Source organism: Eumetopias jubatus, unplaced genomic scaffold (assembly GCF_037043125.1).
Source record: "Eumetopias jubatus isolate StellerSeaLion01/CBP00866 unplaced genomic scaffold, mEumJub1_p1.0 scaffold_6, whole genome shotgun sequence".
In the NCBI taxonomy this organism is placed as follows: Eukaryota; Metazoa; Chordata; class Mammalia; order Carnivora; family Otariidae; genus Eumetopias; species Eumetopias jubatus.
This window is the reverse complement of record NW_028274812.1, coordinates 114,382,155-114,958,870: the sequence shown is the minus strand read 5'-3', so window position 1 is coordinate 114,958,870 and position 576,716 is coordinate 114,382,155. Positions and strand designations below refer to the sequence as shown.

General features: G+C 43.9%; 2 protein-coding genes and 1 pseudogene across 3 annotated transcripts; 1 reads left to right on the top strand and 2 right to left on the bottom strand.

The window, feature by feature from the left end:
* Window positions 1-92,639: 92,639 nt before the first annotated feature.
* Window positions 92,640-145,092, bottom strand: MDGA1 (MAM domain containing glycosylphosphatidylinositol anchor 1). The gene is made up of 17 exons (XM_028120666.2): window positions 145,026-145,092; window positions 116,840-116,979; window positions 112,364-112,538; window positions 110,501-110,697; window positions 109,556-109,688; window positions 109,034-109,303; window positions 106,480-106,809; window positions 103,662-103,958; window positions 102,532-102,816; window positions 100,683-100,834; window positions 99,662-99,839; window positions 99,379-99,402; window positions 98,186-98,338; window positions 97,441-97,575; window positions 93,800-93,930; window positions 93,464-93,572; window positions 92,640-92,731 (listed from the first exon to the last, which is right to left on the bottom strand). Exons 1-17 carry the CDS (start codon window positions 145,090-145,092, stop codon window positions 92,640-92,642), a joined length of 2,868 nt encoding a protein of 955 aa, XP_027976467.1.
* A 99,865-nt stretch (window positions 145,093-244,957) lies between these two features.
* Window positions 244,958-574,988, top strand: ZFAND3 (zinc finger AN1-type containing 3). 2 transcript variants are annotated; one of them, XM_028120760.2, is made up of 6 exons: window positions 244,958-245,122; window positions 359,301-359,341; window positions 493,580-493,762; window positions 515,432-515,497; window positions 541,864-542,031; window positions 545,587-545,884. In XM_028120760.2, exons 1-6 carry the CDS (start codon window positions 245,052-245,054, stop codon window positions 545,670-545,672), a joined length of 615 nt encoding a protein of 204 aa, XP_027976561.1. In that variant the 5' UTR covers window positions 244,958-245,051; the 3' UTR covers window positions 545,673-545,884. The 2 variants fall into 2 exon arrangements, with proteins under 2 accessions (XP_027976561.1, XP_027976560.1); XM_028120759.2 differs by lacking the exon at window positions 545,587-545,884 and adding an exon at window positions 572,612-574,988 and having other exon boundaries at window positions 244,961-245,122.
* LOC114222283 (large ribosomal subunit protein eL33 pseudogene) lies at window positions 299,155-299,529 on the bottom strand (annotated as a pseudogene).
* Window positions 574,989-576,716: the final 1,728 nt, after the last annotated feature.

The window sequence follows — 576,716 nt, the reverse complement described above, 5'->3', positions numbered from 1 at the left end:
TGGTCCCATCCTCGCTGCCGGCTGGGGACCGGAGTTGGGCAGCTGGCCTCTCTCCGGCTCCCCCATTATGACTTGGCATCAGCATCTAGATTGCGGGTTACTTCTGCTTTTATCCAAAGCGGTCCTTAAGGGAGATGGATTTCTGATTGAAATCCAGTCAATTGGCGCTGAGGCTCGAAGGGCGCAGCGTGAGCACACTTCTGGGGAAATGGCCCTGGGTCTGAAAGGAGGCGTGGGGGAGGGATCAGGAGCTCCCGATCCTGCTCAGGCCCTACTCTGGAGCCCGGGAACAAGCTTCCTTTGGCCAGTATCCCTAGGAGTCACCTACGACAGAGAATTTGCTCCTTTCTTCCAGTGCTCTGGGATTGATGGAGCTAGAAAACTCCAGTGGGGAACCCCCAGAAGTCCCTGCATCCAGTCTCAGGCATGCAGGCAGTGTGTGATTAATGAGCTCCAAGAGGGGGCCCAAGTCAGTGAGATGCGGTGTCTGTTTGGGGGGGTGGTGAAGGAGGATGTTCTGCAGTGGGTCATGGTGGTTGGGTGGTTGGGTGGTTGGGTGGTTCAGATGTGGATTAGTGTTGAACCTCCTAGTTCCTGTTCTCCAGGATTTAGCAACAAGTGGGGAGAGGTCATTGATCTCTGCAGGACACACCTGGCTGGGGACAGCCCTGCCTTTGGTGCCCGGTGGAGAGGACTCTCCCCAACCCTCAGCCATGTGCCTCGTTATCTGCCTCCCCTCCTGGATAGGGCCCCACCTCCACCTCAGGCTTCCCTCCCCATCAGAGAGTAGCTGCGGAGCCCTGGGAAGGCATCCTTGACCCCCACATCTCTCCCTGTCATCCTGAAAGTTCTTGATGTCCAGGTTCTGGACCCTATTTAAGCCTTCTCCTCTAGCAGAGCCTGACTTAATATGTCAATTCTCCTGGGAGGAGCAACCCTCTGAGCCTTCACTAACTTCTGGGGAGGGGTTTATTGGCCCATCTGCAGCTGGAGGATCTAGGTGCGGAGGGTCTCCTGGAAGGAAGCAAAAGGCACAGGAATTTTCCGTGCTTCCCCATCGCCATGGCTGGGGGAGGAAACAAGGAGACTGAGTGTAACACATTCCTTGGTATCCCAGAAATGGCAGGAGCGCCTTCTGCCTGCTCTTCCTGGGTCAGCAAAGAACATATATATCACCTCTCTGTCCTCTTTGGGACTTGCCTGAGATGAACATATTTTTCAAAAGGAATCCCAGCCGCTGCAAGAGCAGATGGCTCTGTGGGGGCAGCCAAGAGTGGGGGAAAGAGCACCAGCTTGCAAGGAAGGAGCCACAGGGCTGTGCCCTGCCTCTGCCTCTGGTGAGCAGTAGCCATGTGACTGTGGCAAGTCACTCCCCGGCTCTGGCCCAGGTTCCCTTGTGAGGAACAAGCAGGTGCCCTGCGCTAGGCGAGCGGAGGCCTCGGTCCCATGTGATAGTGAGGATGGAGTACTATCCCGGCCAGCAAGGAAGGTTTATTTTCCTGTTTGTCTGGTCAGCTGCAGACGGCAGGGCCATCTTCCAGGCCTGCAGCAGCCACCCTGTGCTCATGCTTTTGTGCTGTAGCTGTTTGCCTGACTAACTGATTTAGTGGCCTCCTTGGCTGGGGCCAGGTCCCTGGGTCCTCCTGCCCATTTGCCTCTGGCCCATCCCTGGGGTTATTAGGAGGAGCAGCCCTAGGTGTGGGGGGTGGATGAGACCAGAACACGCACCATCACTGGCTGACCCTCGGGTTTGGAAAGGATCTTAAAGGCGCTTGGTTGAGCTGCCACCTGGTGCTCCGGACCCCTCCTCAGAAGCTCCGCCTTTCATAGGGGGAGGCTCACTACCTCTTGCTCATCCAACTCTCTTAGACAGTTCATCCTTGGGGCGCCTGGGTGGTTCAGTCGTTAAGCATCTGCTTTCGGCTCAGGTCATGATCCCGGGGTCCTGGGATCAAGCCCCACATCCGGCTCCCTGCTCCGCGGGGAGCCTGCTTCTCCCTCTCCCACTCCCCCTGCTTGTGTTCCCTCTCTCGCTGTGTCTCTCCCTGTCAAATAAATAAATAAAATCTTAAGAAAGAAAGAAAGAAAGAAAGAAAGAAAGAAAGAAAGAAAGAAAGAAAGAAAGAAAGAAAGAAAAAGAAAGAAAGAAAGAAGAAAGAAAGAAAGAAAGAAGAAAGAAAGAAAGAAAGAAAGAAAGAAAGAAAGAAAGAAAGAAAGAAAGAAGAAAGAAAGAAAGAAAGAAAGAAAGAAAGAAAGAAAGAAAGAAAGAAAGAAAGAAAGAAAGAAAGAAAGAAAGAAAGAAAAAGAAAGTTCATTCTTTTCTGGAACCAAAGTCCAGTCCCCTGTATCATCTCCCCTTAATTCTAACCTTGTTGGGGGCAGCACTTAGAAAATTCCGCAGGATTCACAGGACACCCCTTCCGGGATCACGGGGCAGCCATCTTGTCCAACCCCATCCTGTCCTCTCCGGGCTCAACCTGCCCAGCAGGGCCCAGCGCGCCGCTGCAGTCCTCAACCCCCTGCTTCCAAGTCCCCTCACGATGGCGCTGAGGGTCGACAAGCCCTGACAAGAATCAATTGAGCTTCCAGTCTGATGGCAGAGGCCCTGGTCTTCAGGGGGCTCCCAGTCTGGGAGATAGTCATCCTAGGACCAAAACATGAATAATGCAATTACACAGGCATCTGGGGACTATTGAATTTCCAACTGGCATGGCTAGCTGGTCTGGAAACCTCCTCAGAGGTGAGTGGGTTTAGTTGTCTTCCAGGGAGAGGAATTTTCCAGGTCTCTCTGAAAAAGCTATCCTGCCCTTTCTCTAGGATCAGCCGGTGCTCTGAGGGGGGGCTGTGGTCTGCTCCACGGTGCCCCCCCCCCAGAGGGAGAAAGAGAGCCATGGGAGAGAATGTGGTTCAGTTCTTCCACGCCCCACCCCGCCAACCTGGGGGTGGGGGGTAGGGGACCCACTGGGTTTGGTACCACAGAAATCTGGGGCCCAGGGGCCAGGTAACCTTGGGGAAGCCACCTGGGCATCTCAGACCCCAGAGCTTCCATTATTTCTTCCGACTCCTAGAAGATGTTCCCAGAGGGGCTGGTCTACACTGGCAGGGAGTGGGCCCTCCACATCTAGTCCCCTTCCACCTGCCCCCAGCTCTTAATTTATTATTAACTCCGGAACTGACTTTGAAATCATGGAAGGCCATGTTGTTTCTTTCCTCAGCGTCTTGTGGTCCCCAAGGGGTGGCGAGCTGAGAGCGTCAGATACACAAATATGCTGTGAAAACCCGGTGGATTTGTGGTTCTAGCAAGGGAAGGAAATGAACTGTAATAAGCTGCTGTCGCCTCACACAGAAGCCTCCAACTCAGACCTGTGGAGGGGCTCCTGGGCCCCCTGCCTCGGCTCTGCCCACCTCCCGCCACCTGGCTGGAGACCTCTGTCTTCACGCCCCCTGCAGGCCAGTGGCATCCTCCCGACCTTGTCCTGTGACATCTCTGAGGGGGATTATCAATATCCCGGGCCAGTGAGGAGGAGGAGAAGGAGGAGACCATGGGCACACAGAGAAGCTGTCCCTGCCTCTCCCTGAGCGAGTCGCTTGAATGGTGGTAGGAGAAGCAGGTGGGAGTCAATTTTCATTCTCCTAGAATTACTGGAAGGGAGAGGGTTATTTGGGAGTCTCTGAGAGGTGAGAGAGATTCATTGGTCCCCAAATAAAAGGAGCAGTAGGTGTCTGGCCTTTCCTTTTTCCTCTCCTGAGGAGAACCGAGGTCTAAAACCTTTAAGTGACTACCCCACAGAGGCAGCTGTGTGCTAAGGCAGAAAAGAGCCCCAGGCTATGGCTGGGACAAGGGAAGGAGCTCTGCTGGCCCTTGGCTGGCTAACAAGTTGGCCTACCATGACCTGGCCTCCACCTTCCTCCTTGGCTTCTAGTTCAAAGAACATAATCACATAGCAGGTGTTATATAAACGTTCATTGAATTGAGTAGGTTAGGTTCTCCAGCTCACTTGCTGTGTGACCTCTGGCAAATCACTTAACCTCTCTGGGCTTTGGGTTTCTTATCTATAAAACAAGAACGGAGGCGAGATGAGTGTGCCATTCCTGGGATGCAGGAGTGGTAGTTAATAGTGTTTTATAACTGGGACCCAAACTCACTCTCTGCCATGTCCACCAGCCAACGCAGCTATCTGCTGCGGCCTAGCTCACAGATAATGCTATTATAAGGAAAGTTTTACACCCAGTGTGATAATCATGATTTTTCACTACCAGCCATTATCTTTGTGATTTAAAACCTTGGCAATGAAATGATTTTTACCAATATTGCTGTATCTTTTTACTTCTTGAAAATTTAAGATTTTTTTTTCCCTTGGAGAGATAGCAGGATTCAATGGTGAAGAGCATGACTATTTGGATATGAATCCTGGCTCTGCAACTTACCAGCTGTGTGACCTTGAGCATGTTCCTTAATATCTCTGTACCTCGGTTTTCTCATCTATAAAGTGGGGAAAATGATATGTCTTAAGGTTGTGACCTGAAGGGCTTAGAATGGTGCCTGAAGCATAGTAAGTGCATATTTGGTTGGGTATTTTTACTGTAATAAGAGAATGCCCTTAAATGCTTCTCAGGAAAGGCAGACTTTTTGTTTTTATCATAGTGGGTCCTGAATCTTTGCTAGAGTGATCAATTAGAAATGTATAATTTCTGGGGCGCCTGGGTGGCTCAGTCGGTTAAGCGTCTTCCTTCGACTCAGGTCATGATCTTGGGGTCCTGGGATGGAGCCCCATGTCAGGCTCCCTCCTCAGCGGGGAGTCTGCTTCTCCCTCTGCCCTCTGCCCCTCTTCTCCTCCCCCTCCATGCTTTCTCTCTCAAATAAATATCTTTAAAAAAAAAAGAAAAATATATAATTTCTGCAATCCTGAGATGCACCCAACAGGATGATCTTTAAGGTATGTTTCCAGCTAGAGTGTTGGGGGCTGGGGGGAGTGGACATGTTCTTGGTTAATTGAATATTCTGGTTAACTGAGAGTAGCCCCTTCCTTTCAGTTTCATTCCCTTTGTAGTTGAAAATTTATTTGAAATGCACAAACTCCTTTCCATGCTTTAGTCAGCAGGGAAATTATCACTGGAAAGAGCCCTGGCCAAGCTGTCCTGGTCCACACCTGGCTTCTGCATCTGTAAAATGGGGGTTGTGATCCCCAAGGAGACATCAGGTGGGATGGGGGCTCCAAGAGAACTTTCTAAACTGTAAAGCCCTGGGCATCAAAGGGGTACATCCTCCTCCTCTGGGAGCTTCTGCTGAGGACCCATTTCCAGGACAAGAAGTTATCTTATCCCGGGCCCCTTGGAGTGGAGGCCCAGGTGATGGCCCAGGGCTGCTGGGTCCAGGACTTCCTCCCAAGGAATAGGATGTGCTCTCGTGTGTTGTTTTCCGATCTTGTTTTATCCAAAAAATCAAAACACAAGTCCAGCTAATGGACAGTCCCATGAACTGAGACTTCAGAGGCCGACTGTGTGGGTAGAAAAACATGCAGTCCACGTATGTGGAGTCCAGGCGGAGCCCGATCTTGACCAGTGGTTTCCAGAGTTCATGCTCAGGTCCAGTCACCGCTGCAGGCTCAGCGCATGCACCACATCTTCATTCCCTGGACAAGAGCTTATGGAGAACCAGTCAGAAGCCATTCTAGGCGCTGGGAAGACAGCCACGAATAAGACTGACAAGGTCCATGCCCTTGTGCAGCCCATACCGAGGTGGAGAGAGACTGACATAAACAGAAAGCTAAATAAGAAGGCGGGGGTGTTAGGTTGTGATGAGCATCTCGAGGAAAATAAAGCCGTGGGGGAGAGGCCACTTCCTTGGGTATGGTCAGGACAGGACAGGCTCTGCTGAATGGGCAACTCTATGACACAGATTGTCCTACGTCCTTTCTCTTGAATACAAATACTACTAGCACGCATAAAATAGTGACAGTAGTTAATAATGAGCCCTGCTCTGGGAAGGGCTTTGCATGTGTTGCAAGAGTCAATTCATCCAGCCCCCACAATGGCCCCATGAGAAGGGTATCCTTATTACCCCCACTTCATGGAGGAGCAAGCTGAGGCACAGAGAGGTTAAGTAACTTACCCGACATCACACAGCTACTAACGAGTGAAACTGGGATTGGAGGGTCCTGGTGGATTTACAAATATTGTTGCTTTTGGGGACTCCAGGGTAAGTATTTGTAACTGTTGCTTGAATAGTTATGCTCCATTAAGTATTCTTCATTCAATTTGACCCATTTTCAAAATGCATTTGGTAATTTGTAGTTTTATTTCATCTTAGTGAAGAGGGCTTCCCCTGGGAATCGGTTCAGGGAGGCTTGTAGCTCCTAGGGTGGTAGCGAATTCACAAAACCCTGGGATAGGAAAGCTGCAAAGGCCGGGGAGACCATCTGGCCCAGGGCTCTTATCGTGCAGATTGAGAAGGTGAGTCCAGAGAGGGGCACGAGTCACCCAGACACACACACACTGCACACCACACACACCACACATTTTGCGTCCACCTTCCCGCAGCCTCCCGCACATTTTGAGGAGCATGTCAGATTTTATTAAGAGTAACCAAGCGCAGTGTTCAAACACGGTATCAGCCTATTTATCCAGGGACACCACAGCTTTGGAGGCAGCAAACATCTCCATTTGTTACTATTTGCAAAGATGGTGTACACCAAACATGGGCTTTCTGTAAACAAATTAAAAAGTAATAAAGTGGCCCCATCTGCATACTAGAACACCATGCTTCCATTTTAATGAAGCTTGCTATTGCAAAGCCATTTTGATGGCTTGTCAAACATGCTGAAGCCCATGGCTGAACACGGAAAGGTGCTGTCATTCCTTCCTGTGGTCCTTTCTCCCTCCAGCGTGTACGGGGCACCTGCCGTGCGCGGATGGGGCAACTGAGGATCTGGGCTCGGCCCCCAGACTGTCCGCTATGCTAGGGAGACCTGACGTGTGCATATGATACCGTTAAATGTCCAAGTCAGATGTCACCAAACAGTCCACGTGAGCCACCTGAACAGAAATAAGAGTAATACTATTTAATCGGTGTTTACCATATGGCAAGGGGTTGGGTATCTTCTGTCTGTTCCCCTGAACCCATTCTCTGCCCTCTTCCTCCGCGCACTGTGGCCCGGGAGGCTGACCTCTGTGGATTGCTTCCCCTGGGTTCCACGCTCCCTCCTGCTTGGTGTTGTCCAATAGGAGGCCACACTAGGAGATGGAGGAGGAAGGGGAGAAGGGTGGAGGTAGGTGTTTCGGGATCGGTGGCCACTTCCTCTCGGCTCTTCTCCCACAGCACAGCTTTGTCTCCGGCTCCCCATGACCCCTTTCTCCCATCTTCCTCCAGGCCTAGGGGTGCTGATAGCTTCCCAGGGGTACCAGCCCTGGGGTTCTGCTTTCCTCAGCCCTGCCCACATCTTTGCAGGCAACCCCTCTGATAGACTCTCCTCAGTGGTTTGAATGAACCATCTGCTTCCCGCCAGGCCCCAGATTAACACAAACAGCCTGCGCTAAGCCTTTGCAGATACACTCTCCAATCTCCAGGAGGATACTCTGCGAGGTAGCTGGCTGTTATTAGCCCCATTTACAGGTGAGGAGACTGAGGTTCAACTTGCCCAAGGCTGAGGAGATGGCAGAATTTGAATCTAGTCTGCTAGTCAACAGAGATAAGCTCTGAATCACGGTCTCTCCTCCAGGAAGGGGATCAGCCCACCTGTCATGAAATCATTTATTAGCAAACTTTTATTGAGCATCGGCTGGGTGCCAAGCGTGGTGCTAGGCACTGGGATTTAGTGATAATCAAGGGCTCCCTCTTCCTCTGGAGGACACAGCAGCCTGGTCTCTTGATCCCATGATTCTCAACCTTGTAGCATGGTTGGAGCATGTTAGCATCACCTGGGGAATTAAACAGAATCAATGCCCTGTGGCCCCACACCCAGGCAATGAGATCAGAATCCCTGGGGTGGAGCCCGGGTATCAGTGTTTTAGGGAACTCCCTTGGCTCCCCCTGCCAAGGTTGAGCCCGCAAGTGGAGGGCCACACCTGAATGTAACAGGAGGTCAAGGAAGGTTGAGAGAGTCTGTGCCTGGGCCGTTTGGAATGCGGGCTGGCCTGGGAGGATTTGGAGAGGTGGAGGCTGGTAGAGGTGAGCCAACTAGGCTGGGGGAATAACTGGCCAGCCTGTTTGCGATTATTCATTCAACAAACACTAGAGGGGCAGCCACTCCTAAGCAATCTGTGTGGTTCATGTGTAGACACAGGAGCTTCCCTCTGGGGCTCCGGAAAGGGCTGGGCACTGGGGAGCCGTCTGCATTCCTCCCTGCCCCTGAAGCCAGACACAGGTCTGTGGAAGCTGCTGGCTGGGGCTGGGGCAGGGTCAGGGAAGGGGGTGCATCCTGGCCACGACCTCCATCAGCCCCCACCGCCGAAACATGGACTCTACGGCTCTCACTGGTCTTTCCACTTCCTGCCAGGACCTTTAGTTCTCTATCTCACTGCCCACCTACCTAGATAGGATGAAAGGAATTTTTTTTTAAGAATTATTTATTTACTTGAGAGAGAGAGCAAGCACGAGCAGGGGGGAAGGGCAGAGGGAGAGGGAAAATCTCTGACTCCTCTCTGAGCATGGAACCTGATGTGGGGCTTGATTCCACGACCCTGAGATCATGATCTGAGCCGAGACCAAGAGTTGGATGCCCAACTGACTGAGCCACCCAGGCGCCCCAGGAGGAAAGGAATTTTGAAGTAAAAGGAACATCCATCGTTCCCTCCCTACAGCACCCATGAGTCTTGTTCCAGGAGCTACATGAGGTGGTTATCTATGAAGGAGACACAGCCCTGCCCTCGGGGAGCCCCAGTCTGAGGGGGAGACACAGCCCTGCCCTCAGGGAGCCCCAGTCTGAGGGAGGACACAACCCTGACCTCAGGGAGCCCCTAAACTAGGGGACAGAACAGTGACTGTTTCTTCAGAGAGCTGGCTATCTGAATGGGGGAGATACCACACGTGAGGGAGCTTCTCCCCAATGTAAAGTTAGAACAAGTTGCCTTCTTGTTGGGGCCCTTGCTGGACTACTCCTGAAGACAACAGAGCCTCCTGGTTCCTGTCAACACTCTGCTTTCCCTTATAGTGGTGACCACACTGACCTGTTGGAGTCCCGGGCCAACCAGGGGGCAGAGATCCTAAAGGACTGCCTGGTGGCCTGAGGCAAGCCCGCTGATGGGGGGATGACCAACAACAGATGTTTTGTCTGTTTCTCCCTCAGGAGCGGCTCAGAAAGTGAAGAAAGTGAAGAATGAAGGAGGGAAAATCATGAGCCAGGCTGGATAGCTTAAACCCAGACTTCCAATCCCTTCCTTAAAGACCCCTGGACTTCTGCCGCTGCCCCTTGGGGACAACCTCCGCTTCCCCCCCATGTGGCCCTTCTCCAATCATCTGACCTCTTCCACATCAAATGCCCCTCCACTCCCTAGGGAGGCCTCAAGGCATGTCTGCCTCATTATTATGTCTAGGCCCCCCAGTGCCCACGATGGATCAGCAGCTGATAATGACAGTTGAGCATTCACCATGTGTCTGTGATTGTTGGAAATCTTTATCCCCGTATGATTATTTAACCCTTACAACAACACTGGGAGGCAGCTGCTAGTAGTGTCTCCAACTTAGAGATGAGGAAACGGAGGCCCAGAGAGCAGAAACAACTTTTCCAAGGTGGCAGAGCTGGTAAGCGCTCTCTGGCTGGATGCAGGCAGTGAGGCTGCGGAGTCCCTGCTCCCGCAGGCTCGCTCACCCTTCTGCCTCTCAGTCAAGTGCGCAGATTAATGAGGTGTGGATGTGAGACCACGGCTTTGATAGACGGAGTCAAAAGAAGGAGGCCTCACCTCCGTGGCCCTTTGTCTACCCGTCCCTGGGAAGAAAGGAATCAAGGCTGGAACTTCTCTCAATTCTGCTCTCCTCTCCTTCTCCTGCTGAGTCTGAGGGTTTGGGGCCTGCGGCCCTTCTGGCTCGGCATAAATGGGGAGCAGGGTGGGTTATAAATGAACTGCCCTCTGAGACCAGCAGGTCCATCCAGCTCTGCACAGATGGTAGCCCATTGTGGGGGCAGGAAACTATTAGCAGCTCAGGCTCGGCTGCATCTGGAGCCAGGGTCAGCCTCCTTTCTGCTCCCCTCCTGGGGAGGAAGGTGAGTCATGCTGGCTTTAACGTGGCCCAGGGTGGGCCAGGAGGAGTGGATTGGCCCTCAGGCAGCTTCTGAATGGTATACCCAACTCCTGCGGCAGGCGGGGGATGGGGGGGGTCCACCCCGGGCTGGGTCTGTGGGAGGCTAAACCACCGCCCATCCAGGGACCCCTGGAGCTAGCATGTGTGCATTAGCTCACCGACTCCTCACAGCAGCTCTGTGTGGCAGGGATGGTTGTTATCCCAGGGTTTTTTGTTTTGTTTTGTTTTTTTATAGGTACAAAGAGACCAAATCACTTGCCCAAGGTCACACAGTCCCTGCTCACTGCAGAGCCAGTGTCCTTGACTCCTAGGCACTTGTCCTGCTGCCTTGCTGAGCCAGTCCGCACAGCTGTGCCTCTGCCTCAGTTTCTTCTCTGAGCCTCCAGCCACCAGTGGAAACAGAACCTGCCTGGAAGGCCTGCCTCTAAGTATGGGGTCCTGACCCTTTTTGCCTAGCTCTGGCCCCTGCCCATGGTCTTACTCCCCCAAGGGATTTGTTTTGGCTTTCCTCAGATGCCTTCACCTGGGCCTGAGACAGAGCCTGGCACTGTGGTTCAGAGCTTGGGCCCTGGAGTTCTGCTGTGTGGTTCCAAGCAAGTTACCTAGCCTCTCTGAGCCTTAGTTTCTACACCTGCCAACTGGGGATGATAATTGCAGGTGGGGTAGCCCAGGGATCTGAATTTTTAAATTAGCTTCCCAGGTCCACTAACATGTGAAGCCTCTTTGTGGGGAAAGGAAGGGTCAGGTCATAGACTTGTTTGGATAAATGTCAGTCAAGGGAGATCAGATCGACTAGCCCTAAGGTTCTCTGACCTCTCACCCCTCCACACAGAACACCTGCTGAGGAAAACTCTAGAAGCCCCCCTCCCCTCACTATAGTGCTGCCTGTGAGTTATACCTTCCATGTTCACCCAAATTCCTCTTATATGACAAGGGGCCCCCAGGCATCCCCAGCACAACACCGGGCCTCCCTGCTGAGGATGCAGGCATGGTGGCTCCCTGTGGCACGGCTTTGCAGGGATCTGTCCCCTGTCTGGCGCCAGCTGTGTGACTTTGGGGCAGGTGGCAGGTGAATTGCAATGTCATTATACTTAAAATGGGGGCAACAGAAACTAGGTCATGAGGTTGTTATGAGGACATGAGAAGTCCAGAGCCCATGGTCTAGTTGGGGAGACAGACTTATCATCAAATTATAATATAATACGGTAAGGGCCAACTGGTCTTAATAATAATTTAAAAATACATTTATTGAGTGACACTTATACAGTGTCAAACTCTGGGCTGAGCACTTTACAAGCCTCATTTAATCACCACACTGACCCCATGAAGTGGTTCCTATTATTATGCCCATTTCACAGGTGATGGCACTGAAGCCCAGAGAGGTGAAGTGATTTGCCCAAGGTCACACAGCCAGTAAGTGGCAGCGCTGGGATCTGAACCCTGGCAGCCCTAGCACCAGGAAAGACAGAGGAAGGTGGGAATAGTTCTTCCTGGATAGGCAGGGATGGAAGAGAGCAGAGGTCAGGAAGCCTGTTCTGGCTTCCTGGTAGAGTATGGACATGTCTCCAGAAAAACAAGGATGGGGAGCAGAGGCTCTGCTGAGTGTGATTCATCTCCCCACCTGTGAGCAGATGGTGGAGGGTTGCAGCCCCAGGGCCCGGTGAGGTGGGCTCTGTCTTCTGTCATCAGGATGGGAGACCCAGCTCTGAGTATCCCTCTTTGCTGAAGCTAATAAACCTGCCTCCTTATCCCCACTTGCTAAGAGGTCCTTTCGTTACTCCTCAGTTCTCCTATCACCGTTGTGCCGATAAGCTGCGTCTTTATGACCAACAGCAGACACATTGAGCTGGTTAGGGATGCTCCCTCATTCTGGTGTTTGCCCAGCATCTAAGAGGAGACCTGGGCCCCATTCCCAATCCTCTGTTGCAGAGCTGAGTGGCTTCTTTCTTTTTTAATAGTTCCACTCTAAGAGTCAAGTCCCCTAATCTCTTTTCCAATCTTTGGTTATAACACTTTATTAATTCTATAGCCATATGGTGTGTAACAGGTCTCCTGGTTCCTGGGAGTCTTGGCTGTGATGACAGGTTTCTAGAAGGCACTGACTAGATTGGGCCTCGGGGTGGGGGGCCTGATATTCACTGAGTGTTGCTGAGAGATGCTTACTGAGCTCACTGACATATGCAGTGGACATTGAACCCTTCTCAGTGACAAGCCCAAGAGAGTGCATGACCTTGGGCAACTTACTTGACCTCTGTGGGCCTCAGTTGTCTCATGTACAAATTGGGGATAATAATAGGACTCACCTCCCAGAGTTGTTTTCAGGAACAAATGAGTCTGTCCAGGTAAAGCAACCTAGAATAAACAGGGTCTCCACACAGCAAGCCCTATAGAGGGTGAGTTGCTTTGGTGGTGGTAGTAAGGATGGCGACGGGTGCAGCTCAGGGACTGACGTTACTTGCTCAGGTGATACAGCAAGGATTTGGATCCAGGTGTCCCTGGATCCTAAACTCACACTGGTTTCGCCACACTGTTTGGGCATTCAATCCAAGCCCTTCCTTCTACATGGAAGGAAACACCGAGCATGGAGTGTGGAGAGGTGTGGCAGCTTCCCCAAGAACACACGGCAGCCAGCCCAGAGGGTGTGTGGGAACGTGCCCCGCATGAGTGACAGATAGCCTGGCTCGGAGTCCCCCCAATGCGTACAACTCACAAGGCACTTCCCCTCCCTGGGCCTCCATTTCCTCATCTGCAAAATGGGTGAGGGAGTTGGTTGGACTCGATGGCCTCCAAGACGCCTTCTAGTTCTCTATCTGAGGGCTAGAAGCTACATCTAAATCATAGATTGTTAGTGCTAGAAGGGACCCTAAAGCTCAGCCAAGTTGTAACAGGTGGTCCCAGAGCTATGGGCAGCCCACAGACCCATTTTGTTTTTTTCAATTTACATTTGAATTTGTCACACCCTGTCTCCTCACATGCTAATCTCCCTGGTCCCCAAGCTGTTCTAAACCCCTCCTGGCTCAGAAAATAATAATTGTTATTATGGCTAAATTAATTGACCTCTTCTTTGTGTCAGACTCTGTTCTAAGCCCATTTATATGAACTCGCAACATCCTTGGACTGTAGATATCATTATGAGCCCCATTTTCCAAATGAGGAACATGAAGGCCAACATCCCAGCAAGACTGAGGCCCGGATACGGAGCAGAATTTGCCCAAACTGGCCAAACAGAATTCTCCTGATTCATTGTTCTATGCTTTTTGCACAAAACTGAGCCTCAGCCAGGGTAGGGGGTTGTTTTGGGGGCTCCTCTGGCTCTGCCCTTTAAGAGGTGGCAGAAGGAGGGAGAAGAAGGGGCACGCCCCGACCTCCACTCTCACTTTCCACCAGACAAGCACCCCCCTACCCCAGTCTCTCCAGGGGCCCTGCATTCTAGTGGCTGGAAAAGATCAAAATAGCAAGTTAAAAGCGAAAACCCACAGCATTTTCTTCACAATTCCCTCTGCTCCTGTGGAAGGAGGCACGCGTGTTCACGGAGCTTTCAAGTTGTCGGGAACAGAAAACGGGACCTTTTCATGGCTCTTCCTCTGTGTTTGAGGCACTCGGTGCAAAGTGCTATTATTAGCATTGCCTTCGCTATCTGCCAAACAGGCTTCCCCGGAAAAAGTAATTAAATGCGTTATTTGGTGTAAAATAAAAGCACATACCCACATTTGCAGCCTCAGACACCATCCCATATTCATTTTTGCAATTTTTACAGTTAAGCCTCGTGGCTACATCACATCTAAATAAGGCAATTAGCTCTGGGGGAGGACGGGCTGGAGGGCAGAGGGAAGGCCCTGGTGAGGTTTTAGCAGTCGGGTGAGGTGGTTTGTTCATGGGTCTTGAGGCTAGAAATGGGGGTCCACTGGAGAGCAGGAAGGACTGGGGTGCCTGGGTTGAGCCAGGCAGGTCCGGGCCAGCCCCTGTGACTAGCTGAAAAATGGGTATTAGAGGGTGTGGCCACTGGCCCCCAGGTGACCTAGACCCCCAGTGGACTTGGCCTTGGCCTTCAGGGGATCTGCCTCCTCTGAGCTGAGTGCTCCCCAGCAAGAAGCCTCTTCTCTGAATCTTATCTCTTGGAGCCAGAAACTGGGCTTCTTTCAGCCTCCATATAAAATCTGTTTCCTAGCCCTGCCGGTTTGATTTACAAAATAGTCTCAAATCCATCTGCTTCTTTCGCCAGGCGCCAGGGCCTTAGCGCAGATCCCGGCCGAGCAGAGGCGAGCTGGGGTTTGAATCGGACTCCACCATTACTTGCTGGGTGACCTCGGACTAGGGTTGGCAGATGGAGGAAATCAGAAATAACAGGATGCCCATGTGAATTTGATACGCCACATTTGGGACATATTTAAACTAAAAAAAAAAAATCCTTGTTTATCTGAAATTCAAATTTAACTGCTCATTCTGTATTTTATCTGGCAACTCTACCTTGGACCAGCTCCTTAACTTCTCAGCTCCCTCCTTATCAAGGGGGGGATAATAAGGGTACCTGCTGCAGGGGTGGTGCTCTGGGTTAAATGAGTTAAAATGTCAAATGCTTGGAACAGGATGATAGTCATTGTCCACCGCCAATAGTATGTTAGGAAGCGCTTCCTACATTACAAAGCAGCTGATGTGTTTTATTTGCTGTACCTCCCCCCTTCCCCAGCTTCATCAGAACCAGCAGAACAGTGAAGTCCGAGGTGGAGAAGGTGAGGGGGATGGAGGTTAGACCTAAGGGAACTTCCAGGCAGGAAGGGCTGGGGAGACCTGCAACAGGTGACCAGGAGCCGTTCCTATGGTTCCTTCCTGGGCCTAGGAGCAGGCAGTTATTACATGTAGAGCAGTTAATCTCACCGAGAGGGGAGGCAGGAGGGAGGTTATGAGTCTGGGAGGATTCTACTGGCCCACAGAGTCTCAGAGAGAGATGCTAGTGCCAAGAGCCTGTATGGTTGGCGGCTGGGAGGAAGGGCAGAAGGGCTGGCCACCTAGAAGTCTGGTTTGAGGGATCCTGAGAAGGCGGTCATTCATTCACTCAGCAAACATCTGCCAGGCAACAATTAGGCACCAAATGCTATTTCAGGTTCTCTCCCCAGCTCCTGCCAATGCCTGGGACACTACCGTTAGAACTCCTCTCCGTGGGTGCCAAAGTCTCCCTAGGCTCCTTGTTAGCACCCAGCACTTTCAGGAGGGTGGGAGAGCGTGGGTGCAGAGCCAGAGGCTGGGGTTCACTTTGGCCCCAACACTCCTCACAGTGCAGTCTGGACAAGCCTGTCTGCAGGGGCTGCAGAGGACTCTGGCTGGCTGCTTGCCTCCTGCGTGCAGGTGGCCTGGAGAGCTAAGGTGCTGTGGCTGGTGACACCAGGGCTGGGCAGATGGGTGGTGGGGCTGGGGCCCGGAGACAGCAACAACTCTCCACGACAACGAGAACGAATGAGCTGTGACTATACCAACCATGCGGCAGAGGCCCACAAACACCACCAGCTTGGTTGAATAAAGCCAGACACAAAAGAAGACGTAACATACGATTCTATTTATGTAAAGTTCAGAAATAGGCAAAACAACACTGAGATGCCTGAGGGAGCACACAAACTAGAAAGAGAAGCCAGAAGTGATTGCCTGGGACCATCCCGGGGAAGAGGGAGCTGGACTGGGAAAGGGTCCTCAGGATTGCTAGAGCTGGCATTGTTCTGGTTCTTGGCTGGGGTGGGGGTTACCCTGGCCTTTGCTTTAAAATAATTTATTAAGTGGAAACTTTGTTTCGTGCCCTTTTCTGGATGTGAGATTTATTTTGCAATGAAAAAGATAAAAGATTATGGGACAGAGAGGCGACATGAAGGGTCACGGCTGGGAGGACCTGAGACTCGTGGTCTAACTTCTTCCAGAGAAGAGCCTCCAAGGAAAAGCTGGAAGCTGACCTCTCCTTGGCCCCAGAGTTAGACAGGGAAGCTGGCGTGGCACCGCCAACTACAGCCCTCTGGCCTGGTTCAGACTCATTAAGATTCCTCCCCAATTCTGTGCTTAGAGTCCACCGGGGCAAAGAGAAACCCATGAACCACGCAGACCTCTGCGGCGTGGGAGAGAGCTAGGAAAGAAGGGGTGGGGAAGAGGGAGGAATAGAGAAAGAGAGAGGGGGAGAGAGAGGGAGGGACAGGAGAGAGGGACAGGGAGAGAGAAGGGAGGCAGGTGGGCATGAGGACCCCAGGTCCATGGTGCCTGGTCTGTATTCTTAGCCCAGCCAGTCTAATGACAGCTTTTCAAGCCTCCCCCACCAACCCCCACCCCCACCCCCTGCATCTGCCACAGAAGCAGGGATAATTATTGGAGATAATGACAACCCAGGGGGACGGGGGAAGGGCACTTTTCATTAGCCCCCAGACCTAGCGGCCGACTGCCCTTCCGGAGGAGGCCGACCCTCAGCCCGTCAGCCCCCGTGTCAGGCTGAGCCAATGCAGGTCCCTCTGTCCGTCTTTACCTTAATTCCCAGGGAAGTGACATTTAAGGGTGAGCTCTTCGTTGGGCCGTAACAATTTACAAGCTGTGCGGCGGCAGGTTGTTCTGGGGCCTTCGAGGGGGGAGCAGCGACCCCGCATCATCCGCGAAGGTGAAGGGTCAAGTGCCGCATGGTCCCTCAGTGAAGGCCTCACACCGACAGAGAGGGCACAGCCAGGGAAGTAAAACATTTTAGCAACCCAGTCACTTTCCATTTCCCGAGTCACCGTCCCTGTCAGGAAAGGCGCTCCTGACTTAGGGCAGCTAGGAAACACAGCGGCCGCCAAATGCCTTACTTCCATCCTCAGCTCCCTCCCGCACCGGCCAGGAAGCCAGCAGAGCTTCACTGCTGCCACAGTCCCCAGGCTGTTCCCCATCTTGCCACTCTCTCAGGCACACACCCCTCGGAACAGCCCCCCCTCCCCCCGGGACCGTTTCTTGTTGGCGTTTACAAAGCACTTCCATCCACTGCATCTTCACAACGGAGCCCTGGAGGCTTCAAGACCTGGCATGCTAGTACACGCAGAGGTGGGATCCGAATTCAGGCCTGGGGGCGACAGCTAAAGCCAGATCCTTCCCCAAAGGGGTGAGGTCAGGCAGAGAAATCTCAGAGAGCTTGTCCTTTCCCTTTGCTCCTCCTCACTGCCCCCACTGCTTCCCTCCTGTTAGTCCGTCTTCCAGCTCTCGGGCATTTTCTAGAGCAACAGCTGGGTGAGTTGGGAAAACCAAACCGAGAGCCCGGACATCCAAGTCCCGAGGTTCAAATCCAGGCTCCCCCACCAAGGGCTAAGCTCTTTACTCTCTGAGCTTTGGTTTCTCTGGGTATAAAGGGATTAACAATCTTCCATTTTCAAGGCTCGTTGTGAAGACTAGAATAAATCGCACTTTATAAGAGGCCTGGCTCAGAATAAATGCCCAGTAAATGCTAGCAACAGAGGTGGAGCTGGCCAGCAGTCTGTCCTGGTTTCAGAACCCCCTTTCCAGGTGTGGAGTCTTTGGCTGAGAAGCAGCTGCTCAGCAGGGACCCCATTCTTTCTACCCCTTTCCCTCTAGGTTGGGCCACGTTCTTAGTTCTCACCAACTGGAATGTGGGCAGGGTTGTTGTTGCCTGCCACTTCCAGGCAGAAGGATCAAGAATTGGGGGAACCCTCCCGGGTGTCTGTCCCACTCTGCCAGCTGAACAAGGAGAAGTCAGAGATCTTTAGGGGGGCAGAGACACAAGAGAAAGGAGCCTGGGCCCTAATGGGCCACACGGCAGGCCACCCCAACCCTCGCGTTGGGCTGTGACTGAACTTTTATAGGTCAGACCATTGAGATGTGGGGGTTTGCCTGTTACAGCAACTAGCCTTGCCTCTTCTTTCTCCTCCATTCCCCACAACCCCCAGTCCCTGTGTCTGTCCCTGTATGTCTTTCTGTCTGGGTCCACGGTCTGGAGTGAGTGTGTGTCCCCTGCCCTGTGGCTACCACACATCTCCAGGCCAGGCTACTTCCTTCAGTCCCTGTGACCCAGGGCCTACCCCACTCCCCACCACCCCACCCACTCCAGGCCCACCGCCCCGCTGTCCATCAGGGGCCGGACGCAGCGATCTTTCTTGTCTGGCTCTGAGCAGAGTGGGGCCTTCTTTCTAGGTGTCAAGTGCAGTCCCAGCCTCAGTAGATGCTGACAGGACGGTCTGGCCATCCGGGGATCTCGCTTAGTTGTGTGGTCCCCTGGGGACTGGTTTATGGGAATCCAAACCACGTTGGACTTTAGACATCTCCGTTTCCCCCTAGTAGTGCTCCGGGAGAGAGGAACCAATAGCCATGGGAGCAGTTATCCTTGGCCTCCAGTCTTCGCTCCCTAGTTTTCCATCTTTCAGGGGCAGGCCTTCTATGGGGCCTCCCCCTGCAGCCTCCCTGGTGGTGGGCTGGGGACCTGGTGAATTTTACCATTTTTTGTGATAGTTCCTTCTTCCCAGGCTCCCTAGCTCCTGCCTGGCTTCTCCTGACCTCTCTCCACCTCTCCCTGAATTTTTAGCTCTGTCCGTCACTGCCTGGCTCCAGTTCCCCCCAAGAGGATACTGTGGCTTAGACACCTATGTCCTCCTTGAAATAGAAGCATGGCAAGAGTCTTGGAGAGGTCATCTCTGGGGGACAGGCTTTCTCTCTGTCTCCATCCTGGCAGCACATGAAGTCCCTGGAGGACACAGTGGCAAATTGGATAAGCATCTCCCCGTGGCAGAGGCACTTACCTGGGGTTAGGCAGAGTTTCACACCGGCACTCCCGGATGTTGCCCGGAGTCATGTGCGCCTGACAGCAGAGATGGAGAGCATCTTCCGTCCCCGACCTTCTCCCCAGGTCTCTGCCTCAATTACCCAGAGTCCTCAGCACAGCCCCTGCCACTTGGCCCACCCCCTCTCCCAGCTCAGAGCCCCTCGCCCCCCCTGCCAAACCATGACCCTGCCTTTTCTCCTGAACTCTGACCCACATTCATTGCCTAAAAATAAATTTCTTTTTTTAAAGTTTTTAAAAATTTATGGGTGCCTGGGTGGCTCAGTTGGTTAAGCAACTGCCTTCGGCTCAGGTCATGATCCTGGAGTCCCCGGATCGAGTCCCACATCGGGCTCCCTGCTCAGCAGGGAGTCTGCTTCTCCCTCTGACCCTCTTCCCTCTCGTGCTCTCTATCTCTCACTCTCTCTCTGTCAAATAAATAAATAAAATCAAAGTTTTTAAAAATTTTACACACAAAGAGCCAGGACTATTTCAGTTGTTGGCAAGAAGTCTTGAATGATCCATTCAGGGAAGGTCACGGGTCCAACTTAACGAAGCCTGCGTTCCCTTGTGTTGAGGGACACACAAGCAGCACTTATGGAGGCCATCTTTCCAGATCAGACCACAGGTTTGAGCAGATGTGGCAAGAGTGAGAACTCTGGCCACATTTTCCCAGGTGGCCCAGCAGAACTGCCAGCCACCCCATCTTGCTTCCACGGATGTATTGAGGCAAAAGGCTTGAAGCCTTTCGTAAACCCATCTCCAAAACTCTGGTCCCCAGTCCCTTCTCTCTACAAACGAGCCTTCAGCTCGGATTTCCCTGAGGTGGTGTTGGGGTGTAGAAATTGGAAAACCCCTTTGGACAAAGAGCTCTGCCTCTAATGAGCAACAATCCCCATTCCAAGGAGGGCTGGCCCTGGACACTCCTGCCCACTTGGCTGCTCGCACTCCTGACCCTGCCCTGGCTCACTGTTCCCACTATTCTGGGTCTCCTTGGGTCTTGGTGTAGTGCCCAAGCTTAGTGTTGCTTTAAGGCCTTTGCTGGGGCGGTTCCCTCCACGGGGGGGGGGGGGGGGGGCTGTTTCCCTGCTCCCCGCCCCCACCTCATGCCTTACCCACTCTTCCTCTTGGTTGGCCCCTTCTCATTAGGAAGGTCTCGGTCACAATATTACCTCTTGGAGAGACTTTCCTGCACACCCAGTCCAGAGAAGCCCCCTCACCATCATTCCCTAGCATATGACGTTCTCTTTTTTTGTAGCATTTAACCCCATCTGTCATTATACAACTGCAGTCTGTTTGGAGTCTGTCTGCTCTACTAGACTACACAGGGAGCCTGTGGCTTGTGTTTTCCTATTTCCTGTTTCCTGTTTCCCCTGTGTCTCTGGGGCCTGGTACAAGTTCCATGATCATTTGGGGAAGGAATGAATGAAACCTCACTCTCTCCTCAGACCCAGGGCTCCCTGGAGGCAGGCATCTGCTTCTCTGCTCAGCTTGGGCCACCCCTCCCCCCCACTCCCTGCACAGAACAGGGCCTGCATTGCCCCCTCTGTCTTCCTCACAGGCTGCTCTTGCCCGGCCACAGCTGGAGCAGGTGACAGAGGTGGGGCGGAGGCAGCTGGGAGCGCATTCACAGCTCACACCCCGTGGGTTCCTCCAACCCACAGAGTCAGCGAGATTGAGCCTAACAGTAGAAATCTCCAAGGGAACCCCCGCCTGTCCCCTGAGCCTACTGCCTGGCCCCAAACCCGGCCCCTTGCTTGAAAAGGGCCACATCTTCTCCCCATCTCTAAAGATATTCCAGAACCCACTTTCATAGTCCATTTCAACAAATGATAACATGGCTTAAAAAATCAGGGCTATATGGTAACACACACACACACACACACGCACGCACACACGCACGCTCACCCTTGACACACCCCTACTTCCACCCCGTAGCTCAACCATCTTTTCTGCCCTGCTCCTTCCTGCAACCATCTCTCTTGTCCTGTCTCTGTGTCTCTGTTTCCACCTATTTCTGTCATCTCTCTGTCTCTGTTTTTGTCTCTGTCAGTCTGTATCTCTTTCCATCTGCCTCTGTTGCTCTGGCACATTTTATGTCTCTCTCCTGTCTCTGCCCATTTGTGTCTGTCTGCCTGCATTTCGGGCCCTCTCAGGGCCTTGGCTACGGTCTGCGGGACCTCCCTTCACACTGCCCCAGGCCCTCTGGGCTCCCCTCACAGGCTGGCCGCCCCAGCAGCCTGCCGTCTCTGTCTCCTGGGCCCCTAGCGCACACCCAGGGATCTCTCAAGGCACTCACAGAAAGAAGAAAGGGAGGGAGCGGGGAACTTGAAGCAAGTGGTGGGGTGGCCGTGTGAAGTAGCACTGCATAAACACGCAGCTGTCCCTCTTCTCTCTCCTCAGCAGGAGGGGGGAAGCGAGGGGCAGGGGAGGCTAGGAGGCGTGGGCTCCTTGGGCTCCGAGGGGAGGTGGGGGGCAGCACCCAGGAGGGAGACAGAGAGTTGGGAGCAGCAGACGGGGCCTGCAGTACCAGGGGGTGGGAGTTGCCATGACCCCGGGCTCCCACGAGGGGACTTTTGACCCTGATTGTTGGGAACAGGGAGTTGTGAGAGTCTGAGAAACAAAAGGATCTGAGAAATGAGAGAGCCACGGGAAGAGTGGTGTGTGTGTGTGTGTGTGTGTGTGTGTGTGAGTGAGCACACACCTGTGTCATGTTGTGGTCAGCATTAGCACTACTTGCTAAAAAGTTCTGGGTCTCCAGCTTCCTCGAGTGGGGCCCTGGGGCCAGTTCTGGCCCATGAACAGAAGAGAAAGCATTACTTCCGGGCATACGGATTTCATCGCCCTTTCATCGCCAGTGTGGGAACTTCCAGAGGTCTTTCTTTCCCTCTGGTACAGGGACCGGCAAGGTTTGGAGTGACTCGGGTCCAGAGGGACCACGACGAGCAGAGGCTGTGATGGACTGGTCCTGAGCAAGAAGGAAGCCTTTGTGGTTTTAAGGCACTGAGAGTTTGGGGACTTGTTTGTTAGTGTGGCATAACCTTGCCTGTCCTGACTGAGAATATAAATGTTGGGGACTATGTCAGTGTCTGTACGTGAGTATAAAGTGAGCAAGCATGTTTGTCTAGGCATGGCCATGTGCCTACGTATATATTTATGGTGAGATATATATGCAAGCATGTGTGTTTAGGGGCGTGTGGGAGGACAAATCTCTGGGTATTTTTGGTGCCCGCCCAGCAGGAGGCAAGGAAGGAAAGCTTTCCTCTGCTGCCTTCTCACCTCCTGTCTCACTTAGAAACACAAAGGGCTGTACCCTGGTCCCAGCCTGCCTCCCTTCTTCATTCTCTGGGCTTCCATCTACAAGTGTCTGCTTCCCAGCAGCTACCACCCTCCCTGTCTGAGCGCTCCTGGGGTGGCTCCCAGGTGGCTCCTGCTGTGGGCCGCCCAGTGCAGAGTGACTGCTTCCGGGATGGGCCTGTGACCTGGGCCAGACCACTCAGACACCTTCTCCGGGGTTCTGCTGTTGGAACTAGCAGGGCAGAGCAACTTTGCCTTTGGGCCACCCCTGTCATGGAGGAAAGAAGCAGAGCTGAAAGAAAGGAACAGGAGGGGCCCGGAGCCAGGGCCACCCCAGTCTGGCTAGTTACATGGGTCAGTGCATTCATCGGCTTGCTCACCAAGGTTGTGTCGCCTGATGGTTAGCGCGTGGGCTCCAGGGCTGACCTCTGTGGGCTGCGTGGCCTTCTGGCTTCAGGTTGGGCCCTGCCAATGGGGAACCCCACAGGAGATGGAGGGAAGGTAGAGAGTGAGGCTGAGGTAGTTAATCTCCTGACTTGCTGTGAGCTGCAGAGGCCTGGCTGTGTCCCTCCATCCCAGCCTGTAGCTCCTGGCCTGTGGCCCCTCCACGGGGCTCCCCCTCCAGGGCTCCTCTGGCCTGGCTCCCCTGTTACTAGCCCTGGAGCTTCACCACATCCCCTCCATTTCCTTACACCCTCTTCACACCTTTGCACCTTGCCTGCCTGCACCTTTATTAAACTCTCTTTGCATTACTTTTGAACAGATCCTGAGTTTCCTGCTAGACCCTAATAATGAATAAGATCCCTAGTGCCAAGTCCTTGGGGCACCTTTAATGTTTTTCTCACCAGCACCTTATAACACCCCCCCATTCCCTCCTCCCTCCCTCCTTCACCAGCCCCTCTCCCTCCAATACAGTGTTCTACCAATTTCCTTCTCTCTCTCTCTCTCTCCCCCAAAGTTTTGTCTTGACCCTTTCTTTTTTATTTTTAAAAATTTATTATTGAAGTCTAGTTGACATACAATGTTATATGAGTTTCAAGTCAAGTGTGCAACATAATGATTTGACAATTTTATACATTGCTCAATGCTCACCACCACAAGTGTAGTCACCATCTGTCACCATGCAATGTTCTTACAATATTATTGACTACGTTCCCTATGCTGTGCTTTTCATCTCTGTGATTTATTTAATTTATAACTGGAAGTTTGTACCTCTTAATCCCCTTCACCTATTTTGCCCATCCCCCCCACCCGCCTCCCCTCTGGCAACCACCAGTTTGTTCTCTGTATTTGAGTCCACTTGTTTTTTTGTTTGTTTGTTCATTTGTTTTATTTTTTAGATTCCACATATAAGTGAAATCATACGGTATTTCTCTTTCTCTGCCTGACTTATTTCACTTAGTTTGATACCCTCTAGGTCCCTCCATGTTGTTGCAAATGGCAAGATATCATTCTTCTTGACGGCTGAGGAATATTGCATTGTATACATATATCTCACATCTTCTTTACCCATTTATCTATTGACAGACAGTTGGCTTGCTTCCATATCTTGGCTATTGTAAATAATGCTGCAGTAAATATAGAAGTGCATATATCTTTTTGAATTTGTGTTTTCATTTTCTTTGGCTAAATACCCAGTAGCGGAATTACTGCATTCCCACCCTCAGTGCATGAAGGATTCCCTTTTTTCCACTTCCTCACCAACACTTGTTTCTTGTCTTTTTGATACTAACTATTCTGATGGGTGTGAGGTGAGATCTCACTGTGGTTTTGGTTTGCATTTCCCTGATGATGAGGGATGCTGAGCATCTTTTCATCAGTCTGATGCTGGGTCCCAGCTCTTCCCCCTCCCCAGGGCAGTCGTCCGGTCTCCCCCTCGGGGACCCACCATGCATTGCTAGTCCAGACTTCACCCATGGGGCTCAGGCCAGAGTATTCCACTATCCACAAAGCGTTGGTTTGCACACCCTCCAGCTCAGCATGCTCCCACTGGACGAGTTCCCTAAGTCTGCTCTTCTTCCGATATTCCAACCATTTAGAGAGGGTGGCCAGACATCCAAGGGTCAGCCTTGACTTCAGTTTTGTTTACTCTGTCTCTATCTTTTTAGGTCCTGATGCTTTGACCTCTAAAATATTCCTCTGCTCTCCCTTCCCACTAACCCAATTCTTACTGCCCCGATGTGGTTCCCCATCATCTCCCCCTCCCAATGGACTGTTGCGGTAGCTTGCTGACTGGCCTCCCCGTCTCTAATACCCACTCACCTCCAACCCACCCGCCACATTACAAATCTCAACTTATTACTCCTTTGTGTAGAACCCTTCTGTGGCTCCCTACCAGGAGCTTCTCAGATGGAGAACAAGACCTCCAGATCTGAGCTCTGCTTCTTTCTCCTGAAATCTCTTTGTACTCCTGCTGAACCTTCTTCACCCCAGGAATCCGGAGCTGTCTCTAGTCCTCTCACACTCCACGTCTCTCTGCCTTTGCTCTGCCGCCCCTTCTGCCTCTGTCCCCTCTAACCTCTAGCTAATCATGAATGACACCCCCCCCCGCCCCGCTTCTTAAAGACCGTTTTGGTATCACTTCCTCCAGGCAGAGGCAAAGTAGCTAGATTTTTTTTAAAAAACGCAAGGGCAAAGAACTGGAAGGGGTACGTGAAGCAGGGGTGGGGACTTGGCCATTGTTTGAAGGGGAAACCAGTTCATGAAAATTGAGCCACGCTCTGCCTATTTTCTCTGTATGTCTCACATCCCTTCCTTGCTGCCTTCTCTAATTCTTCATGACTGAGAATTTCTGGCTTTGAGTGTGGCTACAACCCTGCCGCTTCCAGGCTGTGGTACATCGAGCTAGTTGCTTAACCTCTCTGTGCCTCCCTGGCTGGCCTCTCTGCAGAAGGTTCTCCAAGGTCATCTGTTTCCAGGGGCCCTTGTGTACTAAGTGGGTACTAAGTGGTTATGGAGGAGAGCTGTGAAGGCATGCCTTGGAGGCAGCAGAGCCTACCTCCTCTGGTGGGGCTAGCGTCTGTGCTTCCAACTTCCAGTGGACACAATGAAACTACGGGTTTAGGCAAGGGGTCTTTTTTTTTCCCAGCAGTGACAGCTCCACCCCCAGGACCCTCACCCTCCCTGAGGCCCCCACTACTGGGGCTCGTGCTCCTTCTGTCTCCTCCTAGGCAGTTTTGCACCACCCAAGCGGGGGCTGAGGGAGGGCCATCCAGGATGCCCATATTCCCCTGGAGGGTGTGTTTGGGGGGCGGGGGGGAGTGCTGGGAAGGAGCTGCTGAGCCAGACTCAGACTGTGACGAGCCCCTCGCCCCGGGTCGGCTTCACCATAGCTTCAGCGGTCTTATCGGCTCCAGTCCCCCACCCCCAATTCTCCCAGGAGTTTTGCCTTGCCCTTTCCAGAACAATAGCTTCCCTCACTGTCTCTGCACCTCATTCCTGCTGGCTCCGGAGAGGCGCTGGGGTCCGTAAGACCCTGAGGATTGCGGGAGCAGGGAGGCGAGGTGGTGAGAGAGAAACGACTTAAAACCGAGCAAGGACAAGCAGAGGCAGTGACAGGGAAAAGGAGCAAACTGACTCCGGCGGCTCTGGAAGGCAGGCGGGCTTCAAAGACTTGCTCCCATTCTTCGGGGAAAGCAGCCCAGCAAGAAGCCTTTCCTCTGCCCTTCCTTGGGGAGCAGTTTTCAACGAGGGACATTATTTATGAAGGGAAGGGGTTGGGAGGGGAGTGGGGAGGGGTCACGTGGGCCCGGCCGTCATGGAAACAAACTCCGGCGCGGGCCCCACGGCCCCTCGCCGCCCGCCGCCCGCCGCCCGCACCCTCCCCGCCCTTCGGCTCCTCTGCCCCCGCCGTGGGCGCCCCCGCGCGGCCAGCAGCGGCGCGGCACCCCGTCCGAGCTGTTCCCCCCCTACACACACACCACGGGGGGCGGGGGGGGGGAGGGTGGCGAAGGGGAGAAGCGAGGGGTGCCCTGAGCAGAGGGTCCGCCCATGTATTCGTCATCTCTCGGCACATCCATCACCTGTCCATGCGTCCCGGCTCCTTAGCTCACTCCCTGTATCCTGCGACCTACCTACCGTGCACGCCTGGGGGCCAGCCGTGGCTGCAATGGAAGGTGCTGGGTGTCCATTTGTTGCCTGTTGTCTTTTCTCCAGTCCCCTGTGCCCAGGAAGTCCCTCGCTATGGATATCTCTCTGTCTTGTCTCCTACCTACCGTCCCTGCCTCTGATCTCCCTGCCTATCTGGTATCAATGCATCTACCACTGATCGTGGATCAGTCCTTGCAGCTGCCCCCGTGTCTCTCACACTGTCTCCCTCCATCAGTCTATATGTATGTACACATCTATTACTCCGGCAGCTGCCTATACATCATGCAGGCCCCATTATCCATCATTTATCTGCGTATGTATCATTCATGCTTCCAGCCATCTATTATCCATCACCTTTCTCGCCGTCTCTTTGATGTCCTGCACTCTGCCATCGGGGGGTTAACACTGTCAGGCGTGTTTTCCCCAGCCCGGGAGAACAAAGACACCAAAGGGACAGGGAGGGTACAGAGAGGCCGCTGGGGGATCGTTAAGAGAGCTGGGGGCTCAGAGTTGAGTGGGGAGTGGAGAGAACTGGGGATGTGTCAGGTGAGGCTGTTCTGCAGGGAATTTCATTTATTGTCTCCACGTCCCTCTCTCCCACCTCCCAGAGGATCAAGAGGACACAGCAGGAGAGCTCTAGGCTAGACACAGGTGGGACTTGTTGACCTAAAGGGTGGAGCTCTCTGGAAGAAAGGGTGCCCGTGAACACAGCATCTGTGTGGAGATGGTCCGGGTTTGGAGAATCATGGAGTCGGGTAGAGATGGAGAGGGAGCTGTGAGTGAGGTCTTAGAGGACCCCCGCTAACACACACACACACACACACACACACACACACACACACACACACACACACACACTCTTGGGGAATCACAGGCGTTCACAGTCAAGAGATGCTTTCCTTTGACTGAAGAATTCTTACTTAACCACGGCAGCACAAATCCCTGGGGGGGCCAGCGTCTCACGTTGGTTTATAAGCATCACTCCTCATGTTGTTGATAATATTGCATCTTTTCCCCTGAGCATGGTTTCCTGGAGGAAGTGGTAGACTGTGACTCCTTTGTGCCTCTGGTTTTCACACATCCTGTTTCCTCAGTGTAAACCTCTCTCCACGGCCCCCTTGACTCCCCGCGCCTCCTCTTGCGCACACACAGAAGCTGCAGGAAGGGAGCAGGACGGCCCCGCGGACAGCCTGGCAGGGCTCTGTCGGATCCAGGTCTGTGTTCCCAGGTCTTCACATCTGGTAGGAAAGAGGCCTCATACAGGGTCAGTTATAGAAATGAAACTCACTGCCACCCCCCACCCCGAGTTCTGCCTTGTCCAAAAGAGAACAGACAGGGGGTCAGTTGGCTCCTGCAGCTCCATCTTACCCTCAGGGCACCTCGCTAGGCTCTAGACTTTTGAGGGGGCCAGGAACAGCCTGTAAATGCAGGCAGGTGACAATATCACCTTTACAGTCCGTCCTTTGGGGATTCTTGGCTAAGAGATGACCTCTGCCGGGGTTTCTAGGGGAGGCTGGTACGAGGACCAGGTGTTCTATAGACGGCTTCTCAGCCCACCAAACTTCTGACTAGGAGGAGAGCACACTGGTTCTTTTTACTGAGCAGGAAAGCGAACAACTGAAGTTCACAAGTTGCTTTAGTTTCTGTGGTTATTGGCATCTGAGTTTGCCGGGAGTGGAGGGCCTGGGGGTGGGAGGGGCAGGGGCCCAGGGGCTCCCTCCTCCCGGCTCCAAGGGGAAGAAAGCACTTAGCAGCAGCACATAATAAAAGCAAATGGAAGAGAAAGAATATCCTAAGGATTTAATAAACTGCAAACAAAATTATCACAATTCTCTTCGTAGCCAGTTGAGTTTTCAGTGATTAAGAAAATACAATTTCCTATAATTAAATCTTAACAAGAAATGTTATTAAAAACACTCTGTCCCAGCCCCTGTAATAATTGCATGCTCCCCTAGAACAGTAAACAGAATTAGACTTTGCAGCGTACATGCTAATCCATGTGTCATTTTGATCAAATTTGTACTAATAATCTGTCTCCTTATTCTGAGACAGGGAAGGAAGGCAAGAGGGAGCCAGGCCCGGAGGGGAAGTGGGAAGCCGGGAGTGCTGGGTTTGGCCTCCATGGTGACAGGTTTTCAACTTATCAAGCATGTACTATACGCCATGCCCTGTGCTAAGCATGTTACACGTAGTTTCTCTTACTGCTCACACAACCTGGAACTGTGGCTGTCCTCGTTTACACACAAGGAAACTGAGCCCAGACCCAAAGCCCCCACCCTGATCCTATAATATGGCTCTGGGGGGAGGCTCAGGTTCCCCTGGGACCTGTGTGCTGTCAAGTGAGAACATTCTCTGTCCATGAGATCTAGACTGCCCTGATTCTCCAAGGGCTGGATGGCAGCTGGGAGGAAGAGCTTCCTCACACTGGGATGTGCAGGACGGCAGGGAAACTGTGGCATCTGCTTTCAGAAGCTTCTTTTCCTCTTGAAGAAGCCATGGGGTGAGAGAGGACCCTGTCGAGGGCCTAGGTGTGGGCCTTACACGCCCCGCCTTACACGGTTCGGGGTGCCACTCTGCTAATGGGCCTGGGGCACCGCTGAGAACTCTCGGGAGAACAGTGAGGAGGGATCTGGGTTGGGTGTGGAGGCTTGAAGGTCAAAACTGCTCTCCCGTACACATGTATGAATGTGTATACGAGTGTATGTGTGAGTGTGTACGAGTGTGCGTGTGGGCAAGGGTGTGAATGTGTATGTGAGTGTATTGTGACCGTGTGTGAATGTGTGTGTGGTTGTGAGCACGTGCGTGTGTATGCATGTAACATGGTTGTACACGAAGGTGCGCGTGGATGTGTACGTGTGTCAGTGTGTGGTTTGTGTGAGTGGGTAAGCGGTGAAAGGGGGAGTGAGTGTGAGTACACACGTGCATGTGTGCATGTGTGCGTGTGTGATGTGTCTGTGGAAGAGTGTGTAGTGTGTGCACACGCATGAGCGCCCCTGGGGCCTGTCCCTGGGGGAGAGGGATGGGCCCTGGCTCTTGTCCGACCTCAGCAGCCCCCGAGCCGCGGCTTACTTCCCTGCGGAAGACAAGCCCGAAATTATCCTCAGCTCGCACGCTCCTGCACGCACACAGGTGCCAGGGCCTCCTCTCTCACTCCCCGTCCACTAATTAGCTCTCCTAATTAAGTTCCTGCTGGGATGAAAGGAGGGGCCTTCTCTTTCCCTGATTCTTAGGGGATCACATCATGCTGATCCGGAAGGCCCCACCTGCTCCCCCAGCCCCATCCCACAGCCCTTGCTCCTGCTCAGAGGAGCCTGGATCTGAGAAGAGGATGAGGAGAGGGGCGCCCCATATGCAGGACCCTGTTCGGTGGACACTTAGCAACCCACCTGCTCCGTGCCCAGCACCGTGCTGGGTGTTAAGGGATAGGAGGTGGGGTGACAATGAACAAGACAAGTGGACTTCCCTAATTTTTTTTTTTTTAAGAGAGAGTGTGTGCACACAAGTGGGGGTGGTGGCAGAGGGAGAGGGAGAGAGAGAATCCTAAGCACCTAAGCAGGCTCAACGCTCTGTGACCTGAGTCGACATCAAGAGTCAGACGCTTAACTGACGGAGCTGCCCAGGTGCCCCTGGACTTCTCGATTTTGAGCCTCCTTCCCTTGATCACCCTGACTCTCAGTTTTGGTCTCATGCACCATCCTGGCTCTCCTGCCACCCTCAGGCAGCAACCTGCCTCTCCTGTCTTATCTCTCTTGCTCCCTTGCAGAGAGTTCCACTTTGCCGTGTGGCCTGTGTGTTGCGCCACCTGATCCCTAGTTCATTCCTCGGGCCTCTTTTCTGCTTATGGAAGTTTTAAATCGACTAGCACCTCTTCCAGGGAGCCCTTCCTGACTGCAGCACCAGCTCCCTTCTCTGCACACCTGTTGGTTTCTCGAGCATTGGGTGTTGGCATATGCTGCTTGTTATGACTGTTTCCCTTTTGACCGGTCTGTTTTTTCTTGCTAATTAGAATGTAAACCCTTTGAAATCAGAGACTGTCTTGTGCCTCTTAACTTCTCACAGAGCTCAGCAGTGTGTGTAGCACATAATGGGTGCTCTAAGAATTTCTGCGCAGGACACAAAATTAATACTCAGAAACCCGTAGTGTTTCTATACACTAATAATGTTGTAGTAGAAAGAGAAATTAAGAAAACAATTCCCTTTACAATTGCACTGAAAAGAATAAAATACCTAGGAATAAACTTAACCAAGGAGGTGAAATGCCTACACTCGAAAAACTATAAAACACTGATGAAAGAAATTGAAGACGACACAAACAAATGGAAAGACATTCCATGTTCATGGATTGGAAGAATTAATATTGTTAAAATGTCCATGCTCCCCAAAGCAATCTACAGATTCAGTGCAATCCCTTTCAACATACCAACAGCATTTTCCACCGAATTAGAACAAATAATACTAAAATTTGTACAGGCCCACAAAAGACCCTGAATAGCCAAAGCAGTCTTGAGAAAGAAAAACACAGCTGGAGGTATCACAGTTCCAGATTTCAAGGTACGCTACAAAGCTGCAGTAATCAAAACGATATGGTACTGGCACAACAATAGACACAGAGATCAATAGAAAAGAATAGAGAGCCCAGAAATAAATCCACAAGCTTATGGTTAATGAATCTATGAAAAAGGAGGCACGAATATCCAATGGGAAAAAGACATTGTCTTGTGCTGGGAAAACTGGTCAGCTACATGCAAAAGAATGAAAGTGGACCGCTTTCTAACACCATACACAAAAATAAATTCAAGATGGATTAAAGACCTAAATGTGAGACCTGAAGCCATAAAAATCCTAGAAAAGGGCACAGACACTAATTTATCTAACATTGGCAGTAGCAACTTCTTTCTAGATATGTCTCCTGAGGCAAGGGAAACAAAAGCAAGAATAAACTATTGGGATTACATCAAAATAAAAAGTTTCTGCACAGCAAAGGAAACCATCAACAAAACAAAAAGACAATCTCCTGAATGCGAGAAGATATTTGCAAACAATCTATCTGATAAGGGGTTAATGTCCAAAATATATAAAGAACTTACACTACTCAATACCAAAAACAATGTGATTAAGAAATGGGCAGAGGACATGAATAGACATTTTTCCAAAAAAGATGTACAGATGACTAACAGACAAGATGACCAACAGACACATGAAAAGATATTCAACATCACTAATCATCAGGAACATGCAAATCAAAACCACAAAGAGATATCATCCTTTACCTGTCAGAATGGCTAAAATCAAAAAGACAAGAAGTAAGTGCTGGCGAGGATATGGAGAAAAAGGAAACTTTGTACACTGTTGGTGGGAATGTAAAGTGGTGGGGCCACTGGGGAAAACAGTGTGAAGGTCCCTCAAAAAATTAAAAATAGAAATAATATGTGATCCAATAATTCCACTACTGGATATTTACCCAAAGAAAATGAAAACATTAAAAAGATATATGCACTCCTATGCTTAGTGCAGCATTATTTATAATAGCCAAGATATGGAAGCAACCTGAGTGTCCACTGAGAGATGAATGGATAAGGAAGATCTATATAATGGAATGTTACATCGCTTTAAGAAAGGATGAGATCATGCCATCTGCAACAACATGGATGGACCTAGCGGTTATTATCTTAGTGAGATAAATCAGACCGAGAAAGAGAAATGCCTTATGATTTCACTCATGTGGAATCTCAAAAAACAAATGAATACAGAAAAAGCAGAATAGACCTATAAATACAGAGAAGAAACTGGTGGTCGCCAGAGGGGAGGGGGCTGAGACTAATTATCTGGAAAAGGGGGCCACTGTGAACCTTTAGCAGCTGGGGCTGGATGTGGAGCTTGATAAAGAGGATCTGGGCAGGCACCAAGCATCTACTACATTCCTCTAGAAGGTCCTTCATGCTAGGCATGATTACTGAGCCTGTTCCAGAAGTGTGGAGAATGGAGGACAGAGGGACATTTGTTCCTAGTTGTCAACCAACGTGGGCACCACAAAGATACAAGTCAAGAGAGTTTTCAGTTCACTTTTGCACTGAATTACCCTCCTTCAAGTGCATCAACATGCCCTGGTGTCATTAGGCATTTATGCACATCTAGGTAAATTCTATCCTGTTACTTTGGCCCAGCTTCATTTGCCTTCACCTGACCTCTTCACAGACCCTCATAAGGGACACTGCCCCCACCACCTGTCCCTGCTGCCCTTGGGCTGTCTGTACCCCCGATCCCACCCCCTGACCTTAGCTACAGTAGGGTTTTGCCCTGCAACAGGCTGAGAGGGGCCAGAGGAGCTACAGTTTCGGAGAGAGGAAGCCAGAGGTAGGCAGAGGAATCTATCAGAGGGAGGAGGGCAGAGCAGAGAGAAGCGGTGCTTGGCTGGAGATAGGAGACCCTGAAGTGTGGAGATTGGCTGGGAGGAGCTGTGGCCCATTCAGAACCTCAGCTGGTTCTACTTCCCTGAGTTCAGCTGCAGTGCATTCCCTGGGTTCCTGTGAGGTGCTTAGAGCTTCCTGGGGGAAAGTAAAAGAAGCCTGTGCCTCATATGGCTGATTACCTACTTGACATCATCCCTCCATCTTCCTTAGACTGTGGAACCCTGATTTTGTTGTGGGAGGCAACAAGCTCAAGGAAGTGAACCCAATCTCTGGCCCCAAGAGATGAACTATGGTTGTCTATGCCAACCAAGAGGATCCTGTCCACCTTTGCTAGTGATTGGCTTGAGGGTGGCCAGGTGACCCAGTTCTGGGTGGAATGAGATGCAGGGGGAAGACTGCTGGGGGCAGGGAGGCTTTTGTGAATGACAGTACTCCCTGATTAAAAGACATAGACAAGGAAGTGTGCCCCTTCTTCCTGTCTTGAATGCAGTCAAGTAAGGGTGTAACGGCGGAGAGACATGAGACAACAGGTTAAGGATAGAAAATCAACCATCCTGAGGATGGTGAGGTGAAAAGATGGAGAGAGCCTAGGTCCTCAGTAGCATCATGGAACCGTATCACTGGGCTGCTGAACGACATTGGGATTGCCTACAAAGATACTTACGTGCGACCCAATTGAATGTCTTTATTCCTTAGGACTCTGGGTGTGTGTGTGCGTGTGCGTGTGTGTGTGCCTGTGACAGATATTTTCCTGCCTGTCTAGATCCACTTTAGATCACTCCTCCACCTCCTTTTTGCCTCAGGAGGCTTCTGATTGTGTTTGGCTAATAGGGAGCCCTGGCAGAAAATCGGAAAGAGGGAGGAGAGTGGCATCGGGGTTATTTATTCCCCTGGTTCTCTACCTGTAAGGTCTCCTTGGGCTGGCTGAAGGCACTGCTCCTCTCAAGGTGGCCTGTTCTCCATGACTCTCAATTCTGTGGGTTCCAGTCACTGTTCCCTGCTCCAGCACTTTCACCTTTGTGGTGGTGACAGCTCTATCGCTGTCAACCCTAGGTTTCTTCACTTTCCTCTTTGTGGTCTCCCTATATGCCACCCATACCTTTACAATCAGTCCCTTTGTAAATAAGCCCTCCTTGAATTATCTAACATGTGCTACTTACTTCCTGTAGAAATTTTGAATAACACATAGTTCTTGTAGCCACAAGAATTCTTAACCAAGAATTCATAATGATATGACCATTTATTCTTGAGCTAACTTGAATGGGGAACACAACCACTATAGGCTTGCTGGAACTATCTATGCAACAGAGGGTACTACAGGATCCACTTGAGTCCCTCCTATGATGGCTGTTCACAGGTGTTGTTGGGGGGAAACACCCATTTTGAAGTTAGACAGACTTGGACATGAATCTCATCCTTGCTGGATTTTAGTTGTGGGACTCTCTCCAGGGAAGATACACACCTTTCAGGAATGCTATATGGTTTGGAGATACTGTTTATAAAATGCCTATCTAGAAAAAAGAGGACATTTTCAATACATTAATATATATTTCAATATGTCACTGGAAAGATCTTTAAGATATACCATAAAGTTTTAAAACCACAATGCCTGGTATTCAGTAAAAATTACTAGGCATGCCGAGAGACAGGACCAGAGTGGCTCAGTCAAAGGAAATAAAAAAATTGACAATAAACCAGACCCGCAAGAGATCCAGATAGTAAAGACTTTAGAATAGCTATGATTACCTCTGAAACCAATAATACACTATATGTAAATTAATTGAATTTAAATTAAAAAATAGAATAGCTATGATTAATATGTTTAAGAAACCAGAAGAAAATATGAAAAAACACTTAAAAGTGGAATATTTCATTGGATCATAGAATCAATAAAAAAGAATCAAGGGAGGGGCACCTGGGTGGCTCAGTCGTTAAGCGTCTGGCTTCAGCTCGGGTCATGATCCCAGGGTCCTGGGATGGAGCCCCGCATTGGGCTCCCTGCTCTGCAGGAAGCCTGCTTCTTCCTCTCCCACTCCCCCTGCCGGTGTTCCCTCTCTCGCTGTATCTCTCTCTGTCAAATAAATAAATAAAATCTAAAAAAAAAAAAAAAAAAAGAATCAAGTGGAAATTGTAGAGCTGAAAAATAAAATAACTGAAATTAAAACTCAATATATGGGTTTACCATCTGATTCGACACAACAGAAAAGGGGATTATAACAAGTAAGTAGAAAGTCTCCAGACCGAAGCAAAGACATAGCTGTGTGTATTGTACGTTACCTATTGTGAAAAAGGTGAGGGTGTGTGTGAAATATGTGTTTCATTTGCATATGGAAGCTTTGGAAGGAAAAACGTGGTTCCTGGATGCATAGGAGGTCTAGAGGATAATTTGGGATGGAAACAAGACTTTTCTTTGTAAACCTTTATGTATTGCTTTGCTTTTCCTTTTTTAAAAGAATTTATTTATTTGAAAGAGAGCGATCACGAGTGGCAGGGGGCGGCAGGGCAAAGGGCAGAGGGAGAGGGAAAAGCAGACTCCGGGCTGAGCAGGGAGCCTGATGCAGGGCTCCATCCCAGGACCCCAGGATTGTGACCTGAGCTGAAGGCATACGCCCAACCGACTGAGCCACTAAGGCACCCTATTGTTTTGCCTTTTGAGCATGTGAATGTATTACCTTTTCAAAATAAGCAAATAAAAATATTTTCACTTATTTTTCAGCAAACTATAGCTAGTATAATTTCTTTCTGAGGCAGTCTATTTTGATAACTAGCTTAGTTCCTCATGTTAAACCCCAACCTACCTTTCTGTAACTTACATGTATGATCCTTGTCTCATCACTAAAGAAGGGCATAGTGCAAGCTTACTCAATTTTCCATGTGACAGTTATAGGCTCCCACCTATATCTTAAACGTTCCAGCTAAATACTGTCAGATGTTTTTATTGTTCTCATCTCACATGATTTCTGGGCTTTTACATTTCTGTCCAATTTCTTCTGGACTGGTTAAGGTTTGCCAGCGTACTTCTTACATGACGCCCAGAACAGAACAGGTGAGTTGGGTTCTCACCACATTGGGACTATCACTTCCTTTGACCCTATGGTTTTATTTCTTTTAATGTCATCTAAGATGCAGCAAGCTTTTATGGCTATCACATCAAATGGTTGGCAAATATTGGACTTACAGTCAAGCTAAAACCGGGTCTTCGTCACACAGATTGCTGTTGAATTGAACACTCCCACCCTCTTCTGAATTTATGCAGATGTTAAATACCAGATTACTTTTTCCCCCAATCTTTGCCATCTTTTTATATTTCAGTCTGTTAAGGTCTTTCCAAAACTGGATCCTGGCAGCTCTCAGTCATGGACAGTTTGGACAAGCACCTTAAGCAAGATAGCATGAATCTAAGTGGTATGATGAACAAACACTTCAACTTCTAAAAAATGTGTTCCACAGTTTCTTTCAAATTTATTCAGTGGGGGTTATCTTTCCCTGACACAAATGAAAACACTGGCAGGCCCATGATTTTTCTCCTCTCTTAGGTGAGTGATGCTTCTGCAGCCACTTTTTTTTTTTAAATAACAGCTTTATTGAGACATAATTCACACATCATAAAATTCACCCTTTTAAAGTATACAACTCAATAGTTTTTAGTATTTTCAAAGAGTTATGGAACCATCACCATGATCAATTTGGGAACATTTTCATCATCCCAGAAAGAAACTCTGCACCCATTAACAGTTACCGCTCTCCTCCCCTCCCCCCACTCCATCCTCCCAGCCCTGGGCAATTATTACTCTACTTCTTGTCTTTATGGATTTGCCTCCTCTGGACCTTTCATATAAATAGAATGATACCATATGGTGCCTTTTGTAGCTGGCTTCTTTCACTTAGCATAATGTTTTCAAGGTTCACCCACGTTGTATCATGGGTCAGTACTTCATTCCTTTTGATGGCAAAATAATATTCCATTGTAGGTATATTCTACATTTTAAAATCTATTCATTAGTGATGGACATTTGGCTTGTTTCTGGTGTTTTTTGTTGTTGTTGTTATTTTGAATAATGATGCTGTGAACATTCATGTCCAGGTTTTTGTGTGGATGTGTGTTTTCATTTCTCTTGGGAATATACCTAGGAGTGGAATCGCTAGGTCACGTGGTAACTCTAACTTTTTGAGGAGCTTCCAGACTGTTTTCCAAAGAAGTTGCACCATTTTGCATTCACACCAGTAGCGTATGAGGGTTCCAGTTTCTTCACATCCTTGTCAACACTTGTTATTACGTCTTTCAGACTGTGGTCATCCTAGGGATGTGAGATACGGTCTACAGCATAGCAAGAACTCTCTCCAAGATGATCTCTTCATCGAATCCTCTCTTCTACTATGTGTCCTCTTTATATGTCCTTGACTTGGCTGAGGGTGTTTCACGTTATGAAACTGGTTCTGGAACATTTCCTTGGCAAATTCTGTATATAAGATCTGCCTTTGGAATTTCACCTCTATTGTACATCAGTGACTCCACTGAACACTCAGTTTTCATATCTTGGCATGTGTGCAGTGCCCAATGCATGGTAGGTATTTATAAGGGTCTCTTCTCTTCCTTCAGGTCTCCTCCAGCTACTGATAGAAACTGTGAGCAAGATGGAGGTCAGCTCCGTGTGGCCACTCCCTCCCATCTCAGTAGAAGGGACCCCATGAAGGGCTGTGTCAGAGGCCTTGTCACAGGCAGGATGCTGTGTCCCTGTCATTGCCCTCATCTGCCCACATACACCTATTTTAACAGATATCCCTGTGGTGGCAAAATAAAATAGAATGACATTAGGGACTCCATTCTGGCTCTGTCACTAACTCACTGTGGGACCCTGAGAAAGCCACCTTTCCTCTCTGTATTCCTGGTGTCATATTTACAAAATATAGGGGAGGGTTGGATTTGATGAGTGATAACATTTTAGCTCTAAAATACAATCCATTGGGGCACCTGGCTGGCTCAGTCAAATAAGTGTCTGCTTCAGCTCAGGTCATGATCCCAGCGTCCTGGGATCAAGTCCCGCATCGGGCTCCCTGCTCAGTGGGGAGCCTGCTTCTCCCTCTCCCTCTGCCCCTCCCCCTGCTTGTGCTCTCTCTCTCTCTCTCTCTCTCTCTCTCTGTCAAATAAATCAATAAAAATCTTTAAAGTACAATCCATTATACTTAGACTCTAAAAGAAATAAAGACGAACTTGACCCTTGCTTCTGGGGAGCGACTGGGCTTCTAAGAAAGCCTGGACGCAGATATGAGGCATAAGTGGGGTTGTGGGAACAGGGTTGCAGATACAATGACAGATTGGAGTGGGGTGAGCAAGGCGTGGAGGTCAGCCTGGGAGCAGTCCAGCACGTGAAAAGAGGTGGGCAGCAGTGGAGGGACCTCCTAGGGTCCCATGGTCACATAGCCATCCTTAACCTTAGGTCCTCCAGAGCTTCTAGAGCTCCTGAGTCTCACCACTCTCCACTGATGGTGCCATTGCCACCCCAAGGCAGGCTGTCTGCCTAGCTGAGGACTGGTTTTTACAACCTGGAGTTGATTGTCAATGTTTCCTTGTCTGGTGGTACCACTTGACTGTTGGTAGAGTGGGAGCACGTGGGGAGTGCGTGTGTGCGTGTGTGTGTTTTGCTTCCGTCCTTCATCCCAGATAGTCTTATTCACCCTTATATTACTCACCTTATATTACTCTTTGGGAGATGTCCCAGTGGTCTTAGGATACCTCTTCTTTATGTCCCGGTACCCCCTGAAGAAGTGATAAGTTTCTACTTCAGCACAGTCAAAGCTATGCAGTATCTGCTCAGCTGTAGGGGGAGACCCTTGGGGTCCAAAATGTATCCAGACAGGCCAGATGGGTCACAACAGATACCGATGGGAGACAGAGGAGGAACTGATGTTTATTGCACAACCACTCTGCGCTAGCCACCACATCAAGTGCTTCTCCTATTTTATCTCATTTAATCCTCACGACAGCTGCATGGGACGATGCCATTTCTCCAGTGGGGAAACTGGGCTCCAAGAGCTCAGGATTTTTCCCCCAGAGGTCTTGTGCTAGGTCAGGGGCTGTCCTCAGATTTGCAACTGGGACTCTCTAAAGCTTGTGGTCTATCTCCTACACCTTACTGGTACACAAGTCTACCCCAGATTAACATAGAAACCCTTACCTTAAATTGGGTTCTTCCAGAAGCTGACCTTGCCAGGAGGATTCACGTACAGGTGAGATATTACAGGAGTGCTCACTTGAGAGTCTGGCAAGGGAGGGGTGAAGCAGGATGGGAAAGAGAAAGAAGCCAAGCACGGGGAGATTTCAGGCAAGGTTCTAACCTCAGAGAGATCCTGCAGGGTACTCTGGGGGTGCAAATCACACCTCAGGGAAGATCCTGCTTCAAGACACGGTTGCTGGCCTTTTTTCTCTCCCGCCAGTCACTGACATCAGGCTGCCTGTGTGTATGTGGAGGGGAAGGCATGCAGACTCTCAGACACTTCCTGCTCTCCTTATAGGTGAGGTGCTCTGACAGCCCAAGGGAAAATGCTGGAAAAGGTCAAGGTGCCAGGCATTAGCTGCAAAGCACACGGAGCTTGGAGTTGAACATACAGACCAGTTAAAGGGATCTGAGATCACGGAGGGACCCCAGTGGTGTCTGCCATACTTAGCTTTACCCAGCCTGGGATGGGAGATGGGGCAGAAGGAGCACTGGACTGCCCGTCTGGAGGTGTTTGGTCTGGTCCCAGCTCCTGCCACTGATTTTCTTTGTATGACTCAGGGCCACTGCCCCTCATTCTGGGCCTTTTGTTTCCTCATCTGTGAAATAAGGGGCTGGACTAGATGCATTTATTCATTCAAGGAATAGGTCCTGTGTGCCTCCTGTGTACCGGTTATCATCCCGGGTGCTAGGGAGACATCAGTGAACAGAATAGACAAATATCCCTGCCCTCGTGGAGCTCACATTTTCATGGAGAAAAACTGATAGGGACAAAAGAAATAATTATATCGTACATTAAAGGATATGAGTGCTATAAAAAAATAAAGCAGGGTAGAAGGGATAAGAAATTCTGGATTGTGGGGCGCCTGGGTGGCTCAGTTGGTTGGATTGTCTGCCTTCGGCTCAGGTATGATCTCAGGGTCCTGGGATTGAGCCCTGTATTGGGCTCCCCACTTGGTGGGAGCCTGCTTCTCCCTCTGCTCCCCATTCGTGCTCTCTCTTGCTATCTCTGTCTCTCTCAAATAAATAAATAAAATATTTTTAAAAAATAAATTCTGGGGGCGCCTGGGTGGCTCAGTCGTTAACCGTCTGGCTTCGGCTCAGGTCATGATCCCAGGGTCCCGGGATCGAGCCCCGCATCGGGCTCCCTGCTCCGCGGGAAGCCTGCTTCTCCCTCTCCCACTCCCACTGCTTGTGTTCCCTCTCTCGCTGTGTCTCTCCCTGTCAAATAAATAAATAAAAATCTTTAAAAAAAGTTCTGGATTGTGATGGAGTTACAATTTTAAATAGAGTCATAGAGAGTGACATTGGAGCAAAGACCTGAAGGAAGTGAGGGAGTGAGCTCTACAGATATCTGGGGGAATTTTCCAGGAAGGGGGAAGAGCTGGTGCAAAGGCCCTGTGGTAGGAGACTGCCCATGTGTTTGAGGAACTATCAGGGAGACCAGGGCAGCTGGAGTGGGGTGAATGAAGGAAACATGGCAGGCTATCAAGTCAGAGAGGTAATGAGAGGCCAGAAGGCATAGAGCTCCTAGACCATTGTGAGGGCTTACGTGCTACTCAGAGTGAAATGAACAGCCCTTCTGAGCAGAGGAGAAATGTGAGCTAACTTGTTGGGGGTTTTTTTCAAAGATTTATTTACTTTTTTATTTGAGAGAGAGAGAGAGAGGGTGGTGGGGGGGGGGGGGAGCAGAAGCAGACTCCCTGCCGAGTGAGGAGCCTGCAACAGGGCTTGATCTTAAGAGCGTGACCTGAGCTGAAATCAAGAGTTGGACGTTTAACCAACTGAGCCACCTAGTCACCCTGTGAGCTAACTTGTTTTTAAAGAATATTTCTAGCTGCTGTGTTGAGAGTCGACCCTCCCTAGAAGGTCAAGAGCAGAAGGAGGGAGGGCAGTGAGGAAGCTTCTGGAGTGTCCCGGGGCAGAGGTAGTAGGGGCTGTGCCAGGGTGGGGGCGGCAGTGGAGGTATGAGAAGTGGGAGGGCTCTGGATGGATGTGGAAGGTAGAGCCTGTAAGATTTGCGATGGGCTGACAGGGCTGGGGGGGACAGAGTGGAGTCAGGGATGATTCCAGTTCTTTCTGTGAGCAATGGGAAGGATTCTGCTGCCATTTACCGAGTAGGGAGAGACTTTGGGAGAAAGGGGTTCATGGAGGAAAGGCCAGGGTTCACTTTTGGATATGTTGAGCCAGAAATACCCATCAGACACCCTAGTGGAGATGTCCAGTAGGCAGACACACATATGAGTCTGGAGATCAGGAAACAGGTCTGAACGGTGTCAGGAAATCTCCAAGGTGTCGACAAACAGGTGGATTTATATCTCTCTGTTCCAGCCCCCTGCTCTTCTGGAGCCTCTGGCCCCTCCCATCCCCCCCGGAAGACAAGCATGAAGTTTGCTGCTCACACAGTCATAGCCCCAGAATGAAGGGGAGCCCTCAGGGCCTGAGGGCAGAGTGGCCAGATTGGAGAGCTGGGCTTTGCCCCTTCATGCTAAGTGGGGTCACTTAGCCCCTCACCTCAGCTGTGCAGCTGGGAGGAAGACTGCCCCCTCCCTCTACGGGGTAGTGGATTCCAGGGGAATCAGTCAGGTGGAGGGTCTTGTAAACTGGACCAGAGTGGGGAGAAGTTGGTCAGGGAGGCCGGGGTCTCATGGGCACCCACTCACTCCCCAGTGCCACCTTTCCAAGGCCACCAGCTTCAGTGACCTGGAGCATCTTGAAACACTCCCTCCAGTGAGAAGATCACCAAGGGCTGGAGCTGGACGACAGGCCAGGGTTCCGGCCTTCAGTTCGCCCCAGAGCCCCAGTAACAGGCCCGTCTGCCTCCCCTCCCCCAGGCCCCAGATGGCACTCCCAGCCCCCACTCCACGTCCTTGGGGTGAGGGAAAGGGTGGCGGGGCTGGGTCCCTATACCCCCTCCTCACCTGCGCCTCCAAAATAGACTTGTGCCTGTTTACCCTCAGCCCCAGATTCAAGAAAACGCTATGACAGCGCAGTGTCCACCGCGGAGCAGACCAGACTCGCTCCAGTCCGCCCCTCTCCCAAGGTCTCCCCCACCTTCCCATGCCTCCAAGGGTCAGTGCTGCCCCTTCCCCCACTCCAACCCACCCTCCTAAACTGTCCCAGCGTGGATTATTGCACGTTCTAGCCAGTGCTTTAGAAGGGGTCTGCTCTGATCTTCTACTCTGCTTGTGGGGAAACTGAGGCCCAGGGAGAGGAGGCAGCACGCACAAAACCATGGTGCTTAGTCACTCTAAACCTCATCTAGGGGGCCCCTCAATCTGCCATCCAGTGGTTTCCCCGCAGTACCTCAGCCTTGATTGAATTCTTGCTTTATTATTTACACAGGTCCTGTTTATAGGAGCACTGAACTGGGAGTCACAACCGGGGTCCAGTCCTGGCCCTGCCATAACTGGTGTGACCCTAGCTTCAGGGCCTGTTTTCTCAGCTCTAAAATGGACTTTAAAAATTTCCCTTTCGGGGCGTCTGGGTGGCTTAGTCAGTTAAAACATCCGACTCTTGATTTCTGCTCAGGTCATGATCTCAGGGTCGTGAGATCGAGCCCCATGTCGGCCTCTGTGATGGACATGGAGCCTATTTAAGATTCTCTCCCTCTCCCTCTGCTCCTCCCCCTCCCCCCCAAAAATTTCCCTTGCAGTTGGAAAAAAACAGCTGCTATTTGAGAAAATATAGATTATAAAACCGGCCCAGGCCCAAACCTCAGCTGGCTGCTCATGAACGACAGAAAATGAAAATATCCTTAAACAACACACCTATTAAATCAGTAAGAACAAATTAAAATCGTGCACACTGGTGTTGGTTGGGCTGGGAGGAAACAGGACTATTGGCTCGTAAATTCTGCCTGGCTCTATTGTTTGGGCTGGTGTTTGAGATCCTAGTCCAGCTACTGCCAGAGAGAACGAGCCACACCCGTCAGCCTGGTAGGGTATCACACATTTGGAAAGAAATCTCAAGGAAATAACACAAATGGAGAAAAGTGATTAGCACTAATGTGGTTATCTGGAATGTGAAGAAAAATGAGAAAAAGTCCAAGCTGATTATTACACTGTGGAACGTCTATGTGAAGGAACCATCCTATACTGGGGCAGTGACCGCTGGTTGTCTCCCTGGCACCCTCTCTTTCTGTTTTAGAACAAAATGGTACATGGCTGCCCAGAAGGAGTATTTCATTTCCCAACCTCCCTTGCGGTTAGATGTGGCATCGTGAACAAGTTCTGGCCAATGGGATATAAACAGAACAGTCGGGGCACCTGGGTGGCTCCGTCAGTTGAGCATCTGACTCTTGGTTTCGGCTCAGGTTATGGTCTCAGGGTCCTGGGATTGAGCCCCACATCAGGCTCTGTGCTCAGTGTGGAGTCTGCTTGAGATTTTCTCTCTCCCTCTGCCTCTCCCCCTGCTCACGTGCTCTCTCTCTCTCTCTCAAATAAATAAATCTTTTTTTTAAAGATTTATTTACTTATTTGACAGAGAGAGAGAGAGAGCACAAGCAGGAGGAGCAGGAGAGGAAGAAGCAGGCTCCCTGCTGAGCAGGGAGCCCGACATGGGGCTGGATTCCAGGACCCTGGGATCATGACCTGAGCTGAAGGCAAATGCTTAACCAACTGAGCCACCCAGGCACCTCTAAATAAATCTTTTTTTCCCCTCTAAATAAATCTTAAAAAATAAATAAATAAACAGAACAGTTATAGGTGACACATCATTCAGAGTTACCCCTCCCCCCACCTCTTCTGTGTCCCACTGGCAGGAACACAAATGGCATAGAGTTTCAACAGCTATCTTAAGCTATTTGGGGGAAACCATCTGCTGAGAATGGCAGAGTAACATGAAAGAAGCCCAGGTTCCTCATTATCATGGGGTCACCATATCAGTCCCAGACTGCCTCCCTCTGGAATTTTCACTTGAGGGATTAAAGTAACCTTGGGCATATAATTCATTGTTAATTTGGATTTTCTGTCATTGTCAGCCAAACTCAGTTCTCACCGATGCATACACACAGGAAGAAAATATTAAGTGCAAAAGCAGAACATAAGAGTGGACTTTGGTCTTGGCAATGATTTTATGGATTTGATACCAATAGCAAAAAATTTAAAAATGGGACAATATAAAAAATTAAAAATTAAAAAATGATATGATATCAAACTAAAAAGCTATTGCACAGCAAAGGAAACTATCAACAAAACAAAAAAGCAACCTACTAAATGGGAGAAAATATTTATAAATCATATAACTGGTAAGGAGTTAGCATAAAAAAATATATAAATAACTCATATGACTTAATAGCAAAACAAACAAAACAATCCAATTTAAAAATGGGCAGAGGATCTGACATTTTCCCAAAGAAGACACACAGATGCCAGGGGCGCCTGGGTGGCTCAGTCGGTTAAGTGTCGGTCTTTGGCTCAGGTCGTGATCCTAGGGTCCTAGGATCGAGTCCTGCGTCAGGCTCCCTGCTCATGGGGAGCCTGCTTCTCCCTCTCCTTCTGCCTCTGCCTCTTTCTCTCTCTGTCTCTCATGAATAAATAAATAAAATCTTTAAAAAAAAAAGAAGACATACAGATGCCAACAGGTACATGAAAAGGTGCTCAATATCACTAATTATCAGGGAAATGCAAATCAAAACCACAGTGAGATATCACCTGATACCTGTTAGAATGGCTATTACCAAAAAGACAAGACGTAAGTGTTGGCAAAGATGGGGAGAAAAAAGAACGCTTGTGCACTGTTGGTGGGAATGTAAATTAGTGCTGCCACTATAGAAAACAACATGGAGGTTCCTCAAAAAATTAAAAATAGAACTACGTATATATGATCTAGCAATTCCACTTCTGGGTGTTTATCCAAAGAAAGCAAAAACACTAACTCAAAAATGTATCTGCACTCACTTGTTCACTGCAGTATTATTTACAATAGCCAAGACATGAAAACGACCTAAGTGTCCATTGATGGATAGATGGGTAGATGGATGGATGGATGGATGGATGGATGGATGGGTAAAGGAAATGCTGTATATGTATACAATGGAATATTATTCAGCCATAAAAAAGAAGGAAATCTTACCATTTGCAACAACATAGATGGACTTCAAAGGCATTGTGCTAAGTGAAATGTCAAAGAAAAACAAATACCATATGATCTTATTTATATGTGAAATCTAAAAAAACAAAAACACAAGCCAAAACCCCCCCACAAAACCCCCTGAATTTATACATATGGAGAACAGATTGGTGGCTGCCAGAGGCAGGGGGTGGGGGAATAGGAGAAATGGGTGAAGGGGGTCAAAAGGTACAAACTTCCCGTTCTAAAATAAGTCATGGGGGATGAAAGGTACAGCATGGTGATTATAGTTAATAACACTGTATTGCATATTTAAAAGTTGCTAACAGAGTACATCTTAAAAGTTTTCGTCACAAGAAAAACATTTGTTCTAATTATGTATGGTGATGGATGTTAACTAGACTTACTATGGTGATCATTTCGCAATATATATACACATATTGAGTCATTATGGTGCACACCTGAAACTAATACAGTGTTATATGCCTATTAGACCTCAATAAAATTGTTTTTTTAAAAAAATAAATGTTCTTCGTGGATTATAACTACGCAAACTACGCATTGGTGCAGAGAACATGACTGAGTGGGGAACCACCAATCACAATGTGATGGTGCTGATTGGGCTTTTTTTCTGTAAACCAGTTTAGTTGTTGAATCAGTCAGGAGAAGGTAGGTGGTGCTGAGGTGACCAGTAACTCCAAAATCATGAGTGCTGAAACAATCAGGTTAACTCCGACTCGCTCTTCATGGGCATTGTGTGTCAGCAGGAAGCCCTGCTCATCGTAGTCACTGGGGGACGGCAGGCTGAAGCCAAGCTATGCCAGAGGGAAGAAGAGAAATCTGGAGGGTCTTGCACCAGTAATTAAATGCTCAGGTCCACTTCTGCTCACCATTCATTGGCCAGGACCAGACCCAGGAGCCCACCCACCCACCCACTTGCCCACTTACCCACAACGAAGTCTGCAAGTGGCAATTTAGCCATAAGCCCAAAAGGTGGAGAACTGGAAAAACTTGGCAAATTGCATTAATGACTATCACAGATGCATAACGAAGAAACTTTAATAGCATAAACATTTGTGAAATCATTTTTAGAAGCTGTCCTTCCAGAAATAAAAGTTCTGTGTTTCTAGGAGTATTCCCAATTAGATTGTAAATTCCTTGAGCAGGAGCAGTGTCCCTTCCTTCCTGGGGGGCTCCCATGTGCCTGTCCCAGGGCGGGGCCCAACAGAAGCATGAGAGCAAGAATTATAATAACCACACTGGCTGCTGACAGGGTCGCCGTGTGCTAGGCCCTGTACATTCAGATCATAGCACTTATCAATGCACCAGGCATGTTCTCTGCACCTTATGTGGATTAATGCATTGAATCCTCACCAAAAAACCTTGGAGACCAGTACTATTATTATCTCCATTTTACAGATAAAGACACTAAGGCACAGAGAGGTTAAGTGACTTGCCCAGGATCACCACAAGGCAGAGGCAGAGCCAGGAGCCCAGGGGACCCTCTGCTCCTGCACTAACTCTGGAGGGCTGGAACAGCAGAGGGAAAAGACAGGCTCCCTGCCTCGGGGGGCCTCACAGTCTAGTGCTTGCTGCAGGATACCCTCAGTGGGGCGCCTGGGGCAGGCGGAATGATGGCGCCCAAAAATGTCCACGTCCCAACCCCTGGAACCTGGCAGTGTTACCTTATTTGGCAAAAGGGACTTGGCAGGCATGATTAAATTAAGGATCTTGAGGTGGGGAGATTATCCTGGATTCCCCAAGGTAGGCCGGGAGGAATCACAAGAGTCCTTATAAATTCAAGAGGTGAGAGTGAGAGAGGATCACAGAAGCAGAGGTGGGAGTGATGTGGCCACAGGCCAAGGATGGCTGGCAGCGTCCAGAAGCTGGAGGCAAGCGCAGATTCTCCCCTGGAGCCTCCAGAAGGAAGCGGCTCTGCTGGCACCTTGATGTTAGTCCCTTAAGACTCATCTTGGACTCTTGGCCTCCAGAACCATAAGAGAATAAATATGGGGTCTTAAGCCACCAGGTTGTGGTAATTTGTTAAACAGCCCACAAGAAAACTAATCACCCCACCTAGAAGCTCCTACACCCCCCCCCTCCAAGCCCAGCCTCCTATGTCTCCTTGAGGTGGAGGCTGAGAAAGAGCTGGGAAAGAGATGGGAAGGGTTGTCCCATCCCAGCTACCTCAGGACATGACCTGCTTTGCCTACCCTGTTCCAGGGGCTCTAGGCAAAACCTGGTTCTGTCTCTAGAACAGGACTCCCCACCCACAGCCTTCCCCACCCCTCTTCCCCACGTGCTGGAATGGTCTTTCCCTGCACCCAGGCTGGACCTCCCCATCACACCCCAGGCTGGTGCACTGCCCACCGCCCCCCGCCCCAGGCCAGGCCCTTATTGTCTCTGCTGACCCAGCTTGGGAAGGGGAGGGTGTGCCATGCAGAGGGACACAGCCACAGAGACCCGTCAGACATCAACTGAGAGGCAGGCAGAAGCAGGGAGCAAGGGAGATGAAATAGAGGAGGGCAGGGGCGCCTAGATGGCTCAGGCAGTTAAGCGGTGAAGGGGTTAAGCATCTGCCTTGGGCTGGGGTCAAGAGCCGGGAGTGCTGGCATGGAGCCCCTCGTCGGGCTCCCTGCTCAGCGGGGAGTCTACTTCTCCCTCTGCACCCCCTCCACTTGTGCTCTCTCTCTCTCAAATAAATAAATAACATCTTTTAAAAGGAGGTGTTAGAAATAAGGGAGGGCAGAGTCTCAGGGTCAGAGCGGGAGGGGGAGCAGGAGGGGAACTAGGGAGCTGAGACACACACCCAGCACGTCTGTTTCCTTTATCCACAACAACAACAGCGGCATGCGGGCATGCGCAGGCAGAGAATAAGTGGACAGCTGGTTTACCAGAGTGGGTCCAGGCACCGGACCCAATTCCTGGTCCAGTCGGCTGTGGCAATGGCAAGCACTCTGAGTCACGGCATAAAACCCACACTCCTCTCTGTGCCCTGGGTCAGCTCAGACCTCATTTCTTAGCTCCCACCCCCACCCTGGGCTGCCCCCCTCTGGCCCAAGCCCGCTACCATCTCCAGGCTTTTGGAGCTGTTCTCCCCTCTGCCTGGCACGTCCTTCCCCAGACGACCCCGGTGCTCTCCCTTCTCACTCAGGTCTCTGCACAGGTCTGGCCTTGGAGGGGCCTTCCCTGACACCCCCCTCTTTCCGGAACAACAGCCCACTCCACCCCTCTGTAACTCCATTTTCCTCCATAGCTTTTACCGCAGCCTGACCCAAGACCACAGAGGTACTTGTTTAATGTCTGTCTCCCCAGCTGGGACACCCTTCCCCGGGATCCCCGGGTCTCCACGCTGCACTGCCCAACCCAGTAGCCACCGAGGCCCAGGTGCCTAGTTAAGTTTCCATTTACCTTAATTAAAATTCAATGGAACTGAAAGCCCAGCTCCTCAGTCTCACTGGCCATGTTTCCAGTGCTCAGGGGCCACGTGTGGCTGGCTAGTGGCCACCAGACCGAACGGTGGAGATATAGAGCATTTCCGTCATCCTTACTTCACGTCAAGAATCTACCAACACAAAGCGGGTGGGCGTGCTGGGTAAGGTGCTGTGTCAACACGGGCGGCTTCATCCAGAACAGGTCTGATTATGAGACTCTCGCCCCCTCCCCACATCCCAGGGGCCCCTCACTCTCCCTTCCTGCCTGCGTCCCCCCCTGCATCTTCCCCAGACTCCCGGCTCTGCCCCCTGTGTTCCCTGGGGGGGGGGGGGGGGAGATGTCCCTCCTGGATGCCCCGCCCCCACCCCTTACCTTCCCTGACTGCATTTACTGGATTCTAATTACTTCTCTGTGAGCCTTCCCACAAGCCAGGAGCATCTGAGGAACTGGGAAGTGCCTTTTATCTCAATTGCTAGAGAGAGCACAGAAGCTTCAGCAAATGTTGGCTCCCAGTGGGGTTCTCATCTTTGTCCATTCTCCATTCCCCTGGTGTCCACAGTTTCAGATTTCCCATCTCCACACCAGGTCAGAGGACCCTCATCCCCTCCCCGAGCTGGTGGAACCAGGTGGCCATGCCCTGTGGTTGTTGGGGGTGGGGGTGGGGGTTGAGGGTTGGCGCAGGCCAGAGAAAGGCGGCCCCCTTTGACAATCTGCTTTGTGCCTCTTAGTCTTATTGTCACGTGGTTCTCTCCTGCAGTCTTAACAACACAAATCAACACGTGACCTTTAAAATTGTGGAAAAGCCTCTGCTTTTTTGGTGTGTGCTCAGGGGAAGCCCTGTGCTGCCCAATGGCACACCCCTCCACCTGCTGCCATTTAGGACAGGCTCTCTTGGAGAGCCCCTATTGCCCCTGCCTCCCCACCTCCCTCCCTGGGGTCCTGGCTCAGGTGCGGGGGTGGGGGGGGTCCATCTAGGCGCAGGGGAGCGGGGAGAGAACAGGGCCCATGTGAAGGTAGGAGAGAGGGCACCAGGTGGGCTAGGTGTCTCCCACATCCCCCACCTCTCCCACTCCATCCCCCGCTGCAGCCTGCTCTATCAGGATTCTGGGCCATCTGGTCTAGCCTCAGACTGTGCAGGGAGAACCCCTTGCCTTCAACCTCCCTAGACTCTTCCTCCCTGAGCTGGAGGGTGGGGGGGCTCCTACTCCCATGTGATGCCAGCAGGGAGCCAGTCCCTCAAACTGCTCAAGGGCTGAGAGAGGTGCTCAAGAAGGGGAGAGGAACTTGGATGCGCACTGGTGAAGTCCAGGCCTGAGAACCGCCCCCTCCCTTCCCACTGCTCCATGCTTGAGCTTAGGCAGTCTGGAATTGCCTTTTTCCAGGGAGGGAATAATCTATAAGCCTTCAGCAAGCTCCTGATTGGAAACCAGGTAGAATTGGTGGGGGTTAGTGTGGGCCAGGGGGAGCTCTGCTGGGGGAGTCTTTCGGGGCTGCCCTCCCTGATTCCCTGAGATACTGAGAGTTGGAGTGTGTGAAGCCCAGTGCTAGGCTGCCCAAGCTCCTTAATAAAGACCCTCCATTACCCTCCACTACCCTTGAAGGCTGGATATCAGGTGACACAGACTCCCTCAAGCTGGAGCCTGGGGAAGGCACTGCAAACTCCCTCCCAATTCCCCACCCCCACCCCCACCCCCACCCCCACCCCCACCCCCACCCCCACCCCCACCCCCACCCCCCTCCGCTTCCTGGAGAAGCGCCTGAGCTCTGGCTAATAGGACAGGCCCCGCCCCTCACGTTGCATTCCTATTGGCTGGAGGAGGTGGGGGCGTGTCTTCCCTTTCACTAGGCCTCCTCCTTTTGGCAGAAGAGTGTTCCATCTCAGGTGGGACCTCAGGGGGTTTCTCTGTCACATGCGTCATTCTCTCCACCCCGCTGTCATCCAGGACAGGGGCAGAGGGGGGCCACACCAGAAACACAGGCTTCCTATGTGCAATTCCATTAATTCTGGGGCCTCTTTGCTCAGCATGCCAGAGCTGTGGAGAAATCACATTCTGCAGAGGAAGTAACTTAGTCTAGAGGGGAGAGGGATTTCTCCAAGATCATGCAGTAAGTGGGGGCCAAAGTCTCCTGCTGACCGAACTAGTGATTTGGGGGCTTACAAACAGGTATTGAAGCCTGAGTGTGTATACTTGCTCTCGTATCCGCATGCGGGGTGTGCGTGCTTGTTCAAATGGGTGACTGCGTTCTCTTGTGTCCATTGGGTCAGAAACCTGCTGTCTCCCCTCTTTCAGACCTGCCACTCCCACCGAAACGGGGGCCTTCTTCGTGGTTGCGTTCCCTTGGAAGCTCCCAATCGCCCAAATGCTCCTTTGGGAAAGCTGACATCTGTCCATCTGCTGGCCGCCCAGCACCCACACTCCCTACATCTTCCTGGAATCTCCCAGCGTAGGACTCTGGCTGGGAGGGAGAGCCCAACCTGTTCTGGAAGCCACAGGGCTGCAGACAGACCCCTCCCCTGGCTCCAGCAGCTGGCCTGTGGGCATGCAAGCCACCTTTGCCAAAGGATTTTTTTAAATTTAAATTCAGTTAATTAACATAGAGTGTATTGTTGGTGTGTGTTGGTTTTTTTTTTTTTTTTACCTAGGAACTCGTTTTTTCCATTAACAAACAATAAAATTGACTTTTTTTTTTTTTGGTGTACCGGTTTTCTGAATTTTAACACACGTATAGAGATTCATGTAACCACCACAATCAGGATACTGAGCAGTTCCCTTATCCAAAACACTCCCTCATACTGCCCGTTTGCCCAGGATCCTGACCTGGAGAGGTGATACCGAGAAGTGGGGACTGTTAAAATTGTCCACAGCTGGCAATGTCGAGAGGCAGCAGTGTCCCCTGCCCAGGACTCTGGCTGCCCCCCTTCACCCGCCTTTCTTGTTCCCGGCAGTTTCCTGAGCCTGCCTCTCCAGCCTTCTCATCAATTCAAGGAGCTATGGTGTGTCCTCCCAATACATTCCTTCCTTACATGAGTTGGACAGAGTTTTGGGGGTTTTTGTTGTGGTGGTGTTTTTTGTTTTTGTTTTTGTTTTGTTTTGCTTACAGTTTGCAGTGTGATCCCTGATGAGTTCAGGCGGGACTGGGATCTGGGGAAGGAAACTCCCTAGAGGTGTACAGAGCCAGAGAAAAATGGCATCTTTTGGGATTTCCAGGGAAGGAGAGGTCCTGCCCTCGGGTCCTTCTCTGGGAACCGGTCCCTTGGCCAGTCATTTCCGGGAGACGATGACAGAGATAGAGCTTGTCCTAGCCACCATGAACCCCACCCCCCCAGCCACCATGCACCCCCCCCAGCAACCCCATCTCTCTCTTGCCTGGGTCTTAGGGTTCTCATATCTCAGCCTGAGCTCAGAGACAAAACCAGCTGCCTTCCCTCATTGAGGAAGTAGAGCCCCTGCTGAGAAAATCTGGGGGAGAGGGATTATTTTAAACTTGAGTCCCCCCTGCAGGCTGGAGCAGGGGCGGTGTGGGGGCGGTGGGGGTGGGGGTGGCTGCCCAGCTCCTCCTTCCTGAGGTTGGCTGGGGGAAGGTTTCCATGGAAACAGCAGCTCTGGTATCTCCAGAGATTTGGGGGAAAACTGGCTCTAAAAAATCACCATCTTCGTTTCTAGGGGGAAGGCAGCATAGTTTGGTGGAGAAGAGAGGAGCTTCAGGGCAAGCGGGTCCTGGAAAAAGAGTTGGTGTCCCCATGGGGCCCTGGGGGCATCGCGTTAGTGCCCTTCCCCCGCCCCTGCCCCCTAGTCCACTCCATCCAGTGCTGTGTTTCTGCATCTTCTCCTGGCCCAGAGAGAGCCTTCCTCCTTCCCCACCTGCTGCGCTGCCTCCTCACACTACCTCCCGGTTACATCTCCACTCCTTCACCCTCCATCTCCTCCTGGTGGGGCAGAGCCCTACCCCTGTCCCACCCTGCTCCCTGTCGCCCCTCCCTTGCAGCCCCACCTGCCTCTCCTCACACACTGTGGAAATGCCCCTGCCCAGGCCCCAACACCCTGCCCCCCATTACAGCCTTGGGGAGAGAATGAGACACATGCATGGAGACTCTTGCTGGGGAGTTAATCAAAGTGTCCACAGCGTCTCCTGTTCCTGTCCCCTCCCTGGGGAGAGTTGGGAGGTGGGGACCAATCTGAGTGTGACCAATGGAGGGGCAGCATCAAACATGCCAGCCTCGAGGCATGTACAGACATGAAATCAACTGGAACATTCACTTTTTAAAACGACTTTTCCAGCCTGGGCAGGGTCCCTCATCGCTGCCAAGGATCTTCCCCAATTCCTGGTGCTGCAACAGCCCTTGCCAACCTGTTCCTGGAAAAAGAACCCCTGTCCTTTCCACGTTCAGGCACCATCCCACACAAATAGTCATTCATTCATTCAACAGCGATTAAATCTGTGCTTACTTTGTGCCAGGCACTGCTGTAAGTCAGAGGACACAGATAGGATATGGGGAGAGGAGAGGAAACAGACAAAAAAACTCTAGTCCTTGTGGAACGTATGCTTTGGGAGGGAGGGAGAGAGAGTTAGAGAGAGAGAGAAAGAGAGAGAGACTAAATGAATAAATAAGTAAGCACATTATATGTCAAACATGATGAAATGTTGTGGAAAAAATAGAGCGGGAAGAGAGAGAATGTGTCACAGCAGTTTGGGGGGGCAGGCTGCAATTTAAAAATAAGGTGCTCAGGGAGGGTCTTACTGAAAGGTGATAGTTGCTAATGACCTGCAGAAGGTGAGAGGGATGCAGATTTCTGGGGAAAGAGCACTCCAAGTGGAAGGAGCAGCACATGCAAAGGCCCTGGGGCAGGCTGTGCCAAGCATTTACAGGGAGACCAGTGTGGCTGGAGTGGAGTCAGCAAAGGGGAGAGCAGTCAGAGATGAGGTGAAATGTAATGGGGCAGGGTGAGTGGAACAGATGTTCTGGGCTTTTCAGACTACTGTAAGGGCTTTTTGCTAGAGAACCAAAGACCCTCTACTAAGCAACCATGTTTTGTGCATGCGCTGGGGCTCCTAAGTTCAGATGCGAAGGAGTATAAAGACAGTCTCAGCTTTCCCACATTCTGATCACCCCCAGAGGAAGCTGCAGGGGCCCGCCCCCATGGTTAATTCCCTGTATCCCCCTCCCCATGTGGAACTGGACTCTGAAAGCTGAACATGGGTGTGTCTGTTGATCACAGGCAGAGAGGCTCAGGGGCCTCACAGCTAGGTCTCCTGCCACCTAGGGGCCTCTGCCCTTTGTTCTCTCCCTGCCCCCACTGGCACCTGCGGGCGTTGTGATGTTGGTGCTGTGCCAGCGTCTGTATAATTATGGTGGTGATTTCACAACACGCGGCTTTCCCTTCTCTTATCACCTCCCAGTGCGAAATAAACCGTTCAATAATTAATTGACAAAGATGAACTTGTTGTCCTCAGCCGGGCTGTGAGGGTGGGGGTGGCCACAGCCTCCGCAGACAAATGATGTGAGAAGTAATTGCCCTAGGAGAGGAGGCGAGAGGTATTAAGATCAGATTTGCAAGGTCCCTTCCAAGAGCCCGTGGGCACAGGCGCCGGCAACTGCCGGGATTTACGTTGCTAATTCATCACTAATTAATGTTCCAAATTGTGCCTGACAGAAGGGGAAATATACGCCCAGGCATCCGCAGAGGTAGAGAGACAGAGGCTGGGAACAGGGAGAGACAAAATGGGGGTGGGGGGACCCGCAGTGAAGAGAGAGAGAGAGAGAGAGAGAGAGAGCGCGGGCCTGTGGGTATACCTGATCTGCTGCCAGCACTCTGGTCCAGGCCCCTATTGTCTCTTGCCTGCTTTATCGCATCTGCTTCTACCCCTGTCCCGCCACAGTCTGCTCTCCACATAGCAGCCAGACAGATCTTTTAAGACAAGCCAGCTCAAGCTCCTCGTCCGTGCCTTTTCCTCTCACCAGCCTCCTTGTTTCCAGAACGAGCCAGCATCACCTGCTTCGGGACCGTGGCACTTGCTGGTTCTCTTGGCCTGGAAAGTAAGTATTCTTAAGTAATCTCTATCCCCAGCCTCTATCCCTACAACCCCGAGATCAAGAGTTGCACGCTCTACAGACTGAGCCAACCAGGTGCCCCCTGTAGATGGTATTTTCACATTTTCCTCCCTCTGTACATGTCTCTCTTCTCATGGCATATTTATTTATTTATTTATTTAAGATTTTATTTATTTATTTGTCAGAAAGAGAGAGAGAGAGAGCATGAGCAGGGGAAATGGCAGAGGGAGAGGGAGAGGCAGGTTCCCTGCTGAGCAGGGGGCCTGATGCGGGACTTGATCCCAGGACGCCAAGATCGTGACCTGAGCTGAAGGCAGAGGCTTAACTGAGCCACCCAGGCAATCCCTCATGGCATCTTTATTTATTGATTTTTTTTTTAAGATTTATTTATTTATTTATTTGACAGAGAGAGACACAGCGAGAGAGGGAACACAAGCAGAAGGAGTGGGAGAGGGAGAAGCAGGCTTCCCGCCGAGCAGTGAGCCCGATGCGGGGCTCGATCCCAGGACCCTGGGATCATGACCTGAGCTGAACGCAGACGCTTAACGACTGAGCCACCCAGGCGCCCCCTCATGGAATCTTTAATAAGGACACTAGATACGTTGGGTTTGGGGCCCACCCTGTCCAGTGTGACCTCGTTTTCCTAACTAACTCCCTCTGCCATGACCCTATTGCCAAGTAAGGTCATATTCTGAGGTCCTGGGATTAGGACTTCAACACAGGAACTTGGGCAGGACACGATTCAGCCCATAGCACTGAGCATCAGTGGTGGTTATGGGGGTCCGTGGGCAGGGGAGCACACTCAGCCCTGGGAAGGTGGAGACAGGCTTCCTCAGGGAGGCAGTGCCTGGGGTTGGAGGCACAGGAAGATGCACGAAGGTGGAGAAGTAGAGGAGATGGGAAGACCATTTGGGCTGAAGACAAAATCCAGCTGTCAGGGCCCAGGTTTAAGCCGGGGCTGTTGTAAATGATTGTAGAGGTGATTTGAGTGCATAAAGTTATTTTCGTACCGTCTAAAAGTCAGGGGGACATCGCATCTGCTTCTACCCCTGTCCCGCCACAGTCTGCTCTCCACATAGCAGCCAGACAGATCTTTTAAGACAAGCCAGCTCAAGCTCCGAGTAGTTTGGGGGGAAGTTGCACGTGGCTCACATGCTAGTCGGAATTGGTTTCTCTGGGGCGTCTGACAGCTTACAGTAGCCTGGAGGGCTTGAAGGGTGAGAAGGGGGAGGGCGGGATGTAGCCGTGGGCGAGGGTCAGCGGATGGCGGTGCCTGAAGAGGTTTGTGAGCTGTTAGCGGCCAATGCTCCAGCCGCTGGGGGAATGGGTGCCCGATCCTAAAGGAGTCTGAGCAATGCATTATACTAGCCACTCCACTCATCCACAGGACAATGACAGGTGCATGGGGATGTTCACAGCAGCCGTTTACTCAGCAGAAGATTGGACCATGTCCAGGAAAAGGACCCTAGTTGGATCAGCAATGGTGCATCCACACAACGGAATACTAAGCAGCTATAAAGAAAGCAGAAGCTGATATAGTAGGGGACTAATGTGGAACAGTCCCAAAGACACAGTCCGAAGTGACAAGAGTAGGGTGTCAAACAGCATAAAGAGTATGCTAGCATTCGCATAAAAACGGCAGGGGGATGCCACGGAAACATATTTTTGTGTAAGGATAAAATATCTCTGGTGGGAGTCATAAATACTGGTAACAGGGAGGATTTACAGGTTGGGGAACTAGGCGACAGGGTCAGAGAGTGAGACACCCCTGTGTCCCCTTTTCTGTCTTCTGAATATTGAAATACGGCAATTGTATTACCTATTTAAATAAATGAAATTATATTACCTAATTAGATATGCTCAATTAAATACTGTAAAAGAAATCCACCGGAGATGTCTAGAAGAAGGAGGGATGGAGCCTTGCAGAATCCAGGAGCCATTTTGGAGGCCAGCGGAGGTGTTTTGGGGTATTTTAGAGGCTAGCGGAGGCTCAGTGGGGGAACCTTCCCTTGCAGGGAGCAGGTAGGTCAGGGGGTCCAGTGAGAAGAGAAGAGCAGGTCTCTCTAAATCTGTGAAGGGAGAGAGGGCTGCCATGAAGGTTCTGACCAAGGCCAGCTCCTTACTGGCTGTGTGACTTGGGCAAGGCCATCTAGGCTCTCTGAGCCTCCAGTACCTTCCCTGTGATGTGGGGTTGCTATGGACTCTCAAACTGCAATGAAAAACAACATGCTAGATATACAGAGAGACACAGGGATAGATATTACAAATGTAGTGTTTCGGGACACCTGGGTGGCTCAGTTGGTTAAGTGTCTGCCTTCGGCTCAGGTCATGATCCCAGGGTCCTGGGATCGAGCCCCGCATCGAGCTCCTTGCTCAATGGGGAGTCTGCTTCTCCCTCTGCCCCTCCCCCTGCTTGTGTGCTCTCTCTCTGAAAGGAAAAAAAGTTTAGTGTTGTGTGTGTGTGTTGGGGGGGGAACAGAATTAAGGTCCATAGCACAATATCATTTATGGAAATTAGAAACACGTTCTCAGGCAAACCAACACTACATATTTAACAAGAATAGACATCCATATTCAAGGACACATATTAAGTGCATCAGAATGGGTCAGAGAGAGGGAATGAGGGTGGGGTTGGGGGGTGAGACAAAAGTACCCCATGAGCTGGGGAGGGGTGTGGTTTTCTCATGTCTTGGCCCCCGAGGTCCCCGCCCCAGAGGATGACCGCTTTACAGGAATGTCCCAAGGGCTCCCTGAGGGAACACATGAAGAATGTCTGAACACAGGTCAGAACTTAAGTAAATCTTTTAAAAATCAGAATCCTCACCTGGGTGTTTTGTTATCCGGCTCTTCTTTCTTTTGAAGTTTAAGAGCAGCACTCACACCAGTGACTTACGTGTGAGCATGAGCCCCAGGAAGAGCAAAGGAACCACAGTGAGTGAGTAGCAGAGCCAGAGTTTATCCCGGTCCACCTGACTCCAAAGCCAGGACTCTTCCCCTCCCTATGCAATACACCCCTCGGCCTTTTCCCAATGAAAAACCGGAGCCTCAGAGGTTAACTATGTACCTGAGGGCTCACATATGACAGAGGCTTGGGCCTTAGGGGACTTTGATCTGGCTAGGGAGATTGGCATGCTCATCTGCAGGGAACTGACATTAGAAGGGGTCCTGAGAGCAGATCTTTCTTTTTTCTCTGGCTGCTTTTAGAATTTTTTCTGTTTGGTGTGCGGCACAGTGAGTTTCTCTTAATAGCCAAGGCCCATCTTCAGGAAGCTAGTTTAGGACCTGCTGGGCCCTAAACCCACAAAACTCAGGCAGCCTGGCCGGGTGGTCTGGAATAAGCCTTTTTTTACTTACCCTGCTTTTCCTTGTGCTTCCTGTCTCTGTGAATCCACATTTTTAATCAAAAATGGAAAATTTCCAGCCCTTATAGTTTCAAACATTTCCTTTTCTCCATTTCCTCTCTTCTTCTGAGACCCCAATTAGTCTTCTACACCTTGCAAGCCCTCTCCCTTCCACCATTTCTTTGACTTGCTGTGTTGCCAGCAAAGCAAAGTCTCCAGCTCTAGTCCCCACTTTACTAATTCTTCCTTCAGCTACATCTCATCTCCCATTTGACCCATCCACTGAGTTTGCCTCAGTATGAGGCCTATTCAGTCCTTTAAAAAATCTGCCTTGTCATTGCTCAGACTTTTGTCACACAATTGTCTTTGCCTTTCTACTTTTTTAAATAAACTTTTGAAAAGAGTTTTTATTTATTTATTTATTTATTTTAGTAATTTCTATACTCAATGTGGGGCTCAAATTCATGACCCTGAGATCAAGAATTGCATGTTCTTCTGACTGAGCCAGCCAGGTGCCCCTTTGCCATTCCATTTTTAATTGAAAAATATCTTATGCATAATTATTTGGCAACCAGTGTCTAATTATCCTAATATCTGAATTCCTTGGGAACTCATGTCTATTGCTTATGGTTTCTGCTGGCTCTCACTCATGGTGGCTCATTTTTATAAGTGTTTGGTGAACTGTGACCATGAGGGGTTTTTTTGTTTGGTTGGTTTTTGTTTTTCTCTTTTGCTTACCCCTAATCTTTGGGAATCTTGGGACTAAGTTGGAATGTTTTCCTCCAGAGAATATTTGAAATAGCTTTTGCTGGAAGTCAGAGGAAACTGGCCATCTGAGTCCCTGCTTAAAGCAAGAGGGTCAGGTGAGCCTCTCTGCCTTCCCTGCAGTAATCCTACCATAGAGCTGCTATCAGCATGTCGCCTCAGAACAGTCTTGAAAATTCCCCTTACATCTCCCAAACTCCATGGCATTGCATATGGTTTATTATGATTTGGGTGTTTTATTGAGAGAGGGCCCTCTGGAGTGTCTGGTCCATCATGTTCCTGCATGCGATGTTTCTAGATAAGAGATCCACGTGTCCGGGTGCTACAGGGTTTCAGAACAAGACAGCTGGTTCACAGGACAGGGCTAGGGCAGTGGGCAATGATAGGGCAAGGGTGGGGCTTGCTAAACGAGCAAAGTTTCAGACATCATCTCCCCCCAGGGAGGCTTGTCCCATAGATCTGGGGTGGGGCCTATGAGTCAGCATTTTAACCACCTCCACGCCCCCCCCAACCCCTTCCCCATCTCCCATACATTTCGTGTGATTCTGATGCCAATGGTAAAAGTACACTTCAAGAAACTCTGGACTACGGCAATCAAAGAAGTCTTCATGGAGGAAGCTGGGTTTGACCCGTCTTAAAGAGGCTTAGTTGAAGGAGGCAGAAACAAGGACGGGGAGTAGACAGTCTAGTTTGTCCAAAGCGTAGAGTCCTGTCATTGAGGTAGTGATGTGGGGAGGGCCCAAATGGTGGAGGTCCCAAAATCTCCAGACCCAGGATTTGGGGACCTATGTAATCTGGGGAGGAGGGGAGAGCCCTTGGGGGAGGGGATGCAGTGACAAGAGCAAAGTGGGATTTTAGGAAACTCAATCAGGCAGCAGGGAGCTGGATGAATTGTATTCCTACAGTTACCCACTTACTATGGCGAATAATTAACTAAATCATGCTGTTATTTTAATAGAGTTGTGGGTTTTTTTAGAAGGAGAAACAGTGACTAGCTAATGCTCAGTGTTCTGGGCTCTTAGCTCCTGGGGCATGGGTTGGGGGGCAGAATAGGCAGATTGACATGGCTTCCACAGGCCCTACAATCTACCTGGCAGGGCTGCAGGAGTCTTGTGGGTATGGGGCCCGGCAGGTCCTAACCTGCTTCCTGAAGACAGGCCTTGGTTATTAAGAGGAATCCATACACTAAGGTCCATGTTCCTACCTTAGACTCTGCAATCCCAGAGAGTAGTGGGCTGTCCTGTCACCCCGGGACCCAGGCTGCTACCGCCACAGTAAGGTCCGTGGGAACAGCTAAAATGTGGTAATAGTCCACTGTGCTTACGGGATGGCTTACCATCTGCAGCGACTTTCACCCATGGCATCGCCTTTAACCTCACAACAATCCTAGGTCCTGGGACAAAGCCTGCCTGTCCTCATGCCTTCCTTTCCCACGGTGGGAAGTCCTTCCTGCTGGCTGCCCCACTCTAGTTCTCCTGCCGTTTCAGTCCGTTGCCAGCAAAAACAGAAATCAATAGCTTCTCACTTGCTACAATAATCTTCATAGACTTTATGTCTAGAGTCAGAGATCTTTTGGATCCTGGCATCTTTGGTCCTTACCTTGTGCAGAACTGACAGGCAACTGGACTGGGAACTCCCCTTAGGCTGATAGTGGGAGCTGTGCCTCCTCCCTTGGACTGGGAACTCCCCAAGAGTAGGGACTCTGCCTCTCTGCCTGAAACCAGTGAGTCCTTGAGAGCAGGGCTAGTGCCTCCTCCCTCAGACTGAGGGCTCCCTGAGGGCAGGCACTAGACCTCCTCCCTTGGACTGAGGGCTCCCTGAGGGCAGGCACCAGGCCTCCTCCCTCAGACTGAGGGCTCCTCAGCATTCTCTCTTCAGTCCAGTCCACAGGAGCTGGGCTGACCCTGAATGTACTTGGAGCAGAAAACTCTCTTGGTTGGCAGTGACCCTCAGCCCTGGGGGCCCGGACTTTGTGAGTTTATCCTATCTAAGCATTTAGGCTGTGACAGGGCAGCTGGGCCAAGAGTGAGTAGTGGGAGGTTGCCCTTGTCAACAGGGGGCTGCTGGATGATTCACCTATGGAGGTGTGTTTGTCTGTTGCAGGCGGACTGCGCTTGGGTTGGGACAGACCTGTGGGGCCGCGAGGCCACCTGTAGGTCATTTCATCCCCTCTCTGCTTCAGACAGGGTGCCCCAGACGTGGTGTCTTCTGTGCAACATACCTCCCTCTCCTGGAAGAGGGAAAAGTTCTGGAGGCCGGGAAGTGTTCCCCAGCCCCACCATTGGCCTGCACAATCCCTACCAGCACGTGCTTGGCTGCATGCTCAGCTCCACCGTCCACGGGTCCTCCCAGCCTGTCTTCCTTGGTGTGGCAGCCGGAGGGGAGTGTGGTGCTTGTTCTGGGCTGTGTAGAGTGGGGGTCACAGCAGGGACCATGTTATGATTCCCTGTGACGGGCTTCAAACCAATCATTTGCCTTCCTGGCAAAGACTGGGGAGGGAGGCTTCTCTCCCTTCTCCCCTCCTGCTCTCTAATGCCTTCTCTTGAGCTCTTGACAAAGTGGCAGGCAGGATCTGGACTGGGAAAGTGAGTGGGAAAGGAGCTATGGGGCAGGAGTTTTGAGAGAAACGGAGATTCCCAGGAAGTTTGACAAACGCATCTAAAGCCCCTTCCAACAGAGACATTCTGTGAGAAGTACAAGTGCTTAGTTCAGGTACACAGACAGGGCTCAGTGAATCGTGGTCATTGTCATTCGTTGTTAGGTTATGATTCTTCCTCCCTCACCCTCGTAAACACACACACACACACACACACACACACACACACACACCCCACACTCAGCTTGGATTGTGAGTGCCTACTTCATTATAGACTCTGGGAAAAAAGAAGCCAGAACCAGGACTAAACCAAGCTTTTCCTGTCCCTAGAGAAGTTCCCATACATTTATACATGGAAACATGTACAAGAAGGTTCCCAGTGACACTAGAAAAGCAAAAAAAAAAAAAAGACAGAAAGAAACAATAGATGTCACGAATACAGGAATGGATAAATTGTGGCCTAATGCTACAGTAGAATACTATATGACTGTAAGGATGAATGAACACACATATAACATGGTTGAGTCACAGTACAATATTCACAGAAGAATAAATAACCAAGTACAATGTGGTATCACTGATATAAAATTTTAAGACATTCCTGTAAATCTTATATTTTATATGGTAAAATATACCATGTATGGTTTGGGTTGTATATGCTTATAAGTAAAAGTATAAAGAAAAAAGAGTAACAGTATAAAGAAACTCATAAGAAAGATAAAGCATACATTCAGGTTAGGGGTTACCAAAGCGTTTTCCCTGGGGGTGTGAGATGAGTGGGGGAAGAAATACAGGAGGAACAGGGAACTTGCTAAGATTAATTATCTATTGCTGAGTTTCAAATTATCACAAAACTCAGCAGCTTAAAACAGCATACATTGATTATCTCAGTTTGATATAATCAGGTGGATTTTCTTCTTTGGTCTGTTAATATGATGGATTACATTGATTGATTTTTGAATATTGAACCAGTCTGGCATTCTTGGGATAAACGCCACTTGGTCATGGTGTATTGTTCTTTTCATATCCATTGTTGTATTCAATTTTCTAGTATCGTCTTTAAGATTTTTGTTTCTATGCTCATGAGAGATATTAGTCTGTAGTTTTCTTTTATTCCGTATTCATCGGGTTTGGACATCAGGGTAATGCTAGCCTTGTAAAATGAACTGGCAAGTCTCCTGTCTTCGGGAAGAGATTGTGGAGAACTGGGGTTATTTCTTCTCTCAATGCTTGTTAGCATTCACTAGAGAAACCATACAGGCCAGAAGATTTCTTTTTTCTTTTCTTTTTTTCTTTTCTTTTCTTTTTTCTTTTCTTTTCTTTTTTTTTCTTTTCTTTTCTTTTCTTTCCTTTCCTTTCCTTTCCTTTCTTTCCTTCCTTTCTTTCATTTGTTGATTTATAAAGATTTATGTATTTATTTGGGGGAGACAGAAGGCACATGCACTATCAGGGGGAGGGGCAGAGGGAGAGGGAAACAGAGAATCCTCAGGCAGACTCCCCACTGAGCCTAGAGCTGGAAGCGGAAGTGGGGCTTGATGGGGGAGCTCAATGCGGGCTCTATCCCAGGACCCTGATATCGTGACCCCAGCTGAAAATCAAGAGTCTATCACTCAACAAACTGAGCCACCCAGGTGCCACTCTTTTTTCTTTTTAACAGGAGAAAAAACAAACAAAAATTTAATAACATGTATGGCATGTAACATATATATGGTATCTATATATATATATGGCTGTGTGTTGAGTGTGTGTGTGTGTGTTGCAGAGGGAGAGACCCAGGAAAACTGAGTAACTTCCAAGAGATTTTTTTTGCAAGTTTTTAAATTACAAATTAAAATTCTTTAATAGATACAGGATAATTCTGGTTATTTTTATTGGGTATATTTTGGTAGTTTGTGACTTTTAAGGGCTTGGTCTTTTTCATCTATGTCAAGTGTCATCAAACTTTTTTTCTTTCTGTCCCTTTGTAAAGGGACAGATAGAAAACACTGTAGGATTTTTGGGCGGTGTAGTCTTTGTTACAACTGTTGGACTTGGCCACTGTAGTGTAAAAGCAGCCATAGACAATAAAGAAATGAGTGGGCGTGTCTGTTGTGTTAGTTTCCTGGGGCTGCCATCACAAAATAGCACAGATTGGGTGATTTAAAACAACAAAAATGTATTCTTTCACAGTTCCTGAGGCTAGAAGTGCAAAAGCAAAATGTTAACAGGGCCCTGCTCCCTCTGAAGGCTCCAGCGCAGAATCCTTTCAGGCTTCTTCTGGCCCCAAGCATTCCTTGGCTCGCGGCGACATAACTCCCCTCTTTACCTCAGTCTTCACATGGCCTCCCCTCTCTGTATCTCTATACCCTAATCTTGTGCTCCTTTCCTTATAAAGATATCAGTCAGTTTTGATTTAGGGTCCATCCTAATCCAATATGACCTCATCTTAACTAATTACACCTGCAAAAACCCTATTTCCAAATAAGGTCACATTCTGAGGTTCTAGGTGGACATGAATTTGGCAGGGAGACTATTCAAACCAGTACAGACATGTTCTAAAAAAACTTCAGTGACAAAAACAGGTGGTGGGCCAGATTTGGTCTATGGGCCATAATTTGCTGACCTTTGAACCTAAGTTGTTAAACTTATGGACATAGAAATATTTGCAGTATTTTCTTATTATTTTAATATCTGGGTGTTGGTAGTGACATTATCTCCTTCATTCCTGATACTGGTAATCTGTGCCTTTTCTCTTTTGTTCTTTCTCAATCTAGCTATAGGTTTATCGATTTTATGGAACTTTGCAAAGGACCAGATTTTAATTCAATTGATTCTTCTTTATTGTTTTCCTGGTTTCAATTTCATTGATTTCTGCTCTGATCTTTACTATTTACTTCTTCTGCCTACTTTGAGTTTATTTTGCACTGTTTTTCTAGTTTCTTAAGCAAGAAGCTTAGATTGTTAATTTGAGAACTTTTCTGCTTTTTTAATATAAGCAAATAATATTATAAATTTTCCTCTAAGCACTGCTTTAACTACTCACCATACATTTTGCTATATTTCGTTTTCATTTTCATTCAGTTCCAAACATTTTCTCTTTGAGATTTCCTCTTTGTCCATGAATTATTTAGGAGTGTGTTGTTCAATTTCCAAGTGTTTGGAGGCTTTCCAATTATCTTTCTGTTATGGACTTTTAGTTTAATTCACTATGGTCAGAAAACATCGTTTGAATTCCATTTTTTTTTAAAGATTTCATTTATTTATTTGAGAGAGAGCATGAGAGTGGGGAGGGTCAGAGAGGGGGGAGAAGCAGACTCCCCGCTCAGCAGGGACCCTGATACGGGCCTCGATCCTGGGACTGACCAACTGAGCCACCCAGGCACCCACCATTTTAAAAAATCTGTTAGCACAAATGTTCAACTTTTGGCATTGTCCCACAGATCCATGAATTTCTGTTCAACTTTTCTCAGAAATCTTTTTTTCTGTGTGTTGTTCAAACTGAATATTTACTATCCAAATTCAATCACTCTTCCTCGTTATCTTCACTCTGCTACTGAGCCCATCCAGTGAATTTCTTTTTTTTTTTTTTAAGATTTTATTTACTTATCTGAGAGAGAGAGAGCAGGCAGAAGGAGCTGCAGAGGGAAAGGGAGAAGGAGATTCCCCGCAGAGCAGGGAGCCCAACATGGGGCTTGATCGTAGGCCTCTGAGATCATGACCTGAGCTGAAGGCAGTCGCTTAACCGACTGAACCACCCAGGCGCCCCATCCAGTGAATTTCTAACTTAGTCATCGTATTTCTCAATTCTAAAATTTCTGTTTGCTTCTTCTTTATATCTTCTATTTCTTTGCTGAGACTCTCTAACTTCTCATTCCTTTCATGAGTGTTCACCCTAACTTCTTGGGGCCTGGTTATAATAGCTGCTTCAAAGTCTCTGCCTGATAATCCAACATCTGTGTTATCTTGGGGTTGGTATCTACTGCTTTTCTTTTTCTCTTGTGAGTTAAGGGTTTCCTCATCCTTCACATGCCAAGATATTTTGGCTTTTATCCCAGATATTTTGGGTCTTATTTAAATCTTAAGAAGTATATTTGGGTCTTTTTGTTAGCAGGTAACCAATCAAGTTAAGTTTAGGTTGCAAGTTCTGATCTGCCTTCTGTGGGCTGTAGGCCCAATGTCAGTTTAGTTTCCAAAGCTTTTGTAATGCTTTGGTGGACAGTCCCATGGTGTGCCGTCCAGTGGTCAGCCTGGGACCTGGTGGTGATCTGTGCTGTAGCTCAGGTCTTAAAGCCTGGAAAAGCTGTTTAGGATCAGATCCAGACACACATAGTTTGGAGGTAAGGCCTGGAATTCACACACAACTTTATGGGATTACTCTCTTGACCTCCCTCTTCTCTATGATCCACCCTCTTCTCTATGATCCATCTTTTCCAGATCCCTGGAGCCTCCCTTCTCAGACCTCCAGACAGAAATTGGGGTTTTAGTTTCCCCACTCGGCTGCATTCTTTCCACTACTGCCTCTTTGCCCTGGACCAAGTCGTGGGAGGACAAAGAGAAAGAAAATAATAATGGGGATTCGCTTTGTGCTCTTGGGATCACAGCTACTCTGGTGAGAGGTAAGAGTTTCGCTCTCTCGGAGATTTAGGTAACTGCCCTGCTGACTAAATCTGCCATCACTGTGCAACCATCATCACTGCTACCACAGTATTGCCTGGGAGCCAGGGCCAGAAAAAAGGATAAAAATTTAAAAAGAAAAAAGCCAGGGGATTTCTCCTACTCTCAATAACCCATAGGGGTCCCCTTTTCCACTCCTTGGTCCAGAAATAGAAAGCTTCTCATGGAGTTCTTTCTGTCCACACCCAAGGTGCACTTCTGAGTTTTAGGCTGCCTTTAAGTCCAGGCAATACCAGAGAGATAAAACTTCTAATTCTTCCTTAATCCACTTGCCACCATTTATTTTTCAGAATCCTCTGGTACCTGCTTCCTGAATTCAGAATTGATCATTTTTTGTCATGGGAGAGACAAGGTAGGGTATGCTTACTCCATCTCCTCAGAACCAGAACCCAGATTTTTATAAAGGAAGAAAAATGCAACTCCTTTTGCTGGTGTCTGAAATTACACCATTAGGGAACCCATTACAATGGCAGCCATCTTGTCAGTCTACGTCTAAGGACCATGTTGCGTATAAACTCACCCAACAACCACCCAAGGCACGAGCTGCCACAAACACACGCTGATGCAAACACCCGTGCCTCTCCCCTTCCCCACTCAGCCCCTTACTCACCCTCTTGTATATTCAGAGGGAAATTTTCCTTCCCCTGGAGACAGAAAGGGAGAACTCTCCCCTGCTACTGATTCTCCATCTCCCTGGATGAAGGCTGGCAGGGCCCTCATGGCAGGAGTGGTGGATCCAAGTCAGCACTGTGAGAGCTCCCAACACTCTCCTGGGGAGGAGGAAGACGAGAGCTGTAAACCTGGCTGAGCCAATGGGGCAGGGCTTGACACCTTGTCATGATTTAATTGCCTGTTTACTTGACTGTCTCTATGGCTGCAGAACTTCTTCAAAGGGGCCAGAGCCTTGTTCCTTGCTTATCTCCAGAGTCCAGCACTGTATCTGGCATGTCAATAAAGGGATGATGAGTGGATGCAAGAGTGAATTAATGAATGAATGAAATTAATATCTAATTCTTTCCCCTTGATCCCTCTTCCCCCACTCCTTTCTTGTCTCTCAGGGGCTAAATCAATTTACCGTTCATGGGGCATCCTCTGTGTGCCAGACATTTAACATTCAATATCTCATTTAGTCTCCCTGTGGGGGAGGTAGTATCATTCCTCTTTAATTAAAAAATTGAGGTTAAGAAACTTGACTAAATCACATAGCAAGTAAAATGGGGAACTCGGGATTTGAATCCAGGACTATTTCTTCCGTTTGTTCATCATTCTTGCACATTCCCTTGCTTCTCCAATCTCAGCACAACCCCTGAGGCCTAGGCACCACCACCATCATGGCAAAGACTGTTAATTATCCCCCTCCCAAATTCATTCTCCTCATATTCCCAATTTCAGCTGGGCACCTGGGGCCATTAGAATAAAGACAAATTCTCCAGTCTCCTTTGCAGCTACAGGTGATGAATATGTAAGTAGAATCGGTCATGCAACTTCTATGGAGTGTCCTTAGAGGCAGGAGGCACTGCCTTCCTTGTCCCTTCTTGCTTCCTATTGAGCAGTAAGAGGATGTGACTCACTGCTGTCATTCAAGCAGCCATCTGGGATCATGACACAGAAACTACCTACTGAAGATTGCAGAGCGACAATATGGGAGGGGCCTGGGCATCAGTCCTAGACTGATACACTCAGACTTCATTTATGTGAGAGTAATAAATATTCACTGTGATCAAGCCATTATTGTTTGGGTTTTTCTGTCAATCTGAATTTGATCTTTTTTAACACCATCCCTTACTTGGATGAGCACAACAGCCTCTAAATGGCCTTTCTGCTTCTTTCACTGCAACCTAAGCTATCCTAGAAAGCACCCTCTTTTTTAAAAGTTTACTTATTTATTTGAGAGAAAGAGAGAGGGCATGGTTGTAAGTTCTGCAGGGGAGGGGCAAAGGGGGGGGCAGACTCCCCACTGAGCACGGAGCCAGACTTGGGGCTCCATCCCAGGACTCTGAGATCTTGACCTGAGCTGAAATCAAGAGTTAGCTGCTTAACCGAGTGAGCCACCCAGGTGGCCCCAAACCACCTCCCCTTTAAACATTATTTTTTTCATATATTTCCCCGACTCATGATCTTTAAGGGGCTCCCTATTTCCTACTGAAAATAATTCCAGATTCTTTAGCCTGACCTTCAAGGCCCCACTATAAGCTGGATTTATCTTGTCTCACATGTCTCTGCATGACTCTGAACTAACCAAACTGGTTTTCTTGATGTCCCCATCACTTACTATCTTAGTCAAGGTATGGCAGCTGCTCTAATAACCCTAAAATCCCAGTGGCTTATCACAACCAAGGTTAATTGCCCACTCCTGTTGCAATCTGATGTGATTGGCAGCGGGGGAGGGTAGAGTTCTGTCCCATAGTCATTCAGGGACCCAGGTTCTCCACCATCTTCAAATTGCAGTCTCCAAGGTGATCATGCAAGGGGAGGAAAGAGGGTGGAGGATCATGCAGAAGGATTTACGGGAAGCCTAGAAGCAGTGTTCCTTACTTTCATCCACATTCTGTTGGTCGGGGCTCAGTCACAGGACCCAAATGATCTGTAAGGGAGTCTGTGACCCAAGAGAAAGGACACAGCTTTGTGGACTACAGAACGTTGCCTCTGTCACACATGCTTTACTCTTTTCGGCTCTGAGCCTTTTCATATATTCTCCATCTTACTTTAATGATTCCCTTCAGTCTCTGCCCATTCCTCCCTATTCCAGGAAGCCATTCGTGATCTCCTCCTTGAAATCCTCCTTGATTGCTCTCTGCCCTGAATGAATAAACCATGAAATTGCTGAAACATGCAAGTTAGCACAGGGCCGCCTTGGCCTCAGTTTGTTTGATGTGTGCAGGACTGGACAGCATCTGTGGGACCCTACGGAGTCAAAGGCCATGACTTGTATACATATGTTCAAAAATGTTGGAAGTGAACATCATCAGGAATGGTACATATTGAAACCTGATAGGTTGCAATAAGAACACAGCACCACTTCTTTGATATTCTTTCTTTATATGATACATTTTTAAAAGATTTTATTTATTTATTTTAGAGAGAGAAGGAGAGCATGCAAGTAGGGGGAGGGGCAGAAGGAGAGAGAGAATCTCCAGGAGACTCTGTGCTGAGCATGGAGACTGACATGGGGCTCAATCCCATGACCCTGAAATCATGACCTAAGCCGAAACCACGAGTTGGATGCTTTACCGACTGAGGCACCCAGGCACCTCGATATTCTTTGTTGCCAAAGATGCATAACTTGAATCTGATCATGAGGAAACAGGAAAATTGAAATTGAGGGACATTGTATGAAATCACTGGCCTGTAATTTTTAACATGTTGAAGTTATAAAAATCAAGGAAAAAGCAGAAAACAGTTTTGGAGTGAAGGAAGCTTCACATGACCTGAGACATCACAACTAAATGTAACACATGACTCTGGACGGCATCTATTTTATTACAAAAGACATTATAGGGACAGTCATGAAAACTTGAATGGGGTCTGAGGATCAGATGGTAGTAATGCATCAGTTTTAACTTCCTGATTTTGGAATGCAGGAGAATGCCCTTGTGTATAAGAAATTTTAGTGAGTATTCACTAAATTATTTGGAAGTGATAGGACATTAGGTCTGCAACTCATTCTCCAATAATTCAGAAAATGAATAGTTCTTTGTAGAATACTTCAGTGAGTTTGTTGTTTGAAAATAAAAAATAATGGGTTTGTTGGAGGAAAATGCTGATACATCCATCTACCAGTATGTGCAAAAGGGCACATTTCCTAGGCAAGCCTCCTGTAGTCCCCTGTGCCGGCCCCACTGGTCTCAGCAATAATTATCACTACTGAGGCTCCAACAGCCTTTTCCCCTCCTCCTTCTCTCAGAGAACCCCGATTTTGTTGGGCTCAGCAGTGTGCCCAGCCTCAGGAGATGAGTCACTGGTCCAGGCCACACCCCACTCCTCTTTGTCAGATACTGAAGGTTCTTGTTCCAGGTAATGATGTGCTAGGTCTTTCACATGAACCCTCCTTCTAAAAACAATAAAAAATATTGGGCTAATATATTTTAAGAAATTAACTTAAAAGCTTCAAAAAAGGGGGTGCCTGGGTGGCTCAGTTGGTCGAGCATCTATGCCTTTGGCTCAGGTCATGATCCAGGAGTCCTGAGATCCAGCTCTGTGTCATAGGGGCTCCCTGCTCAGCGGGGAGTCTGCTTCTCCCTCTCCCTTTGCCCCTTCCCCCACTTGTACTCGCTCCACTTGCTCTCTTTCTCTCTCAAATAAATCAATAAAATCTTAAAAAAAAAAGCTTCAAAAAAAAAATGAAAAGGTAGCAGGAAATACGAAGCTAATTTTGAGATGAAAGCTTATAACCAGAGAGGTAAGCGCCAAAGCTGCTTATCCTGAGGTTATTTGCAGACACTGCTCAATTGGGCTTCAGTTCAAGGGGACACTCGAGATGAGGGGTACAGAAGTCAAGGTCAAGATCTTCCAGGGACTCTCCCCACATCAAGTTGGTGCCCGAAAGCGTATGCCCTTGGGGTAATGGTGCCAGGAATTGGCTTTCCCAATGCAGCTGGGGTGACTGTATGACTCAGTTCTTGCCAATGAGACATAGGGAAAATCTGCTGGGCAGTTTCTGGGAAGACTTTCCGCCCCAGTGAAAGGAAAGAGGGTGTGAGGGGATTCCTTTCTTCTCTTTCCTTCCATGTAGCTCCAGATGCTGTCTTGGGACGCTGTGATGTAGTGCTCTGGCAGCCATCTTGTGACCATGAGGCTATGAACATGCTGAGGGCAGCAGAACAGAGGGACCTATGAAGAGCCCAGTCATTAACCAACCCAGGAAGCACCCACTTCGGACTTTTTGCTGGAAAACCATGTAAAGCCACCTTGAGTCTCATATTCTATTCCTTCTAGTGGCATTCTCTTAACTGAGAAAAACCACAATTGTAAGGCAAGGGGTTTGCCTACTCTCACCTCTATCACTCACGCATCCTCAGAGTCACAGGGGCAGCCCGTCTGTGAATTCACTGGGTTCGCAGGCAGAACAAGGAAGGTCAGAGAAGAGTATGACCTCAAGCCCCTCACCGCCATGGGCTCAGAAAGTTCACAGCTGTTTATACTCCTCCCTTGTCTCCTCTGTCGCAGGTTGATGACTTTCAGGGTTAAGAGGGGGATCCCAGTCCCAGTTTCTGTTCCACCTCCCTGCAGGATGTGAACACATCTCTGGGGCTCATCTGTTTCCTTTGTGAAGTGGGGAGATTGACCCCTGCTATACCTGTGCTGACATTACCATTCACCGAGAAAACCCCTTATCTTGCTTAAGCCTCTTACCACTTTCTGGTGTCTTGCATACTTTAGCACCTTTACTTTAATCCCCAGAACATCTACTCCCAGGAGATGGATGTTCTTAATATCCATTTCACAGACATGGAAACGGAGATTCATTGTGCTTAAGTGACTTGCCCAAATCACACAGCTCATAGGTGACTTAACTGAGATGGGTCCAACTCCATCTTACTGCCTTTTCTAAACCACCCACCCTCATCATGATGGGCAACTTCAGAGCTGTAGAAGTACATCTGGGCAGGGGCAATCAGGGAAGACTTCCTGGAAGAGGTAGTGATGGCCAGCCCTTGAAGGCTGGGGAGGAATTAGAGACACATGGCATGTCAAACACCCTAGAGGGAACTGAGCCTCAGAGCTTGGGAGAGAGGGACTGTCAGGGAGATGGGGCTGAGGGTATAGATAGGAGGCCAGTGGAGATAGCTGTGAAGGAGGGAGAATACAGCCTGGGGTTAAGCACCTAAATTCAAGAGCCAGAAGGCTGGATTGCCTCCCAGCCCTGCTACCTATCAGGTGTATGACTCAGGGCAAGTTTTTACATTTCTCTGTGTCTTAGTTTTCCCATCAGTAAAATAGGTATGAGAATAGCACATACTTTATTGGCCTTAGCTACAATGATGCCCAGTACTCGATGAGCATTATGATCAGAGCCTTCCTTCTTTGTAGCTCTCCCCACCCCCACCCTGCCACCTGCAGATTTGTTTGGCCACTCTGGGGTGCCCCGGAGAGTTCTGGGGCATGTCCTATCCCTCAAGGCCTTGATCTTTCTGCTCAAGATGCCCACTGCCCCTAGGATTCCACCCACATGGGCTTCCTCTGCCCCAACCCACCTCCCCCCTCCTCTCTTCTATGTGGGGGAATGAGAGAGATAAGAACCAGCAGCTTCAATTAAAACCGAGTCGCTTGAACAATAATGGAAAAGTAATTGAGCTAAATTGAAATGTAATTGGAAAAAAAAAAATCCTGGCTTAACATGGATTTAGAAACCAGGCTGGGGGCAGGGGCCTCTGCATTCTCCAGCCTCCAAATCTCCTTATCTTTTCCCCATCCTTCAGGGGGCCGCATCACTTCTTAGTCCAGACTCCCCAGCAACTCCTCCTCTTCCTCCCGCTCCTCCCCCACCAGAGGTCTTCCTAGACAGTGCTTCTCAATAAGGGGCTATTTGGCACACACACTCCAGTGTCTGGAGACATCTTTGGTTATCACAACTAGCAGGGTGCGATGCTACTGGGTTAGAGACAGCTGGGACACAATGACAGGACAGCCCCCCATAGCCAAGGACGGTCTCGTCCAAAACGTTAATAGTACTAAGGCTGGGAAAGCCTGCCCTACCCTAACTATCCACTCTGCCAAGGCCCCAGCCCTCCACCAAGGGCTCGCTAGTTGTCTCTTCCCCTCTCCATCATCAATCAGGGAGACATCCCCTTCTATACGTGTCCCCTGTAAACCAGAAGATCTCAACCCTCAGCAGAGAGAAGGGCAGATTGACCTTGCTTTCTGGAGGCCACCTACCACACTCCTTCCAGGAGAATTCACCCTCACTTCCTTCCGCTCCTCCCCCCTCCCCCTCTCCCCTTCCTCCTCTCTGCTCCCTGGCTGCCATTCCCTTGCACGGGCCCACTCGAAGGCCAAGGAGTAGACAGGATGGCCTTTCAAAGCTTCTTGCCATCTCCATCACCCCAAAAGACCTCCAAAGCCAGTCCTCAGAGAGACCCAACACACATTAGGATGTAGAAGTGTCCTTAAAGATCATCTTGACAAGCAGAAACAGGCCAGGAAGGGGAGGGCTTGCTCCGGGGCTGGTTGGCGCAGAGCTGGGGCCACCCCAGTCACCAGGCTTCCAGCTCACGCCCCAGCCACTGTGCTCAGGAGGGAGGAGCTTCTCCTCCTCCTCACGCCCCCTGCCCCTCTGTCCACACCTGAGAGTGGACCTGCCGCCCACAGAAGGCAGGCCTGGCCCCCCTCCGCCTCTCTCTTCCCTCCCATCTCTCCCCCCGCCTTTTTCGCCCGCCCACACTCCCTCCCTTACTGCTCGGTATGTGACTCCAATGCGGGGGTGGGGACTGGGGGGGCCGGGAGGTGAGCGGGAGGTGCCTGTTTGGGCTCCCGATAAACTCAGGAGTCAGCCGGCGTGAAATGAAGAAATATGGCTCCCGGTAAATATTTATTTTCTATCAGAAATTAGCAAACCAAATGTAATTAAAAACAACTCTGTGTGTGCCTTCTCCACTCCCACCCCCAACCCCAAGTCTAGAAAATGACATCTTGGAATCATGAACACAGTGCCCTAATTAGCAGGCCGCCCCTGCGGCTGAGGCCGCCTCCCTCTGACTTCCCGGGAAGTGGCTGGGACCCCACAGGGGTCCAACCCATTGAGACCTCTGCAGGTCCCCTGGCTCCTCTGGCCCCCACCCAGGTCTGAAGAACACCAGTCCTGAGCCAGACGCAATAAGGGTAGAGGGGAAGTGAAACCAACCTCTCTTCAGGGAGCCTGATGAGGGAGGTAGAAGCCCGCCCCGCCCCCCCTTCTGCCTGGCTATCATCCGTGCCTGTGTGGAGGCAGCTGGGGTTGCCGATGGAGAAAATGGCTTTGGGAAATCAACTGAACTCGATTCCCTCACTTTCTAGCTGCCTGACCTTGGACAAGTCCCTTTGAGGCTCTGAGCCTCAGTTTCCCCATTTGTAAAACGGTGATTGCAAGGCTTACCTTGTAGATCCATCAGATCTGTAGTGAGCCCTTCCTATGTGCAAGGCACAGGCTGTGGGGATGGAGCAGGAAGTCAGAGAGTCTGCTCTCAAGACTCACCTTCTATAGGAGTGGTAAAGGTACGTAGCAGGTGTTGCCTTACCTGTCCAGCATGCTCTCTCCCACAGACTCCATCCAACAACCACGCTGAATGAATGAGCTCTTACTGTGTGCCGGGCACTGTGTTAGGCGCTGGTCCTCCAGGGTGGCTCAGCCAGATAGAAGCCTCACTTCCAAGTCTAAGCCCCGTGCTTCCTGGGGATCGGGTGCAAGGAGGGCAGAGACCCCAACTCCCACTGCTTTGTCCCTCCCCTTAGCCCAGGCTGGGGGTTGCTGTGCTCAATAAATGTTTGAGACCCACCTTCCAGAAATGCTCTTTACCTCTCATCAGCATGTCTGTTTAAAATTCACAATGTCACATGTGAAAAGATGCTCAACATCACTCATCCTCAGGGACTTGCAAGTCAAAACCACAAGGAGATACCACCTCACACCTGTCAGAACGGCTAGTCTCAAAAAGACAAGAAACAACAAGTGTCGGCGAGGATGTGGAGAAAAAGGAACCTTTGTGCACGATTGGTGGGACTTTAAATTGGTGCAGCTGCTCTGGAAAACAGAAATAGAGGAAATCAGAGGTCCCTCAAAAAATTAAAAATAGAACTACCATATGATCCAATGATTCCACTACTGGGTATTTACCCAAAGACAACAAAAACACTAACTCAAAAGGTACATGCACCCCTGTGTTTATTGCAGCATTATTTACAATAGCCAAGATATGGAAACGACCCAAGTATCCATCAATAGGTGAATGGATAAAGAAGATGTGGTGCGTGCGCACACACACACACACACACACACACACACAGGAATATTACTCAGCCATAAAAAAAGGATGAGATCTTGCCATTTGTGACAACATGGATGGACTTAGAAGGTATTATGCTAAGTGAAATAAGTCAGACAGAGAAAGACAGACACCATATGATTCATATGTTCTAAGAAACAAAGCAAGAAAGCAAACAAACAAAAAAAAGCAGAAACAGACCCATACATACAGAGAACAAACAGGTGGTTGCCAGAGCAGGGGGGCGGGGATGAGCAAAATGGTGAAGGGGAGCAGGTGAAAAAGGCTTCCGTTTATGGAATGAATGTCACAGGGATGAAAGACACAGCCTAGGGAATATAGTCAAGGGTCTTGTACTAAGGTTGTATGGTGACAGATGGCAGCTACCCTTGTGGTGAGCACAATGTAAATTAGAGACTTCTGGAATCCCTGTGTGGCACACCTGAAACTAATGTAACACTGTGTGTCAACTAGACTTCAGTTAAAAATTTTAAAACTTCTTGTGAAAAAAAACAAGGACATTTTAACCTGAAAAACAATTCATAATATTCTCCTGTCAGTTCTGCTCACAGGGTTTCTGCAGCCCACCTTTTTGTCCTGAGCCGAACAGCCCTCTGACTTGGCCAATGAAACAGAGGCTGTTGAGCCCACCCATGTCCCCTCACCCTTACCCACTTGCAGTGCAGTGGCCCCAACTTCCAACTGCCAGCACCTGAGCCTTTTTGCCTGCACACCCTCTTTGGAGCCGTCCAAACTGTCCTACTATGCTGGCAAATGCCACCTCCTCTAAGAAGCCTACCTTCATTGCCAGTGCCTACTCAGCTCTGCCCCCGGGATCCGGCTTCCTTCAGCCCCGGTGTAAACTCTGCTGCTGACACTTGGCACAGCCCGCCTGGTATTACAATCGCTTCACATGTCCAAGCTTTAGCTTATATGGATTGGATTATCCTCCTTCCCCAACTTGTGCCACCAAAATTTGGGGTTCAAGTTCTGCCTCTCTCACTTAACAGCTACGTAACTTGAGGCAAGTTATCTAACTTCTCTGAGCTTCAGTTTCCTCATCTGTATATCCCAGATGATAATGCTAGAACCTTACCTCATGCTTGTTTCAAGAGATAAAGGAGGTGAGATAAACTATTTGCCAAGATGCTGGGTAGGAGACAGCTGTGTCCCCATAACTGATAACTGTTATATGGCCTTCCCAGCCCCCCGCCTCCCTCTGGGATTGGCTACTTCCTTCTTCTGGGGAACTGCCCACACCTATCCAGCTCTGTGATCCTAGCTGAGGGCGTTTATCATGCCCCCTTCCTCCTCGGCCATGGGTGATCAGTTGAGGAATGAGACCATGCTCAAAGCTGGGCCAGAATTCTTCCCTGGGATTCTGCAAACGGAGCTGGGAGAGGTTCAGCTCCTCCTGGCAGAAATGCTATGGGACACAAGGCAGAGCCATGGTGCCTGCCACGTGGAGGAGGCTCAGAGAGACTCCGGTCAATAGGCAGAGGAGTACAGACCAGAGGGAAATGAGAGAATTGGGGGCAGTGTGTTTGAGTCCTGGGTTCCAGTCGTCCCCAAGGCTCTCGTCTGTCTGTACTTTGACTATGAGAGATATTCCACATCCTTCCCACAAATCCCATCACCCCCATTTTGTTTTTGCCTTAGTTCAATCATTTAAGCTGGGTTTCTGTTCTGTGCTCCCCATCAAGTCCTGGCCAATGCAGAAGACCCAGGAAACTGTCTTTCCTCCATCTGTGGATGACAGAAGGCACTGGACTTCCTGGATAGAGAAGGGGACATGAGGAGGCTTTGGAGCCTCTCCTAAGGGTGCTTCCTGTTTTCTTTCCCCACAAAGAATATAATGAAAAGAAACTGCAGCCCCAAAGAGGGCAATTAGTGATCAAGAACTTCCCAGGGCCAGGATCATGAGGCTCTTCGAAGTTGGGAGGGTTTATACCCATGATGTGTTGAGTTAGTGGACTGCTGCCTGGGGGAGGGGGCTGATCGTGATGCCCTCTGGAGCCCTGAGGCCTCAGGTGGGGCTCAGTTGCCCCTTTCTATCCACTGGCTACATCCAGGTGACTGTGGGGGGTGGAATTCAAGGATGTCAGAAGGCAAGGCAGGGGGGCCTCCATAGAGCCAGCTGAGGTGCGGGGGCTGCTGGCTTCCTGTCTGATTGGGTATCGTTTTACTCCATCCTTCAGACTGTTCAAGGAAAATTGCTTTCCTAATTGGCTCTTCTTTCAAACAAGCTGTAATGAGGCTAAGCTTCATTCCAAGGGTGCTTAGCCACCCTCTGGCATCACTGGATGCCATCTGTGGCTCCTGCCGTAGTCACTGCCATGTCACAGGGGGCTGGGAGGCAAGGAGGGGGACAGCCAGGAGCCCTGCCCTCCGCTGGTCTCGGCCGCCCAGACAGCTGCTCTGAGCCTGAGAGAGTGCAGGGAACGGGGAGCCTTGCCCGCAGGGTGTCCCGGTCTGAGGCCCGGGACAGAAGCCCTTTAGAAGCCTCCAGAATTACAAGGAAATACAACTCCTTCCCCGGTTCATTCCTCTAATCAACAAATACTTAGTGAGCAACTATTATCTGTCAGGCTCTGTTTCCAGCCCTGGACCGGAGACACAGCAGTGAACAGAAAGAACGGACGGGAGTCCTTGCTCTCAGGGAGCTCTCAGTCTAGGAGGAAGGAACCACCACCCACTTCCCCCCAGCCCCAGCCCCCAGCCCCAAGCTTCCAGTCTGGAGGTGAGACCAGGGCTGCCTTGCAGGAGAGGCTGGGTAAAACTAAACTATAACAGAGAATCCAAAGCGTAAAGAAGAGGAGTATAACTTTCTCAATGAATTCTGGGGTGGTGAGCCGCTCTCATCACCAAAAGGTGATGATGCAGAGACTGGCTCCTTTTATTCCTCCAGGGAGAAAGACAGCCCCACTGTCGTCCAGGCTGTGGCCCAGAGTGGCCTCCATCACTTCCCCCTGCCTCCCGAGGGAGAAGGCTTGGTTGTGTGGCACACCTTGACGCAGGAGGCAAAGCAACAAAGTGCTAGGGCAGCCAAGCACTGCTGAGCCGCGACCCCATCCCCATGATGAAGGGAGAATGCATTTGAGTTGTCAGCTAGCAATCTACTGGGGTGTGAAACTCCATTTCCCCTGCTATTCAACGAGGCAATCAGCATCTAGAGCCAAGAACCCTGTCCCCTTGCTCTGTCCCCACACCTGGCATAGCGCTGTGCACCCAAAATACCTCTCCGTTCCCTATGTCGATTCAGAAATAAAAAGGTGGTATTATCAGTGATCTACTGATAAAACAAGGACCATTTTATTCACCCCCAATCCTGGGGGTCAGTGATTTGGGCTGGGTTCTTGTCTGGGACCCCTGAGGTGGCGGCGGTCAGGAAGGGTTAAGATGAATTCACACACATGTCTTGAGGTCAGTGCTGGCTGTTGGCTGGAGCTCGTGTCTCCAGTGTCTAGGAGGAGAGCCCATTCCTCCACATGGCAGCCTCGGGCCAGCAAGAATGTGCCAACGGAAGTTGCAATGCCCTTGAGGTGTAGGCTTGGCAATCACTTCCGCTCTGTTCTGCTGGTCAAAGCCAGCCCAGATTTGAGGGCTGGGGAAGTAGACTCCATCTCTTGGTGGGAAGAGTTGCAAAGAATGTGTGGCCATTTAAAATCTATCATACGGTTAAGGTGACCTATCATTACATAACAAACCACCCCAAAACTTAGTGCCAATTGCACCCCATATCTGTTCTCACTTTCATGTATATATAATTTATAGCTAGGCACATGGCAACTTAGAATGAAGCATGCATTTTCCAGCCTTGCTTATAGCTGGGAGTGGTCCTATAACTAAGTTCTGGCCAATAAGATGTGAACAAAAGTGTGGGGGTAAGTAACTTCCAGATCATATCTTTAAAAGAGAGAACCGGGGGGCACCTGGGTGGCTCAGTCGTTGAGTGTCTGCCTTCGGCTCAGGTCATGATCCCAGAGTCCTGGGATTGAGTCCCTCATCGGGCTCCCTGCTCAGCGGGAAGGCTGCTTCTCTCTCCCTCACTCCCCCTGCCTGAGTTCCCTCTCTTGCTGTGTCCCTCTGTCAAATAAATAAATAAAATCTTTAAAAAATAAAAATAAAAGAGAGAACCGGGCCCTCTCTTGCCTTTTCCCCTTCCCTCCTGCTGAGATGTGATGTGGTGAGGACATGTTGGAGGTTGTAGACAAGAGAACAGCCCAGGAGTGGTGAAGCCACAAACTAGAAGGATCCTGGGCCCCTGACATCTTGGCACTGCCCTTGACCGCTTACTTATATTCAGACTGTTATGTGAGAAAGAAGAAATTTCCTATTTAATTTAGCAACTGTCGTGTGGGGTTTTTGTCAGAACATCTGAACCTCTATTCTATCAATACAGCAAGAAGTTGACTATATACGTGCATGAGTAAGTGAATGATCAGTTGAGTGAATGTCTAAATTGTTGCTGTTATGGTGACAGCAAAAATACCCCATAATACCTCACCAATAAAGCTTGCACTGTTTCTATGAAATTTATTAACTCGATGAGAAGTGTGGAGAAGTGTGGTTTCAGGCTTGATTCGACAGCTCAATAGTCATCAAGGACCCCAGGCTCGTTCTACCATTTTTGCTCCACCATCTTCAGAGTGCTGGTTTTTATCCTTGGGCTTGGTGCCTCGTGGTCACAAGATGGCTACCACTATTCCGGGCATCACAACCTCACTTAATCAGGCCCATGGGCAGGAAGCAGGGCAAAGGACAGAGCGGTGAGGTAGGATTACCTTCCTGAGTTTCCTTCTTTCAACAGGGAGGAAAAACTTTCCCAAAAGCCCCCTCAGACTTCCTCTTATATCTTATTGGTCAAAACTGGCTCACATGGACCAACTTTAGCTGCAAGAGAGGCTAAGAAATGAGTGCCTCAGTTTTCCAAGCTCTATAGTGGGAGAGGGGCAAAAAAGAAGGGAGTGACTGTGGCATTAGTAACCAACAGTGTCTGCCACAGTGACTAAGTGGGTGAATGAATCAATGAAGGAACAAACGGGGCGCCTGGGTGGCTCAGTCATTAAGCATCTGCCTTCAGCTCAGGTCATGATCTCAGGGTCCTGGGATCGAGCCCCCACATCGGGCTCCCTGCTCCGCAGGAAGCCTGCTTCTCCCTTTCCCACTCCGTTTGTGTTCCCTCTCTCGCTGACAAATAAATAAATGAAATCTTAAAAAACAAACAAACAAACAATGAAGGAACAAACACTAGATGGTAAAAATACAACTGTATCCTCTCCAGCCCTGGTAGTTGGGAGAACTCCCAGGGTCAGGATCCAGGAAGGGAGAGGCAGACAATGAAGGGAAAGGGATGGTGATTCTCCTGGGGTTTAGGGGCAAGGAGATCAGAGTTGCAGGGGTCAGGGTGGGTGGTGAGGGAGCATGGGTCCAGGATGGAGAGGGTACCCGGAAGCTGGGCAGGGGTGACTGACAGGGCAACGTCAGAGAAAAATAAATCCACCTCGGCCTGCAGAGGATGTGAGTTTTGGAAAAGGGCATAGGGGTCAGTCAAACCTAAGAACCTAGATAGGGCCCGTGGGACAGGCACGGGTGCTGGGTCCCGCTTGCGGGCAGTGGCCCTCAGACTAAATGTGTGTTACAGGACTCCATCCTTGGCTAAACCAGAAATACAACCAAAAACTGATTTTGGCTATTAGTGATGGTGCTTTATGACCCATCCTTTACACTAATGGCACGTAAAACACAGAACCCTGAAAGTTGGAGCTTAAGGGCCCTAAAGAAATCATTCAATCCAAATTCCTTCCATTTTGCAGATGAGAAGATCCAAGCCCATACATGAGGAACAAAAGAAAGTCCATGGTAGAGTCTGAACCAGAACCCAGACTCCGGGACCCCAGTGTCTGCCCTTCCCACGGGACATTACATTATTTCTCACGATAGAGCCAGGCCTCCATGGCGTGACTTGAGGCAGACAGCATGGAATTCCCTAACCCATTCTGGAATGCTGGGGGTGCAGAACAGAGCCCCCCACCCCCATTCTGCCACCGCCTTCCCCACCACAGTCACACAGGATGCACGGGCTGGGTGGCCAGTAGGGAATGACCTGCCTGCAAGGTGCAGAGTTCCTGGTCAGTGGCCCCCTTCAAGCAGGCTGGGGGATATTGTAGGGAGGACTCTGGCTGGCCGTTGGAGAGGGTGGCCAGAGGTTGTGTTCGATGTTGAAGCCCTCAGCAACGTCTATCTCCAGGCTGATTCAGTTTTCACTAGCCAGAGGGGGCCGGGCCCTGCCTGGGTCTGAAGATAACAGACACCTCTGCCAGCCCTGGAGGCCGTTCCCATGATGACAGGTCGGTGAGAGAGAGGCAAGAAGACAGATGTCCCGAGGCCTCTAAGGGTGTGGCCCCGTGCCCAGCAGGCCCTGGGGCAGGGGGCGGTCAAAGCCAGCAGAGGAGGGGCTGCTGATTCCTCAGAGCCAGGCCTGCTCACCAGAGGCTGGGGATCTGAACTGAGAGAAGAGACCTGGACCCCCCACCCCACCATCACCATTCCACAGGCCAGAAATCACTAGAATGCGGCACACACATCCTGCCAGAGTCCCCAGGAAAATAGCAGGCAGAAACCACTCTGCTCTTCAAATTTTGTACAAAGAAAAGGACCTCAAATTCCCATCCTAGAGGGAGGGAAATGGGGTTTTCCATCCCCACTGCACCCCATCTCTTCCCTTCTCTGGACCCTTACCCTGGCGTCTCTGAGACCTCGCCTCCCACTGCCTCTACCCTTTGCTCCAGGAGAGGATGTCTGGGGCTGGCCAGTGACCTGGGAACCTTCTAGATTTCCTGGGCTGCCCCCGACCCCCAACCTGGGCCCGATTGAACAGGACTTTTCTGATGCCTCTGGGAGCCATGGAGAGAGCAGGACTCTCCCGCTCATCTTATCCTACCTAGTAGATGCCACCCCTGACCATCCAGGCCGTCCGCCTTGCAGACTGTGGGTCTCTCCTCCTCGGTCTTTGGCTCAGCTTCCAGGGATCCTGACATCCACCTGACCCTGCCAAGACCGCTCTGCCCCGGCAGTCCTGCCCATCTCTGGCCAGGCCGGTGCTGCTGGCACTTAGCAGGCTGCCGGCCCGGGGGAACCAAGCCTAGTGCTCCCTCCCCTGCCACCGTCCCTCTCCCGCCATCATCCTGCTCTGCGCCCACACCCGCCAGGCGCCCGGCCAGGACTCCCGGACTCCGGCTGTGCTGGCTCCTGCCGCCTGCCCGCCTCATGCCGGCAGTGCGGCCCAGTTCAGGGACTGGGGTGTGGAGGGGACGCAGACTGACCAGCTTTCGCCTAGGCCTGAGTGGGGGGGGGTAGGGGGGACAGTGCTGGGGAGGACAGAGACAGACAGATGCTCAGTCCCACAAACAGAAACAGGGCTGTGTCACTGAGGAGTCCATTTCTTTTGTGGGACCCCCTTTCTCTGCATTGCTTAGGAATATCCCACCCCCTCATTTCATTGAAGCCTGGAGCTGGAAGAACCTTCAAGTTCAAACCTCCCACCCCTCCCCCATTCTACAGGGAAACTGAGACCCAGATGGGGCTGCTTATTCGAGGCCACAAGCCAGATTTTGGGTCCAGGCGTCCCTGCCTCTCCTTAGAGGGCTCTTTCCACCGGGCTCCATCTCTGTGTATTTCCCCTCTCTCTGCCTCTCACCAGTGGAAGCAGGACCCCTTCTCGGACCCTCGCCTCGAGGCAGAGATCAGCAGAGGCCTGGATACATCTAGTCAAGGGTCTGAGTTTCCAAGGGGGCTGTCTGCCTGCTGGGGGCGGGGAGTGGCAAGCTCAGAGGAGTCTGAAAATGGCCCAACCAGAGATCTTGCCCCCTCTCCTCCAGGCCCTCCCCCGACTGCAGAAGACAGCCCTCCTGCTTCCCACTGGGTGGCGTGTCTGCCCACACACTCACCTTTGCTGGAGTGAGGCCTTGTTAAAATCATGAGAGGGAGGGCGACCGCAGTACTGCATAGGGGCTACCAATGACACAGGTGTCCCAAAGAGAGCATACACAAACACACACATACGCAAGCCCCACGCATGGGACAGATGTCCCTCACAAATGCACCAGGGTCAGGTGTCGGGCACATTGCAAACGCTAGTATTTGCGGCTGGGTAGTGTTATTCTCCCTGGGATTTCTCTTGTTCACAGTTTGGCTTGACAGCCCCACCTCCTCAGCCTTGGTCAAGGCAAACCAGTTCTTCTCCTTCACCTCCCAATTATCCGAGTATTTTTATTTGAATAAATCAGCAGGCAAAGATTTCAAGGCCTAAGTTCAAAGCCCTTTCCCCATCTCTGTGATGTATGGTTATAAAAATAAGGCAAAGAACGGAAAATGATCCTTATTTCTAATCCGTAGTCCTTGATGGCTTCTGACATTTCTCAAGAAAATCTATTTTTTCCTGGTTATTAAAAATCAGACATGTTCATGTAAAAATAATCAGACAATACAGAAAAGTCTAAAAATGTGTCAGAAGCAACTGCAATTTCATCACTGAGGCAACTACAGATAATCCAATGACTGTTCTTCTAGACTTAAATGCACACACTTATACATACAGATATTTTTATATAAAGAAATGCAATAGTACCTGGCAGACTTTTTCCTTCTCTGCTCTTCTGTCTCAGCAATATATTATGGACATCTCTAAATGGCAACAGAGACATTTGTGGACATTTGGCACTCTCGACCTCTCTGACTCATGTTTCACTCTACTTCTCACTGCCTCCAAGAGGAGAGTTGACTGGTGGGTGGTTCTTGGGGGGATGCCCCCCTCCCCACCGCCGAGAGCAGGTTGTTACTTAGGGCAGCGTGTGGAGATGGAATGAGGCCTTGCAAAGTGCTGAGTCCACTCGGCTGAGCTTTGGCTGGTCTCACGGGCCCTGAGGGAAATGGAAGGCTCAAAACATGTTTAAAGACCAAAACTGCTAAAGAGACAGTGTGATGGATTCAGTGGTAGGATTTGCATTTGGGGGGCTTGCCAAGCTGACCTCAGAGCAGGGAGACCTGCTGGGTGCTGACAGGGCCGCAAGCACAGGAAAGATGAATTTAGGAGCAGGGGGTTTGGGAAGCAGTATGGAAAGCCTTCCACTTGGGGTTGGGGTGACTTCAAGGAGAAGAGTTTCGACTTTTTTCTTGGATTTATTTATACCCAATCTCTTTCTAAAAAGGTGTTATAGTAACTTTCCACAGAGGACATATGCGAAAAGGTCAGGCAGCCAGAAATAGAAAATCAGGGCCAGGAACCATTTCCATCTGAAGTAGAGGGCTGCCCGAAAAGGGCCCAGCTTCTCCCAGCCCCTGGGGATGAGCTGGTGAGAAAAGCAGAATGATCCCAAAGGGGAGGAAGGAGAGGAGGCGATCTGGTTGACGTAAATGGACACACAGTCTTGACTTGTCTCCAGGTTCTTCCCCTTCCTAATTTTATGAGCTCGGGTAACCACAGCACCTTTCTGAGCCTCAGCTTCCTCATCTATAAACATGAAAATAAAAATATCTGCATGATCATAAGTTTAATACAGACACTGTTCCTGTAAGTTACCTGACCTCCCTGTGTAGTTTACACTGGGACTTGCCCTTGAATGGGGGTCCCCTTCAGGGTGTACACACTGCACAACTGTGCCCCTGGGAACAGATGGTCATTAGAGGAAGGATGAAAGAGGGGAGGGAACTAAGGAGGTACATTTATGGTGCCTGCCAGCCACTGCCCCTCCAAAGTGGGCCCACTCACAGCCTTTCTAGAAGCAGCAGGCCACAGGCAGCCATGTTTTACATGCATGACCACTTCCTCCTACCCAGCTGATTGGATTGGAGTGATACCTGACCCAACAGTGGCTGGTCAACAGGTTGCCCAATGATGTGTATATGATTAGGCACAAAATGGCGGACCAGTCCAATCGGCCCTTTCTCTAGAGAGGCTGAGTCAGTGAATAGGAGTGAATGGGAGCTGCCATTGGAAGGTCATGAGGGAGAGTTGGAGCCAGGAAAGGAGCAGACACCGTAAATCCGGAGAGGAACTGTGTGGGCAAAGAGAAAAGTGAAAAAGGGAAAGTGGCTGAATCATTCCAGGGTGCTTATCTATTGCTGTTGTAGCAAACTCCCCAACCTCATGGGCTTTAAATAATAATTATTTTATTAGATCCCTTGATTTTGTGAGTAAGGAATTTGGGCAAACCTTGGCTGGGCGATTCTTCTGTCCCATGTGGCATTTGGCAAAGGTAGTCAGCCAGTGGATGGGCTGATCTGGATGGTCTAAGGCATCTCTACTCCCATACCCGGTGCTTGGGGGGATGGGGTGCGGTTGGAAGTCTGAGCTCAGCTGGGGCAGTCCACTGGAGCCCTTCACGTGGCCTCTCCAGTATGGTGGTCTCGGGGGAGTAGACATCCTACACAGTAGTTCCGGGCTCCTAGAGAGAATGTCCCAGGGACCTTAGCTGAAGCTTCAAGGCATTTTCATCTCAGAATGTCATATTCTACTGGCCAAATAAGTCACTAAGATGAATCCAGATTCAGGGAGAAGGGAATTAGACTTCCCCTCTATAGGTAGGATAACAAAGGATTTGCGACCACTGTTACAGGTGAGGGGCCATCATCTCCTAGAGCTACCTTAAATCCAGAACGGCATCTGGTTCAAGAATCCCATCCCTGTTCCTCTCGTGTTTGGGTTTCTGAGAGTGGCTGTCCCCCTCACTACGTATATCCTTGCAATAATGTTCTTATACTTGAGTGAGTGAGCTTAAGTGGGTCTCTCTTCCTTATACACAATGAGCCAACCTAAAGAAGTGATGGTCCTAAGCTCTTGGAAGAAGAATCCCAAGTGTGGCAGCAAAAAGTTACCAAGATGTGAGCTGATTAACCTGGGGTAGGGAACCCCTAGTCTTGTCACCTTTCAGAGCCTCAGTTTATCCATCGGGAGTGTGGCAATGAAACTATCTGCTCTACCTACCTGAATCATTGTAACCAAGTAATGTGAGACTCTTTTTGTCGACAATCTGCTTGATCTCACCCTAGTTCGTATCATGACACCCATGCCCTAGTTTGGGGCCACTGAGCAAATGTGCACAGGAGAGTGAATTTTCCTCATTATTGCCCACCCCCATGACCTTGGCAAGCTGTTTCTCCTAAGGAAAACAGTAGTAGGTGGTTGAAATAAGTGACCTTTAAGGACCTCGCAGCTCTGAAGTTCTAGGATTCTGGGAGGGTTCTGGGAAAAAGGAAAATGTTGGTACAAAACTCTTTGGGGACAGGAGGGGACAGCTCATTGGTGGTGAATGATGGAGGCAGCCCCCATTGGAGTGGCTATAGTGGGGCTTATGGGGCCAGGAAGGAACCCAGAGCCTGTGAGGGGAGTCGGGGAGTGGAGGAGGGATGGGGGGCTGGAGGGCTGAGAAGGGAAAGGCCAAGTTGGTACAGTGGTTGACCAACTTTATTCCTCCTTCTTCATCCTTCTTCCCCTTCCTTGAGCCTTCTATGGTTTTTCATCCCTCTGGGCCTTTGTAAGTTCTGCTCCCTCTGCTTGGAAGCCTCCCTCTGCCCTGCTAGGCTAACTCCAATCATTCTTTAGGTCTCCCCTAAATGCCTCTTTTTTATTATTATTATGTTAAGTTAGCCACATACAGTGCATCATTAGTTTTTTGATGTAGTGTTCAGTGATTCATTAGTTGCGTATAACATCCGGTGCTCTTCACAACACTTAATACCCATCACGCAGCTACTCCATCCCCCGGTACCCTCCCCTCTGAAACCCTCAGTTTGTTTCCCAGAGTCCAGAGTCTCTCGTGGTCTGTCTCCCTCTCTGATTTCTCCCCCTTCAGTTTTCCCTCCCTTCCCCTAGTGTCCTCCACGCTATTCCTTACATTCCACATATAAGTGAAACCATATGATAATTGACTTTCTCTGCTTGACTTATTTCACTTAGTGTAATCCCCTCCAGTCCCATCCATGTCGATGCAAATGATGGGTATTAATCCTTTCTGATGGCTGAGTAATATTCCATTGTGTATATGGACCACATCTTCTCTATCCATTCATCTGTTCTCCTTCCACAGTTTGGCTATTGTGGACATTGCTGCTATGAACATTGGGATGCATGTGCCCCCTTTTTTCACTACATCTGTGTCTTTGGGGTAAATACCTAGTAGTGCAATTGCTGGGTCATAGGGGAGCTCTATTTTTAACATCTTGAGGAACCTCCATACTGTTTTCGAGAGTAGCTGTACCAGCTTGCATTCCCATCAACAGCGTAAGAGAGTTCCCCTTTCTCCACATCCTCGCCAACATTTGTTGTTTTCTGCCTTGTTAATTTTTGCCATTCTAACTGGTGTAAGGTGGTATCTCAATGTGGTTTTGATTTGAATTTCCCTGATGGCTAATGATGTTGAACATTTTTTCATGTGTCTGGTAGCCATTTGTATGTCTTTGGAGAAGTGTCTGTTCATGTCTTCTGCCCATTTTTTGACTCGATTATTTGTTTTTTGGGTGTTGAGTTTGAGAAGTTCTTTATATATCTTGGACACCAGCCCTTTATCTGTAGTGTCATTTGCAAATATCTTCTCCCATTCCATGGGCTGCCTCTTAGTTTTGTTGACTGTTTCCTCTGCTGTGCCGAAGCTTTTTACTTTGATGAAGTCCCAGAAGTTCATTTTTGCTATTGTTTCCCTTGTCTTTGGAGATGTGTCTTGAAAGACGGTTGCTGTGGCTGATGTCAAAGAGGTTAATGCCTATGTTCTCCCCTAGGATTTTGATGGATTTCTGTCTGACATTGAGGTCTTTCATCCTAAATGCCTCTTCTTTAGAGAAGTTGTCCCTGAATCTCTAGCCCAAATGAGAACTTGCTCTTACAGCACTAATTGTATTCATAATGATGTGTTTCCTGGTGTAATTATGAGCTTGGGGTCTGTCTCCCCCACTAAAGCAGGAGCATCCACAAAGGCAGTATTTGGCTAGTATTTCTTCAAGGAACAAATGAATGAGGACACCAGGCTCATTGGGCTGGAGACCAGAATGCAGGTCCCCACTGTCCGGGGGGCAGAGCAGGACCCATGATAGCAGGTGCCAAAGAGGAGGGCTCTCCCCAGAGATCTGAAAAGACCCCCTAGCCACTCACCCGTGCCCCCTCCTGGCCCACCTGCTGCCCACACACACAGCCGGACCCGGAGCACTAGAACACTGCAGCTTTATTTATTGAAACAACCGCGTCCGCAACTAGAGGTTACATTTGGGAGGCTTGGGGGTGAAAAAAGGACAAAGAGGTTGGGGTGGAGACAGAGAGCAAGGCAAAGGGGTGAGGATGGGGTCGTCTGACTAAAACAACCCCAAGACCTTTCACCCATGAATGAGGGTCTCCTGTTGTGCTTTTACCTTGGTGGTGGGGTGGGCCTGGGCATGGAGGGGTTGGCTTTTCTCTCAAGTCTGGGAGGCCTCAAGGCTGGAGCAGTCCCCTCCTTCCCCTGCCCCTTCTCCTAGGTTGGGGATAAAGGCCTTGGTGAGCTGGCCACCTGGGGCAGGAAGGATGCTTGGAGACCGCTGGGGCAGAGGGGCCAGCAGAGTTGAGCTGAGACGGTGATTATGGGGGTGGCTGGAAGGGGGTGGGGAGGTACCGGGAGGGAGGGCCCTCCTAGTGGGGCCTCTGGGAAATGAATGCAGGGGACACGAGGGAGGGGTGATGGTGGGCAAGTGCCATGTCTCTGACCTCAGCTTTCTCACCTGTACCATGGGGGCACTGGATTAGATGGTCTCTAAGGTCCCTTCCAGCTCTCAGGGTCAAGGGCTCCCTAGGAAGGAGTGGTCCTTCTGCCCCAGCACACACCCTCACACACATAAACACACATATTCACACCCCCACACAAACCCCTTCACCCTCACAGACACACACTCTCACACTCAGCACTGATTCAACAGAGAGGGGCATGCTATCTTGCCTTTGGAAGTGGGGAGGGCTCCCCCGAGCCCAGAAGCTCAACCCGTGGCCCTACAGGGACTCTCCAGAGCAGGTTCATCCACCCCATTCCTTGGGACAGACCTTGGAAATATGTCAAGCCCTCTGAGTCCAGGGAGGGGCAAACACAAAACTCTGTACCCTCTCACCCCATCCCTCTTGGTCCATAGGGGGAAGCCCGTAGGACGAGGACACCAGGACACACCGATCTTCCTTCAGAGCCCAGGCTCACGTGAAGACAGAGGGCCAGGGAGGGGAAACAGTCCTTTCTCTCTGGGAGCCTGGGCAGTAGCTAAAGCCAGTGTGGGCAGGGGGAGGCAGCGTCCGCATGGCACCCAGGACTGATCTGGTGTGGGAGGAGCAGTGGCCTGGGATGAGAGGCCAGAATTGGGGGCAGGGAGACAGCACCGCTCCTAGAGCAGGTGCCCAGTAACATCTGTAACATCTGTACCAGTGCCCAGAAGCCAGGGCAGGTGGACCAAGCTCGGTGCTGCTGCCTGATAGGAGGCCTTGGTCAGCAGTGTGACAGCCCCGGGGTGGGAGCACCGGACTTCCAAGGCTGGCTCCACCCCAACCGGCTGTGTGACCTGGGGCCAATCCGCCCCCTGCACCTTTCTCATTTACACAAGGAGGGGTTTGGCCCTCTGAGGCCCATTCCACCAGTGAGAGCCTGAGCCCGGGGCTTCCACCAAGCACAGGGAGAAAGGAGAATGAACAGGAAAGGGAAAGAGGCAGCAGGGTATCCCAGAGAAGGCAAGGTGGGAGGAGCATCCTGGGAGGCGGGGGCTCGGTCTGCAGGCTTAGCTGGGCACCCCGGGTGGCTGCCTGTGGTCCCAGGGGCAGCACAGCCCAGCTGAGACTCCCCCTCTTCTGCCTGTACAGCACCTGGCCCCAGGGGTCTCCCCGAGACATCAAACGGGGGGGGGCAACTGGAGTGAACAAACCCCAACACCTTGAGAGCTGACCCCGGACTCCCTGTTTTAAGGCCACAAAATGCCTCAGCCACCCTGACCCAGAGGGCGAGACTGTCACAGGGGAGACGCGCCGGATCCAGCCAGCCTGGTCTCCCCTGGGCTGCGGGTCTTCACGGGCCACCTACCAGCACACAGACGCTGACACCCACGGCACAGGTGACACTGACACAGAGGTGCTGACTCACAGGCAGACACAGACACACGAACACTGGGACACACAAAGACACTTCTTCCTTGCAGACCCCATCCTCCCACAGACAGACCGGCACACCCTGGGCACTCCCATCACACACTGTTAGTGCTAGTACGCATAGACACACACACTCCCTGCAGACCTGCGCGCGCACACACACACACACACACACACACACACACAGGCACCAGCCTCGCCCTTCCACACAGGAGGACCAAGGACCTCGGTGCCCCAAGGAGGTGGTGCCTGGTGCCATTCCTCTCTGCACCTCCATACCCACCCCAGCAAGGGCGCAGAGGAAGCCCCTGGCAGGCCAGTGGTTCGCATTCCTGGGTTCTTCCGAGGAGCTGTTAAACATTTCTGATGCCAGGCTGCCCACCAGTCCAGTGAAATCAGAACCTCTGGGGATAGGACCCAAGCATCCGTGCTTTCTAAAAGACCCTCTGGTGGTTCGATTCTGCAGCCAGGGCTGGGAAGCACTGATTTATAGAATCCGTTCCACTTGGCAAAGCCCACAGTGATTCCCCTATCGGGCCCACCTGTGCTGGGCATGAGGTTGGGATGGGCTGGGGGAGAAGGTTGGAAGGCTCGGAGGAGGAGCTCACAGTCTAGTTGGGGGCAACAGACGGGACAATTAAGGAACAATACTCAGCAGACGGGATGGAAATGTGTTCTGGGAACCCGGAGCCACTCATTTTGGAGAGAACCCTCGGCTGAGCCAGCAAGGCAGCCAGGCTGGTGGGGGGATCAGAAGGCCCCGCTCCAGGCCTGGCCCAGCCGCCCCAGCTGTTGGTGATGATGACAGCACAGGCCACGGAGCAGTGAGAGGGGCCGCCTTTGCGTCGGTGCCCCGCCTGCCTCTTGGCACTGCCCTGCTCCCCCTGCTCTGTTAGCTGTCCCCTCCGAATGCTCTAGGCCAAGCCCTGTAACACACCCCACCAAAGGTGCTCGCATTTCAATAGGGTCGTCTGTAAGCTCTTTGTCATCCATAGGGGATGAAAGGTAGAAATTCAGGTGGTGGCAGGCAGCTTGAGGCTACAGAATAGGGCTGCAAGTGGTATATTTGGCCAGCACCCCACACACATTCATGTCACTCGTGGAGGGGGGCATGCATGCCAACATCCCGCAGGCACACACCAAACCAGGGGTTAGGCCGGCCTCACAGACAGATATGTGTAATTGCACGTGCAGACTCACATTTGCACATACTCCTGCCCAGAGATGTACCCACAGTGCTACACAGACACAGACAAGTGCATGCGCGCACGCGCGCGCACACACACACACACACACACACACGGCCACATGCACACATGCATGAAGATTCACCCTGGAAGGGGCTGGGCCTCCTCTCTCCCATGGATGGTGGGGTGGGGTCTCAAGGGTGACATTGAGGAGGAGAGGGCTAGATTCCACTGTGCCCACCTAGGCTCCCAACCCAGAGCCTGAGGACAGGGAGCCCTTTTGGTTCCGGGCATGAGCTCAGCTCCAGGGCAACAGGAGGCCAGCAACTGGCCTGCCCCCTGCCCCAGCTCTGCAAAACCCTCCTTCCCCCACTGGGCCGGGAAGGGATCAGCCAACGAGATGGTCCTTTGCAGTGGAAGGGGAGCAGGGGCACCCCCTTAACACATACCCTCTTATCCAGAGCACCCCTTCCTGCCAAGTATAGAAGAAATGAAGGCTCTGCTCTACTCCCAAATGCCATGGGGGCACAAACTCGCAAAAAACAGGCCTTCTCCTCTGCTCCTCTCAAAGTCAAGCCTCAGCCCAGAAAATGGCTGGCCAGCACCCCACCCCCCACCCCCCCAGCCCGCTCCCTCGAAACACAGGTGGGTGCTGATGTTAAGCCAGCTGACTAGGGTGGAGATTGTGCTCTCAGGAATCCAGCTCCTCGGGGGGTGGGGTAGGGACAGAAGGGGCAGGAGGGAAGGTGTCAGACTTCAGACTGCCCAGGCCCAAGACCCTGTGCTGCGTCCCTCCAAAGGGGCACAGTGTGGGGAGGATATGATGTCCAAGAACAAACAGGTCAAGGGATCAAGGTGACCTGGGGTCTCCACCTTCCAGCCCTTGCCCTGAAAACAGAGGGCGTGTGGCAGGTGCCTCCCGGGCCTCCTTTGACCCCAGCCTCCCTCATCCCAGGGAGTCCCAGAATCCAGCCAAGGTTGGGGCTCCCGAGCCGGCTCCCCTTCTGGCTCCCTTCTGGTAAAGCCACTGGACTGAGTTAGGAACGACGGAAGGTCACCAGTTAGGAACAGGTGCAGCCAGGACAATGCCCATGTGGCGCCAAGGTCCCTGGGGTGGTAGACACCATTCCGGCGAGTCCCTTGTCTCCGCAGAAAAGAAGGTGCTGGCCGGTCGGATAGAAACTTGTGCTTTAATATATGTGTGTGTGTGCGTGTGAGTGTGTGCGTGTGTGCATGTGTCAAACGACCGGCTCCAGGGTCTCAGCGCCGGGTCTCTGTCCTTGTTTCTCTGCTCATCCTCGCAGCCAACGCAGGCCCCCTCCCTGGCGGGCCGGCCCTGCCCCTGGGCACCCCGGCTGGCGGGGGTCAGTCTTTGGTACGATGTGGACACTTTGGTGTGCCGGGGGCGGGGTGGGGGGGGCACGCAGCTCTCATCATCTCTGCAATGCCAAGAGGAAGATGACCATGGGCCCCCAGAGCTGTGGGTGGGGCTGGCGGGGGGCTCCACTGCCCGGCATCACCACCACTGCGACAGGAGAGAGAAGGGACACAGACCGGGGCCCCGGTCAGCTCGGCAGGGCCGGGGCCTAGCAAGCTGTCCCCTCTCTCGGGGGGACCTAAAGGGGGACGTTGCCCTCACTGCACACAGACACACCCGTAAGCACAGATGTGAGGTTGGGTGGTGTGGGGCTTAACTTAAGCCTGCCAGGGTCCAAATCCTGGCTCTGCATCTCACTAAGACACGGAGCAATTCACCTGACCTCCGTGGGCCTCAGTTTCCTCGTCTGTAAAATGAGTCCAATAGTCAGTGCCACCCCAGGGGGCTGCTGTCCTCACGACATGAGATCGTGCATATGCAGGGTTTTGCACCCTGCCTGGTGCATGGTAATCACTCAGTAAATCCAGCTGTTACAACTGCAAACACCTGGCCCTGGGGGGTGGGGCACACGTTCACATCTGCCCCCCCCACCGACAGACATACCCAGACGCAGACAGAGGCGGCATCTGGGTACTGTAATAACTCAGTAAGTTCACGGGAGGGCACGGTTCTCATTGCCCTACAAATGCCCCATAACCTGAGCCAGGGTGGGGCCCAAGGTGGGGCCCAAACACACCAGCACCTGTTCATGTAGTCCCTGACACACGCATGCCATCACCCAGTCACTCTGAAACCCCATTCAGCCCTGACACAGATAGGTGCCTACCCACACCGCCCCCCTACATTCGGCTCCTCCCTTCCTCCCTGCCCATCTTGCACCTTTATTGGGATCCATCTGCTTCCGGGGACACTCTCCTTTCTTCAGTGTGACATCATCTATGGCGATATCCCCCAGGTAGCCAGAGCCTCGAACCCCCTCAAAAATAATCTGGGGTGGGGTTCAGAGAGCAGAGAGTAGGGATTAGGGGATTCTTCCCGAGAGAACCCCCAACCCCTTCCTTCCCCTCAGTCCACTTGGAAGCCCCCATACCCCCGCCTGGGTTTCTCCCCAGCTCCCCGGAGGGAGCCCGGAGTCGTCCTAAGTGCTCCCTGGCCAGAGTGCCGGCCTGAGGGCTGGGGGAGCCTGTGAGGGGCCCCCGGGCCCGCTAGACTCACCTGGAAGGGCCCGCTGGGGTTGATGGGCACATGCACCTGCTGCCACACATTGCCCTTATTGCCGCTGAGGGACCAGGCGTGCGTGTCGAGGCCCCCTTTGTTCCGGGACCGCACCAGGAGGTTGAGGGAGCCTGTGGTGGGGATGAAGAGAGGGGGGCAGTGAGGGTCTGGACAAGGCCCCCCTCCCCCGCCACTGCCCACAACACTAGCCCAGACTGGTTCACATCCCGTTATCCCTGGGTGGGGGGCACCTTCAACATGAGACAGACAGGACAGCAGCAGGCTTCAATTCATCAGGATGCCTGCAATTTTCTTTCATTCCTTGCCTTCCTTTCTAATCAGCTGATCCCCCCAAGACACACACACACACACACACACACACACACACACACACACACACACACACACCATCCTTCTTCCTCTAAACAGTGGAGTTGTCCCAGGCAGTGGGGCCTATGACTGAGCACAGAGCAGGATTCCCAAAGCACACAGGGCACACCCCTGGCGTGGGATGATTTTTCTGGAAGCACAGGAATGGACTTTAAAACTTTTGATACTTAGATGTATGTTTTGAGAAATGAATGAAGTGAGTCCTTCAAACTCACAATTTCTCTAATATTGACGCTTCGGACAAAGCTAAGAAAAAGAGAGGGAGTTGCTTTAAGGAGAGATGTTGGTGTTTGTGCCACATAGCCACGGGAAAAGCAGAGGAAGTGAAATGCTGAGGGCATTTGCCTGTGGGTGCTGAGCTCGTGTGCCCACGGCCACAGGGGCCTGGAATTCTGGAGGTGCTGGGGGCCCTGGAAAAGAGGGAAGCGATTGTGGCTTGGCGAAGAGCGCCCAGGCCATGTCATGGCCCCTTCTTGGCTTGTCCAGCCCGCCTCGAGCCCCCAGTGATATGGAGGATCTGGCTCAGAGGGAAAGGGGGAATGAATCTTAGCACCTGGTGGCTGGTGTTTCCATGGCGCTGTCCAGAGACAGAGCCACACCATCTGTGACACCAGATAGCAGACCCCCGGTGGGGGAGAGTCACCAAATGTTACCTGCCTGAGCTGAAAGGAGTTGGCCCGAAAGACACAAGGTCTGGGGACAGCTGGTGCTCAGAGCTGCCAGGTGGGCTAGGAGGGGAGGGAAGAGGAGGTAACAGGACAGCAAGAAACACCCCGTTCCCCAGCAGCAGGGCCAGGCCTAGGTGGGGGCCCTCGCCAGCAGATGGACCCATCAGACGGCTATGGCCAGCTCCCAGTGGGCCGGGAGGTGCCACACAGGCTTCAGTAGGCCCAAGCCCCAATACCTTTCAGGCTCCTCACCAGCCCCAAAGGGACCCTCTCTCTTCCCCCTCCTGGGGCTCTTCTACCCCGCCCCCGTTCTTATACCCCTCAATTCCCACATCTTTTCTCCCTCTTCCACCACCCTGCCCCAAGGCCACTAATGGGGGGAACCCTCCTTTTCACGCCTCAACCAAAAATTGAATTTCTGCCCCCTTTCCTAAGTACCCCATCAGCTCTAGGATCTCCCCTGCTCAGGGGCTTCCTGACAGCCTTTCAAAGGGGTCAGCCAGGGTCCAAGACCTGCAACATCCCTGAAGGGTGGGCCTGCTCACTACTGTCTTCCCTACCTCCCTTGCCACCTGCAAAGCCAGAGTGAAATCTGTGCCAGAGCCTGGACAGACAGACTGCAGCTTCCCAGCCTTTGGGCTTCTGCTCAGGCTTTTCCCACTGCTGGAGACTCCCTCCCCTACCACCTTTTGCCCTGGCCAAATCCTTCCTGTGATTCGAGGCCTCTCTGAAACGCCATCTCCCCCGAGAAATCTTCCTAGGCTTGAGTTGGGAGTCCTCTGTGCTTCCTGTGAAGCCCGAGTCCTTCCACTGCAGCCCTCCAGGCCCCAGATCACTCTCTGCTCCGGGGTGTGACAGTTAGCGGGGATTCACATCTTCTCCTCCCCGTCTGACCCTTTGAGGGAAGGTCTGCAGCAAGTTGCTATGGGTTCTAAACCATTAAATGCTGAATGAACTGTTTATGATGGTCCTCACAACTGAAAGAGGACTTTCAGAGAACCTCATGGTTAGAAGTTTCTTTGGGGTTCGGGAACCTTAGGCCTCCCTATCATTCATTCGTTCAACTAACTGAGCCCCACTATGTACCAAGCACTGTTCTATACATGAGAGGTACGTCAGTGAATAAGGCAAAGACCCCTGCCCTCCTAGAGCTTACCTTCTATTGGTGATAAGCATTATAAAGCTAATAATGCAGGGAAAGGAATAAAGAGGTATTGAGGTGGGACTGTCAGGGACCTCTCTGAGGAGACCTGAATGAGGGAAGGGGGAGAATGTTCCAGGCCAGGGAACATCATGAGCAAAGTCCTCTTCGGCAGGACCCCACCCCAGGTATTTCAAGAAAAGCAAGGAGACCAGTGTGCTCGCGAGCTGAGTGGGAGCCAAGGCGAAAGTGGTAGAAAATGAGGTCAGAGAAGGAGGCAGGGGCTGGATCAGATACTGGAGGCCTAGGCGAGATGGTGATGAAAGGGGCAGAGCAGGGGAGTAATGTGACTTGGGACACGGGGCCCCTCCACAGCATCCCTGCTAGAAAGCCTTCCTGTCCAGATCTGATGCTTACGGGGTCTTCCTCTGGTCAAATTCAAATCTGCCTCTGGCTTCTATATGTACACAGTGTTTCCGGAAACCTGCCCCCAAATCTAGCGCAGTGATTGCCTTTGGGGAAGGGCTCTAGGTAGCAGGAGGGCTGGGATGGGAGGGGGACTCTCATTATGCGCCCTTTGTACCTTCTGACCCATGCAAAATACATGGCTTGTCTTAGTAAAGAAGTAAACAAACAAATAAATAAAAAATTTAAAAACTTGTCACTTCCTCAGCAGAGTCTTCCATAATCAAGCCCCCAGCGCTGGTCCCTGTTCCCAGCTGTCTTGGCCACGTGGACACGTGTCACAATGGCACCTCAGTCTTATCTGGTGCCATTAGCTGTTTAACGTCTGTCTCTCCCACTTGACCGTAGGTGCCAGGAGCGCGGGGAACTGCTCTGCCCTGTTCATCGCAGTACCTGATGCCTGGCACAGAGCAGGAGCTCGGGAAATAAGTTCATCGATTCACGTGACTTCCCAGAGGGCAAATGCACGCCCACCCTTAGGAAGCCGGACTGCCCCTCAGTGCTCACAAAGCGGCACCCTCCCAATCCTGTGTTCAGGGCTTGGGGGAGTCAGACAACTTGGGTTGCTGTGTGATCCTGGGGAAAAGGCTGAACCTCTCTGATTTATATGGTAGTACCTCCCTCACCTGGTGCTTGTGAGAGATAATGGCACTACAGAGGCAGAGCACCCAGGAAGTCACCGGGCACTTGACAGGTGCTCAATACAGACACCCTCTTAGCCTTTTTCGCTCTCTCCTCCAAGGCTTCCGTCTTGTCCTGCTGGAGCCATCTTCTTTGCAGACTCAGGACAACCTCAGACAAGCTGGCTCTGGCTTCCTCCCTTGCCCAGATTCTGCCTACACCCCCTCCAAGGATTTGTGATTCAGCCAAGTTGGGAAGCCCAGGCCTCGCATGGGCCATGCCCAGCCTCCTGCGGACTCCCTCTCTCCTCCCCGCCCCAGCAACCCTTGGGCAGACTACCGGGTCCCCCGACTCACCGATGTGCTTCCCGTACATGTGGTAGAAAAAGGAGACGCAGTAGAACTTAGCGCTGGCATTGTACAAGGGACTCACCAAACGGGCTCGGTCCCCCAGCTCCCGGGGCCTTGATGTCTCAATGAACATGTAGTAGCCTGTTGGGGAGGGGGAGATGCACCAACAGCCTCCTCCTCACCCCACACAGGCCACTTTCCACCTGCTTCCTTCACTGCCTTAACTTCATCTGACCCCAGGGGCCTCACCCATCCCACCTCCACCTCCCTGCCTCACCGGCCGGCACAGCAGTCTAGGCCAGGAGTTCCGAGTTCTACTGCAGTTTCTCTTCTTCTGAGTCCCCATGAAGACAGAGTTGTGTCTCCCCCTCAAATTAGGGCTCCCTGAGGGCAGGGCTGTGTCTCCCCCTCAGACTGGGGCTCCTTGAGGGCAGGGCCGTGTCTCCCCCTCAGACTGGGGCTCCCTGAGGCAGGGCTGTGTCTCCCCCTCAGACTGGGGCTCCCTGAGGGCAGGGCTGTGTCTCCCCTCAGACTGGGGCTTCCCGAGGGCAGGGCTGTGTCTCCCCTCAGACTGGGGCTCCCTGAGGGCAGGGCTGTGTCTCCCCCCAGACTGGGGCTCCCTGAGGGCAGGGCTGTGTCTCCCCTCAGACTGGGGCTCCCTGAGGCAGGGCTGTGTCTCCCCCCTTGAACTGGGGTTCCCTAGTGCTAGACCCCTCCCTGAAGCTGTTCTTGTCGCAGTCCATGTCCTCACCCTCAGGGGTGCCACTGATGTCAGTGGGGGGACCAGTGTTGGGGGAGCGCTTGGGATTCTGGTTGAGGGCATTCTGCCGTGTCCAGTCAAAGTTGTCTGTCAGGTCCTGGGTGTAGCCACAGATCTTCTCATCTTCAAAGTGGCAGGTGTTGTCTGCATTGGGCCAAGGGGGCGGGGGAAGGAGACAAAGAGGGTCAGGAGGCGGCCTGGTCTAGTTTCACCCTCCCTGGCCACCCCGAGGCAGGTGCCACACATCCAAGCCGTAGGCCTAGGATCTCAGGGCTTGAGAAACCAGGCAACAGGGCCCCTGAGAAATCCGTTCCCAGAACGGGACTTCCTAACCTTTGTACACCGCAGACCCTCTGACATCTAGTGAAGTCTAAGGGCTCCATCTCAGAATAATAATTTTAGATGCACAAAATGAAATACACAGGGTCACAAAGGAAAATCACTTATATGGAGATACAGCTGTCAAAATATTTAAAAAACACATTTGTGAGATAACAATAGGTGGGCTTCTTTATTATCTAATTAAATAACAAGATCTAGTGTTAGCTCTAATAACTGCTGTGGTTTTGAAGCCCTGATGAATGTAAATGATACTCAGGAGAGGCTGCAACAACTTTAAGATAATGTGCAAACCGGGGCTTTGTCCTGATGACAGGGTCACAGGTAGTGATTATACTAGTGTGGTCCGTTGCCTACATTCGTCCCTGAAGATGTTAAACTTCTGCTAGAAGTTAGGGGAAGATAAAGAAGTAACTGTATGCGCTTCCACGTTCCAGGTTCACGGACCCCCTGAATTCTACACACAGATCCTTTGGGGGGAGGAAGGGCTTCCTGGATCTCAGGTTAAGGACCCCTGCCGCAGAGAACAGGGGATGTGGATAAGTCTGGTCTCTCCACTTTTCTTTTACGGACAGTGATTCTAGGGGACAGGATCAGGGTGCTGACTGAGGGGGGAGGCCCTGAGTTACAGACGTCCCCTACCTCTGCCCCGCTCCACCTTTAAGCCCCAGAATCAGTCCTGGATGCACGTGTCTCCAAGCCCAGCCTTGTCCCCTTTGGCCTCTCCTTCCAGCGGCTGGCCTCCACCCCATTTTCTCTCTGGGTATCTCTCAGGGTCCTCTCCTCCCACCAAGGGAGTCTTTGTGTTCCCAAAGGGAAGGGGAAGTGGGAGGGAGGTGTCTCACCTGACAGGTTGGGAGAGTTGATGGCTGAGAAAGCAAGCGGGAAAACCAAGTCAGAACTGAGGTGTGGGACCGTACAGAGGGTGCCCCGGCTTTGGACCAGGGGACAGGGTTCCCGAAACCAGGACTGGGGGCCAGAGGGGCCTAGCCTGCGGTGACAAAGTAGAACACTGCACAGTGGGGAGCCCCAAGCTCTGGAACCACGTGGGGAGGTTGAAGGGGGGGTCCCCTGGGGAGGAGATGAGCCCACCCTTCCCACCACCCCTACCCCACCACCACCACCTACGCTCTGTGTAGTGGATGATGCGGGAGGCCATGTCACCAGCCCCGAAGGTGGTGTAGGGTGTGAGGCGGACCTCGTAGCTGTGGGGCACACGGAGGTCAGTCAGGATGTACTCCAGCAGCTGCCCCTTCTCCACGCGCCGCACTGGGATGGCCTTCACCATGGCGTTGTGCTGATTCAACTGCAGATACAGGGTGTTCCCAGATGCCCAGCAGGCCACACCCTCCACCAGAGCACCGGCCCAGGCCCTGGTGTGACTTGGAGGGTGGGGTGGGGGGCAGTGTCAGGGAGCAGAAAGAATAAAGGACTAGGAAGCCAGACCCTCAGTTTCCCCCTCTGTGAGAGAGAGCAATCACTCCTACCACGCCTCCCTCCTAGGGCTGTCCTTAATAATACGTGATGCTGGGCACTGTTCAAAGTGATTTGCCATTATTAACTCACTTAATCCTCAAAATAACAATCCTCTGAGGTGGAACATTATAATGACTCCCATTTTACAGATAAAGAAACTGAGGCCAAAGAGATGTCATTTGCCCTAGCTCACACAGAGCTAGATTCTAGCCTAGGCGGTCTGCCCCAGAGCCACACTTTTACCCTCCACTGCCCCTGCCCCTTGGGGAGAACCACATGGAATTAGACTGGACACAAGAACAGCACAGCTCCAGCTTTGCATTCTAGAGACCCTGTGGATGAGACTGCCCCCTACCCCACTCTAAGCTCCTGACTCACAAGTAGATTCTGTGTTTTGTGAGCAGAGCTAGCTCTGTCCCCTTTCCCCTGTCCAAGATCCCCAGCAGATCCAGCCCAATTCTCAGGGCTGGGCCCAGAGCATGGGGTCAGAGGGGGCAGGTCCCTAGAACCTCCCAGCTTCTGCTGCTGTGTCCGGAATACTTTCTCTCTGGCTCTAAAGAGTGGTCTGTAAGGGGGTCAAATATGTCCAAGCCCTGCCTCCAACCCCTTCCCATGGCTTGAGGGACACTCCCAGGGTCAGCCTGCCCCCGGGCCCCTGTCCCTCCCGGCCCACCTGGCGGACACTGAGTCTGTAGTTGAGCAGGGGGTCGACAGCATCGGGCTCCCTCTGGGTCCACTGCAGCACATAGGAGTAGTTCTTGGACAGCTTGTGGCTGCGGGTGGGGTTGGGGGTGTCGAAGTAAAACTCCGGGCTGTAGGCTTTGGCTGAGAGGGCGGGGAGGGGGGCGTGGGGCCGTGAAGGGTGGGGAGTGGGGAGAGACAGAGAGAGAGAGGAAGCACGGGAGAGGGAGAAGGAAGAAGATGGCAAGGAACAGAGACAGGGTACGGGGAGACAAAGAGAAAGGGAATACAGTGAAGAGAGGAGACAGTGGGAGAGGAGGAGATTGGGGGAGTGAGGGTGGGGTGTGAGGGAAAGTGGGAAGTGGAGAAAAGGGAGATTGGGAATTCCAAGACGTGGTATTGGTGAGAACAGAGAGGAAAGGTCAAGGAAAAGCCAGAGAAAAGAGAAATTTGGGGAGACACACAGGAGGGATATTAGAGAAGTCACAGGGAAAGAGAGTGGGGGGAAAGACACAAAGAAGGGTCGATTTTGAGGTGGAAGGAAGAGAAAGGAGAGGGAGAGAGAGAGGCAAAAAGGTGGGGAGACAGGGGAAGTGTGGGAGAACAGGGGAGGGGGAAGGAGGTGGGAAATGTCATAGGGGCCTCTGGCTGGCAGGGCGGGGTGGGGTGGGGAAGGGCTGGGGAGTGACCTGTGGTCCTGGCCCCCTGCTTTTGAGTGAAGAGATCCAAACAGGAGCTAAAGGGGCACCCGGTCAGTTGGGGGCTGCTGAGAGAGCTGGAGGTGCAGTAGAAGGGGACAGGCACACCTGGGGCTCTCCTCCAGGGGCGCTGCCACCAGCTCTGACAGGGAACCAGCTCTCCCTCAAAGAAGAGAAAGGGCATCAGAAACCCCTTCGGCCCCTATGCGTTCTCCTCAGCCTTCACCACGACCTCCACCCCTTTCTGAATCACCCATGCTCGCCTGCAGCCCCAAACAGCCCACCCAGGAAGGACTTGATGGCGAGATAGGCTGAGAGGGATTTCTGGGCACCAAGGGGCCTGAATCTCTGGGGTGACGGCTCAGGAAATGTGCGCTGGCTGGCCCAGAGCCACCCACGACGTTCCAGAGAAGCTGTTGAGGGTCGTCTTCTCTCCTCTTAGCTACAGCTCAGGCCCCTCACATTGGGCCTGCAGTTACGAAAAGAAGGGGTCCTCCGTCCGCAGCCTCCGCGCCCCAGGACGAAGGAGGAGGGGCTTGAAATGTGATGGCTGGGATGGGGCGGTGCCCAGGGCCTGAGTAGGCGGGTTTAAACCTGGTGTGGGCGGAGCTGGAGCGCACCTGCTACCAGGAAAGGAGGAAACGGAGAGCTGGGATTGGACGAGGCTGGAAGGGGTGGGGCCTATGCCTCGTAATTGGGGCCCAGGCGCGGTGTGGATGGGTCTTTAAAGGGAAAGGCCCATACTTGGTGCTCGCGGGGCTAGAGGGGCGAAGCCTAAGCCCGGGGAAGTAGGGGTTTGAAAGCGGCAGGGCTGTCCGAGGCCAAGGGGAGGGAGGCTTAGCTAAAACGGGCGGGGCTTAGGGCACGTATAAGCTGGACTTGAGAAGTTCCTACACCTGGAGAGGGCGTGAGTGAAGCGGTATAGCCGGGTCTAGAGGGGCCCTAAAAGATGTCACAGTTTGCTCCGAGCGGCGTGGGCGGGGCTTAGACCTGGCATGGGCGAGTCTTGGAAAGGCAGGGACCTAAACTTAGTGAAGGGGGGCAGGAAAGGGGCGGGGCCCAGGCCGACTGTGGGCGGGGTTGGGGCGGAGCCTGGCCCCAGGTGGGCGCTGTTGGGTGGGGCGGGACCCACGGGACGCTCACCCGAGACCTGAAAGAGGCAGGCAGCCGAGCCAACGTCGTTCGAGATGCTGCACTCGTAGCTGCCGCTGCTGTCGCGGGTGACGGCGTCGAGGCGCAGTTCGGAGTGGTCGGGGGCCTCGGCGGCGACGGGGACAGCGGGCGGCGGAGGCAGCAGCTGCCCTTTGAAGCGCCACACGGCCGAGGCGATACGCTGGGGGCTGCCCCGCAGCAGCGAGCAGCGCAGCAGCACGGGCCGGCCCAGCGCTTGGCGCACATCCTGCGAGCTGGGCTCCACCTCCGGCGGGACTGGGGACGGGGGCGGCGGTCAGCGGGGCCGGGTGGGGTTGGAGGAGCGGCCCCATCGGAGGCGACGCACTCGACCCTGCTCCCGCACCCCCCAGCCTGGAGGGATCTCAGAGCGGATACACACTCGTAACATACACAACAGCCGCGCTCTGAGCAAATACCCACCCCATCCCGGCCAATTCTTCCAGCCATGCTTCCCAGACTGGGCCTCTAGTCTTTGCCTCAGATGGTCCCCTCACACGCCTCTCCCCGCCCCCTCCCCCACGTAGTGAAAAGCAGCATAACATCGGAGCTCAGAGCAAGATCCCCAGAGCTAGACGCCTTAGGTTCAAATCTCAACCCTGCCTCAAACTAGCTGGTAAGACCTTAGGCAAGTTACTTATCCTGTGACTCGGCTTCTCGGTTTGTAAAAATAAGGAAATAATAGAGTCTATTTATAGGGCTGTGAAGGGTTAAATGAGTTCATGCATTAAAATGCTCTTAGAACAGTGCTTGGCACGACGTGAGTTAACTCTCATCGTTATACTATCAGACACAACGTACTCCCGTGAAGGTCTTTCAAACTCCCATGTCTACCTGTTATGTTCTATCAGTTATTTCTTTGCTCACTGGGTCCCTGGGAATGAAGATGGGGGCGAGGGGGGCGGCACTCGATAATGGCAATGTGGCAAGGGTCACAGACCTCCCGCCTTAGAACACGGGGTTGGTAAGGTTTGGGGGATATGGGCAGTACGTGGAGGGGGTTGGTTGGCCTGGAGTGTATGAGGGGTGGAGAAGGGGCAGGTCAGGCTGAGAACCGGGAGGGACAGCCCAGAAGGGAGTCCAGGTGGGGCGATGAGACTCACACTGCACATTCAGCTGCACCTGGGCCTCGCGGGGGCGCACGTTGAAGCCATTGTACCGAGCCGTCTGGCAGCGGTAGGTCCCACTCATGTCGCGGCTCACGTGCTCCAGTCGCAGCTTCCCGTCCGGGGTCTCCTCCAGGGGCAGCCCCGAGGGCAGCAGCGCAGCCTCCTTGTCCACGCGGGACCAGAGCACCGGCGGCCGCGGCTTGCCTCGAACCTCACACTGCAGCTCGGCGGGCGAGCCCTCCCGCACTGTGACCACGGCCCTGCCCTTGGGCACGCTGATGGTGGGAGGCACTGCGGTGGGGAGGCGGGCAGGAGCAGGGTTAGAGCTCCCGCTGGCCCCTGCTTTCGGGCTTCGGCTTCCCTCTCCCTAGGTTTGAGCCTCCCTTCCCCATCCCAGATGTCCCAAAGACCCCTCAGTATCTCCAAAACACAGCTCACCTCCCCCAGTTCTCTCTACCTCCTGGGGTCTCTACCTCAGGGTCTCCCAACTCAGAAAGAGACCTGAAGTCCTCCTGGCCTATTCCTTCTTTTCGTTTAGCCCAAGGAAAGGGGGTTCCATCTTGTAAACAGTTCTACTCAATGACTTCCTCCCTCAACCCCCTCTCTCCTGCCCACTGACCCTGATCTAGTTAAAGCTTCCATCTTGCCTTCTGGAGTGTTATCACAACATCCTGCCTTCTGGAGTGTTAGCACAACATCCTGCCTTCTGGAGTGTTAGCACAACATCTTGCCTTCTGGAGTGTTATCCCAGATCCCTAGGCTGTCCCTCAACATGCTTACCCTTTCTTCCAAAGTAATAGGATATCTGGAGTTTAGCAGGGCACACAGCCAGAATAACCATTATGTCTCCCAGCCTGTCTTAGTGCTAGCTAGCTGTGACCATGTGACTAAATTCTGGCCAGTGGGATGTGACAGGAAATAAGGGTCTGTAAAAGGCGAGGCTGTGCCCCTCTTCTCCTCCTTCCTGCGGGCTGGAATGCAGACTGATGGCTGCAGCTGGAACTGCCATTGTGGACAAGGTGGCCCACACTAGTGATAACAGAATAGCAAGACAAGATGGAGCCTGGGGCCCTGAGGACTAGGTGGAGCTGAGCCATTATTCCAGCCTGGACTGCTCACTTTTATGAGAAAAAAAAATACACATCTAGCTCATTTAAGCCACTAGTAGTATTCGGGATTTTCTGTTACACACAGCCAAACCTAATCCAACCCAACACATCGCCCAACTGGAGGGTCTTTTAAAGACTTCCATGGGTCCCATCCCACATCCCATCAAACAAATTAAAATGTCCCACATTAAATATAAATTGTAAATAACTCCACAAGGCAAGCTGAGGTCCAGTTATCTAGTTAGGATCATTCATACTCTTGTAAACATTTATACAAATGCATCAGCTTTAATTTTACAGTTTTCTCTTTGTATTTTGCAGCCAATTAATTTGCTTTTCCAGGTCTAAATTATTTCCACAGGCCCTTAAAAAGCTTCCATGCCCTAGGCATCAGGCTAATGAGCCAAATGGAGGAAATGGCCCAGTGCCCTATTGATTTCCCTGTTTCCAAAACGTCCCAGCTCCCAACCTTGCTCTGCCCCCACAGGTTAAAGGGCTGTCTCCTTCCTTTGAGGCTGCACTGCCCTCAGGTTAAGGCTCCAGTTCCTTGGCCCTACAAACAAGACCCTCGTGCTCCAGCCTCTCCCCAGGCTCATCTTCCCTCTCCCATCCTGTGTCCCGGCTATGGGATCCACTTATAAGGCTTGTAAGGGACACACTCCCTGGCTACGAAGTCTTTTCTCTGTGCAGAAGTCAGGATGGAAGGGGCCTCTGAGGCCATCTGGTTCAATATCTCACAGAGGAGAAACTGAGGCCCAGAGAGTCAAAGAGGCTTAGCCAAAGTCAGCCAGCTCCTCCGTGCAAGGGGCTAAGGACTGGAGATGAGATTCTAGAGACTCTCTCCAAAATCATCCCCTTTAAAGTCCTGTCATTCTTAAAATGTAAACCCTTCAGGGGTGGCTCTACAGTCAGACTGCCTGGGTTCAAATCCCAGCTACCCCACTTACTGTTTGTTAACTTAGGTGAGTTTCTTAAACTCTCTGAGCCTGTTTCTTCATCTCTAAACACTGATGATAAACTACCACATAAGGTAAACCATGAAGGTGAATGAGCTAAATATGAAATCATCAGAACACAGAGTAAACACTCAATAAATGTTAGTCATTATCTTATTGTTGTTATTTATTATTATTGGAATAAAGACCCAAATCCCTGCATAATCCGGCCCCCGCTGACCCCCTGCTCTCTCCCATCTCACGCCATTCTCTCAGCTCCACTTTCCTCCCTTCAAAAGTGCTCCAAATGGCCCATGCACTTACCTGACGTAGGGCCTTTGCACATGCTGCTTCTTTGGCCTCCCTTTTCTTCTACCCTCCCTTGCTCTCTTTTGCCTAGCAAAATCCTGCCCCTCCCTCAGATCTCAGATCAAACATTCTATCTTAGGAAACTCTTTCCCGACTCTCATGTATCAGAGTTTGCAGTGATATATTTATTTGTGAGACTATCTGAAAAACGTTTGCCTTCCTGCTTCGTTCAATGCCAGCAGAGCTCATTTTGCCCACCACTCTACCCCAGAGCCTAGCACAAATGCCTGGCATACAACAGATGCTTAATAAATGGGTATGGACACAGAGGAAACACAAATCATGTTCCCCTCACTCTGGTCTCCTTTCCCCCAAGCTACTGTGCCCACCTCCCCTCTGTGGGCCTCTCCAGTTTCCTCACACACACACACAAACACCCATGCCGCTTCAGCTGCCCACCTGTCTCAGAGGAGATGTTGACCTCGACGCTGAGGTCAGGCACAGGTGCTCCTGGGAAGGAAGCCACACACAAGTAGGTGCCATAGTCGCTGAAGTGCAGGTCAATGAGCTCTAGGCTGCTCGTGACGGCAGGCAACTCGGGGTCATTTCGGGTCACCAGCAGCCTCTTGGACATGCGTGCCGGCTTGCCATTCTTGAACCACTGGTAGGTCACCTTCTCCTGGGGTACTGCATCCACATGGCACGACAGCTTCAGGTCCTGGCCCAGCTGTATGTTCTCACTCTCTTTGATCACATCTGGGGTGATCTGGAACGTAGCATTCTTCATGGCTATGGGTGGATGGGGAGGGAGAGGTGGCTGGGGCTGGCCCAAAGCCAAGGGTCTATGTCCCTCCCACCCCTATCCAGACCCAGTTTCTCTCCTTGAACTGGCCTTCCCACACCACCACCACCCCCAAGAGAAACATCACTTTGCTTGGAAATCATTCTGCTTGCTCAGATGCATTTTTAAAAATCCAAAAAAGCTGGCTGTAGAAAAGTGGGTTTAGGAATTGTTATAGCCACTGTTGACTGAACGTCCGTTATGTGAGAGGCACCGTTCCAAGCGCTTGACACGGTTTTACTCATCTCACCCATCCCACAATCTTGGAGTGAGGCACTTTGCTGTCCCCATTTTACAAAGGAGAGAACTGAGGCTCAGACAGCTTAAGTAACTTGCCCAAAGAAATAGCCAACCTTGAATTCAGACTCAGCCTGCACTCTTAAAGGCTGCACTGCTTTATTTTTATTCTTGTTTTAAACCTTGAATGTGCAAAGTACAATTTTTGGAAAGAGGCACCAGAATGTATTAGTGCTTCTGTCTAGAGAGTGGGGCTGAGGGGAAATTTTATCCTTTTGTACTGTTTGCTTCTTTGCAACAAGTTTGTGCAATTTTTATAATAAAAGCCAAATACAATTATTTTATGTGAAATTACATAAAACACAGAGTTTAGGAAAAAGGTCTAGCCTCTTTGAAAAATCTGAATATTGTCTGACGTAGCCAAGAGTTAGACAGAATTTTTCTTCTTCTTTTTTTAAGTAGGCTCCACATCTACCATGGAGCCCAAAGCAGGGCTTGAACTCATGACCCTGAGATCAAGACCTGAGCTGAAATCAAGAGTTGGACACTTAACTGACTGAGCCACCCAGGTGCCCCAAGACGGCATTCTCAAGAGTGGGTGCTAATTCGACAGGTCCCTGGTACAACGGCCATGAACTAGGACTGGGCTGGGCAGAGCAGGCTGGACGTCACCCTAAGAGGCGACCGTAAGTATTTGATGTAAACTGAAATCTCAGGAACCTAGGTTTTAAAGGCCAAATGGAATTAGGTGGAAAAGAGTAATCTGACAAGAAAAGTACCATCAAAGGAAAAAGTAGTCATCAGCAACAATCTTGCTACTGTCTTTCTTGCTCTGATTAAGTAAAAAGTCACCAAGAGCTAGCTTCTTTTTGGGATAAGAGTCAGAGAGAGACTGGTTGGTGAGGGAAGAACAAAAAGGAGGGACCATTTCATCAGAAGACTCTCCACTGGATTTGACAGAAGCTGTACTTTATTTTCAAGGGCTAAAGAGCTGCAAACAAGCCTGGATCTTTAAAATTTTCAAGTAAATGAACAACAACCAAACAACAACCTAAAGTTACTTCTAAGTCAGAAGAATTTAAAGTTTTCTCTTTAGGGGCGCCCAGCTGGCTCAGTCAGTAGAGCATGTGGCTCTGGATCTCAGGGTCGTGAGTTCGAGCCCCATGTTGGGTATAGAGATTACTTAAATAAATAAAACTTAAAAAAAAACAAGCTTTCTCCTGCAAGCACAGTAGCAAAATCAAGACCATACTGAGAAGCTAATGAGGCTGAGGTTTAGTAAGTAGGGTGTTTATACTTCTTTAATTGTGCCCCAAGTTTTGTATCATTTTTACATTTAGTAATTACCTTCAGACTCACCGACGCGCTTTGCTAATAAAGATTTGCATATGAGGTATGTACAAATCCATGTTATTTTCATTTTAATTCTGTGAAAACTGTAGAAACCATTGTATGGGAAGAGTCAGGAAATTTCTCTTAAAGAGTGGAATGTCCACATTTAGCTTTTGGCAGCCTCAGTTTCCCAATCTAAGAAAGATGTCGGTAATTGGGGTGCCTGAGTGGCTCAGTCAGTTAAGCGTCTGCCTTTGGCTCAGGTCATGATCCCAGGGTCTTGGGATCGAGTCCCGCATTGGGCTCCCTGCTCAGCGAGGAGTCTGCTTCTCCCTCTCCCTCTGCCTCTCTCTCTCATGAATAAATAAAATCTTAAAAAAATATATTGGGAAATCAATGCCAGCCCTTCCCACTTCTTCCATTGTCAAGATGACATTTGGAAATGTAGATTATAAATAAAACTTTATACAAATTGTAGTCCAGCCGCCGGCAGACAGACAAAAGGAAGCGGACAGGCTCCTTTCCCAGCTCGCCGGCGGTTCCTGGAGGGCAGGGCCCCCGCCCGCCTCCCGAGTCCCCTCCCGCCCCTCCGGACCCACGTACACCGCACCAGCAGGTTGACCGTCTTCTTGGCAGGGTTGCCCACATTGTTGGTGGCCGTGCAGTTGTAGTAGCCAGAGTCCCGGGCCTGCACTGAGGGGATGCTGAGGGTGCCACTCTGGGCCACAGCACCCAGGGGCAGCGGGCCCTGCCCGTGGGACCACTGCAGCTGGGGTAAGGGATCGCCGCCTGCCAGCAGACACTGTACTGTCACATTCTCCCCCGGGTTGACCACCAGAGTTTCATTCACAGACAGCTTCAGGGCTGGTGGTGCTATAAGGACAAGGTGGTGGGGTCTTAGGGGACCGTGAGGCAGCGCTGGGGGAGCTGAGCGGGGAGGAGAAGCCATGGGCTTGGGGAAGGCCTGGAGGGAGAGGGCAGGGAGCAGGCGGAGGGGCGGGGTGGGGACATGCTCACGGTGAGGGGCCTAGAGTCCTGTGTGGGGCGGGGCGCCATCTCCTAGCTGGGGAGTCAGCCCCAGGCGGGCGGTGGAGGGGGGTGGGGACGGGCAGGGAAGGCCTGTACCCGTGGTGTTGGTGAGCCGGAAGGTGATGGCCTTGTCCGGGATGCCGCACACGTTGCGTACGGACACCTGGCAGGTGTAGCTGGCATAGTCCTGGGGCCGCAGGTTCTTCAGCTTCAGGACCTTGGTCTCCCCCTAGGCAGCAGCAGAGCACTGGGGTGAGGGGCCTGCTTGGGTCTCTAGGGATCCCACACACATTCACCCAGCACCCGAGGCAGAAGCAAATTCCTACTTTAATTCCTATCTTTTCAACCTCCACACCGTTTAGGCTCAGGGAGCCGGAAACTGGGGTGGATACTGCAGTCTCCAAACCTTGGGCTTCTCTGCATCTGGTGCTGTTCTGGGACACACCGGCCGGGACCAGGCCTCAGTTTTCCCACTCTGGGAAATGGAGGGTAAGGAAGGACTCCTGCTCTGTCTTAAAACCCATACAAACATGGGGCTGGCCTGCAGGCCATGGCCTCATGTGGAGCTTTGCCACCTAGGATAGCCAACCTCTGAAAGACGCTCCTGGTAGGACAGCTGCATCACCACCTCCCGGGACTGTAGGGGTCCCATGGGAAGTGCAGTCATCTCTCTGCCCCCAACTGCTACTGCGCCTGCCCAAGAGTTCCCAATACTCTGCCAGTCAGCCGCACGCAGGGATCACATGCCTGCCCCTGGAGGGTGCCTTTCCTAACTAGCAATGTCCCCGGAGGACTGGTGCCTGGGGGACTCTCCCGTCCTCCCTGACCTTTCTGTCCTGATTTCATTTGGCAAGGGCTGTCTGAAGCCCAATCAGAATGCATGCTTCTGACGTCAGGACAGAATTACAGGAGTCAGGGCATAGTCCCCGGAACACAGGATCACAGGGCCTAGGTCTCTGCGTCCCCCTCCCTTGCTGGGTGCAGAAGGAAGAGTGTGGGGCGAGCCATGAGGAGACCAGGCTGACTGCTGTCCATCCTGACCTGGGTGTAGAGGGGCTCATAGATGTCGACCCCATTGTCCTGGCTGTGAGACAGGGTGTCGGAGCCCCGCTTCCAGATGAAGCGGGCAGGTGGGTTGGAGTTGACAGTACAGCGCAGGAACACCGTCTTCTCCTGGTAGAAATTGCCTCGAACATCGCTCACCGTCTGGTGCACCGTCAGCACGGGCTCGTCCAGGTCTGCAAGGACACAGCCCCAGTGGAGTCAGGGCCGGCTCACCCCAAGGTGGGGGGCTGGGTTTTCTGGCAGCCACCAGGGAAAGCTAAGCCACCCTCAAGGGATGCTTCCAGAGAGCCAGATGCTCTCCCAGCCCACAAGCTTGACCACCCATTAGAGGCAGGGGAATGGACTTAACGGCTTCCCAGCTGTCCCTCCCCCCGGCCCTGCATGCGGGTGTCTATCTTCACCCTCCCGTCATGGGATGGAGGAAGCAGCTGCAGACTGGAAATCAGGACACGGGTTCAAATCCCAGGTTAGCTGTTAATTTGCAGTGTGACCTGCCTAAGTCTCTTCTCTCTCTGGGCTTGTTTCCTTGCTGGTAAATTGGACTAGATTGGTGGTTCTCACCTCTGTTTGCACGACAGAATCACATGGAGACTTTCTAATACCACTGCCTGGCAGAGCTCATTGATGGTGTCAGAAGTCAGAAGAATGATTGCCTCTAAGGAGATTATTGACTGGGAGGGAGCAGGAGGGAATTTTCTGGTCCTGGAAATGCTCTTGAACTGGATGGTGTTTACACATGCATAGACATAAGAATTCACTGAACTGTACATTTAAGATTAGTGTACTCTATCGGATGTAGCTTAATCCTCAATTAAAAAAAAAGAGTTTAAGAAAAATCCTGATGCCAGGGCCCCATGCCCAATTATCAGAATCGCTGGAAGTGGAACCCAGGCATCGGTAGTTTCTTCTAAAGACCCCCCTAGACATTCTAATGGGCAGCCAGCGTTGTGAACCAAAGGCACCCACATTCCACAGCCTAACATCCTTCGACAGGTGTCTCATCATTCTGTCCTTGTACAGCCCACTTGGACAGAACTCATAACAAAGACCAGAGGTGGAGGTAGGGCATTGGTGACACCCAGGCCTCTTCCAGCACCAATAAATCAAGAAATGACCCCCAGTCCCAGGATTTGGCAGGTCTGTCGTTGCCTGAAAGGGGACAGAAGGGTCTGAGGTTCCATTGCTCACCACTTGGGGGTCTCACTTGCCGGGGGGCATGGGCATATTTAATGGGTAGGTTCACTGTAGACATTAAGATGGTGTCAGACAGGCCCCTTGGCTTGGCCCTATGGCTTCTGGGTAACTAGGATCAGCCTGCGCAAGCAGTGAAATAGACTCTTGGGACTAAGGGGGGTATCTCTATGGCAGGCAGGTAGGGGGACTAGGGGCTTCCCATTCAACCAGCAGCCAGGATTGAGGGGTGCTTGGTCCTGTAAGTGGTGGGAGTAGGGAAGTTTCAGAACAGCCCCTGGGGCAAAAGCAGAGACATGAGGTACTATGGGAAGGGCACCACAGCAGAGTCCAGAGAACCTTTGCGGGTGAACAAGTCACAAACCCCCGGTACCACAATTTCATCTGTGAAAAAAGTACAATTCAACCTGTCCCACCCTCCCTGATCACTTGAGAGGGCTGTTGCCAGATACGTATGGATCGTGGAGGGAAACGTGTGAAGGGTAGAGGGTAGACACACTGGAGGAACAGCAGGTAAACCCCTTTAGTCCGGGAAAGATGAAGTCTCTACTGTGCTCTTCCACGGAGGTGTCGCTTCTCCAGCCTCCATTCCACCCCCTCCTCCCGCCCAGCCTGAGTGCCCCGGGGGCACCCCTGGCTGAGACTCACACTGCACGTCCACGCGGATAGACTTGATGGCGGGCACGCCCACGCCGTTCTCCGCCTTGCAGTAGTAGCGGCCGCCCTGCGTGCGCGCGATGCGCTCGATGCGCAGCGTCTCGTTGAACACCGATGTCTCCTGGAACTTGTCCGAGGCGCTGCCCGCAGTCTTGGTCCAGCGCACCTGGGCCCGCGGGGTGGGCCGAGTGAGTCGCGGCCGTGGGGGGTGGGGGGAGGGTTCCGGGCTGAAGGCCAGGCGACCGTGCCTTCCCTCCCCCCGGCCCCCACTGCTTTTCCGGAGTGCCCGTGGGGACCACCCCGGCCTGGGAAACTAATTCCCCCAGGGGAATACACAGATGGGGTAGGGTGCCTCGGGAAAGAATCTGGGGAATCTGGGGTCAGAGGGAGGAGGCTTTAAAGAAGGCAGTACAGTGCAGTGGTTAAGAGGCAAGTCGGACTGGGGCAAGTTATCCCACCTTTCCTGCCTTCCTTTTCTCATTGGGAAAATGGAGAATATCCCGCCTAGGCCTCCTGGGAGGACTAAATGTGCCTTAGTGCCTGTAAGACTAAGAATTTGATAAAGTTTTTAGTGGCCTTGGGTAGGTTACTCCTCTCTCAGCTTCAGATTTTTCATCTGCAGAAGAGGTCTATGGGGTAGCCAGCCTCCAAGATGGTCCCCAGCGATCCCGACCTCTAGTCCTTTTTCTGGGGTGTCCTCCCACTTTGTACCGGGGATGGGCTGTGTGACCAATATAACACAGTGGGCATGATGGTATGTCACTTCCAAGATCAGGTTATGAAGGACTGTGATTTCCATCTTGGGGAAAGCCATCTGGCTTGTCATGAGCAGCCCTCCGGAGGGAGGGATCCACAGGGGAAGAAGGGAAACCTCGGGTCAACAGCCACAGGAGGTAGCCTGCAAGCGGGTCCTCCCACCCCAGTCAGTTCTCAAATGGCTGCAGCCTCCTGAGAGACCATGGGCCAGAACCAGCCAGCTAAGCTGCTCCTGGATTCTGGTCCCACAGGAATGGTGAGGCAATACGTGTTTGTTGTTTTGAGCTGCTGAGTTTTAGAGCATTTGTTACGCAGCAGTAGATAACTATAACTATGACATAGGGTAATTTCCGCTTTGCAGAGGTTTAGAAACAAAGTGTATAAAGCACCTAAATGTAGCCCCTGGTTTATATTAGTCACTCAACAAATGTCCATTGTTATCAACATTGCCCTAGATTGTGGGGAGCTAGCAAGGATCACACAAGACACTGGAGCTACTGCTCAGAGTAGCAGAGGCTTAAGAAAAATAGGTCAGTTCCAGGTGATTAAGTCTTAAGGATTGGAGGATGGGGTAGGGAAGCTTCCCACTTAAAGTTGGGGAGGATTGCTTATTACTGAGACAGGGCAAGGCCCCTGATCCCGGTGAAGAGGTCAGGCTGTAGGCCATGAAAACAACAAGGCTGGGGAGAAGTGGGTGAAAGGCAAATTTCTCATGCAGAGAGCAGCCACTCCAGGGTTTGTACTTTCCTTCAATTCTACAAAATTCTCAGCCTTTATCTCTTTAGATGTTGTCTTCTCTCAGTTTTCTCTAGTCTGCCCTAAGTTTATGTTGTAGCTTGTCATTCTATCCTCCATGTCTCCCCACTTCCTTTTCACATTTCCCATCTCTTTCTCTTCTCCGGACTGTTTTGTAGTTGATTTCCTCAGATCTATCATCCAATTAGCTAATTTTCTCTTTAGCTATCTCTATGGTATTGAGGCCAAATTTTTCAAAAGACCGTATTATTTTTATTTCTAGGATTTCTATTTGGTTTCTTCCCCCCATATCTAACTGATCGGGTTGTATAATCTTTTGTTATCTCTGTAAACACTTTAAACATATTTATTCTTGAGATCCTTTCAGATGGCTCTGTCTTCTCTGTTTCCTCAGATGTGACTTGTTCAATTCTTTGAGTCTCTGGACTGGCCCTGCTGGCACTGTATTTTTAAATGTGTTTTAAAATTTTACTCCACAGGCTTGTAGTCCGTGGGAGTTTTCTTCCACAGAAGTTCCACGTGGGCCCTCACATGCCTGTCTGTGGTGTAGCTCTATGGTTGCCTATGCCCAAGACCCATGGGTTCACAGGTTCCAACTAGTTTTTATATTAGTTTCTCAGCTTTGGGTATCCTCACCACTTGGACGGTGTAAGAAACAGACAGCCCAAGGAGTGTGCTCCTTTAGAGGCAACCGTTTGTACACATGCCCTGAAGCAGAGTCTGCTCCCTGCTGTGACTCTGGGCTGTGGGACAGAGAGCTTCTGGTCCCCATTCACAGGGGGTGCCCTTGTCAAGCTTCCTGCTTTAGGTAGAGAGTCTAAGTCTAGCCTCCAACCACAGATGGACCTGTGGCCTCAGCTCATACCCCACGTGCGTGTATTCATACTATTATCCCTGAGGTGAGTATGTAGTTCAAGCCCCTCCAAGGACCATGTTCTTCACCTCTGCTCACTGCCATTGCTCCAGATTCTTTCTTCATTTTGGCCCTTGAGATTCCCACTCTCTTGCTATTTGTTTGGAGTGGGGAATTACATGCCCATTCCATCCCCCATCCTGACCTCAAAGTGGGCCCTGAGATGCTCCTTCCCTGTTCTCCTGCTAGATTGGATGCTCCATGACAACGGGAACTGTAACTATATCTTCAGGGCCCATCACAGTGCTGGGCACATAGCAGGTGCTCAATAAATACGTGTTTAGTGAAATGAGCAAACGAGGTAGATGGCAGGAGAGGTGAGCAGCAGTGGCTAACATAGGAATGAACAGGGTATACGTGGGCAAGTGTGAATGGAGCACAATATGGGTATAAGGAGGATGGCAGTGGAGGTCAGACAGGAAAGGCAGGTGGGGCCAGACTGTGGGGGGAGGGTGGGTCTTCCCTTCCACCTCTAGCAGCCTGAACAGGGTGTGGAAGTTAATAGGTAAACCATTGGAGGTTTCTGAGCAGGGGAGTCCTATGATAGAGCAGGTTTGAAGATTACAATTCTGGGAGCAGGGTACAGAAGCGAATTGGAGGGGGGAACGTGGAGGGGGCCAGTTAGCCTACTGCAGTGGTCCAAGGGCTAGGATTGCAGGTCTGACCTCCAGAGGTAATAGGAATAGAAACAGAAGACCCATGCAAGAGACATAAAAACAGAAGCCTCAGAGGCTGGCTAGATGTGGGGAATGAGATGGTACAGAGCCATACTGTAGCCCAAGGGTTTGAGCCTAGGTAGCAGGAAGAACAATGACACTGTGGATGGAAGTAGAAGAGAGTGTGTGCGCACACACACTGAGCCCCTGCCATAAACCACTCATGAATGTAATGTACAAGGGGACACACACAGGTGGCCAGTGCAGCCTGAGCGAGAGATGGCCCAGCGGCCTCCCTGGCCAGGGAGGACCATCCTGACATCATGCCCGATGCAAACAGCAACCTGAAGCCTGGCAGCATCACTATCATTTTGAAACAAAACTTTGAGAAGAAGCAAGCAGTGATGATGGTTTCAGATTGAGTCCTCAGGGGTTTCCTTGTCCCTTTGCTTATCTCCAGGCTAAACCTACCAAAGCCATCTCTGTGCCCAAAATTATCCCCAAAATGCTTCTGCATTTCATTGTCCTCCCTAGGAGCCAATGAAAAATTTTCTGCTGCTCTTAAATGCCACAGCAGCTCACCAGCAATTTCCAGCCACCCCTCCAGCCCGCCTCCTGCCTCTTCCCATCAGCTTCAGTGATAACTGGACAACCCTTCTGACTAAACCACATACTTGGTCCGTGACAAAAACGTACCTGGCATTTCCAGGTACTCCTCTTCTGTTGCTTTCTAACTGCTTTCAGTCTTTTAACCTCAAGGGTGTGGGGCTTACCTACCTGAAGCCTTCTGAAGAGGCTCCCGGAACCCCCCAACCCAAAGATGGACACACTGGGGGGAAGTGTGCTAAGCTACAGAGAACACCGGTTCTGGATTCAAATTCGGCTTCCACCCTCCCAGGAGCTGTGTGATCTTGGGAGTTCACTCAACCTCCCCAAGCTTTGATTTGCTCAGCTGTGTAACAGAAGCCCTCATGTCTCCCCCACAGCCCGGTTGTGAGGCTCCAAAGAGAAGAAGCTGGAGGAAGCACCAACACAGTGTTGGCATGTGAGGTCTGCCCTCAGACAGAGGTGGAAGGTGCATCCGAGGAAGCGTCTGCCCAGCAGATACAACAGGAAGGAAGTGGAATTGAACAACTGCCATTTAATTTGTCCCCTCAGTCATCCATGTTTTCAGGAGAATAAGCTCACGGCCCCCAGCCCTTCCCCACAGAGTTCATTTTCTAGCTCTCTCCCGGCCCCAGTCTTCTGTCTTGTGTTGGCTTGCCAACTTCGTGTGCCTCTTGTTCCCAGCTCCCACTGCCTCTTCTGCGGCTCTGATCCCAGGGCAGGGTGGGGAGTGAGGAGGCGAGGCTGTCGGGCGGGGGGGGGGGGGGGGGGGGGACTTACCTGGGGCCGAGGGTGCCCCGTGACGAGGCACTGCAGCACAAGGGTGTCCCCCTCCCGGATGGTGTAGACACGCTCGCTGATGTTGTCCTCCTTCACCACACATGCCTGGCCAGCGTGGACAATCTGAGCCTGGGCGGGAGCTGGGCGGGGGGGAGGAGGGGGGAGACACAGGTTTAGGCAAGAGGCACCAAGGCCAGAGGGGGTCTAAGGCTCCCTCCTCTGAGTACGTTAGTGGGAGGAGGAAGCCCAGACCTCCCCAGGCCATTCCTCAGAGGCCTGACCTGCTGAGCTCTGGAAAGGACACTCCCAGGGCCCCAGGCCAGAACCAGAAAGGTCAAGGACTCCGGATCAGTTCCTCCTCATCCCACTCTCCTTGCAGGAGATCTGTGTTCTCAGTGAGCTGATGAGCATGAGGGGCTCAGTATCTATTCGGACTGGTTATCACTCAGTGAGTACCACCGTCTTAGCAGGCCCTGTAGTGGAAGCTGCCGGTGCCCCCCCAGCTCCCTATACCTGGCGGGGGCGTCCACCCCACAGCTGCTGAGTGTTAGAGACTAGGTGCACAGAGCTCCCCTTCCCCTGGGAATTGCCCTTTGCCAGTGGGAGCTGCCTGGGCCAGAAATGCCCACAAGATCACCCTTTTCCCCAATACGCACACATGGAGCCCAGTGACTGCTAGCTAGCCCCCCCGCCCACGCCACTGGTGGGATGACTATGGTGCCATTTACTCTCCAGAGTCCCCCCGGGGAACAGGTTGAGCCTAAAGCAACTGAACCACAGTTTTGCCTGGCTGCTTCCCCTTCCAGTGTCTCCTGAGAGCACTTTCTCACAAATCCCGTGCCTGACCTGCACCCTCTAAACCATCCCAGGCTTTACTTTTAGAGAGCTTGACTAAGATATCTCCCAGTCCCACAGACTGCTCATTCCCCTCACCCAAAGGCCTGTTACTCTTCCCTCATTGCTCCCTGAGCCTGGGCCAACCTCTTTAAGGGATGGAAGCTCTCTCCAGGGGCTTGGAAGCTCTCAAAAGACTGGCTCCTCCCTGGCCTTTCTCACAGTGACCTGGGCCAGGGGACCACAGCTGCAACACCCAAAGGGAAGATGACTGACTGGGAGAAGTACACAGCCCCTCCCTAAGTGTCCAGCCCCAGCCCAGCAATGTTTGGGCTCTGAAAAGGAGGGTAAGGCCCCTGAGTTCATACCTGTCTGCTCACAGCTGAGGATGGAGAAAGTGGAGGTGGGCACCAGGGGCACAAGGGGCTGAAAACAGAGTCCTTGCCCTAAAGAGGTGCACAAAGATGAGGTAAAACCTGTACATAAAATGTGTAACTTCCTCCAGGAAGCATCCCCTGACTGACCGGCACCCTCCCTCCTTCTGTACCCATCACTCCCCCGGTGCAACAGCAGAGCATCATTCTGCCTGTCTGCCAGATCCAGGGCTCTTCTCCTTCTGTCTACCAAACCATGAGTTCCGTCTTGTTATCCCCAGCCCAAGGCCTTGAGTACAGTGGGCACTCAGTGAACGTTGAATGGATGAATTTACAAAACTATCCCATGGTGATGTTGCTAAGCATCATAAAAGAGGTACAGAAGGCCCTAGGAGGTCAGAGGAGAGAGAGAGAGAGTCTGCTAGAGGAAGGATCACAGAAGGTTCTAGAAAAGGCAGCTTTCTCACCAGGCCTCAGAGAATAGGGGAGCTTTGTGCTGGGTGAAGGAGAAAGTCCTATATAATATATATTACCTGGAGTAAACCATGAGTGATCTTTGGACCTTTATTTTCTCATCTCTAAAACAGAGAGAATGCTGCCAGCCCTGAGAACTCACAAGGGTGGGTGTGACAGTAACACAGGCTAGATGAGACGTGCTGAGGTAAACCCTGATGTGTCCTGCAGTTACTACAAGTAGCACCTTACCGGAGCCTCTCCAACCAACATGGATGGGACAGTCATGAACTAATTACAGAGGTGAGTCCCCAGAGGCAGCCGAGCTGTAGGTCAAAAAGTGTGGGGCAGCGACTGGGGGCAACACATGTTGAACCATGAGAGTCTCTGCAAACAGTAACAGCTACCAGCAGCCTAGAGTCTGAGTGTCCAGACAACCATCCTGCCTGGCTGGCTGCCATAGAGGAATGAACTGAGGCTAGTTGTCAGAGACAAGCTATGCAACCTTGGGCAAGTCTGACCTCATGGGCCTCAGTTTCCCCTCCTATATCAGGGGAGCAGGTTAGAAGACCCTCTGAGATCCTTCTCAACTCACACTTTCTATACATTCGGTAATCAGCGTGTAGTCCATATATAAGAGGCACCCTGGAATCCGGGGAATGGGTCTGAGACTCACACTCTGCGATGAAAATGTATGAGCATCACCATACCATGGCAGAGAGTCATCTGTGGCCAAGGACCCCAGGAAATCTCATCAGGAAACAACCCCCGCCATGCATGATGTGTATGCCAGTTGCTGATAAGACCAGAAGGTCCCATGGATGTCTACAAGAGGCCTGGGGTGCCTCTCCACAAGGAAGACATTGATACAACAGACTTCAGCGGAAGATAAGCTGTAATCTTGGACACTGTGGCTTGCCCGTAGCCAAATAGTGTTGTAACAACAGAAGGTTCGGTGACTGATAAGGAATACTGAAAAGGAGCTGGAGAGCCTGACATTCTCAGGGTCTGGCCAGCACAGGCCAGAAAACACAGGACCTGGCCAGCAGACACAAGGCCTCTGGCCACCAGCCATGTTTCCTCACTGGAGACCAGGCATCATGAATGATGACATCATTAAGATGATCTAACTCCCTTTGACGACATTAACTCTTAAGAGTATCAAACTCTAAAATGATAGAACCACTGTGGAAGAGATTTTGGCAGTACCTACTTGAGCTAGACGAGGGTATAGCTCATGACACAGCAATTCCACTCCTGGGTAGTACCCAGTGGAAATGAGTGCTTATGACAACAAAACAATAAGTCCAAGAATATTCACAGCAGCTTTACTCATTTTGGCTAAAAACAAGAAACCACCCATATGTCCATCAAGACTAGCGTGGGTAAATAAATTCTGGTATATTCATATAATGGAATATTACACAAAAATAAAAAATAAAATAAAATAAAATAAAATAAAAAGAACTCCTAACAGATACAATGGCACTGTTGAATCTCACATGGACAATCTGGGTGGAAGAACTCAGACACAAAAGAGTAAATAGTATGTGATTTCATGTGTCTGAAATTCAAAACTGGAAAAACCGATTTTAAAGTAACAGTGGTACTGGGAAGGACACACCAGAAGTTTCTGGGGAGAAGGTGGGATCCCATCTGGTGCGGTGGAAATGTCTACATCTTAATCTGAGTGGTAGTTATATGAGTGGACATATATGCAAAAATGCATCGGGTTATTTGCTTAAGATTTGGCTATACCTAAGCTACACTTCAATTTTTAAAAATTGCCCATTGAGGTTATCAGGTTTCTTTGGTTGACACTAACCATTACAACTACCTACTCCCTTTACTCTGATTCCTATTTGATTTGCTGCTTCCCACGGCTGACTTCTTTGAGGTGTAGATTTTCCCTCTGGAACAAAGGGAAAATGCCCATGGCTTCCCACTGAGCTTTGCTAACGTGAATCAGCCTCCCCCACTCTGCTCACCCCTGGAATGGCTAGAACTGTGTTTTGGACCCTGAACCAACAGAGTCCCCACCAAGTCGCAGACCCCCAAAGGCTCTGCCTCACTTAACCTCAGCCTCCTGTTCCACACGCCCTGGGAAGGCAAGGCCAGCCGCAGCATCTTCTGTTCCAAAGGCAACCAGGCCAGGACCTGTGTCAAGAGGCACCATGACATCATAATCCCTTCATTCAGTCTGTCAAACAACAAATGCTTCGAGCCGGCCGCTGCTGCGTGGGTGCTGGAGAGACTATCAGGAAAAGCAAACAACAAAGGAGCACTGTTGGGGAGATGGATAGCAAACAAGGGAACAGAAATGAACAGGATGGCTTCAGAGTGCTCTAAGTGCTAAGACTACTCTAGGGCAGGGGATTCGTCAAGGAACAGCGAACAGAGGAGAGATATGCCTTAGAGAAATGGGAAAAGCAGACAATCTGGGACTAATGCCTGGCTCTGCTACCCACTAGCTGGGAGACATTAGGCAAGTTACTTAACTTCTCTGAGCCTCAGCCTCTTCCTTCGTAAAATGGGAACAATAATGCCTTCTCCCGGGGCTGGCATGAGGGTTTAAGACAACATCTATAAAACATCTGGCCAGGGGCACCTGGGTTGCTCAGTCGTTAAGCGTCTGCCTTCGGCTCAGGTCATGATCCCAGGGTCCTGGGATTGAGCCCTGCATCGGGCTCCCTGCTCCACGGGAAACCTGCTTCTCCCTCTCCCACTCCCCCTGCTTGTGTTCCCTCTCTCGCTGTGTCTCTGTCAGATAAATAAATAAAATCTTAAAAAAACAAAACATCTGGCCAAACAGTATGTGCTCTCTCAATAAGTAACAGTTCCTGAGATGATTAAATAGAAAAAAGAGATGGGGGCAGGAGAGCGCCCCCTGGGGCCCCCTCAAAATCCCAGCGTCGGAGATGCTCAAAGCGGACATTAAGCCAGTAGGGACATGTTAAAATTCATGTTGAGGGCGGTGCAAGGCTTCAGAGGATCTGGGAAGGGGGGAGGGATGGGGCCCCTTCTGAGCATCCCTCTCAACTTCCCAGCACACTCAGCTCTCAGCAAGTTACTTCGTGACTTTAGCAAGTTACTTAAGCCTTCATTTGCTCGCTTGTAAAATGGGCTTGTTGTGAGGAATACGTAAGTAAATGCACGTCAAGCGCTGAAAACAGTGCCTGGTACACAGTAAGCCATCTAAACATGGTAGCTAGCGTCATTATTCTATAAACGATCCCGCGCTCCTCTCAAGAACCCACCTCCCTGGGCGGCTGCAAGTCCTTTGCATGAAAGGACCTGCAGGGCCTTATCTGCCACAGATGGTGATGAATGATACCTTCCTGGGGTCCACTGTATATATTTCCAAGCTCCTTGCCTTGTTCTGAGAGGCAAAAAGAGTAAGTCTGATTTAGCCTCTTTTGGCAGAGAAGACAGAAGCCCAGAGAAGGTAATGCCCTGTCCGTGTCACTCACTGACACAGGACAGGAGCAGAGTGGGGGCTTGAACCCGGGCCTTTCACCTGCTAGCTTGGAACTCTGGTCGCTGTCCCAGTCCACCACGACTCCCCTACCCCCTCCTTGTGTCACCAGGGAGGCTGTTGCCATGCCAACCCCAAGGCTGTCAGAGTTTGTATTTGTAACAAGCTCCCTGGGAATTCTGGAGGCTGGATTTGATCATCTCTGCTTGACACCACATTGGTGGATAGAAGATACGACAGGAGTTTGGAACCGTGTATGTTTCCCTGCCTCTGGTCTATGAGACTTTTCCGATTTCACTCTCCTGAGATCTTTCAATGAAGCCCCGTGGAAAAGGAAAACGGTATCTCCCAACCCGTGGTGCCATAAAGTGTTCATTGATAGTCCTCTGCCAAGTCAGGATGCTGATGCTGTGTCTTCTCTCTCCTTCACAGAGTGTCTCGGCACCCAAAGGTAGATTATTAAAGGCTCTGAAAAGTCCTGCAGTAAACACACCTATGTAACTTAGTTTAAGCCAGTGCTTTCCAAATGTATTTGACCATAAAGCCCCTTCTTCACAGACGAACTCTTAGCATCTTGCGAGAGAGAAGTGTTGTGGAAAACAAGTGGAGAAATGCTGATCCAAAGCTCATTATAAAACTAATGGCTGTCGAGTCAAGCATCACGGCCTTCCCCAGCCCTGTGGCTGAGCATAGCCAAACGGCATGAGAGATGTCACCCACAGGGCAGCATCATAAGGAGTACAGCTGAGGCAGAAATAGTGGGTCCCTGGTAGAATGCTTCTGGCCTACCGGCTCACTCCTTTTTCCTCCAGAAAGCACACACCCCAAATTATAGGTGGGGGTCGGGACAGCCAGCACCCAGCAGGCCCAGTAAGGAAGCCACAAACTCTCAAGGATTCATGTTAAAGCAAATTCAACTCGCCCACCAGGCTTCAGAAGAGAATTCTCACTGGAACCTGGGGGGGAAATTTCCTCAAAGACCCCCATCCCTCATAAGAGAATCTCCTCCCGGGCACTAGCCAAAGTGTAGGAGGTGCTGTTAAATGCACAAGGATGCGGCAGTAAGATGTAGAACCAAATAAGGCGGGCAGGCAGGCGGTGTAATGAACGGAAACCCTTAGTCTGAAGCTCCATCAGCTTTCCTTCAGGTTTCTTCCCCACGCTGCATTTAAAAAGGTTAATCATAAGGGCACATGGGTGGCTCGTTAAGGTGTCTGCTTTCGGCTCAGGTCATGATGCCAGGGTCCTGGGGGTCCTGGGATCGAGGCCCGCATCGGGCTCCCTGCTCCGCGGGAAGCCTGCGTCTCCCTCTCCCACTCCCCCTGCTTGGGTTCCCTCTCTCGCTGTGTCTCTCTCTGTCAAATAAATAAATAAAATCTTTGAGGAAAAAAAAAAGTTAATCACCGTCAACTGGGGGCTGTTGTCCTGCTTCCAACTCCTGATTCTTTCTGGGAAGGTGTGTGTGGCTAGGAAACTTCTGGGGAGGGGGAAGAGAAGGGGGCTGCAGACTTCTCCACCTGAAGTCAGTTCTAATCTGCCCCATTAGCAGACAGCAGGGCAAGTGCCACCATCCTCACAGCCTCCCACAAGTATCACTGAGTGTTCTGGGCCAGGCAATATGGAATCAGGATCTGTGTTCTAGTCCTGACTTCCATCAGTCAACACATCCTTATGAGCATGAGGTGCTGAGCTTGGTGCTGAGGGGTACTAGAGAAGTGTGCAGTCCGGAAGAGCTGGGATAACGACAATGTCTATAAAGGCCTGCTGAGCGGCAGGGAGAGACTGGCCATGAGCTGGAGTTAAGGCTCCCGTGTCCCCTGACCCACCCCCCTAACATAACAATAACACCACGATATATACATAACAATAACAATTTACTCTGTGCCAGCATTGTGTCAAGTGTTTTATGTCCATTATCTCATGTATTGCTCATAACAAGCCTATTACTCCCATTTGTCAGATCAGGAAGCTGAGGCTCAGCAAGGTTATTAAGTTGCCCAAGGATGCCCTGCTGATTTAGAGTCTGACTCTCTGACTTAGGCTAAGCCCTGTGCGTTTCCAGCTCCCGAGTGCCTGGCAACAGTGCTGAGGACTCAGGGCTCAGGATGCACGACATAGTCTCCAAGTCACTAGTTAGGCCAGTCCCATGCAGCATCCTTAGAAACCATCTTGCCGTGGCCCTCCCAGCTCCTGGTACACACATGTTTATTGATCCTTTTATACATGTAATGCAAATGGACACTTAATAATTTAGCAGAGTTAACAGTGCTGAAATATTAACAGGCTTTTCTCTTTTAATTAGCTGCTGAGAGAATGGCGGCCAGGGTCTGGGAGGAGGTTCATGGGGCAGGCACCTGGCCAGCTCCACCTGGGCATCCTTCTGCCAGGAATGATGCTACACACCTCTCCAACAAACCATGGGCCATCAAACATAGACCTCTTGGGAAAATTCACCCTTCTATGCTGTCTACAGCAAGGCTTTGCCCTACCTCCCCCTTGGCCTTGGCTGGTTGCGGAGCTGGCTAACACCTATCCTCTGTTCACCACCCAGGATGGACCAGGGGACTTCTCCAAGTCTAGGGGAGTCTCCAATTCAATGCTAGGAAAACCAGCCTGAAACAGTCTCGCCCAGCCCACACCATCGCCTCTGATTTCACCTTAATGCTGGTCATCTTGAGGGGCGTGTGGCCTGGCTTAGCCAGTTGATCATTTGACTCTTGGTTTTGGCTTGGGTCATGATCTCAGGATTGCAGGATCAAGTCCTGCACCAGGCTCCGCACTTAGTGGGAAACCTGCTTGGGATTCTCTCTCTCCTTCTGCCCCTCCCCCTGCTCACATGTGCGCACGCTATCTCTCTCTCAAATAAATAAACAAATTAAAAAAAAAATGCCAGTCATCTTGAGGGGAAGCGCCATCACACTCTGCCCTGCACCCCTCTGGACATTCTCTTGGGTCATTAGACCTCAGTGCAAGCTGATTTCCTCTCCATCCTCCCTCTCGCTCCTGGGCTCCCAACCCTTCAGAGGACACACACAATTGCCTGTTTATTTGCCATTGATTCATCGATTCGTTCTAAGCTCCTATTGTGTGAACTGTCCTGCCCTCAGCACTGGGATGCAGAGCCATAAAGGCAGAGCCATCCTCAGTGAAGAACCTCTGTCCTCACTTGGCTGCAGATCCCACTAGAGTTTGCTCTCCACCCCAGGGTCCTTTTTTGGCTCATCACAACCTAACCCGTATTCAGCCATCTTCCTTTTGGGCCACAAGAATCTCTCCCCAACCTGAGCGCGTATGTCTCTGACCTCCAAGTACAAGGTGCTGTCACTGAATATGAGAGCAGCCACAGCAGAAGGGATGAGTGCTCAGCCTGCCACCTTATCACCACGACCGAGCATAAAATCTCTGCTTCCACGCTCGGAGGCAGGGCCTGCTACTGCCTGCAGAGCCTGCTCCTATCTGCAGGAGCGGATACTGTTTGCACTGCCGAGTACCGTGAGCAGAACCTGACACTTTGGGCAGACCCTGGCCCTCTTGACAAATTTCCTCTGCTGGAAGTGGTGGCCGGTCCAACTGTGCCCCAGTCCCAGGGAATGTCCAGCACCCTTGCACCCACATCCTGGCCTCATTGGAAGGCACACAGGGGGTTGAGAGTGCCAGGTGATACTCATGGACTGTGGATCAATGGAAGTCTAATGGGCACCCCACTAATGGAACTCCAGGATGTCGGGACAGGCCACCGGGAAAGCCCCCTATATGGGGACTCTGAGGTGCCCTGGGAGAAGCTGTAAGGGACTTTCTCCCTGGGTCGCAGAAGACCAAGATCAAAAGTCTCAACAGTGAGGGGACCTAGGGCAGCTCTAATAAATGCAGGCAGGACACTCAGGAAAGAAAGCAGAGAGTCACATGCCCTAAATCCGGCACCGCTTGGCCTGAGGCTGTACATGTAAGCCTGAGGAGCTGCCCAGATGTTGTGGGACAAGGGGCAGGAGGCAGGACTCTACCACTCATCTCCTTACTATTGGGCAAGTCCTTCAGCCTCCTGAAGCCTCAGTTTCCTCAATCTGCAAATGGAGAAAAGACATCTCAGACAGTAGGGGAAGTAACTTCTGGGTTGTGAGAATTAAATGAGATCACACGCATCGGGTACATAACACAAGGACTGGTATCAAAGTAGGTACTTAATAAATTCTAGACCCTTTTCCATTTGATAATATAGGCCGGGACCCTGTGGGAACCTGTTCAAAGGTCCTGCAAGGAGAAAATGTAACACTGGATGTGGAGGTCTATTTTGGGGGGAACGCCATGAGCCGTAATCTTGAGAGACCAGAACAGCAAGGTCGGCTAAAGGAGGTAATCGTGGGAAGGAAAGATCTCCCTAAGAGAACACACTGGATGATGGTGGAAGAAGAGGCTGCCACCCATCAGGGCAGAGAATGGCTTCTAGAACGTAGGACCTGAGCCTGCCTGGCCCAGGGATGTGAAGTCCATGGACATGGGGTCACTCATGTAGATTTTCCTGCTTGGATCCCATTTGCCTAGCCCTGCCAAGCTCTACCAGTCCTGGGGACCAGTCACTGCCATTCCCTTGGCCCTGCACCCTGGCAGCAGCCCAGACACTAGATATGACCAAGCCCCCACCCTACCCCCACATGCTAAAGCGTAACTATTGACCCAAACCCATGGGAGGCGCAGGTCTAGTGTAGACACAGCCTGGGCACGGGGTTCTTGTCCAGGAAGTTGCAGCAATTGCTCTGGTGGCCTGAGGCAAATCTTTTAACTCTCTAGCCCAGAGCCTCAGTCTCCTGACTATAAAATGGGCATACGTGCGCTCCCTATTGTGAATGTTAAATACAGTAAAAACCAAATCCACCAAGCACAGTGCACACTGCCTAGGTGATACTCAAGAAGTATGGTTCAAGGGGCGCCTGGGTGGCTCAGTCGTTAAGCGTCTGCCTTCGGCTCAGGTCATGATCCTGGGGTCCTGGGATCGAGCCCCGCATCGGGCTCCCTGCTCCACAGGAAGCCTGCTTCTCCCTCTCCCACTCCCCCTGCTTGTGTTCCCTCTCTCGCTGTGTCTCTCTCTTTCTGTCAAATAAATAAAATCTTAAAAAAAAAAAAAAAGAAGAAGAAGTATGGTTCGAAGGGAGCAGAATAAAACCTGCTAGGTCTGGGCTCCCCACCCAGGACATAGAGCCTGGGCCAGTCCTAGGCCAGGAAATGGAAAGTGTCATGGCTTTGCTAAAGCAAAGAACCCCCAAAGCCCCACCTGACCCCCAAACCCAGTGGCTTCCTCCAAGCCCCACAGAGCTGAGGCCCAACCTGGGAGCATAGGGCACCGGCCGGGGCCTGGCACCAGCTGGCTGTGGGAGCAGAGGGGAGACAACAGGGCTAAGGGCACTGAATTGGGGCTGAACTGGGCATCTGGGGACCCTGGGCCCACAGAGAGAATGGGATGGTGGCAGGCGGATGGGAATCCTTTCTAACCAAACCTGTAAGAACTGGTTGGAGTCCTCACTCCAGCACTTAACGTGACTAAACTCCCATTCTGCTGTATAAAAGAGGCCAATAATATTATGCTCACAGTGCCTCACTGAGACGGCATACCAGAAAGCTCCACGTAAACTGTAAAGTTTTGCCCAGATCAGGTACTTATTAGGCGCCGAGAGACCCAAATGTGGCTTCGGGAAGCAAACACTGGAAGTTAAGAAACAAGCCATAATGCATCTATTAAACCCGGGGAAATAAATTCGGAGGATAAAACCACTGTGGCTGGGCTGTGCACAAAGCTGGCTTAGTTTTTGTAGTGCGACCCAGCAGAGCGAAATGAGAACCATAAAACTATGCCTATCCTATGACCTATTAGGCAATCTCACTTTGGGGAATAGGCCCCAAGGAAATAATTTAAAAGGAAAAAGTAATTCACATAAGGATATTCACGGCAGAGCTCTCTAGAAGCAGGGGAAACTGGCACCTGCCCAAACTCTCCGCCACAGAGAAATGGTGACCCAACTCCAGCACATCGATGCAGGGGGTGCCCTGCAGCCATTAAAGTGACAGGGCTGAGAGCTCAGTCAATACTGCGAGACGTGCGTGGGAGATAAAGTCAGCCGACAGTGCGGAACGGACGACTGTTTACCGCTATATAAAAATGTATTGACAGGTATGGGCAGGGAATTTAGAAAGAACGGTTAATGTTTGATGGTCATTGGGTTCCTTTTTTTTCTTTTTTTTTTTTTCCATGAGGTTGTTTAAGTGGGTAATAATAACAATACAACCCTGAAAGCAAAATCAATCCTGTGGCTTGAGAGCACGTGGGGCCTTAGACCCCAGGACGGAAGGGCAGGGGAGGGGAGGACAGAGTTTCTGGAGAGCCTCCAAGGGTCCCACCCCCAGGCACTGTGGGTTTCGGGGACTTGTCCCCTACCCCAGGGTGGGGTGGAGTTAGAGGTGCCATGACCTGACTGCATGAAACGTCTTAAAGCCACCTCCCCACAGTTCTCCAGACTGGCCTTCACCCCACCCAGCTCAGGAGGTGGCAGGAGGATTAGCTCTGAGGTTTAAAAATCAGGGAGCAGAGATGTAAGGGCCTGATTTGCTGTATGCCTCTCTCTGCATCTAGTGACCTCAGGAGGACAGCAGTTACCATCCCCCAGCACCCCACGGCCTGAGTCATTCCTCACCCCATTCCCATTAGTGAAAACACACTATCCCCTGCCATCAGCTGGAAACAATCCTCGCCCCTTCTCTTACACCCCACACCCAACCCACCAGCAAGCCCTCTCAGCTGCCTTCAAAACGGATCCCCAATCTGACCCCTGCTATACCACCCTACTTTTAGCCATCACCATCTTCTGCCTGGATTTCGACAGCAGCCTCCTGATAGGTCTACTCTGCTTCCTCCTTTGCCCAGTACAGTCTGTTCACCACAAGAAACCAAAGGGATCCCTTTACAGCACTAAGTCAGGCCCTGTCCTTCCTCTGCTCAAAACCCTACCACGGCTCCCACCTCACATGCAGTCGAAAGGCAACACTTTTTTAATAGGCTGTCACATCCCCTGTCATCTGCTCCCATCCCCACTTATGTTTTACTGCCCCCTGGCACTGTGGTCACACTGCTCTCAGATCTGTTGTTCTTCAAGCAGGCCAAAACCACTCCTACCTCAGGGCCTTTGCACTTGCAGCTTCTGCTGCCGGATTATTCTTCCCCAGATTTCCAGAGCTCACTCCCTCACCTCCTTCAGCTGTGTTTTCAGGGAGGCCTTCCCTGACCACCCTATTTCAGACAGCTTGCGTGCCCCCACTTCTACTACTTTCAATCCCTTTCCCTACTTTGTGTGTTCCTCATAACACTCATCAACACCTGCATATTAAACAGTCACTTGTTCATTCTTTACCTGTGTCCCTTTCAAAAGGTAAACATCCCTGGGAGGGAAAGCATGTTAAATCCCTGAAAAGGATGAGCAATCTTTTCTTTCCAAGAGTCAATGCAGGAAGCATCAAGTTGGGGAACACATTTTCTTTAGCATTGGGTACATTTATAAATCAAGAAATGCCATACCTGCCCTCCTGTTAAGTATTCTCATTATTTTTTTTTCTACATCACTGAACAGTTTCACTCCTTTTTTGGCTAAAACTTTAGAAACCACATAAGTGGCATGCACCGTAGGATCTGATTATAATGCTGAGCCTCCGAACAACCTATAAATGATTTGGAACCCAGTAGGTCGGGGGAGAAAAGTGAAGGACTTGGGGAGGGGGGAGGCCAATTGGACCAGAGTTCAATCACAGCCAGAGATAGAAAAGTCATTGCCCTTAGGAAGCTCCTAGGGGCTGAGGAGGTGGGGGTGGGAGGGGCTGCCTCTTAGGAGGAAAATGAGGTCTGGGAGAGGCAGTGGTGCAGTAAAGGCCTGGGTGCAAAACACACCTGTCTCCCAACCTACAAAGTGGCTCTAAGGGAACATTCTGGCTATAAATTTCCCCAGGAGGAAGATGGGAGGAGGGCTAGAATTCCGCCACCCTTTCTCCCCGACCAGGGTCTCTGTCTTGCTCCCTCTTCCCCCTAATAATGTGTCACACGCTGGTACATAGAGCCTCACGTGCAGCTTCCCTGGTGGCAGTCTCTGTGACTCACTAGCTTCCCGAGCCAGGCCCAGGCATGGGCATCACTCACTTAGCAGGGCCGCCTCTGAACAGCCGCCATCACTGACCCCCCCGTGTGCCAGGCATCGGGCTAAGAATGGCTTTCCACGCGCTCCCACTGCCTATTCACCACAGCCCCCGGGGAAGGCGCTGTGACCGCCATCTTGAAGCTTGTGCGTGAGGCACAGGGCATAACCTGCCCAAGATCACACAGCCAGGGAGTGGCTGAGGCAGAACCTGAACCCAAATCTGTGTCCAAAGCCTCTGCTCCTTCACGCCACATTCTCCCACCTGGGAGAGATGATTATTCATCCACTTTGATATATTTAGTTGCTGGCTTCTGAAATTAGACCTTGGTGGTGTCATGGAGCCTGGCAAATCATGTGCAACAGCTGACCTCAGAGCTGCTAGTCACTGACACCTGAGTGTGAAGAACGTCTCTGGTTACTTCCCTCCCTGCGGACGGGCGCAAGAAAGAAAGAAACAGTGGGGGGGAGGGGGCTGGTGTAGCTGTAGGACCATTTGGCTGACCCTTCCCAGAATCCTCCTCTCCCGTTGCCATGGCGTCACCTCTGCAGAGGCCTGCGCCCTGGCGGTGAGGGTGAGGTGGGGCCAAAGGAAGCTACCTGGAAAAAAAGGAGCTAGCCTGTTCATGGGGTCCCTCTGGAAAAGGGGGCCGCAGAGGCGTCAGTCCTGAGACCCTCAGTCACCAGGGCCACCCTCAGGTAGAAGGGAGAAGTGATTCTCAGGAGGAAGTGAGAAAGATCGGCAGAGGTGTGTCAGGGAGGTGACAAGAAGGATCTGGAAGGGTGGGGAAACTGAGGCACCCAAGGACGCCTGGACCCTGCAAGGACTGGATACTTGATAGCATTAGCCCAGTGCCTGGCAAATAGTGTGTCCTTAATGAATGTCAGTCAGAGCTGTCATTATTGTAAGTGCTCAAGAGAGACTTCCTGGGTCAGAGAGCGGTGAGCCCCCCATTTGCCCAGACCAGGAACGAAGCCTGAGCACAGCACCAGTAAGATGCACTCAGGGCTCCTGTGGCGACGGGCTCTCCACCCTGCACAGCAGCTTTTCCAAAGTGTCAGCTCCCCTCCAAGCCTGAGCAGCTCTGCTCCTGCAAGGCCGGCTGGCGAGGGCTTCAGGAGAAGAATAGACCCTCCTGCCACTCAGCCCAGCTGGGGCCACTGTCCATGGGCCCGGCCCAGCCCCCATCCTGGCATGGGTGCAGTGGGTGAGCGCACGCCTGGCACAGGCCCCAGTGCCCGGGAGAGAGGCTCCGAGCAGGCGGCTTTGTATTTTGTGAAAACCAAATCCACAACTGAGCTCTCCAGCCAAGCCGGGCCTGCTGGGAAGGCTGACGGGCCTCTCTTCCCGTCCCCCTGCTGGGGCCCGCCCTCCCCGCCTCAGCCCCCACCCCAGGAACCATGGGGAGCACCAGCTGCCACCCTGGCTGGCATGGGGGGCCGAGGGAGACAGGCCTGGGCCCATCCCCCCCCACCCTGACCCCCTTCCTGCCTAGAATAAATTGGAATACAAATCAGAGGGAAACGCTTTCCTCTGTTTGAACAAATTGCTATGGATTCCTCCCTGTCTCAGGTCAGGCCTCGCAATGGGGGATATTTTCACTCGCCGACTGCTAATAGACTCAGGAGAAGCTGCTGGATCGATGGAGGCCGGGGAAAATTAGCCAGGAGCTCCAGGCCAGCCTCGGCCTGCCCCTGGCCCCCACTTCAGGTCTCCTAGAAGTGGGGGGTGGCGGAGACCAGCCATAACCCAGGCTGGACATAAGCACTGTCTGACAGCCCAGAGTGGTGAATGTCCGTTCCTGCCCCCCGCCTGGGAACCAAGGGCTGCCTGGCGGGGCAGGGGGATAAAGGTGGACCCCGAGAAGGTCCCCCAAAGAGGTCTGCAGTCTCCCAACATGTACACGCTTGGCCCCCTGCACATAGGTGCACGTTCTTGGGTGTATCACCATGCATATACACACCTTCAGCACATGTATGCCTTCGTATATTTAAGGTACACACAAAAATACAAACTGAGTACACATGCACAGGATAGAGAGAACCCAGGGGGATGTATTTCAGCTCCTATCGAGGTACCCAGTGGGAGCAGTTTATCTCATGCCAGTGGTCACACACGCACGCGTGCACACACACACACACACACACACTGATCACCAGAGCTCCCCACCCAATTACCTCCTTTTGCCTCTCAGCCTGGCTCTCTAGAGCCACTCCTTACACCTGTCCCAACTCCCACAGAGTGAGGGGAAGGAGACTGCGAGGGATGCAGCCCACTGAGCCCCAGACAGCCTCATAGCCCCTGCTCCTTCAGCCCGAGAAAGTGAGGGAGTGAGTCAGACAGGGGTGTGAATGCTTCAGGCACATAAGGGCATCCCTCAGTACTGCACCCTCCCGGCACTGCCCGAGGCCACTGTGGCAACAGGCAGTGCCAGAGGCCATGGCCATATGGGGGAGCTAGGGGAGACAAGAGGGGAGGGGAGAGCTCACTGCAGCCTCTGAATGCCCTGGAAGGAGGTGGGATGGCTTGATCACGAGAAAGCCACTCATGTCTCCTGCTGGCTGCCCTAGCCCATGGGAAGCCACACACACACACACACACACACACACACACACACACACACACACACATTAGTTTGGTGTGACTCTGCCTCTGGCCACTGGTTTCTGCCTCTAAAAACTGACCAGTTAGGGACAGCTGACCTCTTAGCTTCCTTGATTCCAAGCTGGGCTCCCTATTTGCTGTGTGGCCTGAGGGCTTCTCTTGCCCCTTCGCTGCCTCAGGCTTCTCTTCCGACAAATGACTGGTTCTGTCCTAAGAACCCTCCTGGCTCTGACTCCACGAGCTGGTAATTCTAGGTCATCTCTTTGTCTTGCTCTCTGCTGTATCTTCAGCACCTAGAACAGTGTCTGGCACATAGGAAGTACTCAATAAATATTTGATGAATTAATTAATCTCAGGTGGATAATGAACTGATACAAAAATTCACAACAGGATGGAGGTGCTCTGATCTGGATCTATAAGTCCCAGGGATATTCAGGGGTGCGGGCTAGCCTAGTCATTGCCCACGGGAGGAGGTTTGGTTCCCGGAGAAGGAAATAGAATACAATCAACTCTATTACTCACGTGGAATTCTGCCTGCAGAGAGCTAGTCTCGGAGGTTGTCCCCACCTCTTTCTTAGTTTTGAATTCAGCAGGTGGGGAGCTAAAGATCATGCCTCTCATGGCAATGCCTAAAAGACCTGTGGACTCTGAGTTTGTCCTCAATGATTCCCCAACCCTGCCCTCCCCAAGTGTGAGGCTCCCGCCATCCTTCAGTGGCAGCCTGGATTCTATCAGGAAGGTCTTGGGGAAATCGATGTGCTGGGGTTCTGCTCACAGAATCCAAGGAAGTAAATGAGCAGCTCACAGGTCTGATGGCCGCAGGGGGAGTGTTCAGCCTGGAGTCAGGGCTTACATGTGCATCCAGAAGACAAGACCTAAGAACAAAGAGCTCAGCAAAACAGGCTGGATCTGAAAAAACAAGGGGGATGGCTTAGACAGGATGTAGTACAAGCTGTCGGTGCCTGCCGCCACCCTCTTCCCCTAACCACTTGATTGCACACTGGCCAGAAGCTGCTTCTCTCTGCCTGAGGCTGTCTCTGGCCACTAGAGCTTACACGGCATGTGGACGGGGCTGTAAGTACCAGGAAATTAATACCCCCAGAGCAGCCCTCAACCAATGACAGATTGGAGCTGGCATATACATGCCCCAGCTCCCTCACCACAGTGGGAGAACTCTGGTGTGTTTACAGTGTCCCAGAGGTCCCCAATGGGACATGGTGACTGGCTTGACAAAAGCCAACCTTTTCTTGGTTCCCTTTGCTTGCCTGTCTTACGTCTCCATTTCCCTACCAGAGTTTCCCAGGCTCACCTGCCAAATAAATTACCTCACTTGGCTTCTTATCTCAAGGTCTGCTTCTGGGGCACCCAAATGAAGACTGAGAGTCCAAGCCAGTTCTGATCATCATGATGTCCACTATTAAATCTCTCACATGGCTATGACCCAGAACCCTCATATTGCTTAACCATCACACCCACAAACATCACATAACTGACCATGGTCCCCAACCTCGACCCATTACTTCCTCAGAATCTTCCTTGTCTGAGTACCAACACTTCAAGATCCAACTCATCTGATCAACAGGCCAAAAGGCCTGAGGGCTGCCAGGTATTCCCAGAGCAACCTTCTGGTAACAGTGTCTATGGTTCTGCTGGCTCACTTGTTAATAATTCTAAGGTGGGACTTAGGCAGTATGACAGAGATGTTGGACCTGGTGGGGCCTGGCAGCAACCTCCAGTTCTCACTGCCAAACCAGCTAGCTGCCTCCTCTACCCACAAGGGGGACCTCCTTGAGATTTTCATTAACAGCTGCTAAAATCTAAGCCAGAGTCTTGAACTGGGAGCGAGCCCCAGATCCTATAGTCCAGATACAAAGAGGCCTGGGAATAAGAAATAGGGTTCAGTGGGGGGTGAGGGGGAATTATGGACATAAAAGAGCTTATAAATGCCATGCGGACATGTCCTGGCTTCTCCTGAACCTATAAGGTGATACTGAAGAATGAGCAAGATCTAGCTATAGAGTCCCTTGGCACGGCTTTTAACTTCAGCCTTGGTACCTAATTGCTGTGTGACCTCAACAAGCCACTTGCCTTCACTGGTCGCAGTTTCTTCCTGCCCTGAATCTCAAGGATCTGCTTCTGGGTCACTTAAGGCTACTGGCTAGCAGCTGAGCTCACTCCTTGCCACACCCTCTGGCCCCAACTCATGGGCTTCCTTCTGCCTACCCTGTGGCCTTATTCCAAAAAGGAGAGAAGAGCCAGGCCTTGCCACCTCCAACCTGCCTTGTGGGCCTCTGTATTTTACTAGAAGTTAAACTGACCTCCCCAAGGTCTCCCTGCATTTCACTGAAACCCCAGAACCAAACACAGGTAGATGAGGCCACCGGAATCCAGCCTCCTACCTCCTGATGTCCCTCTCAGAGTTTCTAAAGAACCACATAGGGGAAAAATCTCAGGGCCAAACAGATGTTCAAGTTCAGCTCAGAGGCCTCAGCTCCTGAATCTTACTGATTAGAGATGATGTTATGGCAAGTTGAAACAAGGTCAGACAATGAGAAGTTCCCAGCAACAAGGACCAGAGACCCTGAGCAAACAGCAGTGGAGTAGCCTGGTCTCGAGTGGGTTGTGGGTCTGACAGGGAGAAAGATAAGCTAGATCACTTCCACAGTGCAGTCCCTGAATTCCAGTATGGACCCTCAGTTTCTGGTCTAAAAATCAGGAGGGTCCTCAGAACGCTCCTGTGGCTATGACTCAAAGGAGCCACCGGCTAGTGGAAAGAGGTACCAAGCAACAGAAATGAACAAATTCGGGCAAGCGTGAGTGGTGGGAGGAGGGGGAGGGAGCAAGAGCAGATGAGAAGTGGGACCCCTCATGAACGTCTGTCTCTTCCTTGTGCCCCTCGGTCTTCTCTCTGGGCATCCTCAGAGCACTCAGAGCCGCCCAGCCCACCTGAGCTAGCCTGGCAGGGAGGGGTGATAACAGCATTCACATCCATCTAAATCCTTTCTCATTTTAAGAGATGCCAACGGGCCCTGAGGTGGGGATTTGTGGTTAAGACTACTCATTACCTACCCAATATCTATTCACCTATTCTAACCAAACCTCATGTTTTCTTAGGTGAGAATGTGCCCATCTAAAAGACTTCTTAAAAATAAGTAAATAAATAATAAAATAATAAAATAATAAAATAAAAGACTTCATTTCTCAGCCTCCCTTGCAGCTAAGACTAGCCAGTGTGATATATGCAGAAGTCATTGGAAGGGGGCTCCTGGAAAAGTTCTTTAAGAGAAGCTGACTCAGCTGGTAGGTCCATGCTTTTAGATGTTCCTCCCTTCCTCCTGCCTGGAATGTGTCATGATGGCTGAGCCCCAGCAACCCTTTGGAGACTTTGAGGCAAAACACTCCATGGCTGGAGTTCTTTAAATATACATTTATATCCCAATGCCTGGTTCTTATTCCCAGACATTCTGATTTAATTGCTACGGGGTATGACCTAGGCATTGGGATTTTTAAACATTCGCCAGGTAATTCTAACATGTGGCAGAGTTTGAGAAGCACCACTCTAAGAAGGAGAGCACAGCAATAAGATGGAAGGGAGTCTGGATCTAAGGAGTCTGGATCTAAGGCTAAGGAGTCACCATAGCAGTCATGGAGAGCCTACCTCTTGACTTAAGAAGGTCAACTTTAACTTATTGGAGGCTCTGTAGTTGGGTCTTTGTTTCTGGCAACAGAATGTGATGTCTATCTGATATAGGACCGAGGGTCCTCACGCTGCTCCCATCAGCCAGCCCATCCTCCACAACACAGGCCACAAAAAATGGCCGGATACCACCCTCAGGAACCTCACACGTGGGGCAGCAGGCAGACCCTAGACTTAGCACGAGCCGGCTTGAGTTCAAATCCTTACTCCACTACCTGTTAATCGTACAGCCTTAGGCAAGTCACTTAGGCAAGCTTCTCCACCTGGAAAATGAGGGCTGTGGAAAAGACTGCATTCTCCCGTTTCCCTGTGAGCTCCTTGGAGGCAGGTGCCCTCCCCCTCTGCAGCCACAGCACCCACCACCCTTTCAGACACTTAGCATATACTTATTAAATATTTGCTTGGTTTACGCTGAATGGCTGGGACGTGGCCCAGCTCTGAAATTTTCATTTTCTCTAAACCAAAAAGAGAAAAGAATAAACAACAGGGCAACATTTCAAAATGGTAACAGAATTTACCTACTGAAAATCAATGAAAAGAGTTTCTGGGGCAGTGTCTTTCCGGCTCTTGAGGTTCAGGACTGGAAATCCCCCCGTTCCAAGCAGGGGGAGGGGCTGGTCTCCCAAGCCCGTGACCTGGACTTGCCAGTTAGAACTATTAAACTAGAAAGCCTCCCTGCTCATCATTTACAAAATAAGTGTGGGGTTTTTTTTGTTTTTTTTTTAAGACCCCAGGGTCCAGATGAGCTTGGCTGAATCAAAGCTTGGGCGGTGACCTGGAAAACCCAGAAATGCCCTCAGAAAGCCCAAGGGAAGAAGACATCTGTTTGGGCCTGACTCATTCGGATGCATGGTCTACACCAGCTGTGCCCAAGAATCAAATGGAGAGCTCTTTACGAACACAGCTGCCTTGATGCCACCTGCAGAGCTTCTGATTCGGGAGGTCTGGGGGTGGAGCCAGGCATCTCTCGTTGGAAAAGCTCTCCAGGTGGTTCTGAGATGCCCCTGGGGTTGAGAACCACTTCTCTACACAGCTTCCAACCCTCCAGATAATCAAAGTCTTTTTCAGCTGAGTTTCTGGCACTGGAAAGGAACCAACAAGAGCCTGGGGTGGAATCTGCAAAGCTGGCCAAGCAGCGCCCTCCTGCCCGCCCAAGTCACTACCCACTGACGGAGACCACCGCCCCTGCGGCCCCAGCTTCCCACGGGCAGGAGGCAGGGTCCAGGGAGCAAGGACTGCTGTTCAGCCCCTCCCCGGCCGGCCACGTTTCTCAAAAGCGCAGCCTGCACCTCCTGCCTCCACACGCCACCCACACACACCTGGGGCTCCCTACCATCTGCCTGCCACCCCTCTGCTCTTGGGAAACACAGTCCCCAGAGTTCACCTGAGAGTTTACAAAGCGTTATCACTGCTGGGCTTCTCTGTAATCCCAAGAGGCAGGCATGCCTGAACCAGCCTTCCAGAGAGGGAAACTGAGGCTCAGAAGCGGGGCTCCGGGGCCAGAGCCCCACACAGGCGGCAAGTTACCCACTTGGCCCTCCAACCCAAGTCGGCCATTTGAGTCCTGCGTCTCTCCTGCGTGCCCTTGGTATTCGAAGAGTGACGCAGACCAGCAGCCCGGGCAGCACCCAGGAGTGTGTCAGAAATGCAGAATCTCTGCCTAGCCCCAGACCCACTGAATCAGCATCTGCGTTTTCACAAAAGCCCCAGGGGAGTCCTGTTGGCTCTCGAGAAGCCCTGCTCGGGGCTGCAGCTGCCTCCCTGCCAACCCCCCAGCCCCTAGACGGCCCTTACTCTGTCTCCTCCTCCACCTCAGCTCCCACCGACTCCGTCCCTTCTCCTTGTTTCTGGTCCCTGTCCCGTCTTGGGTCTCCTCCCAACCCCCTGATGCCACCTACTCTGTCTCTTTTCATGCCTCCCACTCCCAGGGTGCTGGTCTCAGTCCAGTGCCCCTCATTCTACTCTCTCCTCCCTGGCAGTTTTAGTCCATTCACGATTTCAACCCACATCGTTCTGTGCACATAAATCCAGGTGTGCAAATCTGCCTCTCACTATGATCGCTCTCCTGTGCATGAACACTTATGTCCATTTACCCCGCCAACATCTCTCCCAGACATCCTACACCGGGATCCCGTGAACTTCAAAACTGCACCGGCATTGTTGTTAAAAGAAAACGATGCATTGAGCCCTGGCTGAGAGCCGAGCACGGGGCTCAGGGCCTCCCAGGCTGTCTCACTGCCTGCTTATCACAAACCCACGCTGTGCGTTCGACTGTCTCTATCCGACAAGCAGAGAAGCCGTGCCTTCCACAGCTGAGGTAACTTCTCAGGCTCTCGTGGCTGGTGCAGGGCAGAGCTGGGGTTCGGACCCGGTTTCTTACCCAGAAGTCCCGGCTCTTAACTCCGTCACTCCACTGCCCCACACCTGCCCGACTTCCGTGGCCTTTGCTGTACCTCACCGCCATTGCATGCTAAACCTCAGAGCCATTGGCAGGCCTAACTCTTGCCTACACTCTTCCTGAAGCACTTGTGGAAGCTAATGATCATATTGTTCATCGTTTACTGCCTATCTCTCCTCGGTTTGAATGCAAAATCTCCAAGAGTAAGAGCTTGTTTCTCTCGTCAGATATCTCCAGTGTTCCATCCAGAGCCTTCACTTAGGTGTTTGTTCAATGACCACAGTCCTTGTACCCACTCCCTCCTGTCCATCCTCCCGGCCACCACCCTGGATCAAGTTCTCCCTATAGCTTCCCTGGACAACTCCAGGACCTCCTGCCCAGTTTCCCTCCTCCTGGCCATATCCTTTTTAAAACACGCAGCTGCACAGCGACCTGAAAGATGGCTCACGTCAGCCCATTTCTCTGCTCGAGAACTTCGTGGCAGCTTCTCCCACACCCAGGATTCCAGCCTACTCCCCCCAAGCACAGGCTATGTAGTCAGCTCTGGGTTTGAGCCCAGCTCTGTCGCTCGGACAAGTGACTTCATCTTCCTGAGCCCTCAGTTTACTTTTTGGTAGGAGGGGCTGACAACAACTCACTCAAGGGGCAGTGGTGAGGATTAAAGACAATACACGTTTGTGATCTCAGCCTCTGTAGGAAACGTGAGCGGTTGTTATCATTCCTTAGCGGTTCCAACTCTAACTGCCCATTCCTTTTCAGCCTGTCCTCCAGCCTGACTGAGTGGGGGCAGAGGCATTGAAACAGTGAGGAAGGCACACGACACTTACACGCCTATAAGGGATTGTTGTTAAAACCAATGAGGCTCCCTGAAAGATTCATTCCTCTTTGCACAAAAGGATGCCTGAAAGAACCCTCACTAAATTCATGGCGGGGTGTCGAGTTTTACTTTCCTCCTTATAATTTAATATATTCTCCGATTGTTACATGTTACTCATTGACTTGGGGAAAAGAGAGATTTCATTGTTTAAAAAAGGATTCCTCTGGGTTAAGCACTGCTCTTGCCTCCTGTATCAGCACTGAAATGTAATCGGGCCCCTTCATACCCAGTTCCTGCCATGGGCAGATGTGTGCCTGCAAAGCAAAGTCTTCTGAGAAGGGGAGGAAGACGAAGAACAAGGGCCACACCCCAGGTTCACAAAGAGGCAGCTCCGCAAGGGCAACAGTCCCTGCTCTGCACACAGCCCCACCTGGGCAGGATCCCACAGAGCTGAGACCCACCACAGAGCTCTCCTGCGGCACTGGGTGCAGGAAGCGTGGTTTTGGCCACAGGCAAGTGCCGTGGGACACTGGGGTGAGTACGTGGGAGGTGGAGGGGGCCCAGAGCTTCAGCCGGCCCTAGGGAGCCCCCATGGGCCCCAGGCTGAGGAATTAGATTAACTCTCAGCACACCAGGAGGCTTGAGGCCCAGGGAGCCCAGGAAAGACAATGTGGTGGCCAAGCCCTCCCCCTGCTGGCCACATCTGGAGTGGCAGTGCCAGCAGCAGGGGGCAGCGTCCCCAGGCTGCTACACACACACTCCATGCACCTGGGGCCAAGTCAGGCTCAGGTGTCCAGAGGCACGTAGGGGGCAGGGCAAGGCTTTGCCAGGAGGTCTCATCTCCCAGTCCCGCTGTGTTGCAGGGGCATCTCCTAACCCAACATGGAGATGGAAGGCAGGTGGCAGGTAGGCGAGGGGGGGGGGCGAGATGCAGAGTAGTCGTGGGGGGTGGGGAGGAGGAGGTGGCCGAGAGGGGTCCTCCATACTTCGGCCTATTCCACTCTTCCCAGGCCCACCCATGCCTCCTGGGCAGCTGGAGAAGCTGGGGCTGCTCCCACTGCCCAGATTTCCACTCCCGCCCCCAGATATTGATTTCCTGCATCATTCATTTGCCGGGCCTTGGCGGCGGTGATTAGCTCCCTCCATTCTCCCTCCGGAGCAACCCCCACCCCCACCCACCCGCCTGTTCTTCCCTGTTCTAGCAAAGCAGAGCTAATACCAGGCTTTAAATGAGGCTTTGCCACCCGGCCCTGGCAACTCACAGCCAAGCCTGGCAAATTACAAGTGGGCCCTTGGCGTGGCCCCAGCACACCCACTCAAGGGTGCTTTCCTGGCTAATAACATTCTAACCACCCCCTCACCAGGGCCCCCACCCAGCCAGGAAACAGATTCCCAGCCTGCAGTGTAGGATGGGACATCATGCCGATCTTGACCCAAAGTGGGGCTCTCCAGCCTGCTGCTGGGCCTGGGGAGCCCTCGGCTGGCTCAGCAGCCAACATCAACTTCAGCAGGAAAATGTGGGGTGGGGGGGGTGGGCAGGGATACAGTGCTGGCAAGGCAAACAAACCAGCCGGCTTTGGTGGAACAAGGCCCCGTCTCTCCCTCATGCTGTTTCTGTAACTGGGAAGGAAGAAGGAACAGAGGTTTGAACCTTCTTGAGGACATTTAGAAAACCCCAAGCCTTCTGTTAGCCCTAGGGCACCAGAATTTTCTGATGCCATGCCTTCTCCAGGGGGAGAGTTAGATACGGACAGTCAGTCTCAAGGCACGTGGTAGAAACTCCAGTGAAAAATCCCCAGAGTACCCACCCCCAGATCAACACCCAGAAGATGGCACTGGGAGACACACTTCCTGAAATTCCTTCTCTGCACCCCTCAGAGGAAGGGAAAAAAACCTGACTTGGTGATAATTCTGTAAGCTATGTTGCTCTTGTCAAATTATTCAACATCTGTCTTCATGTTCCCACAAAAATTAGCATAGGATAGTAGTTTCTGATGACACCTTTGGTGAAATATTTTGACTTCCACCAGTAAGTTGCAAACAACCTGTCTTAAGGATAATGTCAATTCCTACTCCTGCATATTAAATAATCCAGGGGTTTGCTGTGGTTTTGTAAGGGAGAGGAATCCCACAGACCTGCCCTGGCTGGAAGTCCAGCAGCTAGGGGAGGAAAGGAAGCCGGGATGGAGGAGGGGGTGCTTTCTGATGCTCTCCACACGCAGGAGACTCTTCCTCCATCACTCTGGGGCCAGCCCACCTCCCTTGCCAGCCAGAAAACAAATTACAGGATCCACCATGGAGCACAACAAACTGGGCCAGGAGATTGGGAAGCAGGGAGGGAGGAGGGGATCGGCTCCAAATGGACCATCTGGTCCAGTACTCGGCTGCTATAGCATCTGTGCCCCCAAAGAAGAAGGGAGGCCACCTGGCCAGACTGAGCACACCTCCCCAGCCCTACTGCAGACAGCAGAGCTCAGGGCCGGCAAGAGGACCCTCAGAGGGAAGCGGCGTATAGGGTTCTGGGTACTTGCCTCCCACCAGCCTCAACAGAGACCCACAGCCCAGGCTAGATCCCGCCGGCTTTGCCCCCCTCGTCCTCCTGTTCTTCCCCCCTCTCCTCAATTTAGCTTCCAGGTTAATCTGCCACTCCTTCAGCCACACAGGCCTGGGATAGAGGGGGAAGGGGCTGGAGTTGCCTCCCCAGGACACACTGTTTTCTTTTGTGCCTGGGCTTTGAGCCTCTTCTCTGTTCTCCCCGAGGGCCCCTAGGCTGCCAGCCTAGGGCTCTGTGACTCTCCCTAAGCAGAGACCCTCAGAGTATGCCCCATTACCTTGCTGGAAAACATCCTAGACCGACTTATTGGAGGAAAAGAATTTCAAAAAACATTTCCTCAACCTCCCCCCAACCATGGCCCTTCATTCCTACAACAAATGTTTGCCCAGCTTCTGCTGTGTGCCCCGTACCACGTCGGATGCCAGGATACAATGATGGACACAAGTGACCATCCCTCACCCCTACACTCTACTCTTTCTCGAGCTGCTTCATCCGCTTTGGACCGAGAGGGAAACTGGGAGGGCAGAAGGACTACAGTCCTACAATTGTTCCCCCTTCTGCTGTCTCTGGCCAAAGCTTCTAGCATCACAAAGAACTCAGCAGCCTCTTGCCATCCTCCTTCTCCTACTAGATTGTCACTTCTCTCCATCAACCTCAACGAAGACGCTCCACTCTGCAATTCCTCTGAGGCCCCAGGCTTCTTTGGAGCCAATACCCCAAAGGCGCTGTCACCCCAGGGCCCGGGGCTGGCCCCAGTACACCCAGCTCACCTTGATTTGCTCCAAATGGAGAGCAACGAAAAGGGAGACCCAGGCACACGAGGGAGGAGAAACTACAGAAAATAGGGGGCAGATAAGCCAATGGCTAAATCCTGGCCCCAAGTCCTCTGAGATCAGAGCCCGCAGACATCACTGCCCCTATCTCCCCCACCCCGCCCCCCCACTGCCCTCATTGCTGGGGCTTCCAGGCTAGGTTCAGAGTGCCCTGTGTAGCCCTGGAGAAGGCTGGAAACGCTGCAGGGGATAGAGGAGAGAGATGGCCAGGAAACGGGTTGGCCAGATCTCCCAAGGACACTTGGAGGGACGGGCAGGGGAGAGGACAGGCAGCAGGGAATAATGCGAGGTCTCTGTCACCCTCAGAGCCCCTGGGGTGTGGGGAGCAGGGGGCAAAGACCTCAGTGACATCCCTTAGGCCAGCTCTTGAGGCAGTGAGGCTACGAGGAAACCTTGGGGAGAAAGAAGAGGACCCCTGTCCCCTAACCTCCCCCCCCCCCCGCCCCCCGCCCCGTGTCTTCCTCTGCCCTGGGGAGGCCTTTGGGGCCGGCTCATAGGCCTCCTCCCTACAAGCCCCGCCCCCTCAGTCTCTGCTGCGCTCCTCCTCCCCCTCCCTCTTCTGGCCTCTGTAAAGGGCCAGGCAGTAAGAGACACACAAACTAATTAAGAAGCAGAGTTTGGCCAGATGCCTGGGCCTGCCTCCCCAGGGAATTAAGCCAAAGCCAGCTAACTGTGTAGGGCGGGGAGCATGTCACCTCCCAGACACCCCCTCAGGACATCCCTGCCTCTTGGGAGGCACAGCAAGGCCAGCCACCCCCAGAAGGGAGCATTTAGCATCTGTACTTGAGGCTGGCAGCTGTACGCCCGGCGCCATGGTGGGGGGCAGCTGGGGGGACAATGCCTCTGCCTCCCCACCCACAGAACGGGTCAAACTCTCCTCTGATCTAAAGATGAACAATCAGACCCTGGGCCCAGGGCAAGAGGGACAGGGACCTCTCCCCACCCCAGCTACACACGATTACAAAGTGACCCACACAGACCACCCTGCAGGCAGGAGAAGGCAGAGTAAGGACCACTGGACCCCCAGACGGACTTTTGCGCGCCCTCAGAGCAGGGTACTGAAGCCTGCGAGAACTCAGAGAGAGGGTCCCTGAGAGGGGGGAGCTCTGGACGATCGTGCACAGATGATACCTGCTCTCGGGACCTTTCCCCGGGGAACACCCTCTGGAGAGTGAGGAGAAGGGACACCCGGCCAGAGTCCCCTGAGCGCCGGAGAACACGGCGTAGGGACGCAGGAGCAGAGCTGCGTGGCAGAAGGCAGAGTTTGAACACGTAGCCCGATGGGTGCGTGCCGTGTTCGCGTTTCCTGGGGACGGTGGCTGAATGTGTCCGTGTGTGCGCTCAGGGAGAAGGAAGGTGGGGCTGGGGTTTTGTAGCTGAGAACCGGGGACAGGAGGAACTGGCTCAGGCTAGGTTCGAAAACGGATGCCGGGGTTTTAGGCACCCAATCCGGGGGATGCTGGCATCCGCTCTGGCCGTCAAGAAGCGAGTAAAAAGCGAAGCCGCAGCGAGAGCCGGGAAGGCGAGCCCGCCGCCCGGCCGCGGTGCCGGCAGCCAGCTCACCCGCCAGCCACGCGCAACTCCGGATCGTGCATCGCTCGGCTTCTACTTCGGCCGAGCCAGGGTAGGACCAGGTTTCCGTGCAAGTCGCTGCCCCAGGCCCAGGTTTGGATCTGTCGGGATCTCCCGAGCCGACTGGGTGTTCTCAAGGGTTCCGAGTCACTCCTGCCCCTGGCAAGGTTTGAGGAAGTGGGTCCCTCCCCCTGGCATCCCCGGCTTCACGCTAGACCCTACGACCCGTCTCCGTGCTTCGGAACAGCTAGCTCGATCTCCTCGCGCCCTGAAAAGGGCGGGGACCCGGGCATCCTCTCCAGAGTCCGAGCCGGGGTCCCCCACCAAACCCCGGCAGCGCGCACTTTGCGCCTCTTGCAAAGTTTCCGCGCGGTGCTAAGCCAGCGTGGAGCAGGACGCGGGCTCTTACCGTAGACTCCTTGTCCCCGGCAGTGGAAGGGGATCAGCGCCAGAAGTAGAAGGCAGGTCACCTCCATCTTCACGGCCGGTGCTTCATCCCCGCGAGGCGGCGCAGCCCGAGAGGTGGCGGGGGGCGCATCCGCCGGGGCCCCGCGATGCCCCCTGCGTCCCCCCTTCCCCCGAGAGGCGACGGAGGGGACGGCGGCGGCGGCGACCGAGACCAGGAGACTGAGGAGGCGGCGGCGGCGACCCGGGCTTCTCCTCTGGCGGGGCCGCTGCCCGCGTGGGGACGCAGGGGGCGCTGGCCCGGCCCCGGGTGCCTTGGCGCGCCAGGCGCAGCAGCCAGCGCCCCGGCCCGAGGAGCCCCGCCGCCGCTGCGCCCGGGGCCCCCAGGGCTGTCTGCTCCGTGTGCTGGGCGCCAGGGACCCCTCTGCGGCGGCGGGGGCGCTTCGATCCAACAGGCCACCGACGACTGACAAACTTGTCGTTTCCCCGCCCAGGGGACGCCCCTCCGCGGAGCGGGGACGGGAAGGCCCGGGCTTCGCTCGGGGTTAATCCGCTGTCACCAGTCCTGCGGCGGGTGCTGGGGTCTCAGTAGCCCGACCCAAGGGGGCCGGGTTGGGCGCCCTCCCGGAGGCGAAGGAGCCCTGGCCCCCGGCCCTCCTGAGCGGGGGAGCAGCGCTGGCTAGGTTCGGCCGAGGGGCGAGAGCCACGGGTCCCCAGGTCCGCGAAGTTAACCGAGCCACCGAGGAACCCCGGGGAGGAATCGCGCCCCGGCGCCCCCGCGGGAATCAGGAGAGCAATTCCAGCCAAGAGAGACCCCAGAAAGCGGGGAAAGGAGGAAAGTTTGAGTCGTTTGAAAAATATTCGCGCTCTCGGCGAGGCCGGGGCTGCGGCGCGGGCGCCGCTCGCCGCCTCCGCTCGCCGCGCTTCGCTCCCGTCGTCTGGCCGCGGCCGTGGCGCTCCCAGGCTCGATGCTCTCCGGAGAGCGGGGCTGCGCCGCGCCCCAAGTTGGTCGTCCCCGCCCCCGCCCGGCGGCCTCGGCCGGCGGGGGCCCCGAGCGGGCGGGGCCGGGCCGGGCTGGGCTCCCGGGCGCGGCGGCCGCTGGGCTCGGGGCCGCGGGAGCGCTCCGTTCGCTCGGCAACTTGGGCTTCGCTGTGCTGCTTTTTCCCCCCTCGGAGCTTTTCATTCCGCGCTCCCCCCACCTCCCTCCCTCCCTTCCTCCTCCCTCCTCCTCGCGTCTCCTCGTTCGGTCTCTCGCTCTCCCACCCTTTGTCGCTCGCTCTCCCGTTTGATTCCCCTCCAGTTAAAAAAAGGAGCCAATTAAAGGCAGCCCAGCTCGCCCGGCCCAGCCTCTGTCCAATTTCCTCGCCTCCCCCAGGACCAATTAGAGAAAACAAAACAGGGTTGGGGAAGCAGACTGCCTGCTTTCTTCTCTCTCTCTCTCTCTGCCCCTCCCCCTTCTCTCCCTCTCTCCGTCCCCCCACCCACCCCCCCGGCAGGAAAATGTCAGAAAGCAGAAATGGATCCATCTATCCCGAGGACAGTGGCGGAGGGACGTGGGTTTCGGCGCGGGCTCTGCAGCCGCGCGCTCGCACGCTCGCTCTTCGCCCGCCCTTGCACACAGACTGGCTGCCGAGCCGGGTGCACGGATTCCAGTATGCTCGCGGGGCAGGCACGGCCGTTCGCCCCGGGGACCGAAGCCTGCGGGGCAGTGCACACTTAGTAAATGTTTTGCACTTTTGGTGGTCGGAACTAAAGCGGGGTTCGGAGGTAAAGGCCACGGGCCGGCGTCTTTTGGGGTCCTGCAGGCGCGCGAGCCGGCCGCCAGCTGTCGGTCTGCAGGGCTGTCTGCGCGGCCCTGGCGTCCCTCCGCCCCCAGCCGAGCCCCCGCCCCTTTCCAGGAAGCCGCGGCCTCTCCCTGCTTAGGGCGTGGGGGCCACCCGCACGGCAGCTGGTGGAGCCGGGGTAGGAGAGCGCGCGCTTGGAGCTCCTGCCCTTGCCTCGGCCCACAGGTTGCCAACAGGTTTGTCCGCAGGACCCCGCTGCCGGAGCTCCCCTAGGCCACCCACATTCTCCCCGGCTTGCCCCTGTGTCTCCCCCCATCCTGCCTCTCCTTAGGACCTCAGGCGCCCCCAAGCGCCCCAGGGGCGCACTCTCTTCCGGTAGCCAAGCCCCGCGGCCGGTTCCAGCTGCGGGGGTCAGGCACTCCGGAACTCCGCTACCTCACCCCGGCTCCCGGAGCAGGGGTAGGGAGAGCGCTCCTCCCAAACGCCAGCGGGGAGGGGGCGTAGGCTGGGAAGCCAGGCGGGCGGCCTCCCCTGCGCCTCCGATCGCGTCCCCCCACCCGGGTCCTGCTAATCTCACCTGCTCCACCTGTCGCCGTTATTTATCTCGGCGGTGCGCAAGGACTGTATTAGGGCGGCCGGTAGGATCGCGGACGACCACAGCAGCTAACAAGCGAGGAGATTATTAACCCTCCTTCTCCCACTCCCCGGAACTGTTCAGGATCTTGGCAATGATGGTGGTTCCGCGACTCTGCGTTTGCCAAAACTCAAAGAACTTACACCAAAAAAGGTTTCATTTTTCAATATGTAAAATTAAAACATAAATTAAAAAATAATAAACCCCACCCCATCCCAGGCCCATTTCCTGCTAGGTCCCTTCCCCCCCTGACCCTCAAAGGACTGACTTCTCACAGGAGAACGTGCCGGGCAGCAGTGGGAGGTGTTGGGAGAAATGCCAGGCCGCGGTGGGGGGTTGTGCCATCCGTTGACACCTCGGTTCCCTTTCTGTCCATCCTGGGAAGTCCCAAAACATCTGAAGAATCTTATTCTCCCTACCTCCAATTGATTGCTCCTTCTTCATTCCCCTCCCCCCTTTTCTCTCTCCTTCCTTTCCTGTGGATCCAAGGCTGAATAAGGCGATCTGATTCACTGCTGGGCACCCAACAGATACTAGCTGGAGATTTGTTAAATGAATGGATGAATGATGCCCATCGTAGGCCAGATACCACAGACCTAGGATACCCTCAATGCAGACAGCCTTTCTACTTCCCACCCCACAACCATTACCCTGAAGAGAAAAATCCATTTTCTGCTCCACCGGGCTACAGAGTTATCAGGCCTCTTCCCACCTACCTCCCCCACCCATTCTAAAAAGGAGGTGGCACCAACTGAGGGTGTGGTGATGACCATTTTCTTGTATTGTCATCTTCTTCCTACTGTTCAAAAATTCCTAGAAACCCTCACCGCCTCCAGGAAGCTCTCAGGGAGTGATCACAACGATTCCTGCTCTTCTTGGCTTTGCGCATTCTGAACTGAATGACCATGTGTCCAAGCCAGATGAGACTACCTTCCTATTTTTCAGTCAGCGAGTCCAGCCCCCCCCCAAACAGCAGTTAATTGCTCCTCTTTGGCTTTGGGTGTTTTATTGAGGGACAGGGAACCCCACTGACTCAGCTGACATACTCTTGAGCACATACACTGGCCTGAAGGAGAGAGAAGACTCATGGTCAGGGAGAGACCAGGAGGAGGGGGGAGCTGGGCTGGGATTGAACATTTGCTGTAGCGAATTCACTTGTGAATACTCTGCAGCTAATTGTATGCAGTGTAAGAACCTTGACAGCCTGTTTGTGTTGCGTGTAAATTCAGCCATCTCCTCTCCCAAGTATGCCTGGCCTGCTGCCTCTGACACAGCCCTGTGTCTGACAAGGGGAGGCAACCAGGGAGCAGGAAAAAAGCACTAGACTTGGGAGCCATCAGTTCTACGATCCAGTAGTAACCTCTCTAGGCCTCAGTTTCCCCAACTGTAATGTGAGTAGGATCCCTATCTACAGAGTGGTTGTGAGATGTAAGTAATAACAGCTGATACCCCAGGCTATGTACTGTTCTAAGCCCTTCATGTGGATAACTATTTAATCCTCATAACTATAGGAGATAGGACTGTTATTCTCGTAGAATAACATAGAACGATTTAGTGATTCACATACCTGCTAAGTGGCTTTGACCTAGGTAGCTTGGCTCCTTGACCTTGTTCTTTCCCACTGTTCTATACTGAAGAAACGTAAGGACCTAGGTGTCTAGTAAATGTTTTCACAAGAAGTGTTTCCTAGACTTTTCACACACACAGAACAATTCACAGGGCCCCAAAATGGGCTGTTGTGGGAGGGGGGGCAGCACATGAGCTCTAGACCCCTGGACCTGAGGCCGACTGAGGTTGGGCTGCCTGGAGTTTCGGTGGTCAGCATCTGACTGCCAACTCCTGGCTTCCACCCAGGATACTAAGATTCTTTTGCCCCAGAGAAAACCCAGCCCTTGGGCTCCAGGAGGTTTCAGGAACTAGCGCTGATTGAGGGGGCCACGCCAGGGAACCAGGAACCCCTGATCTTGGCCAGGCAGGGCAGCTCAGGGCTTTTGTTGTGAGAGCTCCTTATAAGAAAGCTCCCCCATCTCCTGCCCAAGGGAACTCAGAGCCTGAGAGAAGAGAAGAGAGGGAGAGAGAGCGAGAAGAATTCTGTGGGATGGTGTCGTGGCTTGCTAAGGAAATTGTCTCTGAAAATCGTACAGTGGCAGGAATCGATTCAATCTCAAGGCAAGACACTTTCTGGTCGGAGGCGGGTGAAGGCTGGCTGGGGTGGGAGGGGGTGAAGGCCGAGGAGAGTTATGACCCCGCTGAAAGACCAGTTTATTAATTCAGGCTCTAACAAATGGCCAATTAATGGTTCCAGCAGCTAATTAGTAAGCAGTTAACTCCTGTTATAAAACGTGTGCTCCAGACTGGTGACAGTGCAATCCTGCAGTGACAGCCTTGGAGAGGAGGGGGCCCCAGAGACTTGTGACACCCAGGTTCTGTAGCTCCCTCCACTCCCTCTTCCTTCCAAATTGCCCGCAGACCCTCTGCTCTGGAATGCAGGCTTCCTGAGAGCAGAGACCCCATCTGTTCACCATTCATTCACATAGCAAGCATCTCCTACCATGTGCCAGGCTCTACTCGAGGCACTGCAGATTCAATGTGAACAAAACTGACAAGAACCTCTGCCCTCAGGGAGCTTATATTCTAGTGAAGAGACAGACAACAGACTATGTAAATAAGGAAAATAGTATTTAGACAGTAAGGACAATGCTACAGCCAGAAGAGGAGTAGGAATGACAGGGCATCTGGACAAGATTCCATTGACATTGGAGTCATTCCCTTAAGGAAGAAAGGGGTCTACCTGTGCCAATCTCTGCGGGGAGAACACTACAGGGAGAGGGGGCAGCAAGTGCAAAGGCCCTGTGGTGGTGAGGAGCATTTGGTGCAGTTGAGCAGGTGACGGCAGAGCAGTAGGAGCTAAGATCGGAGAGGTTCAGGGTGCAGGTCCTTTGGGCCTTGGGGTCAATGCAGGAGGTTGGGTTTTACCCCAAGTAAATGGGAGCTATGGCAGGGTTTTGATCAGAAGAGGGAGAGGATCTGACTTTCATTTAGCAGGCTCACTCTGGCTCTGTATAAGGAACCGATTGAAGGGGCTGCCACAGTATCCCTAGCACCTGGCACAGTGCCAGGCACTTAGTGGGTGCCCGATAAATGCTTATTGTATGAACTGGCACCTAAAAAATGATGGGGCTAGATTGTGAGACAGGGAAACATAATCACTTTTGAAAGTCCAATTTAAATGGGTCCTCTTGTAAATTATTTTACAACCACCAAGGGTACCCTCACATTGGACCTCTCCAAGGAATTCCACGCCCACTACCCTACTTGGTCCTTAAAATGTCCCTGTGAGTTAAGGCACCTCCTTGATTTTACAGATGTGAAGACAGAGCCAAAGAGACATTCGCTGACCAGCTTAACAATTAGTTATTGAAAATACCAGTCCCAGGGACGCCTGGGTGGCTCAGTTGGTTAAGCGACTGCCTTCGGCTCAGGTCAAGATCCTGGAGTCCCGGGATCGAGTCCCACATCGGGCTCCCTGCTCAGCAGGGAGTCTGCTTCTCCCTCTAACCCTCCCCTCTCTCATGCTCTCTCTCTTTCATTCTCTCAAATAAATAAATAAAATCTTTAAAAAAGGGGGGGGGGCACCTGGGTGGCTCAGTCGTTAAGCGTCTGCCTTCAGCTCAGGTCCTAATCCCAAGGTCCTGGGATCGAGCCCCGCATCAGGCTCTCTGCTCGGCAGAGAGCCTGCTTCTCCCTCTCCCACTCCCCCTGCTTGTGTCCCCTCTCTCGCTGTGTCTCTCTCTGTCAAATAAATAAATAAAATCTTTAAAAAAAAGAAATGAAAAGAAAATACCAGTCCCAGAACGATGGCGGTGGGGATTCAAAAGAGACAGGAGTCCCTCCCCCCGTCTGGCCACCTTTCCACAAATGTGCCATGCCTCACTGGGGGATCTTCCCTCTCCGGGCTCCAGATTCTCATTTTTACAATCAGCCTGGCTCTGAGATGGCTCCTCGATCAGACTCCAGAGGCTTATGAGCTATGCCTGTGGCCTGTTATCTGCATGACACCCTTTCTCCAGCAAGGGTTACCTCAGCTGTCCCGAGCTCCCTTTGTCCATGCTACTGTTGGAATGGGGTGGGGGGGAGGTTGTTTAACTTTTTTGAGCTGGTGGTTCATTGGATCAAAAGTAGTTTGGTTTTAACACCAGCTTGGAAAACACATGGTCTTTCCACTCTGAGTGGGTGTAAAGAACACTGATTTACCCAGCTCTACTTCCCCACTGGGTGGGTCTGGGAAGGAGGTGAATGTGCTGAAAAAATCGGGTTCTCCTGGCTATTTATTAATTCAACAAATATGTATTGAGCCAGGCATTGTGCCTTCATCATACTGGTATTCTGCTGAAGACATACAACAAGTAAAGACACAGCCCTGCCCTCAGGGAGCCCCAGTCTGAGGGGAGACACAGCCCTGCCCTCAGGGAGCCCCAGTCTGAGGGAGGAGACTGCTACCATAGAGTTATGGATCGTATAAAAATAGAGTCATTTTTTAGATAGAGATCTAGGAGCAGACACACTGTAACAGTAATAAAGTAATCAGGATGTGGGTAAGGGCTAAGGAGATGGGGAACAAGGAAGACATCCTGCTGGTTACCCTGACTTCCTGGCTCTTACTGCAAGATTGTTTCCTACTTTAAGCCTGGTTGCCTGCAGCCTTCCAAGTTTCAACCAAGCCCAAGGGAAGAAGCCTGGTGTTTTATTTGGGTATTTTCTCCTAATGCAAATGTCTCTCTGGGCTCCTGGGAACCAGGCCTGTTTGAAGGCGAGACTGTGAAGCTGGCATGTAGAAGTCAGCCCCCGGAGGGAAGAAAACCCGCTCTCTCTGGGGTCCAGGCCCCAGCCCAGCAACAAACCCCTTCCCCACCTCAGTCCGCTAGCCTCCCTAGGGACACATCTGGCCAAGGGGATTGCAGAACACTGGAGCTCAGCAACTCTCCCAAGGCTCCAGCTGGGCTTGTGGATGTCTCCCCGGCCCCAGGTTGAGAGCGGCATTTGTGTGGTGCGCTCTGTCCCCACCTGTGCTGTGAGCTCTCGGACAGGTGGATGTCTCTCCCCGGGTCACGCACAGCACCCGGCGCAGGGTTGAGCACAATGAAGCCACTTGATGTCTGCTCATTCAAATGAACTGAACTCACACAAAAACAGGCTCCAGGCAAGACCTGAATTACCAGGATAAGGGAAGTCCAAATTATCCAGACAATATGTAGATGAGGGACAAATATAAATAATAAATATATAAGAAGAAATATGTGTGTTCAGTACAGGCTGTGAGAAAGCAAATTCATAGGAGAGGGAAGTAAGCAAGGGAGGGCCAGAAGGTTTTGGGAAATGCTGTGTAAACAAGGGGCAGGGGACGTGACCCCCCACTTCTGCCTCATTCTGGGATGCTTTCTAGGAGGCGGGGGAGGGGGGCCTTTGCCAGGCTGAAGGGGGCTCTGTCCTCTGGCACCTGCCCTCAGTGTCCCAGCGGCCCCAGAGGAAGGCATCAAGTTTCGCTGAGCTGGTCTTTCTCCCCTTCTCTGGGGCAGCTCTTAGGAAGCAGGATCAAATGTTCTCCAGCTTGAAGAGTCAGGCTGGGATCTGTGGGGAAAGAAGGAAAGGGCAGGAGGCGGGTGAAACTGAAATCAAGGGTGGGGAACCGGGCCGGGGCTGGGCCCAGGGACAGGGCAGGTGTTTCTTCTTGCTTTCTTTCTGTTTAACTTCCCCAGCAAATGTTTGCTCCTTTTGTCATCACCTCTTTTTGATCCATGTAAAGGGGTGAGAGGCAGGAAATCTGGAGTGGGATAATCACACACACACACACACACACACACACACACACACACACACACACACACACACACACACACACACACACACACACACACACACACACACACACACACACACACACACACACACACGACAGCTGCGTGGCATACACTCCAGGGGGCGCCATTTACATAGAATACAACAGGAATGGCGCCCACCTCCCACCCCAGTATGCAAAGGGGTGGCTCGCTGCAGCTCCCACTGCTCGCAGCCAACCCCAGGACAAGCTGGTGTCATCCCACCCTGTACCTCATTCCCCCCGCTTCACTTCCCAAACCCCTCCCCCACACACACACACCCGTCCCCTCTGGCCCCTCCCCCTGCAGGTCACACCGGGCCTAATGGTCGCAACCCCCGCCCCCCCCCCCCCCCGCAGGACGCTGTGGGGGAAGAAGGGGTCCCTGGCCGCCGGGCAGCCTCATTGTTCCGCATGCACACACGAGGAGCCCCGGACACTCGCTGCCGTTTTGATGAACTCGTCTCATTACCTGGCTTTCCCCGCTCTCCTCTCGGATGCACCAAGTCCACCATCCGGGGCCTTTGGGAGCCACATCTGGCCCCAGGCGAGGGAGGGGGTGCTCAAGGGACCCTCCCCCTCAGCCCTGTGAGGACAGTCTAGCTCCACTTCTCACCCTTTCGGTCCTCTAACCCAGGGCTTATCTGAAGGAGTAGGGGTACCATCACATAACCATAAAATGCCCTCAGGACCGTCAAAGAAGGTAGAGAGTTTTATCATCTTCGTTTTAGAGATGGGGGAAACTGAGGAACAGAGAGGTTCAGTCACTCCCCCAAGGTCACACAGCTAGTAAGTGGCAAAACTGATTACCAAACCAGATGGTCTGACTCCAGAGACTGTAGAGGCCATACGCTTCACCTCTGACCTAGAAGAGGGGCCTAAAGCTAACAACCCTAGAGTTGGCGCTGGCTGACACATAGCCACGAGCTACTTACTAGTTGCTGTTTGAGTTTTAATAAAGTGAAAATTAAAAGTCAGTCACACTGGCCACTTTTTTTGTGCTTAATAGTCACACGTGATAAGCAGTGCTCAGGAGTCCTTAATTTTAACCCCAGCTCTACTCCTTACTAGCTGAGCAACTGTGGGCAAGTCACTTAACCTCCCTGTGTCTGTTTCCTCGTGGGTGAAAGGGTGGTAAGAATAGTGCTGACCCCTGGGACACCCGGCTGGCTCAGATGGTTGAGCATCTGCCTTCAGCTCGGGTCATGATCCCAGGGTCCTGGGATCGAGTCCCACATCGGGCTCCTGGCTCAGCGGGAAGCCTGCTTCTCCCTCTGCCTCTGCCTCTCCCCCTGCTTGTGCTCTCTCTTTCTGTCTACATCTCTGTGTCTCAAATGAATAAATAAAATCTTAAAAAAAAAAAAAGAATAGTGCTGACCCCACTGAGCTAGGAGGGGAATGAAATGAGAAAATGCATATGAAGGGCTCAGTCCAGTGCCTGGTATATAGTAAGTGTGCTAAAAATTCTTAGTTTTCTTTTTAGGAAGCATAGTCCAGTCCTTCATTTAACTAAGTCGGTAGCTAAGACCAGAGAAACTAAGGAACTGGCTCAAAGCCACACAGTACATCAAATGCCAAAAGCTGGAGCTCCGAATTCGACTGCCACCACATGGCTTAGTGATACCACTGCAGTTGATAAAGGGCTTTCACGTCTGACCCTCCCCAAGATGCTGGGAGGCAGTTAAATGGGTTTTATCAACCCCCCATTTTATAGCTTGGGAAACTAAGGCAGAGAGGGTGAAGTAACTTCGGGGTCATGACGACGTTGAGTAGCCGGGTAGGGACCCGTTAGTACTGTTCACAGGTCTTTCCCCCACTCCATTCTCCACCATCTGTGAAAATTAACGTGTGGGTGTTTGTGGGGGAGTGTTTGTGTATGTGTTCTTCATTTCTTCACTGTGCGGACGTCAGGGACCTGTTGTCCACTATGGATAGAATTTAAATTATATGAATAATATTAATAGGGTCTCAATTATGTAGCAAACTGTATGCAGAATAAAGATGAGACGATAGATAATGCCATTTTAATGATTATCATGGGCACTGGGATTATGGGCGATTTGCATTTCTGTCTTCATGTGTTTCTATTTTTTCCCCTAATTTCCTACAAGCAGTATGGATTATTTTTACAATCAGAAATAAACAAATGTGATTTTCAAATACATTCTTTTTTTTAATTAAATTCCTCCAGGGGCTCCTGGGTGGCTCAGTCGTTAAGCAACCGCCTTCGGCTCAGGTCATGATCCCAGGATCCTGGGATCAGGTCCCGCGTTGGGCTCCCTGCTTAGTGGGGAGCCTGCTTCTCACTCTCCCTCTGCCTGCCACTCTCTCTCTCTCAAATAAATAAACAAAATCTTTTTAAAAAAGTTAAATTCTTCCAGTGTTTCCCCTGTGGCCTCCTTGGCCCTCTAAACACCCAGGAGACCTGCCCTGGGGTTTGGCTTTGCCTGGCCAGGCCAGCCAGCAGACAGGAGGCCTGTGAGGGCCTCTCATCCAGAGGCCCTCAGGTCCCTTTGCACTGGAGTGGGCTTGAATTTACTCAGCAACATCCACATGCAATAAATGTCATACAGTTTTATTTTTTCAAGTCAAATAAATTCTGATCCCAAGTCTCCAATTGCCAGAATGCTGAGAAATCAACCTTAGTTATGTTTGGGGACGGGAGTCCCAGGTCATAGAAGAATCTGGAACCCAGGAGAAGGGGCCTGAGGCCTTGTGGTTGCCGTGGTAATTAATTCCTGTCACCTTGGCTCCTGAACCCTGGGCCAGGCCTCTCTCGGGCTTGGCCACCCTGGACAGGCTCTGGGGTCTCCACAGCAGCCCCTCTCATGACCACAAGTGGGCCCTGGAGCCCCTCCAGGCCTCAGTGCTTATCACTCAGCCTCCACAAACAGCCCCATCTGGCACCACAGGCCAGAGAGACACAAGGCCCCAAACAAAAGCCCCCAAATCTCTGTCCTTCCCTGGCTGAGAGGCCTATCTCCCTTTTCCTTCCTTGTCAGAAGACTTTCCTCATTCCTTCTCCAGTCCTCTCTCTCTTCACCCCCCCCAGGAGACCTCCACCCCCCAAACCTAACAGGGGTAGGGGGAGAAGGGGCAGGAATCCCTGCTTTGACAACAAGACCCAAAGCTCTTTGAGGCAAAAAAGCCCAGACTTAGATGCTGACCTTGGTTCCTTTCTTGGGATGGAGGAGGGGGAAATATCTGTCACTATTCCAAGTGAAGTGGGAAAAACACCAAATAACATCTCAGTATGGATCGTGGCAATACAACTCATGCCTTGAGTGATGGCTTCTCAGACCTCTCCTTGTGAGGTCAGACTGAGGCATTTATGTGCCAGGGGGTACAGAATGGAGTCACCAAACCCTCCCCTCCCCCTTCCTAGGACCCAGGCAGGGGAAGAGGGTTCCTAAGGGGAAGCCCAGAAATTGGAGTCAGAGAGACTGAAGTGTTGGACCCAAAAGAGGTGTTCAGTAAATACTTCTGTTGTGCATGAGTCTAATCTTGGGCGCAGTCCTTCACGTCTCTGAGCCTTACCATCTTTATCTGTAAAACGGGCATCCGTTCATTCAACAGCTATGTCATGATTACCACACACTGTTTCAGGCACAGAGGATATACCAGTGAACATAACAAAGTCCCTCTCTTCGATGTTAGTGGGTAAGACAGACAATAATATTGTTATATCATCTCAGGTCTAGTAAATGCTGTGGGAGCTCGGCCCACATCCTCTCATACTAACTAACCCCTGGCTGACTTCTAATTGCCAGCACCCCATTAGAGGGTGCCCTTGCTCGAGCCTTCTGTGCCTACCCATGCAGGCAGAAGGGCCAGGGTCTCCCAGCTCCCTGGGCACAGCCATCAGCCACAGACTCACAGAGCTGGTGCATAAATACCGCGGTTCCCTCTCCCCTCAGGCAGGACGTTTCTGAGGCGTGTGTCCCATACTAGCTCCCAGAGTTCCCTAGCAGGACTGGGCTCCAGTTCCCCACAGTAATTGGGGGAATATGCCCATTATCGGCTGCCTTCCCTTCCCTGGATCACCTCCTCCTTCTCCCGTGGGTGTTTCCTGGAGTCACCAAACACCACTTGCCCTCAAATACTTGTTTTGGGTCCGCTCTGGGGAAATCCAACCCAAGACATCAGATTATAGTTGGTGCTGTGAGAACGAAATTAAAATAGGCAAGGGGGTGGAGAAGGAGGAATGGTATCACTTTAGACAGGGTCGTCGGGGAAGGTCCCTGTGAAAACATGTTCAGTTCAGTCAAGCCGCTGGGTGAAGTCAGGGAGGGAGACAAGTAGATACCCGGCTGCAAGGCCGTGCAGGCAGAGGCCCGGAGGTGGAAACACCTGAGAGCAGTGGATGCTGTAAGAACGACATTTTCCCCCCAGGAATAACACCTGCCCAACCAGCGTGGGCAGAAGGATTGCTTGAGGTCGTCTGTGTGAACTGGAAAGCCCTGGACACATAGGAGCTATTAGGGCTTTTTAGATTCCCTCTCTAGAGCTCACCAGCTCTCCTCCTGGGAATGGCTCAGCTCCCTGCCCCGCGTGCTCTGCGCCTCCCCCGCTCCTCCCTGCTCACCCAGCCTCTCTGGCCTGGAGCAGGGCTTGGTTTTTCCAATAACTCATTAGTGCAGCTTTTGTCATGGTTGAAGAAACAAAAGACCCAACAAGAAAACTGCATTCAGCAGCATTATAGGTTATTTATGAGAAGATGCAAAGAAGCCTCAGCACCAGAGGGATGGGCGGGGGTGGGGGGGAGAGGGGGGAAGCAGGAAGGTCCTCTGGGTGGGGGCCTGGGGTACCTTGGATCTGCATGGTGCTGGTCGCCCATGCCCCTGCCTGACACAGACACACCTCTTCTCTCCTCCCACCTCCCCCTGCCAGAGTCAGCCATGAGTCACTACTGCCTTAGCCACTTGATTTAATTTCACCTGCTCATCCACGCCTTTAGCCATTCATTTATTTATGTATTCGCTGATTCATTAATTCATTCAGGCAGGTAGTGAGGGCCTACTATGTGCCAGGCACTAGCTGCTGTCGACATTTATGGGGCATAGACATGAATCAGCAATTGCATACTGGAACCAGCTCATAGCAGCCCACAGAGCTGATGGTGTATACCTCTTCCCAACCCCACCTGCAGTGGTGTTACGTGGGTAGCTTTAACATGGTGGCAGGATTTATACCATAGAGATTGGCAAGTGGTCCAAATCAGGGTCCTTCCCTCAGAGACCTAGCTGTGAAACAAGACACCACTGTACCAGGCCTTGGTGTCTCTGGCCACACAGACCTGAATCCCAAGATCTTATGGTCTAAATTGGAGAAGGACATTGACCAAGTTTGTTTTTTCCTAAAGATTTATTTATTTATTTGAGAGAGAGCAAGCAGGGGGGAGGAGCAGAGGGAGAGGAAGAGAGAGACTCTCAAGGGAGCCCCCCTCCCCCAGCGAGCAGGGCTCCACCTCACGACCCTGAGATCATGACCCAAACCAAAATCGAGTGGGATGCTTAACCGACTGAGCCACGCAGGTGCCCTGACATTGACCACGTTTTTTTTTCCCCCCAAGATTTTCTTTATTTATTTGAGAGAGAGTGCACGCACGAGTGGGAAGAAGGGTGGAGGCAGAGGGAGAGGCAGGCCCCCCGCGGAGCAAGGAGCCTGATACAGGGCTCGATCCCAGGACCCCAGGATCACGGCCTGAGCTGAAGGCAGACTGAGCCACCCAGGCGCCCCAACCAAGTCTGTAATGTAACTTTGGCCCCCACCCAGATTTGTTGGCTTCAGAACCACACAAAACTACTATACAGTTGTCTTCACAACTGAGGAGTTCCAAGGACAGAGCGTTTAATTCTGTCGTGTGAGACCTAGGAAGGCATGATAAACGGGGTGCATTTGAATTGAGCCTCTAGGGACAGGTGAGATGTCAGCTGGAACGGAAGGCGTTCTGGGGAGGAGAGCAGTAGAGGAAAGCCGGGCGGAGCGTGTTCATTCCACCCAGATAAAAATGCCACAGCAGGGGCTTGCTCCCACCCATTACCTTCCCAATCACACAGCAAAAGCGCACTGCTTTCTGGAGGAAAAAGAAAATGATATTGGAAGAGCTGGATTGTCCAGGAGAGACTGCTGGTTGGACAGTGGGTCCTGAGAGCTAAGGACCTGTCTCCTCTCTTCCCCTCCCACAACATTCCCCTCATCACCCTTCCTTCTCAAGGAAAGACCTCACCTACAGGGAAAATGTCTACAGCATGTGAAAGGGCCAGGCAAGGGGCCACCATCAACCCACCCTAGGCACCACCAACCTTGTTACCCCCAGTGTGAGCCACGGTGTGTAGCCACCAGGCTGACCCCGCCAGCACTACCAGCCCACCATTTCTCCATGTCTGACCCACTGGCACTATTAAGCAGCTCATACAGACATGTGTGCACATGCTGGGCTTACAGAGATCAGGACAGACACCCAAACAAACCGAAATGCTCCAAGTGTTCCAATGATCTCTCCTGCATACAAGAGGAGGCTTCTCAAAGATTTCAGACTCACCCCCTCTCTACTCTGGGAGACAGTTGAGGTTTCCCTAAGTGTGCACGCCCACAGACACACACACATGTGCAGGGGCAAGTAGAAAGGAAGCATGCAACACCACTGAATGTCAAACCGTTAGACACGATCTGGGACGGGCAGGAGGGAGGCCACAGTCCATTAGCCTCAGCAATCCCTCCTGACCCTGGTGAGCCAGCGGCAGCCCACGCCTGGCCCACAACCTCCCAGCCACCTGCCAACCTCACTCCCCCGCCCCCCGTTTGACCAGGAGCCAAGAGCTGCCCACCAGTTCAAGACAGCGTCCCGCTCACCTTCCCTGGCCTGTCACCAGCCACCTCCGGGGAAGGGAGATAGAGCGTGACAGCGCACTGCATTTGTAGGACACTTCTCAGTCCTCAAAATACAGACCTGGATGTTCCCACTTCATCCTGGGAGCCCTGTGGGGTAGAGTTAGTGTCCCCAGTCTGGAAACAGTCTCTGAGGGACGTACCCAAAGGGAAGCTAGAACCAGAACCAAGGTGCTCTGATGGACACATTTATTCCACAGCTCTTCGTTAAGTCCTAGATGCTGGGCCAGACCCCAGAGAGTCAACCCTGAGCACCAATAGCAATAATACTAAGTGCCAAGAATAATAATGGTTCCGCTTTATGGAGGACATTGCGCAACATTATCTTGACCTTTACCACAACGCCCTAAGAGGTACCACGTTTATCCCCACCTTTCAGCCAAGGACGCTCAGCATCCCACCCATGCTGAAGGAGTTCACTGTGAGCTCAGGGTCTCTCGAGGTCGGCCCGGGACCTCGACTTTTCCAGAACGACTGAAGCAGAGGTTCTTGGGTGGGACGCAGGAATATAGTGGGAACATACTGTTTAAAAACCCTGCAAGGGTGAGAAGTGCCTGCATCAGAGCACCAGTGGACCCCGGGTGCACATGGTCAGCTGAGGGTCTTCGGAGACAGCTTTATCAGTGTACCCTGGGCCTTGGTTCTCAGCCCCTGTTTTTGTCCTTTTCATGCCCCCCCCAGGTGAGCTCCTCCGCCCTCCCCACGGCTCTGATCACTATCCACAGGCTCTGAGCACCATCCACACTCTGTGACCCGCGGACAGCAAGGTGTGAGGTCAGGGGCACTGCGCGAGGGTCAGACAGCTACTCCTTGTCTATGTGACCTGGGCAAGCTACCTCACCTCTCTTATAGTGCCCCGTTTCTTTGTAAATCAAGGCTAGTAATAGCGATAATAACAGCAAATTCTTCCAGGGTGCTTACTGTGTGTGAGGCACTGTTCTCAACACCTTACATGTATTAACTCATTTCATCTTTACCACATCCCTGTGAGGCTGGCTCTCAGCACAGGGCCTAGTGAGCTGTATGTGCTTAGCGATTGCGAGCTGTTGTTCTGGCTTGTCCTCTCTCACTATCTCTCAAATAAATTAAAAAAAAATTGGAAATACTATGCACACCTGTGGCATCGCCTCTGGTGGGAACCCCTGGGTTTATCCAGCTGTAGGGGCACTGGAAATAGGATGGAGAGGGCAATTTTGCCCCACACCAGTCCCACGTAACTTCCCGTTATATTATAGGGTTTGGGTGAGTTCATTCTCCCTCTTCGTCCTTCCTCTTCATGTTGATTCAGGTCACTCTCCACCATACTCCCAGATTTGACAACACTCATTTAATAAGAATCCATTTCCTTCCTTTTTTTAAAGTTTGAGAGCAAGAGTGCACGCACATGTGCGCGTGCGAGAGAGAGAGAGAGAGAGAGAGAGAAGAAGAAGCGGGAAGGGGGAGAGAGAGAAGCAGACTCCCCACTGAGCAGAAAGTCTGACACGGGGCTTGATCCCAGGACACTGACATCAGGCCTGAGCTGAAGGCAGATGCCCAACTGACTGAGTCACCCAGGTGCCCCATAAGAATCCATTTCTTATGCTACCCCAAACTCTTAAGCTCTGTAATACCATCTAATAACTATAATACCACTGCCCTCCTGGAGAGGAGGTGCCTCCCTGCTGTAGGCGATAGGATGTAAGGCTGACACACTCTGCTCCCAGCTCTGATCTTAGGGCCTTCATCTTGATTACTGCCTCAGGCTGGAAAGGGGTAATATTAGCAAATGCCTGCCCCAAACATCTGGTACCTCTGGGCACAATGTCAGGATACCTGTGATCAGTGTTACTGTCCCCGGCGATCTGCTGCTTTGGTGGCCCCCGATGAAGTACATCTCCATGCATCATGGCCTTGGATACCCCCCCACACACACTGATTCTGCACTCACCTGAGACCTGCCTTAACCAATAGAATATGGCAGAAGGGATGTTGGCTCAGTTCCTGGCTAACATTCCTTAAGAAAGCCTGTAGCCCTGGTTCATGCCAGCTTGCAAGAGCCGATTGTTAAATTTTGAGGAACTTTCTGAGTTGACTGACATCAAGTTGGTAGCTTGAAATTAGTCTTGGTGGAAGTACGTATACCACAGAAATTGGCAAATACTACAAATCAAGGGCCTTCCCTCCTTCCTTCCCCCCTTCCTTCTTTTTTCTCTTTTTCTTCCTTCCCCCCCACCCCACCACTAAAGCCAGTTACCTGCACACCACTGCCTGACAGCTTCCACTTTTGAACTCTGTGAGCCCTGAACCACACATAAGAAGTTCAGCCACATTTCCGGAAAGACCACCAGGTGGAAAAGCCCCAAGGGGAGGGAGAGACTCTAGGACTACATGGAGGAGAGCCAAGGACGCCAGATGAACGACCCGTCAAGCCCTTCCAACCAGCCCCCATCCTTTCGAGTCCTCCTACCTGAGGTGTTGCACCCGTGGATGAGGAGGCCATAGACATTCCAGCCCAAGGACACATTACGTGGATCAAAGATGCACGGCCCCTGGCATAACCTGTCAGAATTTCTGACCCACAGAACTGTGATCAAATAAGAGATCTAAACCATTAAGTTTTGGGGTACTTTAGGATGCACCTATAGAAAGAACCGCCATCAATCCTGAGCCCAAGGGCCAGGTGACCTGTGGTCCCCTGCCCCTGTCTTTTCATTAGTTGGCTTCTTACTGCCTTCCGCATTACCTGGCTCCAGGAAGTGCCCCAGCTCTCTACACCCTAACGGAGGGGGGCCTCATTTGCCGCTGAGCCACCCCAATCCTCCAAGGATCCCAGAGGGCATCCCCACTCACACCCCTCCCCCATCCCACTTAAGCAGACAGAGATGCAGAGTGAGGTGCTCTGTTAGGGAGACCCCACAGAGCTGAAAGAGGAACAGAGTCCCCTTCCTTCCCTGTTGACATTTGAAAAGGACAAAATTAGGAGGAATGTAAATGTTACTCTTCTCTTCTCCCAGGACCAGGGAAGAGGGAGGCCGACCCAGGGTTCGATTTGTTCGAGTTTGGCGAGGGTGCCGGCTGGGTGTGAGGTCACTGTAGGATGGGGGGGGGGTGCATTGCTGGTGGGCTTAGCGTCCTGCTCTGTTCATAATAACACAGCAGGGGAGCCCTTGGCAGGTGCCAGGGACACCGATAAGACGTTTACGTACGTACCTTGTCTCATTTAACCCCACGGTCCTACAAGGAGGCTCACGGTGACCCCTGGCTTTCCTATGAGGAGATGGGCTCAGAGAAGTCACCTGGTATGTTAAGTCTGCTCAGCGGCTGTGGTTTAGACAGCAGGCATTTGTGTTCTCAGAGTTCTGGAGTCTGGAAGTCCAGGTTCGAGGTGCCAGTGGGGTTGGTTCCTGGTGGGATCTCTCTCCTTGGCTGACATTACGCCTTCTCTCTGTGTCCTCACTGACCTTTCCTCTGTGTGCACATGGAGAGAGAGAGAAAGAGGAGAGAGATCTGGTGTCTCTTCCTCTTCTTGTAAGGACACCAGTCCCCTCAGATTAGGGCCTTTAACCTTAATTACCTCCTGAAATGCTGTGTCTCTGAAGAATGCATGGCACCAAACAGGTTAAGAAGTATGTTCAAAAACAAGTAAGAGGCCATGCTCAGCAGGCCGGTGTGACCTAGACAAGGTAATACTGGCTGAGAGGAGAACCAGAACCAGTGTCAATGACATCTGGGTGACACATGGTGGCATGGGTCCCTATTTCTTATCCTCAAGGCTGGTGTTGCCCCCCCCCCCCCCCCCGCCGAGGCTCCAGATCCACATCAAGGACCGGGAAGCTGACACAGACCAAGGATTTTGCCCCACTGGCACTGGTTAGGAAGTGGGAAGGACTGATTCTCAAGGCGAGCCAGTCTATCCAGAATCACCGGGACTGCAGGCGTGGCCTTCACGCTGGCTCTCCAACCCCCTCCCGCCATGTGTGGGCAGGCTGGGCATCGCCGGGAGCCAGGTGCCTGCTGCACCGACAGGCAATTTGGGAACTGTGGGTATTTTGTCTGTTTACTTGAAAGCACAAAAATTTGTCACTTGTGTGGGTAATTTGCTGCTAATTACGAGCTTACAATCTGCAGATAGGAAAATCAGGGCCAACGTGCGCTTCTTGAGGAAGAGGAAAATTACCCCAAGTACTGTGTAATTATACACTTAGCGGGCACAGCGCTCCCAGCCCTCACCCTTCCCACGAAGGGCTGACAGTGCAGGGGGAGTCTACACACATGCCCACTGAGACTCCCTCCTGCGGCGGAGGGGGAGCCTGCTGCCGAAGAAGCCCTTAGACACCGGGCCCCTTGGCCCCATCCCTTCCCTCCTCTGCTGAACCAAGAAGGAAGGTGAGGAAAAAGCTGGGGTACCTCCCTCAGGGAGCATCCAGTCTGATAGAGAAGACACAGTTCCTGTCCATAGGGGCCCCGCTCTGACTGGGGGTACAGGACGCTGGCCCTCCAGGAACCCCTGATCTGACACTGAGACAGATATCAGACCATGCCCACACTGTGGAGGAGCCCTGGGTCTGTCATAGAGGCACAGTCTCTGCCTTCAAGTGCCCCCAGGTCTGATGGGGAGAGAGTGCTCTTTCCTTCAGGGAGCTCTCGGATGAGAAAGGCACAGGTCCTTGGGAGACCCCAGTTTTATGGGGCAAGACAGACCCTCTGCCTACAAGAGCTCCAATTCTCTCTCTCTTTTTTTCCCTTAAGTAGGCTCCACGTCCAGTGTGGAGCCCAAAGAAGGGCTTGAACTCACAACCCTGAGATCAAGATCTGAGCCGAGATCAGGAGTCGGATGCCCAACCAACTGAGTCACCCTGGCGCCCCACAAGGGCTCCAATTCCGAGGGAGGAGAAATAGCTGGGGCCCTCAGGAAGTGCTTGGTCCGATGGGAGAGGCAAGCTCTTGCCTCAAGGAGTCCCTGGTCTCATGGTGGAGACAAGTGCTTACACTCAGAGTACAGTTTGATGGGGAGACAGAGCCCCTGATTTATAGTTGTCTCTGAGCTTCTTTCAGTCCATCTCCATGAAAAAGGATCAGTGTGACAGTGAGACTCAGGTTGGCACGTTAATCACCCCACCTTGCTCCGGAAGTTGTGTGCCAACCCCCAAAGCCTCACTGTAGGTACGCCCAGCACCCTCTCGCCCACGACCCTTACACCTTTCAGATCCCTTCCAGGCATCCTTGGATGATGAGGGAGATGATCCTAGAAAATCCCTCTCGCTTCTTCTCTTCTTGATCCCTTTTATTTGCTGACCTAAATCATTCATGATTTTCAATAAAGGCCTCCATGGTCCCCTCCCCACCCCACGCAGAAAATATTATTTAACAGAAAGGTGACAGTTATGTAATTTAGTCTCGGTCTCCATTATTGATGAACTTGACCATAAAATATTTAGGCTCCTCCACATTCTGCCATTCAGGGTCTGACAGTAACAGTGTCACATTCCAGTTTATCCTCATGGAGAATGTGTCCATCAGGAACGCCCTGCCTCACCCGTCGAAAGCTACAGCCCCCTGTTCAGCACAAAGCCCAGCTCACCCCCACTCAGGGCTCCACCCAGGAGCCTCACAGATAGTGAGGGTTATCCTGTAGCCCGAGGTCTGGTCTCACTTCCCACCAGCAAAGTGGCCAAAGCCCATGGAGGAACCTGTGAATTCAAGGCAGTAGGAGGTAAAAGGGAAAGAGGGAGGGAGGGTGGGTGGGAAGAAAGCATCATGTCTTCAGTATCTATAAGTGCTGGCACTGTGTTAACTCATTTAATTCTCCCACCAGCTCCATAAGGTAGGTATTATAATCCATTTGCATTTGAGGAAACAGAGGCTCAGAGAGGTTAAGACACTTTCCTAGGACACCCAGCTAGCCTGTGGTAGAGCTGAAATGGGACACCAATGGAGCTTGCAAGCCACTGTTGTTTCTACACCGGGCGGGGGGAACAGATTCTGCCAGAAGACACAGCTTGGTCAACGTAACACGCTCATTCAGTGACTCCCAGCCTAATGCTCTTCCTGTTCTGGATCATAGCTCTTAGCTGGGAATTCCAGGAGGAATGAGAAGGAGAGAAGAGAGAAGATAGGGTACTTGTCCTCAAAGAGAACAAGGATTTCCAGCCTGCTGGGGGAGACAGTATCCTTCAGCAGTCGACATTACTGTTGGCCCAAGTGGGGCTAGAACTGCAATTGGGGAAACTGAGGCCTAAGCCTCCTCTTCCTGCCCTGGATGCTGGAGGGAATGACTTTGGGCCTTTAAACATGGCACAACCCTTCAGGCTGCTCTGTAACCTTCTGGCAGTGCTGTGCCCTTAAAAATCACTGAGAAGATCTCCTTCCTCCTAGCTTTTCGGGTCTGCCGTCTGTCTGTCTGTCTGTCCCTGGCTGCAGATGGTTGATAAGCAGCTGCGGTGTCATGTTAAAATATGCATTAGGCAAATTGCATGCTAATTAAACAGACGAGGCCATTACAGCTGCTCAGGGGCCCATCTGTGCTCTGGGCCAACCCAGGGTGGCTGGCAGGGCTAGGGCCCTCAAGATACTAAGGACCCAGGCTGACTGGGGGATGGCCAAGGTGACCCTCAGAGGGAGCTGAAATGTTGTCAGGCTGAAAAGGGCCGGCAAATGGAGTTTGCGGCTTTCTAACCATGAGCTTTCTAACCATGAGTCACCAGCTGTTGAATGAGGGTAATGAGCTCCCCGTTGTTGGAGCTAAGCAAGGAGATAAATGAGGATCCCTTCGGCATTTTGTGGAGCAAAGGGTGAATGAGTTCTGTGACCGCTTCCATTGTCAAGTCTCTGGGTTCCTATGATACAGGACTAGCCGCTCTCAGTTCCCCTGCCACCCCCTCAGCCATCTCCTGTCCACACAGGGAATAGGGAGGAGTCTAGAGATCTGCTTCTCCCCGCCGAACAAGGACACGTATGGGATGTGCCCTGTGGGCCCCAGAGCGCTGGGAGGAGAGACGGGAACCCATGAAGATGCCTGCGATTCTCAGCCCCCTTCCTGTCCCTGCAGAAGAGAGGTTTCTATCAGGGTCTGGGGATGAACTTGTTTCATTTCACCGACTAGCGCCTCATGTGTAAATATTTCATGTCCCCATTGAATATTTTGGGATGATTATGAATTCTTGATGTGATAAGAACCTTGGTATGTATGAGATGCTGGGCTGGGAGGCACAGGGGAGGGCAAATCAGATCAATCATTACACACCGTGAGCCCGGAGCAAACCGGCCAGCACCCGCACACCTCACGCCTTGGCCACCACGTCTGCGCCAGCCGCACGCCACCCAATCCCCCACCACACAGCACACAACGAACGACACGTCACCACACCCCACCCACGCGCCACCCACATGCCAACTGCATGTCACCCCTAGTCCAAGCACACACGCCATGCGTTGACCCTCTGGTCCTGGCAGTCATCGCTGTCATCACCGCCGGCCGTCCACGTGGCATGCAATCACACCCAGAGCCCCCCCACCGCCTGCATTTAGAGGCCAGAAGGACAGGGACCATGACCTTGTGGGAACTACAGCACAGAGAAGGGAAACCACTCTCCCAAGGCCGCACAGAGCCCCAACAATTCCGAGGCAGTAAGTAGTTCTCACTTGCTTGTGTCACAAAAGGAAATTAGCGTCTGATAATTAAAATGTCTAGTCCAGGAAGGGGAAGGGAAGAGATCAGGAGCATAGATGAGACCAGGCTGGCCCTGACTGATAATACCGAAGCTGGGTGAGGGTGCACTGCACGGGAGCCCGGTAGAGTATTCTCTTTACTTGGGGTGTGTTTGACATTTGCCACGACAAAGCTTGTGTGTTTGGTTAAGTTCAGTCCCCATCTTGCCAGAGAGGCACCTTCTTACAAGTTTGAAGCATCTCGCTGAAGAGATGGGGCCCGACTCTGCTGTAGACAGGAGAGGCACGGGTTTCACTTGCTTCTCTTCTCTTTCCCCAGGGGACCCCCCCCTTCCCTTCAAGAGATCACCAGGTCACTTCTGTCCCTCCAGGATTGGAGCAGGAAAGGTATTCCTTGCCCAGTCTGGTCGTGTACTTAGTGGAAGTTGGCACCTGGTAACTTGGGGCCAGTGCCACTTAACTTGGTATTACCCTACGATTACGGAGCAGAAAGGGATTCATGTCATTGGAGAGAGACAGAAAGTGCTCTAAGAGATCAAAGGAGGGAGATGGGTCTTCCCTACTTCCCTCCTTGAAGTGTGGGTCGTGCTTCGATGTGTGTGGATGAGGCAGGCAGGGAAGGGAGGCCCAGTAGGAAGAAGAGCATAGAGAAGGCTCAGAGGTGGGAAATAGAGGAACATATGCCTGACTCAGTATGCAGTTCAATGATCTGCTATGCTGAGCACCAGCACAGCACAAGGGAAGGGGGAGGAGGGGAGTCAAGGTGGGAACATGGGTGCTCTGGGTCTAGTCACTGAGGGCCTTGAATGCCAAGTGAAGGAGTATGGATTGTACTATGGAATGCCATTGCTCTACCAAGGGTCATCTTAGGTGGGCTCCCTGAAAGCAGAACCTGGGACAGGTACTCAGTGATGTGATTACTGAGGGAAATCTCTCAGGAGAAGGTGAGGAGCAGGGTAGGGCAGGGGAAGGGGCTAAGCAAGGATATGGTCTCCACCCAGAGTCTGGCTTTAGCCTGATCCCCCCAGAAGCTCTGGAGAATGAATTATACCACAGACTTAGCCCTGATTTGAGGCAAGGTGGTTGGCCTTTTGTACCCCTGAATCAGTCAGTCATTGGCTGTGGGCTGCCCTTGGTAGGGAGGACATAATCGCCTAGAAAAGATGGCTCCCATTGGCCCAGGGCAATTCTCCAAAGAAGGAACAGTTGTGAGTTATTATCATCAATGCTCACAGCAGCTGGAGGATAAATGCATCTGCCAAATAAAGGGGATTTGCTGGGCCATCAGCAGGGTCCCCTACAAAGGAGATTTGTTTGGGTTTCTAGCTAGGGAGCAGTGTGGCGTCACATGATTGCTCTACGATGGAATATTAATCATCCAATCCTGTGGGAGATGGATGGGAGGCAGGGTCATGAGATCCAGAATGAGGGTCTAGACTAAGAAGGTGGGGGAGGGGTGCCTGGGTGGCTCAGTCGGTTGGTTGTTGATCGTCCGACTCTTGATTTCGGCTCAGGTCATGATCTCAGGGTCATGGGATCGAGCCCCGCGTCAGGCTCTGTGCTCAGTGAGGAGTCTGCTTATCCCTCTTGGTCTGCTCCGCTCCCCCTCCCCACTCTCTCTCTCTCTCTCCCTTTCTAATAAACAAATAAAATCTTTTAAAAAAAATAACTAAAAAAAGGTTGGGGGCAAGAGGGAGGAGAGGGACAGATGAACAGGGCAAAAGACTAGAAGTTGGTAGCGATTTGCCACGGAATGGATTCAGATGGAGCTCAGACTTGAAGCCTGGGCGAAGGGCAGCTGCCGGAGACACAGGCTTGAGAAGGAAGTTGATCATCTCTGTTTGCGATGTGTTGAGTTTGAGGTACTAGCAGACCATTGTATCAGTTTCCTAGGTCCGCAGTAACAAATTAACATGAACGTGGATGACTAGAACAACAGAAATGTATTCTCTCACAGTTCTGGAAGCTAGAAGTCCAAAATTGAGGTGTAGCAGGGCCATGCTCCCTCCATAGGCTGAAGAAGAACTCCCCCCCACTTGCCTCTTCCTAAATTATGGTGTTTCCCAGCAATCCATGGTGTTCCTTGGCTGGTAGACCTATCACTCCAACCTCTGTCTCTTTTGACGCATGGTGTTCTCCCTGCATCTGTGGCCAAATTTCTCTCCTCTTAGAAAGACACATCTGTCATCGGATTTAGGGCCTCTCTTAATCTAGTACTGATTATATCTGCCAAAGATGTGATTTCCAAGTAAGATCATATTCACAGGTACCCTCGATGTATCTTTTTAGAGGACACATACAACACATAATGACCATCCAGGAAGAGATGCTTAGTGAGCCTTTGAGAATGTGGGCTTGAGCCTTGAAAATAACATCTTCAGCAGCACCCAGGTGGCTCAGCCAGTTAAGCGGCCAACTCTTGATTTCGGCTCAGGTCATGATGTCAGGGTCATGAGATGGAGCCCTGTGTCAGGCTCTGCGCTCAGCAGGGAGTCTGCTTGAGATTCTCTCTCTCTACCTCTGCCCCCTCCCGCCCCACTCTCTCTCTCTCAAATAAATAAATCTTTAAAAAAGAAAGAAAGAAAGAAAGAAAATAACATCTTCGGATTAAACAGCTCTGAGGCTAATACCAGGCTGGGGCCAAAAGGGAGGGGTAGTCTAATGCACTGGTCTCTTAATCTCCTGCATGGGGCTCCACAAGATGTTTTGAAGGGGGAGTGAAAGGGAGGGAAAGACTCTGACAGAGCAGCTCTCACTGGAGAAATTCTTAGATGAGAATACTGACAGAGGGAACTGAGGAAAGACAGAAGAGTCTCCCCAGGGGTGGGTGTTCAGGATGAGCATGGGGAGCATAGCACTCCTGATCTGGGGAAAAATCTCCAACAGTTCCCCCAACCAAAGCCTGAAATGTCCACATTTTGTTGCACTTGGTGCCTAGAACATCATCCCCAACAGACTGTGATTTCAGAGTAGGATCATTGAGATAGTGCTCGTAACATGCCAGGCTCCGTTCTGCTGGGGAGACAGTAGGAAAAAAAGCAGGTAACATCCCTGCATTTGTGGGGCTGACACTGTAGTAGGACTGCATATTGAACTTGTGTTTTAATGAAAATTCACTGCTCAGTTCTCTTTCTAGTGCAACAAATAATCCAGAGCAGAGTCCTTAGAGAGTGGGACATAGAGCAAGTCAGTTTTGGTCTGAGTGTGATGTGAGAGAGATCTGTAGCTCAGAAAAGAAGCAAGCTGGGAGTCAGAGGCTGGCTAGTAACAGATCAGGAGTCTTGGCCATACACTTTCTCTCTCTGGGCCTCAGTTTCCCCACAGGAAAGTGACAAGACTGGACTAGGTACTCTGTCAGTTGCATTCCAGTCCTGACATTCCCCAGGTCTAGGAATCATCCGACAACTTCTGGTCCAGTTCTCTCTTCCCCATCTCTGTTCCAACCTTTTCGGGTCTCTTGAATCTGTCTCCCAAGCTCTATTTCCTTCCCTGCGATCACTGCAGATACCTCCAGAGTTAGATGATTCCCCCTCCAACTTCTTTCCACCTCTTAAGAGGTGAAGCCAAAGTGTAGACTCTTTGGGGCCCCTTGTCCCTCCAGAGAAAGCTCCCGGGCCTGGGCAATACTCCCAGGAAGAAGGCACCTCCCCCACATCTTGCTAGTGAGGCTCAGATGCACGTGGTCTGCCTGTGACCTGCCTCTAGCCCCTGCTTCACCAGATAAATGGGTGGAACCCGGCCCCACCTTCCTGTTTACCCAACCCCCCATCTACAAACTACCCTTCTGGAACTTCTTCAAAGTCTGGCTTAATCATGCTTTGAAGGATGCTAAAGACAGGAGGAATACAAGAGATTGTGCTGTGTGAGCCCTTGTTTTACAGTGAGAAGACCAGAGCTCAGAGTGGTTGAGTGACCAGACGGAAGTCTCTCAGCCACTCGGCGGCCGATGTGTCTCCAAAGCTCTACAGTGGGCTTGGTCTCGGTTGGGGTTTGGGAGGAGGGGCTTCCCCGGCCGGTGTCTGGGAGAACACACGTGTCCATTTGAGCCCAGTCCTGGACACACTGACCCTTCTCAGAATGATGCCTGCTTGTTCCCAAGCCAGGGGAAGGGCCCCAGTGAAGTGACCCTCCTCCCAGCCCAGTCTCTGTCCCAGACACAACCAGTTTATTACAGCTCTCTGAGCAGGTCCTGGGCCTGGTTTCCGATCCATTTTTTACCCTTCCTCCACTCTTCTCTCTAACAGGGGCTGACCCCTACAGGCTGCATTGATCGGGCTCTATGCCTCCTGGTTTCCTGCTGGGTTTGGCCAATCGTAAGAGCTTGGAAGGCGAGAAGGAGGGAGAGCCAGGCTCTTCGTGCCCCACCCCCCACCCCCACCTCAGCCGGCGTCTTTAGCAATCGCTGCGTCTCCTTCACAGATCCCACTCCTGCCTGACAGGCCTGCTATCCCACCCCCCGCCCCCCGGGGGGGCCTGGTATTACCCTTGTCTTTACAGGCTGAGGGTAATAGCAGTTTCTGGCTCTCACTAATCTCCAGCTCACCTCACCAACCCTTGTCCACCGTCTCTGTGCCTCCGCCATTGTATAACCCATCCCCTGGGCTGAGTTCTTTTTGAAACCTCTGGAGTGGCTTCTATTTCCCTCTTTGGACTCCAAGGGCTAGGCCTCTAGTGCCACTGTGCTAGGGGGAGGACAAAGGGGCCTTGTCTCCCCAAGGCTCTCTCTGTTCCTCTTTGGGCACCCTTCCCACCACAGATCATCCATCAGGCAGTCATTTCTCAGTTAATGATGATTTGTTGGATCCCTTCCACATACAGGTTCATGGTTCGTGGGAGTCCGGGTGCCCTGAGGCACCTCAGTGAATTCACAGGGGCACTGTGGGACATTTTAAATTTTCGATGACACAGCAACATCCATTGTACACCATGAAGGCCTCGAGCTTGAGGTGGTTCACATTCACACCAGATATTTGTTTGCGTTACATTTCTTTCAGTGATGTTGCAGAGATAGATTTTCACCCATGTGAAAATCCACATAGAATAGGAAGCCAAGGGGCACCTGGGTGGCTCAGTTGGTTGAGCGGCTGCCTTCGGCTCAGGTCATGATCCCAGGGTCCTGGGATCGAGCCCCACGTCGGGCCCCCCGCTCAGTGGGGAGCCTGCTTCTCCCTCTTCCTCTGCCTGCCTCTCTGCCTACTTGTGCTCTCTCCCTCTCTGTCAAATAAATAAATAAAATCTTAAAAAAAAAAAAAAAGAATAGGAAGCCAAGATGAAGGTGGTGGTATCCGGTCTGATTCCAAGGTCTGAGAAGTTGTGCAGGGTCCAACAGCTACACACATCCTACAAGTAAATAATTGTAGTTAAGGATAAAATAAAGTAATTTTTCTTTTAATCTATGTGTATTTTTTTTGCAAAAAAATAACAACTTTACTAAGTTGTTAGGATATAGATATTTAAGTTGTTTGGCTATAGCTGCTGAATAAATGGAAGTGTGAGTATTTCTTTTGATCGAAAGACATCATGAGAAAAAATGAAGACATTAAGGATACCGTGGACCAAGAAAGTTTGAGAACCTCTATATTAGAAGACAAGGATAGCCATATAAGACACAAGACCAGGTCCCTGCCCCCAGGAATCTCACAGTTTAGAGGTAAAGGCAGATGTATTCGTAAGGCAGTTATCTTTTGCTGTGTAACAAATTACCACAAACTTAAAACAATACACATTTCTTTTTTTTTTAAGATTTTATTTATTTATTTGAGAGAGACAGAGCGAGCACCAGCAGGGGAGGGGCAGAGGGAGAAGCAGACTCCCTGCTGAACACAGATCCCAATTGGGAAGCTTGATCCCAGGACCCTGAGATCATGACCTGAGCCAAAGGTAAACACTTAACTGACTGAGCTACCCAGGCGCCCCAACAATACACATTTCTTAGCTCAAAATTTCTGTAGGCCCAGAGTCCAGGCATGGCTTCTCTCCATCCTCTACTCATAGTCCCATGAGGCTACAACAGGGCATCAGCTGGGCTGCATTCTCGGCAGAGGCTTGACTGGAGAAAGATCTTCCAAGCTCCGTCAAACCATATTAATCTCCATGTAAAGGTGGAACTCCAGGTGACCTGCTTCTTTGAATCCAGCAGAAAAGTCTCTGACTTCAAGGAGGTCCCCAGTCCCTTTTTTATGGGCTTTAACCTGATTAAACCTAGAATAATCTCCTTTTTTTATTAACCCCAAATCAGTTGACTTGGGACTGTGAAACCCTGTAGCCCTTGACGTAGTCTATTGATTAGAAACAAATCACAGGGATGTGACTCAGTGTCTGCCACAGTGAGCATTACAGAGTTACAAGGGTGACGGTTGTTAGAAAAGGAAAGGTGCCAGGTGCTATGAGACGTAGAACCCAGTGTGAGTGAGGTAGGGACAGCTTCATGAGGCAGTGATGTTTGCGCTGAGAATTGAAGGTCAAACGGGAATTAGGCCATATGTGGAGGAAGAATGCTCCAGGAAGCTAAAATGGCACATGCAAAGGTCCTGGGGCCAGAGAAACCTGGGTGAGTTAAAGGAACTTAAAGACTAGTGTGATCAGCACATAGAGAGATGGGAGAAGACTTGGAGCAGAGACATAAATGCTTCCCAACCTTGGCTCCTACTTTCTTCACAACCACCAAGCAGCCAGTGGTTGCTGAAGTTAATACAAGCACCAGTAAAGCCACAGCCACCCAAGTAACGTGAACAGCAGTTACCTCTGCAAAGGCTATGAGAAGGGAAGAGCACGAGGGTACCTTTAGAGGTGCCAGAGATGTTCTATCTCTTGCTCTGAGTGGTGGTTACAGGAGTGTGTACATTTGTCAGAAGTCACTGACTTAGGCTCAAGTGCCCTAAGCACTTGAAAGTATATAAATTATACCTCAGTAAAGTGCCATTATGTAAAAGCAAATAAACTACAGCCACAGGGTAGGTCCACGAGTGTACCAGCTCCAGGCTGCAATCCTGACAACAACCAGGCATCTCCGAAATCATGCCATTGGTCCCCAGGTAGGAAGGACCCGAGATGATCAGGGGCTCAATCTGGTCAACACACACTCCCCAAGTACCTTCTGTGCCGCACTTGCAACTGGCCACAAGGAGGCTTGAGGTTGCAGAGGAGACTTCCCCTGCCTCCAGGGGCTCACAGTCTAAGAGGGGAGACCAACTCCAGAACTGACTATAATAGACAGCAGAGAGAATTTTAACTACTGTAGGCAAGGGCCCAGGAAGAAGTGGTTCATTCCACTGGGGGCTCTGCGAAAGCACTTGAAGGGAGAGGCATTTAAATGGGTCTTTGTCAGGGACCCCTGGGTGGCCCAGTTGGTTAAGAGTCTGACTCTTGATTTCGGCTCAGGTCATGATCTCAGTGTTGTAAGATTGAGACCCACATCAGGCTCTGCACTAGGTGTGAAGTCTGCTTAAGATTCTCTCTGTCCCTCTTCCTCTACCCCTCTCCCCCGCCCCGCCCCCTGCTCTCTCTCCCTCTCTAAAAATAGATAAATAAATTGGTCTCTGTCAGATGGTTTCAAATACTTCTAATTTTTCCCCAGTATCCTCTCTCCTTTTCTTCTATAGTATATTGTAAGACCCTAGATCAGATTTTTAGGTACATGATTCAAAATGAAGACAAAATTTACCACCCTCCCTTGCAGCTAGCTAATAGGATATAAGGGGAAAAGCAGAGTGGGGGATGCCTGGGTGGCTCAGTCGGTTAAGCATCTGCCTTCGGTTCAGGTCATCATCCCAGGGTCCTGGGATGGAGCCCTGCATCGGGCTCCCTGCTCAGCAGGGAGCCTGCTTCTCCCACCCTCTACCATTCTCCTGGCTTGTGCTCCCTGGCTCTACCTCTCTGTCAAATAAATAAATAAATAAATAAATAAATAAATAAATAAAACCTTAAAAAAAGAAAGAAAAGCAGTGTGGTACCTCTGGTAGCCTTCCTTTAGAGCAGCCACACATGCCCTTTGTAGAGGCCGCTTTTAGGCAACAGGTTTGAGCAATGGAAACCTGAGTAAGGCAGAAAGCCCACAGCGACAACTGACCACTGAGCTGAATGCAAACAGGCTCATCAAGTGACCCACCTTGAAAGCCATAGGCCCTAACTAACCAATGGGCTACTTACAACCAGGCACAGTTACCAAAAAAGGGAAAATTCCATATGGGCCCCAGCCCTGTAACTGTGGCCCCACCACCACCGCCTTGGAGCAGGCAGTCTCCCCTTTGCTGTCCTGCATGCTGCTCCCTTGCAGAGTATTCCATAAACTTCTCTTTTGTTCTGCGTCGGGTGAATACTTTCACCGCCTGTGCCATCGACCCCCACCTGATCAGGTCCCCCCACACCCTTTGCCCAATTGGCTATGTAGAACACAAGTGATGGCTGGAGCTCTAGCTGTTGTCTTGAACCAGGAGGATGGGAACCACACCCTAGAGATGACAAACCAGTAAACTAGAATAAGTCTGTGTCCCTGAGGACTTTATGAAGCAGAGCTCCATCTGGATTTCTACATAAAAGAGAAATAACATCTATCTTTATTCACTATCACTTGGGGTCTCTATTATTTGCAGCTGGACCTGATGCTAACTAATAAAATGAGTAGGAATGGGATAGGTAGAAATCGGGGATGGGACAAGGAAGGGTGAGGGACAAAAGTATGCAAGTGCCTGGTGTGCTCTGGGAAAGTTGCCACAGCCAGGATGATGCTTGGGCAGAGGGTTCAGGGTGAGGGAAGTGAATATAGGGAGACTCAGCAGAAGGAGCTGGTTGGGACCAATCACGGGGAGCTCACAGGTGCCTTCCTGAGTTAGGGTTTGAAGGATGGATGAGAGACAGAACACGAGGAGAGGCAAAGGACAGGGGGGTGGCCAGTGGGGACAGCGGGGCGGAGGGGGAAAGAAGAGAGATTCAGGATGGAAGCCCTTGGACCCCCATGGTTATAGTGGGGGCTGTCTGTGACTCCCAAGTTTCTGGATAAAGGGACTGAAAGGGAGGTGGTGCCAGTAGAAGGTTTATGGACTGCAGAAGGATAATCTGATTTGCAGAAGAAGATTATGACAAATTGATAAAGACAGATTGAATTTGAGGTTCCAGCAGGAGAGCCTAGTGGAACTGTCCAGTACACCCAAGGGGAACTGCACACTGGCGTCCTTGGAGAAAGATCTGGCCCAGGAGTAGGGATCTATTTGAGAGCCTTGCTTGGTGGCAATACAAGGGTTGAAGACAAGAGACTCAAAGAGATCACACAAGGTAGGGGGCAGGTGGTGCCAAAACTGAACTCTGCTGGGGATGGGGTCTCAGAGGGGCTGCCTGCATTTAAGGGGAGGGACAGAGGGAGGAGTGAGCAAAGGAGAAGAAGGAGGGGCCACCAAAGATGTTGGAGGAGAAGTGAGTTGAGTTCAGTTGTCAGCAAATTGGAGCGAGTGACTTTCAAGAAGGAAGGAGATGGATGCAAAATGTCAATGTCTTGCAAAGGGAGGGGGCGGAGCCTGCTCACAGGAGGCCACTGCCTCCCCTTCAGAAATACAGGCACCCCCTCCCATGCCTGACCCATGAAGCTTATTTACCTGCACTCTCTGTGAGCTGGCCATTGGCAGCTGTCCAAGCATGGCAAATGGCTTGATTCTGTAAACACAAAGTCCATTTAAAAAAGCTTTTTTGAAGTTGCTGGGTTTTTTGTTTTGTTTTGTTTTTTTAAATGCAGCTGGTCATACAGCCTCACCTACTTGACAGGGCAACGTTTCTGTAATCGCTTATTATTTCTCACCCTGATGAAAGCTCCTCTGTCACAGGCGTTTCTTGGCAATGTGTGCACAAGACAATGCATTTGCAAGTCAGGAGTGTGAGTCCAAGTGCACACACGTACACGCGCATGCGCACGCACACACGTGACCGTCCGCCCGCTCAGCGTCAGGGCCCCCGCGGGCCAGCCTGGGAACGGATTTGGACAGTCCCGCGCACCATCTGATGGTCGTGTGTCTTGCAGTTTATTGCTTGACTCGGTGTGTTCCAACCAGATCGTGGCCTTCCTCCATCTCTTTCCCGAATCCCTCGACCCAGTGGTGCACCTGGGAACAAATGCTACAACACAGCACCCCCTATAGCATTTGACTTTTTTTTTTTTAAAGGTTGTATTTATTTATTTATTTGACAGAGAGAGACACAGCGAGAGAGGGAACACAAGCAGGGGGAGCGGGGGATGGAGAAGCAGGCTTCCCACCGAGCAGGGAGCCCGATGTGGGACTCCATCCCAGGACCCTGAGTTCATGACTTGAGCAGAAGGCAGAGGATTAACGACTAAGCCACCTAGGTGCCCCTCATGATGTCCTCTTCTGAGAGAATGTGAACCAGTCCTCCATTGTCTATGACTACCCGCCTGCCCCGTTCCCTCAGCTCTGCAAGCTGCTAGAGTACACCTGGAGAGAGAGGAATGTACTTGATGCACCAAACCCCTTTGACCCAGGGGCCTTAGCTCAGCTGTAAGGCCCACAGAATCCCCTGTGATCAGTAGCTCGGTTGCCATTTGCAGTGCCATAGGTGACTCACGTGCACAGGAAATGTTGGCGACAATAACGCCAACCTCTCCTGCCCCAAATCCCAAGACCTGTCAGAGTAACCCTGTACAGCCCATGGAGACTCTCACACCCCTGGCCCTGTCTGTTGCTTCTCCTGTAGACCTTACAGATTTAGATAAGATTTTAACACTCCCTTGCTCCTACATAATAATAACCAATATCTATGGGGTGCACATGTGTCCTAAGACCTACGCCTGCATGATCTCATTAAATCCTTCAACAACCCTGGAGGACCATGCTCTTCCTACCTGCATCTCATTTTACAGGTGAAATGGTATGTCTGGCACTGGTTTTAAAATAGTCAAACAAGTTCAAGAATGGTGGAAGAGATGAGACAAGATTAGAAAAACGTTAATAAATTGTAGAAACTGGGCGTTGAGTACATAGGAGTTCATTATGACAATTCTTTCTGAGTATGCTTGAAATTTTCTGTAATTAAAAAGTAAAGTTACAAAAATAAAGAGGCAGCTCTGGCACATAGTAGGGGCTCATTAAATGTTTATTTTTAGTTCATAAGGATTAAATGAGATAATGTATGTGAAGAATGTAGTACAATTCCCATACTCCATAAAAGGTCGGGCAGTTGCCTTTTACTACTGTTGTTATTGTTGTTGTTATTGTTATTACAACCACCTAGGGCAGGCCCCTCCTTCTGCCCTACTGCCCTGCCCTGCCCTGCCCCTTTACCAACCGCCTCCCCCTCCTGGACCAGCCTCTGGTCCTGGTCCGCCACCCGCCAGCTCCCTCCCTCGGGGAAGGCGCCGCAGACCCCCCGCCGCCCGCCCTTGCGATGCCCGCGTGGCTGTAAAGTGTGAGCGAGTACGCGTGCCCTGTCTCCCCGCGTCCCCCCCCGCCCCCCCAGCCCCGTGCAGCAGGCGCGGCGGGGGCAGGTGGAGCATCTCTCCTCCATTCGGCAAACATTTTTGCAGCCAGAAGCCGTGGGAACCGTGGCGTTCGCCAGCTCCGGAGGCCCCGCGCTGCCTGGGGTGCCGCTGAGCCCAGTGCTAACGGGAGACCGGGAGCCTGGGAAGCAGCCGGGGGGGGGGGGGGGGGACCTTGACTGCTCAGGGCCTGGGGAGGCCGAGAGAGACCCGTGGCCCGACTGCGCGGACCCGGGTGTGCCTGCCCCGCCCTCCCCCAGGCCCCGGAGGTGAGGCCCGGCCTCTGGCAGTGGGCTGGGGGCCCCCCTGCGGGCCCCTCCCAACGTCCCAGACGCCCACAGCAGAGGGCGGCCTTCTCGGGCTCTAATTTTAACCCCAAGGAAGGTGCCAATCGTTCATTTTCAAAGCTGTTTCAAAGTGACTCTGATAAGCAAATTGCTGGCAGCCCTGGCGGGTGATTATTCCTGCATTAATCAGGAGGAAATTATGCCAGTTACTGATTAACTAATTACAGCAATCAGATCGGCTGGGAGAACAGAGCAGGAGGAGGAGGCCGAGGTAAACGCAACCTGGGAAAGGTGAAGGAGGCAGTTTGGGGTGGGGGCAGAGGGCCGAGACGGGAGGTCTCTTCCTGGCTCTTCGTGCCCAGACCACCCACCCCAGCTGGGTGCCCCTGAGGCCAGAGCTGGGTGCCCAGGCTGATGGCAGGAGGCGAGGTCCATCCTCTGGAATTATTACCTGCTGTGAGGGGAGGACTCATCCCCTATCTGTAGGGGAGGCTCTGGCCGTCAGGAGGCCCCTTTCTGGTAAAGGAGGCTGAGGTTTCTACATTTACCCCACTCCCCACCTGGCTGAGGGAAGGTCAGGACCTGGCCATTAAGACACTGTCTCAGAACAGGAAAACAAGTGACAAAAGAGGGTGAGGCCTGGCAGCCAGGGTTTCAGAACCCAGAACCCAGAAGTCACCTGGTCAGACTGGTAAAAGGTCATCTGCCTCGGCCCACTGGCTCACCTCCCCCACCCAGAAAGGAGAACGAACCCCAGATTGCCCTCCCCGCACTCAGCCGCAGAGCCCACCATCCCCGTGGGGAGGCTGATGATAGATCCTTCTAGAATCCTCTGTGCCCACTACCTGACCTCCTGCCTCCCAGATGCTTCTACTCATGTTTGTGTGTGTGTGTGACCAAAGTTAGGGCCTGGTTCAACAGTCTTCTGCCTGCCACTTAGCTCAGTACAGAAGGTATCACTGAATGAGAGGCAGATCATGGGCATTAACAGAAGCCAGGGGACAACGAGCGGCAGCCATTCTTCTCTCCATGGCCTCTAATTGGGGAGAGGATAGAAGGCTTGATGCTTTCTGACCACACAGGACCCTGGGGAGGAGCTGTGGGGTCCCGAGGGAGGCCACTGCTAGCCTCTGAGTGTGTGTGTGTGTGTGTGTGTGTGTGTGTGTAGTGCACAGTGTCCAGTTAGGGTCATCTGCAGGCTGGATGTATAGGGTGCCCATGCTTAAGCTAGAATCTTGCATCTTGCTCCTCTGCTTGGGAAGCCTGTCTGTGTTCCCTCCCCAGAGTTCAGGATGATTTCTCTGCATGGGGTGGGATACGGGTGCCAAAGTACAGGAGGGAGGGCTGCCCAGCCAGAAGCTATACAGGCAGGTTGCCAAGGTGGGTATTGATTGGCAGTGGGGGTCATCAGGTAAGGGTCTTTCCCCCCATGGTGCATCTGTTCTCCTCAGAGTCCTGGAAAACTACACCTTTTTTTTTTAAGATTTTTTTTTTAAGATTTTATTTATTTATTTGACAGAGACAGAGACAGCAAGAGCAGGAACACAAGCAGGGGGAGTGGGAGAGGGAGAAGCAGGCCTCCCACCGAGCAGGGAGCCCGATGCGGGACTTGATCCCAGGACCCTGGGACCATGACCCGAGCTGAAGGCAGCCGCTTAACAACTGAGCCACCCAGGCGCCCTGGAAAACTGCATCTTCAAATAGCTTTGAAAATGAACGATTGGCACCTTCTTTGGGGTTAAAACTAGAGCCCGAGAAGGCCGCCCTCTGCTGTGGGCGTCTGGGACATTGGGAGGGGTCTGCAGGGGAGCCCCAATCCACTGCCCGTGTCCCTCTCTAACCCAGAAGGGCGACTCAAGGTTCTGCAGACAGAGAAAGTCCCTTCTGATCAATGAGAATGAGCCAGCAGCAAAGACACCACCCACGTGGTGAGCTCTTGGAGGAACCACCGGAGGACATGCCGGGGAGAAGGTATGATGCTTAAGGAGCATCACATCTCTGTCTCCTCCTCCCCTTGTTCCTCCAGCTTCCCCATCAGCGCTGGAGGGAGGAAGGGCTGAGGCTGAGCAGGCCCGTCCCGGACCTGGCCACAGGGCTGGGCAAAGGATGTGGGCAGCACAACTCCACCCGAGTGGAGAAGAGCTAAAGAGAGGAAGGAAGAGAGAAAGATCCCAGCCCCAGCCATCTGATAGTCAACAATTACCACCATTTATTAAGTGCCTACTGTATGCTGACCTGTCTCACGAGCTCTGATTTACAGATGGGGAAACCTTAGAAAGCTAAGTAATTTACCCAAGTATTATTACTTGAATCCAGGCCTGCCTAGCTCCTTGTCTATAACCACTTGCCACAATATTGCCACCCACTCCTATAAAATGGAGAATGATGGTGCTGACCTCACAGGTTGATGTGAACATGCATTGAGATGATGCTTGCAGGGGGTGTCTGCGCATTCCTTGAACACCTACAGTGTAACAAGTGCTATCTTAAGTGCAGGAGGATAGGAACAAATGAGTAACAGTACCTACCCCTCCCTTAAGGAGCTCCTGATCTAAGGGGGGAACGCATCTAGTGGATGCAGAAGAGATGAATCACCAGATGGCACGGCAGCAGAGGTCAAGGAGAGGGGTGACCACCGAGGGCCAGGGAGGAAGATTTCTCCCAGGAGATGACTTTTGAGCATCTGTAAAGATGAAACAAGGAGCAGGAAGGGCATTTTAGGAGGAGGAACCAGAATATACAGAGTCAGAGGTGGAGAGTTTGCAGGGAAAAGTGAATGGCTCACAGCAAAAAAAAGTGTGGCCATAGCAAGGTGCACAGGAGAGGCAAGAAGTTGCAAAATGTGGCAGGCTGATTTGAGAGGGCTTTGAATGCCATGCTAAGAGATTTAGTGTTTATACTAGAATAAATAGAGCAATCAGAGAGGTTTTTAAGAAATATGTTATTGGAGTTCTTTATTGAAAAGTAACGAAGTAATACATTTTTAAAAGATTTTATTTATTCTAGAGAGAGAGAGAGAGAGAGAGAGCATGAGGAGGAGCAGAGAGAGAGGGACAAGGAGATCTGCACTGAATGCAGAGCCCAACATGGGGCTCAATCTCACAACCCTGAGATCATGACCTGAGCCAAAATCAAGAGTCAGACACTTAACGGACTGAGCCACCCAGGTGCCCTGATACATTTTTAATAATGATTAAGCATTAAGTGTAGGCTATAAAAAATTAATATTTGACTAGTTTCCATGCCTCTTCCCAAACCTCTTCCTTAAAGTGATTAATAGGAAGTTTCCTTCTCCTGGGCAAAGGCAATTAGTTTTCTCCTATATCTATATTCTTTTTCCTAAAGGACTTTCAGCTGGGCCGGTAGCCACCGGGAATGAAGACTACATTTCGCAGCCTCTCTTGCAGCTAAGTGTGGCTATGGGACTAGGTTCTGGTGAATGGGATGTAACCAAAATTAATATATGTGACTTTGAAGAAGTGACCTTTCAAGCAAAGAAGGCATGCCACTCTTGGTGCCTTCCTCCTTGTTGTTGATTAGGATGTCGAAGTGATGGCTGGAGCTAAAGGAGCCATCTTGGGCCATGAGATGACCTTGGGAATGGAAGCCATTGATGGTGAATACAAGAAACCTGGAGGACTTCATGGAGTAGAGTTACTGAACCATTTACCTCCAGAACTTTCAGTGAGAAAGAAGTAAACTTTATTCTGTTAAAAAAAAAAAAAAGAAAGCTATTGTGGTCTTTTTTTCTGTTTTTCACAACTGAACCTGCTCCTAATCTGACCCCTCCAAATGCTTTTACTTACCTAAACCCCAAATACAAGTATAAACAAATTTTTAAAAATGAAATCCAAACACATTTTATTCTGCAACTTGATTTTCTCACGTGCGACTTTCCAAGTCAACCATGAGGTCTCCCTCCTTTTTAATAGTTGCATGATATTCCAAAACTGGACTGTGACTTAGTCAACCATTCTCCTACTAATGGACTTTCATTTTACTAGTCTTTTTGCTATCACCAGCAACAATAGATACCATGTATGATATTCTTTTTTTTAATCTTTTTTTTAAAGATTTTTATTTATTTGACAGAGAGAGAGTGTGAGAGAGGGAACACAAGCTGGGGGAGTGGGAGAGGGAGAAGCAGGCTTCCCGCCAAGCAGGGAGCCCGATGCGGGGCTCGATCCCAGGACCCTGGGATCATGACCCGAGCCGAAGGCAGACGCCTAACCGACTGAGCCACCCAGGCGCCCCTCATGTACAGTATTCTTGTGGGCTTTGTTTTTTCTGTTGGATAAATTCTGCAACAATAGGCTTGGTGCAAAGGAAATGTGTGCCAAGACCAGAACTGCTCCTGAGTCCTGAGCCTCAAAGGCAGAATAGGAGACCTTATTTGGGAGACTTCACAGTCTAGGAAGGATCTCTTCTTTTCCCCCTGCTCTTCCTGCTCTTTCTCCTCTCCCCTAGAGGTTCTCCTTTGATCAAGATACAAGTGGCTATACCCCACAGGCAGAGAGAAGACTTGGCCACCTCCAGGAGATAGCCACTCAGAAGCACTGAGAGGCAGAAGCTCCTGGAAGCAGGTCACTTCCCCAGAGCCAATCCTGAGAGTGAAGATTCCCCTGTTCCTCTGAGGAGGGAGCAAAGAAGCCTTGAGACATAGGACAAGGAAGGAGTTCAGAAAGGGATACTCAGGGGTCCACAACAAAACCTTCTGCAGAACTCCAGAAGACCAAAGCTCAAGGGTCCCAGTTCCCCCCACACATAATGCCCTGTGCAGTCTCAGGCTAGCCTCCCACTTCCCTCAGGCTCTGTGTCCTCAGCTGTAAATGGGGACAGCATTTACTGAATCTTTTGCTTGGGGTGGGCCTGGTATAGGTCTTCCTAACGCAGGGCTGTCTCTGAGCCACCCCCCACCCACCCCCAACCTGACCTTGTTCTCCTACTGTCTACTGTTCCCTCTCTCACATAGCCCAGAAGAGGGGGAGTGGTGCCCCCTGCCTCAGTTTCCCTCCAATTCAGGTTTGAGGCTGTCATCTTTGTTCCCTGGGCAGGTGGCAGGGATACACACCTCCTCCGGAAAAGTAGCTGTGAGTACAGTGGAAGGAGCCCTCGGTAGAGCTCTGATGCACTGTCAGGGGGCGATTTAGGATGATTGCTTTCTGCCCGGCACATTGTTTCACTGCAGCAAATATTTCCTCGGCGTTGCTACAAGACGTCCATTTGGCAAACCACAGCAGGCCTGCAGGCCCTGCTCTCAGCCAGTAAAGAGGCGGGCGGGCTGCTGATGACCGGAGTAAATCTGAGCTCACAATTAAAATCTCTTTAGAGATTGCAGCCAAGTGACTGATGGATAGGACCCCAGGTTCCATCTGTCCCCCCTACGCTCTTCTGCCAAGACAGATATCGTCAGAGCATCATAAATAGCCTCGACTATCCAGGGCCTTGGAGGCTGGCAGGAGGCATGGCAGAGCAATTCAAGGAAAGGGTGGAACTGGGCTCTACTCTGCAGGGTCCGAGTTGGGGAGTCTGTGCAAATCATCCTGGATGGGTAGGGCAGGTATTTTCATCCCCTTCTATAAATGAGGAAGCTGAGGCCCAGGCCACGCCATGCCAGACTTTTCTGGCATTAGCTCTTGTTCATGCTGACCACCCAACTGGGGTGCCCTTCTGCTCCCCCAACACCTATTGCAGCAGATGACATTGGGGCCCCACAGGTGCCACTGTCCTCATCACTTCAGTGCCCACCAGCCTGAGTCCCGACTCCCAGAACCTGCCTCCTTTGCTGGAAGGCTCTCTCTGACCACCAGAGCCCACTCTGCTATCTGTGCAGGCGGCCAGGAGTGTGGAAGAGGCAATACTTCCCAGGGCGGGCCTCGCCCATGACTGTTGGGAGGTGACAGGAGTATAAATACCCCAGCTCCCTCACCACTCAGCTGAGCCCACTCTGAAACGTGCTCTACACATTGTCCCAGAATGTTGTGCACCCCCGTTGCCTGCAGTGGTAACCAGCTCACGGAGGTGCCCTGTATCAACTCCTCCCTCCCTTCCTTCCTGGTCTCTCTTCCTCACTCCCCTACCCGTGCAGCCCAGGAGCCTCCCCAATTAACTACCTTTCCTCTTTCCCTTGTCTTCGGGTCTGCTTCTGGGAGAGCCCAACTCAAGACATCTGCTCATCTTTGAATTCTCAGCCCAGCTTGCTCTCCACCCAGGAAGCCTTTCCCACTCCCTGTCTGTGCCACACCCAATGCTATCACACACTGACAAGGCACCCCTAACATTTTCTGGCACATGTCAGTGTCCAAGCAAGTTTCCCCAGCTAGAGAGGAGGCTCTTGTGGGCAGGAACACCGCTTTCTATTACCTGTATGGCCCCTGGGTCCTGCGCAGAGCTCCGTACACAGATGGGGCTTCATAGCTGTTTAATGAGTAATTAACGGAATGAATAAGCCAGTGAGTGAATTAAGTGTTCTTGTCAATTAAGCGAATGGGGATGAGGAACCTTTTCTTCCTGTGAAAAAAGAAATAAGCGAGGAAGAGTCACATGAACAAAGAGCAACTTAACTCAGTTCTGTTTTGTTTTAAGCAAGGACCATAAAGCATTTTATCGATCTGCCTTTTAAATTTAGAACAGGAAACGTACAGCCATTCAATAAATAAAACATAATAAAAACACTTCAGTTCCAAAGTATGTCTAATTAAGGAAGACAAATAGAACAAAGAGGGAACAAGAAGGGGAAATGAAAGACAGGCCCGAGAGGCCAGGAAGGGGTCAGAGACGGCGAGACAGAGACAATGAGACAGTGCAAAACTGCCGTGGTGGTGAGTCACAGCCACGCAGTAAGGAGCCTGCAGCTGGAGGTCCCTCCATAGCTGGGGCCACTCCGGAGGCCGGGCTTCAGGGGAGAAGCAGGGGCAGAAGAAAGGCAAGACTCTGCGACGTTTGGGGGCCATGAGTAAAGGTCTGCTGCAAAGTGATGCCCCGTCCAGACCTGGAAGGACACTGCTCTTTCATTTGAGCCCTTGCAAGGAGAACTCTTAGGGCTGGTCAATGCCAACCGGGATGTGAGATTCTTCATGGTTAGAGATGAGGCCAAGCTGGAATGCAAAAAGTGAGTCATGGGTGGCTGGACACCTTCATGAGTTATTCTAATAACTAGGGCAGATTAAGCACCTCCTGTCTGCCAGGCTACATGGGCTAAGTGCTTTCATGTGCATAAGTGCATTTAAACTCTGTAACAACTTTAATGGGACAGGTACTGTGATTATTCCCATTTCACGGATTGGAAAACTGAGGCTCAGAGATGTTAAGTAACTTGCCCAACACATCACATGGAGAGGAAGTTGTAGAACAGCCAGAATCTAACGTTATGTCATCTGACTCCAAAACCTGTGCCTGAACCCCTCCCTCCTACCACCTTGGGGGGGGGGGTGGGGGCAGGAAGGTGGCACAGGGAAGGAGGATAGCCGTTGTAGAGGGCACATGAAGGGCGAGAGTTCTTACATACTGTAGCCTCTGAGACATGCTGCCCTACCTCCACTTCTTTCTCTTCTTTCTCTATGCCCATTTTGTACTTTTTTTTTCTAACCTGTAATAAGTATAATTCGCCTCCTGGGCTATGGAGGATCTAAAAAGCCAAGACTGGTGAGGGAGGGGAGGTTTACCTTTAGCCCTAAGGCTTGACACTGCCAGTTTGAGGCTGCTGCGGGGAATGTGGCCTGGGAATCTAGAAAGATAAGGGCAGCGTCTTCTATGGGGGCCATCATTCTGTGTCATTCCCTGCCAATTCATCTATGTGATCAGGATGCTTATACCTGCCTGAGACAAAGTTTTATGAGCTCATGCTCTCCCCCAGCATCACTCACCCCCATATGACTTTTCTCGGCCCTTCAGATCTTGCTCTGGGCCCTTTGGGGTGCCCAGGCTGGAGTATCCCCCTTACCTCTTCTTCTCCAACTTCTGTCCAGCCCAGAACTAGATGGTCTCATGCCTAGGAGGTCAGGGCCCAGGGCAGAAGGCCAAGAGTTCAAGATACTGCTGCTCTCTTAGAAAAGAAGTCAGGGGATGGAGGGGCACCTGGGGGGCTCAGTCGGTTGAGCATCTGCCTTCGGCTCAGGTCATGATCCCAGGGCTCTGGGATCAAGTCCCGCATCGGTCTCCCTGCGCAGCAGGGAGTCTGCTTCTCCCTCTGCCTGCCACTCCCCCTGCTTGTGCTCTCATTCTCTGTCAAATAAATAAAATCTAAAAAAAAGGGGGGGAGGGAAGGCCTTCCTATACCTGGTGACACCCCTCCATGGACCTCATATATTCCAATCTAAAAAGAATACTTATGAGTTCCATCACAAGGAATGAGATCTTGCCATTTGCAACAACGTGGATGGAACTGGAGGGTGTTATGCTGAGCAAAATAAGTCAATCAGAGAAAGACATGTATCCTATGACCTCACTGATATGAGGAATTCTTAATCTCAGGAAACAAACTGAGGGTTGCTGGAGTGGGGGTGGGGTGGGAGGGATGGGGTGGCTGGGTGATAGACATTGGGGAGGGTATGTGCTATGGTGAGTGCTGTGAATTGTGCAAGACTGTTGAATCACAGATCTGTACCTCTGAAATAAAAATAATGCAATATATGTTTAGAAAAAAAAAAGAAGATAGCAGGAGGTGAAGAATGAAGGGGGGAAGATTAGAGGGGGAGACGAACCATGAGAGACGATGGACTCTGAAAAACAAACTGAGGGCTCTAGAGGGGAGGGGGGTGGGGGGATGGGTTAGCCTGGTGATGGGTATTAAAGAGGGCACGTTCTGCGTGGAGCCCTGGGTGTTATGCACAAACAATGAATCATGGAACACTACATCCAAAACTAATGATGTAATGTATGGTGATTAACATAACAATAAAAATTTTAAAAAGAAGAATACTTCTGAGTTGAGGAGGGGAATTCAAGAAGTTGGAGAAGATTTTGTGATTAAGCGTCTTAATCCCCAACCCCAAACTAATATCAGCCAAAAGTGCAAAATCCCTTACCAGTGCCTGCTTTGGCCCACCCCACCCCATATGAGCTCTGACCTCAGGCTTCACCCAAGCTTGGTCCCACGGCTCATGCCTGGCCCAGACCAAGTCAAGCTTCTGTCACCCCCAGGAACCTCCCCGACTTCCCCAGTGAATTTTAATTGCCTGACAAAGGTAATACCAATATTTATAAGGAAACAAACACAGATACCATAAATAAATACATTACTGACTCATTGAATTAATTAGTGTTTAATTACTTGAAATTACCATCAGTTACTACCAATTACTTGAACAACAAATGCATTCTTTCTTCATTACGGATGGCAATTCCTGGGGTGAAGCCCAGGGATCTCAGGCCCCATTAGATCTCACCTGGCCCTTCCCACACTCTTTCTCATGCACTCACCTCTTCATCACATGTTTATTGAACTTTTACGATATGCCAGGCTCTGTTCTAGGCATTGGGGATACACCAGAGGACAAAAACCGACAAAATCCCTGTCCTTGTGGAGCTTACAATCTGATGAGTAAAGACAAACAAAAATTCCATGGTGTTTTAGAAGGTGATCAGTGGGATACAGAAAAAGAAGCGGGAAGAGGGACGGAGTGCAGGGAGTGATACATATTTAAGTCGTGCTGTCATGAGTGATGACCTGACCATCTTCCCTTTGCATCTCCAGACACGCTCTTTACCCTTCTCTACCCTCCAGCCCGTCCTGTGCCCCAGGAGAGTGACCCACGTGGACTGCGTCACCCTGCTCTCTGGCTTCTGCTACGTGTGGCCAATGGGGAGCCCCACAGGAGATCCGAAGGAAGGGGAGAGTATGTAGGCTGGCTGCCTCCCTCCAATCCAACCGCCCCACCCAGTCATCTGGCCTTGGGATGGTCACAGCTCCTCACGGTGAATAGCCTAGGGCCCCCGCACCATCCCTGTGGTTTCCAGACCCCCTGCCCACGTCTCTGTAAACGCTGCTTAAAGGATCTGAATTTGAGTGAGCCATCTGTTTCCTGTAGGGACCTGACGGATAGAGATGGCTTCATTGATGAGGTGACGTTGGAACAGAGGTCTGGAGGAGATGAAGGAACAGGCCATGGAGATATCTGGGAGGAAGTTTTCCCGGGCATAGCGAGCGCAAAGCTGGAGACAGGACTGGGCTTGGTATCTCTGTGGCTGGAGCAGAGCGAGTGAGGGGAGAATAATAGAGACAAGGTCAGAGAGGAGGCAGGAGGCCAGGCCAGGTAGGCCAGGCACCTAAGACTTTGGCTTTTACTCTGAGTGAAACAGGGACCCACCACAGCTTTCTGAGCAGGGAAATGATTTGGTCAGCAACACATTTAGAAGGGCCGCTTTGGTGGCTGTGTTGAGAATAGACCATAGAGGAAGGGGACACCACTTAGGGGACTATGACAGTCAGCCAGGCAAGAGACCATGGTGGCTTGGACCAGGGTTGGGAGTCAAGGAGGCCGTGAGAAACAGCCACATTCTTGACATATTTTGAGTAGAGCCAACAAGATTTGCTAATGGATTGGAGTGAGTTTCTGGCCCAAGCAACTGGAGGGATTTACAGGGATGGAGAAGGCATGGGGAGAAGCAGGTTTTGGGGGGAAGACCCAGAGCTCAAGTTGGGACGTGTTCAGGAAGGGCTCAGCCTAGAATGTGGGAGCACGGTGTCCCAGGTGCTGGGAAGCAGCTTGCCACCCCGACCCCAAACACAGCCAAAGACACTCCCATGTCCCCCGTTGTGTCCCCTCCTCCCCTTTCCCTGTGGCAGGCTTTCCTTTCCTTCTGACTGACATTCCAAAGCTGTCTGGACTCCCCTCTCTCCCTGGCCCAGCCCCCCCCCCCCCCCCCCCGCTCTCCATTCCATGGCAGAGTGCCCAGGTATGACTGCATTCTGGAGCCAAGACAGAGAGGGAATGAGGGAACCCAGGAGAAGGTTCCTGCCTGGTATAGCGGGGAAGGAGAGAGCTTGTTTTCCTCTCCCCACACCTTAGGAAGTTTGTGCCAAAAAATAAATGTGGATTGAGAGTAACCCCAATCTCAGTTGGGTCAGAGCAATCAAAATGTAATTGGGTTTGTGAATAACTAATGTTTACACTGATGTTGTTCTAATAGGACGGTGAGACCTGGAGATGTGACTGCTGCCTCTGCTCGGTGAGAAACCTGGGCTTTTGCAGCAACTGGGTCAGGCAGCAGGAGGTGGAGAGAGAAGCCACTGTCCTGGGCTGTATGGCCTGGCAGGGAGGTCCAGGAGATGCTCTGGGCAGACAGGAGGAGCCCGCTATTTGGGGACCTGGGCGGCTAGGAGAGCAGTCTCACCCGGGAATAATGATATTTTTGATAATCAGCTCATGTGCTGTGTACGGATCTCCGATAGTGGTGATAAGGGGCACTTTGTTATCCCTGCAGTAACCCTGCAGCTCTCCCCGCCAGCGAGGTGAATTTTACTGCCCTTTCTTTGCAGATAAGGCTACTGAGGCACTGGGAAGCATCTTACCAGCTCTGGGCCTCTCATCTGGTCAGTGACACAGACGAGTTCAAGGTCAAGTCAGTCTAGAGCTAAGCTCCTCTCATGACCCCACTCTGTCTGTAGAACCCGGGAAGCCAGACAAGAAGGACTACTTCTTCCAGGAGCCGCAGAGGTCCCCGACGGCAGCCGAACTCAGGGGCAGAGGTGGAAACGGCCATACACTTTCCGATTACCTTGTTTCTCGGAGCCAAGCGTGAGTGGGTAATGAAGCCAGGCTGGTAATTCCCTTCCTGTTGGTGATGGTGGTGGTGACTCTGTCTGCGGCAGCATGAGGGTGAGGTCACCAGAGATGGTGTTAGTCTTACCGGTGGCCTCAGTGGCCGGGGCGGTGGGAGGGGTGATACCACGAGTGGGTGCTGGGGTGCTTAGTGATCCTGTGCATGCCAGCTTAGCTGTGGCAGAGAGGGTGATGTCCATCACTGTGGTCTTGGAGATGCTGCCGGAGCCCTCCCTGGAAGCCGGACTCAGGTCGACGTTGTTGCTAGCGCCTTGCCCCACCCCCCACCAGGACAGCCCCGCAGCCCCCTCCCGCCCTCAATAAAAGGGACAGGGCTCAGGGCCCCCTGTAGCTCTGGTTTTATTGCGTTCCCTGTTCTGGACAATGTAAGCAATGTCCCTGCCTCTCCAGAGGGACAACTGTGATAAATAACCGAGGAGGACCAGTGGGAGGAGGCGGCCCAGCCACCAGAAGTCATAAGTCTCTGTCCAGCTGTGTAGCAGACTCATTACGAAAAGCTCTGGGGCTATCCCCACTGCCTGGCCTGGGGCTCAGAAGAGGCCCCATTGCGGACTCCCAGCCCTGTTGCCTCTGCAGCGCAGGGCTCCTGGACTCACCAACCTCACCCTCTCAGCCCCTCCCTGCACACCAGGCCTAGCACGCTCAGCCTACCCTATGACCACATCCAGAGGCTCAGGCCCCTCTTCCCCCAACCCCGAATATCCAGGGAGACATTTGACGAGGGTTTTCCAAGTGTCTTTGGAAATATGATGGACAAAGATGAGCTGGACGGCAGTTGAGTTAGATGCATGGGACTGCAGCATACCCATAAAGGCCTGGGTTCAAATCCCAGCGCTGGTGCTTACAGGGTATGTGACTTTGGCAATTCACTTAACCTCTCCTTATCTATAAAATGGAGATGATAATGCACACCTGGCTTTTTTGGGATGAAAATGTGCGATGGCATATGTAAACTCCTAATCACAATAGTAATAGTTAATGTTTATGTGCCTTCTATGAGCCTGGTACCAGTCTTTACATAAATCATCTCATTTAATTCACACATTGATGCTATGTAGTTAGGTACTACCCTATTCCTCTTTTATAGATAAGGAAAGTGAAGCACAAAGATGCTAATTAACTTGAGTACTGATGCATTGCCAGTGAGTGGTGGAACTGGCATTTGAACCCAAGTAGTCTAATGTCAGCGCCTCTTTGCCACCAGATTGCCAACTTGGTATACAACAGGCACTCAACAATGCATATTTATTGAGCAGCTCCTATATTAAGCCAGACTCGTGGAGTTCTCCCAACTGCAAGATGTATATGGCATTTACATGGAATATTACATTTGATAAACTGCTTTCTCTCTTTTTTAAAAAAGTATTTTATGTATGTATGTATTTTAGAGAGTGTGTGCATGGGTGGGGGGAGGAGCAGAGGGAGAGGGCGAGAATCTCAAGCAGACTCCATGCTGAGTGTGGCCATATGTGGGGCTCAATCTGATGAGCCTGAGATCACTACCTGAGCCGGAACCAAGAGTCAGACACTTAACCGACTGCACCACTCGGGTACCCCAATAAACTGCTTTCTCATTTAACCTGAGAAAACCCTGTGAAATGGGTATTATCTGTATTTTGTGGAGGAGAGGATAGATCCCCAAAAAGGCTAGTGGTCAGGCCAGTACCCACACTTAGAGTTTCTGACAAGGACCCTCAGGGTCCCCCAGCAAGGCAATTGGGGTGAGCCTTCTGCCCTGTTCCCTTCCACATGTGGTTCCTGGATCTTCTCCTCTCCCACACAGCCTCACCACTTTTCAAAAGCAACGTGGAGACCCGGTTACGAACAATGACAACAGGAATCACCAGCCCCTTGGCGGTGTGGCTTCTCGTGTTTCTTAAAGGGACAATCACTCCCTCCCAGTTGTCTCCGAGGATCAAATACACTCATTTGCAAAAATAATTGGCTGAAGTTAAGAGCAGAGTCAGTGCACATCCAGAATATAAAAAAGAAACTACTCCGAATCAATAAGAAAAAGGCAGGGGTGCCTGGGTAGCTCAGTTGGTTGGGAAACTGCCTTCGGCTCAGGTCATGGTCTTGGAGTCCCGGGATCAAGTCCCGCATCGGGCTCCCTGCTCAGCAGGGAGTCTGCTTCTCCCTCTGACCCTTCCTCCTCTCATGTGCTCTCTCTCTCTCATTCTCTCTCTCAAATAAATAAATAAAATCTTTAAAAAGAATAAGAAAAAGGCAGACAACCCAATAGAAAAATGAGCAAAATATTTATACAGACACTTCACCAAAGAGGCCATCCAAATGGCCAACAAGCACAAGAAAAGGTGCACCACATCATTAGGCATCGGGGAAATGCAAATTCAAAGAGATACCACATCACTCCCACAGAAGGGATAAAATTAAAAAGATCGACAAACCAAATGTTGGTGAGAATGTTCATGTATTTTTGGTGGGAGTATGAAATGATACAACCACTTTCCCAAACTGTCTGGCAAAATCTATAAAATGCATGCATCATGACCCGGAGATTCTGTGCCTGGGGATAGACTCAAAATACGAACACATATGTGCACTAAATTATAAATAACAGAATGTTCATAGCAGTGCTATTCATAATCGCCTCAACTGGAAGCAACTCTAATCATCAACAGTAGGATAGGTAAGTAAATGGTGCTGTCTTTGTGTAAGGGAATAGTATGCATCCATGAGAACGAACATCCACAACCACATACAATATGGGCGAGTCTCATGGATGATGTTGGGCAAAAGAAACCAGGTACAAAAGCATAGGTCCTCCGTGATTCATTTACACAAAGTTCACAATAGGAGAAGCTAATCTGTGATGTGAGAAGTTACGAGAGGATTACTCTTGGCAGGGGGCAGAGGCTAGGAGCAATGAGGAGGCTTCAGGGGCCAGCATTATTCCGTGTCTTCAACTGGGCGCTGTCCGTTTATGATTTGGGGCCGTTTCTGAATACATGCTTCAGTAAAAAGTTTTTTGTTTTTTTTTTTTTAAGTGTGGCATCTGTGGCTGGAGAACAGAATCCACTCTTCTGTTCCTGACAGGGTTGCCAGATTGACAGAAAGGAAACTGTGTCAGACGTAGCGTCTGGACTTGACTGAGGAATGTGACAAGACGTCTTATGATGTCCTTGTGAACAAGATGGACAAATACGGCTGGGTGATCGTGTAATTAGGTGGATTGAACCACTGTCCCCAAAGGGTGCTGATTAAGGAATATGTGTCCACCTGGAGGGAAACTTCTCATGCCTCTGGGCTCTGTCCTGGTCCCGGGCGGTCGAACGCTGTTACCCCGGACTGTAATGAAGACATAACAGAAGGGCTTATCACATTCATGGACAACCCGAAGCCGTGAGGGAAAGAGAGAGGACAGGGCATGACAGAAGCAAGATCCAAAATGATTTTGGCAGAATGGCCAAGTGAAGCAAATCTAATAAGATGAAATTGAGTCAAAAAAAAAAAAAAGATGAAATTGAGTCAAGGATCTGCAGAAGGCCCTGCGACTGGGGCTAAAAGCTGACTCTGTGGGAACAAGATGGGGCCAGAGTCGTAAGTTTACAGCCACAGCTCTGTGAGTTGAGGGTACGAACTCCCCTAGAACAGGGACCCTCCTCTTGTATCTCTGGATCTCCAGGCCCACCTCGGGGCCTGGCGCAGACAAAGCACTCAGAAATAGTTCCTAAAGTAATCATTTACTGGAGGATGTAGCAGTGCCTGGTTGGGACACCCTGGCCCCAAGGCCATGTGAGGGAACCAAGGGTGTGCAGACCTGGATGGCCCACTCTGGCAGGTGGCATCAGCAGCCTGCCCCTCAGTTGTGGACCCTTCTAAAGGGATGGAGACAAACTGACACTAGGTCAGAGAAGGACCTGGGACCTGTCTTTGAGGAACCATAGGAGGCACTGGCCATATTGAACCAGCAAAAGAGAAGCCTGGGGGTGGAAGGAGGCAGGATGGATGGTCAGGGTCCTCAAAATCCTGCCAGGCTACCCCGCCCCCTGGGGACCCAGAGCCCACAGACATGGACGCACTCACCATGGTGCAGATATAGCTTCTGCTCCGGGGCCCCTCACTGAAATAGGTCCCTTCCAAGATTCTCAGAGGGGAGTTGGCAAAAAATGTTCACACGGTCATACGGCTTTGTAAAATCTGCAAATACAGATATTTTAATCCTAACCAGTTAAGATCCCCTTCTCTTTCCACTGTGACTTCCCCTTCCTCACACTTTTTCCCTCATGTTGGATGGTGCCAGAGTGGCCGTGGGCATTTATGGGATCTAGCTCAGGGGAAGCTAGGTAAGGGAACCATGGGTTTAGCGTTTGTTTGTTTGTTTTTAAGATTTTATTTATTTATTTGACAGAGAGAGCACAAGCAGGGGGGAAGCAGCAGAGAGAGAAGGAGAAGCAGACTCCCTGATGAGCATGGAGCCCGATGCAGGGCTTGATCCCAGGACCCTAGGATCATGACCTGAGCCAAAGGCAGATGCTTAACTGACTGAGCCACCCAGGCGCCCTATAGTTGCCTTATTGCTAGCTGTCCTGGTGCAGGAATGACATTCATCCTTCCATCCATTCAGCAAAGGGACACAACAGGACAGAGTCAGAGGGCCAGAGCCCATCTGAGTGTGCCCTGTACGCCTGACATTGGAAATACGTGGCTAGTGGGGAAGAAATCAAATACGAAATGTATGGAGCCAAAACCAAAACACGAAGCAAAGGGTGGTCCTGTGCAATATGTCACTCATTTTCTATGGCCCTAAAACCTAGAACAGAAACCAAAGGGCAGAGATGTGAGCAGCATACAACTAGAGAGTTCCTATGCAAAGAAGAACATACCTTCTACTCTGTGCACATCTGCATCTTCTCAGGATCCAGCATTATGTGGTGTGACTACTTTTGTTTTATGTGTGGGTGGAGTGAGTGCCTTGTCACCAGAAGATGTTTAGGCACCAGCTGGAAATCACCTAGCAAGGATGTTATAGGAGAGAGTTCAAGAACCAAATGGGAAGGCTTGCTTCCTCTGACTTCAAACATCCAAAACATCCAAAGTTCTAGCCAGTTAGTTCAGGGGGCCAATCCCTGGTTGTGCATGCTCCTGGAGAGAGAAATGTCTTTCTTCCACTTCAATAGTGTTAGGTATATTCACATTATTGTACAAACGACCTCTAGAATGTCTTCATCTTGTATAATGGAAACTCAACAACCCCCTTTCCCTCTGCCAACCACTGTTTACTTTCTGTTGCTATGAGTTTAACCATTCCTGATACCTCATATAAGTGAGGTCATATAGCATTTTGTGGTTTTTTTGTGACTGTTTAGGGCTTTTATTTTTGCATTATTTAAAATGAGGTATAACATACAAACAGTAAACAGGGTAAATCTTAAGTGTAAAGCTCAGGGACTTTTTACCTAGGCATACATGGGTGTTACCACCACCCAAATCAAGATATGGCCCTTCCTGTGGGTACCCCATCTCACCCCCACTCCCACCCAGGGCAACCACTCTTCTGACTCTGCCAAAGTTGTTTATAACAGAATACATGCTCAGCTTGGAAAAGAGAAGTCCATGTTCTCAACCTTTTATTAACAAGTTATACTGACCCATAGTTTTCTCAGCTCTAAAACGGGGATACTAATATCTACAATACAGGATGCTGTAGGAAGGGATCGAATAAAATAGCTTATGAGAGTGAGCCCAGAAGAGACTCAGTACATGCTGGTTGACTATGAATGGCCTCCCTTTATAGTGGTGCCATGGTGGGATGAGGCCGGAAGGGCACTCTTCCTTGGGTGTAATGAGGGTCATAGAGGGCTCCGAGGACAAAGGTCTATGGGGAATGGTGGGAAGCAGCACCACTGCCAGGAAACTGGTCAAACCAGCTGAGCGACCAGCCACAGATCTGGGCCCACAGACCCACAAACAGACCCACATGCGCCCCGCTGGTCTAGCCACACTGAACTCTAAGTCCCATGAACAGTGGGATGGTGACGGCATTGTTCACCATGGACCTGGTAGTTCAATGTTCTGCAAAGTAAGCAGGCATCAGATTTACCAGGAGACTGATGAAAACAGAGCTTGCTGGGCTCCATCCCCAGAGCTTCTGATTTAGGGTCCCTAGAATCAGGCTTGACAATGTTCATTTCCCATGGTGCCGACACTGTTGGTCTAGAGACCACACTCTGAGAACCACTGGTGTGGTAGAACCTGCGGATGCCTTGCCCAGATCCCCTGCCCTAAGGCACACACACTGTTTCTCAGCTGCTGGGGACGTTGGCTGCTAAGGGCTCCCAGCTGCCCCTTTGCTGGAGTATCTCCCTCTGCTGATGGGAAGCACCTTGTCCTGAAGGTCACTCATCCCCTATAGTCAGTCATTAACCCATGGCCAGTGACCAATTGATGGGGGGGGGTGCGGGTAAAAGGGCTGGCCCTCTTCTCAAAGGGGGAGACAGCTTTGTGGGGCCGTCTATGCCCCAGAGCCTCCTGCAGATCAGGCTAAGCCGTTAGCAGAGACCACATCCTTGCTCAGCTCCTGCTACAGACTAACTATCTCTGTCCCCCCAAAATTCTTATGTTGAAGCCCTAATTCCCAATGTGATGGTATTTGGAAGTGGAACTTTTGAGAGGTAATTAGGCTTAGATTCATTCATGAGAGTGGGACCTTCATAATAGGATTTGTGCCTTTATAAGCAGAAGAGGAGAGACATTTCTCTCTCCAGGAGTGTGCACAGAAGAGAGGCCATGTCAATACACAGCGAGAAGGTGGACATCTGCAAGCCAAGAAGACGGTTCCTATCAGATACCAAATCAGTCAGCACCTTGATCTTGGACTTCTCAGCCTCCAGAAGTGTGGGAAATAAATGTCTGCTGTTTAAGTCGCCCAGTCTTGTGATATTCTGTTATAGCAGCTCAAGCAGACTAAGACAGCTCCCTCCTCTACAAGGAGCTCCAGAAAAGCAAGGACCCCTTAATGAACCACGTATATCTGAATGCCTGGCTCAGGCTCTGCTTTCAGACCCGAGACACAGAGCAGGTGCTCAAGAGTGTTGGTTGAATCAGTAAACAAGTATGATACACACCAGGCTTATGAAGATGCCCCGACCGCTCCCCCCCGCCCCTCTCAGACTGCAGGGACCCAGGGTCCACGTGGCTGAGTTTGGCAGGGCCTCCCCAGGCTTTAACCCAGTTGGAGTTGCTGTAGTCTCTGTCTGCGAGAAGCTGCCGACCACTGCCTTGGGCTTCTGGACGGGCTAATTAATTACCACCAGCTCCAGCTAGAGAAAGCCGCCAGCCTGACAGCTCCTGGTTGCTGGCAGGGCCTGTGGGCCGTGCCCCCCCCCCCCCAGCCCCTCTTGGCAGGTGAGGTCTTCATTTCCCAGTACTTGGCAGAGTCAGGCTGGGGAACGGGTAGGACTGAACAGGATGAGGGGCGTAGGCAGGAGAGAGAGGCCATAAGGGGCACAGAGGCCTGGAGCATCGGCATGGTCTAGAAAGGCACAGAGATTTGCCTAGGGTCCCGGGGGGCTGGGGGGTGCCCACAGGCCCTGTGCTTCCCAACCTGACTTTTGGCCAGCTTTGGAACATGCATGGTAAAGGCGGCGGCAGGATTTCTGGTAATTTCTCTCCCTTTTCTCCTCCCTGCTGTAAACCTTCCCTATCAGCAGGTGCCTTCCCAGCCTGAGACAGACCAGGAAAAGGAGAGTTCCAAGTCCGGAGGAATGTCCAGTGTATCCTCCAGGAAGGGGCCAGGAATGCTGAGATGCCCCATGTCCAGCTCTGAGTTTCTCTGCAGCTCCCCACTCTCCATCCCATCATTCCCCTTCCCTGTGGCCTGGACCGAGCTGGTGGTTGTGGGGCTGATAGGAATGACGGTTGCATCCGTGATTAACCCCTATCACCACTCACAGAGGAGAGGGGAATGGGGAGTGGGGGGCAGGGAAAGCCAAACTGGGGTAGGGGAGCATTACTCTTCAGCTAAATGGGAGGGCCTGGGAGGGCCCCCACAGTCAGCTCTGGGTGGGATGTTTCCAGGGTGGGCCTCCCCTTCTGGAGTTTTCTTTGTTGCCCTGCACCCAGCTCTGCTGTGGTAACAAGCCTAGCATTGGTGTTCATAAGGCACCTGATGGGACTGTCCCTGCCTTGAAGGGGAAAGGAAAGTTCACCTCACTGTGCCTCAGTTTTCCCATCTCTAAGTTGGGAATAGCAAGGATTCTGACCTGGGCCGTGGTTGGGAAGGCCTAGTGTGCTACCACAGGCCGAGCAGTTAGAACAGTGCTTGGCCCATAGGAAGTACTGTAAGTGTAGCTATTACCAAATTTCATCAGATCTAAGCTGTCATGGTTTGGAGGCACCATGACTTCATGTACCTCTAAGAGAAGTAAAACACTGCTGCAAATAACTAAAATTCATTGCTTGAAAGACTTATCCTGATTTCGGAAATGTTAAAATTGTGGGGAAAAAGTGTTCCTCAGAAAGATGAAGTAGGGCATTATTCTCATTCTTATTGCTCCCTAACCGAAGCACTTAGCGCCGCCCCCCCACCCCCCGCAAGCTGCATACCAGGTGCTAAATAAACATGTGTTGAGTGAATGAGTGACAGGCCAGCAGCACAAGGGTGAGGAAGGCAAGGGCACCCAGCGCATCTCTCAGAAAGCCCCACTCCCCTTCTTTCTCCCCCACTGGCTCTCAACCCTCTCCACTGTGGCGTCTGCCAGGCCCAAGGCCCTTTCAGCCTTTGCCTGTCCCCCTTTGTCCAAATCAGATGACCAAACCTCGGCCTGGCGTGGCTCCCAACAGGTTGATTGGGTAGACTGGCTAACGGTCCCTCATCCGACACCCACCCAGCCACGGGGGCTGTATGTGCTCTGCTGCATGGCCCAAATAAAGCACACCTCTCTGGGGGACCCTCAAGAGTGACCATTCCCAGGAAAGTGCAAGGATGAGAAGGATTTCCTCCTCCTGAGTCACGGACAGACTGCAGAGAAATGCTGGGGAGGGGAGTGAGGTGGGGGCGGGTGAAGGAAGGGGGAACAGTGTGCATGTATCTCTCTCCCCCTTTTCTCCTCCCCAAGCCTCCAAAAGGAGACTCAAATCCCAGCTGGCATGACCTTGGCCATGTTACCGAACTTCTCAGAGGCTCAGTTTTCCTGTCTGTAAAATGGGGGACAACAATAGTAGTTCCTTGCTACACTTGACAAGAGCGCCGGAGAAGACAACGCGTGGGGCATCTGGCCGAGTGTCCCCCTTCCCTGCCTCTGCCCTCCCTGCCTACTCTTCGACTCCCTCACCTACTCCTTTCTCCCTCCTCCTACCCCACTCTAGCCCTGCCCTAAGACCTACTCAATGCCAAGACTGAGTAGTTTTCCTTCAACCCCTAAGATGCACTTTAAATCCTGCAGGGAGGGAAGGGGGGGCCAGGGCTGGTGGAAGCCCAGGGCTAGGGGCAGCCCTAGCAGGGAGGGGGCGTCCTCACACTGGGAATCTGCACTCTGCCTATTCCCACAAAGATTTAATTTGTGTCTTAATGGGCTGCAGGCTCCTCTGTAAAAGCCCTAAAGTGCTTTTTTATTTAAAAAAAAAATGAAAGTTGCTGATTGTGTCTGGTGCTTCCTGCGGCATGGCAAGGGAAAGGCAGGAGCAGGGGAGAGGGGAAGAGAAGAGGAAGAGGTGGCCGGGCTTTGGGGCTGTCAGATTCTGCTTTTGCCCTCGCCTCCTCTTGCCCAGGAACAGCCTCATGGTCCTGGCGGCTGGCGAGGAAGTGGCTGCCCCTGGCTGATGGGCAGAGAGCGGTTATGGCCTGAAATACTGGAGTCCATTCCCCTGGATTCCATTCTCCTGGGAAGACAGAGATGGTTGGGATGCAGGCATTCAACTCAATCCAACCAACAGCCCCCACTGATCAGAACTCCTCCACCGTGTCCCCTGGGGCTTTAGGGAGCAGGAAACGGGTGGGAGGAGGAGGAGCGGTTGACCACTTCACCAATGCTTAGTCGGTCCTTACTGGAGAACGGCAGCCCGATCCGCCTCCCTCTCCCCTCCCCCACACGGCACCTGCTCAGCGTCCCCTTCAAAGCTCACCACAGAGCCCTGAGCTAAGACGTTGGCCTCAACCACCCCCGCATCTCAGCTCCTCCCAGAATCCCTCTTCCTGCTTTCTGTGTCTTCCTAGCTGAAAGATCCCTACACCCCTTGATATTGATGTGGGGACTGCTGAGGAACCCAGAGGAGGGTGTTTGGGTCTCTCAGCTGGGAAACACCAATTTGCAGGACTCCCAAGCCGTGACTCTTAGTATCAAGAGCTCTCCTTCCAACAGACAATGTCCTGGGGCCAGGTGGCCCAGGTGGTTAGTTCCAGGGCAATCAATTCAATGCTGATTAAGATAACTTGTAACAGTACAAATAAAAGTGAAAATAGCAAAGTTCCCAGTTTTCCTTCTGTTGAGGCTTTTTATGTCTTATCTCACCATGCCAACCCCACTCCACTGGGCATAGATGATTGGGCCTATTAGGCAAATGGGGAAACTGAGGCAGGGGCTATAAAGGGGCTATAAAACAGGAACCAGTAGGTTATACACCTCAGGAATTACTCAATCAAGCCAAGATGAGCCATCCTTAAGTTCCTCTCCTGCCCCAATCTTGTAAATATAATTTTTTCTACATCTCCAGCCCAGTTTTAGGATCTTTTAAGTGGGGACAATTAGAGGTTGTCCTGCCAAATACCCATCCCCCCTCCTTCACTGTGGGTCTCTGGAGGTATACTTGAACCAGCGATAACAAACGTAGACGCCTACAGGAAGAAACCAGGTGGGAAACATAAATGTGCAAATCAGACCAGGTGTAGCACTGCAGGGAGCGGTGAGGCCTGTGGCAAACTAGAAAATGTGTGGCAGTCAAACTCAAATAATTAAAATTAAGAATATGAATCTTCTGATTAAACAAAGTAATTGAGTGTGCACATTAATCTCTGTCCCTTTCTAAAATGTCGCTAAATGACAGTTCAAGATCTTTTTTTAAAGATTTTATTTATTTATTTGACAGAGAGAGACACAGCGAGGGAGGGAACACAAGCAGGGGGAGTGGGAGAGGAAGAAGCAGGCTTCCCGCTGAGCAGGGAGCCCGATATGGGGCTCGATCCCAGGACCTTGGGATCATGACCTGAGCCAAGCCAAAGGCAGACACCCAATGACTGAGCCACATAGGCGCCCTAAGATCTTTTTTTAATAAAGATTTATTTATTTATTTTACAGAGAGAGAGAGAGAGAGAGAGTGCAAGCAGGGGGAGGCACAGAGGGAGAGGGAGATAATCTCAAGCAGTCTCCCCACTGAACACAGAGCCCCACACGGGTGGATCTCATGACCCTGAGATCATGACCTGAGCTGAAATCAAGAGTCAGACACTCAACCAACTGAGCCACCCAGATGCCCCTTAAAGATCTTTTAAAAGGCAAAAAAAAAAAAAAAAAAAAAAAAAAATCTCAAAAAGAGAAGTGAAAAAGAATTGATAGGAGAGGAGAGGTATCATTGAAATTTTGGAAGTCGGAAAGCTGACGACTGGGTGGTAATGGATTTTTACTGTAAAAAGTAGCATGTAATACATACATGCATACATTTTTACTGTAAAAATCCCCACAAGCTGGAGGGATTGTGTCAACAAGAAGCCGGACAATTCACATCACAGGAGGCTGGAACACCAAGTACTACTGAAGGGGGGAGTGAAGAGTGAGGATGAAAACTGGAAGACTGGTTTAAAAAGTCTCTAGTAGGGGGCGCCTGGGTGGCTCAGTTGGTTAAGCGACTGCCTTCGGCTCAGGTCATGATCCTGGAGTCCCGGGATCGAGTCCCGCATTGGGCTCCCTGCTCAGCAGGGTGTCTGCTTCTCCCTTGGACCCTCCCCCGTCTCATGCTCTCTCTTCTCTATCTCATTCTCTCTCTCAAATAAATAAATAAAATCTTTAAAAAAAAAAGTCTCTAGTAGGAACAGTTAGGCCCTTGGGTCTCCTCTAGGACCTATCAGTTACCCTGTCCCCAACTCAGCAGAAGCCTGGAGGTTTATTCCCAGGAGAGGTTGAACCAAAGGGCCCCTAGTCTCAGGGATAACAGGCCAGCTGGAAGTAAGGTGCTATATAAGTTTCCTAGGGCTGCCATACAAATTTATCACAAATGGGTGGCTTGAGGTCTTCTAGAGGTCTGAAGCATGAAATCAAGGCGTCAGCAGGGCTGTGCTCCCTCCGAAAGTTCTAGCACAGAATCCTTCCTTGGCCCTCCTAACTTCCAGTGGCTCCAGGGGTTCCTTGGTTTGTGACTACATAACTCCAAACTCTACTTCTATCCTCACATGATGCCTCCTCTTCTCTGTGCATCTTTTCTCTGTATGTCACTTATGGGACACCTGTCATTGGATGTAGAGCCCACCTTGATACTCCAGGATGACCTCCTCTCAAGACCATTAGCTTAATGACATCTACAAAGGTCCTCTTTCCAAGTATGTTCACATTGACAGGTTCAAGGAATGACAACATGGACACCGTCTAGGGGACCAAACAACTCACTGTAGGGGTTTTACTGGGAGAGATGGTGAATGAAAATCTGTACCCTGAATAGTGGGACTCCAGCTCTGTTCCCCTACTCAGTTCTAAGCATGCTAGCAGCCAGGTTCATACCCCCAGAAGGAGACTAGAGAATCTCTCCCTGGAGAAACTGACTATCTCAAGAGAAAATTGTATATATGCTGACATTGCGCATCTGCCAATGAAGCAGTTAGGTCTCCACCTGATCACCTATCCATGAGGCTCACTAGTTGACAGCCGTTCCCATGGAGCTGTCAAATGATTTCCTAGTAACCCACTTTTAAGTATGAACAGATAGCAGGGATCACTACATGTGTGCAAAAAGTCTTCCATTGAACGATGAAGAACAAACAGAAAAACAGAAAAAAAGAAATCTGACAAAATGGAAACCACACAGGAAGCAGATGAAAACTAACAAAATAAAAAGCAATATAAAAATTAGTTCCAGAGAAGGGCCCCTCGATGGCTCAGTAGGTTAAGTGTCAGACTCTTGATTTCAACTCAGGTCATGATCTCAGGGTCCTGAGATTGAGGCCCACTTCAGGCTCTGCATTCAGCAGGGAGTCTGCTTGAGATTTTTTCCCTCTGCCCCCCACCCCTGCTCACGTGCTCTCTCTCTTGCTCTCTCAATCTCTAAAAATACATAAATCTTTTAAAAAAAACTATTTCCAAAAAATAAAAAACTATTTCCAGAGAGATGAGAATGTGTTGTATTAATGTAATAAAAATAAAATACTATAAAAGGAAACATTCAAAAAACAAGTGTTCTTAAAAATGAAAAATAATTTAAGAGGATAGCTGCTTACCTTCAATATAAAAGTGTAGAAATAAATTTATGGAAATCTCCCACAAAGTACAACAAAAAGACAAAGTGTTGGGAAAATGGGAGAGAAAAAATAAGAACATTCAAAGATCAGTTGAGAAGATCCAACATATGTCTTATACGAGTATCAGAAAAGGAAAAACAGAGAATATAGAGGGAGGAAAATAAGCAAAGAAGTAATACAAGAAAAATTCCCAGTACTAAGAGACATGCTTGAGATCATCCAGAACCATGAGCCGAAAAGGACTTCTCTAAAGCCACATCATTATAAAATTTCAAAACACTACTGATAAAAAAAGAAATCCTAAAAGCTTTTATGGATTAAAAAAAAAATAGGTCACCTGCAAAGAAAAAAGAATCAGAATGGACTCAGATTTTTCAACCACAGCAGTAGAAGCTAGAAACCCATGAATCAATGCATTCTAAGTGCTGAGGGACACGGCTTTCTATCTAGAATTGCATACCCAGCAAAACTATTAACCAAAGGGAGGGTAGAATAAAGACATTTCAGATATTCAAGATCTCAATATACATATCTATATACCCCTGCCAGGAGCCTAGTCTCCTGACCCTGTTTTTTTATTTAAAATGTTCATATTTGGCTCATTATTGAATTGGTTTCCTATTGCTATATCAAATTACCGCAAACTTGGTGGCTCAAGACAATACAAATTTATTATTTTACATTTCCATAAGGACAGAGTCTGACATCAATCTCACTGAGCAAAAACCTAGGTGTCAGCAGGACTTCATTCACTTCTGGAAGCACAAGGGGAAAATCTGCTTTCTTGCTTTTCCCAGCTTCTATAGACTGCCTGCATTCTGTGGCTCATAGCCCCGTTCCATCTTCAAAGCCAGCAGAATCTTCATCATTTCACAATATATCACATCCATCCCTCTGACTCTGCTCCTGTCATTGTATTTTCTTCCCTGATTCAGGCTCGTCTGCTTTTTTCTTCCACTTTTGAGAACCCTTGTGATGACAGCAGTCCCACCTGGACACCCCAGGCTCATCTCCCTCACTTAAGGTCAAGCTAATTAATAGTAGAAATTCCATCTGCAGCCCTAATCCCCCTTTGACATATAATTGAACACATTCACAGGTTCTGGGGGATTAGGACTCAGACCTTGGTGGGGGTGGGGCGCATTATTCTTCCCACGACAATCACGGATTTTGTTTTGCATTCATTTTAATTTTTTTTAAATATAGCATGAAAATATTATTTCTCTTGATTACTGGGTTGTGTTTGTTTCTTGGGGGGGGGGGGGTTTCGTGCCTCTTAAATTTGATCCTGAGCTGAGTGTCCTAATCCAGGCTCTATCTATTTTTCCTTCTTTGCCCACCCTTTCCAGCCTCAGGCTCAGCCCAATGAAGCATCCTGGGCCTCAGGCTGCCCAAAATCCAGAAACATTCTGCAGGCTCTTTCTCAGCTATACATTTCTCCGCTCCAGTTCGAGAGATGGGGGCTCAGGTTGCCGATTCGCAGAAGGGAAAAGAAGCTGTTCGATTCCTCTCGGGCCCCAGGGAGGAGCCAGGCCCCCACTTCTACACACCTGATCCCCCCTCAGGGCTGCAGAGATGGCCAGCCTTACAGCCTGGCAACAAGCAGGGCAGCTGGGGCTGGAGGGCGGGGGGCGTGGGTAGGAGGGATGAAAGAGGATCCTGACACTGCCTGAAGGTCAGGGGCAGACAGTGGTGTCTGGGTGGTGTCTGGGCCACCACAGGGGTTGGGGGGGGGGCAGTGCTGGAAAGCTGATGCTGCTGACACACTGAAGAGGCCTCTGAGAGGCGGGAGTCTGATCCTCAGCCATCCTAGCAATGTCACAAAGGACACTGCTGGGTGGGGGTTTGGATGGGGAGGGGAGGAAAAGGCTGAGAAATGGGGGTCTCCATCCCAGAGGCTGGGGGGAAGGGGGAGTGCCCAGCAGCGAAGGCATGTGTAAGAGTTCTCAGAATGCAGAGTCCAGGGTGTAGAAGGTAGGATTAACAAGCACACTGTGATTTCTAAATCTCCGTGAGTCTGCAAAGCAATCTTCGTGGGAGGCTATGCACTCAAGACCTAAGCTTTGTATAGTTTTTTAAAGTCCCCAGAGCATGTAAACATTCCCATCTTGTCCTCACCACAACCCAGGAGGCAGGCAGGAAAATTCCCATTTTGCAGATGAGAGAACTCCATGCGGGAAGTCTGAACTGTCCTCGAGGATCTGAGCCCAAGACCTCCCAGTTCCCTCGTCTTCACCTGCTGGCCTTGGTTTCTAGGATGCGACGGGAGAGTGATGAAGGAAACTGGGAGCAGGCAAGGGTCCAAGGCCAGATAAGGGACAAACAACACCACGGCCACCCCCAACAACATGTCTGGCTCCGAGTGTTCCCAGGTAGGACAACGCCAACCTCAGCTCACCCTCCTGGAGTCTGCATCCAAGGGAGCAGGCAGAGGAGCTGAGAGGAGGAGCCAGCATGGGGATGTTGGGGGACACACCCCCTGCTATCCTGCTCTCCTTCGTTACCCATGTCCACCACCACAGAGGGGCAGACCTTGGGGTCCAGTGTCATGGGTCTTAGGCACCCCCTCTCCTGGGCTGAAGGTGGACCTGGTTGCCTCCTCTCCCCATCCTGCTCCAGGACCTCTCCCCTTCCCAGAGATGAATCCAGAGGTGGAGGTCCCTACTCAGGCCTGCCAGGCTCGCAGAACCCCCCCCCCCTTGCTGGCAGGGCACATTGAGGAAGGAACTCTAAGGTAGCCTCTCTGAAGACATCCATTCCACTGCCCCCTACTTCATTTTATGATACCTAGACACTGCTAGGCACACAGCAGGGACTTCGCAAATAGATTGATTCTCTTCTCTCTCCATACTATGGCAAAGACTCCGGGAAGAATTGTCCCCCCTCAAATAGGTGCTGGAGGCAGGCTGGGGTGTTCAGAAAGCCATGCAACTTTCCTGGGTCCTGCCAGCATGGAAAAACCTTCTGCATGTCCAGCATGGCCTGGTGGGAGGCAGCGAGAGGGACAAGGTGCCTTCTTGGGGTGCCCCCTTGGGGTGCCCTCCATGCTACCCTCAGAGGCAGGTGTGACTGGTAGTGATGGGTCTTCTAGATGGAGTGAGATGATGGAGCACGTCCCATTCCCCCTCCAACCACCACCACCAGGGCTGGCTGGGTCCTCTGAACCAATTAGATGAGAACCAGGTGCAAACTGAGGGGTTGAGTCCCAAGGGCCTTGAAGTTGGTAAGTTTTCCACCAAGAGCGCTGAGGGAAGGTCACGGATAACTGACAGGTGGAGAAGGGCAGGCAGGAGGTAGGGATAGCCAAGGATCAGACACGGAAAGGAGACAGAGTGGCTGGAGGGGTAAGGGCGGGAGCGGGGGAGGAAAGGGAATTCGCACCCCCTGAAAGGGGAAGGGAAGGGGGGAGTTGGAGCCTGGCGTGGCCCCCTCAGGACTAGGGGCAGCCCTGGGCTCTGGAGAGGGTGGGGCAGTTTGCAGCTTGAACAGGGGTTTCTCTGAGCCTCAGGCTGCCTGAATCTATCACTTCCAGGAGCGGGGGAAGGGAGGGGTGGGCTGGGAAGGTGCCAGGAGGGCCAGCAAGCTGAGGGGTCAGAAGTCCTGGTCTGGGCCAATAGAGATCACAATGCCTAACCCTCCCCTGGGCCTAATCAGAGGCTTTGAGCACAGAACTGTCAACTTATTACTCAAATGACCCAAGCTGTTGACCCACAGCTAATCACTAATGGTTTGCATATTTTGCATATCATTTGCATTCTCCTGGGGGTCTCCCGAAACCTCTGCAATGGCTCCCTAGAGGCCCAGCCCCTGTTTCGCAGGTCTCCATCCCCCATTCCTCTGTCCCCCCATGTCCCCGAGGCCCATTTCCCTACTCGGCTGCCTCATCTGAGATCAGACAGGGCAGGGCATGGGTGGGGGCATCTCTGAACGCTAAGGGCACAGCAGAGGCCGGAGGGCCAGCTGAGAGCAGCTGGGGGCACCTTGAAAGGGGGTGACCAAGACCTGTCTGGTGATTAATCCTCCCGCTAATGGAGGCTTCACTGCCACTGGGGCTTTTAAGGAAACTCAGGGAAGCCCTTTAGCGCCATCAGAACTGTCTTGGAGGTCCTCAGCGGGCTCATTAGCAGCCCTCCACCTCGCAATTAGTAGCCCCTCCTCTGAAAGGCTGCAGGAAGGGAAGAAAGCTTTGTAGGCCCTCTAACGGAGGGCCTGAGCTGCAGCAGCCTCCCCCACTCCCCCACTACCCCCCCCCCGCCCCCAACGCCTGCACACCCAACTCTCCGAAATGGAGCGCAGTTACCCCTACCTAGCTTCCAAAGCACACCTTGCACCTGGGAGGAATTTGTATTCATCCTGACCTGTCCTAGACAAGGAAAGCAGGGCCCAGAGAGGCCACCAGAGGCCACTCAGGCCATGGGGGATAGCCACCCTGGAGTCAGGTTTCCCAGCACTGTCCCCACTGCATGCGTAGCCTCCATTCTCCTAGGCTTCCTCCCCCAAGTTAGGGAAGGCAGCCCCTTCTCTAAGGGCTTTAGAGGGCAGGCAGGCCACTGAGCTGGTTAGGACCTATCCCAGGCCAGAGGCCAGATGTGACAATCAATCCCTGGGAGTTTCCTATCAGCCCAGGATGCTGGGGTCCTCCCATATTTGGGGCAAGAGCAAATGAGGTGACCCAGTTCACTTTCAGAAGTGGCTGTAAAGCTCCCCATTGCTTGTTGCATGACCGCTTACAGCAACGGTGACCTCTCTAGGGGGAAAATCATGTGCAGAGAGGGACAGTCATAATTCTCTGATAAAGCCTGCCTAGAAGGAAGGATTTGGCACAGGAGAGACTTCATTTTCTATTTATTCCACAAATAGGAGCATCCACCCTGAGCCAGACCCTCTGCTGGGTACAAGATGGCAAAGAAGTAAAAGAGACATATCTTGACTCTCAGTCCAAATGAATAAATGATTTGGAGCAAATCTTTTAAATTATTCTGTGACTCAGTTTCCCCAGCATTCCTGATGCTCTAGGAAGCCTGAAAGGCCAGAGAGAATTGGGTCTCAGGGAGCAGTTATGGATGACAGTAGAGATGACAGTAAAATTCTATAGCATAGCATCGGCCACATGAGTCCTCAATAAATGGTCATCAATGTTGTTATGATTATTTTGTTGTGGTGGTGGTTGCTGTTGAGATAGCTTTCTGACCTCAGAATCCCAGCTGGAAATTATATACTGCGACCCCCTTTCCCAGCTCCCAACAGATTACAGATAGAGGAAATGGCATTTATTAAGCACCTACTGTATATCAGGTGCGGTGTTGGTCACTTTGCATGTGTTATCTCATTTAATCCTCACGATCGCCTAGCAGAACAGTCAACACTTGACATCTTCCCTCTCTCTCATTTCAGAGATGAGGAAACTGGGGCTCAGAGAAGCTAGGTAACTTGCTAAAGAATTCTTCACCCATAATTCCAAGGTATGGGTGGAATGGTGGCGGGTTCTTTACGCACCACCAAGCAATTCTCCATGACACCAGCTGGGTATCCTAAAATTCAACTCAGTTCTGATAGAGACAGCAACAGACCCCACAGCTTAAAGGCTCTGTCCCAAAAGACTGCCCCCCACCCCCCACTTCAGATGCCAATCACAAGCCAAGGTTATTACCTGTGCTTTTGGCCAGTTGGTTATAGACTGGAGGTTCCCACAACCCCATCTTTGGGTTTGATTAATTTGGTAGAGTGGCTCACAGTAGTCAGGAAACCTGTTTAAATCTCTCCATTACCCGTTTATTACACAGAACATTAAAAGATACAAATTAACAGTCAGATGAAGATATACACAGGAACAAAGGAACTTCTGTCCTTGTGGAGTGTGGGGCCCAGCATGGTGGCATGTGAAAGTTCTCTGAACCCCTTCTTTTCGGGGTTTTATGGAGGCTCCATTATACAGGCACGATTGATTAAATCATTGGCCATCGATGATTGATTCAACTTCTACCTCTTCTCCCCCACTCCCCAGGGAAATCAGGGGGGTGGGACTGAAAGTTCTGACCTTCTAGTAAAGGTTGCCCCCCCCGACAACCAGCCCCCATCCTTAAAAGGTTTCCAAAAGTCACCCCATTAACACCAACACAGGTGTGGTGTAAAGGGGCTTGTTATGAATAACAAGACACCCACATCACTCTTATGGCTCTGAAGCCATTTTAGAAACTGAGGACAAGAAACTAAATATTACGACAAAAGATGTTCCCATTGCTCTTATTACTCAGGGAAGTCCAAGCATTTTGGGAGCCGTGAGCCAGAAACCATGAACAAAGACCAAACATATTTCTTACAAATCACAATATCGCACTTGCCTGAGATTACACTGCTCTTAATGTGCAGAGCATAACAGGTACAAGAATGTTCATGGAGCGTTATTCATAATAGCCAAAAACTAAAACAACTCAGATATCTATCAAGAGAAGAATGGTTGAGGGTTGCCTGGGTGGTGCAGTTGGTTAAGCATCTGACTCTTGGTTTCGGTTCAGGTCATGGTCTCGGGGTCGTGAGTTCGAGCCCCACAGCCTCGGACTCCTCTCAGTGGGGAGTCTCCTTAAGATTCTCCCTCTCCCTCTGCCCTTCCCACTTGTGTTGCCTCTCTCTCTCAAATAAATAAATAAATCTTAAAGAGAGAGAGAGAGAAGAATGGTTGCATGAACTGTCATACAATGGAGTACTCAGTAACAATGAAAACTGCTACAAACAGCAACTGGGGTGAATCTCAGACATAATGTCCAGCAAAAGAAGCCAGATACAAAAGGGTATGTTCTGCATGGTTCTATTTATACAAAGTTCACTAACAAGCAAACCTAATCTGTGGTGGTAGAGATCAGAGTAATGGTTACCTCGAGGAGGCGGGGGGTGGGTGGGCATAGCCTGGGACAGTGGCAAGAGGGGGTCTCTGGGGTGCTGGGACTGTTGTTTTTTTTTTTTTTAAGATTTTCCTTATTTATTTGAGAGAGAGCGAGCTTGAGTGAGAGAGCACAAGCAGGGGGAAGGGACAAAGGGCAGAGGGAGAGGGAGAAGCAGACTCCCCACTGAGCAGGGAGCCCGATGTGGGACTCGAGCTCAGGACCCCAGGATCGTGACCTGAGCTGAAAGCAGATGCTACACCGACTGAGCCCCCCACGCGTCCCTGGAACTGTCTTCTATGGAGATCTAAGTGACTGATGGTTCCGAGGGTATGTGTATATCTTTGAGCTCCACCCTAAAGGTTCCCCCCCCAATGAAAGAAAGTAAGTAAATAAATGTGTAATGTGTATCATTTAAAAAGAAGCAGGGCTAAGATTAGATAGCCAAGAAAACTCTGGCTTTGCATCCTGCCAGGAAGTGGGGATGGAGAGGCAGACGCTGACCCACTCTCCCTGACTTGGGAGGGAGAGGTCCTGAGTCTCTGCAGAGAGGGAGGGGTGTCTGCATCCTGTGCCCCCCACCTCCCCCAGGGGAAGGCACTTACCATGACAGTTCCCCCTTTATCCCAGGAGGGGAAGGGGAAGGAAGAAGGAAGAAAAAGGGGAAAAGAAGGAGAACAGGGAGGGGGTTGGGGCACAGGAGGGGCAGATAGGGGCACATGTCCTCAAAGCGTCCAGTGGTTCTGATTTGGGCGGGATAAGCTCAGTGAGACATTCTTAGTCTCTCAGGGAGGAGGCACGGTGCTGGCAGGATCCTGGGAGGCTGGGGAAGACGGAGACATTTCTGTGCATTTTGATGGGTCATGAAGAGCATTCACCCTGAGTGCTAGATGATATGCCAGGGCATGTCCCGGATGGGGAGGGCAGGGAGGCTGGCTCCCTGGCAGATCTCCTGGAGGGGCAGACTCCTGCTGGCTCTTGTACCCTGACCCAGCCTCCAGGCCGGCCCTCAAGCCTGGAGCCCACCCAGCCTGCCTTCCCTCTGGCTTCTTTCCATCCAACCACCGGCTTCTTTGTTTCTGACCTCCCCTGTACACCTCTCTTCCTTCTTGCCTGTCCCTGTCTCTCCATCTCCATCTCCCACCTCTCCCTGCAGGACCCCTCTCTCCTCCCCCCGATTCCCAAGGCATGTGGCTCCTCTCTGGTCCAGTATAAATAATAGAAATTAATTTGTCAGCCAGCACACGCAGCCCAGTCGGCGCAGCAGTGAGCTGAGAAGGAAAGCTGGTTGAAATAATTATTCTTGACTTAAGAAATCGTTCTTTTTATTCCTGAAGGCTAATGGAGTGAAAGCAGTGCCTGGCCGGGCTATGCTGATGGTGGACAGTGTGGGCCCAGGGAAAGGGAACAGAAGCTAACCAACTCACTCTTACAGTTTTGGGGACAGGATTTTTGATCAGGAGTGCTCCCTTCAGCCTGGTTCTCTCCTGGGCCCAGACACCCGTCAGAGGGAATGCTCCCCCACTACCTGGGGTCAGGGGTAAGCAGGTGTGGAGAGGAAGCCACTGTCCAGAGGGGAAAGAACCTAACATTCACCCAAATCCTATAATACACCAGGCACTCTGCTAGACACATGACTCGTGGGCACACACTGAATCCTACTGCCACCCTAGAAAAGAAGTCTGATGTTATTCCCATTTGTCTGGAAACCTGAGAGCATAAGCAACTTGTCCAGTATCTAAAGGAAGAACGGCCAGTGCCCAAGGGCAGACATGCAAACTTCCTCACCCCAGCAGGAGGATGGAGGGAAGTGATGGGTGGGGGAGCTTGAGGAGGGCACCCATCAGTCCTGACGGGAAACACTGGGCACACTCAAAGGCTTAACTGAAGGCATAAATGAAGGAACTATTTACAGAGGTGTGGGCAGCTTTAAAGAAATGAGTAAGAGATGATGAAGCACCCAGGGCTGGTGGAGGAAAGGGAGGGGGGACGGGAGGGAGCAAGGGAGGGGCCTGGCAAGAGCTGTAGCTGTGGGAGCCGGCAGCCCACCCAACAGAAACTACAGCCTGTGGCCTCGGTGGAGAGATGCAGCCCGGGCCCAAACTGCAGCCTGGAAAAGGGAGGGTGGGTGGCGCTAAGTACCCTGGCCTTTCTCTCCCGTTGCTCTCAGTTCCACTACTCGGGCCTCCGTCGGCCCAGCCCACCTAGAAGCCAGAGAACAGAGACCAAAAGATGAGGTCTGCTTTCTGGGGTACAAAGCAAAGTGGAGAAGGGCAGAAAATGGATCTGGAGGGAAGCAAATAATGAGTCCACGGCAAGTTCTCTCCAGAGGGGTGGGGGAGGCGGGCTTGTTGAGAAAGGACCAACTGGGTCCAATGGGGAATAGGGAGTCTAGAGGGGAGAGGAAGGGAGCACCCCCAGAAGAGGGGAGGTACTAAGTTTGGGCGTCCTTGGGCTTAGAACCAGAGAGATCCACATAGAACTGGTACCCCCAGAAATGGCCGACTAACCAGCCAGGAGAGAGTGAGTGGTTCCCTGGAGAATGGGAGTCTGCCTGCAAGTGTGGAGGAGGGAGAGGGAGTAGGAACCAGCTGAGTGATTTCCAGGCTCCAAGCGCTGACATGCTTGCAAAGGAATGAGGGATGGCCAAGTCGGGAGAGAGAGGGGGCACCCAGTCTGCATCAAAGTATCCAGGTAGGAAAAGGTGTGGGGAGGGGCGGGGGGGGGGATGTCGTCTAATCCACTGGCCCTCCCTGCATTTTGGAGGTGAGGGAATGTGGCCAGAAAAGGCTGTGACTGCCCCACGTCCACATGGCGGCAGGGTGGGGGCGGGCTGCTCAGGCTGAGCCAGTGAGCATGTGAGACCTCAGGCCTGGAGCATGGCCCCCTTGCTTTTCCTGTAGTCCCTCATCCTGTCCATCCTCCCTCCACACAGCAGCCACCGGGATCTTTCCAAAACACAGGCGCGATCACGTCAGTCCTGCTTGAGTCCCTTCCATGCTCCCCACGCCACAGGTCAAGTCCAAAGTCCTTTTTTTTTTTTTTCTCTTTTAAAGATTTTACTTTCTTATTTGAGAGAGAGCACAAGTGGGGTGAGGGGCAGGGAGCCCAATGCGGGGCTCAATCCCAAGACTTCGGGATCATGACCTGAGCTGAAGGTAGATGCTTAACTGACTGAGCCATCCAGGTGCCCCCAAATCCAAAGCCCTTTGTTCCTCCAGGGCTGACAAGGCAAGCCCCCTTTCTGACCTCACCCACCCCACACCCATATTGAATCACAAAGTGCCCAGAATGTCTTTCCCCAGACACAGTCCCCTCAGCTTAAAATTATCTTCCCTCCCTACTTGCATCCCATCTGGCTAATGCCCATTTGGCCTCATTATAGACATGGCTTCTTCCACAGCCTTTTCTGCCACTTCCTTGGCTTTCTATTTCAGAACATAGTTCCCCCATTACAAAACTTCTTACTCGACAAAGGTACTTGCCTATGTTCTTATCTTCAACTCACCATGACTGTAAACCCCATGAGGGCAGGAAACTTTTGATTGACTGGTTCACTCTTAGAAGGCACTGCCTAACATGGTACCTGATGCTAAGTAGGTTGCTTTGGATATATGTTACAATCCATACAAGGGAATGCTACGTGGCTGTATACAAATGAGGAAAACTTAGGTATTCATATGGAACCACCTCCAAGATACCCTATGAAAAGTTCAAGACCGTGTTTGTTTGTGTAAAGCATAGGAAAATAGAACATATGTGGATTTATGGGTCTATACATATCTTCAGAAGGAAGCTCAAGAAACAGATGAAGTAGGTTGTCTCAGAACTAGGTGGTTGGGATTAGGAGTGGAACGTGTTTGTGGCTATGGGATTTGGGGATCTATTCATTAAAAATAAGATTAAAACTAACTGGGAAATATCTGATAATTAAATGGATGGCCTGGAAGCCCTGGAGTGTGGAATGTGTGGGTTTGGTTGGAGCAACTTGCCACTGTCAGCCCCTCCTCCTGGGATGTCCGGACCCTGGGCCCGCCACCAGTCACCTGGTGCCATCTCAGACCCAGAGGGGCTGATGCAGACAGGAAGCAGGTGATCTTCCCTAAGTGAGAGAGGGTCTCAGAGAGATTTCTCAGGAGCTCAGGGAGCAGGCAAGGAGGTGGGGTTTGGAGGGAGTGTCTGCTCCCTGACTTCCTTCGGCCTCTCTGTTTCCACAGAAGACAGAAGAAAAGGGTGGAGAATGAACTCTAATAGGAAGGATGAAAGTTAGACAGCAGAGAGAACTTTCTAGAAAGAAAGGCTGAGCTGTTTCTCTGTCCTTCCCGGCTGGCTGGAGGGCAGCTTTTGTGTCTATGCACCCTTTCTCCCATGCAGCAGATAAACCACAGGGATTGTTCCCTGGTGAATGGAATCAAACAGCCACCGCCACCCCCCCCCCAAATGCCCTGCACCAGTGTGAGCAGCCCCACCCTCCCGGGCCCTCTTCTCTGCCCAGGGCTGCCTACCAACCCTGGTCTCTCCTGCCCTAGCTTCTACTCTCAGCCACAGGCAACAGGTAAAACCTCTGAAAGCGAAAACCATATCACAAATTAAACTGAAAGTGTTCAGAACCACCAGGGGTAGCAGGCAGAGGCCTGGGAGGGGGGCAGCGGGGAAGGGGTAGGGGGTGTCACCAAGACAGAAAAGTTTCCAGCTCTCTTCTCCCTAGGGTTGGGATGAAAAGAAAGTCAGAGCTGTCCAAGGACTCCCCCACACCAGCCCAGTCCCCACATACTCCTCCTTCTCACACTCAGTTTCCCACGCTGAAGGGCCACAGCCCACCCCTCTCTGAGAGACCCCCTGGAGCAAGTTCCCCCAGACTCCCGCATCCTACTCTGGCCATCGGTTGCCCTCACTGGGACAGAAGACTCTGGGCTTCAAGCCAACTCCCCTCTAACTCACCGAGAGACCTTCCACAAGCAGCTTGATTCTTTCCTCAGCAGTAAAATCCAATAAACCCTGGAGATTTGGACGAGGTGAAGCGCCTGCAAGGGCTTCGAACACTGTCTCTTATTTAACGGAATATGGCGGATCTTTATTGGGATCTGCCAGTTATTGATGCTGTTTGTTTTGCATGGCGTGTCAGGGTACAACTCCACAAACCAGGGATAACGTTCCTTCAAGGTGATTTGGGGGATGGCTAAGGGAAGGAGGTGCCCCCCCCGCTCCTAGAGTAACGGGCAGGAGACTGAGAACAGTGGGTCCAGAATCCAGAGCTCTGGATTCTCCCCAACTGCTGAGGTGGCCCCCACCCCACCCCTCCCTTAGGCAAAGCTTCCATTTATTCATTCTGCTTCAGGTGGCCATCAGGAGCAGCGTGCTCTGAAGGAATTTGGGGGAGGGATGGGTAAACATTAAAATTATTTTTTAAAATTGAGATATAACATCTATGCAGTGAAGTGCATGAATCTTAAGCGCACAGCTCAATGAATCTTTACGTATGTATACACTCATGTAACCACCACCTACGTCAAAATATAGACTATTTCCACATTTCCAGCACCTCAAGAAGTATATGCCCCCTCCCAGCCAACACCCCATCCAGAGGTAACCACTACTGTGATTTCTACTGCCAAAAGTTAATTTTGCCTCCTCTTGAACTTTATATAAGTTGAATCATACAGTATGTGATGTTTTTTTACCTGGCTTCTTTCACTCAACATTGTATCTGTGAGATACAGCCCTGTTGTTGCATGTGGTTACAGGAATTCTTTTTCATTACTGAGTAGTATTTTATTGGGTACGTGTAAATATACATAATATATACATAATCATAATTTATTTAACTTCACATTGGTGGATATTTATGTTGTTTTCAGTTGTTGGCTATTATGAATGAAGCTGCTCCAAACACTCTTGTGCTTGTCTTTTGATGAGTCCATTAACATTATTTTGAGACACACACTTGACTTTTAAAATAAGCAACAACATACCACTTTCCATTTCTTCCCACTGAGCTGTGCCACGCTGGGATGAGATTATCGGAGCTCTGCACTGTGGGTGTGTCTGTGGGAGGGGAGGGCAGCCTCGGGACCCCCTGGTCAGAACCCACAAGCCTCCAACTACACCGCCCCTGGCACAGCAGAGACCCTGGCCAAGGTCCGTACCCATTACCTAGGGGCAAGAGAAACAGAAGAGGTTCTTAAAACCTGCTTGGGTATGTCTAGCATGGATTTTAGGGCAGAGATACTATTTCAAAGATGAGGAAACAGAGATCTGGGCAGGCTGAGCGACCTGGGTTCAAATGTTGGCTCTGCCAACAGCTAACTGTGTGGTCTTGGACCAGTTTATTTAAGTATCTGAGCCTCCATTTTCTCGCTTGGAAAAATAGGAATAATAATATTTACCTCATAGGGTTGTCAGGTGAATTAAATAACAGATGTAAATCACCTAGCATAGTACTTGGCATTTATAAGAATGATTTTTTTTCTTGTTTATTTTCTGCTCAAGGTCATGCAGCTTGCAAGCAGAAAAGAAATTAGAATCAGAGCTCTTAAAGGGAAGGGAGAAGAGTGGAAAGGAACATTTTTGAATGCCAAATTAGGGACCTTGGGTCATGCTTTGCGTCTCTGTGTTCTCAGGATCCAGCATAATACCTAGCATACTGTTGGCGCTCAATAAATGCTTATGGAATGACTGAATGGAAGAGCAGACAAATAGGCACAAGCATTCACATGAAAATTGCTTTTAAGCCTTGTTTTAGACTGGCTACCGGCTGGGATTTCTTGGAATGGAGAAACTGGCTGGGTGGGACCACAGGGTTGGTGGGTGTCCCTGGCAGGCTCTCACCTCAGCCAGGAAGGGTTTCTTGGCCCAGCAGATAATAAGGTTGGGTTAGAGAGTACATGTCAGGAAGCAGGGAGAAGGGGACTGTGGAGCAGAGGAAGAGGCATCGGGAGCAGGGGAACCACAGGGGAACCATATGGGCAATGGATGGAGCTCTCACCGGGACGCGTTAAATATGGGGGCTTTGGGGGGCTGGGCATACTGCTGGCTGGCCCGAGAGGTCCGCCAGGGCACCTGGGAGGTGAAGCTGCCCGCTCTGTCCCTCTATAACCCCGGGAGCCCTGCAAGCAGGTTTGCAAAGAATATGCAGCAAGGCAGGGAAGCCGGTCAGGGATTCCTGCCCCCACCTCAAGGAGGTGGGGCATGTTCTCTTGCTCATTCATCCTTTGGGATGACTCATGGCTGAGCTGTCAGGAGTGCAGAGGGTTCCAGGGAGGAGGGCTGCTGCCTCGCCCATCTGTGCACAGTCTTGGCAGCGTCACAACACGAGTGTTCCCAGGCTGGCCACAGGGGGGCAAGGGGGAGCCAGGCCTGACGATCGGGCCATCTGGGCGATTCCAGCACTGGCATGAGCACTGGACTGTGAGTCAGGGACCTGGGTGCTAGTCCTTCCTGGGCCTCCTCCATACTGGCCACCCTGGGCAAGTGACTTCCCCGCTCTGTGACTCAGCTAACTCCCAAATGGGCAGGAGGGTACCCCTCCTGTCTAAACCCAGGATGTCTCAGGTTGCATAAGTCCGGGAAGTCTTCCTGGTTGATTTATATAGTTAATCATACTCCCAGTCTTGTTCCCCAGAAAGGCTCAGGGAAACCGCTTTCCTTGAGGTTATGTCTCACAGATCCATTTGGGTGCACCTGGGGAATGAGAGAGAGTGGTAGTGCTAGGCAGACTATGCTAAATGCTTTGCTCTCAGCATCTCTGTGAACACTCACAACTGCCCTTTAGGCTAGACCTGAGGATGAGGGGCATCTTTTCTGATCCTTTACTTTTATATTGAGCTACCACTTATATGCAATAAAGTGCCCCAACCTTAAGTGAGCATACAGCTTGATGAATCTCTACCTAAAGGTACTCCTGTGTAACCACCCAGATCCAGATACAGAGCATTCTATTAGTGCTCCAGAAGGCTCCTTCATGCTCCATCCCCGTCAATACCCACCATAGATAACCTTTATTCTGACCTCAAAATACTATTTTTGCCCATTACATAGATGAGGATACTGAGGCTCAGCAATGTGAAGTGACTTGCCCTAGCTATTCATGGCTAGAAATAGCGCTATGGCTGCTTTTGGAGGGATAGGGTGTTCCGAGAACTTGAACAAGGTTGCAAGTGCTAGAGCCCAGCGACACCATCCAGCGGCTGTCCACCTGGCTCCCACTGTCCACATGGCCGCCAGCTTGAGGCAGGGAACACGGTGGCTTCCACTGGCTGAAGCCAGGTCCTCCCTCCACCCCCCTGCTCATCATCCCTGCTGGTGCCAGAGTGCCTCACCTTGCCTGGAGGGTCCCCCCTGGGAGAACAGAACAAAATCCAATCCCAGAGGGCTTAAACCTGCAAACCTTTACTGAGAAGTGATTGAGACTTCAAAGTAGGAGTGAAATCCAGCAATTTCCTATTAGTAGCTGGTAATCTCTCTCCACGACCCAGCCCTAGGCCACCGGTGGGGAGGTGGGGTGATGGGGTGCTTGAGACTGTCTTGAGGAAATCTTGCCTCTCCTGGGTCCTCCCTGGTGCCTGTCTGAGCTCAGGCTAGAAGACTCTTGGCCCTTGGGGCTATCACCCAGGAAGTGACTGCCCACCACCCCCTCCCCAGTCTTTCCAGGAACCTAGGCTCAACCTCCTTCTCTGAGAACACGCTCTGGCCAGTGGTATCCCAGGTATTTGCCAGCCCCTCACGTGGAGGTTGTCCATCCCTGGGAGGACGACCCAGAACTTGTGTTTTAATGTACACACTTGTGTTGATCTTGACCTCAGAACTCTCCTTATCACCAACCCCCACCATGCTTCACTCCTTCTTTAAAATTTGCAAACACCTTGCCCTGTGCTCCTGATTGTAGGAAACAGCATGACCCACCGAAAGAAACACTGGCTCCCGTGTTTATGGAGATGAGCTTGAGTTTCAGCTCTGGCAATTTCTCTACTGTGTGACGTTGGGTAGATTACTTAACCTTCCTGCTTCAGAGACTGCTAGTGTTGCCTTTCTTCTTCTACAGTAATAGAACCTCCAAATTTTAGCTCAGTACATGGCCACCCAGAAAACATTTCCCAGCCTCCCTTGTACCGAGGTGGCCATGTGACTAAGTTCTGGATATAAGCAGAAATGTCATGGGGTAGTCTGGGGAAGCTTCCTTCACAATCAGGCATCCTTTGCCCTCTTCTTCATTCTTCTGTCACCTATCTTCCACCTGGAACAAAGATGTGATGGCTGGAGCTCTAGCCATCATCTTACACCATGATAACAAGGGCTAGACTCTAGGAAAGGTAGAGCAGGAAGCCCTGAGGATTTGATGCAGCAGAGCTGCCCTACCAGCCTGGACAGCTCACCTCTGGACTTGCACATAAGAAAGAAGTAAACTCTCCTGGGGGTCTTTCTTCCTTGCAACAGAACCTATTCCTAACTAGTATATCCTCTAAGCCTCAGTTTCCTGATCTAAACAATGGAGATAATGATGCGTGCCTTGAAGCCTGCTCTGAGAAAAATTAAGGAGGATAACATACAAAAAGAGCCTAGCATGCATAGTAAATACTCATAAAATCTGCCTACATACCCCACCCCAGTGTCTACATTCAGGTCAGGCCTGAGCATCCCCTTCACTTGGCACTGGAGATATAGAAATAGAAGATGCAGTCATTATCCTCAGGGACTCGCAGTCCATGGAAGTCAGAAAGGTAAACAGACACGGTTGCCAGTGCTCAGTTGGTGGAATTATAATCGAAGCATGGAGGAGGAGTGCCAAATAGAAGAGGAGGTGGAGTGCAGACTGGGTGGAAGGGATAGGGCCAGGGGAGGCTTTGTGGAGGAAGCGATGCTGAGCTGAATCTCAAAATGGAGGAGAAGTCAACCAAAAGGGAAGACATCCTGGTAGAGGACACCACATGTGTAAAGGCATGGGGGCGTGGCTGCGTGAGCTGTATTTATGGAACTTCAGGAAGCCATTAGGACTGGAGCCCAAGTGGGAGGAAGCAGCTGCAAGAGATGAGGACCTTGCCTGCCATAAGCTGTTTTTTTTTTTGGCCACAGTACCTGCTTGACCTTGATTAATGACGGGTGACTGAAGTGGGAAAGTGTGTGTTTGTGTGTGTGGGGGGACATATACACAAGTTCACACATACACAGAGAATAAGATTATATACGTATATAAGCCTGTGTTTATAGTACTCTGGTTGCAAGCAACAAAAATTAATTTAAGGAAGAAAGGGGAAATTTATTATTATAAAGACAGAGGAGCGTCTTATGAAATCTGCAGGTACCATCACAGCTGGACCCCAACATGCAAGGTCTGTGCCCCACATGAGCTTAGATTATAGGACCAGTCTCAAGTCAGATCTGACTCAGACTCTCTGGAATTCTCTTTCTCTCTCCCAATTTCTTCTTCTTTTTTTTTTTAAGATTTATTTATTAGAGAGAGAATGCAAGAGTGTGCACCCAAGCAAGTGCTAGAGCAGGACGCAGGGCAGAATCCCTGAGAGAGAATCCCCAGGCAGACTCCCCACTGAGTGTGGAGCCAGGGGCTCCATCCCAGGACCCTGAGATCATGACCTGAGCCAAAATCAAGAGTCGGCTGCTTAATGGACTGAGCCACCCAGGTTCCCCTCTCTCTCCCAATTTCAAATGCCTAGGCAGAGCCTCCAACTGTTGAAGCACAGGGCAGGTGCCATCCTGATCTGATTCCAGGGGCTAATGGATAGGGCCATAGTAAACTACCTTGGCCCCAGGAGACCATCCCTGTGAAAGGAAGAGGGGCAGTTTGGGGAGTAATGGAGGATTGGGTATCCAGCTCCTCAGGAGTGTGGGACCTAAGGAGGAGTCTCAGAGTCCAAGATGAGACCAAGGTGCCCGCATTCTCAATTCAGTGTCTTATAACTAATAATAATGGTGTGATACTACTAAGAATAAGCAAATAATAATGTAATAATATGAACCATGTCAGACCAAGGACTTATTCTATTGGTGGGTACTATTCTAAGCATTTTAAGTGTACTAACTCATTTATTTATTTATTTATTTATTTATTTATTTATTTATTTATTTAGAAAGTGAGAGAGCTCGCACATGGGTGGTGGGGGGAGAGGCACAGGGAGAGAGAGAGAATCCTTTTTTTTTTAAGATTTTATTTATTTATTTGAGAGAGAGAGAATGAGAGACAGAGAGCACGAGAGGGAAGAGGGTCAGAGGGAGAAGCAGACTCCCCGCTCAGCAGGGAGCCCGATGCGGGACTCGATCCGGGGTCTCCAGGATCATGACCTGAGCTGAAGGCAGTCGCCCAACCAACTGAGCCACCCAGGCACCCGAGAGAGAGAGAATCTTTTTTTTTTTTTAAAGATTTTATTTATTTATTTGACAGAGAGAGAGGTAGGAGAGAGGGAACACAAGCAGGGGGAGTGGGAGAGGGAGAGGCAGGCTTCCTGCGGAGCGGGGAGCCCCATGCGGGGCTCGATCCCAGGACCCTGGGATCATGACCCGAGCCGAAGGCAGACGCCTAACGACTGAGCCACCCAGGCGCCCGAGAAGAGAATCTTAAGCAGACTCCACACCCAGTGTGGAGTCCGTTGCGGGGCTCCATTTCATGGCCCTGAGATCATGATCTGAGCCGAAATCAAGAGTCAGAAGTTCAATGACTGAGCCACCCAGGTGCCCCTTAATTCATTTCTTCTTCAAAACAGCCCCAGGGGAGGTATGATCATCATACCCACTTTGCAGATGAGGACGCTGAAGCTCAGAGTGCTTTATTCACTTAGTCAGGGTTACAAATCCAGAAGCCAGGGGTTGAATCTGGGCAGCATGGGGCCAGATTATGTTTTTGTAACCGTGGCCCTTCATCTCCTCACCCCGACAATGCTATGGAGATTCCACTGTGTCTTCCGACTTGTGCATTTGAGCCTTGGTCCCCAACCCACGTGCCTATGCACCCACACACACACACCCACACACACAGTACAACTTGGGTGTGTACCATTCTCTATTTGGCTCCCAGCCCAGGCTCAATTACAGAAAAGTGCTTGGGATAAAATGCCTGGCCTGGTTGCTTGGAGTCTGTATCAGTTCTCACATCCGCGCTAATTGTCCCTAGGCCAAATTGTCCCAAACCTTTATGCCTTCTTTTCTTCTCTGCTATCAAACCTGTTCCCATGGAATTATTTGAAACTCATTTTCACAAATATGCAAACGATGGGAAAGAACTTAAGATTCGACCCTGTACTTAATAATCCTTTAAAAGCCAATGCCATGCTCTTTCTCTAACATCATCCATGGCTCCCCATTTATTTCAGAACAAAACTCTAGCCTAGCATTCAAGTCCCTCCAGCACTGAATCTGAACCATCTGTTCAGCCTTATGTCCTACTTCATACAGCCAATGTTGTATAAAACAGCCAGGCTCCACTCTAAGCACTTTAGGTATATTCATTCATTTGATCCTCACAATAACACCATAAGGCAGCCGTACTAGTATTGCTCCCATTTTATGGATGAGGAAACTAAAGCACAGGGAGGTAACAAACTCAGCTCCTCTGGCTCCTCTGGATCAACTCAGGGTCTTTGTCGGCCCCATTTTGATTCTCCTCTCCTTCCAAATCCTCTCTGTCTTTGTTCCTCAATCAACTTTTGTATGTGGGCCTCTCCTTCCACCTCCTGGTCCTGCCCTATCTTTCTGTGTCTGCCTGCCTCCCCTCCCTTCATCCGTTTAGTACATACACGCGTGCACACACCACACACACTTCTCGCTCCAATCACTCATCATCTATCAAAGTCGAGAAGGGGAACTGGCCTTGTGAACTAAGTTCTGTGCCATCAGTAAAGGGCTAATGCCTCCTTCTGCAGGCAGCTGTTGGAGAGGAGGTGGGGGGACCTGGATGCCTGGGGTTAGGGGAGACAGGGTTCAGGGCAGTGTCCTGGTGGGCAGAATCTCCCTTAATCCTCTGTGTCCTCAGTGGGCTTTGGAGTGAAAGAGGCTTTAGTGGATTTAACCTCAACTCTCCAGGAAGGGTCTGGAAAGTGATCTGGATTCCTTGCAGTCCACCTCTATTTCCAATTACCTCCCAGAGCTTGATAGGAAGACACAGGTGAGGTTCCCATGTATGCCAGGCCCAGCCCCTGGGTCCCTAAAGATAAGGCTCCATCCAGAGCTGCAAGGCAGGGACAGCCTAAGGAGGCTGTAGCCAGAGGGAGCAGGCAGTCAGAGGCCCAGGGGAGCTGTGAGTCTGATCCAAAGAGGAACTCCATAGAGGAGCTAGAGGAGTCAGAACAGCCCTAGTCCTTCTCACTGCACAGTATACCCACCGCTTTCTACCTTGTCCCCAAGAGGACAGTGCACAGTGTCTACCAGAATGGAGTGATTAAGGTGGCTCTTCTATACACCTAGAAGGGGCAGAAGCTATACTTGGAAGTCACTGCCATGCTGAGGGACCAGTGCAAAGATGAATGAGGTGCTCACCCTTCTGTCTTGTCAATGGATTCTTTATCCTCTGCATTAGGGTCTCCTAGCATGGTGGAATTAGCAGAAAAAAATCAAATCAGCCCAAAGACTTGGCACAAATGCATCTGGGTCCAGATCAGCACATTTTGAAAAGTTGGTGAACCTAACAGCCATGAGTCAAATAAACATCCAATGAACATAAAGCTGGTGGATGGACATCCTCCAGATGATGAATGCACTTCTGGACTCCAGAAATCAGAAATTCTGCCAGGAACAGATTTTGGCAAGAGATAGAAATATAGCAGACACATATACACAAAACAGATTATGATGAAATCCAAGGATAGGAGGTGCGATTTTAATTCTTTTTATGATCATGAAATCTAGTAGGGGGGTGGGGAGCCTCTCAGGCTCTTGGACTTTGTCCTGTGATTGCAAATAATTTTCTTTGATTTTTTTTTTTCCTGTGTAAGCTGGAATGCTCTGGCAAGACCTTCTTCAGGACCACATAAAAGCTTCAAGAGATTTATACATAGAGTTAAAATCCCGGATTGTTTCTCCACAGTTCGGTTCTGTAAATTGAAATAGCTGAAGGGAGAGGTGGAAGGCCACATTAGAGGGGGGACGTGCCCCCCACCCCCTCTCCCAGGGCAAATTCATTACTATTGCCTTTGCTATCAGAACCTCTGACTGCTGAAAGATAAATCTCCTCTCCCTTCCAGGCTTTCTCCAGACTCAGGCCCCAGAGGGCAGCGCCCTGGGAGAGCCTTGGCCCAGCCCCCACCCTACCTGGGGGCTATGGCCATAGAGTACTAGGAAGATAGTAAGGAATTCTATTAGCCCAGTCTGTAAGAAGTGCTGGGGGCCTAGTTCTATTGGAAAATTGCCTCCTATTTGGAATTTCCTTCTTTGGGGAATCTTCTCTTGGCAAGAAATTTGTCCGTCCTTGGAGAATCCCAATCTATTTCAAACTCTTCACTTGGGGCGGGGGGGGGGGGCGTCTTTACCAATGGAGAAATTCTAAAGGAAAACCTCTTTCTTGGTTTCTTGCTGGGCTGGGTAAACTGGGGTACTAGAGTGGGAGAGGAAGGCTTCTGGATGAAAGAGGTCAGGGTTCCTGGTGTTTAGTGCAAAGGTTGGATGGTCATTCATTACTTATGTTAGAACAACGTTAATACGTTTTAAGAAACTATATGGGGGGGCGCCTGGGTGGGTCAGTTGGTTAAGCATCTGCCTTCAGCTCAGGTCATGATCCCAGGGTCCTGCTCAGTGGGGAGCCTGCTTTCCCTCTCCCTCTGCTGCTCCCCCTGCTTGTGCTCTCTCGCACGCTCTCTCTCTGTCAAATAAATAAATAAAATTAGAAAAAAAAAAGACTATATTGGGAGGTAGGGTAGGTGAGACTGGCAGAGAGTGAAAGACACATGTGTGTCAGGGGACTTGGAAATCCACTCCTCCCTCAGACTTCCCCCTTTCTCTGGTCCCCCACTCCCTTCCTCTATGGCAGAGCTTCCCAGCTGCAGATGGTCTTCTGGGGACCACTGGGGACATTTGAGGACGTCTAGTGACATTTCTGGTTAACACAACAGGGGGCGTGGGTGCTACTAGCATCGGGTGGTGGACACCAGGGATGCTATTAACCATCCTACAATGCAGGCCCCCACAACAAAGAATTATCCAGCCCAGAGTGATAATAATGTTGAGGTTGAAAACCCTGCTCTGGGGCAATGGAGCCCTTTCTGTGGAAGGGTGAGTGGACCCAGGGATCAAGTCCTGGTGAGGGAGCCTTATGTGGCTCTTGGCTCGGTGGGCAAAAGAAAAAGCCCTTCTGCCCTGTTCTGCAGCTCCAAAAACTTGAGAGTGAGGGGGAAGTGGCAATGGGGCCGTCTGTGGACAGCAATTAGGTGGTCCAGGTTGGCTTGGTCTGAGGTGGAAGAAGAAAGAGTGAAAGTGACGGGATTCTCCACCCCACCTCCCTACCATCTAGATGAAATCTGCGCAGTGCGGCCTGTCCTTCCAGAGCAGGAGGTGGGGAGTGTGGGTGAGGGGGCACCAAGCTGGCCACACTGCTATTTTCTGGGCCTCTGTCTCTACAACGGATCTCAGGGGCGGCATTACTGCAGCCCATTACAGCCCCAAACAGAGACAAATACAGTAGCATTAATTTAATTTTATTTACATTTCAGAATCATTTAGAGGGAATAAATTGAACCAAAGTTGATTGAAAGTGTCCTCCAGGATAGGCCCTGAGCTTCCTCAGGCTGCCAGGCCTTGATGGCTGATGGCTGATGGCAGTGGTTTTTTTGCCCTGAGGGGCCAGCTCACAGCCCGAAGCAGGGGGAGGGGCCCCGCCGCTTCTCATTTCACTGCCCTCCACCAACTCCTTAAACAATTTGTCCTTTTCTCCTCTCCAGTTTCCCTCACAGGCCTAGGATGCCTTCCTCCTACAAACCCATCCTTTTGTTCTATTCAATGACAACATGCATTAACTGAGCCCTGATGGTTTCTAAGTTCTGGGGATATGGAAATGGACAAGCCACCTTCATGGACTTTGGAGTCCGGGCTCAATGTCCAGTTTCACTCTTTAAGCCCTTTTTGATCAGGGCAAGTTATTTAACTTCTCTGGGTCTCAGTTTCTTCATCTTTTATCTTTTTTTTTTTTAGATTTTTATTTATTTATTTGAGAGAGAGGGAGAGGGAGAAGCAAACTCCATGCTGAGCAGAGAGCCCACCTTGGGGCTCCATCACAGGACCCCAAGATCACAACCTGAGCCCAAGGCAGGGGCTCAACTGACTGAGCCACCCAGGTGCTCCTCAGTTTCTTCATCTTTCAAGTGAGACTACAGCAGGAAAAACAAAGGTGCTATTTCTAAAAAGCTGAGACATTCTCCTCTGCCTTGTAAGTAGGGGGTTCTTTCATTTGGGAAGACACCTTGATGAGTCTTGGTAAGCGATTTTGGTGGGAAAGAGGAGATGCTGTGGGCCCAGCCTGGATGGGGACCCTGAGGCTACTGGAACTGAATTGCTTTGCACAACAAAGTAGGGGGAGTATGAGGCCCAGAAAGAGGGAAGGAGATGAAGACCAGAAGTATCTGAAGCTAAAGTTCACAGTGGCTGAACGCAGTCCACTATTATTTTTTTTTAAAGATTTTATTTATTCATTTGAGACACAGAGATACAGAGAGAAAGAGAGAGAGCATGAGCAGGGGAGAGGCAGAGGGAGAAGCAGGCTCCCCCCTGAGCCAGGAGCCGGACGTGGGGCTCGATCCCAAGACCCTGGAATCAAGACCTGAGCCGAAGGCAGATGCTTAACTATCTGAGCCACCCAGGGGCCCCTCCACTATTATTAAAAACTAACTCTTCCTGCTGCCTTATCAACTTGAGGTGGAAGCTGAATGCTGCCGCCCTTGTTTGTGGGGCTGGTGGTCCGGGGTTCTCACAGTCTTTCCTTATACCCGAACTGCTTTACCATGTATGTGACTTCCCTGTCCCAGGGAGGATTTGGGGTTTGGGATCTTTCCTGGGAACAGAGGGCTACCCACATGGTGGGTAGGGGGCCCGGGAGGGAACTACCCAAGGCCCGAGAATGGCCAGTATAAATTCCAGAACTTGTGATGCCTCCCAAGGAGCTTTAGGTTGTTTTCTGCCCCGTGTTATAATGACTCCCAAATGACTCGAAATCTTCCGTAAAAATCAACACTGTCATGGTATGTTAGTGACACTTGGAGGGGCATGAAGAAACAGGGGTGGTGTCTGAGTGGGGTGGAGTGTTGAAATAAGAAGATAGCAGCCAAGGAGCCTAGGGCAAACAGTAAGAGCCCTGTGAGAACAGAAAATGATGTGAGACACCCCACCAAGGGCCCGCTCTGCACTAAGGACAGGTAACATTCCTCTATGGTGACAGAAGTCAGAATGGTGGTCATTTTTTGTGGGGCACTGGCTAGGAGGGGTCTTCCGGGGTGCCAGAGATGTTTGTAATCTTCATCTGAGTGGTGGTGATGCAGGTGTATGTGTGTGCGTGTGTGAATTAAATTGTACCAGTAAGGTTTGCACACTTTATTTGGTAGGTATGTTATACCTCAGTAAAAACACACAAAAGGTAGGGAGTAACAGGAGTAACTTAATAAAGTTACAGAACAGTAGGACCCTCACCACAACCTCTGTGCCCACCTGCCCTTATTCTCACCCTGCCCCTGGCAACTGTTACCAATCTACTTTCTGCCTCTATGGATTTGCCTCCTTTGCACATTTCATATCAACGGAGTCTCAGAATATATGGACTTTTGCATCTTTCATTGAGCATGATGTTTTTGAGTTTCATTCATGTTAGAGCATGTAAACAGTGCTTCTTTTCTCTTATTGCTGAATAGAACTCCAATGTGTGGGTATACCATTCGTTAGTTAATGAATATTTGGGATGTTTCCACTTTTTGGCTATTATGAATATGTTGTTATGAACATTTGTCTACAAGTCTTTCTGCAGACATATATATATATATATATTTTACTTTCTCTTGGTGGGTAGATACCTAGAAGTGGAATTGCTGGGTTATACAGTAAACTTACAGTGAATCTATCAGGAAACTGCCAAACCACTTTCCAGAGTGGCCGCGCCATTTTACATTCCTACCAGCAATGCATACGGGTCTAGTTTTCCCACATCCTCACCGAGACCTGCCATTGTCTCTTTTTGGTTATAATCTTTTTTTTTTTTTAAGATTTTATTTATTTATTTGACAGAGAGAGACACAGCGAGAGAGGGAACACAAGCAGGGGGAGTGAGAGAGGGAGAAGCAGGCTTCCCGTGGAGCAGGGAGACCGATGCAGGGCTCGATCCCGGATCATGACCTGAGCCGAAGGCAGACGCTTAACAACTGAGCCACCCAGGCGCCCTCTTTTTGGTTATAATCTTAGTGTATGTGAAGTAGTGTCTCATTGTGGTTTTGATTTCCATTTCCCTAATGACTATTCAGGTATCTTCTGTGGCAAAATGTGTATTTCAAATCTTTTGTCCGTTTTCAAACTGGGTTGTTTTTTTATTAATATTTTTTATTTTTTAAAAGATTTTATTTATTTCTTTGACAGAGCACACAAGCTGGGGGAAGGGCAGGCAGAGGGAGGGAGAGAAGCAGGCTTCCCGCTGAGCAGGGAGCCCGATATGGGGCTGGATCCCAGGACCCTAGGATCACAACCTGAGCCGAAGGCAGACACTTAACTGACTGAGCCACCCAGGTGACCCTGTCTTTTTATTATTGAATTTCAGTAATTATTCCTATATTTGGGATACCAATCCTTTGTTAAACATATGATCTGCAAATATTTTCTCCCAGTCTGTGGCTTGTCTTTTCATTTTTTTTTCATTTTAAAGATTTTATTTATTTATTTGAGAGAGCACAGCGGAGGGGAGGGGCAGAGGGAGAGGGAGAAGCATACTCCCCACTGAGCAGGGAGCCCGACGAGGGGATTGATCCCAGGACCCCAGGATCATGACCTGAGCCGAAGGCAGACACTTAACTGACAGAGCCACCCAGGTGCCCCTTATCTTTTCTTTCTTCTTCTTTTTTTTTTTTTTGGTACCCTTTGAAGGACACGTTTTTATGGACTTCTATTAAATGGAACTGAAATAAACTGCTATTGTGGTTAGGCCACTGTCATTTGGATTTTAGGTTATAAGCAGAAAAATAACTGATGCAAGGCTCTTTGTCCCATGGGTCATGCATGTTACAGGAGCATGAAAGGGAAAGTACAGAATTCTCAGTGGGACACTGGGGAATGAAGTTTCTTGGGGTAGCTGGCAGTCAAGTTAGGAGACAGACAGCTCTTCCTTTGGAATCTCATCTGTCAACTGTGTCTTTAGAGGGCTGATGCTCTCTTGGTCGGGCCAAACTTGGTCCTTTCACCAGTTTTTAGAACAAAATCTATCAGTCTCTGTATTTTGGGCAAGAAATTTCAGGGGTAGACTCCAAATGTTTTCCTAGGGGAAGAACTCCCACTCACAGCACACAGCTTCATGAGCCCTCTGTTGAATCAAACTATTCCCCCCAAAAGTTGCTCTCTGGCGGCTGGGCTGCCAACCTGGGAATCTCTCCCTGCTGTCCTAAAGCCTGGATCCTTTTTTGGGGGGCTTTCTGGGATCTCTCCCACTGGAACTTTGATTGCAGAGCCCACAGTCAGCCCCAGGTGCCACCACCAAATTTACTCCTTCCCACCCACTACGTCCAGGTCCTACTGCATCGATAATAAATCACTTTGTTCTGGGCACAGCTACCCAAAATGAGTGTGAGGCATCTTCCACCTGCTAGCCCCTCTGATATTTGAGGGAGATCTCAGATTCCTGAGTATCTTTTCTTTTACCTTCCGTATAGACCTTACTGAATGCTGACCATGTATCATGCTCTGGGCCAAGTGTTTCAACTCTGTCATGCCATTTAATCCTCGTAGTAGTCCTTCATATCAGTGAGCCATTGCATAGGGGAGGTAACCAAGACTCTGAGAAGATAAATAGCTCTTTAGGTCCCACAGCCGGTGGAGGATGGGGCCAGGTCAACCCAGGTCTGTCGGGATTCAAAGGTCATCATTTTCTCTTGGCCACTACACATTGACCACCTTTGGAGGCTTCTCTCTTGTCTTGGTCTTTAGACCAAGTCCCGTTGGTAACTCCCCTAGGCTCCCGTCACTGCTCTCTGCCAGCTCCCCTGGAGCATTTAGCTCGAAGTCCACTAACCTCAATATCCCTCCCCACTCCATAGCCTGGAAGCTTCCATTCATATGGAGAAGGGCACAAATCACACACCCACAGTTAATAAATTCACACAAACTGAATGCATCCGTGTAGCCAGCACCAAAATCAAGAAACAGTATGGTAGCCATTGCTAGCTCCCCAGGAGTTCCTCCAGGGTCCCCCTTCTAGCCACCCCCTCCTCCCTGCAGGGGTAACAACCATTGTCCTCTCAGCAGCATAGGTTAGTTATGTCTATTTCTGAATTTGATATAAATGGAATCATGTAGTACTTATTTGTGTCTGAATTCTTTTGCTCAACATTAGTTTTGTGTGACTCATTCCTATTGTCACGTGTAGGAGTAGTTTTTCATTCTCATTCTGAGAAAATTTGGGGGGAGACGGAAATTAAATATCATGCAGTTTGGAATCAGAGACATGGTCTCAAATCCTGGCTCAACCACTTAAAAATAAGTCCTTGGGCAGCTCATTTAGATGCAAGAGCTTTGGTTTCTTCATCTGCAGGATGAGGAAGATGTTTCTCTTGCATGGTAGCTGTAAGGTTTATATTAACTACAATAACCAATGTGTATAAAGCACCTACCACAGTTACAGGCATATGGAAGGTACTCAAAAACGGTAGCATCATTATTTTTCAAATACTTATTTGCTAAATGATCTCTGAGAAGGAAATAGAACCACAATGGTTTTGAACTCCCAATGTTCACCTCCACCCCTGTGCATTCACGCGGTGCACGCACACACAGAGTTTCATACCTGCGTGTGCGCGCCTGTACCGGTGTGTACATGCACACACTCCCACCGACATGAGCAGTAGGCAGATTTTTCCTTCCAGCAGCTCTTTCAAGAAAGACACACCAGATGGGATTGGGTCTGCTACATGACTGAGCAGCCTCCACATCAGAAAGTCATAATCACTGAATCCATCATGTGGTACAGCCCTGGTGAGGGCATGGCTCCTCATCCTGCCCGATGGGCCATGGAGGAATGCATCCTCCTCCAGAGCAGGGAACAGACATGAGCCGGCAGTTGCCAGGCAGTTGAGCCAAGAGAACAGATGGCAGGTGCACAGACTCCTCCTAGCCCCGCTCCCTGGCTGCTGGGGAAGAAGCCCAGGTGGCAAAGATCCTGTGGATACCTCCCTCCCTTCACCAGGCTAGCCTGCACTCTGCCTCTTAATGCGCTTTGGAGTAACAGACCAGGCTGGGATCCTGCCCCCGCTTACCACCTATTCGCTGTATAACTTCAGGCAGAATGAGTAGCCTCTCTGAGTGCCCTGAACAGAACCCTAACCTTCTAATCCCAATTGTAACCTTATCTCTGCTCCCTAGCTCCTAATCGGAAGGCATCTAGCCCTTCCTTGATTAATCACAGGCTTCGGAAGAAATCCCTGCATCGTTTTACCAAATATCATATCATATACCCCACCCAAACTGTCCCCAGCTATGGCAAACTCTGTATATGTCTCATCTGTACCCCCTTGGCCTTCACACTTTTGAGTGATCCCACTAATTTCCAAGGGCCAGTCCCTGCACCTCTTTGCCTGAGGGCTTTCTCTGAAACTGGAGAAGCCTGCTCCACCAGAAAAAGGCAGATTGAAGTGCTGCAAGCAGCCATCAACTATGAACAGAAGTGGGTGCATAAATACTCAGTCCCCTGAGCCCTCAGCTGAGATAACTTCAAGGTGTGATTTTGCACAGTACTCTAGGAGCTCTAGTCACTCCCAGCCAGAGCTGGCTTGATGACACACCCTTTATTGGCCACTTTGTCATCCCTAGAAGTATTCTCTGCACCTCCTGATCTCTGAGGGGCAGCTTTTGGTGGAGGATCCAGACTAAGACACCAGCCTTAGTCTTTCAGCCCCATCCTGGACAGCTAGGCCTCTTTCCCTGACCCAAGCATCTCCCTGAGCCTGCTTACTCTGACTCCCTAGCTCCATTCCTCCAACTCTGGCTCCCTCCCTAATGTCATCCTAAGCATGAATTCTAACCCTTTTTTCCTAACCACTCGACCTTCCTCAAGTACCCTGGGTTCTTCTCATTGGGTCAGTTCTCAAAGCCCAGCCTGGCCATGTGCGGTACCATTCATCCTGGAAATTACCTCTGCAAACTTGAACAAGTGACTTGAGAAGTTCAGGCCAGTCCCTAGGGGGCTGATAGAGCTAAAGGGCCACAGCGTCTGGTTGCTTTTCCCCCTCTAGACAGAAAATCAGGGAGGCTGAGTGAGACATATGGCCTGGATGATTCACCCCAGGGAGCTCAGGTCTGGCTCAGGGACTGAGCTGACCTATGGAGGCCTTGGCTATTTGCCTCATGGCTGAGCCTGCCTGAGATGAGGTGGGGTTGGGCAGGCTGAGAGGATGGGGTTCTCACTGTTTGACCCCCATCTCCTGTGATTTCCTGTCTTTTCCCCTTTAATTCTCTCCTTATCTTCTTCTTTTAACCTGTAAGTAGCAACTAGAGGCTTTAAGAAAAAAGTGCCATGTTGGCAATTCAAACATTAGCCAAGGTTAATTCACATAGTTCCTTTGCATTTTAGACTCTTCAAAGTCAAAAGCCTAGATACATCAAAGAGACAAACAAAGAAATAATTGGCAGTATATATGACAAAATATTAATATTCTTAATATCAACATTAATATCTTAACCTAAATAAGAAAAAAATCTTTGTAGAAAAATGGACCAAGGGGGTGCCTGGGTGGCTCAGTCGTTAAGCGTCTGCCTTCGGCTCAGGTCATGATCCCTGGGTCCTGGGATCGAGCCCCACATTGGGCTCCCTGCTCCGCGGGAAGCCTGCTTCTCCCTCTGCCCCTCCCCCTGCTTGTGTTCCTGCTCTCGCTGTGTCTCTGTCTGTCAAATAAATAAAATCTTATAAAAAAAAAGAGGACGGGGCGCCTGGGTGGCTCAGCTGGTTAAGCGACTGCCTTTGACTCAGGTCATGATCCCGGAGTCCCGGGATCGAGTCCCGCATTGGGCTCCCTCCTCGGCGAGGAGCCTGCCTCTCCCCCTAACCCTCCCCCCTCTCATGTACCCTCCCTCTCTCAAAATAAATAAATAAATCTTTAAAAAAAAAAAGGACCAAGGATATAAACAGATAATACAAATGGGTAATGCACACAAAAATAAATCTAAATTCAAATTCGAATGGCATATATATATGAAAAAAGTAAATAATCTGAACCTCATTAATAACCAAAAATGCAAAATAAAACATCCATTAGGTGCTACTTTTTACCTTCTACATTGGCAATGATTAAAGAGTAATGATATCCCAAGGCTACTGAGGTGTAGGGAAATCAGCCTTCTCATTCACTGTTGAAGGGAGTATAAATTAGTACAACCTTTCTGGAGTAAAGTTTGGCCTACATAACAAATGTTAAATGGTATTGCAGTTCTTTTTCTAAAAAATTTATTTGAGACACTAAAAGGACAAACAAGCAAATGTTCACTGTAAAATTTTTTATAAATGTGGGGGGCGCCTGGGTGGCTCAGTCAGTTAAGCGTCTGCTCTTGGCTCAGGTCATGATCTCAGTGATCTCAGGGTCCTGGGATCAGCCCCTGAGTTGGGCTCCCTGCTGAGCAGGGAGTCTGCTTCTCCTTCTGTCCTTCCCTAAACCCCCCTCATGCTCTCTCTCTCAAATAAATAAATAAATAAATAAATAAATAAATAAATCTTAAAAATTTTTATTTAAAAAATGTGGAAAGCTGGACATTACTGTCCTTTAAGACATTCAGAAAATCTTTTCAAAAATTATTTGTTTATTTATTTGAGAGAGAGAGAAAGAGTATGCAAGTAAGGGGAGGAGCAGAGGGAGGGGACAAGCGGGCAATCTCACGACCCTGAGATCCTGACCAGAGCTGACACCAAGAGTCGGAGGCTCCATGGACTGAGCCAGCCAGGTGCCCCTCAGAAAAACTTTTTTTTTTTTTAAGATTTTATTTATTTGACAGAAAGAGACACAGCCAGAGAGGGAACACAAGCAGGGGCAGAGGGGAAGGGAGAAGCAGGCTTCCCACCGAACAGGGAGCCCAATGTGGGGCTCGATCCCAGGACCCTGGGATCATGACCTGATCTGAAGGCAGATGCTTAATGACTGACCCACCCAGGCGCCCCTCAGGAAAACTTTTTAATTGCTTGCCTCCACCACTAGAGGATAAGCACCACTAGAATAGGGAAACTTATGTCTCATTCACCACTATATCCTTAATGCCTAAAACAGTGCCTAACATAGTAGGTGCTCAAAAAGTATCTGCTGAATGAATAAATGAATGAATGATAGGACAAATGAATCAAAAGGAGATACATTAAATGGTTTATCCATACAGTAGGTGGTCAGCAGCCATTAAAAATAAATGAATAATAATAACAGTGAATGTTTATTGACCTTGCACTGTATGCTACATACTATGTTAAGATTTCCTTCATGAATCATATAATTTAACCCTCACAGTAAACTTATGACATAGGTAGATGCTATTATGCGTAGTCAGGACTTTTCTCACTGAAGCATCCTGAAACCTAACCTAACCCAAGTTAGCTTAGGAAAAAAAAAAAGGAATTTGTTGGTCCATGTAACTGAAAAGTCCAGACAATAGTTCTGGCTTCATACTTAGTTGGATTCAAGGACTCAAATAATGCCTTGATGACTTAACTTAGTCTTTATTGCTCTCCATCTCTTCTTCTTTCTTCTACGTTAGCTTGATTCTCAGCCTGGTTCCACATGGCCACATGGTGAGTCCCTCAGTAGTTTTGGGCTTACATGTTCCTAAGGACACTTGATCTCAGAAGGTGAGGCTTAGAGAGTCAGCTCAGGGAGGGGCTTGGCTCTTCCAAAGCCAATCGGAATTCCTGTGGCCAGAAGGATAGGGCTCCTTGACTGAATCTATTATGTGTACATCTCTGAGAAGGCCTGGAAGCCAGAGTAGGACCACCAAAGAGAAACTGGGCAGATGAAAAGCAGAGCCCACTACAGATGCCCCTTGTAACAGTTGAGGAAACTGAGGCATAGGCAGGCTAAGTAACTTCCCTAAAGTCTCAGAGCTGGTAGGTGGTAGAAGCCAGATTCAAACACAGGCATCTTGACTTTGGAGCGCACGATTTTAGTGGGATGGGTTAATATTATGTGTCAACTTGATTGGGCCATGGAGTGCCCAGCTATGTGGTTAAACATTCTGGGTGTGTCTGGGAGGTTTCTTCTGGATGAAATTAACATTTGAATCAGTGAACTGAGTAAAGCAGATTTCCCTCACCATTGTGGGCTGGCCCCATCCAACTTGTTAAAGGCCTGAGTAGATAAAAAGGCTGAGCAAGAAAGAATTTGCTCTCGGCCTGATGGTCTTTAGCTGAACATCAGTCTTCTCTTTTATCTTCTGACTTAGACTGCAACCTACTACCATTGGCTCTCCTGGTTCTCGGGCCTCCAGACTGCAGATCTTGGGACTTCTCAGCCTCCATAATTGCATGAGCCAATTCCTTATAATAAATCTCATATGTGTGTGTGTGTGTATACATATATATATATATATATAATTAAATAAATAAATGAAAATAAACCTCATATATATGGTTATGCAGTTGACCCTTGAACAATGCAGGGGCATTTATGAATGCTGACACCTCCCTAAAGAGTCAAAAATTTGCATATAACATTTGATTCCCCTGAAACTGAACTACTCATAACTTAATTGACTTACCAGTAACATAAACAGTCTATTAACACATATTTTGTATGTTATGTATTATATGCTGTATTCTTACAATAAAGTAAGCCAGAGGGACACCTGGGTGGTTCAGTTGGTTAAGCGTCTGCCTTCAGCTCGGGTCATGATCCCAGGGTCCTGGGATCGAGCCCCGCATCGGGCTCCCTGCTCAGCGGGGAAACTGCTTCTCCCTCTGCCTGATGCTCCCCCTGTGCTTATGTACATGTGCTCTCTCTCTCTGACAAATAAAGAAATAAAATCTTAAAAAAAAATAAGCTCGAGAAAAAAATGCTGTTAAGAAATGCAAAAAGAAAAGAAAATAAATTTACAGTACAGTACTGTATTTAAAAAAGTCCTCATATAAATGGATCTGCATAGTTCAAACCTGTGTTGTTCAGGATCAACCGTACTTTATAACATATATATAAATATATATATGTGTGTGTGGTTTTGTGTCTATATATATAGCTTCATACATATGGTTTCATATATATCTTTTTAAAAATTAATTTTTAAAATTAACATATAATGTATCATTGGTTTCAGAGGAAAAGGTCTGTGATTCATCTGTCATATAATACCCAGTGCTCATTACATCACATGCCCTCCTTAATGCCCATCACCCAGCTACCCTATCCCTCCAACCTCCTCCCCTCCAGAAACCTTCAGTTTGTATTCTATGATTAAGAGTCTCTTTTGGTTTGTCAATATTTTTTTTTTTTTATGTAGGCTCCATACCCAGCATGGATCCCAACGCAGGGCTTGAACTCATGACCCTTAGATCAAGATCTGAGCCAAGATCAAGAGTCGGACACTTTTTTTTTTTAAAGATTTTATTTATTCATTTTACAGGGAGAGACACAGCGAGAGAGGGAACACAAGCAGGGAGAGTGGGAGAGGGAGAAGCAGGCTCCCCACTGAGCAGGGAGCCCGATGCGGGGCTCGATCCCAGGACCCTGGGATCATGACCTGAGCCGAAGGCAGACGCTTAACGACTGAGCCACCCAGGCGCCCCAAGAGTCGGACACTTAACTGACTGAGCCACTCAGGTGCCCCTGGTTTCATATATATCTTAACCAATAGAACATATATATCCTATATATCTTCAGAGAACCCTAATAATTTAGCTATGGACAATACTGCGAAGCTACATGCATGGATGTGGAAGATGTCCATGACATATTTCTAAGTTAAAAATAATCAGAGTATACTCTGTGTTATATGACCCTGTTTATCTAACAGTATATAAACGAGAAGCCTGGAAGGCTATGTAACAAACCGTTAAGAGTCTCTCTAGGGAGTGGTATTAGGGAGGACTTTTGCTTTCTCATTATTTGAAAATTTTTTCCCCACAAAGGTCAAGTATTTCTGGGAAAAACAGTATTTCCATTCTTGAAAAGAAATTTAAAAGTCAGTAAAATCAAATTTCACACCACGATGGGTGTGAGCAGCAGGGAAATCAGCAATTGCTTCATGAACATGGGAACACGAAATGTGAAATGGCAGCATTCTCTCCTCCCCTCCCCTCTCTTTTGCGTTGCACTCTTCATTTTATTTAATTTATTTTTAGCTTCCTGAGAAGGGCTGGAGATGGTATGCTTGGTTGCTCTTCTTTTCTCTTGGTTCTGAGAGTTTATCCACGCCAAGTGGACCGTAAGTGACTAAAAGAATCAACTGCACACCAGAAAACTCAAGGGCCAGAAGCAAGCTTAGGGAGGGTCTAGTTCAGTGACTTAAAAAAAAAAACCAAACCCAAGTGTGGGAGGAGAGCAGAAACCAGAATTCTTGCTCTCCGAGAACGTGGTTCGAAAGACACTCATCTAATCTAACCCTATCATTTTGCAGAAAGGTCTCAGATCTGCTCTTGGCCAGCTGTAGCACACATTCCTAAGTCTACACAGGTGATTTGGATTGCATCTTTTCTGGACTTTCAGAGGCTAAGCAGTTCCTGAATTTGGCAAACAGGACATGTTGCAGCTGGGAAAGGTCGCTGCAGGTGAAAGATGCTCCATTTTCTCTTTCCTAGCAGCCCAAGCCCCTTTTCTTTTTTAGGATTTTTTAGGATTATTGAAATTGGCTCCCATTCTCCCCAGGGGTCCAGAGTGTCATAGGATTCTCCTCTGTCCCCAGGAGTGAGTCTGGGTCAAGGGACATAAGAAGGAGTAACTGAAGAAAATAACTCAGTGGCAAGGCAAGGAGCCTTCGTTAAACTCACAGAATTAGGGTTGGGATTAGGTCTGAAATCTAGGATTAACTTTTACAGATGATGTTGGGATTAGGATGAAGATGGAGGCTAGTTTGGATTGGACATTGGGACTAATGCCAGGGTAGAATGAATTACAATGATGGAAGGGTTTGAACTGGGAGTTAGAGCTGTGGGGTAAGAATTAGAATCTGAGTTGGAGGACGGATCTGCTCCTCTCAGGTCTCTACAAGTGTTTTCCTTTTTGGCCATCTCTTGCAGGGCTAAGGTCTTTGGACTCAGGATTACCAAGAAAGCAGTCCTTGTGAGCTCCTGCCCTTTAGTCACACCTGGCTCTTTCCCACACAACCTCAGTTGCTACTTCAAGAGCTCTGGCTGCTGAAGCATTAATATTATCCTTTATTAGACCCTACTGAGCATGTAGATGGCTCCTTTTAGGCCAATGGTGATTGCAAACTACACCCAAGAGTCACATCATGGGTTCATCTGGAATGTAATCTACACTAGGAAATAGTCAAGACAATTATGACAAAAGCACTTCTGTCAATTACCCCCATACTTTGGTCCCCTAATTTGATGATGCCCTGAAATTTTATGTCTTCTCTTACCTTTCAGCCAACTAAGTGGGCATGTTATAGGAACTGGTTCAAGAGCTCTTCTGATAGAAACCTTGGGAAGATGAACACTGGGTCTCATTTCGTACAACTCAGTGTGATAAAAAGGCTCACAGTGAGCTTGTGTCTTCTAGGGAAGGTGTGATAGAAAATCCCCCAGGACAGTCTGAATGGGGTGACAATTCATATATGGGCTTCACATTGGTTATTTTTTTCCATTCAACAAACATTTACTAATGTCTACCAAATGTGTCCTGGGCATTGTATGTGGGCATTTTTTTTGTGGTGAGCAAAACGGACATGATCTTTGGAGAGAAAACACACAAATAAATATTTAATTATAAACCATGATAGGTTCTACAAAGGAAGATAAAATGGGACAACATAATGTTATTTATTTTTTAAAATGTTTTATTTATTTATTCATGAGAGTCAGAGAGAGAGAGGCAGAGGCAGAGGGAGAAGCAGGCTCCCCGCCTAGCTAGGAGCCCGATGCGGGACTCAATCCCAGGATCCCAGGATCATGACCTGAGCCGAAGGCAGACGCTTAACCATCTGAGCCACCCAGGTACCCGGGACAACATAATCTTAACTGGGGCTGGGGATCAGTGAAAGCTTCTTTGAGGGAATGCCATTTAATTTTAGGCCTGAAATAGTTTGAGTAGGAGTTAGTTTGTTGGAAAATTCTTGAACATGTCTACTGTTCTTTTTTTTTTTAAGATTTTATTTATTTATTTGACAGAGAGAGACACAGTGAGAGGGAACACAAGCAGGGGGAGTGGGAGAGGGAGAAGCAGGCTTCCTGCTGAGCAGGGAGCCCGATGCGGGGCTCAATCCCGGGACCCTGAGATCATGACCTGATCCGAAGGCAGACGCTTAACGACTGAGCCACCCAGGCACCCCATCATGTCCACTGTTCTTTATGCTTTTTGATTTCAGGCTGCAATTGACTCCTTTTTTGGTCTCTGGTAGATACCTTTGGAATCTTTGTCAAGAACATCACTGACCTTTTTTGAGACCCACAGGCTACAAGGATGGGCCTCTGGCAGTCCTGTATGCATTACAAAACAAAGAGCCTGGACTGGCTCAAAGCAACTTTATCAAGAATGGACAACCTAACATAAATTTGACCAGTCAGGTTCTTTCTCCTGAGAACTGGGATTCATAGATAACTGATTAATTTCTGCTGGTTCTTGAAGTGAGGCAAGGCAAGCGTGGACAGTCACGTTCCGCTGTGTTCCCAGAGCAGCAGTGAAAGCAGATCTGCAGAGTGAGAGATGGAAGAACATGTGACCAGAGAGAAAAAGAGATAATGAGGGACTAGCTACTTGGCTTCTGTTAGTATTTCAGACCCCTCTTCCAGTCCTTCATGAGATCTTTTTCCTCTCTGTGTCCTTGGGTTCTTTAAGAGTATTTCCTTCCATAAATTATTAATTAATTCATTAATTTTTGCATGAAGTTCCAGTGGTTTATGTTTCTTGCAGATGAAAGAGGCTTGACTAAGAGTGGCTTCTTATCAGATTAGCTCTTCCATGCAGCAAACATGGATTGAGTTGGCTTCAATCCCACAGAGACTGGTGGATCCCACAGGTGCACAGATAATGAACAAACATAGCGGCATATATAGAAATAAAATAGCGTTTGGTAATAAAATTAATCTGGGTAATACCCTCTAAGGGTCTTGTATTCCCCCCCTCCCCCCACTGGGTTGAGGGTACACAGCAGCTATTTTTTTTTAAATTTTATTTTATTATGTTATGTTAGTCACCATAAATTACATCATTAGTTTTTGATGTAGTGTTCCATGATTCATTGTTTGCATATAACATCCAGTGCTCCAGCCAATACGTGCCCTCCTTAATAACCATCACCCGGCCAACCACCCCCCCCGCCAAAACCCTCAGTTCATTTTCTCAGAGTCCATAGTCTCTCATGGTTGGTCTCCCAGCAGTTAGAAATTTCGAAAAGCCAAACCTTCTGGAGCTAGGTTTTGTGATAAGAGACCAACACGTATATTTCTTGGTCCTATAATGGAGATTATGTGGGTTGGGGAAGGAGGGACCAATTCTGCCTTGTCAAGAGTATGGAAGGGACTGAAGAGATAACATATGTCTAAAGGGACAGTAGGAGTGTGCTGGGCAAGAGAGAGGAAGAGCAGCGGGGCAGAGGGGAACAGGAGGGACATGGCCTTAGAAAATTTTGTGCACATACTGGGTACTTGGTAAATGCTTGTAAAAATGAAAACTGGCAGACAGGTAGGCAAGCAGTTTGTAAGATGACAATCACAGTATATACCAAATTTTCCTTTTGGTTTTAGGGTTTCCTTTTCCATATATAAAAGATCATCAAGATGCCAATAGAGAGAGAGTCCCACTTAATCTTGGTCTGTTAAAGTCCAAGGCTCTAAGTCTTTCATGAATGTGGCAATTTTATGTCAGTGAAGATTTAAGGGCAATATGAGTCCAGCGAAAGCTAGTGTGCTGTATGGTCTCATCCATTCTATGGACTTTTGGACAGAAATATTTATTGAAGGGGGCGCCTGGGTGGCTCAGGCGTTAAGCGTCTGCCTTCCGGCTCAGGTCATGATCCCAGGGTCCTGGGATTGAGCCCCGCATCGGGCTCCCTGCTTGGCCTGAAGCCTGCTTCTCCCTCTCCCACTCCCCCTGCTTGTGTTCCCTCTCTTGCTGTGTCTCTCTTTGTCAAATAAATAAATAAAATCTAAAAAAAAAAAGAAATATTTATTGAAGGCTTGTGAAAATCCACAAAGTTGAAACTCAGTATTACGAAAATCAGCACTCTCCACTGGGGGATGCTTTGGCTGTAAATGACTTGATTTTTGCAATCACTGTCATCATCATCAACAGCATCTTTAAGAGGATGCTAAACTAAATGTGATCTTTGCTCTTTAGAGGCCAAAAGAAGTGTCATAAATGTTAAGTTCACAAATCATGCACAAATATAATGGCAGATATAGAAATAATATTAATCTACGTAAAACCCTCTGAGGGTCCCGTATTCCCGCCTAGAGCCAGGAAGTCTTCCTGCCAAGTAGCAGGGACCTAGAATTTCGCCCACAAGGGTCTCAGCTGTGGGCCACCTCTCCAGGAGATATGGTGCAAGTTTCCTTCGCGTTGAAATTTGTCACCAACAATCGCATTCTACTCACGATTGGCTGGAACTCAGAATGAGTTCAAGATCAAAGACATGGAGTGCTAAAGGCTTATTTTTTAGTGGCTCGAACTTCTTTGGTTACATCAATTTTCATCACTGATTCGGCCATAGTTCCCCTCTAAAAACCAACGTGTCCACTCTAGAAAAAGAGAGGTTTTCCTAGTCGAGGCATAGGGAGTGGACTTGCGTCTCTGAGGATGGGGGGCATCTATGAGTAAGAAGGGGCACGGAACTTGACTGAGATACTACCCTCCCGCCCTTCCTGGGGCGGGGGTGGGGAGGGGCATTTCCCATTAAGTTCATTACTGCCAAGAGGAGACCAGTTCTCCAGGTGGAACTGGAAGAGTGGGTCCAGTGTGGGGGGACTGGGAAGATAGCGATTTCTAGGGGATTGGCAGTTAGTGGAGAAATGGTCTCTGGCATCGCCCAGGGCCCGCAGCAGCCGGTTCCGTCCCTCCCCGCAGACGAAGTGCCCCGCAGCCCCGGGAGAACCAAGACCCACTTCCGGGTTTGGATGCACTCCCTCCTGGCCCCTCCCAGCACCCGGTTACGGGGTCTCCGGACGCATGCGCAGCACCCGTCTGCCGCTCTGGGACTGGCCCGACTTACCCTAAACAACTAATCCGCTCCTCCCCCTCCCGCTTGGGGCGTACCATTCGCGTTTGAGGGGAGGCAGCGCGTCCCCGAGTGCTCAGAAGCCTGCTCCCCTTCTTCAGACGGGGAGAAGGTAAGTTTGCCTTAGATTTTAAAAGTTCCAAGAATACGAGAGCCTCAGAGGCCCTTCGCCGAGTGATAGCCCGACGCTCTCGGCTTTGCCCACAGCCCAATACTTTTCCTTTGAGGCGCTGAACAAAGTGGCACGCCCGGATCCCAGCTGATCAGCTGCTGGGCTTTGGCGGCGGCTCCCCCGGGCGAGACCATTGTGACTCCTTGGGAGGGGTGTGTGAGGAGGGGAGGGGGCGGAGCGGCCATTGTCCGGTCAGCGCAGCCTCCGGGGGAGGAGAGAGTGACGGAGTGAGCGGGGCCCTTGGCTTCATAGCGGCCGCTGCTACGCCAGAGCCGGCGGGGGCCTCAGGTCCTTCCCAGCGCCGCCGCACGGGACATCGCTCTGGCTGCGAGCGGCGGTGGGAGCTGCCGAGGGCGCCGGGTCTTCCCTCCTCCCCCGCGGTCCTGGGTTCACCCGTACGCCCCTCCTCCTCAGCTCCCCTCCCTCTCCTCTCCGCGCCTCCCCCGGCCCCCCCCGTCTCTGCAGGCCGAGTGGTGCGGCCCGCCTCCAGCTGACCGGCCTGGAATCCCGGCTCGGAGCCCCGGACTCGCGCCCGCCCGCGCGTCCGCTCCCTCCCCCTCCCCCCCGCCCCGAGCCCCCCGACGCCGCCGCCGTCGCCGCCGCCGCCGCCGCCGCCGCCGCCGCCTCCGCCTCCTTCGAGCGGGGCCCAGGCCCAGCCGCCGCCACCGCTGCCGCCGCCGAGCTCCGCCGCCGCCGAGCACCATGGGAGACGCCGGGAGCGAGCGCAGCAAAGCGCCCAGCCTGCCGCCTCGCTGTCCCTGCGGCTTCTGGGGGTAAGTGTCCGGCCGGGTGGGGGCGGGGGCCGGGGGCGCGGGCGCGGGCGCGGGGGCTGCCCGTGCAGGCCTTGGGGCCGCGGGAGGCCGGAACCCTGGGGGCTGGGCCCTAGCCGGGCCTACTGGGAGGAGGCAGGGGCCGCATCTCGGGGAGGGGCGCTGGGTAGGGAGCTGGAGGTGGGCAGAGAAGGCCGTGTCCGGGGTGCTCTGCCACCCCCTGGGACTCTCCTACCTGAGGTTTGGGCCAACAGGGGCCACCCGGGCCACAGGTGAGGGGGGCAGGGCAGCAGGGAGGGATGAGGGGGCGGTGTTGGCACCTCCGGGTGGAGCTGGGGTGTCCCTTTCCCTTGGCATGTGGAGGCCAGCCCTCCCTCCCCGCCTTGGTATGAGTTGGTGCCCAGGCACCAGGAGGGTATTTCCTCTGACTTTTTCACCCCCCCGCCCTGTCCCCTAGAGACTTGCATCATCACTTCCTAAATTATATCCCAGTGCCCTATTTGCTTTTAGGAAGCTGTTCACACGTCACCCATTTTTTAAAAATCCAGCCCAGAATCCAGGCTAGTGTAAAGTTATAAGACTGTAGAGCTCTCACCTTTATTTAAAACATGTGTCAGAAGATCTGTAAAATTTCCTTGTCTTAAAAAAAAAATAAATAAAACTCAAGTCAGCCTGGCTTGGGAACGTGAGAGCCAGTTTGCTCAATTGGCTCAAATTCCTTTCTCCTCATTTTTTTAAATGATAAAAATATTCACATCGGCCAGCCTGCATTATTACTTGGCCATCCTGTGTTAGAGTGAAGAAATAGGAGGTGGGAAATCAACTTTTCCACATATAGATTTTAAATTGTCCTTGTAATGCTTGGAGTTTCGTGAATTTACCACCTCTCTTTCCTAACAGGTGCCTCCATCCTAACTTACGATTCTAATTGTATTGTAAAGAAACCGGAGACTTTGAAGGACTTTTGTGATTGAGCCCCTTTTTCTTTCCTTTTTTTTTTTTTTAAATTTTCCTATAAGACATAGTAGATTTCAAGGTGCATAGAGGCAGTAAGGAAATGATTATTTCGGCGAGAACATCTTGGGAAGATGTATTTAAGTATTTTATTTTTGCTATCTCCCAGGTGTTAGGAATGGTTGAGGTACAGATTAAGTCTGATTTGGGGGAGTGCAGAGAAAGATTAGAAAGTGGATCTTAATGTAGTTTTCTGTGTTGTTCGCAACAAAGAAATAGATTCTCATTTTCGCATCTTTCTGCCTTTTCTTTCTCAAAAAATTCCTGGTGGAAAGATGTTAGTCAAAAATAAGTTACGGTATTACCACAGGTTTTGAAGATGTGAAAATATTTTAGGTTTTATAGTCTTCCTAATAATTGGGTTGTCTGCTAAGCGCTTTCACAGGTCATCTAATTCCCAGAAATCTTAGAAGGTAGAACCATTATCTCTTTATAGATGAGGAAGTTGAGGCTTAAGAGGGTGGATAACTTGCCTTTTGCTTACAGGGAGTTTAGAGTGGAGCTGGTGAGCTCTCCAGAGTGCTTGGTACCATCACGTTTATGATATCCGTCTACTGCCCTAGAAAAATCTGGTGTCACAAGCCTCTGATTGTAACTCATAAGAAGACATGTGGCTCAAAGAAAGTAGCTGCCAATGGCAACTAATGCCCAGGTTGTTTCAGAGGCTTGTTTCCTGGCAACGTTTATGTCCTTGGGACCATTATCATGAGTGGAACCCTTATTGAAAGACTTACAGCAAGATGGAGAAATTAAGGAAATGGAATAGCCTTTTACTTTTAGCCAGCAGAGTTCTGAATAATGCCAAGAAAGTTTGATAGTTGCAGGGAGGAATAGTTAAACTGATCCCATACCTGACCTATAAGCAGTCAGGCCTGCTTTTTTGTTACTTTCAATTTGGCCCTTTTTAGGAACTGCAGTTTGCCTAACAGGAGTTGGGAGCACAAAACTAATATTTTTATGTTGAAGAGAGTTCTTTTTTAATGTTGTAATGCTTTAAATTTTTCTAAAGGAGTTTGTAGGTAGCTGTGTAGTTTGCATTTTATACCAAAGTGTAATGATACTGCTGCCTAGTTTTATCATAACTGGCTTTGAACATTGTCCCTTATTGTATGGGCCACATTCATGCTATGTTCATTAAGTAAACTTGAATATATTCAACAAATAATTGGGTGTCTCTAATACAGTGGTGGACAAGGGCACTGGCCCCATCCTCTGGGGGCAGAGGGCATAGAAAAGTAAAGGGACAGAATAAAGTGTGTTAGGATTGGTATAGGGTGCGATGGGAGGGGCACTTACCCTAATTGAGGTGGAGGTAGAGGAACGTAGCCTGGAGGAAGTGACACCAGCTTAGGCCTGCAGGAAGGCTAGGAGAGAATGGAAATAGAGTTTATTTCATGCGGAGGGAGTAGCATGGATGAAGGCCTGGATGTGAGAGAGAGCATTCCACATTTGAGGAACCAGAAGTTCATTGGGGTTGATTGGTAGATTGTGAGGGGGGGGGTCCACTAGAGATGGTGAGAGAAGTTGGTGATGCAGGACTCTATAGGCAATGCCTAAATCTTTGGACTTTTATCTTGAGTTCACTAAGGAACTATGGGAGAACCTCGAGCAGGTAGTGACGTGATTTTCTTTAACGTGAAAGATTTGATGATGTTGAGAGTGGCCTGGGTGTGTGGATATGATTGTGTGTTTGAATGTGATGTTTTTATGTTCGTGGGGAGTTGCCAGAGGTTCAGAAGTCTTGTCAGGAGGAGTAACCCAGAGTAGGGATGATTGGAGTAGTAGTAGTAGCCAGGGAGAATGGAGAGAAGTAGGTAGCTGTGAAAGCCATTCAGGAGGTATCTTTTGCCTTTTCCTTTGATGAAAATGAAGGTGAGTGTGTTATCTGAAAACTTCAGTCAGCATTGCATTCTGTGGAAGCCGTACGTCTATAAAGTCAGCTAGCCACGGCCCACACCCAGCCCTTTGCAGAGGAGCCTCTAACCAGAATGTTCTGGCACCAGTAGACTGAAGGCAGTTCCTTAGGACTGCTCTGCTCTGTAGTGACTTAGGCTGCTGTTGAGTCAGGACACCAGTCAGTGGGGCTGGGTTAGATAGGAAAGCTGTGAGGTCTTGCTTGTGGGAATGCAATTAGAAAATGGAATGACAAGAGGAGCATACAATGCAAGTGTGTTGAGTGCTTGAACAAGTAAAGTTTCTACTTTTCCTTCTCTTGGTTTATATTGTATAATTGTGTGCAAGTAATTAAGTTATTATTTTATAGAGAGCATTTCTCCACTGGGAAGCATAGCTACCTTGGAAATTGTTGAAGATTTACCTCTTTATAAAAGTCGTACGGTGGGGCGCCTGGGTGGCTCAGTCGTTAAGCCTGTGCCTTTGGCTCAGGTTAGGACCCCAGGGTCCTGGGATCCAGCCCCGCATTAGGCTCCCTGCTCAGCGGGAAGCCTGCTTCTCCCTCTCCGTCTCCCACTCCCCCTGCTTGTGTTCCCTTTCTCACTGTGTCTCTCTCTGTCAAATAAATAAATAAAATCTTAAAAAAAATTTGTAAGGTGTTTGCATGGTGTATACAATGCTTTTAGAGTCAGTGATCATAAATAGTTTTTTCTCTGAGATATGTACTTAAAACTTTTAGTGAAATGTGAACGTTTTCTTGGCTCATTTTTAGGCATTCTGTAATCATGCGAAAAACATGCTAGTTTGTAATAGTCAAATCTGAAGTGAAATAGTATTTTTTTTAGTTGAAATATACTCATAACAAAAGCACTTTTAAACTACACAGGTATAAGTGTTATTAATTGAAGCTACCTTTTAAATTGTTCAGACAGTAAAAACGTACTAATACATGTAAATTCAGAGGTATTTTCAAAAGTTTTTGGAAGAGCAGACATTCCAAAAAAGAGGAAGAAGACTAAGACGCTAATGTACTGAGTATTGCAGAATAATAAAAAAGGATAATCAGATAGGATGGGGAAAGATGGACTTTTTTTTCTAATTTTACTTATTAAATGTAAAAATCCAATTGTTGATATTTTGCTTTTACAATTGCAGAGCATCTCTACTGTAATGTAATACGGAAAATTTTGGGAAGTACTATTTCTTTCATAATTTTATTTATTTTTTAAAGATTTTAGACAGTTTTTTTTTTTTAAGATTTTATTTATTTATTTGAGAGAGAGAATGAGAGACAGAGAGCATGAGAGGGAGAAGGGTGAGAAGGAGAAGCAGACTCTTTGCTGAGCAGGGAGCCTGATGTGGGACTCGATCCCGGGACTCCAGGATCATGACCTGAGCCGAAGGCAGTCGCTTAACCAACTGAGCCACCCAGGCGCCCTAGTTTTTAAAGATTTTATTTATTTGTTTGACAGAGAGAGACACAGCGAGAGAGGGAACACAAGCAGAGGGGGTGGGAGAGGGAGAAGCAGGCTTCCCGTGGAGCAGGGAGCCCGATGCGGGGCTCGATCCCAGGACCCTGGGATCATGACCTGAGCCGAAGGCAGATGCCTAACGACTGAGCCACCCAGGCACCCCTCTTTCATAATTTTAAAGTATAGTATACATAAATGTGCAGTCTCATATTTAGGGAATAATGGAGTATTTAAATATGGAATTTATTTGGTAAACCATTCATTGTTTTTGATAAAAAATAAGCTCTTAATGAATCGTGTCATAAAATAAATATCCCACGGATACATTTTCTTTAAGGAGATACCAGTATTTTTTTGTGATCTATTCTGTTGAATCGTTTTATTCACCAACTAGATATGCTAGATAATGATGTATTTTAAATAAAATGGGGTTAGGCAGAGATCGAGTCCTCTTACAAACTGTATTCCATTCCTGAAGAGGTTACTAGTAGAAGGTTGATTGAAATATAAGATGATTTGTTTTATTCCATTTTACTTCTGGGAATCACAAGGTATTAACTAGTTAGCTTAAATAGAATCTCTGTTTTTTTCTTTTTTCTCCCTCTGAGCCCAGGCCTTGGGAATTGATGTAGAACTCTGTTTCTGTCACTTCATTAGTCATCTGGCTAGTGTGCCTAGCTCTGAACAGTGTAGGGCCCTGGATTCTTCAGCCTTAGTCTCCCAGTTAGAACATGTTGCGACACTTCAACCAGCTTAACCTGGGCTTTCAAGTTCAAGTGAATACAGCATGAATTACTAGATAATCAGTAGAATGTTTATTCCAGTGATGTCACTAATTATCCCTTGATTATAAAGCCCCCTTAAACATTCCCTTAAAAACAAAACAGCTCATTTGTGCAGTTTTACTTTGCATTTTTGAGTATTATGCGCACCTGAAGATGTGACATGATATAATGATATATTCACTGTCAGTACGTTTATCTACTTGCTCTGTTTTCCTGATTACATTTGGGTATTGAGAAAACATAAAATTTGTCCCTTTGATGTGACAGAACACAGAGGTTTTTTTTTTTTTAAGGAAACATGGTCTTTGTTTACACTAGCTTGAGGCAACAGCTTTTTAGAGTTAGATCCAGTTAACATACAGGACATACAGGCCTTTCGGTATTCTTTTCTCCCATTTACTGTCCTCCTACCTAAAAAAGAGAACTCAGTACTTTAAGTCGTACCTAAAAGTTTTGACTAATTAAATCTCTTCTTAATCCTCAATGGTATTAAAGTTAACATTAGTTCTCATAGACTAACCTTTTCCTAGGTCGAAAAATCAGAGAGCTAAGAATCTTTTTTTTTTAAAGATTTAAAAATTTATTTTAGGGCGTGAGGGAGAGAGAGAAGGAGAGCGAGTACATGCAGGAGGAGAGCTCGAGCATGAGCATGAGCGGGAGGGGCAGAGGGAGAGGAGAAAATTTCAAGCCGACTCTGCGATGAGAGTAGAGTCCGACACAGGGCCCTATCTCATGACCCTGAGATCCCGGTGGAGCTGAAACCAAGAGTAGGACACTTGCTTAACTGACTGCAACGCCTAGGCGCCCCAGGCTAAGAACCTTTCGAAATGAATAAAGTCCTTAAGAAAAGAACCCAGGGACGCCTGGGTGGTTCTGTTGTTAAGCGCCTGCCTTCGGCTCAGGTCATGATCCCAGGGTCCTGGGATCGAGCCCCGCATCGGGCTCCCTGCTCGCTGGGAAGCCTGCTTCTCCCTCCTCCACTCCCCCTGCTTGTGTTCCCTCTCTCGCTGTGTGTCTCTCTGTCAAATAAATAAATAAAATCTTAAAAAAAAAAAAGAACCCAGCATGTTAAATGTATTTACTGAGAACAGAATACTAAGACTGTGAGAACTAATATAATTTTGGATTTTTATTAGATCATAAAGAGGTTGTGTGTGTGCAAACTGATACAAAGTTTCAGAATCCTATAATCATAAAGATCGAGGTTAAAATTCTTTTTTTCTTTTTGAAGAAAGGTAAAGTTTGGTACAATGCCACGTGTAGGAAGTGACTGGTCACAACCCAACACTGGTATAATTTTAATGAGACACTTCAAAAATCATCCATATTCAGGCTTGTTGGGTGTGTGGGACTTGTATCAGAGCAGTTTGTAAAAGAGGGACTTCATTCCAAACGGGTGGATGACATAATTGTCACTCAGTTCTGCTAGGGGCTTTGAGAAACAGGCTGATCCTGCGGTGGACTGGGTCCCTATGTAACAAGATTAGGTTGCTGAATGAGATGTTTTAGACATGAAGAAGAAATTTACTGTATGTGTTAAATGCAGAAGAGAGGTTAAGCAACTTTGTTTTAAAAATCAGAATCTAAGAACATATTCTAGAATTGTGCTAGGCATTATGGTAGCCACTAGCTACATATAGCGACTTATAATTCATAGTAATTAAATAAAAAATTCAGTTCTTGAGTTATACTAGCTACATTTTAAGTATTCACAGCTCAGTAGCTACCCTATTGGGGAATACAGACATAGAACACTTCATCCTTCCAGAAAGTTCTTTGGGACAGTGCTCTTCTAGAACATTGACCTGATAGACAACCAGGATTTTCAAGCCTGTTTTTTTCTCTTTTCAGCTTTTTTGAGATATAATTGACATTTTCAAGCCTATTTTCTTGTGAGTTCTTCAGACCCCTGTTTTCTTGTCTTTTGAAAATGAGGGACTTGTCTAATTTAGCTCTAAGTTTCTTTGCAGCTCTAACATTTTATTTCTATTGGGGGAAGCAATGCTATTGTTAATTCAGATTACTGGGAAGTGTTCCTTTGATCAGTTTGGGAATTAAAATGTCAGTACAAGTAAGTCCATAATTTGAACAGTTTTTTTTTTTTTATGTTAGCTTTTAAGTCAATCATCTTTGCTCTTAGCATTCTTAAACTGGCAACCTCAGAGACCTATACAGGGAGGTATTGGACTAATGGAGAATCAGTTTTTTTTTTTCTCTTTAGTGAGAGACTTTTTGAAGGTATTCACCTTTGGACTGTGACTCTTGTGGAGGAATATTTGTTTTTACAAATGTAAATCTGATAGGGAAGCTTTTGATATGTGATTGGGGATAAGTGCATTGGATTTTCTGGTAAATTCAAGTTCCCATGTACAGAAGAAGGTGGAATGAATTGAAATATCCAGCAGCAGTGGGCAAAACTACTGTGATGCACCAGGCTGAGGGAATGGTACAAATTGAAAGAAAACGCCATGTCATTCCTGAGGCTCGGGGACAGAGCTGCAAACAGTGCTGGACATCTGGAGTTGTGGCTGCAGCTGTTGACCAGAGGAAGGAAGAATGCAGTGGGAAGAAGGTGCATCTATTCATTCAACAGTACCAGATGTCCTGTATTGTAGGCAGGTGTGATTAGGGCAGAAGAATGTCCTGGGAGCTTGCTATCACCCTGGCTGTGGGTGGTTGGTGGGAGGGATGAGAGGAGACCACACCACAGCATTTTGTGTTTCTAATTTGCAGACAGGCTCTGTTGTATTAAATAATACAATCATATTTAAACTGTCCAGAAATATATTAACCAGCAAAAAATAATAAAAAATAAACTGGAGGTGGGAGAAGGTATGATATATTTCAGTGTGAGTTGTGTTCTAGATTTACGATTTCTAGGTTTTTGCACCTGGGAAGGAATGGATGGTATTACTTGTTTTCTTCTTCGGTTGCCACCGAAATCTAGAAAACCAGGTTTTTCAAGTCTGTGTATGTTTGCATATGAAACTTTGCATGTGTATATAAAATCTTCACAGTATATGACTTTACATGATTTTATGTAGTTTGTCTTTCTCTTTTAATGTAACACAAAGCTGTGCTACTCACCTTTAAAAATAAAGGAGTGTTCTTGATGTTGATCTGTAGAAATGTTTGCTTAGGGGAACTTTTGTTTTATTCTTTTGTTGATTTGGGGGGATGTTCATATAATCTTTGAGGCCTATATTCCCTGTTTCTGTGGATAGGTCACTGTTAATTAGCTCTCCCTGTCATCTGTCACGCACTCTTCCCCCCACTGCCAGTGAGAGGTGCTCAAACAGTGCATTTTATTTGTAAGGCTAATCTTTTTCTTCATTGCATATTGGGCAGGATATAATCAGGGAATAGTTGCTGTGACTTAAATTATAAAGATACAATCTTGAGGGAAAGTATGGAGATGGCATGGTATATACTTGGGTGTCTTTAGGGGCTTATAATCTCAGTATCAGTATGGATTAGTTTAGAAAATGATAGCCACAGTTCTATTGAAAAACCTGTTCTATTGAATAGAAGTGTATGTCCCTAAAGACTCCATTTTCTTACCCTTGGTTTTAAACTGCCTAGTGACTAGGGAGGTATTCTAGTTGAATGCTCCCTAGGTTTACCTGAATAGTTTTCACTAGTTACGTTGTATGTTGTTTTGGTTGGAGTTAGGAACTAGGAAGAATGGACTGTGTTGGTTTTGCCTTTAAATTTGGGGTGCAAAAAAGTCACTGGACAGGTCTGTATCAACTAGATTTGAGGGTGAGTTGGAAGAGGAAGGACACAGAAGGTGGTCAAGGGGAAGACTGGAGTGTGAGGGGGATGAAGATGGGGAAATGTAGATGGAAGTGGAGTGGTGGTAATTAGGAATGAAGATGCTTTGTGGTCACCACTTTCTTTTTTTTTTTAAAGATTTTATTTATTTATTTGACAGAGAGAGACACAGCGAGAGAGGGAACACAAGCAGTGAGAGTGGGAGCCGGAGAAGCAGGCTTCCCACGGAGCAGGGAGCCCGATGCGGGGCTCAATCCCAGGACCCTGGGATCATGACCTGAGCCGAAGGCAGACGCCTAACGACTGAGCCACCCAGGTGCCCCTTGTGGTCACCACTTTCTAATCAAAATATGAGAGGTGGCTGCATCTGTAAGGGCTAGAGAAACGAATGTGAACAGGTGGTGGGTGGGATTAAAGAACACGCTGTCTTCTCTAGAAGTGCAGGGTGTGAGTCCCCTGGGTTCTTGCAGGGAAGTGCTAAAGATCATAGAATAGGAGCTGTGGTGCACATTCCAAGCTAAAGTTTAGTGGAAATGCAGCAGCTTTCAGCAGATTGGTGTTCCATCTCTTAGAACCCCCTGGGCTCTTTCTTTTTCTAAGCTCAAAGACACCTTTTCAGCCAGTTAAAGGATGGTGTTTCGTGGTGTCTCTTTGTAGCAGGCTGTGGAGACTCCATCTACCTTCTTTCCCTTATTGGTATTGCCACAACCAACTCTATCTGTGAGATGGATTTTTCTTCTCCCTTCTCAATCCCGATGGAGAGTCCGATGGAGAGTTCAACAGAGTTTCACCCATTTTTACTTGCTGTTCACTAGCTTTACTTACTGTTCTTGGAAAAACAAATCTCATAAGCCCCTCTAGATTTTGCAACTAATACTTACAGGGGGAGGTTACATTAAATGTTAAAGAATTTAATAGTAGTGCTGCCTGGGGAATAAGACCTTTCTATTTGCTGACTGGCTAATGAAAGGTCGCCTCTCATCCAATCCAGGCTCTTCCCAAGGGCATGCTGATCTCTTATCTCCAGAAAACCAACCGAGTTCAGCGGCTAGGCATGGGCTTTGGAATCGGAATCCTGAGTTTAAAACCTGACTTGGAAATTTTATGCTTGACTTTGGGTAGTTTACCTCTCTGCCTCTTTATCTTCAAAATAATAATAAAAAAGAATATCTTAGAGTTGCTTTGAGGTTTAGTGAGCTCTAATGCCTGTCAAGCCTTTGGCGCATTGCCTGACCATGGTAATTACATTTACTAAAGGCTAACTTCCCAGCCTTGAGTGAAGGAACATTGGTGGTAGATTAGTAGATGCAGAACTATCTTACCTCAACTGGGCAATTTGCGCTAATGGCAGTCTCCAGATCAGTGCCACCTAATTAGTTGATGAGGTTTCAGACCAGCGTTTGTCCAGTTTGGCTTTTTCCAAGACTAATCTCTTGTTCAGTAAGCATTTGTTGAGTACTCTGTTGTGGTCTTGAGCTCTGTTAGGCATGATATACCCTGCTTTGGCTTCTGCCCTAGGAAAGCTTACAGTGTAGAAGGGGAGGCAGACCAATAAACTGACCAAACACCCTGAGGAAATTGCCTTGGAGGGATCAGCACAGAGTGATGTGAGCACTGACAGGGCATCTTACTGAGACTGGGAGTGGAGGATGGCCAGGAGGGCTTCTCTGAGGAGATGGTGCTTAAGCTGGGTATAAAAGGCAGGGGGAGCAGCTTGTGCAAAGGCAGAGAGGAGTGAGAAGGCATGGCAAATTCAGAGAATTGCAGATACAGCTCAGTATGTTAGCAGCAGTGTATGGCAAGAGGCAAGATGAAGCTGAGGAGATGAGCAGGGGTCAGTTATGAGCATACTTGATTGCTATGCTGTTTTTAGATTTTATCCTGGAAGCATTTGGGACCATTTAAGGATTTTAAGGATGGATGACAGATGATATTTATGTTTCAAAAAATACCTGGCAGCAGTGTGGAGGAGAATTGGAGAGTATAAGCTTGGAAGCAGAGTCCAGTTAGATCATTTAAACCTTTTTGGGCCATGGATCCCTTTGACAGTTTGATGAAGACCATGGACCTCTTTTCGGGAATAATGCATAAAATAAAACACCTACGATTATGAAGGAAACCACTTACATCTAAATATACTTCTATCTATATACTATGGGGTCTGTGGACCCAAGGTAAAGGAACTCTGAGTAGGAAAGCTAAGAATGAATATAGGCTGAAATCTGGATATTTTAGTTCATTCAGGCTGTTACAACAAAATACCACAGCCTGGGTGGCTTATAAACAGCAAAAATTTGTTTCTCATAGTTCTGGAGGCTGGAAATCCAAGATCAAGGCACTCTCACACCAGACTCTCACACCAGAATCCGTGAGTCTGGTGTGAGAGTCTGCTTCCTCATTGATTATGCTGTGTTCTGACTGTAACCTCATGGGGGTGGAAGGGGTAAGGGATCTCTCCAGCCTCTTTTCTAAGGGCACTAATCTCATTCATGAGGGCAGTGCCCTTATGGTCTAATCACCTCCCAAAGGTCTCAACTCCAAACACCATCACATTGGGCATTCAATGTGTGAATTTTGGGGGGACACAGACATTTCAGTCCATAGCACTGAGTTGGTGAGGACTGAAGAGAGGGCTTGACTCTTAAGAGCAGAGACGGATTGGATGAGGTATGGGAAGGTGGAAAGGAGAAGAGAGGCAGCAAGATTTCTGACATGTGCAACTGGATGAAAGATGGTGTCAGTCATATGTGGTGGGTATAGAAGTTCTACTTAGAAGCTGGCTAGATTTTGAAAGGTTGTTTGTGAATGCATTTATTCCTAAATTGAAAGTGAAATTGTAGATACAGTGATTAATGCCGTTTGTCAGTGATGTGCAGAATTTTATTTGGTAGAAAAAAGTTTATACTTTGGAATTTCTTAAGTTGAAGAGATTCTGTCTGGAAGATGAGTGACTTATGGGGAAGAGAAGATTCGTTTTAGACAGATTGAACATATTTTTTGGTGAATTAGATGGCATGTCTGTGCTTTCATTGTACACTTTTTTAATGTAAACTTTTTGATTGAATTGTAATATGTATAGTGAAAGTGCATACATCTAAAGTATATAGTGAAATGAATTTTTGCAAAGTGAATATACCTGCAGGTAACCAGCACCTATATCAAGACATAGCATTCTTATTCCCCAGGAGGCCCCACTTGTATCTTCTCCAGTCACCAGCTCATTCTGCTCAAGGGTAATCACTATCCTGACTTCTAACGCCATAGATTACCTTAAATATTTCTTCTTTTTTTTTTTTTTTTAAGATTTATTTGTCAGAGAGAGTGAGCGAGCGTGAGCACACAAGCAGGGGGCGCGGCAGGCAGAGGGAGAAGCAGGCTTCTGCGGAGCAGGGAGCCCGATGCGGGGCTTGATCCCAGGACCGCAGGATCGTGACCTGGGCTGAAGGCAGCTGCTTAACGGCTGAGACACCCAGGCGCCCCCAATTTTTTTCTTCTTAGATCTCTTTTTCTACTTTTTTATTGAAACATAATTTAGTTTACTGCACTCAAGTGTATGCTTCGATGAATTAAAAATATTGTTTTAGAGCAATTTTAGATTCACAGCAAAAGTGAACAGGAGGTACAGAGAGTTCCCTTCTATCCCGTCACCGCCCCCCCATCTCCCTTACGGTCAGCATCCCCCACGAGAGGTACTTTTAATTGTCCGTGAACCCTCATTGACACTCAGAAGTCGATAGTTTACATTAGAGTTCACTCCTGTGTATTCTGTGAGTTTTGACAAATGTATGATGACATATATTTATCATTATAGTATCATACAGAATGGTTTCACTGTCCTAAAAATTCTCTGTGCTATGTCTATTCATATCCCCACCCCCGAGCAATCACTGATATTTTTACTGTCTCCATAGTTTTGCCTTTTCCAGAATGTCATATGGTTGGAGTATGTAGCCTTTTCAGATTGGCTTCTTTCACTTCATAATACGCATTTCAGTTTACTCCATGACTTCATGGCCTGATAGCTCACTTCTTTTTAGCACCAAATGATATTCCCTTATTTGGATGTGCCACGGTTTGTTTATTCATTCACCTACTGAAGGACATCTTTTTTTTGTGAAGATTTTATTTATTTGACAGAGCGCAAGCAGGCGGAGCTGCAGGCAGAGGCAGAGGGAGAAGCAGGCTTCCTGCTGAGCAGGGAGCCCGACGCGGGGCTCGATCCCAGGACCCTGGGATCATGACCTGAGCTGAAGGCAGACGGTTTAACGACTGAACCACCCAGGCGCCCCGTACTGAAGGACATCCTGATTGCTTCCAAGTTTTGGCAGTTATGAATAAAGCTGCCTTTAACATTCATGTTCAGGTTTTTGTGTGGACGTGGTTTCAGCTTGGGAAAACCAAGGAATGTGATTACTGGATTATGTTAAGACTGTGTTTAGTTTGTAAGAAACTGCGAAAACTATTTTCCAGAGTGATTGTACTATTTTGCATTCCCACCAGCAGCAGTGAATGAATGTGTCTGTTCCTTCACATGCTTACCAGCATTTGTTGTCAGTGTTTTGAATTTTGGCCATTCTAAAGATATGTAGTGGTATTTCATTAATTTGCAACTCATTAATGATACATGATGTTGAGCATCTTTTCAAGATGATTATTTGCCATCTGTACATCTTCTTTGGTGAGGTGTCTGTTCAGGTCTTTTGCCTATTTTTTAATTGGGTTTGTTTTCTTACTGTGTTTTAAGAGTTCTTTGTGTATATTGGATAACAATCTGATCATCGGATACGTCTTTTGGAAAAATGTTCTCCCAGTCTTTGACTTGTATTCTCATTCTCTTCTTGAATTTTTATGTACAGCTTGATGATTCTTTTCACGTGTACGTTAAGTATATAACCACCACCTACCCAGATCGACACATAGTGCATTTCCAACATCCCACCAGGAGTCTCCTTATTCCCTATCCCAGGTGATACCCCCAACCTTTTCTGACCTTTATCACCATAGATTAGTTTTGCCTGCATTTTAATTCTTTGTAATGGGAATTATACAGTATTTCTTTTTTATATGTGACTTTTCCCCCTCAGTATTATGACTGTAAGATTCATCTACATTTGTGTAGAGAGGTAATGATTTTTCATTGGTTTGTGGTATTCCATTGTATGATAGCATAATTTATCCTTTCTACTTTTTGGAGCTTTTTGGTTTGGGGATATTATGAATAATGTGGCTATGAACATTTTTGCATGTGTCTTTGGTGGACATAAGCACTCATTTCTCTTTGGGTATATACCCGGCAGTAGAATTGTTGGGTTATAAATGTGTGTGTGTGTGTGTGTGTGTAGTATATATGTGTTTAGATTTAGTAGATGCTGCCAGTTTTCTGGAGTGGTTTTATCAGTTTATACTCCTACCCAGGATATGAGTTCTGGTTATTCCACTTCTTTGTCAGTACTTCATACTGACTGTCTTTCATTTTGGTTGTGGTTTTAATTTGCATTTCCTTGATGACTAATGAAGTTGAGCAACTTTCTTTGTTGGCGGTTTGGCTGAACTTTGTTGTGAGGTTTTTATTCAAACCTTTTGCTTTTTTTCCTATTGGGTTGTCTTTTTTTTTTTTTTAAATTCATTTGTAGGAGTTCTTTATATATTCTGGATACAAGTCCTTTTTCAGATAGCATGTAAATTTTCCTATATAGTTTTGCCATATCTTTTAATTTGTTCTTTTTTGTAATTACAAAAGGAATGCATTCATATGATAGAAAATTCAAACGCAGTGAAAGTGAGGTCTCCCTTCTATACCATACCCAGAGTTCCATCTAGTGAGAATCATGGCTAAGTTTTTTGAGTATACTTCCAGAAGTTTCCTGTGCATATACCGCATTTATTCTTTTTTCTAACACAAGTATAGCACACTACACTGTATTTTGTACATTGGTTTTTCTACTTAACTGTATTTTAGAGTTCTTTTCAAGTTAACATATTTCTACCTTTTTATTTTATTTAAATTCAATTTAACATTTAGTGATTACTAGTTTCTGAGGTAGACTTTAGTGATTCTTCAGTTGCGTATAACACTCAGTGCTCATTCCATCAAATAGGCAGAGGGAGAAGCAGGCTGCCTGCTGAGCAAAGAGCCCAATGCAGGCCTCGATCCCAGAATCCTGGGATCATGACCTGAGCTGAAGGCAGAGGCTTAACCAATGTCCATCACCCACTCACCCCATCTCCCCCCACCTCCCCTCCAGCAACCCTTAGTTTGTTTCCTAAAGTTAAGAGTCTCTTATGGTTTGTCTCCCTCTCTGTTTCATCTTATTTTTCTTTTGCTTCCCCTATGTTCATTCGTTTTGGTTCTTAAACATATGAGTGAGATCAGATGATATTTGCTTTTCTCTGACTTATTTTGCTTAGCGTGATACCCTCTAGTTCCATCCATGTTGTCGCAAATGGCATGATTTCATTCTTTTTGATGGCTGAGTAATATTCCATTGTATATATACACACCACATCTTTATCCATTCATCTGTTGATGGACATCTGGGTTCTTTCCATATTTTGGCTATTGTGGACATTGTTGCTATAAACATTGTGGTGCATGTTTCCCTTCAAATCACTGTGTTTGTATCCTTTGGATACATACCTAGTAATGCAATTGCTTGGTCATAGGGTAGCTCGATTTTTAGCTTTTTGAGGAACCTCCATACTGTCTTCCAGAGTGACTGCACTCTACCTTTTTTTTTTTTAAATGGCGGCACGGTATTCCAATAGGTGCATATACTAAATTCAATTTTACCAGGTTTTCTAGTCACTTCTTGATGATATTGTTGTTATTACTGTACTATAAAAATGGCATCAGGTATGTTGAATTGTAGGGCTTATGGACTATCTGTGGAGTAACGTAGGTGTCTGAGGGTTAGGAGGGAGGATGAGCCACAGCTACACCATTTAGGGTGACACATAGGTGCATAGGTCATAACTGAAGCCAGTGCAGCTGGCAGGATCACATAGAAAGTGCTGTTAGACCAGTGGTTCCCTTGGGAATAGAGATGGGGTTGTCAGAATCACTTTGGTAACCTTTTCTAAAAAACACATTAATGCTGCTTCCCCCAGCTCCAGTATAGTGTGTCCAGGGTGGGATCTGGGCAGTTCTTTTTTTTTTTCCCCCTCTGTCCTTTGGCTAACTACCCCTGTGTATAACTTTCCTTTTGAGATCCAGTTGTTAGGAGTGAGAAGATAGCTCAGCCCTGATAAACACAAATAGAATAAGAGGAGTTTGAGATAGAGATGGATCAACAGAGATAGGAAAAATTAGGTGAGGGTAGGGCCACCAAAACCAAGAGGGGGTAGGTTAGTGAGGAAGTGGCAAGTAGGGTCATGCTGCAAAGAGTGGTCAAGTAAGGTGATCATTGGGATTTCTCTGCTGCTTAAAATGCTAGAAGAATTTAAATAATGCTTTTTGAGACATGTTGTACATCTCAGCAACGTTCTGGCTCAGTGTGGTACTAAAATACCTTTTGTGAAAAAGCACCATAATTACATTTCATGAGTACCAGAAATTAACTTCTGTTAATGATCCAAGGATCCAGTAATTGGGAATTAAACTTTTCTTGAATCTGTTTATGATTTCGGTTTCTATTGATTCTTTTCCAGTAATAATTTAAGAGTTTATATTAGACTTAAAAACAAACTTGAACTACCAATTTAGGTTTGAAGAGCTATTTTGTTCTTAGAGTCCGTAGGTTCTGGTGGAGAGGATTGCACTTACCTGATCTGTCTTGGTATTGTACTTAAATTTATAGATTTAATCCTCTTGTGTAAGCTTTTGTTTTTCTATGAAGAGAAGTCCCTTTTATTTAGTCTGGACTTTTTATCCCTGTAAATACTCAGATATCTTTTCCAAAGTTTTTCCAATTGAGTGTGATATCTTTTTGAAGTATGTCTATGTCACTGAAAAGACACTAAATATTCTTCCTCCTTTCCTCCCCCACTCTTTTTTTAAGGGGGTACAGTTTAGCATGGGGTAAAAGGGAACCAATCATCTGGGAGGTGATGAAATTAATTAATTCATTAATAAAGTAGGCTCCACACCCATCATGGGGCTTGAACTCCTGACCCTGAGATCAAGAGTCACATGCTGTATTGACTGAGCCAGCCAGGCGCCCCTGAAATCAATCAATCTTTCTTTCTTTCTTTTCTTTTTTTTTCTTTCTTTTCTTTCTTTCTTTCCTTTCTTTTTTCTTTTCTTTCTTTTTCTTTCTTTCTCTCTCTCCCTCTCTTTCTTTCTTTCTTTTTCTTTTGTTTTTTAAAGATTTTATTTATTTGAGAGAGATTGTGCATGCGTGCAAGAGAGAGCATGAATGAGTGGGGGGGTAGAAGGAGAGGGAGAAGCAGACTCCCTGTGGAGCAGGGAGCCCTGAGACTGAGATGGAGACGGTGAAGGGGCTCTATCCCAGGACCCTGGGATCATGACTTGAGCCAAATGCAAGACGCTTAACTGGCCGAGCCACCAGGTGCCCCTGAAATTTATTTTTTAAAAATTAAGCTAATACATATTTAGGAAAAAATTGGTGAGATATGAGGCGAGACGGAGTGGTAAACTTCCTGACTGATAACTGATTTATACTGTTTCATTCATGATTATGGGTTGTATGTATCAGTATGACACAAGAAGAAAGGACCTCTTAGTCTACGCATAGTGTGATTGAGAGGTAAGGTCAAATTGCATTTTTCAGACGTTATGAAAATATTATTTTGCTGCGTGTTCTTTTCTACAAACAGACTTCAGTTTATTTAGCTATGTGACTACTGTATTATGACTTTAAGGAATTTTAAGCGTTTGAACACTTAAGCTGATCAAAGGTAGTTGGATCATTTGAATTTATAGATGAGCTCTTATTAAAGTGCAGTTGTGTACACCATTGTGTTAATGGTAAATATGTTAATGTTAAATATGTTTTAATGATAAATGTATACAAATACACATTTTAAACTTGTTTAAAATATATCAGTACAGTTTATTGGCAGCTTGCTGTTGATTCATTTTAGAATATCCCAGGCCAGGAGGGTGAGGTTGATGCTATTTTGACTCCTTGGTGCTTTACAGCATGGAGACAGGAAGGCCGAGGGCTGCAATGTGGGCAGTGACTGAATCCATGAACAAGGACAGCTTGCTGTATTTTAATCCAAAAAGATTAGAAAGTTGGTGCCTGGGTTCCTGGCTCAGAATTAGATGCATTTTTGAAGTGCTACTGCTATTTGTTTAGCTGAAACGTTGGGATTGAAAATTTTTGGATATGGCCTTAACTACAACATTACTGAATGGAGAAAGTAAGTTTCAATTGCTTTTTTCCTTCATCATTTTTTGTTGTTGTTTTTGTGTTTTTTTTTTAAAATTGAGACACAGTTCACACACCATAAAATTCATTCTTTTAAAATGTACAATTTAGTGATTTTTAGTGTATTCAGAAGGTTGTGCAACTGTCACTGCCATCTAAATCTGGAAGATTTTCACCTCAAAAAGAAATCCTGTACCCATTAGCAGTCACTTCACATTTCTCTTGCCCTCTGGCAACCACAGATCTAGTTTGTTTTTATTGATTTGCCAATTCTGAACATTTCACAAAAATAGAATTCTCAAATATATGGCCTTTGTGTCTGTTTTCTTTCACTTAGCATAGTTTTCAGGGTTCATCCATGATGTTGCATATATTAGTATTTCATTTCTTTTTATGGCTGAATAATATTCCATTGTATGGATATATCATATTTTGTTTATCCGTTCATCAGTTGATGCACATTTGGGTTTCCACTTTTTGTCTATTATGAATAACACTGAACATTTGTGTACAAATTTTTGTTTGCATACATGTTTTCAGTTTTCTGGATATATACCTAGGAGGGGGATTGCTGGGTTATATGTTTAACTTCTTGAGTAACTGCTAGAACAGCTGCACATTTTACATTTCCACCAGGAATGTTTGAGGGTTCCAGTTTCTCTGCATCCTTGCCCGGCACTTGTTAATTGTTCATCTTTTTGATTATAGCCATCCTAGTGGGTATGAAGTGGTATTTCATGGTGGTGTTGATTTCCGTTTGCTAATGATTAATGTTGAGCATTTTTTCATGTGCCTGTTGGTCATTTGTGTATATTCTTTGGAGGAATGACTATTCAAATCCTTTGTCCATTTTTAAGTTAGGTTATATGTCCTCTTGTAAAAGTTTTTTGTATGTATGTATTCTGGATATTTAGTCCCTTATTAGATATATGATTTGCAAATATTTTTTCCCATTCCGTAGGCTTTTTCATGCTTTTTGGAATAGTGCCTTTGAAGTACAAAAGTTTTTAATTTTTATGAAGTCCAGTTTGTTTGTTTTGGTTGCTTATGCTTTTTGATGTTATAGCTAAGAAATTGTTGCCTAATCCAAATCATGAAGATTTACACCTGTTTTTTCCCTAATGGCCTTAGGGTTTTAGCTCTTTTCTTACATTTAAATTGTTGATTCATTTTGAGTTAATTTTGTATATGGTGTGAGATGGGGTTCCAACTCATTCTTTTGCATGTGGATGTTTAGTTGTCCCCACACCATTTGTTGAAAAAACTATTCTTTCCCCCATTGAATGAATTATCTAGGCACCCTTGTCGAAAATCAGTTAAGCATAAATATGTTTATTTCTGGACTCCGAAATTTTATTCTGTTGATCTGTAATGCCTCTCTTTATACCACGCAAATGAGGACTTAAGTAGTAAGTATTGTTATTAGAAAGTGTGAGTCCTCCAACTTGGTTCTTCTTTATCAAAATTGTTTTGGCTGTTTTGTGTCCTTTACATTTCAATATGACTTTTAGGGTCAGCTTGTCAGTTTCTGCAAAGAAGCCAGCTAGGAATTAATTGTGGAGTGTTGCCCTGTTTAACAATATTTAGTCTTCCCATCCTTAAACATTGGGATACCCATCCTTGAACCTTGGGATATCTTTCCATTTATCTATGCCTTCAATTTTTTTCAACAATGTGTTAAATAGTTTTCCTGTACAAGTCTTGTACTTATGTTGTTTACAACTATTTTGTTTTGATACTATTATAAGTGTAATTCTTTTATTTATTTTTTTTTTTAAAGATTTTATTTATTTATTTGCCAGAGAGACACAGTGAGAGAGGGAACACAAGCAGCGGGCGTGGGAGAGGGAGAAGCAGGCTTCCTGCTGAGCAGGGAGCCCGATGCGGGGCTCAAACCCAGGACCCCAGGATCATGACCTGAGCCGAAGGCAGACGCTTAACGACTGAGCCACCCAGGCGCCCCTCTTTTAGTTTTTCTAAAGATTTATTTATGAGAGAGCACGCTCCTCTGAGTTAGTGTGCACCTGCATACACAAGTGGGTGTGGGGAAGTGGGCAGAGAGGGAGGGAGAGGGACAAGCAGACACATCCCATGATCTGAGATCATGACCTGAGCCAACACCAAGTCAGATGCTCAACTGAGCCACCCAGGTGCCTCAAGTGTAATTCTTTCTTTTTTTTTTTTTTAAGATTTTATTTTGACAGATAGCGAGAGCAGGAACACAAGCAAGGGGAGTGGGAGAGGGAGAAGCAGGCTTCCTGCTGAGCAGGGGGCCCGATGCGGGGCTCGATCCCAGGACCCCGGGATCATGACCTGAGCTGAAGGCAGCCGCTTAACCGACTGAGCCACCCAGGCGCCCTGTAATTATTTTCTTAATTTTATTTTTGGATTGGTCATTGATAATGTATAGAAATACAGTTGATTTTTGTGTATTGATTTTATATCTTGCAACCTTGTTGAACTTACTAGCTCCAGTAGTTTTTTAGTGAATTCCCTAGAATTTTCTACATACAAGATCATGTCATTTATAAATAAGAATAGTTTTACTTCTTCTTTTCTAATCTAGATGCCTTTTTTTCCTTAATTGTGATTGTTTAATTGGAGGCTGGAACCACCAAATGAATAGAAATGGTAAAAGCAGACATCCTGGTCTTGTTCCAGGTCTTAGGGGGGAAGCTTTCCATTTTTCACCATTAAATAAAAAAGTTAACTGTAGTAATGATGTTAGTTTTTGTAGATATATTTTTTAAATAGGATTTTTTTTTTAAAGATTTTATTTATTTGACAGAGAGAGACAGTGGAGAGGAAACACAAACGGGGGCGGGGGGTGGGAGAGGGAGAAGCAGGCTTCCCGCCGAGCAGAGAGCCCAATGTGGGGCTCGATCCCAGGATTAACGACTGAGCCACACAGGCACCCCTAGGATAAATTTTTTTAAAAAGATTTTATTTATTTGGGAGCGAGCGAGCACAAGCAGGCAGAGGGACAGAGCGGGCGGGAAAAGCACACTCACTGCTGAGCAGGGAACCCGATGTAGGGCTCAATCCCAGGACCCTGGGATCATGATCTGAGCCGAAGGCAGACGTTTAACTGACTGACCCAGGCACCCCATTTTTTGTAAATATTTTTATCAGGTTGAAGAAATTTGTTTCTATTCTTGGTTTGTTGAGTTTTTTGTTTTGTTTTCAAGAAGGGGTGTTGGATTTGGTTAAATGCTTTTTCTGTGTCAAGATTGTCCTGTGGTTTTGTGCTTTAATCTATCAATTATTGATCTGTTACTTTGATTTTTCAGATGCTAAACCAACCTTGCATTCCTGGGATAAATGCCACTTGGTTTTATTTATTTTTAAAGATTTTATTTATTTATTTGATGCAGAGAGAGTAAGCGGAAACAGGGGGAGCAGCAGGAAGAGGGAGAAGGAGAAGCCGGCTCCCTGCTGAGCAGGAAGCCTGTTGTGGGGCTCAATGCCAGGACCCTGGGATCATGATCTGAGCTGAAGGCAGACACTTAACCAACTGAGCCATCCAGGCACCCCCAAATGCCACTTTTTTTTTATTAAACATTTTATTTATTTATTTGATAGAGCGAGAGAGCACAAGCAGGGGGAACAGTAGAGGGAGAGGGAGAAGCGGGCGTGGGCTTGATCCCAGGACCCTGGGATCATGACCTAAGCTGAAGGCAGACGCTTAACCATCTGAGCCACCCAGGCGCCCCATTCCACTTGGTTTTAGTGTATAATGCTTTTTGTTTGTTGCTGGAGGTTTGCTAGGATTTTATTAAGGATTTTTGTGTCTGTAGGAGATTTTGGTCTCTAGTTTTCTTTTGTTGTGATGTCTTTGGTTTTGGTATCAGGGTACTACCTCATAGATTGAGTTAGGATGTGTTCCTTCCTCTTCCATTTTGGAGGAAGAGTTTATGAAGAATTGGTATTCTTTAAATATTTAATCATATTCATCAGTGAAACCCATCTATCTATATCTGGGCTTTTTTTTGTGGAAAGTTTTTCAATTACCAATTTTCTATTTCTCTAATATTTTTCTATTCTTTATATCATTGCTTTCTGTTTAAATTTTCCTTCTTCCTTCTGTTTGCTTTAGGTTTTTTTTTTTTTTTTTTTTTTTTTTAAAGATTCTATTTATTTAACACACAGAGAGAGAGAGAGAAGGCTTCTCGCTGAGCAGGGAGCCCTATGCGAGACTCGATCCGATCCCAGGACTCCAGGATCATGACCTGAGCCGAAGGCAGTCGCTTAACCGACTGAGCCACCCAGGCGCCCGTTTTTCCTCTTTCTTAATATAAGCATTTATATGTATAAATTTTCCTCTTAAGCACTGGTTTAACTGGATCCTGTAAGTTTTGGTATGTTGTTTTCATCTCAGAATATTTTGTGATTTCTTGTCTTTTTTTTTTTTTTAAGTATTAGCTCAAATATGCATTGGTACTGGAAGCAGTAATAATTGTTAACTATTTACTAGATGCCACTCATTTTATATGTATTATTTTCCTAATCCTCATTAGGAGTTGTGTGGTTGGTGAAATAGTGGTTTCCTGTTTTATAGATAAGAAAACTGAGGCTTAGCTTTCCAGTGTTTTACAAAACAAGTCAGTGGCTTGACTCTTTTCGGAGCTTGTATTCCTCCCACTATGCTACACTTTTACTCTAAACTAATTGGAAATTGTGGTGATTCCTTTAAAAAGAAGATTAAATATATTTTCATAATATGCACACAGTAGTAGGGGGCTGGACTTCATTTAATCCTTGCGGTATTCTGTTAACTCATGGAATGCCATCTTTTCTTCCATTTAAACATTTGAGATTTAGATTCTCCCTGCCCTTAAATGTTACAAGGACTTTGGTTGTGCTTGGCTTTTAAATGTGTGTTTTGTGGGAGGCCTGCAGAATCAAACAACTTTAGATGGTATTTTGTATTCAGATTTTGATATGAAAGATAACTTGTGTTCACACAAGGTTTAACAGATTGTTAAATCTTGTCTGAGATGGGTCATTGCTATGTTGAAGAGCAAGTGTTTTAAATATTTTCATGTTTATTTTTTATTTTTCTGTACAATGAATTGCTTGTGGAACAAAGAAGAGCCTCTATTGACCCTTTAGCATGCATTTCATACTTCTTACCAGATTTCTGTTAGAGGGTTGTACAAAGGATACATAACTTTTTGTTAAAGTTTCGCTGAATCTGTTGAGTAGCTGTAGGGATTGAGGAGATGTGTATTTATTTTCAAAACCAGAATGAGGTGTTGATATAAACCCTTAGATGCTGCTGCTGATTTTCCTGGGAATCTGTCTAATAATGGACAAGATAATAAACTTGATGGTAACTGCTTCAATTAGGGTTTTTAAATTGCTTAGTAGTGTTACAAACCTTGGGTTTGCAAGAGGTGTTATTAGTACTCCCACAAGAATGCCACTAAGACATTATGTTATACTCAACACTGTCTGTCTCCCATATATACTTTGTGTACTGGAATATGGATGAGACAAAAAGTCCTGTTGGGTAAATTGGGAGTTGTAGTTCTTCACTCACACAGATGTCCATAGAAGTCAACACTAATCATTGTGTCTCAAGTGTTTATACTGGAAAGTTCTATTAAGTGACTTTATAACTTCATGGTAGTAATCTGTTTTTAAATAATTCTTCCCTATTTGTCCAGTAACACAGATAGTTTCAAGAAGTCATTAGTAACATCATGGAATCGTAATATATTACATTTGTGTAGGACTTTATTTTCTTTCTTTCTCTTAAATTTTACTTAGGTAACATACAGTGCAGTCTTGTTTCTGGAGTAGAATTCAGTGATTAATCACTTATAAAAATACCTAGTGCTCATCACAAGTTTCCTTTTTAATCATCACACATCTAGCCCATTGCCCACCCACCTCCCTCCATCAACCCTCAGTTTGTTCTCTGTCCTTAAGAGTCTCTTATGGTTTGTTTCCCTCTCTCCTCTCCCCACCCCTTCCTATATGTTCATCTGTTTTCTTTCTTAAATTCTACATATGGGTGAGATCATATGATATTTGTCTTTCTCTGACCAACTTATTTCACTTAGCATAATACACTTGAGCTCTGTCCACATCATTGCAAATGGCAAGATTTCATTCTGTTTGATGGCTGAGTAATATTCCATTGTGTGTGTGTGTGTGTGCGCACGTATTATATACATATGCCAAATCTTTGTCCGTTCATCGGTCGTTGGACATTTGGTCTCTCTCCATAGTTTGGCTGTTGTTGATAAATAGGACTTTAATTTTAAAATGCTTTCAAGTATGTTATCTCATTTAACCTCACAAGCTTGTTGTGGGCAGGACAGATATTATTTGAATTTTACAGATGATGAAACCAGCTGGTTGCTTTACACATGGCTGCCTTCTCAGAGTTGGTGTTTTTTTTGAGGCATTGCTGTCCAGTGTATAGTCCTTCGCTTCCAAACCAGAAACTCTTTTATTGAAGGTTTCTTCAGACTTTTGGAGAGATGATTATGCCAACCAAACTCAGACCAGTTGATTAGAAAAACCAGAGAAAAGGGGGCGCCTGGGTGGCTCAGTTGTTGAGCCTCTGCCTTCTGCTCGGGTCGTGATCCTGGAGTCCTGGGATCGGGCCCTGCGTTGGGCTCCCTGCTCGGCGGGGAGCCTGCGTCTCCCTCTCCCACTCCCCCTGCTTGTGTTCCCACTCTCACTGTGTCTCTCTCTGTCAAATAAATAAATAAATAAAATATTAAAAAAAGAAAGAAAGAAAAACCAGAGATAGGGCGCCTGGGTGGCTCAGTTGTTAAGCGTCTGCCGTCAGCTCAGACCATGATCCCAGGGTCCTGGGATCAAGCCCCACATCGGGCTCCTTGCTCAGTGGGAAGCCTGCTTCTCCCTCTCCCACTCCTTTTGCTTGTGTTCCCTCTCTTGCTGTGTCTCTCTCTGTACAATAAATAAAATCTTTAAAAAAAAAAACCCAGAGATAAAAGGAAGATTAATTACATTAAAAAAGCTTAGAACCAATTGATGAAAAACTTTTTAGGTTATACTTTGTGACTAGAATGCTTTATACATTTGCCTCACTGCAGAGTATCCCTTTTGCAATTTCAAGATATTTGAGAAACAATCAGTTAGAAGGTTGTTGGGTGGTAGAAGAATCAGCACAGAGGGGATTGGGTGATCTTGAGTAAATCTTTTATTCCAGTAATGGAAGAGGGTAATAGTAGTCCTTGTTCTAATGAAGAGGCTCCAGATGAGCCTTAATTCTTTGAGTAATAGTTTAGTAGAAAGATACTATTTCTCTAATATCTAATTTTCTTTTTTCCCCTAACATTTTGTGATGTTCATTTATCATGAAAAACAAAAATTGAAAAGAGTTGTATAGATTGTATACCCAATTTACCTCCACCTGTATTCTGTAACAGTTTGCTTTATTTGCTTTCTGTCCCCTATCCATCTATTAATCCATCTAATTTTTTTATTTTCCCAAGTAAATTGTAGACATCGGTACATTTTACCTTCAAACACTTTGCTATGCATATTACTAACTAGAGTTGAATATTTCTTTGTTGTTTTGAAGTACAGTATACATACAGTGAAAAACACAAATCTTAAGTATACTATTATAAATTTTGACAAATATACCTGTTTATATGAATAACCCAAACCTCTGTCAGGATATATACTATATTACAATGGTACTATATGTTGCTCAGACTTTAAAAAGTTCCCTCATGTCCCTTCCCAGGCAGTCTGTGCCCCCATCTCTCTTTTCTCTTTCCCTCCCCAGGCAGCCACTGTTCTAATTTTTTCCCCACTGCATTAGTTTTGCTTGTTTTTCAAGTCATGTAAATAGAATCATATGGCATGTGCTGTTTCTGCTAAGATTTCTTTGACTCAGTGTAGTGTTTTTGATATTTGTCAGTGTTGTATGTAGCAGTTTGTTCCTTTTTATTATTGCGATTCTTTAGTATTCCATTGTGCGATTATACCACCGTTTTGTCTATTCTGTTTATAGACACCCTAATTTGCTTTTTAAATAACAACAATAATACAAAAATCAATTACCCACAAACATGACATCAGGAAATAGACGAGAATAGACTGTAATTTTCTTGGATAACTTTATATTCCAGCCTTGCTTTTTCTAGTTCCTTTGATTTGATTTTGGAGATGCCCCATGAGCACCCCAGTTCCAAACCATCTCATCCATTATGTATTGATTTCTACTAGGGGATGATTTAAAAAAATCTTAATGCATTTAGGTCACCTATTAAGGTGAATTTTATTATTTTTTATTTATTTATTTTTTTTAAAGCTAAAGCATGCCTGTTCTTACTCGTGATCCAGTTTCATAAAATCGTGCCCTTCTCCCTGAAGCTGAAGGCAGTACTGAGAACCAATATGAGAGTTTTGTTTTGGGAACTATGTGGCCCACTGTATTCCTGTTCAGAGACCAGTGTTCGCTTCATGACTTGATGTTTGAGCCTATTTTTGCAATTAATCAGCATTTTCCTTGTTAAAAACCTTTACTGTTCCCCATAATCATTGGTAAATCAGACTTCCTTTACTGTTCTTTTCTGAATCAGACATCTGTCTTATTATGTTCCTTTAACATTTCCAAAGTCTGATAATTTTTCTACCATCAGTGTCTACCCCTCTCCCCTCCCCACAAAAGTGATTAGAACATATACTAAAAGTTTTTTTTTTTTTAAAGATTTTATTTATTTATTTGTCAGAGAGCACAAGCAGGGGGAGCAGCAGGCAGAGGGAGAGGCAGGCTCCCTGCTGAGCAAGGAGTCCATTGCAGGACTTGATCCCAGGACCCTGGGATCATGACCTGAGCCAAAGGCAGACGCTTAGCTGACTGAGCCACCCAGGCGTCCCATGGAACATATACTAAAAGTTAAAAGATGTCTTTTAACTAACTCATACTTAATATAATAAGATTATTTCTTAATTTTGTATGTATTATACTGCTTTAAAAATAATTCCCTCTTCATTTCCCGCTCTTCAAGTTGCTATTATTGATGTATTCAGCATGTGACACAAAGGGTGATCCTTTGGTCATTTTTCACTAATCTCTTTTATGTGTTATTTCTAAATTTACTAATCTGTACTTATATTTTTCTATATCTAGTTTTTATGGAACTCCTATTTATCAGTTCATTTTGTATTTCAATTTCTGTACCTGTATTTTTCTATGAGGGATGGAAGCTAAATTGGAGTATTAGGGTTTAGTAAAGAGAAAAACTTGATCTCAGATCATAGGACTCTAGTAAATGATATTTTGGAATAAACATTAGTGGTTAAACTTGCTGAACGTTTCTGTCCTTTTAGGAAGTCTGTTGATAAACTGAAGGTTGGGAAAGACTCCTGGAAGTGCTTGTAGGTTACACTGAATTCTCAACACAAAACCTAAACAAAACCCTGTGATAATTTTAGAATCTTGTAGCTTTCCTTGTGATTTCCTTTCCACTTTGGCACTTTACTTGATGTTGATTATCAGAAGCAGGATGAAATATTCTGAATTTCATCTTTTCCTTGTCTGTCTCTTGAAGGAATTTCTTAGGAGGAAGGAATTGGTCTAGAGAGAAGAGACTAGAGAGATGGATAGTTTGTGAAAACTTAAAGATACTCAAGGGAGGAATTATTTTCTTTCTTTCTTTTCTGACCTGCATCTTTGTGATTTGATTTACTTCCATTCTTTTTCATATACATCTGGTCCTCATGCTCATTTTCTTGGGAGTGTGGCAGAGGCAGAGAGAACAAACGCCTTGGGAAATGGTGTGCAAGAGGCCTTGCACAGGGTTGCTGGAGGTGTGGGGGGAAGTTCTGAAACTGTTTTCCTCTTACCTGCTACCCTTCAAAGCTTGAAAGAAGGAAGTCAAAGCAGTTTCACAGCCCTCCACCCCTTGTTGGGCATTGTGCTAATTGGGAGTGCCACACTACGCAGGTGTGAGGCTGGTGGGATGAGAAGGAGATCCAAGGTAGGGGGAACATAGGCTGAACTCATTGTTAAAAATAGGTGCCCATTTAGGGGCTGACGCTGTCCTTCATTCTCTGAGAGCATAACTAAGAATGGCATTTGCTGTCATTCTTAATGTATCAAAAAGGCATTTAAAAGTTGTTAGGAATACTGTGGTTTGCATTTTTTTCAAAGGAAATATCTTTTTAAAATTTTATTTTATTTTATTATTATTTTTTTTAAATTTTTTTAAAGATTTTATTTATTTGAGAGAGCAAGAATGAGAGAGAGAGAGAGAGCACATGAGAGGAGGGAGGGCCAGAGGGAGAAGCAGATTCCCTGCCGAGCAGGGAGCCCGATGCGGGACTTGATCCCGGGACTCCAGGATCATGACCTGAGCCGAAGGCAGTCGCCTAACCAACTGAGCCACCCAGGCGCCTGAGTATTACATGCTTATTTTCAGCAATTCAGAATTGTGTAAAGCATAAAGTTGTCTGTTCCCCTCCTCCACAAATACTACTTTCCAGGATGACTACTACTTGGTAGGGAACCTTCTAGACCAGAGGGTTTTCTTTGGTGTTAAAGGATAAGTGCATAATTTTGGTATACTCAAGGGGTTTTATTTTTATAACCTTTCCTTATGGAACCTGAATGACGTTATTTTTTGGAAGTTTGCATCTCTTAGGAGGAGTTAGGATGCTGTGGTCTTCTTTTTTATGCTCTGAGAATTAACAGTGTATTTTATCCCCCCAAATTGTAACTCCTTTTTATTTCCTTTTACATTTTGGCTGTTGGTGTGGTTAAAGCCCTGAAAGCTGGAACTGTGATCTGGTGGCTGTTCTAGTTACCTGTTGCTTCTTAACGAACCACTCCAAAACTTAGAGTCTTAAAAAACAATTTAGTATCATTTTTTCACAGTTGGTTGATAGGTGTGGCTGGAAACTGGCATAGCATATTCTGCCATATTCTACTGGTCATAGTTATAGAACCGCCCAAATTCAAGGGGAGGGAAATTGGACTCCATTTGTCAATGAGAGGAGAAGCAGTTTGGGGCCGTCTTTATATTCCACTGCTGCAGTGGTAATCTTGGGAGGGAAAGGTGGCTGAATTACAGAACACCTTTCTTATTTTCTTCTGGGTTAAAATTCTTCATGCCCAGGCAGAGTTCTGAGGTAAACATATTTTGTTATTGTTGTTGGCAGAGGGGTAAACATGAATAAAATTTGGGTATGGAAAAGGTTTTTAATGATGTAGACAAGAAGATAAACTCTAGAAAAAGAATAACAGGTTTCCTAGTCCTTCTCCTTCCAAGGAAGCATACATTGCTTATTCTTTTAAGAACTGGCTTGTTATATTGCTTTTTTCTTACTGAGAACTGTGATAACTTTCAGATTTAAGAAGTTGGTTTTTGGAGTAGGTTGATGAATTGCATGTGTCACCAAGAGAGCTGAGTATGTCAGTCTCTACTCCCTGAGAGGCTTGCTAGGCCCGACTTGTCCCTTCCCTGTAACACAGTTCCCTCTAAACCTATCCTTTTCTTTATTTTTATTTTTTATTTTATTTTATTTTTTTTAAAAGATTTTATTGATTTTTTTTTGACAGAGAGAAATAGTGAGAGTAGCAACACAAGCAGGGGGAGTGGGAAAGGGAGAAGCAGGCTTCCCGCTGAGCAGGGAGCCCGATGCGGGGCTCGATCCCAGGACCCTAGGATCATGACCTGAGCCGAAGGCAGACGCTTAACGACTGAGCCACCCAGGCGCCCCTAAACATATCCTTTTAGATAATGTCAGTAAAGTGCTTTGGAAAATGATGAAATGGGTTGAAGCCAGCATGAGTCATGATTTTCCTAATTCTTTAGCTTAAAATGGGCCCCTGCTTATCTTTTAAGATGCTTACTTTTCAGAAGTTTAAAGACTAATGGTAAGGTTTTTCTCTTCCTGTTAGATTTTATTTTTTATTTTTATTTTTTTTAAAGATTTTATTTATTTGTCAGAGAGAGAGCACGCGCGCGGACTAGCAGGGGGAGAAGCGGGCTCCCGTAGGACTTGATCTCAGGACCCTGGGATTATGACCTGAGCTGAAGGCAGATGCTTAACCGACTGAGCCACCTCGGTGTCCCTTTCCTGGTTAGATTTTAAAAGTGAAAGGCTCCTTTTGGGAATTTGAGAATTTGAACTGCCCTGCCTTCTGGGCTTTGTGGAGTGTTCTCTCGCCTTTTGCAATTCTCTAATAGTATGTCTCCCATTACATACTCAGACCCTTATTAAATAAATTACCTCTGAAACGTTTTCTACTTCTGCAGTTCATTCATGTTGGTTGTCAGTTGTTTCTTTTACAGCACTGGCCTCATGTTGTACATGCCTCAGTTCTTTGTAAGCTGAGTGCTGAGCCCGTCTCAGGCATCTTCAGTTTTTCCACAGTGCCTCACCTTGTGCTTTGATTCAATTAAATGTAATTTACTCCTTGGTGCACTATCTTCCACTTGGCAGTTACTAAAAAGTGGAAGATGGTAATATGAAGGCTTATCAAACACTTAATAATGGCAACTGCTATTTCTTCAGCACTGTACAGTATGTGCGCTCATTCTCCTGAGCTTGCTTGTACACTTCTGACTACTGTTGGAGGGTCGCACGTATTTCCTCTCCTGAATAGATGAGTAAGAGTCTGGAACTTGCTCAAGCACACTCACCTAGAAAGAGGTTGAGCTGGAGCCCAAATCTAGTATGTAGGTGTCTGAGTGTCTGAGGCAATCCTGTAATTTATATTTGTGATTTTTATTTAGGTTCTGCTTTCAGAAGAAACAACATCTGAAGATGCAAAATATATTGAAAGATAATAATTGAATTCTTGACTTTATTATAAGAATTTCTTTACTGTTTCTGGTGATACATTAGCCAGAGATTTAATTTGAAGCACCTGGATTTATATCATCCATTGGAAATATATTGGACATGAAAGTTCCTTTTTATATTTTTTAATATTTTGAAACTTAAAAATAGCTTGTGTAGCTTCTTGTGCAAGTTAACAAGTGCTGATAAAATCTCACCAGTTAGCTTCATAGTAGACAGTATTTTGTTAGAGTACTGTAGACACACACAAAATGATTTGAGTGACTAATTTCTCAATTTTCTGTAGCACAATACATAATTAGTACCATTCTGGATGCATAGGAGAGAAGTTAATCTATTACATACAAAGGATGCCTTAGGGAATAGGTCTGCGAACTTCTGCCCAGAACCAGATCTCGCCAAGGAATTTAAGATTTTTTTTGTAAGAGCAGTTTTATGTTTTTAAATCTCTGAATAAAGAATATTTCTGTGAAAATTATATGAAATTCAAATTTCAGTGTCCTTACATAGTTTCATCGCAACACAGCCACTCTCATTCATTTACTTAACTGTTGACAGCTGCTTTGGAGCTCCAGTGGCAGAATCGAGTAGTTGTGAGAGAGACCACGTGGTCTGAAAAGCCCGAAATATTTACAGAAAAGGTTTGCCAGCTTCTGCCTTAGGGCATTAGTGTTTAATCCTCTCCCGTGGAACCTTGATTGAGAAAGCTATGACTTCCCAGAAGACACCTGTTAGACCGCCACAGCATGCTTTGTGTTTGAGCGGACTGTGTATCACAATGGTTTTGAGAATTGATCCTTTCTTTGCTCTGGAATGATGTTCTTTGTCACGTGGCTTTGACAGTTGAAGCCAGAATTGAGCACCCAGGTTTTATTTTGTTCTAACGTGCTGAGTTTGACTAATCCACTGTATTTGACACTTTGAAAAGCACTTTTTTTAATGGCTTACATTGAGATTTGCTTTTGAGAAGCTACTAATTGGCAGTTCCAAACTGGACAGATTGAGGCCAGGTAAAGCCTGTAGGTGCCTTTCAGGCAGGCAGCAGTGAGGTTTAGAATCACTTGCTGTCAACACCAGGGAATTTTATTATTATTTTCATATTTGAATTGATGAAGGATCATTGGATTCCTGGAGCCGCAGCCCTGAAAGGGGAGACTGGATAGTCTGCCTCTGGAATATTCCCTCTGTCTCTGTGGCCTCATCATAAATTACTCTCTGCTAACCTCTTTTTGGCTTTCGTTAAAAATCCTTTCTCTGGGGGCTCCTGGGTGGCTCAGTTGGTTAAGCGACTGCCTTCAGCTCAGGTCATGATCCTGGAGTCCCGGGATCGAGTCCCACATCGGGCTCCCTGCTCAGCAGGGAGTCTGCTTCTCCCTCTGACCCTCTTCCCTCTCGTGCTCTCTATCTCTCATTCTCTCTCTCTCAAATAAATAAATAAAATCTTTAAAAAAAAATCCTTTCTCTGGTAAGTTTTTAATTAGGAAATGCAGAAATAGAACTTCTTGGGTTGTCATAACTTAAACCAGCCACAGAACTTTTAAACTGGAGAGGGAGCTGTATAGCTTAGAAAATAACAGTTAATCAGTGAAGACTGGTTTGAGAAAACAGGGGAGGGGAGTGATTTCTGCCTTAATGCTGGTAGTTTTGTATTATATGAGGCCAAAGACAATTATAGGTAGGAAGAGGAGAACTGTTGAGAAAGCTGTCGACTTCTTCCTTTAAATTTGTATTTTGTATGGAACTTTTATAACTTTGATCTAGTTTTAACAAGTGAGGTTCTTCAACATCATGTTTTCCTGTAGAAGTCCATCTTTAAATATAAAGATCAACTCCAAGGTTTGACAGAAGTCTTAAGGCATATCAGCCAATAGTGTTGTAATTATTCAGATACTTAAAATAAACTGCCTTGGGACACCTGGGTGGCGATCCCAGGGTCCTAGGCTCAAGTCCTGCATCGCATTGGGCTCCTTGCTCATCAGGGAGCCTGCTTCTCCCTCTGCTTGCCGCTCTCCCTGCTCATGCTCTCTCTTTCTGTCAAATAAATAAAATCTTTATTATTATTTTTTAAAGATTTTATTTATTTGACAGAGAGAGAGCGAGAGAGGGAACACAAGCAGGGGGGGAGTGGAAGAGGGAGAAGCAGGCTTCCTGCTGAGCAAGAAGCCCCATGTGGGGCTTGATCCCAGGACCCTGGGACCATGACCTGAGCCGAAGGCAGACGCTTAATGACTGAGCCACCCAGGTGCCCCATAAATAAAATCTTTAAAAAAATAAAATGAAATAATAAACTGCCTTGCAAGTTGAGATGAATTAGCTCAGGTTCCATATTCCTACTGCCCTTCAGCAGTAGCAGCAGATGGCCAGAAAGTTGGAGTGAAGATAGAGGATCGGGGGAAGGGGTGGTGAGTACAGATGTACTACATCCTAGAGCCAGAGTGCTGTCTCTCTCTTTTTAAAATTTTAGTAATCTCTTCACCCAGCGTGGGGCTTGAACTCACAGCCCGGAGATCAAGAGTCTCATGCTCTTCCGACTGAGCCAGCCAGGCGCCCCCGCAGAGCTGTCCTTTTAGAGTTGCTTTGTGCTGTTTTTTTTTTTTTCTTTTTGTCTCCCCTCCCTCCCCCCGCCCCTTCTCTGGGGAAGTGGGGTGATAAGTAATTTATAAAAACCTATTTTCCCCAGATGATTTGCCTCATTTAATAGTTTGTGCTTGTGACATTACTATTTTATTTTTTGTTTAAAATTTACTGTTTTAGATGAAAGAGAGTTGTGATAAGAACAGGAGAATGTCCCGAAGGATAGTTAGGGACTTACAACTTAAGTGCCTTTGTGGGAGGCTTTACGATGGTCCTGAGTGAGGAAAGAATGAGTGAGGCTCCCCTCTTCCCTCCTTTTCCATAGTCTTATCTAGGTGGTCTCTTTCTCAGTCATATCCCTTCCTCCCCGCTCCCTTCTGCTCTCCCTTGGTGCTGCCACTTTTGCCTGCTAAGGTACCTGTAAAATGGCTATGTTTTATCTAATCAAGTAATTGAGCAATGGATCATTACAACATTGCATTCACCCTGGGCACAACCCCAGTTAGGTTTTACTACCTCAGTAGGGACTTGTTTTTAGCCTGTGAGTAGTCTGTCTAAAAGGGAAGATAGAAAAGAATAAAACATAGATGACTGAAACATAAAGTCATTGATAGTTATACATGTAAGTGTTAACAGAAGCAAGATGGTTTTCTTCAGTTGAAGCTCTTTGGAGCCAGTCAGGAGAGGCTTTTTTGGATGAGGTGAGGTTTTCAGTCTGAGGAAGGATAGACTGAGATTAATAAAGAGGTATTTTACATTGGGATTAGAGGGGCACCTGGGTGGCTCAGTTGGTTAAGCGTCTGACTCTTGATCTCAGCTCAGCTTTTGATGTCAGGGTCTTGAGTTCAAGTCCTTTGTTGGGCTCCATGCTGGACATGGAGCCTACTTAAAACAAACAAGATATCCTGGGATTAGGTATGGGAGTGGAAGTCAGTCAGTCAACAAATACTCTACTGTTTACTTTGTGCCCGACATGGTTCTACGTACTGGGGATATAAGTCCCTGCCCTCATGTAGCCTACGTGAGGGTGGCACTTAATGCAGCAGAGGGCATAGGTGGGGGTATAGTGGGATATAGTCCAAGAAGTGGAATAATGCCCGTCTTTACAAAAAGCCATGGTGAGTAGTTTAAATATGATTTATGAGACCACTGAAGGGCTGCAATATTGTTATTACATTATTTGAGAAAGGAGAATCTTTCTATAACATACACAGAATTGGAGTTAAGGGATTTGGTAAAAGAGGCAACCCCCCTCCCTCCCAAAAGTTTTCATCTGTTTTTGTTTTATTCTGCCTTTTGGGGAATAAATTTCTTACGTCAATATTCAGTATCAAGGGACGGGGATGACGATAGAATTTTTTTTTTTTTTAAAGATTTTATTTATTTGACAGAGAGACACAGCGAGAGAGGGAACACAAGCAGGGGGAGTGGGAGAGGGAGAAGCAGGCTTCCCTCCAAGCAGAGAGCCCGATGATGCGGGGCTCGATCCTGGGATCATGACCTGAGCTGAAGGCACACGCTTAACGACTGAGCCACCCAGGCGCCCCTGGAATTCTGCTTTTAAGAGCTCTCTGAGTTTAGTCTGGCTGCTCTTATTTTTGAGGGTTTTGTCTGCTACAGCAGAGTTGAAAGGCACAAATTATTTCCATGGTGTGATGGAATCTTGAGGTATAAATTACATACACATCAGGTAAATCATTAGGTACATAGACTTTTATCACTCCTCATTGAGGCGCAGAGGTCAACGTCTTTATTAACTTCTTAGGTCCTTGAGAAAGCATGGTGGTTTTCTGCTTTGGCCTCAGAGCCTTGTACAAGGTCACATCATAGTTCCTTACACTTACAATTTCTGTGACCCTGTTGTTAAATTCTCAGTTTTGCACCCTGAAATTCCTTTACTTTTTCCTTTGAACAGAGTATGTTTCTTAGCTTTCTTCTCCAGACAATGTCCCAGCTCTCTCTTAGGCCCCACGGACTACCTCCAAATGACTCTGGCTGTCTTGTGTGTTCCCCACCCACACTCCGAATACTCATTGCCTAATTAAGATGTCTTTGCTTATAAGAAACAGTCCAGGGCGCCTGGGTGGCTCAGTTGGTTGAGCGACTGCCTTCGGCTCAGGTCATGATCCTGGAGTCCCGGGATCGAGTCCCACATCGGGCTCCCTGCTCAGTGGGGAGTCTGCTTCTTCCTCTGACCCTCCCCCCTCTCATGTGCGCTCTCTCTCTCTCTCTCTCATTCTCTCTGTCTCAAATAAATAAAATCTTAAAAAAAAAAAAAAAGAAACAGTTCCATTAAAGCTAGTTTAACAAGGGGGCATTTTATTTTATGATTATTCACTCATTCAGCAGACATTCATTGAGTTAGGTACTCTGTGTCAGGTGCTATTCTAGGTATTCAAGAATACGAGGAAATCCCACATTAACTCAAGAGCAAGACCCATGGTATATCTAATAAAACCTGTTTTTAGGTGAGCTCTGAGGACCTTAATAACAGCCAAGTATTTACCCCTTAATGGTTCTCAGACTTGAGAGTACATCACAGTCACCTCAAAGGCTGGGGTATAAGAAACAGAATAGACAAGATTGAGTAGAAGAAAGCTGGAAAAATAAAAATGCTTTAATGGAAAGAAACTTTCAGAATTAATTTCCAGTTTTTCCGAATCAGATGTTGTATAGACTGTCAGGGAAGAGGTGAAACACAGTGGTGAAATAAAAGAAAACAAAACAAAACAGTACAGAACAGAAATGGCCAGGAAGAAGCCATTGGTGGCTTTTGTGTGAATTGTTCAGGGTGATGATTATAAAGATTTGTGATAAGTAGAACTATCCAGTGAAGATGGTACTTAGTAATAGTTTTCCCAGGAATAAAAAACAAAGGGAATATTTATTCCTTAAACTAGACTGGTTCTTTCCAGAGTGCTTTTACTCTCTTAATCTTCACAAACAAATTGGATAGGTGTTCTTCCTCACCATTTCCCTGAGGATAAAGTTTGGTAGACATTTGACTTGCTTAGGTTATCGAGGTCATGAGGCTAGGCCTTAAAACTCATATCTAGCTCATTATCTTTTTCCTTGGAAATGAGGTTCTCTTACTATTTTCCAGTATTAGTTATATCTACCCAGCCAGAAGCCCGTGTCATCTTTGACTCTTTATACTCAATCTGTTTCCCACCCTTCGTTCACCACATTGGTCTTCTAGCTCTTTCTTATATTTTCTTTCTCTCTCTTTGCCGTCACTGCCACTGTAGTTCAGGCAGCCTCTGCGTCTTGCTTGGCCTGTTACCTCTAAATGGAGCTTCTTGCTAGATTCTACCTTTTCCCTCCTCTGTTCTGTTCATTTGTGATCTTTGGAAAACAGACCCGTTCATGTCATTTATCCACCTTGGTCTGGCTGCAAACTGTGCTATTTCATCTGACCTTCGACTTTCTTCATATACACTCTCCTTGAACCACATAAAACTAATGTTCCCTACTTAAAATATTCTCTGAACATCTCCAAGTGTTATAGTACCATTGTGAATGAATTTCTTAATGACCCTGAATCTTAAAATAAGAGTTAAATTGTCTTTGATATTCTTGCTTAAGAGGGCAAGGCGGTAAATTAAAATAAAGTTATCTGTCCAAGAGTTAAAATTGGGGAGGGCAGTGGAAACTGGTATTTACAAGGACAGATTTTAAACTATTACGGAAAGATTGCCTTTTTAGAACACTAAAGTGCTCAAGGATCTGACCAGTTAATGTTTTAGTGTAGTTGCACATTATTTGCTGTGTTCCTTTGGTAGCTTAATATATTTTTTATTTTGTTTGGATTTTTTTGATTAATGATTGATTCTTTAAAGCAGCACAGAAACAATAGATATTATACAGTATATGTTGTGGGTAAAGTGTCCAGTATAGGCATCAAAATGAAGTTTGTGATGACTTCTGAAGAATCATTAGAAGCCATTCTAAACATAATTTAGGAAGATCACGAAGCCCAGTGTAACACACTTCTTGGTTTGGCTTATATTCTAGCTCTGGCCGAACCAAAACTAGGCTGTGTGATGTTAGCAAGTTATGTGACTCCCCTGGGACTCTGTTTCCTTACCTCATAAAGGGAGTTGGAGTGGATAAGCGGGTGTGGGAAAGTTGAAGTTGTTCCCTAGAGAATATATGACAGTGTCTGGAAATATTTTTAGTTGTCACCACTTGGTAGAAAGAAGTGCTAATGGCATTAAGTTGGTAGAGGCCAAGGTACTGCTAAATATCCTACAGTGTAAAGTATAAGAATTACCTGGCAGTGGCTCATTGTTTTGTCTGTTCAAATCTAAACTGTACCTGTTCGCTTCAAGACTTTTTTCTGCTTGGTCCCATGTACTTCCTGATTAAAACCATGCCCCTTCCGCTTTTATCCCAGTGTGGTATCTTTGTCCCCTTATGCACATATCTTGCTTTCTCCAGACTCCTTGACTTCTCTCCCTTTCTCTCTTTCTGGAATGCCTTCTACTTCCTCCTTATATAATTATTATGTCTTTTTTTAAGATTTTTATTTATTTATTTGTCAGAGAGAGAGAGAGAGCTCACAAGCAGCGGGAGTGGTAGGCAGAGGGAGAAGCAGGCTCCCCGCTGAGCAGGGAGCCCGATGCGGAACTCGATCCCAGGACGCTGGGATCATGACCTGAGCCCAAGGCAGTGGCTTAACCAACTGAGCCACCCAGGCGTCCCTGTGATGTCTCTTAAGACATAATTTTTGTGTTCCCTTAGCATTTGGAATTAATTTAAACTAAATAATCATAGTTTTTTTTACTTAATTTATTTTTTTATAATAATCGTAGTTCTTTAATTTCACAAGTTCTTATGTTTATTTCCTTAACTTGTAAGTTTCTCAGAGGGTTTCTACTCTCTGTAAGCTTTTTTTCTGTAAATATTGTTGAGGGTTTTGGTGCTTTTCGAAACCTGGTGGGCTTAGAAAAGAGTTGTGAGAAGCTGATTGTGATAGGTCAGTAATATCTATTTTGACATGGCCTGCAGATTTCACTTCATTTATATGACTTATATTCACCTTTATTTGTATGACCAGAAATGTTCCAGGTTAGAATTAAGGGGTTCAGTATGAGCTGGTTCATTCGTCGATTCTGCATTTAATACTTAAATGCGGTCCGTCCCGCTGGTGGGACGGGTGGGAAAAGAGGACCTGGTGGGATTGTTTGCTGGGGGACCAGGCTTGGACGGGGTTCCACAGCAGGTGGGCACGGGGGTGACATGAGAACCAGTGGGCACAAACTCGGGGGCATTCAAAGACATCAAGACAGTAGCTCTTTCTGTCCGCGGGTCCTGTCCCTGCGCTTTAGTAAAACCACCTTTTTGCACCAACAAAAAAGAAGACAAGCTGCCTGTTTAAAGTTTTTGCCAAGGATACCTGAGCTTCAAAAAAGGAGCTGGACTTTTTAAACTTCTAGTTTTGCTGTTGTATGTCTTGACCCTGGATTTTAGAACCTAGTTCAAAAACTCTTATGACTAGAATTCAGTAATAGTATGACTAAATAATCTTTTTGGGTTAATGTAGGAACTTTGACCATACTTACAACATTAAGGGAAAATGAGGCCTGAGTTCCAGACAATTTAATAACAAACAGATTGTACTCTAAAAGGGAACTGCTTGTATATAAAATTTGCTTATATAATATGGTTTAGTAAATTTATTTTGTTTCTAAGTCTTAGCTCGTGAGCAGTGTAATAGCTATAAGAAGTAGAAGAAAATACTGAAACCTTTAAGAATCTAAACTATTTTATTAGGCACTTGAAGAAATAAGTAGATTGCATAAGAATTCCTGACGGCCAAAATAAATTATTGAGGGGAAAGACTAATCTTATAACATCTATTGCATTTTCTGATTACAAAAGTGATGTTTGGTCAGGACAGAAAACTCAAACACATAAAATAAGGCCTTTGCCCTATTTTTTAGTGGGCTAGCCCAACTGTAAGTCCACCAGGCAGAGTGAAGACAGATAAAACATTTTCCTGAATATGCCGTCTTTAGGAAGGCATGAATTCAGGTAAGAAGCATATTATTGATTTAATTTCAGAATGTAGTGGAGGGCATATAGGACATTTTTATAAAACCTCCCTCTACTTTTTGGAGGTTCTTGGTGGAGGTAATGGAGGTCCCTAGGTTATGATAATGGATTTTCAAGTTTAGAGAAACATCAATAGTGATTAAAACATTTACTGAATTTTTTGTGTTTGCTAAGCCCCATTCAAATGGTATTGCCATTGTCTCTTCAGCCTTAACAGCTCCATGAGATAGTTTTTAGTAACATTTATTTTATAGATGAGGAAACAGTCTCCGATTCAAGTTACTTGCCCAAGATCAGACAGGGTTGTGCCAGGTGTGTTTGATCCAGAACTCTCTCAATTATATATTCTCTTACGAGGGATACACCTTCAAGGGTTAAAATTTGAAGAGAAGAGATTTTGTCAGTCAAATGAAAGGCAACACCTTTTCTTTCACTCTTGGGTGCCTGCAGTGACTTAATGTAAAATATGGGTTGCATTTCGAAATGAGACAGCATATGTAAAACTTTATGTGATATGAATATACACCGTGAATGTATTTTGTAATTATGGCTGCCTCACTCTTTGAGGAATAACTAGGAAGACTTCTTTCTGGATAGAAACTTTGTAAAATAATGACATTGTTCGTATTCAGGCTTAATACTGCATTATACTCTTCTGAACTCTTGAAATTGCACACAGGATGATCTGTAATGCTCTTTTCCTCTCTTCCTCTTTTAGACCTAGTCCTTTCCTGTGTAAACCTTGGTATTTGTTCCCTTTCTTTTCTTTTTTTTTTTTCCCCTCTGTTGGCTCCCTTGCATGGATCCATGTTACTCTGTTTTCTGTGCACCTGATAGTCCATTTTGAGCTATGCCAGATAATCTGCTGCTTTCAATATTCAACACATTTAGTTTTTTCTTTCTGCTTTGGATCACACTGAAAACTCCACCTGTTCAGTGAAGCAAACGCCACTTGCTTTCACTTTCCCTTATCTCCCTGTCAGGGACATCCTTCACCCCCACATGCATACTGTTTGTACTTAGGTTGTCTGTTCTGAATTCCTTAGAGCACGATCTGATTTTGTTCTTTTGACAGCCTTGCATTATGTTCACCGTGTAATGCCTTTGTACTTTGCCAGTAATGAAATATACATATTTTTAATTTGTTTATATGTAATAATTTTGTGAGGATATATTTAATATTAATTAATATGGTGAATGCTGTACCTAAAATGCAATCCATGGTTATAACTGTCCTTTTTACATGTTTGGACAACTGTATTAGAAAATCCAGAATAATGGAGTAATAAAGATAGTCCATTTTTAAATGTCCTTCAAAATAATCTGATTAGGATAAATATTGTTTATTAACAATATTTTGTTCACTTTTTTTTTTAAGATTTTATTTATTTGACAGAGCGAGAGAGCACAAGCTGGGGGAGCGGTAGAAGGAGAGGGAGAAGCAGGCTTCCACAGAGCAGGGATCCCGATGCGGGGCTTAATCCCCAGGACCCTGGGATCATGACCTGAGCCGAAGGCAGGTGCTTAACCATCTGAGCCACCCAGGCGCCCCTAAAACTGTTGACTTGTTAAGGGTAAAATACTGCTGGGTTTTGTGGAAACATGTAAAAGAATAGTCATGATAAAAACTCTAGTTCTTGTATTGGGGAGACAGATACTTTTTACAAGTGAATCTAAAGAAAACACTGTGGAAATAGTGTAAATAAATATTCAAACCATGTGGGAATAAAGGTTTTTAAAAAACAAAATTATAGCCCAGCAATTTCAAATAATATTTAGCATGAGGTGAATTGTGTCACTATAGGTTGGACTGAATCTCAAAAGTTCATTGAAATGATGTGTGATTTATAGAACAAACTAAATATATTGAGGGGTCACTGAGTAATGTCATCAGTTGGAGAATCTTCTTGAAGGAGATGAGTTGTCAAACAGCTCAGGACTATTATAGGTTACTGTGATGAGGGAGAATTTTATGTAATGCGAAGGGTCTGTCCTCCACTTTACCTGCTCCTGCTACCAGAGGAGTGTACTGTAGTGTTGGTGTGGTTTGTGTGAAGGCATGGCTGTCCAGTGACCAGGTCCCTGTGTGTGATGAGTAAATGTGTTGGTGTGTCTAGAGAAGTAGTTTGGTTGTGTTAGATAGACTTTTTTTTAGCTTCCTGCAGAGGAGATACACCTTCAGGCATGGGGCTTTAGTAAGAGACACAGGCAGTAGTACAGGGTATTGTTTGCTTGTTATGTGTGCATTCACTCAGGACCCTAGCAATTTCCAGGCTAGAGGATATGAAGTAATCCTCATGGAGAGCTTAGAATCCCTTGGAGTACTGCCTAAACTCTGGTGACCTGCCACCTTTGTGCCCTAGTGTATATGGGAGGGTCTGTTTGGATAGATTTGTCACCCTTCCATGTGCATTTATCCCTGTCAGGCCAGGTTTGACTCTAGGTGTCCATTTAGTTCATGGCTGCCTTAGGCTGGAACACCAGTTCCTAATTTAGTCTGGCACAACTAGAATTGTAGGGTCATCTTCACTGATAGACACAGGCAACTTTAAGCTGGAAGAGCCTCTTGGGGCACTTTTCCTGGGGGAAGGATGGTAAATTGTAGATCCTGAGGGCTTCTCATAGGAGTGCCAAGATGTGGGGAAGAGTTAGATTTGAAGTGCACAAAGGTTTGAGTAAGACTGGAAACAAAACAAACCTCCATTTGAACAGATTGTGGAGTGTTACCACTTTGAAATCTGTCCTTCCAGCTCATGAAAGAGGAGGGTAGTTTTTTCTTAAAAAATTTTAGTTTGCAAATATATAACAAAAGCCTACATTCCCACCTAGATGACTAAAAGGTGGGGGCATTGATTATAGAACACATCCTGTTATGTATTTATATTTGTTGAACTTTAATGTTACGTATTGCTGTCCAACTTTTCAAACGTTGTATATTTAATATTTGCTGGGTATGAAACCTCTTTGTTAAACCAGGTAAAGAAAAAGTATAAAAGGTTAAGCTGTTGTTTTAGAACAGTCCTTTGTGTAGTGCTTTGAAGACCAATGTATTTATTCCTTGAAGAGCTATTAATGCATAATCGGCTCTTTTGTATTTACAGTGCTTGACTACAAATATAATTTTTGAGTTTGCCAGTGATTGCACTGTCATTTCTTTGGACTAGAAGAGCTAAAAAAAGAACAGATACGCAACCAGGGTCAGCATTGGGCAAATTTCATTGACTTTAGTCCTAGGTCTACAATCGTAAAGATGATGTACCTTTTTACCAACCTCTCCCCATATCCCCCACCACCAAGTGCCTGGCAACCATTCTCTGTTTCTATGAATCTTTGTTTTATTTTGTTTTTGTTTTTAAGATTCTTTTTTTTTTTTTTTAGAAAGGAAACTCCAGGTAGCACTTTTATTTATTTATTTATTTATTTATTTATTTGACAGAGAGAGAGAGAGAGAGAGAGAGACAGCGAGAGAGGGAACACAAGCAGGGGGAGTGGGAGAGGGAGAAGCAGGCTCCCCGCCGAGCAGGGAGCCCGATGCGGGGCTCGACCCCAGGACCCCGGGATCATGACCTGAGCTGAAGGCTGACGGTTAACGACTGAGCCACCCAGGCACCCCTTTGTTTTTAAGATTCTACATATAAGTGATGCCATGCAGTATTTGCCTTTGTCTGGCTTATTTCACTTAACAAAATGCCCTCGGGGTCTATCCATGTTGTTGCAAATGACAGAATTAATTTACTTTTCTCAAGGCTGAATAATAATCCATTGTACATATATGCCATATCTTCTTTATCCATTTGTCCACTGATGGACATTTAGGTTGTTTCCGTATTTTGACTATTGTGAATAATACTTCAGTGAAGGAGTACAGGTATCTCTTTGATAATCCTGTTTTCATTTCATTTGGATATATCCAGAAATGGGATTGCTGGATCATAAGGTACTTCTGTTTTTAGTTTTTTGAGGAACCACCATACTATTGTCAGTAGTGGCTGCACCGATTTACATTCCCTTCAGTAGTGGCTGCACCAATTTACATTCCCTTCAGTAGTGCACAAGGGTTCCATTTTCTTCACATCCTAGCCAAAACTTTTTATCTCTTGTCTTTTTTTTTTTTTTAAGATTTATTTATTTATTTAACAGAGAGAGAGCGAGAGCAGGAACACAAGCAGGGGGGAGAGGGAGAGGGAGAAGCAGGCCTCGCGCCGAGAGCAGGGAGCCCGATGCGGGGGACTTGATCCCAGGACGCCGGGATCATGACCTGAGCCGAAGGCAGACGCTTAAGGACTGAGTTACCCAGGCGCCCTATCTTTTGTCTTTTTGAAGATAGTCATTCTAACAGTTGTGAGGTGATATCTCATTGTGGTTTTGATTAGCATTTGCAATTTTGATTTGCAAACATTTTTTTCCATTTATAGATTGCCTTTTCATTTTGTTGATGGTTTTCTTTGCAGAAGCTTTTTGGTTTGATGTCCTTCTTATAGGGTGTCCAACTTATTGGAGTATAATTGTTTTTATACCTATTGATAAAATAATTCCTGTGCCTTTGGGAGCAGGTGGGCCACATTTCCAGTACACAGCAAGACCTGTTGTGATGCAAAGAGCTTTTTGACTTTGGAGCCAGAAAGCCCAAGTTAACATCTTGTTCCTATCACTTGTTAGCTATGTTACCTTGAATAAGACAACCTCTCTGCATTTCAGTTCCCTTAACTTTAAAACGGGCATGTTACCTGCTTTTCAGAAGGGTTGTTGTAAGAATCAAATATGGTACTGTATGCAGAAGTACTTTTTAAGCAGAACAGAGAAAATTGGGGCATTACATTTCAGTTCTTTCCATTAGTTCCTTTTATTAAAGACTGACTGACAATCATGACTCACTTTTGGTTAGAGTAATTTTATCTGACTATTCTATGTTTTGCAATCAGAATTTCCTATTGTTGATCCCCCTGTTATACTCCCCTTCCTCCATACCATTTGTAGCCATGCTTATCTCTAGTTATCAGTAGAGAATACTGCTGCTTAAATTGTGTCTCAGAAATATATATAATTTCCAGGGCCTTAACTATTTTCTGATAAATCTTATGGTCACAGATTAAAAATGAGGTTTGCTTACTGGGGATGGTCATGATAGGAGCAGCCTGGAGACCAGCAGATGAGGCTTTGGGATGAACAATAGATGAAGACTGAATTGATGAGTGGGTGCTGGGCTCATAAGACCGGCCTTGTAACTTCAGTTTGGATAACAGTTTAGAAAGTAGCAGCTTTTCTCCATTATCACTTGAATTTTTTTTTTTTTTAAGATTTTATTTGTTTATTTGACAGAGAGAGACACACAGCGAGAGAGGGAACACAAGCAGGGGGAGAGGGAGAGGGAGAAGCAGGCTTCCCGCTGAGCAGGGCCCCGATGTGGGGCTCCGTCCCAGGACCCCGGGATCATGACCTGAGCCGAAGGCAGACGCTTAACGACTGAGCCACCCAGGTGCCCCTGTCATTTGAATTGTGATTAATATTGATTTCTTTTTCTGTCTGTAAAAAAGATGTATGTTTAATTTTTTGCCAAAAGAACTCAAGAAGTGACAGTTTTATGGAGTATTTATATGATATAGAAATAGTATTATAAAATATGACTTACATATGGGCTCCACTGACTTTTTATGGTTAATATTCAGGAGTTTAATTAAAAAAGAAATTCCAGAATTTAAAAAGTTTGTTGGCCTTAGATATTTTGTGATTTAGTGTAAGTGAGCTTGAACTCCCCCTGCTGGCTGACTCTTTAGAAATACAACGAATTAGAGAAAAAAACCCTAATTTTGAGCTGAGATTATCTGTCAAAGTTTATATTCTCTGTAGAAGTGGCTAATGTTAGAGGAGGTGTCATTTTGAGTAAGGAATTGATTGCATTTTGCCTTTCCTTGCTTGTAACTTGTTTGCAGTGGTATTTAATGCACAGAGGATATTAATTTAGTTTTTTTTTTAAGGTAAACTAGATTTTATATCATGTGTCATACATTTACTCTTCTGGGTTCTCAAGAGCCACCTCATGAGCTACCTCTTTGACCCAGTCTTTTTCCATACAGAACAGCTTGTGATTTCTGTGCCTTTATTTGGTCGTTCACTCATACGACATTTATTTACTGAATGTTGTTTTAGTATCTGTAAAGCACTGATAGGTGTTGAAGTAGATGTGGAAGGGTGAGAAGATACTCAATGAAGGTTTTGAGCTTCTCCTTTGCTTGAGATCGGTACTAAATGCCAATGAAATATTAGGTAAATTCAGAGCAACATCTTGTTAAATAGCATGGTGAATGTTACAGGTAGTGAACAGTTGAATATTAAAGTTGATGTAGTGTGGTACAGATAAGACAGACATCAAGAGTGACTTGAAAAAGACTGAAGAATGGAAGTGGTTTGGATAGGCAGAGGGGAGAGGAGGGCAGGCTTTCTAGGCAGAGGGGACATCATGACAAAAGGCATGAGTGGGATATTAGTGTCATTTATTTAGGGTACAGTGAAAAGCACTGTGTCAGGAGCTTCACATACTTTTTGATTTAATCCTTGTGTTAATTTTCTGATGTGGTGTGACTCTACATTTCAAAGATGAAGTAAGTAAGATTTATAGGGGTTAAAGCTATTATTAGCATTTCCATTCACAAGTTATGGAAGTTCTAGGATTTTTATCTTGTGTATAAATAAAGGGTACAGATGAAGTCTCTGCTTTTCTGGCTGTAACTAAAGATCTCTTAGTGAAAGGGCCATGGAGCGTAGGTATTATACTGTGTGATTTTTCAGCCTCCAGCATTTATTTAGAAATATTTCCTAATAGGCATTAGGTATGGGTAACTAGAGCTTTATTCTAATATTTCACTGTTTTAGATTTTGTTAAAGCTTTATTGAAATAATGGTAGTAGGGACAGAAAACAGTTGTATGTGTTCTGCTTTGTACACCCTCTCTCCCCACCAGTGTCACTGGTGGAAATAGGAAAATTGATCCATGGCACTCTTTCTTGTTGAGTCTGGATCTGGCCCTGGAATAATTTTGTTTTTTAAATACTCTCAAGGGAATGGCATAAGAATATTTTATGTGATTTTAATTTTATTCTTTAAGTTAATACTTGAAACTTTGTATTGATGTTCTATTTTGGTGTTATTGTTGAAAAGTTTTAGCTTTCACAGATTTTTCCATCAAGTTTAGCTAAAATTATTTCTCAGACGTACTTTCAAATGGGTAAGCAGTCGCAGCTTTGATTATAACAACTGCCTAGCTAGGGCTGGGCATTCATCCAACATTCCATTAGATGGATGACATACAGTAAACTCACTGAGGGCGGGGGATTCTCTAGATTACTGAGGACTGAGGTAGAGGGTCTTATACTTTCCCAGGTGATTAAAGGTAAATGCTTACTAGGTTTATGAAGTTGATGAAATGTACTTTGATCAATTTTAAGACTAGGGACAACTTAAAAGTTCTCTTGAATTTAAATTAAAAAATTAAATAGGATTTTGTATGATTTCATTTTGCATTCACATATATAGACATTTGCCCTTAATGTTCTTAACAGACAACATTTTCCATAATAGTACACTTTTCTGGGCATCTAAGATAAGCAAAATGATGGTTTCTTAATATGAGAACTGTTTAGTAGTTACCATAATTCTACATGGGAAGGATTGTAGATTTTCCTGCAAGATTCTTCCTTATGGGACATGATGAGGAATGATTAGGAGAGGAGATATAGTAGATTGTCAAGTATATCATGTCTCTGTTGAACAGCCCTTTAAAAAAATTTAATTGAGGGTGCCTGGGTGGTTCAGATGGTTAAGCATCTGCCTTTGGCTCAGGTCATGATCCCAGGGTCCTGGGATCGAGTCCCGCATTGGGCTCCCTGCCCAGCGGGGAGCCTGCTTCTCCCTCTGCCTCTCTCTCTCTCTGTCTCTTATGAGTAAATAAATAAAATCTTAAAAAAAATTTAATCTAAATATAATTGACACATGACATTGTATTCGTTTTAGATGTGTGACATAATGATTTGATAAATGTTTACGTTGTGAAATGATTACCACAATAAGTTTACCATCTATCACCACACTTAGTTACAAATTTTTTTTTATGATGACTTTTAAGATCTACTTTCTTAGCAGCTTTTCACTTACACAATACACTGTTGTTATTTATAGTCACCATGCTGTACATTACATGCCCAGAACTTAGTGATCTTAAACTGGAAGTTTGTACCTTTTGTCCCCCTTCATCCATTTTGCCCATCCTCCCTACCTGCCACCTCTGGCAGCCACCAATTTGTTCTCTGTATTTATGAATTGGGTTTTTTTTTTTTCTTTAGATTCCACATCTAAGTGAGATCAGTATAGTATTTGTCTTTCTCTGTGTGGCTTATTTCACTTAGCATACTGCCTTCAAGGTCCATCTGTGTTGTCTCCAATGGCAGGATTTCCCTCTTTATCATGACTGAATAATAATAAATGTGTATATATAACACATTTTCTGTATCCAGTCATCCAGTGATAGGTCATTTCCATGTATTGGCCATTTTAAGTAATGCTGCAATGAACTTGGGAGTGCTTATTTCTTTTCAAGATAGTGATTTGGGGGTGGGGTGCCTGGGTGGCTCGGTTGGGTGACTGCCTTTGGCTCAGATCATGACCCCAGGACCCAGGGGTCATGGGATTGAGCCCCACATTTGGCTCCCTGCTCCTCAGGGAGCCTGCTTCTCCCTCTCCCTCTGCCTGCCACTCCCCCTGCTTGTGTGCACACTCTCTCACTGTCAAATAAATAAATAAATAAAAACTTAAAAAAAAAAAAAAAAGATAGTTTTCTGTTACCTTCAGATAAATACCCAGAAGTGGAGTTGCTGATCATATGGTAGGTTTTTTTTTTTAATTTTATTTATTTATTTGACAGAGAGCGTGCGTGCATAAGCAGGGGGAGCAGCAGAGGGAGAGGGAGAAGCAGGCTCCCAGCTGAGCAAGGAGCCCAAAGAGGGGCTTGATCGCAGGACCCTGGGATCATGACCTGAGCCTAAGGCAGACGCTTAACAGCTGAGCCACCCAGGTGCCCTGGTAGTTTTATTTTTAATGTTCTGAGGAACCTCCATACTGTTTTCCATAGTGGCTGCACCAATTTACATTTCTACCAACAGCGCACGAGGGTTGAACAGCCTTTTTTATATGAGGACCAATTCAAGAAAATCATACACACACACACATATATATATAAAATAAGACTTGTCAACATTTCACATATTTATAATTTTTTTCTGTTGAAATTATGCTTTTTACTTTTTATTTGTTTTTAAATTATTTTTACTATTATTATTTTTAGGTGGCGGGGGGGAAGAGAATCGTAGGTCGTGGAGCCCAATGCGGGGGGCCCAGTCTCACAACCCTGAGATCATGACCTAAGCAGAAACTGAGAGTCAGACACTTAACTGACTGGCGGCCTGCAATTATACTTTTTTTTTTTAAAGATTTTATTTATTTATTTGACAGAGAGAGACACAGCGAGAGAGGGAACACAAGCAGGGGGAGTGGGAGAGGGAGAAGCAGGCTTTCCGTGGAGCAGGGAGCCCATTGCGGGGCTCGATCCCAGGACCCTGGGATCATGACCTGAGGTGAAGGCAGTTGCTTAATGACTCAGCCACCCAGGCGCCCCTGCAATTATGCTTTTTAAACTCAGATGCAACAATACCTGTAATTGCAATTAAGCATTCTCTTCGCCTTAACTATGGAATTTCCCTTTTTGCTGAAAATTTAGAAACTGCCTATTTCACATGCACTGTAAGATTTGTAATGCTGTATCTTTGAATGGATTTTATGTGAAATTTAACTATGGGTTGGGGATGTGGTTTGAGCAGTTGGAGTGGGGAAAGAGTTCAGCTGCAGACTAGGGACACAAAGGACAATTTCTTAGAGGTTCATAGTGCTGAGGAAGCAGGAGGAAAGGGTGTTGCCATTGGGAGCAGAGAATAGGACTGGGTCACAGGGAATGTGGTCCATAGACAGGTTTGCGGGTATAATAGTGGGTGCAAAAGTTTCTTTACTCAGATTATGAAACTGGGAATGGGGCTTTCACCTTTCAGTGTTCCTGAGTCTCTGGCTGATTTACTTAATTTCTGGTCTGTGTGCCTCAGTGTCCTATCTCTTCTGGCAACTTCTGTCTGTTTTAAGGTGGCAGCTCCTAACTTTATCCTTGAGATAGCAGCAGCTGTGCCAGCCCCAGGCTGATGGTGAGATGGTTGGTTGGAATCATTCAGCTAGAGGCAAGCTTTAAAAAAAAAAACCTGTGTGTCAGAAGGTGATTGGTTAAGCTTATCATTCTTTGAACGTTTTAAATTTCTTCTCGTAATTAGACTCAAGGGTGATATTGTGAAGTTAGGAATTTTGGTTTGTAGTTCGCTCAACATTGTACATGATGTCGTACTTGAGGGAATTCTAAATTACCTTGTTAACTCCCTTTTTTGCTTAGGTGATTAATAAGAAGAGAATGAAATTTAAAAAGGACTTCTTATTTTTAAAGATACTGTCTAAACATTTTTGAATTCTTGGAATTAAAGAGAAGTTTGAAGTTACACTATTGGCTTATCCATAAAATAGTCATGAGAAAGCTATTTATCCGAGATACTGGTGCACTCTTCTTGGTGTACTGTATTATCCAGTGAACTTTGAGTTTTCTATGTCACTTGAAGAAAAGAGGTCCTTATTTTTACTTCAGTCGCTGTAAATGTCAGTGAGAGATAGCTCTGTGGTCACTGACTTTCAATAGTAGTAAGGTCAGATAAAAAATTCACCAGGCCTTTTAGGAGCTTGTGTATAAAGGGCACTGTGTTATGAAATATATGGGTTCCTGTATAGGAACCTTGGGATGCTCACACTGAAGACAACTGCATTTAGAGAGAAGGCTTATTTTATCTTAATTGTTTAATGTTTTGTCTTGGATAAATGATGACTCAGAGTCGAATATTCACCTTTAGGGAACACAAAAACGAAAGAGGATGCATAGAAATGACTGGCCTATAGGTAGCTGATTGGCAAAGCTACTTTAAAGAAAAATCTTTTTTTTTTTTTTTTGTAGTTCTGTTAGTAGATTATTTCAAGGGAGTTGGATTTCACTGTGTGCTTCTTTGAAGTGAAGTGCATGTTGTGCAGTGAAGAATCAAGTCCAACCTCATTGTGGAACTTGCTGGCTGTGGCTGTATCACAGATGGAAAGGTGTGGTGTTGAGACAGCATTCATATTTTCCTGCATGAGAGATTCATATGAATCAGAAACTCAGAAGTGGCCATGTCACTCTGGTTTCTCTGTTAAGTTGCTCAATTAAGGCATTCTCAAGTAGTGGATTGGAGATACAAATTTAACTAAGACCTTGAGTTAGCTGTTTATCTCCTGCATTTTAGACCTATGAAGGGAAAGACTACAGACCAGTGGTTGTGCTCTTTCCTCTGTCACAGCCATTCTGAGGAAGGGGGATTTGAGGTTCTTTTTAATGTGGATTTTAGAATTATTTATTCCATGTTAGTGTTACTTGTCCTATTTTATCAACTAATGAAATATCGTTGTCTTGAGTGTCTTACTATTTGCTATAATTAAACAAATGGCATTGCTAGAAAACGTAAAGAATTACCACACCAGGGACCAGCAGCACTCAATCTTTGACAGGGATACCAAAGTATGGTTTGTGGTAGAGACTAATTGTTTATTGTGAAATGAGCCTGATGATATTTAAATACCATATTTAAATATATTTTTAAAAAATAACATAAGGCCTTAGTTAAATTTGTATCTCCAACCCACTACCTGAGAATGCCTTAATTGAGCAACTTAACAGAGAAACCAGAGTGACATGGCCACTTCCGAGTTTCTGATTCATATGAATCTCTCATGCAGGAAAATATGAATGCTGAATCCCTCTGCCTGCTGCTGCCCCTGCTTGTGCTCTCTCTCTCTGTCAAATAAATAAGATCTTACAAAAATATACTTAAAAAAACAAATGTACAATTGACCCTCAGACAGTGTGGAGGTAGGAGTGCCCAACCCCATGCAGTCAGAAATCCACACGTGACTTTTGACTTCCCAGAAACTTAACTAATTGCCTACTGTTGACTGAAAGCCTTACTGATAACATAAGAGTCATTTAACACATATTCTGTATCTGCTTTATATAGTGTACTCTTACAATAATATAAACAAGATGCTAGGAAAATCATGAGAAAATACATTTACAGTACTATACTGTATTTATTGAAAAAAATCTACATTAGTGGACCCATGCAGTTCAAACACATTTGGTTCAAGGGTCAACTATTTTTTCTGCACACTAGTAATAAACAGATAATGAAATTATGAACATAATTCCATTTATAACATCAAGATCAATAAAACGTTTGGGTATAAATTTAACAAAAGTGCTAAGACTTGTACAGTGAAACTATACAACATCACGGAGAAAAATTAAAGAACTAAATGGAGGATGGTATTGCTAAGAAAGTAGAACTCTCCAAACTGATTTATCTTATCAAAATTTGACTGGCTTTTTGAAGAAATTGACAAGCAGGTCCTAAAACTCATTTAGAGATTCAAGGGACCCAGACAGCCAAAACAGTCTTGAAAAAAAATGATAGTAAAGAAACTGGATGACTCACACCTCCTGATTTCAAAACATACTATAAAGCTACAATGATTAAGACAGTATGGTCGTAGCAGTTACATATATGATCAGTGGAATTCAGAGTCCAAAACTAAACTCGCTCATTTATGTTCAATTAGTCTTTGACTAAAGTGCCAGGACAATTCAACGGGGGAATGAATAGTCTTTTTTTTTTTTTTTTTTTAAAGATTTTATTTATTTATTTGACAGAGAGAGAGAGAGAGAGAGAGAGCGAGAGCAGGAACACAAGTAGGGGGAGTGGGAGAGGGAGAAGCAGGCCTCCCGCTGAGCAGGGAGCCCGATGCGGGGCTCGATCCCAGGACCCTGGGATCACGACCTGAGCCGAAGGCAGGCGCTTAACGACTGAGCCACCCAGGCGCCCCTGAATAGTCTTTTCAACAAATGGCACTGGGATGATTATATTGGGCCTACCCAGATAATCTGCTCATCTCAAGATCCTTAATCATATCTGCAAATTTCCTTTTGCTATGTAAAGTAACATGTTCACAGGTTCTGGGGATTACGATTGGCTATTTTTGCATAATCATCATTTATCCTTCCACAGTTCCTGACCTGAGGGAGAAAGTATTTAGTACTTTAACACTAAATGTGATGTTAGCTGTGGGTTTTTCATAGATGCCCCTTATCAGAGTGAGGAAGTTCCCTTCTACATTTACTTTGTTGAGTTTTTATCATGAAAGAGTGTTGGATTTTGTTAGAAACTTTTCCCTTGTCTATTGAGATTGTATGGTTTTTGTCCTTTAGTCTATTAATATGGTGTATTTACATGAATTGATTTTTAGGTGTTAAATATTGCTGTCCTGGGATAAATCCCACTGTCATAGTGTATAATGGTTTTTTGGTGGATTTGGTTTGCGAGTATTTTATTGAAGATCTTTGTATTAGTAGTCCTAGGGATAAGCTGTAGCTTTCTTTCATTTTGATGTCTTCACTTAGTTTTGGGCTCAGGGTAATACTGTCCTCATAGCATGAATTGGGATATGTTCCCTTCTCTTCTGTTTTTTGGGGGGAAAAGTTTCTGAAAAATTGGTAATATTTTTAAAATGTTTGGTAGAATTCACAAGTGAAGCCATTTGGGCCTGGCTTTTCTCTGGGAAAGAATTTGATCTTTTTACTTGTAGATCTATTTTAGATTTTTTTTTTTCTTGTGCTTGTTTGGGTAGTGTCTTCCTAGGAATTGGTCCATTTCATCTAGATTACCCAACTTGTTGGCATAAATAAAAAATTAGTATTCCTTTATAATCCATTTTATTTCTGTAAGGTGGGTAGTGATGTCCTTTCATTCCTGATTTTAGTAATTTGATTATTCTCTCTACTTGGTCATTTAGCTAAAGGTTTGACATTTAAAAAAAAGTCTTTTCAAGGAACCACTTTTTGGTTTTGTTGATTTTTCTCTATTTTTCTTTTCTCTGCTGCATTGGTTTTGCTCTAATCATTATATTTCCTTCCTTCTGTTTGCTTTGGGTTTAGTTTCATTTGCTGTTCTTTTTTGTGTCTTAAGGTGAAAGATTAGGTTATATGGATTTGAGATGGTTCCTTTTTTTTTCTTTTTGATCTTTTTCCCTTTTTAATATAGTCATTTACAGTTAACTTTTTTCTCTAAGAATTGATCTGGCTGTATCTCAGAACTTTCTTTCTTTCTTCTTTTTTTTTTTTTTTTTTTACAAATCTACACCTTTATTTACTTTTCATTAAATTTAAATCCTTGAGGGGTACAGCATCACACGGATTCTGTGGCCAATGGCTTTAGCAGGAAGGTTGCTTCGGAATTTGGCACGAACCATGCCACTGTTTCCATGAGCACGAGTTACTTTTCCCCAGATTACTCTGGTTTTGTTTGGTTTGCCACCAGGAGTCACTATGTTGTTCTTTGCTTTGTATACGTAAGCACATCTCTTGCCTAGATAGAATTCCGTTTCATCTCGAGCATAAACACCTTCGATTTTAAGAAGAGCTGTGTGCTCCCTCTGGTTCCGGAGACCCCGCTTATAGCCAGCAAAAATGGCCTTGGACCACAGCCTTCCAGACATTATTTGGCATTTTTTAGGAGTCCTGTTCCCAGCAGGCCACACTTATTTGCAACCAGAGTTCAGCAACAAGAGCTCTGTATCTCAGAACTTTTGATAGGTTTTCATTTTCATTCATCTCAAAGTATTTTTTTTTTGTGTGAGTTCTTTTTTGACCTGTTGGTTATTAGGAGTGTGCTATTCAATTTTTTAAAAGTCATGCATGTTTTAAGAAATTAAGAGAATATGTGGGAAATATAATATAAATAAAATATATAAATAAGTATATAATACATATTATATATAAATAAAATACAAAATTTTATATTTTACCACATACTTAACATTTTCTCTTTTTCAGTTTTCTTTTTTTGTTTTGAAGATCAGAATTTCCATCTTGTATCATTTGCCTTCTGCTAATAAGTAAACTTCCTTTAGTATTTCTTTTTCTTTTTTTTAAAGATTTATTTATTTGAGAGAGAATATTAGTACGTGGAGGGAGGGAGGGAGGGGCAGAGGGACAGGGAAAGGGAATCCCAAGCAGATTCTGTTCAGTGCCCTGAGACCCTGACCTGAACAAATCAAGAGTCAGATACTCAACCGACTAAGCCACCCAGGTGCTGTCCCTCCTTTAGTATTTCTTATATTGTAGGTTTGCTGGTGATGAATTCTCTTAGCTTTTGTTTTGCTGAAAATATTTTTATTTTGTCTTCATTCTTGAAGGATATTTTTGCTGAATATAGAATTCTGGGTTGTCAAGAGTTTTTTTCTTTTAGCACTTAAAAAATGCCCCTTCTGTCTTTTGACCTCCATTATTTTTTATGAGAAGTCACCAGTAATTCATATTACTGTTTTCTTACATGTGATTTGTCATTTTTTATCTGGTTGTTTTAATAATTTTCTTTTTGTTTTTGGTTGTTGGCAGTTTGATTATGATGTACGCAGGTATTTTCTGTTTGTCCTGCTTGTGGTTCACTGAGCTCCCAGCATCTGCACATTTCCATCTTATACTACATTTGGGAAATTTCAGCCATTATTTCTTTGAAATTTTTTTCTTTTCCATTCTCTCTCATTTCTAATTATGGGATTCCAGTTATACTTACGCATACATTTAGATCTTTGATTTTTACTACATATCACGTATGACTGTTCAGTTTTCTCATTGTTGTTTTTTCCTCTCTTGTTTGGATTAGATAATTGCCATTGGTCTTCAGGTGCACTGACTCTGTTAGCTAGCCCTCTTGCTCAGCTATAGACCCCAAAAATTAAAACCAGAAATAGACAAGATAGACAAGACTGTTAATTCATGCTCTAAGTAAAACCCATTGTGCTTATTTCTTACTCTTTTTTGAGGCATTGGTGAAGATACTTTGCAGTGACTGAGAAGGTCCCAGCTGCCAGACCAGAAAAGCCCTGATAGCAGTAGAATGCCCAGAAGACCACATCCTGTGCATCCCCTTCCTTACCCATGATGCACACACTGACCCCACCCATGGTCACGTACCCTCTGCCTGCTCTCTTGCACGAACCCCTTGGAACCTCTCCTGTAAACCTCTAGGTGTCCATTTTGTGGGCACAGAGGTTGGTTGTTAGGGCTTGAGCCTGCCACCTCCCCCAGCTGCCAGCACCCAAAATAAATTTCTCCCTTTCTCTTTTCCAAACTGTCTTCTCTTGAGTTATAAACTTCTCGGGTTGAGTTTATTTGGGTTTGTTCCACAGCATTGTTGGCAAACGGAGCCAGGAGCTTTTGATTCCTTCAGCCCCCTCGGGATTCCCTGGGATGGAGCAGTTGGCTGAGGCAGCTCGCCAGGGCTCACCTGTTTGTTTCCTGAGTTAGCAACTGTGATAGATCATTTAGTAACAACACTTTTGCCATTGTTAGTCTGCATTCAGTAGATGTTTTTGTTTTGGGTATTGTATTTCTCAATCTAGAATTTCCATTTGGTTCTTTTTGTAGTTTCTATTTCCCTACTGATATTTCCTATTTATGAGCATATTTTCCTCAATCCTTGAGCATGGTTATAAGTAGCAGCTTTTAAAATTCTTATCTGTAAATAGTGAGGAATTATATTCAGGTTGGAGGAGACTAACAATACATGACAGCTAAATGCATTGTGGGATCTTGGATTGAAAGTTGGGCCAGAGGGGCGCCTGGGTGGCTCAGTTGGTTAAGCGACTGCCTTCAGCTCAGGTCGTGATCCGGGGTCCTGGAATCGAGTCCCACATCCGGCTCCCTCTGCCTGCCATTCCCCCTGCTTGTGCTCTCCTTCTCTCTGTCAAATAAATAAATACATAATCTTTTTTTTTTTTTTAAAGAAATTTGGGCCAGAAAAAGGATATTAGTGCCTTGATTGACAGAATTTACATAAGGTTTGTAAAATAATAGTATTTTATCATTAACTTTCTGGTTTTTACAGCTCTGGGGGGGTTATGTAAGATGTTAACATTAGAGAAACCTTGGTGAAGGTTAAAAATCCTCCTCTACTAATAACAACATCCAGATTGTCTTGGTATTGGTTTCTTTTGGTTGTCTTTTCTGGGGCCACATTTTCCTGTTTTTTTTTTTTTTTTAATATTTAGTAATTCAGAATTGCATCTTGGACATTATGAACAATTTATTATAAAGATTTTGGATCTATGGTGTACCTCCAAAGAATATTGACTTTGTTTTAGTAGGATAGGCTCAAGCTCCAAATCATTTTTCCCTGTGGTCACCAGCTTAAATCTATATTCAGGTTTTAGTCTTATCTGGGATGCATGTAGTCTATTTCACACATGCCTCTTTCAGGGATCAGCTAGAGATTTAGGGCCAAGTTTACATGTAGACTTTGGACCTATCCCTTTGTGGATGTCTTTTTTCCTTGATTTTATCCCTCAATTCCCACTTGGTGGAGTCACTCAGAATTCTGTCCTCTGGTTCTTAAATGCCAGTAAGAGTGTGGCTTCTGTTCAAATTCTATTACCTAACAGTGCTTAACGGGGCCTACCTTCAGGCAAAAAGCCATTAAAAAAAATAATAAAAATTAAAAAAAAATTTCCTCAGTGCCCTTCTTTTTTCCATTAACTCCCCTATAGTGTCTTTTCTGCTTTGATTGCTTTCCATTGTCTTCAGGTAGTTACTTTTTAATTTTGTCAAGTTTACAGTTAATCTTTGGGACAGTTGGTCCAATAAGAGCACATTATGTTCCATTTCCAGTAATCTTAGGAAGCACCTCCTGGAAGTGGAACTTAATATTTTGTTTAACCATTTTACTGGAGTATGATACATGATATACCTGCACATACACACACAAAGTGCACCAATTGTAACTCTATAGCTCAGGATGCTATTACAAATTGAACTGACTTACAGAGAGAAATAGAACATTACCAGCATTTCAGAAGCCCCTTTCATATCCTTACCCAATCACTACTCCCAACTGCTTCTCTAAAGTAGTCTCCTATCTTCTAATGCCTGTTATTGAACCTTGTATAACTGATATTATTCATGTATTTTGCTTTTTGTGTGGTGTCTATGTTTGTGAGATTATTCCGTATTGTGTGTAGGAGTAGTTTTTTCATTTGGTTGTGGAAAAACATTTCATTGTGTGAATTTACTATAATTCATTTATCCCTTCTACTGTAAATGGGTATTTGGATTTCCATTTTGGGCCTATTATAAAAAAGTGGTGCTTGAACATTCTTCTACAAGACTTTTGGTGTACATATGTATGTACTTATATTGGGTAGGTATGAGTAATTGAATTACTCGGTCATGGGGTATGACCCTTTTGTGCAACTGTAGTAGATATAGCCAGACAACTGACCAAAGCAGTGGTACCTAATTGTTTTTTTAGTGAACAAATACTAGGAGGTTTCAGCTTCTAAGAAATTGAGATCAAAGAGTTATTGCAAACACAATTTATCATTCTTGCCATGTGCTAACCCCCCCTTAGTATTTGATTGACAATTTGGTAGTTTGATAATAAAAGGTGAACACAGCCTTAATTCATACGTAACACTTGTTTGCTTGCTTGCTTAGGCTTATTGAATTTTAGTGGAATCATTTATGTGGTTATAATTCTTGGATCTGTCATTGACAGTTGTATGAGGTATTTTACCTAGTTTTATCAGTCACATAAGTTCTAACATCGGTGGGCTTATCAAGTTCATGGTCCAGGAGTATGTAAGTTTTTTTTTTTAAAGATTTATTTATATATTTATTTGCCAGAGAGAGAGAGAGAGGGAGAGAGCGCACAAGCAGGCAGAGCAGCAGGCAGAGCAGCAGGCAGAGGGAGAAGCAGGCTCCCCGCTGAACAAGGAGCCTGATGCGGGACTCGATCCCAGGACTCTGGGATCATGACCTGAGCCAAAGGCAGACGCTTAACTGACTGAGCCACCCAGGCGTCCCATTGTATAAGATTTTGACCTTAAAATTGTTTGTTACAACTTGTTTATGTTCTGTGTGGGTGGAATTTTATAATTTTTTTATGTTTATTATATTTTGTTGCTTAATGAGGCATTTATATTTAGTACTCACTTGACGTACACACAGTAATCTTGGAAAGTAGATATGACATAGCTAATTTTCAGAAGAAAAGCAGGATACTGAAGAGCAGCTGAAAGAAAGTGGTAACAGAAAATGGTAAGAGATTGACCTTCTTGGGGTCCATCTTCACTGTGTGGTGTGGTGCTTTGTGACAAATAGTTATTCTCAGATTAGGAAACTTCTCTGTAAAGAGCCAGACAATAAATATTTTAGGGACTTGTGTTGCGGCTTCTCAGTTCTGCCATTGCAGCACAAAAGCAGTCATAGACAATACAAAGATGAATAATTATTATTACATAATACTTACCAACACCGAAATGTGAATTCATATAATTTTAACGTTACAAAATGATATTTTTAAATTTTTTTTCCCAATCAATTGAAAATGTAAAAACCACTTGTATTGATCTGCTAGGGCTGCTGTAAGAAAGTACCACAACTTGAGTGGCTTAAATAACAAATTTATTGCCTCAGGGTTCTGTAGGCTAGAAGTCAGAAAAATCAAGGTACCATCAGGGTCGGTTGCTTCTTAGTAAGGGAAAGATCTTTTCCAGCCTTTCTTATTGGCTTGTAGGTGGCCATCTTTCTGTCTCTTCATTGTCTATTCTGGGTACATATCTGTCTTTGTGTACAGATTTCCCAGTCATACTGTTTTAGTGCCCCCTGTCACTGCCTCATTTTAACTTGATTACCTCTGTAAAGACCCTGTATCCAAATTAGGTCACATTCTGAGATATTGGGAGTTAGGACTTCAAAATATTTGGGGGCGGGGGGGGCAGAGTTCAATCCATAACATCATTCTTAGATTTTGATCATTAAAAATCAGGTAGGGTAGCCTGGACTTGGCCAGCTGGCTGTACTTTGTTGCACCTGACTTATGTGATTGGGGCAGAGATGATACCTGTAGGGTTTACCAGCCCCTCAAACTTGCTGGGTGCATCTTTAGGTGAGATGGCTAATCTTGTGGACTCTGTAGATTCACTGGAGGCACAGACATCCGTTTCATCTTTGAATATGAGGGACAACAGTTTATACTGATTTACCGGACATAGTTGGATTTCAGGTTCAAGTAACCATTATTCTATTTTTAACTTTAGAAAGAATAGACACCCCTCCCCTCACCCCAGCCTAATTGGAGATGTTCCTGGGAGGTGGGTTAGACTTAAAATGTTACAGTGTAGTAAGAGCTGGCTTAGAATAGTGATTTGAAATAGTGCTCAGTTTTTTTTTTTTTTAAATAGTGCTCAGTGTTCTGTGGAGGTGCTTTTAAGGCTTTCATAAACATTAAGAATTTTATTTTGGGGGTGCCTGGGTGGCTCAGTTGGTTAAACGTCTGCCTTTGGCTCAGGTCATGATCCCAGGTCTTGGGATCAAGCCCCGCATGGGGCTCCCTGCTCAGTGGGGAGCCTGCTTCTTCTTCTTCCTCTGCCCCTCCCCCACCCCATGCTCTCTCTCTCTCTCAAATAAATAAATAAAAATCTTAAAAAAATTTATTTTAGGGGCGTCTGTCTAGCTCAGTTGGAGGAGCTTGTGACTCGATCTCAGGGTTGTGAGTTTGAACCCCACTTTGGGTGCAGAGATTACTTAAAAAATAAAATCTTTTAAAAGAATTTTATTTTAAAAGTAAACTCAGTTTTAATATATTAGCAACTACTAATGTGTTGTTGCTATTACAGTAAGTCATTTTTGTGCAAATCTCAAAATTTTTTTCTTTTTGCCATCTGTTTAAAGAGCATCCCAGGGCTCTGAGGTAACCTGTTTAAAATAAAAATCGGTCCGTTACTGTTAACAATGTATATGTGTGAATCAAGATTTTCTTGATTTCCATCTATGTGTCAGTTCCTGTTTGTATAATATTTACGTTGCATATATGATTCTTATTCATAACCCTTGATTTCAGTATCTGTTAATCAAATTGACCTTGTATTTTTGGTAATTGACTTTATAATATCTGAAGCCTTTACATTTGAACTTTGAAAATATATTTACTGTAGAACACTTATTTTCATTTTATATTCATGTTGTCTGTAAGATTTCATTTGAAAGGAAATTTTTTACTACTAGAAAATTTGGGAAATTGCTCATTTTGTGCATGTAAACTAATAGGAAAAGGTGAGGAAGGAGATAAAGGATACTGATTTTTTTGAATCGTGTTAATATACCGATGGGGAATGCGCAGCAGAAATGAAATCAGTTCAGGTTACTAGTTATCCCGAGTAGATAACTAGTTTTAGAATCCTGCGGATGCTTTGTTTCTACCTTTAACTTCGTAGATATACCATTCTTTATTATTTCTTGGTATAAGCTAAGTAGAGTTACTAGTAGCTCCTGAATAGTCACGAACTTTGTGTTTGTGTTATTGGTAAGAGAAAGCATCTCTGTCAGCATTATAGCAAAACAAGTCAAGGAAGGGTTTAAAATAGGTACTTCTTGGGCGCCTGGGTGGCTCAGATGGTTAAGCGTCTGCCTTCGGCTCAGGTCATGATCCCAGGGTCCTGGGATCGAGTCCCGCATCGGGCTCCCTGCTCCTTGGGAGCCTGCTTCTCTCTCTCTTTCTCTCTCTCTGTCTGTAATGAATAAATAAATAAAATCTTTAAAAAAAAATAAAAAAAAGTAAAATAGGTACTTCTTGACTGTGCTGAATAATGTATAGAAGAAAATACAGGGAAGGATCCTGTCCCTCTTGTATATTAAAAGCTATATCTTTGGAAAATATTCTCTGTGCGGCAGTTCTTACATTTGTTCATGTAGTTGAAATGATGTGTGGTTCTTTTGAGGAGGTAATGAAATAGTCAATTTTAATTCTGGTCAGTCATATCAGCCCCTAAAGGTCTGTAAAGAACAGCAGTCAGTTATGGTGTGTCTTAATGTTGTTTAATGCAGAGGCAGAGGGCATTTTGGGGTGTAGTAGAAAGAGCAGTGAGCCTCTTCTGCACATAATGATGTGAGGAGATTATTGTGTAGAGCTGTGTGTCCGTTTTGGCTTGGAATGGGATCATTGCATCCTCTTTTTTTCTTGTTTCTGAGATTAAAATATACCTACATATAAATTGGATTATTGAAATTAGTTATTTTAGATGTTTAGTTATTTTTTATGCATATTTATTAAGTTCTTTGCTTTGAAATATTCCTACTCCATTGTGGTAAACCCTAGAAATGTATCAATTAATTCTGTGCCTGCAGCAATCATTTCCTTGAGTGACACATGGATCCTGGGTTTTAATGTTTGTATATTTAGGCAAGCACTTTATGTATGCACGTAAAAGAGGACTGGAGAATTTTGTATAAGTGTTCAGTGATATATTTTAAAGTCATTTTAAAAAAAGTTTATTTTTAAATTTATTTTTAGTAATCTCTACACCCAACGTGGGGCTTAAACTCACGACCCTGAATTCAAGAGTCCCATGCACTTCTCACTGAGCCAGCCAGGTGCCCCTTAAGACGTTCTTGGTAATGTGTCATCATTTCTTCAGTGGGAATAAAGTGATTTTCATTGTTTATCTTGAGGATGGGCAAATCATACCACTTCTCATTTGGAAGCATTTCTTCCTTTGGCATATTCCTTATGTTTGTGAGGGGAAAATTTTTCAGTGTAGTGTTCTTCTTTGTTATTCTGTAGATAATTTAATATGAATCTCAGATTACCATGAACATTATTTCCTTGCTTCTTGGTTGTGTGTAGATTTTCTTTGAAACTGGAGAAATAAAAGAAAGGAAGCAACTTCAGGCTGTTAGGTTGGGAATTAGTTTACTTTCTGAAAAGGATTTGTACTGATCTGATTGGTTAGATTTCTCAGAGTGGCGACTAAGAGACCCTTGATAATCACAGAGATGGAGTGAGCGGTATAGAGGGAAATGTGCTTCATTCACTGCATAGGTAGTACTCAATCTCCAGTTTTCCTGATGAGGTTCTTAAATAGCTAGCAAAGTGTCTCACTTTTTGCTTCAGGAGCACTAACTGCTCCAGATAACCCTTTCTCAGCTCTTTGAACTAAACCTACAGACAGGGTTTGATTGGATTGATTTGGCATTGTTGAGCCTGGAGCAGGCATCCTTGTTGGTCACAGTTGGGAGTTAGGAACTTCGGGGGGAATCCCATCATGCCCAGCCCATGTGTGGTTGACTACCTACCATCCTGAAGAACTTTTCTTCATTCAAACCCTTGTGACCTTTGTGTTCCTAACAAAGTACACCTGGGTGGAATTACAAGGGGGAGTGATAGGATGGCAGAGAGAGAACAGGTTGGGGCCAGTTTGCCCAAAATTATCTTTGTGTGTGGTAGGATGTTTCATAGATTTTTGGTGGAGCAGAGAAACAGGCTAATTTTCATTCCAAATGCAGAAGAGGTTTTTTGGGGGGAGGTGCAGGTGGTGATATTGATCTCAGAAAGTGGGAGGATTGAATGCAACCACCTTTATTATCTTTGATACCCTCATGGATTTGCATACTAGGGGTGATGATTTCTTGTGGCTATTAAAAGGAGTTTTGTGTGTGTGTGTGTGTAACTAACAAATATGTAGGTATATCCATGTACCAGAACCCAACTAAATGAATTAATTGCATAATCATGGGTACTTAAGTGTGTACTTAAGTGAAGCTTTGTTTTGCCTGTTTTTAGTGAATATTTTAAGAGTATTCAAATAACTAAATGAAGTGGATGAATGAACGTGCTTTTTATCTTAATATGGATGATAGTAAATTCATTATTGGTAGAACACATTATTTATATAGATAAATAGATCCTTTAAGAATGTGAGTTTGGGTATGAAAACTAAAGAGCACATATAACCAGATATCTTTGATATTTAGTTATTTTGAACTAAATATTGTATTTTTAGGATAGCTGAAAGTTGTTGGCTTAGAACTTTTTGAGGGGGTTGTGTAGTAGCCTGTGCATGGGGACAGACCATTAGTGCTAGCTGTCTGGCTGTATTTTAAGGATTAAAAGCAAGATCTTTGCATGTGATGTTTTGTATATTGGACTTAAAAAAATCCACGAGCTTTTAGAAGTTGTGAAGATATGGGTCATTTTTGTTCAGATAAGAGTTAGGTCAATAAAGCATTTACTAACATGAAATGTTTTTCTTTTCCTCTTTCTTGGTATTAAAAGAAAGGTGAATGGATGAAATAGCCATTAAAGGATTTAATTTAAAAAATGTAGCAACAAAACCACACACTCTGGCTGTCCATGTTACTTTAAGCTTCATATTTCAAAACTATATTCACAGCTTCAGAAATAAACTCTACAGTAGCTGAATGGTATTAACCAGTGCTTTTCTTCTTTGCTTTATCCTATTGTGTCAGCAGGGATGCTGCAGCAATTCTTTTTGATCTGAAAACTACTTTGTTGTGGAACTGAAAAAGAAAAATGTTCTAATCTCCTGCTAAAATTTTACCTGACAGTGAGGTCAGTCAGACAATGGAATAACTTGCTAAGGGAGTTCAGTGAGAATCTTTTCACTAGAGATGTTCCGGAGTTGACTGAATGAGCTACTTGGAATTGAAGATCAAGCTGGAAAAATTCTCCAGGATGAGATAACTTCTCTGAACTAAAAATTTTAAAAGGAATTAAGTCTATTACAAGTTTTGAGAAAATATTGCCTAAAATCACTGATTCAGAGTTTAGGTTTTCAGTATGTTTTGTTCTTTATAAACATCTTCCATGAAGTATATATTTAATAATGGAAGGTTTTTTTTTTTAAAGCTATATAGTTCTAGATCATAAATTACTGTTCAGTCATGTGTATTTTGAAAAGTTCATTATTAGATACCCCACTGTTGTATGTTAGTGCATCATAGAGGAGTCTGTAAGGGAGGGCTGAGATTATAATGGCCTTTATATTAAAGAGCTGATGGGTGGTTGGCCAGACTGTCAGGGTCATTATTAATGTCCTGTAAAGTCATGCCAGAGATCTAGATTTGATTGCCTGTTCTACCTTTCTGCTTAGGCCAGCGAGAGCTGGGACTGTTGGTAGAGGGAGTCTGTTAGCTCTGGGGCAAGGCTAAATCTTTAATCCCTCCATAGGTTCTCCTTTCAATAATTAGAAAACAGCTGGGCTGCTGGGGCTTTGTTGTTTTCAGATCTCCTTAGCTAAAAGGTACCTGCTATACAGGGTTTTTGAACATAGCAATAGACCACTAAGTGGTAAAAACAAGAATTTTAAGTCTTTGGAACCTTTATAGAGATTTTTGTTCTTGGCTGCTTAGGGTGTGAATAGAAAAATTTGGTGTTGAGAAAGCAAGGACTGCAGGGATGGGGGTTGAGGCAGGAGTGGAGTTGAAGACTGTATTTAGAATTTCAGCAGATGTACTTAAAAAAAAAAAAAATTCCTCTGGGTGATAGTATATGGTTAAAAAGTACAAGAAGTTCAAAAAGACCCCCATATAATCACTTGAGGACTACAGACCACTGGGGTACCAGGGCTTAGCAGGTGGTCAGCATCAGGACAGTTTTGTTATTTTTCTACCTAATAGCCAGTTTAATTTCACTGGTGCAGCAGAATGTCCCCAGTGTTGAATTTTCCAGTTTCTCTAAAGCATGGTCAATGTAGAGATAGGGCGCTTTTCAGTGACCCGGCAGTTGTTGTGGTTAGGTCCCTGGATATGGGGCTGGTGGAGGAAATTTTACTTTAGGGCCAATGTTAACAAAAATTTTACTCTTTGTGTCTGTCATTAAAGTGATCCAGCTGCTTCTGAAATAGAAAGGACCAACAATGGCCTTGGGTTTAATAATGCTGAATTAAGTAAACATGTTTAAAGTTGTTGAGACTAGCAGTGGTTTCTTGTTTCCTCTCTTACAGTATGGAGTGGCCAGTAAGCACTTAACCTTAGGCTCTTCAGTTTCTGTTTATTGGTGAGGTGGGAGGGGATGGGGGGTGGTATGCAGTGATCAAACCAGAAGCATGAAATAGCCTTTCCCTTTGCCCAAGGATGGAATACTTGTTAAGATCAGGGCTTTCAGGCCTCGGGGTTCCTCTGATGCCTGAATGAAGCATTGCATTCTAAGGTATGTTTTCCAGTCCTAGGGGTCAGTCCCTGCTGCTATACTTGTCCACTGGAGGAGGAATGCAGAAATGAGTGTAACTCCTGTGTAGTCCAGGGACCCCCAAACCTCACTGGTCTGTGCACCAGCCCCATCCTCATTTGTTTAGCATGGAGAGTTTATTTTTACCCTCCTTTTTGACATTAGAGATGAGGGCCAGCACTAGATCATCCCAGTTCTTGGGCTGGACTTTATACGAAGATGAAGAACAGGAGGGGGAGCCTGGCTGGCTCAGTTGGTAGAGCATGTGACTCTTGATCTTGGGGTTGTGAGCTTGAGCCCCGTGTTGGGCATAGATATTAGTTAAAAATAATAAAATCTTATAAAAAATAAAAGTATTGTCACTTAAAAAAAAAGATGAAGAACAAGGAGTTGGCCAGTTCTTTTGGGATTTCTTAGGAGAAATCCCCTGTCTCTCTTTATATTTGTTCATTGTGAGACTCTGGGAAATTTTTTTCCCCCATAAACATTTACTTCTGCTCAGGACATTTCAGTGGTTGTGTTTTTGTTTTGTTTTGTTTTTAACGATTTTATTTATTATTTGACAGAGAGAGAGACAGCGAGAGAGGGAACGCAAGCAGGGGGAGTGGGAGAGGGCAAAGCAGGCTTCCCGCTGAGCAGGGAGCAGCCCGATGCAGGGCTCTATCCCAGGACCCTGGGATCATGACCTGAACCGAAGGCAGACACTTAACGACTGAGCCCCCCCAGGTGCCCCTTGTTTTTGTTTTTTAATTTTAATTTAATTTAATTTTTAAAAAGATTTTATTTGACAGAATGAGAGAGAGCGAGCGAGAGCACAAACAGGGGGAGCAGGAGAGGGAGAAGGAGGCTCTCTGCTGAGCAAGGAGCCTCATGTGGGGCTCTATCCTAGGACCCTCGGATCATGACCTGAGCCGAAGGCAGACACTTAACCGCCTGAGACACCCAGGCGCCCCCCCCTTTTTTTAAGTGGTGGTTTTATTAAAGGTGTTTTTTTTTTTTTTTTAATTGTCAGAGAGAGAGAGAGAGAGCGCGTGCACACAAGCAGGGGGAATGCAGGCAAGAGGGAGGAGCAGGCTCCCTGCCGAGCAAGGAGCCTGATGCAGGACTCCATACCAGGACCCCGGGATCATGACCCAAGCTGAAGACAGATGCTGAACCGACTGAGCCACCCAGGGGGTCCCTCGGTGGTTGTTTAATGTTTCACTAGCACTACCCAGTGGATGATTAAATTTAAAACATATTACAGTCCCAGTTAAGAAATCAATAATGTGAGTCACAAATAGTATAAGTAGTGGACGAAAGCATGTCTGGAGGGTGAAGGCATGGTAGGGTAATTTTATCCCATTATATCAGCAGTATTTTTTGTCACTGTGAAGAGAATTGGATTTTTCTGTTCTTAATTTCTCTATCCCCCCCCCATTCCCTGTCTGTCTGTCTCTTTTTTTTTTTCTGTTGACAGTATGGAAAATACTTAGATTACAAATGAGTTTAATTTGCCAAATGTTTTTAAATAGTTAAGTCTTTAGAAATCTATCCTGGGCGTGGGGGGGGGGGGGGCGCCTGGGTGGCTTAGTTGGTTAAGCGTCTGACTTCTGCTTAGATCATGATCTTAGGGTCCTGGGATCGAATCCTGTCTTGGGTTCTGAGATCAGCGGGGGTCTGCTTGTCCCTCTCCCTTTGCTCCTCCCCCTGCACATGTGCATGCGTGGTCTCACTCTCTTTCTCAAATAAGTAAATAAAATCTTAAAAAAAAATCTGTCCCATACCTAAATGGTGTATCCCCTTTATTGTCTACTTTCCCTATCCCCACCCATCCAGGTAATTCTTGATGTTCTGGAGGTTTTCCAGGCCTGGGAACCCTTAGTTAGAGGTTCTAAAGATTACAGTCAGTCATCGTGAAGAAAATTTGGATGACCAAGAGCTCCAGGGCCTTAAGAACTTGTGTAGGTAGAATGATGTCTAGAGTTCTGGTATGTGTGTGTGTAGCTTTTGTAATGGAGGTTAATTTTGAATCTGATCACATAAAAGTGGAAGGTTGTTTGGTATGATTTTGGTATTGTTGGGACCAAACAGGGCTTTAAAAATGGTTGAAAATGAAGTATGTCTTGATTCACAGAAGTATTGCATGGGGTAAGGTTTCATATCCTTTGAGAGATTGCTAGAATAAAATTCCAGTGTGGCTTCAGGCTGTAGAACACGATACCTGTGAAAGTCTCTCATTTCTACCATTTATCTGCTACTCTGAATATTATTTGGGAAGGCGAAATTATCAATAAGCAAATTAGATAGTAGAGTCATTCAAGTATGCAGTGATGTCACTCAGCATTTTTCTAATAGATGTGAATGGAGAAAAAAAATTATTAGTGGGTTCTTCAAGCTGCTGTTGTATGGGGAACATTTATTATGGCTCATTCACTTCAGCTCTTCCAGATAGTAGTAGTTTCTAAATCCACGTGTGAATTTTTGGGAAGGAATTTTGACTACATCTTTGTTTTCCCTTTACCTTCAAATTCCATTTTTGGGATACAAGTAAATCTTTGTTTTTACAAGCCTTCTACTTTTTTTATTTTTTAAAGATTTTATTTATTTGAGAGAGAGAGAGAGCACAGGGGTGGTGGGGAGGGGCAGAGGGAGAGGGAGAAGCAGGCTCCTTGCTGAGCAGGGAGCCAGACGTGGGACTTCATCCCAGGACCCTGGGATCATGACCTGAGCCCAAGGCAGATGCTTAACTGACCGAGCCACCCAGGCATCCCTTTACAAGCCTTCTAAAACAGATGTACACATGGTGGTTTTTCAGAATTCTTGCTTTGAGCTTCTTTAATTATTCCAACAGTGCCATCGTTGCTCAGGATGTCTTGGTGTCTCTTTCTTGCGTTGGTCTTCAGGTACTGAAGAACATTGCTTTGACTGCTCTTTATTGGCTGATCATTTCTTGGAGCTTGGATAGGTCTTTGGGGGATAGGGTATGATAACAAATGTTTGAGAGACAAGATTGGAAAGAGAGTTGATGACCATCAAATTGAATACTTAAGTTCTCTATTGAGGTAACTATAGAACAATGAAAGGAACCAGAGGTGTGTCCAGGGACTTTGGAGCCACAGGACTTGACTGACCTTGGTTTCCTTATTTCTAAAACCAAGAGCATATCCACTTTGCAGGATTGGTATGAGAATAAGTGAATAGTCTCCGTGCTTGGTTTGCACTTGGCCTTCACATATGTTAATTCCTTCTTACGGTTTGTAAGTGTAGATCTGAAGACAGTTTTGAAGAATTCTAACATTGTTTTTGAGTAACTGCTTCAGTGTTTAGAACAACTTCCTTGAGATTACTTGTTGAAAAGACAGCACTTAATTGGGCATATGGTTTATTTGTTTAAAAAAAAAGTGGGGGGGAGTGTATAATTCTGAGCAGAAGCAACCGAGCAAATGTTTTGTTTTCGTTTTTCATTTTTTCTTTTTTTTAAAGACTTTATTTTTTAGAGTAGTTTTAGGTTCAGCACACTTTTGGTCAGTAAAGCCACTACCTTAAAAAAATACTTAAGATGGCTTAGTGTATATGCATACGAATATCCATGTATATGTTACAGGTAAGAATTTCATGTTATGGATGTTATAATCAAGAAGTTCTTGGTTGTACATTATGCTTCTGTTCTTTAATCTGGTAACTTAATTAATGAACATTATAAAGTATGAGGAGTGTTCTAATGAGGTAGGAAGTGTGGTAATATGGTGAAACAGCCCCCTTTCTTTTAAATGTCATCTAGGTGTAAATTTTGTACAATTGGGAAGCAGTGAAATTGCAGAGTAATGGAAGTAATTCTCTCGTAAAAGTACATGAGAGTTGCTTCTCAGTTTAAAAAAAATGCATTTGTTATTTTTGGCATGTGTAAGAATTTTATATTACATATGTACTCGTAACTTTCTTCTTTAAAATAAAAATCATTAGTACTTTGTTCCAACTAAAGCATTTGCTTTATATCAGGATTATTAAAAGAAATACATATCTTTTAAACATGTTAAGTGACCTTAACATATATTATGAGAAAAGGCATAATCAAATTGGGACTTCTGGTGTTGGTAATGAACTTACGATAAAAAGAAAAAACTCACCTTAAATTGTATTTCTTGATGACACAATCTTATCTGTGGCATATTTGAAGTTCAAGACAATTTAAATATAAAATTGGTTTTTAGTTTTGTTTCTATTTAGATTGGAGAACTTTATTTGGTGTAAGACGCAGATTTCATGAGTATACCATATATACATTTTTTTTGCCAAAAAATAAGGTTTGCTTGTTTGGTAGTTAAGCATTTAATCAGCGAGAGTGGATCTTTTTAGGCAGTTGTTAACTATACCCATAATTTCGGGACAAGCTTTAGCTACTGATTACAGAATGTGGATTATTCCTGGAGAAAATCATGTATAGCCTTTTGAAAAACAAATGGTCTTTGCAAACACATTTGTAGAGTCATGCTATCGCAAGTGCAGTTGGGCTTTTCATTGTGTTGAGATTTCTACTTGTATGTTCTCATCTGTCATTTTTGACTGTCCTAAGAAGGCATTCATAGACTCTTTTTTCCTACACACTTCCTAATTTACTAAATAGAAAAAAATAAAAAACCCATAAGGTGGAACCGTAAGTGAAGGTCTTTTCTTGTAATACATCTTCCTGGTGAGTACTTTTCTAAGTCTACAGCTCTAAATTTTTTATATGTGTATCTGCTTCTTTATATCAGAGTATGATTAAAGTTTCTGAATATTGTGTTTAGCAAAAGTTTTAATAGATGGGTTAAAAAACATTTTTGCATTATGAATTGTTTAACTTTATTTTTTTATTTTTATTTTTTAAAGATTTTATTTATTTTATTATTTGAGAGAGAGAGAATGAGAGACAGAGAGCACGAGAGGGAAGAGGGTCAGAGGGAGAAGCAGACTCCCAGCTGAGCAGGGAGCCCGATGTGGGACTCAATCCCGGGACTCCAGGATCATGACCTGAGCCGAAGGCAGTCGCTTAACCAACTGAGCCACCCAGGTGCCCTGAATTGTTTAACTTTATTTAAAGCCCGCCTGGCAAGTTTGAATGTCACATGACTCAGTCTGATACTGTAATGGATCAACTCAACTGAGCTCTGAGCTAGTTTAATGAAGTTAGATAATATTATATTCTAAAGATAACTAATGTCTGAAATGTAGTTGTATAATTATGGCATCAGTAGGAATGCATAATGATTCAATCACCTGTGCTTTATTCTTTTAGAGCTTAATTTTTTCATGTCATTTGGATTGTATATGCATTGAGTTTTCTTACATGTCTTCCCTTTTCCATAGTGCTCTGGGATCCTGAGGAATAAATGATTACATGAGAGACCAGAATGCTATTCTCCAAATGATAATTGTTTCTATTTTTGTTTAATTTCACCTGGTGTGTTGTTTGCAGAAAGGTTACTCTTAAAATGGGTGAGGCTATAAGAGGACTTGCACACACCTCTTTCTCTTGGATGTTGCTGAGTCCCTGGATGGTTTTGGTTGCAAGTAACTTAACACCCAACTAAATGACAAATGCTTTTCCACAATGTGGTGAAGGACCAGTTGTTTTGTTTTGTTTATTTATTTATTTTTTTTAGTTTCAATTCATTGCAGAGTTTTATTTTGTAAAATACAGTAAAAATGTTGGAGTATAAAATTGCTATAAAGTTTCTAAATGCCTGCTCTCAGGCATTATTGTTGTGGACTAAAAACACACACTTTGCAGACTAGCAGCAGTCCATGGGCCATCCTTTGAGTAGCTTGGGCTTAAACTGCACAGACATTTATTATTTCACTTAACAAAAAGTGTGGAATCTCCAGTTCCTGGGTGGGTTTTGCAGCTTTGCAGTTCCCTTTCCATTTTGGTTATAAAAATGGCAATAGCAGCTCCAAGTGTGCCCCTTCATGTGAGGATATCTGAAGCAGGGAGGAAGGAGAAGGAGAAAAAAGGAACCTCTTTTTCTGCTGTGTCTTTTATATTATTAGGGAATAAAATTTTTCCTGGTAACTCTTCTGCCACCTTGTAGCTCCAGAAACCTCCCTTCATATTTCATTTGCCAGAACTGAGTCACATAGCCATATTCATGTCAGTTGTTGGCAGAGAGGAACAGTGGATGCCATACTGGTAGACCAATCTTGATTTCTCCCCTGGTGCTATGCCCAGGGTCACCAAAAGAAAATGGGGGTTTTGTGAGTGAAGAGGGTATGAAGTAGGTGAAGATTGGGTATGTAACCAACAGTATTTGCCACACAAAAAGAGAGGTCAGTCTGAGAAGCGCAGGCATTGAACTTCTTTCTTGTGTTACAGTTAAGAAAGGCATAGGAAGGTGAGAAGAAAATAATGAATGCCTTTGAGATCCAGTGTCCCTGATACTGGACTATGGGCCCCTCTTGGTGAATCTGGAATTTACTACAGGGCTTTACTGCTATATAAATAATACTTGCCTGCTGGCTAGAGTATATTTGATTTGAACCATCATTCAGTAACCAGCTAGACTTGAAAAAAATAGAAAATGTATTCTTGTTTGTTGATATAACCTTTGTTGTATAATATATATTTTTAGTATTTTCAAACCTATGCTTCACTTTTAGAAGCTACACTGTATATTTTAAGCAGTGATTTGATTTTTTTTCTGATTACTTTTGCAGCTCTGTTAGAAAAGTGAAATGATTTGGCATGTTAAGACATGTTCCATTCATCATCTTTAGGGTACCTCTCATGATACTTCATTTGAACAACTAAGCCTTGTAGTTTGTTATGTTACTGCTTGCGTTTGGCACTCAGTTCTTAGTTTTAGATAGGATAAAGCAGGAATTTAAAAAGTACATGAAACTGCACATAATGGCAAGAATCATTTTAGTTCCTTTTGTATTCATATCCCAGCTGACAACACATACAAGCATTGCTTTGCTGGAATCAGTCTGGAATTAGGAATTTTGAATGAGAGTGTACACATGGGCATTTATAAATACTTTCCCTGTTAACAGCTTATGAATGTGTGTTTTTGCTTTTTGGTTTTACAGTAAACAACACCTCAGTTTGAGTCCCTAACAATGTTAGCTGTTAATGAAGTTGAGATATTTAAATGAGTATCTCTGATTGCTCATATTTGGACTTTTGGGCACCCATAGAGGAGGGGTGCAGGTTGAATGGAAGAGCATGAGCTTCCTTTGGCTCTCCTTCTGACTAGGTTATAGGTTGCTGGTGTGGTGTAAAGAAGCATGCCCCTCTGAGACACAGTTGCTTTTTTTGTAATACTTGCTCTTTCATTCTGTCTCATTGGGTTGTTGTATGGAATGAATTAGATTATGAATGCTTTAAAAGATTTCACAAATGTGGAGGCGCCTGGGTGGCTTAGATGGTTAAGCATCTGCCTTCGGCTCCGGTCATGATCCCAAGGTCCTGGGATTGAACTCCGCATCGGGATTCCTGCTCAGCGGGGAGCCTGCTTCTCCCTCTGCCTCTCCCCTGCTCATTCTCTCTCTCTCTCTCTCTCTCTCTCTCTCTATCTCTGTCTCAAATGAATAAATAAAACCTTTAAAAAAAAAGATTTCACAAATGTAGTTGACGTGTATTATTATCGTTAATAGTAAGTTGCAGGAAGTCCTCAGATAGTAAAAGGTACCCAAAGCACAAGTAGTATGGCTAAATACCTTGAGATTATTTTTTGCTGATTCATAAGGAGACATTGTTTTATCAGTTTATTTCCTTTTAAGGTAAGTGTAGTCCTGGTATTCTGGAGTTCTTGTTGATCTGAGAATTTGAACATCAACATACAGAAGTTATTCTAAGTTCACTTTTTATTTTGAAACAGCTTAAACTTTCTTGATAGTCCCTCCCAGCTTAATATCTTAAAAGTAAACCCAGAAGTGACTTCAGCCCAAATGATGGAGCAGGCAACGCTAAACACTTGGCCCTCTCCAGAAACATTGAAAAACAAGCAAGAAATTGTCAGAATTCTGGAAAACAGTCAAAATGTTATAGCAACCAAGCAGATGTTTGCATCACCACAAATAAAGCTATGTATGCTTTAGTTCTCACTCCCTACCAACTCATCTTCTTCCCTCCCCTGCAGTTCTTGGCAACCACGAATCAGCTATCTCTACAGATTTCCCTCTTCTGGAAATTGATTAAAAAGATTCATAGAAATGAATCATTGTATCTGCTCTTTTTGTGACCGGCTTCTTTAACTTGGTATACTGTTTATAAGGTTCCTCTGTGTTATAGCATGCATGATGCTTGCTTCCTTTTTATGGCCAGATATTCTACCATATGGATGTATATATTTTGTTTATCCATTTATTTGTTTTTGGACGTTTATGTTATTTCCACATAATAGAGCACTAAAATACATGAAGCAAACTGACAGGAAGGAAGGGAGAAATAGAAATTGGAAAACTTCAAAACCTCAGTTTCAGTGATGTTTAGAACAGCTAGACAGTAAACCAGGAAACAGAAGACTTGAACAACATTATACCCCAATTAGAGCTACCAGACATCTATAGAATACTTCAGCAAATAGCAGAATATACATTATTCTCAAGTGCACATGGGTTTCTCCAGGATAGACCTTAAGCTAGGTGGTAAAACAAACCCTAGTAAGTTTAAAAGGCTAGAAATGATACAAATTATATTTCCTTACCATATGGGGTGACATTAGAGGTCAATGGCAGGAAGAAATTTGGGAAATTCACCAGTATATGGAAATTAAACAACACACTCCTAAATAACCAGTGGGTAAAAGTGGGAATTAAAAGGGAAATCAGAAAATACTTTGAGATGAATGAAAATGAAGATACAACATATCACAGTGTATGGGATGTAGCTGAAATAGTGCTTATAGGGAAATTTATAGCTATAAATGCCTATACTAATAGAGAACAGAGCTCTCTCAAGTCAGTACTCTGGCCTCCCCACTTAAGACAGTGGAAAAAGAAGAGCAAGCTAAACCCAAAGCAAAAGGAAAGAAGGAAACAAAGCAGAAGTTAATGAAATAGATAATAGAAAATAGTAGAGGAAATCAATGAAACAAAAGCTGGTTCTTTGAAAGCATCAACAAAATTGATAAACATTTATCTAAAGAAGAATTAAAGAAAAATAATACCAATTCTTTATAAATCCTTGAGGAAAAAAAAGATTAGGAAGGAGCACTTCCCAACTCTTATTTTATGAGGCCAGTATTACCTAGATATCAAAATCAGAGATACACAAGAAAACCAAATAGTTACAGTTCTTTGGAATGTGGATGTAAAAATCAACTAGATACTAGTAACATGTAAAAAGAATTATATAACATGACTAAATGGGATTATGTCAGGAGTGTAATACTGTTTTAATGTCTGAAATTAAGTAATATATCAGTAGAATAAAAAACATAGCATCATCTCACTAGAGTCAGAAAAAGCATTTGATAAAATCCAACACCCTTTGATGATAAAAGTACTCGATAAGCTAGAAGAGGGGAACTTTCCCAGCCTGATAAAAGGCAGCCAGGAATAACTTTTTATTGTTATTTTAGTGGTTATTTTTATCTTCATCTTATGGTAGTCTGCCTTAAAGTGATATTAGAAAATTCATGTATGGTGTAAGCACCTTCTGTTGTTCATCTCTTGAACTTGAGTTATTGTTAACCGTGTACTTTTACTTCTTCATATGTTACAAATTCTATAGTATGTTATTTGTGCTTTAAAATTTTTTCAAAGAGGTATGAATAATTAGGGGTGTCTGGGTGGCTCAGGTCATCATCCCACAGGGTCTTGGGATCGAGCTCCACTTCGGGCTCCCTGCTCAGAGGAGAGCCTACTTCTCCCTCTCCCTCTGTCTGCCGCTCTGCCTACTTGTGCTCTCTCTCTCTGTCAAATAAATAAAATCTTTAAAAAAAAAAGTTTATTCACATAGTCATTGTTCCATGCTCTTTATTCTTTTGTGTAGATCTGTATTTCCATTTGATGTCATTTTCTTACTCCTTGAAATGCTTGCTTTAACTTTTTTTTTTTTTTTTGGTGGTTTTCTGGTGTGAAATTCCTTCTTTTTTTTTTTTGTATGTATGAAAAGGTCTGTTTTTCCTTCATTTTGGAAATTTTTGCTGAGTACTGAATTCTAGATTGACAGTTTTTTCTTCTAGTGCTCTAGAGATACTGCTTCACTGCCTTTTAGCTTGAGTAGTTGTTTCCAGTGAGAAATCTGTTTTTATCTTTCTCCTGGGTCTTTTCTCTCTGGTTACTTGTAAGATTTTTTTTTGTTATCACTGGTTTTAAACAATTTTGTTATTATATATCTTGGTGTAGTGTTCTTTATATTTTTTGAGTTTGGTTCTTTTTAGAGAAACAGGTTTATAGTTTTAAAAAAATTTTTAAATGTTCCTTCTCTTATTTCCTCAAATATATTTGTTTCCCTTCCATCCTTTCATAGACTCCAGTTACATATAATATTAAGCCTTTTGAATTTTTTTTTTTACATGTATCTTGTTCTTTTTCTTCATTTTCCCCCTCTTTCTTTGTATTTACTTTTGGTAGGTCTTCAAGATTATTTCTTTTCTTCTGCAGTGTCTGCTCCTCTGTAATTCTACCCAGTGTATTTTTCATCTCAAGACAGTGTAGTTTGCATCACTAGGAGTTAAATTTGATTCATCTTTATATCTTTCAAGCCCCTACTTAACTTTTTGAACAAAAGAGAATACAGTTGTAGTAATGTTTTAATTTTTTTTTTTAAACGACGTGGGGCTTGAACTCATGACCAAGGTCAAGGTCAACCAACTGAGCCACCCAGGCTCCCCATAGAATGCAGTTGTAATAATTGTTTTATTGTTGTCAGCTACTGATTCTGTCATCTGCATTAATTCTGGATTGGTTTTGAGTGCTTTGATTTTTGCTGTTTCTGGGTCATATTTTCTTGTTCTTTGCATGCTTATTGTAATTTTTGATTATAATACCAGACATTATTAATTTTACCTGGATCGATGATGGATATTTTGCTTTCTTATAAATATTCTTGAGCTTTGCTTTGAGTGCAGTTCAGTTTCTTTGAAAGAGTTTGATCATTTCACATCTTTTAAGCTGTTTTTTAGGCTGTACCAGATCAGTATTTAATTTAAAGTTGACTTACTCCACTACTGATCCAAAACCTTTCTAAGCACTGTCCTATGAATTTTGAGGTTTCCATTCTGACTGCTGGGAGCTGACACTGTTCCAGGCCTGTGTGAGCAATAGCTGTTGTTCCCTCTAATACTTTTGTGGTTTTTTTTTTTTTTTTAAGATTTTATTTATTTAATTGACAGCGCGAGAGCAGGAACACAAGCAGGGGGAGTGGGAGAGGGAGAAGCAGGCTTCTGGCCGAGCAGGGAACCCGATCCTAGGACCTTGGGATCATGACCTGAGCCTAAGGCGGACCCTTAATGACTGAGCCACCCAGCCCCCTTTTGTGGTTCTTATCTCTTCCTCACGTGAACACAGTGATAAGTACTCAGCTAAATATTCAAAGAGAACCCTCTGCAGATCTTCAGAGTTCTCTGTATAGCTGTCTCCTTTCTTGTTAACTACCCTGAAGACTCTAGCTCCCTTGGCCCTCTTAGTTCTTAGGTCCTTGGCTGTGGCCTGAATACACTCTCCTTTCAGTAAAATGTAGAAATCAGAAGCTCGTTTTATTTGTTTATGGTCTCTCAGTGATCAGTGACCTTCATTTTCTAATGTGACTTTCACTTCTGATGATCTTTATTTTCTTGAGAACCTTTGTTTCATGTGTTTTGTTTATGTTTGTTGTTGTTTGAGGTGGAAGGGTAAATTTGGTTCTTGTAACTGTCTTGGTCAAAAGTGGAAGTCTTCATCTTTTTTCATTTTTTGTGTGTGAAATTATATATAGCATACATACAGAAATTGTACACCACTGATGTGTACATCTCAGTGAACCTGTCACAAATTGAATTCTTGTGCAACCCCTGCCCGGAAGACAAAATAGATCATTGGCTGTATCGCAGAAGCCCATTTTGTACCCTCTCTCAAGTCTGATTTCTTTTAATCAATATTTGGAGATATATTTACATTGTTGGATGTAATGTGTTTCATTCATTTTCATTATGTATACTATTCCATTGTAGGAACATGCCAGTGTATTTACCCATTCTGGTGTTGAAGGACATTTGGGTTGTTTACTATGAATATTTTGTGCACATATCTTGTACCTGAGCATGTGTTTTTCTTGGGTGTATACTAGGAGTGCTAAGACCTGTGCCAAGAAAGAAGTTTCTGTATTGCCTATTTGAATAGATGATGACAAATTACTTTTCAAAATTATACCAGATGGGTTTTGGTTGCTTCACATTCTTGTTGAGACTTGGTATTGTCGTTCTTTTTGATAACTATTCTCTTGATAGGGTCATATTATCTTATTACGGTTTTAATTTACATTTCCCTGATTACTGCATTATTTTTCAAAATTAAAAACACTTTTTTGAAGCATAAAAAAACTTAAAAAGGCTTTAGCCTTTTGGTTTGTCTTTTCCTCATTGAATTGTAGGAGTTCTTATATGTTCTGTATTTTAAGTTATGTGTGCTATGGATAGTTTTGGTTAATCTACACTCTTCTGTCTGTCAATGAAGAGATTTTCTTACGAATGAAAAAGATAATTTTAGTGTATTCCAGTGTAGTAATTCTTTATGGTTAGTGCTTCATGACTTCTTTTTTTTTTTAAAGATTTTTTTTTTTTTAATTTATTTGAGACAGAGAGAATGAGAGAGAGAGAGAGAGCACATGAGAGGGGGGAGGGTCAGAGGGAGAAGCAGACTCTCTGCCGAGCAGGGAGCCTGATGTGGGGCTCGATCCAGGGACTCCTGGATCATGACCTGAGCCGAAGGCAGTCGCTTAACCAACTGAGCCACCCAGGCGCCCAGTGCTTCATGACTTCTAAGAAATCTTTCTCTATTTAGAGGACAGGAGGGCATTTTTCTTCTGTTACCATTTTTGAGCTCTGTTGTTTTGTCTTTCACAGTTAGATCTGTAATCCACCTGAAACTAATTTGTATGATATGAGGTAGGCATCAAGGTTCATTTTATTCCATATAGACATTTGATGGGCCAACACCATTTATTTATTGAAAGAAAAATCCTCTTTCCTTGACTGCTGTGCAGTAACACCTTCCTTGTAAATCAAATGTCCATGCATGTGGTCTTGTTCTGGATTTTCTCTTCTAATATATTAGTTTGTCTATACTTGTTCTGGTACCCACTGTTTAGTTACTATAGTTTTACAGTTTACAGAGAGTTTGGATATCTGATAGAGTAAGTCATCCAGCTTTGTTTTTCTTCAAGATCAATTTGGCTGTTTTCGCTTATTTGAATTTCCACATAGATTTTAGAATCATTCCAATAAAAATTGATTGGAATTTTGATTGGGATTGCATTGATAGTTTTAGATTTGGGAAGAACTTTTTATTGCATTTTTCAGCCATAAACATGGTATCTTTATTTATTTAGGTTTTCTTAAAATTTTATCAACTACATTTTATAGTTTACAGAATAGTTTTTTTTTTAAAGATTTTATTTATTTATTTGACAGAGAGAGACACAGTGAGAGAGGGAACACAAGCAGGGGGAGTGGGAGAGGGAGAAGCAGGCTTCCCGCCAAGCAGGAGCCCAATGCAGGGCTCGATCCCAGGACCCTGGGGTCATGACCTGAGCTGAAGGCAGACGCTTAACGACTGAGCCACCCAGGCACCCCTGTTTCACTTTTTTTTAATTGCACTGACTGGGCTGTCTTGTATATACTTGAATAGATGTATAAATGTAGTAACAGTTTTACTTGTTATATTTTGTTCTGAAACAGAAAGCTTTCAGTTTTTCACCATTGTTTGATGTTCCCTGTTGGGGAACCCTTTCTCTGATTAAGGAAATTCACTTCTATTCTTAAATGAATTTTGAAAAATCATGGGTACATGTAAATATCTAATTTTTCTCCATTTGTTGGGATGCTCTTCTGTTTTTCTCCTTTATTTTCTTAATGTGGTATATTATATTGATTTTTGGGTATTAAACCAACCTGAGATTCCCAGAATAAACTCACTTTATTGTGCTGTAGTGTCTTTTTATTGCTTATTTTGGTTTGCTAAATTTTGCTTATATTTATTGCCTCTATGTTCATTAATGAGGCTGGTCTATAATTTTTATTTCTATATTTATTTATTGATTGATTGATTGCCTGTAATGCATTTGTTGGGTTTTGGCATTAAGGTTATGCTAGCATCATTAAAGGAATAGACAAGTGTTTTTCTCTTTCCGTTCTCTGCTAAGTGTTTATTATTGACTTACTCTTAATTCTCCATAGATTGCCAGTAAAGCCATCTGAGCTTGAAGCTTTCTTTTCTTTTCTTTTTAAAAGATTTTATTTATTCATGAGAGAGAGAGAGAGAGAGACACAAAGGGAGAAGCAGGCTCCCAAGGAGCAGAGAGCCCGATGGAGGACTCTATCCCAGGACCCTGGGATCATGACCCGAGCCAAAGGCAGATGCTTAACTATCTGAGCCACCCAGGCGCCTGAAGCTTTCTTTATTGGAATAATTTAAATTATGGATTTATTTTCTTTATTAGTTTCAGGATGTGGTTAGATTTTCTAGTTATTCATAGTTTTGGTAAGTTTTTTTCCCCTACAAATTTATTTACATTTCAAATTTATTGCTATAATACTGTTTGTAATATATCCTCTTTTAAAATATAGGTATGACTTACCTGTAATAAGATGTATGATGTTAAATTTACAACTCAGTGAATTTTCACAGCTCTGTATTTGTATCTGTATCTCTGTCTGTTTATCATTGAAATCACCGTCTAGATCCACATAACATTTCTAGGACCCCTGTAGGCTCCTCCTTGCCCTGTCCTAGGCAAAGCTGCCTCTGTAGGTAACCACTATTTTAATTTCTGTCACCACAAATTGAGTTTTACCTGTTTCATACATCATATAAGTAGAGTAGGTTCTTTTTTGTGTCTAGTTTCTTTTCCTCAGAATTATGTCTAAAAGGTCCATCTTTGTGGTTGCTGACGGTAGCAGTTCTCATTCCGTTCTGTGAATATAGAAGTCTATATGTTTGTTCTCCTGTGGGTGGACATTTGAGTTATTTTCAGTCTTTGTTATGAATTATACTATTATGAACATTGCTTCACGTGTCCCTTGTTAGAAATCCAGTCTCAATTCTCTTGGGTATATACACAGAAGGGAATTATTAAGTCATAGGTTATGTATGCTTAGCTCTTTCGATGGTGACTGTACTAGTTTACCAGCAACAGTATTAGAATTCCAGTGTTCTACACATTTGTCAACATTTGGATATTTTCAGTCTTTTTGATTTAGCTATTCTGTTGGTATTATATTGTGATTTTAATTTACGTTCTCTGATGTCTAATGATGTTGAGCAGTTTTACATTTGCTTATTGACCGCATAGGTATCCACATTTTTAAAGTGCCCATTCAGGTGTTTTGTCCATTTTAAACTCGGACGCAAGTGTCTTACTGATTTTTAGGAATTCTTTGTGTATAGGATAGTATATATCACATGCATACATACGGACACACACACCACTTATATAGATGAACTGCAGCTATCTTCTTCCAATTGTGATTTACTTTTCATTCTCTTAGTGTTTCGATGGACAGAGTTCTTAATTTTAATGAATTACAGCTTATCACTGTTTTATGTGATCCGTGCTTTTGTGTTTAAGAAATTTTTGCCTACTCCAAATTTATAAAGATACTCTGTGTTTTGAGGTGGCTGGTTGGCTCAGTTGGAAGAGCATGAGACTCTTGATCTCCAGGTCTTGAGTTTGAGTCTCACACTGAATGTAGAGATTACTAAAAAATAAACTTAAAAAAAATGCTTATAAAAAGAAAGATACTCCCTGTTTTGTTTTTCTTGCTTTATTGTTTTACATTTCACGTTTAATTCTGTGCACATTTGGATATGATGTGTGGTAAAGGTCAAAGCTCATTTTTTCCATATGGATATCAAGTTGACCTAACACTATTTATTGAAAAGATCATTTTCCCCCAGTGATTTGTTCTGGTATCTTTCTGTCTTAAATCAGGTGACCAAGTATGTGTAGGTCTGTTTCTGGATTCTTCTGCTCTATCTCTACGCACACTGTCTTTATTCCTGTAACTCTTGGATAAGTCTCAATATTTGGTGTAGTATAGGTCCTCCAGCTTTGTTGTTCTTTAAGACTGTCTTAGCATATGTGTTAAGATTTCTACCCGTATTTATTCTTTTTTCTTTTTTTAAAAGATTTTATTTTAGGGAGTGTGTGCGCTTGCATGGGAGCCTGTGGGTGTGAATGCACACGGGGGTGGGGAGGGGGGAGTAGAGAGGGAGGGAGCTGAAGAGGGAAAGAATCTCAAGCCGACTCCAGGCTGAGCAGAGCCCATAGTGGGGCTCAGTTTCACAACCCTGAGATCATGACCTGAGCCGAAACCAAGAGTCGGTTGCCCAACCAACCAAGCCACCCAGGTGCCCCTCTTCCCATACTTACTCTTAGTGTTTTAATTTATAATGTATTTATACTTTATTCTGAAAAAATTACATAGCAAACTACCTTTTCAGTGTTCCTGAGGTTGCACATTGCGATTTAAAATTTTACTCCCTTAGATAGATTTGCAGAAGACATCTCATTTTCAAGAAAATCTCACGGGAGAGTAATTGTAAAAGTGGTGTTTAAGTAGACTGCCTTTTATGTAGAAAGCCAGTGTAGAATTTATAATCTTAAATAATGGACAGTATTGAGTGTTTGCAATTTTAGATACTCTTAAGCTGACTTAGCTCCCTAAGCAGAGTGCACTGTTTCTGTAGTTTTTTTCTTTTTTGGAAAAGCATCAGTATTTTGTAAAGAATAGATAACTTGCTTTGTTACTAGTATTTGTAATGATGAGGTTATTAACTCATTCAACAAATACTTGTCACCATTCCATTATGTTTTACCCATTCATTGTTCAGTGCTCTGGGAATATAGCTTTTATTCTTGTTGTGGGGTAGGAGTGGGGCGAGAATAAATTAAGTATATAATAGTAAATAATAATGTTAGAAAAATAAAGTGTGCAGGCAGGCTAGGGAGTGGTGAGGTTTGGAGAATAGGAGATGTATTTTAAAATAGGATGTACTGGGGTGCCTGGGTGGCTCAGTCATTAAGCATCTGCCTTTGGCTCAGGTCATGGTCCTGGGGTCTTGGGATCAAGCCCCACATCGGGCTCTCTGCTTGGCGGGAAGCCTGCTTCTCCCTCTCCCACTCTCTCTCACTGTGTCTCTGTCAAATAAACAAAATTAAAAAAAAAAAAAAAAGGATGTACCTTAGGGAAGAATCTACAAGAACCTCGTAATAGTGGCTGCTTCTTATAGGGGGATGTGGGCATCTGGAGGCAGGAGTGGGAATGAAACATACTTACACTAATACTCATTTAGTGCCTTTTGAATTTCCTATCATGTGATAAATTTGTAAGAATAAATTTTATTAAAAGAGGCTGCTGTGTTGTTAGAGATGAGGGAGTAAGGAGCTGCCCTACTTTCCATAGTCCATTCTGGTCCTTTTTCTGTGGTCAGGGCTTTCTTTTTCTTTTTCTTTTCTTTCTTTTTTTTTTTTTTTTTAAGATTTTTTATTTGTTTTTTGACAGAGACACAGCGAGAGAGGGGGAACACAAGTAGGGGGAGTGGGAGAGGGAGAAGCCGACTCCTCGCTGAGCAGGGAGCCCGATGTGGGGCTTGATCCCAGGACCTTGGGATCAGGACCTGAGAAGACGCTTAACAACTGAGCCACCCAGGCGCCCCATGGTCAGGCTTTCTTATTCAAAAATGATATGTGGTTCTTTAATTGTAATTCCTACTAATAGCATATTAAGGAATAGGACTTCCTGAGAAAGCAAGGGAGTTTTAAGTGGCAAATGGGTAGGAGATGAAAGTTATTATCAAATCTGGTAAAACTCTGCTGTTATTTTTTTATTTTTTGAGGTATAATTGACATACAGTATTAATTACAGATGTACAGCATAGTGATTTGACATTTGTATACGTTGTGAAATGGTCACCATAAGAGTCTAGTTACCATCTGTCACCTTAAAAAGTTAATATAATATTATTTTCTCTATTCCCTATGTACATTACATACTCATGACTTACTTATTTTATACCTGGAAGTTTGTGCTTCTTAATTTTCTTCCCCCATTTCATTACTCATCTCTTCTGTGGCAACTATAATTTGTTCTCTGTATCTATAAGTCTGGGTTTTGTTTTGATTGTTTTGTTTTTTAGATTCCACAAATAAGTGAAATCATGCCGTGTTTGTCTTTCTCTGACTTATTTCATTTAGCATAATACCCTAAAGGTCCATTAATGTTGTCACAAATGATAAGATTTCTTTTTTCCCCTCCCTCCCTCCTTTCCTTCGTCTGAACAGTATTTCATTGTACATATATACCACATCTTCTTTCTCCATTCATCCATCAGTGGACATTTAGGTTGTTTCCATGTCTTGGCTCTTGTCAGTTATGCTGCATTGAACATAGGGGTGCATTTATCTTTCTAGATTAGTGTTTTCCTTTTGCTTGGATGGATACCCAGTAGTGGAATTGCTGGATTGTATGGTAGCTCCATTTTGGATTTTTTTTTGAGGACCGTCTCTACAGTGTTTTCCATAGTGGCTCTGCCAATTTACAGTCCTACCATCAGTGTACGAGGGTGCCCTTTCCTCCACATCCTCACCAACACTTACCTTTTGTCTTTTTGATGATATCCGTTCTGACAGGTGTGAGGTGATACCTCGTGATTTGATTTGTATTTCCCTGTTGATTAGTGATATTGAGCATCTTTTCATCTGCCTGTTGGTCATCTGTATGTTTTCTTTGGAAAAATGTTTATTCAGATTCTCTGCCCATTTTTTAAAATTGGATTGTTTTTTGTTATTGTATGAGTTCTTTATATATTTTGGATATTATCCCCTTATCAAAGATAAGATTTGGAAATACTTTCCCCCAGTCAGTGGGTTGCCTTTTTGTTGATGATTTGTTTCACTGTGTGAAGCTTTAGTTTAATGAAGTCCCATTTGTTTATTTTTGCTTTTGTTTCCCTTGCCTTTGGAATCAGATTTAAAAAAAAAATGCTGGTACTGATGTTATGGAGCTTATGGCCATTTTAAATTTACAACAAAGAAGGCAAGAATGAACAACGGGGAAAGGACAGTCTTTTCAATAAATGGTATTGGGAAAACTGGACAGCCATGTTAAAAGAATGAACTAAGCCACTGTCCTACACTATATAAAAATTTACTCAAAATGGATTAAAGACTTTTGAATGTAAGACCTGAAACCATAAAACTCCTAGAAGAAAATATAGGTGATAAAGCTCCTTTGCTGTTAATTTAAAACCCTGCTTAATAAGGCTGTGCTTCTTTTTAACATGGAGATAAAACCATCAATGACTAACTGCCAGTGTTCAGTTAAGCCTTTTAGAGAAGCTTCAGTCCCTTGAATAAAAGCAGTGAGGCTGGGTGAAGGTGTGATGGCCAACACCATATGCTGGGTTGCTGCCTCTCCATTACTACATCTGAACCGCCACTTCAGGCTTTCCTGAGGTTTCTCTTAAAAAACCCAAAAGGATTCACAGGTCCTTGGGTTAGCTACTGGAGGGACCTTCTAACTGGGGCCACTAACAACATTGCAGAAGATAGAAGTAACTTAATTTTTTACCTAGATGTCGGATTCTACATGTCAATCCAGTTAACTTGTAACACTGACGCTATTGGGGGTTAATCTTCAGTATTCTGTTGTTTCGTCCTTGGTAGATAACTTTTTTTGGCTTTAGCTTTTATACTTGTAAATTTGGCAAATATGATTAATGCCTGGCAAAGGTAGAGGTAGGATTAATTTGGATTCTGAATATAAAATGTTATAAGAATATAACCTCAAAAATCATAAAACAAAATTTTGTCTGTATCTTTTGATGTTTTTTAGGCCCTTCTAGTACGGGTCTGGTGCAGTCAGGTCCATATTCCCATTAGCTGTAATCATGAATTGGATCTCGTTTACTTACCATTTTACAAACATTCTGTCTTGTTATTTTGTGTGAAAATGATTTCATAGATGGTTTTAAATATTAATAATTTGAGATTATAGTTGTCTTCGGAGTAATATAAAGTTGGAAAATTGGCAAAATGTATTAAGCTTTAGGGTGAATCTTTACACTTCTCTAAAAAGTATTCATTTTTAAAAGGTTGTTTTGATCACTGATCTCCAGAGTTTTAGAGGTTCTTTATTTGTATGTAACAAGAATTTTTAAGCTTAGAAAGCCATTCTTATAACTCCTTTATTCATTGGGTAGAGTTGTGTCAGAATTATAATTAACTGTATAATTGAAAGCCCTTGTAATTTAAAGTGTAAATATTGAAGCTTTCAAGTTTGATTGAATAACAAGAAACCAAAATACTGAAGTAGTTGATATCTTCTTTGAAACACAAAATATTCTGGCAAGCTTTTAGACTAATAGTACAGTTTCCAGAGATTGAATAAAATTGTCAGTCACTAATGTACCAATATTCTAGTTACCACAGTTGTTTTCTGTGTACTTTGTCATTCAGGGGCTGATCATCATTTTCTGAATTTTCTAAATTACCTTCAAAGTTTCTCTGTCTTCTGTATAACCCTTTACTGCTATGTGGCTTTTACTTAACAAGCACTTACTCCCTTTAACTAGTAGGGCAAGAGGGAATTGAGAGTATGTGAAAATCACTTTAGGTCACTAGTAGCTATGGTTTTTGGAAAGATAAGGTTTAACAATAGATGAGAATTTTAAAGTTATCCCTTGACTTTAATATCAATGGTAGTATACTCTAATATCGTGAATAAGCTAATATAAGTAGGTAGAATTGATGAAAAAGTTTCTAAACTTGTAATTTGTTCATCAAAAATATGCTTGCTTTTTAAAAATTGTTTTCTATAAATAAGTTGGAATCTGTGTGCTCTGTACCTTCAAGTTGCTCGCTGCTATTTCCAAACAATAGTCCCTTTGTGCGGTGTGAGGTTTTTGTTCTGTGGATATTCCCAAAGGGCTATATGAGGAAATTCTGAAATAAAGGGATAGATTAACTTTGAAAAAACAAACTACTTGGCCTACTTGGAAGGGAATAAACAACTACGGGCTACAGTTTTTGCTTTTCTGGAATGCCAAATTTCAGCTCAGAGCAAATTCTTCAGCAGAGCAATAAACCTTTGAAAATTGCTTTATAATGGAAATGCTGACAGACCATTAACTATAGTGGTGCAGATGTGCTGCTCTGACATACATAAGGTTTTTCCAAGTTGCTAAATACCATAAACCATGTTGGGCAGTGTACATTCTGTGGAAGCCTATATGGGTGTGTACAGTTTGTCGTGTTAAGCCACCTAGTTATTAATGGAGAAGCTCAAACATAGCACCTTTGACATGCAGGAAAAGTATCATTTTAGAAGGAAAGAGTGGTTTAGGCTCTGCTGATGCTGATAGCTCATTTTATGTTTGCCGCACTGGAAAAGGCCCAGGGTAAATTTAACATGATGCATTTAATCACCATTCCAATTACAGTGCCACTGAAGCAGATCAATGTTTTCTTACTACCAATTCATTGGAACTTCTAGGTCATAAAGTATCATTATTAGGCATATTGGAAAGTCTCAGCCCAATGGAAATGGGGATTCTGGGATTTTTCCAATTGCTTTGAAATAGTAACGGAGGCTGCTTGGATGTACATTTTCCCCATGTAAAATGAAAATTGGAATTTAAAGGGATTGGTATGACAGAGTGAGAATCCTATAATGCCCCAGGGAAGGATGAAGCAGAATGTTCACATCCAAAAATAAAATGAGGGAAATGATGAAAAGGGGTGGATACTTCCATAGCAGCCTGCTTAATGACTGATATCCCTGCTAAAAATAAGTGTTATGAGAGTATGTCTTGTTCCTGGCTTGTTCATAGCACCTAGCATAGCGCCTGGCACATAATGTGGGTGTCAGTAAATTTTAATAGAATTTATTTGTGCTTGTGTATTTGAAAACGTTTTGAGGCTAGATTGTCAGGCGCCTTGCTAAATGTTGTGTAAGGTTACTAATGTGTGTGTGTGTGTGTGTACATACATACATAATACATGTATATATATACACAGCTAGAATTTATAAAAGATTTCTAAAGGCATTATTAGGTACAATTTGATATGTTGAATATCATGAATTAATGCAAAGATTCAAGTGTATTTTGGGTAGAATCATGTCCTTGAAATGAAAATATATAGTAAAAAGATCTGACATCATTACAAGATTGTAATAAGTCTGATAATCCTGTACTCTAAAATCTAAAATCAATGCTAATTGGACCAGGCTTATCTGTTCTGTTTGACTAAAAAAAAAATTTCTTTTCCCACTTGACTATGGCAGTTCCTAAGTTTTTCTGTTCACCTGCACTTTTAAGAAAACATAAGAATTCTTGGGCACTAGCCAAGATTTTGATTCATTAAGTCTGGGGTGGAGACTGGGAACCTATGTTTTGTTTGTTTTTTAATTTCCTTTCCTTGGGTGTTTATGTACAGCCACTCCCCCTGCCCCACTTCATGATTTACTTTGAAATGAGTGGTGACAATTATTTTGGACTTTTTGGTCTCTGGAAATGATAACCAGCACAGTAATGTCTTGGAAGGAAAGAAATGGCTAACATATGTCATACTGAATGTCTTTTTAAGACTAGCGTTGACTTTCTGTCCATATTTCACCAGAAGTCTACTGTCAGGAAAGTTTGAGGAAAGATACGATATTTTTCCCCCCCTGTGGCATATTCACAAAAGTTGTATTATTGGAAGGTGCCTTAGAAATTATTTGGTTTATTACCTTCCTCTTATATTTGAGTTAATCTTAAAAATGTTTATGTTTGAATCCCGGTTGTACCTCTTATTTGTTGTTACCTCATTTCTCTGAGCCTTGGTTTTCTATACATAAATTGGGGATAGGGGCGCCTGGGTGGCTCAGTCAGTTGAGCGCCTGCCTTTGGCTCAGGTCATGATCCCAGAACCCTAAGATAGAGCCCTGTGTCGGTCTCCCGCTCAGTGGGGAGCCTGCTTCTCCCTCTCCCTCTGCTGCTCCCCCTGCTTGTGCGTGCTCTCTCTGTCAAATAAATAAATAAAATCGTTGAAAAATAAATAAATTGGGGATAACAATACCTACCTACTGTACAGATTTTTAAGGATTAAAATGCACAAAAGATGCCTAGCATGTATCTTGCATGTAGTAGGTGCTCAATAAATGTTAGATTTTAAGGCATATCTATTATACGAACTGTAGTATACATAAAAGCCAAAAGAGGTAGGAAAATTATAATAAATTCAAGTTAAATATCGTGTATGTATACCCACAGGCAGTTTTTGTAAATTATGGTAAAATACATATAAAACCTACCATTTTAACCATTTTGAAGTGTACAGTTCAATGGCATTTAGTACGTTTACATTGTTGTGCAGTCATCACCACTGTCTAGTTTCAGAACATTTTCATCACCCTAAAAAGAAACCTGTACCATTAAACAGTCAGTCCCTATTCCTGGTACCCCTCCCCAGACCATGGCAATCATTAATCTTTCTGTCTTTGCGGATATGCCTATTTTGTATACTTTGTGTGAAAGGAATTATACAACTTGGGACTCTCCGTGTCTGGTTTCTTTCACTTTGTATGTCTTTAAGGTCCCTGTGTGGTCTAGCATGTACCAGTACTTCATTCCTTTTTATGGCTGGATACTATCCATTGTATGGATACACACCAAAGTTTGTTTATGCATTCATCAGTTGATGAGCATTTGAGTTCTTTCCACCCTTTGGCTATTGTGACTAGTGCTGCCACCAACATGCATTTACAAATTTTTGTTTGAACGCTTGTTTTCAGTTCTTTGATTCATATAGTAATTTTATATTTAACTTACTGAGGGAACCACCAAACTGTTTTCCATGGTGGATGTGCCATCTTACATCCCACCAGCAATGTATAAGGGTTCTTATTTCTCCACATCCTGGCCAGCAGTATTTTTTATTATAGTTACCCAATTAGGTGTGAAGTATATCTCATTATGGTTTTGATTTGCATTTTGCTGATAACTACTGACGTTAGGCATCTTTTCAATGGGCTTGCTGGCCCTCTGTATATCTTCTTTGGAGAAATGTCTTTTTAAGTCCTTTGCCCATTTTTCAATTGGTTTTTTGTCTTTTTGTTGTTGCAGGCAGAATCTTTTTTTTTTTTAAACATTTTTTAAGATTTTATTTATTTATTCATGAGAGACAGAGAGAGAGAGAGAGAAAGAGGCAGAGGGAGAAGCAGGCTCCCAGGAGCAGGGAGCCTGATGCAGGACTCGATCCCAGGACTCTGGGATCGTGACCTGAGCCGAGGGCAGATGCCACCCAGGCGCCTGAAGGCAGGATCTTTTAATTATAAAATTAATTGATGTATCATTTTTAGAAGACTTGTTTGGGAATACAAAAATATTTGGGAATATAACAGTAAAGGATTGGAGTTCTTTACTTTTGAGGTAACATTTGATTGAATGTTTTATTTTTTATCTTTTTTGTAGAAATGTAGCTACCTTTAATTATATAGTTTAGCCTCATGTCGTACTCCCTGCCTCCCGTCTCCACTAGCAGATAGCCACATTTATTCCTTTCCAGATTATCATTGTTTTATATTGGTATTTTTTTTCCATAGACTGTTCCTTTCTCAGTTTTTTTGTTAACAACTTTATTGAAGTATAATGTATATACAATAAAATTTCACTCATTGTAGCTATACAGGTTGATGATTTTTAGTAAATTTATAGTGTTGTATCACCATTACCAAATTCAGTTTTAGAACATTTATAGCACCTTGAAAAGTTTCCTCAGCACTGTTGGTGGTAAATTTCTGAGGCAACCACTGATCTGCTTTCTGTTTCTATTCTATAGATTTGTCCTTTCTTGATATTTTTCACATAATTGTAGTCATAATACATAGAAAGAAGGTTAGCTTCTCTCACTGAGATTGTTTTTAAGGTTTGTCATCCTTGTTGTAGCATGTATCCATAGTGTGTTCCTTTTTATTGCTTAATCTATGGATTATATAACTATTTATTCACCAGTTGATGGGCATTTGAATTGTTTCTAGTTTTTGGCTATTACGAGTAATGGATATTCATGTACAAATCGTTGTGTGGACATCCTCCCTCAGCTTTTTACTTTGAAAACTTTCAAGTCTACATAGAAAGGTTGAGATAATAAATATAATGTGTGTGTGTGTATATACATATATATAAAATGTCTATATGTGCCTCACCTAGATTCACTGATTGTTAACATTTGCTACCCATGCTTTACCTCTTTTTGTGAATACACCTTTTGCATAATTGTTTACAGATTATCATGATAGTTTATGTATTATTTCAGTATGAATCTTTAAGAATGAGGACATACATCGTCATACATAACCACAGTATCATAATCAGACTTAAAAATTAGCAATAATTTCATAACATCAACTATTTTATATACATACTGAAATTTCCCCAGTAGTTCCAAAAGTGTCTTCTAGAGCTTTTTTTACCCCCTTTCTTCTAATCCAGGATCCAGAAATGATTTATAGTTTGCATTTGGTTATTTCTCTTAGTCTCTTTTTAAGATTTTATTTATTTATTTGAGAGAGAGAGAGAGGGTGAGTGAGAGAGCACAAGCCGGGGGAGTGGCAGAGAGGGAGAAGCAGGCTCCCCGCTGAGCAGGGACCCCCCCAACTCGAGGCCCTGTCCCAGGATCCTGGGGTGATGACCTGAGCCAGAGGCAGATGTTTAACTGACTGAGCCACCCAGCTGCCCCTCTCTTAATCTCTTTTAATATGGAATAGTTCCCTGCTTCTTTTGTTTTTAATGTTCACTGAGGGTTTTTTTTTTTTTAAGATTTTATTTATTTATTTGAGAGAGAGAGAATGAGAGATAGAAAGCACGAGAGGGAAGAGGGTCAGAGGGAGAAGCAGACTCCCTGCCGAGCTGGGAGCCCGATGTGGGAATCCATCCCGGGACTCCAGGATCATGACCTGAGCTGAAGGCAGTCGCTCAACCAACTGAGCCACCCAGGCGCCCCTGTTCACTGAGGTTTAAGAGTATAGGCCACTTCATCCCAAATTTTAGATTCGTATCCTTGCTTTCCTTGGCAAGGGTACCTTAAGGTTGTGTACTTTTTTCATACAACAGTGATTAAATGAAAGGGTGAGTTAAAGTGTGGAATCATGAAAAATACCATAAATAATTTAAAACATTGAAATAGGACACATGGAATGTCTCCTTACTTGTGTAGCCAAATGGGATCACTTAGTTAAGGTATTGATTGCCAGATTGTAAAGGTATGACTTTGTATTTAGCAATTTGTAGGAGGAAACTTTGAGACCATATGCTGTCTTGTTTTTCAATAACCTTTTACCTAATGGCTTTAGTAAGTATCATTGCTTGAAGTAGTTACTACATGGAGGAGGGTGCATAGAATGCTTTTACAGTATAACTTCATTGTGCAGTTGAAAAGGCATTTTGTATTGTCTTCCTTAGGTTTCTGTGCTTAGTCTCCTTGACTTTGTTATATTGTACTTTCAGTTTCAGAGAGAAATTTATTAGTAGCATGTAAGGTGTGGAGATGGATTTTATGTTTTAGAAGTTGCTTTTGATATTTGATTGCAGTTTAGCAGTCAACTGAGCAAGATAGTAGAGAAATTAATGGAATCTAGTAAGAAGGAACACTTTCTGTATAGTAAGCATACATCAACTACTTTGCCAACCCCCCCCAGATTTGTTTTGTGAATGTTAAGAATTTCATATATAGTTTACTTTTTCTCTGCATTTTTGTTTTTTAAAGATTTTGGTAGAGTGGCTAGTTTTGTCCTCTGTGCATTCTGAAATTGCTTGTATTATGATGCTGATTAATCATGGGTAGATTCTCAGAATGTTACATTTAAATCTGTAAATACTTTTCTTTCTTTTCCCGGGAAAAGAGAATATAGTATGTCAGTAATCTCTGTAATTAATGTGGTTTGTGACCGGCTTGCCTCCCAACATGGGACATGTATATCAGATGTCTCTTATTCTAATAAGACTGATAGGTAAGTGAAGAATATGGGTTAAAGCATGAAATGCTAAAAAATAATTTAGATGCCTTAGGTTAATTTAAAACACAAATGTATATAATTTGTATTTTTTGCAGTAGGCTTAAGACCTTATCTTTGCATACTAGTCAACATTGATTTGAGAGGCATCCATATGGGCTGTATAAGCCACACAAATAATACATCATTTGTGATGGTTAAACATGGTTAACCATGTGATGGTTAAATGGCCTCTGGGACTAGGCTTTCTGGGCTGGAACCCTCATCTGCCTCTTACTAAAATGTGAACTTAGGCAAGTTACTTATAATTTCTCTGTGCCTCAGTTTTCCCATGTGCAAAATGCCGATAATAGCAATGTGTTAGTAATTGTAAAACACATGCTAGCTTAAAATGGTTAACTTGTTTAATCTTGTTGGTAACTGGCACATAAGTGCCTAAGTGTTTGTTAATTAATGTCCAGATTTGGTCTCAGTAAGTGGAGTGAGACTGTAAAGACATTTGCGAAAACCTGAGGGCACTTTAGGTTTTTATGATTTGTTCCTCAATCTTTAAAGTTGTCTTGCCCATGCCTAATATGACAGCATTCTTTTTTTAACTTTTTTCAACATGACTGACTTTTAGCTCTTCAAAATATTCAACATAGATTTCATAGAAATAATGCTTTCTTTTTGCACTTACGGGTTTAGGTAGTCAACTGTGTGATCACAGCAACAAGTAAACTAGGCATAGTTATTAGGCATAGACAGATATGGGAACAAAAAAACCCAACTAATTCTTCATAAAGCTTCAGCTTAACTGATAGGAGTGGAAATAAGCCTCTGTATTGGAAAAAAATTGTGCTGGCTGGGAAAGCATCTGACAAGCTGTGGGCCTGTCTGTTTTATGGAGCGTCTCAAGCATAAGTAAATACAGGCAGTTGAGCGAAGTCTTGTAACGGAAACTACTGCTATATTCTTTGTAGAAGATGCTGTTGCAGACTCACCATATTAAGGTGCCTCGTGTAGGTTATCTGTTATGGGTCTGTCTTCTGCCAGATTTTAGCCTTTCATCCTCTTTTTCTTGTGCTGACTCAGGTAGCTTATATTTGTGGAAAGTAGCAAGTTCTATGGCCCGGGAGGTAGATGGATCCATGATTATTCTCTTCTTAGAGCAGTTTGTCACGGCTCAGCACCGGTCCTCAGCACTGGGGAGGGGGGCCGTGCACTCTCTTACGCTGAACTCTGAGAGATGGGTCCTGAGCTTTTTAATATTTCCACCAGAGTCTTCGATGGTGGCACACAGAATATGCTCATTAAGTTTGTGAATGACATCAAGTTTGGGTAGGATAGATGATTCAATAGGCAACTGGATTAAAATTCAAAGTATCTGAGGGTTAGAAAAGTTGGTGGATAGATATAGTCTGTATATGTGTGTACCCGGCAGGGGCAAGGCAAGGTAATTTTCTTAAGGAAAGTAAACAGCTCTGGAAATTTAGTATAGGAGGAGGATTGGGTTGGTACCAGTGGTAGTACAAAGAATTCTAAGGTGATAAGAAAACCAGTTAAATAAGAGTCGGTGATGCTTTTTGCATTTGAAACCACTTGATAACAAGTCCTATAACTGGAGTGGTGCTTAAAGAAATCGTAGGCCATCCCTTTACAATATTTAGTATTAGACTATCACAGGGTATGCATTCAATGAAGATCTCAGAAAAATGTTCCCGTGTGAGAAAACTAGAAAGTTAGGAAATAGTCTCCATCAGAAGGTTTTAGTAGGTAGTTAACCTAGAAATAATGGAGAGTTTAGTAGTTCTCTTAGTAGATCATAATTATATTATTGTATGGTCATAGACTCATAGAATGTCATAGGTCACTGGTCTAAGTAACCCACTTTATTTTAACAGAGGGTAAGAAAACCCAAACGTGAGGTCAGACACTTAAGCCAGGCCCCTTCCTCCCAGGCCACTGCTGTTACTAGTAGCAGCCTGTGTTTTTACACTGGTGACAAGATTATAAAGGCATTTACAACACTAGGGAAGGTTATAAAGTAAGACATTAGCATTCATGATTTCAAGGGTTGGGAAGCAGTGAAATATAAAAAAAGAAACACTGGCATCTCTGGTGATTATAGAACAGGGATACTTTAAGTCTTGAGGCAGGGACAAAAAAAGTACTTTTTGAGTTTCCTTCTAACTCTTTGTGTTTTTCTGTTGGGGTTGATTACATGGAGAATTATCTTTTGAGGATTGTACTCAATTTTGTATTTTATTTTTAAAGATTTTATTAAATAAATAATAGCGCGAGAGAGCAAGAGAGCATGAGCAGGGGGCAGGGAGAGGGAGAAGCAGGGAGAGGGAGAAGCAGACTCCCCACTGAATAGGGAGCTGGATGTGGGGCTCAATCCCAGGACCCTAGGATCACGACCTTCGCTGAAGGCAGATCTTAACTGACTGAGCCACCCAGGCATCCCTCAATTTTGTATTTTATTTATTTTTTTTTAAAGATTTTATTTATTCATGAGAGACAGAGAGAGAGAGAAAGGCAGAGGGAGAAGCAGGCTCCCAAGGAGCAGGGAGCCCGATGCGGGACTTGATCCCAGGACTCTGGGATCATGACCTGAGCTGAAGGCAGACACTTAACCATCTGAGCCACCCAGGCACCCTCAATTTTGTATTTTAAAGTGAATGACTAAAATAACCAGGAAATGGAAATTTTGAACTTAATTCCTTTTCAATGAGCTTTGCACTGGGAATACGGAGAGCAGTTTCTTTTCTGCTATCGTCTTTCAGCCGTATCTCATCACGTAAGGTAGGTGTGGTCCTGACCTTTTCACCTACCCCTTGAGAATATCCTAGTAGACTGATAAAGCACGTAAAATGTCTAGAATTTGAACTGAAAGGTGCTATTGAAGTGTAAAAGATGGTCATTTTTTAATGTCTGTGACATTACCTGCACATTTAAATTTTTTCTGGTGTTTATATATTGCTAGATATTGCTTTCCTCTCCTCCATGTTTAGTAGATGTCATGTTGGTACTTGAATCTTACCTAAATGTTATGTACTGAAATGTTGCATCTTGGAGATGTCTTTTTACTTGGATATTTTCCGGCACAAGTACCTTGTGCTTTTTTCCCTTAGCCCTACATCTACCCTTGCCAGCTTGTTTAACCTTGTAGTTTGAACCCTCGTAACTCTGTCATCTTCCAGGTTTATGTCTAATCTTCTGACAAAGACAAATCTAATGATTTAGGTTTACTTTTCATCTTTCATAAAAATTATCCTGCATTTGATCTGATTTTCCATAAATGTGGATGAGTGAATGCCTCATAAGAGTAGATAAATGAACGCTTCACCAGGATGAAGCAGAAGTATTTGCCACTTGGGTAGGGCAGGTACATATATAATTCTTCAGTAGTTTTTATGTAATGATAGTTGCAAAGATGAAGGAAAATGCAAAGCTCAGTATTTTGCCTTAGATGAAGTGGTTCTTGAGTTTAATTATTAACCCATTGCAGAAGTTTCATAGCCATTTAATTATGTTGACCACTGTTCAGGAAAAAAAACTCTTACCTCCATAAATGTAGTCAGTGTCCCTTTCCCCTACTCCTTTGGGGCAGCAGCATGGCTAGCCAGGAGAAAAATAAGGGCAGGGAATACCTCAGTGTATCTCTCTTCGTTTTTTTGTTCTTGTTTAGTTCTCAGATTTTTGCTCCTTATACCAAATGGTTGGGAAATACAGTCTCACTGTGCTGTTTTCATAGCAACATGAAGAATGCCTTTTGTAATGGACCAGTAGTAGTACCTAATGTAGTGTAGAATTTAAAAAAATTTATTTTTTGTATCAGTAATACTTTATTGAGCTATAATTTATATATAGTAAAATGCACAGTCTTAAATGTATCATGTAATAAATTTTGACAAATGTATACTTTGTATACATGTAATCATCTCTCAGTAAAGAACATTTTCATCACTCCAGAAAGTGCCTTCCATTTCTGTAGAATTCTAAAAAACTATTATTACAAAATAGATGGGAATAGTTTAAGTGAGACATTTAATAATCAGTGTGTATAAAATTTGTTTAGGTAGCTGGACAGCAGTGAACTTAGTCTTTAAAAAAATTTTTTTTTAAAGATTTTATTTATTTATTTGACAGACAACAAGAGAGGGAACACAAGCAGGGGGAGAGGGAGAAGCAGGCTTCCCGCTGAGCAGGGAGCCGGAGGCGGGGCTTGATCCCAGGGCCCTGAGATCATGACCTGAGCCACCCAGGCACCCCTTAAATTTTTTAATAGTCTTTTTTTTTTTTAAGATTTTATTTATTTATTTGTCAGAAAGAGAGAGAGAGCACAAGCAAGGAGAGTGGCAGGCAGAGGAAGAAGTAGGCTCCTGGCTGAGCAAGGAGCCCCATGCGTGGCTCCATCCCAGGAACCTGGGATCATGACCTGAGCCAAAGGAGATGCCTAACCAGCTGAGCGACCCAGGTGTCCCTTAGTCTTTTTTTTTTTTTTGTAAGATTTTTTTATCTATTACAAAAGTGAATTCTGCTGAGCATTAGTTTTTTTCTAACATAGAGTTTAAATTTCTTAAAATATCATACATTTGCAAATGAAGAGACCAGGCTATAAGGCAGTCCTCTGTTTTCTAAATAAGAAAAGTGTTTGGTCAACTTGAATATAGAAACTTTTAGGGGTATAGGTAAAATAATTAAATGTCTATTTAAAATGCTAATGGTACATATATATTTTAAAACTGCCTTTTTGAGAAAATTGTAGTTTTATATGCACTTTAAAAAATAATATAAAGAGATCTTCTATATTCATTTTACTCCTATGGTAAGTTCACATGTATGTTTAAGATCCCAGGTTATATAAAATTATATGCATTTGTATATGTTCCTAATATAAATCTTAAAATACTAGTTTTTCCACACTCTCTTTATGAAAGCAATTTATTCAAACTTTTCACATCTTCACAGATATCAGTGTCTTTAACGTTTACTAAAACCATGTTTAAAGTTACCACAGTTTTTCAGTAACTCACTTCCTTACAAGTTATTTGAAATAGAGCACTTTAAAAATCTCTAAATGTTACTCTCATTGGAAATTTTATCTGAAGTCACAAGAATCCATTCAAGTAACACTAGGAGAATTGCCATCATTTTAATGTTATTTGTGATCTTCCTAACACTCCAAGGCTTTTATTGCATTGCTTTCTAAGTGATCTTCAAAAGGCTTTTTCAGTGGCAGCTACCTCTTGTAATTATGAGATCACACTTAATACTTAAGCATTAAATTTGTATTTAAAACTGTATTTTACTCCCTTTAAAACTTGTTCGTTGTAATAACCTTGACAAAGCATCCAACACTAGGGTTGCCTCACCTCCTTCCAGACTTAAGTGTTTCTGCCCGGTGATGAACTTCACTGTCTGGCCCTTTCACAGACTCTGACTGCGATAGATGCCCCTGGGAGCTTAAATCCATTGATATGGGCTTCCTTTTTGAAATCCCACATGCCCTTTCCCTGGGCATGACAGCATGCCTGGGTTTTCACTTTTAGGTTTCTTGGGAGCTTTTTCCTTTTTCCCCTGTTGGTATTTAGTATAAAATTATTGGTGCCAGCCTCAAAAGTAAGGATTTAATTGTAAAGCAATTCCTTTTTTTTTTACAGATAATTTTAGGGAAGAAATCCTTGTGTTTGGGTATATATATACCACTATGTGATAGAGGTGGTAGTGTCATTAGTTTCTCTTGTTTAGAAAAATTATTTGGCATTTTTATTTAGTTCTTTGTATTTTTTTTCCTCCTTTCCTGTGTGGGCTTTTACATGTTCTAATTTTTGGCTTTTTACTAGTTTATTTATTTATTTATTTATTTTTAAAAATTTTTTAATTGTTCTGTTAATTACCATACATTACATCATTAGTTTTTGATGTAGTGTTCCATGATTCATTGTTTGTGCATAACACGCAGTGCTCCACGCAGAATGTGCCCTCTTCAATACCCTTCCCCAGGCTAACCCATCCCCCCACCCCCCTCCCCTCTAGAACCCTCAGTTTGTTTTTCAGAGTCCATTGTCTCTCATGGTTCGTCTCCCCCTCCAACTTACTCCCCTTCATTCTTCCCCTCCTGCTATCTTCTTCTTTTTCTTTTTTCTTAACATATGTTGCATTATTAGTTTCAGAAGTACAGATCTGTGATTCAACAGTCTTGCACAATTCACAGCGCTCACCATAGCACATACCCTCCCCAATGCCTATCACCCAGCCACCCCAACCCTCCCACCCCCCACCACTCCAGCAACACTCAAGTTTGTTTCCTGAGATTAAAAATTCCTCATATCAGTGAGGTCATAGGATACATGTCTTTCTCTGATTTGACTTATTTCACTGAGCATAACACCCTCCAGTTCCATCCACGTCGTTGCAAATGGCAAGATCTCATTCCTTTTGATGGCTGCATAATATTCCATTGTGTATATATACCACATCTTTATCCATTCATCTGTCGATGGACATCTTGGCTCTTTCCACAGTTTGGCTATTGTGGACACTGCTGCTATAAACATTGGGGTGCACGTACCCCTTCGGATCCCCACATTTGTATCTTTGGGGTAAATACCCAGTAGTGCAATTGCTGGATCATATAGTAGGTCTATTTTCAACTGTTTGAGGAACCTCCATACTGTTTTCCAGAGGGGTTGCACCAGCTTGCATTCCCACCAACAGTGTAGGAGGGTTCCCCTTTCTCCGCATCCCCGCCAACATCTGTTGTTTCCTGACTTAATTTTAGCCATTCTGACTGGTGTGAGGTGGTATCTCATTGTCGTTTTGATTTGGATTTCCCTGATGCCCAGCGATGTTGAGCACTTTTTCATGTGTCTGTTGGCCATTTGGATGTCTTCTTTGGAGAAATGTCTGTTCATGTCTTCTGCCCATTTCTTGATTGGATTATTTGTTCTTTGGGTGTTGAGTTTGATAAGTTCTTTATAGATTTTGGATACTAGCCCTTTATCTGATATGTCATTTGCAAATATTTTCTCCCATTCTGTCGGTTGTCTTTTGGTTTTGTGGACTGTTTCTTTTGCTGTGCAAAACGTTTTTATCTTGATGAAGTCCCAATAGTTCATTTTTGCCCTTGCTTCCCTTGCCTTTGGCGATGTTTCTAGGAAGAAGCTGCTGCGGCTGAGGTCAAAAAGGTTGCTACCTGTGTTCTCCTTTAGGATTTTGATGGACTCCTGTCTCACATTTAGGTCTTTCAACCATTTGGAGTCTATTTTTGTGTGTGGTGTAAGGAAATGGTCCAGTTTCATTCTTCTGCATGTGGCTGTCCAATTTTCCCAACACCATTTGTGGAAGAGACTGTCTTTTTTCCATTGGACATTCTTTCCTGCTTTGTCAAAGATGAGCTGACCATAGAGTTGAGGGTCCATTTCTGGGCTCTCTGTTCTGTTCCATTGATTTATGTGTCTGTTTTTGTGCCAGTACCATACTGTCTTGATGATGACAGCTTTGTCATAGAGCTGGAAGTCCGAAATTGTGATGCCCCCAGCTTTGCTTTTCTTTTCAGTATTCCTCTGGCTATTTGGGGTCTCTTCTGGTTCCATACAAATTTTAGGATTATTTGTTCCATTTCATTGAAAAAAGTGGATGGTATTTTGATGGGGATTGCATGGAATGTGTAGATTGCTCTAGGTAGCATTGACATCTTCACAATGTTTGTTCTTCCAATCCATGAGCATGGAATGTTTTTCCATTTCTTTGTGTCTTCTTCAATTTCTTTCATGAGTATTTTATAGTTTTCTGAGTACAGATCCTTTGCCTCTTTGGTTAAATTTATTCCTAGGTATCTTATGGTTTTGGGTGCAATTGTAAATGGGATCGACTCCTTGATTTGTCTCTCTTCTGTCTTATTGTTGGTGTATAGGAATGCCACTGATTTCTGTGCATTGATTTTATATCCTGCTACTTTACTGAATTCCTGTATGAGTGCTAGCAGTTTTGGGGTGGAGTCTTTTGGGTTTTCCACATAAAGTATCATCTCATCTGCAAAGAGTGAGAGTTTGACTTCCTCTTTGCTGATTTGGATGCCTTTGATTTCTTTTTGTGTCTGATTGCTGTGGCTAGGACTTCTAATACTATGTTGAATAGCAGTGGTGATAGTGGACATCCCTGCCGCGTTCCTGACCTTAGGGGAAAAGCTCTCAGCTTTTCCCCATTGAGAATGATACTCGCTGTCGGTTTTTCATAGATGGCTTTTATGATATTGAGGTATGTACCCTCTATCCCTATACTCTGAAGAGTTTTGATCAAGAAAGGATGCTTTACTTTGTCAAATGCTTTTTCTGCATCTATCGAGAGGATCATATGATTCTTGTTCTTTCTTTTGTTAATGTATTGTATCACGTTGATTGATTTGCGGATGTTGAACCAGCCTTGCAGCCCAGGGGTAAATCCCACTTGGTCGTGGTGAATAATCCTTTTAATGTACTGTTGGATCCTAGTGGCTAGTATTTTGGTGAGAATATTTGCATCCATGTTCATCAAGGATATTGGTCTGTCATTCTCCTTTTTGATGGGGTCTTTGTCTGGTTTTGGGATCAAGGTAATGCTGGCCTCATAAAATGAGTTTGGAAGTTTTCCTTCCATTTCTATTTTTTGGAACAGTTTCAGGAGAATAGGTATTAAGTTTTCTTTGAATGTCTGATAGAATTCCCCTGGGAAGCCATCTGGCCCTGGGCTTTTGTTTGTTGCGAGATTTTTGATGACTGCTTCAATTTCCTTAGTGGTTATAGGTCTGGTCTGTTCAGGTTTTCTATTTCTTCCTGGTTCAATTTTGGTAGTTGATACATCTCTAGGAATGCACCCATTTCTTCCAGGTTATCTAATTTGCTGGCATAGAGTTGCTCATAATATGTTCTTATAATTGTTTGTATTTCTTTGGTGTTGGTTGGGATCTCTTCTCTTTCATTCATGATTTTGTTGATTTGGGTCATTTCTGTTTTCTTTTTGATCATTCTGGCCAGGGGTTTATCAATCTTGTTAATTCTTTCAAAGAACCAGCTCCTAGTTTCATTGATCTGTTCTACTGTTCTTTTGCTTTCTATTTCATTGATTTCTGCTCTGATATTTATTATTTCTCTTCTCCTGCTGGGTTTAGGCTTTATTTGCTGTTCTTTCGCCAGCTCCTTTAGGTGTAGGGTTAGGTTGTGTATATGAAACCTTTCTTGTTTCTTGAAAAAGGCTTGTATTGCTATATACTTTCCTCTCAGGACTGCCTTTGCTGTATCCCAAAGATTTTGAACAGTTGTGTTTTCATTTTCATTGGTTTCCATGAATTTTTTAAATTCTTCTTTAATTTCCTGGTTGACCCATTTATTCTTTAGTAGGATGCTCTTTCGCCTCCATGTATTTGAGTTCTTTCCGACTTTCCTCTTATGATTGAGTTCTAGTTTCAAAGCATTGTGGTCTGAAAATATGCAGGGAATGATCCCAATCTTTTGGTACCGGTTGAGACCTCATTTGTGACCTAGGATGTGATCTATTCTGGAGAATGTTCCATGGGCACTAGAGAAGAATGTGTATTCCTTTGCTTTGGGATGGAATGTTCTGAATATGTCTGTGAAGTCCATTTGGTCCAGTGTGTCATTTAAAGTTTTTATTTCCTTGTTGATCTTTTGCTTCGATGATATGTCCATTTCAGTCAGGGGGGTGTTAAAGTCCCGCAGTATTACTGTATTGTTGTCAATGTGTTTCTTTGTTTTTGTTATTAATTGCCTTTTATAATTGGCTGCTCCCATGTTCGGGGCATAGATATTTACAATTGTTAGATCTTCTTGTTGGATAGACACTTTAAGTAGGATATAGTGTCCTTCCTCATCTCTTATTACAGTCTTCGTTTTAAAATCTGATTTGTCTGATATAAGGATTGCCACCCCAGCTTTCTTTTGGTGTCCATTAGCATGGTAAATGGTTTTCCACCCCCTCACTTTCAATCTGGGGGTGTCTTTGGGTCTAAAATGAGTCTCTTGCAGACAGCATATGGATGGGTCTTGGTTTTTAATCCAATCTGATAGCCTGTGTCTTTTGATTGGGGCATTTAGCCCATTTACATTCAGGGTAACTATTGAAAGATATGAATTTAGCGCCATTGTATTGCCTGTAAGGTGACTGTGACTGTATATTGTCTGTGTTCCTTTCTGATCTATGCTCCTTTTAGGTTCTCTCTTTGCTTAGAGGACCCCTTTCAGTATTTCTTGTAGGGCTGGTTTCGTGTTTGCAAATTCCTTTAGTTTTTGTTTGTCCTGGAAGCTTGTTATCTCTCCTATTTTCAATGACAGCCTAGCTGGATATAGTATTCTTGGCTGCATATTTTTCTCGTTTAGTGCTCTGAATATATCATGCCAGTCCTTTCTGGCCTGCCAGGTCTCTGTGGATAGGTCTGTTTCTAATCTAATATTTCTACCATTGTCGGTTACATATCTCTTCTCCCGAGTTGCTTTCAGGATTTTCTCTTTGTCTCTTGAGACTCGTAAGTTTTACTATTAGATGTCGGGGTGTTGACCTGTTTTCATTGATTTTGAGAGGGGTTCTCTGTGCCTCCTGGATTTTGATGCCTGTTTCCTTCCCCACATTAGGGAAGTTCTCTGCTATAATTTGCTCCAGTATACCTTCTGCCCCTCTCTCTCTTTCTTCTTCTTCTGGGATCCCACTTATTCTAATGTTGTTTCGTCTTATCGTATCGCTTATCTCTCGAATTCTGCCCTCGTGATGATCCTGTAGTTTTTCTTTTTCTCAGCCTCTTTATTTTCCATCATTTGGTCTTCTGTATCACTGATTCTCTCTTCTGCCTCATTTATCCTAGCAGTTAGTGCCCCCATTTTTGATTTCACCTCATTAATAGCCTTTTTGATTTCAACTTGGTTAGATTTTAGTTCTTTTATTTCTCCAGAAGGGGTTTCTCTAATAACTTCCATGCTTTTTTCAAGCCCAGCTAGTATCTTTAAAGTCATGATTCTGAACTCTAGGTCCGACGTCGTACTAATGTCCATATTGAGTAGGTCCCTGGCTGATGGTACTACCTCTTGTGGTTTTTGCTGAGGTGATTTTTTTCGTCTTGTCATTTTGTCCAGAGGAGAATAGATGAATGAGAGAACAAAATGCTAACAGGTTAACAACGTCCCCAGCAAATATACTCTAAACAAATCTGAAAAGACCTGAAACCAGGGGAAAAGAAAGGGAAGGAAAGAAAAAAGAAAGAAAAAAAGGAAAAAGAAAAAGATAAAAAGAAAAACAGAACAATACAAAAAAAACAGAATATGATCAGATATGATCAGGCTAGTGCATAGATCAGTGCCACACATTAGATTTTGGGCGTATTTTGGTCTGTTAGAAAAAAGTGCCTCCTAAAATTTTAAAGGAAGAAAGACATATATGTACAAAATAAGGGTTGATACAATGAACGGATGGAAGATGAATGTAAAGATGAAAATTATAAAAGATTTTATAAAAGGAATTGATACAATAAGAAGTTTGAAAAAAGAAAGAAGAAGATTTAAAAATAAAAAAAGAAAAAGAGGGCACCTGGGTGGCTCAGTTGGTTAAGCAACTGCCTCCAGCTCAGGTCGTGATCCTGGAGTCCCAGGATCAAGTCCCTTTTCGGGCTTCCTGCTCGGCAGGGAGTCTGCTTCTCCCTCTGACCCTCCCCCCCTCTCATGTGCTCTCTCTCTCACTCTCTCTCTCAAATAAATAAAATCTTAAAAAAAAAAAGAAAAAGAAAAAAGGAGAGAATGTGATCAGGCAGGAGAGTAGAAGAAAGCCATACAGTAGTGATTTAGGGTATATTTTGATCTGTTAGAAGAAACTGTATCTCAAAATTTTAAAGAGAACAACTTATATATATGCCAAAAATAAGGGTAACTACTATGAAGGGATAAAAAATGACTCTAAAAATGAAAAATAAAAAATTTTTTAAAAAGGATTGATGTTGGTTGAAAAAGGGAAAAAGAAAAATTAAAAAAAAAACAGTTAAAAAATTAACTTTGAAAAACTAATGAATCATGGTAAAAAAAAAGCCATGAATTCTATGTGCAGTATTCCCCTAGCGCTGGAGTTCTCCGGTTCTCCTTGATCGCTAAACTTGGTCTTGGCTTGCTGGCTGTTTGTGCTGATCTTCTGGGGGAGGGGCCTGCTGCCGTGGTTCGCAAATGTCTTGGCCGGAGGCGGAACTGCCCCGCCCTTGTCGGTCCGAGCAATCTGCTCGGGTTTGTTCTCAGGAGCTTTTGTTCCCTGCAAGCTCTCGGTACAGCTTTGGAGCACCAGGGTGAAAAGGGTGAAAATGGTGGCCTCCAAATCTCTACCCGGAGGAGCCGAGAACTCGGGGCCCCGCTCCTCAGTGCGCCCACAGAGAAAAGCAGTCACTCCCGTCTCCCTGGTCTCCGGCCACACTTTGTGCTCACCCGGCCTGTGACCGAGCATGTGTATCTCTGGCACCCGACCCCGTGTGGAGTCGCCAAACCCAGCAGATCCCTGTGGTGCGCTCCCGCGCCGCTCCTCCCCGGGGAGGAATGGGAGTCTCCCCAGCTCTGCCGCTTGTTGGGTCCCTGCTGGAGGAGCAGTGGCCCGACTGGGCCGCGGATCCCAGTTTATGGCAACCCGAGCTGAGAGCCCGCGCCTCGGCTCCGTCTCTGCAGCTGGCTTCCCCTCTCCAATACCTGGGAGCTCTGTTGCACTCAGGCACCCCCGGTCTTTCTGTGACCCTGAGGGTCCTGAGACCCCACTGTCCCGCGAGGGTTCCACACCCACACACACACAACCCCCCCCCCCCCCCCCCGCTTAGCCACTGGAGCGACGTCCCTCAGCGGAGCCGGCTTCTGAAAGGTCCGATTTTGTGCTCCGCGGCTCTATCACTTGCCAGAAGCGGCCGACGGAGGCCCCCTCCCCCGCCGTCTTCCTCCCGAATATCGCCTCGGATTCACTTCTCCGCACGTCCTACCTTCCAGTAAGTGGTCGCTTCTCTGTTCAGAGAGTTGTTGCTACTCTCTTCTTGGTCTCCTGTTGAGTTCGTAGGTGTTCAGAATGGTTTGATCGCTATTCAGCTGAATTCCTGAGACCAGACGAAATCCAGGTCTCCTACTCCTCTGCCATCTTGCTCTGCCCCCCCCCCCTTTTTACTAGTTTATTGATGACCATGGCTCATCTTGTTTTAATTGTTAGATAGTGCTAGACTGAGATCTTAGTAATGTGTACAGGGACACAGATGATAAGGTGACTTGTTTTACATCTATATATCTTTTAGTTGTGGGGACTTCAAAAACCTAAAACTAGAGGTGTGTGTTGTGTTCTTGCTGTCCTTGAATTTGGTATAAAATGTTAAGACACTGTTTGTTACAGTACCCCACCTGGAATCTAAGTTGTTAAATTGAAATTATCTTTTAAAGTAGTAAGACCCATGTTGCTACATTCAATTTTTTTTTGGCATGTGTTGGTACATTCTAGAAACTAGTCCCCTTATTAAGAACTCCATCTTTTCCTTTGTAATATTCCCTTAGAAAGAAAACTTTGCAGACATTGAATGATTTAGAGTGATGTGTAACAGTTCAGACAGGCTGAATGCACTGTTGAAAGCCTCCTTTGTCATTGCCAGCTAGGATGTCATCTATTTTAACTGGCCTTTTTCTTGTTTGCCTGGGGTGAGCAAAGAGTGAAGATTTAGTAGAGCTGTTTCTTGCTTCCTAGCTGTTGTAGGAAGTTAGACTTTCTGGCTGTAAGTGTATGAGGTGGCACACAGATTGTTACTAGTCTTTAATCATCTAATCTTCTAGGCAACTGGAATGATTTTTAGAATGGAGGAGGCATTGTGATTTGATTTTTCCTTCTCTTCCTTCACCTCCCTCTCCTTCCCTTGCCTCCCCAGTGTCTCTTACTCTCTCCTCTCTTCCTTCTCCTTCCTTTATGTTATTAAAGAAGATTGAGCTAGGACATGTGACTAGTTGGTTTTTACAGATGAGTTTTCTTCATTAAGAACGAAACCCCATTGGGGCACCTGGCTGGTTCATTTGGTGGAGCGTGTGACTCTTGCTCTTAGGGTCATGAGTTTGAGGCCCATGTTGGGTGTAGAGATTACTTAAAAAAAAAAAAAAAAGCTTAGGGGCGCCTCGGTGGCTCAGTTGTTAAGTGTCTGCCTTCAGCTTGGGTCATGATCCCCGGGTCCTGGGATTGAGCCCCACATCGGACTCCCTGCTTGGTGGAAAGGCTGCTTCTCCCTCTGCCTCTCCCCCTGCTTGTGTTCCCTCTCTCAGTGTGTCTCTCTCTGTCAAATAAATAAAATCTTAAAAAAAAAAAAAAAAGAGGAAACCTCTTTGTAGTCTAAATTCTTTTAGTTTTATTGATCCTTGCCTAACTTAGAGAAGTTTAGGGACCATAGTACTGGAAGGGCTTTGACTGGTACTGTTGTTTTACTTTTGTGTCTTAAATATTTTTGTATCTCAGTTTTTTCCTCATTTTTGGACCAAAAAAAGTATTGTTGAGGAACATTGATATGGTGCTGTGTTTTTCTTATTTCCATATTTATATTAAAAATATTTTGTGGGGGGAACCTGGCATGTGTGTGTTTTCCTGGGTGGGAAGAGATAGTAGTGTTTTACGGATGTAAAGAAAATATTATAAGTAAAATGTTTCTAGAATTTTCAGAAATCAGGAATATTAATTCCCCCAGATGAATTAGTTGGAAGTTAATTTATCCTTCATTAAAAAAATTAATATCCTTCAAAATTGGGAAATTTTTATTTCAGAAGAAAACAAATGATTAAAGTAAGATAACCATTTCTCCCATCAAGCAAAGATTTGAAAGTAATAATACTTAATGTTGGTAAGAGTTTATTGGGAAAACTTACCCAAATCATACTTTTTCATCTAGTAATTCTCCTCAGAATCAATCTTAATGAAAGTTGTTCAAAGATTTATGTCTTAAAATGGTCATTATAGGAATATTTATAATAGAAAAAATCTGGGGCAAAGATTGAACATCTAACAGCGAGTGACTAGATATATTATGTACTAGACTGTTATAGAGGAACAAACATGTTTTTCAAGAATACTTAAATATTCTTGGGAAATATTAAGTAAATATAAAATGAAAAATTTACATATTTTTACTAAACTTTTAAAAATGAAATATGTGATCTGTGCAAAAGAAAATATGTAATGTATATATGTCATAAAGCACAATGCACACTTGTGAACATACTACACAACTTTACCAACACTGTTAAATATAATAAATTCTTAACTATGTGTATCTATTCACAGGATAAGAAGGAATTATTTCAGAATATTAACAGTTCTCATTTTGGGGGGTTGGATTATCAGTGATTTTTGGTTTTCGCTTAAATGCTTATGTTCTTTTTCTAAATTCTGTACAGGGTTATGTGTTCTCAAAACTAGAAAATATCATTAAACATTATTCATTGAAAGGAGAGAAAAATTTAAGCTGGTTTCTTTCCAACTCCATTTCATTGGAAAGAAACTTCTGGAAGTGTCTGCCATGTGTTATCTCCTCAGTGACAGGTCATGACTGGGTACACAGGATGGCATTATCTACCAGTTGTAGGTAATACAGTACGATAGAGTTCCTGAGAAATGACAGGTTGGCAGTTACGGGAATTGTGGATGCCCTTTCTTCCAGATGGTGTTTGAACGACTTTTACAAAACACATTTTTGAAATCTACTTAGGTTTTTATGTTTTATACCTTTAGGAGAAAGGGATTCATTTCTCCATTTAACAAATATTGGGTGCCTATTAAGTACCAAAGAAGAGTGACCAAGAGGGTCATTTGCTAAAAGAAAACAGGAAGAGGGACTGATTTAATTTGGATGGTCAAGGTAAAGCCTACTGAGGGGGTTTCAACCAGGACCTGAGTGACAAGAAAGAGCTATTCTTTTTTTTTTTTTTAAGATTTTATTTATTCGAGAGAGAGAGAATGAGAGACAGAGAGCACGAGAGAGAAGAGGGTCAGAGGGAGAAGCAGACCCCCCCACTGAGCAGGGAGCCCGATGCGGGACTCTATCCTGGGACTCCAGGATCATGACCTGAGCCGAAGGCAGTCGCTTAGCCAACTGAGCCACCCAGGCGCCCAAGAAAGAGCTATTCTTACTGTGATGTAAGGGTAGAGGAAACAGCATGGGCAAGAGCTCTGCAGCACATTCTAGGAAAAGAAAAAAGGCCAGTGTGGTTGGAATGTAGTAAATGAGGGGAGCAAAATGGTAAGAAAGAAGAGGGGAGGTAGGCAGAGTGAGACCATGAGGGAACTTCATGGTTTTGGAAAGATGTTTGAATTTTGTATTAAATGCAATAGGAAATTGTTGGATGGCATTAAGCAAGAAATAAAAATAACTTATTTTTTATTATTTTTAAAAGAGCAAGTGAGAGAGTGAGCATGAGCAGGGGGAAGGGCAGAGGCAGAGAGAGAGGGAGAAGCTGGGTCCCATGCTGAGCAGGGAGCCCAGATGCAGGGCTCGATCCCAGGATCATGACCCAAGCCGAAGGCAGACGCTTAACCGACTGAGCCACCCAGGCACCCCAGCACGATCTAATTTAGTTTTAAAAGATTCCTCATTGCTTTGTGGAAAATCATGATAAGTGGTCAAGAGTGGGAAAGGGGAGACCAGTAAAAAGTCATTTACAGTGGCCCAAGTGTGAGGTAACGGTGGCCAGAGTGGAAGCATTGACAAAGGAGAGTAGATAGATTTGAGGTCTGTTTGGAATTAGATGCATTGGATTTTGCTGAGTATTGTGTATGAGAGACTATAGGAAAGAGAGAGATCAAAGTTGGTTTCTAGGATTTTGACTTAAGCAACTGGAAAGAAGGTGTTACCATTTATAAAGGTGGACAAGATGCATCAGGCACGTTTGGGAGTATTGTAAGTTCCAGTTTGAAATGTTGACTCTGAGCTGCATATTGAGTTGTCAAATAGGCAGTTAAATATGTGAGTTTGGAGCAAGTTGAAGAGGTTTGGGATGAGGGTGAATATTTATGAGTCTTTAGTGTATAGATACAATATTTAAAGCCAGGGAGAGGCGGAGGTAATGAGGACTGAGCCCTGGGATTTCCAGATAAAGGTCTTGACTGTGGAGGAAGAACCAGCAAAGGTGGCCAAAAGAGAGCAGTTAGGTGAGAAAAACTAGGGTTGGGAGGTAAATTTGATCTAGAATCTGAACAAGAAGAAGACAAAGTAAAGAGAGTTTTAAGAGGGATGCATCTGGATGAATGCAGTTGAGTGGGGGAGGGAGTGAGAGGAGATCAGAGACCCAACTCTTGTGTATTTGTTTTGTGAGGCTGCTGTAACAAATTTCCACAAATTGGATGACTTAAAACAACAGAGATTTATGCTTTTAAAGTTCTGGAGGCTGGAAGTCCAAAATTTGGTAGGGCTGCCTTCTCTCTGTGGGGTTCTAGGGGGAGAATCCATTCCTTGCTTCTTCTGACTTCTGCTAGCTGTCCCAGCATTCCCGGGTTTGGACCACATTCCTACAGTCCTTACCTCCGTTTTGATATCACCTTCTTTTCTGTGCATCTCTCCAAACTCTCTGTGCCCTTTCTCAGAAACACTTGTGGTATCATTTAGGCTCCCCTGGATAATACAGGGTAAACTCAAAATCTTTAATTTGTCTGCAAAGACCTTGTTTTCCAGATAAGATAAATTCCAGGGATTAACAAATTCCAGGGATTAGGATTTTGATCTCTTTGGATGGCCATTATTCAAGCTACTAGTCCTTGGTTTTAGAAACATGGTAGCCTTTGGAGATCTCTATAAGAGCAGTTTCTTTGGAGCAGTGGAACATAGGAGAATCCTATTTACCTTTCATGTTTGCTGTCACATAGAGAACTCTATTGTCTGTTTCAAGACTGCAAGACTCCTTTCTATGGGCAATCAGTAGTTGTATGCCCGTGGTTAGCTTCAAGTTTTACATGTTGAACATGAGAAAGGAGAGAAGATCTCAGAAGCATCTGCCAGTTCTTTCAAGTTGTGTTACTGAACTGTGTGATCCAAGTTGGCATTACCAGTGGCCATTATTTCTGTAGCCAAAAGCTGGCTTATTTTAGATTTCATACATCTCTGTTTTGATTAATAATATCAGTAGCTGTATTATTTTTTTCATAACCTGATGGATAAGCACATTGCTGGGAAATTCCTATTCAGAAAGTGGAATGGATGTCAGTAAGATTTAGGTATAGTGGGTATTTTAAATTATCTGAAGGGAGAAAAGGGGATGCAGAGAAAAAGCCTATTTTGCCATTTTTTTTCTTACCAGCTTTGTGAAACACAGATGGTAAAACTGCACACTTGGTGCTGAACTGCCCTCATTGGTTCTCTGATGCTTTGCATAATTCCTGCTGGACAATGGGAAGCATCAGAAGTGATAACAAGTTACCTGTTGCTCTCTGTGCTACTGCATGGACAAAAGATAGGGACCACATCTGGAAGAGGCTTGCTTTCCCGGGGTGGGGGGTATTTCTAGTAACAAGGAAATTCCTTCATCCTCAGTTCTCTTTCAGTTGGAACTGAAATAACTGGCAGCCTGAGGTTGCTTCCCTGTGTGTATATATATTTGGAGGGGAGGGCAGGTATTGGGCTTCCTCCTGATGAAAGGCTTTGCTTTCTCAGGGAGCTTACTTGATTACCGTACATTAAATCTGTACTTATGGGACCATTTTCCTAAATTACTAGAGTGCTGACTCAGGATTTATGTGTACCCTTCAGCTTCTGTATTGGGGGCAGAGGCCCTACTATAGCATGGGGGAAAGAACACAGGTTTTGGAGTTAGCAGACCAGGTTCATCCACTTACTTGCTGTGTAATCTTTGACAAATTATGTACCCCCTGGAAGCTTTCCTCATTTGGTAAAATGGGGTTGAAGGCATCTGGTATGCTTACCACATACTAGCCATGTAATAAAAGTTAGATTCCACTATTACAATAACATCTTTTCGTCTCTTTATTAATTTTTATTCATATATTGATACTCAGAATTTCCTTACTGCCTTTGATGTCTTTGTATTAAGCAGAATCCTTAAAGAGATTCACCTGTTAACATAGCATCTCTTTTGGGGAAAGAGAAGCAGTGGGCCCCCACCTCCTATTCCCCTCCCCAATTTTGTCACTATGACAGTTATTTGCCATTAGGTCTTGGGTTCCAGTACATTGGAAAACAACCATAGCCATCAGGGAATACTCCTGAGGGAGGCTTTCATTAATTGTAGAATTTACTAGGGAGAGCAGAAGAAAGTTGGCTTATTCTATATAGGAGCACCTCTGGGCAAAGACAAGGAGGGGAGTTGCTGAGGAATGAGGCTATAAATAGGTCAGCTTATCTAACACAGAGTATTCTAGGAGGTTTGGGGAAGAAAGCTCTAGGATTGAGTCCACTTGGGAGAGGATCAGGAAGGGAAACAGCAATGAGAAGAACTTAATAGAAAAGTTATTGATTGCCCACCATGTTGTGCCTGGGCTGCTTTGTAGTGCAAGGTGCTGTGTTATGCTGTGAACACAGGATGGCCTTTGCCTACTGGGTATTTACCCCTAAGATACAAATGTAGTGTTCTGAAGGGGCAAGTGCACCCCAGTGTTTATAGCAGCAATGTCCACAATAGCCAAACCATGGGAAGAGCCATGATGTCCATCAACAGATGAATGGATAAAGAAGATGTGTGTGTGTATACACACACACACAGACACACACACACACTGGAATATTATGCAGCCATCAAAAAGAATGAAATCTTGCCATTTGCAACAACATGGATGGAACTAGAGGGTGTTATGCTAAGTGAAATAAGTCAGAGAAAGACAAATATCATGTGATCTCACTGATATGAGGAATTTGAGAAACAAGACAGAGGATCATAGGGGGAGGGAGGGGAAAATGAAACAAGATGAAAACAGAGAGGGAAACAAACCATAAGAGACTCTTAATCTCAGGAAACAAACTGAGGATTGCTGGAGTGGTGGGGGGTGGGAGAGATGGGGTGGCTGGGTGATGGACACTGGGGAGGGTATGTGCTATGGTGAGTGCTGTGAATTGTGTAAGACTGATGAATCACAGACCTGTACCTCTGAAACAAATAATACATTATATGTTAATAATAATAATAACAATAATAATAAAAGGATGGTCTTTGGCCAAGGTCATGCATTTCCACTGCAGTTCCCCAGCTCTGTGACCTTGGGCGAACTGCTTGCCTGTCAAATGGAGATAAGACTGCCCTTGATTTCCTAAGATCCCTCAATTTAATAACACCTAGGAGGAGGTGGTAGGAACATTTCCTCATTAATTTAGTCATCATTTGTAACCAATCATATGATGTTACCTGGTTGTAGAAATTTTAATGTGATTTTTTTTTTAAAGTGCATTTTAGAAGCAAAGCAATATGGTAATACCCATCTCACGGATAGTGGGAAGATTAATAAGATAATGTATGTTAAGTGCCCATCAAAGTTAGTATTCAGTGAACTGTAGCTATTATTAACAGATGAAAAGACATGAAAAATAATTTGGGAACCTCTGAAGAAAGAATTTTAAACAACAGGGTCATGATGTGACCAGGATCTGAAAATAGGACTAGAGTGAAGTGAAAGAAGATGAGATAAAAATTCAAATAACGTTATGGAGATACATGAGTGTGTATCTGAGTAGAAAGTTTTACTCCTTTACAGACAAAATTTTCATTGTCTGTAGTGATTGTGGTATATGTTCCAGTGTGAACAGAGGGAGTGTGGTAATCTTGTGGGACAGAATGACTCCTGTGTCATCTTCTGGGCATGTTAGAGTAATTCTGAACTTCCTGCTACATTATATCTGAATTTGCTAATCACAAAAAGTAAACCATTTGTTAACATACTGATAACAAAGTGTGTGTTTGTTTTTTGTTGTTTTGTTTTCATTTCCTTGTGGGAGAGGGTGGCTGATTAGGGACTTAGCCCTAGTTAATTAGTTCAGTTGCCTGGCTAGGAGATTCTTACTTACATTTCAAACATCTTTATGTTTTCATTAGAGTAATACTGAATTTTTAGCTCTTCTTTCTTTTTTTTCTTTTTTTTTTGCCCCAGGTCCAGCAAGACTATGAACCTCTGTTCCAAATGCTTTGCTGGTAAGTGCAGAAAAGGGTTTTTTATTTATTTTATTTTTTTCTTCTTTTGATTGTTTTTAAGACGATCTAAATTATTTGGCCTTCCTTTGTGTTTATGCATGGGGTTTTGTTTTCTTTGCTTGTGTGTGAAAGTAGTTTCTCCTTACCAAGATGCTTCATATATTTGCCTAGGACTATTGAAACAGCCTTCCCTGAGTGAAATGAAATGGTCTGTGTACTTGCACCCAACAAACTTTACATAGTGTACAGTTGTGGGGATATAGTGGAACTGTAAAAACTTGTGTTGTAATAGGGTAATAACATTCATCTCTGATCTTGACTTGAAATATTAGTAGTGAATATTGTTTTTACCAGTGAGAATACAAGAGAAAGGATATTTTCATGGAGGAGTCAGGAAGGAGAATCATGTTGAATTAGCTCTAGAATCCAGTCCCTTATTGAAATCACCTTGGGTAAATCACATAATCTCTTTGGACCTTAGAGTCATCATTTATAACATGAAGTGCTTGGGCTTGATGTTTGCCAAGGGCCTTTTCCAGCCCCCAACTGCTGATTGGTTGACTCCTTAAATTATGACTCCTTCATGAACTTAAACCTTCATTTTTTAAAAAGAATTTTATGTCTAATGATTTCATATAAAATAACTAAGTCTTTACTGAGATATGTTTAACCTTCCTTTTCTGTTCATTTTGTCAAAAATAAAGCTGGACACTAGTTCAAGTGCTAAGGACAGATTTTAATCAGCAATTTATAGCCATAGGGAAGAGTTAAGTTTGAACTGAACACAACTTCAGTTTCTGCAGAGGTAACTGGGTATTTTAAATGGAGAATGAGGGAGTAGAGAGGGATGCTAGCTTGGCTCAGTAGAGTCAGGGAAGTAAAAAAATTATGAAGGGCTTGTCAGTGTAAATGATGAATAGGTTGGTTGTGGCTACTAGCTGACTGTCCTGGAAGTTAGGATTCTGTCCTTCTACTGAGACTGAGAGACTGAGGCCCTACCATTCCTGATGGTGACCTTTTAAAATAATGGCTTTCATGTCCTTGAAATAGGGACTCCTGAGATGTAGGAGATGCATATGCATCTCAAAGGGACAGAGGAAGGATTCACAGTTGCAAATCCTTTTTAGTAAATGGTCTAAGGAGGGGGTGGTCGGAGGCCTTGCAGACCGGTGTTACAGCTAGAAAAACTTTATATTCTTTTGGCAACCTTGAGCTTTCTCAGGCAGGCACTTTAAGAGGGGCTAAGGTCATCCTAGGGATGGGGCCTTGAGTTGTTAGAAAATGTGTTAGTGTTTGTTTAAATATTTTAATGATTGGGGAAGGGGTAGAAGAAACCATCTGTGTTAATAGTCTGTAGTTTTTATAGGTCAAGGTTGAGTCCTAGTTGAGAAGAGGGCTCAGAAGAGCCTAGCTAGAGATTGGTCAAGGAGAGAATCTTTGTCAGATTTCACTATTCATTATGCTATTTGGGCAAGAAAATAATCATAGTTAGGCTTTAGTCCTTGACATTTTTGCCTAAACTAGGGAATAGATGGGAGGGAGTTGGGGGAGTTGGGAAGGTTGGCAGTTTGTATCTGTTAAAAGTTTGGAATTTGTCAAATACTTTAGGTCTTTAAAAGGAAAAAAATATTGGTAAGTTTGGTTTTTCTCCAACTTTTAACAGTATGTCTGCCATTAAATGAATGTATTGTGCTGTTTTACTCTGCATGTCTACAATTACAGATATGAAGAAACGCTTCCTTACTGGTGAGAGTTTAAGTTTTATAGTAGAGATGAAAGTAGCAATGAGACAAAATGTATATTAGATTGATGACTGTCTCCACATGGAGCTAGCTTCCCCTTATAATTCAGTAAAGTGTGGCTGTAGGAGAAGGCCAGGCACCTTTGAGTTAAGGGGCTCACATCAAATACTCAAAAGAACTGTCTCGTGTCCCTAATAAATATAAAATTTAAAAAATTACCAGTGAAGACAGTTTAGCTGTGGTCTTTGTATTTCTTTATACTTGTTGTAGGTTGATTTTTTTATAGTAATAATTATTTATTGTTTCTCTGGTGATCTGTGTCCATTTACTCTTTATACAGCTTTGTCATTTTTGCTTTTTGCTTTAAAAAATATTAAGAGGGTATTTTCAAGTGTGTAAAGAAAATACTCCTTTTCCCCTCTTTATCTTCATCCCCATATTCTTAATTTCCTCAACATCATTTGAAAGGAATGACGAGTAACATCTGCTTGTGGAAGTAGCATCTGGGGTTCTTTTTGAAATACACAGGAAAAGTCATTGAACTCTACAGATATATTTGTGGATTTTGTTCCTGTATGGAAATAGAGTATAGAAATACACTGTTGCAGCATTAGGTATGAGATGTGTAGGACAACATGAAGATTATTTTGGCCAAAACCACTGTGATTTTAGTTTATTTTTTTTTAATTTTTATTGTTATATTAATCACCATACATTACATCATTAGTTTTTTTTTTTTTTTAAGATTTTTATTTATTTAACAGAGAGAGAGATAGGGAGAGCAGGAACACAAGCAGGGGGAGTGGGAGAAGGAGAAGCAGGCTTCCCCCCCTAGCGGGGAGCCCGATGCGAGCAGGGAGCCCGATGCGGGGCTCGATCCCAGGACCCTGGGATCATGACCTGAGCTGAAGGCAGACGCTTAAGGACTGAGCCACCCAGGCGCCCACCACTGTGATTTTAAATACTCCTTTAAAGTATACTATAAAGTATACAGTGTGCTTTTAAAAGATGGAAAAATCACTTTAGAAACAGCTGCTGTGTCCCATTAGGTTAGGTATTTTTCAAGATTGCTTTTCAGAATAAATCTATGTGGTGAAAAAGTGAGTTTGTTGTAGCTTATTTACATAAAATTGAAATGAGTAAAGACATGTTTAAAATCTTGTTGGGAGAGTAGAGTACTAGGTGAGGAACTGTGGGTGCTAGTTTATAGCTAACTTTGATAACTGTTTGCCTCTGATGAAATATTCTGTCAAATGGTGAGCATATGCCCCAGTAACTGCTATCACTGCAGATTATTTTGCCTTTTCTTTATAAAAGATTCCTGGGCTGTTTGAAGTTGGAGAAAGGAAATGAGTATATGGGCAGTGAAACTTACTAAAAAACCACTGAATTTTTAATTTTCCCAGTAAATTATATACCAAATAATAGTGTTTCTCCATATTGTTGTCTGTATCAGCCATTTGCATGAATGTAGAATACCAGCCTGGCTGGATTTGCTGTTCCTAACAGCTTGCAGCTTAACCAACATTCCTCTCTTTGAAATGGGAGGATATTTTCATTTTTGTTTTTTGACATCTTGAATCCTGGTTTGGCTTGGCTGAAATCATTTTAGGCCATTGGAAGTGTGTCTCCCCCCCGCCCCCGCCATGTGCAATATGCTACTTGCTTAACCTTTAAGTGCCTTTGACCTGAAGACCCTTATCATCCAAGATTTTCTTGTGCCAGAATCACAAGGATATTTAAAGGAAGTATTCTCATATGTGGAACTTAAGAAACAAACAGAGGATCAAGGGGGAAGAGAGGTAAAAATAAAACAAGAAGAAATCACAGAGGGAGAGAAACCATAAGAGACTCTTAATCAGAGGAAACAAATTGAGGGTTGCTGGAGGGGAGTTGGGTGGGGGGATGGGGTAACTGGGTGATGGACATTAAGGAGGGCATGTGTTATAATGAACATTTGGTATTATGTAAGGGTGATGAATCACTGACCTCTACCTCTGAAACTGATAATACATTATGTGTTAATTAATTGAATTTAAATTTTAAAAAAGTAAAAAAAATAAATAAATGAAGTATTCTGGGGAGTCACCAAAAAATGATTCACTCTAATGTTATGATTTGAGGTACAGTGGATTGAAAATGCTCTTCTGGATTCTCTTTATCTGAGGTTATTATGTGGTCTTAAAAAAAAAACCAGGAAAAGTTATTTTTATTATAGTATATATTTTTTCCATTCCCATAAGTGTTTGCTGTTTTTCTACTTAATTGTCAACCTCCCTTTTACATGTTTAGTATTTTCTTTCCTTAAATCACAATTCTCTGTATTTTCTTGGAAACATGTTCTCTTAAAGACTATCTGTGAGCAGAAGCAAGAAACACCTGCAGTTTGGATAAGGAATTCTCCCACCTTTGAGTTGATATATTACCATTCCTAGTTGAGAGTGTTAACTTTTTTTTTTTTAAGATTTTATTTATTTATTTGGCAGAGACAGAGATAGCGAGAGCAGAACACAAGCAGGGGGAGTGGGAGAGGGAGAGCAGGCTTCCCCCCGAGGAGGGAGCCCGATGCGGGGCTCGATCCCAGGACCCTGAGATCATGACCTGAGCTGAAGGCAGACGCTTAACGACTGAGCCACCCAGGCGCCCGAGAGTGTTAACTATTTTTATATTACCTCTAAAGGATAAAAATCTACTTAACAGATTTGCAATTTATTTGAAGTTACAGAAAGAATGTCTAAACATTGAAAAGGATGGTATTTAAGCATCCTTGAACATAAAGTCATCAGTTCATCTTGCTACAGGTCTTTGTAATTTTTAAAGCTATTTGAGCATCTTTTTTGGTCCACTGTTAGCTTTTCTACCCCCTTGATAATATTCTTTCATGCTGTCTTTTTCTTTTATTAAATATTTTTACATTGTTTGTATAACTTTCCTAAAAGAATCAGTAAGTGTCTATAATAGAAAGCCACAAAATTTCATGACATGGTATTTATAGTTATGGTGAATAAAGACTTATTTTTTGGCATCTTTTAAAAAAAGATTTATTTATTTTTTTTATAAGTAAGAGAGCGCGTGTGCACGAGAGAGAGTGTGTGAACGTGGGGAGGGGGCAGAGGGAGAGAGAGAGAATCTTAAAGCAGGCTTCCCACTGAGTGTAGAGCTCAACATGAGGCTCTGTCTCACGACCCAAGATATCATAACTTGAGCCTAAACCAAGAGTCAGATGCTCAACTGACTGAGCCACCCAGAGGCCCCATGATTGCATTTTAAAAAATTGAGCAGGATAGAAAATAATCAGTGCATTGCAGACATTAAGGGCAAGTACTGTTTTTGTGAAACCTTTGTTTGAGTTACATATATAAATGAAAATAATGTATTACCGGGGTTATGATTTAAAACCATGGTGGTTTGAAAACCAATGAATTGCAGAAATTGACTGGAAAGTCATTGAGTTATTTGGGATCCCATTTTCTTTGGAAAATAGAACATATTTCTTTTCTGTCTTTAGGCAAGGGATTAACCAGTGGATTTTTTGTGACCTTTGTCTATTCTGAACTCTTAAATAGTTTGAAGTATATGATTTTCTATGTGAAAGCATGAACTAATAAACCTGATTGCTGCCCTGTTAAAGCACGTATGAAAAGTCAAGCATAGCCTCTGTAGTCTTGCCTTTTACAAAGGTAGAAATGATATTGGCTATGGTATTAATATTTTCTGTTTGAGTGCAAACCCAATTTAGATACTAACTGGTCTTTGATATTTTGGGACATTTAGTACCTCATTCACAAAGACCTCTTATATTACCATATTAGCAGTGCTTTTCACAGAATGGTTTTGCTAAATAAAAATATGGTTGAGGGAAACACCAAATGGGATGATCACAAGTGGGGAAGGCAGAAATTTTTAAAGAACTGACTGAAGTAACTCCTTTAGCAGTGTGGCATTATCTCCACCACCCTTAGACATGCTTACTGTAGTGGAGTGTGGTGACTAGGAAGTTGCTATAATGTATACGCCATTTTATACTTTATGAGGGAGTGAGTCTGAAGATATGTCCTAGGGGGCAGAAGGTTCTCTGAGTAGCACTGATGATAGATGCTTATCAGAAGAGAGACTTAACATGTGCTCAGTGTAAAAAGAACCAGTTGGTCCTGTATGTATTTAATGTTTAATAATTTTCAGTAATTTCCTTTGAAAACTGACAGTGGAGAGTGGAGAGACACTAAAATGTTTATTATTTATAGACTGACAAAAGTACTTCATTGAGAATTTGAAGTAAGCAATTTATTTAAACTGTGGACATGAACTGAATATATTGTTCCACTTAAGATGTATGCTAGTTCATGATTCATACAAGATGGGATAAATAAGGAAAGATAATTATTCGCAATATAAGAAGCTGCTGCTTTTTTACATTACAGACTAGTTCTCTTAAAAGGGAATACTTTTAATAAAAAGCAGAAACAGACTCATAAATACAAAGAACCAACTGGTGGTTGCCAGAGGGGAGGCAGTAGGGGTTCAGGCAAAATGGGTAAAGGGGAGTGGAAGGTACAGGCTTCCAGGTATGAAATGAGTAAGTTGTGAGGATGAACGGGACTGCATAGGGAATGCAGTCAATGATATAACACACAGACTTGCCTAATCACTGTGTTTTACACCTGAAACTAGTGTAACATTGTGTGTCAACTATACTTCAGTTAATAAAAAATAAAAAAGGAATACTTCTGATGCATTACTATGTCGATTTACAGAAAGGGACAAGAATAGAAGAACTAAAGTATAAGAGATCTTTTGTCAGTTGAAGATGAATTAAAACTACAGATAAACATTTCTTAAATTATAAGCTAATGGTGCAGTTTTTTAATTTTCTGAAAATTAGGTTTTTTTAAAGATTATTTATTTGAGGGAGTGAGCGAGCGAGTGAGAACACACACCAGCAGGGGGAGCAGCAGAGGCAGAGGGAGAAGCAGCCTCCCCACCCTGAGTGGCAGCCCTACGCAGATGTGGGGCTGGATCCCAGGACCCTGGAGTCATGGCCTGAGAGGAAGGCAGATGCTTAATGGACGAACTGTCCAGGCGCCCATGAAAATTAGTTTCAGTGTAACTTTTCAAATATATTTATTTCTTAGTCAGAAGATGGTTAAGTTTATCTTTGTTACATGTGGTTATTTGTGCTTGTGTCTCATTGGTAAAGAATATTACAATAAATAAAATGATACATGTCATATAAGCATCACATTCTAACGTGACTCTAGAGCTAGGTGGTACTTAGTTTTGTAGGATTCTGTTTTCAGGTACCTATGCAAACTGATACTTTGGAGCGAAAATATTGTTATAATTAATATATTTCTGTTACTAGCTTTTGTCAGCTGGGAGAAAACTATTCTGTATAGTACTTTCATGTTCACTTTTATTATTTCTCAATATTGTCATACAGTTATTGTTTTCAATTCAAAATGGACTTTGGGGAGGCCTTAAGTATTTGAAATGGCCAGTATTCAAGCAGGATTTCATTTTCTTCATTGCTGCATACTTTGTATCCACTTTGAAATTATCAAACTTGTTCATTGCTGTCAAATTTTCTACCTAAATCACAAATTATTATTGAATAATAGAGTTCCCTAATTTATGCTCTTAACATGTTTGGGATTTTTGTTTTCCCTTTGAAAAATAACATAGGGATATGAATTAAATGCTGATTGACAAGACTACAAAGCAGTATGTGTGGTATCCTGTTTTTAATTAGACTACACATAATTTTTATTTTTATTCAAGTATAGTTGACGCACAGTGTTACATTAATTTCAGGTGTGCAGTACAGACAATTCCACAGTCTATATGTTATGCTGTGCTCACCATAAGTATAACTATCATCTGTCACCATACAATACTATTACAATATCATTGTGTTTTCTATGCAGTACCTCACATCTCTGTGACTTACTCTGTACCTGTAAGCTTGTATGTCCCACTTTCCTTCACTCATTTTGCTCATACCCCTCCCTTTCCTCTGGCAACCACCAGTGTGTTCTTTGTATTTATGGCTCTTTTTCTGCTTTTTTGTCTGTTTATTTTGCTTTCTAGATTCCACATATAAATGAAATCATGCAGTATTTGTCTTTCTCCTGGCTTCTTTTTTAAAGAAAATGTTCAAAATTATCTATATATTTACATGGCATATCTATGTACAACGTGGCTGGCACAGTTGAGGAAACTCATACAAGGGTGTTCCACATTTTCCCCTCCCCACATGGTCTTTAATTTTTTTTTTTAAGATTTTATTTATTTGACAGAGTGAGACACAGCGAGAGAGGGAACCACAAGCAGGGGGAGTGGGAGAGGGAGAGGGAGAAGCAGGCTTCCTGCTGAGCAGGGAGCCCGATGTGGGGCTCGATCCAAGGACTCTGGGATCATAACCCGAGCCAAAGGCAGACGCTTAACCGACTGAGCCACCCAGGCAGCTCAGTGATACGTTGCCCTAGTCATTCTATAACTTGTATTTTTTTAATAATGTTTTTAGAAACCAGTCATGTTGATACATGTTGCTCTAGTTCATTTGAACGGTTTATAATATTCTGTGATAATCAGTATCCTGATTTACCTGGAATAGTCTCAGTTGATAGTGTTTATGACAGTGAAACTAATAACACCTCTTTGTACTCTTCAAAGTGTCCTAGTTGGTTGATAAATTATTGGTCACCTTCATTATACCATGCCCCAATTGATCTAGTCCCCTGTTGATGGACATAGAAGTTTCTTTCAATCATTCTTTTTATACCACAGTTGCAACCTTAACTTTTCTCTTTAAAAAACTTGTTTGAATATGTTAAGACTGTTTCTGTGTTAGAAACCCTATTTTCCGTGATACAGCTTCCTTGCTCTCAAATGAAAGCAAGACAAAGGGCAGCAGGTCCTTAACTGATTAGCAAAGCTGAACTCTGGCAGCCCTTTCTGACCTCCTAGTCTGTAGCCGTTTGCTGTCTCACTAATAAGCATTCTTAAATTGTGTGGTTAATTATTATGCAAGTCAAGATAAATGAAGCAGTGTGTTGAAGATGATGTTGTCATGGAAATTATGTCAAAATAATTGTTGCATTTGTAATGGGAAACAAAATGCTCAGCTCTGTAAGTAGCAGACAGGTAGCTTCTTTTAGGCCTTGAATAGAAAAATTGTCACTATGTGTCAGTATTTTAGGAGAAATGGAAGAAATTTACTCGTTTTTTTTTTTAAAGATTTTATTTATTTATTTGACACAGAGAGAGAGAGAGAGAGAGAGAGAGAGTACAAGCAGGGGGAACAGCAGAGGGAGGGGGAGAAGCTGACTCCCCGCCGAGCAGGGAGCCCAGTGCGGGGGCTCAATCCCAGAACCCTGGGATTATGACCTGAGCCAAAAGCAGAAGCTTAACTGACTGAGCCACCCAGGTGCCCCAGTTATTGGGTTTTTAAGATAGGTTGGCTCTGTCATTTGACTTTATTTCTGTCCACGTGCTGGTCTAAAGCTGTGTTCTTCATAAGGTACATAGGATTATCCATTGCATAGAGAGAAAATGTTAGAATTTCTACTTGTATACTTTTATCCTATATATATTATTGATTTTTAAAACAAACATGTAAGAAACATGTGCTCAAAGTTTATACTGATGGTATACCTCTGTCAAAAGAAGCTTGGAGAGACCCCTAGTTCTGAGATCTGCTTGGTTAGATGTGGTTGGCCCCTTCATGTAAGAAGGCAACAAACCTTGATGACATACAAAGCTGCATAAGAGTTAACTGCTCATATTGCCTATATTTCATGTTCTCAGTAGAGTATGCAAACTAAATGATCGGGAAGGTTTATGGACTCCTTTTAGGCGTGGCAGGAACATTGATAACTATCAGATAGACTCAGGAAAGCACCATGAGACTATTCTTGTCTCCACTATGCTACAGATACTTAGAGTTAATTCTTAATCTGACTCTTTGGCCTTGAGTGAGAGGGTTATGGTGAGGCTGCTTTTTGATACTTTCTGGTTATAACCTCCATGCACTTAATCCTTAGTCTGCTGTAGTGGTGGTGGTAAAATGATAGGGCATTATTTGCAGGCCATTAATGTATACCTAAAATATGATTTTTTTAAAAAATAGATTTTATTATTTGACAGAGCACAAGCAGGGGGAGCGCAGGAAGAGGGAGAAGCAGGCTCCCTGATGCAGGACTTGATCCCCTGACCCTGAGATCATGACCTGAGCCAAAGGCAGACGCTTAACCAGGTGCACTACCTAAATATGATTTTTAACAATACAAAATACTGTATCATTTAGAAGCCCCACTGCTCAGCTGGTTCTTAGTGTGTGAAGTAGAACTTACTGTATGTTAATCATCTTAATTATTACCAAAGGTTTAAGTTTCTTAAATTTACTTTTAGACTAAATACTGGATAGAGAAAAGAGAAAGATACTTTAACTCAAGGCTTCTGGTTTGAAGAAAAATAACAAGGGTACATATTAAAAGGGGAATGCTTAAAAAAAAAAGGATACTTAAAATGGAAGTAGCACAAGGATTACTGTTGGTGAAATAGGATGGAGAAATGGCACAGTTCTATTTGTTTTTAAAATGTGGCAAAATCGTGAGATGAAGTAATTGCAATAGTAAGGTTTTTGTAGCCCTTTTATAAAGTCATTTTGCACAATATTGTGTGATTTGATCCTCACAACTTTGGTGATTTTGTATATCGTTATTACAGATAAGGAAACTGCTGTTCAAATGGATTGAATAATTTCCCCAAAATTGAATAAATTTTATTTATTTTTAAAGATTGTTTATTTGAGAGAGAGAGCTCGAGCAGAGGGAGAGGGAGAAGAAGCTGACTCCCTGCTGAGCAGGGAGCCCAATGTGGGGCTCAATTCGAGGACCCTGAGATCATGGCCTGAGCTGAAGGCAGACGTTTAACCGACTGAGCCACCCAGGCGCCGCCCCCACCAAGATTAAATAAATTTTAAAGCAAGGAACTGAGATTTGATTTTAGGTATTTAGATGCTAATTATAATCTTTGCGGACTGTTAAATTTTGTTAGGAGTGAAGGTAGTAGGTTTAGATGGGATCCTACTGTAAAGACCCTGTGAGGAGGTAGCAGCAGTATTGTTTTGCATTTGTGTGTAGGTTAAGGGCATACACTTTTCCTGTTCTCTTTTCTTTTAGTTCAATTGCAGTTTGTCTCTAGATCTCCAGGGAAAATCAGAGAAACAGTGCTGGAAGCTTCACAGAGTATCTAATTTGGGAAAAGGTGTGCCTTTGTGGCGGGAAGGGGGGTTGTCTAATGCATTTTCTATTTTGGTGGTGAGATCGTCATTTTGTAACATCTTTCTTGGTCTTGTTCATGTAACTTTTAGCTCATTAACCTTGCTCTCTGTGCTGCATAGTGAAGCACCATTTCCAATTTAGTCTATGTTTAGCTTCTCAGAAGATTTTTTAAAAAATGTTTGGAGGTGTGATTTAATTGCAGGGCTGTTTGCACATTGTCAGTGTGAAAGCAAAGATGAGTTTCATATTTAGATAGTGCAGCCTGCAGGTTTCATTTGTTAAACCTTCTTGGTATTCCCATTCTCTCATACATGTGTGCATAATAGTGTTGGAAAAAAATATCTGGTTTTGTTGTATCCATAGTTAGCAATTTGGTTGAGTTATGGAAAAGCCTGTCCTTTGCCTTGTATATTTGCTCATTTGGAAACCTTGTATAGATTATAGAGACACTAGTGGTTTGTTCCCCAGCCTCCTTGTGGGTTTTGTTCCATATTACAATCTAATTCCGCCTCCCTGTCCCATACTCCTGTGCTGTTAATTTGTAAATTTCGATGCAGTTTGTTTCATCCTGTGTTTTTGTAATCCAAACTGAATGTAACGAGCTATGTGCTTTAGGGACCTGGCTTTGCCTTGCCAATTAGAAGAAAGTTACTGAGAAAGAGTATGTTTTAAATAAAACATGGCACCTCTGAGGAGGACTGACACTCATTTGGGAGTAAAAGAGATGGTTTTAACTCTTTGACTAACAAATAAAGAGTCATTACTAAAGATCAGGACTTTTTGGGGAAAGAAGGGTAAAGATTTACCTCCATAAAATAATGGTTTTATACATTTCCTCATAGACTAAATAAAATGTAAAAGTTTGTCATTTTGTATCCACTTTTTTCTTCATGATCAAGACATGTGTTAGCAAAATTCTCTGAATTCCTGAGTAATTATCCAGTGCCTGCTACAGTTTCTGAATTTTGAACTGTTCATGTTTAGGAAGGTGTGGATATATAAAACTGTAGCTATGTAAGCCTCTTTATTTTTCTAATATATGAAGCCAAGTTTTCAGTAGTAAAGAACTCCCAAACAGTATTTGAAAATGATGAGGAAGAGTATAAGGTTTTGCCAAAGTGTGTGGGTGTTATTTTATTTTCTGATGATATTAGAATTTTGAGCCATTAATGACTTAAAACTCTGGAATTTTAGTAGCACTTTCATCCACATTTAAAGGACAGATGCCTTTGTATAGATCTTCATAGGCTGTTTACTTATTTACTCTACAGGGAGACACCCTTCCTAAGTGGGTTCCAGTATTGTATTTGTATCTGCACTATAGATAATAGACTTCTGTTTTTAGCTGATATATCCAGTAAACTCTCGAACTGAACATTTATACAAGGAAAGCATGAAGTTGCTTGTGTTTTCTTGTTTTCTATAGCATTTATTTTGAAGGAGAAAATAGGACTTTTTGAAAAGCTTTGAAATAAAGACACCAAGAAGAAAGTTATATAAAGACTTGATAATGGCTTTAGAAACATTATAACATTTATTAACCTATATAAGCAAGAGAGAACAAGAGGAACACATTTCTGTGAAACAACTAAAAAGTATCTAGGTGTGCCCTGTTGCAAAAAGCTGTTGCTGGAAAAATGAGCTCTGTACTAGAGGAAGCTAGTTTAATTGGACTAAATTAAACTCATCCTACACATTACTGTCACTGTCCTATGAAAGTCTGGCAAGTGGTATTGATGGTTTGAAGAGACGGTCATAATATTATTAAATGTCCCATCCCTCTTTTTTGAAGATTAACCCCCATGTGATAATATTTTAAGCTCAGTTTCCTGAGTAAAGATAATTAAGGCTTAAATTTGCTGCTACCTTCTCCTTAACACTATTCTGACCCGTGGCTGAACAGGCCAAGACAGATAACTTTGAAAATATTCAGTATCCTCAGAAATCACTGAATTTGCCAGCTTTCCATAACGTTGACTCATATGGCTTAAGATCCAGTGGCTGTTAATTTCCATACTTGAATCAAAAATTAATATCAGAAAGACTCCTTCAAAAAGTTTTTAAACATAGGTCCTAGACTTCTAATGGCAATCAAAAGCTAAATTAGATTATTCATTTCTTCTGTGTCCATTTGGTTACTCAGTGTACATCCTAAGTCTTCTCTAACACTTTTTAGAAAGTCTAGAAATGTAAATTCCCATTAATCATGTGATACTAGGAAATGTGATCATTGAATATCTGATTGGAAGGAATCTTAGAGCCTTTTTTCTATCTAAAACACTGGTGCTTATTCCAAATGTCTGCTGAATTAGTGAGTTTTAAAGTAAAGTGATGTGTGGTAGGGGTAAAGTGGCTTGCTTTTTCATTTTTTTATGTCTTTCAACCTCAGTTCCCCTTCTACTTCCAGTGTAACTATGCTGTATTAGTAATCTTGAAGATGGGACTAGAGAAGAAAATCTATAACAAAGTGGCAGTAATGCTTTTATTTGTGGGTACTCTAAGACATTATATGTGTTTTTCTGTTACTCTCTATTAATTCATTTGCTGATTAAATTTTGCAAATTTACTTAGGTTTATTTATTGTTCAATAGAGTTGGTATAGTTGGCAACCTTGTCAAACATATCTTCTAAGATGTATTGATTACAATTTTTTATACTAAAAATTTTCTCAAATAAGAGGCTTGCATAATAGATTTTATTCCCATATAGCAATTAAAGAATCACTAAAATGTCTTAAAATGTTTTCTACATAACTGGCGCCTTAAAGAAATCCCCCTGAATGTGACAAAAAGTCTATTATAGCCTTTTTTTGGTCAACCCAAGATAAAGTGTTTCATGTACCAAGGTATATGCTCTTTGGGAATGGACCTTTTTTATGGTGTCCTTCTATCAAGTAGTCTGGTTGTATAAGATATCACAACCCAGACTAAATTCTCTCAAAATTCTTAAAAGGCCCTGAAGGAGGGACCTAAAAAAGAGGAGAGAAAAAACTTTGTATGCTTCCCCTCAGGTCAAAATTTGTCTTTACTGAGGGGAAAGTCAAAAATAATAAATTCATTTTTCTTTAGGGATGACTGAAGTCTTATGTTTTGACCTACAGTGGGTGGCACATAGAGATGGTGCCACTTATAACTTACGTAGCAATTTAAAATCTTAGGTAATGGGCGCCTGGGTGGCTCAGTTGGTTAAGCGACTGCCTTCGGCTCAGGTCATGATCCTGGAGTCCCGGGATCGAGTCCCGCGTCGGGCTCCCTGCTTGGCAGGGAGTCTGCTTCTCCATCTGACCCTCTTCCCTCTCGTGCTCTCTCTCTCTCATTCTCTCTCTCTCAAATAAATAAACAAAATCTTTAAAAAAAAATAAATCTTAGGTAATGGTAGTACTAGATACTTAATATTTTGTCTGTTGAGAGGCTTCATGAAACTACATAGCATCTAGAAAATTAGCAAGTGAAGCAGATAATTTTGGACAATGGGAAATTTTGCATTGAAATATCATTGACATAGTCTTATTTTATTAGCAGTGGTAATCATTTACTCTTGGGCATGCCAAACAGTATAATCTTTAATGTTTTGCCTAAAACACTTTTTTTTTTAATAGTTGTCACATAAAATACCTGACTTCGTTTTAAGCAGACTTTTTTTCTTTTTCAGTGTTAATATTCTGAGCCTAAGAAAAGCACAGCTCTTGCTTAAGTGCTTGTTGGGCACCTGGACACTTGAGGCACTACTGGTTATCAGCCCTTGTTAAAATTTTGTGGGTGACTCTAGTTGCATCATAAATCAATTCAGAGAACCAGCCTCACCCTAATATCAGAGTGATGTTTTGGTATCTCAGAGGTCTGGTTTGGTTTGTCTGTTTCGTGGGTCCATTGAAACACTGGGGCCTTTGTGTAAGTTTTAGATGGAAATAAATGCAGGTGTTCAGGGCAGAGATTCAGAGTGAGAGAATGGAGGGGAATGTAAAGGTATACAACAAGCTTGTTTTTAAAAACAGCAACCAAGAGAACCTTTTCAAAGTATATTGTAAAGGTCAAGTTTTGTGTATTTCCTATTGGAGCTCAGTGTGACTGAATGGAGGCTATTTCGCTTCTGATTTATAAGATATTTACCATGACTCAGTATTTTGTGAACACCTAACATTGTTAGTGCTTTTGTCTTTTGTGTGACCCCTCCCTTAAAATAGAAAACAAAGACCCAGTCTGCATTTACAGAAGTCCTTCCTTAGAGACCTTTGCTGTACAACACAAAAGAGCACCAGCCTTAGAGAAAAAGTAATTGGATTTTTCAAAAATGAAAGTAGGTTTTTTCCCCCTTCCTTTGTGTACATTATAAAGTACTAAGATACCCTTTTTCAATGGTTTAAATTGTGATTTATTATTTTTTTTGTGCCCTGAACATGATTAAGGGAGAGGGAGACAATTTTTTTTCTTTCTTTCTTTTTTTTTTTTTAAAGATTTAAAATGTGAATATTCCTTGTTCTGTGCAACCAAAAAGCTAGTCATCTTCAGTAGAGGAGACTAAAGACTAAAAATATGTATAGAAATAAATAAAAATGAGAACTGAAATTGGTTTTTTTCCCTCTGTTTATTTGTTTAAATGATGCCGTGACAAGTATTGTGTATATAATTATCAAAGAAAGTTGTAGTGGCTTTGACTTTGAGCAAGCTCTGTAACTTGGAATATTGGTTAACTCATTTGTCTAATGGGAGTCATTATACCTCCCTCAGTAGGAATTAAATGAAATGATGTAGAAGAAATGTTTTTTAAAAGTATTTCTTTGTCAAAGTACTATGTGTATATAGTTTAGTCAACATATTACATGTAACAAAATGCTCCACTTCTCCTTACTCCCTCCAGGTTTTCCCAGAAGTAGCTACTTTCAATTCTTCCTGCAGTATCTTCTAGATTTATACTCTCCATATTTATACTTCTTTTTGATTTGTCATTTTTATGCATTTTTTACTTTTTGTTATGATATATAAAACATTTGCTTTCTTATACTATCCTGTACTTTCCTCCCCCCAAATATATTTATAGTGTAATTTTTGGTTAAATAATTCTTGAGCATTTACACTATTATGGGTATATAAATATTATGACCTATGGGGCATTTTAGTATAGAGAGGTATTTCATATTTCCTTTTCTTTTTACCTTCTTTGGGTATTTTCCAGAGATATTTCTGTTATTTCTACTTTAATTTTATTGTATTGAGAAAATATATCTTATATGATTTCAGTCTTTTTATACTTAATGGACTTGTTTTGTGGCGCAAAATATTATCTGTCTTTGTAAATGTTTTGTTTGCACCTGAAAAGATTGTGCATTGGCTGTTGGTGCATGGTATGTTCTGTAAATGTCAATTAGGTCAGATTGGTTGATAGTGTTGTTCAAGTGTATGTCTTTGCTGATTTTGGGCCTACGGAGGGTTATTGAAATATCTGACTATAAATGTAGCTATTTCTGTTGTTTTTCTTACAGTTCTGTCATGTTTCGCTTCATGGGTTTTGAAGCTCTGTTACTGGTGCGTTAATGTTTAGGATTTTTTCATATTTATGAATTGATCCCTTTATCATTATGAAATGATTATCTGTATTCTAGGTGTAGTAGTAGTTGTTCTGAAATCTACATTGAGATTAAATTAGCCACTTTCTTTAGGTTAGTGTTAACATGGTGTATCTTTTTCCATTTGTTACATTTAATCTATTTGTGTCTATATTTTAAACATTTTTCTTGCAGGAAGCATATAGTTGGGTCTTTTTCTTTTTTTAATCAATTCACACAGTCTCTACCTTTTAATTTGGAGTGTTTAGACCATTTATATTTAATGTGATTATTGGTATGTTAGGTTTAAACCTATCATATTTAATCTGTGAGTTAAATATTTTGATATGTTTCCTGTTTATCCCATCTGTTCTTTTCCTGCATTCTTTTGGATTCATTGAACAGTTTTTATGATACCATTATATCTTTTTTGTTGACTTATTTTTGTTATTTTAGTGCTTATCTTAGTGTGTATCATACACTTTTTTTAAAAAAAAGATTTTATTTATTTGAGAGCGAGAGAAGCACACTCCCCACTGAGCAGAGAGCCTGATGTGGGACTTGACCCCAGAACGCTGAGATCTTGACCTGAGCCAAAGGCTGATACTTAACCGACTAAGCCTCTCAGGCACCCTTATCATACACATTTTTAACTTTACAGTCTCTGTTCATGTGGTATAATACGTTGCTTAGTGTGTAGTATAAAAACCTTATAATAGTGTGCTTTCATTTTTTCCTCCCCTATCTTTGTGCTGTTGTCATACATTTTACTTTTGCATGTTTTTATAAAATTTTCACTGCATTGTTACTGTTTTTGTTTCAATAGTCAATTGTTTCTTAAACGTACTTAAGAAAAATCTTATATGTTTACCATTGTGATAACTTACCACTTGCTACCTTTGACATTCTTTTATATAGGTCCATATTTCCATATGGTATCATTTTCATTCTGTCCAAAGGAGGTACTTTAACATTTCTTACTGCTGATGAATTTTTTCAGTTTTTGGAACTTTGAAAAAGTCTTTAGTCGTTGTTTTAAAGATATTTTCACTGAGTATAGAATTCTAGGTTGGTTCTTTTCCTTCCTTCCTTTTTTTTTTTTTTTTAAGTTTTTTAAAGGTTTACTCTACCATCTTGTTACTTGAATTGTTTATGATAAAAAAAATCTGTGGTCCTCCATAAATTGTTGACCCTTGAACAACACAGATTTGAACTGCATGCCGATTTTTTTTTTTTAAGATTTTATTTATTTACTTGACAGAGAGACACAGTGAGAGAGGGACACAAGCAGGGGGAGTGGGAGAGGGAGAAGCAGGCTTCCAGTCGAGCAGGGAGCCCGATGTGGGGCTCGATCCCAGGACCCTGGGATCGTGACCTGAGCCCAAGGCAGACGCTTAAGGACTGAGCTACCCAGGCGCCCCTAGGCATGGAATTTTGACTGTGTGTGGGGTTGGTGTCCCTAACCCCCATGTTGTTTAAGAGTCAACTGTCTATAGCTTATAAATGAGAGTTTAAACTCTGGGGGGAAGTTACCAGTTAGACTTGTGCAGCAAATATGATAAAGTCCCAGATCTCAGTGGTATTATGGGAATAGAGAGCAAGAGATAAATTCTGAATTACGTTGGGATAGAAGAATGCATGAGTTCTTACCGAGATTCATATGTAGAAAAAGGAAGAAATGAATGTGAATGTGTGAATGCAGCTGAATGGAATAGGAAAATGTTTTGTGAGTGTGTATGGAGGGAGGAGTGTTGATGAATTTGGTTTTGGACTAAATTTGAGGTAATGCAGGGACTGCATATGTTCTATAAGCAACTCGGAAATTGGGAATGTGTGAAAGATCTAAAATCAGTTTTGAGAAGCTTTCATATTAAGATGAAATTCTTGTGTACAGCTGGTGTTCACTGAATATTTGAAAGACAAAATAATAGAATTGAAGCTTACTGTGTTTTGAGCATGCACTTGAAGGACCCTTTAAGACACATTTTCAGGGCCCCACCCTCTAGAGTTTCTGGTTTTGTAGGCAGGGGTGGGGCTGGAGTCATGGACATGACATGAGTCATGTCATGTCTGACAAATTCCCAGGTCATGCTGCTGTTGCTGCTGGTGTGGAGATTACATTTTGACAACCACTAATTGAAGGGAGTGAATATAGAAAGCACAAAGGAGTGCTTTGATTCTTAGGGGAGGAAGACGAAAAGATAAATCACAGAGGTCACAGCAGGAGTGACTACCAGTAACTGGATGACACTATATAGATTATAGAAAGGAAAGATGTATTTTAGGATTTCAGATTTGGATAATAAGTGACATTAAGTGAGGTAGAGAAAAATGAATAACTGAGTAACGATTATCAAATGGAATGAATAGTGTTGCTATTTGTGACCTTAGAGAGCAGTGTTTATTCTTTTGGAATCACAAACGTTTGAAAATGTGATGAAAACTATGGATTCTTCTCTCAGACAAAGGTACGTGTGTTTGGCACACATTTTTTAGCAGGTTCATAAATTTAATTGAGACAACCAGTATCCAAGTAAAGAATTCATATTTAGAGTAGTCTCATTAAGAGTGGTAGGTGTGGGAGCCAGGTTATAAGACTGAAAGAGTAGGGAGGTAGGAGGTAGTAACTGTGGATACAGACAGTTAGTCCTTCATGATTGTGAACATTGTTGGGAGTGGACTGATGATTGTGGAACTTCCCTTCATAGAAGTCCTTAAAATAAACCTGTGGCAGTCTGCACAACTTTGAGTTTTAGGGATACTATGAAAGAAAATGTACTAATTTCAAGAAAATGAAATGGCCCATGGCTTTCATGACTTCCTTTCCTGCCTACTTGCTCCTTTGCTACTTTTCTACTTTGGAGGGGTTGGAACAATTTACTGTGGGATGATTCAGTCCTAACAGTCTTTCTGTCACATATTAAGCAAGTTTCCCCTCTTTTAAAAGGGGAAAACACAAACTATCTTTTTTTCTGAAAGAATATGAATTATTTTTCTATCAATCCACAATTCTAGTAGAAACATTTCATTGTTCTTATATCCTTGATCAAATGCTCTGGACTTGGGGTGCCTGGATGGCTCAGTCAATTAAGTGTCTGCCTTTGGCTTGGGTCATGGTCCCAGGGTCCTTGCTCGGCAGGGACCCTGCTTCTCCCTCTCCCACTGCCTGGTGCTCTGCCTGTCTGTGCTTGTGTTCTCTCTCTCTCTCTAACGAATAAAATAAAAAAAAAAAATGCTCTGGACTTGGCATCAAAAGCTTTTTCATTGAGAAACGCCTGGGTGGTTCAGTTGGTTAAGCATCTAACTCTTGATTTCAGCTCAGGTCATGATATCAGGGTTGTGAGATCAAGCCTTGCATGGGGATCTGCGCTGGGTGTGGAGCCTGTTTGAGATTCTCCCTCTCATTCTGCCCCGCTCCCCCTCCCCCACGCATGTGTGCATTCTCTTCTCTCAAAAAAAGTTTTTTCATTGATTTCTAACTCCTTTTGTTCATTGTGTGGCCTTGAACAAATGACTTCAATTTCTTTGAGTCTCACTTTGCTCTTTTGTTTGGTGAGGATGGTGATAACCTGCCTTACGGGGAGTTTTAAGGATCAAATAAATTTGCAAGGTACTTAGTAAACTATAAACCTTTATACATGTAACTTTCTTATTGGACACAGTATGAATAAAATGTATTGATAAATGTGGTTTAGATTTGTTTTTATTCAAGCAGAAACTGTGACTTCAGTATCTTGAAACTAGAATGTGGTGTGGAAGAATTGTTCCTTAGATTTAAAATAAATGAATAAGAACTGAAAACTGTAAGATAGAAGATGTGTAACTGAATATTTTCAATGATTGGAAGAATTAATCTTATAAAATGTTCATACTATCCAAAGTGATCTACAGATTCAGTGCAGTCCTTACCAAAATTCCGATGGCATTTTTCATAAATAGCCAAATAAATCTGGAGAAAACAGAGCTGGAGGCATTACACTTCCTGATTTCAAACTATATTACAAAGCTGTAATAATCAAAACAGTATAGTATTAGCATAAAAACAGCCTCATAGAATAATGGGAAAGAATAGTGTGCCCGCCCAGAAGTAAGCTCATGCATGTACAGTCAAATAGTCTTTGCAAGGGTGCCAAGAATATACAATAGGGGATGGATAGTCTCTTCAGTAAATTGTGTTGTGAAAATTGGAGAGGGGAGCCTGGGTGACTCAGTTGGCTTAGGTCATGATCCCAGTGTCCTGGGATCGAGCCACACATCAGGCTCTCTGCTCAGTGGGGGCCTGCTTCTCCTTCTCCCTGCCACTCCCCCTGCTTGTACTCTCTGTCAAATAAATAAATAAAATAAAATAAAAAAATTGGAGAGCCCACATGCAAATTTATTCTATACACAAAAATTAACTCAAAATAGATTACAGACTTAACTGTAAGACCTGAAACTTTAAAACTCTTAGAAGAAAACGTAGGAAACAAGTTCCTTGACACTGGTCTTGGCAGTGGATTTTTAGATATGACACCAAAAGCACAGGCAACGAAAGCAAAAATAAACAAGTTGGGACTATGTTAAACTAAAATGCTCTGTATAGCAAAAGAAGCCAATAAAATGGCAGTCTATGAATGGAAGAAAATATTTGCAAATCATATATCTATAAGGTGCTAATATCCAAAATTTGTAAGGAACTCCTATAAGTAGCAAAAAATCCAAATTTAAAAATGGGCAAACATTTTTCTTTTTTTTTTTTAAGATTTTATTTATTTGAGAGAGAATGAGAGATAGAGAGCACGAGAGGGAAGAGGGTCAGAGGGAGAAGCAGACTCCCCGCCGAGCAGGGAGCCCGATATGAGACTCGATCCCGGGACTCCAGGATCATGACCTGAGCCGAAGGGAGTTGCTTAACCAACTGAGCCACCCAGGCGCCCGTGGGCATTTTTCCAAAGAAAACATATAAATGACCAACAGGTATATGAAAAGGTACTCAATATCACTAATCATGAGGTCCGTGCTAATCAAAATCACAATGAGATACCACCTCATATCTGTCAGATTGACTATTATCAAAAAGACAAAATATAATCTGTGTTGGCAAAGATGTGGAGGAAAGGGAACACTTGTACAATGTTGGTGGGAATGTAAATTTGTACAGTCATGATGGAAAGTATTCAAGAAGTTCCTCAAAAGATTTAAAGTAGAACTACCATATGATCCATCAGTTCCACTACTGTATATATATATCCAGAGGACATAAATCAGTATCTGAGCTACCTGCACTCCCATGTTCATCACTATAGTGAATAAAATATGGAAACAACCTAAGGGTCTGTCAACGGGTGAAGAGATAAAGAAAATCTCTCTCTCTCTCACATACACAATATTGCTCAGTCATAAAAAAGAAGGAAACTTGCCATTTGTGACAACATGGATGAATCTGAAGGACATTATGCTAAGTGAAATAAGCCAGACAGAAATGCAAATACTGTATGATCTCACTTACTTGTAGAGTATAAAAAGTTAAACTCACAGAAGGAGGTTTGAGAGGGGCTGGAAATAGGAGGTATTGGTCAAACGGTACAAGCTTTCAGTTATAAGAGGAATAAATTCTGGGATCTAGTGTATAGCATTGTATCTACAGTTAATACTATATTGTATACTTGAGATTTGTTAAGACAGTAGATCTTAAATGCTCTTGCCACATACAAAAATTGTAACTGTGTGAGGTAATGTGTTGTTAATTAGCTTGATTGTGGTAATCATTTCACAACATACACATATACGTGTATACATCATTTCCCCATGTATACATATATCAAACCATCACATTGTAACATCTTAAGTATGGACATTTTTTGTCAATTAGACCTTAATAAAGCTGAAAAAAGTATAATGAAAGAAGAGTTGTCGGTTCTACCTTAATAATATGGTAGAATTCTACCTGTAGTTGTTGTCAAAGAAATGTGATCTAGGAAACTTTGCTCTTCTGTGTTAGCTGCATTGCAGCCCTAGACTGAAATTACGAGGAAAGGCAACAAAAGGTCTGGTAAACATTCCTAGTGGAATAATTTATTTGTATGCCTTTGGAGAAAACTCACACATGCTATATATGTGACATACAGGGTATTTACAGTCTACAGTTTGCTTCACTTTATCTAGTCCAGAAATCTTGTACATAAGTCAAGTAGGGAGATTGGACTGGATCAGTGTGATAGAAAGCAGAATTAAATTTTGGGTTTTTTTTTCCCCTGGAAGGAAGAATTTATAGTATTGCTGTGGACAGAAAATTAGCCATAAAATATTGTTTTGTTATTTGTCTTTATTCTTTGTTTATGCCTCTTTGGATCTATACATTTTCAGTATAAAAATAAGATTAAAAAATTGCTTTAGATCTGCTCTAAGCCATTATATGTAAATGAGATTATTTTTATAATGCTATACCACTGTCTTCACTCTAATTAATCCTGGAAGCTAAGTACTTGATCCAAGATACTGAACACTTGATTTGATATTTATTTATTTAAAAATATTTATTTGTTTTAGAGAGAGAATGCACATGAGCAACTAGGGGGAGTGAGGGTCAGAGGGAGAGACTCTATAAGCAGACTCCCTACTGAGTGTGGAGCCCAACTTGGGGCTCTAGCTCAGGATGCTGAGATCACAACCTGAGCCAAAACCCAAGAGTTGGATGCTTAACCAACTGAGCCACCCAGGTGCCTTGGATTTTTATTTAGGAAAAGTTAAGGTGACATGGTTCTAACAATGAAATTTTGGACAAATGTACATCAGCTCTTTTCTCACACTTAAACTTTTGAAAAGCCTTGCGTGGCTTTTCAAGTCCCCCCAGATGGGCAACTGTATCTTATATTTATATTGCTTGTATTTTGGAAAGATAAGTTTCAATAGAGGTAGGTGTGAATTAGGCTAAGATTTCTCTCCTAAGTTTGCTTTATGTCTTTTCCAACCTTTAAGGTGATTAGCCTTTATTAATTTTATTTGCAAAGTGAAGCCTGAGTCTTAGCTTAACTTACAAAAATGGTTAAAGGGCTAAAGGAGCCCAAACCTGCCGCAGGTTTTAGCACTAGTTGTCTTCAGATTCAGTACCCATATGTAGTAACTTGCTGAAGAACTAAAGAGCTAAGTCTATGATGAGTAGAAATGGGATAGTGAGTGCTGAGGTATTGTGTTCTTGGCAGCCCATTTCACTTTCAGAATTCTCTTAGTTGCAGGGCTTTGCTTCATGCTACAGTTTTAACCAAAATAATGCAACATATAACCTAACACCATTCAGTGATCCATAAATCAGGCTTCAGTCAAGCTGTGTGACATTAATGTGCAGCAACAGAAAATGTTTCCAAGTTATTAGTGTAGTTTCTCCACAGTAGTGGGGGTTTCCTGTAAATTCATTTAGCTTGACTTCATCAAGATAGAAATGTTAGCATAGGAATGCAGTAGATGGCTTCAGATCTGTGAATTCTGCCCTACTATAGTTATGTGCACGGTGTTAAAAACAGATAAAAAATAGTTTTAAGCAGTTAACAAACCATGTATTTTCTGTTGGTTGTGGTGGTATTTCATCTGTGTTGTTTTACCATGTCCGTTTGAATAATATGGTTACATATTATGGATAGAAATGGCAGTGATTTCACAGAAATTGTGCAATATATGTAAGAATTTGATGTGAGTGCTCTTGGACCCTACTAAAAGACCTTATCCTTGTGGTTGTTGCTTTATAATAAATGAGCATTTTCTGGAGCTGCTTCCTGGTTTTATCTGTACTTTGAAAATCTTTCTATTAAATTGGGATAAATTTTACCTTCTAGACCCAGAATTAAATTGAGATCAAGTAGAGGTAAATTCTTTAGGCTTATAATTTAAACTTAAACTGTTTCCTTCTAAGGAGGAATTGTTAAACTCTGTCCTTCTGAGAACACTTAAAACCTGGGCTTCTGAAACTTGAAAAGAAGTGCTATATGGAAATAAATTACATTTATTCAAAAGATAATTTTCTTCAATATCTGCTATGTTTATTGCTTTACATTGAGTACTTTTGGGAGAAGTGTATATGTAGTCCCTACTCTCAAAGTCTGCTGGAGAGATCAGGCATAAATGTTGAAATAGAATAGTAGACCCTTGAAATTTGTGGGAGATATGTTTGAAACCTTTGAGATACTGGTAATAGCATATCTTCTTCTTAGTTTAGTGTGACAAACATTTCAGGTCTCTGTTGCCAGCATGCATTCATGTACGCCCTCCACTCTCAGCAGAAGTAATGGCAAGGGCCATCAGGACATTTGCCTGAGCATTGCAACTTCCTTCTTTTTGCAGAACTGCTCACCATGAGTTACATCCTCTGTACCACACTGCTGATACTCAGACAACCATCTCAGAACCTTGTAGCTACCTTCTGATATGCATACCTTCTCAATAGTCTCATTTAGCTACAGAGACTACTCTTATTAAAATTTATACTGATTTCCATATTAAATGATGATCATCTGTCCTGAAAGCTCCCTTCCCCTCTCTTTATAAAAATTAAGGTCACGATACCATCCACTTTTTTCAAAGAAATGGAACAAATAATCCTAAAATTTGTATGGAATCAGAAGAGACCCCGAATAGCCAGAGGAATATTGAAAAAGAAAAGCAAAGCTGGGGGCATCACAATTCCAGACTTCCAGCTCTATTACAAAGCTGTCATCATCAAGACAGTATGGTACTGGCACAAAAACAGACACATAGATCAGTGGAACAGAACAGAGAGCCCAGAAATGGACCCTCAACTCTATGGTCAGCTCATCTTTGACAAAGCAGGAAAGAATGTCCAGTGGAAAAAAGACAGTCTCTTCCACAAATGGTGTTGGGAAAATTGGACAGCCACATGCAGAAGAATGAAACTGGACCATTTCCTTACACCACACACAAAAATAGACTCCAAATGGTTGAAAGACCTAAACGTGAGACAGGAGTCCATCCAAATCCTAAAGGAGAACACAGGTAGCAACCTTTTTGACCTCAGCCGCAGCAGCTTCTTCCTAGAAACATCGCCAAAGGCAAGGGAAGCAAGGGCAAAAATGAACTATTGGGACTTCATCAAGATAAAAAGGTTTTGCACAGCAAAAGAAACAGTCCACAAAACCAAAAGACAACTGACAGAATGGGAGAAAATATTTGCAAATGACATATCAGATAAAGGGCTAGTATCCAAAATCTATAAAGAACTTATCAAACTCAACACCCAAAGAACAAATAATCCAATCAAGAAATGGGCAGAAGACATGAACAGACATTTTCCAAAGAAGACATCCAAATGGCCAACAGACACATGAAAAAGTGCTCAACATCGCTGGGCATCAGGGAAATCCAAATCAAAATGTCAATGAGATACCACCTCACAGCAGTCAGAATGGCTAAAATGAACAAGTCAGGAAATGACAGATGTTGGCGGGGATGTGGAGAAAGGGGAACCCTCCTACACTGTTGGTGGGAATGCAAGCTGGTGCAACGACTCTGGAAAACAGTATGGAGGTTCCTCAAACAGTTGAAAATAGACCTACCATATGATCCAGCAATTGCACTACTGGGTATTTACCCCAAAGATACAAATGTGGGGATCCGAAGGGGTACGTACACCCCAATGTTTATAGCAGCAGTGTCCACAATAGCCAAACTGTGGAAAGAGCCAAGATGTCCATCGACAGATGAATGGATAAAGAAGAAGTGGTATATATACACAATGGAATATTATGCAGCCATCAAAAGGAATGAGATCTTGCCATTTGCAATGACGTGGATGGAACTGGAGGGTGTTATGCTCAGTGAAATAAGTCAGATCAGAGAAAGACATGTATTCTATGACCTCACTGATATGAGGAATTTTTAATCTCAGGAAACAAACTTGAGTGTTGCTGGAGTGGTGGGGGGTGGGAGGGTTGGGGTGGCTGGGTGATAGGCATTGGGGAGGGTATGTGCTATGGTGAGCTCTGTGAATTGTGCAAGACTGTTGAATCACAGATCTGTACTTCTGAAACTAATAATGCAACATATGTTAAAAAAAAAAAAGAAGCAGCAGGAGGGGAAGAATGAAGGGGAGTAAGTCGGAGGGGGAGACGAACCATGAGAAATGATGGACTCTGAAAAACAAACTGAGGGTTCTAGAGGGGAGGGGGGTGGGGGGATAGGTTAGCCTGGTGATGGGTATTAAAGAGGGCACATTCTGCGTGGAGCACTGGGTGTTATGCACAAACAATGAATCATGGAACACTACATCAAAAACTAATGATGTAATGTATGGTGATTAACATAACAATAAATTAAAAAAAAACTAAAAATTAAGGTCAGGGTTGCTTTCTAGTTCTTAGGTTTCCTCCCTGCTTCACCAGCAATAACAAAAGCTTCTTCTGTGAAGGTTTCTAGTCTGGTACTGAATATGGAAGCCTTCCTCAGTCCATTCTTTTTTTGACTTTCTGCTTTATTTCCCTCTGAACCTAGAACTTAATGTTGTTCTATTAATTTGGGTGTCATACCTTTCTATCCAGGATTTCTCTATTGGATATAGTACTCTATCATACTGCAGTAGGATTAACCAGTAATGTAAGGTACATAAGGTGGATACATACCTGCATATTTTCCCATACTATTTTCAAGATCTCAATTATGAAGTCTGTTATCTTCCTAATCCTGCTTTTGTTGAAGAATTGTCAACTTTTTCATTTTGACTGGTGTTTCATATATTAAACTTCTTTCTACATTTTTTTTTTTTGAGATTTATTCATCAGAGAGTGAGAGAGAAAGAGAGTGTGCGTGCACAAGCGGGGGATCGGCAGGCAGAGGGAGAAGGGGAGAAGCAGGCTCCCTGCTGAGCAAGGAGTCTGATGCGGGACTCTGTCCCAGGACCCTGGGATCATGACCTGAGCCGAAGGAGATGCTTAACAGCTGAGCTACCCAGGCGCCCCACCCTTAGCTATTTTAAATGGATTCGCCCAGGTTCTGTGCCTTTTGACCGCCATGCCAAGCTACTGGACTGGAAGGGATGCCCGATTCATGAGGTAGCCAATCCTTAACCTCTGTCCGGTGTGACTCACGGGAGAAATGTGAACTTCTGAGAAATGCAAAGGGAAATTTTAAGCTGGAGATGGTCAGGTAAACTTGGATTGGATCATCTTTGGTTGTGTGCAGGTTGAAGCACGGTAAGCTCTGACAGAAGAAAGCAGAAGCGTGTATAATATCAGTGACTGTACAGCCCCTGAGAGAGACAGTCATCCAGCTTTCATTTCTGACAATGACCCACATCCTGCTGTTGATTTCCCTGTTATATATTTGTGTTCTTGTGACCACCCACTGTGTTTACTTGGGGCAGGTAAAGTGCGTTGCTTTCTTTCTTACACATAATGGATTCTAGGCCAAAATACCCATGTTCATCGAATGCCAACTGGTCCATCGTGGATTCAAGAATTCTCTTCTCCCATCATTTCTGAGTAAATTGACCATTTTCTTACCCTACTTTGTATTATTTTCAATAGTCTATGGCTTAGGAGTTAAGGACTTAAGTTCAGAAATCAGACATACGTTCTCTGGTACTTGACCAAATTGTACCAAGTTGTACAGCACTTTAATTTTCTCATCTGGAAAATGAGGGTAGGGATAGAACTTAGCTTGCTGTGAAGATTTAATAAAGTATTGTGTGTAAGGCAAATAGTAGTAAGTGCTGACATGTAGTAAGTGGTTAATAAATGTTAGTTTACTGTGTATAAACTTAGGATGTAAAAGTCTTAGTGATAATACTTTCCGGACTGTCTGTGGTGAAAAACCAGTTATTTTCCTCAACCTGTCACAATCCGGTATTTTTGTAAAATACAATAAAAATGAATTACTAGATTAAAAAAAATCAACCATAAAGACATAAAATAAGTCCTATTTTTTAAAAAGATTTATTTTTTATTGAGGGGGAGGGGCAGAAGGAAAGGGAGAGAGAGAGAATCTGAAGCAGACTCCATGCTGAGTGCAGAGCCTGATGTGGGGCTCGATCCCATGACCCTGAGATCATGACCTGAGCCGAAATCAAGAGTTGGATCCTTAACTGACTGAGCCACGCAGGCGCCCCTAAAATTTTCTAAGTTCTCACCCTTAATATTTCTACTGATCTCACTGTAGGCCATTAATACTTCGCAGAGTGTCACTATTCCATGGACTGTACTTTGAGTAGCACTGTCTTATGTGTATGGACAGTCTCATAGAAGGCAGAATATGTGTGCACCAAGGTATAGGTGGGGAACAAAACAGAACCATTCTTACATCATTTAGTAGCTAGCAGTTCAGACCCATTTCTTGACCTGGACAGTGTACGAGGGATGTCTGAGGCCTCTGTAATGCCTTCCTTATCTGATTGTTATTCCACACCTTCCCAGGTGTTAGAGTTGTTGCTCTTTTCCTTTCAGCTGTGCAGTTCTCTAAGTTGTTCTTAACTTTAGAAGTAAGAGAACTCTATTCTTAGAAGACCAGGTAAGCATGCATTGTCTTGGACAAATCAGTCCTGCTAAGTGGATAAGAGTACGCTGCTGAGTACCATTACCTTGTGGGCTGAGGTGGAACCGTCACTCGCGGTGACTTAAGGATCCCCTTAAAGTACAGCCTCAAACCAGACTGTGTGCTTGTGGACAAATGGGGAACCATAGATAGAAGGAGCTTGTCGTTTGTGTTTTCCTTCTATGCAAAAGCAGTGACAGACCAAGTATTTGTGGTACAGAATTGCAAACAGCAAGTTTTACAGATAGCAACTGTGGTTGACAACCAAAAGTCTGCAAAATGCTAGATGTAGCTAGGATTGGGATTCTCTTCCAAGTATTTTAGGGGGAACCAAGCATTATCAGATTTTGTCTTCCGAGAAAGTATAAATTGTCAGTGAGCACGTGCTAAGTGCTAGGCATTATGCTAAGGTTTTTTATAAACATCTCACTTAATTCTCACCACAGATTATGAGATTGATCTCCATTTATTAAATGAGCAGACAAGATTTACAGAGATCAAGCAACTTGTCTAAAGCCATTTAGTTTGCAAGTGGCTGAACCTGATTTTGAAACTAGATTTGGCAGACTCCTAAGTAAGTTTTTTCTTTTTTCACCTTAAGAGAAAATTACAAATAACTTTTTTTTTCCCCTAGAACCATTTGAGGCTAAATTGCTAACCTGAGGCTCCATCACTTCCAAATATTTTAGTGTTTATTTTCTGAAAACAAGAACATTTTGATACATTGATACATTGCTGTTACCTAGTCCTCAGACTGCATTTAAGTTTGCAGTTATCCCAGTGATGTCTTGTGTAGCATGTATCCCCACAGTTCTGTTTATTTCCTTGTGAAACAGTTCCTCAGTCTTTTTGGACTTTTGTGAACTTGGCAGTTTTGGAGATTATAAGGCAGTTGTTTTGTATAATGTCTCTTGTTATCTATTATTTCCTCTTGATTTAGGTTATGCTCTTTTGGAGGAATATCACAGAAGTGTATTCTCATTGTACCCTGTCATGTGTCATACAATTTCAGTTTGACCCATTGCTAATGATGATCACTTTGACTGCTTTATTGAGGTATTATCTGTTGTGCTTCATTACTGTAAAGTTACTCTTCTCACTTTTGTAATTAATAAATGTTTTGTGGAAAGGTGCTTTACAACTATGCAAATATTCCATCTCTGTGACTCTGTTTATTACTCATTAAATTTGTATCTGTGTGGACTCATAGTTCCTACTTTATTCAATTGGTTATAATCTCTTACTACCGTTAGGTATTTTGATGTCCATGTTGTCCAGATTTGGCCGGTGAGAGCCCCTTCAGGTTGATTTCGGTGTCTTTTTTGACATATCCCTTGATAAAATACTCTTGAGATTTTTCTTGCTTTCTGGTACAAGGTCCTCCAGACTCATTTTGCACCCTCCTGGCTCCAGTCCTGAAATTAGTCATTTCTCCAAGGAACTTCCATTCTTTTTAGTGGAAAATAGTATTCAGAAGACAAGATCTGGGTCATTAGTGTGTATATTTCTGTTGGAATGTTGTTGCACCTATGTCATCTTAGTGGGTACATACACATTTACCTCTATATTTATTTATATCTTTAAGTATGTTGAAAATCATTAATTCATATAACTCCAGTTCCTGTCTAATACCACAGGATTTATTCTAATTTTCTTTCTTATTTTCTAATGTCCTTCTCTCGCTGTGAGAAACTTGGCTTCCATTATTCTTCATACATATATTAACTGACCAATCTCTCTGTATCTTACCAGTTTTCTATCTCTATCACTACCTTCTCCCCTGAATGGATGCCCTGCTTTTCCTTCTTGGGAAGGAAAAACTGACTTCCCATTCCAAACAGTTCCCAATTTTCTCTCTCCCAATGTAGGACACTATTCTCCTTCAACTTGGGCTCCCAAGTGAATTTTCTTAATGACCATATTATACTATCTCAATCCTCTTATTTTGGTGTTCTTGCTACTATATATAAACTGCAGCATTAATTCTCTGAAACAATTGTCCTGTTGGCAGGAGAGCACCAACTAAAATATCTGAGTGGGAGAAATTGAATGTTGGAGCTGAAAAATAACTTTTCCTGTGATCAACTTGGGTTAGTAATTTGTATTCTGCAAATTATCACAGAACTAGAATTGTTCCTTTGACAAGAAATTGGGGCTTAATGGGCTGTCTCTAGAATTCTCATTAGAGGTTAAAAAGTAAAACACATTTTACTGTTATGCAGAAGATGTAGAAGGAGGTAGGTTCCTGGGTGGGTGAGAGGGTTTAGAAAGGATGGAAAAAAAGAATTTTCTCTGAAGGCACTAATAGGGCTAGGCCCAGCCGTTGGCAGGGTACTGTGTGTTCGTCAAGCCGGACAGGATGGAGACTTGGGGTGGGACGGACTAGATGCAGAGACTCCTCCTTTGGAAGGGTGAAGGCAGACTGCCTGGCTGAGGGTCCGTAGGAGGCCTGAAGCTGGGCATTAATGTGGGCATAGGGTGACAGCTATATCTGGTCTGTGCTGTTCCGTGGGAACAATAAGCAGGAAGGACAGCTAACAGTTACTGAGAGGGAGGTTTTAAATCTTTTAACAGTGAAAATTGGGACAGTGAGTGAGCAACATGGCATACTACCCTAGAGTACTCTCATTCCCAGGACTGTGTACTGTCTTATATTTTCTCATCAGACTAAAATGATGAGAAAATTTATTCTAGCCCTGTTTTTGAAACACACCAAAGGGTATCTAGTAATTTGGGGATATTTGAAATCCTGCCCCTAAAATTCGTAAAGATGTATTTCAGTGCAGTTAAACTGTGTGGTGTTTGGAGTTTTGTTTGTTTGTTTGTTTTTTTAGCAAGAGAAAGGTATATTAGTGAATCAAATATACTGTAGCTGTCGGAGTAATGAATAACGTGCTCAGAGTAACAAGATGTGGGGGGAAATTGGTCTAATAGTTACTGAAATTTGCTCTGATTAATTCATAATTTTTTTCTGTCTCTTCCCTACCTGAATTCAGTAATTTGGGAGTTACTTTGTGAATATCTGAGGAAAACTGATGAGAACCTTGGTTAGTAAATTCTTGCTCAGTGAAACAGTCAAATTCCCTTGTGGTTATTGAATTGATTTAGTATCATTAAAGTGAGAGAAGTTAATGGGACTTATTAGAATGTAAAGTCATTTCCAAAAGGAAAAAACATATAGGTCAGAAATTTTTTAAAATCTGTTTCAGATTTTCCATGTTAAGAAAATGTGAGCATTTATGGATCTGGGTAAAATATATGTGGCAGTTCCTTGTACCATTCTTACAGTTTTTGAAAGTTTGAAATAATGTAAAAATTAAAAGTCACAAAAAATTTTTCTGCCAAGGTTCCAGCCAATTTCTTCTGGTGTACTTCATGAGAGGCCAGAGGAGCCCATGCCAGTGATTTAGTATTGAAAGACTTTGGTTCTGTGGCAAGTGTTACCTTGTACCCCAGCACTGAGGGCGAGTGATGCAGGCAGGCCACGTCTTTGCTTGGGGTCTCGGGTTTTTATCGAAGACAGTGGTCTGCTCTACGGGTCCCCTCAGGCATCTAGGATTTGGTCAAAACAAGGGTGAGTGTTCAGGTGTCTGCCAGAAGCCACTTATGCCCTGGAGCCAGGGGTCTGGGCATCAAGGTGTCTTGAGTCAGTGGTCTTGAAAAACATTCATGATGACCTCACATGGGCCATTCCTTACATGTTATCTGTTATGCTGGAAGACTCCAAAGAAATCATTCGCTCCTTGACCTTTACAAGTTGGACACACATTAAGGCATGTGTAAGGTGGGGGTGCAGGTCCTAGTAAGAATAGAAGCAGGAAAAGAAGCAAACGGAAAAAAGAGCTTTTTCTTTCATGGGGTCCCTTCAGTTTTCCTTGTCTCATGAGACCTGGAAGGTTCCAGGTCTTGACTCAAATATCAGGATAGTTGGAATGGAAATGCCCAGTTATTTTTAAAACAAAACAAAACAAAACAACAACACTAAATGTGCCTTGGTCTAGGACTCTCATTCATTCCTCCTCAGTCTTTCTGTGATGATCTGCATTGAAAATTTGGATTGGTGATGTGTGGTTTGTGATTTCGATAAAGGTGTTTTATTCACAGAGATCTAAGTGGTAACGTCCAGCCCGCATCAGGAATGTCTTCTAGCTTTCATTTGAGTATAATTTTTAGTCTCTACTCCTCTCACTATCAAAAACTTTTCATAAAACAGAGTACTTTTGCAGTCTTTGTAAGTTGAATCCATAATGTAGGCCTTAGTTATGTGACTTTTTCTAAGCCCAGCCCTTACTTATTGTAATTAATATACAGCCCCCTGTTGTATACACTCAAGTACAGTTGTAAATGAAAGAGATGTTGTTCTGTGTATCCGTGTGAGGGAATGAGTTCTGGGTTGGCCAGGTGTCTCACTAATTGAATTGAAATTAAATTTTTGCTTTTGATACTTGTGTATTTGACTGTCTTCTGAGTAACATGATAAACATAGTCTAAATTAGTTGCTGATGGCTGGGTGAAAAGTTTTTGGGCACACTTCCTCATGTTGCCAAGCTTTTTTAAAATGACTAAATCTACTGATTCATTCTAGTCAGCAGCCTCACACTTATTTTTAAGATTTACTTAAGGTTTCCTCCTGGATGAACAATGTTTGCTTTCCATATTTCTATTATTTTCCCTCTGACTTAATAACAGAAATGAGGGGTTCCTATTGCGTTTCTATCAGATTCCTCTAGCTGATATTTCTTGTTCTTATTAAGTAGTGGCTTTCCCAAATGATTTTTGGGGGCATGGTGGGGGAAGGAAAAAATGGAAGACCAAAGTCATGTCAGCTGAGTTTTTCTCCTGGTTGTTTCCTCTATGTTAAACAACCTCTCTTCTGTTTTTTAACCTGTTAGCAATTTACTAGGTTTGATAGGACCTAGCTCTGTCGCATCTCGCTCAATGTAACATCTTTCTTTCTCCCTTCCCCTCCCTCTCTCCCTCCCTCCCTCTTTCTTTCTCTTTTCTTTCTTTCTTTTTCTTTCTTTCTTTCTTTTTCTTTCTCTTTCTTTTCTTTCTCTTTTCTTTTCTTTTCCTTTTTCTTTTTCTTTTTCTTTTTTCAGTACAGAAGCACATAAAGCCCACTCTTAGAGTATCAATTCGTCCGACCAGTTTTTTGTCAGCCAGAGTCTATATGTGCCTCTGTAAGACTTCAGAAGTAATCGATGATTCTTCTGCTAATGAAAATTTACATCCCTAGATGTCTGATGAACATTAAATATGTTGTTGGAATAACAGATGTGGCTGCCTACTGTTTTTTGGACCCTTGCAGGTATATGGAATCACGAGGATGTTCGTTTTGAAGATCCATAAAGAGTTAGGACTTAGAAATAGGATTAGAAACATCAGAGAATGACTTAGTGTCACAGCAGCTGTTATTTTATTTGAATGGGATTACAGTATTAGTGGGTGGGTATTGGGGCCAGGTGCTGTCCTTTGTGTCTTTCCTTCCCTTTGTAAGGTTTTTGGCTTTGTTCAATTATATATGATTTGGGGGCAAGATTTTATTTTGGCAGATGGGACTTAAGTAAAAGAAGGAGGTGAGTGATAGGTAATATTCATCTCCAGTAACTGGGATTAGAGTAGTTTTGTTAGCAGTAGGCTGGAAGACAGGTGCTGTGAAGTCAATGTATGGCTTCACTGAAGATTCCACTTAAATGAAAATGGACCTGAATTACTCATGCAATTTGCCAACACTAATATCCATGAATAAAGTGATAGTTTACTTGGATAAAAACTTTGCACTTACTGAGTTTTTGTTGGCACGTCACTCCCCTGAGTTCATCTGTCAAAGTCATTAGATCTTCTATCACTGTATCCATGGCTTTTAATTGTTTGACTACTTTTTCTCAGTTCCTAAGTTGCTGATTTGGTAAAGCTGTCATGATTTTTTCCCTGTCAGCCTTCACATGTTCCAAAGGAACACTTTGAGTGCTATAGATTATTGTTGGCACTTTGCAAGTGGTTAAATATACCAAAGGTAAAGGAAACTATAGGATTAAAAAAAATCTGCGCTCCATTTTAGGTGAATGGTGTCTAAAACTAATTTCACTCCATGGGTGGCTTTAATGTCTGGACTTAAAAAGGCATGCATTCATAAAATTTTATTTTATTTATTATTTATTTATTTAATTGAGAGAAAACAGGAGCAGGGGGAGGGGCAGGGGCAGAGGGAGAGGGAAAAGCAGACTCCCTGCTGAGCAGGGAGCCCAGTGTGGGGCTTGATCCCAGGACACTGGGAACATGACCTGAGCCGAATGCAGGTGCTTAACCAACAGAGCCACTCTTTTTTAATGAAAACACCATTTTTGTATAAATGAACCTCTTTATTAGTAAAGGACTAAAGAGCTTATGAAAGAGAGCCATCACCTTACTCTAAACTTGGTCACTCTGGAGTAACGCTGTTCAGTAAAAATTTCTGTGATGGTGGAAGTGTTCTGTATCTGTGTTATCCAGTATGAAAGCCACTTGTGGTTATTGGGCACTTGAAATGTACCTAGTGTGACCAAGAACTGCATTTACCATTTTATTAAATTTAAGTAGTCATATGTGACAGCACAGTTCTTTGCTGATATACCTTGTATTAGCATAGTTCTGGAATATTATATAAGGTGCCTAAGCTAGAGGTTCTGAAAGAAAGTGATCCCATTGGGGTTTTCTTGAAGCTGAAGACCTGAATACTGCCTGAAATCACTCTTCCTGATTTTTCCATGACATAAATTAAGGACTGTCTTCACTATTCCCAACTTTTACATTGGGGAAGTTCTGAAATGTTCTTTCTCATCCACTTAGTAAAGCATTTACTGTAATCTTAAATGAGCAGTGCAGGAGTCAGTTTATTATGTTATAGGTTAGATCAGTTTTCTATCTCAAAGAGACAGTTGTAGTGACCCAGGAGTTTATTACCTACTATCTGTAGGAAAATAATCAAACTTTCTTTTACTCAAAACTGCTGGACTTAGAAGTGGAAATAGCAGCTTTTGCCTTTTTATAGCAAATAATTTTTCTTTTGTCTACTTCTCATATCTTCACCTTTACCTTCGTTCCTTATTATATTTTTTTTTGAAAAATTTTCTACCTACAAGTATTCTTTGCTTTAAAAATTATTATGTGTAGGTAAATCTGGGAATGATTGTTGGCATTACCAAAGTATTCTTGCTTTTCAAGGTCGTCTTTACAGGTTCATCTAACTAGCGCCTCTCAAGTTTATCATTTGACCTTAAGTTATTCAGGTTATCAATTGAAGGTCAGTTGGAAGTAAAACTATGTTAATCAATGGGAAAACAGATTCAATGTATAAAAAATAAGTAATTTTTGATCATATATTAGATGAAATGAAGCATACTTGCCTCAAGAACCTGGCCAGTTAGCCATGAACTGGTGAGCTATCTCCTCACATTTCCATCTACTTCATTATAAGCTGCCTCAGTTTCCTTGCTTGTACTATAGCAACAAGAAATCTATTTTTGTGACGATTAAGTAATGGAAAGAAATAACTGCTTTTTTGCGTGTTGTATGCAAGTGATGAGCCATTAAATTCTACACCTGAAATTAATATTACACTGTATGTTAACTAACTGGAATTTAAAATAAAAACTTAAAAAAAAAAAAAGAAAGAAAGAAAGGTTTCTCTCAGGTTCTCTCTCTGAATCAGAAAAGTGGTTCTTAGCAAGCACTGGGAAGGCTAATTTGGCCTTTTCATAAGTAGAGTCTCACCCATAGCAGCCTTACTCTAAGCATACCCCACATTAATCCACTGCTGATAAATAGGCTGTAGGAAGATCCGACTGCTGGAAGGACTCACTGAAAACTTTCATTAAGTATAAAAGGACTCCAACTTGTAATGCAGAAACTAGAGGGAAATTTTGAGGGACATTATTCTAGTTTAAGAAGTGCTTTTACTAGTAGTATTGTAAATGCAGAAATAAAAAGAAAGTGTTATTAGTGGAGACAGGATAGTGGTCTGAATTAGCTTATGTGCCTTATATTTGAAATACGTTTATTGTGTATTTAAAAAAACTCGATTGAGGTATGTTTGACATATGTATATATCTGTGAAACCATCACCACAATTTAGATGGTAAGCACACTTGTCACCCACAAGTTCTCTCCTGCCCTTTAGGGATCTCTTCCTCCCATCCCTACCTCATCTTAGGCAACCACTGATCTGCTTTCTGTTACAATCGATTAGTTTGCTTAAATGGAATTATATGATATATACTCGTGGGGAGGGAGTCTGGCTTCTTTTAGCATAATTATTTTGAGATTTATCTGTAGTGTCACCTGTATCAACAGTTCTTTCCTTTCAAATCGCTAAATAGTATTTTCTTGTGTGGATGTATTATAAATTAGTTATCCACTTATCTCTTATGGGCATTTTGGTTTTTAGGTTTGACTATTACAAATAAAGCCGCTGTAAAGATTCAATGCAAGTCTTTATATGGACATTTATTCCTTATATTCCTTTTCTTTTGGGCAAATTCCTAGGAGTGGGATGGATTGATCATATATAGATGTATGTTTAATTTGTTAAGAAACTGCCAAACTTTTCCAGTGGGATTGTACCATTTAATACTCAGCAGCAGCATGTGGGGGTACTAGTTCTTTTATATCCTCCTCACCACTTGATATGGTCCATCTTTAGTTTTAATCATTCTAATAGGTGTATTTTGGTATCTAATTGTGGTTATAATTTCCATTGCTCTCATGACATTGCATATCTTTTCATGTGTTTATTTGCTACCCATGTATCTTCTTTGTTGAACTTTCAAATTTTTGCTCATTTTTAAATTGAGCTGTTCATTTTATTACTGGGTTTTGAGAATTCTTTATATATTCTGGATAAAATTCCTTTTTATTATATATGCTTTGTAAAGATTTTCTACTGCTGTGTGGTTTGTATTTTCCCCCTGTATTTTCATTCTTTTAAAGCGACTTTTGAAGAGAAGTTATGAATTTCAGTTATTCATTTGTTCTGTTATAGATGAAGCTTTTAAAGATTTTTTTTCTGTAGTCAAGTTTTATAGCTTTAGGTTTTATATTTAGATCTATGATTTATTTTGTATTAATATTTATATATGGTATGAGGTATGGATCTAAGTTGTTCTCTGCGTGCCCCCCCCCCCCCCCCATACTAATAGTTGGAAAAGCTTTCCTTTTTCTACCGCATTGCCTTTGGGCCTTTGTCAAAAATCAGTTGTTTATTAATATGTGTGGGGTGGTTTTTTTGTTTTGTTTTTTTGGACTATATTGTTGCATTTTAAAAAAATGATTTTATTTATTTATTTGTCAGAGAGAGCACACATGCAGGGGGAGTGGCAGGCAGAGGGAGAAGCAGACTCCCTGCTGAGCAGGGAGCCTCATGCGGGGCTCCATCCCCCGACCCTGGGATCATGCATGACCTGAGCCGAAGGTAGATGCTCAACAGGCTCAGCCACCTAAGGCCTCCCTATTCTGTTGCATTGATCTGTCTTTATGCCAGTACCACTCTTGGGAAGGATTGACACTTTAACAATCTTCAGTCTTTTTATCCACGATCAAACTGTATCTCTCCATTCATTTGAAGTCTTTAACTTCTTTCAGTAATATCTTATAGTTCTTACTGTCTAGGTCTTTCACATCTCTTGTCAGCTTTATCCTTAAGCAGTTATATTTTTGATATTATAAATAGTATTTATTTCTAATTTTTTATTTCTAAGTTTTTTTATTTCTAATTTTTATTTCTCAGTTTTTATTTCTAGTTATACATTAATTTTGTATCCTCTGTCACCTTGGTAAACTGTTTAACATATTAGTTCTAGTAGCTTTATTGTTGATTCCATTGGGTTTTCTATATAAACTTAATCATGTTTTCTGTAAATAAGGGGATTTTACTTCTTTTTCTCCATTCTGGTTGCCTTTCATTTCTTTTTCTTGCCTGGCTGCACTGGATAGACACCCCAGTACAACGTTGAAGTGGTAATCTGAGCCAAGAGGAAGAGTGTGGTCTTTCACCATTTATGTATGAGGTTAGCTGTAGGTTTTTTTTTTAATGCATTTTTTAAAGATTTTATTTATTCATTTGAGGGAGAAAGAGAGTGAAGAGAGAGTGAGCGAGCACAAGCAGGGGGAAGAGCAGAGGGAGAAGGAGACTCCCCACTGAACAGGGAGCCTGATGTGGAGTTAGATCCTGGGACTCCAGGATCGTGACCCAAGCCGAAAGCAGATGCCCAACTGACTGAGCCACCCAGGTGCCCCAGCTGTAGGTTTTTAATAGATGCTCTTGATAAGGTTGAGCAAGTTCCCATTTGTTTCTAGTTTGCCAAGTTTTTTTTAAAATCAAGAATGAATGTTAGATTTTTAAAAATGCTTTTTCTGTCTCTTGAGATGATCATACACTTTTTCTCTTTTAGTTTTATGTGGGGTTAATCTAGTGAATTAATCACACAGATTGGTTTTCAAATCTAGTCCTGCATTTTTGAGGTAAGTCCTGCTTCATTTAGCACATAATGTGGATTCATTTTGATAAAATCTTATTTAGAATTTTTACATCTTATTCATTATGGATATTAGTCTGTAGTTTTCATATCTTGTAATGTCCTTGTTTTATCAGAGCAAATTCTGATATCAAAGACTGAGTTGGAAAATATCCCTTTCACTTCAATTGTCTGTAAGTTTGTTTAGAATTGGTATTATTTCTTCCTTAAATGTTTGGTATTCACCATTGGAGCCATCTATGCCCAGAATTTTCTCTGTGGGAGGGTTTTTAACTACAGATACAGTTAATTTTAATAAAGATACAGGGCTATTCATATTATCTATTTCTACTTGAGGGAGCCTTAGGAGGTTTATCTTTCAGTGGTTTTTTTGCCCATTACATGTAACTTATATTTATGGTATAAAGTTGTTTATCATATTCTGTTGTATTTTTAATATCTGTACCATTGACAGTGCTTCTCATTTTTGTTATTGCTTATTGGTATCCCTCTCTCTCTCCTAGTCAGTTTCTGGTTAGAGGTTTATCAATTTATTGATTGTCTCTAAAGACCAGATTTTGGTTTCATTTGTGTTCTCTTTTGTTTTTCTGTTTTCTATTTTAATTTTTACTTTTACCTTTATTACTTCCTTTTTTCTGCATACTGAGTTTAATTTGTTCTTCATTTTCTAGTTTTCTGAGATACAAGCTGAGTTTATTGATTGAAGATCTTTTCTAATATTTTCAGTGCTATAAAATTCCACCTAATTATTGCTTCAGCAGTAGTAGCAATACAGATTCTGCTCTGTTGTTGTTTTAATGTTCTTACCTGCTAATTTTATTTATTTATTTATTTATATATATATATATATATATTTTAAAGATTTTTTTTTTATTTATTTGACAGAGAGAGACACAGCGAGAGAGGGAACATAAGCTCGGAGAGGGAGAGAGGGAGAAGCAGGCCTCCTGCCGAGCAAGGAGCCCGATGCGGGGCTCGAACCCAGGACCCTGGGATCATGACCTGAGCCGAAGGCAGACGCTTAACGACTGAGCCACCCAGGCGCCCCCTTACCTGCTAATTTTAAACATCTGTGTTGGTTCTTGGTTGGTTGATGGCTTAGTCCTTTCAGGCTGCTATAACAAAATACCACAGACTGGGGTGGTTTGTAAACAAGAGAGATTTATTTCTCACAGTTCTGGAGGATGGAAGTCTAAGATCAGGGTGCCAGTTTGGTTGAATGAGGGCTTCTCTTCTGGGTCAGAGCTATCTCATTGTACCCTTACATGATGGAAGGGGCAAGTTAGCCCTGTGGTATTTCTTGTAAGAGCACTATTCCCATTCATGAGAGCCCCTCTCATGACATCATCGCCTCCCGAAGGCCTTTCCTACTGATACCATCACCTTTGGGGGTTAGGATTTCAACATATGAATGACCATAGCGGTTGTGAGTGATTTTTTTTTTTTCTTATTATGGGTGCTGTTTTCCTACTCCTTTGTGTACTTGGTAATTTTTGGATGCCAGATACTGTGTTTTACTTTGTTGGATGCTGTATATTTTTGTTTACCTATAAATCTTGAGCTTTGTTCTGGGAGGCAGTTAACTTATTTGGAAACAATTTGATCTTTTGAAGTTGAGCATTTAGGATTTTTTTGGAGAGGTTATGGATCTGAGGTGGTGCTCAGTCTAGGGTTAATTGTTCTCCACTTGCAAGGCAAGATCTTGAGTACTTTACCCATTGCCCTAAATTATGAGTTTTCTTGGTCTGACCTTTAGGAACAGGCAGTGTTACCAGCCTTCTGTGCATGACAGCTACTATTCCTCTTAATCCTTTTGGATGAATCTTTCCCTGGCCTTGGGTAGTGTTTTTAAATATACATGTACTGCTCTATCTGTGTGCTGTTATTCTGTCCTATGAACTCTAGCTTCATTGGTCTCTGCTGAGTCTCAGCTAAGTTGCTCAGTTCGGGACATCTGCCAGGCAGGACCAGCTATACAATTTGCAGGGCCCAGTGTAAAATGAAAATGTGGGCCATTGGTTCAAAATTTTTTTTGAATTTCAAAATGGCAGCAGCAGAGCATGAAACCACCCACAGGTCCTTTCTGAGCTGCAAGTACACAGGTTGCAAAGCCCTTGAAGCCAGTGCTACTGGGTGCTTTTGTCTCATTTTCCCTTCTGTTCTGTGGCCTGGAAACTCACCGGAAGCAGTAAGCCGAGGCAGTCATAGGGCTTTTCTCCTTTGTTTCCCATCCCTCAGGAATCATTGTTGTCCTTTTTTGTCAGATGTTTAGTTTTGGAAACTGTTGTCTCATGTATTTTTCTGGTTTTTGTGTTTTTTTTGGTTGTTTCAGGGAAGAGGGTAAGTTCATTTCCTGTTAGTCCATTTTGGCTGTGGAAGCAGAAGTTATTTTTGGTGTAAAGATCTGATAGCTGCTTTTTGTTTGTTAATTCATTTAAGGACCTGGTAGCTTCTTTTTTGTTATATTGGGTTTCCCATATTTGGTCTCTTGGCTTCACATCTTGTTTAGATAGCTGTTTTGGGTAAAATCCGTCTTGTGTCATTTACTGATCTGTTTTCCACTCTTAATTCCTTGGCTAGAGGGTCTCGAAGTGGAAGCAAATTTCCTGGTAACCATCGACTCCTTTTCTGACTTGTACTACTTGATTTCAAGCAGACATTAGCTTCTTGCTTGAAATCACTCTGCCCTTATTTTTCCTCTATGTTGCGTTTAAATGCAAGTTGCAGATGGGTGAGGACAATTCTCTTTTCTCCCTTCTACAGAATGTATCCCCTTGCAGTGCAATTTGATCTGCATTTGTGCAGTAAGGTATTAACAGCCTTTCAGATACGCCCTGCCCTATTAGCAAGAATATACAGTGATACAAAAATGAATTTGTCAAGAGTTTTATGGCTCCATGATCTATCGTACAATATTTATCCTGCTGCAGTGTTATTAAGTCATTTTTCATCTCCCCTCAAATTAATGTTGACGTTCTATTACTGGATTTGTTCTTGTCCCCAGATTAAAACATAAAGGAAAAAAATCTTCCCTGCTACAATATTAAAATTAATTGTAGGGTAAGCAGTATCTTCCTTGGTGAAGTAGAATCCTTCTGGAAAAATTATAACATGAATTTATTTCTGTGCTTTCTACTTGTTCTTGCACACAAAAAAGCACAATTGGAATATACTTTTAAGGGCAGGAGAACAGAGGAAGGGAAGAGGGTAAATTTAAAGTACGTAAGGTTTCAAAAAGAAAAATAACAAAATCAAAGGGGTGAGCCGGGGGAACCACATCTAGAGAGTGCTTCCATCCTAAAGGGTGGTAGAAATGCTGGTGGTATTAGATGTGTAGGTAGAAGAATTTGGGCTGACTTAGGATCCTATTATATTATGTTCATAGAATAACTTGTTTCTTCTATACTGAGAAATTAGGGGTACTTAAAAAAATCCTATGATGGTATCAACACTTACAAAGGGTAGTGCCATAATCAGGATTTAGGAATAAGAGGGCTGTTATTGGGGCGTCTGGGTGCCTCAGTCGTTAAGCGTCTGCCTTCGGCTCAGGTCATGATCCCACGGTCCTGGGATCCAGCCCATCATCGGGCTCCCTGCTCCGCGGGAAGCCTGCTTCTACCTCTCCCACTCCCCCCCCGCTTGTGTTCCCTCTCTTGCTGTGTCTCTGTCAAATAAATAAATAATTTTTTTTTTTTTTAAAAAAGAGGGCTGTTATTACTTAAAAATTAAGACTAAATGATGCTTTTCTGCAAGTGTGTGTGTGTGTGTGTGTGTGTGTGTAAGTCATTTTTGTCCATAAGGGAGCAAATATGAGTCTCATGTCTCTGATCTCTGTAATGAGATCTCAGGGTATTTTGGTGACTTCTGGTCATGGTTAGGTAGGTGATTTGGAATGCTAATTGTTACAGGAGGAATCCTAAAGTAATTATTTAAAGCAGGGGGTAAACTTTAATTTACCTTAAAGTGCTTATTTACATTTTTGAATGAAAGAAGCAAGCTGAAATACAGTTATAGTATTTTAGTTTTGTAAAATATATTTATATGCAAAACATGTGTAACATATAATATAAATTATATAGAGCATATATTTAAATACAATATACATTAACATGAGTAAATATTTTTCTTTGTAGAAAGTCAACATGAGTTATATAATAAAAATTTAGCCAGTTATACATTTCTGTGTTTGTAAATGATGTAAGCAGTGTAGCAGCCTTTAAGAGGGTAAGTATAGGGGGTAGGAAGAGGAAATTTGTTACTGAATCTCTGTTAGGTTGGAAAAATAATCACTTTATCATCTGGGTATAGTGGATATTCATATTTTTACATTAAGTCATTTTTATGAAAAACAAGAAAAAGCGAAAAGCTTTTAGGAATTTTATTTAGAATTTAAATGTTGCAGACTTCTGTATATCAAGTAAACTTAGCCATGTAAACATTATAAAAGATTGAAAGAATTATGGTCATATAGACTTTTAGCAGAATGGGATGGTCTGTATTCTTGTTGCAAAATATCATGTGACAAAGTCCTTCCTAATAAATGACTGACTTGATGAGAATATTTACTTTTTAGCATTAGAAATACATTCTTAGAGTCTAGAGTGCTGCTCTCTGTTTGCATTCATCTGATTTGTCTAATAATTTGGAACCATCTTCCTCTGTTAATTTTCTTTGCCCTCATGGGCAGAAAATGAAAAATTCTGATTTCTCAGCGATATTCATTAGAAGGTTAAAGCAGGCTACAAAGATGGTGTCTCCAAGTCTTTTATTCTTGGAAGATGATGCATATACTTTGTACAGTGCAATGCGAAAATGGAAGGAAATGATTTATATCTCAGTTGCATTATCTTTCAATGTAGACAACTGTGTTTTCCCCTTTTTCTTACTGTAGTTTTTTTTTTTTTTTAAAGCATCGGTGGATATAATTCATAAATAATGATGAGTAATGATAAATTAACTCCCAGGATGATGAAATCACAAAATGTTTCAAGATAAAGGGAAAATAAGATTACTAAACTTCCATAATGTGTTAGATTTATAAAATGGATCCATTGGACCAATATGGTAATTGCAAGATAGAGCATGAAATTTCTTTCAGTTACTCTTAAAAAAGAATAGAGGTCTATAAATATCAATCCTTACAGTTAGAACTGTTGAAAAAGAGACTGGAAACTAAATTGGGTCTGATGAGCTGAGGGTTAAGAGCTTTTAAGGTGAGGCTGTCTAGGTTTCCTTGTACATAGGAGAAGTTGAAATGGATTATCAGTGGTAGAACCATCGTCAGCTGGAATGGAGGATCAGACATGCACGATGCAGTCTTAGTTTCCATGTTCCCCCAGTCGGTGTTGGAGAACAAACTATAAATTTGAACACCAATCACCTTATGGTCTCTTCTTTAATTGATGGTTGGATGTAGAGATTGCACTTGCTGGCAACCTTTAAATTGTATTTGATTACATAATTTGAACAAAACAGTGTCATTCCTGATACGGTGCTGATGGTGAGTTGACAGAAACTTTGGCTTAACGAATGACTTGTTTCAGACTTTTTTTGAAGCCCAGTGGACTTCAACATCCCAGCGTCCAGTTGTCCAGCATGAGTCCAGCCTGTGGGAGTGAGCTGCTCTTCCAGAGGTGAAGGCGGGTCCAGCTAAAACTGTCTATAAACAGCGAGCCAGTTGTAGTTGCTGTCAGCATGTCTCCCTTTTGAGCATGTGAAAGCCTGGGATTTAGTCTGTTAGCTTTCAGAGAGGGTATGTGTTGTGTGTTCATGGGTTCCGCAGCACTTGTACCATTCTTTTAACAGGTTTTTTTTTTTTTTTTTTTAAGATTTTATTTATTTGTTAGAGAGATGGAGCACAGGCAGGGGAAGTGGCAGGCGGAGGGAGAAGCAGGCTCCCTGCTGAGCAAGGAGCCTGATATGGGACTTGATTTCAGGACCCTGGGATCATGACCTGAGCTGAAGGCAGATGCTTAACGTACTGAGTCACCCAGGTGCCCCTTAATGCCTGAAACTTAATAAGTTTCAACAAGGTAAATGTGAAAATTTAGAAGGGACATTTCATTTGTAATTGTTCCATTGTGTAAGACTTTTAGTGTGTTTTATTTCCCTCAGCTGCTTCTAGCTTATTAGTAAATAAAGATCTGTGAGCTAGGCAGTGACTATTTATTGAGCACCAGGTATCTTTGAGGCACTGGAGGAATGTGATACTCAAGGGAGTCCTTTTGTGAAATAAAATTTTAAAAATTTCTCTGTAATGACACGCAGTTAAAGAAACAGTTATTTATTCAGAACTTAGATGAGGCCAGGAAGAGGGAAGTGGTAGTTGGAAGACACCAGTCCTTGCCCAAAAAAACCTTGGAATTTATTTGAAATCCTTATCTAACATTGTAGTTTTCAAAGTTAAAAAAAAAAATCAGTGAAGGTTAGGTTGGTGTTACCATTTGGGTTATTAGTGGCACCAGCAGACCAAAGCATAAGCAATTAGAGAAGAGAAAAATGGAAACAGATAAAGGAGTACTAAGATGTAGGAGAAGAGGTGAACAGGCCTCCTCTCTCACAGGAGAGGCAGATCTCTGTGAAATTGTGAAGCTATGTGAAATTTGCTTTTTATTCTTTTAGTCTCTCTTAACACCTAAATTGTCTTATAATATAAGGTCTGTCCATCCAAAAAGTCTTTGTTGAGTACCTGCTCTGCTAAAGGCATTGTGCTGATATCTTTAGTGAAATTGATAACCTACTCTTCTAGGTGCATTTGTATTTTAACGGGAAACCCAATATAGAGATTTTCTGTAGATGTGTTCAGTTTGGCCTTCAGTGTTTCAAAACTAGGGGAGCTTTTTTTTTTTTTTAAGATTTTATTTATTTATTCGACAGAGCATAAGCAGGGGGAGTGGCAGGCAGAGGCAGAGGGAGAAGCAGGCTCCCTGCTGATCAGAGAGCCTGACCTGGGGCTACCATCCCAGGACCCTGGGATCATGACTTGAGCCACCCAGGTGCCCCCAAACTAGAGGAGCTTTTACATAAATTTTGAATGTTTGGCTTCTCTTTACAAAATTTATTTTTCTTTTCTCTTTTTAATTTCTATGTGGCTCCAGTCTTCTGGAGTTGAGTAGATGTTGCCCCTTTAGACTGATAGGCATTCCTAAGTTTATAATTTCCTGTTATGAACCTAGCTCACTTTACTCATTTATGTTACCTGCCCAGTTCCTATAGACATTTGAGTTTGTAACCTGTGCCCTTAAATGACTGATTCATCAGCTATTACCTACAAGAGGATGTAAACAGATTTGAGGGTGGTGGCATTGGTTGAATGTCATTATAGGATAGGCACCAAAAATTATGCTTAGTAAGTTGCTACTAGTACCACCTGGGCATAAGAAGTGCCTTCTTTGGGAAGTGAAGAAATAACCACCAATTTCTTTAAATGGTGTAATAGTGGCTAGTCTCCTGTTGCAGGTTTTTTATCATTAGTTTAGTGGATAAAAATAAATGTTTTGAGTTAGTAAAAACCCCTGAGTCTTCTGTCCAACTTTACATTGACACAGCTTTTTTTTTTAAAGCATTTTGGCAAGTCATTTATTTTATGTTTTTAAATTATTATTATTAAAGAAAGGCTAATCATTATAACAAGAGATGAATCTTTGAAGAAAGCAGGAATGTTATATTTAACCATTCTTCCCTAGAAAAGAGGATATTTTCCCCTTGTTATTTATTTCTTCATTATATGAGTAAAGGCAAACTTTATTTCATACTCACCATGTTATTAAGAAGCCTAAGTCCTAACTATGTCAGTAAAAAAAAAGTTTTCAGAATGTTTACTAAATGTTCCAAGCATGGGGAATACAAAGATGATTAACATATGATCTCATTCAGATAGGCTATGACTTACCAGTTTTAAAACTTACTCCCAAATGTAGGCCAGTGATTTATCTTGGAGGTCAGTGACCTTGGAAAATTTTCTGAAACATTGGAGTAGGATTTTACTTTCAACCAGATTATGGTACTTGCTGACAAAGTTTGAAATTTAACCCCAGTTCTAGGAGATAATGTAAATACTCAGAACAAAGGTGGGGAGTGGAAGTGAGGTAGGCAGCATATCTTCAGCCATGAGAGAAATTAATTTCTGTGGTATGAGGTGTCAGAGGTTACAGATGATGATGTCCAGAGAGATTAGTTTCTAGGTTTTGAAAAAAATGGTTCAGAGTTTTGAATTTGTTCTAGAAGCCATCCCAGTAACAGTATCTAGCCTTCCTTTAACTGGTAACACTGTTGCCAAGAAGTTTTAAATCAATAGGAAATTAGGAAGAAAAACAATTCACTTGTCTGTAGGTTTAAAATATCCTGGAATACCTTATTCTGAGAAAAATGAGGATACCTGTATTTGTTTGTGGTATTGGGACTACAACCCTAAACCTACAAAACCTAAAAAAAATTATAAGCATTCTCAGTGCAGTAATTGTTTACTCTCAAATGGTGGTTCAGTCCCCTGCACAGGTTTTGTAAACTCTAAATTCCTTAGGCCTGCCTGAGACTTCTGAATCTAACTCACCTCTCTGCGTAACACTGCTGTCTTGATGCAGAACTTTGGAGACCATTTGCTTGCACTTTGTTGAACCAGGGTTAAGAGGAGAGGAGAGAGAAGCAAGAACCAGATGGGTTAGGTGACCTGGTTTCAGCTTTTCTCGCTGAAACTGGTATGGATCTTGTGACCCTAGGTTAGGATTTCCTTGGTCTCAACTGCCATTTCTTTAAAAGGAAGTATTACTACTGTTGGGCATGCCTTCAAAATGAAACTTACTCTTTAATGTCTTTTAATAGATTTTAGTATTTTCTGCGAAGAAAGCTGAGTGAGATTTCTCAGGCAAGTCTTAGAACTGTTCTGATGACTTGTGTATTCTTGCCCTTAGAGGACATGTTTTGAAAACTACTGATTGTTAGGGTTATTGGAGTTGAGAGACAATACTGTATAAGTTAGATTTTTTTTGGTAAAATTTTTAATGCTACATTAGAGGTAAAATGCTAATTTTGCCAGTACGTTGGAAAAAAAGAAGCAAAGTTCCCATAGTAACGTTATCTTTGCCCTCACACAGCTGTCTTATTACCCCATTGGACTGTGTGATTAATGCTTTTTCCTGATAACTGTAGAAGCACATAGGATTCTTTCTGTATCACTGGGTATGAACTTTAATGCTGCTTTCCCAGTAAGCTGTGTAAATATGTGGTCTCAATATGTATCTCCAGTTTGACCTTTATACTTTCTCTTCCTGCCAAACTTTGTCCTTGAAGTGGTGTCTTGCTACATCTGTTGCAAACTCTTTTCCATTCCCCCACCCACTGCAAGAAATGTTACTGCTCTGAAATTTGTTATTTTGTCATCTTGTCTCTCTATTCCTGATATTCTGCATTATTTGCCACAGTGTAATTCAGAATGTTGACATTATCTCAGTAGTTTCTCACTGTAAGCTTACTGATTTTTTTTTTGTTTTGTTTCATAAAATTAAAATATACTATTTCTTGGGGCGCCTGGGTGGCTCAGTCGTTAAGCGTCTGCCTTCAGCTCAGGTCATGATCTCAGGGTCTTGGGATCGAGCGCCGCATCCAGCTCCCTGCTTGGTGGAAAGCCTGCCTCTCCCTCTCCCACTCCCCCTGCTTGTGTTCCCTTTCTGGCTGTGTCTCTCTCTGTCTAATAAATAGATAAAATCTTAAAAAATAAATAAAATATACTGTTTCTTAAATGCTTTTCTTAGCTTAATGTCTCTATTGAAGACAGCTGTTATTTGGAGATAAATTTTTGACATTGATTTGTTTTCGTATTTCTTCTAACAACTTCTCTTGTTGTTCTTGCTCATTTAAGGATGTGGCCTTAATGTAGATTGTTAGCTCTTCCCCTCCCTTCCTTGCTCCAGCATTTACTGAGTATGCTCTGTGTCAGAGACTCTCTTAGGCTCCAGAAATAGAGCAATGAGAAGATTTTAGTGTCTAGCTTTTATTCATTCTGCAGGTATTTAACTGAACACCTAATGTATACTAGGCACTAACCTAGCATTGGAAGATACCAGAAAATGAAACTGGCAAAGTCTCTATGTTCAAGGACCTTATATTATTGTGGGAGGGGAAACAAATATAAATATGTAGTATGTCAGATGGTGACAAGTGCTGTGGAAAAAAAATAATTAAGGACAGAGGGGGTACTAGGGCAAGCTGTATGAGAATGTGTAGATTTCCTCTTTTATGTTAGGGGACTTAAATAATTAAAGACAAAGTTGTGTGATTATCTGGGGATAGAGTGTCCAGGCAACGGTGCCAGCAGATAGAAAGCCCCTGAGGCTGGAGAGTCTTCAAGATGTGTTCTAGGAACAGCAAAATGCCACTGTTGGCTGGTGCAGAGTGAAAGACTAAGAGACTGGTAAAAGGTGGAGTCAAAAGTAATAAAGAGACTTGAGTCATTGAGACCCCGGTAGGCTTTAGTAAGAACTTTAGCTTTAACTCTGGATGAGTTGAGAAGCCAGTGTAGAGTAGGGTTTGATCAAATCCAAGGAATGATGTGATCAGACAATTTTAAAAAGTGTTACTTAGGTTGACTTCTGGGGGCAGAGGAGGGAGGATGCAGAAAGTCCTCTTAGGAGATTTTTCCAGTAATTCAAGTTTGAGATCCTGGTGGTGTGTGGACCAGGGCTGTGGAGTCGGGCGGAACTGTTAGGATTTTGGATACACTTTGAAGGTAGATCTGACAGGATTTTTTGATAGTCAAAGATGACTCTTAAGGTATTTGGTCTAAGCAACTGGAAGAATGGAATTATTTTTTACTGAGATGAGGTAGGCAGCCAGAGAAGCAGTTTTGATGGGAAAATGAGTTGGGTTTTGGGCATGCTAAGTTTGAGATGCTATTGGACTGGAAAAGGGCACCTAAATTATATTGATAATCATGTTTCTTTAAAGTTAGGTATATGCTTGGTTAAAAAAACAAATGAAAAAATAAAGATATATTTAGAAATAACCATAAGTTTAACTCATTTGTTTGCTTACAATTCTTATATTTCACATCTTCCTACTGCTGAGGATCAGTTTTTTTTTGCTGGAGAACAGATTCTGGTATTGTTATCAGAAATATTTATGTGGGCAAATTTGACAGCCATGTTGAAAGATGCTAGTGTTTTGCTCTTTTGGTGTGAATGCTGTATGCCTGGGTAGAAAGGCCTAAATTCAAAGTGATTTTTTCCTCAGAAACTTGGGAAAGCAGAAAAAATGGGAGGAGGGTCAAAATAATAATGAAAGTTTCCAGGGTTAAAAAATGAAATCTTCATAATCAGTGGACCCACACCAAATAATAGCAAGATAACAACTTGATAAGATTTTATAACAACAGATTAAAAAAATGCTTCTAAAAGAAATTTCATACGAGGTTCCCTACTTAAGGAGAATCCGATTGCCAGACTTTGTTTAGCACCATTGGATGTTATGAATCACTGAAGGGATGCCCTCAAAGCAATATATGAGGTGTCAGGATTGGAGAGTAAAATTTTTGATACAGTGATTAGAGAAGGTCACTGTAAAAAATCTGAAGGATGTGAGGGAGCTAGCCATGTAGATATCTAGAAGATGAGCATCCCAGGTAGAGGAACACAAGTGCAGAGATTTGGAGGCAGATGTTTTCTTAATGTTTAAGAACAGCAGGCGCACCAGTATGACTGCAGCAGAGAAAGCAAAGGGTGAGTAGGAGGAGATAAAGTCAAGGGGTCAGGGGCTCAGATCATGTAAGGGCTTGTATATCATGGTAAACACTTTAGCTTCTACTGATTGAGGTGAAAATCCATTGGAGGGTTTTGAGCAGAGTGATGGTATAATCTGATGTGCTTTTAGCAGCTAGAGCTGTTCTTTTGTGTTAGGAAATGACTGGCGGACAAGAGCAAGGGCAGTTAGGAGGTTACTGTAATAATCCAGGGAGGAGTTCACAATATCTTGGATCAGAGTGATGACAGGAAGGGTGATGAAGAGTAGTTGAATTTGTAATCTTTGTTGAAGGTAGAGTTGGCAGAATTGCTAGCAGATCAGTTGTGGTGGCGGGAGGAAAGAGGGAGAAAGAAGAGAGCAATCAAATCAAGTGTGATATTAAGATTTTTGACCTGAGCAATTCCTGAATGGAATCACCACACACTGATTATCAGAACACATGGGGGTGGGAAGAAGGATATCAGAAACTTAACCTTTGGACCTGTTTTCAAACCCTTTGATCTTTCCCAGTCTGAAAAATGGAAAAAAAAAATCACATTTTAATTTGTATTTCTCTTACTATGAGGGAAAGTGATCATTTGCGTTTCCTTTATTGTGACCCATTTATTTTAATTATTTAATTGGGAGAGGCATTTTCCTCTTGGGTGGTTCTTTTTCTTTTAATTTGTAGGGATCCTTTCTATAAATTAAGGAATTAGCTCTTTGTGATATTTGTTGTAAAAATCACCCTGCCTCAGTTGTTCTTTTTATTTTTAAACCCTGCTTCTGGTGTTTTTGTGCAATTCAGGATTTTTTTTTAATATTATTGAATTAATCAGGTTTTTTTTTATACTGTCAGGGTTTGGTTCATACTTAGGTCTTTACCCTAACATTATTTAAAAAAAAAAAAACAACTATTTTTTGCGAGTACTTTTTGTGATTTGTGTTTTAATCTTTAATCCATCTGGATCTCAAATGAAATGCTGCACTAGATGATGGGTTTGTTGAAGGGATGCTTTGGAAAGTCAGGATGCAATTGCAGAGCCTCAGTGCTTACCAGATAGAGCAGGTTTCTAGAAGAGCTTCAACAGAGGATATAGTAACAGGGACTAGCCTTTCCTCAGACTTCTCAAGTTACACACTTCTGAGAGGATTTGATTGGCTGTTACCTATATAACTCAGGGAAATGGTTTTTTGGCTGAATCAGTTCAGCATCATCTGGAGGACTTGTTAAAATACGAACCATTAATCCCTGCCTCCAGAGTTTTTGATTCTCTGGGTATGGTGTATATCTGAGAATTTCTACTTCTAACAAGTTCTCAGGTGATGATGATGATAGTCTTGGGACAACACTGAGAACTACTGGCCTAGGGGTTCTGGGGCTTCAACTCTGGAATCTGAAGGTTTGAGCTCAAATCCCTGTTCTGGTATTTATTAGCTCTGTGATTTGGGGCAGGTTTTCTGTTTGTTGGTCGGTCGGTTGGTTGGTTGGTTTTTTGTCTCCCCTTCCACCCCCTCAAACTATATTTTCCCTTCCCTGAACCAGGGAATATATTTCTTAAAGCTGTTGTAAAGAATAGAAGAAACACTGTATTCAAAATAGCACATACTTGAAACATGGTAAATGCCCTTAAATATAAGTTGCTGCTCTGTTTGACAAGCTCTTTTTGTTCATAGTGTCAGTGTTGTTTAAAAAGACTAAATGAGCAGCATGTAATTTTAAAATTTCTAGTAGCCATATTAAAAAAGTAAGGAAAACAAAATTAGGAAGGTGAAATCAACCATTTTTAAACCTAAATAAATGAAATATTTTAATATATAATCAATATAAAATTATTAATAAGGTATTTTACATTCTTTTCTTCATAATAAGTTTTTGAAATTTGGCATGTATTTTATGCTTACAGCATGCCTTAATTCAGAGTAATCAGATTTCAAGTGAGTAATAACTATGCTCGACGAGTGGCAACTGTTTTAGACAATGCCAGTCTAACCACTCCTCTTCACCCTACTTCTTGGCCACTTCCATTATGTCTAGCTTTGCTTCAGGTACTGATTCTTGGTCTGATTAGTTATAGACATGTAAGTAAAACTTTTTTACTTATGCAGAAAGAATGACCATGGGCATGGCAGGCATCCTTGAGTTCTGCGTATAAGCTTTTCTGTCTCTTAAGAGATCAGTCAGGGACAAGGAGTTGGTATTCCTGGGAGTCTGTTTCCACCAAGGTTGTCATGCCACATTAGAACCCCATGTCGCCTGAAAGGTTGCTAGTCAGTTCTGCAGGCATGAGTATTTCTCCTGGAAGAATGGCTCTGGAAACCTCCAGAGGTTGTAAAGAATAGCTCTGATTCATAAAAGCATGTATTCTTGGTTTCTAGAACTTTAGCCTCTTGACTCATGGGAGAGGCTCTTCCCTTCTATGTGTCTTTGGAGGTTTTTTCCTAGTGAAGGAGGATCCCGTTAGGATTTGTGATTAGTTTTTCATAGAGTAAATAAACTTCCCGAAAGTGCCACTGCATCTTTTTTTTTCTTTTTTCGAGAGTATGCTGTATGTATCTGATAATTGCAGTGTCATAGTCTTAATTAGGGAAAATTTTTTTCACATTTCCCGTTTTGCTGGATGGTAGCATATTTTAAAGGCATATGGTATACTTTTGTCTTCTGTAAGTATTCATTTAGCAAATATTTGCATACCCTCTGTGTGTGGGGCACAGTTTTCTTATTCATTACAGATCCTCTTTTGGAGTTTCATATTGTTCACAGTCTTTTCGCTTTTACATATAGTAAGCAATGCAATGAAATCCTGCTAGGAAAAAAGATTTCTGGTTATTAAACTTTTTATATTTGTTCAGCATTCTTTTCACACTTAACCCATTTGAAGATAAACAAATGAAATGTTAAGGTTTTCTTGCTTATGGTGATAAATCATGTTTGATAAAACCTTTAAATTTATAAATGGGAGATATGATTTGCATTTTTTGAAAATATTTTACTACTCCAGCTGACTGTCTTTCCTTAAATTGATTGGAGCTTTTCTTTTAACTTATGTAATAAGGTTTGGGAACTGTGTTTTTTTCCCCTAGACGAGACTTTTAAATTCATTCACCCTTGAAGGGCTCTCTTCTGAATTTGTTTTTCTAGGTAGCTTTTACTGTGCTTGGAAAAAGAATTTTATATCTGTGCTGCCCATCATGCATTTAATTTATCTTTTGCTGCTGAGAGAAAAGTAATGATGATTTGGGTGTTGTTTGAAGATACAGACAAAACGCATAGTACTGCAAGTGTATGAAAACATTGATGCCTTCACACCCATTCTTCCCCACTGCCAACTTTATAGTTTAAAAATGTTCAAACCTACAGGAGAGTTAAATGACTAGAACAATGAGTAGCTGTATATCCTTCACTTAGACTGAGCAGTTACTAATATTTTTTAATATTTGTTTTCCTTTTTTCCTTTCCTGCTATTTCTTTGCTGCTTTGCTGCCTGCACGCTTCAGACATCCTGACATTTCACCCCTAAATTCTTCAGCATGCATTTCCTAAGAATAAGAATATTCTTTGATATTACCACAATACCATTATCATTACTAAGAAAAATTCAACAATTCCGTAACATTTAATACACAGGCCCTATTCACATTTCCCTAATTGTCCCCAAAAATGTTTTCCATAACAATTATTAAAATTTTGTCTTTAATTTAGGATCCCATCAAGATTTAAGCATTTTTTTTAAGAACTGAAGCCTTGGTCAAAGTTTTTTGTTTGTTTGTTTGTTTTAAGATTTATTTATATTTGTCAGAGAGAGAGAACAAGCAGGGGGAGCATCAGGCAGAGGGAGAAAGAGACTCCCCGCTGAGCAGGGAGTCCAATGTGGGACTCAATCCCAGGACCTTGGGATCATGACCTGAGCTGAAGGCAGATACTTAACCAACTGAGCCATCCAGGCATCCCCAGAGTTTTTAAGTTTATACCATGTCCAACATTCCAAATTTATCTAATTGGTCTCCTCATGACTAAATTCAGCTTAGACATTTTTTTTTGCAAGAGTGCTTTATCGATGACATGATAGACTCCTTATTGCATCACATCAGATGTTCCAAGGAGTACTAGTACTGTTGGTACTATTGGTCCTATTAGCTGCTAAGTTTGGTCACTTGGTGACCAGTGGATTGCTTTATTATACAAACATATGTTTCAGTCCATAATTAGTAAGTGATCTGTAGAATCCAGACTCACTTTTGGAATAATTATTGTATGATCAAGAAATGTCTTTAGAAAAAAAAACTCACAAAAACCTGGATACTTACTAGTCCCAAGACACTTTTTTTTGTCTCATTTATGTAACTCTAAGCATAATGAAACCATAGAAATATAGCCTTTGCTGATTTCTGTTAACCTTTTAAAAATGGAGACTTTCTTTATCCAAATTATTGGCAACATGACCTGTTTATTGTTACTAGTAACAATAAAGTGTTGATGCGGATCTATCCATTTTCTTTAAAAGTTCAGGAATTTTAAATTAAAAAATCTTCTGAAATATTTAATAGCTCAGTTTCAAACCTAATGAAATTGAAATTGGCATGCAGTAATGATTGGCTTAGCCATATTTACATTATAGAGCACAGTATAGTAGTGTTCTGTTTTGTTTATTTACCATGTAATTCTGAACTCTTTGGGGGCTGTTTGTGATATTTTCATTTTCTGCAAAGATATGGAAATCCTCTGTTAAAGAATGAATGTCACCAGAAAAGATAAGTCATTATCAAACTACCGCTTAAACAGGGTATGCCACAGAACCAGTGAGAGGATTTGATTCCAACTTTTTGCATTTGTACATATACTTACTAGAATTGTGTGTTTTGTGCCTGGGTGGCTCAGTCATTTGAGCATCAGGCTCTTGATTTAGACTCAGGTCCTGATCTCTCAGGGTCTTTGCATCAGGCTCAGCGCTCAGCGGGGAGTTTACTTGGGATTCTCTCTCTCCCTCTCCCCCCTGCTCGTGTGTGTGTGTGTGTGTGTGTGTGTGTGTGTGTGTGTGTGTGTGTGTGTGTGTGTGTGTGTGTGTGTGTGTGTTTCTGTTTGAAAAAATGATAATTATAGTTATAATGTTATGTTCCCAAAGACGGAGCAAAGAGGTTATTAAAGTCAATGGAAGAAAAATCCTAAAGTGTCCTTAGAGGACAGGCACCTTATTTCCTGTAGTGGACCAGGGAAATGGGAAAACACTTATTCTTTCTTTGATTTTATTTTTCTTACAAAGTGCCTTCTACTTAGAATCAGTTAGATTAGGTAGACCACCTGGTGTCTGTCTCCAAGTGAGTGGGAATATTTATGAGCAGGCTGAAGCAGTTCTTAAGTGTCCACTTCTTCGGTAGAGAGGCTGCTTATTCCAAGCTCAGACATTACTTTTCCCACAGAAATTGCCTGCCATCACCTCCCTAGCAGTAGAATGACTAATTATGAGCTGGAGTCTTAACATTTTTCACTGTTTTGACATTGTGTGCTTGGCAGGGTGCAAGGTACTTTTTTACTTCTTCAGGGTGTCTATATTTATCAAATACAATGTAGATGCCTTTATAATATTAAATATGTGATTTGTAACTCTTCCAATTTCCATCAGTAAAGCATAGCTGCTTAGTTACAAATCAGGCTGGATTAAACAGTTCGTTATACCTTATAGTTCACTAGAGTGATTTGAAACAAAGATTTACCAAGAGTGTAGGGCCAAATTTTTGCAGGTGCTTTTCCATGTCTTGTTAGCATTCATTTTTAGTGACCACACTTCAGGCAGGTTCTCCAAGTAGACTGGTATACAGTAGTGGCCAGCTCTGAAGTTTCCTATCTCAGAGGGGAGTGGGGGTGATCCTATTGGTAGTATTTTAGATTGCTGTCTCTGGCTGAGCCAGCGGTTCTAACTATCTTTGCTGCTGGCAGTGGTATAGCAGTTGAAAAACTCCTTTGAATGTGACAGTAAATGAGAGAGTAAAAGGCAAGGGTAGAAATGGAAAGGTAATGTAATACTGGAGACACCTCATGGATATTAGTTCTAGTGATGCAGTGTGCTGTGTCAAGGACAGAAAGGCAGCTGTTGACTCCTGGCAGATCTTATTAACCAGATTTTTTCTCCTTTTTCAGGGATTTACTTAGAAATTGATTTCTCTCAGCTTTCTTAAGGTGAGGGAAACTTCCATCTTGGGTATCAGTCTCATTGGCAATTGTAGGGGCAAGCATTTTAGAACTTACTGTCTTTAAGCATTGAATTCTCATTCTGAGTTGCCTTAAGCAACCCAAGATATGTACTAATGCAGTGAATGTTAGACAGCCACATTCTGTTGGTTTCCTGTGCACATTATTTCTTGGTTTCTTTTAATGGATAAAGTTCTAGAATAAAATAGGAATTCCCTTTTTGAAAATTGCATTAGGAATGTGCAGTGATAACCATTCTTTAGCCAGATTGTTGCATAATTTAATTCTGCAGTGGTGAAAAAAAATATTTAAAGAATTCAGTTACTGAGTGTTGATTATATATGTTGTGTACTGTACCTGGTGCTGGGGAAATACAAAGATGAATAAGGCAGGGCGCCTGGGTGGCTCAGTTGGTTAAGCGACTGCCTTCAGCTCAGGTCATGATCCTGGAGTCCCGGGATCGAGTCCCACATCGGGCTTCCTGCTCAGGAGGGAGTCTGCTTCTCCCTCTGACCCTCTTCCCTCACGTGCTTTCTATCTCTCATTCTCTCTCTCTCTCTCAAATAAATAAATAAAATCTTAAAAAAAAAAGAATAAAGCAGAGCCTCCTTCTTGAATCAAACTTTATTTGTTAAGGGGCATCTGGGTGGCTCAGTCAGTTAAGGGTCCAATTCTTGATTTCGGCTCAGGTCGTGATCTCAGGGTCATGGGATTGAGGCCCCCCCCTCCCACCACCCATAGGGCTCTGTGCTCAGCACCGAGTCAGCTTAGGATTCTCTCCCTCTCCTCCTCCCCCCACCCATGCATGCACTCTCTCTCTCTAAAATAAATAAAATCTAAAAAAAACTACTCATTAAAAGGCCTTGTAGTCAGTACAAAAAGTACAAGTAAAATGAGTAAAAATGTGTTTGAAATATCAGTAAGTCAATAGGTAAAGTTTTAAGAGGATACTATCAAATTATTCTAAGTTAAAAAATAATTTAAGCAATAGGGCTTTTATCTTACAGAAAATTTAAGAGATTTTCAAAAGTTGCTGTCTCACCAACACCAAATAATCAACACAGAATATGTGCTTCTCAAGATAATATTGATAGTTTTCACAGTATTTCTCTTCAACACTATTATCTGATAACACATATATGAATGGAATAATAACCACTTACATTTATCGTACACTTGTTATACACTTTCTTTTTTCTTTTTTTTTAAATCACAGAACGTTGTGAGTCAATTTTATAAGGGAACTCTTTGAGATTATTAACTGTCCGACAGTTACAGAGCTAATGGCTGGCAGAGCCTGGGTTCAAACCTGGCGGTCAAATGTTTTAGCTCCTTTTATTTCTTGGGCTCTGTTAAACCCCTCACCTCCCATTCTTGGGTTTTGTTTTGTTGTTTTTTTTTTTTTTTTTTTTGGTATGATTTGGAAGAACCTGCAAAACTTGATGTAGAGAAGTGCACTAATGTTTTTCTTTAAACTAATATTGTAAAGGAAAATTTTAAAGGGAAAATGTGGCTAATTTCATTGCCTAAATCATTTTCTATATATTTTCTTTCAGTCTCTCCATATATACATATTTTTGCAATGTATAAATATATTTATGATGTTATATTTTACTCTTTCTTTGCCATTCTGTTGGACATTTCACATCTATTTTTTTCAAATTATTTTGAATTGTAACATCTTATGCCATTGACCTAATTTATTCACATTTACTCATCCATTTTCCTACTTTGGATTGTTCTGGTTTTCAGGTTTTTGTTATTATACATAATGTAGTAATGAACACTTTTCTGCATGGAATATTTTTCTGTTGTTGAATTATTTTTATAGGATAAATTCCTAGAAGTGGGTCAGATACACTCTTGAACCTCTTATGTTAGTGTGTGCTTAATGATATCTATGATGTTAATTAGGTGGGGAGGAATAGATTTGCAGATCAAATGTGTTACATTACTTATAAAGTCATTTTGCATATAAACAATAGAAGTTGAGTTATTTATATTATTTTCTTCAATTGGGAAAAGTAAGAATTACAGAGATATAGACAGTATTAAATTAGAAGTGTTAAACCATTTCGGTTTTATCATTCCTGGCACGGTTTTCATTTTTACATTTTCAGGAATGTAACTGGTGTATGATTTCAAGCTCTGTCAGGAAAATAGGGGATGGAGAGAAGAATGGTATTGCATTGTTGGAAGAAGGTTCAGGAATGCTTATTGACTGTGGTGACGATGAGTTTATGTCTTACCTGCCAGACATCTAGGAATTTAGCCAGATCAGATGCACAGTGGCAGGAGAAGAGAAGAGGTTCAAATAAAAATATACAGGCAGTTCATATACCTAGAGGTTAAGGCAGCTACTGTGGGAGAGGTAGCTGCTGGGGCAAGCTTGGGTGCCCTGTGAAGCATTTGTGGTGTTTTATGCTCTAGGTGAAATGCTTTAAACTTCCCTCATTGAGGGCCAAGACCACTGTTTCATCCTTCGAGTTTTAGTAACATGCCTGGCACATGGTAGGCCCTTAGTGAACGTATATTCAGTTGAATTAAATTCATGGGTGAGCTTTGAAAAGAGTGGCTAGCAGATAATGAAGTGAAAATTTTACTAGTTAACTTGAGGCTGTTTGGGCAAATGCACCAAGTTGGTGGTTAGAGATTTTGGCGGATAGTTAGGAGAATTGGAAGATTACTCAGGAAGAAGAGTTGATGTTAACTTCTGTATGGAAGCTTCTTTTGTTGCTGTTTGAATTTAATTTTTTCTTTTTACCTTTTGACCCTCCTCACCTATTTCTCCTAAGCCCTACCTACCCTCTGCCTCTGGCAGCCGCCCAGACTGTTCTCTGTATGTGTGAGCTTGCTCTGTTTCTATTTTTAGATTGCGCATGTAAGAGAGATCATACAGTGCTGTCTTTCTCTGACTTCTTTCACTTAGCATAATTCCCTCACGGTCCATCCATGTTGTCACAAATGGCAAGATTTCATTTCTTTTTTATGACTGAATAATGAATGTCATGTTGTCTACAAATAGTGACAGTTTTATTTCTTCCTTCTCAGTTTGGATGATTTTGTTTTTTTCTTGCCTAATTGCTCTGGTCAGGACTTCCAATATACTATGTTGAACAACAGTGATGAATATGGGCCTACTTGTCTAGTTCCTGATCTTAGAGGAAAGGCTTTCAGCTTTTTACCATTGAGTATACTATTAGCTGTGGCTTGTCATAAATGGCCTTTATTGTGTTGAGGTATGTGCCCTCTATGCCCATTTTGTTGAGAATTTCTATCACCAAAAATCCTTCTTTGAAAACTTAAAACCATACAAAAACCTGCACATGACTCTTTATTAATAGCAGCTTTATCATAATCTTCAAACACTGGAAACAGTGAAGACATTTTTCAATAGATGAGTGAATAAACAGTCCATGGTATATTTATATAATGGAGTATTATTCATTGATAAGAAATTAGCTCTCAAGCCACAAGAAAACATGGGTAAATCTTAAAATGCTTCTTGCTGGTCTGAAAGAAGCTGGTCTGAAAAGGCTACACTCTCTGTGATTTCAGTCATAGGATGTTCTGGAAAATGGAAAACTAAAGTGAGGGTACAGAGGTCAGTGTTTGCAGGGGTTTGGGAAGAGAGGAGGAGGATTGACTTGTGAAGCATAGGGGAAGTTTAGGGCAGTGAAATTACTCTGTATGATACTAGAATGGTGGGTACCTGGCCCTGTGCATTTGTCAAAACAGAACTTTATGGTACAGAGACTGAACTTTAATATATGCAAATTTAGAAAATCATTTAGGGGATTGGGAGATCCCAGGGTGGAAGACGGAGTGTGACAAAAGAGACTTACCGTATTGCAAGTGTAAGAAACAATTTCATTGAAGGGGGTGTAGGAGAAAAAGGTGCTGACTTAAGTAACTTTGGAAATACGTGGAGCCTATAAAACTAAAGGCAGAAGACCTTCACATAAGTACTACACTCCAGTTGATAAAGTTGTTTTTCCCACGGGGTACAGGTTAGTAGTTCTGTTAACTGCTATACACATAATACCGAAATTGAACAATAGAATAAATGGATGGTTGCTGGTTGAAGCCAGATTTTGTCTCACTGTTGGGAGTTTGCAGGTAAGTGAGGTGGTGGTGGTGGTGGTAAGAATAATCTATGTGCTAATGGATTAGATTTGGAGACAGTAAGAACTCATGTGTAACTTATTATAATAATATATATGATACATATAATATAATGGTTACATATACAAATGTTTATAGATATGTGTACACATAAGTATGTGTACACACAGGTTCATATACACACTTACATTTTCTTGCTCTGTCAGCTGAGAAGGCCTTAGAAGTAATGACATCCCGGTAGTGACAAGCATACCTAGCACCCAGATCTTGGTTTATCTTACTCTCTGGTAACAGGAACCAGGGCTCTTGGAGAAACAGTTCCAAAACTGGGGCAGTAAACATACGAGATGAGCGTGGAGTATATTGTAATGCTAGAAAGTAAAGGAAGTACTTTAAAAAAAAAAAAAAAAAAAAAACAGCTCCCAAACCCACAATGATGGGACCATATCAAAGGAACAAAAGAGCTAACTGAAAGAGCTCCCAGTAGCTAAAGCTGGAGCGATTTGAGCAACAAAATAAAGTAGTACTGGATTATAACACAAAGTATAAAACTCCATGAGTCTGTACCAATACAATTAGTAGTTGATTAAATAAATTAAAGTGGCAGAAGAGACATTCATTGCACATAAGAGTTCAAAATTATTTATGGTAGATATTACTCCCTCAAGGAGGGTGAGCCTAAGTCTCCACCCCTTAAGTGTGGGCTGTGAGCAATGACTTCCAAACAATACAATATGGAAACAGGGAAGCGGAGTAGTTTTTAAAATGGAGAAACTTTACAAATACTCCCTCAGCCAGGTGATCAAGATTCACATTAGCAGTGATAGTTCATATTAATAGCCTGTACCCTTGATATGATGTAATGAGAATGACAGTTTACCTCTATGGTCTTTGGCCTCCAAGCCCACAATCCCAGTCTGACTGAGAAGAACATCATACAAACCCAAACTGATGGACATTCTACAGAATACCTGATAAGTACTCTTCCTAACTGTCAAGGTTATTAAAAACATGTCTGAGAAACTGTCGTTGTTAAGAGGACCCTAAGGAGACATGACAACTAAATAGAATGTGATTAAATGTAACATGGTGTCCTGGATGGGATCCTAGAACAGAAAAAGAAATTAGTAAAAGTTAAAGAAATATATGAATGAAGTGTGCACTTAAACTGTATCAATACTGGTTCATTAATTTTAACAGATATACCAAACTAGCATAAGATGTTAATGATAGGTGAAATTGGGTTCCAGGTGTAGAGGAACTCTTTATACCATCTTAACAACTTTTCTTTAAATCTAGAAATGTTCTAGAAATCTTACAAAAAGTATTTGAGTGGCACACAGCTAGAATTGCTTATACTTTTCCCTTGGTGGAATTTAAAAATTAAAAAAAAATGCAAATTCGGATAACAATCCAACTAAAAAGTTCCTGTGATGATCCTAGAGGTTCCAATATGAGAAATATCTTTTTTTAAAAAAAGATTTTATTTATTTCTTTGTCAGAGAGGGGGAGTGCACAAGCGGGGGGAGCAGCAGGTAGAGGGAGAAGCAGACTCCCCACGGAGCAGAGAGCCTGATGCAGGACTTGATCCCAGGACTCTGGGATCATGACCTGAGCTGAAGGCAGATGCTTAAGCTGACTGAGCCACCCAGGTGTCCTGAGAACTATCTTGATTTTCATATTTATTGCTTATAAGACCCAAGCAGCTTCTTTTAATTAATTATAAACTCCTTTAATCTAATTCTGAAATTGATGAATAGCAACTGGTTTTCACATGCCCTCCATACAAGTTTATGAAAGAGCAAAATTGCATAGACCCTGACTCTAGTTCTTGTCCTGCTACGTTGTACTTAATAATTCTTTATTTTTATATATCAGTGCAAGTATTCATAAATGAAAAGTTGTAGACACTGAATCTTCCTTTGGTACACTGAATAAAGCTCAAAGTTTGCTCTAATTAAACTTGAAAGAGAACAGGAAGAATGCAGGGTAATTTAGAAATGCAAGAATGCATGTATATCCTTTTGCAAGGGAGAATTTTTAATCTCCAGAATAAACTCTGAGCCTTTGTGTGGAAAGTATTCTGATGCATCTTTATTATTCTGCTTAAATGTATCATACTTTTTCTTGACCTGGAGAGGATGGTACCAACTTCCAGGTTGAGTAATATCCTTAATCCTCTAGAATCAAAGCCCAGCTATTTCTGAAAGTGGTTCACTGTTCCCCTCTTCACAAGTCCATTTCTACTAACATCTGACCTTGTGGAAGGTAGAGTGCCCCCTGAAACTGTAGCTAGGTCTGAGAACCAAAGGACTTGATGCAAATGCATCTGTGAGGCAGTCTGTGTTCTGTTATAAATAATCTCCATCCTGGTGTTCTTTCTTGCTCAGTTTATTTTGTGTTTCTGGGATCTTTCCACAGAGCAGAGCAACATATAAACTATATTGGAATCTTATCTTTTAGTGGGCTTTTGGCCAGAGGTGCAGAGCTCCAGATTTTAGAAAGTAATAAGGTTACTTTCTATGTCGTAAAATTATATGCTTGATATTAGCACTTGTTCTTTTTTAAGCCATTAATTCATCCCATGGTTAGAGGTAAATATCCTAAAATTGTATGATATAGTACAGTTGGTGTAGTGAGATATCTGATTTATCTAGTTCTGGAAAACCTTTTTCAGAGCATGGGTAAACATGTATTTGTACATTTGTACTCGCTCCCAATAATCTCTGTAGAGAAAGAGAATAAAAGTAGAAGGGAATGGGGTGCTTGGGTAGTGTAATCAGTTAAGTGTCTGACTCTTGGTTTTGGCTCAGGTTGTGATCTCAGGGTTGTGAGATCGAACCCATCATCAGGCTCCTCGCTTGGCACGGAGTCTGCTTGAGTTTTCTCTCCCTTTCCCTCTGCCCCTCCCTCACCCACTCTTTCTCTCTCTCTAAAATAAATTAAAAAAAAATTTTTTTAAGTGAAATGTAACTTCTTTGTCCATGGGAATGAAAATTAGTTGCACACAAAAGAAATGAATAGTGGCTGTTGGCCTGAGTTCTTCTCATCCCTTTTCTTTTAGTCTAAATACTGGTATATAATATGAAGGTAGAGTTTAACAATCATGTGCTACTTTTGTGCTTGATTCTCTGGTTATTGTTTATGTTTTAGTTTCCCCATTATGTGAAATACAGATAAGAATAGTTCCCAAACTCAGGTTGCCTGGGTGGCTCAGATGGTTAAGCGTCTGCCTTCGGCTCAGGTCATGATCCCAGGGTCCTGGGATCAAGCCCCATGTCAGGCTCCCTGCTCAGTGGGGAGTCTGCTCCCTCTCCTTCTGCCTCTCCCTCTGGTTGTGCCCAGCCTCTCTCTGTCTTTCAAATAAATAAATGAAATCTTAAAAAATAAAAAAAATGGTTTCCAAACTCACTGAAACTTTAGAGCTTAAAATTTTAGATTTGGTTTAAAGTGGCTAAAATTCTACTGGGCTTTTGATATTTCTGTTTCTCTTTTGAAATAGTTGACATACTAAAGCGAAAACAAGGCTAATTCAGATCAAATTGCTCAATGGTAGTTTGGTTATTTTTGACCGATTAGCTAGATTTTAATAACCTTGAAGGTAGGAGACTGTAATATCTGACCAAGTGCTTAACAAGTAATATAGTGGTTTTTCAAGAAAAAATATCCTTTCCTCTTTTATGACCAAGACCTTTGCTCTCTAATTACCAGACACAGAAAAATTGAACTAATTTATTGTATTACCCAGTGGGTGAAAATACAATCAGATGTCAACATTTTAAGTAAAGGAAGCCCCCAGAATTACAGAATACTCAGAGACCTGATTTTCTTTAAAATAAGAAAATAGAATACTATAAGTGTTCATGTGTTATATAAGCCTGTGTAATTATAAACGAGTCTTAGTTCAACAATAAACACTTGCCGATCTCGGTGAAGACATTATGACTACAAATACGATACCCCCAGGAAACTTAGAGTCTAGTTCTGAATTATACCACTGTATTTTAACTTAATTTATGATTATTAAAACATATTTTATTTATATTTATAAATAGGAATTAATGAAATTTGAGTAAATACACTGTTTAAAAGTCATGCAGAATCTTGACATTCCTGTTTATATCTCTTTTCCTTCTGTCTTCAGGGGCACCCCTCAGTCACTATTTATTACTGTGGTTTTCTATAACCCAGCCATCATCTTCTGTATTCTGAATGAAAACACTCTTAATTTAGTTTTTCTTTGGGACTCTAATATTGAGAAGCACCTAACTTTCTCTTCCTCTCAGCTTTCCTTTTAATTTGTTATATTAGACCATAGGATGACTAAGGCTTATCATTCAGCTTTTCAGGGACAGGTTTTCTGAGGTCCGCTTGGAGGAATTTTTGAGTACTATATTTTAAAAATTTTGGTTAACATGTTGGGTATAGAATATGGAAGGAAACTATGGCAGGGGCTTCAAATTAATATCCTAGAACTTGAATAATACCCAGTTTGGGATCTTATGGTTATATAAAACTTGTGTATTATGAAGTTGATTTCTGATAGCAGATATTTGGTAGAATCTTAGCAAAGGAATAATCTCATTTCCAACACATTAGCTCTTAGTGTTATATTGCCTGCCTTAGAGATGTGATCAGTGTTCTTCCTCTGTGGGATTTCTTTTCTTTCTTTTTGCTTTCCTTTTATTTATTTGTTTTGGGGGTTATTTGTTGGGGTTGCTTTAGGACTGCAGTATCCTGATACTATCAAGGCAACATACTATTACAGATGCAAAATCTTTATCTGTTTTTGACAATAGGAGCTCATTCAGATGGAAATGAACAATATTAAATGTAACAAATTTCTCATTTGTAATTGTGATCCTTTAATTTTGAAATTTTGAATATTTGAATGTGCACATACAAATTCATAACCTTTAAGCTTGACTTTTTTAGTCCAACACATGATGTTACTGTAGAATAGGAATGTTACAGAAAGAGAAGATCCAGGGATAATTCTCAATCTTTGCTTTTAACCATTTGAAGTTAAAACTTTGGTCCCTTCCATTAAATGTGTAGCTGTAAAACGGTTTAACATTATGTAGTATGCCAGATTGGAAAACACAGTGATAGTTCTTTTGGGTGGCTCAGTCGATAATCAGCAAGGGCTTACCTAAAGTCTGTAAAATACAGGTCTTAAACTAGAAAATCATTGTAATCCCTTCTAACTCTGAAAGTTGGCTATTTTCTTGGCATCACAAATTAGTGGCAGTATATGTGTATAGTGAAATGCTCCACTTCTCCCAAGAAGAAATGGACAGTCTTCACCAAGGTAATCAACTTTTGAAAGAGCAGTGGCTTTGAAGTTTTTATATGAGCATGATTGAAAATGAGAGTCTGCTCAGCAGATTTGCAGAGAACCTCTGATAAATTTCTTTAGTGCCATTTCAAACCCCAGGAGCTCCACATAGGATAGTTTTATTGGGGTTCTGTTATGGACATATTCTATGTATCTACTCTCACTGGATAGATCTAAGCATTTTTTGAAAGAGTACTGAAGTCTCAGAGATGGGGTTTTTAATATCTTTACCAAAAGATGGCAGACACTGACAGATGGTTTCTAAGGATAATTCCTTGCAATCAAACCTTAATTTCTTTATAGTGCCAGTATATAAAAAAAAAACTGTAGGTATATATTATTACATTGCCAATAAGGAGTAACAGTTGACTGCCAAAAATAGACTTATAAAGCACCCAACTTTTCTAGATTGGAATCCTGTAGCATAGTAGAACGAGTTCTTAAACAAGATTGACAGGTCTCCATCCTTTTCTCAGTTTTGGGTTCTTGGGCAAGTCATTTAACTGCTCTGAGAGACAGTTTACTTCTTTGTAGTATGATAATACTACCTATTCTATTTATCATAGAATTGTTGTGAGAATAAAATATAATACATGTTAAAGCATTTTGAAAATAATATTTAAAGAATTCATGGCCATGACACTGTTCACAAGCCTGTATTATGACTGGGAATGGGAAGAAAATCCAGTAGTTTAAAATTATTTTATGAAATCAGTTTCTACACTCTTTTATTTTAGAATTAGCGAAACTGAGATCTGGCTCGCATAGTAAGTTGCCAGTTCCCAGGACTGTAACTTACGTCTGTTAAACAATTCAGTTACTTTTTTTCTACATACCATATTCTTTTTCTTTTTTTTCCCTTTAGACTCACAATTAGTCTTGCACTTCTCATGGTCTTTCTCTTAAAAAGAGAGAGAGATGGAAAGGAAGGGGTAAAAACTGGTTTTGCATCCTTATATTCTTTTTTAGACAAAAGCATTTAAGATCGATTCTGGAAGGATAATTATAACTAAGTTGCTGAAGTCAAAGGTGTATTCTAGATTTTAATAGTCAAGTACCAGTTTGATTAAATCTGATCCTCTTTGGAACCCTGCTTGCTGATGGTGGGTGTTTCTTTTTCTTTTTTTCTTTTTTTTTAAGATTTTATTTATTTATTTGAGAGAGAAAAAATGAGACAGGGCATGAGAGAGGGGAGGGTCAGAGGGAGAAGCAGACTCCCTGCCGAGAGGGGAGTCTGATGCGGGACTTGATCCCAGGACTCCAGAATCATGACCTGAGCTGAAGGCAGTTGCTTAACCAACTGAGCCACCCAGGCACCCATGATGGTGGATGTTTCTTAAAGGCCAGGATCATTTAAGGGGTTTGTATAGAACGTAGTAAGAACTATGTGATATTTTTACTTGATTCTAAGTAAGTCATGATCATGTATATTTTTAGTATATGTGGTGGAATTATTTATTTTAAGAAACAGAAAACACTGTTGACAGAAGCTCCCTTTCTCAAAACACCATTGAAATCAGAGTAATTTTGCTTCCTTTGCCAGTTATGACAAATAGCTTTCCATTTATAGAATGTCATGCAAGAATCTGAACACATTAAGTCAAATAATCATTTTCTTATAATGATGGATTTTTAAAAAATCTTTTTAATTATTATACAGTTATTACATTCAACATCATTAATAATGTGTGACTTGCCAAGAAGAGAATATTACATCTGAAAAATCTTAATTTGATCAGGTTTCTAGGACATTTTAAAAAATAGAATATTACTGTGGTTTTATAGTTCTTTGCTATATATGAGGTAGACTACTTGAGTGTTATCAATCTACATGAAACTACAGTTTGGGGGACATGAATTCATATATGAACATTTGGCACATGTATTAAGCCCATAATTCTGGTCCTTTGACATCCTTTTAAAAAGTTATTAATTAGGCAATCATAGATCACTGAACCAGAAGAGTCTTCTCAGTGGTGTGCTAAATGAAGTTGGATGAAGGCAGAGCCAGCTAGCTTCCGCAACTCTTCCCTGTGTGGTGTAGCTCTGCCACTCACATTGAAGATGTGTAATATAGGTTACTTTCACTTCAGTTTCCTGTAGCGTCAGCTTCAGTGTGCATCAGATGCCCAGTGTGACACACAGTATACAATTTATATATCTCTATAGTCTTTTGTGGGGGAAAGAGTTGGGGGAGAAAGTGAGTTTAATGATCTTGAGGTATTGTTTAATAACAGAAAATTTTAAGTTGACCAGCTGTTGTGTGTCTCTACATTTAATGTGAAAGAATGTGGGATGGTGAGAAATTTCACACTAATTTTATTTTACACTAAATAATTCTAATTGTTTCTTTTTTATACAGAACATGTGAAATTTGCCTATTAGGTTGTCTTTTCTAAATTAAATATAAATTTGGCTTTCTTCAGAAACTCTCCTGTTCTGAGTGCTTTGTCCTCATTCAGTGTTATTAATGCAAAAATAATCTGCTTGCACCTAGCTAAAACATAGCTTCTTCGCTTTGTGAATAGCACAGAGTACAAAACTCATTCACATATTTGTCTTCAGGAGAAAACAAAACTTTTGCATAATACTGACATATGCCCAGCCTGCAGAACAGAGGATGAGACTTTTTTTTTTGACTGATTGGTGTTTTCTTTTTTAAGATTTTATTTATTTATATGAGAGAGAGAGAACATGAGCAGGGGGAGGGGCAGAGTGAGAACAAGAAGCAGGCACCCCGCTGAACAGGGAGCCCGATACCAGGCTCCATCCCAGGACCCTGAGATCGTAACCTGAGCCAAAGTCAGATGCTTACCAGACTGAGCCATCCAGGTGCCCCTTGACTGATGGTTTTGTTAGCTCTGGATTGTTCAGAGAGGAGGGGGGAGCAAAGGGTGTAGATTCCTTGAAATCACAGCTATCAGAAGTTCCAAGGACACTAAGAATTGCTTCACCTAGGGTGTCTGAATATCTTATCACACCCCCACTCCCACCGCTTGCCAAATCCAGACTTGAGTGAGTCAGCACAGCTCCATTGGTAAATAAAGCCACAACCCGGGAATTGGAGGGAAGGATTTTAAAATGCCACAAATTAAAAAAAAAAGCCACTAGTGGTACTGATTGCCCATCCCTACTGAGAGTCCAGCATGCCTGCAGACGCACACACCCTGTTGAGAGCCCAGAACCCCCAGTTCCTAGAGAACAGAGGGGTATGGAGAAGTTACTTGAATTTGGTGGTTCTCAGACTTCAGATTGCATTAAGTTGTTAAAATAGAGAAAAGGGAAAGTGCTAACTTTTATTTTAATCAGTTGGATATTTAGAATCACCAAAGGAATTACAAATCAGTAAATTATAAGGAACATAAAATGTAACAGTGTAGAATATATTTAGCCTTTTGAAAAACTGATAACTGTTCTTACTTTTCTCATTTAACTATGAAAAATTTCATCACCTGGTCTATGGCCCAGGATTTATGAATTACTGATCAAGTGATCATAATTAACTTCAACATAATGTAACCGTTTAAAAACTATAATGTTAGCCTGTTGCAGCTCAAAGTTAATTCTTGCCTGATAGTAAGCACTGCTGTAGAATAGTATTTTTAATTAATTTCAGGTTCATCAACTAAAGAGGCTTATAGAAAATTTGAATGCAACTGAGAAAGCAATTCAGATCTATCTCAGTAGGTACTCACAAAGATGGGTGGTATACATTGCCATACTGAATTAACTCACAAATACAATTCTCATGAGATTGTAGAATGAATACCTTGAGATCTTGAAGAATGATTTAGGACCTTGCTACTCAAAAGTTTAATCCTGGGACTAGCTACATTAGCTAGTGGGAGCTGCTGATTCCAGAATCTGCATTTTAGCAAGATCCCCAGGTGATTCACATGCATAGCAGAGTTAGATAGTGATTTGGGGGACCTTTCTGAAAGCAGGCGTTTCAGTTAGATAATTTTCACATGGCCTTTGCCTTATCTAATTAACAAGTGTTCCAAAATGAGGACTGTTAGAGGTAATAGGTTGTTTAGAATAGCAACTAAGACCAGCCTAAAAATGTGGTAGACAGAGGCCTTGTGACTTATGTTAATGATAGTAAGACTTAAAATCACTTACCAGTTAGATGTAAACTGGTATTTGTTTAAAGAAATTGGAAGCTGTTTTTAAGGTTTGTATTTTCAGGCTTGCTTTTATATTTAGGAAAACTTAGGGAAAATTGCAAGTAGAGGAATTTTTTTTTTAAGATTTTTTTTGAGAGAGATCAAGAGCATGAGAGGGAGCAGAGAGCACAAGCAGGGAGGAAGAGGGAGAAGCAAACTCCCCACGAAGCAGGGAGCCTGATGCAGGGCTTGATTCCAGGACCCTAAAATCAGGACCTGAGCCAAAGGCAGACACTCAACTGACTGAGCCACCCAGGTGCCCCTAGGGGTACATTTTTTAAGCAGTAAGAAATTTATGTCACAACTTTTGGGCTAAATAGTAACAAGCAATGGACTTTTGAAATAAATATGAGAACAAAGTTGGAAACAGCTTCAGAAGTTATCTGTTCCACTTACTACCTCTCCAGCCAGTTTAGGGCTCTCTTCACAGTGAACATTGTGAACATGAGGAATCTTGTCTGTTGGACATGTGTAACAATGGGGAGATCCTCCCTCCATCCCTTCCCCCCCCACCCTCCCCATTCTTATTCTACTCCACTCCCATCCCAGATAGTTTGTTAGCTTAAGAAAGATTTTATTTATTTGACAGAGAGAGAAAGAGACAGCCAGAGGGGGAATACAGGCAGGGGGAGTGGGAGAGGGAGAAGCAAGCCTCCCACCGAGCAGGGAGCCCGATGTGGGGCTCGATCCCAGGACCCTGGGACCACAACCCGAGCCGAAGGCAGATGCCCAATGACTGAGCCACCCAGGCACCCTTAAATTTAAGCTTCTTGAGGACAGTACTGAACTTCTTGAGGACTTTGTCTAGTATTATTTACACAAAGACTATTGATTACTTGTGAAGGCTAGTTGAAGGGCATAGGTTTTTAGACCTGCTGTGTGTAATATGATCTGTAAGAATTACAGTGGAATTTCTAGTAATAGATATTTAAATATATAACCATCCCTTTTATGCTTGTATGTGGGTTCAGAGTTTTTAGTACCCTGTAATTAAGTAAGAATTCCTTTGAGGATGCTTACCTGCAAACATATTGTTCAAAGACTGGCTGTCTTATTCCTGCACTAGAATTAGTTCCCTTATTGTATTATCAGTAAGTAGTAAAGTACCTGAATTGCCTTCTATAGGGAAACTGAATGATTAAAGGACCTGAGCAGAGGGAGTCTTCATTGTATATCTTCTTGATTTCTTTTTGAATTTTAAGCCCTGTAAATATGTTATTAATCAAATACATAAATAAAATTTAAATTTAAAGAATAAAATTTCTAAACTTCACTAAGATTGTGTGATCTCTGACGCCAGCCACTTTTGCGTGGAAGGAGAGGAAATACAAGGTTTGGATGGCATCTTGACAGGAATAAATGCTTTTGCCCTCCCTTCCCACTAACACCCTACACTTTTGGTGGTGGATTTCTTCTCTTTCTCCCATAGTAGCAAGTAACTTCCAAAACACTGCTGAATATCAGGTTATCAGAGAGCCAGTGTTTATCTCCCACCCTGCAGTCTTCAGTGTAAATATCCAAAAGTGGTTATATTGGGAGAGACAAGGCCATCTTCCAAATCTCTGTAATACATCTGTTAGTCTGCAGGAGCCTGCCAAAACTGCATTCAGAACTCTTATAGGACCCTGCCATAACCTATATACATTTTGTTTTGGAAAAGGGTTGGTTTAGTTACTTTTGCAAGAGTTTTTCCAAGAAATTCCTGGGCCAGATTAGGTCTCCTCTTTTCAGTTGTATTAGAGACCTCTCTTTGCTTTATCTGGACACATTTTAAGGGAGCAGATATTAAGATGTAGTTATCACTTCCTTTTAAGTTACAGTGTGTGAAATCAGTCACCAGAATAAGTTATAGTTACATTACTGTCCGTGAAATTTAAAGTTTGTATCTTAAATTTTCTGATCTTCCTGATGAAATGAGAATTTTGGCGGGGGTGGGAGTGTGTGTGGAGAAAAAGTGTTTACTTTGTTCTGTTTCTATCAGGTAACTGGCCAGAAGGAGAGATACAGGCTGTTTTGGAGCCCAAAGCCTCAGCACAGGACTTTAACTGGATTTTGAAAGTTTATATATAATAGCATCATTTTTTATTAGATTAATTCAGGTTCAGTGGTATGCCTTTTACTTTCATCTGCAGCTGTTAGTCTTTTCATGCCTTTGTTAGAGCTTCAGTGGGAATGGAGTAATGACAGATTGTGAAAAGCTCTAACTTTTCTGTTTTAGTTTGTTAATTTAGCTGAACTTTTTTCTAAATACTTTGTATGCAGAATATGAAAGATAGCTGGCGAATGCTTAATTGCAAGGTCACATTTGAATATAGATATGTTCCCATAGGGCTATGCCTTACATATCTAATAGTTTGTGATTGTCTCAGAACCCTGAAGAGAATATGAGCTTATAATTTATTGCTATATTCTGGTAAAATCTGCAACTTGATAGGGAAGCTTTCCTTTACCAGTTGAATTGTGAGTGACAGCACTAGTATATTGGGTGTGCCTATGTTCATATTTGGCTATTTTATAGTTCTTTTGAGGTGGATTAAAAAACATTTTCTATATGTTTAAAGAATTTTATACATATGTACATGATTACATGATTTTAAGAAATAATGAACATCCTTTGTAAAATTCTAAGATAGGTGATGTATGCTGGTATATAAAACTACTACTGGATTCGAAATCTTTTCTAGTCTTTACTCCATTTTTAGCTGATAACCTTGGGCAGCCACTTTTTCTGTGCATTAATATTCTCTTCTATAAAAATAGGCATGTAGCGGGTGCCTGGGTGGCTTAGTTGGTTAAGCAACTGCCTTCGGCTCAGGTCATGATCCTGGAGTCCCAGGATCGAGTCCCACATTGGGCTCCCTGCTCGGCAGGGAGTCTGCTTCTCCCTCTGACCATCTTCCCTCTCGTGTTCTCTATCTCTCATTCTCTCTCTCTCAAATAAATAAATAAAATCTTAAAAAAAAATTCCCATATTTAAAAAAAATAGGCATGTAGCAATATGTTACTTAAGGTCTCTTAATATTCTGTGATTATTCATCTAATTTTATATAGTTCAGGGCAGTTTTATACATGAAGTAAATTGGCTAAGATGATTTAGTATGTGATTGAAAAAAACAAAGTAGATAATCATGAAGGCTGGAAAGAGGAGAAGAAAAATAACACTAATGTTCATAATAGTTTGTAGAAAAGCAACAGATTAATATTAAGGACCAGCCCTGGAGTGCCTTTAAGCATCCTTCCGGAAAGCATCCTACCTGAGGTTCACTGTCCCAACCCTGAGCCAATGCTTGCCCTCTCCTTCCTGCTCTTCCATGTTCTTCTCCCAGTAGTCATTGTGGCTCCCTTTGACGCCTTTTTCCCATCCATTAACTCATGCCTACATGCTGCATTAAAAATTTTCTGGCTCCAGTGTTGAGCTCTAAACTAACATGATAAACTATGTTGATTTTTTATTAAAGTAGCTTTATTGAGATATAATTCACATTCCATAAAATTTACCCATTTAAAGTTTACAGTTCAGTAGTTTTTAGTATATTCACAGAGTTGTGTAGCCATTACCACAATCTAATTTTGGAATATTTTCATCTTCCTGAAAAGAAATTTTGTACCCATAGACTATATTGATTTGATCATACTTAATGTGAATTTCTTAACCACATATTTTGTACTATAGTTGTGGACCTCCCAGACACCGTTTTATAACTCAGACAGTGACTCCGTTTGTAGAGGTTTTAGATGCGGTGATAAGGATATATGAAACATGTTGCTTCGGTGCTTGCCATGCTTTGCTTTTCTGCGTAGTAGTTAGGGCAGGCCCTAGAGATGGGAATGAATGGATTTACCTCATTCATATTTTATTAAGGATTAGGATGCAGAGTTTTTGGGAAAGCTGGGCTTGTTTCTTGAAGGTTCTGTGGCTGGCCATTAGCAATCACCATGTAAGAACAATGATAAGGAGCCATGTTCCAGATGTAATGTGGTAAGCAACAATTGACTGAATGCCTCTTCGTGTTGTGAATAGTAAAATAATCACCCCCTCTACACACACGTTTTGCATATGTAGATCTTTACATGTAGGAACTTGTTCTTTAAAGATCCAAAGGAGAATTATTCCCCTATATGAATGTCTTCGTTTTGACCATCTCCTTTCATTTTTCTTCTGATTAACTCATTAAGTCTTGCCCTATTATTAAGTGTTAGAATCAGTTTATTTTGTAGGTTTTTTTTTTTTTTTTTTTAAAGAAAGAGCAGGGGAGGGGTAGGGGGAGGGTCAGAGAATCTCAAGCAGACTCCCTGCCCAGCATGGAGCTTGATGCGGGGCTCAATCTCAGGACCCTGAGATCATGACCTGACCTGAAATCAAAAGTCATACACTCAACCGAGTCACCCAGGCATCCCTATTTTGTAGGTTTTTTTAAATGAAATTTTAAATATTTTTGAGATATATTTAAGTAAAATTCATTGATTTAATGAGTTTTAACATATGTATTCAGTTGTGTAACCATCGCCACAATCATGATATATGGAGCATTTCCATTACCCCAAAGTTTACTCATACCTTGTTTTAGTCATCATCTTCCTTCACCCCTGATCCCTGACAATCACTGACCTGCTTTCTGTAACTATCATTTTGTCTTTTCTAAAAAAATTGAAATCCATGGAAGTGTATAGTATTTAGTCTTTTGTGTCTGGCTTCTTTCACTTAGCACAGTGCTTTTGGGACTCATTTATGTTGCATATTTCAATAATTCCTTTTCATTGCTTTCCATTTGTTGAGTTGATGGACATTCAGGTTGCTTCCAGTTTTGGACCATTTTGAGTTAAATTTCAATGAGCATTTGAGTATAGGTCTTTGTATTGACATAGGCTTTTATTTGTATAAATAAAAAGAGTGGCATTTCTGGATTGTATGTATGATAAAGTATAGCAAGTGTATGCTTATCTATATAAGGAACTGCCAAATTGATTTCCAAGGTGGCTCCGTTTTGCACTCCCACCAGTAATGTGAGAGTTCTAGTTGCTCCATGTCCTTGTCAACACTTGATATTGTCGATCTTTTCTGATTTTAGCCATTTCAGTGACTGGGTAGTGATATCTCATTATGGTTTTAATTTGCATTTTCTTAAGGTTTGATTTTAATGGATGTGAATGTATACTTTGTGGTACTTGTGTTAAAAGCCCCAAACAAGTTTTGTGGGGGTGGTTTTTTCCCCCTCAAATTCTTTTACTATTTTGCTTAGTAAACTTTATATTCTCAGAAGATAATTTGATTCTCTACAGTCAGCAGCAGATTTATATTAATTGGTTTTCTAGTTGTCTAGAAATGAGTTATTCTTAAAATGTGATCATCCATGTAAATATATTCTGTGTTTCTATATGGCAAATGATTGTATCATTAGGATAATTCTTTGTGATGGTACCTATCAATTAGGATCCTGGGGAAATAAAAGCTAATGTAAATCTTCAAAATAGTTTTTCCTCAGTTAATGAAAGGGTGTATACAGCTGTATTTCAGAAGTCTTTTTTTGTGTGTGTGAAACTATAATATGAAGATTTTAAATATAAAAGATACACTCAAATATTGACATTTGATAGTTGGGATATATATAAAAGCACTATATATGGATATAGTACTTTGAGGCAAATTCTGTAGTAGAAGTATTCAGAATTGAGAATTTTAGCTTAATATGCTTGAGTATATCAGATGGTGGGGGTTCAGGGAGGTAGGAAATGGAACACTGCTGCATGCTGTGTAATGTAAATATCCCCAACCCTGTTGGAGAAATTGCATCTTGTTCCCAAGAAGTATATAGGGAGACATTTGGCAAAATATCTGAGCAGCCAAACTTGGTATCCTGTTAACACTTAATTGCCCTGAAAGAGTGTCTCTTTTCTCTTTGAGATGAATTTTTAATTTTTATGTGTTAGGGTCCAGAAATCTTAGATTGAATGTCAGTTAAGGGCCTTTGAGAAAGTATGGGAAGTTGATGGATACATCAGTCTTGACCACCCTCTAGTGGTTGCTCTGGCCATATTGCAGCTTTAACTGATCCTCTTTTAGTGTACATCAGGAAGGATAATGGCTGAGGGACTTGATGTTTCTATAGAATTGTTATTTGTATTACAGAGGAAAATATCTGGACTGACAACTTTAGTAAGGAGTTACTTAAAATATCAACATTGGTTATCTGGGTAGTATGATTGTGGGTGACTTTAATTTTATAATTACACTTTGCTGTATTTTCTGAATTTTATCCATGTAATTTTTTGTTTAAATGAATAAACAAAATAAGGGAGACTCAGAGGTAAGAAAGCTTCCCTTACTGATCAACTATGTGTGCCAGGTACTGTTAAATACATTATCCCTAATCATTAACATACAGATTTGGGTTACCTTGATTCCTGTATACTAGGTATATATACTGTGGCCTTTATTTTACTCAACCCTGTTTGGACTTTTAATGGAACACTGATCATTCTCTAACATTTTTGTGAAAATATTCTTATTGATGCTATTTCTCAAAATGTTCTTTCACTCTACCTCAGTCTTGCTCAGTAAAGCCCTCTTCATCCTTCAGTGGCTATCTCAAGTGTAACTTTCTTTCTGTACCACTCACCATTCCTGTGAACCATCCAAGTAAACATATTCTGTGTTCCTAGTAGTCTTAAAATATTTTAAATATAGTACTTATTACTTCCTGCTGTAGTTATTATGTGTGTTACCTACTTCCTGACTTTGCCTTTTTATATCCTACAGTGCCAGAACAGCACATAGAAAGCACACCATGAGTAGTTGCCTAGAAAACCTTATGTTGAGAGCTTCTGCCTGCCTCAGTTTGCACTTTGATTGTATTTACTTGTTTATTGTCAGCACTTGCTTTGAACTATAACATATTTTCCTAGAACCAGTATTTCAAATGTGTAGGTATGTAGCCCCTAAAACTGCTTTCAAAACTTTGGGGCACATTTTAAAACTCTAGGGAGTTTTAAAAATTCCAGTACCTAGGTCATACCCAGTACCAATTAAATCAAAGGATTTGGGATAGGATCCAGGCATCAGTTTTTTGTTTTTTTTTTTTTTTTTTAAGATTCCCACATGAGGGGTGCCTGGTGGCTCAGTCATTAAGCATCTGCCTTCGGCTCAGGTCATGATCCCAGGGTCCTGGGATTGAGCCCCGCATCAGGCTCCCTGCTCCGCGGGAAGCCTGCTTCTCCCTCTCCCGCTCTCTCTGCTTGTGTTCCTTCTCTCGCTGTGTCTCTCTCTGTCAAATAAATAAATAAAATCTTAAAAAAAAAAAGATTCCCACATACTACTAATCTCAAGCAAAGTTTATAAACCACTGCCCTGTTTAACCTATAATACATAGGTGCTAAAGTTAAAATTCTTGCCATTTTAAAACTTTGCTTTTTAATGGGAAAATACATTTCCCAAGCCAGGTGCAAAGGTTTTTGTTGGCTTAAGACCTATAAATAACAGGTTTAACATCCAGATATTTACTGTTAAAGGAGGTATTCAGTTTATTCTCAAGTGGCTCCAAAAAATATTCAGAGAAAATGAATGATAAAGCAAAGCAAATTGGACAAAAGGTGAAACAATTGGTAAATCTTGTAAATGATACAAGGGAGTTCCTTGTATTAGTTTTGTAACTTTTCTGTAAAAGTTTATAAAACTTTATAAAACTAAGCTCTGTAAAAAAGAGATGGTTTTCTCAGATCACTAATTGGTAAAATATTTAGAGAGAATTTTGTTTTTCATTTTTAAAAACACTGGGGCAGACAGAGTGCATCTGGCTTCAGTCATCTCTTTTCATTCATGTTGTCATTTATCTGAAATTTTCTTCTTCCTGAGGCCCTCATTTCTAAAGGGAGAAGGCATTTCCTTTTTATTCTTTAGGATATGGAGAAGGTGGCATCTGGTTAAGCATCAACCCACTTCTCTCTCTGTTTCTTTCTTTTTTCTGCCTCATAGGCACAACATTCTGTTTCCTCTAAGGTGTTTGTAGATGATGCAGGTACAATTCTGAAAGTTCAGAAATTACCAAGGTTTTCTAAACCCAAAGCAATTTGTTGGTTGCTGTATGTGTCTTTCATTCATCTGTCCATTCATTCATTCATACATGAGATTATATGATTCTCACACAAAAGGGTTTGACTGAATTTTAAATTACATTTTTAGTTGGAAGAGACCTTTGATTGTTTAACCTGCTTTTTGCCAGTAAATGACTAGACTGATAGATGAAAACTTAAGCTTCTATTTAAGGCCTCAGGAGAAGGGGAGTATATGTTTTACTTTTTCTCTTACTATCTAGAATTCAACATTGAATATTTACCTTTAGGAGAAACTTTTATATCCATCTTATATTACATTTGTACCCCCTTGAAACTTAAGTATTTAAATGTGCAGTTGTCCTTTCTTTAAAAAAAAAAAAAAGTGGCTGGTAATTATGCAAATATGCTCAGTCTCATTACTAATCAGGGAAATACAAATTAAAATGAAAATGAGATAATTTCACACCCATAATATTGGCAAAAATGTAAGTATCTGGCAATACCAAGTGTTGGTGAGGATGTGTGGGTTCTGCTATTGGCCTGAGTATGAATTGAATATCACTTTCATGAGCAATTTGGCAATATTTAGTAAAGGTAGTATTCCTCTTGGCCTGGCATTTCTACTTCTAAGTCTGTCCCCTGGAAATGCTGTAATGCTTGTGCAAAGGAGACAGGTACAAGTAAGTGTTTGTATTAGTGGAAAAATGAGAAACAAGAACTGTCCAGCATTAGGTGAATAGATTGATGGTGGTTTGTTCATACACTAGAACACTATGCATCTGTATGGAAGATATCAAAAACATGATTGAGTAGAAAAACAGGTTTCTAAATGATGCAGATGTATGACACCATTATATAAAGTTTGAATACATGCAAAAATGCTTTTTATGGATGCTTGTTTGTAGAAATAGGATAAAAACATGGCTTGGAATACAAAACTTAAACCAAATTTAGGATAGTGGTTACCTCTGAGAAAGAGAAGGGAATGAGATTGATTGGGGAAGGAGTACACAGAGACCTTCAACCTGACCTGCAATGTTTTATTTCTTTTTTTAAGACTCTAAAGCAAATATAGTGAAATGTTAAGATTAGACGAAACTAGATAGTTCATCATGTTATTTTTTATAACTTTCCGTATATTTATAAAACCTGTGATTAGATACATTCAGGGCAGCAGTAGTCCCATGAATTGAGTCATCAGTAGTAATGTAGAGCCGCAGACTACCCCTTGCAGGTAATAATGAGGTGGTTAAAGGCAGTAGTCCAGAATTTAGGTTTTGGAGTCAAGTATATCTGGGTTAGAATCCCAGTTTATCCACTTAGCTATTTGACTTTGGGCTTTAGTATGACCATCTGTAAAGTGTAGCAACCAAATTTACCTCCTAGGGATGGACTGTGAGATTTAAAATAGAAAAAAATTATGGGACGGGTAGTAACTGTTACTCAGTATCTGATAGTTACAAATTAGCCTTTAGCCACCTACATTAGACAAGTCTAATTTTAAGGAGCCATCCTTCCCTAGAGAGTCATGGTGATGTGGAGAAAATGTGTTACATACACAGCATTGCTTATTTTCTGTATGACTGGCATAATTAAAAGTTTCTAGAGGCAACTGGGTGCCTCAGTCCGTTAAGCGTTTGCCTTCGGCTCAGGTCATGATCTCAGGGTCCTGGGATTGAGTCCCACATTGGGTTCTCTGCTCGGTGAGGAGTCTGGTTCTCCCTTTGCCTCTGTCCCTCCACCCGCCCCCCACACTCTTGTGTGCACTCTCTCTCCAATAAATAAATAAAATCTTAAAAAAATTAAAAGTTTCTAGAATACAAAATTCATGCCAAAACCTAGAAACCACATTAGAGTTATATTTCTGTCCTGAGTTCCACCTACAAACTTAATTATGAATGATTATTGAGGTTAACTTTATTACTGTGCTTTCCTCTTGGGTAACCTTGCTTTTTAAAAGGAGAAAGTTCCTTAAAAATAGGTCAGTTGCTTGTAATTTTTCAACAACTGAAATTTCCATCCTTAATAAATTTGTTTAGCAAAAATTATGAATAAAAAACCAGGCATGATTATATTAAAAACAGATACAGGTACAACAGATGAAAACGTATTTAATGGATCAAAAAAAATCCTTTTTGTGAAGATGATATTGTTGGTGTTCTAAAAAAAAAAAATTAGGGGCTCCTGGGTGACATAGTCAGTTAAGTGTCCGACTCTTGGTTTTGGCTCAGGTTGAGAGATCGAGCCCCACATCCAGCTCCGCGGTCAGCACGGAGTCTGCTTGAGATTCTCTCTGCCCCTCCTGCTTGTGCTCTCTCTCTCTCAAATAAATAAATCTTAAAAAAAATTTTTTTTAGTATAGGATTACTGTTACCCTTTTTTTTAATGGTCTTTTGAGAACTAGCTTTAGGGATCTTTAACAAATACTGTATTCATAAGCCTAACTCAGACATCTAGGGGCATTCTTTACTGTGCGTAGAAGAGAGAAGGAGGTAAACCTTGAACCTGGATTTTTGTTTTGTTTTGTTTTAAACTGACTTAAACTTTCCTAACCTGGCATTGCTGCCTTCAAATTCAAATTGAGAGGCAGGTGGGGGGTACATTGATATCTGACCTCCCAGTGCCAGGATTATAGGCATTTTAGAGTTGGGGTGAATGGCAGATGCCTAAAGCCAAGGGGAACTGGGGGAATGGCTTTTTGAATAGAATGGATCAGTTTCCTCACTGAACTTCTCCTGGTAGCTTGATCACTTCTAGAAACATTTGCCCAAAAGGTAACTCACAATTCACAGAGAGGTAGGAAGCTTTGGGGTAAGGACGTCAGAACCCCTATGGGGAGATCTAGACAGGGACTGCTTGGCATTCAGTTAGAAGCACCGCCTTTGCATTCCACAATGACTTCAACTGGTATTTGAAGCTAGTTATTAGTATGCCCAGTGAGCCATGCATTCCTGAGGTAGCTCAGTGTTTCTGAAATAAAGTCTGAAAGCTTGATCTGCTTAGTTCCACTAAACTACCGTTCATATTTTTTCGGAAGACACTTTAGCAGAGCCTGTTTTTTCATTTTGTGAATACTAAACTGCAAAGTAAATGATGCTCGCAAAGTGTATACATTTTAGAATTTCTTAAAACTTATTTGTTTGTGAGAGAGAGAGAAACAGCATGAGAGGGGAGAGGGTCAGAGGGAGAAGCAGGCTCCCCGCTGAGCCAGGAGCCTGATGTGGGACTCGATCCCAGGATTCCGAGATCATGACCTGAGCCAAAGGCAGTCGCTTAACCAACTGAGCCACCCAGGCACCCACATTTTAGAATTTCTGTATTTGACACTTGAAAAGTTGAGGGGGGGGAGACATGGTGTTATTTGTGGCTCACCGAAGAGGGATACCCCTATACTCATAAAAAGGAACCATACATTTCTAGATGTATGTTTCTGTCTGACTTCCAAGGAACTTCCTTCATCTTTTACTTTTCTAGCCAAAAGATAATGGTGGGCCTGTTTTTTTTCCACCCCATCTGTGCTGTTTCTTTATGGAAATAGGTGTTACCTGAGTATATTTCCTCAAATGACAGAAAGTAATATTCATGTCATTCTTGGATCCCTCGTTTTGAGTTTTTTGTCCCCCTTACTCCAGGTCTCTATCCCTTTATTTTCAAAAGTGTGTTTTTCCGGGGCGCCTGGGTGTCTCAGTTGGTTAAGCGACTGCCTTCGGCTCAGGTCATGATCCTGGAGTCCCAGGATCGAGTCCCACGTCGGGCTCCCTGCTCAGCGGGGAGTCTGCTTCTCCCTCTAACCCTCCTCCCTCTCGTGCTCTCTATCTCTCATTCTCTCTCTCTCAAATAAATAAATAAAATCTTAAAAAAAAGGGCGCCTGGGTGGCTCAGTTGGTTGGGCGACTGCCTTCGGCTCAGGTCATGATCCTGGAGTCCCTGGATTGAGTCCCGCATCGGGCTCCCTGCTCGGCGGGGAGTCTGCTTCTCCCTCTGACCCTCCCCCCCCATGCTCTCTCTCTCTCTATCTCATTCTCTCTCTCAAATAAATAAATAAATCTTTAAAAAAAAATCTTAAAAAAAAAGAAAAGAAAAACAAGTTCTGGGATAAAAAATTAAAAAAAAAAGTGTGTTTTTCCTAGTATCCTGGAAAACTGATTATAATTACTTATCTCCACCCTCCTATTCCCATCTTTCATAGAATTTTTTAAAGTTCTTGGTGTGGACTATCATAGCTGAAGAGCCACTTATCTTAGTAGAATATAAATTTACCATGTTTATATGTGGCTTTCAAAATAAGATGGGTTAGGTAATGTCACTTGTAATCTATCTCCTAAATAATTAAAGCCTAGTTTGTAAGGTGGTTCTTAGCCTTGTCATCCATAATCTTCATTGTGAAAGACATCACTTAGTCCTTTAATATCTCCTCTTGAATAAATGAAGAAAACATTTTAGTTGTTTGCCTTTTGAAATAAAATACAAAAAATTTTAAAATGTTGCGTCTGGCTAAGTGAAATAAGAGAAAGACATAGGGTATGATATCACTTATATGTGGAATCTAAAAAAACCAAACTCAGAGACACGGACTAGGGTGGTAAGTTACTAGAGAGTAGAGTGTGGGGTAATGGGGAGATACTGGTCAAAGGGTAAAAATTTCCAGTTATAAGATGAATAAGTTCTGGGGATCTGATGTACAGCACGGTGATTAAATCTCATAATACTGTATTATATACTTAAGTGTAGCTAAGAGAGTACATCTTAAAAATTCTTACCACAACTGGGTGATAGACATTGGGGAGGGTGTGTGCTATGGTGAGCGCTGTGAATTGTGTAAGACTGATGAATCACAGAACTGTACCTCTGAAACAAGTAATACATTACATGTTAAAAAAAATAAAAGATAGTAGGAAGGGAAAAATGAAGGGGGGGGAATTGGAGGGGGAAAACAAGCCATGAGAGAGTGTGGACTCTGGGAAACAAACTGAGGGTTCTAGAGGGTTCTAGGGGGATGGGCTAGCCTGGTGATGGGTATTAAAGAGGGCATGTATTGAATGGAGCACTGGGTGTTATACGCAAATTCTTTTTTTACGTTCATTCTTTTTTTACATCAAAAAAAAATTTAAAAACTAAAAAAAAAAATTCTTGCCACAAAAAGGAAATGTTAATTATGTGACAAGATGAAGGTATTAACTAATGCTTTAGTGGTAATCATTTTGCAGTATATACATGTATCAAACCACTAAGTTGGACACCTTAAACTTACACAATGTTATATGTCAATTATATCTCAGTAAAGCTGGAAATAAAATTTGCATATTGTAGCATATCATAAATGAAGGTGTCTCAAATAATGTTTTTCCTTTTTCACTATCTTTTCAAAGCATATGCTTATTTTTTAAATGTAAACACTATTTTTTGAACAGGAAGTACAGACATGTTCTGCAAAATTTTCAAAAGGTAAAAAAGTGTACATCACACAAAAAAAATCTGCTCTGGACCCCCAACTACAGTTTGCCTCCCCTTTATGTATACTTATTTTGATTTTCATATTTATACATTCTACTAGACCTTGTTTCCATTCATTATGTTCTAGAGGTCATTTCATATCAGTACAAATAGAGTTGAAGTTGACTCATTCTTTTTTTACAGTAGCATAGTTTTATATTATACTGTAATTTATTTAACCAGTTTCTTACTGTTGGTTACTTAACCTCCTTCCCCCTTGCTTTTACTAAAACAATGTTGCAGTTACTGTCATTGTACATTGGGCATTTTGCACCTGCAAGATTATAGCTGTAAAATGAACTAGTAGAACTGGTTGGTCAAAGAGTATGTGCACATTTAATTTTGATATTGCCAAATTGCTCTCCATAGAAGTTGCAACAATTGATACTTCCACTAGCAGTGTTTGAGTATCATTTAGTCCACTCTTCTGGCAGCAGAGAACAAACTTTTTGATCCTTGCCAATCTAAGAGATTTTTTTAAATGGTGACTTTATTTTGTCTTAGTTCGTGTATTCTGAAGTTGAACATTTTCTGTGTGTTTGAAGAGTGATTCAAATTTCTTTCCTGTGAATTATGTGTTTATATCCTTTGTCTATTTTTCTATTAGGCTGTCATTTTCTTTTTTATTTGTGGGAACCCTCTTAAGGAAATGAGTCCTTTTTCTGTACTATGTGCAATTTTTTTTGTCGTTTGACCATTTATGGCATTTGTTGAAATTGCAGAAATTTTTATTCTGTGTAGTCAAATTTTATCAGTTTTTACTTTTGCAGCTTCTGAGTTTTGTATCAGACTGAAAGGCTGTCCCTTCTGAAATTAAAAACAAAAATTACTGTTTTCTTCCAGTATTTTCATGGTTTGGATTTTATGTTTAAATAGGCATATTCTTGTCAATACAAGATATCTTGAACATTAATATCAAAATACCATCTTTGGTTTTCTCATTGTAGCTTTTGCTGTTTAACTGTAGGATGGCCTGTATAGCATAGACTATAGATCCAGAGAGACTTATGGTCAAATCATAGCTCCATTACCAAACTGTTCTGTGAAGTGAGCAGATTAATGTATCTAAGTCTGTTTTCTCGTATGTAAAATAAGGATAATTGTACTGACCTCCAGGGTAATTATGAAAACTGGAAGATAATGTATAATATCCTTAGAGCAGCATGTCACAGTTTATAATCTGACACATGCTAGTTTTCTTCCCTTTTTTGACCTGAATGTCACAGTGCTGGGGGAAAAATTAAAAAGGTAGAATCATTGATGATGGTAACGTTTCAGATTATCTCATAAAATACTATGCTTTAGTAACACTTTGATATTAACAGACCAATCTCTGCTGTATTCTGCCCATTGCATCATTTATAATTAGCAGCATTTGCTTTCCAGAGAGGAAGTAATTGCAGGCTTGTATGTTAAAGCAAGAAAGCCACAAAGTAGCATGTGAAAAAAATTTTTTATCTTCCTTTCAGAAGAGGAGTTTAGAAAAAATCTTCTTCTTTTACCCCTTTCCCCATTCTACAGTCTGATATTGTCCAGATTGCTGTGGGTCTTCTCACCAAATGAGTTTTGTATCTCTAAGTTAATTTTCTGCCAGAATCACTTCAGGCTGATGACTGTGGTGTTTGTGTATCCATTAAGCACACTGCCAGGATCCGTCCACTGCTTTCCACCTCTCCCATTAAACAGCTGTCAGCAGGTTTACAAAGCTGCTCCCTTGTTCTGCATTAATTGTAGGGAGCTACAGGATGCTATGTAGAAGAGTTCATAAAGGAGTTACATAGAGCTGCCTTAGGTATCACAGAAGGTACACATAAATCCTGTCATCAGTTTGGTCCAATTTATTAGTGTTTTTTACTTAATAAAAAAGATGAGAAAATGAGTTTCAGTTTTAAAATTCTGTTTCTTGGTTAACCTTTCCCTTGCTTCATTCAACAACCTCCACCAGTAAAATTCAACAGTTCTGAACAAGCACATATTGGAGGAGTCTTGGGTAAGAAGCTCTCATTAAAGCTGTATATAGCACCCCGCTGAGCTTTACAATTGGTTTTGAAATGAAAATCTGTTAGATTAGAGCAAACATTATCCTAGCTGTGGTGATAAGTAATGTGGAGAAGATTAATGATTTGTCTGTGAAAGCCAGTGAGCAGTAAGCCTGCTATTGTGCCCTTTTTTAAAAGGTGGAGGTGAGAGAGGTGACCGGGGAAGGAGGAGGGACATGCTTTTCATAGTCATATATGCTTATCTTTATAGGAATGACTGGTTCCCTAGCTCTTCCTCCCTTGGTAAAACCAAGGAAGCTTTAAATTTCAAGTGTAGCCCCAAGGACCAGAATTTTTCATTGACTGCAGAAAGTAGGGTAGAACCTAGAAAGAGGAGGAGTTAGAAGAGAACACTTTGCCTTATATAAATTTAAAAGTTCTCACTTGTGCCTTCCTATTGGTGATGCAGTTTTCTTCTTCCCTTTTCCCTGGATAAGTTGTGGTATTATGAATTCTCCTTTTGGGGGCAGATGTCTAAAGGCGAGTAGGTGAAAATTTAGTGGTGGTAGAGGTGTAAAACCTGTAAACTTGAGTTAACACTTTAGATTGTGATTCAGAAGGGCTGCTTCTTCCTTCAGTGGCAAGTGCCTCTGTTTTCTGAGACAGTCAGTGTGAGGCGGAGAGCGTGGCACCAGGACCGTTGTGAGTAGTGTGTTTCCTGGCAGAGAAAGACCGGCTTAGATAGGTATTCAAGAAACCGTCAGTACAGATCGATAGATCATAGCAAACTTATAATGGTGTCAACACCATTTAGTCTTATGATTTGGAAATCAAGTATCTGGTGTCAGGACCACAGTTAGGTTTTTGTTTTTGTTGTTGTTGTTGTTTGAATGTGGTATCCTGTACACCCTTGGTATTCAAAATATGATCTCCAAACTAGCAGCTTCCTCATCACCTGGATCTCAGGCCCTGCCGTGGACCTACTAAACACTAAATCAGAAGCTGCCTTTTAACAAAGACCTCCAAGTTATTTGAGTGTGCATTAACCTTTGAGAAGCTCTGCTATAAACCATAGCCTGCTTTTCTAAAATCAGCATCTACTATGTTTTTCCCTTGGTTCAAAGTAGGCAAGAAGGTTTGAAAAGAGAAAGAAAGAAATGCCTTTTATTTTATCAGCAGTCATTACAGTGCCATGTTGTTTGGTGCTGTTTCTGCATCTTCCTGGAGATGCTATGAATAAATGGAGTTATTTCTACTTAATCTCTGTAACAGGAATAAGCTAGCTCTTTGTTTTGCAGCTCTTTTTTTTTTCTTTAACTATTTTATTTATTTGACAGAGAGAGACACAGGAACACAAGCAGAGGCAGAGGGAGAGGGAGAAGCAGGCTCTCCGCTGAACAGGGAGCCTGATGTGGGGCTCAGTCCCAGGACCCCGGGACCATGACCTGAACCGAAGGCAGACGCTTAACAACTGAGCCACCCAGGTGCCCCTGTTTTGCAGCTCTTAATAACAATAACAACCATTTATTAAGAGTTTGCTGTGTTCCAGGCACTATACTAAGTTTATGAAGTTCTCTGATTTAATCCTTACAATAAAACATCCTCCCTTCCTTTCCTTTTTTTTTTTTTTTTTTTTTTAATGACATAGGCCCAGAGAATTCTAATGTGTCTTGGTCAGGTTACACATTTCTTAAGTATTAAGGCTGACATTCAGACCTAAATTTGTCAGAGCCCTTAATCCTTTAGCCAGTGTGCTTTTCTGTCCCTCTGCCATTTGGTTAGAAATGATCTAAGAACAGGTAAGTGAACTGTATAATTTTTACTGACTCAGAATATTTGGCAAGGGTTATCATTCTTTTGATCTTACAGGGCACAATACAGATTATGCTGGAACAGCCTAGACTGGAAATCAGGAGATCAGGATTCCAGTACAGTCCTGCCACTCACTTCATGACTCTTTGTTGGCCTTGTTTATGTCCTTGTAAACTAGGGGAGCAGGTATATGTGGAGGGAGCTAGCTTTAAAGACAAAGAATCTGCATCTCCCTTGCAAATAAGTAAAATAAAATTTGCTACTTGAATGTATTACCGTTCTTGAGTTTTTCAGTTTGTAATTTACTAGGGGAAAAAGTGGGTAATAGTCTAACAAATCTGTAAGGCTAGAAGGGGCTTTTCAGAGGTGAGCTAGCCAAACACTGAATTGAGGAAGATTTCATCTTTCTGATAGTTTGTATTCAGAAAACCTCTCCAGAGAAGGAGCTATACATGTGTGTATAAAATGTATTTTAAGGTAGACAATCCCCTTTTCATTGAACATTAGTTTGTCTGATTGAGGTATTTTTGCTAACAATTGAAACATTTTAATAATATCAGTGTGGAAGTTTTTGTATTTAAAAAGAAGAATCGAAAGTTAATTCTTCTGAAGAATCATCCAGAGTGTGCTGTCTCTAAGCTGCATATAATCTGACTTTTTGGCATAGGCAAGGAGGAAGCATTTCATTTTGGCAAGAGGAAAATATCCAAATGTAAGAGCAGTTTCATACACTCGCAAGAAAAATGTCATTACCTGTCTGGAAAAATCAGAAATGATTCAAGGAAAGAATAGCTTTAAAAAAAAGATTTCAAGTAATTTAAGTGGTATTTCTACTTGCTTATTCAGTTTGGTCTATAATACTTTCTATCCGTATTTAAAGTGATTAGGAAATAATCATATTGGCCAATTTTAGAAATCACTGTTTGTATTCAGTATTCCTTTATTCAGTCCAGCAGTTCTACTAGATATATACACCCCAGAGAACTGAAAATAGGTATTCAAACAAATACATGTACATTCATCTTCATGGTAGCACTATTTGCAATAGCCAAAAGGTGGAAACTGCCCACTTCTCTTACCACTGGGTAAGTGGATAAACTGTCGTATATCCATACAGTGAAATATTCAGCCACAGAAAGGAGCCAGGTACAGATGCATGCTACGATGTGGATGAACCTCAAAAACATTTATGCCAAGTGAAAGAAACCAGACATTAGAGATCACATATTGTATAAAGACAGGACTCAAGATTGGTGGTTACCAGGAGGAAGTAGGGAGGGGGATTAGGGAGCAACAACTGAATAGGACATGATGAAAATGGTTTGTAACTGAATAGAGGTGGTGGTCAAACAACATAATGTACTAAATGCTACGAATTGTTTACTTTAAAATGGTTCGTTTTCTGTCAGTTTCACCTCAATAAAAATATTATTTCATGAATATTCATTATTCTTTGGTTTAATGTATCTGGTGTTTGTTCACATGTCACAGAATTGAGAGATCCTCTTCTCCGATTTCAAAGTTGAGTTTAGTACATTTTAATACCAGACCTACATATTACATTCTTTTGCTGTAGAAATAAATTTCATTTTCTAACTCAGGGGTTTATTTAACATGACATATTAAATAAAAAAGTTTTTCCCTCCCAAGAATTCATGTCACATACTTTCAGGAGTAGACATTACTAAGAGAAGTAGAGGTCTTCCTTTGGTCATATCAATACATTTTTCATTACTTAGGATGCTTTCACTTCATAATTAGAAGTGGTGATTTATTTTCTTCCCCTTTTTAGTAGGCAAAATATCCAAGTCAGAGAAGAAAAAGGGCATATCATACACATTAAATGACTGAGAGAACTTCTCTGAATATTTTTTTAAATTTTAAACATTAATATTAGATTATTAAAAGTATATATGCAAATATCATTGCATCACTCTTGTGAACACATTATTTTTTGTCTATTTAATTCTTATGAAATATTTATGCTGGATTTGTGATATTCATGACTATAAAACATTAGCCTTTAAAGAGAAGAAGAGTATCAAGTATCTGACTCTTGATTTCAGCTCAGGTCATGATCTCTCAGGATCATGAGATCAAGCCCCACATCGGGCTCCAGGCTGGGCTTGGATGCCTACTTAAGATTCTCTCTCTCCCTCTCTCTTTGCCTCCCCCCACCCAACTTGTGCATGCACATGCTCTCTCTCTCTCTCAAAAAAGAGAGAGGAGTCTGACAAATAAGTTGCTTATTCATCTTTTAGCCAGTCTCACCCCTACAGAGAATATTTATTGAGCCCTAAAAAGGAATGAAGTCCTGATTCATGCTATGATGTTAATGAACTTTGAAAACATTATGGTACATGAAAGAAGTTAGTCACAGTAGACCATATATTGTATGATTCTACTTTTCTGAAATGACCGGAATAGGCAAATCTAAAGAAATAGAAAATAGATTGGTGGTTGCCTAGGAAGGTTGGAGGGAAATGGGGGGTGGAGGCGCTGCTAGTTGGTACAGAGTTTCTTTTTGGGGTGATGAAAATGTTCTGAAATTGGTTGTGGTGGTTGCACAAGTCTGTGAATATAGTTTAAGCCATTGATTGTATGCTTTAATATATTGTATAGAGTGTGAATTCTATCTCAGTATAGCTATTACAAAAGAAAAAACCTATTATTTAAATTGTAAGTTATTGTCAGATCCTTTTCCAGAGCCCCTTTTCCAGATCCCCACTTCAAAGTGCTGTTCTTAGGGAAATCGCTTCCCCTAAACATTCATATATCCAGTTTATACTGGCTCATTTTATACTAGATACATTGTTTTTATAACTTTTCTTTATGAATCCTACTTCTCCAGTCCCAAATCCTAGAATAGCTTCTTTTGCACCCTGTTTTAGCCCTGTGATCAGGGCTTTGTTACCCACGGACGGCATTAGGAAATGCTTCATAACAATATAAGGACTCAGTATGCTTGCTCAGCCATGAAGTTCGGCACCACATTTTGGATTGTGTAAGCATTTATTATTTGTACTATTTTAGCATCTCTTTAGATGAGCTTAAAATGCTTTTAAAATCTGGCAGTGGACATCTTCTCTCTACCATGTGTGGTAGATATTACGGCTTTTTATAATTTAATAAAATAACCTGATTATTTATATGTGTGTATGTGTAGTATAAAATGAGACATCGCTTTCAAGGTATAGGTGCTGTATTTGGAAAGCAAATTTAGTTTGTTTTTCCTGCACATTAGCTAGTTTTCTCTCTTCTGGATGAAATTCCAGGTCCAAGTTTTTGTATTGATTAATGTTTATTAAATAAGGAGTGGTGTTACTAACTTCCTACCTCTGGAACTAAGGGAATTTCTATCCCATTTCATACATACTTCCCTTAGTACCGAGTCCAGGAAGGGAGACCTTCAAGAGTCTTCAGGGCTCTAAGGACATGGGCTCTAGTGATGAATAATGAATAGTGAGAATAGTGAGCACAAGCAAAATGGTGTTTTGTTTTTTTAAGATTTTATTTATTTGACAGAAACAGCAAGAGAGGGAACACAAGCAGGGGGAGTGGGAGAGGGAGAAGCAGGCCTCCCACCCAGCAGGGAGCCCGATGCAGGGCTTGACCCCAGGACCCCGGGATCACGACCTGAACCAAAGGCAGACACTTAACAACTGAGCCTACTCAGGCGTCCCGCAAAATGGTGTTATGTGGATACAAACATTTGTTAATTTCTCAAAATAAGGGATAGTTAAGAGAGTAGATTATAGTGATTTTCTTCCATGGCCTTTTACCTGCTGCCCTTAAAGTATTTCTCTTGAATATAAATTCAGCAAGCCTTTAAAATACTTCATTGTTTACAAATAGTCGGTGCTCACTCAGTCCTTATTCAGTAACCCCATGCTGAATTTTCATGGAATCTTTAAGGTTCTTCTCAAAAGAACCAAGGAGCTTTGAATAGCATATGGAGATACCTTTTTTCAAGGTTAACTTTTCCTTTTGTAAGTATATTTTAGGCAGCAGCTTGCCCTTCTAAAGGTACCTCTTTTTTTAATAGAGCATTTTTAATAGAATATATTGTTTAGCTTGCCTTGGAATTAAGTCTATAAAATATTAATGAATGTACTAAGGCTTGAAAAACCCAGTGGTGTGTGTGTAACTTATCTAGCTTTCCGTAGCTCGGAGAGAGTAGCAAGGAATCAAAGCAAAATTTTGAGGAAAAACTGTTCTTCACGGCTGGCTGCCTTGGTAGATATAAAATATTCATATTTGTACAAAAGGCTGATGTTCTCAGCAGAGGCTATGAAACCAATCTGGGTATCTTAGGAGGGTGGAAGGTGTGGTGGGGTGAGTAGGAGACTGACTCAGCAGAACGTCTGCGGGAGCCCAGCCCTCAGCCACAGGCCGGACAGGAGCACAGCTGATATCAGTGCTGTGCTGGCCAGTGGGGCCTTGCTTGTGTTTTCTCTGTAATTCATGCAGGCCTCTTCTTGCAGGGACTGGGAAGACACGGCTTTTCAGGCTTAAAAGTGGTTAAGGAACATTCCCCAGGGCATTGTTTGCTCTCCCCAAGTTGTCATACCATTTGGAAGGGTACATTTGCTATCAGTGTTTGGAGATTGTCTTTAGGCCCTTATTTTGTAGAGGTCTGTAAAAGCCTCCTTTTGTCCAATATCCCAGAAATATCATTAAGCCCAAGAACAGGCTGAATCTTTATTTCCTTTTCTCTGTTCTGTAGTTTGTGCCTCCTAGTAAATATCAACAAGTAATATAGCATACTTTTGCCAGATAACAATGTGTGTCGATAAGAAAACGTAGGTCTGTAGCCTCCATTATAAATTTTGGGTAGGGTTTGTAGGACCTAAATGTGTGGTGGATTATTAAGAGAGTTTTAGGTAAATATTACACCAGATTTTCTGTACTGTCTTAGAATTAAAAAAAAAAAATCTACTTTATCTTTAAAAAAAACAACAAAAAAACTTCATCTCTGGGTAGCTTTAATAAACTACAATTTGAATGTACAATAGTCTATATACCATGCTTGTATTTATTGTCTGGTCAAGATGTCCTTTTTCCAAATCAGTTTCTTCAGACAACTGCAGATCTGTTTGATTAAGTTTAGAAGGTGATGTCCCATTGGAAGTAAAGCTTGTCTGACCTAAGGTACTATGGTAGTAAAGAATCTACTTACCTCTCAACAGTAGGGCAACAAAATAAAAATAAGGTCGAAGTTAATGTACTGGTGAGTAGATTCCAAGTTGTAGCTTTTTACCTTGCCTTGGAGTGGTACTGTGGGATCTTGGCCGGACTTTTTGGTTTATCATGGATAGACTTCATGTATTCCATGCAGAATTCTATTATACAACATAACTAGGTGACTTTGCTTTTTCTTTTCTCTATGAAGAAAAGATGGCGCAGAATAGCCCACCCTAAATCAAGCTTCTGTTTTCTGCTACTAAGGAATTGTTTTAATGACCTCTGATTAGGTCTGTTTTCAGGGAAGTTGACCTTGACTCTCATCACAGATGTATCTGTTTCTCTTGACCATCTTGATGAACCCTTAATAGCCAGTAGAGGAACTGGGAAGTTAGTAGGGTCCAGATCTTCCATCTTGGGCCTGCTGGCTGTTTCAGTTTTATCTGAATTCCTTCCTTGAGAAAATTAGGGTTTATAGAAGAAGCCATGAAGGTTCTATTAGGCCTTTTTACTCATCTTCTTTAAACAGTACAGGTGTTTTATTTTTTTTTAAATTATTTATTTGAGAGAGAGAAAGTGCAAATGGAGAGAGGGGAAGAGAGAGAGAGGGAGAGAATCTCAAGCAGACTCCCCACTGAGTGTGGAGCCTGATGCAGGGATCAGTCTCATAACCCTGAGATCATGACCTGAGCCGAAACCAAGAGTTGGATGCTTAACTGACTGAGCCACCCAGGTGTCCCTAAAACAGAACAGTTTTTAAAACTATTTTTTGCAATGTTTCCATCAAGGTAAATCCACAAACTATTGCAGGTGGGTGGCCCTCTTTCTGACTCCTGACCTAAGGTTTTCCAGCCTGACAATCCTATAAACTGCACAGATTTTCAGCCTCTGGATCTCAGGAAGGGTAGGACTTCTGACTTTACCTTTTGCTTTTACTTCTACTTTAACCAGTTTCTTTGTTACTAAATATCAACAAGTAAAACACTTTAAATATGTGACTGTAATAAAATGTCTTCCTTGTGATTTGTTACCTTATTCTTAAAGTATTCATTTGGCTCTAATACCTCTGAAACAGCACAGCACTATGGTTATCATTAGTTGTAATCTCTCCAGCAGTGACTCAGTAAGTAAGGACTCATATCTTGTTTACATAAAGAATACCTACTTATTACTTGGGGTGCCTGAGTTGGTCATTTGGTTAAGCATCCGACTTTGGCTCAGGTCATGATCTTGGGGTCCTGGGATTGAACCCCACGTTGGGCTCTGTGCTCAGTCCAGTCTTCTTATCCCTCAGCCCCTCCCCCAGCTCCTGCATGCATGCGCGTGTGCTCTCTCTCTCTCAAATAAAATCTAAAAAAAACCACCACCACCACTCCCCCCCCCCATAAAAAATACAGCCTTTTAGGTAAATAGGCAAACGCTGGACACTTTATAAAAGGGGATATTCAACTGGTCAATAAACATATGAAACATAACTTCTAGTCACCAAGGAAGTACAAAGAAAGTAATAAGTGTTGGTGAGGATATACAGCTGACAAGAATCCTTACACATTTCCAATAGGAGGATGAATTGTCATATCTTTTACTTGTACATAGGCTGTAAACACATAATACTTTGCCACTGTGTTTGCTTTAAGCAGTCACCTATTAGAACAAATGCAAATAAGGAAAACATTAAGTTTGTATTTACCTTAAATTCTGTATTTAGTGTTCATTCCTATGTGTAGATCCAAGTTTCTAGCTGGTATCAAATTCTTTCTGCCTTCAGAGCTTGCTTTAACATTTCTTGTCATATAGGTCTACTGACAATAAGTCTTTAACATTTTGTGTGTGTGTGTATATATGAGAAGGTCTTTGTTCATTCTTAAATTTTAAAATATATTTAAGTATTTTAAATTATACATATTTTAAAAATATATTTTACATATAAGATATCTGCACCCCCATGTTTATTGCAGCATTATTTACAATATCCAGGATATGGAAACAACCTAAGTGTTCGTCAGTAGATGAAGAAAATGTGGCTTATATGTGTATATATAGTGGAATATTATACACAATGGGGTATTATTCAGCCAGAGAAAAGAATGAATGTCTCCATTTGCAACAATATGGATGGACCTTGAGGGTATTATTGCTAAGTGAAATAAGTCAGAGAAAGTCAAGTATCATATGATCTTACTTAAATTTAGAATCTTAAAAACAAATAAGACAAGGTCATAGATGAAGAAAACAGATTGGTGGTTGTCAGAGACCGGGGTGAGGGTTAGATGAAATGAGTGAACAAGGTCAAAAAAGGTACAAACTCCAGTTATAAATAAGTTATGGGGATATAATGTAGAGCATGATGACAATAGTTAACACTGTATTGCATATTTGAAAGTTGATAAGAGAATAGGTCTTAGAAGTCCTCATCACAAGGAAATAATTTTTCTGTAACTATGTATGGTGACATGTTAACTAGACTTACTATGGTGATCTTTTCACAATATATACACATATTCTTTGTGTTGTACAACTGAAACAAATATAATGTATGTCAGTTTATACCTCATTTTTTTAAAAGGTAGGGGAAAATGTAAGGAACTGGTTTTCTAACCTTCCATGAGAAAAACTGTTCTAAATTCATTACCAAAACAAGAAACTAAAAAAAGACTGAAGAATTTGACAACATAAACTTTTGTGAATGCTTGAAGAGAAACTCATACCATAAAAATATTTGAAGAGTAAATGTCAAATTGGAAGTATTAGCGACATATATGGCAAAGGTTGCTCTTGTTAATATATAATAAGCTTTTTCTAAATAAAATAAGACAAAAGTTCAACAGAAAACCTGGGTAGGAATATAAATATGAAACTTAAAAAACATGCAATTTGCATAATTTAAGAAAAAAGAATTCAGTATCCCTAATACTAAAAGAAGTTAGTTAACATTAATCACTATTGAATTGGTAGGTTTGATTTTGCAATCATGTAGTATTTTTAAGAATTTGTACTTCTATATCACCCTTGAGAGTATAACATTCTTTCTAAGAAGTGATGGTTTTCAAAATCATTAAAAAATATAGCTGTTTACCTAGTAATTCCTTCTAAGTAATATATTGTGAAAAGATAATTAGATTTTTATAAAGATTTTGGTATAAGGACATTCATTATAGCTTTATTTCTAAAGTTGGCCAAAATATTTTTTTCTGTGGGTATAAAATTCTGGGTTGACCATTTGTTTTCTCTTTTCAACACTTTTGGTTGCTCTGTTTTCTCCTGGCTTTCAGAGTTTCAGATGTGAAGGTCTGCTGTAATTCTTGTCTCACTCTTCAGCAGGTCTTTTTTCCTTTAACTGTCTTCAAGAGTTCTTCTTTATTCTAGGTTTTCAGCACCTTGAATAGGGTATGCCTAGGGTGTGTGGTGGTAGTGGTGGTGGTGGATTATCTTCATATTTTCAGAGCTTCTTGTACTGGGATTTGGTGTTAGTTTGGAAAATTTTCAGCCGTGATTTTTTTCAACTATTTTTGCCTCATTTTCTCTTATTCTTCTAGTATTAGAATTACACATAGACTATTATTCAACTGCCCTTGGATACTCTGTTCTTTATTTTTCGTGCTTTGTTTTTGATTGTATTCCAATTTGTGTAGTTTCTGTTTAGCTCTATCATGAAAACGTTGAATACAGAGACACCACAACAGTGTTTATCATAGTAAAAGTGATTCTGTGCAGCACAGAGATTGGGTGACGACTACAGTAAAACTAAAAATGGAAGTATTCAGGGAAAAGGACACATTTCATTAAAAGAAGCAACACGAAGACCAACAGAAATAATGAAATTCAGAAGGCAATGGGATGGCATCTTTAGAAAGTCTATAAGAAAACAGTTGTCAGATTATAATTCAAACACAGGGAAAATATCCTTCAAAAATAAAAGTGAGAACACATTTTCATGAAAACAAAAACCAAAGGAGTCTGTCACCCACATAATCTGCATTAAAAGAAATAAAAAGAGAAAAGAAAACCTTCAGGCAAGAGGGGGGGGAAATGCACCCTAAGGTCAGGAACACGGCAGGGATGTCCACCATCACCACTGCTATTATAGTACTAGAAGTCCTAGCCACAGCAATCAGACAACAAAAAGAAATCAAAGGCATCCGAATCAGCAAAGAAGAAGTCAAACTCTCACTCTTTGCAGAAGATATGGTACTTTATGTGGAAAACCCAAAAGACTCCACCACAAAACTGCTAGAACTCATAACAAGAATTCAATAAAATGGCAGGATATATAAAATCAATCCACAGAAATCAGTGGCATTTCTATACACCAACAGCAAGACAGAAGAACGAGGAATTAAGGAGTTGGTCCCATTTACAATTGCCCCCAAAACCATAAGATACCTAGGATTAAATCTAACCAAATAGGCAAAGAATCTGTACTCAGAAAACCATAGAATACTCATAAAAGAAACTGAGGAAGGCACAAAGAAATGGAAAACGTTCCATGCTCAAGGATTGGAAGAACAAATATTGTGAAAATGTCTATGCTACCTAGAGCAATCTACACATTTAATGCAATCCCTATTAAAATACCATCCACTTTTTTCAAAGAAATGGAACAAATAATCCTAAAGTTTGTATGGAACTAGAAAAAACCCTGAATAGCCAGAGGAATGTTGAAAAAGAAAACCAAAGCTGGTGGCATCACAATCCCAGACTTCAAGCTCTATTACAGAGCTGTAATCATGAAGACAGTATGGTACTGGCACAAAAACAGACACCTCGATCAATGGAACAGAATCGAGAGCCCAGAAATGGACCCTCAACTCTATGGTCAACTAATCTTCGTCAAAGCAGGAAAGAATGTCCAATGGAAAAAAGACAGTCTCTTCAACAAATGGTGCTGGGAAAATTGGACAGCCACATGCAGAAGAATGAAACTGGACCATTTCCTTACACCACACACAAAAATAGACTCAAAATGGATGAAAGACCTAAATGTGAGACAGGAATCCATCAAAATCCTTGAGGAGAACACAGGCAGCTACCTCTTCAACCTCAGCCGCAACAACTTCTTCCTCGACACGTCGCCAAAGGCAAGGGAAGCAAGGGCAAAAATGAACTTTTGGGACTTCATCAAGATAAAAAGCTTTTGCACAGCAAAGGAAACAGTCAGCAAAACCAGGACAGCTGACAGAATGGGAGAAGATATTTGCAAATGACATAGCAGATAAAGGGCTAGTATCCAAAATCTACGAAGAACTTATCAAACTCAACACCCAGAGAACAAATAATCCAATCAGGCAATGGGCAGAAGACACAGACATCCAAATGGCCAACAGACACATGAAAAAGTGCTCAACATCACTTGACATCAGGGAAATACAAATCAAAACCTCCATGAAATACCACCTCACACCAGTTAGAATGGCTAAAATTAAATTTAAATGAAAAGTGACTGTGGAAAATGAACAATTCTGGTGTCATCTAGAGTTTAAAATAGATGTTGAACCAAAATGGATGACAATAATATAAAGGAAGAAGGGCAGTAAATGGGATAAAAAACCTGCTAAGGTTCTAGTAGTATCTAAGATAAGGTAAAAATAATAATTTGAATAAGAATGCGATAGATTAAGAATAGAACCAAAGAAGAAAGCTGTCTCCCTTAAGGATATATAACCAGGATAGAACCCAGGCCTTTCTATAGCCAAGTTGCTGCTTTTTTCACTATGTAATGTTTTTGTTTCTTCTCCAGTCTTGGTGCCACCACCTGTTAGATCCTTGTTTGTGCCCTGTCTTTTTCCTTAAAGTGACACATAGTTAATCTGTAATCCTATACTTGGATTTTACTGCAGCTTTTATTCACTGCCTGACTGGCTACCTCAATACTTGTAGTTTGAGGTTCATCTTTCATCTTCCTTAAGTACTATTCTTCTGCTCTTGAGTGGATCTGTGTTTTATGCCTCAAACCTAAATTTATATTTAGTGACCCCACTATGCTCAGCCCTACTTTTTCTTACTTGCCTTTTTGGAAATGACAGGCTCCCCTTAGCATGTTCAGTCCTGTTCTCAGTTCAAAGCCTAGTTGCAAACCTTTCTCAGTTCTGACATTTTTTCTTGGTGCATAGAGTAAGTGCTCAGACTTCGGAGTCTGATAGATGTGATGAGTACTTGTACCCCAACTGTGCCACTTTCTAGCTCTGACTGAGCAAATTTCCTAACCTCCACGAGGCTTGGTTTCTCTAACTGTAAATGAAGCTAATTTCAGTTACCTCAAAAAGTTGTTGGCTAATTCAGCTAACAGTTAATTGCCCAAAAGAGTTTCTCCCTAGACATTTTAATACATTTTAATGTATCTCCTTTGTTATATATATGATTTTTTACAAAACTGGAATTCTACTTAGTTTTGTATAGTGCATTTTTGGTTATGACCTATCAGCATTTATCCATGTTAATATGATAATGTTAATAATTTTATTGTAGATCATATTATAATATATTCAACATATCATTATGATGTATCAGTATGAAAAGAAAATGATCTTTGGAAATGTTAATGGTGGCCCAATAATCCAGGCTATGTGGACATGCTGTACTTTAATTATTTTTTCAGTGAGTGTATTAACTATTTGAGAGTTTCACCAGTAGAAATAACCCTGTGGAGAACATCTTTGTCGAAGTCTTTGAGACAGTTAATGCCATTTGGACTATGCTCCGTGGTCGTGGAGGTGTGATAGGAAGGGCCGTAAGTGACAGAGCAAGTTAGAGGGAGACATGGACCTCAAAAGAACAAAACTCTTGAGCATCCATCTCCTTTAAAATGTACTGAGAAACTACTGGGGAAGGCAGAAGTCTGGATTGATTTCAAAAGGTATTTGATAAATACCCTGCATCTTTTTTAAAAGCTGGAATTAAAGGCAACTGAGAGAGGTTTCTTGTCTAATAACTCTGGAGGAGAATGGTGACCAGGAGTTCATGGACTTTGTTCAGCTCAAGTGTACCTGCAAAGTAGGAGCCATGTTTTATCTTCCCTAGAGCCTAGCAAACTTTGTTGCTTATAACCAGCATTTGATTTTTGTGTGAAGATGTGTTCTGAAGTGACTTATTATTATTTATTCAAATCTAGGAACTAGAAAGATCAGACCTGATTTTGTGACTGAATTTACTGTGCAGAGCTCATGTTACTATGTGTGAGACCCAGGCCTTGGTTGTCTGCTCAAAATGGGAATTCAAAACCTGTTTATAGTTACTTTGTTTGCAAAAACATATATCCTTTTGGTATAAAGCTAATGAGGAACTTCTTGAAAAGACCTGCGAGCCTGCTCAGAGCTAAAACCTTTAAACAAAGTTAGCCTTAGCCAAAATGGCTGCAAGTAAACCCTAATCCAAAAGCTAGATTCCTGACATCTAAGTTTGAAGTAAGTTATTTATTTCTAGTATGAGAAGATAGGAAAGGACTTAACTTGGCTTTAGTTTACTCTTTATAGAAACTAAACTTCATATAATACAGACTCTCTGATGAGAAAAGGGATACAGTTCAGGGATAAGTCAGAAAATATCAATCCAGGGTGCACCTGGGTGGCACAGTTGGTTAAGCATCTGACTTTTGGTTTTCTGCTCAGGTCCTGATCTCAGAGTCCTGAGATTGAGCCCTTCATCAAGCTCCATGCTCAGCGTGGAGTCAGCTTGACCTTCATTCTCTCTTTTTGCCCCTCCCCCCATTCACGTACACGCACTCTCTCGCTCTCAAATAAATAATAAATCTTTTTTCTTTTTAAAAGAAAAGAAAATACCAGTCCAACTTTGCCAATCTTCATATAGTGTGTTTTTTTTTAAGGTGGAAATTTTTGCTTTTTGAGTGTAAATCAAGTTGAAATGTTTTTCTAGCTGGAGCTGATGTCATTGCACCAGCTGCTTGTTTGATCTAGTTAATGGAACTTGTATTTATTGCAGTGTTCCCCTCCTTACCTCATTGTGAGACCAAGCTTGTCATTTGTAGGAGGCTCACGGGAATGGTATGCAGGCTGCTTTAACCAGGTAATTAGAACAGCATGTGGGTGACAGCCAGGAGTTTAAAGCAGTAATTCAGCTCTGTCTGGAAGGATTATTTACCCTTCCATTTACTCACATTTCTCTGTTTGTACTGAATTTTACATGCCAATCCACAGTTTTCTGTGGTAATGTACTGTACTTATTACACAATTAGCAACTGTGCCTTGAGTAGCAAGTTCTTTCATCTTGTACTTTAGTGATAGTCAAGACGCAGGTAGATTTTCATGTTTTCCCTAGAAGCCTTTCCAGGATCCCTCAGTCAGTCAATCACAGGACATCTCTGTAACAATTCTCATGACATTCATCTAAAGATACTTGGCAAAACAATGAAAATGAATAGCCTTAGATATTTAAGCAAGCGGAGCTAAAGCTTTTGTTTAAATACCTTACTTGTAGATACTGTTTGAAAATAAATTTTATTTCACAAATGACTGAAAACTCTAGGAATTAAAAAATATAACCTAATGGAAGAATATTTTCTAGACTGTGCATTGATTTTGCTAACACCTTCCATCCCCTTTGGGATCTAAAAAAGCATTAATACAGTGTTGTTCTTTTTACTGAAACTGGTTTCCTCAGCTTTTTAAAATAGATTTGAGTTTACTGGTTATGTTTTACATTTAATTTCAGCTTTTGTGTGAACTCAGATTTGCCAAACTGCATGCTGCAATGTTTGGATTTTTTTTTAATTTAATTTTTTTGAGTGTGTATGAAATAAACTAGTCCCTCCTCCATCTCTTTGTATGAAGTTTTACAAACTTCCCTACCTCTACACCAGCCGTTGTGAGAAATGGAGATGTTAAAATAGAAAAAAATAATCCAGATTAAGAAAGGGGAAAGTCCATTGAGATTGGTCTCACAGACCTTTGCTAAATCTACTTTGATGAAAGGCCACCCCATACATTATAATGGGATGTGCCACCCTTTTCTAGTTATTTTATTAGAAAAAAAAGTATTTTGCATTTCTACTTCAAGAAGCCGGCAGAGGGAGCACATCCTGTGTCTGCTGAGTTCCTTTGAAAAAATATGCAGTGTCTTTTTGAAGATTATTCACCAAAATACTTAAAAATAAACAAGATCATTTTTTCTTTTTCTTTTTTTTTTTTAAGATTTTATTTATTTGACAGAGACACAGAGAGAAAAGGAACACAAGCAGGGGGTGTGAGAGAGGGAGAAGCAGGCTTCCCGCGGAGCAGGGCACCTGATGCGGGGCTCGATTCCAGGACCCTGGGATCATGATCTGAGCCGAAGGCAGATGCTTAACGACTGAGCCACACAAGCGCCCCCTTTTTTCTTTTTTTTAAGTTTATTTATTTATTTGACAGAGAAAGAGACAGCGAGAGAGGGAGAGTGGGAGAGGGAGAAGCAGGCCTCCCACTGAACAGAGAACCCAACATGGGGCTCAATCCCAGGACCCTGGGATCATGACCTGAGCAGAAGGCAGACGCTTAACGACTGAGCCACCCAGGCGCCTCTTTTCTTTTTTTTTTTTTTAAAGATTTTTATTTATTTATTAGAGAGTGAGAAACAGCATGAGAGGGGAGAGGGTCAGAGGGAGAAGCAGGCTCCCTGCTGAGCCAGGAGCCTGATGTGGGACTGGATCCTGGGACTCCAGGATCATGACCTGAGCCAAAGGCAGTCGCTTAACCAACTGAGCCACCCAGGTGCCCAAGATCATATTTTCAGTGTTGGGGTCAAAATTCACATTAAATAAAACCAGAAGAAAAAACTTAAGAGATTCTCTGTTAAAAGCTGGTTTTCTCCCCAGAGACTTAAGGTATTTGGAAAACTATCAGTTCTAAAGAATGGTTCTCAAAATAGAATGAAGTTAATAAGTACTTTAAAAAGTTGACCTAGACATTTTTAAAGAAGAAATTGAACAACCAATGATAAATGTCCTTTGTTTACTGAGTGATTATTTATTTTATAGTTAAAACATGTCATTTTATAAATACAATTGTTTTTTAATACTACTCCCTAAAAAGAATTTAAAAAATTTTTTATTTATTTGACAGAGAGAAAGATAGGGAGAGCAGGAACACAAGCAGGGGGAGTGGGAGAGGGAGAAGCAGGCTTCCTGCCAACCAGGGAGCCCGATGTAGGGCTCTGTCCCAGGACTGTGGGATCATGACCCGAACTGAAGGCAGATGCCCAATGACTGAGCCACCCAGATGCCCCAAAAGAATTTTTTTTTAAATATGTTATAAGGAACAGTGTTAAACTTGTGGGTTTAATATTCAGACTGTATCAAGTGTAAAGACCAAATTAACAAGGCCGATTATAATTTAAAATCTTGGATTCCTCAAGGAAAGTAACTCAGAGTAGAACTTAATTTTTATTTCTAGACTAACTTAAAATCAAGTCTTGTATGTTAAGCATGACAGGGACTGATAGAAGGTTTACTTCTCTTCACCAGTATTAATTACGAAGCCAGTTTCTCACATCAAGGAATTTTACCTCTCTGGGGACCATATGAATGCTTTAAGGAAATCACTTGACAACATTATGTTTTCTGGATGTATGTTCCTCTTTGTTTCTACCCCTTATTAGCTGTATGGCTGAAGACAAATTACTTAATCTCTGTGAGCCCTTACTTCCTTAAAACAGGGTAAAGTCACTAGCCACCGTGTGTGACCCTCAATAAACAATTGCTTGTGAACAGGTGGTGGTTTTGAGTCGTTAATCCTTGTAGTATAGGCATTACCTCCTCTGAATGTGTACCTCTTCTTGAGCTTAAATCAAGCAAGAATGTATATCTTGAGAATCTTTTTTTCTAGATCTTATTTTTTTTTTTTAGAGAAGTTTTAGGTCCACAGGAAAGTTGATTGGAAAGTACAGAGATTTCCCATATATCCTCTGCCCCTGCACATGCACAGTCTCCTCATTATCAACATTCACCAGCACAGTGCTCTATCTGTTTCGCTTGCCGAACCTACGTTGATACATCAACCTTACCTAAAGCCTGTAAGGTTCACTGTTAGCACTGTATATTCTGTGGGTTTGGACAAATGTATAATAATACATACCCAGCAGTTTCATAGTTCTGCTGTCCTAAAAGTCCTCTGTGCTCTGCCTATTCATTCCTGCCTCCCTGTAACCCCTGGCAACCACTGATCTTTTTTTGCAGTCACCATAGTTTGGCCTTTTGCAGAATGCCATATAGTTGAAATCATACAAGTGAAGTTTTTCACTTAGTATTATGCATTTCAGTTTACTCCATGTCTTTTCATGGCTTGATAGCGCGATCTCTCTATTTTAAGCCCTGAATAATATTCCATTGTCTGGATGTACCACTGTTTACCAATCTACTTACTGTAGGACATTTTGGTTGCTTCCATATTTTGGCAGTTATGAATAAAGCTCCTATAAAATTTATACATCTGTGTACAGGTTTTTGTGTGAACACAAGTTTTCAGCTCATTTGAGTAAATACCAGTTGGGAGCGTGATTGCTGGATCATGTAGTAAGAATATGTTTGTTTTGTAAGAAACCACCAAACTGTTTTCCAAAATGGCTGTACCATTTTGGATTCCCACCAGCAATGAATAAGTGTTCCTGTTGCTCTGTGTCTTCACCAGCATTTGACATTTTCAGTATTGTGAATTTGGCCATTCTAATAGGTGTGTAATGGTATCTTGTTTTTAATTTGCATTTCCCTGATGACATAATATGTGGAACATCTTTTCATAAGCTTATTTGTCTTTTGTATATCTTATTTGTGAGATATCTCTTAAAACCTTGGTCTGTTTTTTAATTGGATTGTGTTCTTACTATTTGAGTTTTAAGAGTTGAGAGTACAAAGAGTTCTTTGTGTATTTTGGATAACAGTCCTTTATCAGATAAGTCTTTTGGAAATATTTCCTCCCAGTCTGTAGCTTGTCTTCTCGTTCTCTTCACAGTGTCTTTTGCTGAGATTTTTAGTTTTAATGATGTTCAATTTATTAGTCTTTCATGGGTTGTACTTTTGCTGTTAACGTCTAAAAAGGCATTGGCAGATCTAAGGTCATTTAGATTTCTGTCTTGCGAATCTTGAATGAGAAAGGAAAAAGCAATGTTTATGGGGTTAAGGTTCAAAAGAGCTTTTTTGTTTGGTTTTTATTTTTATTTTTTAAAAAGATTTTATTTATTTTAGATTGGGGAGGGTCAAGGGAGAGGAAGAGAGTCGCAAGCAGACTCTGAGCTGAGTGTGGAGCCTGACGCAGGGCTTGATCTCATGGCCCTGAGATCGTGACCTGAGCTGAAACCAGGAGTCAGATGCTTAACTGACTGAGCCACCCAGGCACCCCTGTTTGGTTTCTTTTTTTAAAGCATCTATCACAGGAACAGCATGTTTATTTGCTGATGGTAAGGAACTAGCACATAGGGAGAGTTGTAGGGTGGGGAGGAGGCTAGTTGGCTCAAAGTGGCCATAGTCTACCCAGTTGCATAAATCTTTCTAGCAGAATTTGGCCGTCTAGATTAGGAGCAGATTGTAGGACTGATTCAGGGTTGGGGGCTTGTTTGCAGGGCCTATAAAACAGATGACAAGGTTTCAAGGGAGTTAAGGATTGGTGACAGTAGTCCAATAATGGACCATAAGAAGTTTGGGTTGGGTTGGATAAGGATGTAAGTCTGGCAAGAAACTGATCACTTAAGAACTGGGAAGAACAGTAGGGATAAAGGAAAGGAGTTCAGACTGTGGAAGGAAAGGAGATTGTGGCTAGAGTATGTGATGGTAAGTTTCAGATTTTCTGAAATGGGCCATTTGGAGTCATGAGGGTCAGGTTATTGCCTTGGGAATGGTTAGCTGAAGTAGAATGGAGATAAATCTTAGAAAAGAGGTGAAGGCCCTTGGTGACTTCTCTGTTGGGGAGTTTGCAGGGTAAGGATTGAGGATAGCAGCTTCTATTTACTGGGTTTACTAGGTACGGTTCTGTGTGCCTCACATGTATTAACAAAGTCAGATTAGGCCCTAAATAAAACTTCTCTAGCCCTAGAATTAGGCTGAATGGGAGAATAGGAAATAGTCCATTTCTCAGGAATTTCAGACTGTTCATCTTGTGTTTTAAGAAATCATGAAGAACTCTTAGGTGGCAGTCAGGTTGTACGTAGACAAGAAGCATACAAGTCCCTCTGCTGACTTTTAGAACAAAAAGGAGGAACCACCCTTTTTGGGTGATGTAGCCTTTCTTTCATTTATTTGATCTCTGTACAGCTTAGGAAAATGAGCACCATTTGCAAATTGTGTAAGTTTCCTGAGATTGGTAGCTCACAAATGAACCATAAAAGTCTGTAAAAGAGACTCTGCCCAAGAATTTTTGAAATTTATATGATGTTTCGTATTGCTTTTTAGAGCCATTTTCCTATCCCTATAAGAAATCCTAGTTATTGGCAACTTTTAAAAATCATATTACTCCTCCTTTAAAAAAGGATAGAATAGAACATTCTTTGCTTGCTTGAGAAATTATTGCTTTAGCCACTTGCTCTTTCAATCTATTATATTTTTATTATGCTTTGTTTCAGAGGAAATTGAGTAAATTCAGACAAATGTGTATCTTCCAAGAGGCTAATGATCCACAGTGAATACTAACAATTAGAATTTAAATTTGTTTAATTATTAAAGATCACTTGTTGTTTACATACAGCGAAATATAAATTGTGATGGATATTTCATAGATAATGTAAAGCAGAACCAGTCTAAGTAAATGTTTCCTGTATGTGATCAGAATCACTTGCAGGTTTTCTTCTGTCATTTTTAATATCCTCAAATTTTTGATTGCCTGTTAAATGCATAGAGTTGTTGATGAGTTGCCTTACATCTGATTCATGCTATTAAATAGTCAGAATTGAGTGGAAATTAAATTTTTACACCTCCTGAACCTGGTGTAAAGTTGATTTCACATTGACCTTTGGGGTTCATAAATATAGGTCAGCTTTTCTTTCTTGGTGGTTTTTTGACACTTTGATGCATGGGGTTATGGAAATTTTGTACATGCATTAAAGTTGTTCTTTTTCCTTGGTGAAATACAACGAGTTGAAGTATGTAACTCAAGGGTAGTAAGAATTAAAGTGCTCTGGAGAAGACATCTTCACATACGACATCCTAAACCTTCCATTATGTTTGTTTACCTTGCAGTTTCATTTTCAAAATACATACGTATAGCCAAAGCATTTTCCCCTGAACCTCTTTTTTAAAACAAATGTTTCTTTCTCTCTGCTGTTCTAATTTTGTTTATTCAGGCTATGCCTCATGGTTTCTAAGCAACCAAGATGATACATGGCTGGGCATGTATGTCCAGCATTTAAGTGATGGTGTATTTTACCTTTGGAACCCTTAAATATAATCCTCAGAAAGGGGGAGGGTGGTGAATTTCCTGATGTATCCACAGTCTGAGTTTTCATTAATATTTATATTTACGCACAGATAATAAATTTACATTGCTTAATTAATACATGAAAGTTCCTCATTAACATAATTCTAATTGTAAAAATTTCTGCATTTTCTTTTCCTATAATATAAACTGTTATATATAAACAGTGTTGAGTCATTCAAGAACAGAACACATACCACTAATCTAGGAAAGGTGAAGATTCTATCATCTATCCATATTTTAATTTCCTAGAAATAGTTCAGGCTGGGAATTTCTGGAATGGCTGTATAAGAATGTTGGTGGACCCTCTCTCCAGTGAAAACCATCTAGCGAAAATTATTTTTTAAAAAAATTAAATTTCTGGAAGTTGTCCTGAGGGTGCACAGTAAATGGAGAAACACTCAAGACAGTCAACTAAATCTTGGTAAGAACAGTGAGAGCCTATGGCATCTGAGTCACAACCTGCTCCCATCCACTACCTCTCATAGCTCCATGTTACAGAAGTAGACCTACGTCAGGCACGGCCAAGGCAGGTACAGAGCTCTTTCTTCCTCCAACTGCAAGTCTAGAGTTAAGAGTTTCACCCTATAAGGGACAGACAGCTAGCATCTTTTACGTGCTTCCAGCCTCACATCGCAGAAGCACTGTTGTGGGCAAGGGTGTCTAAGAGGACTGGGGCTTCCTTCTCCAACCCAGCTTCCATTCACAGGGCAAGGACTCCGCCTCAGATGTAACAAGATAGAGCTGCTGGACCTCTAATTGTCCTTTACCGACCTTGCTCATAGGGCAGAGTTTCTGTACTAAGAGCCAGCCAAGGCTGTTGCTCTGGGAGAAGTAAACTTCTCAACCTCAGCACCTGGTGCAGTGGTGGAGGTTCTGCATGGGTGTGTGTGTTGGGGGGAATTACTGATCTTATTTGGTACAAAGCTTAGGAAAGTTTATACCTAAGGGCATGTTTGGAAACAATGGTATAATTAAGACGGTAAAGGTAACTCTGTGATACTAGTATCAATAAACAAAAAGGCAAACCAGTCAGAAATTTAACAGGACCAAGGAAAAAGCCAAAAGAGCCCTCCTAGGATCACAGCCATTTCTTGGGGTCTGGAAGGCTGTGCACATACACTAGGCTCTATCCACTTAGGAGCAATTTGAGCAGGGTGTGGGATGGACCTGAAAGCATTCCCCAAATCACACATAGATCTGTCAGTGAAATGTGGTCTTCCTGGCTTAAGGGGCTTAAGCACAATCTGTGAACAAACACTGACTAAACAATAACTTAATCTGATCCAGAGGGGATGCCTAGAAAGCCAGACTTAAAAATGGAATCAGTATTCCACATGTAGAAGGCTGGGCATGCCTAAAGCTGCACCCCCTTAGTGGTGACCAGAGAGGGGAAACCTTCCACCCCCCGCCCCCAAGCTACTAGTCCCTGGCAGAATGCAGGACAAAATCATAAATTCCTTGAAAAGTGAAAGCAGTCTCCAAGCCACACATATATTTAACAGTAAAGGGTGAAAAACTAACTGGCTAAGGAGCTCTAGCACAAATTTTGACCAGTAAGTGATTTATTTGGACCCAGGGATGATCCCTAGGAATGTAGGCTAAAAGATAAAAACAAGGGAAAGTCTGAGCAGGGCCATCAGAGACTATACCCTGCGGGGTAAATGGATTTCACAGATTTAGTCCACCCAAACCACTAAACAAATAACCACCCAACCAAACAATAAGTGCCCCCCAAATGGGGATAGTAAGTAACCAGAGTTGGTCCAATATATAATCTAAAACACGCAGTTAAAATAAATTTTCTTTAATTAAAAAAGTCAGGTTTTTGACAAAAAGTTACAAAACAGGCAGAGAAGGGGAGTGCCTGGGTGGCTCAGTTGGTTAAGTGTCCAACTCTTGATTTTGACTCAGGTCATGATCTCAGCGTTGTGAGATCAAGCCTCTTGTTGGGCTCCTTGCTGGATGTAGAGCCTGGTTGAGATTCTCTCTCCCTCTGCACCCTACCCTCTTACCCCACCCAACCCCATTCACGCACACTCTCTCTTTAAAAAAAAAAAAAAAAAAAAGAAAATGGAAAATGTGACATTATACAGGAATAAAAGCAGACAATAGAAACTACTACATCTAAGCCCAGATGTTGGACTTAGACAAAGAATTCAAATTATAATATATTTATAAGTTATATACTTATAAATACATTTAAAGGAAGGTGTAATTACAATGATTCATCAAATAGAGAATAGATAGAAATTATAAAAACCAAATAGAGACTCAGAAGCTAAGTTGGTAAGCAAATTTTCATGTGTAATAATAAATTTATGAATATATTTTAAAATGTAAACTCTCTGATGGGATTCCCAGAAACTATAAAATCAGAGTTCATTTTCTATATAATGTGTACTTTTCTCACTTAGACAATTTTTTCTTTATTTTTTTTAAAAGATTTTATTTATTTAGGGCACCTGGGTGGCTCAGTTGGTTAAGCGACTGCCTTCGGCTCAGGTCATGATCCTGGAGTCCCGGGATCGAGTCCCACATCGGGCTCCCTGCTCAGCAGGGAGTCTGCTTCTCCCTCTGACCCTCTTCCCTCTCATGCTCTCTATCTCTCATTCTCTCTCTCTCAAATAAATAAATAAATAAATCTTTAAAAAAAAATAAAAGATTTTATTTATTTATTTGAGAGAGAGAGCGAGAGCAGGAACACAAGTAGGGAGAGTGGGAGAAGCAGGCAGGGAGCCTGATGTGGGGCTTGATCCCAGGACCCTGGGATTATGACCTGAGCCAAAGGCAGACGCTTAACAACTAAGCCACCCAGGCGCCCACTTAGGCAAGTTTTTCATTAAATTCTACTTATTTCATAATATACTGAGTTGCTTCAGAATTTGTGTAGAACACAGTGTAGTTTTTGCCTGAGGAGGAGGATCTCAACTCTAGTCATGTGATATCCTGCTAACCCAACATATATATTTTTTTTTCTTTGAGCTACTCAGTCTTTTAGGGGACAGAGAAGAGGTATCTATCAACCCATGGCCATTTCTAGCTTAGAACCTCTTAAAGGGTTGTAGAATGTAATGGGTAAGCACATACAACATAAAATGTCTAAAATGAGTAGAAAATATTTTTAGTGTTATCTGAATGATAGCCAAGCCTTGGTGTAGCTCTCCTGTTGTGGTCTTCCTGATGTCGGACACAGCTGGCCATCTGGGGTTCAGCAGAATAGAATTTCTGTTGTGGGTAGCTGAGTGAACTTCACCCATCAGGTGTTTCTTGCCATATTCTTATCTCAGATTTTTAAAATCATGAGGAAGTATAATCTGATCAGAATAAGCATGGTTCGAGTACTATAGCTAGGCATATCCATAATGCAGGAATTCAGTATAAGTAAGAGCTGAAAATCTTTTCCCCCCTCTTTGTCCTAGTGTGTCAGACATTAAATAAATATAATAACTTACATTTTCCAGTAAGCTAACCCAGTATTTATTTACTTATCTCCAGGAACAATTTAGATTATGTACTGGTTCAAACTTTTTGTTATCAAAGAAGTGTGATAGTGCTTGTTTAACAAGCATTGTAACCACCAACCCATCACCATCTTAGAAGTAAATGCTTCAATAACACTTACTAATAAAAAGTTTTCTATCAGGACGCCTGAGTGGCTCAGTCGTTGGGCATCTGCCTTCGGCTCAGGTCATGAACCCAGGGTCCTGGGATCGAGCCCTGCATCGGGCTCCCTGCTCAGCGGGAAGCCTGCTTCTCCCTCTCCCACTCCCCCTGCTTGTGTTCCCTCTCTCGCTGTGTCTCTGTCTGTCAAATAAATAAATAAAATCTAAAGAAAAAAAGTTTTCTATCATCCAGGTTGCCTGTGCACTTAGGTGATGATGACAATATAATTAATTGAAAGGTATCAGCTGGGAGGTGTATGCTTTAATGTAGATAAAGGAAACAACCTATCCACACCCAGAGCAGGGGGTCAGTAGCACTTCTCTTGGGGAAGAGCCATACAAGGGCTCCAGTCACTGCCACTGCTCCTGAATCAGGTAGCAGACTCTTTGGGTCCTTTAAGCTGGCCTCCTTCTCCTGGGGGGGGGGGGGGCGGGGGCGGGGTATAAAGATTGTGCTCTCTTGTCCCCTCCTGTCTGTTCTGGAGACCAGCCAAGTGTCTGCCTGTTGACCAAGTGTAAATAACTGATAACAAACCCAGCGTATTCCTGATTGTGTACTGCAAAATTGGGTGAATCAAAGATTAATTTTCCAGAGTGCACATCCTTAATCTTTTCTTGTAGGGAGTGACTTTTCCTTCACATGATCTTAATACACGGGGGTCTTGTGTGGAAGGATGAGCTAATTAATACAAGTGCCAAAGAACAGAGGGGATAGAGAGTTAAAAGCAGAGTGAAGGGCCGCACTCTGCTCCTTTATGGTATTCTACATATGGAGAAGGGGACTTTCTAAAGGGCTGCTCTGTAGCCTAGCCAAACAGGACTTCCAAGGATTAATCAGCCAGTCGAAAGCCTCTGGTTGTAGCCATCTCATCTTGTCTTTTCTCTGCCATGCTTGTATTGAGGACCCTAAGAGTAGAAGTAGCTCTGCTGCAAAGCTCTTTACTCTCTAGCCTGTTGATGACACGTTTTGGTTTCTCCTGTATGGTAAAGGTAGAGGTGATACTTGTAGTGTAGCCCTTTGTTGCCATCAAACAAGAGATTCTGCTTATTTAGCATGTTGGCCCATTAGCTCTTTATCAAAGGGCTCATGACTTTTTATTTCATACCGATATTTTTAAGTGTGTGAACTTTAAATGAATCTTACCAACTAAAACTCAAGTAAATGTAGCATTTTAATTGGATTTGGGAATGATGTACAAGAGAAATTATTCATAAAATGGGGTATTTTAAAATGCAAGGTTCATCCTAGGCCTCCAGGAAGCATTCTGAGGCAGAGTCTCCAAAGGTGTTCATATAGGAAAAGTCAACTGAAAGTCATTTCCCCCTACCTGTACTTTAATTTTTTTTTAAGAGGGAAAATAAAGTGTTTCTGGCATAATACAGAAGATTCAGAATTGTCATCTGTACCTTTTCAGTGTCAGTAGATCTTCACAGTCATTTGTCTTTGCCAAATAACATTAGTTTCAGATGTTTAGATGTCATTCAAGAAGCAGAGGTTTGAAAGCAAGGCACACCAGAAAGGAGCCGAATCTATTACCATATAATCGGCTTTTGGGGCATCACTATCTCTTGAAGCTATTGGATTATACCCTGAAACGTGCTTGGTTTGAAGCTCCTGCTAACTGGGATCTGGCTGTTTTGGGGTTTTGAGGTAAAATAAGACCACAGATATTGAAGTGAATAGGTTTAGGGTTTTTGTTTTACTTTTGATATAAAATTGGAGATAAAAACCTAGATCAGATTTTTTAGTCTGGGATCAACAGGCTATATTGTCTGTGTTCCAAAATTTCATAAGTTTGAGAAACCCTGCCCTAAAGGAGTTTAATAGCTCTCTTTCTCTAGGAGTTTTCTTGTATTTTGTTAGTAAAGTTAAAAAGGTTTGGGATCTTGTTTCTGCAAGTTAGTATCTTATCCCCCTTAAAATTTCCTTCCTTACCAAAGACAATCAATCTTGCAAGACTGAAGATTTTTTGGGAAGAATGAGAAGATCTGAGGGTATAGAGAATCTCAGAGTTTTACCTGTCTTAAGTCAATGACTCTTAGCAACTTGAAGGTTAAAATTGTCCATAATCAGCTTTCAAACATTTATGGAAGAGCTTAATTGGCCACTCTTCCCTTTTTAGCCTTTTCCATATATGTTTTCATTGTAGCTTTGTTAAGGATTTGTAGAATTTTCCCAGGACTTGTCTCAGAAGTGAGGAGGAGGAGGGTATATTTATAAGATGGAGTAGTATTTAGGAGTTAAAATGAAAAAATTAGATGCATGTGTGTCAGCATGGATATATGCCAAACTAACACTGAGGAAAAGCTAGTGATAGTATGAGACAAGCAGTATAATACCATTTATGTAAATTTACTTTTCATTTTTTTAGAGGGGCGCATAGGGGCAGAGGGAGAGGAGAGAGAGAATCTCAAGCAGGCTCCATGCTCAGTGTGGAGCCTGACAATGGAACTTGATCGCACGACCACAAGATCATGACCTGAGCTGAAACCAAGAATCAGATACTTAACTGACTGAGCCACCCAGCCACCCCCCATTTATGTAAATTTTTAAAACCAATACTATATATTGCATGGGTAATACAAGTAAATACATGATTTACAAGGAAACCTTCCAAATCCATGGTGATGGTTGGGGCAGAATAGCACTAGGGTAGGGAACCACAACTTTACCAGTAATACTTTTTTTTAAAAGTTTACACACACGTGCGCGCGCACACACACACACACACACACACACACTGCAAATACAACAAATATTAAAATTAGTTAATTCTACGTGGTGAGAATACAGGTACTTGTCATGTTTTCTATGTTTTGTTTTAAAAATTTTTTTAAATATGTAGTTATTTTTTTTAAAAAGCCAATTATGACATAATTATAGAAAATAATATCTCCTCAATTCTGCCACTTGGATATTACCACTGCTAAATTTATGGTGCATCTCTATTTGACTTTTTGGGGAGAAATGGCTAGAAGAGTTAAAAAAGAATTGTATATTAAACATACTATTTTATAAACTTAGATTTTTTACTTTTCCCCCCACTTTGTCTGCAAGATACAGATCTACTTCATCTCCTCTTAAAGGACATTGTGGTGGTTAACCCTGTTGGCAGAAAAGATTGTAGTGACTATTATATTACTTATCTTAAAAAATCCATTATATTTAGAATTTTTAAATTGTAACATTCATATATCATAAGACTTCATCTTAACCATTTTTAAGTTTACAGTTCAGTAATGGTAAGTACATTCATACTGTGGTGCAACCAATCTCCAGAACTCTCTTCACCTTGCAGAATGGAAACTTGGTACCTATCAAATAATAGCTGCCCATTTCCTCTTCCTCCCAGTCCTTGGCAACCACCATTCTACCACCTGTCTTTGAATTTGACTATTCTAGGTAGTGCATATAAATGGAATCCTACAATATTTGCCTTTTCCTGACTGACTTGTTTCATTTAACATAATGTCAGAGTTGTAGCGTATGACAGAATTCCCTTCCTTTTTTAGGCTGAATAATATTCTACATATGTATATATACCACATTTTGTTTATCCATTCACTCATCAGTGGACACTTGGACTGCTTCCCAAGTACACACCTTTTAAAAACTTTCAATTTTGATACAATTTCATATTTTCTTTATGCAGATTCAGCATTTGTTTACATTCTGCTACATTTGTTTTATTCTATATAAGTATGTATGGGGACACACACACGCACACATCTTTTTCTGAACCATTAAAGCATAAATTGGAGACATTGTGCCTTTTTATCCTTAAATACTTCAATGTGTATTTCCTTAGGGACAAGGATATTCTCTTACATAACCACCATTATCAAAATCAGGAAATCTAATATTGATACTGTTTTATTATCTAATCCATAGCCTATATTCACATTTCATCATTTGTTTCATTAATACCTTTTATAGCAAATTTTTCCCCAGGATCAGAGTCTAATTCATTGCCATTTAGTTGTCATGTCTCTTCTTGCCTCCTTTAGTCTGGAATTGTCCCTCAGCCTGTTTTTGTTTTTCTTGACCTTGAAATTAGTGAGGAAGACAGGTCAGTTATTTTGTGGAATGTCCCTCAATTTGTTTTGTTCTGATGTTTTTTCATGATTAGAGTCAAATTATGCATTTTTGAGAGAGATCTTACAAAAGTGATTGCTGTATCCTCATTGCATCCTATCCAGAGGTATGTGATTAAGGTGATGTCCCCAGATCTCTCTTCTATAAAATTACTGTTTCCTTTCTAATTAATAAGGAATTTGTGGGGAGATGCTTTGAGACTATATAAATATCCTGTTCCTCATCAAAATTTCACCCACTAATTTTAGCACCCATTGATGATTTTTATTAACCACATTATTTCTTCTGTATTTATTAGTTTTCTTTTTTCTATAACAAAGAGCTTTCCCTTCTCTTCCATTTTTAATTATATCAGTATGAACCCATGAATTTCAATTTGATTCAATAAGTTATAATTCATTACCATCCTCTTTTTTTTTTTTAATGCTCATATTGTCCCAGTTTGGCCACTGTGAATACCTCCAAGTTGATTTTTGTGTTCTTTTGTTATGTCATCATTATTTTCTTAATACATACTTTTTTTTTTTTGGTACTTGTTTTCCTTAAAACGATTTGCTTGAAGTGGAATTGCTGGGTTGAAAAGCATGCACATTTCAAATAATGTATGGGCTGAGGAAATAATACTTGTGGCCAGTTTGGGGAAAGTACATTCATTTAAACCTTTGGATATGTTTTTTGAGCTGCTTTTTAAGAAACATAAGGACTACTTGGGAAAAAAAAAAGCATAAGGAGTTTTTGTCATTTAGTTGTCATTAGTTTTGTCATTACTGGTTTTCTGCTAAAAGAAACATCTGCAGGAAAGGGAAACAAAGAAGGGTTTATCTTTCAGTGCCAATCAGAACAACCTTCTGAATGGCTGAACCAGACTTTCAGGGTGTATTTTAGAGTAGATGATTGACAGTATATAACTTACATTAAGTGACAAAACCTAATTGGGAAAGTTATGGATTAGCATCCTTAGTGGCAGGTGCATTTCCCCCAGAACACTATGAGGCACTCTGTGCCTCACTTTCCTCGTATATAAAATGAAGATGTATTAGATCATTGGGTTTTTACTATATCCTACAATAAGAAGTACATTTATGTTGTGATCCACTATACACATATGTACATGCATTTTATGTATATATACATATATATATATGTCAAAAGTTTTATAAAGTGGGGCACCTGGGTGGCTCAGTCAGTTAAGTGTCTGCCTTCGGCTCAGGTCATGATCTCAGGGTCCTGGGATTGAGCCCAGGGTAGGGCTGTCTCCTCAACGGGGAGCCTCTTTCTCCCTCTCCCTCTGCCCCTCCCCACCATTTGTGCTCTCTCTCACTGTCTCTCAAATAAATAAAATCTTTAAAAAAAGTTTTATGAGGCAAAATTTAACCTTACTATCTGCAGTGCAGTCTATTCTGTTTCTTTAGAATGCTGGTGGTACCTTTGAAATTGTTTTTAGATTGAAAACCTTGTAGTAGATTATTTCTAAAAGCTCTTCAGCTCCAGAATCACATGAGTAAATTCTATGAAATTATTTTAAAGTGACAAGGTGAAAAATATAGATTTTGCGGGGCAAAGTCTGTCATGAGAGTAGTCACAAGGAACAGTTTCTTTTGTATAGATAGTTGTAGTCAATTCAACAAAAACCAATCCAATACAAATCTAGTCCAGAGTCTTCACTCTATCTCACCCATTATAATCACTGCTAGTATAAGCCAGTTTTGCTCCCCCCCTTCATTAAACTGACCCTCTTCTACCCTTTTCTTTTTTTTGCATCCATAGCAATATACTACCATTAACCTTTGAACAATGTGGGTGTTTGGGCGCCAGCCCCTGCACAGTCAAAATTCTGCATGTAATTTTTGACTCCCGCCTATTGTTGACTAAAGTCTTACCAGTAACATAAATGGTTGATTAACACATATTTTTTTGTTATATGTGCTATATAGTATAGTGTATTCTTATTATAAAGTAAGCAAGGGGAAAGAAAAGTACTGAAATCGTAAGGAAGAGAAAATATATTGACTATACTGTACTGTATCGAAAAACATCTGTAAGTGGAGCTGTGCAGTTGAAACCGATGGTATTCAAGGGTCAACTGTAGTTACTACCTCTGTTGCATTTATTTCTGCCCGTGACTTAAATGATTACTGGAAAAGATTGATTAAACAACAACAACAAACTTATTGCTGGATTTGCATTTGGTTGAAATGAAGGCCAGTGCTCTTAGTTTTTAAAAGACTTGTGGAGAAACATTGTTATCTATGCAAATAAGTTGGTAACTAATGTTTTCCCCATCTGAGATGAATAAAATGGAAACAAAACTCATCCTTTAGCCATCTTGCAAAAGAATTTGAGCTCCTGAGTTCTAGAGCCACAGTTTACTCTTGAGTAGGCATGCCAGCATCTCTAATGCCTCAGCAAGGACTTGGCTGTAGAGAATAATTTTCCTTGTCACTCTCAGTTTTAGGTTTTAGGAAAAGAGATGAATGGAATTTAACATCGATCAAATTGATAAGCACAATATTAAAAGAGAAATTGGGAATGTGCTGCAGTCTTCCTTGACATGCTAGCCTTTCCCCTTGAGTTTGCACTACAGTGTTACTTTCACAGAGAGCCAAGTGAAATGGTAAATCACTTTCATGAAATGGGAGCTTTGGGGCTGGTTGTGTTGGGGAAATGCTTTTGCTCTTGATAAAGTACATTTGAAGATGCAAAAGTAATTACTCTTTCTTTTCAGAACGTATCTTTTTAGGTTTGTATGATTTGTGCTGAGACAACTGAAGTGTAAACTGCAAGGGAAATTGTTGTACTGCTTTGGCAATGTTGTACCTAGCCTCCTAAGCATCCTCTGTTCATTTTTGTTTGTCCATTACTTTTCACCTTCTCACAGTCTTAGATCTATTACTTAGACTTGGCATGTCTTGCCTTAAAACCTGTTCAGTTCTATTTAGTTCATATTTCCTCTGCATGCATTCTTTGCCCTTTTTGAAAAGTAAAATGGAAAAAAAAAATCCATAACTGTGGTCCACTCCTAACAGAAATTCTAATGTAATTCATGTAGAATTATATTCCCCATACTCACACATTATCTACTAAATTTCTTCCCTTTTGGTTTTATTAGTAGCCTTCACTTAAATACAGATACAGACATAAATATTTATTATTTACAAGTGCTTATCTTTATGAAATACCCACATAAAAATGAGATTGTGAGATTGTTTTATTATTTATCGCTGCTTTTTAAAAAAATGGTAGTTTAGTAAAAAATAACATACAGAGTACAGTCAGCTTTTTCTTTTTTAATGAAGGAATCAGGGCAAAGTGAAAATTCAGATTGATTAGTAAGATGAGGGCAAGAGGAATTTGTACACAGATTCATACCGTCAACATCCATACAGCTGTTAAAGACAGAGTGCAGATTGAGATCTGAGTTTCCTAGTAGTCAGAGCAGAAATGGAAATGCGAACAGTTCAAAAATCACTATCCTGTGAGCTCTAAAGTGGATAGTGAGAACAAGGTTCTCAGTAGCAGCCCTTCAAAAAATACTGTTTTACACCATTCTTTCTTATAGCATCCCTTATAAGAAGCCAAGGGTATTATTTCTCAAAGGTGAGTACCAGCAGTGACAGTTAAAATATATCTCATTTTCCCTTTTCTCATTGGTCAGAATTAATGGTAAACACAGTTTCTCACACTAATGCAAGATCTAAGCCCAGTTAATTGCCTAAATTAGAAGAAGCTATAAAAGGTTCGATTTACAAGCCCTCTTGTTGAGGTACCTGTAAGAGTAAGGAACAGTTAGAGTCGTATCTACATAGAACATCATTGCTTAATTTGTTTAGTAGTAATATAACCTTAAAAGGAGGAACTTGCCTGTATTAATGCTGTTAAATGTTTGAAAGATAATTTTAGAATAATCTGTTCCTCTTCCTCATTCCATTCAAAACATAGTTCCCCTTACTTGCAAGTGAAATAAAAAACCTATTCCCAAATGAAAAATACATATATATATATTTAAAGATTTTATTTATTTATTTGACAGAGAGACAGCGAGAGAGGGAACACAAACTAGGGAGTGGGAGAGGGAGAAGCAGGCTTCCCGCCTAGCAGAGAGCCCAGTGCGGGGCTCGAACCCAGGACCCTGGGATCATGACCTGAGCCGAAGGCAGACGCTTAGCGACTGAGCCATCCAGGCACCCTGAAAAACATATTTTTTAAATGAGTTAGTTATACCAGATTTCACCTGTCTTATTTTTTTTAAGATTTTACTTGTTTATTTGACCGCGCGTGTGCGTGCACGACTGGGGTGAGGGGCAGAGGGAGAAGCACACTCTCCACTGAGCAGGGAGGGTGATGCTGGGCTTGATCCCAAGACTCCCGGATCATGACCTGAGCCGAAGGCAGACGCTCAACCAACTGAGCCACCCCGGCGCCCCCAAATTTCACCTGTCTTAAACGAGTTTTAGACAAAATCAGACTGGATTATTTAGTTAGTATAAGGCAGTTGGTTCCTAAGAAGGACTTTCTAATAACTTGTTTTTTCTGTTTGATAGGGAGCTGTAAATATTTCAGTTCATTGATTTAGTAGCCTTTGCCCATTTGAAAATCAGGAAGCGAGCCTGAATTAGCCATCATTAAAAAATGTAACAAACATAGCATGAGCTTGTTAACTTGAAACACACAAAATTTTGAATTAGGACCACACTATCTTGTATTTCATAAAGGGTTTTCAGTTGCCTGGAAATCACAGTTTTTTTAGGTAAGACTTTTATTTTCGGTAAACCAGTATCTGCCTATTATAGTTTTACTGCAATTCATAATCTCAGATTTTCATTAGGCAATACTAGAATTTAATACTGCCTGGGAGAAAGTTCACATTATTTCCCTAGCCCACACTGTGTGGTAACCAGCAGCTGGGAAAATCAGTTAGGACTGTTATACCAATCTATTATAAAATCAGTAGTAATGGTTATTATGTTTGAGACCTGACTTTTTTCAAACCCAGTCTGATTTATTTTAGGCCATTTTGGTCTGTGATACTTTTCAGAACATAATATGTATGCTCCGTTTGCTGAGGGGAATAATGGGCCTGTATGCATACACAATAATGCATATAATTTCATAAGATTAACCCAGAATTCAAGGCAAAATTTTCTGGGCACACGTATTATAAACTCTAGATTATATTATTGTTTCCATGTATTTACTGCTCCTTCTGGTGGGAGGATTATACTTCCCTGTCCCCATCATCAGTCTTGGCCATGTGATACCTTTTAACAAATAAAATGTGAATGAAAAAGTTCATATGTCACTTGTGAAGAGAAATTTTGTCAGGTTGTAGTTCCATCTCTCTTTTCCGTCTGCCAGAAGACCAGTACTGTTCCAGTTAGAGCCACTCTTTCATTCTGGATTCCTGGAATGAAGACACAATTGAACAAAACCAACAAACTATTTTTGTTGTAAAGCCTCTAGATTTTAGGGTCATTTGTTATCACAGCCTAAATTAGCGCCTCTAAAAAGTTTTCTTTTAGCAGTTTAAAAAGTGTGTAGTCCAGGGGCACCTGAGTGGCTCAGTCGTTAAGTGTCTGCCTTCGGCTCAGGTCATGATCTCAGGGTACTGGGATCGAGCCCGGCATCGGGCTACCTGCTCGGTGGGAAGCCTCCTTCTCCCTCTCCCACTCCCTCTGCCTGTGTTCTTTCTCTCGTTGTGTCTCTCTCTGTCAAATAAATAAATCTTTAAAAAAATAAAAAGTGTATAGTCTGTTACTCTTTGGGAAAGAGATGGACATTCTTAAAAGATACCATAGTGCATCGTTTGAAAAATAATTATTCATACTGAACATTCTGCAAATTTTATCTTAAGAGAAAGTGTGTCTCAAAAGTTATCACCACCCTGAGTTGAATTTCCTGAAGCAAATGAAGTGGTCAGGTTGCCAGTAGGACTTAAATGCAGGAGGTTGGTGGTATGTGGCCTGGTATGAGATGGTGAAGCTGAGAACTGAGTGGAAATGAAGTATCAGGGGTGGGAATAGCTCACTAAAAGTAACTGGTGCTTTCCTGGATAGATGGAGGCAAGGACTAGAGGACCAAGTTGTAGGGTATCAATGGCACGAGCATGAACACTGTTCTCCTTTCACTTTGCAAAAAGGGACATGCCAGTGGGAGGTGTTTTGTTTGTTTGTCTTTTCTTCTATTCTACATGGTGAAATGAAGGGCTGGTATTATGAAGACTATGGGTATAATTATAAAAGCAATCAGGAGTCTTTAATAAAGGGGTAACCTGACTTTTTTGGTAATTTATTCCCAAATGCTTCTAAAAGATTTTATTTATTTATTTATTTGAGAGAGTGAGAGAGCGAGCACATAAGCCGGCGGGGGGAGGGGGGGTCGGGGTGGACAGAGGGAGAGGGAGAAACAGATTCTGCACTGAGCAGGGAGCCTGTCGTGGGGCTCCATTCCAGGACCCTGAGATCATGATCTGAGCTGGAGGCAGATACTTAACTGACTGAGCCACCCAGCGCATCCCCCCTCCTCCCCAAAAATGCTTTTCTAATTTGTTACAATGTTGTTGAGTCTTATGGTCCTTTGAAACCTTAGGTCTAAGCTGGAAAAAATCTAGACTCCAGCCACTCCAGCAGTTATGTTCATTCCACACCCATGCTATTGAAGTGATTCATGAATGACAGTAGGAACTAACGGCCTGAGGAGAGGTCTTTAACTGGGACCAAGGATCAGCTATAAATAGATTGGTCCCAGGTTTTTGTTTTGTTTTTAGGTTCTAATTTGCCTATTTTATTTTGTCAGCTTAATATTTCCACGATTTGCCTAGCCCTATCAGAACTTTTGATGGTTGAGATGTATGTGTAGGATGTATATATATGCGCACATATCGTCCAGTACTCATTTTGTCAGAAGTAGATTAATGTCACAATATTCAGAAAACTTCTCCCTGTGCTTTTGATTTTTTAAAAAAATTGACACATTTTGTTGGCGACTGAAATGAAATAAATGTGTCTCTGATGCATGTTATTGTAGTACTAATGGATTTTTAGATATTTGCTGTAATGTTAACATGTTAATTTATGCCCTGTAAATGAATAGGAGACACTATTACTGGGAAAACTGTAGACTCTGCACAATAAATGCTGTATAAGAAACAACCTTCTTCCAAATAACTTTTTTGCTAGTTCACACTTCACAGAGCAGTAGGCTCTGTAGGTGTGAAGAATCTAGGGACTGTATAATTTGTGATAAACCAGATTATAAAATAAGCTTAATTACTGATAAGAGTCTTGTTTGTAAGCTTTGTTAACTTCATATATTCTCTTGTTGACTATTTTTGCAAGAAGCATTTGAAGACATACTTTTGGGAGCCAACGTAATGTTATTTCTGTTCTCAAATAAAGGCTTACAGTTCTGTGGTTTGAATCTAAGCAAATATGACTTGAGAGACCTTTTGAGTTCAATCAGAACTAGTTACGTGGTGAGTAGTAAGGAAAAGAATTTTATATATGCAGGGATAATTTGTAAAATTTAAATATCTGCTTATTGACAGGGTATTTAATATTTATGCTGTATATAGATTCACTTGCTATAAATATATTTTATAGCAATTTAGTCCATTAAGGTCTGAGAAAACTAATATTTTTAAACTTTGTATGTTCACTGGATCAAAAAAGTTAACACTCAACAAATCTGTATTGTGTATTATGTGGCAGACATAATATTGTTTTGCTAGGGGCTAGGGTATACAGTGAATAATACATGCATTATTTTTCATCCAACAGATACATATTAAGTGCCTCCATGGATATACTCTTAAGGGGTTCCCTGAGGAAGTAGTGCTTATGTTAAGGTTCAAGGATGAGTGGGAGTTACCAAGGCAAATAGCAAGATAAAGAAAAATAGTCATATGCCATGAGCAAAGTACTCCAAATTGACAAAAAGCATGGGGAGTTTGAAAAACAAAAAGGACCCTAGCATGGCTGAAGTAGGAGGAGGGAAAGGAAAAAGAAATGGCTTAAGATAAGACTGAAGAGATAGCCAGAAACCAGTTCTTAGACTTCTAACTTCTATGATTTTGGATCTGATTATAAAGGCAGTGTGAGGCCATTCAAGAGTTTAGGGAGGAAGATGATCTCACCAGAATCTGGTGTTTACAGCATCACTCAGATTGCTTTGTGGTGAATTGCATTGGAGTGGGCCAAGTGCGGGTGGGATGGGAAGAAATCTGTTAGATACTGTTGGAGGAATCTGACAGATGATGATGACTTAGATTAGTGTGGTAGGGTTCAAGGGGTATTTGGAGTCAGAAATAACTAGATGTGGTGATATTTTGAGATGCAGAATTAAGGGCAGGAGAATGTGGAGTCTGAGATGATTCCCAGGCTTCCACAGGCTTCTGGCTTCAGCTTCCAGGAGAATGTTGGTGCCATCCCCTGAGATGGGGGAGAAGGAGCAGAAGACAAGGTCTACTTTAATCTCTGAGATGTACCTCAAAGTGGATAGATTCATGGGCATGGATAGGGGACACAGGACGGGAGTCATTGACCATCAATAGGATATATGTAGTGGGTGGGGGTGTGTAATGTATATATTTTAAATTTGTCTGAAAATATCAATTAGTATCAAAGCAGTATCAGTCAGTCTATTCTGAGATTAGTGAAGACAGTCTGAGTTTTAAAGAGAAGGAATCATTATGAGAATGTAGGTGAGGATATGGTAAAGTTTTTGTCGTTATTTTTTAAGCTAAAAGAGATTACTAATGAAAGGAAGTTTAAATGAACCTAGCCACAATGAGTAGATCACAGTTTTCCCCATAAAATAGAATCCAAAGTGAGTGCATTTTAAGGTTTTAATAGTAATCAGTCCTTGGTTCTTGCTAATTTTTCTTCAGACCGGTTTGTTTTTGCTGAGGCTTTTAACCCAGATTAACATCCAACCAGTAGAATTTTTATTAAGATTTTAATCAGAAAGCTAAAACTGGTTTATAAATTGGCTGACTACTGCTAATGGCTTTGTAGCTTTTAAAAGTAAGGTATCTAAGGTTTATGATTGGGGTGGGGGTAGGAACGTGCAGCTTTGAAGACCTAGAAATGTACTTGTAAATGGAGGCTCTAGTCTTTTTAGGACATAAATTGGGGGAAGGGATGAAGAGGAGGAAAAAGAAACCCTGTTCTTTTAAAGGAGGCCTTTATACAATGCCTTACATGAACTAAACTTATAATCGAATTGAGTTTTTATTTGCAACATTTCCATTTTACTTTAATTGGCTACTTGAAATGCAACATTTAATGGCGTGAAATGCTAAAATATAGCTTCCAGTGGCATTGTAATCTGTGATGCAGAGTCAGGTGGGATTGGAGACTGGGATGGGAATGTGGGAACTGGAAAAGTAACCCCTGCAGGCTGCAGACTGTTGCATTTTGATAAGGTGGGTGGTGCTTGCTTCCGTGATGCATGGTGTAGTGGGAAGAGTGTGGACATTAGAGTCACGTAACCCTGCGTCTCAAAACCCTAGCTCCAGCACTTGTTGGGGTGGGGGCAGGTTGCCCACCCTTGCCATGCTCCTCTGTCCTCTGCCTAAAGTGTGGGGATGACATCTGCTGCCCACTTTATTTTGAGAATTAAATGAGAAAAATGAGAAAATGAACATAAGTCCTCTGGCAGAGTGCCTTGCTCATAGTAGGCACTTAAATCTTAGTTCCTCTTTCACCTCCAATTTTATTTTCTTTATACCCAGCTTTAGTGTCTATAATAATGATGTAGAAGCCTTATTAGTGGCCATATAAACTTAGCAAGTTAGAACAAATGCAGTTGAATTTCTCATTTCTACTAATAATTATGAAAATGGAAATTCACAGGTAATGAGTACTTCATCTTTCGGAAATGCTAATCCAGGTGATGCCGAGAGTGCCCCGGGAGGCACACAAGATAGTTTGTGAAAGGTTTAAAATGACAATGGATAAATAATTTTAAACACAATCCAGTGATGGGCTTTCTACAGGAAAACATTTGGCTACTTACTCATTCAGTTAACATTTATTGAGCGGCGTTTTTATCCTGGACCTGTACGTTGTGGGAGACTGACAAGTGCACAGTTGATCCTTACATGCCATAGTAGGTCTTGTGCTGTGGGAAATCACAGGGTATTGTGCCAAGAGAATTAGAAGGTGTGTACCAAATGCTTTAAAAATGTGCATCCAGGGCATCTGGGTGGCCCAGTCAGTTAAGCATCTGCCTCTGGCTCAGGTCATGATCCCAGGGTCTTGGGATTGAATTTCGCATCGGGCTTCTTGCTTGGCGGGGAGCCTGCTTCTCCCTCTGCCTGTCACTCTTCCTACTTACGCTCACTCCCTCTATCTTTCTCTCAGACAAATAAATAAATAAAATCTTAAAAAAAAAAAAAAGTAAAAATGTGCATCCTCTTTATCCAGTTCTACTGCTAGCAATATAACCTGAGGAACTTCAATGGAATCTTGCTTATAATAGTGAAAGATTGGCAACTGCACAGGTACAACCATAGCGAATTGGTTTAATTGCTGTATTATAAGTGGGCATATTGTGTACCTACACATCTGTAGGTGACATAAAATATTCATGATATGTTGCCAAGAGCAAAAAGTAGGTTATGAAGAGGGTTTTTAAAAAGGAATTTATTTTCAAAGAAAGTATGTTTAGTGAAATCCATTCCAAATCAGTTTTGTGTATTCTCTGCCTTGAAGAAATCATTCAAAAAGACATAGTTATTGTCACATTCTAGAAGTGGGGTGGGAGTTAAATGAGCTAAGCATCTTGCCAAATCTGTATAGTACATCTGAGAGATAAACAGTTGGGGCATATACAAATCAAAGGTAAGTTTTGAGTAATGACTAGATGAGGTATAGTCCCAGTGAGACTGCCCAGGTGAATGGGCTTGTCAGCAGAGCAGGGAGAGGTGGTTTTTCAATGCTTTCTTGTATTTTGAGGTACACTTTATAGTAAGATTGACTTGTGAGAAAAATCATTCTGAAAACAATGGAGAAAAATATATCCAGTGAGTTGAGTATGTGGGCAGCTAGCCACAAGGACTTCACTGGCCATTTTGGCTCAGCTGGTAACATTAGGTCATTTTCTCTGTGGAAACATCCCATTTCTAGGTACTTCAGGTTCCAACAGTACCTTTGTTGAGAAATTATTTTTCCCCTTAGTTGATAATGAGTTAAGCTGCCAAGATGGCTTCTGTTCACTTTTGCACAGCAATCTCATTAATACAATTCAAAGGGTTTTACTCAGGTTTTACAAATAACTATTTTGGAAAGCTTGTATTTACCAAGTTCACACCTTTGGATACACGATTAAGTCTACCAATTTACAATAATAGATAATTATTCCTATTTCTTTCTCATAGAGGTTGATAAGTTTGGAGATTTCTAGTTTTCCCATTTATATGAGAACTGTACAACAAGTGGAACAAGTCTTTACTGTGGCTGAATCAAATGAAGTGACTATTTCTGCACCTTTCCCTTACTGCTTCCAGAGGAGAGTGATGAGAGGCGGTCTCTCTGCCTGTTTCGTTGTTCACTTTTTTACATGTGATGTAAATCTGCTCCTCTTCGACCTTGAGTAAACTTCTGGGACTTACTGACTCCCTCCCTCCCTCCCCCGCCACTTCCTTCCCGCAGTTGTCAGCAGTTAAGATACCAAATGATTCAGAAAGTGAGGAGCAAGAGAGTAGGAATTATGACGCAAAAGTCAAGACTAAAAGGAAGAGATCATGGCTCTTTCTATAAACTAGGAAAATACCTTTTATTTTTAATGGCTATCATTTGTTGAGTACATGTGCCAGATACTTTATAAATACATTGTCTTATTTAATTCACATTATTGTGAGAGGTAGAAATAATTCCCTCCTTTTGTTTTACAGATAGGCCCCAAAAGATTAAACAGTTTGCTTTTAGCCATATGCCCAATAAATAGCAAAGTTAGGATTTGAATCCAGGTCCAACTTTAAAGTTCTTTGTAGTGTATAAGTTACTGATGTTGGCCTATTGGAAGAACAAATATTTTGAAGATGTCAATGCTACCTACAGCAATCTACACATTCAATGCAATACCCATCAAAATACCATCCACTTTTCTCAAAGAAATGGAACAAATAACCCTAAAATTTGTATGGAACCGGAAAAGACCCCGAATAGCCAGAGGAATGTTGAAAAAAAAAAAAAGCAAAGGTGGCGGCATCACAATTCCAGACTTCCAGCTCTATTACAAAGCTGTCATCATCAAGACAGTATGGTACTGGCACAAAAACAGACACACCGATCAATGGAACAGAATCGAGAGCCCAGAAATGGACCCTCAACTCTATGGTCAACTCATCTTCGACAAAGCAGGAAAGAATATCCAATGGAAAAAAAGTCTCTTCAACAAATGGTGTTGGGAAAATTGGACAGCCACATGCAGAAGAATGAAACTGGACCATTTCCTTACACCACACACAAAAATAGACTCCAAATGGTTGAAAGACCTAAATGTGAGACAGGAGTCCATCCAAATCCTAAAGGAGAACACAGGCAGCAACCTCTTCTACCTCAGCCACAGCAACTTCTTCCTAGAAACATCGCCAAAGGCAAGGGAAGCAAGGGCAAAAATGAATTATTGGGATTTCATCAAGATAAAAAGGTTTTGCACAGCAAAAGAAACAGTCCACAAAACCAAAAGACAACCGACAGAATGGGAGAAAATATTTGCAAATGACATATCAGATAAAGGGCTAGTATCCAAAATCTATAAAGAACTTCTCAAACTCAACACCCAAAGAACAGATAATCCAGTCAAGAAATGGGCAAAAGACATGAACAGACATTTTTCCAAAGAAGACATCCAAACGGCCAGCAGACACATGAAAAAGTGCTCAACATCGCTGGGCATCAGGGAAATCCAAATCAAAACCTCAGTGAGATACCCCCTCACACCCGTCAGAATGGCTAAAATTAACAAGTCAGGAAATGACAGATGTTGGCGGGGATGCGGAGAAAGGGGAACCCTCCTACACTGTCGGTGGGAATGCAAACTGGTGCAGCCACTCTGGAAAACCGTATGGAGGTTCCTCAAACAGTTGAAAATAGAGCTACCATACGATCCAGCAATTGCACTACTGGGTATTTACCCCAAAGATACAAATGTGGGGATCCGAAGGGGTACGTGCACCCCAATGTTTATAGCAGCAATGTCCACAATAGCCAAACTGTGGAAAGAGCCAAGATGTCCATCGACAGATGAATGGATAATGAATGGAATTTTATGGAATATTATGCAGCCATCAAAAGGAATGAAATCTTGCCCTTTGCAACGACGTGGCTGGAACTGGAGGGTGTTATGCTGAGTGAAATAAGTCAGTTAGAGAAAGACATGTATCATATGACCTCACTGACATGAAGAATTCTTAATCTCAGGAAACAAACTGAGGGTTGCTGGAGTGGGGGTGGGGTGGGAGGGATGGGGTGTCTGGGTGATAGACATTGGGGAGGGTATGTGCTATGGTGAGCGCTGTGAATTGTGCAAGACTGTTGAATCACAGATCTGTACCTCTGAAACAAATAATGCAATATATGTTAAGAAAAAAAAAAAAAGATAGCAGGAGGGGAAGAATGAAGGGGGTAAATCGGAGGGGGAGACGAACCATAAGAGACTATGGACTCTGAAAAACAAACTGAGGGTTCTAGAGGGGAGGGGGGTGGGGGGATGGGTTAGCCTGGTGATGGGTATTAAAGAGGGCACGTTCTGCGTGGAGCACTGGGTGTTATGCACAAACAATGAATCATGGAACACTACATCACAAACTAATGATGTAATGTATTGTGGTTAACATAACAATAAAAAAATTTAAAGAAGGATTAACTCCATGAATTTCTGGTGACTTGTATTAACTTTCTTGACTCTTGTTTTCTTTACCTGTAAGATGAGAGGATTGAACTGGATCTTTAAAGTTAATTCTGAATATAAAACTCTTTGATTCCTGGGCTTTTCATTTAATTCAAGCAGAGAACGTATAGAGCTGGTTTTTGTGTGTGCAGCCAGTTTGGTATGTAGTGATACTCCTAGTCTGGTGTTTTTTTTCACTTGATCATCCTGTGGAGGTGCAGAAAAGTCATCAGGGAGAATGGATTAAAAGAATGTACATTGTTTCAACTGAAGATTCACAAAAGAAAACTTAAAGAAAAATACTTGAGCATGAAGGAGCATGGCCCGCATGGGCTGGAGATTATGTGGGTGGGACCTGGTTATTGTCTGTAGACATCAGTGTCATTTACCCTTAAGTATTATTGTGCCTGAGCGAGTGAGTTTATGTGTCTCTCTCCAGGCATTGGGGATTGTGCTAGATGGTATAATGATGACTCAGTTGCAGTTCTTTTAGGGCCTTATGGTGGAGATGGTTATAGGAGGGGTACCATGATTATTGACATAAGAGAGCTAATGAGATGACATGACATAAAAAAGCATAATTATTACATCATAATAGTATTTTTATTCCATTTATATAGTACCTTTTTCTCTGAAGGTGCTGTACAAATAACATCGAGATAATAAGCCATTTTAAAATGTCAAAACACCAAAGAATGAGAAAGCTAGGAGAAATAAATACACAGAAAAAAAGCAATAGAGGCTTTAGATCACTGATCAGCACAAAAGTTACTGATTCTTTGGCTAAATCCATTGCACTCACCATTAGTTCTGTAAATCAGTGGGAACTTGACATGGAGGTCTTTTCCTTGAGCCAAACTAGTGCTCACCATTTTACATCCTGTGTTTGTGATTGAAGACCGTGGGTTTTGGTGTCAGATGGACTTGCATTTAAATCCTCATCTTGCTGCTTACTAGCTATTAACTTGGAACAAATTATCTAAACTTTCTCAGCCTCAGTTTCTTCATCAGTGAAGTGGTATTTGATTATATAATTATACTTCCCTTCTTAGGATTGTCTTGAGGATTGATTGAAGTGAGTGAGTTATACACTTAAACCATTTAGTTCAGTGCCTGGCACATGGAAAGTACAACATAAATAATAACTCAGTATATGTTAAAACAATGATTCTGGGGGCGCCAGGGTGGCTCAATCAGTTAAGCGTCTACCTTCAGCTCAGGTCATGATCTCAGGGTCCTGGGTTGGAGCCCTGCTTTAGGCTCCCTGCTCCGCGGGGAGTCTGATTCTCCCTCTGCCCCTCCCCCTGCTTGTGGTCTCTCTCTTTTTCTCAAATAAATAAATAAATAAAGTCTTAGAAAAAAACCACACAGTGATTCTGATGAGGTGATAGAGCATAATAACAGCTTCTCTGTGGTTTAAAAGATAAAGCAGTGTGGAGTTGTCAGGGTCTTCTCCTTCTCTGAATTGATATAGTATAATCTGTATTTTATGGACTACCATTAGACTTTTAAATGAAACATGAAGACTTTACCTAATAATTTTAAGTTATATACCCACTACCTTTTAAGAAATGAAAAATTACAGATAGAATTGAAGATCTCTGTTCCTCTCTGCCTTTCTTCCCCAACATATCCATTGTCCTGAATTTGGTGTATCATTTCCACACGTCATTATAGTGTAATTAAAGTATCATACTGTATATAGCCTTCCATAGCTTTTCTCACTCAACATTGCATTTGAGATGTTTTTGTTGTATATGTAGCATTAGTCATTAATTTTAACTGTCATAGAGCATTCCCTTATATGAATGAATTTTAATTTAATCTATGGATTAATGGACATTACCTATAATTTTTACTATTTCTGTGTATCTCTCACCTTCACATCCCCCTTCTTCAACCTAAGAGGCAACCACTAACCTGAATTATGTTAATTATTTTTTAATGGTTTAAACATACATATTCCTAAGAAATATATTGAGTTTTGCCTCTTTTTAAGGTTTAGGTAAGTACAATCTTACTACTTTTTTTAGTGTTATTAATGTTGATGTGTGTAGCAATAGTTGCTTTCACAGTATACATTATTCCATTATATGAATGTAGTACAATTTATGGACCTTCAGGTTGTTTTTGACTTTTTACTTTTGTAAACAATATATAATTAACATTCTTGTCATGTGTGTTGAGAGTCTCTCAGGCATATACCTGTGTGAAATGACTCAGGTATGGATAATGTTACTTGCATCTTTATCTTTACTGGATATTGATAAGTAGTAATTTCATTATCATTTATTTATTTTCTAATTTCTGATTTGACCCATGAATTTACTTTACATTTTTTATTTTTTTTAATATTTTAAAAATTTCCAAGTATATAGAAGTTTTTGTTATCAATATTTAATTTACTTGCTCTGTGGTGAGCTAAAATTTTTTTTTTAAGATTTTATTTATTTATTTATTTGACAGAGACACAGCGAGAGAGGGAACACAAGCAGGGGGAGTGGGAGAGGGAGAAGCAGGCTTCCTGCCCAGCAGGGAGCCTGATGCGGGGCTTGATCCCAGGACCCTGGGATCGTGACCTGAGCTGAAGGCAGATGCCTACCAGAGCCACCCAGGTGCCCCAATAATGTTTTTTTAAATTTTATTTTATTATGTTATGTTAGTCACCATACATTATATCATTAGTTTTTGATGCTAATAATGTTTTTATCTTACTAATTTTTTTGGCATCTTAAGATTTTTGCTTTATAGGTTAATACGTGGTCAAGATTTAGCCAGGTTTTAGTCATTTTTTATAAATATTCCTCATGTTTGAAAGTAATTTATTAACTTATTGTTGGGTACATGAGCCTAAACTTATTAATCTTCTCTAATGTTACTAATTATTTTGGCTGAGGCAGGTATATTAAAATCTTCCCATTACGATGGTAGATTTGTCAGTTTCCCATAAATATAATCATTTTTGCTTTATATTTTGAGGCTTTGTTATTAGGTGCATAAAAGTTGGAAATTGTTTTATCTTCCTGGTAAATTCTTTATTTTTAATTGTGTGTGTGCATGCCTCATTTTTGTTTGTTTGTTTTTTTATGTAATGATCCTCTTTTTTTTCCCCTCTAAGAGTGCCTTTTGCATTAGTCTCCATTTCCTGACAGTACTGTAGCTATTACTGGCCTTTTTCTTTTTTTAAGATTGATTTATTTATTTGAGAGAGAGAGGGAGGGAGAGAGAGAGATATAGGGGGCTGGGGCAGAGGGAGAGAGAGCTTCTCAAGCAGCCTCCCCACTGAGCATGGAGCCTAAAGTGGGGCTCAATCCCACAATCCTGAAATTGTAACCTGAGCTGAAATCAAGAGTCAGACACTTAACTGACCAAGCCACCCAGATGCCTCACTGTTACTGGCTTTTTAGTCATGTATCTTTGCTTGTATTTCTTTTTAATATACTTTAAAATTTTCTTTATCCTCATGTTATGTTTTTAGTATGTCTTTTGTAAAACAGGACCTCATTTATTCAATTTGAACATTCTCTTTTAATTGTTAAGTTTAGTCAAGTTTACAATTATTACCATTATTAACATATCTGTAGTTATTTCTACAATCTTATTATATGTTTTCTGTTTACCCTGCTTTTCTCTGTGCTGTTTTTTTTCCTTCTTACCTGTCCTCTGTTGGTTTGAATAACCTTTATTTCTTCTTTCCTTCTGCTGACTACCCCTAACATTTTAATTGTATTTGGCTTTGTAAAATCTTACATTAAACTGGTATAGCTAAACATAGTGATCCCAAGGGACACATGCACCTCAATGTTTATAGCAGCAATGTCCACAATAGCCAAAACATGGAAAGGATCCAGATGTCCATTGACAGATGAATGGATAAAGAAGATGTGGGGTGTGTGTGTGCGCGCACACACACACGAATGTTACTCAGCCATCAAAAAGAATGAAATCTTGCCATTTGCAACAACAGGGCTGGAACCAGAGGGTATTATGCTAAGCGAAGTAAGTCAGAGAAAGGCAAATGTCATATGGTTTCACTCATATGTGTAATGTAAGAAACAAAAGAGATGAACGTGGGGAATGGAAGGAAAAATAAGATGAAAACAGAGAGGGAGACAAACCGTAAGAGACTCTTACCCTAGGAAACAAACTGATTGCTGGAGGGGGTGTGGGCAGGGGGATGGGGTAACTGGGTGATGGGCATTAGGGAAGGCACTTGATGTAACGAGCACTGGGTGTTATATGCAACTGATGAATCACTAAATTCTACCTCTGAAACTAATAATATACTATGTTAATTAAATTGAACTTAAAGAAAAAAATTGGTATGTCTACCGTATTTCTGACAATACAAGGACCATGGAAAGCTTTAATTACAGTTACCCTCCACCAATGGAAAGTATATATGGTATATGGTATTTTACCTCTGTTCTTTTTTGTCACTCAGGGTAGTCTTTATTATTGCCCCTATTACATTTAATTTTTATTTTTGTACTTTTGTTGTTTTCTAATTCCCAAGGAAATTACAAACTCCTTATTTAAACTGGTTATATCACTCTTTCTCTTCAGATTTTCAAAAGAAACAACCAGACGATGATTCCGCTCCAAGTACAAGTAACAGCCAATCAGATTTGTTTTCCGAAGAGACCACCAGTGACAACAACAATACCTCGATAACCACGCCAACTCTTAGTCCCAGCCAGCAGCCGCTTCCGACAGAATTGAATGTAACTTCACCAAGTAAAGAGGAGTGTAAGTGCCCAGATCTTTGAAGTGGTAGAGAAAGCAGCCCGAGAATTGTATCATGAGCTTCTTAGTAATGCCTTGTCTTAGAAAAAAAGATAGCAGTTCTTCTAAATCAAGATTAAGTGTTGACGTGTAGGCCCAAGTCAGCAAGTTAGGGAATAAATTTTAGCTATTCCATGGAGCTTAAGGTCCTTTTTAAAAGATAGCTTTTTTGGTTAACTGTCAAGGTTCATACCTTAGGGCAATGGTTCTCAGTCCTGCCTGCAAAATAGAATCCATTAGAGATTTAAAAGCAAAACAAAACCAAAAACAATTACAATCTTTAGCACTATTCTCTGAGTCTAACTTTATTGACCTGGAGGGAGCCCCAGGGACTTGTACTTTTTAACTCTGCAGAGGATCCTAATCTGCGCTAATTGATGAGAACCACTGGTCTAGAGAACTTGCTAATTTAGGAACCTTGGAAACCTTACTTCTGTCACTCACTGGGCCTTGTATGTTATTAGGCAACTAACTGAGATAATAACACTATATTATCATAGGGTATTTGAAGAGAGGAGGAAATGGTTTCTCTTATTCTTCTGTAAGTCCTCAGTGATAGAATGTTATTGTTATATATGTGATATGGAAGTCCATTGTCCACTTAACTTTTTTATTGCTGTAGCCAACTTCTTTGGGGCACAGCTATAACTAACAGTGTCTGTTGAAAATTTGGGGCACATTTTGACATAGCAGTTTTTGCTTCTTAAAAGCTTTAACAGGGTGAAATTTGATGTTTCAGATTTAATGAACATCTAGAAATCCTTGGAATATGGTAGATTAGAATGTTCTGCCTACTCACTTTGGAAAGATTAGCAGAGAACAAATTATTTATCATAAACCAGTGCACTAGGTGACATTGAAAATATAAAAGTAAAGAAGGCCAGAGTCCGTGTCTTCAAAGAATTTACTCTTTATCAGGGTAAATTAAATACATTTGTTATAATATGTCAGTGGTTCTCAATCAGGAGTGATTTTGTCCCCCCATGCTATTAAACATCCTACACTGCATAGGATAGCCCTCCACAACAAGGAATTATCCAGCCTAACATGTCAGCAATGCCAAGGTTGAGAAACCCTGAGTCCATTTTAATGATTCTTCTTAAATATTAAAGACAATGATTGTTGAAGAAGGGTGTTGGTTTACTGGAGAAAATTGTGCTGAAGACAGACACAAGGTGGTGAAAAGACATTCTAAACGGAGTAGAATGAGCTTTGGAGGAAAGGTACATGGAGTTCTGCACTGGCAAATGACCCCTTTAGCGCCATTTATAGAGGACAAGGCTAGAAAGGTAGATGATGATCAAGTCAGAGAGGTTTAAATGTTCAGCTCAGATATTTAGATGTTAGACAATAGTCATGTTTTTGAGCAAAGAAAGTAGTATTACAGTTCTTTTGGAGAAGTAACCTGAAAATCGGAAGGATTATAGTAGAATAACATTGCAGAAGAAGAATTTTTAAAATACTGTAACCTATTGAATAGAGGCCCAGGGGAAGGTGTAGAAATCATTGAGGAGGAGGGAAGAAGAAAAGATTAAAATGGTAGTGATAATGTTGGGGTAATAGGTTTTGTTTTGTTTTTAAAAATCTATTTGGGGTCATGTACTTACTGAGAAACAGATAAAAGGTAAGGCCCCTTGTCTCAGAAGAAAACACACCATCCGTTTATACCCAATTTTGGATAAAATGTTAAGTTCTCTATGGCCTTTAGGTGAAGAACTCCTTGTCTAAGGGAAAGTTTGGAGCTGGTCAGGATCTCATCTGATTGGATTCATACATACCAGGATCAGGCCACAATAAACCTGAGTAACCAAGTTGTGTGTGAGATTGAGATAACAATAGCTATCATTTTTTGAGCACTTTGTGTGTAAGACATTGTTCTATATGTTCTGAACATTTTCTCTTAGAAGCCTCATGATAACCCAGTGCAGTAGATACTATCATTATCCCCATTTTAGAGCTGAGGAAACAGGCACAAAGAGATCAAGTAATTTACCTGTGGTCACAAACAACTAGATACCAGAACCAGTATTCAAATTCAGGCATTTGGCTTCAGAAACCTTGCTTTTAATCAGTTAATTCACAATGCAAAACATAATTGCCACAGAAAATAGAAATTTTCATGTTGCCAAGATCAACACTTTCTCTTTCTGTAATTAAGGTATGTGGAAACTCAAATCATAACCAAAAGTTAACTTTATTAATTCATCATGAAAAATCTTGTAAACAGGGAATTAAAAATTTATACATAGGACTAAAACATTTTCTCTGGAGGCAGACCTTTCTGGGAAGCTAACCCATACGAGGGTTTATATAGCAAATGGCAAAGTGTGGACTCACCAAGTGGAATTAAAATGAAGTAAATTTTTAGTTGAGTCAGGCTAATTGTGAGGTGTGCTCTAAGTACATATAAGGAAGGTGTTGCATTCAGTGCAAGATTCCATCTTCATTCCCTTTTTTCCCTCCTCTGCCTGGACTTAAGACCTGCTCTGAGCTTTGTAGCCCCTAGGACACAACACTTCCTGTGTTTCCATAACTTTTTTACTGCTGGCCATTTACTGCATGGCCATTATACACTGCCATGTTTTTTCTTTTGATAATTAAATACTTTCAGTCTGAGTAAGGATGTCTAGTTCTACTAGCTTCAGATCCATTCTCTCTTTGATGACATCACTGCCTTAAACCATTGTGTTTTTATCTTGAGTTTAACTCGCCGAAACTAATCTTATTTCCTAATCCTTATAAGGCTCATTATTGTAATCTTCAGGTTTTCACAGATCTGAGGAATTGAGGATATTTGCTAATCTGAGATATGACGATGACTTTCATGTTCAAGTGGGCTGGTTGAGTTGGAGCTCAGGAGAGGGAAGTCAGAGTTAGCTTCATGCACTTGGGAGATGATAGTTGAAACCTTACTGGTTAAATGAGATTGGCAAGGATGAGAGCAAGAAAAAGCAGTGAGAATAGAACTTTGAGAGTGAAATCAAAACAGAGGATGCAACTTGAAGAAGTCAGAGAAGAGTAGAATGATAGTGGGCAAGTTCACAGAGGCCAAGGAACAAATTTCAGCTTGTTGTGTTCTTTCATAGTAATAATGAAAATGTAAGCTCACGTTTATGAAGTGTTTGCTGTTTTCTAAGCACTTTCCTAAGCTTTTTACATGTACTAACATTTAATTTTCACAGGGTCTTATGAGGTAGGTGCTTTTATTCTCATTTTTACAGATGAGGAAGATAAAGCATAGAGAGGTTCAGTGACTTCAGTCCACAGTTCCAGAGCTGCTGCTTCTCAGTATAGTTCATGTTCCAAAGCCTATGCTTGCAACCAGTTGCCTCATCATTAAAATTCTGCAGACTGTAAACTGACAAGAGACATTTGGATTTGATGATCATGAGGTCGATCACCTAAATACAAACTATTTACTAATCTATTGCAGATTGGTTGTATATTCATTTAGCGGTCTTTCCTGGGAGCCTACTCTGTTAGGCACTAGGTTAAGTGCTGGGTACAGAAATGAGCAAGATTAGGCCCCCAAGGAGGTCACCTTTTCAAATATATATGCCTCTCCCTGAAATTCTGGCTTGTTCTCCGACACAGGTACAGAAGAATTTCAGGGTATAAGGAAAGAGGCAGCAGGAGCAGTGATCAATAAGCATGTCATTTGCAAAAGCTTTCTCACTGAGGTTGAAAACTGTGTGTGCCTGATTTATATGTGGGGTATATAGGGATGAGAAAAGTAGGGAAGTTTGTTAAAGTGTTAGGGCGGATACATTATAAGTCAACATGAGATAATTACAGTGATTGCCAAGTAGCGATGAAGACCCAGGTGAGAGTAGACAGCCCTATCCCTAGGCACCTGGCAAATTTCTTCAGCTGTGATGTACATCGTAGAAGCAGGGTGGAAGAAGAGGAAGCAGGGGATTACTTATGTTGATCTTTTAGCATTCTCGGGACCAGAATTTCATCTGGTGGTCCTTCATAGCTTCCCTTATATAGAGGTATGGAGAGGTAGGGTGTGGAAGTTGCTGGGGAATGGGTTTGGGATTGCAAATCCAAGTACCACACAATTTGTTAACTATACAGTAATTATGGATCTGTTGTTATTGTGTAGAACTACAATGCTGTGTATTCTTTAGGACTTGTGAGAAGGTCTTACTTTTTCTGTACTAAGAGAATGAATATTGTTTATATCTGCTTTTTGCTTCTGTCAAATTAATGTATGAAAAGAAAGGTGGTGACAGTCTGGGTACATTAATGCTGTATTGAAAAGACTGCAGGTAGAGTTAAAAACTACTGACAAGAGTGGGGCACCTGGGTGGCTCAGTTGTTAAGCGTCTGCCTTCGATTCGGGTCATGATCCCAGGGTCTTGGGATCGAGCCCCACATCAAGCCCCACATCCCGCCCCATATCCGGCTCCGTGCCTGGCAGGAAGCCTGCTTCTCCCTCTCCCACTCCCCCTGCTTGTGTTCTTTCTCTCGCTGTCTCTCTCTCTCTCTCTGTCAAATAAATAAATAAAATCTTAAAAAAAAAAAAGCAAAACAAACTACTGACAAGAGTGGTTAAGTAAAGAAACAGGACAGATTTTTATCCAAAAGAATTTCTTAAAACACCTAACTGAAGGTCAAATAAAACATATCCAAAAGCTCCAAGTAATATTTTTTTTGTCTGAATACACACACATACCTCTTCCTCTCCCATTGTGTCTACAGAAGAGTCTGCAAGTTCCGTCATTGGAAACTTAAAAAAAAAGGCAGTGTAAACAAAACTCAAATAGTGACCAAAGGACTTGTCATAGCATTTAAATGCTGTAATAATGGTAACAGCTAGCACTAGAGTACTCATCAAATACTAGGCACTGTTTGAAATACTTTATCTGTATTAACCTACTTTATCGTCATAATTACCCTTGTATGGTGGGGACTGTTACCGTATCTGTTTTCATGGATGTGGAGATGGAGGCACAGATGACTCAGTATCTTGCCCAAGATCACAGAACAGCCTGGCTTTCTGGCATTGCACCATAGCTTCCTGTCTCTGTAGCGATTTATAGCGTAAAGGACATTGCATGCAAATGTAAACTACAGAGGAAGGAGAACAAAATAACAAAAAAAACCCTAACATTTTTTCCTGGTTTTGCTACTATTCATTGTTCTCCCAATTTTCAGGGTTTTCATAGAGGAGATAAACAATGATTTGTATTCATGTTTCTTGACCCAACTTTTAAAGAGAGAAAGGATAATGTCAGATTGTAGAAAGAACACTGGAACCAGTTGTTTTATTTTTAAATGAGCAGCAGCATGCTGACTGGTCATCTTAAGTCAGAGTCTTATCAGATTGGACCTAAAAGATGAAAAAATGCCCTTTCTCTCTCCTGTAAATCAGCTTTCTTGTTACTCTGGGCGTCTACTTATGACATGTTTGGAGACTTCTGATGTGCATGCCTACCTAGGTTTGGTTTTGTGTTTTTTTTTTCCTAGTCCCACTACATATTGGATAGAAATTGAGGTGTTTCAGGAGAATTGGTTGGTCTGTTTCTTTCTAGGCAGGAGAGGAAGAGAACTAATACCAGACAGAGTTGATATCCATACCTGCTACTGGGGAAGAGTAATGGCAAGAAATGGGCTTGTTTTCAAATATTCTGACATTCTAATCTACCAGTTAGAGAGGGCCCACCTCATACAGAATACTTTCCTAAGGTCTGTGGAGGCACAGAGTAAGAAATAAACAGCAGCCAACACATATATAAAAATATAGTTTACAAGAGGAATTGGCAAAATACAGCCCACGGGCCACATCCAGACCATCACTTGTTTTTATATGGTCTACGAGCTAAAAAATGATTTTAGAAGACTGAAAAAAGTCTAACAATATTTTGTGACATTTAAAAATTATATGAAATTTAAATTTCAGTGTTTCATAAAGTTTTATTAGAATACAACCTGCTCATTCATTTATGTATTGTGTCTATGGCTGCTTCTGCACTCCAGCTGCAGAATTGGGTAGTTGCCACAGAGACCCAGTGGTTCTTTACAGAAAAAGTTTGCTAACCACTGTTTAACAAAGCACTTTAACAAACATTTTCCTGGGATCATCTGTGCAAGGCAGGCATGGCAGATATTCTCCTTCCTGTTCTACAGATGAGAAAAAGGTTTGCATGGTAATTTGCTTTGAGTCACATGACAGGACTAGCACTTAGCTCTGGGCCTTTTTCATCCATAATACTCAAGATTTTTCATATTCTTCTCTACTGCATCTACCCAAGAGATGCTTTTGTTATAGCCAAAAGGAAACATACAGAAAAAGTGAGAACCATACTAACTGGAATGTTAATGAAGATTGTTAACGATGAAAGCTTCATTTCCAATTGCTGGCTGGATTTTCTTTTAATTATGACAGTGATTCCCAAAATAGAAATTTGAGAACATTCTTTATCTGTGGTTAAATTAATTTGGTTGAATAAGGAGATTTCCATTGTTTCCTTGGAAACTGGTTCATGGTGATACCCCAGCTCCCTCAGGCATTTAGAAAGTAAAATAAAATAGAAATAAAATAGTACTGCATTTTAATAGATGTCCTTGCTAGACTGCCGTTGGGTCTTTGAACATACGTTGGGCAGGCTTCACTAGATTCTAGTCTTCAGTCCTGTCTGACAAGCCCTTATCTGTCCCCTGGAATATTATATTACAGCCACCAAGTAGCAAGACTGTTTGTTTTTACCAATTAAATTTCTAATAATCTTTCAGTGAAACTAGTTTTCCCTTTTTTGGACTACACCTGCTTCAGAAGACCAGGTAGATATTGGGCAAAACAGGCTGGCTTATTCTAGTAGAACGTTTAGAAAATATTACCTATTAAAAAAATACTTTACGACTTCCTGCTGGGCTGGTTTTAAGTGAAATATGGTGGGGAGATTTATTTACAGTTCTCTCTGTATGTGTCTTTCTCTTCCCTTTTCTCTAATGAAGCTCGAAGCATCAGGTCGTTTATCAGAGATAATTATACAACAGATGGAGCTTTTCTGATATATAATAGTCTCAAAGTGGAAGATTCTTTCCCATAATGAAGAATGCCCAAACTTTAAATGTCTCTTTTGATTTTAATTTAAAGGTATTTTTTTTTTCAGTGCATTTATTTATCCTGGAGCTGATTCTGTAAAACATGCTGCTTTTATTATAGCTGTGTTCTAAAAAGATTGATACTTTGCGGTGCAGTATGATAATGTACAGTTATATGCTGTATTGAATTGAATGGCTGTCATTTACCAGGAATCAATGTATGGGATCATTAAATTAATCCCTGTCAAAAAGCAGACGGACTTGAGCAGTTTAGCAGTGTTTTCTTATCAAAATTATTTCTGTTCCATAATGTTAGCTGGGTTGAAACTTGTTGAGGCACTCATAGTATCATCTGACCTTTAACTTGTAGTCAAAATAAAGACCAAATTAAGGCAGAACCATGATTTTTAAGTTACTCATTTGCTGGCTCTTTTTCCTAAAGAGTTTTAATGCTATTTTTTAAGTATACAAGTAAAACAGAGGCATACAGGTTTATATAGAATAGAAGGTGAAAATATTCTTTTCACACCTTTATCCCCAAACCCCCACTAAATTCCCATTCTTTCCAGAGATAACCACTGTTTATTCATTTTGGGTTATGTATTCTTCTTTTTTAATGCAGTTATATCTATGTTTGCATACATAAAGATTTTGTTCATTTTTATACAAATGGGAACATACTCTATATTATTTGTAGTTTGCTCTTTTAATTTAACAGTATATACTTTTTAAAGATTTATTTATTTTAGAGAGAGAGTGGGCACACGTGGACGCACAAGTGTGAGGGGCAAGAGTGGGAGGGAGAGAGAATCTTAAGCAGACTCCGTGCTGATAAGGCTCAATCTCACAACCCTGAGATCACAACCTGAGCTGAAACCAAGAGTCAGATGCAGCTGGCCGCACCACCCAGGTTCCCCAATAGTATATTTTTGAGATCTTTCCAGATTAGCACATAAAGATCTGTGTAATTCTTTTTAAACAGCTTCATAGTATTTCATATTATTATTATTTTCTCTTTTCTTTTGAGACTGTTTCTAATATTCTACTATAAACCATGTGATGTAGACATTTTTGTACATGACTAATAGTGCATGTGTCATTTTTCCGTGATAAATACATGGAAGGAGGAAACAAGAAGTCAGAGAATATGTATATTTTAGCTTTTGATATACATGGCCAAATTCATTTCCAAAATGACATTACTATTTTGTACTCCTAAGAATAGTGTTTGAGAGTGTTTCCCATGCTTTTACCAGTGTTAGGTGTTCTGGGGGAAGGGGGGCAATAGGTAAAAGAATAGCTCATTTTAACTTGCATTCCCCTGACATCTCCTGGTAGTGAGATTGAGCACTGCTGCATATGTTTATTAACTGTTTATGTCTCCAGTGATTTGCCTATCTGTACTCTTATTTGTTTTTTAATTAACTGTCTTTTTCTTACCCATTTGTAGGAACTCATAAGTCTTTGTTGCATATCTTGTAAATGTTTTCTTCTGGTGTGTCACTTGACTTTGAATTTTGATTTGGGTACCTTGTATTTTATTAGAAAATTTACAGATTTTTTTAAAAGTCAAGTGTTCTGGTCTTTTGTCTTCTACATTTGTGCCTTTCTTAGAAGGCTTTCTCTATGACTGGGTTATAAAAATATTTTTATATATTTTGATACTTTTATAGTTTATCTTTTTCTATATTTAGCTCTTGAATCCATCTGGAATTTATTTTGTATATGATATGAGGTATCATGATTTATCCTTATAATTTTTCCAAATGGAGAACCAGTTATCGCAAAACCATTTATTAAACAGGTCTGGTTTGCGGGGTGCCTGGGTGGCTCAGTCAGTTAAGCATCAGACTCTAGGTTTGGCTCAGGTCGTGATCTCAGGGTTGTGAGATCAGGCCCCACATCGGGCTCTACACTGAGCATGGAGTCTGCTTGAGATTCCCTCTCCCTCTTCCTCCCCTTCTGCTCCTCCCCCTGCTCTCACGCATTCTTTCTCTAAAATAAATAAAATTTTTAAATAGGTCTGGTTTGAAATGCCATTATCATTATATAAACATGTATCTGTTTTGGGGATCTTTTATTTTGTTCCATTCATCTACTTGTATATTCCTAAGACTGGAATATAGCTTTGTGGTATGTATTGATATCTGATAGAGCCAGTCCCCCTTAGTTTATTTTTTTCTAAATTTTGTTAGCTATTCTTTTGTATTTTCTCTTGTTAATGAATTTATACTCAGCTTATCAAGCTATATTAACAGTTACAGTTTGATTTTGATTGGGATTATATTGAATCCATAGATTTATTTGGGAATAATTGACATTTTAATACACTATTGGGTCTTCTCATATAGGAATATTATTTGTTTTCATTTATTTAAACCTTATTTTTTTGAGCTTTAAATGTTTTTTTCTTTTTTTCATTTCTAACTAATGGGACTACTTCTAGTAGGATTTCACAAATAGAGTATTTGCTGTAGGGTTTTCTTTTGTAGATATTTATCAGTTTAAGGATATTTTTCTATTTATGGCTTGTTAACTTTGTTTTTTTTAAATTAGGAGTCAAATGACTTCTTTTTAACATCTATGGAGATGATCATTTGGATTTCTCCTTTAGTATGTAATCTCTTAACTTAATGGACTTCCAGGGTTAAACCATCTTTGCATTTCTTGAATTAAACCCTGCTAGTTCTTTCAGTATACTGCTTTTGCTTCAAAATGCTAATTTTATTTTAAATTTTATACCCTTTTAATAAGTGAGTTAATTTTATATGTAAGTGTGTTTATATATGTGGGCAGGCTATTCCTGTCTAGTTTCGGCATCAGTTATGTTAACTTCATAGAAAGCTTTTCATCTTTTCCTGTGCTCTAAATACAAATTTTTATCTTATACTCTCACATTATGTAACATACCTATTCTTTGAAAGCTTGAAGGACTTATTCATAAAACTGATTGGCCTGATACCTGATATTGTACTAGTCATATTTTCTACCTCATTTGAAGTCAATTTTGATAATCAATATTTTAATAAAAATGTTAATTTCATCTAGACTTCTAAATTTATTGGAATACATAGCTTTCATTTATTAACTCTAGAGTATATATTGTACCAAGTACATAAGCTAAATATTATTCTAATTACTCTGATATTGGTTATTATTTCCTGATTTGTCTTTATGATCCTCTGGTTAACTCAGTGGAGACATATTAAACTGGGAAGTTACCACTGCCACCATTGTGTTTTTGTAGCATTACAGCCATATCTTGCTTCTAGTCTTGTCCTAGTCCATAAATTTATCAGATGAGTTTCCCATTGATACCATGTTAAACAAGAAAGGAAAGGACCGAGCCTTCAGCTCGGGTCATGATCTCAAGGTCCTGGGATTGAGCCCTGCATCGGGCTCCCTGCTCAGTGGGAAGCCTGCTTCTCCCTCTCCCACTCCCCCTGCTTGTGTTCCCTCTCTTGCTGTCTCTCTCTCTGTCAATTAAATAAATAAAAATCTTTAAAAAAAAGGAAATTCTTTAATTGACTTATCATCACCTGTCTGGTCATTCAGATTCAAGCATCCTCCCCTGTAATCTGGACCCTCATTGTATCTACCTGTCTAACCATTTCAGCAGTGATGTTCAGCTCTGAGCCAAGCTAGACCCTATTGTCCTCAGAAGACATCCTGGCACTTGTCTTACCACTTTTATTCATGTTCTTAGAAGCCATCTCAAAACCATTTTATCCACACTATTTGCTTCCTCCAAGGATTCCTATACTTTCTTCCTACCTGTAACATCTAATCCCATATTGGTTTGGTTAGCTCTTTAATGATGTCGTCTCCTTGTACCAGCTTAGAGGGTAAACCCAGAATTAGCAGAGACTTCATTATATGTTGCTTTGCTCTTCCCCAGAGTACCCAGCACAGTGCTTGGCAAGGCAGTGCTCAGTAAGTGCTTACGGATTTAAATAGTTAGAAAAGTTTTCTGATTCTTCTTACTTTTAGAAACCTACTTTATGTGTTTTGGTATATTAAAGAGAGGTTTGTCCTGAACCTGATTTGGAACAACTTACTTAATATTCTTTTATTATTTTCTGTGTCTGTGCCATTCAGTATCCTTATGATGAAGCAACTCAAAAAGGCAGTTTCCCTACCAAAGTTTGAAATTTGGTTGCCTTGTTGTGGTGACAGTTCATCTCTTTTAACCACCAGAGCTTTTGCAATAAGGGGAGACTGTCTTCCTTCTTCCCTTCCTCCCTCCTGCTCTTTTTCTTTCTTTTCTTTCTTTCTTCCTTCCTTCCTTTCCTTCCTTTCTTCTCTTTCTTCTCTCTTTCTTTTCTTTTCTTTTCTTTCTTTCTTTCTTTCTTTCTTTCTTTCTTTCTTTCTTTCTTTCTCTCTCTCTCTCTCTCTCTCTCTCTTTTTTCTTTTCTCTCTGATCTTTCTTTTCTCTCTTTCTCAGAGATCTTTCTCTCTTTTCTCTTTTTCTTTCTCTCTCTCTCCCCCTCCCCCCTTCCTTCCTTCCTTCACAAATAGCTACTTGCTTGTTGTGAAGTAACAGTTTTTGCTTATAGTATTGGTTTTGTCACCTGAATTTCCCCCTTCAGGATTCCCCTTTGCCAGACAGAAGAGTAGCAGACTTGAAACACTCATGTTTAAGGCTCCCTTAAGAAGTCTGCAAACCTGAAAGGCTTGTTTTCCTTAAAGATTTCGTCAGGCACCTAGGAGATTATACAGTTACTGATATTCAGACTAGGTTTTGAAGCAACATTATCACTCTCCCGGCTCTCTGTGAATGCAGATTTTTGTTTTACGTTCTTATTAAATGAAGTGCTCTGTACTTTGCTATGGAAGTAAAGGTCACAGTGAACAACTACATTTCACACGGCTTTAGCCCTTTGCAGTTGTCATATTTTTCTCTCCCACAGATATAGGTAATGGGTGACACTGTGCCGAATCTAAACTAAATCTAAGCTTTATTATGACAGAAGTGTTTGGCTGAAAAAATCATATTATAATAGGGCCATTTATTTGGGTGTGTTAGAAGTAGTTATTTTAACGTTGTATTTTAGGTGTGTTTGTGAACTTCTCCTAAAATTCAGAGCTGTCAGTGCCAAAAATGAATACATGTAACTTCCATTTTCTGTTCATGTGCTCTGTGATTTCATAAACCATTGCACTTTTTGATCTATCAAAAGGACAATTTTTTAGATTTAATAAATCAATAGGATGCCATCTTTGTAAGGATCTTTTTAAATTCCAAAATATCTACACTTTTCTACATAATTCAAATCATGACATTTTCAACTATTATTTTTGCAAAGAGAGGTCCCATTAGCAGGACCTGTTAGCGGTCACTTTTGTAAAACAAGAAGGTTGGACCCAGGTACCTTCCATTCAGTGTCACTGTGGGCGCATTGCCAGCCGTGGTCCAGCGACCTGTAGGAGACGCTCAGACACGGAACAAGGAAGAAGGGTCCTGCGTTCAAAATTCTTTTTAAATGTCCATAGGGCAATACCTTTGGCCTAAATAGAAGCCTTTTTCCATTTTCTCTGAAGCTCCTTACAAAGAACATTGCACAAGCACCTCCCTTTCCGAGGAAGGCATTGCAGCCTTTCAGTTGCTGATGCAGGCCAAGATTTATGAGAGTGCTCTTGGTAGCTGAACTATCTCAAAAATAAAAGCTCTTCTTTTTTTTTAAATTTTTTTAGGTTTTATTATGTTAATCACCATACATTACATCATTAGTTTTTGACGTAGTGTTCCATGATTCATTGTTTGCGTATAACACCCAGTGCTCCATTCAGTATGTGCCCTCTTTAATACCCATCACCAGGCTAACCCATCCCCCCACGCCCTCCCCTCTAGAACCCTCAGTGTCCATCATCTCTCATGGTTCGTCTCCCCCTCCGATTTCCCCCCCCTTCATTTTTCCCTTGCTGCTGCTGCTTTTTTTTTTTTTTAACATGTATTATTTGTTTCAAAGGTACAGGTCTGTGATTCAACAGTCTTATACAATTCACAGCGCTCACCATAGCACATACCCTCCCCAGTGTCTATCACCCAGCCACCCCATCCCTCCCACCCCCCACCACTCCAGCAACAAAATAAAAGCTCTTCTAATGCTAGGTGCTTTCTCCATTAATGTTGTTATGAGATTCATGCTCATGTTGATGGTAAAATGCAAATCTAGAAATCTGTGTTGGGCGTTAGCTATGCCTGTAAATAGTCAGAATTGAAGCCTGAATTGAGGAAGTGACAGCTCCTGATTTCATATCCATATTAAATATGCTTTATCACAGAGAGAAACAAGTATCTAAAAATAGAACTGTTAGCCAGGTGATATTTTGGCCTCTCAAAAAAGGGTTCTAATTTTGATCCCTAAGATGGTGGTGTCTTAGAATTTCAGTGTTAATTGCTATTGGACTTTATCACATTTTGGAATTTTGATATCGGGTGCTATTGATTGATTGATTGATTGATTGATTGAAGCTCTGTTTTAGTTACAAAGGTCTGGGTGAGAAATCATATCTGAAAAACTGAAATCAAACATTTAATGGCTCAGAATTTTTTTAATTCCTTGAAACATGTTTTTACTTTCTATATAAGTAGTAGAAACAGAATGTCCTGGGTTGAAATTATGACTGTAGAGTTTACTCCACTACCCCTTGCCTTTCTTTATTTACCTAAATATTTAATATTTTGTTGAGAATGGCTGTCATTAATGCTGTCACATCCAGTTGGTCTCTGCAAGACCAGAATAAGCCAATTGGCATGTGAAGAAAGTATGGAGAAATTGGAAATTATATAAATCTTTAGGTTCATTGTTTTGTTCTATACCAGTGGTTCTCAACGTGTGCTCTGACGACCTACAGAGGTCCCCCAGACCCATTCAAGGGTCCATAAGGTCCTTCCTTTTCCAACTATGTATCTGTGGAAAGGTAGATTTTCTTGATGGTCCTCACTTAAAATTGCATGCACATATGGATGTGAAAAGTCAGATGTTCTTCCTTTAAAACAGGCAGCTCTCATAATTTTCTTAAAAATTGTGTAGTTTCTTTTTATAAAACAGTATGTTTTTATGTAGACGTAGTTATTTTTGTGAATTTTAAATGAAGTTATATTTTTAAATTTTTTCAGCTTTAATTTCAGATCAGGTGCATATCAGTAGGTATATCCCACATAAACAGATGCTCGTTAGTGTCCTTAATAATTTTTAAGTACAAAAAGATCCCAAGGGGGTTCCTGGGTGGCTCAGTTGGTTGAGCATCTGACTCTTGATTTTAGTTGGGTCATGGTCTCCCCTTCCTAGAATTGAGCCCCGCATGGGGCTCTGTGCTGAGTGCAGAGTCTGCTTGTCCCTCTCCTTCTGCTTCTGCCCTTCCCCCACTCCCATGCTCCCTTTCTCTCTCTCTCTATCTCTAAAGTAAAATTGCTTTTGGGGAAAAAAAGATCCTAAGACCAAAATGTTTGAGAACTGCTGTGCTAGATCAACATGTAACTATGGTGAAAATCAACTATATTTATAATAGTTCCATTCCTTTCTGAATAGTTATGTATGTTCAGTAATTGCTTTTGGCCTGGATCATTTTAGTTCAGCAGTGAAAAATACATTTTTGAACACCTAACGTGCTAGATTACTAAAACAAGTAAGACTTTCCTCTTGCCCTTGAGGCTCATTCCATTTAAGGCCATTGCTGGGTCAGGAGAGACTATTTCTTCCAAAACATCCCCTGGCACCAGCAGGGATGTCCTCTTTAACTCCTCTAAGAGGGTCTCTCAGTACTAGGCAAATGGAAAGCATTCCTGATTTCATTTTCTTTTAGTGTTGTTCCATGGGGAAGGTGGTGTGGGAGAGTTTTTAATTTTGTTTCTATTGAGCAAATAGGGTAATAAACATACTCACACACAAGCATAACACTAACATTTGCAGAGCTGCCCAGCACTATAATTTATTTAGGGGAGCAAGGGTAGAATGGTAATGAAATTTTGTTGAGAAGCCCTTTATGAGCAAAATAGATAGCTACCAATAGCAACTTCTGACCCACTTTGAAAATCCCCTTCTCATGAATCCCTAATTTAGATCTAAATGGTGTGAGAGATCACGCAATAAGTTAGGATTAGAACTTCTAACAGAGAAATTAACACTTAGATTCTGTAAAAAGCTTTGTAAAGGGTTTAATTTGGAAATTTCATTTGGAGAAATGGGAGGGCTATTATCTGTGCTGAAGATTTTCTGTAAACTTAGATTCCCACTCATATCTTTACGTATCCTTGTTTTTAATCGATGGTGCTTTTCAAACTCAATTATGTAGACAGATTAGGTGTGTTCTTTCTGATTAAAACAATTCATGAATTGCATGTTTAAGGTGAGGTTGGAGGATCACCTTTTCTGAGGGAGCGGACTTATTTGCTTGCACATTCTGATCTGTTCCTGATATTCATTTCTTACTGTTTATTTTTTACCATTTACTATTTTATGTCTCCATGTGTGTATTGAAGGCTTTGAAGGAAGGAATATTTTGCTACTGAAGAAATACAGATTTTTAAAAAATATTTTATTGATTTATTTGAGAGAGCGGGAGAGAGTGCACAAGCTGGGTGGGGGAGGCAGAGGGAGAAGCAGACTCCCCACTAAGCGGGGAGCCTGATGCAGGACTCGATCCCAGGACCCTGGAATCATGACCTGAGCCAAAGGTAAATGCTTAACTGACTGAGCCACCCAGGTACCCGGAAATATAGATTCTTTGAATATTTTTAGATAGTTTTACATTCTTAATATGGCCACATGAGGAGACAGTGTAGAATTTATTTTACTATCTCTGTTGCATAGGATTTTTTTTTTTTTTTTGCTTAGGTTTTCTTTTTTTTTTTGTTGCTTCATCAAAAAACTCTTGATAAGATTTTATAAATCTCTTGAGAGGGAGGAGAATTGTACCTCTTGAATCTGCTGTCAGAAATCACCTTTTGAACACTGAGCCTAGAAAAGGAAGATGCTGCATGGTAAACAATGTGCAGATTATGAGAGAATGGAATTGACAAGCTGGTTTAAAAAGGATGATGCATTTCTAATTAGCCCATAGTGCCTTTAGTTGGAAATTAATTAGATACTGTTATGTAAATGTCATGTTAATTAAACAGGAATATAGAAGTGTTATAAATCTGCAAAAGGAATGGCTATTTTTGTGTATTAATGTTTTGCAGTTACCATGAAAGAGCTGATAGAATATTTGTTTGATTATTGAGCTTCTGGCAATTTTTAGCTGACTGACTCCTTGACAGTCCATTTTTCCTAATTTCCTAATCCAGTCTTTTAACACGTGGTATAACTGCAGCCAATGAGGGCTATGGATCCAGGAGCCAAAAATAACCAGTCATCACAGCTGTTTTAAGAAAACCTTTCTGGGTAGATTGTTGATCTCTATTATTTTCAAGGTTAAGGAGAAATACTATTTTTCTGTATTTACTCAGCCTTAGATTTGGAGTGCCTAAGATGATTGCCATCCTAAACGCACCTGCCTCCAAGACTGTGTTCTCTGCTTCCTCCTTGAGTCATAGTCTTCAACCAGTCTATGGGATTGACTACTACAGAGGGGTAGGCTCCCAGGTTTTTTTGACATGCTCAGTAACTCTATAGGAGGCTGATAGAAAATTTGAGAATTCTCCTTCAGCTTGAAATATGAGTGTTGATAGTTAATGGGATACCTTTATTCAGTCCTTCTGGATTTGCAGGTTATAGTGAAGTTAGTATGCAGATTTAACCCCTGTCTTCAACTTTACAGGGCTGAAATTAGTACTGTTTCTCCAAGAAAATCCACTACCCTATTAGAAATGCTATAAAGATTTCTTATTGGGAATACAGCTGAAAAATTTTATTTCATGCCTCTCATGTGGAATTGCAAATGTAATCCATAGTGCTACATTATGTACGACACCTTTAATACAAGAATAGAAACATCCCTAGAAGACAAAATAGTGCATTCAGACTTCTGGTCACAAACCACAAACTACCACAGATATTATTTACTTGCAAATTCCAGGCTCTAAATTGTTGAAACTTAGAAAAAAGTCCTTTGAATGTAACATCAAATGCAAAATGATAATCTGTCATTAAATATCTGCAGATGGTGAAGAAGTTTGAAAAAAGATATTTAATATGCTTTAGCAAAAGAAAGCAAAAAGAACTCATGGTAATTGACTAAAAATTAGTTCAGGTTGGTTAATCTTGATATCATCTGGTTCAGAATCCCCAGAGAGCCTTTCATTAAACAAGGAACTTTAGCTGTGGGTTTTTTTTTTTAATATTCAGAAACCCAAAACTTACTTTTCCAAACTCAGTTGCCACTACTATAGGCTAGAGGGTAATGGTGTAAATAATTCTGTGCTTAGATCTTTTCCTAAGTATGATCACACTGAACACGTAAAACACATGTACATACACATACATCACATTCATTTATAGAACCCAGTTATGAAGAGGCTTCCTTACCTTGCTCTTCAATTATTAGCTCTGTCTACCCTGCTGTTTGGAAAGAAAAGGGAGAAGGGCCAAAATTAGGAGCAGGGTTTACAGTGACTTATTGGACCATATGCTACCCTTTTCAGGCATTAGAAAGCTCAGTAAAGAAAAGCCAACTCCATTCCTTGATAGAGCAGGTGCCCTGACTTGGACCCTTACTATTAAGTCTCAAAATTATCTTGTTTGCTATAACCACATGGCACCCATGTTATATTTTTATTGTGGACAAAAACTTGAAAAGCTTCCCCTTGAGTGGTCCTTAATTTTCTGTATTCATTTTAACTGAGTTGATTTGTAATTACAGATGGTCCCTGACCTAACAATGGTTCAGTTTAGGAATTTTAGACTTTACGATGGTGCTAAAGCCATATGCATTCAGTAGAAACCATACTTGAAATTTGAATTTGGATCTTTTCCTGGAGAACTTTGAATTTGGATCTTTTCCCGGGCTAACAATATATGGTACAGTACCCTGTCATGATGCTGGGCAGCAGCAAGGAGAACAGCTCCCAGTCAGCTTCACCTTCACAAGGGTAAACAACCATACACTTAGAACCATTCTGTATCCATACAACCATTCTGTTTTTCACCTTCAGTACACTCTTCAATATCAAAACTTCAGTATAAAATAGGCTTTGTGTTAGATGATTTTGCCCAACTGTAGGTTAATGCAGGTGTTCTGAGTACATTTAAGATAAGCTAGGCTAACTGTAATATTCAGTAGGTTAGGTGATTAAATGCATTTCCAACTTTCCATTTTCAACTTATGATGCCTTTATCGGGACATAACCCCATTGTAAGTTAAGGAAGATCTGTAATTGTATAAAGGTAGGTATAATCTCCTGTGATGACTATTTTTATTTGAGAGTATAGGCATTTTGTATGACAGCACAATTAGTGTAGAATATATGTGCAGTGCTCATATGCATCCATTCTGGATTTTAAAGAGTTTCATAGGTTATAGTCTTCCAGACCAAACTTAATTCCAAGCTTTCTGTTTATAATATTGTCCAATTATCAAAGCTGGGATGTATTATCACTGCTAGTTACTCATGCTGTCAATTTGTTTTGGCTCAACTATGGTTCTATTTGTACTTTACTGTAATGTAGTGAATACATTGGATTGGGTTGTTAGTTTAACAAGCTCTCTGGAGAACACTTTCATGATGATGCATGTTGAGATATGCTAGGTAGCCTTAAAGTTATTTGCGTATTTGCCAAAACCTACAGAAATTCATTCATTAGGTTTTAAAAAGAATCAACTCTCAACCCACAGATTGAGGTAAAGATTACATTTGTAAAAATGGGTGTGTTAATTCACGAGTCCCAGCTAAATTTCTTTAGGGGTTTTGATTTGACCAATTTCTCCCTTCTCTCATAATTTTATTGGATGAATTATTTTACGTCCCTTTAAAAAAGTATTCTGATAGTTATGCTGTTACTGAATCTTGTGCTCCATGCAGCTCACAGTGTTATGGGTACTTCGTGATCTTGGCCAGATATTGAACTGGGAGTTAAAGAAAATGTTAGAGATTGGAACTGACTGGGCTGTTAATATTTACATTGTGTTCAGCCGGTTTTAAAATGTGTGCTAAAATCACTTCTCTGCCCACCCCCACCTATTGCATCAAAATTTCCAGAGTCTGGGTCTGGGAATCTGTTTTGAAAATGCTCCTTTGAACTTTCTAGATTCTGGAAATGTTCTAATATTTTTATCTGATGGTTGTTAACACAAGTATATATACATTAAAAGCCTTCAGTGTGTCTCTTTAAGATTTGTGCACTTCATTCTAGTATTTCATTCTTTCTGTAATACCTCTTTTTAATTTTTTTTTTTTAATCAAGTAAACTACTCCCAATGCAGGGCTTGAACCCATGACCGTGAGATCAAGAGTCACATGCTCTACCGACTGAGCCAGCCAGGCACCCCTTGTAATACCTCTATTAAAAAAAGGTTTATTATAAAAGACACATTATTCTCCTTATTTCATCAAACAATTCTCAGTGGTTACTTAATAAACACTATTAATTGCCCACTGTTCACACAGTCATGACCCAAGAGTAGATGACAAAGTGGCTGTTGGCTCTTGGGAGCATAAAATATGGTGATAGAGAAAGTGATGATACATAATATAAAGCTTTATAGTTTATGAAGTCTTTTTGTACAGATGATCTCATCAGCACTGTGGCTTATAGGCAATTTACTATCCCCACTTTTTTGTTAAACTTATCCCGGATTACTCAGCAAGTAGGGAGTCATTGCAGGACTTTAAATTAAGTCTTCTATAACAGCCTGTAATTCCCCAGAAATAAGAATGCTTCAATTAACAACAACAAAAACCAAAATCAAAAACCTCACATGGAGGCAAAAGCAAAAGTGTTTTTATGGAGCTGTAGAAGCCATTATCCAGAGGGTTCTTAATGGATATGGGATTTGTGTCAGATTTTCCTACAGCTCATTGTCACTCCATGTTGCCTATTTTTCATGTCACAGTTGTCCATTTGGACTCTGGAATTTTAGTATGTTAAGTTTTCTCTAGTGATTGTAATGTATGTAGAAAAATTTTTCAACTGAAATGCCTTGCTCTTTTAGCCTTTCTAACTTTGGTTTATTCTTGCCTCATTTTCAAATTCTTCATAAGTATTTCCAGGAGATGCTGGCCAATGATGAATCTTGTTCTTCCTGATTACATTTAGCATGTGTTACTTGTTCCATATTCTTTGGCACTTGGTCATTTCCCATCCAACTCTTTATTACCGTCATGTATTGTTCTTTATTGTACACAAATTTTGTCGTCCTAAAAGGGTTATAAGCTCCCCGAGCATGAGACTATCCCATGTGGTGGGCACATAGTAGGATTTTCTAAGTGCTCCTTGACAGTAACAATACACTTGCTTGGTTTTTCCTTCCTTTTACTGTTTACCCCCTGTCTTCCGCCCACTGAAGTTTGCTGCTGTTATGGCCTTGGTGTAGGAAAGAACGGACTAATGAACTTCTTAGGTGGGATCTCTAGGTTCCTAAACCCATGGATGGTGGTGGCGTAAACTCTAGGAATAGGGCTCAGAGCGCTTTCACCTTTCTTTTCTTTTTAATGGGTAACTTCAGTGATAGAAAGTCTTGTCATAGTTGGCATACAACTATGCCAAGAAACCATATTTCCCTTTGCTAGTCCTCATCATCTGAGGAGCCTTTCAAAATACTGTAACATTTGCCTGTGTGTTTTATTCCTTTATGATTCATCATCACTGCCCCTCCTAGGGCATGTAGAGAACCATTGGTATTCATGTTTATAGAGTAACTTCCTATTTCAGAAGGTAGGGCATGGCCCCCAACATGGGAGGGTTGGAGTATATATCAATATCAACTTAAGAATTTGTTGGTGTTCCTGATTCTGCAGAATGAAATTACTGCTTTTCAAGCCCTCACCTAGGAACTGACTGTATCTCTTGCATGCTCTTGAATTATGCTTATCCACCAGATCTCTGGGCTCACAGAGATTCCATAAAAGGCCCCTCTTCCTATCATACTCTTATAATTAAGCCAGATACTCTTCCTTGTTCAGTAATACTCTCTTTATATATTAAAATGATCCTTAGTTTTTTGTAAAACAGTGTTTTGTTCCTTAGGGAGTTTCCCCTCTTTAAATAAGACTAGTTTTGCAATAAATTCAAAGGTGGGGTGACCACTGAGATCAACTTCAGAGGGAGTGCTCCTGCTTATTGCTCTGTGGAAAAACTCATCTCTCTAAACCTACTGGTAATTTCCTGTCACATGGATTAGAATTCTAATTCAAATTTTATCCTCAGCTTCTGAACATTATGAAACTCCATTGTTATTTATGAAAAGCACGTTATGATATAGAAAGAATATGGACCTATAGTCTGAAGAGCTGAACTGAAATAAGGTCCTTAGAATTAACCTTCCACCACCACTAGCACCTCCATCTTTCCCACTGCCCCTCTTCATGCATATTTGCAGGTTGATCCCTGCCTTTTTCGGTTTCTCTTTATCCAAGATAGCAACTTTGGGCATGTAGAAGATATGTCCTGACTGATGTGCCTGCCTTTCTATTTCTAGGTGGGCCATGCACAGACACAGCTCATGTCTCGTTAATCACACCAACCAAAAGATCCTGTGGTACAGGTACGTACATCATTCTTATCTGGATTCATTCTTACCTGGATTCTTCACAGAAATTAGCTACTGGTTTTAACATGGTGTCTTTGCCAGGGTACTGTCTAATTTCTTCCATCAATTGTCAATTGATGTATTATGTGCTAAGTATTGGGAGTGGAGGTGGAGTGATGAGGGGTCAGAGTTGTGCTCTTTGAGGTCAGGTGGACATTAAAATTTACCTACTTCCTAATGTTTGAAGAATATTATTAAGACATGAAACATACAGAAAATACAGATAATTGCCTAGTTTCTGGCATGTGTCTAATTTGTCTAAGTCTTGGACCTACTACAAAAACATTACTTAAATAATGGAGCTGGAGAGTGAAAGAAGTTTTGTAGTACAGATAATGTATATTTTAACTTGACAATTATAGTATCCTAATAGTTTTAGAAAATATTTTCTCCCCTTCATCTTAAAGCCATGAGGTATGCTGAAATCATTCTTTTTAGATGCATGGAATCCCAAAAACATCTTTGTGCATCTGTGACATTTTTATTAAACATGAAGTCATGAATCTTGTAGCTTTCTGAAGAGCAGTTGTAATGCCCATTGCTCCCTTAGTCTGTAGCTTAATTTATTTTAAACAATATTTGCCTTTTCTAATAATGCTGCCTGCTATTTAAAATATCTTAAAGATTATATTTGGAAGAGTCAAAGTAATTATATTGTTTTTCTAAAGGTCACAGTTAGAGTCTTTTTCACAACTTAAAAAGTCCTTTTAACTCCCCAGCAGAAATAGCACAAACTATTTCTGTGTACAAAGTTAAACTAAAGCGTCAGTCCCTTTAATGATCGTAGTTTTGATGTTAAACCTGAAACAGGTCTGTCCTTGCACAGTTTCAGAGTAATGTCCAGGCATTGAACTCTAAAGGAATTTAATTTTACTCTTCTACACCAGTTTTGAGGCAAGAGGTGTATGAGATTGTCCTGGCATGCTCTCATCCCTCCTGTGCCCAATACCCGAGCTCCCCTGGGTAGTTCCTGGTTGAGGTAGAAGAGAACTGTGCCCTGGGTTAAGGCCATCCTGACTGGCCCGTGGGAAGCCAGCTTCCTACACCCACTCCAGGCAGAAGCTTGAACACACTCAGAGCCCTTTGATTTCAGGCCCAGCACTTCACATGCACAGTATACTTTAGTCCTTCTTCTTTCCTTTCTTTCAGTCTTGGCTCTCAGGGCAGAATTTACCATTGGCACTACCAACGTGTTGAGGTAGTTAAGGAGTGGGCCTCGAATACATTGGGTCATCCTGAGAGATTTAGAAAGGAGACTTATGTGCTCAGCGTAGACACTGATATTAGTAGGAACCCTTCCTGAATATCATGTGCTTTTGTCCTTCATTTTCTAGGCAGATCTCTTTCCACTCTTTTGCTCCCATACGATTTTGTTTATCTAAAAATAGTAATGGCATTTATTGCATGCTTACTACATTACCAGACACCATTCAATATGTTTTACATACATGCCCACATAATCTTCAGAACGGTTCTGCAAGATAATTATTCCTCTTTTATAGATGACAAAAATAGGCACTCAGAAAGTTAAGTATATTTCCTGGGGTGGTGATATTCCTAGTAAGTAATAGAGTCAGGACTTGAACACAGATGTTTTATTCTTTTATTAAGTTTTTAAATTTAATTTCCAGTATAGTTAACATAGAATGTTAATTTGTTTCAGGTGTACAATATAGCAATTCAACAATTCTCTACATTACTCAGTGCTCATCAAGCTAAGTGTGATCTTAATCCTCATCACCTATTTCACCCATACCCCTGCCCACCTCCCCTCTGGTCACTATCAGTTTGTTGGATACAGATCTCTCAGATGCTAAAGTCTGTGTTGTTTTCCACTACATAATGTTTCTGCTTATTGCATTTTATTGTAATTACTTATATGCCCAGCCAGACAGTGGAAAAACATATCATTGGTGAAGTATGGAGAAAGAGAAATAAGATTTTGAAACACTGCACATTGTGAAGTAGTTTTAAAAATGTGAGTTCTAGAAACAGATCTGATGTCAGATCCTAGCCTAGCCACTTACAAAATGTGATTTTGAGTAAATAAGTTAACATCTCAAAATGTGTTCTTCATCTGAAAAATGGGATGATAAATCTATCTCATAGGTTTGATGTAAGAAATAATATACATAAAGCTCACATAATTGATCTTTAATAATGGGAGCTGCTATCATACTATAATCACTAAAGATTATATGTGATGTTGATGGTATTGATATCACATTAATGTTATTTCAGGCAGAAAGAAGAGTAGATAGAAGTTTACAGAATGGATTGCCATATCTAGTTTCATTTTTTTTTTTAAGATTTTATTTATTTGACAGAGAGAGACAGTGAGAGAGGAAACACAAGCAGGGGGAGTGGGAGAGGGAGAAACAGGCTCTCTGCTGAGCAGGGAGCCCGATGTGGGGCTCAATCCCAGGACCCCAGGATCATGACCTGAGCCGAAGGCAGACACTTAACAACTGAGCCATCCAGGCGCCCCTACCATATCTAGTTTCATTAATTGATTTCGTTGATCACATTTTTTGTTGCATGTCAGTGCTATATTAGGAACTGAGGTTAATATGCACATGATAAGGGAGGCATTGAGTTCTCAGTCACACATTCCCAGGCCTCCTTTTAGGTGAATATAATACCTCTTAACTAGAAAGAGATTGAGAATTTCTGGCTTGGAAGGAAATTAATGCAATGTGCAGTTCACTCCCAAAAAGCCTGAAGGAAAGTTGAGATTTCTTAGCATGGACATTAAAGGCCATCAAGTTCAGCCTGCTACATTTCTTTTCAAGAAGCCTGCCTGTGCCCCCTCAGGCTCCTTGAACTAGCCATATGGCTTCTGCCTTACACAACGGCCCTGACTCTAGAGGACAGAGCTTCCTGATTTTCAGAGGTAAATTAAGTGATTTGCCTTAAGAATGACGGGTTGACTTCCATCTTTCTGTCCTGGAATGAGAAGGTTGCCCATTATGGGGATCCTGGGCATTTTTTTATGAATCACCACCAGTTACTTATTGTTGTGTTGCCGGAGTGTCTTGTATTCTTTATGTCTAGTCTTGAAGAGTAGTACTCAGTGCCTCTAACACTTGCCCTGTGGTGCTTCTGCCACAGTGGATACAACAGTAGTTCTCCTAAAGATCTCTCAGACAGGCTTTAGACATAGATGATCAGTGAGTAATTACCTTACAACCACATGTTACTTCTTATGAGCTGTAGAGTGAGACCCTCTGAATTAGACTACACCAACTCTTCCCAACCAATCTATCCATACAAGTTTGGACCTAAAGCAGCCTCTAGCATAATAATGATGTTATAGGGGCACCTGGGTGGTGGCTCAGTTGGTTAAGTGTCTGACTGCTGATTTTGGCTCAGGTTATGATCTCAGGGTCGTGAGATCAAGCCCCACTTTGGGCTCTGTGCTGGGCGTGGAGTCTGCTTAAGATTCTCTCTCTCCCTCTCCCACTCCTCTACCCCGCCTCCACCCTCCCTCTCTAAAGATAATAATAATGACAATAATGATGATGACATTATATTAGAAAAAGGATACTTAGGGCATACAATATATAGTCTGTGAGGTATGGGGAAAAAATAGTAAAAGCTCTTCATCTCAGCCTTTTAAAATTTCTGTTTTCCAGATTCAGTTCATAATTATATATTAGTCTATGCACATAGTTTAAAACCAGCAAGTACACATAGAAATATATATAATATTAAAGGTACATAGTCGAATATCTTAGAAACGTGTACACTCAGAAAAGGTAAGTGACCTCTTCAGTAAATAGGTCATTTTCTTTTTAGTACTTTGACAATTAGATATGAAGATTAGCATTAAACTCATTATTATATGGCTTTAATACGTCAAGGCCTGAATGTAAGCCTGAGTGGTTATGTCTCTATTTTTCAAGTGACGACTTTTTGATCAGAGGGTATTGTAATTTAGAAGCATAGACAGCAGTATAGCGTGGTTGGTCTATAACCATCAAAATGAGAGTGGGAACTCTTTTTAAGAAATTGCTTTGTGAGAACTATGAGTCTAAGAAGCAGTTGTAAAAAGGAGCGGTAGTGGCAAATGAAAGATCAGTTTGTATTTGTGAGCTAGGTGAGAGGCTTTTCTTTAGATGCTGGCTTTTAGCCACATAGCACTATTAACATTTAAACTCTTTGTAATCTTTAGATGGGGGAAAAAAGAACGCACTGTGATCATTGTGGTATTTAAGCAGAGAAAAATGAAGTGAGAATTGGGAAGTGCTGCCAGGTCCCAGGTTGCTTTTGGTTAGAATGTGAGAGTTAAAGCATTTCATACCTTCAGATTACTAGAGAGAGCTTACTTTTCTTCCAAGAGCTCAGAATGTTTTGCACATGTTCCCTTGTTAATTCTCACAACATTCCTGCCAAGAATGAGTATATTGTGAAAGAAAGAGTTCACTTTCCTTGGCAACAGACCACCAGAAGATTCCCTTTTGTCCTTCATCTTTTTTTATACGCCTTAAGCCAAAATGTTGTAATCTGAGCTATGGTCATCTCCTTCAGACAACTTTATTTCGAAGATATTTGGATATTTAGGTGAATATCTATATGAGGTCATATTTTTATGTTTAAAGTGCCTTGTGGGACAGGACGAAAGTTTGTTGCCTTTTCATAGGATTTCTTGTTTAAAGACCTATAACTTTTTCTTCATAAGACTTTTTGACAGAGAGTCACAGCAAAAGAAATAAGTTGTTTTGTGTTTCATTTATTGGAGCTTGCTATTGTTGAACCTTAAATTGTAAGCTGTAATTGACAGTACCATGTCTTCTCTGAAATTTTTTTTGGAGAAATAGTCTCTTTCCACTCGGATCCTTGAACAGTGACTAACTCAAGGACCCTGCTTCTAAGTGGGGCATTAACCAACTCTTTGCTCTAGGTCCTACCTTGAATATATGAAGGGATAGACTTTTTAGCATATGAAAAAAGGAAATTGCTCCTTTCCTAGTTCACTACTCTTATGTACCTTTATTTTGTTTTTTCATTTTATAGTCCCTTTAAAAAAAAAAAGATTTTATTTGAGAGAGGGAGAAAACACAAGCAGGGGAAGCAGCAGAGGAAGAGGGAGAAGCAGACTCCCTGCTGAGCAGGACTTTGGGATTATGACCTGAGCTGAAGGCAGATGGTGAACCACTCAACCACTCAACCGACTGAATCACCCAGGCGCCCCTATTATAGTCCCTTTATTAAGTTAAAATAAGGAAAAAAAGTCATAGGCAAGTTTACAGACTTGATGATACTGTCAACAACCTTTTGGTTTACCATATCTGTATTCACTTTTACTCTTCTTCCAGCAAATATGTTGAGTAAATAATATTTTCTCTGATACAATTGAAAAAATGATGGTTTTTAAATGCTGTGTGTATGTTTAAAAATGTGATTATAATTAGTAGAATAGCAAGTAAAATAACCATTTGTGGGACCATAAGGGAGCTGTAGTATTGCCTGAGATGAAAGCAGATGGGACTAGAAACTGTCCCATTAAACATCAAGGCAGGTTTTTGAGAAAGTATCATCAGTTCCACTCTAAGAAGCATGTTAATTCCTTTTAACTGTATATCCCTTGTGTGCTTTCTTTTAAAACTTTTCTTTTTTCTTTATTCTTTTTTCCTTTCCTTTTCTTTCCTTTCCTTTTCTTTTCTTTTCGAAAGCTCATGTTGATCCTTTGGAGTTACTTTTTTTTTTTAGTGTGATGAACAGTGACATGAACTAGATACCTTTGTATTGTTCATTGTTTCCCTTTTTCCCCCCTAAACGTTTTCTTGACTTCTCTCAGACAAACTGCTTGTGATATTGTCTGTTCTTACAAAGACAAGGGAAGAGACCACCTTTCACCTGGGAGTTACAGAGAAGATTGATGTGCTGAACACTTTCCACATCCGTGTTCAGAAGCCAGTTAAAGGGAAATGTTTCATTGTTATATTACCAAGAGGTTTATATAAGATCTTTTAAATTGATTCAGAAGCTAAAGGGTGGTAGTGTTAAATCAGAGGTGGCCCTGTAAATCTGAGAAATACCTACAGTTGTGTGTTTTATCTCCTGGTAGAGTCAGTATTCATGGAAACACCTCAACCAGCTGTATGGATCAATATTACATACTGTTAGGTGACCCTTCTGTAAAGGATGCTTTGGAGCTTTAAAGAGATGTGGCTTCGGGTATGAGTTCAAGTGTAATTCAGTTCTCTGTTTCATTCTTTCTCCTTGGTCCTTCAGGTATAGCTTTTCCCTCAGGTCTGCAGTATCAGCATTTGAGACAGAAAATTAGAAATTTGACCTACTTATGTAATATGCAAGTTCCCATCAGGAGACTATTAGGGAAGATACAAACCTTTCATTTTTTATTAGCATTTAATGTAACCATTGAAGAAAGATCAAAACAGTAAATCTGTCATGGCAAAGAAAAAAGGATTAAAAAAATGTTTTACCTTGTGCACTCATCATCTTGGGTCCTAAAACAGGACAAAATGGATACCAAATATTTGGCAAGATTGCAAACATTTCTCTAGTCTAAAAGGTCTGCGTTTCTTTGTTTTACCATAGGAAACAAGCCAGAGGTTATCATGGTATGCCTTAGATACTGTGTGGTTTTTGGCAAATAGGTGGATAACTGGAGAAAGGAAATAACCTGCTAAATGCTTTTTCTTGTGTTGGCTTTTATTTTCTGTAAAGACATTCATCTGCCTGACTTGTTGCTTATATTAAAGAATAGAATGAAGTAGTGAGGCACTGTATAAATAGATTTAATATGATTTGATAGTCAATATGTAAATAATAGCAGGTGATTTTTAAAGTACCTCACATGATGTATAGATTTCAGAAAAGGTTGGGGAGAGCTTACCTGTACCTGTAAATGAGAGTTTGGTCCCATTGCCGCCAATTGATGTGGTTGCATTATAGGCCAGCTAGACATGTAATGATGTGTAAGTTTGCTGCACTTGAAGCCAGAGGCTTGTTTTAGAGGACTTGAGTTTTGCACATAAGAAGCAGTAGCTCCTCCTCTGAAAAAAGGCTGACCTAAGTGAATATCAAGCCTGGGCACCAGTCTTATCAAGAGGCATTTTTGCACTTTGATGGATCAAAATACACTCCAGTATTAAAAGGAAAAGGAAGTGTGATGAGGCTTGCTGCTGTTTTGGATGTGTATATATGAGAAGCCTGGGCTTTGGTGCTGAGCTACTCGTGGTCCACATGCTTTGTGCAAATTCAGTTTGCTTACATCCTTGAATGCAGTTACAACTGGTGTGTGTGGGGGGATGTGGGTTTTTTTTTTTCCATTTATGGTCATTTATTTTACTTTATCATATCTTGCACTCTTCCTAAGGAGAAAAGCCTTGAACTTCTATTAATTAGCTGCTCTATTGCTCTACTGGGGCAAAATACCAGAGCCAACACTATTTGAAAAGGATATCAAGGGAATTTAATACCGCTCTCCTCCTTTGAAACTTCTGGGTTTTGGGGCAGGGTGGATGTGGGGTTGCTTTAGGTGCCGCTCCATAGCACATATGTGCCTGTTAGAGGGCAGCATGTTAGGAACATAGCTTTCCCGGAGCAGTCTTACCAGAAGGAGCATGATAGAGCAGCCATAGAGCTGCATTATAAATCATCTGAGCCTTGCAATGATACTGCCCATTAAGGAGACTTTTTTTTTCACCCTACTCAGTTCCTGGCTGTACTAATAGAACAGCACATCAAGCAAGGCTGTAAATAAAAGTTATTACCTAATAGGTGGGTACCGAAGTGGAACGGACAGAGCTGAGGCATGGAGGCCTTATTACTGCTCATCAGCAATTATAAACAGGATAAAGTGTCTGGGACTTGCGCTGATGCAGCGAGGCTAATAGAGGCTGGGAATGACACTCGCTGTGATAGGATGATGTATGCTGATGGGTTTTTACTGCCTCATCGTGCTGCTTGCTTCCAAGACGAGTCGTGTTATCCGTTTTCCTGCTTGCTCATCTATCTGAAGAGACAGTCCCATTGCCTGTTCTGCCACCAGGTGGGCTGGCGTTTATTCCTCATACTTGCGTCTGTTTCTGAGGCACTCCCCTTGTGAAGAGTCTTAAATATTTCATAATCACGGCCGATTAAAGCTGTAATCTTATTGTATTGCCTACTGTCATGGTTATAGATCACACCTTCAGAAGTGGTTGCTTATGTGTAACATAGGACCAGCTGAGACACTCTAGTCAGTCAGCCAGTCCAGTACTTTATTAAAAGACCACTGTGACAGAGTCCTGTAGTAAATTCTGTAGGAACATGCTAAAGAACTGATAAGCATGTGTCTTGCCCCTGGCAGCTTATGCCATAAAGAGACAGAAAAAGTCCAGAAGCATAAATACAACTAATTCCAGCCTTAGAGAGCAAGAAACGTAGCTAAGGTTTATTTTTTAAAGTGAAGACAGGGAAGATAAATTATGCTAATTGCTACAAAAAATAGCATACTAATGTGGTCTTTTTTTTTTTAAGAATTATCTTCCTGATGAAATGCTAAAGTTTAGTTCCTTAGAGTCAGTAGGAATGATAAGAGGACCCTGGATTGTGGAGGCAAAGTCTAGCAGTAGGATTTTACCGTCTAGTGAATGGAAATCTGCAGGTGTGACTTGGCAGTGCTTTTGTGTAGCAGATAAGCACCTGATACTTGGGAAAATTGAGATACAGCTGTGTTCAACTTTAATCACTCACCTTCACTAAATCACAGTAATTAGACCTTTGAGATAGGAGAAATCTGTAGCACAGTCACAGAGGAATGCTTTGAAAAGGGCTTACCAGTTTGATCCAGGAGTTTATGAGCATTCTGGTAGTTGAGTTGTCATTTGTGCCTTTAAATGAATACACCTCTTTATGCATTACCTTCAAACTAACTTACCAGGAGACGTCCTGCTGTTGGAAAAATTGTGATATTTCTATGGAGTTCTTTGATGCCTTAAATTATGCATAGGTGTGCCTCATTTTAAAGAAGCTTGATATATGATAATCTCAATATTACAAACCAGATAAACTAAGAATTAATGTTATGAGAGTCCTTCAGTCTGTAAAATTCTTGTTATTGTGCTAATGTGGATAAGTTTTCCCTTTTGCATATAAAGTAATAATTTGACTTATTGATTCCTGCTTATCCCTTTTTTTCAGAGTGTTTTGTGGGTAGTGGACAGTGGGATGGAGGAAGAGAGATAAATTGGAGAAAAATGTTTTTAAATAATGATAGGATTTAATAGCTAATTAGAGTTGGCTGAAGAAAGAATGTGAAGTTGAAAAACTGGGGAACTGAGAGAAGAAAGATACGGCTGATGGCAGGGAAAGAGTGGGAAGAAAAACGGGTTGAAAGTATTTCTTATAGATAGTCTGGTCTAGAAGTCATGAATCTAGAAGCAATGATTAAGGGTGTGAAAGTGGATAAGGGAATGAACACAGAAGAACAAGGGGCTGCTAAGGACTGTACTTGGGGGGATGGGAGAGAGAAAAAGAAACCAGCGAGTTAGGGAACCTAAAGAAAGGAGAAAGCTCCATACGGGATTATGAAAGAGGTACGAGAATAGGGGCTGAGGAGGTCCGAGGACTGAGGAAATTGTTGCCTGTAGCTATTAGAGTATCATCAGGAAATCTGGAAGGAGTTAGTGTGCTGTGGTGGGAAACCAGAGCCTATGACAGGTCCTTAAAGAGGGGTTTGATAACCAGGAAATAAGGGCATGACACAGAAGTCATTCAGTGAAAGAGTTAGGGAAAAAACAGTAAGTAGTGGTGGTTGGAGGAGAAATGGAGTTAGACATTTCTTGACGTGGAGGTATTGAAGATAGGGAAATATTTTGCCCTTGTTAAGATACAAAGGAAAGGATGATCCGGCTGTCCCACCACTGGGTATTTACCCAAAAAATGCAAGAACACTAATTCAGAGGGATATATGCACCCCTATATTTATTGCGGCATTATTTACAATAGCCAAATTATGGAAGTAACCCATGTGTCCATCGATTGATGAATGGATAAAGATGTGGAGTGTGTGTGTATACACATGCATATAATGAAATATTATTCATCCATAAAAAAGAATGAGATCTTGCCATTTGCAACGACGTGGTTGGAGCTAGAGAGTATAATGCTAAGAGAAATACATCAGTCAGAGAGAATCCAGACCATATGATTTCACTCGTACATGGAGTTTAAGAAACAAAATGACCAAGCAAAGGGGAAAAATGAAAGAGAGACAAAGACAAATCAAGAAACAGACTCTTAACTCTAGAGAACAAACTGATGGTTACCAGAGGGGAGGGGGGTTGATGATAGGGATCAAGGAGTATTCTTGTTGTGATGAACACAGGGTGATGTCTGAAACTGTTGAATCACTATAATATACACCTGAAACTAATAATAATACTGTGTGTTAACTAACTGGAATTAAAGTAAAAACTTTAAAAAAAAAAGATACAAAGGAAAGGTACATGGAAAGAGAAAAGAATAGAAAATGTTACAGGAGAAATAAAAGAGATAGACAAGCAAGATTACTTAGAGGCAGAAAGCCAGGAGCATTAGTTGCCTCCAAGAGTATAAGGAAGGAGATACAGATATAGATAAAGCGGTGTTCTTTTTAATGTGCAGGTAGCTTGGGCACCCTCTCATCCCCTAGGTTTCCTGAGAACCACAGCTTTCTGTTCGAAGCTACCCTTTCCTTTTGTCTTCCACTGGTGACTAAATCATAAATCACAGTCCTGACTTTGTTTCAGATAACTTTTAGTTTGAGAGGACTAAACATTTTTTCTTCTGACCCCTCCCCAGACCCAAATGAAATAAAAGCACAAAAATAACATGGAGACTGAACCATATAATATATGGAATAAATATAATTGTGTGTGTTTAACATAATCAACAAAAGATTTTTAAAAATTTTTTTCAACAAAAGATTTTAAACACATTTCTAAACATTGTAATGGGAATGGGTTGAGGCTGAAACTTGGTGACTGCAGGGGTGGCAGCCACTGCTTGCACAGAAAGTCATGAGAAGCAGGGCAGAAAACGGGGGTCCACTGAAGGTGTATTAGTAGGAGGAGGAAGGAAGGAAGGATAGAGGTCGGTGGGCTCTAGAGGCAGACTATATGGATTCCCCTCCCAGTTTCCCAACCACGTAAGAGGAAGAACTTTTGGACCGCTCTTTGAGCCTTGATTTTCTCTGTAAAATGACAGGTCTAACTGTAGAGTTCTGAAGGAAATGAGATCCTGCATTTAAAGCACCTCACATAGTGCCTGATAAATGTTCAGTAGGTAGTAGAGATGTGAACAGAAGGTACCTGATGATGAAGGAGAGTGAGGATAAACTTGAAGGAGTATAGAGGAAAGTGAGAAAGAACTTCCAGCTCCAGTAGTCTGGTTGGAAAAAGACCTGGAATCAGAAACTGGTGATGAGGCCCCCGAGGCCAAGCAGATTGGAGAGCGGAGGTCAGTGAAGTCAAGGGAAATGGGGAGAGCTGTTAGCAGTCTTTGTTGAACACATGAGGGTTGTGAATGACAGGAAGCCCCAGAAAACTCTTTCTTAAGAAAACTGGACATCAGAACTGGGAAAATCAAACTTCTTTTTTGTTTTGTTTTGTTTCTGGGCCTAGTTTTAAAAAGTAAAATTTTACTTTTGTGTGTATTTGTAGAAAGAGATTTCACGAGCTTGACTTCCAAAACAAAACAAAAAAACCCTTATATCCTGAACTCTTCTCTAAGCTTTTATATTATAATTGAGAACTCCTCTTCTTTCTGGGGCAAATCACAGTTTAGGAGCCCCTGAAGGTTGATAGTTTTCTTGTGGTTAAAGTCTTGATAAAAAGGCTGGCTATTGCTTTCAAAGCAATAACATGAAAGATCTTTAGCCAATAAATTCAGTTCTTTATGATTAAAAATCAGACAGTTTAACCTTGGAAACATTTTTGTCACAGGGAACTTCATATTGTGATTAGTTATCTGAACAACCAAGTGCCTCTGTGGGCTCAGTTAACCAGTCTCCCACTATATATGTATAATTATTTTTAGTGATACACACACTCTACTATAAAAGCTTCTTTGGCCTTGTGCTCCCTGCCGTTCTGAATTCTCTGTTTCATTACCAGTATACACCCACAGAGTTTCAGAAAGCCATTCCCAAATAGTAGAACCACAGCTCTGAATTTTAAATAAACCACATCTCTGTTAGCTCAGTGGATAGGGGAATTAGTTACATGCTATGCATTGCCCGCATCCATCTACCCCATCAAAACGTATTAAAAATGTATACACATCTAAGCAAGAAAATGGGGCATTTAACTCAGACTGTGTTAATTTTTCTGTTATTTTAGCAAGGAATAAAGAAAGAGAATACAGCAGACAGCCTTTAAGATTTTTACCTTGAATGTAAATACTTTTTGAATCCCCAAAAAGTTTATTAATAGCCTACTGTTGACCAGATGTTGACCAGTATTTACTTGAAAAAATATATTGGGAACTGCTTTTTTGTAAGAGAATGTTGAACAACTCTTTTCCAAAGATGTTATTGTATTACAACTTGAATTATATGGCCAAATATGCAGGGTGGCTTTTAAAAGAAAGGTGGCCTGGGGAGGGAATTTGTGTAGTACTGATTTGAATGGGAGGTGTTAGCTGCAGCAAAGTCTGTTTTCCAGCTTGGCATTAACTGATAGTTCCTGTAACTGACGAGGATTCAGATATACTTTTTCTTTGGCCTCCTGTTGATAAATCCATTTCTAGAAGATTAAAATCACATCTTAAGGTCTTGGTCATTGTCTTTCCTGGAACAGCAGTTGCAGTATTTGATGCAATTAAAAATGGGTCCTTACTGGATTGGAAGAAGACTAAGAGAGTGACATGTAAAAAAGTCTGTGACTAATCATTAAAGTGTACTTACAGATAAGTGTTGATCTCACTACAAACCTGGAGAAGCATGAGCGTTGACCTTACTGTTGATTACTTGCTACAACTATCTTGTCATGCACTTTCCCATCAGTCCCAAGTAATGTCAACATTTCTGGGAAAGAATTCAGCAAGCACTTTAGCCAATCATCTGCAAGTATGGCTACCCTGGAATATAATTTTTTAAACACAATTTCAGATTTACAGAAAAGTTAACAAGACGATTACATCAAATTCTCACTTTACCCACCCCCACCTCCTATCCCCCACCCCCAGTTCACTGGCTTTTTTTACTACCCCCCCAATGACTCTGTGTGTGTTTGTGTGTGTGTGTGTGTGTGTGTGTGTGTGTGTGTGTGTGTGTGAAATCCATATCCCTAACTATTTCAGTAAGTTGCCTTTGTTATACTAAAAATTTCAGTGTGCAATTCTTAAAATCAAGGTTTTATCTTAGATAGCCACAGTACAATTCACAAAGTTGTGAAGTAAACATTGATATTATAATACATATTTGATTTTCTAGTATGGCGGTTCACAGCATGGATGTTATGGTAAATAATTATTTTAATGAAGAGTGCTGATGAGCAAATCCATTGAATTGAGGTTAAAATGTTAGGCACTTTTCATAATAATTTTATGCAGAATTCTTTGCCTCTAATTTTCCAGCTTGTCTTACAAATGGGATTATTTCTCTTTCCTTCATAAGCCATTTTCTTAAGGCAGCTCTCTTCAACCCTCTGTATACTTGGCAGTACCTGCAGCAGCCCTGACACAACCCTGAGTAATGAATACCTAATGTATTCATTCAGGAAAATCAGTTAATAGGTAGACAGACAAAGCTTTCTCTGGACAAGCTTTATCATCATATGTTAAGTTCTGACTTTAGGTCCATTTAGTCTCGCTTGAGGAAGAGTAACAATGAGGCACAGAAGTATTTATTCATAAGCTGGAGGATTTACCCTGGGAATAAGGAGTCAAACGACCAGATCTTGGGTGGAAGAAACAAAGCAATAGGTAGAGAGAGGAGCTGAATTAAGCTGATGCTAAATTAGAAACAAAAACGGTTTAAAAACAAATCAGCTATTTAATTTTAGCTTCTACTTAGTTATGTATTCAAGCTGATTTTTTTTTAAATAGCAAAATATAAATGTTCAAACATTTTTCCCTTACATTAAACCTGGACCACAGGGCACAAGATGACCGTCTCTCGTTGCAAGATTACCATCATTAAGGACTTCGTCCCTGTTACAGAGATACTCTTTGTTGCGTTGTTGTTGAGCACCAGTGGAGTGCTAAATGGAGTGCCATTCTGCCCCTGCCCCTGTCCCTGGACACTTGTGTTATTAGCCAGACAAGCAAAACAGTTGGACATTAAGAACACTCACAGGGAGGGTAGTTGAGCTTCATAGGAGTGAGATGATGGATGTAGGAATATTTGACTTTTTATATGTGTGTTTTTAACAAAAAGCCAAAAATTTGAATTAGTGTCTCACTCTTCTTTACCCATTTTCCCACCCTACCCCTATACTCAGTGTTTCTCCATAAAGAACAGCTGTTTTCAGTCTTCTTGGCAAAAGGCTCATGACCGGATCAGGTGTAACCCTTAGGCAAGTCATTCATGCTGTGGAGACCAAGTATTGGGCGGGTTGGGGGTGGGGGGAGTCCATTATTATTTGAAGACTTCTGGACTGTTCCTTCCTTTCAGGCCTCTTCAGATATAATCAATGGTAGAAAGAAATGGCTGTAGTCACATGTACTGTTCAGTTGCTCAGGACAGTTGTATACATTTGAACCTTAAAAAACACGGGGGTCAGGGGCACTACCCCCCCAGTTGAAAATCTGGATGTAACTTTTGAATCTCCAAAAACTTTACTAATAGCCTACTGTTGACCAGATGAAGCTTTACTGAGAAAAGAAACAGTTGATTGATAAGGTATTTTGTATGTTGTATGTATTATATACTATATTCTTACAATAAAGCTAGAGAAAAAAAGTTTTATTGAGAAAATCTTAGGAAGAAAAAGTACATTAACAGTACTATGTGTCCAAAAAACAAAATCTGTGTATAAGTGGACCCTCTTTAAAGCAGTTTAAATTTGTGTTAAGGGTCAACTGTAGTTTTATAAGGTATAATTTGAAAACCTCTAGGCTTCATGTAACTGCAGAGTAAGTAGCAGTCTTAATCCATATTTTTAGGCAGTTTAACTTCTAAATGAGTATTCTGAGAAACTGAATGAAAATAGTATGCCTATCTTATACATAGTTATAGAAAAATATAGATAATTCATGGATTCTCTCAAATTTCCCTTTGGATAAATGAAAAACTGTGGCTGGTCTTAGTTTTTTGGAAATACTGGAAAAGAGAGAACAGAAGTTCAAGACCAATCTTAGCACTCTGAGAGTCTTAAAACCTTCATGGTCATGGACTGAGGTTTGTGGTCAAAGAACAGAAATTAGGGGACTTTGCATGTGAATTTTGAGAAGTATATGTTTGTCTTGGGTTTCTTAATCTTGCTTCTCTCTCTGTCTCACCTTAATAGTGTTACCTTATTCTATACTGATGTTATAAATGTAATATTTCTTAAAAAAAATCAATGCATTATAATGTTGTTGAACTCTAAAATACCCAAGCAGGTTATAAAAACGAAAGATTATCTGTTGAGGGTAATTTGTCAGTTACAGTGAGTAACTGAAAAATCTGTGGGGAGAAGTAATACGGTCTAGTTGGGTAGACAGGACAGGTCTTGCTGATGGAGAAACTAAAACAAGGAAGTGACACCTCTGTAGGATGGAGTTCCTGGTGATACCCTTTAACTAAATAGTGCAGTAGGAAAACATTTAGCCAACAAAGATGGTGGCTGCAGTTTTTCAGATGAACAAGTGGTTTATGGCTATCCACCCTCATCTGCCTTTTTAAAGAGACCTAGTATATGACCTGTAGGGAGCATCAAGGTAGTTGAGAAGAGAAAGCTTTGACTTTTGTCTGTGGGGTTCATGAAAAGGCAAGAAAGCATGTTTTACCATTTCTGACCATTAAAAGAAATAAAATTTCAAATGAAAATAACTGGCTTTCCTTTTGCTATTAGGGGGAAAGTCCTTTTTTATATCATCCTATAATAGTAAAGAAACTTTTTTTGACAGATTTCTAAAATTAACATGAGAGAAAATTAAACACAAAGCTGATTTTGTATAAATTAAATACTGTGAGTACAGTCCACAGAAATTCAGAGAGTTTGCAGGAATGGGAAGAAAATGGTAGAAGCAGTAAGTCTTATAAATCATATTCTAAGAGCAGAGGACAAGTAGGATTATCAAGAGATGTATCTAGAGAAATTGCACAATTTTATTTAGATAAGAAGATTCTAAGTAGAACAGAAAGGGGTGCTTGTTTCTGTTCCTATACTTGCCCTAGGATCTGCTCCCCTTCCTCCACCCCTGTCCCACCTGAGGCAGCTGGGTCTTTGTGTACATAGGAGGTAGGAGAAACTGGTCTTAGCAGTTAGGTACTTCCATGGAAGGTGCATAAGCAGAGTGTTGAAGTGTAATAACCATTGGAGACAGGATAGCAAAGTGGTTAAGAGCAAGGACTCTAGGCCACACACCCTGGGTTCACACTCTTCACTCTTCTTCTTACTAGCTTTGTGTGATCTTTGGCAGTTCACTTAACCCGTGCTTCAGTTTCCTCATCTTAAAAGATGGGTAATAATAGTACCCACCTCATACCCTTGTTACGAAAGCTGAAAGAGTTAATATATGTACAGTAGTCTGCCCGTGGCCTCCTTTCCAGCGGTTCCCTTTCCACAGTTTCAGTTACCCACAGCTGCGGTCCAGAAGCAGATGATTCTACTTCTGACATATCAGCAGAAAGTTAGTGGTAGCCTGAATCTACATCATAACGCCTACATCATTCATCTCACGTCATCTCATCATGTAGGCATTTTCCACATCACATTATCATAAGAAAAGGACAGTATAATTTTGAGAGAGAGAGGGAGGCCACATTCACATAACTGATAGTATATTATTATAATTGTTCTATTAGTGTTGTTAGTCTCTTACCTGTGCCTAATTTATAAATTAAACTTTATCATAGGTATGTACGTATAGGGAAAAAGACATTGTATATTATAGGGTTTGGTACTATCCAGTTTCAGACATCCACTGGGGGTCTTAGAATGTGTCCCCTGCAGATAAGAGGGAACTACCGTAAAAGCATTTAGAAGGTGCTGGTACAAAATAAGTACTTTATGTTAATACTTATTGTAGTTATTACTGAAGTTTAACTTAAGGAATCTCTTTTATCATGCCCCCCTACTGTGATGGTTGCCTTAAAAGTGAACTTGGACAAAAGGTTACTGTATGATTCTATTTGTATGTCCATATATATGCCATTCTTGAAATGACAAAATTATAGAAATGGAGGGTAGATTAGTGTTTGCCAAGGGTTGCCAGGGAGCAAGGGGGGAAGGAGGGAGGTAGTACCCTGCTATAAAAGGGCAATGTGAGGGGCCCTTGTGATGGGTATAGGTTGACTATATCCATATGCTGTATATAGCTTGACTGTATCAGTGTCCTACTGGTGAAACTGTATTAGAGTTTTACAAGATGTTACCATTGGAGAAAACTGGGTGAAGGATACATGAGATTTATTTCCATTATTTTTATAACTACATGTGAACCTGTAATTATCTCAGATTAAAACAATTAATGATAAAAGGAAAATGGGCTTGAAGGATTCCTGATAGAGAAAAGTTGGCAGTTAAAGCCATGTATGTGTCTGAACAGACAGATACATATTAAGGTTAATAAACATGATGGAAGGAAAAATTTGAACCAGTTGGGATTGAAGAGAGGGGGAAAGATAAACAACAGTTTTATTTCCCTAAAAACCCATCATTGGTGTTCTCCAAGTACCTTTGCACCTGAGACTGTGAAAGGGTCTACTAGCTGATACGAATTTTAGTAAAGAGAAGAAGGTAGATGAACAAGTTATATGCAAAAAGGTATTTTTAAAAACAGGCTCCACAGAAAAGAATGTGGAGATGACAAAAGTAAGCAAAAAACCATCTGTCTACATATATACAATATAGTTCTTAAGATCAAGAGATAACTTTTCTGACCTTTCTATTTCTTAATCACCCGCCCAACAGAATTTATCACTTCCACATTTTGTGTTCATAGCATTCTGTTCATATATTAATATGCCACTTACTATGCTATAGGTTTATTTGTAAATATGTCTTTCCTTCTGGATCGTGTCCTCCTTAGGGAAGAGATCACTACCATATGCAGGTCTCATTTGCCAGTTCAAAGCCCAGTGCCTGGCATACACTGGGCACTTGAGAAATAATTAATGAAATATTGGCTGTTGTCATGGCTCTGAACAGAGTGGTCATTGATCTTAAGGCCTAAATAAAGTAGATCAAATAAACTGAGAATATTACTCTACTTAATGAGTGTGATTGTTTTTGTAAATGAATTTTCCTGAGTTTTTGCTTTGTGTTTTTTAATCTGGTGAAATGTTTCCTTAGGTCTAAAATAAGGAAGAACTTAATTTATTTTTATTTATTTATGTATTTTTTAAAGATTTTATCTATTTGACAGAAACACAGCGAGAGAGGGAACACAAGCAGGGGGAGTGGGAGAGGGAGAAGCAGGCTTCCTGCTGAGCAGAGAGCCCGATGTGGGGCTCGATCCCAGGACCCTGGGACCATGACCTGAGCCAAAGGCAGACGCCCAACGACTGAACCACCCAGGTGCCCCTAAAATAATGAATTTTAAAGAGATGAGTGATTTAGCAGTAAAGAGATGTCTTATAGCAATAATTAACAACAGTATAGTCAGTCTGGAGAAGAAGGGCAATCAGAAAAAGGCCAGGAAGCTATCAGAAAGGAAATAATTGGAGGAATGACTTGTGAACTCTGGGACCAACTTTAGTCACAGGGAATGCCATCATACTATAAGAAATCATGGGCTGCAACACTTGGAGCTAGCTCATCTCCTAATGTTTGCCTAAGCCTCCATTCCTTGCCCTGGCATAGATGGACTGGGCTGATTGATTACACAGTACCTGCCCTCACTTATGCCAACCCTGAAACCATGTGGGTCTCTCAGGTGCTTGCTGGAAGTTTTAATTTCTGGTCCTGAATATGTAACAGAGGAAATGTACAATTAAAAATCTCCTTTCTTGTAAGTTAAATTATGCCATTAAAAACAGATAAATAGGTAATCTAGGGTATGGTGTATTCCACAGGAAGACTAACCAGGACTGTTCAAAAGTCTAGGTCATTTGAAGGCAGGAACAAGCAAATGAAGGAAAACAAACATTTTCAAGGGCATACTGTCCTAGATTAAAAGGGACTTAGACATAGGATCCAAATGTAACACATGAAACTTGGTTGGACATGCGTTGGAGAATGCGATAATTTGGATCTGGACCGAATATATTAGATGACATGGGGGATTATTCTTGATTTTCTTAGGTATGACATTTTGGTCATGGCAGGAAGTGCCCTTATTATATTAGATGTGTGTATTAGGTATGTTGATGTGTGCAAATTATTTTCAGATGATTTGGGGGAAGCATAAATACGGAGGGGAGAGAGAAAACAATGTGACAGATTATTAACAGTTGTTGAATCTGAATGGAATGTGCACAGGTGTTTATTGTACGGTTTGAATTTTTCTATGTGTTTGAAATTTTTCAAAATGAAAAGCTGTGTGAGAGCTGAATATTTTCCTCCTGAAGTTGGAAACAAGGCAAACATGTCCTTTTCAACACTCCTATTTAAATAGCATTATGCTAGAAGGCCTAGTAAGCACAATAGGCAAGAAATAAAAGGCATACAGAAGAGAGAGAAAAGTTGAGGGAGAATTGCTTCCTTTGGGACTTTTGGGCTCTGGTACCATGATTTTGATCGTTTTATGTCATGGAGAGCTGCTCTCCTCACAGCCCATTATCTTTTCCTACTTGATCCATTGATGATCCATAATCGCTTTTTTCTGGTGTCAAGATGTGCCACCAGAATCAGCTTCCAGCTTCCTGTCCAACAGGAATCAGGTGAAGATGGGCTTTGGGGAAGTGAGAAAACTGATCCCAGTCTTTAAAACATGCCTTTGGGACTTGTGGGTACTCCTCTCCCACGTGGGTATACAAATTATCATGACTCATGATTTCCATGTGTTTTGGTGCTCTTTAAGCTGTCTTCTAACCAAAAAAGTCCCTACAGAAGCAGCTTTTGCATTGCTGTCATCACAACCAAAATCAGACCATTAGGTGATACAGTTACCCCCAAGAAGGTTTCTGATGCCTTGTGTCTTTTGAGCAGATTGAGGACAAAGAACCCAAAAGTCCAGGTGCACTCCCATCATAATCCGCTCCACCCATCAACTACCTCAGGTCTCCGAGTCTTGTGTTCCCAGTGGGAAGGAAGGGTCAGAGGTCTGTTTTCTGTCTTGAGGTTGTGATGGTGAAGGAGACCACCCTCAAGTATCACTAATAGCAAAACAGAGAGCCAGAGAAAATAACAGGGGGATGGAAGTGGAGCTGGATGGAGAATAGAGGGATTAATGCTTAAGAATAGTACTTCCTGACAGTTTTGAGAACAACTCACCTTTAATATGGTTATGATCTAAGACACAGCATTGCCGGTATATTTCAAGCTAGTTTCATTTCCGTGTCATATATCAAGTATATATGAAGGCATTCTCCACAAAACTTTAATAATCAGCCCCTTCCAAGGACTTGAACTTCTTTCTTTGTCCATGTTTTTATGTCCATGTATTTTCAACAGGTGTGTCATTCCAAAATTGTTCTAGGGCCATTAGGAAAGTAAGAAAGGAGGGGGAAATGCCAATTGAACAAAGTGGGGAAACAGTGTTTAATGGGTAATGACGAGTTTTGTTTTGTTTTGTTTTGTTTTGTTTTGTTTTCTCAAAAAACCCATTGAGTCTTTCAGGAGAGGATGAATTTAATCCCTGCATACACTGAAAGCAAAGCATGAGGAGAAACAGAAAGTACCTATAAAACAGATTTTTTTGGTCTCTTTTATCAGTTTTTCCAGTGAGAGTGTGGTGTTTTTCATGGACAGAGGTTTTAGCAGCTTAAGCTCCTTTTAAACGGTCGAAGGAGAGACAGCAGGGATGTGTGAGGGTTCATTAATTATTGCTCTTACTGATGTTTGCACAGGCTGTTGGGATCATAAATGTCAATCTGTCAAGAGACTGTGATAGGTTCTAAAAAAACTGATTGAGTGCCTCAAAAGCTGTCATACAGCCTGAGATTAAACAGATTCATCTTTCTTTCTTACAAGTGAGGGAAGGTGTGGGTGAAGCGAATGAGGAAGGCTTCCCTCTCTTTGGTGCCACTTTGCTTCTCCCCCTCTCCTATTCTAAATTGTGAGTGTTTGCTTGTACAGAAGGCTGAGAGCCTGCCTGAGATGTCAGAAGGCCACAGTCAACAGTTAGCGGCCCTGGGTGTGTGCATGCTGCCCGCTGCACAGTGATGGGAGATAAGAGAGATTGGGATTCAACTCTGACAGGCCTGACACAGTTTATTTGGAAATTTTCAGGAGAGAACATGAGTAATAAAGACAAGAACAGTGACAGTAAGGAACAAACGTGAATTTCTATCAGAGACAAAACAGAATTTTAAAAGAAGTAGCTCTGTTTGTTGTCTCCAGTCAAGCTTTCCAGTTAAACTGTTCCTAAATTGAAAGTCTTACCACTGTTTTCTGCGATTGGCTAGGAAAGTACAATTAGAAGAATTTCTCTCCTCAGAAGATGGGTGTTTTTAAAATCTCTGTACTTGTTTCTCTGTCACAAATTAAGAAGTGGTTTCCTTCAAACCTAAGGAGCTGATAGGTTAAAGTACTTTGTCTTAAGATTTTCCTTTCTCGTGTGATCACATGAGATTGATTCTTGATCAAACTTTCCTTTGACTTAGAAGATCTGATGTGGTATCTTTCTCATTCTATTAAACATAGGCAGAGGAAGAGGGCATCTGGTGAGTACCAAGCACTGCGCACCCAGCATGGGAGTGTGGCAGCTCTTGCGTGGGTATATGCAGGCTAGATTTATGTTCTCAAGAAAAAGCATACTGGAAAAAAATGTGCTTTATTGGCCCTTTATGAAGGACCTTAATTAGAAGTCACTCTTAACTCCTGGGGTGGAAACAGTTTCTAGCTTGCCACTACAGCTCCTCCTGCTGCTAATGAGCATGCTCCTTGCAAGGACGTGTTTCTTCTGACAGTTAAAGCTGCATGTAAGAGTTATTTCTGTTCACCTTTCTCTCCATGTTTAACCCTTACTGCCCAAGTTCAGATTAAGCAAGTAGACTGTTAGGTGTTTTCCATCATTGTTGAGGAAGTTAAAAATGCATCACGGTGACAGGAATGATGTTTGCAGGCAAAAAGTAAATAATCAAAGTTTAATTTATTCAAATATGGACAGTAGATGAGGATTCCTTTAGTGTTGACCACATTTGGATCTTTTCTTTCTGGTAGTCCTTTTTAAATTCACATAAAATTTATAATTGAATAGTTGAATTATTTAGTTCATTGTTAAGCAATTAGAATCCTGCCCTGGACATCCGTTTCTCTTATTTAGGCAGCTCACCCCATGGCACAAAGTTTCATTAAGTAATTAGCAGAGGAGATGTAAATTTCTTATGCAGACATGATGGTGATCCTGTACTATTTATTTCATTAGCTACTAATTAAAACATTAAGGTGACTTGTGAAAAAATGTCAAAGAATGGTTTGCTTCTCCCAAGAAGTTACATATAACCAGTCACCTTCCTGGATGGCAGCATGTGGAGGGTGGTAAACAGTTTAGGGAGCCTTTCCCCCCCGCCTCTTTGTGGCAGGGAGCATTAGAGGGCACAGGGATTCCTTTCCATTTAATAGACCATTGACTGAGTGAAGATAAGTGGGCATATTCCAGAACATAAAAGTCATGGATCTCTCTCTCTTTTTTTTAAGATTTTATTTATTTATTTAATTGACAGAGAGAGAGAGAGAGCATGAGAGGGAACACAAGCAGGGGGAGTGGGAGAGGGAGAAGCAGGCTTCTGGCCAAGCAGGGAGCCCGATGTGGGGCTCGATCCCAGGACCCTGGGATCATGACCTGAGCCGAAGGCAGTCGCTCAACCAACTGAGCCACCCAGGTGCCCCAGTCATTGATCTCTTAGTGTCTAAGAACAGTTCCTTGATTCTAAAAAAAAAAAAAACACATTCTGATAAACTTTTCATCTATGTTGGTTTAGAATAATTGAGGACTGCTTCTCATGGTTCAGACTTTCTATACGTGGATGCCTTTGGTCTTGGGCTTGTCTGGATACCTAGACATTGACTCTTAGAGAACCGGCTAGGGCTGAGTGGTCTTTTAGGATGGCCAGGGCAGTGCAGCCAGAAGCTGTTGGCAGCATCAGAAAATTCCCTCAGGATCCATTATTTCTGGAATGTCATCTACCTCCTGACTACCAGAACAAATAACTCAGTAGTCTTCATATAAAACGTGGAATGGGGAAAGGGGAATTTCAGCATGAGATAATGCAAATTTGTTCCTTAGTTTTGTTATTGAATGCCCGTTGGGCAGACAAGATAGGGAATTAGAGGAAAAGAAGGCCTCCTCTAACATTTGGGAGTCCTATCAAATGGCTTGTTTGATAATGACCAATGATGATTATGATTTCCAGTGTTAGGAATCATACATTAAAAAACATTTTCTTACATATCCCTCCCTTGCTTATTTGAAAATAGTTAGCTATGGACATAGCATTGCCATGCTAAGTTCTCCTTGTAGCAAGTTTGCTCTAGAAATGGGGATGGATAGATAGCACATTTGACGGTTTGGGACAGAGTCATGTGGAAAACAGCTTTGAATGTGAACTCTGTATTTGCAGACACATGCTCAGTTCTATCAGATAGCAGTGTGAATGAAGGAGGATTAGGATCTGAGTGGTCGTCTTTTACATTAGAGGCATGCTGGCATCATGTCAAAGCTCTCTGGATTTTAATAATGCAGAGGCTTCAACAGCCTCCTCTTCTTGTATGGATTCCTCTCTCTCTCTTCCCCCACCCCATGCTCCAGAGTTGGGAGATAATTTCTCTTAAGGATGCTCCACATTTAGGACATTGTCTCAGAACAGACACCATTCTTCTGTTATAGCTCCACTCTAGAATTTTCTCTTCTCATATTAAAAAAAAAAGGTATGTCTAAATAGGTATTAATACAATTTGTGCCATTTTTGGTTTGTGAAAAAGGACCTCCCTCGGAGAGCACTGTGGCTCATACAAGGTGAATTCCTTTTGGCTGGCTGCTTTGTAATGATTTACATTTAGATTGTTGCTTGTTGCTGTTGTAGGGGAAGGGGCCCTGTCTGTGGCTGCCTCAGTCATCACACCGATTGGGTTTGGACAGCTTTGCTCAGCAGAGCTGGGAAATAGGCTGAACTTGCTTTCAATTGTTTTCATCAAAGGCCTTGTTTAGTTGGTTTGTATTGGGGGAAAATGTCTTGTAGGACTGGAAGAACTAAATGAGATGAAAAATGAAGTTTACAATTGCTAAGAATGGTGCATGCCTTCCATAAGTCAGTGTACAGTGTACTGGGCTGAGGGGGGCGGGGCAGTGAGTGCTCCCTGGTGACATGCAGTGTCTTCAAGGGGGTGGGGGGTGGCGGCGCTGGAGAAAGAGGTACACAGCCTCCACTGAAATACATCCAACAGTCTGCTGCTTCTCACTAGGGCCACTTTAAATGGAAAATCAGAACTGCCTAGGAGAAGATTCATTCATCTAAGAAATATTTATTAAGTTGTAGACATTGTAGGCAGATTATGAACAAAGCAGGTGAAACTTCCTGCCCTGCAGGATTTTATATCCTCCATGAGGATAATGTTAAAAGGTACAGTGCTGTGGAGGGATAAAAGGCAGGAGTTGGGAGGATGGGAAGTGCCAGGGAAGGGGAATAAGAGTGGTCTAGGTAGGGTGAGCAGAGAAAAAGATGTTGAAAATGTGACTTTAAAAGACTTAAAAGAGGTGAGTTCCATGTAGACCTGGGTAAAGAGTTCTAGATAACTGGAAGAGAAGGTGCAAAGGTCCTGAGGTAGGAGACAGGAGGCTAGTGTGGATGGGGTAAAGGGAGAGAGCAGCAGCAGATGAGGTGAGAGAGCAGAGAGGAAGGCAAATCATGCAGGTCCTTGTGAGTGCGGTAGTAAGTATTTGAACTTTTACTCTGGAAAAGAGAGCTATTAAAGGGTTTTGAACAGGGAAGTGAAGTGATTCTAACCTGATTTTTAACCAGGATCACTTGGCTGTGGAGAACAATGACTGTGGGAACAAGGGGGTGGGCAGGGAGACCAGTTAAAAGGCTGTTACCCTGGGCTGGATATCACCTGTGAGATGGTGATAGCTCAGACCAGCATGGAGATGGCGGAGGGGAGAGAAGCGGGGGGATCTGGATCTGTTTTGAAGAAAATAATTTAGGAGACTCCCTTCCAGAGAGGGGTTAGCACAGAGCCCTTTGGAACCCTGGCAAGAGGTGCATCTTCAGTATGTGGCAGCATAGTGGCAGCAAGTCCAAGAATAGAGTCCCCAGGTGGTCTTCTTTTTTCTTTTTCCTCAAGGCAAGAGTTATTTATAGCCTGCCTACGTCAGGAACTTTATTGCGTTTTAGTTACTTTATTAAGGTTCTACAAAACCCAGGTTGTCACACACTACACCTCCGTCTGCCCTCCAGTTTGGCAGCAGCGTTAGGGGTGGGGTGCCGAGCGTGGCTTCTGTAGCACGCCGCGATGGAGGCCACGGGGTCGCTGGCTTGTGAATAAGCAAGGATGCTCCTTCGCTCTGAATAAAGTGGAAAGGATTTTCAACAGCAGAACCTGACTCTTACGTGTTTTGTTACATTTAGGAGTAGAAACCGGAATATTTTTACTGGAAAAGGTTATGGATCACCCACCAAACCCTGCATTGGGTACAGAATTGTGCTAAGCATGGCGATAAAAAGAAATATTATACCTAATCCCTTTTCTGAAGAATTATAGTCTACTTGAGGACAAGCAGATATCTAAGAAGCAGTAGATAACCAGTGCAGGCAGTAAGCAGCTGGGGCCCAAAGAAGGGGTACACACAAAGGGAGGATCCCAGTTCCAGCTTGAATGGTCTCCTCAAAGAAACAGCTGTTTTGAAAAACAGCAACATAGGACTGGTTTTTGTTGAGTCACCACACCCTCCTCTCCTAGCTCAGGCCTCACTTGTTAGAAGTCTGCCCTGAAGATACGTGTTTGTCACAGTTTGTGGGGTGAAAACCGGGCCGGGCAGGACTGGGGAGGAGGGCATAGAGTGGCCCCACGGTACATTCATTAGCTGCACTCGCCAGGCCACGTGCCAACCCTGACCCCCAAATGTGTTATTTTGGTCAGATTCACAGTCTGAGAATGAGGCTTCGCCAGTGAAACGGGCACGACTACTGGAGAATACCGAACGGCCTGAGGAAACCAGCCGATCTAAACAGAAGAGTCGACGTCGGTGCTTCCAGTGCCAAACCAAACTGGAGCTGGTGCAGCAGGAATTGGGATCATGCCGCTGCGGTAAGTATCGCCCCCAGTGGCATGACGGAGATTGTGTCCTTGACACCCGGGTATAGCTTTGGAAATTACTCCTAAGAGGCTGAAGTCCTTCATTCTTCCCCTGAGTGCCTCCCTGCAAGCTATGGGTTTGGAGCTTATGAAAGCAGGAGTTAGAGGAGTCTTCCTTCTAAACGTCCTTTATCTCCTCTCATGCTTACCAAAAAAAAAGAGGGGGACAAAAACATCCTCACTTCTCTTACACTTGTTTCTTTAGAGTTGCATTGTCACTGCTTACTCCTTTCAGATTCTCCCCACTGGGTATTACTCTGGTTCCTGCTCACTGATGACTTACTTAGAAATTAACCAAACCAGTGAAATTCTGAGATATGTACCATAAAATTCAGATATTAAATTAATTTTGAACGAGCATCTTACTATGTGTAATAAATGGAAACTCTTTCCCCCCGATACCCCTTTTAAATTAAAGTTTGATTGGAAAATTTTCTTCGAACCATAATTCATTGTCATTCAACCCCTTGAAATAGCTTTCAAGTTTAAAGTAACACTTCCTTCTGTATTATCCAATGTAATACTGGCTTTCAGAATTGCTGCCCAGGGATGTATTTTTCAAAACTTTATGCCTAACCATAGCGGAACAAAACTTAGTCCAATTCTTTCTCTCCCTTTGACCACATACATCATGTCACATAGAAGCAAAATTGTGTAGCCGCATTATGTAGGCTGACTTACAGTTTTCCTGTTTTTATTTCCTGATTTAAAGTTTAGTATTATAGGGCGCCTGGGTGGCTCAGTCGTGAAGCGTCTGCCTTTGGCTCAGGTCATGATCCTCAGGGTCCTGGGATCGAGGCCCGCATCGGGCTCCCTGCTCGGTGGGAAGCCTGCTTCTCCCTCTCCCACTCCCCCTGTTTGTGTTCCCTTTCTCACTGTGTCTGTCTCTGTCAAATAAAATCTTAAAAAAAAAAAAAAAACTTAGTATTATAAAATAGTTCTGTGAGACAGCGCTGTCATCAGGCAGACCTGGAGGCCTGGCTCTCGCCTCTGAGAATCCTATGTCCTTTGTCCTTAGGAGTGAGCTTTAGAATCCTCCTTTTCCCCCTGGGACAGCCATAGATACCCTACAGGTACTGATGCTGACAGGCAGGACTAAATGGTTCTCTCAGCAGTTGGAAAATTACAGTTACTCAAAGTCCCTCATCTCCTAAAGAGGCAGCCATTGCTTCTCCCATACCTCAGTTATTTACCCTCTTGGAAATGAGCAGGAAAGGAGGATGTACCAGCTTCTCATGGAAACGAAGTTGGAACTTTTGTTCCTGTCAAGACCAGAAATCTGTTTGTTGCACACTCTGGTGTGTGGTACTCAACAAGCTTGGAAGTGTATATTCAGCTGCAGAAACAAGACAGCAGCATGGGGAGTCCAGGTGTCACTGGACCAGTTTTTATTTTTTTAGCTTGGCATTTAGTTATCCTGTTAATTGCTTGTGTGAAAGTGTAAAGAGAGGATAAACGGTGGGAGGAGGGGCTGTCAGCAACTTCAGTTGTGTTCTTGGGTGTGGCGTGGCCCAAGAGAGCCCAGAACCTTATTCTTTGACTGCCAGGTAATTTTAAATGCTTGGTGAGATAGGGAAGGAATACTGTGGTCAGCCAAGCAAACTCTGGGGCATGGCGGCTAACCAGCTTCCCCATATTGAAGGGCTTGTCTCACCTTTTGTAGTCTGCAAATTCTTGTTTTGATCTTCGCACGAACTATTGGAAGGGGGCAGTTTCAGCATTCAGTCTGTTTTCAGTGTTGTGAAGCCCACCTGACCAGTTTGCCTGTTGCTTTTATAACACATGGCCCTTGGTTGTTCCTAAATTAGAATCTTGGGATTTTCCTGTACCTTATTTTCTTGTTTCCTTCTTGAAAGTAACTGAATCCTGGGTATTACACAGGATTTGCCCTAGTGGATCAAGCAATTGATCCATAAAGTGTGTTGTCTTGCCTCTGGCAGTGGCTGATATCCTCCTGTCCTTGTCAGGCAAGCAGTGAGAATTCACAGTTTTAGCACCGAGAGACGCAGAGGTGTTGTAACCAGGTATGCCAGTTTATGCTTCAGCTTTGATGCAAACCACAGATTTCCTACGGTCTTAAGTACTCAGCGGAAAAAATCTAGAAATATATGTTAGATGATTTCACAAGCTCCTAAGTTAAGCCCAATTGATTGTCTCTGGTAAGTTCAGATTACTCTACTGTGTTCTTCATCTCTGGGCAGGAGGCTAGATTTCTAAAGTGCCTGTTGGGTTTACCACAGACATGCATTCTTTTTAAATGATCTAACACATAGTCCCTTGGCTTATGCCCAATTCTGAGGGTCTACTTACAGAGAGATTTGATTTCAATGCTGGGAAAGAAAGCCCTGAGCTTTCTGCAGTCACTCCAGATGTAGCCTTCCTAGAGAGAGCGGGGAGTTCAGTCAGTTTGGCCTCCTGAGAGTGTTACACTAGATGTGCCCAGAAAAATGACGGAGTCTACTGCCACATTTTAAAAGATGAAGGGCAGCAATGGGAACATCCACCTCTGGGACTGTCTTTGACAAATAGCTTTTGTGTTCTTCCTGCTTGTCTGCTCGGATCTCTCTAGGAAAGGGTGAGTTGTGTCATTATTTCCTTGAGGTTGCATGGAGTGTTGAGGAGATGTTGAACTGCCCTGAAAGGTTTGGGGGCTGGGGAGGGGGCCACGGTAATTTACTACTGGAAGTAAAGACTCAAGAAGGTAGTTTGAACTCAAACAGAACACTTCTCCACTGCAGAAAATCTTTTTCTTAATATATATATTCACAATCTTTTTTCCATTCCCCTTCCACTCTGTACAGGTTATTAACTGCTGACAAGAAATTCACATCTCATAAATAATGCTTAAGAGCCATTGCTATATAAATTGAATGTGTTATGAATTGTGATGGGCCTTTTTGTAGCATTCGATGCCTAGAGCAGGAAGAACAGAGGATGTCATTTTCATTAATTTCTAATGAGGTGCCAATTAAAGACAGGGAAGACGCTCCAAAGGGAAGAGTGGCCAAGCTCCCCTGAATCCTCCGCCCCGGGGCTGTCATCCAAACACTGCCAGCAAGCCTTCTCTCAAAATTCCATTAAATTACAGTCTCATCGAGAGCACACATAGACACATTCAGCTTCCCTTTGATCTTCAAAAGAGCAATTTGTAAGGCGAGTTCTGAGCCTTCTCACATAGGGAACAGCTAGAGGTGATAGGAATTGTTAATTGCCAAGATACTCCATGGGCTTTCAATAAGGAGGTGAATTTTGAAGATGAATTCTCCTCTGCCTTGCTGTGACTAGATAACCTTTAAATCAACAATACCAAAGTAACACCCTTTTCCTGTGAAATCTTTCAGGGTACCAATTAGAAAAGGCGTGTGGTGAGGCTGGGATGATAGCCTGCATCCCAGAGTATCTTCAACAGTTTTAACTTCTCAAGATAGAAAACAATTGCATAAAAATGGATTTATTTGTTTCATTTTCTACTCAGTAGGGAAATTGATCAGCTCATTCTCATTACAGGAGTCTTCTCTCTCCAAATGCCACCTAGAGGATGTTCTGAAATCTGGCCCTCTTCATCAGATCTGGGCCACATCACAACCATGTGAATGCTGTGTTCTCTAAGCGGATCTCCCATCATGCACACAGCATGTCTTTGTAATCGCTGTGCCTTGCTTCCCAGAACCACAGAATTAATTTTTAAATACCAGTCTAAGAGCTTGCATAAGTTATCACCTGTTTTCAGTCGACTATGACTTAAACTATAATCTGATATGCTCCCTTTTGGGACAACAGTGCTTTTACTAACAACCTGAGTAATCTGGTTTCCTTTTGTGCTTTCAAAATAAATTTTATATTCACTTTAGAAACTCAAAGAGTGGTGCTTTAGCCCTGTAGAGTAGTTTATCATCTGCAGGTGCTTCAGTGGTCATTTTCTGCATTCTCATTCTCTATCAAACTGAATTCCTCAAGCATTTATTGAGATGTGACTATGCATGAAGCATTTTGCTAGGTTTTGTGGGGACTGTAGGATCTAGAAATACAGAATGTAGGAACTCATAGTCTAGGTCAGTGGTTTCAAATTGGAGTGGGCATGAGAATCGCATGGAAGGTGTGACAAAACACAGATTTCTGCCCACCCGCCTCCCAGTAGGCCCGTGCATGTTTAACAAGTTCCTGAATGGTGTTGATGCTGCTGGTGTGAGGAACCATGCTTTGAGAACCACTGCTCTAGGCAGTTCTTAATCCTGGGACGCTTTTAAAAAAAGAATGCTGGGGCCTCAGTCTTTTTTTTTTTTTTTAAACCAAGAGTATTTATTTATTTTTATTTATTTATTGTGTTTTCTTTTTCGTTTTGTTTGTCACCATAAAGTATATCATTAGTTTTTGTTGTAGTGTTCCATGATTGATTGTTGGTGTATAACACCCAGTGCTCTATGTAATACGTGCCCTCCTTAATACCCGTCACTTGGCTAACCCGTCCCCCCACCCCCCTCCCCTATAAAACCCTCAGTTTGTTTCCTGGAGTCCAGAGTTTCATGGTTCGTCTCCCCCTCTGATTTTGCCCCTTTCATTTTTCCCTTCCTTCTCCTAATGTCCTCCATGTATTCCTTAGGTTCCACAAATAAGTGAAACCATATGATATTTGACTTTCTCTGCTTGACTTATTTCACTTAGCATAATCTTCTCCAGTCCCATCCATGTTGGTGCAAAAGTTGGGTGTTCATCCTTTCTGATGGCTGAGTAATATTCCATTGTATATATGGGCCACATCTTCTTCATCCATTCGTCTGTTGAAGGGCATCTCGGCTCTTTCCACAGTTTGGCTATTGTGGACATTGCTGCTATGAACATTGGGGTGCATATGGCCCTTCTTTTCACTACATCTGTATCTTTGGGATAAATACCCAGTAGTGCAATTGCTGGGTCATAGGGTAGCTCTATTTTTAAAATTTTTGAGGAACCTCCACACTGTTTTCCAAAGTGGCTGTACCAACTTGCATTCCCACCAACAGTGTAAGAGGGTTCCCCTTTTTCCACAACCTCTCCAACATTTGTTGTTTCTTGCCTTGTCAGTTTTTGCCATTGTAACTGGTTTAAGGTGGTACCTCAATGTGTGTTTTTTTTTTAAAGATTTTATTTATTTATTTGCGAGAAAGAGTAAGAGAGAGAGCACATGAGGGTGGGAGGGTCAGAGGAGAAGCAGACTCCCTGCTGAGCAGGGAGCCCGATGCGGGACTCCATCCCAGGACTTCAGGATCATGACCTGAGCCAAAGGCAGTCACCCAACCAACTGAGCCACCCATGTGCCCTCAATGTGGTTTTGATTTGAATTTCCCTGATGGCTAATGATGGTGAACATTTCTTTCATGTGTCTGTTAGCCATTTGTATGTCTTCTTTTGAGAAGTGTCTGTTCATGTCTTCTGCCCATTTTTTGACTTGAAATTTTTTTGTTTTGGGTGTTGAGTTTGAGAAGTTCTTCATAGATCTTGGCTATCACCCCTTTGTCTGTAGTGTCATTTGCAAATATCTTCTCCCATTCTGTGGGTTGCCTCTTTGTTTTGTTGACTGTTTCCTTTGTTGTGCAGAAACTTTTTATCTTGATGAAGTCCCAAAAGTTTATTTTCACTTTTGTTTCCCTTGCCTTTGGAGATGTGTCTTGAAAGAAGTTGCTGTGGCTGATGTTGAAGAGGTTACTGTCCATGTTCTCTAGGATTTTGGTGGATTCCTGTCTCACATTGAGGTCTTTGATCCATTTTGAGTTTATCTTTGTGTATGGTGTAAGAGAATGGTCGAGTTTCATTCTGATGTATATAGCTGTCCAATTTTCCCAGCACCATTTATTGAAGAGACTTTTTTCCATTGCATATTTTTTCCTGCTTTGTCAAGGATTATTTGACCATAGAGTTGAGGGTTCATATCTGGGCTCTTTATTCTGTTTCATTGGTCTGTGTGTTTTTCTGCCAGTACCATGCTGTCTTGGTGATCATGGCTTTGTAATAGAGCTTGAAACCAGGCAACGTGATGCCCCCAGCTTTGTTTTTCTTTTTCAACATTTCCTTGATGATTCGGCATCTTTTCTGATCCCATACATTTAGGATTGTTTGTTCCCGCACTTTGAAAAATGCCATTGGTATTTTGATCGGGATGGTTTTGAAAGTATAGATTGCTCTGGGCAGCATAGACATTTTAACGGTGTTTATTCTTCCGATCCATGAGCATGGAATGTTTTTCCATCATTTTGTGTCTTCAGTTTTTTTCATGAGTGTTCTGTAGTTCCTAGAGTATAGATCCTTTACCTCTTTGGTTAGGTTTATTCCAAGGTAGCTTATGGTTTTTGGTGCTATTGTAAATGGAATCGATTCTCTTATTTCTCTTTCTACAGTTACATTATTAGTGTATAAGAAAGCAACTGATTTCTGTGCACTGATTTTGTATCCTGCCACATTACTGAATTGCCATATGAGTTCTAGTAATTTGGGGGTGGAGTCTTTTGGGTTTTCCACATAAAGTATAATGTCATCTGCTAAGAGAGAGAGTTTGACAACTTCTTTGCCAATTTGAATACCTTTTAGTTCTTTTTGTTGTCTGATTGCTGTTGCTAGGACTTCTAGTACTATGTTGAACAATAGTGGTGAGAGTGGGCATCCTTGTCGTGTTCCTTATCTTAAGGGAAAGGCTCTCAGCTTTTCCCCATTGAGAATGATATCAAAAACCTCCCAAAAAACAAGAGTCCAGGACCTGATGGATTCCCTGGGGAATTCTACCAAACATTCAAAGAAGAAATAATACCTATTCTCCAGAAGCTGTTTCAAAAAATAGAAACAGAAGGAAAGCTTCCAGACTCATTCTGTGGGGCCAGCATTGCCTTGATCCCCAAACCAGGTAAAGACCCCATTAAAAAGGAGAATTTCAGACCAGTATCCCTTATGAATATGGATGCCAAAATTCTCAACAAGCTCCTGGCTAATAGGATCCAACAGTACATTAAAAGGATCATCCACCATGACCAAGTGGGATTTATCCCTGGGATGCAAGGGTCGTTGAACATTCGCAAATCAATCAGTGTGATAGAACACATTAATAAGAGGAGAGAGAAAAACCACGTGGTCCTCTCATGCAGAAAGAGCATTTGACAAAATACAGCATCCTTTCCTGATTAAAACTCTTCAGAGTGTAGGGATAGTGGGCCTCACTGTAATTAAATCAGAAAAGGTCACCAGCTATTGTTTTAGCTTTTTATTTGGAAATTTAAAGTGTTTTCCTGGACCATTTGAGAGTAAGTTGCAAACACCATGGCCTTTGGTCTTTATAAACTTCAATGAATGTTTTCTAAGAGTAGGGATATTATTTTATAACCACAGCACAGTTATCAACTTTAGTAAATTGGTACTGATTCAGTACTTTTATTAAATCTGCCACCCATATTCCAGTTTTATCAGTTGATCCAAAAATGTCTTTTATAAAAGCATTTTTCCTTTCCAGGACAGAATCCATTCCAGGATCAGGTGTTGGCATTTAGCTGTCATGTCTCTTTAGACCCTTTTAACCGGGAACATTTTTTAAGGCCTGTCTTTGTTTTATTGACATTTTTGAAGACTACACCTACCACTACCTTTTTAAAATAGAATGCTCCTCATTTTGTGTTTGTGTTTTTCTGGTGTTTCTTCATGATTAGATTCAAGATTATTTATGCCCAGCCAGACTACTACTAAGTGATGTTGTGTCCTTCTCAGGATTTAACATTGGGAAGAACAGATGTCTATCATCCCTTCATTGTAGATGTTAATTGGTCATGATTGGGTGAGTGACTAGTTGACCATGTGACTAGATGACCATGCAACTAGTAAGCCGTCGGTGGGAAAACACTTTATGACCATGTCAATATCCTGCTCATCATCAAAAATGTCTCCTAGATTTAGCATCTATTGATGACTCTTGCCTGAACCAGTCTTTACTATGTTGGTTGCAAAATGATGATTTTTCTAACTCCAGCCTTCCCTCTACATTTCTCATTTGGCACTCAGTGTTCTTCTGTGAGAACCTTTCTCCCTGTTTATTTATATGAGCTCATGGGCTTTTTATATTTTTTCAGTGGTTTGTAATTCATTACTATACTTAATTATTTTGGTACTCAAATTGTCCCCAAAGTGTTTCCTTACTTTCTGGCATAATAAGATGTGTTCTGGGGGCACCTGCGTGGCACAGTCATTTAAGTGTCTGACTCTTGGTTTCGGCTGAGGTCATGATTTGAGGGTCATGAGATTGAGCCCAAGTTGGGCTCTAAGCTCAGTGTGGAGTCTGCTTAAGACTCTCTCCCCCTCTCCCTCTGCCCTCTCTACTCCTCTCTTTCTCTGTCTCTCTCTCTCTAAAATAAATAAATCTTTAAAAAAAAAAAAAGATGTGTTCAGGATACATCTGGTACTTAACCTATGCCCAGTCCTAGAATCAGCCATTTTTCTAGGGATCCCAGAGGTGATTTTAATACGCAAAGTAGGGGTTTGCTGGGCCTGTGAGGAAGGCGGACACATGCATGAGACAGCTGGTATTCAGGGCAACCTACCATAAGAGTTGTAGCTGAGGTACAAGCCATGTGTTACAGAACTATGGGGAGGGAGAGATTAATTCCGAATAGAAGACTCTGGGTAGGCTGCAATAATCAGGGCCTTAAAGGAAGAGTGGGATTTAGATGTGTGGAAAGAGGGACTACCTAGGCAAAGCTGGTTTTCTGAAGGTGACCTTTGTGCAGCTGGATTAGGGTTGAGTGAGGAGAGACTACTAGAAAGGGAGGGTAGGAATTCCAGACTCCTGGCTGTAGGGTTCGGATGTTGGTTTGTAGTGAGGAGCTGTCAGTGGTTTTGAATATGGTCAACACGATCTGTTTGGACTTTTTTTTTTTTTTTTTTGTCTTAATTAAGCACAAAGGAAAGCCCAGGAGGCTATTGAATCTTCTTTAGAGGAATGATCTAGGACAAATGTGAACTAAGTGAAAAGGAAATGTGCCTGTGTCACAGCCATCCCTGCCACTAAAGGGACCACACAGTGAGTGAATAGTGATACCCTAAGGTCCACAGTGGGGCAAGGTGCTGCAATGACAATGAGGTGTGTTGGTGACATGAAAAACGGGGCTGGTCCATTTCACCAACACCAGAGATCACCACAGATAAGTCCATGTGTCTGTGCCTTTGCTTAAACTCTCATCCACATGTGGTTTGAACCTGTCAGGAACATTTGGCCTTCTGTCCTTTGTCTCCAAAAGAAAACATGGCATTGTATGTTTTTATAAAGGCTTTATTCCCTTACAGAGTTCTAGCCTGGATCCATCAGAAAACGCTGCTATCCAGGGAAACACCTGAGATCTTTTATCCTGACCAAATTGGTTTGGTTGGTTCAGTTTTATCATTACAGCCATTGAGTGGTGAGTCTGAGCTCTGCCATGTGTTCTAGAGAGAGTATGTGGTTACCAAGACCTCAGCCCTTTAGGATCCCGTTCTTAACGCTGAGTCTGGCAATGAAAGGCTAAAGTTTCTCCATTACTTGTAAGACCACAACTGGGTATGTGTTATCAATGGCTCAAGAGAAGGAGGTGTCCTGTCCATCCTCCCGCTTGATGGGAGTTATTATATATGTGAGAGTTAAGGGTAATTGGAAATCTCAAGGCAAATTCTGAGAAAATTTTCTCCCTTTGCTACTCTCTTCCTTTCACTCTCACTATACTTTACCTAAACAAGAGTATGCTATCTGTATTCCCGATTTAATCTTTAATGTATAAGAGTTCTAGTCTAAAACCAAACAGGTTAGTCCCTCTGCTGCTCCTCTATAAATTGCACATTGAGATGTTAGAGCAAAACAAATCACACCTTTTACTGAACACTGACTCCATGTATTTAGCCCATTAGTTCAGGCACTGTCTCAGAGATCCAGCCTACCATATGTCCTTTGACAAGGCTATAGAGAGAAATCAGAAACGTGAAGAGCTCCCCTCCCCAGCAAAGGAGCATCAAAGACTGAGCTTTTGAAAGACAAAATGTGCAGAGCGCATCTGCTGAAGCCTGTGTCACATTCTAATTCTGCTGAAAGGTGAGCCAGGAGACCCTTGTCCCATGGAATGAAATATTTTCTGTCTGAATAGCAAATTTCCAACTATTTCTGTAGTCTAATCTTAGCAGTAACAGCACAGTAATTTTATCAAAGCTATTTGGATAAGTTACTCTGCTTAGAATACTTACTTATGGGAGAAAAAAATGGATCATTGCAAAAGGAAATGAATTATTGATGTCTTCTGTTTGAGTTCCAAGAGTAAGTAGTTTTAGTTAATTCTTTGTCCCTCAAAGTGTGCATGGTGGTTTTTGTTTTTGTTTTTAAACAGATTTTTTGGGATAGAATTCATGTATCATAATATTTACCTGTTTTACAGTTCAGTGAGTTTTGGTAAATTTAAGTTGTATAGCCCTCACCAGATTCAAATTTTAGAATGATTTTAATCATCTCTAAAATTTCCATTGTGCCCCTTTTTAGTCAGTCCCTATATTCCCTACCCCAGCCTCAGGCAACCACTGACTGATCTGCTTTTTGTTGGTATAATTTTGCCTTTTGTAGAATTTTAGTATGAGTGGATTCATACAGGATATATATACAGTCTTGTCTATGTACATAACATGTTGTTTTTGAGATTGAACCACATTGTTACATACTAGTAGTTCGTTCATTCCTCTTTAATGTTGGGTAGTATTTCATTGTATGGATAATATCACATGAGTTTATCCATTAACAGTGGACATTCCTTTAGATTGTTGCCAGTTTGGGGATATTTTGAATATCCTGCTATAAATATTCATGAACAAGTTTTTGTGTGGATATATGTTTTAATTCCTCTTAGGTAGATACAGAGGTGGAACTGCTAGGTTGAATGACCAGTGTACATTTTGCATTTTAAGAAAATTCTGTTAGCAGTATATTAGGGTTCCTGTTTACCCATAATTTGTCAATATTTAATATTGTCATTTATTTTAACTTTAGCTATTCTAATGGGTATGTGTTCCACCTCACTGTGGTGTATTAATTTCCCATCAGTATTTCCCTGATGACTAGTGATGTTAAGTATCTTTTTCGTAAGTTTTTTGGTCACTCATACCTTCTTTTTGAGGAGTCCATACTTCAAGTATGTTCACCTTTTTTTTTTTTTTTCAAGAGAGCATGGGAAGGAAGGGTCAGAGAGAGAAGGGAGAGAGAGAATCCCTCTGACATCATGACCTGAGCTGAAATCAAGAGTCGGATGCTTAACCGACTGAGCCACCCAGGCTCCCAGTATCTTCACCATTTAAAAAGATTTACAGAATTGCCATCCTAACAGTATCCCAGTACATGAATATGGTATATCCATTTATTTAAGTTGTCTTTAGTTTCTTGGTAATATTTTGTAGTTCTCAGTATACATCATTTGTTATATTTATTCCCAAGTATTTTAAGTTTTTGATGCTATTGTGAATAGAATTTTTAAAATTTATTTTCAAATTGTTCTTTGCTGTCACTTTGAAACACAATTTTTGCATATGATTTTTCATTCTGCAACTTTGCTAATTCACTTACTAGTTCTAGATTCCTTAGGATTTTCTACATCCATGATCATGTCATTGCATATAAAGGCAGTTTAGCTTCTTTTCGATCTTTATGTCTGTCATTTATTTTTCTTGCATTATTGCACTGGCTAGGACCTCTACCACACTTCTGATTGGAAGTGTTGAGAATGGATCTTCTTGTCTCTTCCCTGATCTTAGGTAAAATTCCATCTTTGATTTAGCTGTAGATTTTTTAAGTTTTATGTATTTATTTTTTTAGTAATCTCTACACCCAGTGTGGGGCTCAGACTCAATCCTGAGATCAAGAGTTGCGTGCTCTTCCAACTGAGCCATCCAGGCCCCCATCTGCTGTAGGTTTTTTTATAGCTGTTCCCCACCTCTGCCCCTTACCCTGACACATTTTAATGGTTGTAGCTGTTGAGGGCATTCTAGGAAAACAGTAAATATTCAGATACATTCCCCCAAAGCAGATGATATAGCCCAGGGTGAGCTACCATGTGGCCTAAAAAAGATCAGCAAAACTGTTTTTCAAAGTTTCACCATCTCATGAATTCATTTCTGTTTACAGTTGAAGCATATTCCCTTTGCTCACAGTTCTCTGTAATGTGTTTGTCCATCTCTAATGCGGAAAGCCTGTGACCTGAGAGTATTCCTCTTTTCATCAAACCAATGTCATAACAGACACCCAAGATGCTATTCTGGGTTACTCTCACTTGAGCTAATAAAAGCAAACCACTCTGAGAAACACTTGGAAATAACTTTGCTTGAATTAAATGCTTTTACCACAAGACACAATCGCAAAAATTTGTGTGTAGATAGATACTAGTGTCACATACCACCAGGATTAGAAGGAGCCTTAGCTCTCATTTCATCCCAACCCCACCTTTTTTCTGTAGAAGAAACGGGAGATCAGAAAGGTAGCCACTAGCCTCACATTATACCTATGTGTGAAATTCTGGTATTTCATGCAGCCTTTGATATAAAGCTCAGGGACTGAAGAGTGTCTGCCTAATGGTGAGTGCTCACAGCAGTGTCCCTCCCATCACAGAGGTCTTGGGCCTTCCCAACTATAGCTCTTCATCACACATCCTGGATGTCTGCTTGTCCCCACTGAATCTCACTTATGTCTTCTGAAGTGCCCAGAAGATTTCTTGGTCTTTCCTTTGAGTTAATACACCTGTTTTTGTTTCCTCCTAGTTTGGCCTCCAAAACCTTGCTCAGGACTCAGGACTCTCTGAGGACCCTTTGCAGCAAAATGTCACCAAATTAGGCCATTGGTATAGTAAAGATAAATAAAGTAGTATTTAGTCAAAATAATAGGATTTAAAATTTTTTTGCTTCAAATTGACAACAGATTGTTCACAAAGTTTTGCCAAAGAAATGTCCTTTCCAAGGTCTTATGAGCAGGGCTTCTTGATAAATGTGGGCCTCAGACCAGCACTTCAGAGTCCCTGGATAGAAGGGGATGCTTCTTTAGAAAGTAAAAGTGCAGTTGCTCAGGTAATTCTAATATACCCCAATGTTTGATATACTGTCTATACACTTAATAGTTCATTTTTTCCCATAGGAAATGCAAAGGTAATTTAAGACCAAATGTAATTACTGGACATTTCAAGTAAGGTGATCCACATCATAGAGGTTTTATATCAGATCTAGTCAACTCCATTCTCTTTTACTTAGAGATTTACATCTTCTAAATGCTTACTTAGCATATGCCTTTCTCCACTGATCTCCTTTCCCCTGCTAGATTCTAAAATCCTCAAGGGTCAGGCCCACGTGTTATTCTGTAGCTTCCCACTGCCCTTAATAGAGTATGTGGCCTATGGTGGTACCCAGACAGTGTTGACTGATAATGTACAAGAAAAATTGGAAGTCACAGAAATGTGGTGTGCTGGTGAGCCTGCTGGTTATCTTTAGGGGAAAGCTCTTTTGTAGTAGTATTCGAAGGCAGGCCCAAGCGGGTGAATGGGAGAGTGTCTGGGCCAGTTTCCGTGTATATTCGTGAAGCCAGGGTATGTGTGCAACCTGAGGGTTTCCCAGTGGAATATTTGGCTGAAGGAATAAGGTGTAGGTAGGGAACCTTAGCATTATTTATTGTTACATACTTTTATCTGCCTTGAATTTTTGTTGGTAGGGGATGGGAAGCAGATAAGACATACATACTATCAGATAGGGTAGCATTGCTTGCTTGGTCTAATTAAAAATATTTGGTAAGCTTATGGTTTAATTAAATACTTAACTTTGGGGATGAGTGTGTTTGCATAAATAAAACCTGTGTTTCATCTTGTACGTTAATAAGATGAGCCCTTATAGACACCCTGTAGACAACCACACCAGTCTCTCATTCCTGACCTGTCACTCTCTGGCACAGAATCCAAGTACTTAAGTGACTTAGAAGTTATCCATCTGGTGCCAGTCCAGCCCCCGAGACTGACACCAAAGCCACGTCAGCGGTTTCCTGGCAGGTAATCCAGCTGCTGTGCACATCTTCAGCCCAGAGGGCATGTGGCGTGTCATATTGCCAGGCAGCTTAGACTACCTAGGTGCTTTCTTGGCTGACCTAGAACCAGCCTCCTTATAGAACATGCCCTTTTTCCTCCTCACTCTGTGCTCCAGAGTGACATGTCACAAATCATTTTCCTCCCCTGTAAGCCCACTCTTCAGATATTTGAACACAGGGGTGTTGGCTTTCCAGAACCCTGTTCCTCCAGTAGCAAATCCATTCATAGGGACTAAAGAACTAGTGTGGGGACATCGGGAACTAAAGTGGGGTATAGGAATGCCAGAGTGGGCTCAGGATCGCCACGGTCTTCCTCATTGGGGGCCCTCACTAAATCTGGGTGTCTTTTTAAATAAAAACCCTTCTTTACCTGCTGATCTCCCGAGACTGCTAAAAAGTCTTCTGTCTTGTGAAGTCTGTGGTTGACCTCTGTTGCTGTACTTCTCAGAACATACTGAAACTCTCTGTCCTTCTAGACCGTAAGCACTGGAGGACAGGGACCATATAGTGTTCTTTGGTGGCTCCTGCTGTAGTAGAGTGCAGTGATGCCTAGTAAACATTTGAGTTGAACGATTGAAGTGTGCAGTTGTGATCCTCTGGGTGAAGGAAAAAGAACAGGTTTTTTTTTTTTTTTTAAGATTTTATTTATTTGAGAGAGAGTGAGCACAAGAGCGGGTGAGGGGTAGAGGCAGAGGGAGGAGACTCCCTACAGAGCATGGAGCGTGACATGGGGCTCCATTCCAGGACCCTGAGATTATGACCTGAGCCAAAGGCAGGTGCTTAACCAACTGAGCCACCCAGACACCCCAGAAAAAGAACAGCTTTGAGTACCTACTATACACTGAATGCCTGCTCCTATGTTAAATCACTTGACCCTGATAAAAGCATTGTTGTAAAATGGTACTGCATTTTGACAGAAGAGAAAACTCAAGCTTTGAGGTTGAGTAACTCAGAAATACTAAGGGAGCACCTGGCATGTGAGTCCAGGTTTGTTGAGCTCCCAGAATCCCTCATGTTCCCTGCTGGCCCATGCGCGTCCTAAGCAGTGAGGAGATAGCGTGAGTTACCTTTATTTTCAGCCATATAGGTCTTAGCCCATTTGTTAAGCACTTCCCCAATTCAGAGATGCTTTTTATTGAACAATGGATGGTACAAACGTAGGCGGCCAACTATGTGAGAACCTCTTGAGATGGTGTTGAGTCATCCCTGTGCACTGTTTTCAGTGGTGCCGCATGGGCCACTTGTCACTCCATCTAAATAAGATGCTTCTGGAGGACAGGTCCATAATGTTGCCACCCTTTTGTCTCCCAATGCGCCTGGGTGATATGAGACACAGTGGCACTTAATTCTTATTGATGTGGACATTCCATTTTCTCCTGAGTGCTAATTCATGTCCTCATTTTCCTTGAAAACTTAACCTCCTCCAGGATACCTTATGCAGTTGACCTCTCCTTGGTGCCCCTCATTTATTGCACATAGCTGGGTTGTATTGATTTTATTTGCGGTTGATTTCTTGCTTTGCTTCTTGTGTCCTTCAGCTGTTTTCCTCTCTGTGCATCTCCAGCTGTCTTTAAAGGCAGGAACTTGTGACTTCTTTCTTTTCTTTTTCCTCCACCCAGCCCCTAGAATAGAATTCTGTAAACAGTGCACAAATGACCAATAAATACTTTTGACTCCTTGAGCCTGATAGCTTCTTTTCCTTGCTGGACTGACAGCCCAACACTGGAGCCCGAATTCTTTATTTATTAGATGAGATTTCTATAGCACCTTTTCTCTGAAGAGATCAATATCAATGAAGTTTGTTTCTGCTTCTGGAAAGTGCTTTTACCTAAGCAGACCAAGGCTCTGATAAGATCACATGGTAGTCCTTGCTCCTCAGCTGTTGGGCTCCGGAGATACAGACTCTAAGAAAAGCCTCACCACTTCAGGTTTTGCTATCTTGTTGCTGGCAATGAGCCTGAATAAGACTGTGACAAATAGCAACACAAGCTCTGCAGCGTTGGTTGATATTATAGCCATTGTTATCAAAAGAGAATTTGCATTTGGGGGGCATTGCCATCGTTTTGGAAGGCAGATATGGAAGGCAACCTTAGCACTCTGTACATCTGCCCACTAACCAGAGCCCTATCACAGTGTTTGTGGGTTGTAGACTCTCAGACAGTGCTCGGTGTCACCAGTCTCTGAAACTCAGTGCCATGAGGGAGAGTGTCCCTGGGACGGGACCCATGAAGTGCATGAGACCCAGAGACTCAAAACATACAAGTGCTAGATAGGGAGTAAGTGCTGAGAGAAGGTGCTGTCAAGCTGGTGGGAAGAAGAGTTGTCACACTGCAGATTTGGGTAGTCGAGACTCACCGTGAAGTGTTGGAACAGAGTTCAGGGGCCAAAGACTGGAAAGGGTGGATGAGTGTCTAAAATAATTGGGTCAGCTGGCTTCTTTAGGAAATTGCTCACCTTTCCACATATCCTTGTTGGAACAGACATCATTCCCGTCCCTATCAGAGTTAGGCAGAATTGAGTAGGAAATGAAGTCCTCTCCCGCATGCTTTATAGACAGATGAGAAGTGCACACATAGAAGCCATAGGGTGTGGATACTCGCCACCATCAAGCTTGGCCTGCCCTTGAGCCTGCAGTCCAGAAAACACCCTCTGCTTTCAGAGCAGGCATCAGGGCAACCACAGCTACTGAGGCACCTTGAGAAACAGAAAAGCTGGGGGAAAAGGTGGTGGAGAGAAAGAGGAAGGAAACAAAGTAGAGAAGGACCAGAAATGCAAGGAAATGGAAAGAGGGCAGAAATGGAGGTGTGGTGGGTGCGGGAAGTCAGTTGGCATTTACTCAAGGGGTAGAGCGAGCCTGAGGGGGTGCCACTGCTTCTTCCTTTCTTTCTTCTTGAGATTTGAAGGACGTTCTCTTTCTGTGTTGTTGCCTGTGGAGTTGAGAGATTGAGCCGCCCGTACTGTCTGTCTGGTTGATTCTCAATCCACGACACAGCGCCTGTAACATCGTTGGGAGGAGGGCATGACAGGGAGTACCCCCCTTTGCCCTGGGTACCTCCTAGTACATGGCATGGGGCCTCACCCGCTGCTGTACGTGCTGTCACATGCAGTGTATCCTGGTGGGTGCCTGGCAGCCAGCCAGCACTGGCCTGTGGGGCTCTCTTCTGCAGCACACAGCCAGGCCCACTTCACTAAGGCTGGCGGGCTCTCCACAGCAGTACTCGGGGGCTGCCATGCAAATGTTAGGTGCTCCCTGTGACCACAGTTTTCTAAACATCAAGCAGGATATTGCTTTGATGCAGATGGGTTGTTCTTAGGCCGTAGGCTGGGAGGTAGCAGGCAGTGGCTACTGCAGTTGAAGACATTTCCTGTGGGTAATGGAGGCTTAGTCTTCGGGCAGCCCACTTGAGCCTTGATTAGCTGAGCAGGTCTGTTCCGCCCTGGGCTATGCTGTCTAGCAGCAGGCCTCTCCACACACTCACGTGCTCTTCTTCGTGAACCATGTCAGCCCCATGGCCCCTGGGAGATGGAAGCTCTGAGTCAGCACACGATGGAGTCTGTGCGTCCTTGTGATTAAAACATAGGATGACATGTGCTCTCTAGAACAGTGCACTGCAGTGTTACAGGTACACCTGGGAAGGGGAAAGTTTCCAGATCTACAAATTAAAGGGCCAGGTTGGTGTTAATACTCTTGTATCAATTAAACTGCTCTTCCTTTGAACTGGACTGTTAGCTCTGGATTAATTTTCCACAGAATCTAGAGTAATTGACCAAATACCGGGGTAGAGTAGGAAATGAATGTCAGTGGGAATTTGGGTGATTATGTTCAGTTCTTCATTATCTGTACTCAGCTCATTTGTGATCATGAGTTACAGCAAAGTTTTAACTCCAGGAGAGCATCTCATGCCATCTTGGACATTTCTGGGTTGCCTCTCAGAGTGAGCTCAGGGAATATAGGCTCATATTAATAATGGCAATAGAAAAGCATAATTAGGAAAGTAAACCTGCTACTGCAAAACAACAGAATGTATCGAAAGCCAGACAATAATAGTTTTAGATTGTGCTCACGGTGCTCCTGTTCACCCGGGTAATTGGAAGTAGACTGTATGATGGTGTTCCTCTCCAGGAGTGGTGGGGAGGGGCACAGTTACCAGCATTAAACATTGTTTTATTGCAAGAAGTAATTTTCTTCTATTTTTAATGAGTCAGATATTGACTCAAATTATTTATTTATTCATCCTACTTACTTGAGTTCCAGAGGAAAAGCCGGGAATGAAACTGGCAAAGTCCCTGACCTCATGGTGCTTTTATTCTTCGGGGGAGAGATGCAGTAAACAGGGTACTTCCTGATGGGAATGAATGCTCTGGTATAACAGGATGACAGAGAAAGAGAAGGGCAGTGGGGGAGGGGGCTGCAGGGAGGGGTGAGAGGCTAGCGTCTGGAGGAGGGGAAAGCTGAGCCAAGACGGAAGAGCTGGGAGAACCATTCAGGGAACTAGGAGAAAAGTGTCCCAGATCAAGAGAACAACAGTGAAATGGCCTCAGGCAGGAACAACTTAGGCAGATCAGGACCAGAAAGGTGGCCCGTGTGGTTGGAGCACAGTGCGTGAGAAGTGGGGCTAGAAGGGGGGGTAGTAGGCCTTTGTAAGGAGTTAGAGTTTAAAGTTGTGGGAAGGCATTGAAAGGTTTTAAGCAAAGGAGTGGAGTGATCTGATTTACATTTTATATTACATTTCTGTCCCTTTGGGAGATAAACATAATGCTTATGCATAGACTTATCAAGAATACATAAGAACTGGTAGTCGTGGTTGCTTTGCCTCTGGGGACGGTAACAGAGAATGGGATGGGAGACCTACTTTTTGCTGAATATTATTTCATGCAAATTGAATTTCTGTTATATTCATGTATTACCTATTCAAATACAAATTAATTAACAAATAGTAAAAAAGTACATCCTAAGTCACTTACCAAGAAAGAAAAGAAATCCCTTTAACCACTCTGAGAGAAAAGGCTTGGAGGACAGCAAAGGAAGAAGAGGGCAACTCATTGTGGGCTCTTGCTAGCCATGGTGGAGGCCTGGCCTCACTCCATCCCAGCCCTGCTAGCCTTTGTTCTGCTCTGTCAGCATGCTGTACTCATTCCTGCCACAGGACCTTTGCCATGGGATGATGGGGAGAAGCAGGGCAGATTCAGAACATCATTTAGAAATAAATCCGAGATTACTGATAAAGTTGATGTGAGGAGTAGGGGAATGAGTCAAGAAGGAGTCCTGGGTTTGGCTTGAGCAGCTGTGTGGATATGGAATCATTCACAGAGGCAGGGAAGATGAGGAAACCAGCTAATACAGGAGTCAAGAGGATTGAAAGTTCTGTTTTGAACATGTTACAGTTGAGATTCCTGTTAATCAATCTAGTTGGGTGTGTTTGTCAAGTAGTAAGTTGGACATAGGAGTTTAGGGGAAGAATTTGTGGATGAAATCTAAATTCCAGATGCATCAGTATTTATACTTGAAGCTTTGGGTCTGGATGAGATTTACTTAAAGGCAGGAATATATGAAAGTGTAAGAGTACTACTTTCTGTGGTGGTTTCAGAAGGGAAGCCAATAAAGGATTCCAGGGAGCTGCACCCAGCAAGGTGGAAGATCAGGAACATCACAGAACACTACAGAAGCCAAGGGGGAGATACTACAAGAGAGGGAGAAGGAGACAAGTGCTGCTGAGAGGCGAGGGTGAGCAGGTTGGATTTGGCCATTTGAGCTCTTGACTGGCTTTTACTTATCCCCAGAGGTTCACATAACACTGTCTGTAACCTCTCCTTCATTCATTCAGTCGAAATATTCTGAGTGAACCACCCACTGTTCTAGGCACTAAATTACAGAAGCATGGTCCTTGCTCTCGTGAAATCTAGTCAGGAAAATAAGTCAAATGAAAAAATTGCACACAAATGATACCTACAGTTATAATTATGACCAGTGCTTCAAGGAAAAGACGAGGATGCCATGAAAAGCATATAATGGGGCCCTAGACTAGATGGTCTTCCTGAGGAAAAGCCATTGAAGCTGAAGAAGCTAGAATTTGGTTAGGGCAGCGTCAAGAACAGAGTACAGGGGGCGGAGCTGAATGGCATGAGAGTGAGCTAAGGTGGTGAAATTGACTTTCATTCTTGGGAAACCATTAAAGGGTTTAAATAAGAGTGAGATTATCAGAGACAGGGGTGTGTGGAATCACTGTGGCTGCTGTGAGCAGGATGGATTTGAGGTCGGCAACCACCCAGAGAAGGCTCTTGTAGTATCCCTGGCGAGAGATACTGGTGGCTTTGACTGGGTGGTGGTGGTAGAGATGGAAGGAAGAGAAGGAAGTTGAATTTTGGAAATAGGATCCACAGGATTTGGTAGTTGAATATGAAGATGCCAGTGATGACCTAGGTTTCTGTCATGAGCCACAGGCAGCAGGATGAGCCTGTTCTTTTAGAGTGGGGGACACTGAAGGAGAAGCAAGTTTGTGAAGAAGTATCAAGTGTTCCATTTTGGACACCTTAAGTCTAAGTTATCCAAGATATCCAGTAGATAATTGGATCCAGAGGCATAGAGCTCCAAAGAGAGAGGTCTGGGCCAGAGAGAGAAATTTCAGAGTGGTTGGCATGTATGGTTAGGGTTTGAAACCTTGGAGCAAGTGTGGGATGAGACAAAAAGAGAGTCCAGCACTGAGTAATTCTAACACAGGACAGTAGATGAGGAGCTACGAGCGCAGGAGAAGGAAAACAAGGAAAGCAGCCCATGCCCCAGGGAGCAGTCACAGAGCCCATGGTTCCAGACACTATCAAGGAGAGCTGAAAAGGGCCCATTGGATTTAGCAATGAGCAGGCTCCATTCATGGCGTTTGTTATACAGCCAGGCTGTAACCATATCTGAGCCCCTTCCCACCCACTCTCCAAGTGAAAGGGAATTGGGCTGTGAGGTCAGCTCCTCCTACCTGGCCAGATAAGTCTCTAGAATCCTAGGGTGGGCCATCCATTCAGTGGGGGGTTTTTAACTATCTCTAGTCTATAGTCTGTTTTCAAATCTGAACTGTCTACAGCTAAAACATTCTGCCACTAAAGCCTCTTGCCCTCCAGAGGAGGGTGTGTTTAAATTAACTAGCTTTAAAAATGGAGAATCAAGAAGCCAGCTTCTCTGCCCTCTCTTCTACATGCGCTTAGAACAGTGGACAGCAGATATCTGTTGTGGGACTTGTGACTTTAAGGCTTAAATTTTGTGAAAATAGAGAAGAGTGTGCTTATACTCTTGAGGTCCTCGGAATGACCTTTTTGAGTTAATGTGGTAAAAACAAGAGACACGTAGAGAGACTTCATTCTTAAGCACCAAACCAGCGCATGTGACACTGGCACAGTTTGGATAAAAGCATAACTGTTTTCCGAGTGGCTAGAGCCCGTTCCTTTCCCTCGTTCCTCCCTTCACCGCAGTTCCCAGTCCCACAGTATCAGGGAGATGGACACGGGCTCTTCAGCACGCAGCCCGCACGGGACCAAACTGGGACACACACACGCTCCGCCTCTGCTTGTGAGAGAGGCTTGCCGGACTTGCAGCCATCACCCCCACAGGAGCAGAGGAGCTACTCTCCACTGTCCTTGGAAAGTTTCCAGGTCCCTTTCATGGTGTCCCTGACCAGTGAGTGCTTTCTAGGCTGCCCTGTGTAGTCTTGATTTAAATCAAGGTTCCCTAAAATTTGCATATCTTCAACAAAAGTCTTTACTGAGCTAGTCACTTACTGTGCATTTACAATCTGTACAAAGAGGTTTGTGGAGAGGGGCAGACGACACCATGCATCACATGTTCAGAGGAAGATTCCACATTCATTCTCCTTTGTCAGTAGCAGTTCACTTAGGAGAAGGAAAGCAGGGAGTGAGTAGATGGAGAGGTGAAGGGGAGGAGAGGAGGAAGGACAGGGCAGGGGGCCCCCAGTGTGTTAGCTGTACCGGGTAAGGTGAGGGGGTGACAAAAGCCGGAAGAGCCATGCCAGCAGCAGCCAATTGCCTTGCGCTGGGGGCTTTCCGTGCACTGGCTGCTTTCATGTCCATAACCCATTTTATGAGAGGCACAGCTGAGGCTCTAAAAGGTTAAATGACTTAGTCGCATCACACAACTGTCAGAGCAGTGCAGCTGGAACTTGAGTGCAGTACTTTGGTTCCAAAGCACAGGCTTCTCGCTGGATTATCCAGAAAGAGACCTCGAGGTTACCCTATTTATGGGACTTGCCATAGCAGCAAGGGTGGGACTAAGCCATAGATCTTTCCCAAGTCCAGTCTGTCATCTTTGTACTCTCCCATGACCTCACTATATGAATTGGAAGGCCAACAGAGAAAAATGGGGGAAGTAATCCTTTCTTTTCCAAGTGTTATTCTGGACACACATGGCATTTACAGTCCAAGGCCCCTGATAGTCTGTGACTTGCCAGTGTCGTCTTCAGGGATGGCTAAACAGGCCACAGTTCTCTGGCAGGCCTGGTAGCTGAGTTGCTCCTGTGCGCCCAGACGGTGCCCTTGGTGGCCCTTGGGAAGGATGGGTGGGGCCCTTTTTCTTGCCTCCATTGCAGCTTTGGAGCTGGTTTTCCAGGAGAGTGCTCCATTTGAGAAGGTAGTCTTTTAAAGGACAAGGTAATGCTGAAAGAGAAAAGCAAACAAATGTCGAGTCTGCTGAGAGGAGGGTAAGATCACCCCAGAAATAGAAGTTTCCTGCCAGTACCTTACTGTTCTTCCTGAGACCCTGAGAGGCTGGCATTGGTGGGGGGAGGGGATGGAGAGGAGGCCAGGAGTACCAGTACCTCCTAGGGTTTTCCCGATCCTTAAAACCGCCCGAGGTACCAAGAGGCTAATACTCCCTGCTCTCAGCTACTGACATGAAATGATGTTTGAAGGAGCAAGTCATTATTCCTGTGGCAAAAACCGCCTAGAGCCATTTTCTCTTAGTTTTTAAATATATGTTCATCTGTAGGTAAAACAGCCTAGCAGAATGTGAGCCTGCAGCCAACTCCTTCTCTTTTGTGCTGAGGTGTTACAGGGCTTGCTTGGAGGGGGGGTTCTCACAAGTCAGAGTTGATGACAAAGTATCCTTCATGGTGCAGGTGCCCTGCCCCACCTCCCACCCCTGGTGCCAAAAATAGGACTGTTTTTCCTGGGGGGAGGCAAGAACCAAGGGCGGCAGAACTTGTTCTCTGAAGGACAGGCAAAGGGAGGCTGCCGGAGTTGTGTGACAGCAGACATTACTGGAACAGGGCACACGTTCCCCCCAGAGCAGAGGAAAGAGGTCATATGAGTTTTTGCAAGAAGGGAGTGTCTAGAGAGCAATAAAAGATACCAAGAGGGGTGAATTTTTTATTCTTTTAAAATGACATGTGTGCAGACTGCATTGGGAGCTTCGTCACGCTGGACCGCGACGGTTTTCTCTCTGCTCCTGCTGACTGTTCTCTCCAAGCCGTTTGCTGAGTGTGCACAGCCGCCTGAGGAGCCCCTCACACAGGAGGTTATCCTGTTTATGGGACTTGCCATAGCAGCAAGGGTGGGACTAAGATCTTTGCCTTCTGTCACACTGCCTCTTGTTCTAGCAGTTAGCTTGTGTCTGAATGGTATTATAATTGATTTGGGGGGAAACAGACGACTACTTCTGTTTTAGCATTGTCTTGGTATGTTTTACTGTTTTTTATTAAATTCTTGAATAGAATAGGCTCTTCCAAATTGCAAGTTCTCCTTCCCTCTGAAGAACAGACAGACTGATGCCCATCCATCCATTCTCTCCCCCAGCCCAGCTAAGCACTGTGTCTGCCAACTCCATGAGCCAGGATATCCAGTTCTGTTTCTTGGAGTGTGATGCTTTTCCCTCCATCTTGCAAAGCCAGACGTGGAGGAGAATGTAAAGCAGACATATTCCATTCCCGAAACACCTGCAGCTGCTTTGCCTGTACCGTGGGTCTGATGAAATAAAATGCATTAAGATCCTTTAACCCGTTTGTGCTACAAATTCTGCCTTGGGCATTGGGTCAGTGGCTGTGGTGTAATCGGGATTGAAATGGCCAGTGCTTCCCAGCAAGCTTTCCTGTAGCCACCTGCTATTCCCAGCATGTACTTACAAATGAGCTGTGAGGTCAGTGTGCTGTCCTGAGCTTTAAGAAACTTTTACCTTGCTGGAAAAAATGTGATTCTTTTTTCTAACGAGCTTGCCGGGTCATTTCAGACACATGGGTCAGGCATATTTGTCATTTGTTGTTTAAATAGGCATGTAGATCACAAGTGGTACCTATTGATGAATTGGGATTTGGAGTGTCCGTTACCTAGGTTTCTCAGGAAGCTTTGGGAGGTCTCGGGTAGGTTCTGTTTGCTGGAGCCCATGCTCATGCGTAGGAGCAGTCTCTGATTTTCCTCCTCACTGGACACACCTGCCTAGACCTCAGCACCACGCTACAGCCAGCAGAGGGGGGCTGGCCGGCAGGTGCACCGGGACGGACGTGTGTGCATACAGCAGCATGCGTCCGGCTGCACACCCGTGGATCGCGTTACAGAGTCAGGATTTTTAGTTTCTCCTTGAACCTTTGGCAATTTGAAATTCAAATGAGCAAGAAAGTGTAAGGTATTTCTTGTAAGTGAGGGTAAAAAGCACCCAAACACCTGGAGCTGAGGCCTGCCCTGGTCTGTGACTTTACTAAAACTGCCACTGTGGGTGAGCCTTCAAGGGGGGGAGGGGGTGTGTATGGAATCTGCAAGAAAGCAAATGTTTAATTAACTAAAGTCCAAAAGTATTCAGGGCTGCCCAGCTTTGCCAACTTTAAAATAGTGCTTTTTAGGGGCACCTGGGGGGCTCAGTCGGTTAAGCATCTGCCTTCGGCTCAGGTCATGATTCTAGGGTCCTGGGATGGAGCCCTGCATCCAGCTCCCTGCTCATCGGGGAGTCTGCTTCTTCTGCCTCTGCCCCTCCCCACCGCTTATACTCTCTCTCATAAATAAATAAATAAAATCTTAAAAAATAAAATAAAAATAGGGGCACCTGTGTGGCTCAGTCGGTTAAGCATCTGCCTTTGGCTCAGGTCATGATCTCAGGGTCCTGGGATTGAGCCCCGCATTGGGCTCCCTACTCAGTGGGGAGCCTGCTTCTCCCTCTGCCTCTCCCCCAGCTTGTGCTCTCTGTCAAATAAGTAAAATCTTTAAAAAAAAAAAAAATAAGGTAAAATAAATAGTGCTTTTTACTCCAAGATGAAGCCGATAAGCAGCATTTCTGCCTGACGGATTGAATAAAAATGTCAAGGACTCAGACTTTGTGGATTTTGGCATTGCTTTCTTCATCTCCCTTAGGAAATTCCATGAAAAAAGTTCCAACCCCCGCTTAATTCTTAGAGTTTGGAGGGAGGTGCTGGGGCGGGGGTGTTGGCGATACAGGGCCTCAGCCAAGGGTGGGCACTGCTTGCAGAGTGTAAGGTTGCCTCCCTCCCTCTGCCCCCAGCTCCTCCACCCACCTGCCCTGTCCCCCAGTACATTAGGCATGTCCCCTGGCTTGTGGGTGGGGAGCAGCAGAAGGACTGAGCTGGCAGGTGAGGCAGTTTTCTGGTTCAGCCGCCCTCAGGGCCCTGCCTGCCAGCACTACTGAGAGGTAAAGAACACAGGGTCTGGGGGGAGCCTTCTTCCCAGTGTTCCTCTTGGTCAGTGATTGTTGTGGATTTTTGTAAACGAGTGAGTGAAACAGGAAACAGTGCTACAACTTTCATAGCACTTAGAGCAAAGTGTTGTGTGTCATCTTTGATAATGGCATTTGTGCAAATTGTTCTCGGTCCTGTGTGTTTAGTCTCAAAATACCCAAACCCCTCCCTGTGTACGCAGATGTGAAGTTTTAACTGTGGATGAGGGCACCAGGATGAACAGTATGATTTCCACATGTTAGCTTTAAAAGCTGAAGGGTCAGGTCGGAAGTTTGGTTCCCACAAGATGAGCATCTTTAGAAACCTGTATTTCAGGTCTTTGTGAATCTTAGAGAAATGAGCCTCAGTTCTGTTTTGTGCTGAGAATGTGTTTTCAGGGCCGTTGGGTATTGGGCGTCTTCAGGTTGATGTGGCTATGGCTCTTGGCTGCCGCAGGCCCCAGGTCCACATCCGGAGGGCTGAGTCCAGAGGTGTGGTTTCCATTAAAATGCCTATCCTCCCACAAGATGCCCCCAGGCTTCTCTGTTTAGGGCAAGTGACCTGAATGCTGACTTCTGTATTTCTCATGTCATGTGAGGGAGAAACCCTTTCTGGACAGAGGGGGTTAGATAGTCCCTAAATTATGTTTTCTTGCCTTATGCCATAATCCTGTGTCTGTGATAGTGACAGACTTAAGGAAGCTTCTGGTATCCCCCATCTCTCACTGTCCACAGCCCCAGGCTTCAGCACCCTGGGATGAGCCCAGGGTAGGTCAGCCACCATGGCCATCTAGGCAGGCAGCCTCTTCTCTCCTGATGCTGCCTGCTTAGTTGAAGAAGACTTTTTCAGATTGAGGGCGTGGCTGCTGGAGACCTTCCAGCTCAGGCTCGCAGGGAGGGGCTGACTGGGATCACCTGCTGTGGTTGGCCTCCTGTCCCTCTTCCTACACGCTGGATGGCCTGTCAGAAGCCCAGGGAGTGGCCAGCGGAGAGGGGCGTGCATGGAAAGAGGGTAGGCCATGGAACAAAGTGCTCATAGAGCCTTCTTCACCCTCCCTTTTTAATCAAGGGCTCATCCCAAATTGCTCCTCAGTGCCAGCAAACAAAGAAATGCCCACACAAGTTCTTGAGTGTTTTGTGCAGATTTATTGAAAACAACTCTGGCTGCCTTATAGGAGCTCTGCGGCTGCCTCCCAGGCCAGAATGTCACGGAAAACCAGTAATCCGGGGCTCTAAGGAGTAGGGTGACCAGCCATGTGACGTGGCAAGGAAAGGGCTGAGGTTAAGCCACATTTAGCAGGCAGATCATATTTTCCAAAACTTTTGCTTTGGGGGTTTTCCTTCTCTGTTGGGGATCAGCATCCTTTTAATCATACTCTCCACCCCCTCCTCATCCCTCTGAAGTACTGTTATGTGGTATGTAGCTGTTGTAGGCAAAAGTATATTGAAATTATTTTTCAAACTACATGATGCTGAACTATGGGACCATAAGGAGAGTATGGCTATGGATTGTATGTATGCAAATGAGCGACTGAATTCAATTTTGATCTATAACTTCTTTAAATCAGGGAAAAAAGAATTGCATGGTACCCCGGGTGATGATACCAAACCCATATTGCAGCTCAGCTGATCAATTCATTGTCCTCTGTGCTTTCATCCCTTCGGACATTGCCTTGGTTGACGCTCTCTGGAAAGGCCCCAATTGGTTGCTAGTGAACGGTGTGGAGGATCGCCTGGTCCAGACGGGCTGTAAATCCCAGACAGGCGTTTTAAAATGGTGTTCATTACTGAAATTAAGAACAGTCATCTTCCCCAGCAGCCTGAACTCATTTCTCCATATCCGGCTTGGTCTAAAGAATCCAATCAGAGAGTAATTGAAAGTTCATGACACCTGCAGAGGTTTCTGGAAACAGATCTGTGGGTACCAAGAAAAGAGGACAGAGATTCGTCCCACCCACTGGTCATTCCCGCCCTCCCCTGTATCCAGAGCCGCCCACTCCCCCACCACTGAAACCGAAATGCATTTAGGCGATTGGCTGCTCTCCGTGGATAATGCCTACTCAGCATTTGGGACAAGTTCCAGCATGTAACTTCCTTTTGGTGAGTGACCCTGACAGGAGAGGGGATTGAGCTTAATTTATGCCAGCTAATAACCTCAGTGCAGCAACTTGGGCAGCCAGCTTTCCAGAATTTGCCCAGACTTTTCCCTAGGGAATGACAGTGCCGTATATTCTAATTGTTCCCCTTGCCACTCCCAAGTACAGCTGCCGTGTACTCGTTTTCACCTTTCCGAGATCAAAGCCAAGTGTCAAGTTGTGTCTAACAGAGGTGCGCAGAACTCAGATGGAGAAATGTGTTTCTGGCTGGCCGGAGAATCCTCGGGTCGGGAGAGAGAGAGAATCAGGCAGCTGCTGTGGTTGTCACGGCCTGTTTCCTTTTCCAGATGGAGCCTGGGGTTCTCAGATCCCCCGAGGTGGCGGCTCTCTAACCGGCAGAAGGCAAGCTAGGCAAAGTCATGGGGGTGTGTAGTGAGGACAAGACTAGAGCCTCTCCCCTCCACCCCAGTCTGCCTTTGACTAATGAGGTGTTAGGCTCATCCAGGGCCGAGTTAATTTCAGAGATAATCCACTTCCTGCTACTTTGATTCAGCCAGCACCATTCATCAGAAGCAGAGAAGAGCGCCTGGGACCCTCTCCTACATCATCCCAGTATCTTGAAAATAGGAAGGGGCAGCAGGGGTTCTCTCACGCCTTATTGTAGATGTTGAGGTTATAGAAATATGTCAGGACTTGGTGACAGAAATGTCTACACACACATCATGCCACCATATTGTGGTGCCCCACCCCAGGCCCTGACTTAGTGGCAAGTTCTTCCTCCTGCGCCGCCCCCCCCCACCCCAGGCTTCACCCCAAAAGACAGTTGTGTTTGTTAGATGGAGGATGCATATTGAGGCCACCCACACTTAGGCTGGGAAGTCCTTTAGGACAAAGACAACTGCTCTCCAATATCTTCGAGTAATGAACTTATCAGTAAATATAACACATGAGCTCATTAATCTTAACTTTGCTTTTGGACCAAGTGGGAGCTCGGCTTCTCAGGAGACAAAAATTTCATCTCTGTTCTTTTTCTTAAACCCAATCCCAATTTAGAGTCAAACATATTGCCCTGCTGTCCCTGGGAAGCAGTTAATAATGTGTTTTTTCTCATAGCGGATGGTCCAGACTCAGCCTGGTCACTCAGGCCCCCAGGCCATGTGCACGTGCTCTGTACACAGTATGAGCTCAAGGCATCTGAACAGGGCTGGCTGTATCAGCTGAGGAATGTTCTCTAGATGAAATGAATCTTACAACTGTTGCCTGTCCTGGCTACTCTGTCTTTGCTTCAACTAATGCTGTTCTTCTAAAATCACTGCCTCCACCCTTCTTCAGCTCTGATAAGAGAAATTGAGGATGTAGAGATGGATGCATCACACCTTTTACAAGGGGTGGCTACCCATTCACTCTGGGCAGTGAGATCTAGGTGTAAAAGAAGTCTTGAAAAGAAAGAAAGAAGTGCCTGGGAAGTGATGTTGTTTGTGAGGAGAGCATTGGCCTGGAAGGGCTGCTGTGGGATGGGATGCCTGCCCACGCGCACAGCGAGAGGAGGTTTAGGAAAGGTTTGCCTACAGGTGGGTCCTGTGGACCTGGGGTAGGCCTGTGGGGCCTGTAAGTGTGGCCACATAGGACTGATGGGGTGAGCGGGGGCAAGGAGTCAGCCAGCACTGGCCGGTGACTTCCCAGCCTGGATCCTCCCCTTCCCCCTCCCCGAGAGAGAGGGACAGACAGACCTAGGGGACATCAGTGTCTGTCCCCTGCACACACATCCACACATCCATCAGCAGTTGTAGAGATTGAGCAGAATGGGAAGGGAAAGGGCCATATCCTTGGCAGCTCTGTGTTGCCTTTGTCCTCTGAGTCTCCCGCTGATTCCCTGAGGGCCTCTCTTACTGTTTCTTCTCAGACTTTACCTGTACTGTTTCCTTGCTCTGTGGGCCTCGCCTGGGTCCTTTGTTCTGCCAGCCCCAGCAGTGTCTCCCTTGACGTCTCTGCTCCAGAAAGAGAGGAGCAGCCCTGCAGCCTCCTGACCTACCAGGTGGAGTTAGAAGCATCTAACCTAGAAGGTTCCTTTGAGATGGCTGGCGATTAGAGCACATTTCTGTTCTTTCCCTGATTTATTTGTAATACCTTTTCCAGCACTTGAAATAATCCATTTTCCTTTGAGAGCCTCCCCTCACTTGTGGGCTGTGGTTTGATCACACCCACCATCCCCCTAAGCCCTCACTATACAGGAGGTAGAATGTAATTTAAGCCATAATCATTTCTGCTCCCTCCTGCCCTGCCTCCTAGAAGTGGTGGGTGTCCTGTGGTAGATACTAGTTTGCCCAAGCTGGGAAAGTGCTGAGCTGGCAGCTCTCTGCCCTCCCGCCTATTTGGTGGGGAAGGAGGGGGCTCAGAACCCACTCATCTCCTAGGGAAGGGGGTGTGTCTCACTGCAGCAGTCATCCTTGGGGTTCCACCTTCAGGGTTCAGGCAGGAGCAGTGTTGAATGCAGAGTCAGCCTTTAGGCAGCCACCCTTGGACATTCTGAGGCCCCTGGGCTGACTTGAGGAGCTGGGAGATGGGAAGGTGCGGCCCCTTCGTGGGTGGCACTCTGATAAACTCTCTAGTAGCAGGAGCGCCTGCCCTCCTGTCCTCCAGACCAGAATGAGAGCTGGGCTTTGGGCGTTTGGAGGCCACCCTAACAGTGTGTCTTCTCTGCTTCTCCCACTGTTGCAGGTTATGTGTTCTGTATGTTACATCGCCTCCCCGAGCAGCATGACTGTACGTTTGACCACATGGGCCGTGGCCGAGAGGAAGCCATCATGAAAATGGTGAAACTGGACCGGAAAGTGGGGCGCTCCTGCCAGCGCATCGGGGAGGGGTGCTCCTGAAGGCCAGGCATGGCCGCCACATGACGCTGTTCTTAGTTCACTAATGTTAGCCTTATTTAGGACAAAGTCAGCCAGACACCTTGTACTGGGCACGCGTCAGACTACAGCCAGTCCGTTTCCTTTCTTTAGCCAGCCATCCTGGTACTGTAGTTTAGGGGTTGATGGTGGTTGAAATTGATTTCTGGCTGGTTACTAAGGTGCCTGCTAGCCATTGTATAAAATTAAAACATGAAGAATATTTTTTTTTGAGCATGGCTAGTGGATTTAAAACAACACATACCTGTCACTGCTGGAGTCAAACTTTTAAAAAGCCTTAAGCGGAAAGTGTTCCAGATGGAGACTCTGAGTTAATAGAGGAGTAGAAGCTGGTGTTAAAGTTCCCATGACGCACATGGCTTTGCCAGAAACTCTGGTTAATGTTCGGCCTTTCACCTCTTCACTTATCCTTAGTCCCAGTAGCCAGGATACCTGATGGCCACGCGTGCCTTGGCCACAGGAGGCTGTTGAGATTGGCCACGTGGCTGGGCTGGGTGGTGGCTTCGCTCTCCCACAGAGCTGGAAATGGGGGTGGGGGGGCAGGTTCTTAGGAAAATTTTTTACCTGACTTGCTATGAAAAAACTCTCTCATCACATGAGAAGAGAAACAATAACCTCACTTTGAAAATTAGCTCCACTCAAGACTAGTCCATGTACGAGACCCATCTTTTCTACACAGGACCCACGGTCATGAGAAGCAACCAGGGGCGCACCCTGACCCCACTGGCTCTGGTTTGCCATTTGCCAAGTGCAGGGATCTGGCAATTGATCAAATAAGGCTAATTACAGCACAGCAGCTGCGGCTAGGATCTACAAACTGGCCTCTGCAGCTAGATTTCTATATTGGGGGTTTTTAAAAAGACATTTCATAGCCGACGGGAATCAGTAGAAGGGCTGGGGAGCAGGGGGGAAGCTGCCGCCTGCAGGCTCTGCCCCCTTCAGCAGCCGCCCGCCCGGCCCTCTCTGGGCCAAGAGGCAGTGCCACGGCCCAGCCCCTTGTGCTGCGCAGCTCCGTAGTCCGGGGACCACCTCTACCACACAGCAAGTCTGGGAGGGCGAGGCGGCCTGCGTGCCAGGGGCAGCGGGGGGATCTGTCTAGAACAGTGGTTCGTGGCTGTGGCCCAGCTCCGAGAAAGACCTTGGCTCTGGCATTGGGGGTGGGAGGGCACGTTTCTCAGCCTGTGCCGCTTCCTGCGGGCAGAGAGGAGTTGGTAGCCATGGTAGCTCAGGCCAGGTGGGGAGAGTGGATATGGGCCTGTTGGCCCAAGTTAGGGAATCCTCCCCGATCAGGTGGGGGCGGGGAGGGGAGACAGGATTAAGATTCCCTGGAAAGCCTGAACAGGGTTGAGTGGGCCAGAGACCCCGCATGGTCCAGGCTGGTGAGAGTCGGAGGCTCCTGCAGAGGCGGTTTGGATCTGCCCACACACAGGCTACTGGAATAGTTTAACCCAGCAAACTTTCCCTTTTATACCACGACCAACAGTTCGACTGTCTGTAATTCACAGCCAAACACCTGCAGCTACAAATGTGTTTTGATCCGGAATACTAAAGTAGGAAATCATGCTCTTCCCAACCTCTTCCTCCCATCCACCCCCACCAGAGTGGAATCCGCTGCAAAATCTCCAGCCTTATTCTTGCTTCAGGACCCAGACCGGTGTCTTGCTCTAGGGCAGCCCAGGGCAGAGGGGCCAGGTCTGCCCGCGTTTACCACTGTTGTCAAGCCACGGCCCTCTGGCCAGTACATGGCCATCCTCAGTGAGGCGGCCCACCTAGGCCCCCCGCCAAGCTCTGATCCCGAAGAGGCCCCCCTCCCCCACACGCCCTTCCGGCCCTCCTCAGGCCCCACCGCTGCTGCCTCGAGGCAGGGATGGGAAGCAGGCTCTCTGGGGAGCCCAGGGGCACACAGGGCTCCAGCCCATGTTCACTTCCTGGTGGTAGAGCTGGGGGTGGGGGGAGGGCTTGTCCCCTGCAGTATCTGTTCTGTGAAGTTTGTTAAATGTAAGGAAAGCTTAAATTCTTGTATCTTTAAAAGAGAAGATCTTATTTAACCCTTTTGTGTTTTAGATTTACTTACACACATAGCCTAGAGCTCAGTTTTAGTTTTAACATTGTGAAAATATTAAAAGACTCTTGTAACTTTATTCTTTTTTCTCCTGCTGAAAAAAAATTAAACCAATCGTATGAAAGTTTGGATTTCTCTGTTTTGCCAGTTCTCCTAAGTGCTACCTGTATAGCCAGAAAAATGGTGGACTGTCTCCCTGGCCAGGGCTTGGATGAGGTGGGGGAGCAGGTGGCTTTTGTGTGCAGAGAGTGCCTGTCCCTGCTCTGGGCTCGAAGCTGCCCCCCTTGTTTCTGTGGGAGGTCATGCCTTGGGAGGCCATGGGGCCTGGCCCTGGGTGAAGGTGTGTCTGTTGGGCCAGGCCTTTGCCGGCAGCGAGGAGGTTACATGTTGGGGGGCGGGGGGGGGGGGTGGGAAGAAATGGGCACCCGCCCTGAGGGCTCCTCTGTGGTGTGTGGGTTGGGCGTGCCTGGGTCCTGGGTCCTGGGGTCTGGGGTCTGGGAGGGGCAGCATCTGGAGGGAGGAGCAGCATGATGGATATGCTGTGTGAACTCTGGGGTAGAGGAGGCACTTCGTACGCCTTAAGGTGTTCAAAAACATTTCGGGAGTTGTAGTGTCCCTCCTCACCACCTTTAAGGCACAGTGTTGACCACACAGTCGTCATTGAAGATGATGAAAACTCCTCGAGGAAATCAGAAGTGGGGAGAGAGAGCACAGGAGTCCGGTGGCCTTGGAACACGCCGTGCCTGGCCGTGCGCCCCCTTGTCCCTCCTGCTGATCTGGGAGGCTTTGTTTGCACCAGCAGGGGCCACGGCAAGAGGAGAGGGCGGTGGGAAGAAGCGGCAGCGATGAACAGGGCTTCCTGGGGTGAGTGGGCGGGGAGGCCTGCGGCTTGCTCCAAAGGGGCCTACAGAGAGGGGGCACCCCAGCAGGCGCCAGAGCAGCAGAGATGCCCAGGAAAGGTCTGCAGCGGCCTCAGAAATTTCCTCCTTTGCAGCCATTCTCAAAGCTGCCCGAAGGAGGGCTCCAGGAAAAGAGGAGTAAGCAGAGACAAACGTAGAGGCCTGGAAATCCGGGGGAGTGCCGGGCAGCCAGGGGTGAGGCCCGCCTGCCATCTGACAGAGCTGAGGGCTCCACCCTTGATCCACGCTTCTGTCCCAGGGATGGGGCAGGAGTCTGACAGAGAAAATTAAGTAAAAATACACCGTTTATTAATGCCACACAAAAAATACTAAGGAAGAGGAACCATGGACCATACATGACAGCTGTGATTGCATACAAATAATAAACATACAAATAATGATGCATGTTGCTCTGGCAAAAATTGATGACGGAACTCTTGAGACAGGGAAAGTATGTGCAGCGTATAATGGGGCTAAGTTCTTATGTCCAAGTCAGCAGATAATGCATAAAACTGAAAATTCAAGAGCGCAATAGAAGCATGTTACCTAGAAATGTGGAGGTAAATGCAGAGGAAAAAGCTAAAAGTTCAGTGGTTTTCTTTGGGGGTGGAGGATGGGAATGCGGTGAGCCTTATTACTACAACTATACGCATGTGTAACAATTTTTTTTAAAGTTTAAAAAATGACAGAAGGGACCAATTCTCTCAGGCTGTCAGGACTTCAAGAGCTCAGGACCCCGGTGATGCAGAGTGGAATACAGGTTTCCTGGCCAGAGGTGTTCTGGAAGATGCAGGTGGCTGGTGCATCACAACACACGATGCAGGACTTCTTTTTACCATAATCACGACACCCTGGGACAAGTTACCCCACTTCACTGAGCACCTCCTGTGTGCTGGGCACTTGAGGAAAACTCGGGGGTTAATTCTGGCCAGGCCAGCCCGGAGCTTCCAGTG

Coding starts and splice junctions, on each gene's coding strand:
- MDGA1 (XM_028120666.2), bottom strand. CDS start 145,092: ATGGAGGTGACCTGCCTTCTACTTCTGGCGCTGATCCCCTTCCACTGC. Junction 97,576..98,185: donor CATCAGTGGCACCCCTGAGG/GTGAGGACATGG, acceptor CCTCCCCAACAG/GCTACTACATGTTCATTGAG. Junction 92,732..93,463: donor GCAGATGGATCCCAATAAAG/GTGCAAGATGGG, acceptor CTCCTGTCGCAG/TGGTGGTGATGCCGGGCAGT.
- ZFAND3 (XM_028120759.2), top strand. CDS start 245,052: ATGGGAGACGCCGGGAGCGAGCGCAGCAAAGCGCCCAGCCTGCCGCCT. Junction 359,342..493,579: donor CTGTTCCAAATGCTTTGCTG/GTAAGTGCAGAA, acceptor CTTTCTCTTCAG/ATTTTCAAAAGAAACAACCA. Junction 542,032..572,611: donor ATTGGGATCATGCCGCTGCG/GTAAGTATCGCC, acceptor CCACTGTTGCAG/GTTATGTGTTCTGTATGTTA.